Genomic DNA, 556,120 nt, shown 5'->3' with positions numbered 1-556,120 from the left:
AAACGAGCAAACGCAACTTTGAACTTATGCAGTCGATTATGAAATTCTCGTGATGCATTTATTCGAGTATAACACGCGGAAACGGGTTCTTCCGCAACTTGTTCCGCATTCCATGAAATTATTTAACCGAATCAAAGAATTTAACTTCCCGCTTTTAGCGCCTTGAGAAAATTTGTACCATGATAAATTGGTACGAAATTTATCAACAAATATTATACTCCTACAAAGAGGAATATCTTTTATGAATATTTATAGAGTTTTATACGATACGTAGTTGTTCCTTTATGTTTGATATTTAAGCCGGTTCGAATTAAGCGGAAGCCAAGCCGGGGATTAGAGGATCTAACTTGAGCTTAAATATGTAACTTATCTAACTTATCTATAACTATAGTTTAATTCAAATTCAACTTCTAACCTGATTTAGATCTACTAGACGGACTCTAGCATAAGTGATCAATATCTCGCAAGAGATATATTTTTTTAAAGCAATATGCAGCTATTAAATTATTTTTTGAATTAATATATCGAATAATTGTAAATGTGTATAATAATTTACAATTTAGTTTAAAAATTAATAATAATTATAGTGTATGTGAAAAGAGATAAAGTAATATGGTATTTTATATATGAAATATAATTATGTCTGAGATATGAAATAATACGACAGTGTCGAAATAATTTTAAACGAAAAGCGGATCTCGCGAAGATATTGATGAGAACCCGTATACGTCGTATTAGTCGGGGAATACTCGTATACGTAGGGGCTTCTCTGGCGAAGGAATACAACGAGTAAACTATCTTACATTCTTCTTGAGACTTGTATATCGAACTTAAACGCGGTCTCCGCTCGTTCGAGCGTGTCCGTTGAAATTCTTCGACGTGCTCCTTCTTCCTTCTTACTAGAAAAACCGGACGCGCTTGTCGATTTATCGCCGACATATATCTTCCTAAACAAAGAGGTTTGGGGGAACATTCGCGGTTTGTTGCGCACAAAACATCTGATGCGCACACGATACAATGCGTGCAACAAGAAATAAATGCTCGAGTAGCAACAATGCTTACGTGCATTGATTGCGAGTTTGTAGAATTATCAGAAATATAATACAAGATATTCGCACGAATAGCCGTGTGATCCTCGAAAATTATATAACTATCTTTAACATTATTGTATGTAAAAAAAAAAGGGAGAGAGAAAAAGGATTGATAAATTTTATTTGACAACGCAATTTTATGACAAAAGACCAATCTTTTTGCAAATTCTGCAATAATTTGAATAACATGATGTAAAAGACATGCGAAAAAATCATAAATAGCAAGTATATACTTGTACGTATCGTGAAACAATCGATCAAATCCACGTAAAGAAAACGCGAAAGACGAAAAATTAAGTGTCTAACCGCGAGATCGATGCGTTATTCTCGACATTTATAAATAGTCCTTAGATATACAGTGTTTATAGCTCCCTTAAAAGCTCTTGGTATACATCTATTGACTTGTCAAACAAGAGGACTTTCGAGGGTCCTCCATTCTGTTTATTCCGATAGAAGTCTTTTATGGGAAAATCGTTAAAACGCTCTCTTTCTCGTCGTGATGATTTTGCACCGTACATGAGATAAAGTTCGAGGATAAATCTGAATTATAGCATTATTAATTTTATGCAAGAGATATGTCATTATCGAGACGATAATGTGAGCATTAATTAATACTTTTTTAATGTTACGTTATTTATATTTGAAAGATATATTTATGCTGAATTTATATATTTTGTCGGCAAATCGCCACACACACACATCGCGGACATTCTCAAAAATGTTATTACGGGCAAATTCCAGCTGCTACCTCAGATCGATAAACCGATACATGTCTAGTTGCTGCAACAATAGCGGACTTCTACACGTCAGTTTAAGATTTAGACCCATACGCTCGGATAAACATCGAACATCGCTTTATATGTTCGGCAAGACTGTGATAAAAAACGAAGAAGACTGCTAACGACTACATTTTCCCGTTGTATTTGTTGGCAGAACGCGACATTGTCGAACGAAGAGCTTAGAGGATGTTCTGTGCTATGTTTCCTACAAACATATTTTCTTCCCAAGAGAGCCATCGACATCCAACTTTAATCGTTCGTAAGAAATAGATATGCGCGAGAAGGAAGGAAAAAGTATCGAATGAAGAAAGTCTCCGTAATATCTCTACTCACTGTTAGGGATTCGAAAGCGCGATCGTCGAAAACTAGAGAATCTAATTTATTCGAGAAAATTAGGTAGCTCGAAATGATATCGTTTCGCTCACGAGTTAGAAGAAATTGTACATTAATTTTTATAAATAACAGATTTTTAATTTCACGTTTCTTGTTATTCATAATGTATTGTTTTAATCGATCGCAAGATAGCTAAAGATTTCAATTATTAATATATCATTAGCAGTTTTTTTTTTCCCCCCCCCAACAGGATAATATGCAATGCAATCCATCACAGGATTAACCTAGATGTCCAACCGGTAAAAGAATCTCGGGAACGGCAAAAAGACAGAAAATAAAATAGCGTTGTAAATCTTCATCAGCAACCCGGGAAGGAAACGCGGAATGCGACAAGATCGCGCGCTGAAACAATACAAATTATCATACACTTTAGTCGGTCGCGCAAACCCGAGGAGAACCTCCGGTGCTTTTATTATACAAAGGTTGCCACTTGGCGGGGCCGGTAATAGTAAAAAGAGCATCGCACGTAAAACACATCGTGGCGCATATTTCTAAATGGAATCAGGCTGATTCCAGGTAGCAGCGCGAAACGACAAGCTCCCGCGGGTATTAAGGCTGCCTTTTCGAAGCGAGCGCTCACGTTGTTGCAACCATACATATTGGTATATATCTACAGCCCCTTTTCCAGGTGGATTACCAAAGTCTTATGCTCTTATCTCAGCGTACGCCATGCGCCGGAGACACGAAAGAGATTTCTACGCTGATCGAAAGTACAAGCGACTTCCATCCGCGCAAGATGGCCAGCCAATAGTTACGGGAATCTAGAGGCAGATAAGTAGTAGTGGACGAAACGAGGTGGAAGAGCGAGTCCAGTTCGAAATTTAAATTGCGAGCGACGATTATCTGCAAGGCAGCTAGAGTTCGGGGACTTTCCCGAGAAGATACTTTGAGATATTCTACTTTCCTCCGCGTAGCCCGCGTTAATAGAACAAAAGTAAGGAGATTAATGAGAGAAGCTTGAATTTTAAATAATTTGATCTGTAACTGTACTTACAGATAAGTATAAACTGATACATTTATTTCGATTTACTTATTGCCGAACGCTCATTAACAAAATTATGCATTTATTATTTGTTAATTGAAGTATATATCATTTTTTTTTATATAAAAACATAAACGGCAATATATTAAGTCAAATATGTATATGAATTTGAAGGTTGATTCAATACGAGAATTTCATTAGGTTGCACAGTATCAAAGTTTCCGCTTATGTAAAGTGTAAAGTTGGGTATCGATGTATACGATTGAAATTATTGCGCTCTATCTATCTCGGGTCGGTCTGAAGGCGTATTTAGGAGATAAAACAAGCCAATTCCGAGGTAATGATACGGAAGACCATGATCGTAGGATAATTTCTATTGTTCTTCGAGATAACTCGTTTATTATAGACGACTACAGCGGACGTTACACTTACTCCTATGGCCACAATCTTATAAACATTATCGTATACTGCCAATTTTGCGTCAACTTATTATTCGTTTGCATCGACAAGATTACGTTCTTCAATAATCTAATGATAATTGAAAAAAATATCTTCAAAAAGTACACCGTCCATCTCTATCTTCTTTATAGTGCTTTAATTTGGTCAGCGGAAACTTGAGAAATGGCAACACTTAATAAAATTAATGTACCGATTATGAGACATTAATTTCTTTGCTAAGCTTTAAATCTCGGTTCATGCAATTCTACAGTTCATATAATTCTTCTATGTTACGAGGTAATATAGTAATGCTGTTTGATAGAATTATCAGAGTAATTTACACATATTTTTCCTTTGAAATTTCTCGATCTCTAAATAAAAAATTTATTTTTTAAAGAATTTTTTTCCGTCGGGATCTCTTTTATCAATAAAATCATTATAATAATTTTATGACGAAAATAACATTTTTATAATAAAGAAACGAGGAAATATGTAAATTGTGGAAAGAGAGAAAAAGTACATAGTAATAAAATATTTTTATAACTTCTAATATTTTCTACAATTAGATGCGATCATGCGAATCTCTTATATTCTATATGAAAAAATGCTCGAGATCTTTTCCTCATTTATCGTCGGTTATTTTAAAAAATCTTTAGCCGAACTTTCTCTCTATAGAATATAAAGCCACAGGCCAAGCTGTAAGTTGTACTATGTAGACTTTATTCCGAGCTACCGTCGACGCCCTCAAAGAAAGCCTCGAAAAAGAATTTCCGTATACACAGATGTGTTTTGCTTCTTTCATCCGATGCGCATTTTTATATCCCTATCCTTTGCATACGGGAGACTTCGTATATTCAGAAGAAAATGGCACGCTTGCTTTCTTTCTCTTTTTCTTTCTCACAAAATACATTTTCTTAAATAAATTATTCTAGCATCGCGCAGATGCAACTTGAGATTCCTAGCATTGTTATAATTGAATGCATATATTATTTTGTATATATTATTTTTAATTTATTTCTATTCTCTATATATGAACTCTATCGTGTGCCTGTGTGGAAGTGATATATTCCAGTATAAAAAAAGTTTGTTTAAAATCACGCAGTAAAGAGAGAAAAAAAAAACCGGTTGCTTGCAATAGTCGAAAAGTTTTTTGACACATTCATCAATATTGTGAAACAATGCCTATCATCTAGAAATAATTTGCTAACAATACCGTGAAATTAAACAAAACTCGAGACGCACTACAACATGTTACAATGTCCGCGTCAAATTACATTGGTCCCCTTCGATCCTTACACCTTTTGTTTCTTCCTGACACAATGACGTCTGAATAAAAACATTTAACGAAAAAGCAGTGGTATCAACGCAGAGTACTATACATTTTCTCCTGTGAAAAAAAAAGAAAGAAATTTTAAATATTTAATTTAGAGAAGAGAAAACTTAAAAATTTTTTATATTTATTTGTATAATATTAATAAGTATATCATATAATCTACTAAAATATATAATATTTTTTTATTTATATAAATGTTCTTTGAATTTTTCTGCTATTACATCTTAATTCTAAAAACTAACCAAATATTCCACTGTTCGCACAGAGCTGAAGTTGTGTATACATCATGATTTATGTATTTATGCAAATAAGTAAAAAATATAATTATACAATTATATAAATAAAATCGAAAAATGTAGAATGCTGTAATACATTTTCAACAGGCATAATAGCTAATAGAATTATTTATATTTTAAATATATATATATATATATTATCGAATCGCTGAAAACAATGATTGTATAATTATAATAAATTTTCACTCATCATTATATATTATATACATTTTAACTTCATATTCTGGCGAACATCTGGATAAATACATATTAAATATACAGTTTCACTCAATTAAGCAAGTATATTAAAATTGCATAAAGCCAACAAAAATTATAGATTTAACGATAAATAATACATTGGAATTATTTCCTTGACATTTACTTAGAACAGTTTGAATCGTGCAACTTGATTTACTTGGATAGAAATAAGCCAATACATTCCCTCTTTGCCAATGTATACAGTGAAAGTTTTCTTTGTATAAAACTGTAAAACGCGTTATTATTTTTTTGAAGAAAAAGATGCTGAGATCATACCAGAAAAAATCCAATTATTTTATTTGAAAAAAATTTTGCTTGTGATCTTTATTTATCCATAAACGGATATATATATTGGGAAACAAATTATCTATAATCAGAAGAATATCAGTGATAATTATGAATAGCAAATTTAAGAAAAGAAAGAGCTCAGCAAATTTTTCTACAAAGACGTAAAACCTGAGACTAACAATATTGAAAACGCAGGGTTTTAAATATCATTACAAATTTTCTATGCATCTGAAGAGCGCTACAAACATTTGACAAAGGGGAAGCGATATGCTGTGTAATATTATGTACATTTCCTATATAAATCAAGATATGCCTATAACTTGTCTTATACATAAAGAAAGATTCGTATTTTCGAGTCATTCGTGTTTAAAAAAAATATGATAGCAAATAGGCAAGAACATCTTGTAATCTTGTTATAAATTTATCTTACAAATAATTTCATTTTTAAATAACTTTAATTATTGATGCAAACGATTAAATTGCAAATAACTTTAGATTAGAAATAACGCATTGTTATTTCAATTTATTTAGATATCAATGATTTCCGAATAGACACACTTATTATCGTTTTGTAAATTTGATTTTTTAGCTATGCCAAATCTGCATAAAACATGCTTTGTGTGATTAATTAAAATCCAGAGTCAAGAGATAATAAAAATAATACAGTTTATTCCCTTAGTACTCGTGTCGTTAGCTACTTTCACAATTGCATTTTCGTTTAAAAGTGCCTTGGTGTGTCATAGGTCGCAGTAAGTCATTCATAGAAATGATTGACAGTATATGATTGGCTATGTAAGGAATTGGCATACACTTTGCAACATACTAGCTGCCTTTTGAATTATGGATTCTTTTTTTAGAAAGCAAGCCACAACATTGAATTTTTTATAGATCATAATCGACACATCTTAAGCGTATAATGGCGAACGAAATTATGTTCGATACATAATTAGTGCTTTTGCAAATCACGATTACAGTCTCACGATCTCGTTTTGTTGTTTGTTTTTTTTTTTTTTTTTTTTTTACTATAGAAAACGTGTGTACAAATATAAAACGCATAAACTGATCTCAACGCCAGCGTTATGTTACATTCTTTCCTCAGCAGCAAAAGCAGTATTGCTGAGTAATCTTCCTCTGAATCAATTCATACATAGAAAATATATATTATATAGAGAAAGGAGTGTATATATAAAATCCAGTCATACCTTGGAATCGCTTAAGCGTTTTGAGTTAAAACATGATTTATGTGTTATATCTCTTTTAATCACCCAATTCTCTTAATTATGCGTATGCCATATTCTACTAGTTAGTGTTGTTTAGGTGATTACTTCACGATAAACTTTAAAAAGCGAGTACATCCAAAAAGAAAAAAAACTTGTACAACCAATATAAGTGTGTTGCAATATAATCCATCAAAAAGTAATGCTTTAAGCTATCAATAAAATATTCATTGATAAGGATATCTTCTCCATCTCACATTGATCTTATTCTCTCCATGCATAATTGCTATAATTAAAATCATGTTTTACCGTTGTAACCGAAATCTATACCGTACAGAGTTACATGCAGAATTGCAAACCATATTTCATAAATCGCAATAACTATGAAGCTTTCGATTGACCGATCAGGCTACGAGAGGAATGGATTAGCCACAGAAGTTGTATTCGCTGTCCATGGATCCTGTCGAATCTGATTGATTGTAGGACGGGGCGGTGGAGTCACAGTTGCAAATGGATTTGCTGCATATGACATAGTTGCTGCAAATACATTCATATTCAATTACTAATGTACAATAATTTATGATACTTATTGTGAAAATTTGTTTTAAACATTTAAACATCTTTTAATATATCAATATTCAAGATTTTTGTATCAAAATATCTTGAATGAAAATAAAAAATGTGTCATTTTGTAATATAAAAGAATTAAAAAAGTATAAAAAATATTTTATATTTGTACACAAAATGTAAAATTTCCTGTTTTTTCCAGTATCATGATATTTGTTATTCCTGATTCTAGATATTGATCTAAAAATCTAAATCTTTCAAACTCTAAGTTTACCCAATATTATTACAGTTTAATATTTATTGTCTTATTCTGTGTGTTAATAAATATATCTTATAAAATAGGAAAATATAATCGCAGAACTTAAGAATATATATCTAAGAAGAACTAAATTCATCTATAACAAAAAAAGAATTTTATTTTATTAGGATATTATAAATTATTATATATTCTCATACAAAGAAAGATTCAAATCACAGTATTCTTTTATTGTTAGTTCAAAAAAGAAATAATTGGAACAACATATAAAATATATTGGTAATTATGTTGCATATAATAATAAAATCATGCAATCTCATGCCACATTCTTAATCATATTATTGATACTCACAAACTTATTTCCAATGAAACGCTATTTACAGACATAGGGTATGTTACAGAGTAAAATATACTTTCCATAAGAGAGAGATATTATATTATTATTGTATTATATCGTTTAATAAATATTATTTGAATAGAGATTTCATAATTGGGTATATAATTTTTAAAAATACAAATGTTTTTCTGAGACCGATAGATATGAATTCTGATTTTGAATACTGGACTTTTCTTTCTCAATATTTATACGTTTTATTTATACGAAATGTGAATAAAAATTTACCTGCAGGCGTAGGAGTCGTAGGCTTAATTGTTGAAGCGCTGACAAGGTTATCCAAATTGACGAGCGCCGAGTTCTCTCCTAAAAAGGATTGTGGTGTCTTCTTTACAGCACCGGTACTAGCAGTAAGATTTTCAGCCATGCTTTCTAGATCAAAAGGATCTCCCGATGTTGTACCACCTATTTCAAAATTATATAATTTCAATGGAAAATTAATGCATCATTGGAAAAGTTTGCATGATTCCATGATTCAAGTACCATTATTAACTGTTTGTGGACTGGCTTCGAGTTTTCCTCTGTTGGTGATCACATCAAAATCGTCTAAATCGCTAAGCGGACTCGTCGCGGGGGTATTACTATTATTTTGAGTGGAAAAATTGTTAAAGCCTGGTTCTGTGCCGTTAAAACCGTTCGTAGTAGTGCTAAAGGTGGTAACCGAAGACACCGGCGGCAAATTGAATCCTATATTCTGAGGCGATTGCGCGGCAAAGCCAATATTCTGTGTCAAGGTTGAATTGTTAAAAGATGGCGACGAGGATGTTATACCATCTTGAGCCGTCTATCATAAAAAAATTTCACAGATTGATGAGTTTTTATGAATCTGTTCGCAAAACTCATGGAACTCGTCAGAGAACAAATCTGTATCACCTGCACTTTGCTTGCTTCCGATTCAGTAGTAGCAGCTGCGAATACTGGTGACCAAGGGTCGTTTATACGAGGAGGAGACACGACCGGAGCGGGAGACGGAGCAGGTGCACGCCATGGATCGATAGTGGCCGCTGTAATTAAAAATGATAATTTGATTATACTCGACTATTCACAAAGTTATTAATCGAATATCATATAGAAATCAAAAAGTAAATATATTTTTAATAAAGATTCAAATACAACTTTATTAAATCGTGAAAAACAGTGAAAAAGAGTAACTTAATTTATACCTAACCTGAAGATCCTGAGATCATTATCCAAAATCATTAAAGATGTAAGAACATGCAAAAAGAATATAAATACGGGAATTAAGGAAAAGTTTAATCATATCTAGAAAATATCTCGCCAGAATAATAAAACTTACTTGGTCGTTGTGGAGGAACGGGCGTCCACGGGTCTATCGCAGATGACGTAGTACTCGTTGTTGGAACACTCCATGGATCGTTCTGCGGCTGTATAGAACAAGAATATTATTCAATTATTCTACAAAGGTATCATTCCATCATCTGTACGTTGCTTTAAATTGTACTAATGTCCTTTAAAATTTATCAAGGACATACCTTACGTTCATAAAACTCAGATAAATCCAAAGACTGTGGTGCATCATGCAAAAACGATCTTGTGTTATCATGCAAAGTACGATCGTTTAATTTTAAGATTAGTTGGAATAATTAATAGATACCTGTGGTCTAGGTGGTGTCACCGGGATACCCCAAGGATCAGTTTGTGCTGAAGAGCCGCTCGCTTCTCCTAGATTTACATCGAGTAAATCAAGCATATGACTTTGTTTTTCAGTTTGCGGAGTTCTGAAATTCATATACATAGCATTGATATGTAAATGCAAAATCGACCATTCCTTAGCATCGAATTACTAGATTACATTGAAAATTCTGACTTATGTGATTACTCACTTAAAATCTTGCTGACTCTGACTGAGCGCTAACTGCAATCTAACATCGTCACTGCGTCTTCTTTGCTCCTCTTGTTCCGCTTCTTCTCTAGACATAGCCAAGGCCAGCTGTAGTTGTAATTCTTCTTCGCCTACTGTTTGCGGTCGTGCGGCTTCCAATTCCGCTGAAGGATAAATTTATTGTATTAATTTTTATATAAAGTAAATAATATATCCGTTTATCTCACATATAAAAAGGTATATGGACATACACCAAGATCTGTAAGATATGATAAAAAAAATTAGGTCAGATACATAAGAATTCTCGTCGTAATAATCTTAATTTTGAAGATATAATAAAAGTACTAATATTCATATAGAGTAAAAAGAAATTTACTTGCACGTCTAGTCGATAATTCGGATAAGTGACAAGGCTCCCAATCTTGAAACTGGAAAACAAAATAATAATGCATAAATTATAGATTAAAATTTTGGATAGTTAATCAATAACATTCTCATGAATGGAAGCAATATATTGCTTACATCACTGCTAACAGGTGACATGGTATCTAAACCATCACTTCCAAAGCCGCTAACTGATTGTGCAAACCTCTCTTTTGCTTTCAATGCTCTAGCTCGCTCATTTCTCAATCTCTCGTCATCTTTTAATAAGGCCACTAATTGTTTTGCTTTTTCTCTCACGTTAATTCCTTGATCTTTATGCCCATCCATATATTGAAAATCTGTGAAATAGCGATTGGACTATATTAGGAAAAAAAAAAAGTACTTTTGAAGCAATATTATTATTTCTAATTATTTAGTCTGTGTTTTAATCTATCAATTTACAAATTTTTAATGCTTCAATAATATATCAAATATGTAGAAACATATAATTTCATATATTATAGAATAAGATTCCAGCATTTGTTACCTTTTAAGGTTTGGATGGCAAAAATATTCTCTTTGCACTGCTGCGCTACCTTTTCACTTCCCGTCTTAATAAGATATTCTAAGAGAACTAGAGCTTTATATACATGTCGCCAGTTTTTCCCATGATCATTTAATCTTTTCCATAGCATTTGCATAATTTCCGTAAATGCTACAACATTGTATGTTAAGTCGGCAATTTCTGCCATAAGTGTACTACTTGGACCCCAAGGATCATTACTGGTAGCTTTTCGTACAGCTTTCTATAGAAAAGAATACTTATTATCGATCAAACTTTTTGTGATACCCAAAATTTTCATATATTCAGATCCAACTATTTTTTTCTTCTTAATTTTATAGTTTTCTTTTTTAAAGTTTCGTTATCATTTTTACATATTAATAATAAAGAATACCGAGTTATATAAACAAAAATTTATTAATTACCTGAGCATTGCTGTAATTATGGGCAAGATTCATAATATCTCGCCTAATACCTGCTAGATTCACCTGCATAACGTCTTGACCTTGTCTTCTCATCTAAAATATTATCGCTATATGTTACTCAATTGTAGTATTATGTATCTCACTTTTAGAAACTTCCCCATATTTATTATCACATTCAAATGCGAAAAGTATAACACCATATATTAGACGTTTAATGTATAAATAAATTTTTTATGGAATTTATGTAATATAGAGATCGTCTCATAGTTTCTATAAATCTATTTTATATAACTAATTTCTAATAAAAATAGTACGTACAAATTAATTACAATTTACGATGCAAGTAACATCTGATAATAAATATGGGTATTTATACAAAACAGTTTATATAAAAGCTATGCAATTAAGTATATATGTTATTTCATACACTACAGAACTAATAATATATAAAACCAAATTATTCATTGGGATACATTTGGACATATAATTAATCAACAGCAGAAAATATTTGGAATGTAAAACCAAGCATGCAAATTAAATTATTTGTTACAAAACAAAAAAATTGAAAAAATATATAATTTATAGAAAGATTATTATCGTATATATCATTAATCTTTCTACAAATTAAATATGAATCATGATACAATTGCAATAACTTGATAGCTATCATATATATTATAATTTCTGTAATAAATGTTACTTTATTAATACAAAATAATTATAAATCAAATTAAATATACAATTACAAAAAAGGGATATTTGAATAAAATAATTCTATATCATCAAATAAAGAAAGAAGAAAGATACAATATACCAATAACAAAGCATTTTCAATTGTAAATTATATTTTTCTTTTAAAAACCGCACTTTTCACCATACACTTCGCTTCATCAATTTTCCAATAATATGCATTTTAAAATGTATGCTTACGTACTTGGTATAAAAAAAGTTGTCGGGAATATTTTGAGATCAAAGAAAATTCATCTATTTTATTTCTTTGAATCTATGTTATTACATAAGACAATTTTCTGAGATGTGCCTATATATAATTTATAATTGTCGTCATTTAACTTTTGTCTTTCATATAAGTATCATTTACAGGACTATATGGAATACAGTGGCAAGATGTAAAATCAAAATCGAGCCCAAATAGTTATATAACAATACTTAATGCAATACTGACTTGCATAATGTACATTTGTCATTATCAGTTTCACACTACCCATCATCATTATGATATTATTTAGCTGGTAAATGTTGTAACTGTAAACCGATATAGGTGCGCCATATACATATAACAAAAAAATTGATAAATTAAAATAATTTGAATATAGGTCACATAACATATAACAATAATTTTTCTGATAAAAAATAATAAATTATTTTTACAGAGATTGACACATATTATTTACTGAAACACAGAGATCTTCTCTAATAATATGCTTTAACATCGAGTTTGTTAAGTAAGTGCATTTAATTCATCAATTGTGAACACTAAATTTACCTTCTGCATTGCCATTCTTGACTAATGAAATATCGCTGGTGTTGTTGATGAAGGCTTGCCCAGAAATATAGAAAACTTCCAAATACTCCGAATCACAACAAAAGCCTAGACTATCAGATGACACGATAAATAAGTATCGGAAATTTGATGTACATTTACCATATTTTAATGCATGACACATCATCTTGTATATGGATGATAATGACACATTTAATTGATTAAATATACTAGTATTATGCAAATGAATATTACATGAAATTTTATAATAGCGAGAGCCAATAAATTTTTAATAAACAAATTTTAAGATTATGGATGTGCACAAAAAAAATAATAGTAATATATATATATATAGGGTGTCCGTAAAAGTCGGGATCAAATTTATACAATACGCTAATAAAGTTGAGTAGATAAAAAAGTTAATATAAAGCTATTTCCCCGAAAATGCTTTATTAAAGAGTTATAAGCTTTCAAAAATAAGAATACAAAATTGTTATAACTTTATTAGAATCTTAAATTATATTAGACAGAATCGCTGACTGGGAAATATTAATAGTATTGAATATTATAATAGATAATTCGCAGTTATTGTTTACATATCTTGATGTCATATACGATTTCTAGATTTTTATCACACGTCTTTGCTTCTGTTAGACTTTAATTTGTTTAATGTTATAATTCTGATTGCCTTTTATTTCCTTCGTCTAATATTTAAGTCGTTGTGATTTTATGTTTGCGATTACAATGAACAACTACACATTTTTTCTGAATTATGCGATATGCATATGTCAGCGTTTCTGTCTAACAAGTTATAAGAATAATTTTACTCGCTTATTTTTGAACGCTTATAAATCTCTAACAAAGCTCTATTCAGACATAAGTTTATATAAACTTTTTTTCACCTACTCGACTCCTCCTTTGATTAACACATAAATTTGGTTCTGACGTACACCCTGTATTTAATATATTTGCAAATCGCTAGCATGAGAGTAGTGGTTATAGTTATAACAATTACAGCAGCTGTCAAAGAAAAAAAAGAAATTTGTATTCTGTTTCTAAAATAGGCACAACTCATACGTTTTCTAAAGATTTTTTCTTATATATCATATTATTAATTGGTATATATACCTTGTTTTAATAATATAATTTACACACTTTTTCACTAAGAAAAAATAAATATATATAATTACACCCTCATACATACATTGTACATACACATACATAGCTAAATATTGATTTACAACACATACATTGGCTCCTATGGCCTTTACAAAATGTCATCATCTATATATTATTTTACAAGATTAAGAATATTCTGCAAAAAAATAGTTTTATAGTAATTAAGTACCATGATGATATTAGAAATCAAAAATCTTCTGTGCCTTTAATTTTTTCGAAAACGAGTGCAGTTATCTTTTTTTATTATATCTATTATTTTTTTATGTATTAATATAAAGTTAAATTAATTTATTTTATTAATTTATTAAATTCAAGTTAAATTAATCTATCAATATGCTAGGTAACAAACAAAATTGACTATATATGTATATAGAAAAAATTATGACATTGTATTTAACTTGAAAATCTGAAATGTTATTATATTTCATGCTTATTATGTCGCTATTATTTACAAATAACATTCTTGACAAGCAAACCATTAAATTGAAAATAGAGAGAGAGAGAGAGAGAGAATATAGCCTTTTGAAAAAATCTTTCTTTTACATAGGGAAAAATAAAACCTATGCTATCAAGCCCTACTTGCAGATGATATAATACATGCAAAAAGTTTTACGGAAAAAAAAATTACTTACTTTGATAGAGGTAAAGATGTACACCTTCCTTTAACAAATTTTACTGCTCTTCTGGAAAAAAAGAGATCTTTATTATTTATAACATGCTTATATTATTGTGTTTGCTTATCTTATCATAGCAGTTTGGCATAGGTAGTATTTTATTCTTCATCGGAGCAATGCGTTATCTCATTGTCAATGTATATGTAATTATTAATATGAAAAACTGACGAGAGAATTTTTCATGATGTCTAATGATCAAATTAGCGGCATCTTCAGATTTTATTGTAATCTTTAGGATATTTGAGAATGAGTTTGACGTTATTATCTGTGCTTCTTTAAAAATGATAATTATTATTAATAATACTTATTACTAATAATTATTAATAATTAATTAATAATAATTATTAATAATAATTATTACTAATAATACTTAATAATACTTATCATTTATCATGTTTATATATAAATGATATATCGATATTATTATTTAAATATATTTTAAATCTATAATGGCAGGATACATACGCTTGCTTTCAAAACAGCAATAATATCTACTTTATAAGCTGGGCATGACTATGCAAATATCACTACTGAGCAATGTTTACGGAAAGTGAAGAGCCAAAAGATTGCCAACAAAAAAAAAAAGTAGAAGTGTTGTATTAAAATATATAATAAGATGTGGAATCCTTTATTAGGTTTCCTTCTATCATGTTAACAGTATTATACATTGACCATGAAAGTATTGATCATTGTCTTCTGTACCCTTTTGTATCATATGGTTAATTTTGATTTAACATATACACTAGCTCGCGTATTAATGTTATAATATTTTTATTACAATTGTATTATTGCTCCAAAAATATTACAAATAAAGGGATTATATATTCAAGTATGTTTTTTTAAAAATGAAATAGAATCAGAATACTTATTCGTTATTAAAATTCGCAGTCAGATAGAAAGCTTTAACTATACAATTTAAAAACGTAAGTAAACGATGTCCAGGTTCATATGAAACAATGTCACATAGATGAGCAGAGACAATGATGGAATAGCAGGAAATACACACACACACACACACACACACACACACACACACACACACATATATATATATATATATATATATATATATATACACGAGAGCAGGAAATTATTGCTCTATTGTACAATTACTATTAAATATATTTAAAGAGATTGTCGCGGGGGTCGCGTCGCGAATTCTTGTTACCGTAGATTGACGCCGAGCCAAAACGAAATCGCGGATTGAACGCTCTCCGCGTCAACTGTTGGATTTTCGCTCGCATACGGTGTCGAGGCGAAGTGAACGTCAGCGGGGGAGAGTAACACGCTGGCGAGAAACGCACGAATGTATTCCCTGTTGTTTAAAGAGCAACCTCGCGTCGCGGCGCGCGCTCATTCACTCGGCCAGCCGTGACTTACCCGAGAGAGCGGGTTGGAGCGAGTCGAGCGTATGCACGTACGTACATATACACACATATCATCGATCATCGGAGGGATCCTCGCCGCGAGTTAGACACCCAAGTAGATATACATGATACACTATGTCAATTTCGCCAGGTATCGCACGTATCCTCCTCTCTCTGTTCCGATTTCGGAGCCGGGACTCGCGGGGGTGACGGGCGCGGTCGTAAACGCGGCCGTATAACGTCTACGAGGAATGCTCGTGAAGCTGTCCTCCTTGCTCGTCTTGCTCGTCTCCTCGCGGAAGGATAAATAACGGTCGCGGTGAAACGTCACGCGTGAGATTCCTCGTGTGTTGGGGCGATCCCGTTGCGTCCGCTGTGTCTCATCGTCTCGCCTTCGAGTCGCGATCACTCAGTCGAGCGATGACTATGAGGATGACGAAGATGACGAAGAGGACGACGAAGGCGACGATATTTTTGTACTCACCTTACGCGCGTGTTGGTATCACTCGGAAATTTTGAGATGCGGAACTTTCGGACCGATCGGGGAGAGACGAAATAATATAAGACACTTATGACAAGTCCATTCACAGGCACTGACGAATTACTATGGTTGCAAGATGGCGCAAGATGGCGCTCGAAAATATTTCCGCTCCGTTCGCCGCGCCGAGCATCGCGCACGAGCGTTGCGTCGCGTTCATAAGCGATATTCCGTGTTCCTAATCATTGTAAACGCGATTACGAGAAGAGAGATATAGATATACGTATAAAACAATCTCGTCTTTTAACTGTAATAATCTCTTTTTGTCACAGGTATACATACGATCGTTTCGCGCGACGATTAGCATCTTAAATAAAACTTCATTTTCTTAGCAATATTTTTAAAAAATGCGCATATATTTGGAATTTCATAATTTTTTTATTCATTAATTAAAACTTGCTAATTATAATTAATCATCATAAACACTTTTATAGAGAAAACACATGAATTTTAATAAGTATTCTCTTATCTAAAAATGAAGGAATCGTACATTTTAATTATTTCTTTTTATTTGTTGTTACATTCATAGTCGACTAGATTGATTTTACAAATATTCTATTTATACTGCAATTTAATTTTAACGATTTGTTTTTAAACTATGACAAAGAGTAATCGTTATAAATCTTATAAATCTCTTTAATTAGATGCTGCGCACACAACACATAATGTACATATACAGTATATGTGGTCATAGTACAGTTTTTAGTTTTTTAAGGCACAATGAACCAAAATGCAATCCTGAGAGCATTATATTTTATCTCTATAGAAAAGTTTAACTTATTAAACTTTAAACTTATTAATTTTATATAGAGACACAAATATAGTAAGACATGAGAGAAAGTATATTCAAATATTTATACTCAATTTAAAAGTGCATCAATATTTGAATCCTTTTAGAAACCATGCATTTGATATTAAAATATTATAGTTAATTTATTATTATCGTCTGATTAATAATAAATTTAAATAGTAACTATATTATTATTAATAATGGTGGAATGAAAAAAACATAACATAATTATATATTACTGAAAATATGTACATAACACTTTTTACAGTAACACAAGTAATTCCTGGAAATGCGCGCAATATATTCTATTTTTATATATATATATATATATATCTATTTTCAAAACATTTATAAAAATAATAAATATTAATTTTAAAGTAACAGCATCAATGATCTTGTTCATGCAATGCAACAGTTTAAAGAAGCTTTTGTATATTTATAAATTTTTTAAGGATATTAAATTTTTTTATCAGATTATATTAAAGTTATTCTTGTGTATCTGCGTGCATCAAAGTTAAGCAAATAAAATGCTGCTGAAAAAGAAAAACTAATTTTATAGTTATATTGCATGAGAGAAACTATTTACACAAATATATTTAATATAATTTTAGTTTCTATATCTTTATATTTTTAAGATTCAAGATTTGAAGTAAATATTTTATAATTATATCAACACACAAATATGCATAAATGTAAATAAATGTGCATCTACAAAAGCATTAAAATGCATTTTTTTTTTTAAATATAAGAGTATTTTACAAAAAGTTTATTATTTCGCAAATGGAATATTTTAATATAAATATTTTGTTTTAGTATTGTACAGTCATTTGTATAATATTTCTGTTTACTTTGCAGTGTCTCGTAATAGAATTCATAACTCAATTAAATATTAACAATAATTATATATGGACAATTGATTGTTAATTAAGCTTCAAAAATCTTTAACTGGGCTTGTACTTTAAATTTATAACTTGTATATATAGTTCCAAGAATATATAATGCAGTTACACAAATATCCAATAATGTTCTACATTATATAACAATACTGAAACTCGGTTAAACAATTTTAAAAGATAACTATCTTTTAAATAAATAAGATATTTTTTATTTGTTGATTGCTTTATCCTATTTATCCATATTTTCGTTTATGATAATTAAACGAAAATAAATATAGTTAAATGGAAAAGAATCGCTCATCTTAAAACAACATACGATAGCCAATAATTTATCCATATTGATAAAGTTATACTCGTTTCGTTAGTAGAGGAATCATTCCTAATGATATTCTGTAGTTGGAGTCACATCGATCATATCGGTGGTACTAAAAAACAGAAATATATATATGTGATAAATGCAAACAAAAACTTTTACACTATTGTGTATGTTCTTGATGATAAAATAACCAGTAATTATTAAAGTACAGAAGAAATTAAAATGTTTATAAATGTAGCACACATATGTAAATTAGAAAAATATATATATGTTGTACAAATTTAAGTAGCTTTTTTTTTTTCAGGACATGCTACATGCTTTTTATTATACTTATTCATCTTTTTTGATGGAAATTATTTATATCATAGTTTTATGATATGCAGACAGGCATTGTGTTTTTATTCCTTAATCTATATTTTTAATATATAAATTATATCTTTAATGTGTACATGTAAGAAGCACAAACCAAACAAACATCACAAAATAGTACATTTTAATAAACAATTTATTTTACTTTGCGCCTATTAACTTCACATATATCTTCTAAAAAAAAAATAGCTTCTACAAATGTACATCTTTACTTTCAGACAATCATACATGTAATGATTATGTGAAATTTTTTTGTCCCTTTAATTATCACATAATTATATAATTAATAAAACGATAAAATGAGGATCATTGTACAATATATTAAAGTTGTTCTATTCTACTCTATTAAAGAAAAAATTACATATAAGAGCGTTTTAAATATGAATATCTTATTCTTTTGCAGAAAAATATGCAGAATGTATGCAGACATATGTAGAAAAACACATATCCTGGCAAAGTACACGCTACACATAAATATGACTAGCCGAGCTAATTATTAGTGTGATTCTTTTATTTATTATGATTATTATTAAAATACATATCTCTTAGTATATATTCTCAGTACTGAAATAATTAATTATGACAAAACCTTGCTCGATTGGTCATATTTCATCATACACAAGACAATATTTTACACATCAATTACAGAGGGTAGACATAACACAATATCACAAACACTTACAAGAACATACATGGTGCCCTAAGTATACTTTCTTGTAGTCGTCTTTACATTAGTTTGCTGTATAACATATACCAGATTATATTATCAAATCATGTAAAAAAAAATATTGAATAATCTCTTAAGAATATTGAAATATCTTTCAATTTAATTTAAAAGATAGCTTATCAAAATGATAAAGATGAATATTAAATCTCAAGATAATATATTGCTTAAGATTGATACACGTTTACGCATTTTCACAATTACACAAAGTACATTTGTGAACATTAAAGATATTAACACATATTTTGTTTTTATATACTTTATATTCGAATAATCAATTGTTCCTTCACCTTTATGTCAAAGAAATATTATATCAAAGAGAATATTTTTATATACTTATTATACATATGGACAAGAGTGAAAGACATTATATGGTATATAAATATGATTGTTACCTCTTGGAACATTTAATATGTATAATGAGCAATGCTATGCCCAACACTAAACACAAACTTCCCACAACAATGTAAGCAATGCCAAGGAAAGGATTCTTTCCTCCCAAAAGTGAAGTTGTGCTTAAAATCATCTTTTTCTTCCCATGGAAAGCAGATACTGAAAATGCTGAAAAGATTTGTTCAAATATATTATCTAATTTCTACAAGCTAATATCAAGAAAAACAAAGAACAATACATGAAAAAGGCATTTATCAAGTTTGAATTCTTTAACTTGTAATTATTGATTATATTTAAATTTGCTTAAATTATACTTACAGTATTTGACAGTAAGAGTGTAATTTCCCGCAAGTAGACCACCAATGAATCTATCTTGACTATGATCAACTCTACGATAGAGTTTTCTGAAAGTGGGTAATGCAGCAGTTCTCATCCATACAATTAAATCCTCATTTTGGAACCCATTATTATCTTTATCTTGTTCATCCAATTCATAAATATGTTTAGTCCAGTTCTTAGGTTTTCTAAAGTTCCTAAATGCTTCTGTCAGATTTCCCTCAGGATTTCTAAATTTGATATTTTTATCAGATGGCCAAGCTATACCAGTTTTTAATAATGGCACATATTTCTTGTGCGTTTCAGAAAATAGCATGAGTTCATCGCTAAAAAGTGAATTTGCGATGGCTCCACATGGGGCAATAGGAACTTTAGTATCGTTTACTTCTTCATAGGCAAATGGTTCACAGTCACTCGAGACGATATCGCTCAATTTTCCTAACAATTGATTGTCGTCTCGAGATTTTACATATCTACGATGATTCTGGTAAAAGTTTGTCAGGCCATAATACATGTAAACTTTGCCAACAAAGTCTACAGGTAGTGTGAAATTTATTTCACACCAACAGTTACGGTTGGGGTTTGCTGCGATTACATCTGCACATTTTATAGGCTGTCTATTGTCTCCAAAAATATTGGTGGCGTTACAATTAGTGTAATCTATAGTCTGTTCCTTAACTTCATCAGAAAAATAAAGTAGTCCTATACCCACTGGAATAAATGCGACTCCAATTACAAAAAACGTCGGTAGGACTGTGCCAGCTGTAAGTATTGGTTGCCAGGCTGGTAATCGTTGCTGTTTGAATGCGCTATCTGTATGCAATCAAGTTGATTCATATATGTGTACAATATATGAATATTTTATATAAAATAATTAAAATGATATAATTTGCAATATATATTGCTCAAACAATTCTATGAATACATAAAATTATATTGAAATTTATCAGTATAATATCATTAAAATTATTAAATAAAATACTAGTGTACATATATAATACGGTAAAAAAATGTATAAAATTCGTGCAAAAGCTTAATCGATAATTGTGAAATCAAGATTTTTAAATCTTTGACAATCATCTTTGATGATTATTGAAATATTTACCTGATGGTTTCTTCGATTTAGGCACCGCATCGACTTCGCTGATGGATGTCATGATTTATCGATGGCAAGACAATTAATATTTGACAAGCCTCAATAATCTAGTGTCACGTCTAACTGTTATCAACTGCCATTTGTAAAGTGAACGAAATGACATACATACGATATACGATACGTCAATTACTACGAACCTTTGACTACATAAATTTATATAGTTAAAGCTACGAACTACGAATCTATACTATAGTGTACGTGACGTAACTATAGACTTTCAGTACTGGCAATGAATATCGGAACGTAGCCCTGCGACCTGCGAACCCATTTGTTAAAGATCATTTTCATAGGTTGGACGAATAACAGCTGTGCATGTGACTTATATGTAGTTATAAGTACAAACCCGCCTTTAGATTATTATACGTCTATTTATATAACGCTTTTTATATATAATATTACACGATTATCATCTACTTTAGCTGATTTAATCTGGATTTTCAAATTTATATCGTTATTCGTGTTTTATCATGTAATTATTGCATTCTAAATAATGTGTTAACAATATTGACAATTCTGAGCAATGCAATTATTTTGATCTGTCATGGTTATCATATTGGAATGATATATTTTTTGCATGCTAAGAATTAGAATGTTTTATTAATTTTCTAAATATTTTTAAATATTAGTCGACGTGATTTATCGATTGGAATTTTCAGTGACGCCATGCGTTAACAATCTGCCTGCGTCTACCAATAAAATCGTGTTTACAAAATTGAAGATCTATAGTCTATCGTCTATCGTCTATTCGAATAACAAATTGTTGTTGGGGTATGACCTCATGCATTTTGTATTTACATATGTCTGGTTGGTTATTATATCGCGTTTTATATTGCGTTTTTAAACATTAATTGACAACGGATATTTACTTTGCCAATCATTAGAAGACAACCAGACCAGACAAATAATACCAGAAAAGTCAAATAATATGGTGTAATCTTGTGGATGCTTTATTTTCACAAATTTATTAATGCCTGATATATGTTAAAAATGATGAAACAAAAATTACCAACCAATTGGATTACCGTCGGTTCTAAAAGTCATCCGGACAGAGTTTATTATTTTAATGTGAAAACAAATCAATCTTCATGGACTGAGCCGGCATTGGATGAAACTAATAAGGTATTTTAGTTTCTGTTATTATCTGTAACTTATCTCTGATGTAAATTTCTGATTTATGTATTGTCATTTCAACATTTATTGTATATATATAAACATTTCAGACAAATAATAAAAAACGTAAAAGACGTCGTAAAAAGAGAGAATCTCAGACAACAATAACACCCGAACACAATCTTGTGGATGATGAGACAGTAAGCAAACAACAAACAAGTGATAAAACAAAAGAGACACCACAAATGAAAGCAATTCGAGAAAAAATGCTGCAAAAGTTAACTGCCAAAAATAAATCTTCTCTTTCATCATCAAAAACTTCAGCAAAGTTGACAGAAAGTGAAACAGTTTCTTCTTTAAAAAAAACAAAATTGGTAAAGAATGATGAATCAATGAAATCTTTGGATAAAAATGATAACAAAATAACAACATTCACACCACAAATGTCTGTTCTTTATGAAAAAATTCAGCAGCGAAATTTAAATAAATCAAATCCAGATAAAAAATTAAAGATGAACATTAAGAGTAAACAACAAGACTTGAACATTACGAACCAGGTATCAATGAAAGTACAAGAGAATCAAGAAAAGAGTACCGGACACCAAGAAACCATGAATCGAAATAAGAATAATGTGGAACAATGTTCAAATAATAAAATACAGAATGCACAAAAATCACACAACCAAAATATTTCAAGTAATTAACGCAATTATACATAATAATATACTTAATATTTTTGAATATAACATTTTATTATTTAAATCTTAAAATCAATTCCTTGTTTAGAGAAAAAAGAACCAAACCTCTTACCAAAAAAAAATATTGCAAAGGAAAGGATGCGTGTATTAAGAAAAAGTTTGAGTTCTGATAAAGAGAAATTAAAAGAAATTGGACGTGCCATAATCAATGAAAAGGAGGCTCCGCAAAAACTCAGCAAAAGATTATCTTCTAGTAAGCAAAAAATTTTATGGCTTTATTTATATTGTATTTTTAATATTTGAAAACTTTTTCTATGCTTTTTTTAACAATATTTTTAAATTACTTTGTTTTTACAGACAATCACAGTTTAGAATCGACATGTGTTTATAAAAATGTTGAAGTTCGACTTACAAGATTACATAACAAAATTCTAAAGGATGTAAAGTATAAAAATAGTATTACATTAAATAACGATAAATCACAGATTCGACAAAATAACGAACCAGTTGTCGATAATATGACAAAAGAAAAATTAATAGAACAGGCTAAACAAGAAATTCTATATGAAGAAATGGATTGGGAACCAATAAATGATGACGACATTACATTGGAGGTATTATCAGTGTAATTGAAACATTAATTAATTTGTGTATCACAAACAGAATTTATGTGAACATAGATATATCTGATTATTATAATTGTGTATCTATTTCAGCTATTTTTATATTTTTCACTATCTTTTTAAATTTACATAAATTAATAATTATTGTATTTTATGTATTTAAGTATTGAATAGAATATAATATACATTTAATATATTTTTTTATATAGGTCGAAGTTGTTAGAACACAATTAGGCAAAAAAAATCATGTGGATAAAATAAATTATATATCGGGAAATACTGTAGAATTAATACAGCATAACAGAACAGAGCCACAAGAAAAGAGTCCACTGTACATTGTTGTGGATACAAATGTATTTTTATCAAATCTAAAAATTATTGAAGAAGCAAGAGATGCAACATTTAAAAATTATCCACGTCCTTTCATTGTAATTCCATGGACTGTGATACATGTAAGTATAAAATATTGACATAATGAATATCTATTTTCTCCTCTTTTTTTTTCTTTGACATATTTATGAAAATTTTAATGCTATATTTTCATATTTTGTAATAGGAACTAGATTATATAAAAAATAATAAGTCTACACATGAGATATGTATAAAAGCTAGGAAAGCTATATCCTTCATTCATGAACAATTTTCCTCTAAACATCCACGTATCATAGGCCAAACACGAGAACAGGCAGCAAAAAATAAAGAAGACTTTTCTCTTACTTGCCCAGATGATGAGATCCTGCAATGTTGCTTACAAATTTGTCAATTACAAAAATCTGTGGTAAGATGTCATTCTATCATATCATACAATATACAAGTATAATTTATTAAGGAATATACCATATTCATTCTTACTTTTTGCAAATAGGTTTTATTGTCATACGACAAAAATCTCTGTAATAAAGCGATGGTATATAATATATTGGCATTGGGACGCAACGATCCTCTTGAGAAAATAGATTATTATGATGTGAACGACAAAATAGTTAATCATTTAAATAATGATCCCATTGAAGAGTCTGTCTTTAACAACGAATTACATTTCACGGATGATATTTTTGAAAATACAAAAGCGACTATGAAAAACTTTCTGTCAACAGTATGTATTTTATATTAGATTTTGAGTCCACAAGTTTTCATGAGCTGATTATAAAACGTATTTTGTTTTTACAGATTATCATCAAACAAATGTCAGAAATTTATGGAGAAGCAGAGTGGAAGTTATATGTCATTATAAAACCACCTTGGACTATAGTAACTGCATTAAAGTGTGCTATAAAGCACTGGATCGCCGCAATAAATGAATCATTTCAAAGATGTGCTGAATACATTTTGAAAGAATTACTTCAAGGTTTTGAATATTTACCAGGTATGTAACTTATAATCTATAGTGTAATAAAAAATATATTACATTCTATGATGCAAGTTTAATCTTGATGTTATTTCTAGTTGGTGGTAGGAAACTAGAAGATGTGGAATACATTTTAGAAAAGTGCAGCGATCTAGTACAAGTAGTCAATGCAGATAAATACTATGAACTTATGACACAAACATTTGATGCGATTATGGTAACGCTTAGTATATTAGCATATATTTTTGTGTGGATACACTTTATATTTATGATAGAATTAACAAATTTTGAAAATTGATGTTTTTAGGAACTTAAGAAGAAATGTCGTAACTATATCATTAATATACAACAAAAAAGATTACACGACAAGATAGGCATTGCAGAAGATATCAAAGAGCAAGAAATGAGAGCGGGAAAAGTATTCCAATGCTTTCAGCATATCTATAATTATGCACGTGACATATGGTGAGATTTTGTTTTATAGTACATACCATACATGTGTTTTTGCGAAAAGTGTATTTTGAATATCGTATTTAATATGTCAATATAATATTCTATTGTTACTTATTATTTCTTGTACTCTTCATGACAGTGGTACGGCATGTAGCAATGCAGGAATGGCGCACTCTTTTAACTTCGAGCCTTCATCATTGTTACCTGCAACTATAGAATATTTGCGACCAGAACTTACCAAAAAGGTGGTCGATTTGACACAGAATCTCAGCAAGTAAGTTATTTTTTAACAATCGATCTCTATTGAATACTGATGGCATATATTATTTTAACATTAGATATTTTTTATGTATTATGTATTATTCATATTATATATATATATATATATGTTTTTTTTTTAATTAGGTTACTGTTGCAAGCCGAAAATTCCAATGTAAAATATCCAACATTAATTAATTTGCAACAAAATTTAAATACATTTTTGCCTGACATAGAGTATAAAACATTTGATGTGACAGTTTTGGATGTATATTACTGTATAAAATTAAAAGAAGAGCCATTGAAAACTGGATTAAAGCAACTACAAGAGTTAACTACACATTTTTGTGCATTAGCTGTTCATACATAAGTGTATGTATATTTTATGATATAAACCTCTCTTTAATTTATGTTGTAAAGGAGTGAGAGCATACAAATATTTACGAAAACATGTATATATACATTTATTTTAATAAATAATATATTTATATTTTTATTAAATGATATAATGACAATTTAACATTGTCATAAAAAGTATATGAAAGTACAATATTTTAAAAAAGTAACCGATATGACACCATTGAAAGATATTGTAACTGCATTTTTTAGTAAGAGCGTTGTGTGACAATCTTTGGCTAAAATCATATGAATTGCGTACATGAAAAGTGTATCGCTCCAGGAAAAAAAAAAAAAAAAAAAATTTGCGAGCATTTCCGTAAAAATTCACATATTTCAATATAATTCCGAATTTGAATACAAATTTTACCATTTTACTCTTTCAGAAAAAAAACTATTGTACAAGCGAATCTCTTGAAGAGTTACCATTTTGCAAAAAAATCTTTCATTGGTTCGATACTTTGACACAATGTACAAAATAATATATACAAAAAAAATTATTTGTTTGTTATCACTTCTAAACTTTATATAGAATGTTATTTTTTTTTTGTCCAATGAGAAACAACGAATTAAAAAATATAGATAGTAAAATTATACCATGATACGACGAACAATAATTTTTTAAATAAGTACAATACATCTAATTTCTATAGAGATTCGCAAAACCTCCAGCAGATGGTTGAAGCCAATTCTCCTTTGAATAAGAAACATGTTTCGTCTCGATCACATGAAATGTATAAGCGTGTCTCGATGTTTCGCTCTTGTTGGGATAAGAAAAGTGTACTACTTGACCATGAATAAGAATGCAAGTTCCTTTGCGTATCGATACAGGCCTGAAATTACTTAATGGATAGCAGGGCGCTGCTCTATCGTATATTAGTAATTCTTGAGAATTTGGATCTTTGTTTCTTATGTAACGTCTATGCACTCCGCTCTGATGTGACCCCGGGGCGATCCATAGACATCCATTTTCTTGCGTAGCGTCCTCTAATGCAATCCAGAAACCCACGAGTTTCATTGGCTCGGTATATAAATACGATGCATCCTGATGCGTCGTAACTGCAAGAAAATAAGTATCATATAAAGCATTAGACGCCATGCTTATTTCATAATGTATTTTTGCTAAATTACACATAGATATCTATATATATTAAATTATATAAATTATCTCTTATTTGTCGCACGATTAAACATAAAAAATGAAAGTAATTAATTTAGATACCTTCCGAGCCTGTTCCCGGATTCTTATAAATGTACATCGACTGACATATTGCCGGTTCTTGATACTCTAATTGAAAAGCGACTTCTTTAACTCTTTCATCGAAAGAATATTTTTTAAAGATAGGATGTAACCAATGAAGTGCATGACCCACCTAAAAAGTATAATGTGATTACAAGATAATTGTTTCAAAATTGCAAAAATTGATTCAGTTAGATATTTTCTTTCAAGTTTACTTTGTTTAACGACACTCTTGGATGAACCTTCAATTTTCCGTCTTTGTCCAAAGCTTCACTCTCGAAGAAAACACTCATTTTGTTAGCGCTATCCAAAAAGTATTTATCTTTATTCTAAAATAAGACAATTACATTATTTTTGTTAATATTATACAAAGTTTTGAGTTTCATCTATAAAGAAATCTCATGAAATCAGCGGAAAATGGACACATTGCGTTTTATATGATTTATATTCGTTCTATATATATATATATTAAAGTAAGTGTGTGCGCGTGTATATATCTGTTCTTTTTCTTAACAAAAATCGTCTTTCTCTCTCTGCAATTATAAAAAATAATATTATTTGTTCATTTTCCACCGATTTTAATCCTTCGTTGTGCAAATAATTTTACACTTTATTAATTTCATAATTATCTAGTTTCATTAAAAAAATACCTGTTGTAACTCTATTGTATTAAATATCTTTCTTTCCGATTCAGGTGGCAGCTTATTCGTAAATTCTTCTCCACAGGATTTTAATTCTTCGATCTCCTCTGGATGAAAAAAATCCTCCAAGATGACGTAACCATTTTTCTGAAACTGTTAATTGTATACTCAATATAAACGTTAGTTTGGAATTTTCAGATTATGCATCATTTAATAAATAGTCTCGCTCTGCAACTTAAGATCCTATATAATTTTTGTATTAGTGATTCGTAGAAATTATTTCTCGTATTATTTATGTCATTTTGTTTCAAATTTAAAACATTTAGTTAGATAATCGATTTAATTAATACATTTACAAAATAAAATAAGAGATCACATTTTTCCAATTTCTTTCAAATAAGTGCAGAAAAAAGATAAAAGATGATTAAGAGAATTTTCTTTGATTATATTTACTTATTCTTTGTATTATATTTACAAATAGAACAATAGATTTATATCAAGAACAATGTATAAGGTATGTATATGGACGTATACGAAGCAGAAAATATTCGAGAAAATATTTCTCGATTCATTGATCCTTAAAGTAATTGGCCGGCAATAGTTGTACTAAAAGATTCGATATATCCCCGTTATGTAATCGTTACGTAGTATAATTTGGATGAATCTGGAAATGAGACGAATTATTTATTTATTCGATCTATCAGCGGGATAAGATAAAGAGTAGCCGAAGATATCACTTTTTAAGTTCAAAGTTCAAAGAAATTTCATTTCCGGTGCATCGGTCAGCTGATCGTCTGACTGTCTGATTCATCGCGCAGTACTTGTTTTGAATAATATGCTATACAACTCTATATACATAAATAGATCGCGGCCGAGATTAGGACACCTAAAAATAATCACGGGCCATTGCCTGTTTCAAAGGGCAAACGGACTTCTCGAGTACGTTTCTGGATTTTTTTCCGTTTACATTTATTCTGCGTCTTATATTAATGCTGGCTATATGCTATCAGATTACGCCGTACATATATAATATATATCAAGAAAGCGATAAATTGCTTTATTACTGATCTTTAAGATAATCCCTTACAGTCGCGTTAACATATGTTATTAGATACATTCTCCAGATTAGTCCGCGACGAGGAAAATTAAACCTAATTAGGGAAAGCTTTCTTGACGCCACGCCGTTGGCATTCGGGTTACCTGTGGAAAATGGGTCTGTGTATGTATATGTCAGCCGACTAAATATTGTATATTATAGATAAAACCTCTGTATGTCTCTTAATTATTTATATCTTAATTGCTTTATTTTCTCATTTGGCGCTTGATTAGACCCAGATTTCGAAAATTTATGTTTCTTAATAATCAACTATTATTTATATTCTTTAATTTTCTCATTTGGTGTTGATTTTATACACAGCTTTCGAAAATTTATTTTTCTTAATGACTATAATTAGCTGTCATATGAGAGAGGTTGTGATATATATATATATATATATATATATATATATATATATATATATTGCGTTTTTATTAAAATATCTTTAGTCTAAATAAACATGTGTATAAAAATAAAATAAAATGTTTTGTACAAGGGAGAATATTATATGAAATATTCGATGAAATAGATATGAAATAGTTTTGATTCATATTTTACGTGTCAATATTTATTATATTTATACTAGAAGTTAGTGTGTGTGTGTGTGTGTGTGTGTGTGTGTGAGCTTTTTCTCAAACGAAAACAAAATATCAATTGCATGACGCTTAATTTACGGAATCATTTTATGAACATCTCTCTCGTCTTCGTGGCATAAAGTTGCGAATCAATTTATAAACAGACGATTTTTTTCAACGGCCAGCAATGCTGCTGGCTCAAAACACCTACGAAAATCTACCTTCGCATCTAAAAAAAAAGAGACATTTCCGGTGTATTATTTGTATATTACATAATTGGAAAAAATGCGCTGAGTGCGTGATATTGAAATGTGAGTTTAACTAACGGATTCGTAAACATCTCGGAAGCTATACTTCACGATCATAGAAAGTCTTGTCATTTGATAGAAAGCTATGGTATATTCTTGCTCAATGATTAGTGAACCTTTTGGACCTTGGTAGTAAAGATGCCACGCGGAGAACATTTGTCGATTGCGCATCGCCGCTCCGGGTATTTACGAAAAGTTATTTGCGCAATTTATGTCGGTGATACGAAACACATTATTGCATTCTCCACAGCATTGCACGTTTCTGCGATAAAAGAGGGATATTGTACAACGCAATGGCAATGTTATAAGACAATGATATCTATAATTTTTCTCTGCTTTGTGTTGCCCTCGTCTGAGCTCTGGCCTTTCCTAATCTTCGAATTGTTATAATCTACTAAAGTAGTAATCATTTAAACAAAGATATTACATTTTTAACATTTTAATTAAAGTTGTATATAAATCACCCTTTTTGTGATATAAGACTTTTTTTGAGATATTCTCTTTTTCTGAGAAACAATAATGTTGTAGTGAAAACGCAAGATGAAATAACTTGGTGGAGAACATCATTCTGATTTACGATTGTGCGATATAATAATTTTTAGTATCTCAAATATTTATAATTTATCCATGTAGCTAATATAAAGTGACAGATCTTTAATATTCCACGTCAAATTATTAATCAAAACATTGAATTGCAATAGAAAAAAGAATAAATCTGAGAAAACTTATAAAATTTAATGAAACCATTCAATAAAGCCACAATTAATATTTCATGTATCATAATGTAAATTAGATTATAATTATTTTGCAATAAATCAACAGAAAAGTTAATAATTTTTCAAGATTTTTTTTTTTTTTCAATTTATCATACATATATAATCTTCTAAAAATTGTTCATTTACGAAACCGTTAATTAGGCATTTTTAATCAAATGTTTTGAATATAATGATGGGTGCCTAGATTAATAAATAATCATTTAGTTTTTAATTATGTATAGACAATAAGTCAATTCTTCTATAACATGTATCTGTGACAAACCTAATCTTTTTTTTCTACGGATAGAATGTAAGCTGAAGAATGTTAAACCCGTTTCTTATCTGGCGTATATGCAGGCATGTCGCAAGCGAATCCGGTAGCCAAACTCGCGGTAACATACCGCGTGCATCAACGTAAAGTTATATGGGCGCGAAGTGCATCTCGAAAATAGCGTAGTTGTCGACAGGTGGGTGGTGGGCTACGTCATCTCGTTCCCGCGTCGACGTCGCTTTTTCTGGAATTTCGTCCGTATATATGAATGACTCAAGTGGCATGCGAAAACGTATGAATCGCGCGGATGGGAATAGAAACGCGAGCGAACTCGTGGGCTTTCATTCTTCGTTGTTATCCTCGTTTCGAGCCGCGATCGCGAAGAATCATGGACAAGGTCGCCTTTGCTATTTTGTATATTAATCTATACGTATATGTTAAGTCTGGCAAATGAAAAGAAACATCTGAATTTTAAGGCTTTTTGATCCCACCCTATTGTTCCCCTCTAATGTTTCTGTTGCATTGATTTAAAAGAGGGCAGCTAAACACACTTTGTCAATAATATCATTAGTATTTAATCTTGAAATGTGTGTAAGAAAATTCTCTAGCTTCCGATTGTTGATTCTTTGAAATAATTATACAAAATTAATATGTTAGAATGCTATTTAAAGTTATCGTACTAATATGTTTGATAAAACGTGCGATAAAAAATTCTTCATCATTCATTATATAATATACAAAACAAAATACCTCTTTTTTTATCGGTCTTCAAAAATATACAACGATAATATATTTCTTGATCGTCATTTTTACTGAAATTTAAAAATAATTTCTGAAATTTCTAAGGTCGACGAAAAAATACTTTTTGTCAAACAATAATGGCCAAACAATATAATCTGATGATTCGATCGATGACGCGTATTTTTCCTCGAAAGTTTCGTTCCTCAAGTTCCATTTAGTTTTGTCAATCTCATTTTTAAAATACAATCAAACTTCTCTAGATACAAATACAAAGTTAATCCTAGTGTTTTTCCGTATAATATTATGCGAACAATAATTTGTGTATAAGAATTGATATAAATTATTATTAGTAATATTCACACAATTATCAAACATTTTGTTTCTTTACATAATTTTATATCTGTTTATACTTTTATCATAATATTGCGTTCCATTTTTTGAACGCACACACATATAAATATTATTATTAAAAAGAAGAAAAATCATACACGCACATTTATTACAGCGTTAAAATAAAAATGGTTGTAACTATAAATTAATAAAATTCAAAAGGCAATAAATTAAAAAATTATTGATTCTAAAATATTTTTAAATTATATTCAAAAGCATCTATTAATTAATAATATATAATATTTTTTAATTGATAAAAACTATTGAAATATTATATCTTATTGCTGGGAAAGAGCTGTATTTAATGCTGTTAATTTAAATTATATATGCAATTATGTTAATCTTTTAATATATGTGATGCATCAAAACACAACTGTATGTATGGGGGAAAAAAAAAAAAAATATCCATTGGAAATTTTACATCACTGACATAAGTTGATGCTACTATGTTTCGATGGAACGATAGATTGTTCAAGTAGGAGAATGTTGACCTCCGAACCGAAAGATCCAGCCGATTATATCAGTTGTGGCTTGAACTCCAATGACGCTGTTAGTTAAACGATTGTATACTCGTGTGTCTACCCTCGTTTCCCGGTTCGTTGATGCAATCATATATAAAGACTTGTTGTATCGCCAAGCACTTCAATTGTACGGTTCTCTTCGAATATTACACAATCAAAATGGAGCTTATTTTTTATTTGTCGCAATATCTTTTCACGCGAATATCTCTCTTCCGATGAATATTAATTTTTCCAGAATTTATTAATATTGAATTTTTATGTGAATTTTTAATCAATTGAATAAATTGGATAAAATGTAAGCAAATCTATCAGAAATCTTTGATATCAAAGAAATGTATGTGTGTGTTATATATATAGGTAGATATCTTTTTTAAATATATTTTAAAAATATATTTTTAAAATATGTGAGTAACACATATATATTTAAATAATAGAACATATATATATATATATATATATATAGATTCCGTATTTATAATGAAAATAAGTAAAATATATCTAATTTTAATATACGATAATAAAAATATTCATAGATTATTATTATATTGTAGCAAACAATACAGGAAGTTATATATTTCGCATATATATATTTTTTATTATTATCATGATTCTAAAAAGATAAAAAAAATATATATATTAACATAGCTTTAAGAACGCTCCAATTATACAAAGTCATACATACACATTTCTTCATAAGTATTATAACAACAAAGAATATATGTTTAAAGCAATCAAATTATATTCCGCTATACCACCTTCATTATTATCTACCAAAAAAATTTCTTGAAACATGATTTATTCTAAAAATTTATTTGTGAAACGTCATCGATTACATCACCGTCCACATGTTCGACGACACGCGTCGACTCGAATCTTTTCCATTGTATAGGACGCGACATAGTAAGAGACACGAGTCTCAGGAGGCTCACCTGCGCTCGGATGTCCGTGTTACGCATATCGAAACGTCGGTCTCACAATTCGATCGCTCCTGAACCTGTTTGCTGAACACGAGACAGAGTGAACTCGAACACGTCCGCGACCGAGTGCTCGCACCAAATGACTAGGTGAGCCTCGCGGATATACGAAGTCGATCCAACGACTCCGGCTGTGCGAGGCGAGACAAGAATCGCTGGCGACTCATCTTTCGCCGGGCTCTCGAGAAAGAAACTCACGAACATGATTTTCCAAATATTCGAAAAATTTACCCGATTTAATTATGAATTTAGTTTAGATTTGAGTCAAATTGATATTTCGTGTATTCAGTTGATTATTAAATTTATACTTTTATAAAGTTCTGTCCAACATTTGTATTATGAAGTAAAGTTGATTATTTGTCGTGTATCATTTTTGCTGATATTTATGACTTAAATAACACAAATTAAAATTTTAAAATACTTTCACAAATTTTATGCAGAAATTGTAAAAGAAAAGAAGATACGTTTAAATTTATCTCTTATTTATAATTCGACTGTTTTGCTTATCAATACTTTATCAAATATGCTATATAGTTTTACTAAATTTTTGTAATCGTTATCACGATTGTTGAGAATTTTATTTGTGAAAATAGTGTAATAAAATAATTGTTACAAAAATGTTTCACACCATCCTATATATATTTTATTCCATCTTTATGATAATTGTAGAGAAATTATTATATAATATAATATAAATTAATTAATTATAGTTGTTAATTAATTATTAAAACAAAATAACACGATACAATTAATTAATTAATTAATTAATGATACCTCGATAAATTATTAAAATAGAATGACTCGTAGATTTAAATCGTCAAGGTTTCTTTACCATTCTTATTTAATTTTAATAATTATATATAAATAACTTATATTATAAATCGTTATCTAAATAACGAATATTTCGATATATATATTTAAATTCACACAAAATTGTATCTAAGTAAACCATTGCTATATATACTATAATAATTTAAGTAGTATACGTAAAAAAGAGAGATTCATATGATTCTTCATTGATTCTATAAAATTCTGCGTATAAAAGCCCGATTGTTTCAGCATGATGTCCTCTTCACTCGGCACTCGGTACGATTAGTCGGACACTCGACCATTCGTAACGAATGTTCAGGAAGTAAAGTTTTAAGAGTCGATTTTTACAGGTTGTCTCAAATTTAGCGCAACATTAAAAATATACAGATTTCTGTCGAAAGAAACAGAATAGATTAATGTTATGAAATAAATAAACCTGTTATTTTCTCTATCTCATGATTTATTTTTGCTGAAATTTAGTTTTTAACTTAATTAATTAATTATTTCGTTCAGTTACACATTCAATCATTTGTATATCTTGGAAAGAAGTTTATTTACATAAGAAATTAATTTATTATATAAATATGATATAATATAAATATATAATATAATATAAATATAATATAAATAATATAATATATAATATAATAATATAATATAAATATATAATTTGATCTTATTTCTTATATAAATATAAAAAACACATAATGTTTCGTAAAATTAGTTGTACGTGAAAGATATGTATGTAATATTTTTCTAGTGTGTTACTTCTCCCTCCCTTTTCTGTTTATAAATTTATTATAAATCATATGAATTAAATAAAAGAGAGAAAAATAAATTTATACATATTTATTATTTTTTCCTGCAATATCTTCATAAAAGAGTCAAAAGTACTCTAAAATTAATTTGTATAATTACGACAGAATTAAAAAAAATGTCCAGTTGAAACGATAAGAGAGCACTATCATTTTGTTTTGGAGCAATCTTCTTTATTTTCTTTATCGTGCTCCACATGTTTATGATTTGTTTCATGCTCTATATATTTATCATTTATGTCGCGTTAATGGCCGGTATTTCATCGAAGTGGATAACTTACATATAATGCACGCCTTCGTTTGGGCGATCCTGTAGAAGCCGGCGCCGAACTAACGGCGAATAATTCCGCGCGCTTCGCTTGCGTGGGCTCGTATAATTTACACGAGCAGACGACGCGAATTTATTAAAGTCGAATTTCTCTAAATGGAAAATTTTCTTTCCAGTAGAAAGCGCTCCGAAATTTATTTTTCTTACGCGCGCGTGTCTAATCTTAATAAATAATATACGTCAAAATTTATTCATCGGTCTTATTTAAAGACGACTCTCTGTTTTCGTACTATCTGATCTTATTTCAAGAAAAATCCATAAGTACAAAAACTTTGTATAGATATTATTAATATTGATTTTATATCAATCGTTATGAATTGATTATACTTTTTTCATTATAAAAAAAAAAAAAGGCAGAACTGTCATCTTTCGTTGAAGTAAAGAATTTCTGAAAAGTTGACGATTGTTCCCTGATATTTTAACAGCCGATATCATTGATAGCAATAAAGTAATGTCTGTAGATCAATTTATACTTTCCTTGCTACTTTCTTCCTCATCGATAAAAAATAAAAAAAAAAAAATAAAAATCGACGTAATTCATCTGAGATTTATGAGTGCCGTCGACGGGAATAAAGTTTGATGTATATTCAAGAATACAGTGCAGGTGCCATTTGACTGTAAGCCAAGCCAGCTGTTGACTTAGTTTCTTTTTATATCGTACAGTTTAGCTATGGCATTATTGCGCTATTAATGTCGGGTGTTGGGCATTGTTGGGGCAGTTTAACCGAGAGAGAAAAAGATAGCTACGGTAAATGAGGCCGTTGTCCACCGGTCCGCTATACGGTAATTCGATTTGTTCGTTGGATGAAAATCCGGATAATTTTGTGTATACGCGCGTTTGCAGTATAACATCTTGGTTCGCTGCCAGGTATGTACTCTTTGCGCCTTAACTCGACTCGAATTAATTGTAGCCGCTGTTACGCGGCTCCCCGTCGTAAACATTTGCCATAGAGCAACGTAGAGTAAAATATTAATTACTCGCGTCTTTATGTATATTCGTAACGCGATTACAATATATAGAAAAAGAAAAGCGAACGTATTTTTACAAGCACAACGTATTACAACACGATGAAATGATTGAGATAAATAGTTCAGACTATTCAAATATTATTTAACTATAAATAGAAATTTAATTACTCTATTTCATCTGATATTTTTTTATAAACAGATTTTCACATATTCTTATTATATAATTCTATGATCTTAAGATTGACGTAACATAACTTTTTGTATATATATATATGGAATTAGATGATCAAATTTAGTAGTATATACATAGGTCATAGATTAAACATCTGAATCACTTGATACGTTATCTGCCTAAGCAAATAATAAATATAACGATAGTTATTTTTGATCATCTATCCGTTTAGAGCGAAAAATACAAGATAGAAATTCTATTTCAATATTTTGATGTTCTATTTAAAGAGATTCCTGTTATTTACCCGGGGATATTCAATATAATTAAATTAATATTACATTAAATTATTGAATATATTAAATTTTCTTATCTTAATTTTTTTTTTGATAAGGTATTAATTTGATGATAAAGTAATTCTATTTTCGCGCTTTTGCGTGCCCCTATGGGAAGATCACTATGCATGCACTTATGCATTAAATTGCCGTACATACGCGATGATTAGTTATGGGCGTAAAAAGTTTTTCTTGTATGTAACAAAATAATCTCAATATGTAGAAAAATTTGTGTTTTTTAGAAAGAATAGTTTTGTTCTAATTATTTTTCTATTTGTTATATTAAAAATTTAAAATTATTTACAGTTATTTATACAATCATTATATTGTATATATGTATATATATAAAACTGTAAATAATTTTAAATTTTTAATATAGTAAATAGAAACTTATATATATAAAGAATAAAGATAAATTTTCTATTTCTGAATATTGTTAAAGAATTACAGAAAATAATACAAAAAAGGAATTATAACATAAAATAAATTTTATACACATATAAAACTGAAAGTTTTATATGTGTATAAAACATATATAACATATAAACGTATAGACATGTAATATGTGATTGATTATTTCTCATACTATTCAGAAATATATATACATAATATTTTGCGTCAATAACATGTTAACATTAAACTGTAAGATCTGCATAAAATTTAGTAAGCTTAAAAATCAGGCAAGGAAAAAGAAATAAAATAGCGTTACAAATAAAAACGGAAGATATTAACTACAGTTAAATTCATTAAAGAGCGATTTTAACTAAAGAGTGGCCTTGAAGTTAAAAGAAAGAAATTAAAAGAATTAAAATACAAAGAGCTTATGACTTAAGAGTTTGATCATGGATCTTGTAAATAGGTTGACGAGTTCACATGCCTCTCTGGGTTAACCAATCTATTTGTTTTGTGTATTGATTCTCCCTGTCTCTCTATTTGTCACTTCTCCTATATAACCAAAATCACCGATTTTCTTTCTTATCACACATCTCTTCATTAGGTAATCTTATCTCATAAACGATTCATTTGCGCAACTCATGCGACATATTTTATCCGTATTTTTTGTTTGAAGCAATTAGTTTAAACATTATATTTTGATATGCCCTTCAATCGCATAAATGATGTGTAACAAAAGATTATATAGTTACTTAATTTATGGATATCTTGTCGTCAGTGTTTGGTAATAGGTATGTTTAACAAACAGAATGACCTTTCTTGTCGCAAAAATTATAATGATAATTTTTTGATAAAAAGATGTGTGTAAAGTCAATAATAGATTTCTTGTATTATTAGCGATGGAAAAGAATTAAAATTTCACACATCCAACTGCAAATATACATACATATTATCTATATGTAAAATTTAAAAAAATTATTTATTTTAATAGGATTAGTCGTTCAAGTTAGACGAAAAAACTTTAGTAACTCGAAAGTTTCAGTTAATATGTTAACGAGATTCATGACTTTAAATGCGATTAAAAAATTAATGCAATTTATAATAAGCTTCAAAAGTTTTAATTTACATTTAATATAATCTTAGAATTATAATAATCTCTTTGTTTAATTGTTTATATAAATTTTTGAGAAAGTAGATGAAATCTCTGCACTAAGCTTTTCTATTCTGAGTTTCGTGTATTTCCTTCCAAAACATCAGGTAAGAAAAATATTTAATTCGTGTTATTACAATTTCGGTATCATTTGATAACAAATCTTAGAGAACATATCAATTACTTTGATATTATTCAAAAGTATTTGAAGTACTTATAAGACAAAGGTAATAATGAAAAGTCATTGTAGTTAATAATAATAAAATAATTTAAAAAAAAATTAAATTATTAAATTCAGTATATTTATCTAATTTATATTATAAAAAATTAATAGAATTGTATTTAATATTTATAAGAATTATATATATATATATATTAAACTAAACTCTCTCTCTCTCTCTCTCTCTCTCTCTCTCATAAATTATTGGTACTATTTATTAATGTTTTTGTAGAATGTTACTTCGCGTCGAGGTAGCAATAATTTTTAAATACCGTCACTAGTCATAAAAACAAAGTAGATTACAAAAAGAAATTAGAAAGAAAATGTGTTAGCAAACTGTATATTATTCTGTGTAATAATTTTGCTCATTTTTTTCCCCCTCCTTCTTGATACTTATTATTTTTGATATATTTACATGAATTTGACAAGAGAAGGATTTAAACAAGTTACAATATTTGTTTAAATAGCTTTACTATATATTTAATATATTTTTATTTCGATTTGATTCCTCACAATTTACAATTTAATATCTTTACTTTATAATTTAAGTGACACAAATATTTTTGATTGGAGAAATTTATTTACTCTCTGTATATATTTAATAATACTCGTGTAAGTTGAATAACTAGGAGCTATATCGTATTCTAGGAATATTTGTCTTGCTTCTTAGAAAGAAATAGTTAAAGATAATTCTTAAATCGTATCACCAAAGTGCATAATCGGAATCGCGCCGATTCTTAGTTAGTCGTCTTGTCAACAGGACTGCAAGGATGCAAGAAGAGAGAACCGTCTCATGATCTCCGATCGCGGATGTTATGCGGATAGTTAATTTTCCATTATGGAGATTATCGGGCCAAGTTGTGCGCTACACATGCACGCGTCACTTGCTGTAGAAGCGTTTAAATCGTGTCGTGGTGTGCGTTTCCAACGGGATACACGTGCACCGCGGCGCCGAGCTTCTCTCACGTGTGTCGCGCGCCAACCCTCTTACATCCGTGGCCGCACACGTGCTGGGGTGCACGTGCATCGGTATGCTGTCACGTGCAAAGTAAAAGCTGGCGCGCTCAATTATCCGTTACTTACTCTGTTAACCTGCCGATGGTGATCGCGCAGCGGGATTGCGCGCTCCCGATTGCCTTCAGTGGCATCCTCGAGATTTGCGCGCGCAACGAGGAGATCTAAGAGAAAGGCCTTGGGCCTAATCAGTTATTACAAACTTCGGACAAACGATAATTATACGACGTGCAATTGATTGCTGGTGCACGCGCGTGGCTGGCAATTCGCGACGGGAAACCAACTCGATATCGATGCTATTATATATCGGTTTCCTATGTGATTCCAGTAGATATGCAGACGACATATGCATTCTCTAACTTTATATTCTTATGCGACAAATCTTTTCGTGATCATCTATTTAAAAAAAAAAAAACAAAAAAACAAAAAAACAAAAACAAAACAAAAAAAAACCTTGTGTACTGTATGTTATTCCATTAATATTCGTGCTTATGTTCCTCATTATTCATAATAGAAAAAAATTGTACTATAATATATCTATTTTATTTAAAAAACAAAAAAAAATAGCTAATGTATTTTTTTATAATCCGCAGAAAATGATATTCATACAACATATACATAATTGTTAAGTTAATAATAAAATAAAATAATAGCAAAATTATAGTTTCTTTTATCCATTTTTATTTTAGACGACATCATTATGCGAACAATATTTTGTTTCACTTTATTGTAAATTTATAAAAAATTATCATTATTTCTAGGCGGGATATTCATGTGATGATACACATTGTTGAAAAATATAAAATCGATATGGGTGAAATTTTTAAAATAATTGATAATAAAAGAGAATGACAAATGTCTATTTTGCCAAAATTTTCCTTGTAGCTAAAATCTTTTGACAAAATCAAGATAATAGTGTCTTTATCTCTTATCAAATATAAAAGATACGATACAGTTCATCTGCACGTTGAATCTTGATCGCAATATTTGTTTATAGATGCTAAAGGATGGAGTAATCATTAACATTGCATATAGCGCGAAAATACTGCCTGACCTCTAGATTAAATCAATGGTAATCGACTTCTGACTGACCTCCGGGTTATTGATGCGATATAAAGCACACGTGTATAACTCATTTTTAAGCGTTACTTATTTTTATTTGTAAAATTTGACACATCGGAAACATATTTTACAGCATGCGGCACATCAACCTGACCTTGTTATTTTATAAGCATAATTATCAAAAATTAAGCTTATTATCTTGAAATAGCGATAAACTCGATTATTCTAAAAAGATTGTGTTGCCTTTACGCACATACAATGACTATCCTATCATAGTTGAATTATACAATATGTAATCTAGTCAGCTGAAATAAATATACAATTATATTACATTACTGTATACCTTATTAATTATTACATTAAATTTCAATTCTTTCTTTACGGTGATGTTTCGAGATTCGAAAAAATCGACTTTCAAATTTTTCCCTGATTATTTATTTAGAAAAAAATACACTTGTGCGCGGGCGCGCTGTTGCTCCATTATTAATATTCGTATTCTTATACTCGTCATTATTCGTAATAGAAAAAAAATTATGCTATTATAACATAGCTATCTTATTTTTTTAAATACTCAAAAAATAATAAATATTTATAATCGAGTATCAGGGATACTCACTTAAATTGCTGTTTTCAGAAAAGAAATTGTGTTTCAGAATCTCTCTCTCTCTCATTTTTTTTTCATATACAATATAAATACCGCGAGGAAAGTTACCGCGTCGTCTCTCTTTTGGTTGACGATAACGTAAAAAATAAAATAATGCCATTAATCGACCAGCCCCGCAGAAGTATACGCGATCACAATCTATTTAATTTTCCCCCCTCTAACGCGTTGTCTATATAAAAATCGCGCAATTATATTTAATCGGCACATGACGGACGCACAGAAGCATTGCAGCATTCGCAAGAACATTTCGAGTAACTTCACCCGACTTGAGGCGCGAATCTCTATTCCTGTGTCTTCTGACACCCCCGGCGACGACATCGATTCCTTCGGCGAGAGACTTCGTGGCCGTCGTGACGTAGTTGTGGCAAGAGAAGCGGCAAGAACTTTGTGGTAGGGACCTGAAACTAGTTGTTTTGATCTCTTTCGACAGACACATATCGCGAGTTCTCCTGCCATAGTAACACGACCGACGTCAATCCGGACGCTCTATACGTGCTCCTCGTCGTCTCCTTCGGCTCTCGTCTCCGTCCGCTGCTCGCATTTCACATTCGCCTTCCCCGACATCCATCGGCCGAGACATCCTTCTGCCTTTCCTCGCATACACGCATATCCGTTTACGCGCGGTCTCGTCATCCACGATTATTACGATACCTTATCGATCCTTAGAAATCGTATTTAAAAAAAAATTTGTCCGGTCCTTCTCAGAGCGATTCAAAATCGCTTCATCGTGTCGCGATCCACGAGAGAAAAGCTGATATCGTTCAAGGCATATAATTCTACTTCGCGAGAAACGTCATTACTTTGCAAAAATTTTCAGAAAACCGCTCTGTACGCTAAAAGTTAATCGCAAAATTATATGAGGGGCGTCTCTTCCTCAAAGCATAATTCGAAGATTCACAAGGTAAGTCCCTGGTTTTCTTGCTAGATCATTATTTGTCAAGGTACTGTGCAAAAGAACCATCATTTTTCATCATATTTCTAGAAGATCTGTTTGTTCTGCTTTTTTTTTTACTAATAATGCACATTTTTCAATCACAAGAACGATACTAATAAATAAGCAAATAAATAAATTGCTGCGCCAGAAATTCATTTATTTCGATGCTAACGGATGGACTGAATAGTTTCTTTATTATCCATGTTTCATACAAAAATTACAGTACTCTCGCACCAAAACGAGCAAAAGTTTGTCCATCCTAAATATGAAAGATCGAGGTTCAAGATAGAATCTGAAATGTTTGTCTACGTGTTCGGTGTTCGACTTTTGGAGACACTGATTAATTAATGGAACGTAATATTTGAACGCAGTTTAGACGATCGCGGGTATATTTTAATGATGCGTGTTTGGGCGCATTTATAATAGTATATCACACAGTGATAACCCGTCTCCATTCCTCTTAAAAGAGACTGAACCCCGTTCGGTTATCGTTAATAGCGCTTAGCATAGATTTATAATCTATGCTAGTATCGCTAGTTCTCCTAAATTCTTTTATCGCTAGTAATATATTTATTTTAATTTATATATTTTTACCATATTTGGCCGTGGAAGTTTCATCTTATATAGACATACTCCAATTAAGGGATCATTTTTTAGATATCAAAACTGATTATAAAAACTAAAATACTATGTTTATGTAAAATTGTTCATTAAAGATTAAGCTCTTTTAAAGATATAAAACAAAATTTTTAAAATATCAAATAACTATTTGACAGCTAAATGAGTTAGTTCTTAATTGTATTTTGAACATACCATAATATTCGTACAAAAATCTATTCTCTCTCTCTCTCTATAGTTATATATATATAGTAATAAACTTATCAAATGAGAATACGATAAAAGAAATTTAAAAAATGAATTTTTTTTTTTTTTTTTTTGAAGTTTTTTTATCTACGTATTCTTGTGATAAATATATGTTTAATTGATTTTTGCCAAGCAAAAATTTCTGCAGAGGTTATCACTTATATTGCTCGACAAGAAATTAAATGTGGAATAAATATGAAATTCAGACATAATATCATGACATAATTCACAGATTCGATAAATAAATAAATTTATTACTTACGAACACCCCGTCATATTTTACTGGTTACAATCTTCATGACGATATTCCAGATATTCATTATGATTGCAACATCGTTAATTATCCGCAGTCCCAGTGTTTCGTTACTGTTGGCGTGATACAGCGACAAGTACATATATAAGTCGATATAGCGTGATCCGTCAGTAAAGCGCGAAAGCCCTATACGGCACGCGTTTCCACGGTGAAATTTCTAAGCGAACACGTAGCTAAATGCGCTCTCATGCCCATATCTGTATAACGCGTAGAGTGACGAATTGCTGTCAGATGTTAGCGCGATTAAACGCTGACAATTCCTCGGCGTGGCGTATATACACGCAGAGGCGGCGTTTCGACTAAGTCACAGGGATGATAAGATTATTATTCAAATTAAGGGAGAGAAGAGTCAGAGCGAGTTCGCCGTCGCTCTACTTCATTCGTTTGGGTTTTATCGAGCCGTTTACTTTACCCGGGGTTGACGCAGGGTGGTTGCCTTGCGGATGCACATTTGCGTCGCGACGCGTCGACGGAATAGCGTAATGACGAATGTAATGTTGTTGCGCGGTAATTCTTTTTTAGCGTTTTAACGCCAGCGAGTCATAGCGAGGAAATTTTCCTTCCTTCCTCGTCGACGATTCGCGTGTAAACTCGAGGTTGTTGTTCGGATAATATCCTTGAAGGATATCGTGAAATAGAGGTGGACATTGCTCACGTCTAGTATGAGACGTCCTCGTTGATTTTACATCGTCGTTGCGGGATCACCCTCTCGAAAAATATCTTCCGTAATTAAAGAACAATCGGCCGAGACGTATAACTAATAACGCGCCAATCGCGTTTTCTGCATCAATCGTCATACCGTCGCGAGATTGTGCGATCGCTACAATAAATATTCCCGTGGGATTGAAAAGGTAGGGAACTTTTATAGAATTTGTGAGATTAGCGTGATAGATTTTCGTAGATAAAAAATTTTAACAGGAATACTACGAACGAAGGATCCATATCAACTAATTAATAGAATGATCATGTTATATCTGTAAGTGTCTAACGAGATAGAACAATGCTGTTATTGATTACATTTCGCGATCATCAACCCTTTCTCCCTCTGATGCGGTTTTCGCAATTCTTATTCCGATATCTCTTCAAATGCAAGCCATTATATCTATTGACATTACGCGCATAGCGTTAACAAGCAGAACGAATATTCGAGAACTTTTCAGAAATCTATGACGTGATTTTATATATGAAACAATGTATGTTTAATAATTATATAATAAACTATTTATGGTGAAACAATTCCTCAAAGATAAGTTTTACATTTATAAAATCATTAATATATTATGCAAGAAATATTTTATAAAACATTGGAAAATTTAAGATTATTAGCATATATTTCTATAATATAATACATATAGTAATTGATAGTAATGTATTTTTCTTGCATATTTTTTACTTATTCTTAATATTTTACATTTGACTTTATTTCTATTTTACCTTACTTTGGATTTTAAATGCGAACTTTAGAAATACAAGAATAATTGCGTAAAATATGAATTTTCTATTAAATCCATTTACGATTTACATGAGTAAATTGCATTATTTGCATTTAAATATACATTTTTAACATTATAAAAAGCGTCGAAATGTGCATCTTCTTAAACGCGCTTGAAGAAGTTCCTAGCACTTATCCAACCTGCGTAATTGCAATTTTCATCGAACACAGTCGCATTGTCTTCTAGTGTATAGATCGCAATAATAATTTTCGATTGCACAATATAAAAATAATAGGATGTAATAAAAGAGACTGTATATTATAAGGCAAACAGAATGTAAGCAAAAATAGCAGAGAAAGGATGTGTCTCTTTTTCCGTGTAAAACTTTCGCGTTTCTTGATCGCCAGACAACGAATTATTTCGTTCTCCGTATATTCCCTTGAAATCAACTCTGCGCTACATAACTGACATTTATCATTGTTAACAGTTCTATTTCTATTCTAACACTTCGCAATTATTCGAATCAGCGAGCTTCGTCCGGCATACTTTTATTTTAATCGGGACGTGCAGTTTAATTGTCGGAATTAATAATTCATTGTAAAATACAATAGGTATTTATTATACTCGTTGAGTTATGTGACGCAAAATCTCGTTCTCGGCGAATATTTGAGATCGTTTTTACATGGATGCTCTTCAACATCTCTTTTGTAATGAACAGCGATTACAAATTATATAGATAACAACAGCTACGCATTAACTGGAAATATGTGCACATTGCAGATTATTTATTAGGGTCAACTAGAGAGTGATACGATAGGATTTTAGCCATTGATACTAAATCCGTTGCTACATGTAATTTATATATTGCGAAATTCCATAAAATACTTGTAATAAATCATGGTAAAATATTTTATACGATTTTTCAGTATTGCAACGTGCGTATTTACGTAGCTGAGGACTTTTGACCTAACCATGAGGAGCATTTCATCGGAATCGTTTTTATTTCTCTTTACTTTGAAGTTATTTGTCATAATGGGAAATGCGTACCCAGTTATCGATATAAACAATGAAGAGATTGTTAAAAATAATAGTATAATGAAAAAAAGCGCAAATATTCCGACAAAAGATGCAGTCGTATCGAGTACACCTTATACATGTGTATATATATCGCCGAATCTGGATTCATGTAAATTCAACAGGTAAGAGAAATATCAGAGAAATCTTTTCAAAGAAATATCACCATCTTCTTTTTAGAGAAATATCATTATTACATCTACTGAGATTATATTTCAGAAACTAAATATATGATAAAATTTTCTATATCATAAATTACAAATTTATTTCTATTTTCGTAGCTAATAAGCAAAAATTTCAGGATTTCAATATGTTATCGAGAAGATTAGTTATTAATATTCAAAATTATAATAATTCCAAGTAAGGATCACCCAATTCCGTTTGCCTTCAGGAAAATTTTACTATTACATTTGTGACAGAACTTATAATTGAAAAAAATTCTCTTTCGTTTATATATATTGTATATAACATATTTATATCCAATGTGAAATTTTGATTTCAGTTATAATAAAACCAAAGAAAATCTTCGGAGTCTGACAAAAACATTGTCAGAGAAAAAAAGACGCGAACTAACGAAAAATAATACAAAATTCTACGCGCATTCATCGACGCGTCTTTCAGGAATGGACAAGCGCGTAGATACTATAATATATGAGATACAAAGATGCGTACCGTCAAGGTAAGACTAAGAATATAGTGAATAAATAATGGCAGTCTTTGTAAATGACTATATTTTTCATGCATCTTTTTACGATAACAGAGAGAGAGAAGCAGTAGTAACACAATAAGAGCATAACATTAACGTTAAGACATATTATAATAAGAGAATATAAAAAATAAATTATATTACATTAAATAGATTTTTCCTTATTTATTTCTCAGACTGCCGTTTATTTTGCCACGGTGTACGGATGAAGATTTTGCCAACAAGAAGAGCGAGATTTATCAGCTTTATCCCTTCGTGATAGACGGTTTTTCAAAACCGACATATGAATTTCCAACGTATAATTTTTCTATTCAAACTCGAAAAGTATCGAAATCTGCATGATTTATGACGTATATTTGAGTGAATCGATTGACTTACAGCCATTAGTCATTAGGTATATCTAATCCTCGTGATATTAAGCAAAAAGGGCACACTTGTTATCTTTCATAAAATTCTCATCTTTAAACAAGAGGACGAATCTATCAATGTGAATGAGTCAGAAAGAAACGCATGAAATATAAACTCGCATTCTCATACATAAGAATTAAATGAAAACGTGTGTTTTATAGAGATAAACGGTTGTTAAAATTAATTGAAAAAATGATTGGAGATGTTCAATCTAATATAAGACTGCGGAATGAGTTGAAAGTAACAATAAAAATTGCTGTAGTAACAATCAATTATTTTTAGCGATAGATTATAAGAAGTAATAAATAGATAATATTATCGTATCAGTAATGTGATTATTGCTTTTTAATTGTCATATATATGTTTAAAACTTCAATATTAATAATGTTAATAAAATTAAAAAACATCAATATTATATGAAATTTTATAACAATATCGAGAAATTATAATTATTCCTATATATAGCGTAAAAAATAATATTGCACTTCTAAACCGTCAATATATTAAAAAATTCAGAAAATATGAACAATATAAAAATTGATTTCAACACATCATTATTGGCTCTTTTATATGTTATATTAATAAAATATAAAAGCGTAAATAAATACATAATACATATATTATATTAAATGTTCTTTTTTTTCCAATTTCATTAAAAAACGTTACCAAAAATGATGGCTACAAAAGAATGAGCGTGCACCACATATTTCAAAGTAATATCAGAACATGACGAAGCATCGAAAAGTCTGTGTACGACGAGAAAGATTGGGAAAGGAAAATCGACCAAAGTATGATCTGTAGCGAGCGTCACGCATATCCGGCGGGAACATACATCGAATAGTCCTGAAAAATATCAGGCCATCACGTTCACAAGTCGATGAAGGCGAGAATGACCAATGATACGCAATAAACGAAACGTGGAGTATCTTACGGTGCACCATCGATTTTTACGAGCGCGAGAGTCGTCATTACAAATGACGTACGCGTGCTAAGAAAACCGCTGTTACATAAAGCATCGATCGCGGTAGAAATTTTGAACAAAATATATAACTAAGCTGGAAAATTATTATTATTATTCTTTTTCAGAATTAATTTCGGTTTGTAACTAAGATAGATTTAATCGGATTAATCATATAACTATAATATTAAGAGGCTGATACTGTAAGAATACAAATAAGATTTTGTAATAATAAAGAAGATCTAATTTTGAACATATATTCTCTCATTTATATTTAGATTTCATTATTGCGAAAACTGATATATTGTAATTAGTATGTTAAATTAAAGAAAAAGATACTTCACAATCAGTGTTTTAAAATGCTTACATATAATTATACGTAGTAAGATAATTTTGCGTACTGTTTTATCGTTCACATATAAACCTAATAATAAAATTCAGATTTTTTTTTTAAATATACGCCAGACATTTTTACTGGTTACAAATGGCTATACGAAAGAGGTTGATAGTTGGATCATTCGAACTTATGAACTTCTGACTTCGGAAGAATTTCAGCGCTGTATGTTGCTACGTTTACGATTAAATTATTTTCTTGTCGTTGGTCTAACTTCTCATCTCTGAGAAAAAAAAATACGTTAATGTAAACAGACTTAACTAGCAAATTGCAAAAGCGGTTCCAATTAAAAATGAACTTGACCTTTTACTATCTAATGTATGTTTATCTTCCGTTTGGTTATAACTAACTTCGCGAAGTAAAAGAAATACAAAGTAATAAAATATAATATATTAAATAATAAAAAAATTACTATAATACAATAATTGTCTTCCATTACAAAAATATTATTAATATAATTATTAAATTATTAATATAATTTTTTTTACATATATTATAAGAAAATATTTTAGTTATGCGCGGGTAATAAGAAGCGCGAGCTCATATTTCGGTGAGTTCACCGAGTGGAATAACAAAGATATTGTCCGACATATTCGCATTTGTATTATATTCGATTACAATTTTTGGTTTTTCATCTTTCTTCCTTCCGATTATATCTGATAATTTTGATTTATCGAGAATGCGATCTTTTATCTCACGATTCCTCGCTAATATCTTTTCAGACATCTTTCGTTTGGACCAGCGTCACGCTATTCTCAGATTTAATAAGATCAATTTTCGAATTATTTTTCAATGCGGGCGCTGTCGCATTGATTTCTCGATCGACGTTGAATTTGATCAATTGTTCTCGTTCAATTTTCATCGTTTCTTTTAATTTCGTATGAAGATCGAGTAGATATCGAAAACAAGTTTTTATTTTAGCAATCATTTCCACATTTTTCTCCAATGAATCGTACAGAAAATCGATGACATTGTACTTGTTTGCTTGATCGCAGGGATTTTCCGGTTCTGAGTTTGTAGAATGCTTTAGATATCCTTCTTCCGATTGTGTAAATCCTTCGTTCTTCGCCTTCTCAGATCGGTGGGTGTCTTGTTCCTGCGAAGGTTTATCAGACAGATTAGATCTCTCTGACAATAAGAGATCTATGAAGGTCCTTCGAAGAATATCTTTCACGTTAAGATTATTTAATAATGTGCGAAAAAGTTGCCACTTTTCCGATATTGTTTTCAAACTACTGATTTTGCACAATGTATCGGTAATTACAGAAACTGGTTTAATCTCGGACTCGCGAATCTTATCAAGAACGGGTTCACCCTTCGCTCGAGATAATCTTTGTTTAGCGACAAACGGTTTTCGCAAGAAAGTACAATCTTGCCGGGAATCCGTAAATTTGTTTGACACCGGGATCGTCGGTTCTCGTGTCCTGTGCGACTCGCTAAGAATTAACTCGTCTTCTTCTATCGCAGGCTTAACGATCTCTGATGTAAAATTCGCTTGATAACCCGCGCACAGGGGCACCCCGATGTCGGGTAAACATCCTCGCGCCACCAGAGTGGCGGTAATCGGCGAATCCAGGACCCTCGTAACGTGTATCGGTCCGGCCTTTGTATGTTCAGGGATCGACCCGGTGGTCAAGTGTCTGTCTTGTCTGGCGGATCGTCGTTGCCGTACATTCTCCAACTCCGGTGTTTTCGAGCGCAATTTCGACGTTCTGCCGGGATCCGCCAATTCGTCGTCGATTACCAAGTCCGAGGATTCTAGCGGCAACGTGCCGACAACGTCGGAGGACAATGTCTCAACATCGCTAACGATCCCCACCTGCTCGTCCCCCTTCGAGGTTTCGCCTATCTCAACTTTAATTGGTTTCGTTTGACCGGACTCGTCCTCGTCAACAAGCCCCTTCGCGCTCCGATGTTCGTATTCTGTTTGAAGTTTTCTCAATGAGGAACACGACGGTACGTCCTTTTCGGCCATTATGCAGATCGGTTGATGCCATCTCACTCGTCTTTCTTCCTGGGCAACTTTGTTTCCTATCCGGAAACGTGTCAAATCTACACCGAATACACTTAGAGCCATTGCCAGAAGTAATATCACCAATGGACAGTTCGTCATGGTCAATTTATCGCGATTGTAACAAGCTTGATCGAAATACTACGAAACGCACAATGCACGAATCTCAAAGATAAACTGACCTCTTTTTAGGGCGCGCGAACGCTTTTATAGCTTAGGAAAAATTATACGAATTAGTAAATGAGGTTTTCAATTTTCGAGAATGGGGCAGAAGTTCGCCTTCTTAATGATACGGTTTCTAAGAAAATGGACGATTACACGAATGATTAAATGACTTTACATATCTGATAAATAGATTTACTATGCGCTAATGGTTGCCGGTTAATGTCGCGTTAATCACCTAGAAGAAGAAGGAGCCGTTTTTATACTTGAACATGATATCTTTGACTTTCTCTCATTTATTGACTATAAAATGTATGACGAATATTCGAAATATTTAAGACTTTTCATTTTTACATTGTAATAATACCTGACTGAGAAATTTAGATATGAGATATAGAATATATTATCATTCTCTCTCAAAACTCTTATAATAAATATAAGTATACAGAAAGTGCAGTAAAATGTCTGTATTAATAAATTTCTTATTTATAAGGAATTTATTAATAAAAGTATTTTAAGAATATATTACAATACAATATAATTTAATAATGTTATTGTATATAAGTTTAAATAAGTGTATATCATTGATAGAAAATATACACCTTCTTTTTTTATATCTTTTTTACAAAAGTTTTGTGTTAAAAACTTTTTTGCTATTAAATAATACATTTTCTATGAAAATTTAGTAATGCAAATTGATATTGCAAATGCAATTGATACGTATATAAATGTATAATCAGAAGCACCTGTACGAATGCAACCGTATATGCAAAACTCGTGCAAGCAAATATATAAGCAGCCACATGTAATACGTGTTTTCCGCGCTATAAAATGCTCATAAGCACAAGAAGCTATTTAATAATATTTATATCTTTTTTCATTAATAAATTCGATATAAACTTTATTTATTTACTTTTATATAAGTCCTCATGCAAGACTCGAGCTAACTTTCCTCGTTTTCATGATTTCTATTAATTAAAACAGTCTATCGTATAACATTCAATTGATTCTCGTATTCCCGAGTAATTCATACGGCTGATTAACACGTGCATATAAAATCACATGTAGCAAAAAAAAAAAAAAAAAAAAAATCCGTATACGTCGAGTTAAATGTAAAGTTTCTCGCGAATGAATCTCGCGAATGCAATGCTCCTGAGAGGCAAAGCGCAAACAGAACAGAAAGGGAAACAATGTCCCGTAGCGAGACGAAGAGCAAGATAGTAGAAAAAGAAACGCCGATTGTCGAGAGTATCACGAGATAGTGGATGAAAAAGAAAGCTGTGGAATCCCGAGTACACACTGGGCGCGGGAAATAGTACCCGCGAGAGACTGGAGGTCAGAAATTCTCCTGGTAGAGGTAGGTAGATAAGTACTCGCACAGAGAGAGAGAGAGAGAGAGAGATAAAGGCGACAGAGATATACATAAGAGAGAAAAGGAAAGAAAAAGAGAGAGAGAGAGAGAGAGAGAGAGAGAGAGAGAGAGAGAGAGAGAGAGAGAAGAAAGAGGAGGAAGAGACCGCGTTCTCAGCACAAAACGAAGAACGCCAAGGATGAAGGTAAGGTGTACGGTGGAGGTGGAAGAAGAGCCGCCGAGAGAGGTCCATCTCGAGAACGGAGGCTGCGATTTGAAAGCCGAGGCCGTGGCGCCTCGTTGCTCGTTGTTCGGTGCTGCTTCGCGGCACGACGTTTGCTCCAGAGTGTGCTCCACGGTGTGCTATAACGCAGTGCCGCGAGTCCGACCGACCGGTACCAGCGCGGTACCAACCAGTTGTTCTCCAGCCGCGTGTCCGCCGCCGCGTCCGTCATCATTAACATCGGGCGTGTTCGCGTTAGATGATCCGTCATAGTGATCGACGGGCAAGATTGGTTCCTCCAAGAGAGGCGTGCCCGAATAATCACGAAAACTTGCTTTCGAAAAGAGGAGGTAGGTACGTTGACGCGCATAGAACTTGTATAAGGGATACGGATGTTTTTAAAATGCATCGTAAAGATGTTTCTAAAAATGTATTAATTTTTCGGGTATTACGTATACAGTCATCCTTTAGACTATTTGATCTTATTTGGGAAGCGACGCACTTGTATGATATGTCATCGTGTCTGTCAACGTTCTCGCGTTTTTCGTGCCTTTGATCAACGATCGCACGCGATCGCGTTTGTTGGAATAGATGCGGACACTTCACGCGCCATTCGCTGCAGTTTAGAAAGCGCAACGAACCGTTTCCTTCTTTTTTTTTTTCGGCGATTTTCGGGTGCATTTTTAACGCGCGACATGTTCGAAGGCAAACGCACGCGAGTTTTAAGTGCACATGACGCATCGTAAGAAGGCGGTCCCTATGACCGTGTGCAATGTTTCAATGCTAACACGATGTACGTCCATTCATGGAAAGAGCAGGACGTCGCGAGTGCCCCGTTCATTCATATTCTTGATTTTATAAATCAAGAACTCCATTCAACGATAATACATGTAATACATCTTTCTAAATCATATAAAAAAAATCTATAAATTTTAATCCTAAAAAAATTAATTTAAAAAAAAAGACATATCTGAATCATGTTATATTTTCTTAAAAGTATGCGCAAAAAGAGAGTGTTCTCATTGTTGTCTTTAAATTTAAATTCCCAAACAAGGATTAATAGTGAAAAATTAAAATACGCGCATAATAGGCATTAAACGGCATTATGTTACGAAACGAAAGAAGATCGGAATGTCAACAGAATATTTCCTTGTCTTTCAGAGCACAGAAGAGATCACTCGTCGGAAACATCCTCGTTTTACATTCGAGAATCCGAACGAGAAGCGATCGTAGAGGATACCCTGGTTGCGGCAGGTCACGAAGAACGGGTTTAAAGATGGCCTACATTATTCGAACTTATCGGTAAAGGAGGAACCATTGGTCGCCGTCACGAGCGACCCGACTAGAAAAGGATCGGTGCGAAGAGGCTAGAAGAAAAAAAGAAAAATGGGACACGCATGGTGCAAAGAGAGATCCTCCAAGGCCCAAGACTCCAAGTCCCCGTTGGATCGGGTTTTCTTACGGTGCGCTCATCGGGTATGTACGACGGAAATGCGTCGTTTTACTTCTTACTCAAGCATGCGTTTGCCGGTAATTGACCGCATGTTTACGGCCCACAACGTGATTGCTAACAGTCTCCTAGACGTGTAAACGTCATCTACGTAAATATCGGCGATAAAACTTGATGGATATTTCTTTCAGTTTAAATCATCCGCTTCGACCTATTATTTTATTAATTGGAGATTTTGTGTGTAAAATATATATTTACGCTTCTTATCTATAATATTTATAATGGCATGCACGTATGTTTTACACGTATAAATAATCTTTTAAAACTTGACATTTATTCTTTCGAAGCCAAAGCATAGATTATTATCATTAAAATAAAGCTTCCAAATTTTTTAGCTTCTAGTATTCAAATTTTGCAGAAACTAAATTCGGCGATTTTTATACAACTATTTTGTATAACTATGCGATGACTTTCGCATTTATGGCGCGTTACGAGAAACATCTGTTTGCCATATAATTTTGCGCGATCATTACGCTCGTCTCTCTGTAAGCGATGAGAGGCCGCGTATGAAAACATAAAAAAAAAAAAAAAAACGTACGGGTGGAAAACATTGGTTTTCACATTGCATTTGAAACGGATACGGAGATGTGTGTCCTCGTTATTATATAACGTATGCACGCGCTCGCACGTATGCACGGATTGCATGAATCTACGAATGCGTATCAGCTGTGCGTGTTAGGTTAATTTGGAATCTCAGATATGCGGATGCGACTATTATAATGACGCTGATTCTCTGCTTTTACCTGACGGGGCATGGATACGCTAAATTACACAAAAGAAACTTGATACACGTATAAGACGTGTAAACGTTATAGCTTCCTTAACGAAATGTTGATTTTAGAGAGATCTTTATCTTTCGCATAACTTCCAAAATATGATACGAAAGCTTGATGATTAGCTTAGAAGAAAAGGCAATTAATAAACTTGATATATTTTATTTTGAATATAATAATTTGTATATGCTATTGAAAGAATTCACACATAAATTACGTGCGTTTTAATATGTAATTTCTATCGCGTTTAACGTATATTCACTTCGATATTCATTTCGACAATATTTTCCTTCTCGTTCAAGGGCAAATAGCAATATATTCCGTGCGTTAAAAAGCGATTGATTTAGCATGGTACAGATGGCCATCGATTGATCGTATTCGACAAGGAGAGGGAGAAAGAGAGAGAGAGAGAGAGAGAGAGAGAGAGAGAGAGAGAGATATGCAAATAAGTCGAACAGCGTACAGACAATTAGATACGTTAGTGCGATAAGTTTGGCGTTAAACGAGAAAACGTGACGGGTATCAAGGATTTCTTGTATAAGCAATTGCAGAGGAAGAAAAACCGAGAGTATGGCGAGGTCGTCGCTAGGTCCCGCTTCCTGTAGAATTTTCACTTTATTCTAATATCGGAAAAATGATTCATACTAGAAAATTACCACGGCATTCGCGGCAAAATGGGAACGGGGGAAAGATGTTCGTAATGTAAATGCAAGTATTATACTAGTGCGAATGCTCCCGTCCTCTTTCCGCGCAAATACTTCTACGCTATGGATTTTTTATTTATTTATTTTTTTCAAAGTAAAAGTAATTGTCGATAAATGAAATTAAAATTATTTTTATTATATTTTAAAATTGTAAAATATTTTAAATTATTAAAAATAGTAAATTTTGATAATAATAACATTTAATAAATATTATTTTTTTAAAACATTCATGTATATATATGTGCATTATGTTGTATCAACGCATTTAATAATTGCGATCGCTTACACACTTTCACTAATATATATATATTCTTTTTAACGCGTTATCTTCGCCCACGGTATCGTCGTGCACGCCACCATCTATTAACAAACAATTGCATTGTTCGCACCACCGGAGTCAAATCACGGATCATCGAAGTATTTTTAGACTCGATTAAATCGTTCTCTCATAGTGACGTGTATTCCTCGTCGCGTGTTACATTCCGCGATATTCCGAACTCGCGTCATGTGTACCTACGCCGTACCTAAAATCCATACTGATATAATATCTGTATTTGCACAATCGTGTTGTTTCTGCAGCGTATAACACGAATCTTAACCGGGACCTATAAATCCGGGATTGAAACCGATATAACGCGAAAAGGAATTTTTTAAATCTCTTTTTGCAATTTTCTAAATGTAAAAACTTCGATAGCATCAATTCACCCAAAAGGTAATACCGTAATAAGGCGTTGTTTCGGTTGTTTTTCAATCTCTGTTATCTTTATCGAGGGCGAGTTAAGATTACTATGGAAGTACGATTCGGAATAGAGGGATTGATCCAATCTTAATTCCCGTCCTTGTCACCTTATCGCATTTGACATTTCTACCTTAACGGACATGACGGCTAAAAAAATAATATATATTGCTAATTCATATACACATACATATATATACGTCCGGAGAATAGTGGACAATCTTGAATGGTAAAATGCTAAAATAAGAATAAAAAAATCCTACGCTGTATTCTAGAGCTCAATATTCAACGAAAAAAGCTCCAAAATCTATACGTAAATATATAATATAAATATAAAATGTAAAAAAAATATTTCACTTTTAATGCTCTTTTCAAGAGCTTATTCTTTTCGAAAATTCTTTAAGATTTGAGAAAACTGCTCTACATTTTTGAAAGACAATTCTTCCAGTATCCAGAGAATTTATATTAGTCTATATTTTTGGACAATCTAATTTTTTAATCTATTGCTTCACAAAATTCGCTTTGCATAAATAAAAATAATTTTAGAATTTTAATTTCTCGTATCAATTTCTCTTGGTTTTTTTGCAATTAGATTTGCGTCAAATTTGACAAATACATTGTATCGAAGAAATCTCTGTCACCTGATTTGAATTGTTAATAAGATATTATTAATATCAATATTATGCATGAGCTCGTCGAAATGGAAAATATAATGTCCTTAGTGCAACGCATGCTCGTACACAGCTATGTATACATATATATATATATATATATGTACATATACCATATGTACGAGAGCTCATAGAACGGTATCAACACAATTACGTTCACGTGATACGTACACTGTTACTTGTGATTGAAGCATCGCAGTACCTAGTATACCGATCCAGCAGAGGAATAAAGATTACGTAAAACATAACATACGTATAATAGAAGCGCCGTCTTTATGACGATGTCGCCGGTGACACAGATTCTTTTTTTACATTAGTAAGACAAGGGATATTTGCATATCAGTAAGTTAATGTCGATGAAAATAACCAGAGCCCAAATAGAGTCCCTTCCGGAAATAAACGTTATATTTTTCAACATGCAATTAATTAAAGCGCGTGACAGCAAATCTCGAACATAAAACTTAACGAGATTTTTATAACTTTCTGCGAGATGTGTAATTAAAAATTAGCAATGAAATCTCTATAAATCTCTTTTTATATAAATTTCGATAAAGAAATATATAAATACTTGTATAAATTTTGTAATTAACTTGTAATTAATTTTTCAAAAATTATAAATGAAAAAATTTGAAAAAATTATAAAATAGTAAGTCTATATGATTAGTCGATGCCAATAAGACTGCTACTTTTAATTAGGTATTTAAAAGTTTTCTATCTTAATGATCGATAATAGATCATTGTTTTATCTTACACGCGTAGCAAAGTAGACAATTATATAACATATTATACAATCAATTTAAAAAAAGAAAAAACTACATCATTTTTAGGGGAAAAAAATACAAATAAAATTCTATGTTTATGATTTTACATTGTTTTAAAAGTATTCCTTGTATAATTAATTTGTTGATTACATAATCCCATTTTTAAAATTTCGTAATTGTCGCATTTGATTAAGTTGTCTTGCGAGAGAGACAATCGCTTCATCGATACAATCGCAGCTTCACGGAGGTAGACGTTGACCGATCGACCTACACTACCGTATTATTAATAGATAGTGAAAGTTACATTAGATATTTGTGCAGAAATCGAGAAAATTGCTCACTCTCACGGAGGTATGTAAAACTTTGATAATAACAGTTGTCGCAATTTGCGCGGATTTCACGCTAGGTCTTCTTATCGCATTAATATTCGCAGCTGCTGTATGCTGTAAAATGCTTTTGCAAACTGTAAATATCGACTGTGGCACACGAAAGTTGTTTTATTTCGCTGGGGAAATTTGCACCTTTTCGCATATTCGTGCGAAATTCAGCTCTTCTCATCGAAATTACGCAAGAGTTCTTATTATATTCTGCACATATTGCGGAATATTGATGAGAGATTTAGTTCATGAAGGATGTTTATTTAGCAATGACGCGATAAGATCTAGAAGAAACACACACAGCGGGTGTCTATCTTCAAATTCAAATCTTGTAAAAAAATTCCCTCACCTTCCAGGTATTTTTGTTCAAAATTCCAGGTAAAGAATATATTTAAAAAATTTTGTGGCGCAATTTTCTAAAATAACTTTTTTATTATATACATTTTTTAATGTTTTTCATTCCTACAAAGGAAAAATACAGATCCTCTTAAGTTTCAAGTGCTAGATCTGTAAATGTATTGCACAAACTGAATAACTTTTGTAAGATAACCATTTTTCACTTGTATATAAAATTTTCATTATTCTTTATCACTAAAAATTATAATAAGGAATACGTGATGCATATTTAATTATTTTATTAAGATATTGAATATAAACAAAAATAGATATACATTTATAATATATTTTAAAAAGAATATACACACATAATTTATTTGCCTTGCCGACTGTTTACAATATAAAAGCAAAATTATTAAAGAGAAGATGTTTTAAATTTCTTGAGTTCCAATAAAATTCCATGAGAATTGATTTTTCCAAATACAAAAGAAATCCCTAAAAATTCAAGCTTTTCCATATTTTTTTCAGGAGCTAGACATCCCGAGCCGACAATAATGATTCTGATTTCTTGATAAAGATTACTTTCGAATTCTCCAACCGTGTTTCCTTGCAGACAAACGAAATCTACCATGTACCATCGATTAACAATGCATACTTTTAGCAAGTAGTAGTCGTACGATAGTCCTGAGAGACTCGTCGAATGTGTCTCGCGAGCAACATCGCCAAAACAATGCTACTGGACAGTGGCAGAGAGCTTTGAGTCGTAATTTAATCGGTAAAATAACTTTTGTACACCACGAGAGAGAGAGAGAGAGAGAGAGAGAGAGAGAGAGAGAGAGAGACTTGCGCCGGCAACGTGTCGCCCGCGAGAAGTTTCCCAACGAATTTGCAATGTAAACCGCGCCCGTAGGAACGTTCCGCGCGCGCGACACGTGTACGATTTCCAAAGGGCTGTTCATACCAGCACAGCTGGATATACATATGTACATACACACACACACACACATATATATATATATAAGGTAGCATCACACCATCTCACCGTGCATGTGAGATCGATGCGAGGGGACGCTCCTCTCATCCCGCTAATCTCGTTAACGCCCTATTATTTGTCGCGTCAGCTACAACGTATCTGTATTACGCTGAAGTTGTATCGCATATCGGCTCTCGCCTATTACGGACCGAGTTTTAACTTGTTGTTCCAATTTACTGAGAGTTTCAAGGGCTAATAACTTATAGAGAGAATATACACAACGAAATTTAGATTATGCGATTATATTGGATATTCGAAACTAAGGAAATTAAAGTTCCTGTAGTATATTCATTCGCAAATCGATATTTTAAATACAATTCATGGAGCTTCATAGCTGTAAAAAAAAAAAAAAAAAAAAAAACAAAAAAAAATATCTACTCGTATTCTCGAATGTGTATAAAATTGGCGATAAATTGCATTTGTGGTTGTCCGGCGTGTTCTAATTGCCGAAATCATTGTGGCGTGAAGCGAACGACCTTCGTATAGCGTCATGTACCAATTTCGATCAATGTTTTGTTCGATCTTTTTTTTTTCTTTCTTTCCATGATGTAGCCAAATCGAACAAATCGAGCGCTCGAAATAGTATCATTATTCTATCTATGCATCGGAATAATTTACTCTACTTCTTTTGTAGTTCAATAATTGCTTAAAAAAAGCAGCAATCATTTTATTACAAAAAATGGGATAAATTATTTCTACATTTTATTTCTAGATAGAATAATGTTTCAACAAAATTATATATATATATATATGGAGTGTTTCTCTAATTGATGTTGCAAGCATATCTGTAGAAGAATTTTTTTACTTATTCATGTCCTAAATTTATATTTTAATTTAAAATGTTTAACATGTAAAACACCTTGTATACAAATATAAAAGTTGATTTAGATTTATTTAAAATATTATATACATATAACGTTAAACGGATGTGTATACATTTAGATACGTACTATTGATTCGTATAGGAATAATTGTTCAATGTGCCGAGAACGTCTGACACGTCATGAAGGAATCACCTGGGATATCTCGTAGTCGAAGGCCGATCGTAAAGACGACAAAGCGGTATCGAGTTCGCTGGTGCTTACTCGCACCTTTTGCACGCCATTGTGTTTTCGTGTTTCCCGCAAGGATACAAAGGGTATTATGCAACGCAATTCGCACAGGATGCCCGTCGATTGTACAATTCTTCAACAAGAGTGTCAGGGACTGAGCAGTATTTCCGTTAAGTTTATCGATCGTTTCTTCTCCGATTATTTCAATCAATTGGACAATAATGTAGTTAAGATAACGTTGATTTGAAAATATTATTATTATCAATATTTTTTTTTTACCAATTACTCGAACCTTGCACACATATTTTAGAATGTAAATATATCTTGCTTTGTATTTATATTAACGGACATGCTTCTAATTTTATTAACAACTCTTAATCCTAGCGAGAAATTAATAAGAGTAGGACTCTATAGCAAACTGACACTAATTGTATACAGAGAGAACGCTAATTGAATACTAATTCCGTTCAATTTAGATTGCAATTTTCAAGTTATAATGCGTACATCGTTGAAATACCTGCGCTTACTTAAAATACCTGAAAGAAGTAGAGGTCAGTTTCATTTTTTTGTAATATTTTAACGAAAATGACGTTTTTTTTTTAAAGTTAATTCTCTTCTACGCGAAAAACAAACATTGACAAAATTTTTTAATTTAGATTTTTCTTAAGTATGACAATCCAATATTTGCAAGAAAAAATTGCATTTGTCCCTAAAGAATTATGACGTTATTTAATAATAAGTTGAAAGAAAAAAATCAACTATTTTATTCATTGGACACATTTACGGATGATTAATAACCCGCGAGTGAAAAAAAAAAGATGAATTTGTGCGATAGCAAATCAATGGGGCGCAAACTCTTGCATCTATGGTTTTCGGCCGAGTAAACGAGCCGATGAGCCAAGTAATGCGAATTAGCTTAATCGGCTCTCTCTATGCAATCGATCCTTCATCCATCCACGTTGCCGTCTACGCCTGCCTAGAGACTCTCTTGTCCTCGCATTCTCCCTATGTAAGGGCCCATCAAAGTAATTATGTTGTTAATGACTTATTAATCCTCGACGGGATGCTTTAAGCTATCGAGGCACCGAGTAAACCTTGTGTTATCTTAATCTTGTGTAACTATTTCACGTTACCATGTTGTTATCAAACTATAATTTATTATAACTGTAAATTATAATTTGTTGTTTTATAATAAAATAAATATTGAAAACAATATTTAATATTTAATTAAAAAACAATGTTTCTATGTTGCATTTTAGAATGTTTATCGTCAAGATATTACTTGTTCAAATAATTATGATAGTGAGAAAAAGTGCCTCTTTTTAATTTTTTATAGAAATATAAACCGTATATAATGCATTTAATTTCATTTCAGATATCAATTCATTTAGAATTTAAGGATTTCTCAAACCATTTTGCTCTCTTTCACTCTTTTTATATATAAACTATATTTTTAAAGAATATATTTTTTTAATATGATATTTCTACTTTTTTCACGATGTTTCACGTGCTACTTATTATGCGAATACATATCCATTCGGATACCGGTAAAAATAGCATTCTTTATTCTCCATCTAAACTTTCATGGAGATGTAGAACGGCGAATATAACATTCATGTTTACTTCTGTTGCAGATTTATCCAAGTTTAAAGGAGGAGGGCTCGGTTTTAGGAGGTGCTACGCAAAGAGTTACGAGGTACGCGCGTTTCTTTTTTCCTCTTCAAGTCTTATTCGCGCAACATTTCGCGATTACGAGTCGTGAAAAGTCGTACGCAAGTTATACCGGCTACAAATAACACAGGATCTTCTCACCGTTGCTTTTAAGTCACGTCTCGCTGTAATTTCGATCACGGTTATTGCCAAGAGCGCGCATCATCGTTGCTGTTAATTGTGCGAGAACGTGAGCCGGAGATAATCATTTAGTTTAGAGGTTGGTTAGGGGAATATAATTCATGCGACCTTATTAATTCTAGAGGAATAACTGAGTTGATAGAAAGTGACGGTAGCTGCCCCTTCGCGATCCATGTGAAAAATTGTGTTGTACCGTTAATGTAATTAATGTCATCCTACATGTGTTGTCACGGATATACTTGCACGCGTGACATATATTACAAAAGAATTTATGAAAGGAGATCTGCTAATTTTTATTGAACAATGAACATAATGGAGTTTAGAATTATTAGTTTAATGGACAAGTAATCACGTTACACATTTTTTCATTTTCCATCTATATTGAAACGTACAGTATAAAAGCTATACTATTAATCAGCAGTTAGGCACATTGCACAAATTCAGAATGGTTTTCTTGTATGTGTGTGTGTGTGTATATGAAAATAGAACTATATATTTAAATGTATACATAGTTACGGATTTAAAAATATTACACACTCAAAAATTTATATTTTCCATAAAATAAAAATATAAATTGTGAAAATAATAAATATAAATACGAAATATTTGTTTAATATGCAATAATTAAAATTATTAATTATTGAAAATATTGAAAATTTTTATCGAAATAATATTTGAAGAGTTTTCAAAGAGATGTAATTTATATATATATATAATTTCAAATATTATTTTAAATGTTACGTTAGTAAAGCAAATAATTGATAAAATGACAAATACTCTGTTATTTCAAAAATAATTGTTAATTTTTAACGTCGCCTTATAAAAACAATATAAAACATGAAAAAAAAAAAATCGAATCGATTAATTTAAACTGAACAAAGAACTTAATAAGTTATCAGTTTAATGGACAAGTAATCACATTAGAGAGGAACATAAGCAAGAAATAAATCAAATAAATAGAAATTCGTGAAAATACTTTATAAATATTTTACGGCCCATATAAAACAAAATTATCTTAATTGATTACTTAGAATCTTAAACGAGTAATATATTTGAAATATTCAGAGTTTTTTTATTCATATTTAAAATCTCTCTCTCTCTCTCTCTACTTCAAATAAGATTTTAATTAACATACAAGTATAAATTATTTTATATTAATCATTGACAATCCAATAGGAGCTTTTGCAACTATTTTTTTGATAAATGACAAAATATTAGAATTTGTCAAATAGATGATAGATAGATATATCATATAATTAAAGTAAATGGCACGTATCATCGGCACGTATTAGAAATACGGCGGTATCATGATTATGATCTTCTGTCGATTGCGCAATAAAGCATGATATATCACACATAAAGAGGAAAGAACGCAATTTCCTGGTGCGCGATGGCAACATCTTTCTGGTAAAATCTAAACGATCGAGCGCGTAAGCGTCATCATCGAAGGTGAACCTAACTTGACAATGAATCGAGATGGTAGCGAGGTGGCGGACTCGACCTTAAATGGTCACATTCTCGTGTCAGCGAATGGCGAACGGATCGCACGCGATAACGCAATTTTATTTCTGCTTTGCTATTTTTCGAAATTAAATTATTGATACGGTACTTACAAGTTTTACGATCAATTTATCAATCTTAAGAGATAATTAAGTGGCACTTAATGATTTTCCTTGTAAGATAATTTTTTTTTATAAATTAATTTGCATTTAAAAAATTAATATTAATATTATATAGATGTAACTTGATAAATAATTCCGATTAATTTTTGTTGTATATATATATGTATAGGTATTTAAAAAAAAAAAAAATTTATTTAATTTTTTTTTTTTTTTTTCCCCCGTTAAGAAAAGAATTTTTTTATAATTCTTATTTTTTTTATTTGGTACTTTTGAAACGTATGTTTCGGAAATAATTAATACAATAGAAATAATTAAAAAAATAGAAGAAAAAGAAATAGAAGAAAAAGCCTGTGTGATATAATTTATTATTATGAATTTAATATAATTATCATAAATATTTGTATTATTTTGTATTTTGGGGAAATTATTGATAACACGTGGCTCTCAGTTCGGTAAAACTTGGGATTATCGTAATGTGTCGATTGCGAGAGAACTATAAATTTCGATATCGAATATTTTTGGAATTCGGGCATTATACGATGTTATATGTGAAATGCGCGACGCATTGCGGGCAGGATGCTGGTCCCCTGGTTCTCTCGTTATCGTGAAAAAGGATCTACGCCGCGTGACAGGTTTATCCCATATTCAGACAGCTTTTAGGCCGCGTGACAGTGAATCCACAAAACGATGATCGAGCGTGGGTCGGTGGCTTTAGTTCGCTCTCATCCTACGCTTCGTTTTACCATTCCTTTTTAAGGTCAGTAGAACGTCCGAATCGGGGTTTTCAGGTGCGAAAGTATAAAAAACATCGTGTACATCTAAGAAAATCTAATAAGAAAATCGAGAGAGTGAATCCCACATTATTTCGTGTGATGTATGTAATTAGAAAAATTAAACTTTATAAACTACGAAATAAAGTAAGCAAACTGAAATTTTATTTGCAATAAAAATACATTGAAAATAAAAGAAATCATTAGAATTCCAACAATAAAATCTGTTTAAATAAATACATCAAAAACGATATTTTTCAATTTGTCGGAATATGTAGCTATCTTATGTTATTTTATTACTTTATACGGAAAGTAGGTATATTTAATTTATGTGAAAAGTAGAAAAAAATCTAGACTTATATTCGCTTTTTATATATATATATATAAAAAAAAAAAATAAAAAATAAAAAAATTAGTTTTTGGATTTACGATGTTCTACTTCTCAGACATATCTTTTCGGTAATCTTCGCAGAGAGTATACGATAACACTCTTCAAATCCCTTGATAATAAATAGCATACATTAATCTCGGTAATCTTTCTAGGAATCTGGATGAAAACGTGCAAGGTAAGCGGTTTGTAACACGTTATACATATCTGGCGAGAACTATACAGAATGCCATTGCTTAATTATACCTGTTCAAAGAAATCTACTTTCTCTTAGATCTTCTTTCTTTTTTTTTCAATCCTGCATGCAGTATACGCGCAGCCACTTCAATTAGGTTTTTCTATCTCGTTGAGAGAACGATTAAACTTACCGGATCGATAACTTCACTGCGGTAGTAACGATCGAGTGATTGGCTCGCTCCCTCGCACACGGCGAATTAATATCTCTAATTTATTGTCATCAAACATATCGTATAGTTACACAAGCATTTCTCTATCGTATCATATTACGATCTACAGTACGTGAGTATTTGCGCTCGTATAGGTATGTACGGAGGTTGTATATATCTTGTAGATTGATTACAGATTTTATGATAACGTATACTTTTCTCAAGTTCTATTTCCGCTATCAAATTAATCTATTTTAAGCCGTACTAAAATATTTTAAGCTGTATCGCATGTTCTATTTTCTGATATAATCGAGAAATAAATTTTAATAATAAAAAAATTTATCTCAATTAATATTATATATTCTACAGTGTGTGTTAGCTTAGATATCTCAATATTTTTATTCCTATTCAGATAAATATTTTTATTTATAATATAATAGAAATGATTTTTTAATTGTATCAAAAACTTAGGGATATAACATGATTTAGTTGAAAAAGATTTTTCAGACTTATATGGCGTAGTATAAAATAATGTTATGTTAATTGTCGATGCATGTGTGTGTGTGTGTGTGTGTGTGTCTACCTGCGTCAGCAAAGGTTCATTTTGATAAAATTTAACAATTAACATATTCCGTATAATGAGTGAAACGGACACATGTTGGAAAATTAACAATGTACAGTAATTTTGTAACAATTTCGTAACTGACAAGATATTCTTCATAGGAAATTATTAAACTGCCTGGCGTTCAACCAGTGTTTATCATCAAATTGTAATTAACGACGCAGCTAGTACTATTTATTTTCGCATTAGAGCCGAACAGAGGTGAAATTAAGGGACGAAGAACTGTGTGTTTATTGTATAATAGCTTTTCACCGTTGATAACTTCGATAATTAATAGCAAGAAATTGCAAAACGTTGTATCCAATGAATCTTTTTGACGTTATATAAATTGAAAAATGGCTGATTGAAATGCATATTAATAATCATGTCCATAGCATTGAAATTATGCAGATTTTATATAAATCTATTCTGACAGAGCTCGCATAAAACAGAGATATGTTTGTAATAATATGCCCGTGGCATGAATTATTTTGACAACGTGAATTTTAATTCACTTATATCCACAAGACAACGAAAAATGAGGATTTCGCGTAAATTATTTGCGCACACCGTAGCATAAATTACAGTGCTCACACGTACGTGCGTAGGTTAACATAGCAAATAAACGTGTCATAAGCTGTTACAGTGTCGTTGGTGTAGATCGAGCAATCATACTCACATGTATTGGTATCCATAAAGTACAGAATACAGAATATCGATTTATTCGTTATTTATAGCATTCTTTTAATATTACGACAATAATGAAAAATTTAATTTTTTTCTTTCCTTAAGTTTAACATTGTTTTAAATAATTTTTATCAAGTTTCCAATGATTATATATTAGAAAAAAGTGTACATTAATTTATTATTATTTCTAATCTAACAATAATTTGGAAAAGATGTAGTATGTGATACTTATTCTTGATTATATTGTATCTAATGGAATTAGATATTTTTTCATGTCACTCTACATTTAATGTTAGCTCAATGTAAATAAATCAATGATAAAAGATGCTCTGGCGAGACCAATGGAATTTCCTTCTTTGTCGATATTTCCAAATCGTTCGCGTGCCCGCGGGGATATTCTGTACAAAGTTGAAAGGCACTCTCGTGCACGAGGAGGAGACTGTACACTGAGAAAAAAAAAGGTTGTTAATTTGACTAAATTCGTCCAGCTAATTACTATTTCTTTAATTGAAATATTTAACTATTTAAATCAAATATACCTCATGTTAGATTTAATTATTTAATATGTCGTATTTGACTCAAAATATTTCAATTAAAGAAATAGTAATTAGTTGGACGAATTTAGTCAAGTTAACAATTTTTTTTTTTTCTCGGTGTATGAGAGAAATTCCAGTAATTTTTCGCGTCTCGAAAGAATTATAGCTTAGGGGACGCGAAGAAACACGGATTGCATTTGCGATAAACCGTATATATGGTACGGTACATCGCAACGCGATTCCGGATTATTTCGGTGCATCGAGCTGTAGTTTTTGATGGACATGATGAATTATTCCGAAACTGGCATAGAATTAACAGCCGAATGCTTCCAGATTTGCGCATTCATCATTCTTCAAGCAGATTATTCATCTCGTGTCGTTTTTTTCTCTTCAAAATTCTCTGCTTATATTAACCATCTAAACAACAGATTCTTCGCTTGGATTTCGTTTTAATATAATACACATACATACACATAATTAAGAAAAATTGTGCTTGATAAAATATTGCAGATTTAAATTTTTTCCATGCCAAAATTATCTATCGATGTCACATCCATGTCATGATTACCTATTTACTTGTATCTCTGAAATGCAGTTTTTTCTCAAATTTCTTCTTAATTAAATCAATCACAATTGGAAACAATAGGTTTCGATATTTTTCTTCGCGAAAATAATATTATAGTCGCGCTCGTTTTTTTTAAACATAAACTGTCTCCAATTTTTTTTTTAAATTACTCATATATTAATCGCTAAGAGGAAGTGAAAGTGGCTAGAGAAATCACCACGTGCGTATCATAATGGATTTCCACGAACCTAATCGCACGGTGATCGATTACACGTATTAAATTCGATATCGTAGCGATATTATATATTTACATTCGTACGATAGCGCATCATCGATAGTGCATCTCAGAGGGGAAAGTAGTGATTCTCCCTAAATCTTTTCTGCTTAGCTCCGAAATAGGATATGCCGGCTCGCCACCGAGGGAAGTACTCGCAAGGGGACGCAGCGTAGATTCCGTGGACAGGCCCTTTCATCCCAGCGACTGGGTGGACGTTAATCTAGAAGTGCCTAGCCCACCGAGAGCGAGCTCGCCTCTCACGAATTCAACAACCGACACTAGTCTGTATGCCGCTACCACACTTACGTCCAGCTGTAAGCTCATAATTTATCGTCAGATTGTACAGCCGTTGTGGATCGTTAGGGTACAAAACGTAGGCGCGTGACGCGAAACGAAATGTCATCACAGTGGAATGTAAAGTCTATTTAGGAGCAAAATGAGAAGAATTTGATTTAATTTTCTATATATTTAATAAATCATTTTACTCCTAGACATAAAAGATACCAAAACCGACACACATCATTCTGTTTTCGAATTCTAGTTCTTAGCTGAAAATTTATAATAAAATATAATTTACATCTAATGTATTAATCAGAAACTGTTTTTTTTTTTTTTCTTTTATGGATTAGTCTTTTCTTAAAGCAAACAAAAATTGCGAAATTGAGGAATTTTCAAATGTCTACAGAAACAATTATGAGAAAGATAGAAAAATAAAACAGATTTAAAAACGTGTGAAAAATAATGTAATTAAAAAAAAAAAATTTTTGTTTTTTTTCAATACCGTTATTTAAATTAATTCGTCCAAGAAAAAATTTCAGTGCATTTCTTCTACGCTTACGAAAATAATGAAATACACGCGCGCGCGATGAAATTGAATGTAGAAAATAATTCCGCGATGTCGCGCTTAAATCCGCCAGTCGTCTATAGCGAATATATTCGCGGCTACCTTTCTATCGTCTTGCATGGAACTCAATTTCGACTACCGCAGCTTATGAAGCTGTAACCGGGTCCATATGCCACGAGCAAGCAAGTCTGGTTCTCGCCAATTTAACCGTCCGCCCTCTTTTCCCTCCATCTCTTATCCAAACATATTATAAGCTCGTATAATTTATCGCTGTACTCTACATAGATCTTTAAAGAGTCGCGTTAACGCTGCGACGATGGCGCAAGTAACGGCGCACCGATTTTGTTAGATATTATTAAAGTCGTTAAAGTTGTTCAATCCGCATACTAACAAACATCGTTGTATCGGTAACCGCGGAGGTATATGCGCTGCCCGTTTATCCCCGGATAAATATGTTCGCCGTCGTTACTATAGGTTCCAATCTGAAGGACGTCATTCCTGTGCCACCACCGAGACGAAAAAAGAGAAACAGGGGCAGACCCTTACCGCCGAAACCGGACGAGATTCCTGAGAGTGTAAGCAACAATTTGAGACGCGGTGATACAAGGGAGGAACCGTTATATTTGTCGGTCAGTTTGCCAAAAACGAATGGCGATGATCATGGAGATGACGACGTCGAGACGCGGGGAACGGGAAAGATCTGTCCAGATGATCCAAAGCATGAAGGACGAAGGACGAAGGAGATCTACGAGCATAAAGTGAGTATCGATAATTTTCAAAAATCTTTGAAAAATGCATACTCCTCGTAAATCTATATTACCTTCGCTTTTAATTATTTTAATAAATAATATATGATGTACAGCTTTTTTGTAGAGCTACTTCGTGATTGTGTGAAACGATCTATATTCCTTTAACGAAACTTGCTCGTTCATTTTCATCGATGTAGAGTAAACGCGATTATATAACATGCATATCAGTATTAAACATTATCATGTTTAATTTGTCAAGTTATTTGATGAGAAATCTAGCAATAAAAAGAGATATGACGTTAATATAATGTAATTTTCTAGATATATTGTACATCATGTTAAAAATAAAAAGCATGTTATATAAATATAGCTTCAAAAAAATAAACATTATACTCGCGACATCTAAAGTCTAAAGTATTTTATCTACTTACTTTTCAATAAAAGATTAAAAGAAATACGTTATACACACTGTAACAGAGGTAAATTTAATTTACTGAAAATTATTAATAGATTAATTCATGGTCTGCATCCAATCTATATATAAAGATAAAAAACTATAAATATATGTACCGTTAGAAATATATGTTAATTTCGAATTTCTCGTTTTATTCGAGACTTCGATAATGAAAATAATGACTTGTCTCGATAGGTTAACGGCACCGGAAGGATAATATCCAGCGAGGTGGTTTCCGGCAGGAGAACGTCCGCCGACAAGAAAACTTGGAGGAGTTCGGAGTCGGGCTACCATCACCGGAAAGTTCTCGAGACCGAGGAATACGAACGATTCGCCGGGAGTCAGTCGATCGAGGACTCATCGACCCCTAATCGCCAGGACAGACGGAAGTCGAAGGAGCTCGAGCAGCGGATCAGGGATTTCTCGAGGGACGACGACAGACCGGAAGCAAATACAAGGACGAAGAACTACAGCACCGTTAGCTTGCCGAATTACGACGAGTTGGACGTGTCTAGGCATCCTGCGAAAAGTACGGCGAAGGACGAGAGAGGCGCGGAGGAGAAAATGAAGTCGAGGAGACCCGTCAGAAGCAGCACCGGCTCGCTTCCGGCCGAATCTTTCCTGTCGCCTTTCTCCGAGGTAGTTCAGTATAATAATTCCCCGTCATTTTATTTCATTGATCAAACGCACGAGTGCTGAAATGTCAAGATATTATTGAAGAAATGTATAGATGATTCTTTTAGAGGTTCTTTGAAAATTACAGAAGGAGAGCGAGAGAGTAAATTTCAACAAAGTGTTGAACTTAAAATGTGTAATATTTCTTATAATTTTTTTATTATTTCGTCAGAAAAATATCGTGATAAATCGTATTTTCTAAATCTTTTTTTTTTTTTTTAATTTTTTCTTCTTACACTCTTTAATCATATATGTATGCTACGTTAGCGTGTAAAAATAATTAAGGCCATGATTACATCATATTAATCTCGATTGCAGAAAACCAGCGTACGCCTCGAGGATTATATCCCGCGACGCGGGAGCATCGAGCACCTGTCGGCATATCAGGTGTTGGGGAAGCTGGGCTCCAGCGAAAACGAGGTCACCGACGGCGGATTCATGAAGTACGATCCGAGTAAATTGGAGGATTGGGACCTCAGCGATATCAGTAATTGCGACCCGAATCGGTGTCTCTTCGCCGAGGTACGTTTATAAAGCGAGCTGCGTTGAAATCGATATTAAGCTGACATCTGTTAGCATTGTCTTTAACGCGACTAGGACACCAAATGGAGAAAATGTATTTTCATTCTATCTTCATGATTCCGAATCGATTTGAATTATCTCTATGTGGCGAATTTATTATTGTCATAAAACTCTTTCTTTCGATTAGATAATACTTTCTAAAAATTAACTCACGCTCTCTTTCTGCGATAACAGATTCAAATATTATTATCCAAAGACGTTTGCATTAATATCTTGAATTTAAATTCCAGTATTCGCCACAAATATATAACGACAAAATAACAGAGGAAAGATTTTCTAAGGGTATAGATATCGTCGACTATTCGCAAAATCCCGAGACCAAGAAGGCCGAATCGACTGACAACGAATTTGAAATCTCGCGCGTCCATCGAGATATGACTACGTCGTCGTTGCAGAAGCCGGAATTTTTCGGCCAGGCACCGTCACCGATGTTCGATTCCGATAAAGAATCAAAATATTCTGATGATTGGCTCACAGAGCGAGATAGGTATTAAGATTAATATATACAAAATTGTATACGAGATTAGTTGGACGTAACTTAATGCGTGATATATTTATTTCAAATCATTAAGATATTTCGAACCTCCCAAAATGTCGGAAATCTGTCACGTATCACAGACTTGCGAGTTAGCGACGTCGCCGGTTCGCAGGGAGCCATTCTTTTTGAACGAAGAACGTCATCGCTCGGCTTTAGGTAAATATTGACAATTATAATATAGTGAAAATTGAGCTGTAATTTAATATTTTTTCTTAAATCCTTGTCATAAAATAATTAAATTATATTATATATTTTTTTTTTATATCATAAATATGTATTTTTGATCCTCTTAACTTTATAAAATCCTGTCGCAATCTCCTCGTTCAAAAGTTCTATAAAGTCCAAAAAAAAGAACAGCTCGATCTCGATCTGTGAAAAATGTGACGATGAGTGAAATTCTTCCCCTTATTTACAAGAAATCGTCGACCGTGTAAACCAAATATACGTCTGACCGCAATCGCGCGCGCGCGCGCACCTTCCCTTATCCACGTACTTATCCGCTCTTGGATTCTATCTCGGTCGGTCTCGGATAATCGTCCGGAGTGGTAGAAGGTACCCAAACTATTCGCGTACGTGACTAGTTAAACCGCGGACGTTCCATTTGGCAGATACGATCGGAGAGTCCTGCGGAAACGGCGCCGTCATCCGGGAATCCGATCGATCCGGCCAATCGAAGCTGATCTTTGGCCGTAGTCTGTCGAACGAGAGCGAGCCCTACGACGATCCGTACGAGTCGAAGGAGCTGCGTGCACATTCCGACGTAACGAACAAGCTAATCAGAACGATATCGGAGGAATCGCTGCCGCGGGAGATGCTGGAGGAGGTCGACGAGGAAATCATCGACTTCTTCGATGAGAAGCAAACCAAGGATACGACGAATGAATTGAAGAAAGACTGTCAGGAACAGCGAATAAAGACGCCGCCGCCGAGTCCGGAACCAAAGATCAAGGCTCAGATCCTCGACAACGAACATTCGACCTTGTTAAAGGTTCTGAATGACGAGGCGGTAGACGGAAGCAATTTCAGCTCGATGACGCCGAGCCTCACCGAGCTGGAGGCGGCACTTTCGGACATGTTAGAGAAGGAAGATCAACCTAACGAAACTGCGAAACGAGAAAACACGAACGGAGATCCTAAACAGGTAGAGTCTATGGAGAAGCTTCTCGAGCCAAAAATAATACCTGTAGACAGACACAATGCAGTCAACAGAGATATGCCAGATCAGCATAGTTCAGTTAGCGATGACATTCTAGTCGATAAAACATCTGAGCGTAAAACGTCGGATCAGTCGTCCGTCTCCTTGGAACAAATCCTCGGAGACTCGACGTCGACACCGAGGAAAAGAAAAGAGTCCCTCTGTCCCTGGGAAGAAAAAATTATGATGGACGTCGATTTGAAAAATAATGAAGAATCTGAAGCGAAAAATCTTGATATCAAGTCATCTGTTGTTATGCCAGAGTTAGGGGGATCCACCTCTGAATTCTTTGGAGATATTGATAATAGCAAAGATAGCGCAAAGTCCATTGGAGAAGCGCCCGAGAAGCCTAGCAGAATATTTCAAAATTTAGAAGATATAGCCGAAGATTCTAAACAAATTCTTCCTACGCCGCCACGAAGGAAGAATAAAAGTTTAGGTTCTACAAAGGATTCGGTTAAAATTATAGAAAATTACCCCGAAGATCCCGATCCCCGTCCCAACGATAGACTTATTTAATAATTTGCATGACCTCGTAATCTTTCTGCTGTTATGTGATCATATGCGATAATATAATTTTCAAATTTTTTTGTGCCACGTAAATTGTTAATACATTTAATATTATATATTAATTCGTGATTACTAATAATCATTAATATGTAATTAATAAACAACACAAAAAAATAAAAAGATAGTTATAACGCATATCTTGTTGTTCAAATTAAAATATTTTTTATAAAATAAGAAAATGTTGACGCATCATCACACACATTTGTGCGTTATACAAAATATTAGATAAATAAAATTATAGATGCAAATCTTGTTTTGGAGATAAATATATATATATTTTTTTTTCTTTTTTTTTTTAAATAATTGAAGATAGATTTTTAAGTAATTACTATAAACTCGCGTATATTAACCTTAGTAGAGGTATAAATGAATAATAAGTTCTTATTCTTTATTTAATTTTTAAGAAATTTTACTTACACAAATTTCTTTTACACGCTATTTAACATTTCCAAAATATTATATATTAAAGATTTTAAGGTAATATAAAAATATTTAAAAAAAAAGTATTCTAAAGCGAAAAAGAGATTAATCTAAAAATATAAATAAAATTTGTGTAATTATAATTTTGCAATATCTTATGTATGTGAAGTTCATATTTTCTTTTAATGCAATAAATCTGTGTATAATATGATGATGATAAACTAGATACTGAAAACAAGCAGAATATTCTCTCTATACGATAGAAAAATCCAATACGCAAAAGATGCAAGATTTTCCTCATTCATGATAAGCAATGCTTTTATTTTTTTTTTTTCTCCGATACTACGTAGAAGAACTGGGATTTGAAAAATATTTTCCTAGTAGCGCAAAAGGAATCAAGTTGTTCCATTAGATCACACGGAGAAACGAATATTTTCCTACAGGTGAACATAACAGGAGAAACAAATAACCAGATTTCTGTGAATACTTGCAAAATATACACGTGCTATGTTGATGTTGCATTTTTCCTCCATCATTTTCCTACATACGATAGTTGAAGGATTCGGATAATCCGAAAAAGTCAGAAAAATTTTCTTTTTACTCTTCTGTGTTTCTCAAAAAATTAATATACTGTTGAAATTACACAAGATCGATTATATTTATACAAAATATCGTAAATTTCTTTCTCCTTCACATTTTTATTAATATTTTTTCATTTATATTAATTATATTCTTCATTCCTTTTTTATTACAAATTAATATCATATTAATATTAACCGTTTTCTCTATCAGTTTCCAAAAACATGATTAAATTGTTTCTTACAATTAAATAAATAATTAAGTATATTTCATTAACAAAGTTATTATGGTAAATTCTACAAAAATATTTGCCGGAACATCACATTGATATATATACGATATAAGTTGTCTGCTAGTATTTAATCTTTGCGGTCGGCATGCAGGACATGATTCGCAAGAAAAAGTTGCTAAAAGAGAAATAAGAAAATGCGGATCGCGCGGGAGAAGTGGTGAAGGAAGTTTCTCATTATGGAAAAGCTTTGTACAAAGATTCCACTCGCATCTTAATCTCCTATATATTTCAGAAAAGTACTAAATTCTTGTAACATAGCGAGTATCAACTTTGCGACAAGTTGTCTAATAATCATCATGTAGACTTGTAGATGTTACACGAAAGTTTAAGCTATAAGCATATTCTTGAATTTTCTTCAGATATTAAATTATCATATTTTCAAAAACACAGAAATATTTGTCATTCCTGAATATATATATATATAAAAAAAAAAAAGAAATAAAAAGTTATTTTAAATAATATACAGGTTTATTATTCACATTCTAACTAAAAACATGTAATAATAATTTTAAAATATGATTTTAATATGATAAATATAAAATAAAATATACCATACATTGTATCAGATTAAACGTTTAATTTTACATTTGAAATCTTTGTGCAAAATTTATTGCATCTCTATTATTATTTGCATTATTAAACTCTTGAGTCAATGGTTCTTTAGCTTCTTTCAATATCGAAGAATTCTATCTTTCGGAGAAGATTGATTTTTCGTCTATGTCATTATTTTATCGGTCGGCTGTCGAACCATGTTTAAGGCAAACCGTTTTCCTTTTTCGCTACAAACAAGTATCCGCTTACTCATTACCTTTTTAATTATCTTTGGCTGACGAAGGTCTTTTATAGCATGTTTAACGAGCTGGCCTTAATCGTTTTAAAAATATGTAATGTTACAAACGCGAAGAACGAAGAAACCTTCAAATAATAGAGGCATGCATGTGCGTATATGCATCATAAATATTTTAAAAGTTAAAAATACTTTGTGAATAATAAAATATTTAAATAAAATAAAAAATTATTAACATTGTAATAGAAAATAAGAGAAAAATAAATGAAATGAAAGATATTTCATCGCGGATCCTTGACGCGATGGAGATAGAAGTCAAGATGTCTTAATCTAGATTATTAGGAATTCCGTGTCACGAGTTCTACGAGCGGTTTGAAAAGTTTAAAGCTTTCAAGAAACGACAAATCTGGGAAAACTGTGGTTCGATCGCTCTTCGTGTCTGCGGTTGTTCCCGATGCGATTTGAAATTAGCACGAACGGATTATAAGATCCGTCTGTTCGTGACACTTCTATTAGTGGCGTGGAAAGAAGATGAAAAAAAATTTATTCCTTTCTCTTTCTCTCTCTCTCTCTTGCGTTCGCTCTCTTTCATTTCTCTTCTTCTTTCATCATAAAATCGGTACGCGTGCGACTTGTTTCCTGACACGATGCATCTTGCAAGAACTCATTTTCGTCACGCTTCTCTCGGCTCGCGTTTCCCGGGATAACGTTACAATTCAATTTTGTGCTATATTTTTGCATTAAAAATGAATGCAAAATGTATGAAAAATGGGAAAAACATAGCGATAAAAGAATGAAAAGTATTTAAATGTCGAAAAACATCGAATTTAAATAAATTCAAACGTTATTCTCTATTCAACGATATCTGATTAAAAAAATAGTAATAATTCAATTGGAGTTTCAACAAACGGTTAAGCGAGAATTGCTTTCAGAGAAGATACGGTTTGGGAACCACCGTAAAATATTTTTTGCAACGTCTTACGGTAAATGCACAACTAACGCGATACGCGCCAAAGTCAATTGCCACGATAAGGACGGGACAATGTGACACTTTGTCGAAAGGACTTAAGCTTAATCTTCAACGAGGTAAGTCCGTCTTAGAATATACTTAGAGTAAGGTGTAGTTCAAAGTGCAGATTCTCCGCACGGATATCTCTTCCGTGATATCTGATATGGCTTTCCTACGTTTCTGGGCGCCCCAAAATTCTGTGGCACCGACCGAAAAATCTCCATGAGAATGCGGCAAAACAGTTTCCTCCAAACTCGCAAATTAGCTTTTAGGATAGGCAAGAGAACGAGGGAAAGAAGTTCTAGAAAAATAAACATCGTGCGGGAAACATACATGTGTTCAATAGAATTTTGTTTAGTTGCTGATTTTAGTTCGAATATATATACATATATTTAAGTTTACACACACAGAAATATTTAAGAAAATATTAACTTTACTTAAGAAGAAAATATTACTATTACTTAAGAAGATACTTAATTTAATAGAATTTGACGTCATAATTGAATGATTGCCAAAAGATAATCAAACGTATCAAAAATCACTTACTAGAATCAATAGGACTTTTGAACTGAAGCCAGTCTCTGTATAACGAAGCATGGATTTAAGGCATTAAAACTTGGCGATCGGAGATCTTCGGAATACTGCGCGGGCGAACGTTCTTGCCTTCTTCCGGTTATCACGGAGCGCTCGATGGGACTTTGAATCCTCGCCGAAGTATACCTCGCGCATAAAAGGGGTTAAGCGAGTAGCACGAGTTAGGTTTAAGCGGCCGGATTTATGGACTCCGACAACTATTTAGATAGGCGGGATAGAGAGAGTCTCGGCGATCATCGGTTTTTGTCCCGGTGGTAGGCATCCGGTGACTTCCACTTGGCGCGTACATCCGGGTGCATCGAACAAGCCGCGGTGATAGACGGAGATATTTTTGCGAGCTTCGGAAAATATTCGGCACGCAGAGGGCGACGGAATCCGAGCTCGAGTTTCGGCCGACGCGTCGTATTTCGGCTTAATTAGTTTTTCGTCCGCGGATAATCCGCGGTCGCGGCTATTTGTCACCCGGACCCCCCCCAAAGTTTACGCTTGCGGAGAATTAAAGCATGGCAGACGGGAAGTGAAAGAGAGGGACAGAGAAAGAGAGAGAGAGAGAGTGTGGTGTTCGGGCCAACGAGATTAGGACGATATTTAAACGAGGAGGAGCATTCCCGGCATCCCCGAAGGCTTCTCTGTCGTAAGTCCCGACTCGAGGGAAGTTCGCGAAGGATTCGTTTTATCGTTCGTCGTATAATTCGAGGATGTCGCCGGCCAAGAAACTATCGAAGTGGCTTAAATCTTTAGGCTACGTGTTGGATCTTCGATAAGAATATTTTCAAATTACTGTTTACCGATCACTTAGAAAAGCGATACTTTTTTTATTTATTCCATTCTTATATATGACGTATATATTTTCAAAGAAATGCATTTCAAAGATAAAATAACTATTCGATTAAATAAAGATTATATATAAAAAATGCAGAAATATTTTAAATCTAATTATCGCTTTCAATAATTACAATTATTGCTTTCAATAACTACTCGCTTATCGAAATTTGCAATAAATTAATCACGCTAGATCATAACAGCTCGTTTATATGTTCCATTAATTTAATTTATCAAGAAAATAGCTCGAATTTTGAAGTAAACAAACTATTTTAATAAGCGTTTGATGTGATATAATATACATCATCTTGTATAAACTATAAAGATCCGATATGAGTTCGTAGTCGCCTATATACCAGCAAGCAAAGAAAAAGAAAATGCGAATGTATCTTTAGTAGCTTCCAAGTATTAAACTGCTCGTAAAAGAGCTTTTATATGCGATCAGACTTTCGCAATGAAACTTTAGATCTCGAAATCGATCGGGTCCTGCGTCGCTCCGGAAGGAATAAAGTAAAGTATTCTCCAAATAATTTCTTAAAATAATGGATTATTTTTTCCCAAGACAATCTCATTTACGAGAATGTATGAAAGGCACGGAACAATATGAAATGCAATTCAAAATTTTACTGAAAATTTATCAAAAACATTTCTACGCACAACTCACACAAATATTTAGAAATAATTATATTATTTCAACTTTAATTCTTATATTATATTAATTAAAATATAAATATATAATATTATTTCAATTTCATATTGAAGCAAAAATTTTAAAATGCGTCGTATCTAATAAGCACAAATTTTAAAAATCTTAAAATTAAAATAAATCGTCCATGTTAATCGTCGTATCGATCATTATATATCGAGTAACATTTTTGGAACGAATTGATTAACCAATCGTGTAAGTAAGCGATTTACATAAATGCGAAATCGCAATAAATTTAAGATAACAAGAAAAACAGACGAAGAGAGTAACACGTATACTTTACTTAACGGAGCGCTGCAGAAAAGTCTGAAAAGCTCAACGATGACAGACGGCTTTTGGAAAAATCTAACCCAGCTCGCGGGTAACCGGCAAAGCGCGAGCAGAAAAAGATGGAGAGAGCGAGAGAGAGAGAGAGAGAGAGAGAGAGAGAGAGAGAGAGAGAGAGAGAGTCGTGAAAGGAACTGGAAAAGAGGAGGCAGCACAGCGGAACGGCCTGCCATGAACCCAAGGCAGTTATGACATTTTTTCTCAGGTCGACTCTCTCTCGAGGCGCGCAAGCAGCGACCGCTCTCTCTGGGGTTTCCTCCTATGTGAATACCGCATTAAGGGACGCACTCAAACTTTTATGGTAGCTCATAGTGACTGACTTCTCGATATATGCTTAGCGATATCGTCTCTCTTGCGTTTTAGCGGCTTCTCTCTCTCTCTCTCTCTCTCTCTCTCTCTCTCTCTCTGTCTTTCTGTCTTTTTCTCTCCCCCTAGTCCCCGATTACGAGCGACGCTTTAATTGGACAATATCTATCCCGCGAGAATGTGTGGCTTGCTCGCGGTACTCGAAGAAATAACGAGCGCTCCGCGTTAATTAGAACATTACCTTAATTTTGTGGATGACGGATGGGCAACGTGTTTTCGCAACGCGAGAGACACGGTTGTACAGAGAAATACACTTTTGCGCGAATAATAATTTATATTTCTATATAATGCGGATACCTAATTACGTATGTTTGCAATTAAATCTTTTTCTTTAACAGGTCATATCTGTAAAAGGAAGAGAAATTATATCAGAATCTTTGATAAAAAAAATGCACTTGATATAATATATAAAGATGTTTTACCAAAAATCGAAATTAAGGTTCTTTGATAATAATATCGAGTAATTATGATTTAATGAATAATTTTAATAAATGCAGTAGTACACATAAATAAAATGTTGTTCTTTAGCTAATTTTAAATAAATCTTGTTGACAAAATTTTTACTCGACGAGCATAACAGTGCCAAGATAAACAATGTGAAAGAATTGCACATATGAGGATATACAATATAAATGATATCCAATTAAATCTCGGTAAAGAAAAGCCATTTCAGCTTTCAACAAAGAATATTGTCCTGTTCAGTAAATGCGTATATCACAATCTGCATTTCTATACAATATTTCATTAACATTACGACTTTAGTAATGCGATCAGTTTTTCTTCGATTAAATTTCGATGCGTGATACCTTTAAAAGCAAAATTAAATGCCGTGTATTTTGTGTTCTGATACAACACATTTGATCATCGGTAGGATCTTGCGGCTTTCGTGAATATATATTCAGCGGTTCCATTTTCAGTATTTTCAATCATATATCGTATTTCATCAAGTCTCGTTTAAATGAACAAACTTTCAATTGCGATTCTCTATATCGTATTACTCTGACATAGTCGTCTTTCTCTTTCTACTTTGTAAATCGATTGTAATTTTCTCAATTTTCTAATGATTATAATAAACGAATAAAACAATATATGCATATATTTACATGTCACTCTGCGAATATTTAGGCTATTGATTTTAAATGTAGATATTTATTAATCCAAGGGCACGTTTATCTCTCAGGCGTACCGAATAGAAGGGAGTGGATGCGGCAAAAGTGTCAAATTAATCACCTCGTAATACGCATTTAATACCGGCGCGATCGATCGGAACGAATGAAAAGTGGGACAAGAAGAACCCATTCCCCGCGTGCTGTCGGGAGCTTCTGTCAATCGGCAAACACTGTAGCTACTATTAAATCGGCCCATGACACAGGAGAGCTGGCAGAGAAGCCGTCACCATTTCGTACTTCACGTTAGCTCATTCTCTCACCCTTCCACGTTTATCGAACCATCGTGATGAATTTAATTAGAGAATCCCTTTTACTTGGCGAGCGTGTGTATGCATGTAAAGAACGTTTCCTTCGCTCCGTTATGTAAACGATTATTTCGTAATAATGTTATTAGGATAATTTAAAAATTAATTAATCTCCCGAATATATTCCAGACACTCAAACATTTTATGCTTGAGGTGAGTTTCCATTTCGTCGCTGTATCTATTATATATCATTTCACGATGAAATAATATTAGTCGATATTATGTATTACCCGTTAATATCTCGCGGCCGCTCTGCCAATCGATAAATAATTGCTGCCGAAACGATGTACTCGTAAACCGCGGCGAGACTAATTCCACGATCTGTATACACGTGTATACTCGAGCGTAAAATATATCGCGCGATCAATTTAAATACAGCATATATTTCTATTCAAGCAAATGATAAATTTATTTCCTCAGCGCTACGCTGTGTTTTATGAACACGTGGCTTGGCCGCGGATTTTATCTCCGCGAGAAAGTATGTGCCACACACGCGCTCGTTCCCGGCTGTAATTGTAGAAAATTTTCTCCTGTTACCGAAACAAAATAATAAAATAGCATCGTGCGCGAATAAAGTTCGTGACATTATGAAATATAAAACGTATGTTCGCGTTGCTTTGTAAACACGCAGTTAATCGACGCACTTTATTCTCTTCGTATGCGTTACACATTCTTCGGGTCCCCCTTTTTAGTGGATTTTTATAGCTTCCTACAACACCGAGTAGTTTGGGCGACGCGTTAAATGTCTCTGTTTCCGTGCTTTCTTACGACGTCGCAAAATTCATTATTAAATAAGACATCCAAATAATACATGTTGACTTTTCTAATAAATAAATATTTTACATTGTATTTTATTAACAGAACGTATGACTTGCAAAAGAAATCGTTAAAATGACGGAATATTGGTTCTTGGAAATGCAAAACACTAAGCGGGTTCGTCTCCTTTCTTGCGAAATCTCTAGAATTCCGTGGCACGTCCTCAACCCCTTATCCTCTCTCTCTCTTTAACCGTCCATCTTTTTGTTCCATTATTCGCTATTCATAATGCATTATTCAACGCTCGCTGCTTGTTTCACGGTGCTGCCGTTTCTGCGGTCGATCTCGTGAGCTGTTTAAATTATTGCGCCGCTAAGTCCCAATTAGAGATGAATAATCGATTCTTTCATCCGTTTTTCATTTCTTTGCATTCCTTTCTTAATAAATTATTGTCGTTCGCAAGGTGCGTTTCTCGATCCTCGGGTATTTTATTTGATATCCTAAATCGTTACGATTATCTATTTTTCTGCCTTCTACGCAAAACCTCGAAAATTGATTCGATCAAATAAAATATGAATGTTAGGAGTCGTTTGCAAAAATAATCTTTTTGTCATTCATTGAATTATTACGTTCATTAACTATGTAATCGTAACCTATTACGAAGTAAAATCAGATAAAAAAGACGGCAAAGAATTTGTTCAAAATAGATCGGCGACATTTTTTGTCGAAGAAAAGGCGAATAGAAAAGGCATCTGATGTTGCTGCTCCAATTAATTGTCGAGTGGGGTGAAGAAAAAAAGAAAAGGATAGCTATATAAACGGGCAGAGGAGTAGAAAGAAAGGCGATATAATGGGTGAGAGTAGAAAGGCAGAGGGACACCAAGAAGAAAGAGGAACGACACCAAGGAGTGTTAGTAGTTATCCGGCAGAAGTGCATTAGCTTTTGTTTGTTGCCAGAAAGGGCGAATTCGCGAGGACTAGAACTGGATCTCATGTGTCGTGAATGAGATCGGTCCTTGCTCCCTTTTGCCATCTACCCTTATTCATTTTATCCTTCACTCCCCGCATCGCCACGATGTTGATTCTCGAAAGCGATCGGAAACTTTATCTATATAGCCTCCGTCGTTTAGATACCGTTCTTTTTAACTTCGCTGTAACGATAATACGTATCATTGACATCATCCGTTAGATATTTCAACAAGCTTTCTATCCGTTTTGAAACATTGTCATTAATATTTTTCAATTGATATATATATATATATATACATCAATTAAATTCTAACATAACAAAATTTTAATTTTACATTTAATTTTAAAGATATATTTATCAAAATCTCGCGGGATAAAAGCAACGGTTAAATGCAATAATTTTTCAATTACAACATCATTAAACGTTTAAATTGGCTTTTCTACTATCCCGTATTAATATTTCCCAACTTGCGGTCAATTACGCGTTATTTAATCTCAACTATAGAGTAAATTATCCGTATATTCGCAATGTAGTGCGGCTGAATAATTGGCTTTTGTTGTCATTCGTAGACACGTGGCTGCGAGAGCAACACGTTCGCCGAGGCGAACAGGAAGAGCCTACGCGAGAAGAGGCAGAGGCGATTGGAGATCCCGAGAACTTTGGAATTTGCGCGTCCTTCCTCGCATACTTGGTTCTAAGTTATGCCCTCATAAACTCGCGTACGGACATACCCCTATGCGTCTCCAATCGTTCTCGCGCACCTCACCAAGTAATATCTGTTGCCGTCGAAACCGAGGAACACGCTATGTGGATTAGAGAAGAGTAGATACATTTATCGCGAAACTTTGCAACGGCGTGATCAGATAAAGTATATACGCTATTTATATGTTGAGGAAAGCGTTACTCCTGCTTGGGATTGACGGATAGATTCTGTCATGCGTGAGTCATCGAGATGCAAACTGATGCATATTCCGATGCAATTTTATTCAAGACAGATAAAAAAATTTTGTTTCGTAAAATGGATATTAATATTCCGAATATTAATATCCAATTAAATTTTTCAATAACGACAAAACTTGACTGAATTTTCTATTCCTAATTATAAATGTCAAATTACAATCAGCACTTTTTTTTATGTTTTTTTTTTCTATCATGTTTAATATTTAGTAATAACAAAAGACTTGCTAAATAAATATGTTAATGATATGTATTTAGAAATTCTTTTCTTTACTTATATAGCAAATGCATTAAATTAGTATTAATTTTTATTTTCTGTGATATTCTTTGTATTAGATGTGATGCGTTTTGACAGATTCCAACAAAATGGAAAAAGATATTATTCCATGTGTAGATATCACTGTATAAAGCATAATGGCTTTGTGTATCGTGCGACATTAATATTAATGTAAAGTTAGCAAATGTAGAGAAAGTGTATTTTCTGCATACTTTTAAAAATATAATTGCACGAATGCGGACACCGTATTAACGGTATAAATATGACTCGCTTACAAAGTAGGGTGCATTATCCATATAGCCATGTAAGTGCATCCGTTTATGCGAGTGCGAGAGATTTGTGAGATATAAAGACCTATTTCCGGTGAAAATTTTCATCGTGGGAATGTAAGGGTTACTTTACCATATGGCTGTAAATCCTGTACATTTCTTGTCACTTTAGCACATTAGAAAGAAGAGTGGGTATCTTTTTTATGGCGGAAGTATATGTATTTTTCTGCACGAACGCCATGTGCTCCACAACGTTTAAGGGATATTATCGTCAACGCGTAAAAAGACATTATATAACTGCAATATATATATATATAATTTTCATATTTTAATTTTAATTTTACTCTTTTTTTTTGCAAATTTCTCGATGTTTCTTCGAAATCTTTTTGACAAGAAAAAATTTTTTTAAGAATAAATTTTTTAAAACTTGGACAAAAGATAAAATATTACAATATTGGAGATAATATTAGAAAATACCATCTAAGTATTATCTGGATGGCGCAAATAAAAATTTGTGTGCAATACACATATATACATATATATTGTTTATAATAATTAAAAAAAGAAAAATTATTTCACATATCGCATCATACATTCCTATAAACTATGCTCTATGATTATTTATATTTTACTATATTTGACTGTAAATATTACAATACTTCTGTTAAAGAAAAATAAATGCCTGAATTGATCGAAAAATGTGTGGATAAAAAGAAGTGAATTTCGAGAAATCTTTTGATTTAATAGAATAAAGTGTTAGAAATAACTCTCGCGACAAATAAACACGATTTTGCTAGTTTGAATTTTGATTTCATGATGCAACGGAGCTTCTCGGCCTTACCATTAAAATATAGTACATGTGGCATTTCGGCAAAATGCTGCTCTATCCAGAAGTTAATACGCAATTACAACCGCGTTTGCTCGACGTTCTCAAAGGTGTCTCCGACTGCGTGCAATAAACGTCCTATTTCTTTTCTTTTTTCCTTTGTCGCCTTTTTGTCTCGAGCTCCCTCTCGAGATAACATCGGCGGCAGAATACTTTCCCCGGGGAAAGCAGTTTTACGCCAGGAATGCGGAATATTTCCCCGCTGTTCGCGCCGCCGGAGCGAAGCGCGCCGAGTCAGTCAGGTGGAGGAAGGTAGGAAATTATTGGCACGGTCTGGAGTTGACTGGATGTTAATTACTCTATCACTCCACCCACGATCCGCCGGTCTGGCCCGCCAACCGTCCCCTTCACTACTCCCCTCTCCTCCCTTCTTGATTGGTGGCAGCAACCCCTATTTTCTCTCTCTCTCTCTCTCGGCTTCGTGTGCCGCGCGCGCTCATAATTATGACAGGCCCGCCTCATAATAAGGTAATTTAAACGCATGACTTAAGAGGCAGAGCGCGGATATTGGTCTGGCATGTTTCTACCGGCAGTTCCGTCTGTTTCTCGCAGAATCGACCGTATATACGAGTTACGCACTCTTTACGTAATTATTAAGGTGGTTCTCGCGAAATGTATATGCTTGCAAATTTCTTCTCGTATTAATTATATCCCGTATATAATTATCTACCGTGTTAGTTATGACGTCTATGTACATAGCGTCAAAGTTACAAAGAGAAGAAAAATTGCTCGATCGACTGATTTAAGAAAAGAAAAAAATATTATAATTTTAAAAAATTATAAAAAACCATGTAAGAGAACATTTAATTGTGAATTTATTAATTGAGAAATAGCTTTCAGTTTTCAATAAGACAAATGTATCTATATTCTCAAACATTCTGTACAAAAACTTCATGCAATAATATCATCAAGAATTGAAATAAGAGCGATTAATTTTATTATAAGTGAAAATTATTTCGATATATTACAATATTTCATGCAAAAAAAAAAAAAAAAAAAAAAAAAAAAATATGACGATGAACGAGAAACGGAGATGACTCTCTCTTTTCGCGTTACTCTCATCTCTCAGAAATTGATTCCTCTCGCGATCGATCGCGGTGTCTCAATCGTTTTTTAAATCGTGTCTGCGAAGTGCTCGGGTTTCGAAACGAAAGAAAAATGTTTCGTTTGCCTAACAATCCAGTTCATTCGATGCAAATATAGTACTAGCGATGGTAATCGATTAATTGCGCGGATATGAAAGTATTACCGAAACATCAACATTGAGTTAATGTTCGATAGAAGAGCTCCGCTTGGTACGACCTAAAATTTTCAATGTATTTGCGAAGAAGCTAACTATGGATGAACGGAGTCAGTTAACTAAGATGTCATATAATAACAAATATATCTGCAGTACAATCGATAAAAAATTACTTGATTCTTTGAAAGAGGGAACAAGAAAAAATACATAATACTAATAACTACCGATAAGAACACACATAATTATATACATAATTTTTATGTCACTATCGGTGTTGCAATTATTACTATTATCTGTTGGTACTCAAGAGTAATATACATATACAATAATTACATACATTATCAATTAATTACATTGTACAATTTATGGCAATGATAAAAATTGATTAGCTCTCTTTTGCCTCAAAAATTCTTACTTTTTATAATTATTTGCATATTAAGATTTAATATTTAATCTATATTTACATATGCATATATACGTAACACTGCAAACACACACACACACACACAAAGCACAGTAAAATTTTAAGCTTCAGAGAGAGAATTTCTTATCGCGCGTGCCATGTTTTTTTTTTCCCCCCCCAAATATCTTTTGAATAACGGACAAAGTCGACAATTTCGCGTTATTCGAGTTTTGTCGCGAAACGAGGAGTGAAAAAGAAATGGAAAGAGAAGCGCAATGTACACCAGGAAACGTTTTTTTTTCTTTACGCGCAAAATGCACTCCGGTCCCGCGGAGAGTCTCACACTTCGCGAAAATTGTGAAACGAACGGTTGTCTGTGTCCTTCTATCTTTTTCTCCCATAATCATTCTTTACTTCCTTTTTCCTGATTCAGGCTCTCGTTTTCTCTCTCCTTCGTCGCTTCCGTCTATCGTATGACGCTCGTTGCAAGAGCAGTTTGGCGCTCTTTACGATCAATTACGAGGCTATAGATTCTCAGATACCTAGTTAAGTGTATAGAGACGATATTTCGAAACGGGAGGGGAACGTCGAGATTGTCGGCTATGAGGTTCTTTCGTTTTATACTATCTTTCACTGCACGTTCTCTCTCACCTCTCGTCCACACGTTCTCGCTCTATATATATATATATCCTTCTTTCCTGCTTTTTCTCCCCCTATACTCATGGGTATACCCTTTACGAGAAGACGTGCGCTCAAGATGAGAAAAGTAGGGTCCGGCCGTATATCAGACGAAAACGCGACGGTCGATCGGTTATCAGTGAAAAATATTGCGGATCGGCGGTCGCAGGACCGTATTTCTGCGCGACTGGCACGAAATCGACATTCGCGCTATAATTCGTGAACGCAAATGATCGCTTTCTCTCCTTTACTCCGTCCCGTTCTCCGTCCTCGATGTAATTTTCGCGCTTGCTAAGTGATCCTAGTGGAGATTCGCGCATGAATGAACCTCGAATGGGGATTGCGACGCTCGGACAAGCGTGACCGTGTAATTTCAATTTACACTGTGCTCCTTCTCTCTCTCTCTCTCTCTTTCTCGATTCTTCTCAGAGAGATAAATTGAGAAGAGGCCGTCTCGATACAATACTCTGAATCGTACAGGAGTAGAAGTTGAGAAGAACATTCACTACAGAAACAGCCTATCGGCCTCAATTATTGAAGCCTATTGCATATATTTCGTCTATGATACGATACTCGCGGCATTCTTATACAGGAAACTGAAGAGTCGTTACGTTGCGACGTTATTTGGCTCGACGAAGCTTCGTTAACGAGCCTCGACCATTGCTCTATAAGCTGTCCTCTCCATCTCGCACGAAAGTTTCGAAAGCCTTTACATGCACAACTCTGTTTAGTAATTAACGTAGTCGATGCAGCAAACGAATTATCATACGAAATCGCATAGAGGCATGAATAATCGGTCTAGAGGTTGAGTTAATTGCCAGCACACTTCAATTAACTCCGACCGTGACTTCCATTAAAGGTATCTAACCGCTCTATTAGAGACGCACGCTGAACTCGATACGCACATATAGATCTACCGAGATACCAGAGTGCTTTTGGAAATTACTCCCTTCGTACAGAGAGTCCAATATATCGTGGCACACAATATTGTAAAGAAGACCAATTCATGATTCCCGGTATTTTTCTTTTTGCATGTAGAAAAAAAAATCCAGATAATATAGTTTATTTTTCCCTACCGTTTATAACGTCAATAAAACGGCCGCGCGAAAGCACGTTACTTTTATCGATTACCTCGCAATCTCGGTGGTATATTCCCAGTATTCATGGCATTTCTTAGATACACGACGAGTACGGCGACAGTACATATCCCGAGAAGATAAAGTCGGTCACTTTTTCGCCCGCTGGCGCTTATCCTGAAACGAGGAGAAGCGATCGAAACTCGGCGGCAGAGGAGGAGGAAAAGAGAACCGCTGTTGGTCAAACTAATAAAAGACGGCTTACCGCTCCGCGAGATCGGCCATCTCGCACAGCTTGCGAGAACCTGCGACTTTTGCTCCCGGGATCGAGGAAAAAAAAAAAAAAAAAAGACAAGTCGCTCGAACGAAGAAAGTCATGTAACGCTACCGAGGACGGACGGAAAGTCGCGTTGAGAATATTTGCAAAGAGATCATCGTCCAGATGGACGATAAGTGACAGACAATAGGTAGAAAATTTCGTGACACAGCTGAAGATTATTTCCAGTACACGCTCGTGTGTTTCGAGTGTGCCATTATCTCTCTTTATATTCCACATTTATAAAGCTAAATGGGTAAGATAAATAATTTTACGAATATTCCGATTTAATCAAATTTTTCTATCGTAATTGGACGCCCGCGAGCGCGGTGCGCTTTTATCGCAATGATTAAATATGACTGAAACACGCTCGTGCATGCTCTAATACTTGGTTCATGGTCGAAATGTGAGACAAAACGTCGCGTAAAAATATCATGATCGCGGTCATATAAAAGTGTCGCGAGAAGCCGAAGGGAGACGAAGGGAACGCGCGGAGGGTCGCGTGCGATTCGTTTATCGGATGCAATTGTCGTTATTTATGTTTGTAAAGGTAATTAACTTATCTGAATATTCACTACGGGTATATCGCGCGAATTATGGCTTGAATATTTTTTGCTCTCTGTAAAATGCTCAATTCACGGATATTCGTAGTTTTATATTGCCCCGTGCGATATGTTCTTATAACAAATGTTGTGTCTAAAATACTCACTAAAAAAAATTTTGAATATATATAATTTTTTTTTCTATACAGATTTATAAATTTATAAAGATTTTATACGATAAATTTTTTAAACGCGTTCTTCTCGAATAATACAGCATGAAATTATCAAAATGAATCTCTTTAAATTAATTAAAACGCAATTATAAAAAAGGTACAATGTCTGTAAAATAATTTTTAAAAAAATTTGATGTGACGTAATTAAAATAATCTTGTATAAAATAAATTAATATTTAAAAAATCTCACACGGGAGATACGAATTATACAACAGTGCGCAGAATATCCAGCTGCGTTTTATTCCCTATGATGTTGGCATCCTTTGTCTTACGGTAAATGATGACTGAACTTTCCATTAAAGGGCGGAAAAGTGTCCGGGAAAATAGCCGGTTGTTACGACACCAAGGGCCGACACCGAGGTTAACAGGCTAGCATAACTTAGCGGGCTTTAACAATATACAGTCGACGGACATGCTGTTGAATATAATAAAAGTTGGTCAGCGTGAAACCGCGGCTTTAACGAGCGTCAAGGATCTTCCTACGCGAAGGCAGCTGGTTCCAGCTTATTAAAAGCGAAACGGCCATAATAAACAAGCCGGCAAAAGGTCCATTGTGGCATGCATCGGTTGAAACTAGCTTGGGCCGACCCTTCCCATCTGTTTACCCTGAGACGAGCGCGAGAAGCACTCGATAGCGCCAACAATTACATCTTTTCGATCTACTTCTCTTCCTTCCTCTTTGCGCAGTGTCTCCTTTAGTAGCACTTTGGCAGCAATTCAAATTAACGAATAAATCTCGATAACACTGTAGCATTCGCTACTTTAAGTACAAGAAATTCTCTTCTCAAATTTAATTCTATATATGTATAATATAACAGTACTCACAAATCATGTAAAAAAATTTCCTGAAAATTCTCTGATCTTCCAAGTATTATTATTCAAAATTTCAGAGGTAAAGAAAATATTTTCAAGATTTTATATATATATATATATATATATATATATATATATATATATCACTCATATATTTTGATATATTACTTTTAAAGATTTTTAAAAATATGTTATTGAATACGGCAGAATGACTAGCTCGCGTTCAGTCATTCAACATTATTATTCCGTTAACTCGGCGATAGTAAATAATAAATATATTATTTTTTTATATAATATTTCACGCTGGCTTCGGACCAACTTATGGATAAATCAGGACAGATCGACGCAGAGAAGTGCAGTTAGCAATTTTATCCATGCATAAAATTCTACTATCCTGCGATCTTTTTTCGGAGAACCCCCGCAAGAACACGCGGCCGAGACATAATTTCTCGCGAGCAAATTCGCCCCTCGCTCGGCAATAGACGCCATCCGCAAAGTCCGTCTGTCCCCGCATACTGGTTAGATATTATTTTTTCGCCGGCGGCAAGCCAAGAGATAATAGTGGCCACTGAACGAAATCCAAGCGAACGAAAGAATAACTCTGCCCGATAAAAAGCTTTTATTACCGGCAATTAGGATAAGCTTGTGCAGCTACACTTATTCGCGTTCCCTTCGCGACGCAACTGCATCACCCTTTCCCTTGCTTCCACTTTGCTTTCCCATCGATCTTTTATTTTTTTTTATCTAAAAGAGCTAAAAATCATTTCATTCGGTAACGATAAATGACCAATTAATCACTATATTAATTAGTTTATAATATAAATTATCAAGAATAAATGAAAAGCACATGACAAATTAGTCTGTTAAAAAAAGAAATGTTGATTTTGTAAAAAGAAAAAAAAATTGTTTTTTATTGAAATAAATGTATATTAGGTTTACGATATTATGTTCGATCTAATACGAAGATTTGATGATGATCCGCTTTTATCTAATGATACAAAACACTTTGTTAAAAAATATCATCAGCGTCTCTCTCTCTCTCTCTTTTCGCGCTTCCTCCACTATTCTCGCCTAAATAGGAGGACGGTTGGTCTAACTTCGCTCGGTTGTAGTTTCTGCTAATCTGCAAAGTGCAGATATAATAATCATCCCGCGAAATTGCGGAAACGCCGTTCTCGTGCAGCGGAAGAGAAGCTGCGAACGAAAGGCTCAAAGATGCCGTCGCCGTTCCGTGTGTCTCGTTTACCGAGATCGTCTCGCCATGTTGCACAGGATGTGTTACGAGACGTCACCCTACGGCGAATGTTGCACCGTCGGTCCACACACGCGTCCTGCAGTTATATTTCTGGCTCTGTTCCCGCGGGATGCGCGAACCGCGACCAACTTTCCCGACAATACTTATGGCCCTCTGTTCGTCGTACGAATACAGGATCGTTTCGCGAATGAGAAGGGTGGTTGGAAATTTTATCGGGGTCTCCGGCTAAGTAGACCTTACCAGGCTAATTATGAGACGTTGTACGCGTTTAATAGCAGCTCTGTGGTGGATTATATCGAGGCTGTGCCGTGTTAATAATCTAGACTCTGCAGATTTCTGGCATTTAATCTGCCTTGTTTCGGTGAAATAATAATAACTCTGATTTAGTCAAAGGATTAATTTTTTTATTCCGGATTTTATTCTGATATTATAGAGCTGTCTCTCCGTTTTTTTTTCTTTTTCTACTAATATTGGAAATATTGTCAGCTATCTCTATGAAATTCCACCTATTAATCTGATAACAATGCTATCATAAAATTGTTTTTAAAAATATTCTTTAATCGAAACAATCGAAAAATGTTGCGTAAAAAATAATGCCATTTCGTTATTTTTTGTCAAGCTCCGCAACATTTTTCTTCTGCCAAACAATCGGCAAGGTTAACGATTTCGTCGAAAATCTGACAGATCTGCTCGTTTAGTATGCAACGTGCTAATTTCGCTTCCGCGCAAATTAAACAGGATTCTCAAGTGACGAGGGCGAGCGTAGTTTCGAACGAATCTCCACAAATGACACTTTCCTTTTTGTCGTACATTCTTCCAACCTTATTACGCGTCTCCCCGTCCCTCGTCGACTACTTTAGCGTCGGCTCGGGGGTCGATTCGCAAGGGGGGGGGGAGTCGCAGTTATCGTTTGGCAGGGTCGCCAACCACGTCGCGCGCCCACCACTTTGACGCGATGGCTACGTGCGAGCCTAATGGCTAGGCGAGGCGTAATAGCGGCGGGTCGGAGTTGGGCGAGGGTTGGAACACGAGGGGATGAAGCACGACCGCGAAGCTCCTTTCGAAATCTACATATCGCGGGAGGCGAGAGATCCCTCCGCGTTTTGGAAAACGCAGACAACGGTAATTCCCGTTGTCCTCCTTTGCATATCACGACTTGTACCGGCGCGGAAAATGTCTTCTCCCCGAAAAAGACGTGCTTGTAAACCGCCAGTAGTACCAAGCTCTTAAGTGCGTCTAATAGCGCGAGAAATCGTCGGACGCGCCGAGGCGCGAGACGCCTTCTCGTCGCAATTCCGAAGATTTCCGCTTATTTCCGGCATAGCCCGGTAAAACTTTCGAGAGATAAACGCACGAGTGCAAAGTTGTCAAATATGAAGCATCTGATCATTAAAGAGCACAAAAGAAAGCGAGAGTGTCATTGGAAAATGCTTGTCATAAGAGAGCATTCGTACTTATACATATTAAATGTCGAGAGGAAATTTTCCATTTTAAATTTGAAATAAAGATCTTTATAAAAGAGTGTTAAAAGAAATCACTATTTATTGCAACTATTTCATTTTCAATGTTAAACGATTTAATAAGTAAAAGCTCTTGGAGATAAAATTCAGTTATGTAAAACGATGGATCTACTTGAATTGAAATGAGGGATAAAGATTGATTCTCCGTTTGCATTCTTGTAGTAAAAAAGATGGCGAGAAAAAAAAACGATTCTTCGACAACTTGTAATACGAATTATTCACATTTCGATACTCGCAGATTATTCGAGAAAAGGATCAATCTCTTTTCAAGCATCGATTGTTTTCGATGGAGATATTAATAATGTTCGAATAATTGACGTCTTGATTTTCAGCTCGAACAATATCGACGAAGTAGCCAGATCCACTTTCGGCAAAGCGGTTTTCGTCGCATTCGGGATGGGTTTAATGCGAATATGAGTGGGTAAACAACGCGGAGGTATTCGTCGTTATAGCGAACGGTACATGGGGTCCCCAAGCAAACCGCAAGCTCTCGTAACTTCATTTGTCCCCCCCCCCCCCCCCGTAATATCGTGGCCACCGTAGTATAACTCCTGCAGCTCGTGATAGCCGAATATATTCGCGCACGTATCTTAAGCTGGTTTAGAGAGGTAGGTTAAGCTATTCATGCATTGTTCTTGCTGATGGTTTATTGATATTACGCGTAGTCCCGCATTCTACGGCAGGGGTATTAAGGTGCGGAGGATTCCACGCGCGCACGTGTTAATCTGACAATCTCGTGAAATTGGTCTCATCAACACTCATTCTGTGCATTATTCCGCGCGTGCGACTAAAAACAAGAGCAACGATCACTAATTAATTATCAGCAATTGACCAGATTAGATAATCTAAGCGCATTTGTTCGTAAACTTCGTATATTAATCTTGAAAACTCGAAAGCGACAAAAAAGCGACTATTCATCTTGTAAGAATTGAATCTGGATAAACCGAGAAGGAGATACGAGATTACTTTATTCAGCTTCCGGAACATCTGTTCGGAATTAGGACACGTCCGGTGTCCGGAGCTGAAGCGTGATTTATTTCTCGGTCCAAGATTCTGAAAAGCGTCGTTCCGACAGCGTTACGTTACCGCGACAGCGCGTTTAAAGGAACCATATTTTGCAGGAACCCGTAAGATCGGCCTTCTTTTTCAGCCCTGTACGAAGAAGGAAAAAATGCAAGCGGAAGGGTTGATCTCCAGGAATTGATATATATCTTTCTCAATCTCGCCAGCAGCGTCTCTTGTTCTCAGAAACTAAGGTTTCTCTTGCGAAAAAAAAAAACACGGCTGGTTGTTCCGATAAACTTGCTTTGATATAAATTGAACGATGTATCTCGTTCGGGAGATGATATTTTCTACGGATATACGGATTCATTTCAATACTTTGATAGCTGTCGTTGACGAATAGCTCTGAAAAAAAAATAGCCTTAGAAGAAAAGATTAAATATGTATAGAGTATATATTAATTAAACAAAAATTAGTAAATAATATTTTTATAAGACAAATTGGATTGAAAATTATTTAGGAAACAGATTAAATCACTCTTGATATAAAGAAGCGAATATATATAAGAAAATATTTTAAATGTCTTTCGAAATTGGGACAGCATAAATGTTTTTCTTCTTTTTTTTTTTTGTGAAATAATCGATCAATAATTGTAAGAAGTATCGATTAAATTTTTTTGAAAAATGACAAAAAGCATGATATATATTAATCGGAAAATAAAAAGTTTCTATTATATACATAATAAAAGAGTGTATTATGTGAACCAAGATAAATTTATTTCCTCTTGAAGAAGAGACACGCTGCGAAGATGAGGCAGATATTAAAGTCAAGGATAAAGTAATACGATAGCCAGGGCTATGTAACCGCGCAATCAAATTGTTTGCAGAACGAAGCGCTACTCTCGTGCCACGAAACCGAAGGTACACTTTCCATGTGCCGGAGAATTTATACTCAAACTTAAGCTCCTTCCTATACTATCCGTTTCCGGATAGTACTACGCTATTCGTTTACAGTTTCCAGTCAGACACTAAATCTATCTGCACAGCTAGAGAGATTCCACTGAGCGCACGTATAGATCACTTCGTATTATTCACATCAAGATGCCTTTTTAAAAACAACGCGATCTCTTTCAAGCTCTTACCGAATAAAATTATATTCTTCTAACGATAAGTGTTGTAAATCGAAATAAATTTTTTTCCTCTTATTCAAGTCATTAATAAGACAGATGGAGAAAAAATTTTTTTTTATCGGCCTGTGAAAAAATTTTTGTCGAGTAACTTTAATTAGAGTAGGTGTTTCTTATAGATTTTCCGTCACAAAAAAATAATGCCGCTGTCCATATTGCTCCGTCACGTGAGATTTTAAAGTTGTTTTGAATTTTAAAATAAAAAATCGCTGATTTCTCATCTTAAAATTCAAAATAACTTTAAGATCTAACATAATGGAGCAATTTTGACAGCGACATTGTTCTTTTTGTGGACAAAAATCTATAAGAAACATCTACTCTGATTAGAATTACTCGACAAAAATTTCTTTATCGGTCCATGAAATTAAAACAATAAAGTCCAGAAATTTGAAAACACGCAGGAACAATATTTACAGCGTCGCATTTTGACGCTGTCAAACAAACAAATGGAAAATAGATCAAAATAACTCAAACGAAATAGCAGAGTTGATCGAGTTTGTTGTTAAGAATGCATTTACATATTTTCAGTGTATCAAAAATTGCTCTTGATTTGTGGGGAAAAAAATAAAAAAAAAAAAAATTTGCACGTGTCGATCGATAATTACCGTATACGTAATAGTGAAGCACCGAAAACGAAATGTCACACGGTTAACATGTTAACATGGTTTCCAAAATGGATTTTTGATGGGAACGTATTAAAGTCTCGGACGGTCGATCGCGTGAATACTCCTGATCGCCGCGGGATTTCGTCCGTTTTCATCCCACACGCTACATTCCTATATCCTGCGGAAAATCCTTTGAAACAATCGACGCGTGAAAAATCCGCGAGATTTTCCCAATGGTTCGTGAAAACGAAGTGACCAAGTAGTCGTTCAAATAGATAAAAAATAAAAAATGGATCGGGAAAAGAACCGGAAATCTCTTATAATGAGGCTTTATTCTCCGACGTCGAATGAAGACTATTTAATACCGCATTATTGTTTCATTTCTGCCTTCGCGCGAAGAGAGAAACAGTCGACGCTAAATCCGGTTTTAAGCGATTAAAGTGTACGATTAAAATTAATCCGATAACACGCGGATAATGACAGATCGCGTAAATACAGCGCGAGGATCGGTCAACGATTATAATGGCGATCGTTAAAGCGTAACTCGGTACTTTTGTCGTCGTGCCGCTGATATATTCCTAAACATATTTGCTACGTACACGAGCCGGTGTACGGATCGGTTACATAATGATCGTTAGGAAGGACGACGATAGGATGAGAGAACGGGGAGATACTTCCATTAATTCGATATTGGCCTCGTTAATTGTGCCATAATAAACGATAGTAAAATGAAATGTAGACAATCAATTTATTCTGATCGCTTTAGTATACGAAGGACCCGTTGCCGTTAACACGTCGCACGCATAACAGGCTCGTTTCGCTAGATATTCGTGCACGTGCAAACGACGCATGCACGTGTGTCCCATATTGCTGAAAAAGCATTGATTAAGCATGCACAAAACGCGGATTTTTTTTTTTATATATATTTATCTATATCAAAAGTCTATATCTATTTATCATTTTTTCGACGTAAAAAAAAAAAAGAGAGAAAGAGAGAAAAAAATACGATTTATCCATTTATATATTCGCGTAATTTTTAGCATTCGTATACAGGTTAATAGAAGAGCATAGTTTTTCTTCCCGAGTTGAAAGTAACGTGGCGTTTGACATTTATCCGTTAGACAAATAGCGGATACTTGCGGGGATGATCCATTTAAAAGCCTGGCTCGCAAACACATATCTGGACTTGTGCCGGGATACTTACGCAATGTACACGTCACAGCATTTCGCGCATGTTCTAAAATATACAGCAACACAATTAATCACCCCTTCTCGAGTCACACGCTCGAGAAAGTCGCGTCGCGAACGCGATGCAAAATTAAAATTTTGTAATCCGCTGGCATGCTGCAGTTGACGACTACGTATTAAATGGTTACGCAACCAGGACCTACCGTGTTATACGAGCTATATACGAGTTATATGTTGCAATTTATGTAACTATGTTCTTCCTCCCGGTTCGTCATTGTGAACGCGAGCCCTTAAAATTTTAAACGGCTTAACTCTCCGACGAAAAGAGGCTTTCTTACATACTTTAACATAAAAGATTAAATAAATTTAGCGCGATTATACGCTGTAATATATATATATTTTTTTTTAATAATTCTAATTACCATATTAACATTTGCATGCCGATATCGCGTATCAGAAAGAAATAAAATGCGCCCGCGCATTTGCTGTATTATGACATTTTATACACATGAGAGAAGCGATACATTACGTTTAGATCAGAGAAGATTAATGTCCGCCATCGTAATTGAATGCAAAATTTATTATTTGCGCCAAAGTATCGTCGAACTCGGCCGTAATTTACATACGCGCGCGCTAGATCTGCGCGATATCAAAAGTAAAAAAGAAATGGAGAGAAGCGCAGCGACATTAGTTTTCATTTTCATCGTAAAAAGCGGGATTTGAGGTAAAAAAGCATTCTCTATCTGCTCTTCAATTAAACGGCGGCATATATATATATATATATATATATATATATATATATATATATATATGACAACGCATCGGATATATCCGAAAAAACCTTTTATCCATATTAGAAGAGATAGTTGAAGAGAGAGATAGAAAAATAGAGAATTTTGCGAATGCGTTGTTTATCCTGCGTCGCGATGCTATTCGAAAGTGAAAATTCGAGGACACCTTATACCTCGATTAATTACGGCCAAAGACGATCATTAATTCCGTTTGAAATTGCGACGTACCGGGACGTACCGGAAATAATCCATCTTCCTTCTTCGCCATCCCTCCCATTCGCCGGTATATGATGTTTTACGAGGTATGCTCATCGTGTATACCATATATATATATATATATATACCGTGACATATATTTATCCTCGCACAATCATCCTTAATCCTTATCCGAACAACCTATTTTCTAAACTTAAACCGCGCGCAATGTTGACTTTTATTTTTTAACAGTCATGTTACAAAAAAATATTACACGTATACAGATATATTTTTTATACAAATTATCAAAATTAGATATAATATTTTATGAAGTTGAAAATTGATTTCGAGAAGCAATAAGTACATTTTAAATTTTATTCACATGAGAGATATTCATACATATATATAATATCGTCTGCACGTGTTACAATTGGATATCTCAATCAATATATATTTATATTTGAAACACTGAAATATCTATTTGCAGTGATCATAGCTAATTCAAATATGTATTTAAAAAAATTATAGAGATATATTAATGTATTATATATAAAACAATATTTATATAGCAAATGTGTTATTTCCTATTTTACAAAGAGATTACCGCTAAAAAAATCAAGTTATACATCATATTTCAATAAAAATTCTTTAAATCTATTTGAAAGAGAAGAATCTCACGTCTAAAGTCATTGAAACTTTCCTAAAACTTTTCATGCTACTGCCTTCTTCCTCTCTTTTACGCTCTTATTTTTCGCTATTATTAAATTTCGAATATCAACTTTCTCTCCATCGTAACAATAATGTATCGGGACGTTAGTACTTTCTTTAATGTATTTGTGTTATTTCGTTATTTATTACGAACTGTGTTTATACAGGCATTGTTCTCTATTCATATACACTTAATTTTATAACTATCTTGAAGCGTGTTAAAACGAAAAGCATCTCGCGCGCGTGACTCTATTTTTTTCATCTCAAAGTTTTTAATAATATGTCACCGTGTACGATGCGAAACGTGCACGAGTTGCGAAACGCTGAGAGAGCTGCGAGAAGGTTGAACATAAAACACTCTACGCAAAGTTCAACGGGAATCCCTGCCGCGCCCCTCAATTAATTACCGAGCGGGGAATCGAAAATGCAGAAAGCCAGATCGTTTGCTCGGCTTCATCCGTCAAACGTTTCGAAAAGTTTTATTATCAAGACCGTAGTTAATGCAGTTTAAACCTCGCCCTCTCCGCCGAGGTGCCGCGAAAGTTTCACCATCAAGCTAACTATTACAAGCTAGAAAACGAGATCCTCCAAGGAGAGCCGCTCGCAATGGGAGAGCGAGCGAGGGTGAAAAGAGAGGGAAGAAAGAGTAAAGCACCGTCGTCGTTGATTCCTTTATTTAGGACAAGGACTTTTATCACACCCCGCGACGACTCGAATCGCCAACAATTATATTAAGCTCTCGTTCACGGTTGCGCAATTTTGCGCGAAAGAGAAAAGAGAGTGCTCTCTCTCTCTCTCTCTCTGTCTCTTCGTAAATTTATTAAAACGAGCTCGCCTTGCTTACGTTCAGCGACGTCCCGGAAGGAAAATTACTTTCGGATTCGTGCTTAAGTGAGAGAGCCGGATATATCGGGTTCTTATTCACGATGCTGTGATATTTGTGTGTCGCCGCGATACGCCCTTAAATCAATATCGTGTTACTAGGTGAATGCTATATGTATATATAAATGAATGTGTAATACGTCAGTCAAATTACTTGTGGATCCTGTTATACGCGAGTCAATCGAGCGGACTGCATAGCTTCGAAATTATCGCATCACCGCTCGTGGATTTATCGAAATTTATTGCACCGGCTGCGCTTTATTAATTTCGTTTTCGACGCTGAAGCGTGCCGGCTTGCGAGGACGGAATTACGCTTCCTTGCTCATTTTTTTTTTTAAGCTTTGTGAATCGTTGGCTATTTCTATTAAAATCGTCATGGAAATGAAAATCAAATAAGCGAAAAGCTGAAACCGGATATACGATAGAGTTAGAGCGATACAATCTAGATAGATTTTTCTAGCAAATCATCGATCGTTATTTTAATAATTATACGCGATAATCACACGAGCGATAGTAATAATCATCCATGTAATAAAGTGACGCGCGTCCCCTTTTTTAAAGCAAAATTCTGCCATCTCAGGAACGCGTACATCTACAAGAAACTAGAGAAATATATATATATATATTAAAAGAATAAATGTATATTAAAAAAAAAAAAAAAGAGATGTTTAAACTTATATTAATTATAATTAAAAGCGTTGTAATTAACTTCCCACTCATATCTACAATTATAAATTTATTGTATTATGCGTATGTGTGTGAAAACGCCAATTGAAGGAAAATAGATACCACGATTTATTTGAGAAGAAATTAATTTATGTTATGAATCTAGATAACATAAATAATTATAAGACAGATAACTTTAAAGATTATAAAGATAAAGCTTGCCGTCGCATCTCTGCCAGGAGTAACGTGTCAAGTCAACTTAACTTAATCGTTAAGTAAATAAGCTTAGCGTTTAGCTTAGGTGAACTCGCGCCAACTTGGCTCAATAAATTAAAGTCCAGAGTACTAGATACACGAGGCGTGAAATTTCCACGCGATTACTTCCGTCAAAGATGATAAGCATTTATGATTTGACGAGGACCGTTTCGTAAATAACGAGAAAATACAATGGCGTGTAGTTTAACGTAACCGAAATTGTTGTCCCGTGTCTGCCGCGGCGACGCAGCATCATCAAAGTTACATTCACTCCCCCCCGCAGTATTCGAAAGTAATCGCGATAAACCCATAAACCCTCCTTGGTCCACTCGATTTTTATCTCCACCGTCGGCGTCGTCGTCGCCGTCGACGACGGCGGCGCGCACGCATCCTCGAGCGGCGATTTATCGCACGCGTGTTTACCTCCCAAGCGCATCCGCATCCTCACCGGCGCACACACGCCCGTACCTATGCACGTATAAACGCTCGTCGCCAATCGCGTTCACGTGTGGACATACTCACACACCCAGCCAACCACCTACCCGCCCCCATCGCCCATCCGTGCACGCTTCCACAATTTTCGAATGGAGGCACGTATAGGCATACACATATACACATAGATACGTACATATATATACATATATACACATAAATATACACACACACACACACACACACACATATATATGTATATATATATATATACATACAAAGGCAATGCCGAGAGATACGACGAGGGTGGATTTCCGGCGGGCATGCGTACAGCTCGCGAAATGATGATGGTAGGGTGGAAATCGCGGAGGTTCGAGGGTACGAACAAGGGTGACACCCTGCAGTCTGACGCGGGACTTCGATCCTCGTGCTTCGCCGGGGAATGAAGTAACCAGTCACGATTCTTGAATTAGCGACTCGAAGAGAGAAAGCCGTGAATACGGGGTAGTCACGCGCGAGTTCGCGCCGAGATGGAGATTCGGAGAAGAGAGCCGTGACAGACGCGAAAAATCTTAGTCGCTCTCTCTTTTCGCGTTTCCGTTCGAATTGTTATGTACCAAAGTCGACAAGAAGATACGTTCTCGACGAGAACTTTGCGAAAGAGAAATACAAAGGACGATTTTACGCATATCCGCAGTAAGTTAAGAAGATCACGTGTAATGTTTCTCTTACGCGGCAAGACAAGTCTATGAATTGAAATCTCACCAGCTTAGACTCAATTTATCATCCCTATTTTACGACACTCGCACGTTAACGGTTTCGTTAGAAGACAAAATTGAAAAAAAAAAAAAAAAAAAGACAACGCTCGAAAAGCCATGGTCATGTTCTCTTCCGTTCGGTTACGAGGTGTACAAAATTCGATTACGGGGAAACGCATCGGAGCGGAAAGGTTCCCGTCGATCGCACGTCGAGGCTGTCGAAATATAAATTGGAGTACGTTGATCTCGGAGAGTAGTCATCGTGTGGCGAGTGTTTCGTTAATTAACACGAGATCGGAGAAATAGGGGAGGCGCAGGAGCCTCGATACACAGGAAGGAGGAGCCGTAGGGAGAAGCAGAGTCAGTCACGGTAAGTCGATTACTTCGTGGTCGATGATCAAACGTCGCTTTCATTAGCCACGGTCTCGGTTGCTGCGGTTAAACATTCCCGACACTCACGTCAACCAACCTTGAATCAAAGATTCCGTTGCACGGTAGAATTAAACGCTTGTTTTCACGCGTTTTTTTTTTTTTTTTTTTTTTTTTTTTTTTTTTACGTTGCAATTCTTCCGCGATATAAACGCGTAAACTCACTGTAAACGTGATATAAACGTGCCTCGATATCTCTTAATGTAATAATTAATACCGTTAGTTCTAAGAAAACAAGAAAAATCTCGAATCGAATGACATTTTAACTAGAATGACGGATGTAAAGTTTTTTTCCTTCGTTCCTTATTTTGTACGACTGCGATATTGGAAAACGAATGAGTCGATACGAAATCGGATGCGTCGTCGCAATTGTAAATTAACTTTTCGAGAGCAGACCAATCCCTAATGCATTTTTAAACGCGTGATATTGCGCCAGGAATGTACCTCTGCAGAAATTGCGCATAATCGAAATTCCGTTGAATTCCCATTCGAAATTTCGCATTGGAAAGTATCAAAGACGCATTCTGTCCCATCCTACGCTATCGATTCGACGCTTAACTTCACACGCAGTTACCGAGGATCGCGACTCAAATCGCTCCATCATTCGTCGCACGATGAATATCTCGGCAAATAACGGCGGCGACAATCAAACATACCGAGAGGGGAATCTGGTCGTCTCTACGACGCCCGCCGTCGGCGTCGAGACGGCTCCCTATCGACTTCCTGCTCCAGAGAAAGAAGCCGCGTTCTTTCTCTCTATCTCGGCGATTTCCTCCATCCTACCCAGCGGCACTTTATTCGGCATCAAAGCTTTCCATCTGACGATTGCGAGTGCTCGGACGGATGTAACTTTACGTCTCACCGAGTTTTCACAGCGCGCCGAGATCCCAAACGTAATTCCAGCAAAAGTCTTATACGACACATAGCGCACTATATTACGTGTCCGTATTACGTAACGATTTCTAATGCGCCGTAACTTGGAACTAGCGCAACCAAGATTCCAAGGATTTATGGAAAACTTCGGGTTAATTAATGACATCGCATGATCACGGGGCGTTAATTCGCGTTTATTCGACTTCTTCATTCGTGTGTCGAATTTTTTCTTTTATTCGCGTACAGATAAATTTACGCGTAAAATTTACGGCGAAATAACAATTATTTAACAAAGTCCGAAACGATAACAATACGAGATAGGCGATACAAGAATATCCCTTATAATATTAAACGAAACGTAACTTTTACCTGTATTTTTGCATAGAGCAATGTAAATTCAAACAAGAATTTATTGTTCGCGCGGAGTATAAATTTTTTTTTTTTTAATGGATTCTATTTTCTCACAACAATCCGTCTTTCAAAATATTTTCGGTACATTTTATATAAATAATATAATAAATAAATAATATAAATAAATAATATAGTTCATAAAAATATTCTATATTTTTCGTGGAAGAAAAGGAACCAAATATATTTAGTAATAAGATTTATATCCCGCGATAGTTAATGACTCATTTGTTATATCAAATTAAAAACAAATCTTTCTATATAATACATTAGTTGTACATACATTGTAATTATAAGCGTAAAGCAGAGTCGAGACTTTTTATCAAACATCCAAGATATCTTACGTAATTAGTTGTAACTCCAATCCAATATCCGACTACTAATATTTAGCAGACTTCGTAATGGGCGAATTCATAGTTTGGGTGAAATTTGAGATCGTTACAAGGTTGTACAAGCAACTCGGACCGAAAGCCTTAATTCGATTCTCGCAGCTCGAAGAATCCGTTCTCCGCGAGATACGGCCAACCCTCATCCGCCCTCTCATCGATCGTTTCGCGGGGAGAAAACGTCTTCGTTGGCTCTTTGTCGTCATCCCGTCCATCTCCGTACGGCGAAACGCTCGCGGAAGCACTTTCTCGCGCCATCGAATCTCGAGGACCACGATTTACGACGTAATTTCGATCGCTCCCTAACTCACACCTTCACGTAATATCGCAGATGTAATGTAACAGTCTCATCTCGGAATTTGTAGAATCGTTGTCAGCCGTCCATCCGCATAAGCCCGTTTTACAGTCGCATTTTTATGCACAAGATACTCCGCATCTTTCTTTATCCGACTAATCTTAAATTCAGTCGATAATTGTCGCTCGAAAATTTCTTCAGAAAAAGTCTATTCGTTAAAATCGATAAAAATGAAACGTTCGATATATTTTCACGTTCCCCGTATAATCTGCAGACTTTAAACTTATTTTCTTGCATCTTTCATCTAATTTAAATTTCTCTAATCATTCCTTTTCCTATTCTAATTTTTTGCAATCTTTCCTTAGTTATGAGAAGGCGCGCAAACCAACGATTAATTGCAACGCGTTAACGTTTTATGGTTGATTCTGTGGAAAGCGTTCCTCGCTAAGGGCTCGCTATCACACCCTTTCGATCTGGCTGACAAAGTAGCTGGGGGATGCGACTTCACGCCTCAACGGGCTCTTCCACCCTCGACGAAAATCGTCAGGCACAATTTCACTTGATGAAATGAGTCACCGCTAAATGCGCGACAGGAGGTAATTTTTAACGCGAGCATGCCATTACAAGGAGCGATTTTGTTCCGTATAATATTACAAGGATGCTTCATTGAAAAGATCCTTCGTAAAACCTCGACATTCTTAAATGAACGAGATTATTGAAAATATTAACTATTCAAATAGTTCTAAACCAGATATTTCTTTAACAAATAACACACACACACACACACAAAATGAGAATTTAAAAATATTTTTAGAATATACATATTGCGCGCGCTCAATGCAAATTTGAATTTTTAATATTGTTTTGGAAATTCTGAAGTTGAGTTTTTTTGTCAGCGCAGTCTATATTCTGCAAATATTTGTATTATTAATAAATTTAAATGATGCAAAATATATAGATTAGTAATGGTCTATTTATAAAAATGTGTCACTATAATTTCAATATTTATGGGCACGCTTAATTTTATATACAATATTTTCGTAATGTAAAACACAAATAACGTGATTTTTCTCTTTTTAGCGTTGATACGAATAAATGGAACATTATTGTTCGTTAAAAACAGTTATATTTCTTTTACCATAAAGTATTTTTAATGTTATTTATCCCTTTCATCGTTTAAAATTTCTAATGATATAAAACTAATTTAATTCCCACATAATCGTATAATATATAAATCTCTATTAACAAAGCAAAATATTCATGTCAAATAATTTCTCAATAAATATGGCACTGGCGGTTATCACATTCGATATACGGTACTACGAAAAGTTCCTAATGTCGTAAAACTGAAGTTAGAACATTAAATACAATTGTCTGCGAGCAGTTGCTACCCACTTTGCTTCAGTCGCGCAAATTTGGTTAGTTCACCACAAAATGGTTAAATTCCTCGTTTAAAAGTCTCTCGTGCACATTTCCTTGCTGCTTGGCTTGTTGGGCAAAGGGTTGTTATCGTACCCTCTTGATCTACCCTGCAAAACTAGCTGCGGATGTAACTTTGCGCTTCATCGAACTTCCTCCAAAGGGCACGAATCCCCGACGTAATTTCAGCCGGAAGCAACCACATCTTAATACGTATTATATAGTGACTTTTAAAATTGGTGAAACATACAATCGGAATGAAAAGTTTCGCTCAATATATATAAAGTAATGTTGGTATAAGAAACTACAATCTGTATCAAATTCAGAAATTAAAAATTGAAAACATTATTATAATATTATATTGTAAAAATGTAGTTTCTCCATTTACAGAAACACTTTAATTTAAATGGTTTATTGTGCATAATAAAAAATGCTGTTTTCACGTTAAAACATTCCCTTGCACATAGTCTCCACAACGATAAAATAGAACGTTGAGAGAGAGAGAGAGAGAGAGAGAGAGAGAGAGAGAGAGAGTAAGAGAGAGACAGGTAGAGGGATAAAGTTCTTAAAGTTATGCGTATCTCTAATTATAATGTTATCGTACGTTGGAAGTCAAATACGAATGAGTAATTTCATGTGGTTGAAGCAAATACAAATTGTTTGAAACGTTGAATTCAACCTGAGCACCATAAATGTTCCTTGTTATAATATTCCGCCGGTTAATTACGCGATATTAACCCGCGTGGTAACTTCGCTTTTATCGTTGTTTCTTTTCAAAAGTCATCCGCGTAAGTTTCACTCAACGTACAACATGATGTAATGACATAGATTTCCCGAGAACTTTATATTTCAATGAAAGAACAAGTTTTTTTGATATATATATATATATAAAATGGAAGAAACATCGATGAAACAAGAATTTAAGTTTTCGATACCTTGTATTAAAATGTGTAACTCTCTAAACAATTTTAAATATTTATCCCTTTTAAAAACAAGCACGATATCATTAATTTCGCCTTGTATAAAAATATTTATGAACGTTAACAAAAATGTTTACGTGTAACATCGCGCTCCATCTGCTTTAAAGATGCATAACGGAAATACGGATCAGAGGAGCTTAAAATTATTCCTTGAAAATTGGACGCAATGCGCGAGTGACTTTACAAAGCCATTTTATTCTCGAATAAGAACTCCGCCAAGTACAAACTTCATTCGCGCGATACCTCTTGAGAAGCGTCTCACGGAAATTTATTCTTCAAAATCCATAGCCGACAGACTGTACGACGATCCCCTGACAGTATTTAATGTAGATTGTTGGCCCACTTTTTACGTTGCTTCAAGATTTCGTGCACGTGACAGGGCACCAGAGATTACGATAAGAGCAAAGTTTCGTGACTTCTTTTCTGTTTGTGTAATTTATACATTCGTATATTGCTAGTTTTTTTTTTTTTTTTTATCCGGAAAGTTACCGCGAAGCACGAAAGACTGATCCGATAAAGTTTATAATAAGACGATAGCGTACAGATTGTAGTTAATTGCGAGAGAAAATGAAGGATTCCGCAAATTTCTCTTTCTCATATCGTACATCGAATTAGTAACCGAATACGCGCTCAAGTTAAAAGTTGTTAATTTGATATGTAATCGGTCTTACTTCGTTGCAAGTCGAGTATGTATTAAATTCTACGTCGATATTGCGGATACTCGCAAGAATTTCAATATACGTATTGATTTCGTCAGAACTCAGAGAGATGTTCTGTGAGAGAGAAAATAATTTTTGATAGCGTGATTCATTCAATATAATCATAATTCATAAATTACTCAACATTCATAATGTAAATTAGAATCCTTTCAATGCTGCGTCGTGCAGAGATATATATTCCTTTTATCATATTCCTTCCATCATAATTTCAAGAAAAATCGCGCGTATCTCTTTAAAAAGAGAGATGAAAAACTCGTATCCTTTATAACATTTCGCACACACAATGTGTAGCGTGTGAAAGGTTAAAAAGATGTAGTTCTCTACCGCGTTATCATATTTCTACGGATATTATTTGTTACGCAAGCTGTACCACGCGGTCTCATAAAATACGCGTGACACGCTAAATAACGACTGCACCCTTGGAGGTCATTGTGTAAGTGCTTATATACGCGACGCGAATACTTTTTGTTCGCGGATGTTTTATACGCAGTGCTCATTGCAAAATGCCGTCAGGCGACGGACTCATCCGAGTCGTTAAATTGCGTCCGCGTTTTCGGAAAAAGGCTTCGTACAATTATTATACCGAGTATCCTTATTTCCGTGTCGATCTTTCGCAAGCTTCGCGAGCGAAAAATATACATCTTCAATATATTTATCTTTTCGTACCGAAAAAATTAAATTTTTTTAAATCTCTGCTCAAAGTGCCAATTTACTGCACAATTTGTGCGATTAATCTTTCTTAAATATCTTAATTGAAGAAAATATATTGATAAATTTTCAATTTTATTTCAACATCTTATTGTTTATATTGTAATAAATATACAAGCGCGTTTAAATTCCTTTAAAGCAATATTATATAAAATACTTGGTTCAAAAATAATATCTCGGAATTTTCTTGCGATAAAAAAAGATTAATGTTTGAATCATAACGTAAATAAAGAACCTATCCCATCTTACTTATCGTTCACTTTCGGCATTTTTAATTCTACGCTAACACTTTGATTTAGCAATCACCGTGAAATGTAGAAAAAAAGGATCGATCTATCAAAGTCAGCAATTGAAATAATCACGGCGAATTCATCGTACCTAACTTTCAGAATGAACGAACGAACGAAGCTGTGCTGTCGAATCGTCTTCGACCCGTGAAATCTGATTTTCGCAAATTCGCTCCGTAGTAGTTTCCAGACGGAGATATCCCGACATGGGAGAACCCACGAAATTCGATTTTCGCGATTTGTGTACAGGTCATCCGCGCTAAAAGCGTGAGCTGCCGAGTTAACGAATAAGCGCTCGAAAAAAAAGAAGATTCAACAAGATATCTCTCTCGATATATAAATCCTATCATCTTATATATATACACGAGAACAAATATATTTATTGAGAAACGCATTGTGGTCTCTTAATAAATCTTTCTAACTTAGAATCAATAAGTTAAACTTATCTGTTTATATGTTCTTATCTTTCTATAACGGCAAAGAATTTTAATAATTACATTACATTTGATATACAAAAACTACATTGGAAAATAAAAAAAATAAAAATTTAAAAATATACATCCATAACATTATTAACAAAGGAAGCATTGTAAAATAATGTAGAAATTTCTTAATTACTTTAGTGCATAAAAATTTAGTATTCCAGATTAATCCTAAATCGGAATATTATAACTGTATTATCTTACGCGATAGAATCCGCTCGGTTCATTTTAAACTGTAATTTTCAGACTAACAAGCATTGTGTGGCATACACGCTATACGTGACACATGTGTTAAACATGGTTAATGCCTAAAATTAAACACGAATTTCCTCTAGGAGTTTAATTATGCGAGCTATTGAACATTCGTACGCTGACCCGTTTGTATTCGTCGCTATATCGTCGGTCATACGAAGCATATTAATTACGTTGTGATCGACCACACGATTCTGATCCAGCAATTACGTAGATTCATCTCGTCACTCGAACCGCGATAGCTCGCATCGTCGACTCTCGGGATTCGTTAACCACTCCGAAACCCACAACTATATGCAAAATTCATCGCCGTTCTCTTAGAGCGTTTTCTCTACCGCCGTTCATTTTCACTTTTCCGCAGAAATTCTTGTCGAGATTCTCGAGAGGGTGCTCGACTCTACCATTGAAAAATAGGCCAATTAAGACAGAATGATGTGAACGGGAATAGAAAGGATCGTACGCTATTAAGGTATAATATCCTTTAGAATTTACCACGTTAACGAAGCACGGTTTTATGTTCGATTACGCTTATTGCAGTCAACTTGGATCGAGAGAGACCCTCTTAAACAAAAATAATGATGATTGGTAAAGTCGTGATATAAATTTTACATAGAACGCGACGTGGCGGTTCGACATTTATACCCGTGCATAGTGTTCAGCAGAATGTTCCATTTAAAAAACGTACACACACACACACACACATGTATACACATATATGTACGCATACACGGATATCGGAAAATATCATACCGCAACAATTACGAAGCGGAGGTGTAAATAAAAAGCAAATATGGCGATGCGGCTGGCGAAATCAAATCGACAGTGGTCCCTTGCCGATTCCAATAATTCGGTTTACTATCGCACGTATCCTCGTATGTATGTATGTTCTATGTAGTCGATGTCACCTGCCAATCTATATGTTATATCTTAATATACAACCGTCATGAGTACAAATTTTATCAAATATATTGAAATATTGTATAATTTTATCTCTCTCCACATATTGTATATGTATATATATATATATATATATATGTGCGTGTGTAAAATACATAATTTTTTTAAGTAAATTGCCATCCACACAAATTTTGTAGACGTATCCTTTGACGAAAAATTTATATCAAATAAAAATCAATATAATAAAAAATTGTATATAGTAGAAAGAGTTTATTAAAAAATCCTCGCGACCGAAATAACACCACTTGCTTTCTACGAGTTCATTACCATAATTAATTCCTTGTAATCATAATCATCTACAAGTGCCGTAATTTAATATTCGATATCGATCAAGTATAACCAGAGATATTTCTGATCTTCTGATATGTTGCAAAATTATCAAAATTACATTAATGCATCAGGTATAATGAGAGATCATATCTACGTCATTACGCATTAATTAGCGTTTTAATACAATCAGAAACCTTTATACATAATTACACATGCGTTGTAAAATAATATTAGCTTCTCTCGAGAGAAGTTAAATAACGAGATCCTCCATAATGGAGAATACATATGTATAAGGTTAATGCCAATTCGGGTCCGATTGTCGAGACGGTACTGTCAATCGATTCCCGATTTCTCCCGATATGTTCGAGTATCGCGCATATGCATCAGGCCGCGTCAAACGGTTGTTTCTCATTTTCTTTTTTTCGGCAGGACTGTCGAAAAAGTAAGGAACAGTTTAGAAGTGGCGCGAGCTCGCGCAATCGATCACGACAGGCCTCGGCACTTTGGAGAATTAAATTCCGTCACAGGAGACGTACATAAGCGTCTCGTACGAATAGCAAACTTTTCCTTCCCGTCCAGCGAGATGGAAAGAACCTCGTCCTTGGTATCGACGTTTCTCGACGATAAATCACCGTGGATATAAAGAACACTTAATGCGTCCCGGCATTTCAAACGCAATTTTATACTCATTAATATAGACGCCTCTCTTTTATAATTTCTTAACGGCAGTTAATAAGAATTGTGCGCTGAAATAAATTTATGTATATTATTCGAATTTAGAAGATAAAGTTTCTTTAAAATTTGATTGGAGATTTTTGTACTGTTCATACAACACACACGTTCCACATTGAAATAAATTTAATTAAGATATTAAAATAAAATCTATTTAAAATTAATCAAAATATAAAATTTTTAAAGCTTTTTATACGTTTTGAAAACTGTTTAAAAATTGATATTTTACAGCAATAACGTTTCTTTCAGATAAAAAAAAAGATAATTATTTCAATTTATTATAAAAAAAATCTGAAAAAAAGTTGCGTAATTTCGCGCGCGTTGCTAGAAAACACACACACACATATATATATATAATACATATATCTCAAGAAATTGGCTACTGCAGACGGACGATAAAATTAATCTGGCTCGCGTAATTTTTATGCGTGATTTATTGCATTTTCTATTATCGGCGATGCATCGCTGACAGTGAGATTTGGCAAATGGAAGTGCCCACTTTAGGGCGCTAATTACCGGCACAATTACCCCGGATAGGTATCGTTAATCAGATTACATCGCAAAAGGCGGGACGAAAATATAATTTTTCTTCACAATTGTGCCGCGCAAATGATAATAAATGCGTATTAGTTGCGACACATTTTGCGTCAAACCAATTTCGTTAAAATCAAAATGTTTCTATAAAAATATAATACATATTTTGGAACGCGTATTTATAAAAAATTGAACATCGCTATACAATATGAAAACGAGACTATTTTTGAAAACTATTTTAACTTAATCAAAATCTGATTTGATATAAATCGTTTTAAAAAGATGGAATTTGATTACTTTAATATATAATATCGAAAAAAGAATTTTATTACGAGTGTTTTTCTAAAGATATTGTCAACTGTTTTCTAATTTCTGTTTTCTGTTTTTCCATATTGTATAATCACGCTCGATTATAGATATCTTCTCTTTAAAATAATTCTGCAATATGCAAATCAAGGAAATCTTATCCCCCATTTAAACGAGCATATGAAATTCTCACATTCCAAGCGATTTAAATCCCTGAAATTCTTCTATTTCGCATATTTCTTTGAATCTTTGCTTTGTGATACGATGTCTCGTAAACGTTTACCCATCTACGATTATGGTTACGAGGTTTTTTTTTTCTTCTCTCTCTAAAATATCGCACGCCGCAATAGTCACGTATACGAATAGCAATTTTCCATATTATGTATAGCGCAATACAGTCAGCCATTTTCGTGTATTCATGTATTCGCAACGCAAAGAAACTCTTGCCTTCCGTGTGTATCTAATTTCGCGAGCCAATCAATTCCGATCCGGTTCGTTGTAACGTTGTAATTACGTAACCGTGGTAAGAATTTTCTCGACGTTTTCTCCCTTTCTTTACACTATTGTAGAAATTGTAGAAAATAGTATGTGTGAGATTTAACAATTATCGTTACAATATTACAGTCGTAATAAAATACATACGCGCGCTAGTTCGAGAAAATGGATCACGAAAGAAATGTGTATGTATGAAACGTGAAATCAATGTCAAACGGATTTTTTTTTTTTTTTTTTTTTTTTCGGACATTACTTTTGAATAGCGCGAGGGCCTCCCACCGATTCTCGTAATGATAAAATGTCGCTTCTCTCATAAAGACTATTTCTCGAATTCTTGCAAAATTTTTCCGATGTCACAGGGTTCTTCGCGATGATGCATACAGCTTTTTCTTCGACGGATTATTGTCGGATTACGTATGCGCGGTCACGTATTTGCAACAAGATCAGCCGAAACGAGCTTGGCAAGAGCTTTGCAAGAGAAGCGCATGACGCTTAAACAAAATGAGATTTTGAGAAAACGTGCCAGAGTCGAAAAAACAATCGAAACTAACAATAAGAGAATAGCCGGAAAAAGAAATTGTTAATACGTTTATCTTATTTAAACTTTTTTTTTTTTTTTGCAAATTTGCGAGCTAGATTGCGACATAAATGTTTCCAAGATTAGGCCACTTGAATGATAGTCCCAACGCAACATGTATAAAATGTTAACTAGATCATGATAACCGCGTTTATCCGGGATCATCATTCTCGCTATGGTAGTCACGTACGTATGCGAAATCACGTATAGCAATTTCGCATGGCAACCCGACGGAACAGGATCAACGGAATGAGCTTCCAAAGCGCTTTATAGGGAAAAGTCGACGAGTGCTCGAGAGCGAAAGAAGAATCTGGAAAGGGAGGAAGAGGAGGAAGTGTGGAGGATGCGACAGAGGCGCAGAAATCTAGTTTGAAACTGGCGACGAGAGCCGATGGCGATGCTGCAAAGGGAGATAGAGTTTTTACGTTGAAACGAGTATGGGGCGTCGCGAATATCGAGGGATGGGAGAGGGAGAAGTGGTATTTACCCGCGGTGGGTATGCGAACGAAGCTGTAAATAACGATGGTTTCTTTCTCCTTCCCTCTCAGCTGTATCCTTTTTTTCCACGCCTGGCGCGTACGCGCATCGCGAGAGATTGTGTTTCATCGCGTGGGTGGGATCATTGAAAAAAGAGCAAAAAGAGAGAAGGACTTTTATCCCCGGCAATTATGACGCCCTTTGCCGAGGTCCCTTTACGCGCGATACGAGCACCGCACTCGTCTATGGTCACTGTGCTTTTGACAAACACGCGTTTTTGTCTAGGGAGAAGTCGGAAAAAGAACAATCAACAATAATTTGTACTTAAATGTTATCAGATTGTAAATTCGATCCTATATATTGTAATTTTTTTTTTTTTTTTTTAATGACAAAAATATTTATATATTGATGTAATCTCTTCTTCAATAATGCTTTACGAAATCCTCTCTCTCTCTCTCTCTCTTAAGAATATTATATACTCAAATATACATTTGATCAAATTTTATAAATTAAATAAAATTTTTAAAGAATAAAATTAAAAAAAAACACACACACACACACATATATATATATATTACTATGACTATTAAACATAATCCAATAATCCTTTAGGCTAAATAAATTTTCAATAAAGTAATTATTATAAAGATATTAAATACAGAGGGAAATCAACGAAATATTTCCTCTGCGTTATCAGTTGCAGTGAGAATTTGATACACAAGTTGGGAGCTTCACATTTTGCCAATTTGTTTTATTTCATTGTTCTGTAATTACTAGCTTATTGTATTAAAATAAATATCAGTAGAACATGTATAATTGCATTTCTCTAGTTAAAACTCGCACATTTGGGTCGTTCATAATCTAGTTTTGCTAATTTTCTTTGCACGCATCGCAACCTTCATTCTCTAAACATTGCTTGATTCCAAACGAAATTACCTGGTTTAACGATTACGAGTTACAGTTACTATTATTAGCCTCATTAGTATCTTAATGATAAAAATAAGGAAACAGCTTGATTTCTGAATAGTTGTAAAAGGTTAAGATCATAATAGTAAAGTAAGCTCATTTTAAATGTAATTTGAAAATATAAGATCATTAAAATAATGAGATAAATAAAAATTCGTAAAAAATATTCAAGTATTTTATCGATGTAAAAAATCATTATTTTAAATATAATTATTTTTTAAATATAATTTTAAACATTTATCTCGAAATCTGTAACAAAAAATATATTTCAAATACAATACAAACTTTAATAAACATATATACATATACATATAATTTCATAGATTCTAATATTATTCATGTTTTATTTAATATAATTTTAAAGTATATTTATTTTTGAAATATTATTTTTCACCGTCCATCATTGATTAAGATTATTCCAATTAAGAGTTATAAATAAATTAGAAATGCAAAGCACACATCACGCACAAAACGGGGAGTACTTGGGACGCCAGTATTACACGAAGCGTTGGCTTTCGCCATGACGTTATGAGGGAGAAATGGTGAATGACATGGTCGTTGGCACATACACGACGAGGCTGACGTTATCACGTCAGTGATTCGGAACGTGTCTTTCGCATGATCTATTTAACGCGCCGATGAACACGCGCTCACGTCGGGGAATCCTCTCGGCGGCGACGACGATGACGGCCGCCACGCGTTACCGTCAACTCATGCCCGGATGCCATTTTCAGGACAGACGATGAATATTCTTATACGAGAACGCGTACCCTTCCAGCCGAAACTAAGCTTTCTCGACTGCGGAACAAATATCCTACTCGTACAAATGTCGAGGAGGGCGCGTGACGACGAGGGTGCGAGCGATAAGTGCGGGCGACGAAGGAGAGAGAGAGAGGGAGAGGGAGAGCGGGCAGGAAGAGAGTGAACCTCCGTAAGTGGAGGCCCTCATATTGTGCGGCACGAGGTGCCGACGGATATACACCGACACGTGTACCGTAAATGTAATTACAGCTTAAAGGGAAGTTCCATACTAAGCGATCCTTCGCGGTCGAAGTGGGTTCTGCATTAATTAGAAGCCAACTTAATTAATACGCGTTTGTACACCGTGCGTAACCGTCCTGGGAAACGTTTCTTCCCGTCGTCGACACTTTTCGGCGACTAAGCCGGAGGATGGTCTCCATGTACGTTCGTAATATCGTTGCTTTTTACTAGTGGTCGCGGTATGCCAGATTTTCATAAAGAATTTGCATTTAGATATAATCGCGTGCGATAAGGATCGGAACACTCAAAGTATAGCATGCTTTTCTCATTACTGGCGGTAAGTAATTTCTACTTACAAACTCTCGAGGGACAATTCGCAATTACGTACACGGATTAATAAATTACAAACATCCACAAATTATTTAATTTAATAACGTATTAACAAATTTATAATTTACGATAATTGACTATAGATAGTCCGGATTATATAAGCGAAAACGACATATAAACAACACATGTACGTGTGTGTCTGTGTCTGAGACTCTTTGAACGCTAGTGACAAAATTTTTCCCGTTCATTTTTATGTACGTCACGGGCACACATTCGGTTCTGCTGTCGGCGCCGGTCCCATACAGATGTGCACATTGCGACGCGGAAAGGTCGGGAAATATTATGCTAGGGATACGAGAGAGTATATGAATTATTTAAGCGCGCGATGAAGAGGCGGAAGCGCAGAAACTAATATATACCAAAGGCATTGCATCGTTTTGTAATTTCTGTCAGCGGCCAAAATTTTATAGTTACGATCTCACCGCATTCGCGCTGCGCGCCCTCGTAAATATGGGTTGCGCACATGTGATTCTTTCAGATTAAATTCTAATTTTAATCGCACATAGGATTAACCGCATATTCTCTGCGAGACGTCATATAGTCGAAAGGTACAACACTCCTCGCAAAAATGTACCGTCTTTTTTGACTTTCGAGCACTTTGCATACCATAGCATCTTTCATATGATTTTTTTAATATATTAAACATGTCAAAAAAATTAATAAAAGCGTAAAGTAAAATGATTTAAATTTGATTTTTAACTTATTACACGCGCGATCAAATTCGATATTCAAATCATCGGACCGTCCCCTTCTTTATTGAAAGTAAAATGATGAACGATATTTACTACGTGCAACAGCCATAAACATTTCGAAAACATTTTGGAAGAACGATATAAATCTGGACGATATAAATCTCTTATCGATCCTATCTGAGATACGAAAGAACAGTTGTCGCGCGAGGGCAAAGTCTCGATCTAGTGATATATTCCAACAATTAATGGCGCTCGATAGTCGGAAATTTGTCGACCATGCCGGAAAATGGATTCAGATACGATGGCTTTCCTACCGGAACGTGTTATAGCCCAAGATAAAACTAAACCATTTTTACTGTACTCTCATGCATGATATTACAGACTTTCGATTTAGGAAAAATTGTTAAAAATTTACGTCGTTTTCTCTTGGTATATTTTCATCGTCGTATTATTACACGTTTCCATAAAATAATAAGAAATTTTCGTCAAAATTATTAATTGTTTTTAAAAATAATTCAAAATTGATTAAAAAGTTTATTATCACTCCCTTATTTGTTCTAGACTGTTTATTTTTCGATAAAATAATTAGAGAAACAATATAAGAATATTAGGAAAAGAAAAATATTAAGCAACTCAAAAAAAGCAGATAATATAATAACTAAATTTTTAAGAACACACACGCACGCATATATTCACATGTGTGTGTGTGTGTGTGTTATATATAATTGGAATATATTTATATATAACGCACACCTCATACACATGCACGCATTTCTCCTCACATATAATATTTATGTAAATTCTCACGTGATTCGATTATCAGTCACGCATGTGTTATTAATTTAACACAGTATTAAATGAGCGCATAAATATTGATGGCAGCTAAATTTATCTATAGCAATAAAGCACATAATATAAGCACATAAACACTCGTTATAAATGCATAGATTTGTTTGCTTTCATCTCACACATCATAACTCATTCGTATTTTGTTTTAAGCGATTTAGTTTTGCAATCGTACACATATTAAATAGATAGTTGAAATAAATATTCCCCTTCTTTCTGTTATAGATAATTAATAAATATTTATCTAGAAATCAATACTCTCGAAAGAATTGGAAAAATATTACGTAGAATGATTTTGACATAAAATGATTAGAACTTGAGCAATGCATGTTACGAATAATCTCTGTGTACAAAGTTTTCTTGTAAATAAGAAATCTCTCTTCCTCTCGTATTCGTATATATAATTGTAGATATAATACCGTTTCTTTCTCATTTTTGAGAAACCGTAGCCACTTTTTATTTTACGTTTTTTAACATATAATCAGAATCATAAATTAAGATAGCGTATGGAGGGGAAGGGGTATATAGTTTATTACGTATAATACATCATTCGCTTACCATACAAATGCGTTATTACATTATCCATTTCTCTTGTCACGTGGCTCTTTTCCTTTTTTTTCTCTGTGTGTTGGCGGCGTGACCTCTCATCGGATCATATTTCCATCCCTGTAACAATATAAACTAATTTATTCAAACATTCCTCCACTCGTTATTCACATGACATTCGTTACAATCATTCTACGACATGGATTATTATTAAATGTATACAAAGCATGTAAAATTCAGATAAGATTTCTTTAAAAATATCAAAAAATATGTTTCTTCAATTATAAATTATTGAAAAAGAATCTTCGTAAGAAATATATTACGCTGTTTGTTCCAATTATTATATATATTCTGTATGAAAATATAATGCAATTGTCCATACACTTTTCAAGCATAACGAATAAGGATTTATTAGCGTTTAATCGGTCAAGTCATGAAAAAGATATGAGCTATTCTCGGAACGCGATGCTCCCAATTGCAATTTCATTTCTCTCAAAATTCGATCGTAACGCCAGTTTCCGCGTCTTTCGCGATCAGCCTTTTCAGATGGCGTCCCAAAAATGTAATTACTTTCGTATGCATGGCTATGGGGTAATCGGTCAATTTGGATAAAAATTGAAAAACGATTTGGATAAATATTCCGAAAAAAAAAAAGAAAAAAAAAGAAAATCCAATACCGAGTTGCGCGATTCGTCATTTCATACAAATCGAGTTATAATAAAAATTGTGCGCAAGCTTTCGCGTAAATAGACCGTCAGCTGTTGTTCAGCTTCAAATAAAATTGGTGACATGTTTGATTGTATTGCTGAAAGTTACAGATATCGAATTTCAACGAAACGTGTAAAGCAATTACCGAAATATGCAGGCAAATGAAAACAGCTTACATTTCGTACGATCGCTTCGTAAATTTTTTGACATTCACTCGTAACAAAACATTTCACTTCGTTAACCGTGGATACGTAATACGAGCGCACAGACGGAAAATCTAATGTATTAGCTTTTTAAATAAATCTTTGTTTTAATACGAAAACAAAAATTTGGTTCTGAATGTTTGTGCGTATGTAACAACGATATCGATGTTACGTGATATTTTGTTATGTATGTACATATACAATACACGTGTGAAGAAATTCAACTACTATTTCTTTCTATTTTTCTTTTAAATTTATAATTAACAATGATATTATTATGCTTTTTCAAGATTAAATTTTTTTACACATGTATCTTATGTTTGTATTAAGTATATTAATAAATACATTAAATGTGTATATTTTATTTTTATCTATACATATATACATCTTACACACACACCTACATCCACAGATAGTGAAAGGAAGATAGAGAATATATATTTCCAATTAATATTATAATCCTGTTAGTATTACTTTATAATTTTCTTACTTTATACAATCTCTCTTTTGTTAGTATATTTCCGTTAAATTTGATATAAATTGATAAACTTAACATGACCCGCGGCGACATCGGTGCTCTCTATTATGTCATTTAAAAAAACGCACGTTTATACTTAAGGTCGCTCCCTCCCTCTCTACCCTAAACTTAATGGGAGGACTAGCGTTGCCCACGACTTTTTACCGTTAGATTAAAATATGCAAATAACCCAGGCGCTAAGCTCGTAACCCTCTCGTAGCCCCTCCTCTCCTCCTGTCCCTTCGAGCGAATGTGCGGCGCCAACCCTCGCAACCACTCACGAATCCGCAAGCCGTCCCGCAACCGCGCTTCCCGTCCCATCCCTGGTACACGAGCATCCCCTCTTCTCCTCCCCTCCTCGCCCGGCGTGGAGACCCCCGCGTGATGTACGTATTCGCCGTCGCGACACCCGGGGATGCTTGCGGAGATTACGAGGGCGCAATGCGGAGCGCGGAATTACATTTTAATTTCATCGGTAGCAACGCGCTCCTATTACGAGCCACCCTTCATCGCGCGCGTACAGCGTGCGGCACAAACTATCGACAATTGAAATAATCCACCACCTCATATTCATTTACATCATCGCCGAATTGTATATACCTTGAGATTCGAAGAGTAACTCTGGGCAAGCAATCGTTTCGCTTCTCTTCCTAATCGTGACAAAAGATATTTTTTTCTATTTTATTATATACAATATTGATGAAAATCATTATGCATTCAAAGTAAATAATATTATATATATATATATATAAGTGTAAATATAAATTATGTAATATCTTCAAAATTTGTAATTGCAAAATATTTTTTAATATTATTATTTACATATTTAAAATAATAAAATTTATATGTATTTTATAATGTTTTTTTTTTTTCCTAAATATGTGTACGACTAATCTGTATTATCATAAATAAATCATACTGCTGATTAACAGCGTAGTGGGTTTATCGGCGTAAGTTATAAGCGTTTGAAATTAAAACGGAGGATGCTGGATGAATCGCTCTGTAGGAACATGTAACGTGTAGGCGTAAAGCATGTAGACATTGCGTTCGCACCGTGGCATAAACTGTCGCTAAATCGAGCTACGAACCCGAGTACGTAATATCTACGTGGATGTAGATGTAGGTACAATAGCCGAAAACATTCTCTGTATACGGAGGTAGATCTTGTATGTATGTGTGTGAAAATCCATGCGTTACATGTACGTTTTTATCCGTGTATACTCGTATCATTTCTATTCGCTTGTGAATACGATCCGTCCGTGTTCTCTTTAGCAACAAACTCTCTCTCTCTCTCTCTCTGTCTCTGTCTCTCTTCTGCCTACTGTAATGAACAGCGTTGTAATTTTTACAACGCGCACCTGTTGTAATCTAGCGCCGGGGATTTTTGCCAAGCTACGTGATTCATTCGAGTACTCTGGCTGGCTGGCGAAGAGCGCCACGCGGCCTTTATTAAGTTTTTGTCGTTGTAAATTCTTTCAATAAACGCCGGGCGACGAGGGAGAGGAGGCGCGAAAATCATAACGCTTGCTTTACGCGCGACAAGATCTCGCGTTGTAACGCTAGCGCTAGCTCTCTCGCTCTTTTTTTTTTTTTTTTCATTCCTGCAACCGACTACGCTGCGCATCGTAATGCACGCCGTAAAAGTTTTACAGCGCCACCCCCGTCACGATTCCCGAGAGGCGAATCCTTGCGGAGTCGAGAGTTCGTGGATTTTTGCCGAAAGAGGAGCATCGAAATATTCGTCTCCGGCGAGATCTCGTCGACGGAAATTTGTTCGACATCATAAAAAAAGTATACGCTTTCGTTGTCGGGGAGATTTTTGGTAGATAGGTGACGAGCCACGTAGTTTCGTGAGATGCACGCGCGCGTAAAATGTAAGTACTTTATTAAAAGGGACGGAGTTGTACGCGCGCGTTTGTTTATCGTTTCTACGTTCCCTTCCTACTCAAGCGCAGGGAGAAACTTTTATCAGCGCGCTGAATTCAAGCCGCTACGCGGAAGAGCTAAGGGTTGCGCGTCTAATCTTGACACGTCGAAACTTCCTCACGGCGCTCGTCGCAATAACGAATCTGAAATTTTCGTCACGTACCGAGCGCGTTCATTTAAAGGGCGGTAAAGTTGGTTTGTGGAGCCGCGGGATCTGTACAGCCTCGCTAAATGTAATCGTGGCTCTCGCAGCTTGGTCAAATTATCATCTCCGCAAAGAGCGGAAGCGTCATTGCTGCATTTCGAACATCTCGTTGCGCGAAAGACCCGCATTTTAGAACCATCAACTCGATTGCAGCGGAATAACGAAACAGACGATCTCTCCGCGAAAGGATAATCAAATATGTATCCGCGACCTGATTATGTAACTAAGAGTAAGCAACGAAAAAATCGCGAATAAAGCACTGCGTTAATCGCCGCGCATGATGTTATCGGTGGCGTAATAGCCAGATATGGAGAGAGAGAGAGAATCGTGTCCCGAAAAGTTCCCCTCCTCTCCGCACTCCGAGTTTCATTTGGTATTTCGCTGCAACAGAGGGTTCATGCGGCCGGTCTTTGCACAGGCCGTATATTCTCCGTCCCTCTCGCACTTTCGGCCGTCACGCGTGTCGCTTTTTCCCTCTCTCATTTCCCGGTTGGCTGCTACTGTCGGATGGTTTCCAGCCCTTCTCTCATTAAATCATTTGTTCTCCGACACTGCGCCGCGCCGTCGCGCTCGCCATTCCCGTCGGCGGTACCGCGCAAAATATATCCGGCCGAATATTTCGAGAATAAACGTCGGCTCGTCTTTTCTTCCCGCGCGAGAGCTCACAATCGTCAAATTCATATCAAGGTAGTACAAACATAATTCGTTACAATTTTCCCTGTCCGATTATTCCTCATTGAATATTTCTAGCTGAATTATGTACTCTCTTATAAAAATCATTGAAATATATATTATCTTATTGAAAAGCGGTGAGTCATCTCGCGTTATAAGTATAGCATTGCTAGTAAATTAATAAAATCCCATCGAAAGAAATCAGTTAGTTGCTCTTTTCAATCAACGATATATTTTTTTAAATGCTTCTTATATTATAATTTTATAAGAAATAAATTAATAACGATATTCTTAATTATGCACACAAATATTAAATAAAAAATTCGAAAGATCGGAAAACAAATAAATGCAAAAATCAGAGAATGATATGAATTTCGTGTCAAACTTATTGTATTAAAATCTTCTTTAAAAATAAACGCACAATTGCCTTTGAATGCAATAATTTTTTTTTTTTCCCCCACGAAACCACAACTCACTGCTTGTCTGCAAGTAGCTTCAATCGACGATGCCCGTACGCATCGTCCGCTCGGATTATGATGACCCATCTACTACGGTCAGCTCGTTCAGTTTCGATTTATGGGTAACCGATAACCAGATTCGCGTTCGCCCCCACTGCCCTTCCTTTCGACCACCATGTCAGTCCTCTGCTGTGTGCTTTTTACGAGGCTACCTGTGCGATAACATCGTGGAGCTACGTCAACAAATTTTTCCCCGGCATCGTTCGCCCGGAAAGTTGATGACTATAGAAAGCAGATCTTACGATATTGTCGATGAGATTTCCGTATTCTTTACGAAAAGCGAGTAATTACTTTTGTTGCATATAATATTTCCATTAAAATTTAATTTTACATAAACAAATGAGAGCATTGAATAGATAAAAGTTAACAAAATTGTGCATCTCTCTCGAAGAAGAATATTTTTCCATCCAAAAAAGACCTCTTTCCACTTGACTCAGTATCTCGTAAAATAATGAATTCTCGGAAGAATTTACGGGAAATTTAAGCAAATAAATAATCACCATCACATGCCGAGGCCTTATCAAAAAAGGAATATCAATATATCAAGCAATATAATAAAATATCAGCCCACTAAAACTATAAATCCTTACGGTCGACACGCTCGTCCGTTGAGAAAGATAGACTCCGACCTTTGTGCGCTGTTCAAATCCGATATAAAGGGGATGATCGAAATGTCCATGTCCAGCGTCGGTGTGAATACGATGAACGTGATGGGCGGAATATAGACAGCCAAGCGAAAAGTATCTGCGTTATTGCTCCAACACTTTAAAGCTGCGGATTATCCTCGCGGCTTAAATTCCCTTCCCGCCGCGCGCGTTCCCATTCTCGCCGACATCAGCGAGACAGTATAGTCGCCGAAATCGTTTCTTCTCGCGACTATCATGGAGATTCGAGTGCTTCCCTCTTTTTCTTTCTTTTTTTTTCTACCGTAAAATGACGTGCGCAAGCTACGTCGAGATTACAATAGACGACGAACGGCGTTTTACGTTAAACGTTATTAAAAAGCGTACGGAAATTTCGTGGCATATCGTATCGTGTGACACTATTACGGCTGTTGCAATTCTTGAAATCAGATTCAACGATATCTGATTATCGAAAAGGACGGAATCAATATAAGCTGGTCGAGTCGATAGATCATCGATCAAATGAATCAGAAAAAAAAAAGAAAAATTAAAATTATTTATGTGTGAATACATATGAATACAAAATATTATACCAAAAATCTAATAACAATGTGTTTCCATGAATTCTAATTAATATATGTATAACATTAATCATATATGGATTTGTAATAAAATATATATAAATTTGTAGAAAAAAAATTATATCTATAGGCATATATATTTCTTTAAAAAAAATCAGAAGATTATAATTTATTTTATATCTATAATCCCACACACAGCATAGTTAATTATTCATTCAATGATTCGAAAAAGAGACAAGTTTAAAACTCTCTAAACGCATGCCAAATCGTTAAGCACGAAGCTCGCACGCGTTCCCCGTCAGGGGATGTAGCTTTTTTAATCAACGCGCCGAGCAATGGTCATTATGATGTCCTTTTAAAGCCCCATAACGCATCGTGGCGCGGGGGCGCGAAAACGAAACAGCGAAAGCGAAAATATGGCCGCTGCCACGCCGGCCGCCGCCCTCACGGCCCTCAAAAAGAGTCCCTTCGTTACGGACGACCGTATTTCACGTCGTTAACGGGCGCCGCCACGTTTTGTCGGCGATAAACTCGCGACAGCCACGACAGATACGAGGATGAATGCCGCGCTCTACGCCAATTGATGAGGGACATCAAGCGCCAGTCAACGATTACCATACCCCTGAGTGACGACGTCCGCTCGTCGAAAATGAAAAAAAAAAAAAAAAAAAAAAATCTCAGCCGCCTCCGGGCAGTTTTAACTACAGAGAGAATGGGATCGAAGAAAGAAATCTCTGAAATATGGTTTACGCGAACACCTATGCGCCTGTTTCACACTTTGAATCTCTCACGACAGAAAAAATAAAATTGATCGAAGAAGATTATTACGTTTAAACAATCATTTTTTTTTTGTTACTATTTTGCCTATAACTTATTAAGTGTATAATAAAAATTAACACAAACTGTCAATAAAATAAAATACGGAGAATATATCTTACATAAAACAAATTTTCGAAATCGGACAATAAATTTTGGAATTGAAATATTAAGATTATAAAATCTCGGGTTTCTAAAGTCTTAAATAAATGTTAGAATTGATTAGCGCTCAACTTTTGGACGCGTTTACTAAATTTAAATTTAAAAATATTAAAACTTTATAATAATCTAAAATTGTATACCACATAAATATTACAATGTACATACATACAATTTTCAACGGTCTACAGAAATATCATGCAATTATTAAGGATAATTACCGTGATTTATTACGTATTGCCGCAAAATAAAAATAAAAATATACATAAATTATAGCACTAGTTGAACAGAATTCATTCTACATGGGACACGTTTAATGCAGCCTGTCTCGCGGAAGGTATCCCGCAACACGCTTGTGCAATTCAATCGATGAAAGCTATCACGCGACGACGATTATTGTATTCTGGATAATTTGAATAACGAACATTTTCCAAATCGGTAACTCGCATCTATCTTGCCAGTTTGTTTCCCAGGAGCGTCGCCGCACTAAAAGCGTCCAGGGACTTTCTGAGACATTGTAATATAAAGAATATCAAAAAACTACGAATAAGTTGGATATCTTTTCTAATTAGATTTTATCGTGCACTGGAACTAAAAACTGCAGCAAGTTTCCTGTACTAAATAAGAAGTCGATACTCGATTTATGCAAGCATTCTCTGGAGAACTTACTTTTATTACGAAAGTAGCGCTTTTATTCTATTTCTTTCACATTTTTGCGAAAAATACAAAAGGCTCTTCAATAAAAATAAAAAATAAAAAAAAAATATCTTTTTAAGTTTCAGTTCTGTTTTACGTATCGCTTGCGAACTTGTGCGATCGGATTGTAGTAGCTCATGTATCATCATAATTCTTAAAGCAAACCATTATATCTAATATAAAATTGGCTATTCTGACCTTTAACATTTCAACATCGTCAAACAAATTGTATTAACTGATAAAATTCACGCGAAAGTGCAACTTGGAGGGAAGTTCCAGCAATTTGGGTGGCATTGAGAAGTTAGGAAGGATCGGCAGAGACGCGATAGGAATCGGTAGATCAGAAATGCTCTTCCTAATTAGTAGCAAACTCTCTAGTTTTCAAGGTTTACGAAATCTATTTGAAATCAATAAAGACGTATATCATTCGACCCGTTTATTAACTGTTTGTTGTTTATGCGAATCCCCCTATTACTGTTGAAATCTCATGAATTATATTAATAAACCTCCATATTCTCCGGATCCTATTATTGTCAAGAATGTTTTCCCAAGTCTCTTGAATCGCTGGTAAATAACGGCAGTAAATGGCAAACGCAATCATCGAGTTTGAGCGTGCCCGCTGCAACGGGAAGTAGTTTGAGAAGCGCACGCTAAGAAGATTGGAGAACTTCTCGTCGAGACCTGCCGATATCTAAGACGTTCTAAAGCGATTTATATAAAAGTAATAAATTCCTAAAAGATATATATTCGCGTTGACTTTCTAACATTAAAAATACACAGATATTTTCTGACGAATACTCGCTTGAAAATAAACAATAATAATCGATCTTATTAAAGTATTTTATTAAACTTGAATTAACGAATGTTTAATTGGCAATTCATCAATCATCTCACGGATTCGTGGAAAAGGAAATATTTTAACAAAATGTTCAAAATTAAAAAAAATATACTCCAATTGTAAATTTCATTGCACAAAAATTTCTGTTTAATAATTTTTTAGTCAAGTCTATGGTGATTCTAGGATTCTAGTTAACATTTAAGCATGCGCCCATCTAGAATAGCGCTTCCTAACGTAACGAAGCTTTCGGGAGAGATTTTGTCCCAGAAGGGACGGTCGGGTATTATCTCGCATAGTCCCGAAGGTAACCTTCGAGACTTTCCTGCATTAAATCGTTTCAGCGGCGCAAACAATTCCGGGTGGTCGTTAAGGATTCGCTACTGCTAGCCGCTTGAAAAGTACTTTCACTCACTGGCCGTTTAGTTCTTAACTTGCGGCTGATAGTTTAATTAAAAATCGTCAACTTTTACGATATTGCGGCAAACGAATTTAAGAAACTGTGAAAATTGAATACTCACTCTCGAAAAGACAAATATATAAAATAACTTTAATATCTCGGATTATGAGTACAAAGAGATAACATAATATGTAAAGATATAGTTGTTTGTTGTTATTTATATATTCATTTTTTTAAATACATTTCTTACGCTCTCAAATCTTTATAGCATTTACTCCAATCAGATTTTAGGCAAATAACGACCATCTTCGACTCTTTAGATCGTTAATCTTTCTCGCTTTGTAAGTAATTAAATTTTCCAATAACTTTTCAATATCAAAATGCCACCGTCACCGCATCATTTGCCTTGCTCTGAAATGCAACGCAATTTCAAATAAGAGAATCAACTTAGCCTCAAAACATAATTTTGCGGATTTATGTAACTTGCTAGGATTCAATTGCAAACGCGTTACATACGCTTTAGCAGGGAGCTTAGACGACGTTAAATGGGACGCTTAACGCACGGCGTCAGGGACGTAACGGCGTGTGTAGTAATAGTAGAAACGGATTTGGCCGCACCACCATGATGATATATTCGTTTCATTAGCCGAGCTTAGTATCGCGGAGAGTACCCTGCCACTCGCAATCCTTTGAAGATCTGCTTGTATTTACGGATACCCAATTCTTCGTGCGTGAGTGTGTATATGTATGTGTGCGTGATCCTGATCATTATCATACTAATTTATATTTTATAGGTAATTGTAATGTCTTGATTTTAATATCAAAAGAAAAAGAAAGAAAATTACAGAAAGATGCAAGCCAAATAAAAACGAATCAAAGAATTAGAATATATACATAAAATACGATATCCTTGTCACGATTAGAGATCGCGATCAATAAGTTTAATTACAGAAATTATATTATAGGATTTCGTGCAGATTATGGAAACGTCGCGTACATGTAAACGCAAATACGCAAGGCTCTTGCGCAGTTTTAAATCGCAAAAGGGTTGCACGCTGATCCTAAAATGATTACCGGACAAAAGGGTAAAAGATTTAAGCTCGCTAGTTTCGAAATAAGATAACGGGAATTGAATACGAGATAAATAGCTGTAGATTCCACTATAGAAAATTAAACAATGGTACTTATTAAACTTTGTATTAACATACCTGTATTGGATTTATACGACGATTAGATTATTCGAACCGTATGTCATTTATTCGTCTCTATCTACGATATATTTCGAATTATATAACCGATAATTCTAGCAGCTAATATCAACAAAATTATACGTACATAATCGCCAGGACATGCGACGAAAATTAAAAAATTGCAAGACATTATAGAATTCATAGATATTATTTAAGAATTTTTGTTTTAAATTTTAATGAAAAAAATTTGATTTTACGACTTTATACAATTATATATTTTGCGTTCAAAATTCAAAGAATATACACGATTCAGCGTATTTCTGCACGTAAGGTCCGAGTACGACTTTGACACATTATCCGAAATTGAACAAACCGTTTATTTACAGGCAACATTAATCTAGCAAACAATCGCGTGATTCGTAAAGAAGTCTCGGTGTCATTCACCGATCCTCGTTCGAGGATCGGAGTAAGCTGTTCCACCCTTTGTCGTGTTATCCGGAAACTACGGACTCGCGCGGATTATCCGAAGAAGGTTCTCTCGTCCCTCAGGTTGATGGGGTCGACCGCAGGTTTACGTCAGATTGAGATAGAGCGAGCCGGACACAAACGTAGGGAGAAGAACGAGGGGAACGGAAGGGAAAGAGCAGAAAAGCCGCGGAAACGACGACGCGGAAGTGGAAAAGCTTCGTGAGAGGGGGAGATAGGGCAAGAACAGGCAAGCGGAAGACAAATAAAACGAAGTGACGGGGCTTGAAACGGAATGCGAGACGAAGGGAGGAGGTGAAGGAGAAAGGTTCGAGAGAGAGAGAGAAGGAGAAGGAGAAGGACGAGATGCAGAAGCCAGGCTCTACACGAACATTAGGGAAATTGAAACGGTTTTCTCTATTTTCCTCGAGTCCTAGCTACAGAAAAAAGCTCGTGACGGAGACGGCGATCAACACGCATCTTCTCTCGTCTTTACATTCTTTTACCTTCCTGGCATCTTGCACGATTGTAGCGATTTCTCGCAGACGCGTGCACTAATATGTGAAAACGATGTCATATTTCTCTTTCCAATCGTACAAAATCGATCCGCAGAGTCGAATGCGACACGAAATCGCGAGCGCGCCACCGAGAGTGACATAAGTGAATTAATAACTTATAGGTAATTAATATATTAATAGATAATTAATATTCCGTAGAATTATCGCAGGGATAATGATAAATAGCGTGATATTGACGGTTCTCGGCGGTTATAATTATTAATTAAACGGCGCGTATATAATTCACATTAACATTATATCATTATTGCTGAAGTCATCGATTTATATTGGAATTGTAATCTAATCGTGTACGCTGTAGCATATCAAACGTCAATGTTAAATTACGCTCCTCGGACAATTATACATAACTATCCGATATTATCGAAAATTATTGCACGTTTCGATAACTGTATTTTTCAATAGTAGCGTAAAACTCGTGTGCACTTTCGCATAATTTACACTTTATTACCTTTTAATTACAGCTGCATATTCGATTACAAAAATTGCGCGATGCATTAGCGAAATAATCAAAAGATTCTTCTTTATTAACATATGTCATTATCGAAGATACGCGAAAGATTCGTTTTCTTTTTTTCGCTTGAGTAAAAATTTCATTATGCGAGAACTCGAGATGGATCATAAGATCCGAGACCATTCGCCGTATCCCCGGAAACGCGATGTCCGTCAAAACGAGCCACGGAGGATCTACTCTCGCGCGAGCCGCAAATGTGTGGCTTCGCATTTCCACACGCACGTAATCTCCCGCACACGCGCACACGCGCGCACGCGAAATACACGGCTCTATCTCGGTATTTACGATACTGCCGGAGCACGCACGTGCGTATGATGTACGAGCGTCGGTAAATCTCAGGCAACACAGCCACTGCGCATCCCCTGTGTTCCGAGTCTGGCGAAGGGGGGCGGGCGACGGCGGCGACGGCGATGGCGTCACGTTGCACCTACCCTGCTTTTGGTATTCATGCTGACAGGTCGTCTTTATTGACTGTGGATAAACCGCGAGCGACTGCCGCCGCCGCCGGATAGCCGTGCGTGTCTTCTCCCCCTCTCTCTCTCTTCCTCTCCCTCGGCGAACACGCATGAAAGCGCGGGTATTATGGTGACGGACGAAGAGAAGAGAAGAGCATCATCGGCGGATAGCGCGATCGCATTCGTATGCCGGCGGCACGTTTCGCAAATACGTGAAGAGGGGATTTAGTTTTCCGCCGCGAGAATCAAACCATGCTGTTATATACGCGCGTATTCCGGCCTCGACCGCGTTGCTTTCCAAGTCCGACACTCCCCTTCCGTAATTCGATCTTTAGTATGGCCAATGGGTCGCAAATTAATAATAAGTCGCAGCGTTTCTTGAATACGATGAGAAAAGAAAATATTTTTATTTTTTTCCCCCCCAGGAAAAATGCTGCTCCCCTATAATGTATTCGTAATATTAGCCGATAACTCTCGCGATTGATTTAACTCAGAAATTAATATAACGATTTTATCTCAACTCTAATTTCCATCATAATTTGTTAAATTAGTTGAAAAATTTATTTCTCATGCATCGGAGATATAACGACTCTACATTTCCACTTATTTTGCAATATAAATAATGAAATTATAAATACGAATTGTGTATATTGTAATTTTATGTATGTGTTATTACATTTATCGGAGAAATTATAGAATTTGAATACATTTACAAACGCGAACGTTGCAAAATGTCAAGAACACCTTTCCTTTTCCAAAAAAAAAAAATGTAAAGTCGAAAGTCTCGAAGTTTATTATTGTCGCTTTTTCGCGATGCTGATTAGTTCTGTCATTGCGCTTACTTCGATTGTCATTGCATATTTTGACAGTCATTTTGTATATATATCGTTCAAAATATTTAACGAAAAGAATAAATGGCACGCGCGAAGCGTGCGTTGTTTTGTGCTAGTTACAATAAAAGCGAGATTATTCATACGAAACATAAAACATGCTTCGCGTGTTTCTTTCACGCACTTCTTTTAAACTACATACTTTCGCTTCTAGCTTCTATTGTAACAGCATTTGCTTTCGTTCGTGTGATCACCGGTATTAATGTACGCGCACGTGTAAAAAAATAATTCTCTTAAATTTTTAATTGAGAAAATGTATTTTTCTTTTATAATTAACAGATATATCACGAAACTAATTTCAAGTATACGATATCGTCGTACATGTATTTAGTAAGACTGCTTTTTTCAGTTCGTGTAAACAAGCGTAAATTATTTCGCGCGCTGTGAGAAGTAACAACGCACGCGCCCTTTGCAGCTCTCATAGATTTCATCTAAAGCGCAAGTTCTCGCTTTAAGCTCATTTTCAGCGGTTCTTGTGTGTAACCTACACCGCTTTAGAAGCACTCAATATGTTGCGGGCTTGATATTACGAGGCTCAGCCGAATCTGCCTATGCCCTCTTTGCCTGGTCGTTGACCCATTCGGTTATTTTCCGCTGTTTTCGGCATATTCCGTGTTTCCACGTTATTCCAGGTTGCCCGTTTCCGTTATATCGATAAATTACAGATCATTGTGCGATAAAAATTTGAATATATACAAATGTTCGCTTCGTATCAGGTAACGATACGATCGTTATTATTATTAACTTTAGCTACGAAAATATTGAGGCTTCAACAGAGATAGATAAATCGGATAAATAAATAGAGATTTTTTTCACAAAGAGACTTTTTCCTTTCTCAAACGTGCATTTTTGGTTTAAAATAATTTGAAATTTTCGTTATATTTACAGTTGACCGAGATTGCATCGTAATTGCACGAAATTGTGTTCATATGACGCGTGACGAGCGAATAATTTTCTCAGCGTTCACGTAAATATTAACGTTAAACATTTAAGCGGTATCGTGTCATTGATGTACAATAATAACGCGCGCATAAATTACAACGCGGGATTTAATACAGAAAGCGGATTAAGCAATTACGGCAAGGCAATTCACCGCGTGTAGCAATTTTTGCGAGGAAATCGCGCGTCGAGCGGCTTGATATAAATATTTATGTATTTGTACCTCTTCTTCTTCCGCACAGTGCGACCGGCTTTGCGCATAAATATTCATGCGCATAATATAGATCCTGATGCAGTTTGGCTAACGGTATATTCTAAATTCCGGGAGAGAGACCGAAGAATCTTTCTAACTGACAGTGTTCCTATATATCCGCAAAGTTAATTATTCGCTGTAATATACGCGAATAATTTACGTTTTTATCTGGGGGTGGAAAAAAAAACAAAACGTTGAGTATTCAAGCGCACGTGAAAATAAACAAAAAAAAAAAAATCCATGTATGCTTCAAAGATATATAATACAACCGTCCGTTGACGTGTAAATCTGTCTCGGAAGTTTCTTTCGTTAATAGACTGTGTGAGCGAGTTTTGATTAATATTTTCACGCTTTTCTATTTTTATCAACAATATCGCATTTCAGGCAAACTAATCGCGACGCGCGTAATTTCCCACAAATATCCCAAATATATACACTTTACTAGGTACTCTACCTAGGTACTCTATGAAATGTCGCGATTTTCGGCCGAAATAATATTTTAATCAGCCGTTTACTCCGCAATCCTTCTCGCTTTACATTTCCAGTCGACGCATAATTGCAGCGAACTGCGCAAACTATTGATGGATACTCAATACCGGTAACTAGATTAAAGCTAATTGCCAGTGCGGTAGTGCTTTTATGTATATAAAACGGATACGTTTTCGCCGTCAACACGTAGCGAACATGAATCGCGCATGCCCCGCCTACGCATGCATTATTTATAGTGATCCGGAAAATAGTCACGTTGAAGTCGCAAATCGGGAAATAGTTACACTAAAGTGCTTTTCGTGAGTAAATTAAACACATCATAAATAACATACGTAAAGCATGAATGTAATTATTGGCGCATTTTTTATATAGAACTCGACGATTAAATTACTACAAGTTACGCGTGTAATTAATTAAATTTCAAAGTTTTGTACGCAGGAATGATAGCCTAAAATTTAATAAATGGATTTTCAGAATATCGTCATTAATTTATGTAAATTATTGCTCACGCAAATACAATGAAGGAACAAGATAAATTAGTAATGTAAAGAATTAAAAGACTGAAATTACTTTGCGATTAAACAAATTGTTTAGGAATAACAGAATATTTATAAATACAGCTTAATGTCAAACGAAGTATCTCAATTATTTTTCTAATTATATTTCTCTAAATGAAAACAATAAATACGTCAGATAAACGTATAGAGCATTGGCGCATATGGCGCGAATGTTATCGAATTTTTCTAAAGACCGTCGTCCGTTAAATCACGCGTGTTCAGAATGAAGCCGTTTAATCGACGTGACCCGCGCGCCAATTGAAATCATCTAATTTTATATTATAATTGCAAACCGAGCTGACGCGCACGCTAATAGCCGGTCGGACTGTGACGGATGACCGTTTGAAATAATTAGGCCCTCGTTACGTCGCATCGTATTCTCTAATTGAGCTCGCCCGCACGTGTCGCGCGCTCGCGGAAGCAACGAGGGAGAGAAGAGAGAGAAAGAAAAGAGATATATGCCTTCTGGAATGTTACGTGATACCAGGTTGTTGGAAACGGCGTCGTCGGTTAACGCGTTATAAGTGGCTGCAATGAAATGTAAAATATGCTTGTTAACACGCTGATAATTCCCCCTGCGAGGACTTAAAAACGGGGCGCGAGAGGCGCGATGAGAGGAAAAGAGAAACGCGAAGTAATTTGTGGGAAGAGAAGAGAAACGGAGGAGAAGAAGATAGAGGAGACAAAGGAAGGGCGGCCCGCGAAAAGGGCAGCGACCGCGCCGGTAAAAGGGTAGGAGATGGAAAGTACGCGGGGAGATTCTCTGCCACTTTTATTAGAAGGCCGTGTACTCTTTTTCCTCGCCCTCTTATATGTACATACATATGTATCTTCGTGTACATTGCGTATACTTGCCTCTTTCTTTGTTTTTCGAAACATCGAAACATTTACTGGGAGATTCGAGAGCTCTTGTACAGGTACGACTGCCGTTTGTCGCGTGTCTACAAATGTTTAGTAAGGTGTGTTTTCACGATATCAAAACAGTGATCGCACTTTCTTGTAATTACACGCAGAAAGCTTCACGATTAGAATACATTTTAAAGGTTAATTAATTTTCCGAAACACCGCGTTGTTATTATCGCAGAAGTGGAGAAACGTTCATGTTTTATTCGTAAATTGATTATTCTTCGTCGCTATCGCGTAATTATATTTGAAAATTATATTATATTTGGTGGAAAATTGTTCAAACCGTGTCACGAAAGTGGCACATAAGATTAATTTAATCTTCACAGTTATTACACAATTCAATCCTCTATTAACTTATGAATATTTGTGATTACGGGAAGTTTGGTCATGTATAAATCACGCCGTTACACGAATGTTAAATCAATTCTATACAAATCACCGTTAATATATCGAAATATTAAATCACATTCTATAATTAAATTCATATTCAAATTGAGATTAGCTTAAATCGACGACAAACAATATCTCGCAAAGATCGGCATAACTTTTCACGACCAAGATACTAACGAATTAAAAGAATAGCCATCCAATTTGATATAAAAGCCATACCCACGGTATCGTACATTCTCAAAAATTTTTAAATACAACAAAAATAAATCCGCCACGATCAAAAGTCATTCCCAACTATTTTTTTTTTTTGTTTTGTTTATGCGAGCATATACCTGTTCTCGCTGCATCATATATCGCGCATATCGCCGCTACATACATATGAATATGCGAACGCTCGTCGACGCGAAAAAGTACGCTCGTAATGTTCGTCGGTGGTGCTAACTGCGGCGCACAATGTGAAATATGACCGGTCGTATCTCTCGCGTAGGTTCGTTTTACGTGCAATTACGATTTGTATCGGGAACGTAATTTTCCTGTGAGGGCGAACGAGAAAGATCGGCGCGGCGCGACGATTTTCTCTTCGGTAAAACGGGTGTTATTTCGATAGTCTGCGCACGACGTGCCCATAGGAGTTATACAAGAACGAAATGAAAGTCCTCGGCAAATTCGATTCCTGAAACCGTTCTCCTTCTCTCTCTCTCTACCTTCGTTCTTTTGTCCTTTCGCCCCTATACGTTCCCCGATCTACGTGCGACAGATCCCTCGACATCTTCCACACGTCCGCTATCTTCTCGCGCGCGCGCGCGTAATTCGCCGATATGTGTGCACCGTGTCGCTTGCATCCTATTTTGCAGTAATTGGCGACTGGCTTTGCTCCGAGAACACGATACGGCAAATCGGAAGAACGACGCGTATCGATGGCGTTTCCGCTCGGCGGAGCTTGTATCCTGTTAGGGATTGTGCGGCTATCGAGGTATCGGATTCGACGGCACAGACGCGTTAAAAGCGGTTTGCGCGAAAAGTCTGCACGTACATCGAAGCTGTTCAAGCTTCTATGCTTCGAAACACATCTCCGTATCTCTTTTATACAAATAAAACTTACAGAATTCTCTTTGTAAAACGTATCGGGAATTCTAAAACTCTTTTCGGGAAAAAACCGATACCCCGTCAATTATACCGAAAATGGAATGCTAGCTTGACGAGGATTAATAAAACAAGAAGTAACATCGCTTTTCCAGCATTTGAAATTTCGTTACCTCCTCGATACAAGAATATATCCAATACAAGTGGAAATAGGATCGACTTTAGCTCGAAACGCCCGCGAGAATGCAAGTAGAACGATCGATTGTTTACGCGACCATTTTGAAAGGGGATCAGGTAGACGCCTAACCAGACTTCCGTTCCGCATTATCTTTAACGAGTTACCGGAAAGTTTCTTTAAGAGAACCCTTGGGAAAACTCAAGTGTGGAGAGAGAGAGAGAGAGAGAGAGAGAGAGAGAGAGAGAGAGAGAGAGAGAGAGAGAGAGAGAGAGAGAAGGCGACTCGGAAGCAAAGGTGCGTGTTTAGGACGCGAAGAGAGAGCGATGGAGAAGCGAGGAGCTTCCTGCAAAGAATATAAACAATGCGTTTTAATTAGAGTCCCACGCCCCGATGAATGCACAATTGTTGCCCCGTGGGGGCTTTACACTTCGCCCCGACGCCAGCCTCCGCGTTTCCATTTCTGCTTCCGGTAGGTAACGCTGCGTGCCGTGTATATCAGATGCCCCTGACGTGGATAAAACTAATTTCTCCCTTCGTCTCGGAAGGGGCGCGCGCGGTTCATTTTTGCTGCATACTAATACGCTGCGCGTATTACGGCGGTATCCAATTTCTATTCAACGGACGTTATTCGAATAAAGTAACATAAATCAGAACGTAACGTACAGAAAGAAACGTCTCTATAACATATGTAATAATAATCCTGCAATTATTATATGTATTTATAAGTCGATGAATAATTATTTTTCAATAGAAAATAATAAACCAAAAGATAAAAAAATAATTGTGTATTTTTTATATTTATCGCGTACGTCGCTTCTTCCCTAAATAAAATTGCAAAATCTCTGGATAGAAAGAAGAGTTTTAAAAAACATTTCAAAAAAAATTAAAATTAAAAACTTATTATATAAGAGTATTTATATAGTATCAATTGTATAATTAATAAATCTTCGACAAACAATAACAAAACAAAAAAAAAATTCAAAACCAATCAACTTTTACGTTTTTTATATTCATAAAGATTCATAATTTAAAATCAATTCAATTCTCTTTCTTTTTGAACGTTTTGCTGAAACCTACCAAACGTTATTCGCATGAAAAGGTACGGGAGCGCAACAAAATTCCGCAACAATCGACGATAAACGTGCCTTTTACTTCAACACGTGACAATAATTCCGCTTGGGAGAAACGCGGGATTGTGATTGTCCCCCCGTGCCGCCTTCAAGTCGGCACATGTATGCGTGCGTGAGCCCATAGGACCTGTGACACACGTGACCGGCTTACATAACGCAGCGCCTATTGTAATGCGCAATGACAACATCGTGTGTTAGCCCGGATTCGATGGCGACGATGTTGTTACGCGGCTGTCTCTCGTCCTATTACAAGTCTCGCTAAAATTTCGGGATAAAGCAATTTATTCGAATCGAGATGCGATTTGTATCTTTGGCATCGTTTATTATCGCACCGATAAAATACAATTTAATCTTACTCTTTTTTTTTTTTCCCCTATTCATCTATTAATCCTAACAAAGAATGCGTTTGATGATCTAGGATTGAAATTAACTTGAATCTTTTCTCAATTTGATAAAACTATAATACAAAAATGTCACATGCCCTCTCTTTAGCATAAAAAAGATTTTAAAAAACAATATTTTTTCTAAATACGATGGAAATATGTATATTTCTTAGAGATTATAGAGATTATTTAAATAATTTTGTTAGACATATCTTGATCTTTTTGAGAGTAAATATCTATTACTATTTTTGTAAAAAAAAAAAAGAAAGAAAAAAAATGATATTGTCAATAATTAATATCGTATTAATATTATTTTATTATAATGTCGACAAGTTCAATAATATAAGAAAATATAAAAAAAATTAATAAACAATTCCACATAATGACCAAAAATATATAATATTGTTACAGGAATACACACATTAATTCCAGCGAAGAGAAGCAAACGCGATGGGCATGGAAATCAACACAGAGCAGGTATAGAATAAAATGTTCTCCCACTATCGACATCGAATTTTCAAAATGGATTATTTTAAACATATTTGATGGCGCGAATAAATTGCACGAGCGAATCGGCGGGTCAATCGCGTAATTATTTTTAATCTGTCGCGCGTATCCCGCGCTTATCGCGCATTTCCGCCGGTACAATATCGTGTTATATACGAGCATAATGCCCGGGTTATTATTCTCGCAGGGATCGACGACAATGTGAGGCATGAAAACTTAACTGGACCATAAAGAGCGTACGCGCGCTGTTTTACGAGTCTCTCCATGTGCGAATCGTCGCGGACTGGTTTTCATGAAGCAACGAACGAACATTCCGCGAGCCAAACGAACGCTATTTCTTCTTCATTTCCGCCACACGCGCTAAACGTCAGCAATAGGCAAACCCCGATTTATACGAAGAAACCTCGTCTTTTTCGCGACAAAACTTTTCGACCAAAATCATGCCAAGCGTCGACCGATGATATTAAAAATGATTTACTATTTTGGCATCGAAACGATACACGTCGCAACGGGGATCATCGCTCATGTTATAATATTATGATAACGGGGCGATATCGTTGCCAGTATAATTTTACGACGTACCGCAACGCGATCATTAAAATCATATATTTCCTATAATGTCTTCTGTGATATTTCTCGGTAACTCAATTATTTAAGAATAGCTTTATTTTCTAAAATAACTATCACTATCATGAAAAAGATTCGTTCAAGGGGAAAAAAATTTCCAAATCGGATGACTAAATTTTAATGAAATTTCGACGAATTAATTCATTGGCAGATTGATAATCGATATCAAATTTTTTAAATTTCTCATGCCGATGACATTTTCATTCCCTTATATCGACGTATAAGATAATCTCGTATAAGATGCCAGCTGTTGTAATATCTTTCTGTCCTGCAATTTCACATCGAGTTAAGCATTTTAATTAATTGCCTCGCGCAACGACGAAATACTTTATACCTTTTGTCTTTGCCGGTCTCTCTTCGCTGTACCGCGGATTTCTTAGCCTCTTACGCGAACGGGGGAATTGAATCGTTGCCGCGTTATTGTACATATTGCGCGGCGTTATAGCCTTTGGAATTGGGTCAAACAGTTAACGATCGGTATCCAGGCTACGAGTCAAGCCCACCTACGCGAATGCACAGGCGTCGTTCCATCAACACGAAAGATAATCGCTTTCGGCGAACGATTCCCCCGCCATCGATTACCAATACTTTCCACGTTCCACCGCAGAAAATAATTAACTCTATAAACCACGAGCCGTCGAATATTACGAGATTCAATTCAAAAGACGTTCGGCCGCATTCTACCTCGTTATAAAAGCCCTGTTCACAAAGGCGGTAAGATTAATTTAACCGTGATATATTGTAAAATTGCATCATTTCTTATCATCCGAGTAATCGCAAATAATTATAGACTCGGAAAGTCTTCGGCATCGTGCGTGTAAAATTGCGAGAGATATTCATTCCTTCGATGATCAATATAAATCTTTATTGACGAGGAAATTTCGTTATTTTCGATTCCCGTTTTTAATACGTTTCATATCGGCGTAAAATGTTAGAAAAAAATTTCTCTGTATTATAGATATGATAAATTTACATTCGTCAACGTAAGCTCTTCTAAACGATCAGCGATATTTTGCTAAAATGCACAAGTACGTGTCGAGTTGTAATTTCGATTCGACAAAAGGAAATAGCGGAGGTAGAGACAAATCGGACGATTATCACGATTAGCGGAAGAGGAAGAGGGTCGCGTTATACCCGGCATGTCGACGGTGTCGCGCAACGGCTGCAGAAATTAATATAGATCTCATTTCCTTGGTACGGATATACCGAGCATTGTCTACGTGTTTCCTTGCTCTTGTTCTTAAACCCTTTGTAATTCGACTGTGCGCATTTATTCGCCGTGATTTCACGAGATCAAGAACGGAAAGAGCAATGCGACAATCATACATATAATTTAATTTAATTACGCGTATTTTTTAAATTTATTAATTTAGGTCAGATTTGCCGAGTTTACAATTTAAAATTATGATGTATCGATTAAAAATAGCCAGATTCTGCACTTTTTAATATTGTGCAAACCGAAATATACTGAACTTATAACATATGCGCGATAAAAAAAAAAAAAAAAAAAACATAGCAACGGAAGAAGCAAGGGATACGCGATGCGATTAAATCAGAATCGCAAACGTAGCAACTTTTGATTAACTACTCATCGATTGCACGTAACCGTATGCCGTGCCATACGGGACGCGCGATACGAGGAGAATGCTGATAAGGGCGGTGTTGATGCAAATAAACGCGATAAATAAACGTACGATTAATTAACAACAGAACGCGCGCGGAGCTAGAACGGCCCCGCCGTCCGTGACGCGGTAAATCAGCGGCAACGAGAATATAATAATTGAGAATCGACGCGTGCACACCTCGTACCTAATTAATATATCGTCAAGTTTTTGTCGATCGTTGTGATTTATCGTCGATGGTTTCACGCGGGGAAGACGCCGCCAATATACCGTATATAATATATCATTCGCGACCTCGTTTACGTTAGTGGAACGAATTCGTTCTCATTATTTCTCACCCGTGTACGGGAAGATAGTATTTTTTCCGCGGGCTGTAGCAACTACCGTCTCGCTTTACAAATCATTTTTTGTATAAAATTGTTTCACGTATAATCTTAGTATTTAATAATTGATTCAACGTATATATTGCATCTCTCATCTGTCAACAATAATAGTAATCAATGTCAATTAAGTCGACGATCAGGCTGTTATAAATGAAATCTCGTTTCAACACCAACGCTTTAGCGTTAATAACCATCTCGCTATTATATCTACTTTCAGAGATATCTATGTAAAATGCCTGTAAAATACATTCGAAAAGTTTAATTGTTGCATTACACACGCAGTAAAGTCTAAAGTGTGATAAGGGATTTATTCGTGTACGTCTTTTAATACTGGCAATCGCGAAGATACAATTGCACTTGCGAGCAAAATACTGTAAATGCGTTTGGAGTAAGTGAACAACACATGGCGCACAAATATAGAGAAGGATAGCGCGGAAGTGGATATGGCATGAAGCCTGCGTTTTCCACAACCCCCAGGTGCATGAACGGTCCTGCGGCGATGCTGGTGGAAGCAGATGAGACGGAGGAGTCGGAGTAACCGTGAGAGGCAGCGGGAAAGGAGAAGGGGGAGGGGGGAGGGGGAGGGGGGAGGGGAGAATGGTAATATAACGCGAGGAATAGAACTCGGTAGAGACTCGGTTAATTAACGAAACCCACATGGGACAGGCCCGTGCTCTGTCCAGGCTGCCACATCCTCCTCCTCCTCCTCCTTCTCCTCGTCCTCGTGTCTCCTGTGCCCAATCCTCTCGCCATCTCTTCCATCGATGTCATCCCTTCTCCTCGTTATCCTCTCTCGCTCCCTTCTCACTCGAAAATGCGACTATAGGACTGTACGTAAATAACTGCGCACCCTTATCCGCCTTTTGCCGAACATATAAGAGCCCCGACGACGGAGGGTAAGCGACGAGGTAGATAAAGTCTCGACGGTACGGCGGAGAAAGGACTAGCCGCAACAAGGGAGGGAAAGATCTCGTCCGGTCGCGCGCTTAATTAAAGAAATTCTTGTTTACTCCCGGCCCGTTTTCGAAACCACGCTCGATCCATTTTACCCTTCGCTCCACGTTATCCAGATATGGAATGCGAATAATTTGTGCTTGACAGAAGTTAGGGCATCGAACCCGGGAAACTTTTGACCAGCGCTTAGACACGCGATATAACGTGCTCGATATGAGTGCCGGCGACGATCGGGATGTGGGTGAAATCGGGAAGTGAAAATGGATAGTATATGCTAAATAACTTCGACGCTCTCTCCCGCTCCCTCGGAATTTCATTTTGTATAACCGAAATTGTATCAAATTCTAAATATTATATTTTAATTTTTAATTCTTTCAAAACCCTAAAATAAGCTACATTTATTTTATAAATGCATATATACAATACAAAATGCAAATCTGACAAATCGCTTTTACGCTCGAAAAATTTTTAAATAAAGAAATTATTAATCTGTTGCAGAATATAATCGTAATCTCGTTAAAAAAATTCTCAAACGAAATCATATTCGCGAGCAAAGAAAATTATGATTTTCTAAAACTCTAATAAAATCTCTAATTTACAGTATACTAAAATGTTAAATTAAATATCAGATAAATATATATATTTAAATTTTCCAACTTTTTATATTACATCTTTAATATAAAGTTAACGTTTCAAATATTATACGCTTGAAGCAAGCGACTCTTTAAGAAAAAAAGGATTAAGAGCGATTGCGTTTCTCATTTCTTTCTCTCCGACGTGGATACAATCGCCGACTACTTCCGCATTTACTTTTCGCGCCCTTGCGCGAACGAGATTTAATTCCCCACAGGTCGAATTAAACGAAACGTCAGTGAACCGTCTACGTGACGTTCCACGTGGTCGAGGACGGCGCAGAATGTTATACCCCGTCCTAGCGATCGCGGGAGAAAGAGAACGAAGGGGAAGAAGCGGCGGTGGATAGGCGCAAAATAAACAGCGGAACATTTGTGCGGGACAGTCGAACGGATAGATGGGCAAACCGACGTCCGTGTGGAACAGGATAACGTCGCTGCTGTCTGAAAGACGAACGTCCTTCAATTATCCGCGTACGCAGTACCGCACGTATCCGCTGTTGTAACGAGCCCTTCCGGTAAAACATGTCCGCACTAAACGTTTCTCGCGATGCGCTAGTTAAATTGCGAGAGTAATATAGATTTGCTCTGCGTAGAGAACAGTCGCTGTGTACTTTTAAATCATTGTGTTATATATATATATATATATATATATATATATATATACATTTTCTTCACCTCGTTTCGATACTAATATAATATCTTGTTATTTTTTCTGTCAAAGTATTTTTTAAAATGTTTTCGTATGTACTATAAATATTTATGCGAAAATTCCAAGTGAAAATAATACAAATACATGCGCGTAATAAATATATTATTTATTTTGTCCATTTTACAATCTCTATATTTTTTTAGATTTCTAACGAATGTGACTACTGTAAACGAATACTAATGTTGAAATATTGTTGTTTCAACAAATTCGCCTCTGTTTACGCAAAAATTTTTGCACAAAACGCTTAAACATATTTTTTCATTGTGCTTATATTGCTCTTACGAGCGATAAACTAGCGTCATTCTACGAAGCGATCAAGGAAGATGTGAATTATGAGAGAGGTCAGGCCGTAATACTATGTTATACCTATAAATTGTCATTTTCGAATTTTATAAGTCTCATGCCATAAATAAACCGCAGTGCTCTTGGCACGTTGCTGCTTTTTCTACGAATGATTTGCGGAGAAGCGGCGCGATGTGAACGCTGTATACAACATGCTCCATTCAACATATTTCATCTAAACTTCTTCCACTCGTTCCTGCACACGTTCTTTTTTACCTAAATTTTCGCGTGTCCTTTCGTTATGTAAATTTTTCGTCACCAAATATCGATTGTACTTTTATATAATGAAAAATTGACTTTTAAATTTTGCGATAGACCTTGATATTTCATCTTAAGAATTTTAAGATTGTACATTTTCAAAAATTTTAAGAACAGAAAGAAAGTACGATATTTTTTTTCAATAAATAGGGACGTGCCCTTTCCTTTTTCTCTTATACTATAGAAAAATAATATATTCTCTATTCCCATAGACTCTATGTGTTACTTTATCGCGTATCTTCCCTTGCGAAAGAGATCCAGACAATATGTACATATATCTACATACGACTGTATAACATGAGATAGCTGTGAGATATGTATAACGTATGTATAGCATTCAAACGTACCAACGGTATCGTGTATATCACGCGTATCATACGCAAACAGAAGGAGCTAGAGAAGCTCAAGAAGTAACGCGAACGTGTGGCGAATAGAAAGACAATGGAGAATGACAGAAGCGCGATGTGCAAGACCGAGCGAGAACCTGAAGGGATTTCGCGAGGCACGTTTCACCTTTGGAGTTTGCAGGTATACGCGCCGGCCTCTTGAAAGCACTGTTCGAGTTCGTCCTGAAAGTCTCCACCCTCCGGTCGGAAAGAGGGGGGGGGGAGAGGGATAGAAAGAGCGAAAGCTTCACTTCGGAGAGCTTAAACCGAAAACATAATCAAATCTCGCTGAGAGCCGCCGCGGTGCAAAGTTACTAATTGCTTAATTTCCCTCGCTCCACTTCAGTCTTCCTGTCTTCCAGCATCCTCCTTTACGAGGCTCCCCGCCTCTTTCTGTTTCTCGCCCCCTCGAAACTTGCCTTATTTTATCGAGCCCATACCGTTGCCCTATCGCTGCTTTCCCGTCCTCCATCATTCCGTCTTTCATACTATTGCGGCCGCCCCCTACACTTTTCTCTACGCGCACATTTTTTTTTTTTTTTTTCCTCTTTAGCCTTTCCTCGCTCGCGTAATTTTGGGCTTTTTAAAATAATAATTTACTAAATTTACCTACATACTATTTACTTGAAAATTTATCGAGACTTCTCAAAGTATTTAATAAAATATGCGAAATTTCGTATCGCAAATAAATGCATTTACGCACGGATTGAAACAGTTCTTTTGTGGAAGAATATCATTGAGAAAATAGTACAAGTCAAGCAGGAAGATAGCCCAAGGCAAGAGTCAGCACGCGGTACTTTCCTTCGTATAGAGAAAGGAAATTGTACGCGAGAAAGAAACGTTCTCGCCTGTCGTCAAATGTTATTCCCTACCTTCTCTCTTGGCTTCCTTTTCCTTATCGCACTTATTCTCTGTTTCATTCCGCACAAGTTCCGAGACTATTCCTCGAGAGCAAGCAGATTACACTATCTTATTCGTAAAGATACAATACAAAAATATATATATGTTATACTAAATTAACAATAATAAACAAATAGATATATAATAAACGTTATTTTAATTTTCGAACCATATTATTGCTTGCGAAATGACCGATTTAAGATATATGCACGTGTTGATATATTTCATAGAAACATAATCTTCTATAAACGGTGTTGAATATTATCATGATGGAGTTATCGCTTGCATCATTATAATAAACCGATAAGAACTCGACGGAAATAATTGTTGCGTGCCAAGTCGTTGTTTACAAGTTTACGATACGTAAAGTAAATCCGAAATGCAATCGATCTATTCAAAGGCAATGAGTTGTGCAAACGCGATTTCACATGCAAAACGAGCTTTAAAATCACCTGGGGCATGTCTCGCGAAAAGATGAATTTTCATCCCTTTCTCTCATTTTATTCACGAAATGAGGAAAAATTTAAAGGCGATCTCGAATATTCCGAGTATGTATTTAATAATATTTTTGACACTCGATACAAATGTGAAAGTCGTCTAATTTAGACTCGGGTATTATGATAAGTGCATTAATTGAATATATTTTACTTTCAGAAATTAAAAATTTGTAAAATATAAAATGTGCTAATAAAACTATACACTTGTTAGATTTTAATATTTATTAACATAACGATTATATATATTCCGCGTATTTGCAATATATAGTCGTTTTTATAGAAATGTAGCGAATTGCAACGAATAAAACATTAATAAATATTAAGCGTATGTGACACAGAAATATTTGCAGTACAAAACGCCTAAAGACTTACAAATTACTACGCGGCTTTCAGAGGCCTTTATTAATGGCATAGCGTGACTACCTTTCCACTCGCACGAGCAAGCAACCGTAAAGTTCTACGGTCGGGTGAGGGAAAGTTAACGCAAATTTTCCACCTTAACGTTTGTCTTAAGGAGCACCGTTTCTTTCGTCGCAAAGGTACTGCCGCACCATCGAATAAATTTCAAAACGCCGCGAGAGAAAATATAGACGCGAATTCTCCCCACAATGGTAATACTATCTCGAAATATATGAGGTAAAGCAGAACGTGAATTTTACCGCCGAGCTTTACCTTAAAGCCGTCTTAAATTTCTTTTCGTAAGGGAAAGAACGCGTGAAGAAAATGAGGAGAGAAGAAACAGGCGTGACGAACAAAGAAAGTGAAATACAAAAAGCTAGAGGAGAAGTGAGGGGGAGAAAAGGCAAAGTAATAGCCGCGGATCCTGCATCCGTGTACCATCTCTCCCACCCTCGATATACACGTTTCGAGCTACCAGAGTAATCGATCTGTCGGACGATACTCGTGCCAATGAATCGCTCGAGCGCGATTTCACGCGAAACGAGCTCCGAGACCACCCATCACTTCCCGATGGGAAAGGGAACCTTCGACCGTGCAGGTCACCTCCGGTGAAGGATGGTCCGTTCGATCGCGATAAAATGATCCCTCCACCCAAGCCTTTGGCCGATTTAACAAATCGTCTCGGTCCGGCGCGAGACCCGGCGCTATGCCGAGAAAACGAAAAGGATGAAAGCCGGGTTGATTGTCGAGACGTTCCAGAGTTTTCATCTCGGCCTGTATCAGCCAATTTCGAACATTTACATCTTTTTTCTCAATTGTTCGGTGTTCGCCAGGAAGCTATAATTAATTCTGCTTCCGTAAGAGTCTTCCTTTTCCTCCATTGAAAGTAGTATCTCGATATCGCGTTTTGCGATTTTTTTCCACGTGCGCGAAAGATATTTAACGTTCAAGATTAATTGCATTTTTTTTTCGAAACCAACGACTCGGTAAACGATCGATTTTTATTGTCAGATTATTTCTTTTGTAAAAAGTGGACGATAAGTCTTTGAAAAACAGCAGTCATACCATGCGGGCAAAAATGTAATAAAAAAGAAGACACTCGAAGAACAAATAAACTTTCGATCCCCTTTCACGATCCTCATTCTTAATCCCCTCTTTTGGAGAGAGAGAGAGAGAGAGAGAGAGAGAGAGAGAGAGAGAGAGAGCATAAAAAATGACGCGATGGTCATATTCGAAATATACGTGATTTTCTTCGCCTAAGGAAAAAGAAAAGATCGACATCAAATTTGAAGATTATTTCTATATATACAATATATTTCGTTTGTTGCATAAGCAGGATAAAGTCAAAGGCAATTCGAAAAAAGAGCCTCTTAAAAATTCAAACTTCGATAAAGGGAAATTAGAAGACTAGAAAATATGTATGTACTTTTAAACATGATAAGCGTTGAATCTTCTTCATCTTATCTTCCTTTTATTTTCTTCTCTTCCTATACGAGATTATATATTATACATATTCCACAGAAAGGTATCAAGGATATAATATATATAAAAATGTAATAGATGAAATGTCAAATATCTAAATGTTTTTTTCGCAGAGCTCTTTGCAAAGTATTTGTAGTAAATATATTTTAAAAATTCGATATGTTTAGATTTTAAATATTTCATAAAAGAGCGCCACAAATTTTTATATCATAAATTAAATAATAATTAGTAATTTATAGCTTCTGTTGTTAATCAAGATTGTGATATATTGTTACAGATATCCAATTTGCATGCCCAATACGAATATCGCATAACAATGCCGTTGTTGCAATGTAATCTATACTAATCTGGCGCATAAGCTATATCATATATATGTCAAAATCATTTGAAAAGATTAGTTGATATGATAAAATGAAAATATGGCAGTTGTAGTATCTCCAATTTTTATCAATTTTCAAAATCCGTTATATACATATATTATATTTTGATTACGCAAATAATTTAATTATAATTTATATGGGAAATTTTTGATAAAATCATTGAAATTGTAAAAATCATATATAACGTAAAAATAAATGCACAAAGTTATCTCCGTTCTTTTATTCCAAAGGAGCTAGAATAACCGGCAGGATAGTCCACTTTTACTACTCTCTGTTCATTTTCTCCCCGCGATCTTCTATTAAAAATTCGTGACAATCCATTTAGCCGTAGAAATTAGAAAGTAGCCTTATCTCTCTTCCTTAGCTTTATATATTCTTAACGAGATAAAATTTTTAAGAGAACTTCGTAGAAGAAATTCTACGTAATTCTACAGAATTAAATTCTTCATTGTATTATTTTTTTTATTTGCAAGCTATTCTTATCAAAATAGTAAATAAAATTCAATCGCATAAATAGTTTACTTATCGAACATTAATAAGTAAATTAATTATATGCGTGCAACTTTAATAAATAATAATTAGCTGTTTTATATATTTAAAAAAATGTGCTTCTAGTAAGGTAAATGATAAAAAATATGTAAAATAAAAAAAAACGATAAGACGATATAAATATATATATATATGTGTTTGTATAGAACGATCTGTAATCGACCGTGTAATTGCTTTTACATCTCTTTTAAGTTTACATTACATGCTACATTATGATCGTTAAAACGATACGGTGACCGGTTGAATCACAGTCTTTTGAGAATTTTCATGTTTAGCGAACCGCGTCGCACGACTATAATCATAACGCGTCTTATCAGACTCGCTTAAGGTACGATAACTACGGGCAATATCGTTAGCGGGCGATACTTTTGGACCCGCGAGAGAATCGTCGGGAGACGCGGAAACGAAAAGAGAAGAAAACAGCAAGTTTTCAAGCGCCTGTTAGCCTTCGACGTAATCGGCGCCATTGAAAAGAGCGATTTATATCTCGTTATGTGTTCTATCGTGGGCAGGGAACACCCTTTGTTCGTGACCCGTGGGAAAAGTGGCCTCCTAAGGTACATTTCGTATCCCCTAATCTGCGTACTACTAGACGCTTTCTTATCTTGCGCTCCTTTTCTGCGTTTTCCTTCCCCTTCCCCCGGCGTCTGCTCGCGATCTTTGTCCGTCTTATTTCGCGTATTTCTGTTTCACGGCCGTTTCCCGAAAGGATCGTCGAGAGACTCGAGGAATCCGCCTCTCGTTCCACAGCGAGAGAGAAACAAACGAAACTCGAGAGGAAATCGCCTTTGCTATAGTGACGCGCCTCCTATCTCCTCCTCCCCCTCCTCCTCCTCCTCTTCCTCCTTTTCCGTCCTCGCTCTTTTTGCCTCTCTTTGCTTCTCGCTTCTATGCGGCGAATTCGTTTTCCGCGGGGATGAAAGAAAAGCTCCGTGGCCATAGAGAGACGACCGGCACCAAAACGAGAAAATTTCTTTACAAATATATGTCTTTTGGGCTTACTCTTTCTATCTATAAGAGACTACGTTATATAAGCGTAGCAAAAAGATATCTCTCGCGAGCGATACACGGATGTTTATAATAGATAATTCAAATAAATTTTATAGAATATAGACATTTTTCAGATTTCATTTTGTATAAAATATAATTACAGGGCTCTTTTTATATTTTGCAAATTATATTTTTATCTTTCTCTCACATCTTAGTAAATGATTTCTAGCAATTTTATTTGTTTACCTTGTTGAAATTATGATCGTAATTATCGCGAAATAAACTATAGTTCCGTACGACTGTAACGGGAAACGCGCAATCGTGAATGAAGACAGGAAAGAAAAGAAGCCGTTGTTTACACGACTTGCGAACCACGACATTCTCGCCCTTCGGAAGGAAACTCGATCCTTCCACGCCTCCATTTCGTTCTCCTTTGACCGTTCGCTTTTACGTACGACTTTCGTACAGGCGACCTCGCTGCAAACGAGTTTTCGAGTTCCTCCCTTGTGTATAAAGGGGATCGGCAAATTCCACAGGTTGTCCCTTCCACGGCAAATGTCTGTGTTTGTCCTTTCGTTTGGTACGAACGCGCGCGCGCGCGCTTATCGGCGGTATCGCTGGCTCGAGGCAATGTCCGTTTGAGAAGATCAAGAAACCGGTCGTACGCTCGCGAAAATCCCATTTTCTCCAACCGGCTCTTTGAATCCGAGCGGAGTGAACCGTGAAGCTCTTTCAGCCCTCTGTATTTAAGACCATTGTAACCGTTGACCCGGCAGCTTAATTTGGTCGTCAGCTAAATCGCAATACCCACGCGCGTCCTTTCTTTTTACGATTTGCGATTTACGATAAAACGCCACTCGGAAAAGCCGTTTGTGGTCCGTTCGTACGTTTTACTCGCTGTTTCGTAACTTCGTAGATATACACGTATAAATTGATTCTCACGGTCTACATTTATATACAAGTAGCGCGTACTTTAACAATTTCGACGGCAACGTTATATCGAAATATAAAACGTATTGCGCGAGAGTTTTCTTATCGAAACCACAAGCCAAGCAAAATAACATTCGACTCGATTCAACCTCAGTTAAACTGGTGCAACAGGGGGCGAAAGGTGTTAGGGACGTGTTATCACGCCCGAGAATACCCGTAGGTGCCTCCTCTTTCTTCCTCCTCCCCGCCTGAAGAATTAAACGCACGCAGGTCTTATATGACAATTCTTGCGGCAACCGCACAGTACACGGTCTTCTCGTATATATATATATATATATATATACATATATTCGCCGACTCTAGAAGCGCGTTAAGTGCACGTAAGCAAATACTTCCTCCCTCCTCTTTCTCGAGAGCGTCGTAAGGTTTACGTTTCGGCTCCTCCGTTTGCATTCCGTCGCGCGACTGAATATTCCACGAAAGAACCTCCCGATCCACCCTTCCCCGCGTCCCGGATGTCGCTGGGAACCGCTGGGAAGAGAGACGTTTGAGAGACGACGCCGCGATAGAGAGTCGGGGGAGGCGCGTGCATAATTCAGTGGTAATGCCATGAGTTTATTCCGACCGCTCCCCGACAAGGGGAGGAGTTGCGTATGGTCGGTCGAGCTCCATCAGTCCGGAACTTTCCGCTATTGTTACTATTTGCCAGCCCCTCTCTCATTCTCTCTCTGAGTTAACGGGGGACTGGTTTAGAGGCGGGTACGGTCGCGTGTGTATTTTGCCTTGCATGAACGAGACTACGCGCCGTGCAAAGAGGACGCCGACGTCGTACGCGAGTTAGGACGAACGAGAGGAAAGCTGAAACAGGCGAGACAGCCGACGACATACATAAGTTGAAGAGTAAGCCGCGGACGAGAAAAGAGAGAGAGCTGTCGGAAACGCGTAAAGGGGAAAGGGACTAGTGATAGCAGCAGAGTCAGTCTGACGAGGCGACTGCACGGCAAACATTTATAGTTGCCAAAGCCTCGAGAGATTTCCATATTGTTGTTACTACTTAACCGCTACTTGTTACTATTACTCACGGCATCGTTAGCAACGTCGAGAACTGTTTCCCCAATTAAAGCATGCGAACGCGCCGACTGCTCGTTGAATACGAGAATTGTGTTAATATAAAGAAGATAACACGCATCTCGTGTATATGCGTGCAATTTATCATCATTATCGAGACTCGAATGTCGACAGAGTTTAAGTTATAATAAGTTTAACCGAAGACACCAGCAACGCGATTCAAGTGCGTACGGCTATAATTCTTACGCGATCCTCCTCATTAAAAATAAAAAAAATAAAATAAAATAAAATAAAATTTTCCAATGAAAGAAATTAATAAGATAAATTAAAACGTGTACGAAAAATCGTGTACATTATTTGTCAGATTATTGTATCGTTGAGTTTATATATAAATCAATCTTTCATACTCTAAATAACTTTAAAACAACCGCTTTATAACAAAACGACATAAAAGCAAAATGTAAATAAAGGGAAGGGAGGGAGATAAAGTTAAAATAAGTCTATAATAACGGCAAAACGATTCTTTAACTTTCGCGACATCGTGAGATTAATTTACGCCATACGAATCGCTGTACCATTTGTGTGCTCAGAATCATCTTCAACCGCCCTAGGAGAAGTCCCGCGAGGCCTCTCGTATACTATATACACGGGGCAACGCGTATAATTGCACGCCGCAATAACGCACACGGTGCGAGGTCTGCGGTGCGGCTTATTCTAATAATCGTGCCCGTCTGAAATTAAAGTCCGGGTTGTAATTAACGGCGCGTCGCGCGCGGTCACGGAATATATACGAATAATCGCCATAAAATTACGGAGAGTTTACGCGAGTACGACGCGACGCAGAGAGGAAAGGATCGTCCGAGAGGGACGCCGCGAACGAGAACGTACGGGAGCGAAAGAAAAGATGGCGAGAACCCCTCCCATTCCGACTGACCAAGGGTAAAGGAACCGATGACGACCGAATGTAATAAGTCGTGATGTCGGCTCGCCATTCTTTGGCGCGCTTTCTGCCACTGAACTCCGCGTTATTTTCCAGCCCTTTTCCCACGATTTTACGGCATGGAAATACCACGTGGATATGTAGAAACCCGTTCCAGCTCTCTGGGACAAATGCGGTTGACGCGACTTAGTTCGACGTACGAGGAAGGAATTACCTACACGGCGCGAAATGATTCGCGGAACGACGTGGAAGCGAAACACAATGGCGACATTACTGTAATAGCGACCGCTAAAATTCCAGTCGGCGCAAAAATTCCAGTACAACTATTTTCTCACTTGCAGAAAAAGAGGAAAGATATCCAGTTACATCATTAACATAGCGAGATTAAGAATAAAATTAAATAGACATACTACAGGACAGATCTGATAATAGAAAAAATATAATTTTATGAGTTTTATTACGCGATATGTCGTGTCGAAGCTGCCGGAAAAACGTTCTTATTTTGCATATTAAAATATTTCAAAGATTCTTTAAATCTTTATAAATCGGACGCAATTGGAGAAAAATTTTCACCTTTATCGATAATTAAAAAATTGAAAAAATTGCCGCGATAAGGGTATTTCTCGATATATTGCATCATTCCTGTAATAATATGACATCTCTGTGTGTCGAAGATAACGAGAGACCACGCAGGTGGAAGAGGAGGAATGATCGAAACTCAATCGACGCGTAAGTCAGTAGCGTGGAAAGTTGAGATATACAGAGCGAAAAAAAAAGAAAGAAAGAAAGAAAGAAAGAAAAAGTAATAACGCAGCATTCCCCCAAAACCGTTTCATTCATTTCCAATCTGTTGACAATATTCGCGAATATACATAAAATATGTATGAAAACAATTTTAAAAAATGCAGAAACATCTCCCGTATTAGAAATTCATTCGCCGTGTTTCCCATTTAAACAAACGCTAACGACGAGATTACTCTCCACGTTTCTCGTGACCCAATTTCGCCGCGATCCATCAAAAACTTACGAAACTTTCCGAAAGGAAATAAAGTACGCGCGATAGTATGAAAAATGATTGCGCGAAAGAGAGACTTTACCAGAGAAAATATACTGAAATAAATATATACGTTGCGTTTCGTTTAAATTTTTCTTTCACGAAAATCTGCCTAATTCGTGACGCGATACGGCTTTAGGACAAAAATTCACTATTCGCTTCAATTCATTTTAAACATTACGCCGACACCCGTAGATCATAAATTTACGTATAAATAATTAAAAAAATTTAATCTCAAACGTCGTACTTTTATACATGTATAATATTTTATAACAAGCTACGAATATTTTTTTCAGCGTTTCTAAAAATCAAATATCTCTTACCTTTTCATGAACAATTTTTCATACGATGTAACATAATTGTTTGTATTTGCGCTTATAGCTAAGTACAAAATTATTTTTGGAAATATGTAAGAGGTATATTATATAATATGGATTTTGTTGCAAGCACACAGTACTTGAAAAATTGAACGTTATGAACGCGTAAATGTGAAAAAACATGAAATTTATTATAAAGCTTAAATTTTTCACACATTGTTACCTTTTCATTACAAATATTTCTATGTTAAATTGTGAAAATTTTTATACGAATATATACTTGTACGCGTTAATTAAATAATTAGTATTATTCTAGCTACGGAAATGTTGCGTGAAAAAAAAAATGTCAAATTCGAAGAATTAGGTCTCGTCAATTTATAGCGTATTTGTTAGAGAAAATTGTGAAAAATACAAATGCCTATACAAGTCAAATATAATATTCGGTTGATCGTAAATCTGCCACGAGCAAATAGATTGACGTAATTTGCATTGCGCGAAAAACTCGTGCGCTCTCGTACAGTACGCGATCTGACATATTTTATTTAAATATCCGCTTGTACTCTCATATACACACACACGTGCATATTCAGAGGAATTGACACGAATATTGTTGTCGATAATATGCAAGCAAGCTGATAAAATAATTACAATTGCGTTATTATTATTATTTATTTTGCAAATATTTTATAATATCAGTTTCAATTTAAAAATTTATCATACATTGTTGCTAATAATCACAAAAATAGTATGAAAATTCCGCGAGTATAATCCGTGATTGATATTTATAACGTGGTAAAGTACGACCGTTTTTTTCTTTTTTTTTTTTTTCCAATTCTATTCGAACATTTGTGGATTTCCACAACTCGTCGATATGAAAACTGCGCTCTAACATAACACAATAACGAGACAAAGATCAGTTTTCCTCACTCGTTCTCAAAAGTTTATACAACGTGTGCGTGTATGTCACTTTTGCAGTAGAAGCACGGAAGCGTTGGATGACGAAACTACCTCCTCCCTAGCGAAATTCTTTTTATACCGACGACCGTAATCTCATAGCTTTTCTCTTCGTCTCTTTTTCCTCTTTCTTTCTTTATTACAGTATACAAGGGAAAAAGCAACGATAAAAATATGGAAATGTATGTCATACAAAATCGTTCAAATCGAACGTTGCACTTTTTCTACGGAACATCTATAGAATTATTATCATTATTTATCACATATGTGATGTCGAATAGATTATAACAGAGTATAATTTTCTCAATTAATTTTATTAGATACTGCTGTGTTCCAATTTCAAAACTTACAAAATTTTTGAATTTTTGAATAAATATTCATTAGGAAGCCGTGCAAAGCGAGAAACACAAAATTTTAATTTTTATAAATTTCTTTTTTTTTTTTAGAATTAAATAAAAATTGAAAATTAAAAACTGAGATAAATTGAAGATATACGTAGTGGCGGGATTAAAGGTTTTATATTTTCAATTTTTTCCAAACGCATGTATTTCAAGATATTTTTTTGTCTGTGATGTAAATTTTGAATGCAAATCATTTTCATAAAAAGAAAAAAGTAATAATAGTAAAAGAGAAGAAAAAAAATAGAGACGAGAGAAATTATAATGATATAAAGAAATAAGATAATGCATACCAATATTTATTGCACGATGACTCCTCTGGAGGATTGCATTTTAATACACTGGCATTGCTGGATCACACTCGCGATGACACACGCGAAATACGTAGGATAATTGACGCGATATATTATTTTGGCCATTCGATGAAATGCGATCGACACATTGGACAGGGAAAACCGGATTGATAAATTAAAATGATCGCTCGCATTTATTCGGCACTCGCGATTACATAACGCGAAACGAGCGCGATAAAATATTTTTCTTATATAAATTAACTGTCAAATTGTTATTTACACTTTTGGACATATATTACACATCGAGTTCTGCATTTTATTAATTTTTCTCATCGATTATATATTTCCAGTCTTTCTGAAAATATAATAAACGAGTTCGAACATGTTTACGCGCACTAAGATAATTCCCGAGTCGTCGCGAACGACGCGCTGTCGACCAGTTGGCTCTTCTCGTTCCGAGAATCGGCGCGTCATAAACATGGCGGACGGACAATTCTCGCCAACCGTAACACGAATACCGTAGGCACACGCATACAAGCGGGATCTCCTTGGGTGCTCCCTTCCATGATTTTTGATACTTTTCATCACTCCGAATGACGAACGACACTCGCGATACTCCGTCGCACGAACGAATGCTACGAAAAACGCGAAAGATGCGTACGGTAGAAACACATTCTTTAGGGGATGTGCGCGAAGGGCGCGGGGAAGGGTGTGTATGTTTATCACTATCGAAAGATGTATGAATCACACGAGTCAGTTATATACACTGAGACAATCGTCTGTTGTTATATTCTTCACTTTCGATATTTATTCTTACACGAAATTCGATCGACGTGGATAAAAAAGATACGAGAACGCGGAGCGAACGGAAACACGACTAGTCACTGGTGCCGCGCGATACCAACTGACCGGCGAATATGAGACAAGTTCGGTCGCGTGAGACGCGTCTACCTTCACGCGTCTACCTTCACGCGTCTACCTTCACGCGTCGCGCGACGAGAAAAAATAGACTATTTATTTCGATCGCACGTGTGTCAATTGATACACCAATTCGACACTTGTTCTTACGCGAAATTCGATCGAGACGGATAAAAAGATACTCTTCGTCGAACGAACGAATATTACGAAAAACGCGAAGGATGCGTAGAAAACACATCCTTTAGGTGACGCGAACGAAGGATGCGGGGGGAAGGGCGTGTACGTTCACGACTATCGAGAGACGTATTTATCTCAATCACGCGAGCCAGTTATATACACCGAGGCAATCGTCCGTCGTTACCGATCGTTATATTCTTTACTTTCGATACTTGCTCTTACGCGAACTTCGGGATCGAGACCGACAAAAAGATACGGGAAGAACGCGACCACTCACTGGCGTCGCGCGATACCAACTGATCGGAAAATGAGACAAGGTCGGTCGCGTGAGACGCGTCTACCTTCGCGTCGCGCGACAAAAAAAAATAACAAATACAGAGAGAGACGTATTTATGTCAATCGCGTCCGTTGTTACATTCGATATATTCGATATTGATTCTTACCCTAAGAATTCGATGGAGACGAATAAAAAAATATGAGAACGCGCCTAACATGCTTCCTTGTCCGCGCGATGCAAAAAAATCCTTGTATACACAGATATATACTTGGATATTAATAAAAATATTATTAGAATAGTTATAGTAAATTATAGCAAAAAATGATAATTATTGAGATGTTGATGTAATTACATGTATTAATAACTGATCTATATTGTACAATTACCTAATAATATATCTGTTGTATAAATTAAAATTAGACTAATATTTGGTGTACAACGTAAATATAGATTATTTTCATTTTTTTTTTTTTTTTTGACTAAAAATATAAATGTGCTTATATTTGTATTTATAAATAATTATTAAACTATTTGAATCCATACATCACGCGCAAATTCGTATCTAAAATAAATTTCTTTTAAATTTATAATCTTTGAATTACTGTTATTATTTTTTTTTTATATATATATAACACAATCGTAATATAATATTATATTATTATATATTATTTATCATAAAATTATATAATAATGATATTCTTATAAAAATAATCAATCCTGAATCATAATATCCTTACTACATTAAATTTTCATAGGTACGTTATCACCTTTTATTTTTATGTATAGGGAATAAATGTTTGAAAAAAACCAGAAGGGGAGATTAAACAAAAGAGATATTTAAATGATCGTACTCTCTCTCTAACTGCAACGATGCGCGAAAAGCCCTTATTCACCGATGAAAACCGTATGAATGAAACCGTATATCGAGCTCGTTGCACGTGAAACAGCATTAAGCGATAACCGGCAGGCCGTGCATCTATCGCGTGCAAACGTCAAACGTCATCCCCCGCATAAAACGGGACCGCCACCCTCCTCGTCAGGAAGTTCTATTCCAGCACGACCGTTGATTTGCGCTAAAAATGCGTCGCCGGCGGCGTTCGCGATTGACCGGATAACGCGGTCCCCAATTACAGTCTCGCTCGTGGCGGTGACGCGGAACATAATCGGCTTGACGTTGGTAGCGCGATGTAAAATGCTTGTTGCCCCAACGGTGGCTAATGACGAGCTCATCTTCGCGGCCGCGGAGCAAAGTTATTTCGCGCGATCGTATCGCGTAATAACGCCCGCGTATCAACTTGATTTTTACGGAGGACGTGCTGCTTTCCATTTTCGTCTCCCGTAACAAAATCAAGTTATAAGTTTGCTTTATAGAGAAATTATTTCATTGTAAACATGATGTTTTAAGATTGCCAATGTCTAGAGATTAATAACTTGTCAGTTACACGAGCGAGTGAAAATCGAAGAGTCTCTTTAAAGTTTCAAGAATACAAATATACATATAAGAAAATTAAATTTTCTTTATCGCTCGAGATATATATATATAATTGAGATAACACGACACTTTCTCAAGTTTTTTAATGACATAATGCGGAAAATCCAGTAGCATCTTTAATCCTTCTTTACACAAGTGCTTTACATAAGGATGCCGCTTCGCTTCGATAACGTAACGATACGATCAAACCTATCGTTGCGTGAAACAATATTAAGCAATGATCAATCAACTGTACAGAAGCATCGTACGAACATCAATCGCCTCGATTCTACCTGTCGTATCTTTCTTATAGAGTAAAGGAGATTGTCAATCAAACATAAATTATTCACGATAAAAAGGATTTAGTATTTAATTAGCGCTAAAAATACAAAAATAGAATAAAAATCTGAACTTTTAAACGAAAATGTCGAGATTCTATAAAATAAAATTTTAATATTATACACAGATGAGTACATTTTTGCAAAATACGTAGCAAGAAGAATTTGATTTTAAAGTATTATGGTACGGCTAGAGAAATATATAGGTGAGGAAAAAGGAGAATGCAGAAATGATTGCGTATCGGATAAAGCAGCTTCAAGGCATTAAACTTCTTCTACAAACACAAATATGCGAAAGAGACGTATTTGATCGAAGAGAAATACGATCCTGATGCGTACTCCCGAATTTAGCTGCGGAGAGGTTTCATCGGTCACCTGTCACTACCCTTACGAGTCACCATCTTCAACCCTTTTCATCCCGGGCACCCATCAACCTCATGCCCGCACCCTATCCCACGAACATAAAACAGCTTAGTGAAACGCTGTACAAGTTCGAAAAGCATCGGTATATGTTCCCTTGGCAACTCAATTTACAGTTATCGTAAAGAGGAGGAAATATCAACGAAATGTCAGTAGCGGAAATAGCGTACTCGGAAAGTATTCACGGAACACTCGGCAAGTTTATTCAGAGAATACACGTTCTAATCTTATCGTTTCGACAGAATTATCATTTTTACTCGCCGTGCGATTGACGATAGATCTTTTTTCCATGCTTCGTTACATATTTACGCAATATTGTAACCATAAATTATCAAAATAACAATTTGCTTTTATCGAGAAGCGTAGAAATATTGGCGGTATTGTTTTGACGATGACATTTATTTTCATTTGAAACGAATGTAACGCGCGGCGTACAGGAGAAAATAAACGATAAGCGATGCAACATCGCGTTGTAAATGGAAAAAGACGAGATGTATCGAATATTTATGATCAAAAAACATACCGAATTTTTCGACTTTGTCTTCTGTCCCGAAATAGCGAACGTATAGATGCGCGACTTATCGTTGAAAATAAATATTGTCAGAAATCATAGGATAAATATCATATCGTCGTAAGTTTCTAATAAAAGGATATTCTCGATAAAGAAATAGCTATATGAGTAAACGAAGGATAAAAGTCTCTATAATAAGAAAGACAAGTTTCATGTTAAAAGTAATCAAGATAAGCTATTGCCTTCGCCATGTGCGCGCATTGGATTTTATATTATATAAAACTGATCTTTTTTTTCTTTCGTTACTTCTCGTCCGACGATCGATGGGCTTCGAAATTTTCTGATTGCACTTTCTGCGGGGAAGTATCAACGTCGACTAATGAAAAATATCCCTCAAAGCGGCTTGCGTGGATATTAATGCGCTTCCATTTTAAATATTACTTTCAATCTTTTCGCTAGAAATCTGACTAAAATCTTTCCGCCAATGTTACACCACGCGCTTTAATACATGACACGAATAAATGAAAACTGATTCAAAAGGAACGATAAGAATTGAAAAAGAAAGAAAATCAAAGAGAAAGAATTTGAAAATAAAAATATCGATATTTTTTGACGCTCTTAGATTTGACCAAAATAATAGATATCCCATCACATTTAATCTATGATTTTAAAATGATTATAGATCATTTTTTATTGATTTAATAGAAAACCGAGATTTCGATTTCGCCACATGTGATGGACGATCTGTCTGATAAAAATCTTACATTCGCGGAATTGAATAGTTGAAACGGGATTTGGCTGTCTGCCGACGAGATCGGTAGCGAAGACGTGGAAGAAGCGAGCGTGGATATTTAAAACGACAAACGATTCGCTTTACTCCCGTCGCGCGGTGCTTAAATGCCATCGTCGTCGTCGTCGTCGTCCTTGTCGCCAGAAAATTCCGACGAGAGCGAATTTCCTATCGAAAATATTCAACGTGCGCACATTCGAGCACGCCATAGTGCGTGCACATAGCGCACCGCAATTCGTTCGGGGGAATCGGCGCATCGAATTTTCCTTTTTATTTTTTAATTCGCTGTCTCACCGAGACCTCTTCTCCTCTCGTCCTCGCATCCCCGCGATGGTGATGGCCGCGCTCTTTTCATTTCGTTCCGCGATTTATGGAGCGCGGCGCGCTCGCTGGCGGGCTGGCTGACCCCGCAAAGAGCGTGATTTACAAGCGAATCATAATCGACGTGAAATCGATATGATTTATCGCGAAATAACGAAACGGAGTAACTCATCCGCCCACAGTTGTCGACCATCGCGGCACACGGTCCGTTTCCACTTCCTTTGTGACGCGACCCGCCTGCTGAAATGTATTGTACGAGAATAGTGCTTTTCACTCGACACACGATAACTCGACGTTCGTGCAAATATCGAAAAGGCAAGCCGTATGTTTCGACTTTGCTGGGAGTTAAGTATTTGGCTCTGTATGGCGTTGTTTGCGCTACGTCAGCATGATATTCGTAAACGAAGTTGCTTCATGTTACGACGTTATGCACTGATGAATATGAGGTTTAGAGCACACGGTAATGTACAAAATTATCGTCAGTTTACCCATGTAAATTTATTATAAATTTAAAGTCGCGGAAACTAATGAATAAACTTTGGCTTTTCCACTCGGTTGCAAAAAAAAAAAAAAAAAAAAAAAAAGAGAGAAAATTTAATTTCAAATTGTAAACAACAGCTTTAAACAACTAGAATTACGGCTAACTTTGTCCATAACGTTCGCTGCATAAACATGCATCTGAATTTATTTAATATACAAATAGAGAGAGAGAGAGAGAGAGAAAAGAAAACAGAGAATACATTATTATTGATAATTCTACGTATTATTTACATCAATATTAAATTATTGATTATATTTTCTTTTATTAGCAAGAATATTCAATATATTCTATCACAATTCAAAATTATATATACATATATATTGTATTTAAGTTAAGCCGGATACGTAAACGCGTATCGTGAACCGAAAACTCAGACATTAAATGCACAATAGTTACGAGATATACGCGATATATTGAAAATTGGATTGATTTAGTGTGAAATTCAGGTTTGCGACCGTAGTCAATCCAGAATAACGCACATTATGTTAATGTAGAGAATATTAATAGTACAGTACTGCAATCTCGACAGTTCAGCAGTACCGTACATACATTTATGTATATATATACACAAACATTTATCATTTAAATCTCGCGAATTACATTTAGATTTCCGTCTTGGTGCTTTATCTGTTCATTCCCTGTAAGATATTAACTATAAATTGTTTTTTTTTTTTTTTTTTTTTAAATACTGCTCATTTTTTTTTTTTTTTTTTTTTTCACAATACACAATTGATAATTCTGATGACAAATCTCAGACATGATATCATTTTACATACACGAAATATTATACGACATTAAAATAATAATTGGACATACATGCGAGTAAAAAAAAACTTATAAAAATAATTTCTTTTTTTATGTATAAAATTATTTAAAATTGTAATTAAAATATTCTCCAAATTATATTAGTGATACTTAAAGCATAAATGCGTAATTGTCATTGCGTCACAAAGCGTTCAGCAATAATTAAAGAAAGCTTTTAGCACACGATTTTGCGAGACTGATGTAAAGCGGAATTTTACGAGTTCAATCGCGCATAAAAATTTAATTGCTTTATTCCGTTCTCAAGCGTGTAATACGGCAAGAATTCGAAAAATTGAGACGGGCAATCCGTACGCACGCACGCGACGTTATTTTATTAAAAGATATTAAAACGCACGTCGCGCCGCCGAGTGTCTTTAACGAGCGTTACTCGACTATTAAAGCTGAATTAACGGCGCACCTGCCCGTCCTGATAATCGCAAGTCCATTTATGATAATCGACGGCTCGCTAAAATTTCATACGCTCTTCCATTTAACCGAGCAGTTAAACGAGATAATTAACTTGTAATCGCCTTGGGGCCCGGACTCGATTCACGTCTCTCTATCGCTCTTCTTAATTGGACGAAATCTCTCTATACTTTTTTAATAAATTCCAGTGATTGGCGTATCGATCGTCTATGCAAATACTGGGTGGTCGTTGAATTTCTAATATTCGCTCTCTAGAAGCAATACTCGCTTCGCAATACTTGGGCTCGACGACTGATCGTACAATTTGAATAAGCGGTTTCCTCCGATGCCTACTCGAACGCGTTTCTTTACCCCTCGGTATATCTCCTTCTCTCTCTCTCTCTCTCTCTCTCTCTCTCTCTCTCTCTCTCTCTCTCTCTCTCTCTCTCTCTCTCTCTCTCTCTCTCTCTTGTACTTTTTGTCCGCGCCGTTTCCACTTTTACCAAATATCGTTCACACTTTTACACTTCCCCTTTTCCCTTTCGCCATTCCATTCCCCCTCGCTCTTGGCGCAGCCTCGCGAAACACGTACGCGCACTCGTTTCGGGCGTTAACGGAAGTCGATTCGGGACTAACGAGCAGACGATCCAATTATAGAATTTTCATCCGGACACATTTGCCAGGCGCGTCGAAGCCTGCTTTTGTATAGTTAAAGCGGACACTTTCGCACCGCGCTCGATCGGATATTAACCGGAGTGTTTAGTCGATCGATCCCGATGGCCAGCGAAGTGGTACGCGAAGAATTACTGGGCGACTGATTATGGACTGACCGATCATCGACTGGCGCGATATACCAGAATTCCAACATTTGTATCAAAAAACGATTTATCCCGTTTCATTAAAAAAAAAAAAAAAAATCCCACGAAATACGCTGTTTCTCAACGGCGAGCGCGTTCAGTTTTCGTTTGCGTGTGGATCGCATCAATATTTGCGAAAAACATTTTCCAGCGGGATATAAATCAAACGAAACACAACGTGAAAGAGTTAATAACTCAACGCGCGTGGCATCAAAGCACACAGGGCTTCCTTTTGTGATTCATACACATGCGACCATGTTATCGTCTGTCGTTAATAAACAATACAAATAATTAAAAAAAAAAAAAAAAACCACTTTATATCGAAAGAGTAAAATAGAAAAAAAGATAGAATATCATAGCGCGATGAATGTCGTTTCGCTGCGTGCTCTCCGAAACAAGCTCCAGATTTAACTACCAGCGACGATACGTCGGTTACCTTCCTATCGAATTTTCTACGAAATGCAGTAAGGGATATACGCTGGTTAGCATGGAGATTCAGGCAGCGCACAGGCAACATGTGCGACATCGTCTAATCTAGCAGATATTTTCCGCAAGCACGAGAATCTGCATGAGAGACAACGAATGGGATCAGGAAGGCGCTGACCCCCTTTGCGTCCATATTCAATTTGCATTTAAATATCTACCAGCTAAGATTTTACAACGAGGTAATTCTCGTTCGAGGAATATGTAATCTTCAAATAATCGATATAGGTTGCATGCAATATACATATACAATACATACCATATATGTATATGAAGAGATATATAATCATCTTCTCGGATGCTTTTTTTTTTTTTAAATTACACTAATTATCTCGTACAGTGTATGTTAACTTTAAGCCATATTAAATGTAAAATTGCATTTTATGCAAATTATACATCTAATATTATTACATAAAACGCAATAATGTATCAATAAAATATTGATTTTGCAAAAATTATATTGTATATTGATACGATACAGCTTTAGATAATATATAATAATCCATTTTTTTTCGGTACAATTTCTAAATATTTAAGATTATATCTATATTCTTTTATATAAAGTTGCATTTTTTATGATAATATAAAATATATTTTTTTAATATCTCTCTCATCTTATAATTATAGAATATTATAAGAATTCAAATATATTTTTCATATTTTTTATATGAAAAATCTTAAAATCTTTAACGAATATCTTTCTTGGTATCGTGTCAATGCTCGGACAAAGGGAACACAAGCCTAAAATGGAATTTCCCTTGAACGTTGGAGGATTTCCTTTTCGAAAATAGCACGCGGCCGATTAAACGCGCGTTTAGGGTGAATCCACTTACGAAACACTTCTCGGGAAACGCCTTCGAGTCGTAACACCTGCAGGATTAACCTTTCGAAGGCGTTTCGCTTAATACGGGAAAGTGAGCAGCTTATTTCGTAAATGAAAATTCTTCGCGTAGAGAGCTTGAGGAAAAGCTGAAAGGCGATTTTATTTCGTATTTCCTTGGTTTTCACGAATTTCACTCTCTAATGTAATCGTACATTTTCAACCGTGCGCGAAACCGCGGCAAGGATAAACGTGGACATTGTATTCAAATTACTTAATCAAATTGGAACGCGAGACAAGATTTCGTTATCAAAAAATTTTATGCTCGAAATTTGCATACTTGATTTTTTGCAGCCGAAACGTCATTTTCCAACGGGTAGAGCGATCAGTCAAATAATTTCTCTCGCGCGTGCGTTTATCTCGAGCGTGGCTTTGTATGGATGTGTATGCGTATGTGTTGCAATGTCGTCAATCGTTAGCTGAAGATAAAGTCACAAAAAATAACCCGCTGCTGATCAATAACGACGGCGTAGTCGATATCTGGCACTAATTTCGGCTCAGAAAAACCTCATTTTTTTATTGGACGATGCGATGCGGTTTATCGGTGCGTTCCGAGCCTCGCCGGGATGACGAACGCGACCGAATTTACAAATTTGACTAGCCCGAACAGAGCGCGTGATCCAATCAAAAAATCAAATTGGCTATCGCCATCATTTATCTCTCGAACAAACGAAACATGTTTGCGATTGGTAGCTCCTCGCTGATCACGGAAAAATATTGTGCGGTATATATTCGCCATTGGATCCGAGCCTCGGCACGACAATAATAACAAAGCTTCGCAGAGAGATCGTGAATATTAGTCATAACGATATACATCGGTAACGAAAATAAAATAAAGTACCTCGTAACTGAAAATTTAACAGAACGCCAGGAAACATTTAACAATAATGTGCGTATCGCGTATTTCAAAAATGGATATTTTAAATTACGTACGTCTTTCACATAAATTCGTAATATTGGAAAAACATTCAAACGAACAAACAAAAAATATATTAAACAATGATATTTACGTATCGATAACTTTCAACTCGTGTACTTCGGATAACGAATAAATGATCGCTATTGAATGAAAGGTATCGGCTCGTAGAGAGAAAATAGCACCTCTGTGTACCATGAATAATCGCAACAATAGTTCAGGACATAAAATCGCAAAAAAAAGTAGTAACCTCGTGAATTAATAACGGCGCTCCAAAATCGTAATATAAATGTAATTTTACAGTTTAACAATTCGCGAATTATCAATTCGAATAATAAGAGAATAATACCAATGATCTTGATATCTTGTTTTCGAGACAACGGGGGAAAAAAAAAGGAGAAAATAAATGAAAACAACGATGGTGTGAGAGGAGTCCCGAGCTCCCTCTCGTAATTTTCAACAAAGAGATATAAACGAAAATCGGTAAAGCGGGATTTTGATGTCCCTCCTTGATGAAGCGTCATTTGCAATAATGTTCAACGCATGACAGACAGACATGCTCTATTCGGCATGAGGTAAAATAGTGAAAGGGGTAAAGTGACGTCGACGGGGCGGGAGGGGCGGTAAGGGGGAAGGGAGGGGGGGGGGGAGAAGAGGAAATTGGGGAGTAGTTGTAACAGGATTCCCGGTATCGGAGGGTAATTTCACGGTTCGACGCGCAGCCGACTAACCGTCCGACCGCTGGACACACATTTCTACCAATCGTACGTATATATAGTTGGCATATCCCCTCGTGTGTGGTTATGTCCCGGCGCATACGGTGCTCCGAAGTGCGTATAAACGGACGGAGACCCGTTTAGAGTTCGGTAGGCCTCCCCCCTGGTCGCGTTTAATATCGGTGCACCGGGTCGTCGCTCGCGGCGCTATGTTTACGTAGTTCGCAAAGCCGCGAAACCATAAAGTTTCCGAACGGCTATGTGAGCGCGGGGGTGGGATGGGGAGGGGGGGTGGGGGGGGTGGGGAAGAGGGAGGGAAGAGCGGAGGTGAGATTACAAAATGCTTCCTTGTCCCGCCAAGTGTGGCGGATTAAAGTTTCAATCATCGATGCTGCCCGATATTATTAACGGTCGAAGCAACGAACAAGGAGTTAATGGAGTTTTGCGATCTTATCGATTGGCATGTAAATAATGAATGAGCGAGCGTTTTAATGCCTGTATTACATTATCCGATTACTGACGGCGGATATTGTGGTGATTTATTATTATGTTAATCGCCAAAATCTCTCTATTATTAATTCGCTAAATTCTGCTGAAACTGATATAACCGAGATAACGCAGAGAACTTTGTTATGTATTCATATCTCGCGTTTTAACATTAAATTAACCTGGTTATTTACCGAGATATAAATTACACGATCTTTATATCTATGTATTAATATTGTAGCTTCAAAATCATACAAATGATTCGATTCAACGCTAAGAGATCTATAAAAAGATAAATTATAATTTTTAAATACTATGAGAGAACCACATAATTTTCTTTACATTTCATATAAATGTATTTATAAAATTTATCTTGCTATTGATATATTAATCATTTAATCTTTTACTATTATTTACACATTATATATATATATATATATTAAATTTCATTATAAATAATACAACGCACATGGAATATATGTATATGAGTATGTAAATTAATGTATAAAAGATTCAGAGACTCTCTAAAATAATTAATTTTACCTAAACCGTCTAAGCATATAAAATTAGAACTTTTAGATTTATGATAAAGCAGCAACAATACAGTGTTGGTATATAAAGTTACGTAGGATAACATGAAAATATTAAAAAGCCTAAGCACATTTACTATAACGAGATTTTTCTCCGTTAATTAACGTACAATTTGCACATACAAGTTATGACTATAATTAATTAATTATCGATGTAACGAAACGTAGTATCGCATATATTATGCGCGTACCACGGTCATATATTTGCACGTATATTCTACACACAATTTTAAAGCCACAAAGCCATATAACTCCGCGATAAATCGACGAAGTTATGAACCGAAAATATCGTGTCCCAAGGGAAAAAGAAGAGATTCGATGAAATTAAAATATCCGTCGTGATTGCACAATGATCGACTATCGGGACCGATTCGCTTTCACTTTTATCTCTACGGATTAGAGATTTACGATTATCGAACGCGTGATAATTTTGCACAAATTGCTGCGATTAAAACATCTAGAATTATTTTTAATAAATATAAAATGATTTATGAACGCTATATGTAATTTTAAAGAAGCTAATAAACTAGCTGTCAAAATTAGCTGGAAAACAATATTCAATCGCATTCTGATGTGCGATTAACCTGTCTATATATAGTGTTTCGTTGAGAAATACAACATTTTTCTAGAATTGAAAAATGCCTCACACCGTTTGTATCCTTCTTGCTGACGATACCCCGAGCAAAGCCCCGAAGCCATAAAGCTGCGGTGTAAATCGAGTGGACCCTGCGGGCTCTCGTGGAGTCAGAGAATCTCGCGCGCGTATAAAGTCTCGCGGGAAAAAGAGATTCGATAAAACTAAAATACTCGGACCCGCTGGGTCTAGACGAGATTTCCACTTCCCATACATGATGCACCTCCTCTTCCTCCGATCGTAGAGATAGAACGTTATTTTTGCTCAGATGCTAATCCAACGATATACACAGCATTTCCGGATTCATTCGCGATGCAACCGCAGCAGATCGCGAGATTTTCGCATCTTCTCTCGGTGAGTTATTTTCCGTTTTCGTTTATTTTACGTTTTTACAATAATTTTCGTTCAAATTGAAATATGGAGAATGTTACGCGACTAACGCGCAATGTCAATGAATAAGGCAGATAAGCAAACGGCTTCGAGCACACGCAATACGTTTTTCAGCGCGCCATGGATCCGATCAATTGGTGTTGGGATCCGGGTAATGGGCCAATTGAAGGCCCGGCTCATCGGTCGATGAACGATGTTCCGAAACCTGATTATAAAGCACGATCCGCGCGTACCATCCATCATCCACTCGAAACGAGACTCGTCACGATATCGTAGAATGCGGAGCGAGAAAGGAGATTCTCGATAGGAAAGAGAAAGAGATGTCGCGAGAGATTTCAACTCTACACTGTCACGTTATATTGTACCTATGCTGTGCAGGATGTGCGAGCTTTATAGGAATACCTCGCATTATATGACTTATGGGTTATGATGAACGCGATGCTGTACGACGAGGTCACAGAAAGAGATAGAGATAGAGAGAGAGCAAATTAATCCGCTAGTATTTGTGTACGTATCTATTCATCTGGAAACGGAAAACGATCGCACTGTCGGTCGTCGGTATCGTGCTGCGCTAGAATTAATCGCGAAACGATGCGTCCGCCACCGGACGAAATGTCATCAAGGACCCTGTGGTGGCCTCCTGGTGAACGCGTTCACGCTATCGTCTCGACATTTGCCGTTCTATTCCACGATCATTCCACGGCTCTTTATTGCTTCACGATATGAAATTATCCATTACGCATCCGTACTTTCTATCCATCTCAGAGAACACTTTATCATTATTATACGATACTATTATTACATTTATGCATCGCAATAATTAGCAACATTTAGAAAAAAAAAATGTATTTTAATTAATGCGTATCAATAAAAGTGTGTCTATATATATATATATACATATAGAAATTTCGGTTATTAAAATATTAAAATAAATAATTATAAATAAAACTCATGTTAATTCATGTAAAGAGAATTATCTTTGTTTAATTTTTATACACGTTGTGTATGTTGTTCGTAAAATCTTAAAATAGTTTTTATAATTTTGACACATCACTGTGTAGATCGTTATAACTAAAGTTAATAAAAATCAGAATAAATAAATGCACATTTAGCATAAAAGATATTTCAACACTGACATACATACATTATACATTTCTTTTGTAAGTCAAATTGCACAGTAATTTTATTGCGCGCACAGACTAGACGGCAGGAAATGACTGGAACGACATAGCGCCAGTTAATTACGCTAATTAGATGCGGGCCACTTGGTTCAACATACAGTTATAGTTATCGACACGCTATTGTTTAACGCGTAATTTCAACTCCGGTGCGCCGTGATTCATCGTGCGAGCACAAATTATTTCGCGCCAAAGCTTTCGATTTGCCTGTCATGCCTGACGTGCCGTTTTGTTCGCAGCTCGTTACGGCAAATATCGCGACTCGCGCTGCTTTTATCACCCTATAGTCTCCCTCGTCAATACAAGATCAATATCTAATCAAATGTTGCGCGGTAGTTAGAACGGGCATCGGGAAATAGTTGGATCGGCTTAAAATTTTGCATCCGATGGAAAGAGCGCTATAAAATAATACTTTATAATTATTACAAATCTGAATGAATCTAGTTATGTATAAAAAGCAGAAATTAATTGTTCATCAATTCTCCTTTGTAGAAACACATTTAATCTTCATTCTATTTAGCAAAGATCGATTTAAATTTTCAAATTTCTAAGAGTATTAAAATGAAAAATTTCTATACGATCTCGTATGTATACCTTTGATTATTGAAATTATCTAGAGAAGTTGAAGATTTGTTATACAGCGAAATAAATATTATCCGAATTGCAAATTGAATGAAAACATCAAGAAAATAAATATATTAACGCGAGATGTTATGTAAAGATCAACCTGTTGAAGATTGCAATTCGACGCGGCTTGAAATTTATACCATTGACGATCCAATTACGCAACCACGTACATATACCCTCGCCCATCAATGGAAGAACGAAAGAGTCTCTTCTACGTGCCCTTAGAGAAATCGATATCCCTGCAACTTTAACGTACGAAGCCTATTCTCGCTGCCGCGAAAATGGAAGCTCACCTTTCGTTCCTCGTAAATCCCAGCGAAATCTTACGAGCCAAGAGGAAACGGGAAAGGCATCTCGTGCGCACACATACAAACCTCGTCGAGTGTGTACCGATGCACGAAGAGAGAAGGGAAATAAAAAGATGCGAGGGTAACGATACCGCAGCTGTGATGAACAAATGCATTCTCGTTGCGGCGAACAAAGAAGGAGCGAAATTCCCCGCGGTTACCCGTAAAAGTAAACGAAGCGGGAAAACGGACCTGATCGTTTCACCAGCGTTCAACCAATCTCGCGAAAACGCCCTGTACATTCCGTTTATCCGTGTAAAAATACGTAGGCAACGCATACGGGCGTGCGAAATCAAGGGCGCTGGGCGCTTTACGATGCGATATCCGTAAACCGTCAGAGAACACCGTTATTTTCGACATCTTCTACGAGAACGAGAAGCGCGGGATAACGTCGATTCGCGTGCAACCGTCTGTTTCTTATTTGCGATCGAATGATCAGGCCCATATCCATATACGGATCTATGAAGAAACGACGCGCTAACGATATCGCGCAACGTCGTTCTGAATACACGTGAGAAGCAGGTAAAAGTGAAGATAATACTTGTAAAAGATACGACTATATCATAACGCCGTATGTTTATACGTTCTACGATGTCTCAACTGAGATACGAATGTAAAATTGCTGAAGCGAAATTGATCATGGGAAACGTTACGATTATCGTATCTTGCGACGTAAATTACGGTCGACACGAATTACTTTTTGCAAAATTTCAAATTGTTGATTCAAAATAAAATATTGAGATACTACGTAAAAGGAGAGATATATACAGAGAGAAAATGTTTTACGTAAAAATAAAAAAATTATAATAATGACAGTTACACATTGAAATTATAAGATAATTCAAATTGGAGCAAAAATTTTAGATTTCAAGAAATATTAGTAATTGAATAGAGTAAGAAAGTTAGCAGAGATCAACGTCTCTTAGCGAGAATGATCACTTGGAAAGATTTCAACTAAGAATCCAATCCTTTTTCCAATATCATTCCTTACTATATGGTATGTACGTGTTAGAGAGAAAGTATAATAACAGTTAAATGAATAAAGAAAAATTAGATTAAGATGCTTTTCTGTTTAAACTGTTAGCTCTACCTGAAATTTCATCTTATTAATGCTCTTCGCACAGTTGCTATTGTATATTATCCTATATACGTAACCGTGACACGTCTGCAGCTGTATTGATCGATGAAATCCGAATGCAAGATCTCTGGGCGTCGAGTTAATATCGGTGATACTCTACTTGCGTGACAGGGATGACAAACGCGTGCGAAACGGTCAAGTAGCAAACGTCAGGACCATTTCCTCCTTTCGATCGATCCATCTCTCGCGGCAAATCCGCCCCTGTAGGAGGAAATAGACGATATCGCTCGCGACAGAGAACTCGGCACTCGGCACGGACAGTGCGTGTTCGTAACGCATCGGGCGAATTCTCGAGACAGTTTGACAGATGATGCCTTTGTGTCCTTGTTGCGTGCGCGCGCACGCCGAGAGATTTACGGTCACGCAAAGATATCCCGCACGTGTTAATACGTAGGTATACGCGTATCCGTATCGGCAATAACGGCTCAAGAAATCCCGCTACGATCGAATAAATATTTGCGGGTAAGTCCGCCGAGATAAACGCGCGCTCGCCTCCTCGTTTTTCGCGTCGGCGTGTTTTCGAAAATAATAAATCTCATTCCCGAAGAAATCACTCGCTGTAAAAGGGAAGCGCGCGACCGGTTTTCCATTGAATATTCATCGGACAAAAACTGTGCCAAATGGAGCAAAACGGCTCTGTAGGGGGGAACTATATGGTATATACAATACATGTAGGACTCTCTAAATAAGTATATATAGATGGCTCAAATAATATGAAGACTAATGAAACAATGGGCAGAAAATGCTATGTACTAACTGCAAATTAATGAAGACTGTTCAGACTGTCTCACTAACGCTAACAGATCATATTTTATCATTTTCATTATATTCATTTTTACTCTTTCCTATCTTATACGAATTTTTAATCCTATATCACAATTTTGTTCGATTATCTATTCATAAAAAACGTATCGATTATCAATTTAAAATTAAGAAAGAGTGATTATAACGACAATAAATATTTTTACATAATTAAGCTTAAAGAAAGCTTGCGCAACAACTTTTATTAAAATGTCCAATATTAATAAGTGACAGAGCTGTTCTTTTTCTCAAAGATACTTTCCTCGTTTCCCGTTTTCCGTTCCCACGAAAACGGGAAAATCTTCTCTCAACCCACGATAGCTTCCTTTCCTAGTATGAGATCTGCGCCTTGCGGTAATAAGAAGAAAACCGATAAGCCGGACTCCGAAATCATTATCGTTTCGAATAACATCGCGGGTCTTTGTACATTCTTTGAACGGGAAGAGACCGCCGGGGAATGGGTTTGAGGAACGTAAAGAATAGAGAGATAGGGAAAGTAACGAGATTCGTCGAGATTTCGACGATGACCCGGCGTGGCACGTAAAGGAAAACGAAGCCGGATGAAATAGTCGGTGACTTTTTACTCCCGCGGGACGCGGACAGGGTAAAAGGCAAAGCTACCAAAAGCCGGGGTTTATTGCCTACGATGCCAGGATCTCGTACGCGGGATGCGAGATTGTTTAGATCCCTCGCCCATAGACCCGGGGTTCGTACCAAGACCAGGGAGCCTATCTAGGATCGTATACCGTCCGCCCGCAACGGATTATGGTCGTGAAACGGTTCACGTCGTCCGTTTTCGTGGCTCGTAAGCGAAACGCTTATTGTAAACTTGCACGGGATCGTACAAAGTCCTCTCTCGGTAACGTTTTGTCGTACTTAGGAGGGGATCGTACTTTTTCAGATCATCTGTCCGGAGATTGTGTACGACAAAACTGTTATCTTCGTCGCGCGCGCACGTGCCGCACGACGGTGATTTCCTGCATCATTTCTGTTAAAGTGTGCATGTACGATAGATATGCAAATAAAGAAAAAATATAGTTCATCGTAGCTTTTATTAAAATAGTCCTACCAATAGCTAATAAAAAAATTCTCTGTATTTTCCCCGGGAGTATTTTTTACATTTTTTACATTGTAAAACAACAGCGCGCAGATAAAACACAGCAACCGCAGCAAACACAGTGGGAAATTTTTATATTCCGTTTTCGTACGCGAGAAGATAAAGTGAAAGCTCATTTAAATTTTTTACAAGTGGCTTCAGGTTTATTGTAAACCTCATTTTTAACGCTATCTCGTACCAAGATTTTTCGCGAGAAATCTTTATGTCTACACAGTTTAATTGTAAACTGTGAGACGATCCTAATGCATATATTTTTTTACATCTCGTCTACATTTCATTTGGAAAAAATTCGTAGATATATTCCAATATTTTGTACATATTCCTCGCACATATACGACGAAAATTTGCCAATATCTTCCTACCGCGAAACCGTTTTAGCCGTTGCGTCTGGCGCCGCATACAAATCGAATAAATAATAACAGTCTGACACACATATATTCTCCGGTCTAATAGAGTCACTAGATATTCTACAGGATTCTTCAATTTCACTTCCGAAGAACGCCTTTCCTGCACAGTTATATGTTATTTCTTCGTTTTCCTCGGGCTCGATGGAGCCATTACGAGACTAAATCGTCGGCAGAATCGAAGATACCGAGACGCATGAAAGTGGGTATCGACCTCATTTCCCAGATCACTGCAATATATTCACATCGACACGAACGTTCTCTCCGGCCGCTTTCTGGCTTCCTTCCTTCCTTTCTTCCTTCCTTCCTTCCTTTCTTTCTTTCCGTTCGCCCTTTTCCCGTCCTATCTCAACCGAGAACGGGAGTTCGTTCCTGTCGATGTGGCAAAAGGCGAAACCGAGAAAGGAAACGGGGACGAGGACACGTGGATCGGTGGATCGACTCTGCGGAAAGATGCTTAGAAAGCGCAATTGAGATCAGAATCGAATTTGCCCGGATCGCGAAGCGCGCTATCCGAAAGGCGGAGAATTCGCAGAGAGTTCTTTGAGACAGACGCGTTCTTTATAAACATTCCAAGTCGCGGCTCGATATTCAAATCAGCGCAATTCGCTAAATATTCTTATCGTCGCAGACGGGGCGTTTGCTCGCGCGAGAATTTTCAAATCGGCTACTTATCAAAAGTACCCTTATACAGAGGTATATACCCCTATAGAAGGTGGGGTCCCTCTATTTCATATCCGTCGAAAGTACTATACTTTCGAGCAAGTACTCGGTGGAAATATCCGCGCGACGATCGCGGACAGAGGATGCAAAAACAGGATAGGTGCATCGATATTCGCCGAGAACTTTGCGCTGTAAAGAACGTTCGTTGTAAAGATCGCGAGTCGCTCTCTCACGACGGCTAAAGTTTGCAGCAAGAATCGTTCTAAGGTTTAGCTTCCCCGGTAGCCGAGAAGTATGCGCGAAAAGAGCGCGTGGAGTGGCCGGGGGTAGCGAAGGGGAAAGCAAGCGTAGAAAATGCCAAAGGGAGAGACGGGAAGAAGTGGGCGAGACGCGGGATAGGATTCTGCGGCGCAGCATTAAAAGTTGGCGAGTGCAAAGTTTCTTGCGGGATAATCCCGGTAACGGGCGTGCAGTAGCACTCTTAATCCCGTTACCTGCAGCCAATTTTTCTCCGTTCCCTCTTTCCTTTTTTTTCTCTGTTTCCCGTGATCCTCTCCAAGAGCGCGTCGTCTCAATGTTGTCCTCTCCTCTCGCGTTCTCTATGTCGCCTTACGCCGCTCTTTATGCCGTTCCTTTAGCCTTTCTTATCCGGGCTCTTGCATAATGCGTTACGTCGCTGTTATCCTTTCCCCTTTCCGTGCTTTAAAACGCGTCGCGCACCCCTTTGGTTCTTTCTCTTCGATACGCAAGCAACGCGGAACATTTTTATTGGCCCCCGTATGACGCATATAATGCATACTAATGAAGCCACACACACGTACATAAGAGAATATGTTCTCGTATAACTGCTTATACGGAACCGTCGAATTTTGTTTTCAGAGAGTGCTATCTTTAATGGATCGACAATCCGGTGACATTTCAAGCCACAATAAAGCATTGAAATATCCGTAAATAAGTAATATAAATTATGCTTATTTATAATAATATGTAAATGTATATTCTTCTAATATCGTACATCAAAAATATTGTATACTCTTATCTGTTAGCTAATAAAATTGCCAAACTGTATATTTTCTACTACATGGTATATAATACATAACTATAAAATTTCAAAAACACGATATAAAAATAATTTTTCCTAAATGTTACAAGTAAACCCATTCTTGTTACCGAAATACAACGTAAAAGAGATTTTTTTCACAATAAAATGAGGATTCACCCGCCATAAATATAGCAAAATGTAATCAAGCTTCGTGGTTTTCGTGATCCATGATATAAACTACGAGGCACGTTCGACAGCAGGAAATATAAGCCACCCATCCAAAGCAAATAACGAATCACATCCAGTGATATTGAAATAAACATTTAGTGTCACGTGCATATATATATTCGCCGCGTCCGTTTTTATTTTCTTTGTATAAAACGAAACAACACTAACGAACACTATTTACGTATGTCAAATAATCGATGAAAGTATAAATTATTGAAAATTGTAATATCATTGCAATGTAACGTGGAAATTGGCTGCACAATTCTATTGTGTCAAGTATTACAAAATAATTAATATATTTCGTCACCTGATGTAAAGATACAATTTTCCTAACTGAATTGACGTAGAAATTACTTTAGACAAAACTAAGAGAAAATCTGTTTTAATTAAACGTTCTTAAGTCAATTAGCGGCAATTAGTGTCGGGTAAACAACTTATTACGAGCCTGATTTAATTTCTGAAATGTGACAGAAAGATATCGTGTCCCAAAGTTGCTCCAAAGATAACAACACTTTAACTGGCAAAATATTTTGAAATCTGAGATTAAATTTAATTATTCCAAAGGAATTAAATTATTCTGCAACACTTCGAAAATGATGAAACAAATCGAAAGAGAATTTTTAGTTTTTAGAACTCATAGAAAATACACGTATATTCGCATATTGTAATCTTTTTGAGAGTAGGAGATAGCCAATTCGCATTTTCTGCCCGTGGCAACCCAGTTTCCATCGTTTTAACCTTACGATCGCTTCGGAGCTGGCGGTTTTAAATTCGGAAGTGATGTCTGACGCAGCTTCTCCATTGGCGGCAGTTCGCTTATCTGATTCCAGCTCTTCCACCATCGCGGAATAAAAGTATCGAGCTAGCTGGCTACGTAAAAGGTGCGGGAAACGGGTAGGTACTTGAAATCGAACAAAGGCTTTCATCGTAAAAAGGTACCGCGCGTTTATACCTATGCTTGGGAAACTCTTCCTCCGGCTATCATTCCGATTACGCGTCGTTCGGAAACTTCTTTACGATCGACAACGGTGATGTCCGGAACTCGCGCCGAAACGGCGATTTCCCAGTCACAAAAATGGCAAAGTAATGCTTGGTAAGCGCATTCGCGCGAAATTTTTGACGAACTTGAAAATATTCTCCGAATTTCAATTTTATAGCTTACGCGATTTGTGACATTTGAAATTCACGTAAATTCACGTAAAATAAATATCGTTTATTTTCTTAATAGGGAAATTAAAAAGCCAATAGTTTTCAAATTTCATAAGCAATTAAAAATAATAAATTTTAAATTTCAGAGGCGCACATGTAAACCGATAATGAAAATCTAATTCTTCATTTAGTTTTACAATTAAAATCTTGATTTGGAGAAAATAAGCAATATTGACAATGAAAAAGATTATCGAAAAATATTCTAATTAAATAAATAATAAAAACAATTTCTTCTCTTTATTATTTTTCACAAAAATCTCTATACGCACGTAATAAACAAAAAATCAAAGAAACGAGGAACAAAGTATCGTCCGACGCAAGATACACACGATCTTCTTAGAAAGACGTTTAGTCAAGATTTGGATATCATGACGTTAAATCTCACGCATGCATCCGTAAGACAGATGCACGACAACGTAATACACGAATCTGCGAGCTTACTGTCGGAATAAGGTACCGTCCCTCGCACGATTTATGATTTTCCCTCGACGGCGAGAAATCCCTCGTACGCGCCGAAATATGATTCCACTAGAATGCGTGCCGTTGCATTAATATATATTGTTTCCCTCTATTTTCCATTCGCGCACGGCAAATCTTCTGAAATACTTTAGTCGTTTGTAGAAAAATCGAGTCGAGCATATATAAATGACTTCAATACAGACGTCTTACGTCATTGGTTTCTAAACGAACAAATTATATTAATGATAGTCGCTCCCTTTGATGCATAATAATTATTGTTTCCGCAACGCGTCGTCGAGCAAATTACTCGGCAGGAAGACCGGGAAGGAAGTCGGCGTGTCTAGCGAAGGAAGACAGGAGATAGGGGAAATGAGAGAAGGACGAGGCTGATCAGCGCGTTGTAATTTAAAAAGTTCCCTCGTCTCCCTGTGAAATTGATAAATCGCGCGAGGTGACTCTTGCCCTCTCTCGTTCCCCTCTCTCTACCCCCCCCACTCTCCCTCCCCCCCTACCATTCTCTCTCCAAGGCAAGTCGCCCGCTTCGGGTGACGGGTGCTCGGGTGAGCGTAATCACGGATAATCTGCTTCTAGGAGTGATAAGTTGAAAAGTCCATTTTTCTACGGTTCCCATCTTTCGCACTGCGACTACCCCGATGTCGCATTTACTGCGCACGATTGCAGCAAACTGCGATTCTTTTAATTCTTTGACGGAACGAAGCTTAAATGATTTGCCGAAAGTTTCCCCTCCTACCTGCTTTGTATGATTGCAACGTTATATTATATGTCTTTAATCGAAACGTATCGACATGTAACGTATAAATATTTGAAAAGCATTTGAAAGATATTATAATTGTATAATATCTAAAGATTCTTTTTTGAAAAAGAATGGCCTATGAAAAAGGCAAAAATTTAAATGCGCGAGATAAATCTTGAATCACACAGGTGTAAAGTAACATAGACTCGTTACTTCACCAATCCTCGTTTAAAAACATTGAATGAAAAACTTGTTTTTTTTTTTTTAATAACGACGAGATATAAATATCTCGAGATCGATAATCTCATAGATCGCCCCAAAATAAATTTACACATTTGCGTACGGAATTCAGAAATCGGCTTGAATTTTATCCATACGCTCTAATGTAGAATATTGGGATGCTCTATGGATAAAGGAACCACGAAGACGTTTCCTCGTGGGTATTAGCGTCATCCCTTTGCCGAAGATTGATGGAGGCGGCCCGACAGAACCACCCTCCGATCTTCTCTGTTTGCTCGTTCCCCCTTTCACCCCTGCCGTCCTGTCGCGCCGACCCTCTTGCATGAAAAAAAAATCACCCTCCCTGCGATCCCTCTCTCAACCTTTCCTATAAATGACCGTAATCCGTATCGATATTTATCGTGGAACTGATCGGAATAAGTCTGAAGAATATTAGACGTAAGTTAAAGTATATAAAACTAGCGAAATGTTTGTTATCGCGATGAAAATTATCAAGGTTGCGCATCATCGAATGTGTATGCGATGCATCGCGGGGAAAAAATAACAGATACGCATCGCATCAAACGAAAAAAAAATATGATCAAATATTAAACTTCATAAAACTATTACGGTGGCGTTATGACTTTTTCATGGGCGATGCAATGCCATCCTGGCTTGTTCCAAAATCGAATTTCATTCTTTGGAAGAAACGTGTATATCGTGGATGAAAACGTTCAATGCCGTATACGATTCCAGCTCGCATTTTATGCGCATATCAGTTCGCATCAGTACTCGTGTGTTTTACATTACGGTGATATCTTACCATAATAATACCGAACTGTACGGAATGAAATCTGGCCGTATCGCAATGATACGTACGATGCAACGTATCGCGAATCAGAATATACGACTGACTTATTGAACGCAAACTTGTTACGAGAATAACTTTAGTGCGTGATACGGATTCATGCACAATCCTCTTCTATTCGCGAATATCTATAAATATATCAGGCGCGTTCGCCGAATTTATGGCGGGGCCGTTCGCGGAATTTCAAAAGTCAGATTTTCAGCGGCGCGATACATTTCCGTCTTTCCGACGCATGAAAAGTGGATTTGTCGTCTCGCAGGGGGCTCACTAAATTTTCCACAACTTATCATCTCGCGAAATATACAGACGCGTAAAGAACCTCGCACGCTTCTATACGTCGAGACGTACGTATCGAGTATAAAAGGGGTATATGGCAACCGCCTCTCACGTAGAATATCGATTGGCGTATTATACGGACCTAGTTACGTTCGGAGAATACGGTATTGAGACGAGCACGGTATCAAGATGAAGAAAACCGATGCTTTCATTCTTTTTCATTAGAGCCAATCGCATTCTACTTTGTTTATTTATTATGTTAATAACAATCTAACTATACTGATAAAAATCTAAAGATAAAAATTTCAAGACATAGAATTTTATGTATTTACCATAAATATTTGAAGAGATCAAAAAATTCAAGAATTTTTATTGAAACAATTAAAAGCTCTAGATACGATCAATATTTATCAGTACAAAATATTTTATATACAATAATTGTATTTGAAAAAAATCGATATTTTCTTGTTTTATAATGAAAAAAAAATCAGAGTTGTAAATATACAGAATTAAAAACTGTATATATATTTTCTCGATATTATTTATATAAATAATCATAAATTTTTGTGTTTATTATAATTCATAATAAATATAATAAACCAATTTATTAGTTGTTTAAATTTGTGATATGTCCTTAATTTAAATATCCACTAGTCTGACATGAAGTCTTATAATTATTATATATATAAAAAGATGTTATCGCTTTCCGGTAAATATTTGCGTTTCACACCGGTTTAATGAAACCTACTCCAGAAATATGAGTATCCGGTGAGTATCCTGGCTTAATAGTTTCATAGCAATAGTACGTGGCTAAGCGTGGTATGTATTCGATGAATACAAATTCAGATACATATCGGTGACGTAAAGTGCCTCGAGCAAACAGAGAGCAAATGGGTTAATGGGCTATCTGAGAACGACCGGCTACAGAGAATTCCACGCTTTTGAGGGTAGTAATTGTATAGTTCGCTATACGTGCCTTTCTCCATTCTCATATATTCTCATTCTTAGCAAAAGCTTGGCTTGTTTTTCTGCCCTTATTCAGATCTTTACTCTTCTCTCCCCTCTCTCTCTCTCTCTCTCTTCCTTGCGCCTTCTCTTTTACCCGTCTCATACTCGTCCAATTGTCTTCCCTCGCTCCGTCTTCCTGTCGCGTGTGCACATACAACCATATCCGTTAGTCGATCCCGAATGGGAACCTCCGGGCCATTCTCTATTTACCCGAAAGTTTCGACTATTCGTTCGAGGACGTAGCCTCGTTTAACCTCGATTCCGCCTATCGAGCTAGAGCATCCCGCCGATTAAAGTCGTCGAATAAGCCGACCGAGAAAGGTTGAAGTTTCGGCAGTTTGCGTATATCTTCCGTAAGGAATACTAAAGCGAAGCCTTTCTTCCGTGGTACAGCGGATATTCGTGAGTCTATGGAAGTATTCGAGCCTCGTTTTCTGCTACAAGTTCTATTCTTTGCAATAGAAAATTGCAAATGATTACAATACATAAACATAGTGTATATAGACGAGGCGATTTTTTGTTAAGAATTATGAATCGTCTATTTTCGAAAACGATAGGAACTTTACACGTAATTAATCATTCTATCACAATAGTGTCTCTTCCACAGGGAGGCAATGGAGGCGAAAAAACGCAGTTACAAAGCCAACAATCTAGTCAATCGAGTCAATTGAGTGGACGAGCTTAACCGCGCTGGAAACACAGAACGCTTGCTGGTAGAAAGGGGACGTAGACAACGAGACGAGAAATGGGGGAAGGAACTGCGGGACGCGAGGCAAGGCAGACAGGCTAGGAATTTATCATTTCGTAGTTGAAGTGCCGTAGTGGCGACAAGGCTGAAATTGCAGTATTTGGAAGTCGAGTGGAGGCTCGAAAGGAGAGGGATGGAGTGGAGATTGAAGGAAAGGGAGAGCGACAAGAATAGAGAACAAGAAGGAGGCAGACTTATGTAGGGAGTACCTAGATGTAGAAAAAGACGGGGCACAGACGGAGAAGGAAAGAGCAGAGTTGGAGAGAGAGAGAGAGAGAAATAGAAGCGGAATTGTTAGAGATGCCATGGAATGCCATTGGAGAGAGGAGTATTCGATGGAAACAAGCTGCGATCGTAAGCGACGATTCTCTGGTAGCCACTCACATCACCCCCCCCCCCGCGCGTCTTCGTCAACCACCCCCTTTCGATGTTCCTCTCTTTCGCTCTTTCTGTACTGCTGACAGTAGTCGCGTCCCGTTTCTAGTCAGCCTGGCCGCGCGACCGTCTGACTAAACCTCTGCCTATACCACTACCGCAGTGCGACAATTTGATAGCTCGATCGGAGACTGCGAGATATATATCTTCGCCGCCCTGTGTCCTCCATCTCTACCTCCTTCGTTTTCCCGCTACCCTCCATCTATCTCAATCCTTGCACATTGCCCAACAAAATCGTTGTACTTGCCGTTCTACCGCCGCGATGCCATTATGCATCTGTCGTTGCAGTTCCATTACGTATCGACGAGAAAACTTTCGCTCGACCTGATCGTGATCTGGTGATGTCACGAGACAGGGGGAGAGAAATATTACGGTATAAACGATGAATTGTAGCGGCTTTGAGATTTATTTATGATTCACCCGTCGAATGTAACGGATCGTTATTGCAGAAAAATGTGCTATTAATGACATGATATTTCTCGATGTATAGTTCTATAATCATCTATGATATTCCTCAAGTCATATACGAACTTTTTGAATCAGAGAGATACTTTTTAATTCAAAGGTTGTGAAGAAAATTCATACAGACAAAATTATAAAAAATACGATATTCCAAAGTTATCTCCAAACTCTCGATTATTAAAATCACTATTGCAATTGTGTACGTTTATTTGTTAAGTTTACAAAATGCAGAGGACCACGAGCTCGGGGCTACGTTATTTCGGGAAAGGAACGGCGTCCAAGAGGTTAATACTCGACCGAATAGGATTAGGGAACGATAGAATTCCCTATCGACGATCGAATATATCTCTGCACCCGTCATCCCAAGGATCCTAAGTTCGAGATACGTACGCGATATATATGCCGCCTCACGTCGTTGACGGAAAGGAGAGAGAGAAGGAGGAGAGGAAAGGGGGGCCCAGATGGAAGGGGGCGCCAATAACCCGGCCGTTTCACAAAGGGTCGCGATGGCAGGATGAAAGAGACATGACGCCAGTGCGTCTTTATCGAAGCAAGGCACCTCAAGGCAATGCTCCTTTCAGACCACGCCCCGGATGCCTTTGCCTACCTCGTGTCAATGGGGGCCTTATTAGGATCAACGGTAATTCAACGATGAAGTTTGTTGATGAGGATTCCAACTACAGACAGTCGTTCGAAACCGTCGCGAATGTCGAAATTGAGAGTATAAAAAATGATAGCGCTCTCGTGCCAAAAGCATTAAAACATTACAAATATATCTATTAAAATGATTTAAATCGATCAGAGATTTAAGAAATCGGCAGATAAGTTACATAGTTTAAAAATATATTTTAATTCCAAAATTTCAATTATATTCTTGTGTAAATAATATATTTTATTCTTTCCATTTGTAATATACTTTTATTTCTAAAAATTTCTAAATTTATATATATATATATATATAATTTTTCTATTACATCGTTATTTCTTATGTGCAACTAATTATGTTATTATATTTCATTAAACATCGTAATTACCAGAAAGCGAATTAGTATATGTATTATTTATTTAATATGCGATCGATTATGCGGATTGTCGTACATATCAGTACATGTCAGTCAGGAATTCTTATCGATTTAAAATAAAGACTTAAATCCTTCAGAAGAAAAGAACACTGCTGTAGAGAAACACGAAGCTTCGAAAACTCGTTGAGTTTGAATACGCGGACACAACCATATTTTGTTTCCGCAACTTCGGACAAACTCTGATTGCTGCGTGCACTTTTCCTAGTGCATGGGACGTGCCTGTCGCTTTTCCTGCGATACTTATGAATTTTCGCACATGTCAACAGTTTTAAAGTTTCGGCACGAGATAAAAAATTCGATCAATCCAATTCGATAACGCTCTGTCAAGATATTTTTTTACGACATATAACAATGCTTAATAGCATTATTAAGCTTCTAACTAACTTCCCGACATTATTAGCGACATGTGTTTATCGCGATGCGCAAGTTGAAAAACGTGATGAAGAAGATCGGGAGGGGAACAATGTCCGCTTATCTTCGAGACATTCTGAGACGGTCTCATTAATTTTACGAAGACCCTGCAAGAATCTCGCAGAAGCCAGCGTTGTTTCCTCCGGCTATCATAACACTTTGTCACCCCTTCACACTAGATTCCCCCGTTATTAACGTCACTGTGCAGTCCGCCAGAGTGAAGTACACAAAATGCGGGCATGAAGCCCAGTGACAGGATCCATTAGAAGCGGTTTACTTAGGTCCTTCAAGATTAGCTCCTACTTGCGGTCTTTCGTATCTCTCTTTGTCTTTCGTGATATTTAACACTACGATATAATACGTATAACCTGCACCAGATATGATGTACACTTCAATGATATTTGTAATACAAATAAATTATAAATTCAAAAAATTTGAGATGCTTTTTTTTAAAAGATGCATTACAGTTAATCAAATTTTTCTTTATATTAAATTAATTAAAATCTTATTTATTGCGTAATCCGTCTCGCGCAAAAATACACGTTCCTCCGCAAATATATTAGTCACGCATTGTGTTTACTTAGAAAATTCATATTCTTTCGATTACGCGTCATGACTGTGTCGGAATTTCAAACTCGGCGACACGTGGCAGGTAATTTAGTATCGCATAATAATGGAACGGCAAAAGGAGAGGTCGGAGGGAAGCTGCGTTTCTCCTTGTTTCTCAACTTCCGCAGTTGCATCGCGGCGTAGAATTCCCATTTACAATGAGATGCTTTAATTAAAAGATTACACTCTGCGTCTCGAGGTAACTTTATCCTTGGTAATTCCGATTCGCATAGTACCAATATTCTTCTCGTCTTTTTTTCATTAAAGTTGCAACATGTAACATTTTCTTGTTCTCTTTAAAATTTTTATTTTGTTTACCTATTTACAATCCATTGTCATTGTAATAAATAACACGCGTGTCTCTCGCATCTTTTTCAACCATCTAATTTTAATATGTACAATGTCGCACCGTTTGAACGATAATTATGATACTATCCTCGTGACAAGCTTCGAAACGCCGTGTCCCCTCCCGCCCCAACCCCTCTAAGAAAAGCGTTTTACGCAACGCGAATGCGTTAGAAAACCTTCCGGTCTGCCATGAAGATTGATGATCGAACCCATAGCCGACAGGCCTGAACATTCGCTCGCCCACTTTTTTCCCCACTTTTCCCCTCCTTAATAGGTTACGTTACTCGGGGGAATGAAAACACCCTGGATAGTAGCATCCGTACGGCACAGTTGGTCGCAACGACAAAAGAAATAAACGTACCTCGCTGTGAACGGAGGGCGCGGTGCCCTTCGGTGCTTATAGAGTTTTTTCATCGTTATCCATTGCCATTACCGAGAGGATAAGATCGTAAGTCTAGTTAGCCACGTAAATTGGCTTAAGGGATTTGTCTCTCGGCGCGTTTAATAGTGCGTGTCATACTCGTTACGTCGTCGGTCAGGCCTCTGGCTTTCGACGTTGCATACACGCGTCACTGTTAGTCTGCATCGGCAAAATATATCTAACGAAAACCAATCGTGATTCGATGGCATAGTGACAATATAGTGCATCGTACACCGTATAAAAAAAATTCGCATCTTCTAATTAAATGAGTAATATAAGTAAAATATTCGAAAAAAAGAAAAAAAATTTGTACTTCTAAAATGTATGTATATAAAGTTTACTTCAAATACAACTTTGTATATAAAGCGTATTTAAATAGTTCTATAATTGAAGAGAAAACTATAATCGTGCATTTAGTACGTGTGCAAGATTTCACGAATTTAAGATGAACATTGTGTAAAAACTGAATGTAAAGACTAGCAAACGATTAAAAAATAGTGAAATTTAAAGGATCAACAAATTTCCAATTTCAACAAATGTAATGCTAAAAACTTTATAATCACTAATCCAAAAAATTCAAACAATCTGAAAACTGTATCGATTATATTAAACGATCGCAAAATGACAAAGTTATTATGATTTTTATATGGAATATTCTGTAAATTATTATTTAAATTTATATTTTTATTCTTTATCACTATCTTCGCAAAAACTTGTATGCTAAATTAACACATATATTTTTTTTTATGTTCCGTAAGAATAATAATCGTACCGTCAAATAAAATCATCAATCCAAATTGTTATATCCACAAGAAGCGGATTTGCAAATGCGCCATTTCGATCGATCGACGCGATGCGGGCAGAAGATTGAGATATTTATAAAGGCAATCCCTATGGGCGCAACGTGGGGGAAAGGATATAAGCCCCATGATGAGGATTAAGGGTGCGTTTAAGAGCTGTTTACGGTTTTGCAGACGATATCAGCCTATATGTATAAGCCGCGATGTTGCGGAATTTCGGATCGTGGTTTATGGATAACTGGAAATATATTTAAGGGTGGGGAACATCTAATGCTAAGAATGGTAAGAGTAAACCCCCTCATCGCCGCGCAAGTAGATTGGATAAAAGTTAGCGATCGAAGCGTCTACGGTAATGTAATAATAATTTAGAATAAAATACTAATACAATAAACCTTGCAAAATAAAGCGCTATAATGTTTAAAAAACCAGCTTTGTTGCGAATTTAAAAAAATTGAAATAATAGTTAAGATGCTAATAATTTTTTTTTTTTATATCATGGTTCTCTCTTACTTTCTTCCTCCGCTTTTAAAAGCAAATATCGTTAATTGTGAGCGCGCAATATCGTTAATTTTGTTAAATATGGTTCAAACATAGCAATATAAATCGGTCTCCTATCTCTAACCCAACATTAATATAATTTTTATTCCTAATAAAACAGTTTTATACAATACATATATTTTTTAGCGACTGAACCCGGATACGCGAACGAGTCATACTAAACCAATATTTGTCGTGTCTGCTATTATTTGAATAGTTTGGCGTATTATTTTGGAAGCCAATATTATGATAATTCCCCCTCAGAAAGTATTTATATACCCCTGAGCAATTTTTTAATAATTATTGTAATAATTATGTAACACAGAATTTATTTGAGTTTAATAAAAAAAATAGAATCAGTTTTTCTTAGCAGAGAAATTAATAATAAGGATAAATTTTGAAAACATCTATTAATTTTAAAAAATCTATTACATTTATTAAAAAAAAAAAAAGGAATTAAGAATATATTATATTTTTTATTACATTGAGCGAGTAAAAAATATTGTTACATTCTACTATACCACATAAAGTAAATCGAATCAATATATGATGTTATTACTTTTATTATTCGCTTAATGCCATGTTAAGCTTTTATCTGTTCAAAGTTTCTTTAGCGAAATAAGTTTAGCAAATATCTAAATCAATACCTGAAGCGCATCTGACGCCGTTGTGTAACTTGTCAACTGTCGTGTTAAACAACAAATTACGACTCAAACCTACAACTAACTAATCTCTCATAGGATCGATATGGTATCCTGTGTAATTTAACTTTCTCATAATTCGTGTTGACAACAATCTATTTATCCAGTGATGGACGATTCTTTGAGTCGCAATAATTTATAAAGCGCAGTATTGATTACATAATTTGTAAACGAGACTATAATCTCGAATTGAACGATAAAAATTAATTAGGCTTATGCACTTTATAAGGCATAAGATGTTGTCAATTAGAAATTAAATTTTTATTATCTAATTTAAATTAAGTTAAATGCTAAAATTTACTTTTCAAGAAATGTAAAACGTCGAGTGTATTTGCGTTTATTGAAAAACATCTTATGCAAAAGCATTGCTTTATTATTTATTGTGTTTATCGAATAATAAATTGAATAAATTATAAATAACTCACTCCATGATTGCTCCGCCATCGTTTGATGCTTGGATCTCTTCCTTCTCTCATGTATATCCTTTAGTACTGTTCTATGGCACTCACAATCACGCTAACACGATTAATTACAATTCATTACACGCGCACTAATCAAAAGAATACAACAATCATGCGGGACTTTACGCAGTACTCCCGACGTCAATCATACGATGTGCGTTTTTATTGCGACTAGAGAAAAATTAATTTATAAATACTTAATACGAAAACTGTCATTCGGTCGGCAATTTTATCATTTCATGTTATATAAGAGCGAATATATATATATAAATATCTATAAGTTGAAATATAAGTTAAAAGATATATTATAAATTAATACGGTATGACACACGGAGCGTCTCACGCTACTATATTCCCGTTCGAGTCTCACCATGCAAATGATAACTAGACGACCGCGTATGGAATGTAAACAGCGGGCGGAATGTAAATACAATGACGCGGTCGCTTTGTTGTTATTCGTACGGCGGGGGGAAGACACGTGTGGGGACATTACGATGCGAGGCGCGCCGTATATATCGTATTAATTTATCTTTAATAACTTTTGTAACTTATATTTATTCATTTATAACGCGAAATATATATATAATAAAATTGCCCAAAGATGCGAGCACGTACAATTTGTTTACAGTAAAAATAGCATTGCTACGACGAATGATGTCGTGATGATATGAATTTAGCCACGTGATTATTGAGTGTCAAGCGGATGACAGTTTTCGCATTGTTTTCCAATCGTAAGATAATAAAATTCGCGTCGTATATTAAAGTCGAGAGTACTGTTAATGATTGTCATATTCTGTTAATCAACGTATGTATAATCGTAATTAATCGTGCTTTCGGAGAGTGAACGCTAGAAGAATAGTAAAAAAGAAACATACGAGAGAAAGAAGAAATCCAAGTGGATGGCAGAGCAACGAGGTGAATTATTTTATTTATTATTTATTAGTTGTAAAATTAATAGCTTGTTGATTTTTGCGAATTTGTTTTACATTATTGTGTAATACATACACACACTCACACATACAGAATATGTAAAATATATAAAATTTTTTGTTAAATGTCCGTTTAAAAGATAAATCAGAAATCAAAAAATTAAACAATAATTTTTTTAACGTATTAATTAATTTTAACTGCTCGAAACATAATTTGGGTATATTTTTATTTTGCAGATTACAAAACTGTATACGCTACAATTCCACTGTTGCATTGCAAATTCTATCAGAGGTGAGTATTAAATTAATTCTTATTTTATAATTTTGAGGATAATAAATTTATGGTAGTGTTTTATGTATAAAATAAAGAATATTAGAAAAAAGTCGAAGAATTTTTTTTTTGACGCAACTATCAGTACATAAAAATTTCAATTTTGACTATGATCGCAGTAATTGAAAATATGCAAGTTGAAAATAATAAGAATGTTATAGAAAAATATATTATATCTTGTAAAAAAAAATTCATTGCTTCGATATAGATGATTTAAGACAGATAATAGGAAAAATATTCAACTTTGAGATAAGTATGTATAATATAATGCAACAATTTATTGTGCATACCAAAATGCATACAAAGCTAATAGAGTCACTATCGATATTATTGATTTATTCATTTATCAATATATTTCTATAGTATATAACGACAAATCTTATAATCTAATTAATTCTAGAGAACTGTTTAGTATTTATTCTGCTCGCCCTTCTCGTCTAAAATCCCTCAAACATGTCATACGATAATCTGCAATGTGGACACCTGTACACACAGCTCAAGGCTACATGTGTGTCGCGTATGTAAACGATCCGTTAAAGCGCAGCCACATATGCGGATGCACCCGGGATATTTGCGTTGATACGTTGTTTCGTGCATGGGCTTTAATATTGACAACAGAGAATAGGGCACCAAACAGGAATGGCTCGTCAAGTTCTTGAGATTGAGTTAGGTTACAAATGGATTCGGTAAGCAAGCATCATGGCGTTACACAACGCGAGATGCTTTGCGACTGTAAACACGGCCACATAATGATTTAAGTTCGCCATGATTTTGTCCGTATTTTAAAGAACTCTCTATACCTTTCTCTAGTCTTTTCTTGTTCTTCTTTATTTATGATATATAAATATCAGCCCCGTTAATCTATCCAGCTATTGCATAATGTTCCCAAAATTCCGCACGCAATAATCGAAACATTTCTATATCGGTTAAACAATATTTCGTATTATTATGGATTTTGTAGTATTGTTATGTAAAGTATATGTACCAATATAGATAATAACACATGTGAATAAATTCCGTATTATTAAAAATAACTTACTACTGGGATAAATTCCATATAAATATATAATAATTTACCGCAAATCTGCCCTAGCTAACTTGCTACAGTCAAAATTATATTTTGAATTGTAATAGAATTAGAGATGGGCAAAATAATAAATGAAATAGTAATTAAAAATATATATTTATGTCAACTATTTTTCCTACGTAAGCTTATAGAATCTAAAATAATAATTTATATTGTATAATAATTAATATTTTTAATAGGCTGCATTTGAAATGTGACCACTATTGTTTGTAACAATAGAAATATCAAAATAAAAACGGATGAGAAAAGGAGAAAAAATTTAAAAAAAAATGAAAAGATTAATTTACATACTATAGAGAAAGATAAAAGATTATCTAGACGGAAGAGAAAGATTTGAAAAGTATAAGCGCAGTAGCATGAGAACACGAAACTTTGTAACATCCAAGGAACTTTGCTTATATATGTCAGAGTTGAACAATAATATTAAGAATACCGGGCGTGTCATTGCCCGAATATTCAAAAAACCAGGTCGTTTTACCAGAGTCGGAATGTTCGGCAGCTGCTCGCAACTTTTATTTTCATGTTATCAATTTACGCGCAATCCGCGAGAATGCGTGCCATAGTTTGTAAAATATTCCGCTGACTTTGCCATCGCGTGTCCCAGTCACGTGAACCGTCCAAGGCCAGGTAGTTGGACGAGGGTAGATCAGTGGACGAGCAACAACCAGCACGCCCAACTTTGTAAAGTAAAAGCGCGTGCATCGAAGTGCGAGGGGGCCACGTGCCGAACGTATTTCGATCTGACTGGCAAAAGAGGATAGAGGACAGAGGGTGAAGGCAGAGGCGTCGCGACGACGGCCAACACAACCACACCCTACGAACCCGCTAGATCGATAGTCACTACCCTGCTAGAGCAGACAGAGAGAGAGAGAGAGAGAGAAAATAAGAGGAAGAAAAGAAGAGCGGGTCGCATGAAAGAAAAAGAGATAGAGAAAGAGAGGGTGAGACAAATTGCCAAGAGATCTCACCATGCTGCCTCTGTCCCGTTTCTTTCCGCTCCCTCTTCCTCTCTCTCTCTCCCTCTCTCCCTCTCTCTCTCTCTCTCTCTCTCTCTCTCGTACGCGCGTTTTTCCTCTTTCTTTTCCCTGAATTCTCTTCTTCTCTTACTCTGATCGGTTACCTGCTACTTGCTACAACCAATGTCTCGACCCGCCAAGCTTTTCCCCTGTCTTTCGATGCATTCCGGCGCACGTCTTCCCGAGAGAACGGAATTTATGATATTCGCGCGCGCGATCGTTAATGGATTTGCGCGATCAGCGATGCATTTATCGCCGGATCGATAATCTTGTCGCTGTTTTATGCACGGCGAACAATTTCCACCTTTGCGAGAACAGTCATTTGTTCGGCGGCAATCTGCGTAATTGGAACTTATATAATTACATCGCAATAATGCGATTGCTTCTTCCCCTCTGCAAGCGGATTAAGTTATAAAATGTTACACCGAATTTCCTGCCTTAAATATACTTTCCAATTACGCAATACGATTACGCCCTCCCGTAATAAGAACTTGCTCGTCTCGCGCAAACAATCGTTTTCAGGAGTTTATCTTTTTTTCTTCTCGTACTGTGCGACAACTTCCCTGACAACACAATCTTCCAACAACTATCCGCTTATCTTCTTCCCTTGCATTTTATCGTATCTTTTTTCTCTTCCTCTATTAACGATTTCATTATACAAATAGCATAATGAAATAAGCATATTCCGAATTAATGATAGCGAACATTATTTCATTATTATTGCTGTATTATTTCTGTTTGTAATTTAATACTGATGTACCGACCTACATCGGTTTTAATTGCAAAAGTCATAATTAAATCACTCGATAATTATTTCCATTATAAATGTTGGACAATATAAATTTTCTCGTCCGTGAATAACTTGATTTAAATACTTAGATGCTCTAAGTGCAAGATATATCACGATTATTCTAATTTTACCAACTTTGTCTTTTTAAAGATATGGGTACGGTATTGCGACTTTCTCTCTCTTTCGCTCTTATTTAGAAAGTTTAAATTTCATCGAGTAAAGTACAACGGACAATTTCGATAATAAAATATTTTAAATAATATATTAAGGTTTATGGTAATAAATATTAAACGTTATAATTTCGTTCGTTTAAACTTTGATTTAATGAAAAGAATTTTTTAAGTATATATGTACTCTATTTAATAGCAATTTCATAAATTAAGAAAATGGGAATTAAGGTTAATCTATTCAAATAGCTTCGCTGTACCCTATAATCTTTTGGATAAATTGGTTTATCTTTGCATTTACATATCTCTATCTAATTACTCATCACGCGATGTTTTTAAAATATAATTTTACCATCTAATTTTTGAAAGAATAACAATACAGGCTTGAAAATTATATTCAGTTAGTCACACTTCTAAAAACGTCAGAATAAAAGAGCGGAATAATGCGGTGCAATGTAGAGACTATTAAACTGTGTATGCGATTCCTCGACCTTAAAAATTTTTAATGATAACATCTTATTAAAATATCACGGTTACACTAAGCTTGAAAGGATAAGCGACGATATAATATAATATCTCAACTACTACACGCGTGTATGCACACATACATATACATTTATGTTTGTTTAAGCGCGCAGCAAAAGTTCAGTAAAAAGAGCTATCGTAGTAAAACATGATTATGACCGAATAAATAACACATATTTTTACTATAATGATAAATTTTGACGATATATAGTTTTTTGATCACGTAACACATATCCAGAAAAAAAGAAATAAAAGTTTAGATAAAATGTTATATATTAAAATCAAATTAAAAAATATATTGTGAAAAAAAAAACATATTCTTTTTAAGACTAACACGTTCTAATCGCATATATTTTTAATAGCTGCATTTGACATTTATCTGTTAGAAAAGATAGCTTGATTTCCAAATATATAGTACGAGCTAACAAATTGCTGTACCAATATGTTACACGAACAACTTACGAACATGCTTCAGAAAACTCATTTACGCAAATGTTATATAAGCTCCCAGTGTGAATAGAAAATAGAAATTATGTGGCGCAGCACAAGCGGTAACAACTCGACACATATGCAAACGTATAGCGTATATATATATATATATATATATATATATATATATATATATATGTACGTGTGTTTATATGTGTGTGATTCCAGTTTCGCGGGATAAAATCCCGCGAGGGAGGCCTTCCGTAATAGAGTATCATGCGAATAGCGTGTGTTTAAACAGGACGATCTCTTTAAAACTGAATAATATATCAACAACAAGTGCAGACTGTTTGTGGCTCGTATCTCGCTTGTCTCCAAGGATTTTCCTATCAATAGAATTGCATAATTCCTGTGAAAGCCGCGCTATCCTTTAATAAACTATCGCCAATGTAAATTTTAACAGAGAATTAAGAAGCGACTATTCAAAGATGCATGAGCTTTTGAGTTTTGATTCAGTCTGTGAGACAATAAAGAGTTGTATTAAAAAAATTATTTAATAATATTTGATAGTTTAATTTTAATTCTCTGACTTACTACTGTAATAATATAAAAGAGAGAGTATCACTTTTTTCCCCTACAATATATCGAATATAAATTTCATCCGCTTAATGTATCTAGTTAATAAAGAAACTTATATACAAGTTAAAATTGATCAAGTCAGCATTAGAGAAAAAGTTAATTGATCATTTTCGTCGCAATAAAATTCCTACAGAAAAATTCATCCGTAAAATTCACTTACGATAATCCATTACATTTTTTGATTCCGTAAATTAAAATTATAATCACACCGTATTATCTTGGCCAATATTTTTACCACGCATTTAATCCGAATGATACGCGGCGTAATTGAAGATACGTTCCTTCTGGGCGCGTACGCTCGACGCTCTATCACTCCCATGAGCGATGTAACTTCGCGGATATGTCCCTGGGGATAAATCCGTGTAGATGCCATGTTCTAACCCGCGTATCACGCTACCGCATGGAGAATGTGTTTGTTCCCGCCCTTCCACTGTTCCCCCACAAAGTCACTGCTGTTTTCCGACCTCTGCACACATGTGCAAGTTGCATCATCGAATATCGGCCACACACTCGTGATATTTTCTATTGTTACAAAATAGTATACGCCCATATAATCTTACAATGTAATGCCACGTTTTAATCAGTTTTCTTTTCTCGTAAAAATATCTTGTAGTACGGTTTATTGTGTATTTTAGAGCGAACTCATCTAAGACGAATTTCATAAAATATTCTAAATTATAAAATATGCAAAAGTTCGAAATATAAATCTAATCATTCATAAATTCTAATGAAATTTTCTGAAAAGAATTGACTTATTGTATCCGCAACGACTAATCTAATTGAAGACTTGTAAAGATTAATTATCCGCTGCAAATTTTTTATCATTTCTTCGACACGTGGACACCGATGTTTTTTCCCTTTCTTTTTGTTTAATTTAATTCGTCAACGATGGTTTTGCTTTCAATACTCGCAGCGGTATATTAAAAAGTCGTAAACTCGCTTTGACAGCGCGAACTAACAAAAGAGGATTAACGACGACGGCGACAGCGACAGCGGCAACGTCGACAATTTTTTTTTCGATATAAATATGTATGTATTTTGCTCCAGCATGAGCTACAGTAATCCGCTAGCGCCGCTAATGAAGAAAGATCGATGACAGAAACGAGAAGAAGAAGAAAAAAAAAAAAAAGACGTTACCGGCACAAAGGGTGATTCGTTTCATTTTCATGAGGGATCAGCATTTCGTAACTCGCTGGCAATTTGCAGGCGTTTTGTCGCCGCGACGACGACGACGGCGGAAGCGATCTGCGCTGCCCTCGTCGCCGCTGGGATATCGTGATCTCCCGACGGGGTAAAACAGCGTGAAAAGGGTGAAAAAGGGCCCTGGATTGGGAATTAGGGGGCGCGCCGGCCGACCAGCTGGAGGTAGGAAAAATCGAAGAAACGAAGGGTCAAATGCCATGTGATGGATAGCCCGCCGTAGGAGGTCCAAGCGTATGAAATTGATCAGCCAGCCAGAATCATTCGATTCTTCCTATCCACCCTATCCCCTACCACCTAATGTTGTCCGATCCTCCCGTCGCCCTCCTATCTCCCCTCCTTCCCGCTCGTTCGCTCTTGTCGAGGCTCTCGCTCCTCCAACCCTTGTTTCTTTCGTTCCATTCATTTTCCTTCCGCGTCGTACGACGTCGATAACTCTGATTCTCCCGGATCGCCCACCTCCGCCTCGGCGGTATTTTATTTTCACGATCCCGACCAATGGCCGCGGTCCACGGCCGATTGCCGATGGCAATACTCTCGAGAAAATTCATGTAGCATGTAAGAAAAATTACGATTCCGCTTCGCTTTTCCGTCGAACGGCCGGCCGCTTAACGAGAAAGAGAGAGAAAAACGTTGGAAAATATCGCGGCCACTACGTGGTTTCTTTCGGCCTGAAAAAAACTCGTTCTTTATGCAACGATTCTGAATTCATGGTTTTACGCTCGCGGAAATAGATCTCACATTTTAATTCGAGAAAACCAAAGTCAATTTAAATTACGAATAAAATTCAAACGAAATTTTCCAAGTAATTTCCCAGCACAGTTCAGAAGCCGATCTCAAATGTACAGGCCCCAAATTTATAAGTGTGTTTAAACTTTGGAGATTATTACGCTGTCTGCCAATAATAATCTCACGGTACCGAGAAATCAATTTCACGTTTCGAAGCGCGCGCGTTTGCGAGCTTCTGTTCGAAGTTGTGGCAAATGCTCGAGTGATCGCGGAAATGGGGACACCCTGTATACAACGAGGCGATAACAGTTGGCAGGAGTTATAGAGGGAGCAAAGTTAGTAAGCTCAGAGCAAGAGACATGGGGGTTGATATATACGAGAGAGAGAGAGAGGGAGGGAGGGAGGGAGGGACAGTTAAATAAAGACAGAAAGAAAAGAGTACAATGACAAGCGAAACAAGAAAGGAGAAGAGATCTGGTCGCGAAAGTGTAGACGCAACCAGACGAAGGAAGGCGTAGTAAGATCGCAGTATCTGATGGCAATAAATACTTATCAATGCCAGATAAAATTGCAACAAAGTTACCTTTTTTCGCGACTAGCGCTAGTAAAGCAATATCGATTTGAAAAGATATATTCTTTTAAATTATCATATACAACTCACGCGAGCCTATGCAGAGACGTGCAGCTTATGTACAATTTATGCGTAAAATATATTCAACAAATAAATAAATTTGAGAGAGATCTATTTTTCATAGTTATAAAACTATCTAGTAAACAGTACGGGAAGCACTCTAAAAGATAGACTATTAAAAATTATTTAAATAGTTATGTTTTAATAAAACATTAGTCGAATATTTATTTTCCATGTGAATAAATAGGTATAAATACATGGAAAAATTCTTAATTCACTCATTTACTGAGAAACACGAATAAAAATAGATGTCGGAAACGTGAGAAAAAAATTGAATACATACAAATTTGTGAAAATATTATTCAAATATTTTAATAGCTACTATTTTTCTCCAACGAAAAAAAAAAAAATATCTCTAATTTATAAAATTAATGAAATCTATTTCGAAGATTTTAATTAACAATTTGGACTTATTTCTTACACTTCAACCATTTATAATAAATAGGAAAAATTAAGTCTTCCTTAAATTTTATTATTTTCTATTCCTCAAATACTGTTTTTTCCATTTCTGCCAATAAGTGATACGTTGCATAAAGCCTGCCGTAAAGTTGATACAAAGGGAATAGACGTTAAGAACGACAAATAGACAGATTTTAACGCTGTCGAAACGTAGTGTATGCGCAACTTCCTGCACGAGGTTCTTCCCGAAGATATACTCCATAGGAAAAAAAGGGCACAGGAAGCTTCGAAAGTTCGACCAAGAAAGTTTGCAAAAGCACGCTGCCGCCGCCAAACGACCTTCGTCCTGCACACAAGCTTCGAATTTCATTTTGGAACGTTGAATCTTATTAAGAAGTAAAGTCGTTTCGAAAGTTCGCGAATATTGTGGACGGGGTTTTCCTTATAAATCCGTGGCTCAGCGCGATATTTCTCGTTGGTCCCGAAAGCTCGGCTCGAAAACTCCAATTTCGGATAAAAGTGATTACAAGAATATTGTCACCGGGCAAGCTCTTGCAAAGAAGTACTTATGCTTCTCTTTCTCTCTCTCTCTCTCTCTCTCTCTCTCTCTCTCTCTCTCTCTCTCTTTCTTACTCTTTTTCGTATTTAAGTTAATGATAAGTGTCTGTGCCTGTTCTTGTGCTAGCGCAATGATCATTAATAATCAAATCGATAATAAAATTGATTGTTTTGCGTTTTGTTTATGCATATCCTTGATAAGACCTTCTGCATTATTTCCTGTACTTTCATTACCGGTATCATCCGCTATGAATTATATCGTAAAGATGATCTCGTATAAGAATCGTTCATCAAGAAAACTTCGTAATAACGCACGAGAGATTTTATTGACAATCGGCACTCTCCTTTTAAATACCGCTAGTAAAAATTCATTTCACGAGACGACCAGTATCGCGACGATCTTAATAGCTTTCTCGAGCACATGAAGCAAGTAAACGACTATGCAGCGAGCTCTTAATGCGAACGAGTCAAAGATAATACTTAACGATCGATCTGAGAGCGCGTGAGATGTCACGCGCGGAGTGAGAGATGAAACATGATACTGAAAGTAGGTCATGAATTAAACGAAATAGGGATAGAAGCAGAGAGACACGAAAGAAAAATCTGGAAAATTCTAAGAACGATATAAATCTGGGACAACCGTGCGAAAATGGAGAGCTTGTGAGCATGTAGAAGATATATGTACACGGTTGACATCGTCTATATATCTTCTTCCTTCTAAGATTTAAATTATATTGTCTTTACTACACGTGTATATATATATATATATATACACACAATACTCACATATTTTTCAGTCAAATCCAATATATTTTTTATGTTAAATATATAAATTCAAATTTTGATATAGAGAAATTTTGTGTGCTTTCGTGTCGAAATTTTGCTCGTACTTACAATCTTTAGTTTTTACGTTTATAGATTTTGGAGATATTTGATGAATTTTATTCGTATAAAAATTATATTATATTGAACTTCTATTTTGTACTTCAAATACACAGTAAATGAACAGTTTGCGACTTAAAAATTTAAAAGAAAAGCTTTCAGCAAAACTATAGATTAAATAATTTCAAAATAAAATAATCACAATATAGCTGCTTAAAGTATGAAAATAGATGTTAGATTAAATATTGAGATGAAAAATAGGAGAAAAATTTCGACTTGGATAGATACTGCGTGTAAACAATTTAAATTGTCTTACTAAATAAATTTGCATTTGCCGTAGTAATAAAAATTATAGTAAAACTATATTTGACAGATGTTGAATCTAAAATTAAGTTGCGTTGGACTTTCAAATATATATGCGGAATAAACAATATATAAGATATATATATAGTATATAAAAATGTCTTTTTAAAAAAAAGTAAAAACACAGACCAAGTACATAAAAAACTATTTATACTTGTATGTAACAAATAGAAGTTAAAAAGACAAAAAATTAAGATCCTATATATTATATATGTACTATATATTATATTAATATGTACTTATATATACTTGGCGTTTTTTACCACAGAATAAAAATTTATCACTCACCGATCGATGCATATATAATAGCGGAGTTGACTACATAAATTAGAAGACAATCTGTAACATATATAAATATAAGATCTATATTATAGCAAGGTTTAAAATAAAATGCGCGATATTTTGTATTCGGAAATTAATTAAGGCACAAAAGTATGGATATCGATCGGAAACGTTAAAAACCGTTAAGGTACTTGGCTTCCCCTTCAGGATAAACCTCCTAGATATTGAGCTCTCCCACCAATGTCAAGGTGTATCCAGAGGAGGATATCATCGAGCGAAAACCTGATGCAAAATAAATATACTTGAAAAAACGAGCACCAATCGTCGCCAATATGCTTTGCCGCGACAAAATATATACTTCCTTAATTAAAATAAATTATAAAATATATTACATTATCATAAATTTTGGAATTAATTAATCAGACAAGCTAATTATTCGTGGAGAATGTCGCATTAAAAAAAAATAATATTTATAGCAAATCGTGCCACTCGAATATCATAGCACGCTTGCGTAGCATAGAAAAAAGATGCCAAATCTCTATATAATATAGGATCTCTTATTTTGAATTTTTATTATATTTCGGTGCTATCCTTTAACGACATAAATACGGTGCCGCTTTTCTTGGTCGATCGCACGCTCGCTATTCCCTGACACGTATTCGATTAAGTTCTCCATTTACGACATGGTTTTTTTCACGAGCTCGAGTAGACGCGAATAAGTTTATTTTTGCTATATCCGAAAAGATATCAAATTGCCCGAATAACCAGGATACTACAAAATTTGGTAAAAAGAGTATGGAAAATAACTCTTGAAATTATAGCTGCTTGAATTCAACCGGAATAAGAGCAAACAGTCGATTATGTTCCATTATTATTATTATGATTCGCAGCTCGATCGAGATTAGTAATTTTTGCTTGAGTATGAAAAACTTAATAGTAAAAAAGAGACCTCTCTCTTTTGTATTTTTAAGCAACTCCTAATGAGAACCCGGTATACTTATTACTGGCTCTCCAGATTGTTCCTGAGTTTCTCAAACGAAATCGGAGAGCTTCGTTCTCTTTTCGTCTTTATCCCTCTTTCTTTTTCTATCTTCTCCATTCTCCCTATCATACCCCTCCATCAAGCTCTATCTTCCACTTTCGTTCTCTCGATGATGGAGATTGAACGTAATTTATTTGCTATTCTCCCATCCCTCCGTTTTGCGCGGCAGGAATTTAATTTTCTGAGCGCTATCCGAATCTTTGTACGGAACTCGTGCGTTTGTCGTACTACTTACAAAAGCCGTCATGTGTAAAACTAGAAATTCGCGATGATTAGACAAAGGTAATGTACAATAAATAAAGCAATAAGTAAAAAGAATTGTGATCGAGCAAAGTAAACGCAACAAAGTAATTAAATAAGTACTGTGAGGGAGGGAGAGAGAGAGAGAGAGAGAGAGAGAGAGAGAGAGAGAGAGAGAGAGAGAGAGATGGAGAAAGTACGTTGCAAGAAATATAGATGAAATTATAAGCACTTCATCATATGAAATAATAAATATATATTTAGTTTCTCTAAATTGTTATTAAATGCGAAATAATTTTTTCTCAACGCAAAAAAAAAAAGAAACAAAAAACTATGAATAATGCTCTAGCATAAAAATGAGATTAAACGCGATTCACAAGAAAATAATAAATGGATAAAACAAGATAAAAACATACATAGAAATAGAACGGTGTTTTAACGATGAAAGAATGTAGTAAAAATATTTTCTCAAAATATATAGAATCGTAAATGGAGAAATAGGTGGAGATGCGTGTGGCGTTTATGTGGATTGCCTACAGCGGTAAAACGTACGATTTGATAGGAACCAATACATTCGAGCTTATCATCTTATCGCCAATGGTTATACCGGGCTAGCTAACACTCCATCGCGCGCAGGGGGAGTTAGTCATAAAATACAGAATGAACCCCCGGTCAGGTCGACCGGCATCACTTCGCCCCCCCCCCCCCGTTTGAACTCATCCCTGGACATTTCGTTCCAACGGACTCATCCCTCACGGTCTGTCTACGACTATACCGTCTCGCAATCGATTTTCACGAACACGCGCGCCTACGAATGCTTTATACGCACCTCTAATTTTATATTCAATCGAAAAATAGAAAGTTTTATTCCTACCAACACCATGTATCTAATGAAAGATTTTGTTTTTTATCAAACTAACATTGAGCTCGTCTTTCGTATATTAAGTTGATAAAAGGCTAATGATATACATAAGTAATAGAATTCTCTGACAGAGGTAACATACTTAAATATTGATGGTCGTTTTAGGCGAATTGCCTATCATGGGGATGTTGATGCAACAAACATTTTGAGTAAATTATTCGAGATGATTCATGGGCACGTTTGCCTTATGGTAACATAGCAATACCTTGAAATTGGAACGACCAATATTGCCTAGTAACTTTGATCTAGAGGAAATAGCATATCGTATGTCGTTGGCTGCTCTGATTCCAAGACATTGATGTATCCGAGTTCAGTAAATTACGTTATACAAATGAAGTATGTTTGCACATTATAATTATTTGTATAATTTATCGCATATGCATATTTTTATGCATATTACGAATGTAATTATTACGAATGTCTCTTTCCTCTCTGTATTGTAAAATTGATACATCAGCAAATATATGCTAATTACATTAAAAAACGGAAACTCCACGAAACATTCGTATAATTATTATCATAAAATTTTATATTTGCCCGCAGTTTCGCGATCTACAGAGTGATCATCGGCTAATAAACACGTGTTAAAAAAATATTAAGAGACAAGATAATGCTTTTCTCGTTTGATAGGTATTTTGATAAATAATGAAGTTTTCTCGAATTATAATTATAAAAACAGAACTTTCTTATGTCACGCGCAAATTTTGCACATTCTCATGCTGCCAATCGCGAGCACGTAACACAGAAAATCCATATATGATTAGATATTTAACACGCGTTTCGATGGATGATCAAATGGACTATTCGCAATCAGGAACGAATGTAAATATTTAATGCAATTATGCAAATGCGAATAAAATTCGCTTAATTTATTACTCGGTGGCTGGCAAATTGTGAAACATTGATTATCTGTCGGGATTTTCTCGTGCAACTTTCTTCTCTTTCTCTCTCACTTTCTCCACCTCTTCATTTACACTATTTGTTTGTAATCTCGAAGAGCCATTTCCCCGAAATGTTTGTTTGAAGCGCGAAAAAAACGTGATTAATCGGAAAATGAATGATTGCATTGTCCTGTGTTAAAAATCTAGAGGTTCTCAATATTTTCCCGAAGAATATCTTACTTTGCAAGACTCAATTCTTTTGATTGATATAATAAAAAATGATGATCTTATTAGAATATTAGAAAAATTAAATTTTTATTGTACAAATTATAAAGATTGGTGTAATTAAAAAGATCTATATACTTAAAAAAAGAACAATAATTAATTAATTAGAAGTATATAATAGTTTTTGAAAATTATTGCATATTAATAAAAAATACGGATTAATGAATATTTATTTATTTCTATGCACAAGTAAATCATCATATCATGGGCACGCCATCACATGCATAAGATTCACGTAGTAATTCTAGTTCAGCTCTGTTCTAAAAATATGATTTCGAAAATTCTCGTTGCGATTAACGTCGCGTGCCACGCAATTTATTATTCGCGCAGTTGAAGATAAGAATAAGTTAAATTCCAGAATATCTATCAAACCTATTTGAACGCATATCTGAAATATTCAAATATTCTCTACAGAATAAACATTGATATCCAAAAGAAGGAACTGTTATTACCTCCTGTGTTATTTTACCCCCCTGTGTAAGCACATACGCTTGCTTAGTGGTTTATTATATTAATATATAATAAGTAAAAGCCATGTAAAAAGTAAAAGTTTAGTTATACAGGGTGTTTAAGCGGATGTACTTGCTCTGAGAGAGAATTATTGATACTAAAAGCTGAGCTAAGAAGATGCCGATACTAAAAATTAATGAAGCAAAGACTCTTATTAAAAGTAACGATATAATACAAGAGATTGTTTCTTTTTTAATTTTAACTCGACTTCTTTTAACAATTTGTATAATTTCATATTAAAAATTTAAATATTGTGATAAATATTTTTCATTCTTTTTTTAATGCTAAATTATACAAAACTTGCGAAAGGATAGATATCTCGGATAAAATATTTACCAGAATACAATTAACGAATTACAGTGTATTTCCACCTTACTCGTTGTAAGAGCATCGTGCAACCGACGCGGAAAGATTACAACAAATACTGTCAAAGTTGATTTCCTCAATTATCGTGCATTGTCTCCGACCGAATTATCATAATTATTTCCCGAGGCGGCGCAAAGTCGCTTGGGAGGATATTAACCCGCGCGTGCCCGGAATCCACGTTGCAAAATTTGGAGAACTTTGTATCCGCTTGAGCGCGCAATACGAGACTGGAAGTTCGCGTCTCCCTCTGTGTATCTCTGATTTCCGACTTCCGATTAAGGAAGAACATCGACATTCGACGATTCGTGCGACTTCATTGTCCATGAAATTCGATGCCAAAATCCAAGACGCTAGAGAGATTCCATGTCCCTTTGCGGTTCTTTGTTCAAAAAAAAAAAAAAAAAAAACGCGACCGGTCCACGAAAGCAGAAGGCAAAGTCTCATCGTCATCGATTGACAGGACGTTGAGCGTCTCTCGTGTTTACACGTCTCCGGGGGCAATCGAGGTATCAGTGGCTTGAGAGCTAACCCCCTGTAGTCATCTCGCTTCGACGCGTTCACCCTCGGCCATTTTGTGCATATTGAGAATATAATACGTTTTCCTCCCGCTTTTACTCTCCCTTCGGTATCTCTCCGGTAGATCCGCCGCATCCAGTTTCGCGATGGGTTTCTCGAAGATATTGTTTTAAAGCGGAAATCTGTCCCCGGCGAGTTGTAAATTGAGAGAAGATCCCGTGCCGCCACCCCCACGAGATGACTTCGTTCGCGCGGCCATTCACCCTCGCGACGTGTTAAGAAAAAGTGAAATGGAGCTCGGAGTTTATGGAAAGTACCCTCCGGATTTTACTCCGCTAGCGTCGAGAATTTATTTATCGGATCGCGTTTGTCTGCTCTCGGGGCGCGCTTGAACGTCTAATAAGAAAAGAAAACCACTCGATGCACTTAAAAGAGATTGCATGGATGAGCGCGAGCGAAGGCGCATGACACGGTTTATCCGCCACAGGTCTGACCCGGCGAGGTTCAAGTCACGCAAGAGCATTCAAAACGGCAGAAAATAATCGACGGTTCCTTCCCAAGTGTATCGTTGTCCCTTCGCCCTTCACCTCTCCCCCTCGCAGTTCTCATTGTGCCTGCATGTTGTTGTTCGCTACGCTGCGGCTTTTCTGGAAATGACCGCATTAGATCCTCGCGTCTTGAACAGATAGTCTGTATAAACGCGGACGAGTAGTCGCGCGCGCGGTACTCACGTGGGACTTCCGGCGAGAGAACGTACTCGCGACCGTGTTGCGCAGCGACATATACGTCAAACGTCTCCCATATTCCGTGGAAAACCTGAGGGAAATCTCGCGCGTTGCAGAATACGATGGCGGTTCCATTTATCCTTGGACGACTTCGTAGCTCTCGCAATCGCCGACTGTTCTCCCGCGGAACCTAGTGCGCTGTTATCGCGTATACTCCGATCATGATTTCAGAAAACCCTTATCACGCGATATTTCAATAAGATCGACCTTTCGCAACTCTTGCTTAGTTTCGTTTCCGATATTAAGGAAATTGAATTTTTTCGCGACACGAGGACAATTTAATCTAGCGCATACTATATTGATATTTATATTCATATTATGTTGTTTATCGCGTTCATAATATGCGCATATTAATGCCAATATTATTTGCATTCGAATGTATTGCGGAAGATTTATTTAATAACAAATGTCAGACATAAATGTTCCGGCATTCTCTATTAGGAACTGTGGGAAGCGAAAGTAGTTATTCATCACACAAGATTTACCTTGTGGAAGGATAACACGAGCGGATTACAGAAATTTATGCGCACGTCGATCCTAGCGTTAGATTGCACGAACAGCGGTCCGATTTTGAGAAATATCCGTCGTAAGAAAGATCACGTATCTTCTTCTATAGGCAGGAAAAGTCATAGATAAGAAGAAAAACCGATATTCAAGCCTGCTTCGGAACGAGTCCTTCCTTTATTTCGACGTAATAGAGAATCAAGGACCTTCTCGATTATCCATTATTCTCAGGAAAGTCCGACCTTTGTCTTCACGGAATAAAGTGACTTCGAAAAACTTCCGTCTCTCGTTCGCGACTCTTTGCAACGTCTCTTAAAAGAAAGTAAAATAATAGAAAATCTCTTCTTCCGTTTCCATTCACGATTGCGACCATATCTTCTCAATTATCTATCAATACGATTGTCATACAAAACGTATTTTTCAACTTCACGCAAATCGTCTATGCTATTAATTTTCAATTTCTTGAACAGAATCAATTATGCGCCACAAAAGTATTGATTCTTTTATAAAACACGGTATACAAATCAAAATTTATTCATTTTGTATTTCCCTAGTAACACAATTTGATCAAAAGTCTAGTAAATGAAATGAAACTTCAATACAAACTACGATGCGCTTTCGATGGCTATCGATTACACAATAATGTTTAATATTTTGTAAAAGGCTGTAATAATGCGCCATGATAACCATACTTTTTTTGACGCGTTCGTCTCTGATAGAAACGTAAAAATGAAACAAAGAAGAGAGATATCTGAGAACTATCTAACCATCGAATATTTCTATCGAATATAACAGAAAGCACGCGTCTCTCTTATCTTCTCCTACAAGGACCTCTTTTCAACGCAGGGGATGCAGCAACCAAGGAAGGCTGAAAGAGAATGGAAAATAATGCGAAAACCGTGCTGCGGTTGCTACCAGAGCGAAGAGAAGAGACGAGAAGAGAGAAAAATAGAATAAAAACGCAGAACAGGATAAAGGAAAGAAAAGGATGGAAAGGCGTGGAGTCACGACTTTAGCCTGAGACTTTTCAGGTAGTCGAGCCATTAAAAACGCTCGCAAAACAACGCTTCGTTATAAACCTCGTGAAGCACTTCTCATCTTCTTTATCCCGACCTCGTTACTCTTTTTCTTTCGTCCCTCTTCTGAGTTGCAAGTGCAATAATAATAAATGAAAAGAGACAGCTTTTACGATGCCGCTAATAATTTTTTATTTATCCCAGTGAAAAACCGCGCGACACAGTATTTAGCATTTTCAAGTGAACCGCGCTTTACATATTGTCTTCGGGGATGTTTATAAAAATAGTACACGTTGTAAATATTATTTCACCAATATTTATATTAATATAATAAGCTATTTATGTTCACTCTGACGAAGAACGACAAACATTGTAAAACATTTTCGTCATAATTTGTCCTATAAATGCATAATATTTCTGTGTGTAAAGTAATTTAAGACTATTTCAGCATGTTAACATAAAAATAATATAATATTTTGATTAATATTTTAATATTTCATATATTAAAAAATATAGATATTAAAAAAAAAAAATCAGTAAAACAGATGTTCAAAAGTAAATTCGTTTAATATTTGTAAAAATTAATTGTTCTCTTCATAAGATTAAGAGATTTGAACCCCCATGAAAGAAAGTGTCTAAACATTACCTTATTAATAAAATTAGAGTATACCGCGAAACAATATTTTATAATCATAATGCAGCAAGTATTGTACAAGTATTGTACAAGTCAAATCGCCAGTGTGCCGCGATGAATAAAGAAACCGAAATGAGCTATAAAAAGGTTTCAAAGACGAAGAATATCGGCAAAGAGAGTCCGATCACGTAGACTCATCGCAGTCATAAAACAAACTCGTTCCAGCATCTCACTGTTTTTTTACATCCGAGAAAACGTATAGCCATATACTTATAGACTATCTAACGTATAACAGCGCGTGTGAAAATATATAAAAACGCACGCATCGTATAATAAGGATGAAAAAAGAAAAAAAAAAAAAATAGGTGAGAGATGATAATATCTTTTTAGAAAAAGCATTCCTTGCCGTTTCGTATTGAAAGTATAACATTATTTTTCTAATTATAAGTATAACGCGCGCGCACGTGCTTATATATCATTTACAGCATCATTAACGCGAACAGTCACAAAGCATACGTCATAAATGAGAAATGCGAGGAGAACGTAGAGCGAACGGAGCGCGAGCACTTGGCACGGACAACGGAAAAAGTGGTATTCTCTTTTCACTTTATGTACGATGTTCGCGATATTATCGTATAACGAAATGTGCTCCGACACGGCCGTTCATATCTGTTCATAATACGCCTGGATGCAGGCACCGACCGAGTTAATTTTGCGCGGACGCTTTTGTTCACCATTCCTGCATAATTCCGCGCTGTAGACTGTGCATTATGCGATAGCTTTGATAGAGCGATAATAAAGTACAAATAAAATTAAGATATTTTATGAGAAATTATAACAAGAATGTTTTTTACAACTCTCTTTATAATAAAATTTGAATGATTATTCTTCTCAAACATAACATAAAAGCGTTCAAAATTTTTCAATAGAATGCAAATAAATGTCACGTGTAAAATTTATTTGTCATAGTATAATAATACGAAGTAATTTTTTAAATTTGATAAACAAAAATAATTTTATAGCGTACTATTACTTTTTTTATAAAAGAGTTACATCATAAAAATTTTAATTCTATTTATCATTTAACATTATAAATATTTTATACGTCAATCTTTCATGTTAAATAAAATATTCTTTTATTTTATATACCAGATTCTTCCCATCTCAAATTATCATGAGTATGAGCTGTATTTTTGAAAACGTTGCTTTCTCTTAATTAATAATTATTATAACATTATAATATAAGTAATAAATTTTGAAAGACAGTTTAACAGATATATTCAAAGAAAATACATTTTTATCAAATTCTTTTCGAGGCAGTAATATCATAGAGATTCGATCGATGTTCTTCTGCGAGATACAGGCTGTGAAAAATGACTATCATTAATCGAAGAAAAAGACGGTAGTCCCGGAGCTTAACGTATCTGCGAAAGTAGGCGATAGGACAAGAGTGAAATATGAATATCACGGTCACGAGGGTAGAAAAATTTCTTACATATACGAAAACATTAGGATTCGCAAGATTATTATATCCCACAATGTTTTTTCTTTGCTGCAGGTTCATTAAATTAAGATACATGTCGCAATAAATATTTCTACAATCGTAGATAGTAAAGATAATACGCATATACCTATATCGATGCGCGATTGCCGGCCCTAAAATACTCCTTTGTCAAATACGCCGAGCTGTCGTGCCACTAGACTATACATAAGCGATATGCAAATATAATAAATAAAATCTCCACAGTGTTGAGAATAGAATACGAAGTCGCGTGACACCGGCATAATGGAGCGGCGGAGGGAAGGAGATTGGGACAGGGACGAAATATGGGTCTCGCGGCCATAGGGGTAGGAAGACGATGGCAGAAGTTGCCACCGAGCAAAGTGCGGCCGCGTGCTAAGACGTCGACCGTATAAATCCGACTGCCTCTCCGTCGAGGCGAGCGGTAATAACTACGCTATAAGGCACCCAGAGGCGACATTAAAGGAGCGCACCGTAAGCCACGGAGACACTTTGGTATTTAAATGCCGACGGAGTCCACGCTACGCGGACCAGGATAAATGAAATCGGTGGAGAAAGAGAGAAATGCTGGGGGGAAGGAGCGAGGGGATAAGAATACACGAAGTATATAAAGGGTCGTGTAAAGGGTTGAGGATAGGACCCCGACGCGCGCGCACGCGGCCGATGAAGAAGGGTCGAGTTCGAGGAGAGAAGGTAAAGGAGACCACTCGGCAGCGGTAATTTAAGCGACACAACGAAACTCGCGCGCAGACAATTGCCGGATGGGTACAAAGGAGTAGCACCCGCGACAATATCACCTTCGCAATACTGCCTTGCACTTCTCCCCCATGCATCCTCGTTACCTATCTCTCTCCTTTATACTCCTACTCGGATGCGCTAGAGCACCGACGTCGCTTAAATCCAAGACGAATGATCGTGAAGCTACACGTGGCGTTCCCTTTATTCGCCCCGTATTTGCAAACCAATTTCACGTGCAACGTCGCGTAGCACGGAAGTTATGTTGCAGATATGCATCACGGCACGACTCTCGTGCCGCTGGCAACCCAAAGTCTGGCCAAAGATATACATATACTAACTTGTGCGAGTCACGAGCTTATGGCAATATGTGACGCGAGTATCCTGGCTGATGAGCTCATAAAGACGTTCGAGTTTGGCGACTAAGATATGTATAGAGAACGCGCTTTAGAGAACGCAATGCATCATAATTACCGCGCGTATACGTGTAAAGTTTCCTAAATCTTTTAACGCTTAAGGCGACTCTGACTCTTTTTTTCATATCAAAGATTTTATAAAATATTATTAAAATATTTTTCTCTATTTTCTTCGCGTTCAGGATTTCACAATAACGAAAATAAAAATTGAAATCTTATTAAAACTTATTTAGCATTACTTAAAGATTTTTCAATTATCTTTTTTACTATACAACATTTAAAATAATATTTTAAATAATTAATGCAAAAAAAAATTGAAAAACTTTTCAAATATATTATTTCAGATAAAATTCTCTGATATTTAATTTCAAACTATTATTTTAATTTAATAATTTTAATTATTGTTTGAATTTTAAATAAATTCAAACAAATACAAATATTTAAATTACTCATTTATTTATTTGTATCTATTTATCTTTTTCTTTTTTTATAAATAATTAATTTTTTAAATATTCTATTCAAATGTAATATTATATAGAAATGATTATTTTCAAAAACTTGCATTTGAAATGTGCCCAGCATTGTTCAAAACTTAATTAAAAGAACTTTTTCAAAGTTTCCAATTATTTCTAACTCTCAAGAACTGTTAAAAAGTCTAATTTTTATAAAGCATTAGGGCTTGAAATTAGGTGAAAGAATCTGTGTTTGAAAGCATCTCATTGATCTGGAAAACTACGTAATGAATAGCGGATAAAAATGTGACGTGTCAATTTAACAACTAGCCCTGAAACGCGTAGCAAAGGGCGCGCGATGAATCACGACTTCGCAATACGCGATCGCAGCATATCCACGATATTCGTAGATTGAAAGCAAACAGATAATATTTGCGGGCGCTTCGATAAAGTGCGCGTGTTTACGAATTTTTACGCGGTGGGGTATGTAAACAACGATGTTTTTACGAGAAAGGGAAGAGGGGAAAGGGGTCGCGTTACACCTCGAGCCGCCCTGCCGATTGATGACATTGTCGTATCGGTTTTCTAGTATTTTTCATTATTTTCGTTCAGTCTCCGCTTTATTCCCGCACAATAAATCCGATCATCGAAGAACTGCTTGTTATCGATCATCGGACATACATAATCATCACGTATGGTCCTTTTATTATTGGCCCAAGACCAACGAGAGACGCGTAGAAACGCAGCGGGTCGCTGTGATGTGTATGTATCACATACATACGACAATGTTACGGCTATAAAATTTCACGGGATAGATGCGTGTCGCCATATCCCATTCGGCAACTGCCGAAATGGTCAGTTAACATCCGATTAAAGAGCCACCGCGCCGTTATTTCAATGGTAATACTTTAAAGGCGGCTTTCATTGCGGATATTTTTCACGCTGCACTACGCTGTCCACTATGCTATAATGAATATTGGTCTAAACGACCTGGTGAAGCGCCTTTAATGGCGCTTCGTTAAGCAACGGCGCGCCATAAATTGCGAGTTTTAGTTTCATTATGTTTCTGAAATTTATAATAAAAATTTAATTATTTTAGTCCCAGCTAATTGTTAACTGATACGCGTGGAGTAATAAGGTTTGTTCGAGACTCGTTAAATTCGAATCATACGTCTAACTCATAAATAATAAAAAGTTTTAATTGAAAAAGCAAAACATAAAATAATATCTATTTTTTTATATTATTAATTACTTATGTTACTATATAGATGTCTCAAAAAATTACTTATATATAATATAAAAAATTCAATTATCTATATTGTTATCAAGATGTAACATCCTTATCTTTTTTAGACTGCAAATGCTTTTTTTAGATTGATTTTTAATACGATTAGATTTATACGAAGAACAAAATATATTACTGCTAAACTTTAGTTATAATGAACTTTTGCTTTAGACTTTACCACTTTTTCAATTTATGATTTGAATATCTAAAACATTTCTTCATACATTTCGGTGCAACAGACGATTCGCTCCTCGCATATATATTCCTCATGTGTCATTACTCATGCTATTCTACCATTCGGTACGAAAGTTTTTTATCGAGACGGAAAAAGAGAAGGAGGGAACGTTCGACGAAGACGGTGAATGCATAAATAGCGAGATAGGGAGAAGTGCAAGCGCACGTGCGGGTGCACGTGACGTGGGACTTTCTTATGACACGGGATATGATGTATATGCATACGTACCGTGAAAACGCGAGACGTGCTTAATATCGGTACGATGTTGCTTTAGCTTTTTATAGCCGATACCGTTATGCGCATTGAGCAACATTGCAAGTTCAAAGAGTCTTTCAATTTTATAAAAACACGTACGGACGACAAATATAGATGGAAATTATGTAATACGTTGCAAATTCAAAAGAAAAATCTTTAATCAAAGATACCATCCGATTTGTCCACGACGGCGACGCGGAGAATCGGATTAACGGAAAGCTGCTAAGAACTATCGATATTCGTTAAATCCTCCTCGCGCATACGTTCTATAAATTAAGCAGATTTGTGGCCGAATTCAGCGGAATTTAACGGTGGTCACACGCTGAGATTATATCAAACGCGAGGAGAAGTTTGGGATTTGAGAGGGAAGTTCGGCAGACCGTGAGCGTCTCGCTTAAAACCGGATTTTGCCTCACATCCATGCAAAGCACAATCTCGTCCCGAGATTAATACCAGCTTCTGCGACAATTACTGCCGGCGGGAAAGCAACGTCGATCCCGTATCAAACCCATTCTACTTCGGGCAATATGTCTTTTTTAGGCTGTCTGGTTGACCAGACACTCGTAAAAGTGTCTTTAATTCCACGAGCTTTAATTCCGGCGAGCATGCAAACGGTATTTTGCGTGAGACACGAAACTCAAGTTCGCCTACGCGACCGGTCAAGGTTAATTAAACTTAAAAGACACGAGCTAAATACTTACACTTACCGCGGAAGTGCGTGTTCATACGAGTGTTAGATGTTTGAAATCAAATGAAAGTATTGGGTGGATAATGTCAGATAATTTATACAAGAAAGCATGCGCGATCGCTATTCGAAGAATCATCGCTTCTGAATATGTTTTATACATTACAAATTTAATTATGCAAATTTCTTTTCCTTTAGATTAAAATTTGAAATGTTGTTAATCCTCTCATCATAAAACCTAAACGGCGCTAAGCACATTTTTCAATGCAGACTATTAAAAATACAATTATTTAAATAATATTATTTAAAAAATATTTACCGCAAAAAGTATAATATATGTATATATATATATATAAATAGTTTATTTAAAAAAATAAGTAAATAAATACATGTGTATATAAATGTCTATAAATAATTTTCCATATCAAATATTATTTTGTTCATTTTCCTGATTTGAAATTTGTAGTTTTATAAAACAGAATTAAAAAATGTTTTCAAATTAGCGCTTTTAATCTTTTCTAACTTTAGGGTAAGCATTATAATATAAGAGAGAAATAATCTTTTCATTTTGTCACAATAGTTGCGGCCGCGTTGTACGTTTGTCGAGAATGGCAGAAAGGCCGATAATAGTCGTTGGATGGACTCGATGGCCCTGTCTTCCTGTTGGTTGATCTCGCGAAAAACGTGGGGATAAGGTAGGACACAGTGCGATTTCCGAGTGACCGAAAGCGACGACGATTTAGCGGGGAACGCGCCGCGCGTTTTTTCCGCCCTATCCAAGGGCGCGCGAATAAGAGGAAACCGCGAATCGACGGACCAAGGATAACCCGCATGCGTCTCCGCGTATTTTCAAGCATTGTCGGCAAACAATGAAACGGTTACGGGACGCGTTAACGGCGGCCATTGTCTCGCTCTCGTGACAGGGGCAAAATGTTCGTGCACAATGGCTACCTCATACGTCTGACTACGCGCATCCCGCTGTTCCTGGTAACCAGGAACACACACGCACACACACATAGTCTATATCTCTCTTTCGCGCTCTCTTCCACGCCCGTTTTCGTTTTACCTTCTCCCCTAACCTTTTCCCCGTTTTTGCCCGATCCTCGTTTTCATCGGACAAAACACACCACTGGCGGGCACACGAGTTTGAGATAACGATGATTATCACGCGCTTCGCAATCGTGCATTCGGCATTCTTTCTTGACATGCAGATGCGCGCGTTATTGTCGGAAAATTCAGATGCAGGATTTTTAAATAAATTATTTTAGCAGCCGTACATTATAAGGAAAAGTTATGACAAAATTTATTCTCTTTTATACAAATCATTTACGAATCATTAGTTTTTACATATCTTTATTTTTAATAATTCGTTTTATTATTAACTTCCTTTTTCATACCGTGAAAATCAATTCAGCTGATTTATCATGCTCTGTATTTTCGCTCACAGTATACGTCAATTACGTTGATTAATCAATTTTATAAAAAGAAATAAAATATAATCCTACACATACACAGATGTACACTTACATACTTGTATATTTTGTATTATATAATAATGTGTGTATTATTTTAAAAAATTTTCATCTATCGCTACTATTCTCTCCGTTAGTTATTATTAACTCAAATCTTTATAGATAAACTATGCTAAATGATATGTTTTTCTCGAGATATATCAATCATGTCTGACCAATATATGGGAAAACTACTTTGATTTCGTACAAAAGGGAATCACGCGAGCGAAAAATTCGCGCCGCGCCAACGAAAACGTATATGAGCATTTGGAATCCCACTCTCGCGTGTGCTAATGCGAATTTCTGGCATTACGGACATGAAACATGGCCGCGCCATGCCTGATTCGGGCAGATTCACATGCACAACTCGCCGTACTGCCGGCAGGGACACGCGGATTTAACGAGGACCGTATCGGGTGCATCAGATGCAGAGCCGAATGGCATTAAACGCATTGAGCCTATCGATCGAATCTTCTCGCCCACGAAAGCAAAGAGCAATGTGAGAAATTACAGGTGGCCTCTCGTATGCCCTCCTAGTATTAATAATGTATCTGAAATCCCGGCGAGAAAAACGTGACAAATCGACGTAGGTACGATATAACGGCGGCGCGCTTCTTTCTCTCTTGCTCACCCTTTCTCTCTTTCTCTCTCGATACCGATATTTCGGACAATCCATTGCATTAAGCGATAATAAAATGCACAATGTAAGAATCACAATGTACAATAGCGGAAAGCCCGTGTGAAAGCCCAGAATTTCAATAATATTTTGGAAACGAGATTCGCGCGCGAGCATTGGATACGTTTATCGAATTCTCCCATTTAGTATCATTTTAGGAAATGATGTGGAAATCATTGAAATCTTATAATTAAATTTCACGGGATGAATATTTTATGGACATTTTTAGCGCGATTATATGCTCTATAAAATATTATCGATTTTTCAATTAAAGAGAGAAAGAAAAAAGATTATATGAATAAAACGTATGGTAAAAAGATGAATAAAACTTTGAATACATTTGTTAATTACATAATTATTAATTTAGCATTTATTTCCCAAATCTACATGTAAATATCGTAATGTCCAGCAATCCACAATATACTTATAATAAAAAAAAAAGTAGTTTTCTATAATTACCTATAGATTTGGAGGAAAAAAAAAAAAAACTTACATAGAAATTAAACGTGATAATTGTGTCCAAAGTTATCCCGTAAGTACAAAAAGTCTGTTTGATGATACAGATGCCTGTAATGATTCGTAAGGAACAAGTTTTCTCAATAGTTTCCTGCAATGTGCGCGATGCGCGAGACTTCGTTAAAGGCGACACCGTGTAAAAATTAAGAAATCGTTCTTGAGAGCTCGAGAATGCGAAAATACGGCAAGCTCCGGCAAGTAAATAATACCGTTTCACGGCAAGAGTCACGTAATTGCTTATTGTCGAGTCAGGTCGAGTGGCACCAGCGTTTCTCTCTTAGAGGTCATAAGATTTTCCGGAAAATACGGAAATGAAGTCGCTTAGACGCAACTCCGCTCCGTCGTACCTTCGAATCGTCACAAACATCTCGACTCTCGTTCCCTCAATTTCCCTTTTCGCTCTGTGACTGATCGCGCTCTCCTACGTCTCGCAAATTGCTTCGTTACTCGCGAACAAATCCCACGTTAATTAATACCGACTGCTTTTCACGCTGACAAAGTTGCCGCCGATACAACAGAGGAATTCGTAAAGCCGCGAAATGAGAATACAATCGCAATCGCAGAAAGCTCTCGGCTTTTGAAATTAATGTCATAATTCAGATGTCAATATCTTATATAAAGATAAATTTTTCATTCTTTATTTAGACGTTTTATTCCGACGAGATGTGACCAAGTAAAACTTTCTTGTTCGCGTACGCTCGAAAATTTGTAACAATCTCAACCTGTTGCAAATGTATACACGAGTCTATCTTTAAAAAAAAATTTATCGGATATTCCATTCTAAACAACCACGTCTGAATTCCATTGTTCCATTTACTATCGCGTTACAATCAAGGCTGCATTTATTTGTGCGTACTTGATCGCTGGCACAAATATATACACATACATTGATGTACACATATTAAATATACATATATATGTGTGTGTGCGTGTGTATATATATATATATATATATATGTGTGTGTGACATGGTATATGGATGACCGAGCGTTATTGGGAAGCAATTGGTAGAATCGGTAGGATAGGAAACGAAATATATTGATGCTGCGGCGGGTATAGGCATGGCTGGCCTCGATATGTCACACAAATCATCCGCTTTGGGTTGCCGCCATGACGTACACCTCCACCAGGGTACATCCTGGCACCTCGCATCGCTACTTTTACCCTTTACACACGTAAATATATTAGTTCCTGAATATCATGTAACATGCAGCTGGTATAAAAAATGATCAGTGATACATCACAACAGGATTACTGACACTGTTCGCGCAATTTAATTTTGTAAAATGGATTTATAATCCGTCATGTATTTTCGTGACACTTGCAATAATCAATAGTGTGGACACATCTCCAATGCAGACTATTGAAAATGATGATTTAAATAGTTTTGTTTATAAGAATTGTATTGTATATATAACTTAAAAATTTATTTTTTATGAAAGATAGATGTAAATACATGGAATAGTTATTTAAAGTGCAATATAATCAAGATTATTAATTAAAACAATGTTTTTAAAGAAATAATTCCGACATTTTATCTACAATAATTAACTTGAAAAAATATTTAGAGTTTTGAAACTTGCATTTTTTAATTATATCAATTATTTCTTTCAAATGTTATGTGACGAGAAAAATAGATAACAAATATGTAATTGGTACAAAATTATAACGGTTGTTTATTTAATGTTAAATTATATATATTAATCACTATTAAAAAATTTTATTAGAGATAAAGAAAGAGAAGATAAATAATCTATTTTCATTTAAGAGAAAAATAATGATCACATTCTCTTCAGAAATATCAACAATCTTTCATTATGAAAAAAAAAAAAAAAACATATATTTTTATTCGGATGGTCGAGTACTATTGCATCCTTATTTCATATCATTATATTCTGGCAACCTTCGCCAAACGTGTTATCAACATCAACAGCAATGCAAAATGACGCCAAGCCAACGATTATTTTTCTTGGTCGTTCATGCTCGTTCTGATGAATAGTTGGTCGTTTTCGTGATATTTTAAGCCAGTAAGGTGTGATGTTTTCCATCGCGCAACACTTTTATCGCCGACGAATATTAGAGTCTATTCCCTCTCACTTCCGTGAAAGCAATGCACAATTCAGATTTAACAACTTGGCTCGGCATGAGATAAGCGCGTGCCAAGCTGGTACGGATCGTGCCTAGATTCTTCAAATTTTCGGAATCAAGGACACTCTATCTCTAGTGAGCTAACTATTCGTAAGTTTTTGATTTTATTATAAAAATTCCGCGTCTCAATTTTTGTACATATATAAAAAATATTGCACCAAAAATGTTTGATTAAAAAATATTGACATCGTGTATTCTGCGGTTGCGTAAAAAAAAAAAAAAAAAAACTATTTTTATCTCGTGCAGCGACTCCATGCGTGAAGTATTTTTTTGTAGGTATAGTTAACGCTAATATAACGTAACAGCAAATATACATACGAATGTGACGCAAATGTGAATCGTAATCTGTCGTAGACAAAGACACAATTAGGAACTTACGTCAAGAACTAATCATCTAAAAAACGAAGAACCTGTTTCCGTGAGATGACTCGCGAAAGAAATAAAATTGCTCTAGACGAATGTCCGGCGTAACAAAAAAAGAATTGTTGCAACTGAATCGTCAAATTTGACAAGTTGAAAAAGACAACGGAAAAGAGCAGACGCAAAAGGGAAGGAACGCATGGAGGATGGAAGACCGGAAAGGTCACCCGACACAAAGAACGATGATGAATCGTGGCTTGATGATCGCAAGAAACCGCGACACGCAGACATAAATCCGAAAGTCTCTGATGAAACCACCAATGCACTTTACCTATATCGATCCAACGTCTCGACGATCTCGGCAAAAGGATAATAAAAGAATACGACTTATTTAGCACATAATCGTTATATGTGACACGTTTCTACCGTAATTTTAATAACAAAAAAGCTATATTTTGTTAAATGTAAAAAATTCAGGAAAAAGTAATACTTTTTTTCCAGAAAGGGAAAAAGTTATATTATTTATATATACTTGAAAATGCTATTATATCCTCCAAAAGTATTACGAATTTATGTTTCATTTTCTGTTAAATATTGAATATTAAAGCATCACTTTGTATTATTCTGCGAAATCAGACAAACAAACAAACATATCTTTACCGCTCGAATCTATACTATAAATTTCGCAATTTATTCGCTCTCTTTTGATCTTTGACGATTTATACGAATCGTCTACTTTATGTTACGTCGATGATCCCTGGTGTCCGATATTGTCGAGCATCTCGAGCGGAAGTGACATCGTTTGCGCGATTCTACGCGAAATTCCGCTTGAACTCGCGCCGACATTCTCGATAACGAAGGAGATCTCTTTCGAGGATACAGAGGCACCGACCGGGATAGAGAAAATGCGTATAGAGGCCACGGGAAACGAGGAGCAGGGATGATAAAAAATAAGAAAGAAACGATGATCAGTAGAGGAAAATGAGAGGAGGATAGCACGAGGCGAAAAGAGAAAAAGATGCGGGATCATTCCTAGTCGATTTTTCAGGGCAAAAAGAAAGCGTCAACCTCCTTTTGAGAACGTCGTGTAACCGGAAGTGAGAACGCTGCGGCGAAGCTCTGGCAAGCCGCGGTATGCCGGTTGACGTTGGAAGAGAAAAACGGGATAAAAGGGCGCGAAGGGAATGAACGATAGCGTTGGAGTGGGAGAGAGGGGGGAGGTCGAGGTCGCTGAAGGTGCTGGAAAAGTGAAGGAGACGGGGGAATTGAGGCATGGCCATGGAGGCACTGCTGGAAAGGGAAATACTTTATAATTGAAAAGCTTCGCTTAAAATGGGAACATTTCTCTCTTTACGTCTCGCCGTCATAGAAAAGTGAGAGCTCGCCGACGCACGTCGGCCGGATAGAGAGGGGGATAAACGAATTTATTACGAACAGGTCCCTCTGTTTGTAGACGCGTATGTGCGCGTTTAACTTCTCACGAGTACGGAAACGATTATTCTGGCAGAACGGTTTTTCGTGTAATTAAAATTTCCGCGTTTAATCTGCGTTATTGAACAAACGCGGGCGTGACGAGTCAGTAACGATTACCGTTCACGCTTGTGTAATGCTAACATCAGCATCAGCAAAACGTACGTTTATAAATTATAAATCTGCGAATGTATAAATCGATCTTACAGCTTCCTCAAAATCACGCTTTAATAGTTTTCTTGTGTTTCTTATAAAAGCGTTAATTTTCGCAACTGTTTATTTTTATGAATCCCTTCAAAAGTGATACGTACAGAGTTTCAAAAACCGCATACATTAGTATCAAAACTTTTTTTCTTCGAGTAATTTACATTCACACTGCTTTTCTTAGCGAAAATTCACGCTAAAGCTTAATTATCCAGTTATCCAACGTCAAAAACTTGAGACTTTTAAATTAAGTTTCTCAAGAATAAAAGGATAAACCTCATTTTTCCGTTCATTGGGGATAGATATTTCTCTACAAAGATTTAATTTAGACCGTAATTACCAAGTTATCTCAAGTATAAAATGAGCTATAAAATTCCCAGATTAAATTCATACTAACTACATATTTCTTTAAGAATCTTTACAAACGGTGCATTCCTCTCTTAACATACGTATAAGAAGAAAGCAGAACGTGTAATATATAATTTATTACAAAAATATCACAATTTAATCTTTAGATTCATATAATATTTACTTTCTTTTATGTAGTTATAAACACATTTGTTATGAACACATGTTGTTTATAATGCAAGATTAAAACATTTCTTTAGCAAAAGTACACATTTCGCAAAAGCAGCAGACGGTGCCGCAATTACTCCCCCGCAAAATCCAAATTAGTTTCCTGTAATTTGCGTTCGTAAAAACCGCTAACGATCGCTTTCAGCCGGAATCAAATTACCCTAATCAAGTTCGGAGAGAGAGCGATTCAAGCCACACCACCATAGACCACGTGTCCTCTGACAAATTCAACTATTTTTACGTCCTCTCAACCAAGATTCTGTACCGAGAAGCTCTTTGTCATAAGTATTTTTCCACGAATCTAGTATCACCGGAGACGTGCCATCGTCATCATCGACATCGTCGTCGCCTTTCTCGTCAAGGGAAAGAATGAAGTGAAATTGATTGAACCGGTAACCTCAGAGCTTATACCATCATCTTCGACCGGAATAAAGTGCTATAGTAGTTGTGCGAATGATATATTACGTAAAATAAAAAAGAGTGTTATCGTAATATCAGTAACTTTCTGATAATTTTTCAAATGAGGAAAACGAAATTAGTTCGCATCGTAAAAGTTTAAGTTTTTGCTATTTATAAGTGCTTCTATATCTTTACTTAACATTAATCAATAATTTAATGATAATTTTGTAGTATCCTCACTCTCTTTGGTTCTTACAAATTTTATTTTATTTTAGCGTAAAGAAAAAATATATCTTATTAAGAAAAAATATATCTTATAGTTAACACGAAGTTACTCTCTCTTTACCTTATCCTGTATACATATATTGTATATAATACTGTATACAATTGAAAGAGGTGACGGCAAATATAAAGGGATAGGTAAAGGGTGGCTGGGTTTTGTCTGTTCATTTGGCGAATAACAAAGTTAGAGCCGAAGCGGCTAACTCGATCATTCGACCACTACTTTCTGTCCCTCTCTCTCTCTCTCTCTCGATTTCTCTGTCCCTTCTCTTTAACATCTCCCTCTTTTCGCGGCTATTCTATCTACCTATTTATCAATCTGTCTATTTTGGTTACATACGCTATCTTATTTCATTTTTTTTCCGATTCTTTAAACTTGATTAACAATCAATTTTTTTATTCTTGTATTTGTTATTTTTATAATTTTTATTCTACTCGGCTTTCCTATTGTTTTCGTTATGCAAGATAAAGCATAATAAAGCAAATATTATCTGCGTCGTTTTACCCGCAATATAAAGTCTGTAAAGATTATAAAAAATGGTAAGACACAGAAAATATAAAAAATAGGATAAGATACAATTTGTAACAAATTTCGATTATATAAATCGATTATATAAATTGGCTCTACTCTGGAAATGCACAGTTTGATACAATAATAATTTAGAATGCAATACGCCGCAGGGAAAACAAAACAAATTATCGCAAAAATATAAAATATTGGAGTTTAGTATTTTTTATTACAGTTATTCATCATAAATAAAAAATGGACAATGTAATGTATTATATAATGGAAACAAAAGTTTATATATATATATAAAGCAATTGTTTAAATTTTACTAGATTTATTAATATTGATTCAATGAAAAACACGAATCGAAAAACAAATTTACGTAACATTTTGCAAGTTTTCCTTGACAGGTTTTTTATGGGCATACATGATATCAATCTGTCAATCGTCAAGGCATATATTCTTTGTAAAACAATGTATTCTCAGTCATGTCGATTAGACGCGTTGTCGATTAGGAGGAAAAGATCGATAATATAAGAAGCGGTAAGTCCTTTGACTCAGCTCTTCCTTCTCCCTTAATTTGCTCTGAATAGCAGTTGATTGATCAAGATTGAATAAGACAAGATAATATTATTACGGAAATATCGATATTAGCTCGTGGGTACAGGCCGACTTTTCAATGTGTCAATTTTATACTAGAGCTTACAGCTCATGAACATTCAAAACCGATTGAAACTGGGATAAATTTTTTCGCATCAAAATATGCAACTTTAAAGTGTAAATTTACGTGATAATAATATACTGAAACAGAATTGTGAAATAAGAATTTAATTAAATATTATAAACATCGCAGTGAAATGGAATTTTTGGAGATTAAAGTAAGTATATAATAACTATATATATATATATATTGATTTTTAATAATTTAATAACAAATCTTTTAAAAACTTTTAATAACTAATTCTTTTTGCAAATGCGGAAATTTTTCAGAATTCACACTTGGTTGACGATAATAAAAATTATACGTCATATTTTTCTAAATGTTCAATGGTGTTGCGTAAACAGCGGCAAAACGATTGAATGTCTCAGGCTATGATTGTCCAAACGCAATTCTTGTCTGCATGGTAAAAAATCAAGAATTGTGTGGGGACATCAGCGCTCGGGGCGCGAATCAACTAGGCAAGTGAAAAAAATATAAGTGAAGTATTATATAATCTTACATGTAATCTAAATTATTATATATTATACATAATCAATATATATAAGAAATTTATAAATTATATATATTATATCTATTTTGTACTATTTATTCCTAATAATATAATCTCTCATGTAGTATATAATAAAATTATACACCCTTACATAACATATCCTTGAATAAAAAAGATCTCTTAAAATCGACAAAAGTATCGTTAGAGAAATACTTTTTCGTTAAATCCATCCATATTTCTCCCCCCTTTTTCAGATCAAATCTTTAATAAAAGAAAACTTGAAAGTGTGCTTTTATACATATATGTAACTATAGATAATATAGAATTTTTACGAGAAAAATCTCTCTTTCTCTTTCTGGATTTTAGTATTGATCTGTTAAGTGCGATAAGATTATGTATATATACATCAATAAACGTGATATAAAAGTGGGCGAAAGAACAGAAATCAAATTTTATCGTTAATGTGATACATTTGCTCCAGCTGGAAGAAAAAAAACTTGGAAATGGAAAGAAATGATCTTACCACGAGAGAGACTTTCGCGGACGTCAACTACAAGTGTATAGGTTTGTACGTATGAGTGCACTTACACACCCTAGTTACGAGGGATGGACAAATGGCGTCGTCAGCACCTCCGTTTTCAGCAGGAACAGAATCAGAATCCATTCTTCGAGCGCGGGACTATTCTCTTTCCCTTTCATGCACGAGGGTGTAATGTCCCGACGAAAACAAATGGACGAAAAAAATCCACCACAGACAATATCGATTTTCGGTTATCACAATAGAAGAAGCACATCAACAATACGACCATGATCTCAAAAGAAGAAAAGAAAAAAAAAAAAAAAAAAAGTAAAGACTCGCTATGTTATCCGAGTATATTCGCTATAGAAGAAATTTTAATACAATTCTTATTAAAATTTATAAAAGTATATAGTTGAAAATATTAGTTAATAACTTTATATTATTTTCATGAGCAAAAATTTAAGTTTTTTAATAATCTTTTTATAAATAATTAGGTAATTAAATTATATATTATATTATATATATAATAGCATTAGCATTCGTATTCAAAATTTAAATCAATATATTAAAAATATTTGAGTTATTTATAAAATTCATAATAATTGATATCTAAGTTTACATAAAAGGTAAAATAAATTTAACAAATATTATCATTTAAAACCATAAAATAATGTTATTATTTTAGGATAATTGAAGATCTCGAGAAACATAGAACCAGAGCAGGTTGAGTCAACATTTTGTGTATAAAGCCATTTAGATATGACTTCATCAAATAAATTTTACAGATGATAGAGTTATTCCAGTCTGCTTTAAATCTTTCAATACGTAATACAATATAAGCAAAACGCAATATGTTGGCAGTATAATTTTACGTATTTCCATCGGTTTCAAAGCCATGACATAATTGTCGTAACATAAGACAAACTCGTCCGTCTGCGAATGTTCGCGTACGTGTTCGAGAAACTCATGCATTCACGAAACAACTTGAGCGAACGCGACGTATTCAAATGTGCGCCGAGTGATTTGTAGGCGCTAAGGGAAGATAAAGCAAGATGAACAAAGTGAGCGATGCGCATCGTCTTTGTGAAAGTATAAAGATGCAAGACAGGCAAAAGTGCGTCTGTGCATTAACCGCAAAGTATAGAAGACGTTCCCATTATAAGAATACGCATACACACGTATACGTGTATAGATATCTATACGCCTACTCTGGAGCGACAGTGCGCAGTGCGTGTGTATGTGTGTAAACATGTACGAATAAGTATACGTGACGGTAGTTGGCACAGATACACGGAATACATTATGCATCGCGGATTTTACCCCGTATAATGCACTTGTTACCTATGCATATAACGGTCGCGGCAGGATGAAGTGTCGAGGGGTAGAAAAAGAATGGGAGAATGCCATAACGGATAGATTACTTTTTCGAGGAAAATAACCCGCCTCGCAAGTCGCCCTTTTCGTATTTATTCGCGCCTAAGTAAAAGCAGAATTCATCTCGGGTGCAGTAAATTACGTCGCAAAAAGAGGAATCTTCACGTTGTTAAGCACTCCAATAAAAGAGAAATGCACGTCACGCGTTGTTAAGCCACTCTATTCCGGATATACTTCTTATTCCGTAAGCTAGTAATCTGATCCGGTTTCATAAAGAAAGAGAGCTTTGCAAGCTTTAGTAAAAGTTAAAGGTAAAAAAAAAAAAAAAAAATTGGAAGAAAAGGTTAGTAGATTTAAAATTAAAATTCCCCTTCTTTATATGTATATGTAATAAAAATGTACAAAAATTATATATAAAAATCTAATTAAAAAGATTAAGAAAAGGAACAAAAAAAAGATAGAAATATATCTTCAAAATCTAAAATTAATAAAATTTTGTATTTCCAAAGTAAAAAAAAAAAAAAAAAAAAAAAAAGAGAATCAAATCTCAACATTTCTTCCAATTACAATTTAATCGGATTTTCTAAAATGCAATATCTTAACGCGAGAGAAGAAAACAGATTACGTATACAAAAGCTCTCTATATATTTTTATATTGCTTTTATATTGTTTATTATAGATAGTAAAGTAAATGCTACTATGCGTTTATTAACATACCTATGAATATTTCAATGATTCTAAACTAAACGAATAACAGCGAGACGCAATGGGAAAGACATTATACGTTATGCATGGATCTAGCGATCTATTAGGCGATTAAATCATCATATATATGATACATACGTATGGCATGGGATAGCTCAAGGTAAACGCCATCGGACGTATCTAACAAAACGCCATTAATTGGCGAATACGTGACGATTACGTAACGTGACGTGTGTTCTGGACGGCTCTAAATGAACAGGTTTAACGATGGCAAAAATCAATAGAGCTAAATAATTCCGGCAATTAATCGCAAGGCTATAGCAGTGTATTATCCGCTTAACAATAGTTAAAAAATGCGATATGTATCTAAATTATAATAAATTTTGCAAAAATTTCAATATCCACACCGCGCCTTATCTTCTAATTCTTCGAAAACATCCATTATAGTGTCATTAGCACTCATTAGGACCTCTGCACCTCTGTCTTGTAGCATCATTATCATTCATTAGAACTAACATAGAATCGGCGGTAGAAGAAACCGATAACGTTGAGCAAGCCGCAATGAAATCACGATACAAATGGAAAATGACTCGGCCTATAAATTCCTTACTAATGAATCCCCCAGGATACTGTAACACGTCACGGCAAAGTACGATGTACGAGTTCGGGAAGAAGCGCAAACGAACATCTCTCTCGCGAAGATCGAGAGGGGGAGCGTAATTGTGTTTCGAAGAGTGGACGGCTTTTCCGGCTCAACACGTACGTTATGGAGAAAGGGGGAAGGCGGTTAAACGCGCGCGCGCGCATTGGTAGGGGGTGGCTCCTCTCCATGGAATTTTAATCAGCGTCAATTACTCGCGGGAGTGGCACGTTCTCCTTACGTCCGCATTTTCCTCCTCGAGACACAGCGGCAGAATTCAATTTTCTTGCCCTTCAGCCCGCTCAACCTTCCTCCTTTCCTTCTGCCTGAGTCGACCTGGCTGCGACAACGTCGTCGTCGTCGTCGTCGTCGTGGTTGCCGTTGCAACAAGAGGAGGTAATAGGCAGGTATTACTCCGAGATGCGAGAAGGTTAATCCTAGTCTTCAGCGCTTTTCGTGAAAATGTATAAAGTCGGGATTGAATGTATAAAGTCGCTTTCGTCGGTTTTCAAGAATCCTACTCGAATCGTATCTTCCACAATACAATCCGGTAATTATGCGGCAACTGTCCGAAATTTTCAACCGATGTAATTAGTCGCGTTCGATTGTCGCGTCGCCGACGCAGAAATTACAGTAATCGAATTACGATGGCTCGTATAATTAGTGCCACGTAAACCAATCGAGCGACGCGCTAAACTTGGAACGCATCTCTCTAATCCAAACTATTCATCAACTATCGCCCCTTTTAAATTCGCTCCCATAATATCAATCTACATCATTATCCATAATCTGACCTTTCCTCGCGAGAAATTGTAATATCAATCAGGATTAAACTATCCATTTTCGATTCATAGTAATACTGATGAATAATGCGACTATTATAAATATGTATACCGCGTTCTAAGAACAAAGTAAAATTAGCTTGTCAATAAATTAAGTTCTGAAGGATATTTCTTTAGAGTAAACTCACGCAAAATCCGTAAGACACTTTGTGAACATCAATCTTCCATATCGAAACGACAAACAACATAAAGTAATAACCACTAGAATAAAGATTTTTGCCACAGCCAAGAAGAAAATAAAAAATAAATTATCAAAAACCCTTTACAATTGTTTACGGTGAAAAATGCTGCTTTTAACATTCATGAATTGTATTTAAATGTTATATTTTAAACGCTATAAATAACAAAAACTTCGCATTAGCAAATTGAAAAGTTATTCGACCTTATAATTTGAAGGTAAACTGCTGAAAGCTAATATCAAAATTGGGTCAAAACTATCTTCAATAGTTGTTTCAGCGTTAAAATCTTGAAGATTGTATGAAATTTACGCGCGGACTGACGAATTCAGTTTACGATGCCGTCAAATCTAAGAAAGGAGAAATAATACCGCGAGATGAGAGATGCTCTCGCCGAGAATCACAGAAGGAAGAAAGTACAGCCAAACACGGCCAGAGACAAGCGCAAAGTGGAGGTTCGTGATAAAAGGTTGAGTCCGGAATAAAAGGATCTCGGGGCATGAAGGTCGATTCAAGGCACTTAGAGGCGCCCGTTTCTCGTCGGACACGGCGATGATGTATGGCTCTCAACGATAGAAAATGTTATGGCGGAAGGACTACGACCTCGTTTCCCCTTGTTGTAAGCCCCGAGGCCCTCCATCGAGATGACGGTAAGAACGGAAGAAGGAAGGAAGGAAGGAAGGAAGGTAGAAACGCGCAAGGATGAGAAAGCAAAGATATCTAAAGATGGCCGTAATCTTTCATAACTTTTCGAGATACGGTTTCTTCCGCGGGAAAGTGCAGGAAGAAAGGATGTATGGAAAAAATATGCGGAATCCTGCGCACCTGCGCACATCAAGATGTGCAATACGTACGCGAAAATATATAACGTAACGCAAAGTATGCGTATATATGTGTCCGTGTGTGTGTGTGTGTGTATTCCGCATATTTTTTCCGTACATCCTTTCTTCCTGCACATATATATACGCTCCGTAATCCGTAGATATCGGTTCGTCGTCGCTGCCTCCATGTTATTGCAAGGAGTTTATCAGATAACTCTACCTCCCTCTCTCTCTCTCTCTCTCTTTTTCTCATTCTCGTTCCCCTCGCGCTGGCGACGATGCGCGAAACGAAGAGGACAGGACAAACTAACCGATGATTGGTACCTTATGAAAATTTGTTTGCCCTTAGGGCGAAAGATGAATCGGGGATGAATTAGCCGCGCGATATATCGAAAGACAGTGCGCGTCTGTAGACGGCGCGTTGAATGTGCATTCGTAAAACTGGCGACATCGAATGTGCATTTAGCATGCAATAAGCCGAGTAAATTGGACAAAATAACACGCGTACACCGTGTGCATAAAGGACATCGACGAAACAAATTAGTTCATTTTCCAAGCATTGGAGAAAAATTACACGTATCTATAAACGAATATCAGTAAAATATACCTATATAGTATACTTTATATATGCATGAGTACGTATGTGTATACATGGATGTATAAATTCGCGAAGAATATGTTACATCGAGTTATCGGATTTTTCTTCGATTCCCACTATTTCATCGAGACGTATTTGTGCTGTTTTCGTGCCCTTTCCTCCCCAGCAAATTCTTTTTCATCCCTGTTTTCCTCCCTGTTTCTGCAGAAATCCGAAGAAAGGCGATTAAATCTCAGCCGACGGCGGTAAACTCCCCACAAATTCTTCGGCTTACGCTAAAGAGAGACTTGTCTTGTATTTTCAATTTTGCGTTATCTTTCCGTTATGATTATCAGAATACGGTTTACGCGATGAGGGTCGCAGTTCTTTACAAACGGACAGAGGAAGGAAACGACAAACTACAGCGCACACGAGCTACTACGAAGTGTCCAAATAGACTCGATTCTTCATCGCTATCTCTCTTGGCGAGTTTATTCCGCTATCTCCTGAGATATATGATCTTGACACAAGAGATATAAAAGACACTGTGGACACCGTTTCCCTAGCTTCCTCTCTTTTACGTGTTACGACCGATGTACACATACACCTAGCTTTTCGTGCAAACGCGGAATCGTAGATAAGCTCGCGCACATGCAAGAAGCAGCAGAAAGCAGGGCTTTCTCCCCGCTTTTCTTCGTACTTCTCCAGAGAGATACGGTACGGCAGCGGGACCGGGTTGCATCGACATGCCCGTCGATACGATCCCGCGCTGAAGAACAGAGACACACATGCCGGAAATGGCTCAAACGGATTCGACGTGTGCGGAGAACGAAATAAGCAAATAATACGCGGGGACGTATACAGAAGGAACCGGAACCAAACGAGAGATATAGTAAGCGAAGGGTCGCAACACACATATACGCGCATCGATTGTCCGAAAACGCCGGCTGCTACGCGACCGATCGTGAATGGGACGAGTCGAACCGAATATTGGAACCGTGCCAAATGAACTCGAACGGGGGATGAATGCACGTAATGTCGCGGGCATACATACGTACGCACGCGCTCGTATATCGCATTCGTTTCGCGATGAATCGTTAAAATTAAATCCAGAAATCCTTTCTCCTTGAGCTTTCCCGGTCGGCTACGTACAATATTTCCTATAGATTTTAAGACTCGATGAATCGAGGAGAGACAAGGGCTCACAGTGAATCAAACTCTAAGACCTATGACATGCATTTAGAAATCTCCTCTGTGAAATATGACATCGGTAAGATTTGTCGCGCAACTCCCGTAAGAAATTTATCGCTACAGTGCGTAATGTGTATATAGCGTAATACTTGAGCAACTTTATAAAACTACGTGCGCGTCGCGCTCTTAAAATGTTTCCGGGACAAATCTTTTGGCATTCGAGCAGCTTCGTGCACTTGTTAACAAAATTGCGTATTCAAACTCAAATATCTGCATATTCGCGAAAAACTGCATCGATGCTCGCGGATATTACACGCGCTCGATGAATGCCGGATGAAAACGGAGGGCCATGGGATCGGTTAGGACGGGACAAAACGGAATAGGATAAGCGAGCGTGGAGAATACGATCGGACGGCGATATCTAGCATGATTCCAGAATGGAATCTACCCCTATTTCTGCCCCGATCTCTACCATCCGCTTCGATGATAGTATATACGCGACCTGCATTGCCTAACGGCAACCAACGCAGAAACGCGTCCCGCAGATAGAAATAAGATTGGCTGACTCCGGCGATCCTTCCTGTACGTGATCGTATCACAATCGGCAATAGTCAATATTATCGGAAATTGCCAAAATATATCTTCATACGTTATTGTGTGTCAACTATTATTCCGTAGTTATAATATATTAAACTTGTCCTAAAACAAAACTGATTGTCCTTTAACAAAAGATTAATTTAATTAATTATATTTTAATAACTAGCTTTAATTAGCTTTAATTACAAGCTCTAAACCACATTTATTTCACATACTCTTTTATTTTTCCTCCATTTGAATGTATTTATGTGAAAATTCTTTACTCTCTTAGATTTAAATTATTTGATAATAAAGTATATTAAAAGTAAAAATGAAAAAATAAACCAGTGATTCTTATTTATGTAATATAATTCATCTTTATAAAGAAAGTAAATATTGTTGCACTTTTTGCATTTTTATAAATTTCCAGCTTTAACCATAGTTTCTTCGTAAATCTCGCGTCAATAAAATAATTCTTTTTGTAAACTTATTTTATTATAGAATAAGTTATTTATTTCAAAAATGTAAATTAATGGCATATAAATCATTTTTGGAAAACAATTTATCTAAAATAAACTATATTCTTCACATTTATTTTTATATAAAAAATCGACATGAGCTTAATCACACAAGTAATTTTTGCAACTAATTTTCTTTCACATTTATAAGTAACACGATTAGAAAGTATGAGGAAAATATGAAAAAAGATTTTTAAAATAAACTGTTATTTTTTGCCATATAGAAACAATTCACAAAATATCTTTTTAAAATAAACAGAAAAACATCTCTATTCGTTTCTTCTTTCTTTTTAAAAAGCTAATCTGAAAAATCGTTTTCAGCTGACGCAAAATCTTTAAACGTTTTACGGCTGCAAGATTATCGTATCCCAGGATTAAAGCGTTACACAAAGAATACGCTAACAGTGAACTTTCTTATTGTGCCATACAAACGGCGTTATACTTGAGAGAAAAATCAAGCAAGGTAGTGCACTGTCGATCCAATATATAAAAGCAAGAATATTAACGGCGCTTGCCATCGCAACGGATTGAATCGCGCGTGCATCGAAATATAGTAGGAATGGGATTTTCCATTGCAAGAAAAAGACACGGCGAGAAGAAAAAATTTCAAATGTTTCGTTCAAGAGCACCTAAGGGCATTAATACACTTGGCTGATGTAACACGTCGAATAGCAGTAACAACAGTAACATCCTTTTCTCGCATACATGGAGATGAAAACTGAGAGAAGAAATGTTATCGAAAAATGTACAAGCGTTTACGTAAGCTTGACTCGTGAAAGCAAACACGTCGCAAATAACAAAGTTCAAGAAACAATGATTTTTATAATTCAAATAGTATCAGAGAGAACTCCTTCCCTTTCTCGGAATTTTCTCCTTATATTTATTTAATTATGATTACGCGAAGAATTAGGAGTTAGTTTCATTAGCGATTGGTAGACAAATCTGTTTAATCGTGAAATTAATGTAAAAATATAAAAAAGATATTAAGAGAGTGGCAGCACACAAATATTTTTCGCAAACAAATATTCGAAATTTGAAACTTAATGGAAACGTTACTTTTCTTTCTTAAATAACATTGATTGCGCAATGAATTAAAAAGGAAACGTGCTTACAAGCTACACGCTCGTGTTGAGCGCCGGCGCTGGTCGCGCGCCAGGTTGCGATAATAACGTGATTTCTTCGAGAGGAACATCGAGAGGAAAAATCGAAGAGACTGCAGCGCCGTCGAATCCCTCGAGTTTTCTGCCGAGGTAGCCAGGTGTCGAGACACGGACTGTAAGCGATATAGATTGTCCAAGTTCGGAGAAACTGTTAGCCGCAGAAGTGGTGGTGGAGTTTCGGAGGGTAACTTTCACCCTCTCCGTCCATTCCTTCCCGGCTTCCATCCCCTCTCGAGGAAACTCGCGACAGCGGCCACCAGTTATCGGCGCGACATTCGTTGCATCCGAACTTCATTTCCACTGAATCTGAAGTCGTCTCTACGAAGACACTCCTCCGGTCGATCCAGCAATTCCACAGACAATTTAACGATGCCTAAAGTCGCGCCGATAAAGTCCGCAGTGTCGCGGATCCGTTTGTCAGATTCTATTCGAACGAATTTCTCCTTTTACGATTTTCTTCTTTTATTTATCGCGCCATTTATTTTAAATGGCGAGTTTAATTTCAAATTTAGCTTTTCAATCGGATAATACTGTACGCTATTTAACCCAACATAAAAATGTCATTCAAAAACTTTTAGATAAATGCATATTAAAATAATCCATCAATATCTAACGTGATTAGAATTTAATTCAAAGATATTTATTAAAAGGCATTGGAGTATGAAAAGAATTTTTTTTTATGTTTAATATTTTTTTTATATTTAAAATACTCTAATTATGACATAACCGCAACAAAATTGCCTGATTGTACAATAATCCGCTTAAAAATTCACATAGATAAAAAGTAAGAATGATAAAATTATATATATTATCTGTCACATTATATTTTTAATTATGTTATTTATGACAATGGAGAGTATCAATGGATATTACCAAGATATACATGATATCTCCATTTTACGATACTGGTCCTGGATTGAAGCTCCGATCAGTAGAATTTACGACGTAACGGAACAGCGGGAAAATGAAAATATATAAAAACAGTCACGAGTTCGGTACGTGTCGGGTCTCTATCGTGTCGTCGGGTTTGCCTCCCGCGCAACCTGATTTTCACCGTCGAGGCGCGAAGGAGGTCCTTTTTCCACCTTAGCTGTAAGAAAAGCAGATAAAACCGGCGACGTACGAGCGAGCGTAAAACGACATACGTGCAAAGTCGCGCGACACGTATGTTTACGCGGGCGCAATAAATTCCATGCGTCACACGGCGCAAAGTAAACGTTATTTAACGATTGCGCGACAACCAAACGATTTATCAGAATTCATCTTCTCTCCGAGAAGCTAACTCGGCCCTACGGGGAAGGATAAGGGTCGCGGCCGTCCATAAGAGCGGAAACGGATATGGGAGGATATCGCATAGTTTACACAGCGATAAAAATCCCCATAAAAGTATCGTAAATTTCAAAATCCCCCTCTTGGTATTGCCAGAACGTTATGGCTTTATAGGCTACGGAAAGAATGAACGTGCTATACCCGAGCATGTAATATGTACGACGAATGCAATCGTCCTTAAAAAAGGGAGAGAGAAAAGATGATGGTATTTTTTGCGGCTTATATTTACAAATTAAATATCCGAGGAAAAATCTTGAGTTCTCTGTGCATTTTAACGACGTAAATTTTTAGCTGCATACATTCATTTCTTTCGCCGTACAAATATAAGAATCGAGAGTTGAAAACTACTTGTTAAATTATGTAATCAAATATATATTAGAAATATAAGAACTATAATCGTTTGAAATACAGCGGTAAGATCAATTTTCTCAACTGGAAAAAAAAAAAAAAATTAAAACTCTCGCTAAAAGAAATTCGAGGAATTGTGACAATAAACTTACATAATACGCAAAGAGATCTTCGATTATACAAAATATCGAGATAAAATCGAGAAAGAAGAGTTGGAAAGACCAACAAGGATGATTTGATAAAGATCGGATACCGAGTCAAGTAATTGAAAGGGCTCTTATTATCATAGAAATGGTACTTTCCCAATCCCTGAGATAAAATGGCTGTAAAGTTCTCCTAAATCTTCCAGGATTGTACGCTGCACGAAGAATTGTGCAAAACCATAGGAGGTTCCTCTTCTTACCGTGCATGTTCGAGAAAAACGTGAGACTACGGTAAAATAAATATCGATAAAGTAGAAGAAAGCGCACGTGTCGCCGGTGACAGGCGAAGGTCCTTTCACGCCAATACCGAAGAAAAACATTTCCTGTCGTTCCACGTTCGTGACGTATAACGGAAAGAAGCCAAGCGTAGAATGTATCACATTATTTTTGGAACGTCTGTCCTCTTTTTTTAGATGCTGTACGAGATGTCGCAAGGTAGATGCGCAAACAGTGAGACTATTCTTCCAATAAACTTGCGCGTACACAACTTTTCTTCTGGAAAATATTTAATTTCTCGACGCTGAAAAATCGCTAACTCTCTTCGTAAAAAGACAGGTTTATGAAGTCCTTCTCTCGAAAAGTTTTTATTGCTTTAGTTTTTGCATCGAGTTATCGAAATAAACCGCGTCTTTTCTAGAAAATGCGTCTATTTATTTGTAGCAATTTTTCTATCGCTACATGCTGCTTAGATTTGCTCATCGAGTATCGGAATATAGCCCGACGAATTTCGTCGCGTCATCTTGCGCAGATGCGCTTCGCTTACGAGCGAGGCAAAAAGGGGGAGAAACGTCTGGAGAAAAAGAGAAAATGTCGTATCAAAAAGTGATACGGGATGGCGACAGCTCGATGACGATGGAAAAAATGCGCGCGTGTCCGCTTTAACTTCCACGAAGCAAGCTGTCGAAGGGAATCTCGCTATCATCTTTTATTATGTATTTCCCTAGTGTTTCTTATTTCGCACGTCGCGCTGTCTTGCCTTTGCATTTCCGGTACGTAACGCAATGACGACGCGCTAGAACGGAAACGCGAAAGAAAATAGTCGCAGGGAGGAAAGCGCGAGACGAGGTTTCGGCCCATTTCCGGCGAATGGACATCCGAGATCTAATAAAGAAAGTTGGAACGCGCAGTGCCTTTCTCTACCTCGCACATTTTTCCACCGCTGTCGCAAGCTCCATCGCTAGCTCGGATGGCCAAGGGTTGGTTGCCCTCCGGGAAGGATAAGGACCAAGTTAGCCCAACGAAAAAAAGCTTATATATATATATATACACACATATTATATGTATACTATATATATATACATTCCCTGACGAGATGGTATAGAACGAAAAAAAGAAAACTCTCGTATGGCAAAGTGCCGAAATGTGGCACATCTTGAGAGATCTGACTCCCTATCAAGTTCCAATGTTTTCACGCGGCGTGCCACGAAGCATTTTGGCGCGTTATGTCATCGGAAATGGAGTGATTCCACGGCGGAGAAGATCGACTTTCTCGAAAGACGCAAAAAGAACCTCGCGAAAATGATACGGTCGACATCACGCGTGTATTGTAATCGGAGCTGAACATAATTAGGTTGGGAAAAAATACTTTATTATAGAACTACCCGAATAACATAAAGTTATTCAACAAACATTGAACATTGTGATCTAATTTTAAGAAAAGATACAGGTTTTTTGGATATTCGTGAATCGCGTGCCATCTCTAGAATAAATAAAACAAAAATCTTTTTTATTTCATACATATTACATGATATTGCAAACCACACACACAATGATATATACTAGAATATATTTTAGGAAAAGCCTATTACGCGTGTGTATTTCAATCCAAATGTTACTTGCAGACGTGTTACTTTCTGACGCTATTAAAAATATTTTCTATATTTCATTTCTTTGTTCCTGACTTTAATATTTCGCGTCAAGGAATTTTCGATGCCGCTACCTATAGAATACAGCTTTCGAGCATGTTGAAATCCAGACTATAGACGCAAATGTCGGCGCAGTGCTCTAAAAGATGAAAGCAACAACTTTGAAAGCGAACTTTAGAAGCTAGAGAAAGATATGCAGAAAATTAAAATGGTGAAGTAACGAGGCGAATGAGAAACAAAAAGGGATATAGAAGATAGTAATAAAGACAGACACGAAGTAGTGGAAGATAGAGCCTTAGTCGGATGGAGAATTAATATTGCAAAAGAATAAATGATACATTTCAAAGAAAAGCGTAAATAAGGATTATAATTATAAGAACAAGTTTGTATCTAACAATAAGCAGAGAGCGGAAGAGAAGTTCAAGGGGATCGACGAGAAGCATTGATAAGAAAACGAGCGAAGGAAGAAGAAAGAAAGCAATCGCGGAAAAGCCGAGAGAGAAAGAGAGAGAGAGAGAGAGAGAGAGAGCTTGATGATCGACCGGCTCGCTGGCAGACAAATTGCGAGAATTTCAATGCGGCGTATACCGGATCAACAAATAAAAAAAAATAAAAGCGCAGTAAATTTCTCCTACGCTTTGTTTTCTCGCATCGCTATATACAACACGCGCACGCGCGTTTGCCTACACTCTTATTTTGACTGCACGAAAAAGCACCAACACGCGTCAAGCGGAATGTAATCTGCGTGTCTGGAAAAATGTATGAAAAAAATGCTAAGAAAAAAAACTGGCAAGTTTCGAAACAAGACACACGTGGGACGATGCGAATAGGAAATAATGCACATAAGGTGAGCGCGACACGCGTGTATGTGAAGGGAGGCGCTTGATAACGAAACGCATGTACACAAAATAATATATAGGAACAATGCGCATGCATATACACACAAATATGGGCGCTTTCGCGCTCGGTAGCGGCCTGTCACCCGGTATTAACTATAGTAAAACGGGAGAAAGGAGGCGGAAAATGGAATTTGTGGTAGACAGCTTAATAAAGAGAAACAATCCTTGTCGCTAACCAGCTGGACACGCTTATGTATACGTCGGACACGAGACAAGAATACATTCCCAAGTTGCATGCCACGAGATTAGTAGCAGAAAAATTTGATTGCTATGCGAGTTTTAGAGAGGGTACGAATCTTCTCATATGTCGATTTAAAATATTTTCAATTTGTAAATTGTGAAATAGAAAACGAAAAATATAACGCAAGCTATAAAAAAGAAAATTTCAAACTACAGAAATAAAAATGTTTATAGAAAATCGCTCGATCATCAACGATAAGGAAATATTTATTATGCAAATCGCCAAGTGTTGTCGACTGCGCGAGATCGAGCGATGATAGCAATCGAGCCCGACGTGTGCCGCTCATAAATCGATGCCCGATATAGAAACAAATGTAAGACCAATACTTTCGGATATTGCCACGCCGTAGGTGATCGATGGTCCGGGATATTCAATATCTGCAAAAGTTCGAACCCCGCTGTGCCTGCTGCCTGTCGCCGGCACTCACTTCCGTTCTCGAATACCCTGATGCGACTTACTTTGCCACCCGACTTCTATCTCCTTCCCCGACAAGAATCTTCGGACTCTACCGTTTCTCTTATCCCATCCGGAATGCATGACTCGAAATCCCAGACCGGCAGAAACTTATCCTAGAAAATTTTTTCAGTGTCATCTCTGATCGTACCCTTGCTTCTCGAGAGACTGGGAAAAAGTGAACTGCGACGAACAAACGTCAAAAATGTCAAAAATGTAAAAACCCGGAGACGAATGACCTTGTTTTCAGTCAATCGCATTTATATCTTTTAATATTTGTCATTTTCATGAGATTGACGTACATATTCATAAAATATATCTGTTACATACTACCACATATTTCATAATTCAATTCTTATTTTTTATGAAATTATTTTGTAACTAATTATATTTGATATTATTATGTTATCGTATTTTTATGTTACGTTATTATATTATTACCCACATAGAGATTTGCAAATCAGATAGAATATATATTTTTTTCTATCTCATTGTGCAAATGTCTGATTGCAAAAGTGGATAATAATATATAACATGTATATATATATATATATATATATATATATATATATATATATATATATATATGAATTTATGAAGTATGTATACTTCGTTTACGAGTCCCTGAAAAAGGAACAGATCGCAAAAAGCACGGCATAAAAAGAGAGGAAAGAACTCGAGACGGAAAAGTAAATTTGAGAAGAATCGCTGACCGACTCTACGACTGCGTACAGATTTGGCAACTGGAATTGTTTTTTCAGCCAACTGTCGCGTCCCCTGCGGAGCCATTAAGCCGACTTTTGCACCACCCATTCTCGTGACGTCGGGGAGATGAGCGAATACTCGAGAAAACGCGGTCGAGACGGACCGCAATGACGAAAGGGCCGAAAGGGGACACCGAATCCCCTTACGATGATTGCCGTAGGCTTTCCAGGCGGCCCTTTTCCTAGATTCTCATCTTCCTTTCCCTTACACCACGCATCTTATCGCCCTTTCGCGGTGCGCATTTCACCCAACAATAACGTCGACCCACCGGCTGACCACGAAAAACCGCAGATAAGCCGGAAACTAAATGGTACATATATCTTTTCATAATTAAACGATAGCTTTTATATTGGAATTTTATCAATATCTGAAAATCAAAGCTCGAATATATATCACGAGTTTATATTGTATTAAACGAAAACATCTAATCCCGAATACAGTTTGAACGAATCGAGTTTAACTTTTCATGATTAATAATATTACTGATATTTATGTGTATATTAATTACGTTCGTTTCAATTTAATAAAAAAATTATTTTTTTTCTAAGATAACTAAACATTCCATAATTTCCGAACGCACGAGATAAGCAACGCTCTTGGATTCTAAAATCTTAACGAACAATAAACTTTTCCGAATTGGTTCCTAAAATTTTATTCTTTCGAAAACAAAATCTCACCCTCGCTCTTATTTTCTGTATTTCGCACTTTAGCGAGATTTATAGCATCGGAGGATATAAAGAGCAAACTCTATTTGTCGCGTCGGTTCCGGAAAAGGGATCGAAAGTGCGGCAAGAAACAATATTTCTCCATTCAGAGGCAAGAAGATGGAATGCCGCGCGCACAGACATACACCCACACACATAGATAAACGCGCATCTCGTATCTTGTAGAGAAAACAGAATTTACTCTCCTAGTCACTGTCTCAACGGACGATCGAGGCGTAATGCGAATTTCCTTTGCCACGGCACGATCGAATCTGCTTATACTCGCGGCCGGAATAATGTAACGTCGGCAAAGCGTAACCGGAAGATGAAATATCGCAACGTCGAGTGCTTATTGGTTTACGCGACCCCTCGTTCGTTTCCCAAGGTCGAAATTGCCGTCGGGTACGTTTGTTCGTTCGTCGACGATTCGCGGACCAGAGAGGAGAAGGGGGAAAACCGATCGAAGAACAACTGATAAGATAAGTAAGCGGGAAAAGTGGCTGCCTGGTCGAGGTAGCGCGGAACTGCAACAATATTGATTCTTCTAATGAAACAAATTAATTAATTTTCCAAGTCTCGCGCTCTCCGACCGGCGTTCTCGAGCACTGCTGAAGCACTCGCGCCGTCCCGGGACATTTCTGGCGGTCTTTCTCACCCCTTGAAACGAAGCGCAAGTTCAGCCGCTGCCGCGCCAGATGAAGTCGTTAACTCGAGTATGTACTCACTCGAATAGAAACGGAAGCGTACCCGAAGAAAATTGGAGATGCTGCCAGGTAAAAATGAAAATTCAATCGATACAGACCGATTCGAGATGGCCTCGTTTTATGCCGCGAGCGAAGAAGCGGAAGGAAAGGTGTCCGTTGCTTTTTTTCATCGAGAAACGCCGTCGTTAATAAGGAAGTTCATTTCGCGATGGCGTTGGCTAAACTGGATTCTAGAAATCATCGCGGTCAACCTTCGCCTTCGATTATTTCAGCCGCGAAAAACCGGGTTCGTGCCTGATTCTCGACTTGGTAATATCGAGAGCGCAACGTATTCTCGTTAGGAAAGTGAATTTCGTCGACGTAACGACGATATGTAACGTAATCGAGTCTCGCGCGAACGATGGAGTTATATAACCCTCGCGATATCGGTTAATCTTCATTGTTATTCGGTAAATTGCTGGCAGAAATTCACATCCAACGACTTGCACCGTGAGGTAACAGGTTGTTTTAATGCAACCGCAACGTCGAAACGAGAGGGACCGCCGTAACGGATCGCGGGTGTATCTAACGGGATGCCACGTGGTAGAAGGGTCTACTGTCCTTTATCCTTACTAAAACCAGAACTGTGTTTAACACCAGCGACCGCGCACTGACCAGCCATTAAGGACAGCTCGTGTGATTTATTTTCCAACGTACCGTGTAAACGATACGCGTGTATTATATACCTTCCGGCAGCCTCGTCTCTTTGCATCTCGCAATTGATCATGTCATGCGATCGTACGATTAAGTATCACGGTAAAATGTCAAGAAATATATTTTGAACTATATGCGTAAAAATGTAAAATGTTTTCGATATCAAGAGATAAAAGTTCGTTATTAATTTAAATTATTAACTGCACAATATATCGTAAAATATTCTAGATTAATATTATTCAGGAAAATAGGAGAGACAGTCCATAATGGAATTTTTTTTTTACAAACTAATCTATTATAATTATAAATTGCATAAATGCATCTTTAATTGAAGAATTGATCAAAATAAAAAATTTTATCTCAATTTTTCTTTTCTATGATATCAAAAACATTTTAGCAAAATAAAACATGCTCTAATCCCTAATGCAATCCCTTCCTCGCTTTTTATTTTAAACGATAACAAACTGCCCTTTTTTATAGATGTATCAGTAAGTGTTTACGTTTTGACACGAGAAATGAGAATATTAAAGTAATATCTTTTCCAAAACGGCCGATTGCAATATATTGATCAGATCGAGTCGATAATGCGTTTTAATTAATCGCATGCTTCTATGCTACAGCTATTTTATTTGCTTGGTATTCACGAGATATCAAATACTATCAGAAATGAACAGATCGGAATTTTATCTTCGGACGAAACAGACGGAGCGGCAAATGAAAGCGATAGGCACAGAAAGAAATTAAGATGTGTAAAATCGGCAGAAAAGAAACAGAATGTTTGAGAATATGCCGCACGTTGAGCCTCGGTGATATCGAACGCGTACGCATTGAGCCTGGCCGTCTACCACCTTCGGCTCTCATCAACGGAAGCAGGGTAGTAACCTAGCAACACCCCCGATACCGCCGCTTCAACCTCTTCTGCCGACACCTCCTTAGGTTTCAATTCGCCTTATCTTCAGCAACTTCCTTACGCTTCTACCTTTCCTACCGCCACGCAATCCAAGCGAGTAAGAAGATATTCCAATAAAACACGCGCAAAGTGGAAGCATTAAGATTCCTATTTGAGTAAAGAAGTTTCAGATCGCGTACATGTGATTTTGGAATAGAATCCGCAAACTTTACGTTCTATCTATGCTTAACCCATATCGCAAGACAAACATAAATTTTGTTTATTTGAAACGCACAATATCTTGCAACAAGATTGTATGGCAGTTAGCTGTAAATTTGGTTAAACATTAAAACAAGCACGCTATCTAATAGGCTACATAATAGATTCTGCAGGAATAACTACTTTCGTTTTATCTCGTAAAGCACGAAGCGCGCGAAACGGAACTGTATCAGCGTGGTGTAGCAGAAGAGATGAACGGGTGGTTGGAAAAAAAAAAAAAAAAAAAGTAAAGATAGAGGCAACAAGATGCCTGGTCTACTGGCTTTATAATGAAGTTTAAATATTGTTCCCCGATAGAGATTGCGCCTCTTTTATCGCGTCTGTTGGCTTCTACCGCTTCTTTCGTCACTCTGAGCAAGTTAATATCTATATAAGATTAGCATTATTTTATTATTTCTCTTTTCAAGTTATACCCGTAGCTCGTCTAGTATGTTCGATATTTTCCTTATCTACAGGAATACTTAACGCAGTGTTTCACAACTCTCCTATAACTTTTTAATCATTTTCAGTCTTCTGCAGTTAGATGGAAGCGCAAATTTTTAATTCGGATTGCGATGTTAAGAGCAGCAGGACTTTATTACAGTACGGTACTCAAGATAAAATTCATTTGCTGACAACGTTGCTCTTATTATCACTATATAAAAGTTCCCTTATAGCACATCGTCTTTAGATCAGTATACTTCAATGTAAGCTTATATATATATATATATATGTATATATAACACTAAGAAAAAAGTGTCTTTCTTAAAAAATACAATTTAACTTTACATATATACTTATTGTTAATATTTTTCAATACTTTCACTCAGCAAACTTCTTCGTTCTTTAAAGTGAAGAAAACATAACGCATATTATCTCACTCCTATATGAAGAAAAATCAATTTTTCAAATACTATGATGGATTATGAGAAATATTATAAAAGAAGTGTTAACGGCTATTATAATCTATATGAACAAAAATTTGTAATATGAGGAATTTTTCTGTTGCTGTTTTTGGTTATAACTATCTCGATAATTTGGACATTGTCGATGAAAAATATACGGAAAGAAAATATATGTGATGTCACGAACAATTTGTAATATAAGTCATGTCGCTCGTCGCGGTTTATTATAATAAGACCACAGGGTAGCTTTACAAGGATCTCTGGCATCCAGCCTGGCAATATAACTATTTCTCGTTTCGCATCGCGCCTTTCTCTTTCCTCGTCTTTCGTATATAGACATATATATTGTATATGAATGGCGAGAAACGATAGGAACAATTATCTGCAGCTATTACTCATCGCTTTCGCGATAAAGAAATCCTTTGTATACTTTTTTTTTATTTTTACAACCCTTGCAAAAACCCAAATTATTTCATGTCCTCAACATTTCAAGTAAATAACAAAAAAAAAATGATTTTAAACAATATATATAAAAATGCTAATATTCAATATAATGTATGTAGATGAATAAATGCCGCACAAATATTGCATAAATATAAATATAAACAAGCATTTAAATCTCCATCAAATAATTGAAATTACAAATTTTTGCCTACTTTCTTTCTCTTTTTACGTCAATCGAGTAAATCCAGTTGGTTAAGCATGTTCGTCCGATAATATTGACGTGATAGTACATCCCTATTTACGCTTCGTCGAGTGCGAAGGACAATGCAGGATCAATACGACGATCGAAAGATCGTCATCAAATACGAGTACGCTGTGTCTGCAAACACGATATAGGTTCGCTCGCGTAAAAATCGAGTTTCCCGGCGCTTTTATTCTCTCTAAAAAACACGGCAACACGAATAAACTCGAACGGTGTAATCTTCAATAGATTATTTCAACGCGAATAAATTTTTCCTCCTATATCGTGACGTACTTGCGTGCAAAATAATTATCGTCATCGTATTTAGATGTCTAAAACCTACCGCTCGCATTGTATAACCACCGCTACGATCCGTCGTTCGTTCGAAAAGTTTCGGAAAATTTTTGTGGCGTTAGTGACGGCACCTCGAACACACGACGATATAGATAATGCATACTCTCGCAAATTTGAACCACGCGATTCCGAACGAGTCCGCGACGCAGTGGCACGTTAATTAAAGTTTGAATTTAACTTCTAGCGCGGTCGAAACGGCTGCCAAAAGTATCGCGGTAATTCTGCGCCGCCATCTAAATGTACGCCTACAATTCGAAAAAGAGGATCGAATCACGTCTCGGCTCATTGTAGATTTCGCGAAATCGACGTTAAATATATATACATACATATATAGTAATATGTACGAGTGTCTCCGTCGTTTCCACGTGTACGGCAATACAGCGTGCGCGTAATAGCTAGTTGAATTATAAGATTGCCGTGGACACTTGCCAAGGTAATATCAAACTTTAAGCTCCCTTCCCAGGATCATTTACCCATCTACGCGCATGCACATGGACAATATACGCACACGCGACAATCGCGACGGTAAGCTTCGTTATCACGCACGTCCACGTGTGAGCTGATACGCTACGGCTTAGCTCCTTTACGCTCCCTCGATTGGCCGGCGTTCCCTTCAACGACGTGATCCTGATTATGGATCACTCCGAGACAAATTAATGACTAGCACCACGGATGAGCGTCTATCATCGTTTGAATGGCAACGCAATTTTGTGTCATTTTTAAAACACATCTCTTCTCTAGAAATAGTATCTCTTTACTTGATAAACTCTGAATGTTATATATTTTTATATTTCCTAATTTTCTCTAATATTGAATTAGGAAAAATTTGTGTGCGAGTGTATATGAATGTATATACGCATATTTTGCATGTATTATATTTTTTGATAAAAGCAAAACACTAATATTTAAAATTTCTAGCATAATTTATCTAAACAAAAGTTTTTCTCAATATTCTTTATCATAAATCTTAAAAATTGAGTACTAGCACAAATAATTTAATAATTATCTTCATACTGAATAGAGTTAACTAGCAATTGCCATTTCTTCATTGGTAAGGTCTTAACAAAGGACACTTTAGCAAGAGGATGTCACGGGTATTCGTCGAGCAGTTGCCTCATAACGAGAAGAGAGCGACCTCGTTCGTTGAAACGTGCGCAAATAAAATTGAAGGGAAGAAGAGTCGTTCCCCGCCCGAGGGAACGCGTGATTACGATAATTCGATCAAGGATCTTCGTTCTGCCGTCGAAACGACGACGCTAGCCATCGCCGATGCTGAAGAAAGAGACTTAAAACGTAGTTTGTTTATTCCGGTCACAATGTGAGTCACTGCCAAACCCTCCGTCCCTTCGACGTTGCACCCGACGATATAGTGACGCTAATGCATATTCAATGTTACGCCCATGCTCAGAATTTCTAACGTGGCACGGTAACTCTATCGGAGCGAGAGAGTCTTCTTCTCGAAGAACGATATCTCGCACTTATCGATTTATTCCAGAGTATTCGTTAGTATGAAGTGTACGTAAGTTTGCTGCGCATGTATATCGATGAATAGCTCATCGCAGTCTTTCGGCCACAGATTTGTAAACATAAGAGATTGGAATTAACTTTCGGTTGTAGAATTCAAATATTTTTTTCGTTCCTGTATTTAATCAATGTACAAAACGAATATTAAATGAATTACCAAATGTTGTAAATATATCCGCTGACCAATTGCAAAGTAAACTTTTCCTTAGTAAAAAAAGAAATATAATAATTAACCATTTTTTCACGCTTCTTAAATTTCAATATTAAATATCTTGATATCTTTTAAATTAAAAAACTCGGTTAAAGTAAATTTTAAATTAAATAAAGAACAAAATTTTTTTTTATTCGTCGTTTATTCCAAAGCTTAATTTACGAGAAATTCTCTCTACTTTTGGTCGCTTACAAGTTAAAAGCTATTGGCCTTTTCATTGAGAAGAAAAATTGACTTCGTTAATTTGAAAAATTCACAATATAAATATAATTGCAAAATTCGAGAAATTCTATTTTAGAATCGCTCTCGAACTTTTTATAACAATATGAAACTTTGTTTATTTACAAAATTCTTTTAGATATTATTGATATACAATAGCAATTTGGCGCACAAGCTGAATGAAATCACTTAATTTAAAAGCGCGTGATGTGAAGGATGATGAAATGATTATTATTATTATTCACATTTTATTTCGTCGATATCGCAGTTTTTAGTAAAGGAATTTTTTGCAATTTCTCGATCGTATTATAGTCGCTTTTGGAATGATAGATTTCTCTCAAAGTTGAATAAAACGCCTTTTTAGCGAGTGTTCTCTCATACGTATGTGCGTGCACATTCAATCACGTTTACACGCAAAAGTTCTTATTTCTTAGTATTCCTGCGACGTAGTACATAGGTGCTATGTAAAGCGCGATTGAATAGATATGATAAGCGCTTTATACAATTCCATACTTCGATCTTTGCATTATATGGTCCATACCACTGAATCCTTTGACATAATCCGTAAATGCATTCTGCAGTCGCATTTTCAATTTTTTGTAACTTCGATAAAAATTCAATACAAATCTGCTAAACAAAGAAAGGCGAGAGTTGCAGCAATATCTTGAAGATCGACAATATGACATTCTGTACAAAGAAAGGAAAGAAGATATTACATATATATATAGATATACCATATGACATTTAAACCAGTAATCACAAAAGAAATCAAAAGAAAGCCAATACTGCATTGTGTAGCATTGTGTCTTTGTGAGCAAGTTGGTCAAGGAATACTTGCACAAATGTTTATTATATCGATGTAGTACTGCCTCAATTTTAAAGACACATTAGCGCGCGAACCATTTCTTAGTTTCCCTCGAAGATGAGTCTCTTCGTTCTTGAGGCAATTTCATTCTTGAGTGGCCATATTGCATCGTTTTCTTGACGAAATAGCAAAGCATCGTAGTTCGTCGAATGACTGATTCATCGAAAAATAAATACAAATGTAATAAAATCTATGCGAATATCAAGCGAATGCAATTAAACTCTACTGTGTGCCAACAGTTGACAATTTCGTCTACCATAGTAAATAACATTGATCACATCATTAATAATGTATTATTTTCTGATGTTCTACTATATCTCTTTCTTTCTCTTTTTATAATCATAATTCGTTATTCTAGAAAATATTGAATGTGATAAGGAATTGGTTTATTGTCAAGTTTTTAAATAACGTTCAAGAATTGTGTATATCTTATAATTAATTAATTCTCTATATCTCTAATATCTTTTGATCAAAAAATCATCCGAGATCACCAAGCCCAAGAATGCCTCGGAATGATCCTTTCAAGTCCCTACAATCGGAAAAGAAGCGCAAATCTTTAGCAGAAACGTTTCCTCGCCAGGCGGATTACGTGGTGTAGGATAACGTTCCACAATCACGCGATGACTCTCCACCTTTTAACCCTGGGGTTAAGTACATCTTAGTTTCTGTAAAAGTTCTGTCTCTCTCTCTCTCTCTCTCTCTCTGTGCAGTAATTTTCCGGGCTCGTACATCTTCGTCCGCTTCGTCATCTCTTAAACATTTTAAATTTTATCACGGTGTACACCCTCTTGTACATCCAAAACATCGTCGTAATCAACGAGCTTTCGTCGCGCCACGTAAAAGCATGCCAGTATAAAATAAACTATCTTTTCTCACTTTTACTGCACTTTTCGCGGACTGATGTTCTTAGAATGAAATTTTCTGGCAAGTGCAACAGACGCATAAAAAGTACGTATCAAAACTAAAGATATTCCTCTTATAATTATAACACGAAATGATGAAATTCTCCAAAAAAAAAAAAACAATAAGAAAATATCGTATTACAATGCAATTTTATTCTCACCCTTAAATCGATACGCTGTTCCGTAAAAAAAAAGAGACAAGCCAATCAATCATTGCAAGAAAGTCATGAATAAATGTCTTTCAGGTATGAATCGGAAAAATTAATTACTTGTGTTTTCCTAAAGAATATTGTGTATATGAAAAAAAGAGTGAACAAAATATCAAGACAATATCAAGAAAATATCAAAACTATCTATTCGTAATATTTTTTAAGGAAAAAAAAAGCGCATAATTTCACAGAATTGTTATCTTATCTTTGAAAACTTGTCTTTTTTTTATCCAAAGTAACTGCATAATAAAACGAATTTATGTAATATTTCTCTCTTTAAACCTTATTAGAGATAAAATTCCCGAAATACGCCATGTAAAGTTTAATATCGCCTCACGACAGGCCGAAATAGCATTGAGACCGGAAAGAATTATCACCGCGAAGCACGTTAAAGTTCTAACTTCGTGGGAGAAGCAGCCGCTTCTCTCCCGTGGCGCGGTATCTCTCATCTATAAATTATAATATGTAAATTGGCGGTAACGGTAGGGGGGAGGGGGGAGAGTCGGGGTACTCGATACGCATTTACGATGGTAGATAGGTGGTCTGGCAATTACAGCGGCTTACTGTACATACAAATTGCGTTCTCTCTTTAGTACCATTTACCACCCTCTCTAGCAAGGCCGCAGCAACACCGAAATTCACCGTACCGAGAGAATCGTAGTTATATAAAAGCAGACACTACCGAGGAATTACCGAAGTAAGAAGTCGCCCTTATAGTCTGGCACACAATTTTCTTTTTTCCGCTCCGTACCAGCCGAGCCCATCGTTTAAAATCCTTGTTTGTCCTTATGGAATTATTTTCCTCCAGCGTAACGGGAGGCCAAGGAATTTTCCGACCAAACAGGGTGCAAGCGTTGAATAAAATATTCATATTTTCGTATGCATAGAAAATTTGTTTTCATTATAGTTTATTATAATCGAATTGTACTCGATCGTTAAAATTAGTTAATCATATTATTATGATAACTTTTTCACATATTTATATAACTATATAAAAAAATATATTCATATACGTCGTTCAAAATTTTTCAAATTTAAATCCTAGATTTGTGTGTTAAACAATGTGTATTTACTGCTATTACGCGAGTTATGACTACTAGATTTTTAATGCTTATGTATATTATACGTTGATTAAGCAATAATTCATAAATCATAATAGACAAAATAAATAGCAACCAAAAAATCCGATGCCTTTGATGCACGTGGAAGAAACGCTCATTTAATAGAAATTTTTCATCGATTTTCCTTTTATTATACTTTTTAATCGTTTTTATGTTTAATAAAACTTTCTACGAAAAATAAGACATATTATTAGATAAAGATATAAAGAAATAAAAATTACAAAAAGATGTAATGTAAGAACAAATTATAAAACGGAGAAAACAAGATTATATCATAAATCAAAATATATGTTCCTTTTTTCGCTTAATTACTTTTCAGAACTACATTATTTAGCTCGGAACTACAATAGTGTATGCTTCAATTCTTCGTAGTACAAGTACATCGTACGTTGTTTTCGAGAGAGGCAATAAAAATTGGAATTTATCGTGCGGTAAATACGTTAAACGAAATTACGATTAAAACTGTAAGAACGATATAACCGAATTTAGTCCATAGCTAGCTGCAAATGCGTTATCTGACTTTGTATATGTGTGAAAATTCATCCTATTTTTACGACACTAACATTGCATCGCTTTTTAACACACGGAATCATTAAACAAAATGTATATCGTAAATTATTTAATATCTATCTTTGTATCAATTTTTTATTTTTAATATATTTTCGAGGTGTTTAAATATGTAAAGTTGTTCGATATTATTCTCACATTATATGCGGAGTCAGCTGTATGTATTATTCAATACATTCCGTATATATGATTTTGGTATTGCGCTGATGCAAAACTGGCAAGATTCTCGCAGCACCTCGTGCCGCATGAGAGAATTGATACTGAAAATATCGAGTGGCGTAGAAAATTGATAGCCTAAATGCACCCTGGATTTCACATGCACTCGCTTTGGCAATTGTTCACAATCACTCACAGAGCATATTAAAACGCGTGTGCGGTAAGGCATAAGCATACTAATGGCTCTACATATTTTAGTCAATAACTATCAAAATAAAAATTTTACTTAATTAATTGTTAAAAAAAGATCTAAAATATGATATATGTTCAATAACATATATAGTATATATTTAAATGTAAAAAAAAAAACCTTTTTTTAAACATGTATTTGTAATTCATATAATGTGTGTTTCTCTCTCGTTTCTGTTCTTTTTACAGAACGTGAAAAAAAATTATTTAAAAAGCGAGCATTATTTTCTTAGATGTCCGTGACAATATTAGTACATATTTGTCGCAAGCATTGCCGCATATTATCGAGGGGGGACCCGTTACGAGTAGATATAACTAAAACAGACATAGACATCTAGTTGAGATTCGGGTCAGCGGCGCAGACTTGTCCCCATGCTTTTCCTGAGTATCGACGAAACGTCGACGAAGGGGCGGTAGAGAGAGGAGAAGGGGCGAAGAAGGGGACGATGGACAAATTATCTGCCATCCTTGCCCGGACGGTCCTCCTCATCGGGCTGTCCTGCCATCCTGCGGAGGAAATCCCTCCGCGAAGACCCCGCACCCTAATAGCCGCCCACGGGAACGCGACGGGACTCCCGATGGACCGGACGAAATCTCGTGCATTGTGCAATCCGCCGCCAACTACCCCTTCCCCTTCCCCATTTGCCCTTAACATACACCCCAGGCTGTCGAGCCCGCGAGAGGTAGGGGGCACATTTCTTCCAATTTGCCAGAGTTGTGCATTCGACGGGAGATGGGAAGATATTAGGGAAAGAAAATTCCTTCTCTTTTCTGCCTCTCCCTTCCCCCTTCCCCCTCCCCCTCCCTTTCCCTTCTCTTCTTCCTTCTATTATCCTATCTTTCCTTCCACCGTTTACCTTTCGAAGCACACAGGTGCGCCTTCGGCTCTTTACTTTGCAATATTTCGGCCCCTGCACTATGTGAAATTATATGTATATGTGCCAAATATGAAGAGCAAGACTAGTAGATAGCCAATGTTTTGACAATGAAAGAGTTGATTTTTTTCGACTCGCGTATCACGCATCTAGTTTATCTGCACGGAATGCTATTTTTAGCATTCCCCATTGTGTAATATTCCGATTGTCGAAAATACAATAGTAATACGAATTAGTTTAATTTACAAATATATTAGTGTAGTAAATATTTTTGTACTTAAATATTTTTGCATTTAAAAGCCGCACAAGGAGGTAAATTTAAATAAAATAAAATTATCGATTTAACATAATAAAAACGGAAAAAAAAACAAATTTTCCTTAAATAACGGAATAAAGTTGTATTTGAATAAAACTATTTTAATCAATCAAGACGAATGGAATTTAATAGAAATGCAGATCTAATGATCGAGACGTATAAAGCATATGTGAACGAAAGAAAAAACGAGAGGCATTAGCCGCTAGCCTCGACGAAGGTGTTTCCCTTTATAGGACGAATTAAGTCGGTTTTACGAGCTATGTGTCAAGATGCCTCTTTACGATCGACTGGTTCCCGTAAAGCTATCGGTCAAATGATTCCACGAGATATTGTACTCGTAACCACGCCTTTTATGAAACATCATCCGGAAAACGATACTATATCGTACATTGTTTTTCATATTATTGTTGGAAAGTCTCTTTGATCTTATCTATTTGCAACATGGAAGGTATGCTAAACGAAAAATAAAAAAAATAATTTGCATGGTTTTTCATTGACTAATATAATCGTAAAACTTAACGCTTCATAAAGTTACTTTTAATTCATCCGAAAAATTAAAACACATAAGATAACTAATGTCAATAACAGTAATCGATAATATGTAGTAAAAATGTTAAATTTTACGTTATCATATAATATAACGAAAAATTATTGAATATAATAGTCCCCGAAATAATAAATACATACGAATAAATTTCACACAAACAATAATATTACAAAATTAAAAACATCGCGCACAAATTCTTTTAATTAGAATCTTTCTGTTAAAAAATATATTTTACAAAATTGTTTCAACTGTCATAATTTTAATCCTCTTTTTAAATCTGTATTTATACATATGTAAAAAAAAATAGTACGCGTCTCTTATACATATTAAACTGCTCTACAACATGTGCAAGGCTCATTAAGGTCGAAGGAAGCATTTGTAAATGTTTCTTTGAAACAAAAAATTTTTTTTATGTTTTCCCCGAGTCGAGAGTAAAAAAGGGGTATCCCGGTAAAAAGAGTCCTTTAAAAAGAGTCATAGTTGAAGTCCTTACCACTGTCGGTCGAGGCGAGTCTGCGATGATCAGTAGCAGAAATCGCAGAGCGAGGAACAATGAGAGCGTCGCACTTTTAGAAAATGTACCACGATAGCGTCTACTCGTTAGAGATCATAAAATTTTCGCTTTATGCTTTACATTCGGAGACATTTTTATGAAAAAAAGGGGGAAAAAGCCACGAAAATATACAAATACTGGCGAGTAATAGGTAGTAGTATAAGTCGACAAATATCAAATGAAAAAAGGCGAAAGTGGAGGACCAGTCGGAAATAGATTTCAATCCTATCGAAATGCAGGTGTTATCCGTGCGAAATTATTCTTACGAAGTCCTTACGAATAAATCCCGCCTGATCTTTCGCGATAACCTTGCGTGTCTATTTTTCTCGTCTCAGATCGCAAAGAAGACATTACTACGTGTCATTGGAATTTTTAAGCGGCTTTTATGTTAAACTGTAATTAAAGTCCCTATCGCAGCGCAATAATTGCGTTATTTCTCTTTTTTCTTTTTTTAAGAAAGTATTAGTTTGAAAAATCATGATTTTTTTTAGAAAATTTAAAAATAAAATAAATAATCCCCCTGGAAATAAATACAACTTGAAAAGAACGTGTCGTGTACAAAATGAGTTATGTAACGCTTTTTTCTAATATATAATATCTAATATGTATATAAGATTTTTTTATAATTATAGAAGATATATCTTCTTATAAGAATAGAAGAAAATCCGTTTTTCTTCAAATATATGTTCATTATATATTTTGTGATTTTTAGTAGATAGAAAATATATTTCTCTTCAGTATGTTTAGCAACAACTTAATTGTGGTGTACATGTAAAAAATCAAGATACAAAAGCCGCATACCGGTGCGCCAAATAGGAAGCAACTAAGAGGATTAGTAGCCAAATGGCTGGGTGGCGGTAAACTAAAACAAATATTACCCGCGAAAGGAGGTCGCAAGTTAAATGTAATTAAGCCACTAAATACTACGTAATTACTAACTGACGGAGGAAAAAAGATACTCTCGGTGCTCTGGATTTTGTTTCAAAAATCCAATCCTGATATTTCAAAGTGATCTCATCGAAATATGTATAAAATTTGTCTAAAATTGCGAGATTCAGCCGTCCAAATTGCAAGAAATAGCGAAATGGATACAAAATATGAGACTGGGCCGTTAAAAAGTTGAAGACGCGTTAGCGCCAAACTGTTTCGACGTAATGGCCAAAGTTCCTGTCGTCCCGCCCCCAGGTTCGTCGTGCCCTTTTATTATTTTATATTTCGCGGCATCGTGTGCACAGCACGCCAGTTGGAGATAACAGAAATTATACTTGCGTTTAAAAGTGGAACAACTGTTAGAGACGTCGCGAAACTTTAATACTGCGATGATACCGGGCCGATTTCATCTTCGCGCGAGAATCCCTTCACCTCCAAGTCTAATTCCCCGATAAGTCTGTGCACGTGTGCAATTTTCGTCGAGGTAGTCTATAAGGGCGAAAACGTTGAACGTTTAAATCGCGGTATAAAATAAAAGGATGACAAATATATAATTCTTTCGGATGGTTTTAGGAAATGACGGACCTTATCAGAGAAGGAATGACAGTTTCGCTAAATGTAAGAAATCTCATCTCCCATTATTTTTATCATCACCTTTTTTACAGAGTTTAAAACCTTCGAAAATCATGCAAAATGATTCGCGACTACCGTATAAAAATAAATTTTTTATTTATGCATGAAAAAATAATCCGTGTAAAATATCTTAAACAAAAAAGTTATATATATATATATATATATAAAATTTTTTTATTTTTAATTTAAAGCTTAAGATTAAAAGTATTCTTAGTTTTTTTCAAAATTAAATAAAAAATGGGAATTATGTGCATCCCTCAATTCATGGAGAGTTCTTTATTTTCCATTACGTACAATGTACCCGCGCACACACAAAAATATTCTTTCAGAAGATTTTCCTTTGAAATTTAAATAAGAAAGCTCTTTCCGTTTCATATGCTACTCACGAACCACGCCAATAGTATAGTATCATATGTATAGATTATGGACTGCGAAGTACATACGTGCGTGCGAGAGCGCTTTCAGACGGTTGCGAGTATCAACGAGCCGACGGCATTACGAGTGCATAAATACGCACGCGGAAACGGAAAGCTCGTGATATCGCACAACAGCGAGCATTAGCGAAGCGTTTCTTCGCACGCGTCATCGGGGTACACCTTGCGATTGCGGATTAGCGAGCAGAACGTTTCCGCTGGGACGCACGTTTCCTGCGGCCTGGTCGACTTGTTACAGGCACGTACACGCGCGTTTCCTCGTGCAAACGTGCAATCCGCCCGCTACACGCACGTATACGGCCGTATATAATATAGTAGATCCGCGATGCACGTCCGTAATGTAATCATGGGTGACACAATTAATCACTGGACCATCCAACCCCGCCAGGCCATTAGCGATTGCGACACACTCGGGTTCTTGTTGAGAGGAGGATGCATTTCGCATACTCACGCACACGCACACACACAAACGGTACGTGTAAACGCATACACAAGCAAGCGGGGAAAGACAGATAGATCCGTTATATATCGTTCGTTTATGATCGACGGTCGTTAGGATCTTTTTCCCGATTTTACGCGGAGCTCATGCGCGTGATTAATTGGCGCTATTGTGTATCGCTAGATTATTATAATAGATACAGGTGGTGGTGGATCCTATCGATTCGCTGCCAGCGATCGATCGGTTCCCCGAGTATCGTGAAATCAGTTTCATAAAGTTATGTTCTAATTATCTTTTCGATATATTAACGAGGTGCAGGTATAATTTCGCGATTTGCATAAACGTAGCTCTCTACGCTTTAATCAGAAATCATTTATCTGTACTATTTGAAAAATTCAGTCGTTGTATCTTTTAAAAAGATACGTTATATAATTGTACGCCAGATCCAGACCAAGAGAAAAAATACGATCACCGAATATTAGCGAATATCAATAGAAGAAGAGAGAGCATCATTTAATTTATAATTCCATAAAAATTTGTTTTATACTCTTTTTGTTAATTTTATAAAAAATAATTTTGAAAAATAAAATAGGCATTAATAATTAATATCTTTTCAAGCTCGTTCGCTGATATTCCTTTGTAATCGTTCGTGCTCGTTCACCCGGTTTTAAGCCATCAAACACATGTATTTGCCCTTTACAGCTATATTGTATATAATATATACATAGAATATATTAATATTTTTTATGGAACACGCGTTTGTGGGTTATAAATTTAATATTACTGTACAGATTTTTGATATGAATTTCTCTTCTTTTAAAATAGCTTCAAAAATTATCATTAGGCTTCAAGAACACCAAGTTTTTTTTTTAGTTATATGCAATGCTAAACAGAATAATTTTTGCTAATATAAATATTATAAAAAAATATCTTTTTAACTTATCAATACTTTAAATTTTTTATTAAAGTCAGTATTATAAATATGTAAACATATTGTATGTAATATATATATATATATATATATATATATATATATATAAATAAAAATAAAAGAAATAAGATAAATTAAAATGAGATAATGCGCATTATATTAAAATGTTAGCCAAAAGCTTCAGCATATTATGTCATATTTCTCACATTCCTAGAGCTATCAAATATATATTTGCTGTTATAATACATAATTAGGCGATTTCAGATCTAGCGACAAAATTTTCCTATCGATTTTCCATCACTGAAGTTTTTCGCTTCAATGAAAAAAAGAGCCGCACATTATCGTGCGTTGTTACGCAATAGTGATGCAATATACATAAAGCTATTCAAGTCTATAATATATGTAAAAGATATGCATTGTTATCAAATTACATTCACAGCTAGGAAATTAGGAAGAGGATGATAAATTGTATTTTTTCCGTTTCAAAAGGTAGTACGACAGTATTATTGCAGATTTTTCAAAATTGGTTAACATGCCCTTTGTAAAAAGATAATAATTATCGATAAAAATAATTTCACATAGAATTCAAATATTTTATGCAATAAAATGTATATACAAACATTTTTTTTTTCTTCTTCTACAAAGCTTCCCAATTGATCAAAAACGAGGTTTTTTTCAAGATCGGACGAATTTGCCTCTAATTAAATATCCATCAAATTATATGCGATGTCATAAACAGAATATTCGAATGAATATCTCGCTTTATATATCACATTAAACTTTTTTATAAAATGGAAACATGAAACCAACAAAGGAAATATGCAATCCACACATGACCGAAAATAAAATCAAATTATATACGTGACTATTAAATGGGCAATGTAAAAATTTCAGTTTATTATGTACACATGTTTGTTCATTTATTATGCATTCAGATCATAATAATTTATAAATTAATGTCATTAAAAATATCTAAGCCAAATTTCAAAAAATTAGCCAAATTGATTTTAATAGTCGAATCATTGCAAGATAAAACAATTGTATTTTTTTTTTTTTTACAATATCATATCAATTATTTGAAACTGATCACAGAAGAATATTCTGCGAAAAAAGACTTTATTTTTTCAGTGACGATCTGAAATACATGTAAAATTCTTTATACATATATTATGTAAAAAAAAATCCATGATATTCGGATGGATCGCATTTATCCTCGTCGATTCTCAATATATTGAAAATTTGTACCTTCTACCCTCCATGCAGTGTCGAGATGAAGAGCACCCTGTCCCGCGGACACAGTTTATAATCGCCTTCACCCTGAAAGAATTATATTTTTTATATTTCTAATCACAATCGAGAGCGTGTGAAACATGATCAAAACTCGCTGAAAAACGAATATTCATCTAAAGCGCGACTATATTACAGAGAGAAAGAGAGAACATGAATGAGTGGTAAAAGGAGCGACGGGAGGGGATAGGCAAAGTAGACATGTATACTATACGTGAGTCTTGAGGAGAAGATGGCCAGAGCGAAAAGACGCGGAAACGCAAAAGCCGAAGCGATTCTCGGAGAAGCGACGGTATTATCATAATAATGGCCAGAGCCATCATCTTATCCCTCGTTTCGACGCTCCCCGACGTCGCAGCATCTTCTCGCTCGAGCGCGAGAACCGCGTCTCTCTCTCTCTCTCTCTCTCCTCCTAATATCCGCGACGTGTACATTTACAAATTTAAAATGATAATTCTCCCCGTGGGTGTGGCAAACCGAGGTCATTTGCGCCCTTTCAGCGTCCGGAATCGTTCCGTTATCCCGCACTCCGCGTAAGTATCTACCGCGTAAGCGACAGCGGCGGCGACGGCGACGACGGTCGACAGGCCGATTATGCCGTTTGTAAAAACCGGTCACGGGATATCCCGTTTGTCAGACGCCAGGAACAGGCCGTGCGTCATCTACCTACTGTCGGGAAGGTTGGCACGGGGAAAGAAATATTGCGCGATGAGGGGTGTCGTCCGCCTCCGCACCGTGCACTTCTTCGCGCCTTTGAGATTAATATTTTAAACCGCCGCTCGGCAATCTCTCGGCACTCGCAAACCGCAATCGAATTCTTGGTTTTATTAACCGTAAAGCCCAACTTTAAAAGCTCCAGCTTTGATATTTATGTACTTATTATGCACGTCTTTTATGTATTTTTCTTCTCTTTAGCAATTTCCAGTCTTATGCTAGCTTCCAATAATATCTAAATTATATTTAAAAATCAAATCATATCTTCTGATTTTAGTATTTGCTCTTATCGTATTATTATGAGATGCATTTTAAAAAAGAAAGTGCACTTAAAAATAAATGTAAAATTTTTTTTATTAAAAAAAAAAATCATATTTTTTTAAATTTATTTATATAATTTTTAGATATATCTAAATACTTAAGAAATGTTACATATGTATAAGAATGTTGTTAAAATATTTGAAATGCTCTCCTATAAAATTATATCTTTGAATCTCCATGTGCCCTTTCTTCGGAAACCATTTTCATTCAATATTTATTATCTTTTAATTCTGTTCAGAAATAAGTAAACTGATCGTTTAATTGTTCGGTCTAAAAAAATTATATTTTTATCGAAAGTTATAAATAATCAAAGTCAATACAAAAATTGACTTTGTTTATAAAAATAAAAATTCAGAAAGAGCTCTTACTCGGCAAAAAACATCAATTAAAATGTTAATTCTGTGTTGAGAAAAGTAAATAAAGATAGGTAATTCTACCGTATGATTTCGCAACTATAATTTCTTTTTTAAACATGTGATGTAAAAGAGAAGTGATGAAGCAATAAAATTATATAAACAAGATAAATATTAAAACCACTCGATCATTTACACGAGCAAAATTATATGAAATTTTAAACAAACACGTTGCACACATGTAAATAAATGTCGCTCTTTAAATATGTTAATATTTAAACATGTGCGTTTTTTTCTCTATTAATATATTTTTAATAATTCTAGAAAAATCTGAGAATATAGATATCATCTCTTTAAAAGATCCGTTCGCTGAACATGGTGCATTAACTTTTCGTACCAGTACGACGACTTAAGAATCGCATAGCTGAATAGTCTATTCAAATCCTTTTCGAATTTAAATCCGTCTGTCATTCTCGCTGGGTATTTAAATCTGTATTTGAAAAATTTCCTTCAGAAGAATAAAGTTATAATAACTCTAATATACTTTTAAAATCCATACACAAAAACTCGTCTGTAATGAAAAGTTTAAATAATAATAAAGCTGTAAATAAATCAAGATTGCTTAATTTTACAATAAAAAACGCAAATGCTAAAATAAATTTAAAAATTTTTTCGACAACAATTATTATGTATATATAAAAAGTCTAACAAGTAAATAATTTTTAATTTATTGATTATGTCCCTTATAGTGATGTTATTTTACGATTATTTATAATTTATATATATGTAACAGAAAAGTGTTGATGATTCTCTCTATATTAAATATTGCAATAACTTTGATATATCTCGTTTGTGAAAAATGTAAAAAAATTAATTTCTTAATTAATTAATACATAGATAGCATATAATAAATTATATTATAAATAAATATTAAGTAATAATAATAATAATAATAATTACAAAATAATGTTCTTCGATTTTTATATAAGAAAATATTTTCATATCAATTTTATTTCATATTAATTTTCATATCAAACAATTTTGTAGACATTAAAAAAAAAAAAAAAGCACGGTTACAAGCATCTTATAGTTATTTAAAAAAAAACTATATATATAATATACATATATATTATACGAGACTTTTTCGGTTAAATATTTCAAAATTTACGATAATATTGTATAAGTTTTCTTATCGTATCTTTTACAAACATTTTTGTTCTGAAAATATTCAACAGGAATACAACAAATACTCACCAACAATTCCCAGTCGGCGTCGTTTACCAGAATCAGAATACCCGGTCTCCTACAACAAACAAGATAAACTTCTTAAATCAAGTTACGCAATTTTCCTACAGAGCTAGCTAACGTATTGTATATTAAAAACTTACTCATTTCGCATTAACGCTCTCTCTCTCTCTCCCAATTACGGAAAGTTAACGAAACGGACGAAAGTTAACGAAACGAGAAGCAAACAAACTCGAGCGATCCTTTACCGCGCGAAACACGACGACGAATGCGAAATTTCAATATGGCTGATCGATACGTCACGCATACGTCACGCGTACGTCACTACCGATGTGATCGCACTTCACGCCATCGATACGGGCAATTAGAGTATTTTACAATGTTCATTATACTATTATTTTTCGAACACTTGACGTTAACGCCGATGTCCGCCTATAAGTTCCTCATAAACTTTCTTTTCTCTTCTCTCTTATTTATATTATTCTTGAATGTTACGGCCATCATTACACAGATTGAGATAAAATATACAAAAACATTTCGACGAATATGATAGCGTGAAATGTTCAGTTAGCAGTACGATAAAGAATAAAAAATTTCTTACATTCAATAACTTTGCGCTTACCATATTTATATCTGACATTTGAGGCTAAATACAAATGATTGATCTTCTCAACTTGAGACAGCATTATCGCGCTTGTCGTACGAGAAAGAAATAACATCAACGCTACTCAAATAATACAAACTGTTCCGTTTTCCCTCGTTGACTGAGTTCGAAAGTCTACTCATCCGATACAGTAGCATTCGGTTGACCAATGAGGACGAAGAAATCTTGCTCCCTCTAGGCTACGTTCCGATATTCACTGCTCGTACTGAAAATCTATAGTGTACGTGACGTAAACTATACGTTTTCAGTACTGGCAATTAATATCGGAACGCAGTTCCGATTGGTCAATCAAGCGCTACTCTATACCAAATAAATACGCAAATTAAATATAGATTGTGTTCGAAAATTCACTGCTAAGAAATTTATAGTTCACGTAACGTATATTATATTTCTAGTACATTATCTCTCCGACAGTGAATTTTAGAAGACGAGCATAGTGTCGACATCTATCTTACCCATAGTTTTATCGAGAATAAACAACTAGGCCGCCATTTCAGTCGACGATATCGGTCGATTTGGCTTGGCGGATCGCGAGTCGCAAAGTATCTACTACATGCGTAGTACCTACGTAGCTGCGAATAATCACGTTGCGATATCGCGAGCTCGTCAACGGGGATGTCGGAAGCTCGAACGGACGTAACGAACACGAGGATATAATCGAAGGGGGTACACTTACACCGTATCACCTTGCATGAAGAGCTCCGGCCGCTCCGTCAGAAGATTATCTCGTAACCAAAACAGCAATCGTTTCAAGTTCCCTGCAGATTTTTATATCATTAACGGAGGATAGATCGGATCGCGCATCTGTTTAACGCGGCGTACCTACATTCATTTCCAGGTAAGTCCAGCTCGTGTCTCTTTTTCTTATCGAACAGTAATTCCGCCCCACCCCTGAAAATATAGGATGGCGGTGATTTATCGTTCCGTTTTTCGCGACGGTGACAAGATACATATATATTTATATAAATATCATCTTTTCATCTTACCCAAATTCGACAGTGAGAGATAATGCAGCGACACTCGAAGACATCTTCGAAAGATACTCTCGAGGTTAGAATCAGTTTTCTGCGCGCACGCTTGCAGGGTGTTCCAACAATGATCGGCGCTTTCAGCGCGGTGAACGTCACGCCGACGTTTCCACTGTTTATTGTGCGCTCCTCGCGTTTACTGAATCGTCAATGTAGAATAAAAAAAAGAAAAGAGAATAAACATACGCCACGAATTCTCAATCATACGGGTATATATGTATGTTAAGGCAGGATCGATTGTTGCAATAAAACAAAATCGGGAGAGGGTTTTCTCTACATTTGTCGGCATGCGCATGCGCGACAGTGGCGTTAATCTCGATATGTATTCGCGGTGAGATATTTTTCACGTAATGTGCACAAAAATAAAATTATGTCTTCTCCGAGAATTAGACTATAAATTTGTTCAAACGATGCTGATTTAGGAATATCGATTATCGGCGTGAAAATGACAAACAAATTCGTAGAATGCAATCACTTGATTTTCGTATGTACAGTCCTGCGATGTACAGGTCATTAATCCTTCGAGGATTATGGCTCGGTATTGAAAAACTTCATCTAGTATACAAATCTATGCCACTTGTAGTTCGCCTTATTGAATGTAAGAGCATTCGAACGTTACTCGCGGATACAATGTAGAATAATCGTTGATGCAACTTGTCTCTCGTGTTATATTACGAGAAAGATATATCACCCAGAGAGTGTTCCGTGTAATGGCGGCCGACGAAAGAATGTCTTTTCCATATCGTACGCGCCATGTAAACTCGCCGGTTCCGGCATATGAATCGATCGAGAAATAAATCGGGAATAAATATCATCGTCATTGTGCTGAGTTTCCTGTGATTGTTCGCTAAGATATCTGTGATATTCCTTTATAGCTTTGTAGCTTTCCACGATGTCGGAGAACAGCGAACACCCGCCTGACGGCAACGAGGCGGAGACGAAGGCGATGGAGGATTTACCTAACGATTCGTCCAAGAGCGAGGTGAAATTGATGAATCGAACAGAGATGGCCATGCTGGAGGACGAGGAGATGCCGACGTATATCAGCGTCTCCAGCACCTCGAGACGCGACGACTCAGATGTCATTAACGCGAAACAGCAGGAGAATATGTCCCAGGAGATGGAGGAAGATTGTAGTCCAAGTCCTTATCCTAGTGACGATCAAGCAGCAAGCAGTGTATACGTTTTGTCATCCGAAGAAGATACCGATCAGCATCCTTACAATGACGAAGATGACGAAGATGAATATGGTGATAGTGATGGTAAATTAATATGTAGAATGACAGGATTAAATCAGCTTATCCTTAGCATATATTACATTATCAAATAAATAGCTAATATTCTGTATATTTGAAATATCAGTGTAAAATTATATACTTTTTGAACTTTATATTTTTATAAAGTTACAATATATATGATATAATCATTATTATTATATAAATGTATATATGTGTATGCATATATACGTATTTAATATATAATTATAATTATTGTATTGTCTATATATAGATATGGAGAATTTGGAGCTTGACAACGATATGGATTCGGAAGATCCAAATAACATGAGGCATTTAATGGATGAAGAAGATGATGATGAGGATGACGAAAATGAAAAAGATGATGAAAAAGATTTTCGACAAATATATAGCAATGATGATGGTATCTTTGATGATAATTTTGAACTACATTACGATGGTAGATCCGATGATTTTCTCTTAAATAGAAGAATTAAAAATCGTGACAAAGAAAAGAGCCTTTCTCTTCAAGACTTGAATATGTCCAAGAAGAAAATGGAATATATTCAAAGAAAGTATTCAAATAGGCAATATACTCCATATAAACAATTGGTAAAAATAGATCCTGAAATATATCCCGTGTTGTATGGAAAGCAACCAACATTAGAAAGGTATGATCATGTACAAAGCAAAGTTAAACTCTATATTAAAGATATAAAAGAACAAAATAGATCTTCTATGGAAAAACATATGAAGCAAAATCAGGAAAATACAAACCATAGTAAAAGTAACACTAATCATAAAAACAATGATATAAAAGAAATAAAGCCTTCAATAACCAACAAGACAATAAAAGATTATGCAAAAAGAACAATTAAAGAGTTGGAAATTGCAGAAGCGCGTGAGGGAGATAAAATAACTTATAGCACTTCTCCAATAATATTAAATGGTCAAGATAATAAAAATTATTTAGAATCGATACAGGAAGAAGCTACGCAGAATGAGAGAAATCCTATAAACACTATAGATAAAATCAAAAAACAGAATGGAACAGTTGAAGATAAACTATTAAAGCTTAATTTTCCTAATGAAGAAGTTGAACATTATGCAAATGCCATACAACCCTCTCTTGTCTCAAATGATTATCAAGAAGAACCGACAGTACTTTTCAATTTGCGTACATTAAATTGTGAGGAGTTTAAACATGGCATTTCTAATTCTAGTCAAAAAATTAAACTAAAGAAAAATTCAAATGTTACTGAGCAAGAACATAATCAATCCGAAACATACAATAACGCAGAACTGATGGATGTTTCCATAGATAATCATGATACAACTTGTTCCTTAAAAAGTGAGAATATTAAGAGCATTAAGACAATGACAGATGAAGCCAAAAATAATAACGAACAAATAAGTTCAGATAAAGTAAATGAATTTAGTAAGACAGCTCCAGATACTTTGGAAATTACCGCATTAAAAGATCAATTAGATGACGTAATTCAGAAAAAAGAAAGATTGTTTAATGCATTTCGAGAACAAGTTATCGAGAATTTATTATTGAAAGGCACGATAGAACAGCTGAGCGTATCTTTAGCAAAATATGTAGCTAAAGAACAGAAAGTTGCATCAGTTCAAACAGATGATATCAACATCACACCTGGAAAACACCAAATATCAATTCAAACAGATATTATTAATACTGCGCCTGAAAAATACCATAAAGAAACAGAATCTACACACATAAAGCAATCTAACAATAAAATATTAGGTAGTAGCGTCGCCTCAACACTAAGCTCTATAGAATGGAGTGACAGTGCTAATTTATCGATATCTATGAAACCACCTGAAGTAAAAGCATTACATTCTGATGATAGTATAGTGTTGACTAATGGTACACCAACAAAAACAACACGTTCGCTATCTCGCACATTTATTACTTCGTCTCGAATTTTACAAACTCTTTCAAATATTACACAAGGGAAAACAAAATTGGAAAGTCCTCTAGTACAAAATTCGAAGAGAAGATTAAGTGAGAATACAATGTTAGAGGTGCAAAATGATGATGATAGATGTCAAATCGTCAATGGTAGTTGTCGACCATCTAGCTCGAAGAAAAGGAAGATTGCGGATATTCTTGAACCATCTAATTCTCTATCTTGCAAAGCTTCCCAAACTACTGCAGAATCACACCTAAAATTAAATGATATGCGTAATGACTCACAGTTCAAACATCCATGCAATTCAATAAATACAAAAGTGGAATCACAGGAAAATTCATCTATCAACACAAGCCAATTAGAAACTTCTTCTATAACAGAAAACATAACGGAAAACGCTGATGATCAAGAGGATAATGTGAAATGCTTCGTATATCACGAAAATGAAAATAGTAAAGATCATAGTTTTCTAATCATAGCAAAAGAACTTACAAAAGATAAAACTGTTAATGAAAAAAGACGAGAAGGTGGTCCATACATAGTTGGTAATATAGAAGTAAGAATGTCTGAAATAAATGGAACAATCAACATTTGGGGCAAAGAAGTAAGTAACTTTATAAATTATATTATATAATTTATAAAATTGTTTTAGAAGGTATATATTCTAAGATATTCTTGTATCTCATGTTTATTCTAAAATGTATTTTGCAGATTAGCCAAGAATCTACAGCTGAAACTGAAAATGAAATAGAAACATCGACTAAAGGGATAGATGATAAGAAATATCACTGCTGGCAAAAGACACCACATACCAGATTTAATGGCAGTAATTTAGTATGTTCAACAAGTAAAAAATGCAAAACTCCCCCTGCATTTGACTTATCTTCAGCTGTATCTAATTTTTCATGTGCACATTCACCTTCGTTTAATATGGCAAAAGCATCCTGTTCAACAGATAAAAACTATGTAGATAATCTGCTTAGCCCAAACGCATATGTTTCCTCTTGTGAAGATTGTGAATTGTCAAAAGATCGTAAAGAATGCCTAAGATATAAACAAACACGTAGCCAAGAGAAATTACATTCCTGTTGCATTCATAATGTAGACATGTTAGAGCAGAATTGTTCCTTACATAAAGAAAAACAGAAGTTTGAAGATAATTCTAATCGTAGCAAAGAAAAATTAAACACCAAGGAACATCGGCGAAGTTTGTCAAGAAACTTGGAACCTAACAAGCATTTACATAAAAATATTGTTAGTCCTGCCACAGAAGAACCCGCATGTAAATGTCATATGGTATGTCATGACACACTACACGATCCAGGAGAAACTTGTCAAGAGAGTCATAAATATTGTAATACGTTAAAAGGAACTTGTACATGCGAGCCATTATCAATGAATACAAATCGAGAGTATAACGAATCATGTAATCATCTTTCTCCTAATGTACATGAAGAACAACCATTGATAGCATTAAAACAATGTAGTGAAACACCAGAGGTAAATTGCAGATAATTCTATTTCAATATTTTATAAGGATTCGCGATTATAACTAACTTATATATTTCCTTCTTTCATAGACGAGACGACGAAGATTAACTGGGAAAAAAGTGCGAGGAATTTTAATGGATCTTTTGCGAGGATGCGGAGATTGTTACAATTCCAATCCATCTAATAGTAATAAAAGTTGTATTCACAAGAAAGAATCTTGTTTAACAAGTGGTCCTTCACAAATCAAAATTTCGCCATGTACATCTCCGGAACCATCATGTTCAAACCCAGGACAACCTGTTGGAAGGTGAGGTTTTGTACACAAATATTTCCTAACAATTTCTGCAATCTATATGCAATTTTCCAGAATTACATATAGCAACATGTGAATATGTAGCATTATTATTCATAAAATCTATAATCAATTTTTATTAGCAAAAATTTGGTTTTTTATGCTTTCATAAAAATTAATATACACACATAAAATATTTAAGTTATTATTAGGATTGTTTTAAATTCGTTTATAGATGCTGCCATGCTTATGCACAGCGGATTGAATCTCAGCTGGAAGAATTCCGAGTAGAAATGGAAAGAGTGCGATCGCGTTCGGATGCTATTCTTAATATGCTCAATATGCTTCATTCAGATACGAACTAAAGAAATTCATATTACTGAATGTTAGATTTTTTTTTCCGTATGTACATATATCATCTTTTTATTTGAGTTTTTAGTTTCTTTTTTTTTTTCAAATTGGCGATTATGATATCATCGTTTGTCATATTCTACTTCATATACCATATTTGTATTCCATTTTTTTTTTTTCAGCTTTTTTTCTTTAATCAATTATTACAGTACTCATATGCCACGTTCTTCTACTCTAATGCTTATAAATATAGTCAAAGTTTGTTAAATAAAAATACATATGTAATGAAAAAGGAACGTTAATTCAATATGTACATTCAATATGTACATCTCTAACAATAACGCATGCCAATTTTCGTTAAAGTTTTTAATAACTTAATGCTTCGTTTTTTATATCCATTTATATAGTATTTTCTATATCCAAAAATTAATCTGTAAAATAAATGCACATTGAAATAATTAAATCGACAATTACTATACAGTGAATATACAATACATAGGTCTTGACTTTACTTTTTATATTTTATGTATCGTTCATAATTTACATATATATTTATAAAAATGATGATAGTATAACAATTATCAATCAACCTTGTCAATTGTTTATTAGAATGTCATTATTTAGAATATATTTGCACAAGATTTGTATGCTACGAGCATACTTAAATTTCGTTAGGTTAAACAAAAATATATAATTATTATTGAAAAGTTATGTGTATATATATATATTTAATAGTTGCAATCACAGGAATCGTCTCCTGGCAAAGCACCTGTCGGTGGTTCTCCTTGGCCGAGAAAAATATTACTGTAAGAAGTCTTGAGATAATTTACGTGACCTTGTAAGGATTTTATGCGGCCTTGCGCATGTTTAAACGCCTCGTTCAAATTATTTATTTGACTCTGCATCTTTTGTCTGATCTATATACATTAACGAAAAGCAGATTGTGATAAATACATCATTGCTTCTGTTACAATTTTTACCTCGTAATGGCAACAGTTACCTCATCTCTATCACGTTGAGCAGCGCGCGCCGTTGCTCTGCATTGTGCTAATTGTCTTTCCATTTCAGCGATCTGACCTTGCATCGATCTTCGCATAGTTTCACATCGCTCCTTCGTTCTCGCTACTTGCCGAGCAGAATCCTCTCTTATCTTAAATCCCCAAAAAATTCAATTCTTCTCTTCATCATGAGATAAATACATGTAACATACCTGCTCCAACATCGATGATAATTGCGTGTTCTCATGCATTTTCTCATCGATGCGTTTTTGTAACTGTGCTTCGTGTTCCTCAAATCGTGCCAATGTGTTTTTCATTCTCTCATTTTCATGTCGCAATTCGCTACACTTTCTTTCCACTTCTTCGAATTTAGCGGATTCTTGTTCTCTTTCATCCTATATAAGCGATTGATCATTTATCATTCAAAATACTGAATTTTTTTATCAAGCTGATAAATTACAACCTGAAGTGCCTGATGTTCAGTGCGCAACGCGTCCAACTGATTTTGCAAAGTTTGAATCTTATCCTTGCATCCTAGCAATTCCCGCGACAAATCCTCGCAATTGCGTTCGGCGACTAAGCGCATCTGTTGCGCTTCCTGTATCTTTATTTGCATTTGTTTCAAGATATCGGGTAATGGTGCAAGTTCGGCTAATTTTTCTTGAAATTGATTCTATCACGTTGATATATATTTATATATAGAATGAGAATTTCGTTCTAAATGATTTCAAACAAATTCCAATAATATTAATGTTTAATACTTTAACCCGTCCAATTTCCAAAGTAACATTTTCATTCATTCGCGCATTATCCATTTCCATAAGATCTAGTTGTCGACGCTGTTCTTCAACTTGTTGCTGGGCCTATTTTGATTAGATCGATTTTAATTTTATAAAATTGTTTTGCTCGAAAGTAATTAAGTCGGATAAAATTTAGCTGGTAAATCGCAAGGGTAACAACACCGACTTGCAAATATTTATTGCGATAATCCTCCAGTTGAGCAGCTTGATCTTGAATCAAAGAACGCAGTTCCTCTAACTCATCCTGCGCTTCACGAAAGCGTTGTTTCGCCACCATTAAAGCCTGTTCCTGTTCGATAAGTTGTTCCTTTTGACCTGTTTCGAAAATAATATTTGCATTTTATACATTTAAAATAAAATTTTGAAAAAGAGACTTTCCTTCTATAAAAGAAAAAATATTACCCTCAAATTTTCCTTTTTCTATTTCTAGAAGCTTCAGCCGTTCTTGGGCATCTATCAGTTTTATCTCCATTCGTTCTTTCTCTTCCTTTGCATCACGCATATCCTGTTTGAACTTCTCTGCTTCTGTTCTCATACATGATACCTCGCATAATTTGTTCTTATAATCATCCTGAAGCCGGGCGTATTGTTCGCGAAGATCGCGTAATTGTTGAGTGCCAACACCAGTACCCTATGATCATGGATATTCTATTGTGATTTTATTCAAAATGTTCAATTAAATTTTCTTTCCATTAGCTTCTTACCATAGCGGCATTTGTAACGGAATCAGTTGCAGTCGTCTATATTCGATAAAAAATGTATTACTTTGCTTGCTATCTAATAAATTTTTATTATCCATTCGTATGATGAGACGAAAAAAACGAAAGATAACGAAATCTCATGACTTTTAATTATGCAAACTATATAGTCGTAGCATATAAATTATAAAAATATATCAACAAAATGAAATGTGTATAGAAACTTGTATTGTTCGAAACACGCGAGAATCGCTTAAAGAATATAAATAAAAAAAGAAATCGGAGAACTGTACAGGTATCTGAGCGGGAGGCACAGCTGATCCTTTTAATGGAAGTCCCGGTGTGGGTGTCACACACGTCGAGGGTGGAAGTGGACAACAAGCACATGGTGCACAAGGTCCAGTGCATTTGAGCAATTTTCGTTGTTGCTCCAGTTGTTGCCGCTCCCGTTGCACGTTCGCTAATTCCATTTGCATATTGCGTACCTCAGTCTCCATACTGCCTAACTGTTGTTCCTGAAAAAGTTATAAAATGAAGTGATATATTATCTCTAGATTTGCTCGATTAATTTTTTTTTTTTTTTTTTTTTTTACGATAAACATTACTCTATTATAGAATATATGTTATATATATTTTACTATCCTATGCAACTGATACACGAACAGGGCTACAAGAGAATATATTCAAATTATAAAAGAAAGAAATAGAAAATATATCTCTAGAAGTACGATAATTATCTTTTATAAAAAATGTTTAAATTGTGTTTAAAAAAAAAAAAGAGATTTTCTATTATTTTTTTCAGATCGTTCTTGACTTACTCTCCTGGAAAAGATCATAATTATTTATACAATTCTTAAAACTTACCAGTTGTTTAGTGCTAGAACCATAAGTGGCGAGTTTATCTTCCAATTCTGCAGGGCACATTCCCCGAGGAAACGACGGTCTAACAATAGCCGGACCGCGAGAACACATCTCCACGCTTTGCAAGGGGTTGTTATCTACGAAATAACGATCCTCCGTTCTCGAGCCACCTCCTGTAAGCCTTGGTGAATCTACAGATTAAATACTCAGATTACTGGAAGAATTTATCAAGAATCTTCGCAAACTTTTTAACATAATTATAGAATATCTCGGCTTTTCTATATCGAATTATTTTTCAACTGACAAACTACAATACATGTATTCGATAATTATAGGCTGTCTTACTGCATGCGGTTTCCGTAGTCGGTGATAGAGTATCAATGAACTGAAGGCAACATTTGCATCGGCAGTAAATGTCGTCCCGAGGTTGCGTACTGACATGCGGACGGGGTGGTAACGACAGCGGCGTCGATGGAGGAGACGAAGCAACACCTGGGCAGGTGTAACAGCAGGTAGGTCTAATCACTAACTGATTCAAAGTGGCCAACTGACGGCTCAACTCCGTATTCTCTTTGACAATTATACGCATTTCTGCTTGCAGAGCGCATACCTTCCTCTGTAAACACTCGAGAGCTGTATCCTTTTCCAGCAAGGCTTCTTCTAGCTTGTACCTGTTTACGGAAAAACACGGTTTTCCATATATAGTCGTGATCTTCCGCCTGCTTTACTTTACAATCGGACGGGAATAGAAAGTATTTAATCAAAATGTTATAAAATTTTTCTTTGAGAATGAAATAATCATCAAATTACATATTTAATTCATTGTTATAAGATCAGTATATCGGGTTACGTATGAGTGACATATAATTGACATGCTTCAATGTCTGAAAATATCGTGAAATCGTCGCCGAGGAAACGTTATAACTTTCAAGTATTTTTTCGACTTTCTACTATTCGTTGCATTATTCGCTACATGGATAAAATAACTATCGAGTATTTAAAAAATTTGTTATATAAACTGTGTGTTTATAAAAGTTTTTATAAAAATATTTTTTCTGAAAAGATTGATCGGGAAAATTGTTCTTATGTTTATTTTATTTTTAAATATATAATTATCTTAAATTATATTATATTATTATTCAACTCTAAATTTATTGTAACTGTAAATTTATTGTAACTATAATTTATTTTTCAATATGTAGGTTCTTATCTAAAATTCAAGTAAAAAATCTTTCTACACTTATGTACACTATTATCAAATTACCCGATATAAGCAAATATTAAACTATTTCTATCTTTTTATCTATAGCAATGATTCTATTTATAGGTATGGATTTTGTTATAAGTGTAGATACGATCTTTTTTTCACATGCAAAGTATAATCCATTTGTTTTATATTCGTATAGAATTTATGATATACAAAAAAATAAGCATACTTTCCACCTTCCAGTTGTGCGTTTTCCTTAACCAATTTCTCTTGCATTGTTAAAGATTCTGTTAGTTTTCCAGTTAATTTTTCAAAACACTTTTCTCTCCCTTTTCGCTCGCCATCTGCTATGACGATTTTTGGAAGCACATCTTCCGTATAGCCGCAAACGATTACTCTTGGCAGCCTGATTCCACGCGACAAAAATACATGATAGAAAATATCTCACGATTAATTAATAAATAGCGTTTTTAACTTACTTATCTTCGGGATATTCTATTTGCGGTAATTCAAAGCGATCTTCCTCCGGAATTTTTTTTAACGGTTCTATGTCTATTTTCTCTTTCTTAACTTCCTCTATAACTTTTTCTATCTCGCCGCTTGAATCTTCAATTTGTTCTACTTTTTCTCGCGCCTGTAATATGTATATCCATTATGTTACACTTTTATCTCATTTCACTACAAGGATTATTATTTGCGGCAAGCTTATCGCAAAAATATAATTATGTGTAAAATAATTTTTATCAAAATTGTATTATTGTATATTTTTATAATACTTTTTCAAGTTTTTGTGTCAGCTGTTCGAGTTCAGCTACTTTTGACATGAGGATATCTTGTTTCTCTTGAATTACTAATGTATCTTCCTCTGTTAGTTCTAGTTTCTGTAGATTAAAGGGAATGAATTATAAATATTATTAATTAATATAATCTTTTATATTAAATATATAACAATGAAATTATTGTACATTTGATAACTCGAGAACTTCATGCTTTAAATTTTGGATCTCCTCTGCTAATATAATACATCTTTCATCCATTTCTTTTAGTTCTGTAATTATGTCATCAGTTAAAAGAGGCGAGCTGATTATTGGTATATGATTATCTGCAAATTTATTAAATTTTATTACTTTGTATTAGATATAAATATTTCTATTCCAAACAATTAAAATATATATTTTTCGCGGTATTTCAATGGATTAAAATAAGATAAGAATTTTTTCTCAAATCGCTTTTACCTTCAATCTTCTCATTAATTTTATCTTCATCTTCGTCTTTGTTATCAGTCTTATCTTCTTCAACTCTGCCTTTGTCTTTGTCTTCACTATCGTCTTCATATTTATCTTCATTTTTATCTTCGGTAAGATCTATTGTTGTAGTAGGTGCTTCGTCTGCGATAGCTACTGATTCCTTTTCCTTTTCAAATTGCTCTTCTGATATTTCATTGTCTACTATTTCATTTTCGGCCATATTTCTGCTAGATACATTATTATCTTAGAATATTAATTGATTGGATATAAAAATGCTACGGGAATAAATTGTTACACTGAATTATTTTGTTGGTTGTAGATTAAATCGTTTTGCTGTAATTTCCGCACAGATTTCGATATTTTTGTCTGAAATTTTTCATTTGCTTTTATCTGATTTTTTACATTCTCTTCTTTTGTCCTCTCATATTCTTTATACTGAAAAGATTGTTAATCTTATTATATTATGCGAAGCGTACAAGCACATCTAATCTCTATTTTATCATTCTTTAATGATATATATATACATTGTTTAGCTGATGTAAAATTAATTCTTCCTCAACAGAAACATAAAATAATTAATCGAATATTTAAAGATTGAAAGCAATTAAGGTTTTATGATATAATAACATATTACCGGTTTGAAAATATGAGGGTCAGGGTTTGTCTGTTGCAAGAAAGATTGCAAAAATAGCGTTTCTATAAAAGGTTCTGATTTTGTGGTATTAGAAACTTCGAATAATTTTTCTTTACAGATATTGGACGCTAATGGATACACATCGCGCAAATTCAAAGATTTTTTTAAATCGAAAAGAGATTCCAGCGAACCAAACGCATCCTCTTTCAAACACGACGTGGTGCCATAACATTTATTGTTTTGCTGAAGTTTTGAGTAGCTCCGCTTAGAATTTCGTCCCTTCGAATCATAAATGCTTCTCGCCCTAATCGGAAAATGTTCGTGCGTATAGGAATATTTTTGTGAACGGGAGTGGCTTTTTGTATGCGGCCGTGGTTTCTGCAATAAAAAATTTAATAATTTTTGGAAACGTGTTCATATTTTATATTTTTTATGTTAATAATTATCTTCATAAAATTAGGTTTATATCTAAATAAAATAAAATATTTAATCACAAAGCGGCACACTGTAATATTATATAATATTATATTGAAATATACACTGATAAAATTTAATATTTTATTTTATATCATCATGTTTTTTAAATATAGAATTGCTGGAATATCCTAAATATGTTGTAAGATATATATCATAAGAGGTTTGATACATTTTGAGATAAGGGACCATGTATACAGATTTTCAAGAGTTAATCATATATTTTTATATGCAAAAAAAAAAACACGTAAATATTTTATTCAATAACATTAATTTTACCTTCATATTTTTACCTTCGTATTAAAATCGTTCTTTGATCGATCTCACGAAATATAATATTGTATGTGTAGTGCGAGCAACCTACAAATTCTTCGGTATCTCCCGTGATGAAGTTACATATTATTGTCAAATTGCATCCGAGAGAAAGATAATTATTTGAATATATTTGAAAAATATTTTTGCGTGACTTTATCAAAAAGAAAGATTGCAAAATATATAATATATTAAATATAAAAAGAAATTAAATATATTATGTAATGTCATTATATATTTGACTCACTTCAAAATATTTCGGAATTCTTTTCGCTGAATATGCAATGCGTACGTCAACTATTTTTATTTTACTCCAGAATATTTATTTTACTTGATGATGTGATCTCTTTCTCTCTCTCTCTCTCTCTCTCTTCCAAGCAATTAGTAAATTCATATCAATAATATTATTTCAATAATAAAGCGATAAAAAATTCGTAGGTATATATATGATGTATATATACATTATACATCATATCATATAGTACGTAAAAATAAATAAGGTATTCTTTTGAAGTTCCCGTTTTCTATCGAAATATAGTATGTACCTCATTTTCCACGTTCTTTTCGCAATAAGATAGTTTTCTACAAAAAATCCGATATAAAAATTGCTATTGAAAAATCATTTGAGATTCTATCTCGTCCAGTGCCATTATAATTATACATAAAATTCACAAAGTCAAGTATATATATATACTTTCATTCATATAGAACACACGCATTGTCAGTTAAAATGGAATATAGCCAATGCGCTGTGATGTGCCATTAGAATAGAGATTAAGGAGAACATAATCTTAAAATAAAGAAAATTGATTATAAAACTAATTAATTTGATTTACCATCCTTGCCTACATAAATATTTTACAACCGGCTCATTCTTCTGTCGATGTTTGTGCCATCAGTCTCGATTATAAGATAAAGGTTATGGAAAACAGTAAGTAAGATAAATAATATATTAATAATATATATAAATGGAATAAGAATGGATATGTTTGTAGATTAATAATTATATACGTAACTAATAATTATATAATTTAAGAACGCTAGTCATCTCTTTCTCTCTCTCTCTCTCTCTTTTTCCCTGTTTAATATTTTTTGTTTAGAATCAATCTTCAATTAAATTATGATAACATTATTTTATTATTATAGACGAAAATATAATGCAAATAGAAGAGCAACAAACTGCAGAGGATGAACATGAAAATGAACATGTTTCTTATAATGAAGATAATGTGCAAGATAATAATAAAAATAATGTTCCAACTAACAGTTCACAATCAAGTATGTTTAAATAATAATCATATTATAAAAGTAATAATATTGTTATATATATATATATATATTTATATTTATATTTTCATTTAAATATAACTTAAATTTTCATTTAAATTCACAGCAAATACAGTAGACCAAAATTTGGATGTCTCGGATATTGACTCTGATCAAGCATGTCCAATTTGCATGGAACAATGGACTAGCTCAGGGGAACATCGTTTATGTTGTTTACGCTGTGGACATTTGTTTGGACACAGTTGTATTCTAAGATGGCTACAATGTTCTTGTAATAGTACAAATCGTCGTTGTCCACAATGCAACAAGAAAGCTTCAGTAAAACATATTAGAATGTTATATGCAAAAAAACTGACAGCACTAGATACTGCAGAATATGACAAACTGAAGAAAGAATTGCTTCATGTATCAGCTGAAAAAAATCGTATACAGATGGAATTATCACAGTATGATATCCGTCTGAAAGTATTTGACCAGCAAATGGCTTCCATGAAAAAACGCATTTCTGAACTGGAAAGTCAACAATCGGAGATGGATGTTCATGTAAATCAAAATACTTTGAGTCCCTCTACTAAAAAGTTTCATCTAGAACGATCTATAGAGATCTGTAAAGAGGGTGGATGTCGTGTCTTAGATTTTAATCCATGGCACAAATTTTTGGCCGTTTCTCAGAAATCAACAAATGTACTGTTCAATGGATATGGCATAAGGAAGATTGATTGTGAATATTTCCATTTACGCCAATTTATTTTCTTACACACTCAGGCCATAAGAGATGTAACTTTTCATCCTACGCAACAAATGCTTCTTCTCAGTGTTGGTTTTGATAAATGTGCAAAGCTAATGGATATCCAAAATAATATGACAGTGCACACGTATCAAACGGAACATCAACTTTGGAGTTGTTGTTGGTCAGGTGATAATCCACACATTTTCCTAACTGGTGCACAAAATGGATCCATTACTCAATTTGATATCAGACAAACTTCTGGTGCTGTTAGTGTCTTAGATGGTCATGGTGACAGGTCGCCAGTTGTATCAATGGCAACAGTACCACCAAATCCTGATAGCGGTATTAGTAGGGGTGGATTTATAGCGTGTCGTTTTCATACATGTTATGCATATGAAATTAAAGACTCTATATATTTACCAAAGCAGGTATTTTTAGAAGGTCCCTTTGTTTCAGTACGTTATGACGAGAGAAATTATCATTATCTTATATCGTCTCGTCCTAATACTAGGCAACCACATGCAAGACATGTAGTGTGTACTATTGAAAAAAATTTATCTAATGAAGAAGTAATTATGTGTAATGCTGTACATACATTCCAAGCTGGTAATTCTCAACATCTTTTATCTCGACCATGTCACTTATATGCAGAAAATGATACGTTAGTTGCAGCACATATAGAATCAAGTAGTAATATATCATTATGGAGTACAGCAAGCGGCAAACAATTGCATAGCCTTCCTGTATCAGATGCTGTTTTGGATCTATGTTCATTTGAAGCTAGCGATTATTTATTTTTAGCAACACTTTCTGCAAAAAGGCTTAGACTATATAATTATGGACAATTAACATAAAGTACAAATATACAAAATAATATATAATTCCCTCTTGCCACTTGCTGCGTGTGATACTTTGCGCGAGAGACGATTGTCTTTTCATATAATATTAAGACAGACTGATTTGTTAAACATACTTTCTTTTTTTATACTGTATTAATATTATATATACAAAAACTCTTTAATTGATAGAAAAAGACAAATATATATCTAAAATTTATTCACAACTATAATTTTTTATTATTTCCATAATACGTTCTATCATATTATATTTGTAATTCTTTGTTTTGATTTGATATAATTTTATAAAATATGTAGAGAGAGATATTTATAGAATTCTTAAAATTTTCGGATTAACCACAAAATTATTATTAATTGTTAGATTTATGTTTTTATAATTTAAGAATATATATTATGCTTAATAATTTTTAAAATTTTTCTTAAATTATATGCGTAAATTATTTTTTATATTAAAAATATTTATTTATTAGAGAATTATATATACTAAATATGTGTAAGATTTTAAAATTAAATATGTGCTGCAAAAATGGTAATATAATTATAAAACAATATAATCAGAAAAGAAGTTCTTTTCACAAAAAATTTTTACATACATGTTCTATCTAACAATAAGACTAAATTCATTATATATTCTATTAATTTATTTCGTTTTTGTGTACAATATTAAGTCATATTTGTGTATATTCGATAAGTTTAACAATGTTTTTAGCAAGAAAAATATTTTTAGTAATTCGGGAACTAAAAACTGTGCAGTGGCAAGGCAACTTTATACAGAATTATTTTTATATACCATTTTATATATATGTATAGACTATGTATAAAGAAATTTGAGAAAAATCCATGTTCTCAATTCCTCGAAACTCTGAGATATTTTATATAATTATATTAAATGATAATAGAAGAATGTAAAAATTGCACATTGATCTCGCACAAAGAAAATATCAATAGGAGAGAAATTGTTATATTGATTATGAAACTAGAGCAAAAGAAAACTCTTCCAATAACAATTTTCAGAAATTTATATATACAATAAAAGGAAATCTCTCTCTATGTATGAAGAGACTAGTCTAGTGAGAACAATGAAAAAGAACTATTTATTTTTTCATTATATTGAACATTACAGCGATTAAAACATCAAAAAGGACGAAATCGGATTTCATCCATAAACTCATATATAGAATCATATTCTATGAGCTGAATATTTAAAAAAAAAAAAAAAAAAAAAAAAGTACAGAGCAAAACAGTCTATATAATCGACTGATACCTATGATTTCTAAACAGCCTATGTGAAAATTAATACGACAAATTAGCGAAAATATGAATAAATTTTTATCCTTTCCTAGTATAACACACATGATTTAACATTTGATTGTACAAAAAACTATGCATTTCTGCATCATATACATTATTATACAAATAATGAGCTTAATTAAATTTTCTTCTTCATCTTAGTTGCGCTGTTTCTCTTGCTTCATGATTTTTTACAAATTAGTTATCAAATTAAATCTAATTTTATCAAATATAAAGATTGGAAATAATATGCTACTTTATTTAAATCTTTTTAAATCTTTTGCTTTTTTAAGTTTTGTAATATAAAATTTAACAAAGATTGTAATAAATAAATGCCATTTATGCCTGAATCTGGAATGTACACTGCATGATACAAATATAAAAAGAATGATAGGGTATATGTACCCGCAAACATGTATATATCTGTGATGTAATAGACAATTTCACCATCTCATATAAGTTAACACCAGAAATGTACAAATGTAAGATATTAACATCAAAGCGATTAAGTGAATCTTTTTACAAGTCATATACTATCTCAATAATATACAATTGAGTTTTTGCTTAAATTATAGATTTTTCTATCTCAAATAAAAAATGTTTTTTTGCACATACACATAAAAAAGGATTTAATAATATTGTAAAATTGTGATTAATATATATCCAAACATGTGTATCCTATATTTAAAAAAATGAAAAATGATACATTATTTCTGGTATAATATATTCTCTGCATTAAGAATGTAAATATGCATCTTGTCAGAAAAATTTGCACATTATTGATATTAAACATAAATTATAAAAATTGCAATCAAAATATCTAATTACACATTTGATATCCAGTATCATGAGAATATGTATATTAAAATTTTACTTTACTGAAAATTCAATATCCTTAATGAAAGATCAAAACTTATATAGATACAAGATTTCAAGATAATGTAGAACATTGAAAGCTGATAAGACAAAAATTTGACAATACATGAAAGAAATAATATGCATTTATATCAAATTTGTGACGTATTGTGATTTCTTGTGTATATATACAGGAAATTAAAAATATATTATTTTAAATTTAATATCTCACATGTTATATTTAACAGATTTAATTTTTTTCAGCAATAATGTGGAATTTCAGTAGAATGTAATGTAAATCAATATATTATTAAAAAATACTTGAAATTTATTTAACTGATTCATGTTATGATTTTTTATTAATTATTCGTCATGCCTATGTTATAAATTAGATAAATGACTATTGGTGGATATTGAATGCTTTCCTGGTGATATTTTTTGTATCAGATATTGTCACTTTATGTGCAAAGTACCAATTGTCTCAAACCACTAATAATATCAATATCCGAATATGATTATTACAAGAACTTCTTAATGACAAAATGAGTGGTCCTTGGATGTAACAGATTAACTATGTACTCAGTTATCACTAACTGAAGAGGCAGTGCTCGGTAGCGCGTTCCAAATCCCAATTATATGAGGATAGAGCAACTCTCGCATTATGTTCTTCGATTCCCATATCTGTTAATCTTCTTATCTTGTCATCTAAATCAGGCATTTTTGCTGGTCCTAAAATCAATATAAATCATATTTAGATCCTAATACTATATATTGTATATATACATATATGAATGTGAGTATGCACAGAAATATATCACGTACCACCTGCATATACAAATGTCCAATGTGTGGCGGTTTGCCGAAACATTTCGGGATGTTCTTTATATTGTTTAGCGACTACTGCATCCTGAGGATCATCAGGCTCTGCTGCAGATAACAATGCTTGTAGCGACAGTAATACTGTACGCAGAGTCATTGCAGCAGCCCTTAAATATGTTAAAAAAGAAAAAAGAAAAAAAAATGGAGTTAGTCTACCATATAACTGTGCCCTATAGTCTTAATATTATATAAAATATACAATAAAAAACGTTATATTACTAAATCTCAATTAAATACAATATTTTCACTCAGCATGAGAATTGACATGAAGTAGAACGAAAATGGTTGATATATCATATATTATTTTTTAAATTTAGAGAAAATACATGCCATTGATCTTTTAAAATATCCAAACAAATAGCACCAGTGACTGAAGATATATTAGGATGCCATATTTTTGTTATAAAACGTACCTACAAAATAAGAATCTTATTATTTATGCAATGCAAAATACTTTTTAATCACATTTACATTTTCAGAAAAGAATATAAATAAATAATAATTACTTTATTTATTATAACAGCTTAATAGAATAAAATAGAAATTAAAACTTAGAGACAATAATGATACATAAACATATTGCTGATTTTTATATGGAATAAAATAATAGCTGTAGCTTAATTATATATGATATAATAATTAATAATTAATTCAACAATAACTATAGGTTTATAATATTTGTATTATAATTTAACTTCTTTTACTGTATATAATATAATTAGAAATAATGAATGTTAATTGCATAAGTATTGTTCACAAATTTTTTCAAAAATGTTAACTTACTTTGGGAGGATTGAATGGATATGTCTCGGGAACTTTAATTTCGAGTACAAAATTACCTCCTTCATACGGCGTATCTGGTGGACCAGCAATTTCACCCTTTAATTCGGTAAGACTATCGTTGACCAATTCAACTTTAATCGCACATTTAGCTATCTATTAAATATCAAATAAATAAAATATTAGAAAATCAAGTTGCTACAAATATTTATTGCAGTCTTGCTATATATAACAATTTGGAACATCAAAATTTTTTTAATATATTGTACTTACAAGTTAACATGATTAAAAATAGCTTAAAATATATATTACATTAGGGAAATAAATTTATTTAGGTAGTCTTTTTGTTACAGTTGAAAAATAAATGTAAATATAGCTATATTTCAGCAAAAAACATTAATTTATTATAAAGTATAAATCCGTTAAATAAATATAGAAAAAAATTTATAAAATTCTGTTTTATATATATATATATATATATATATATTTAAGACATAAAAATATATTACAAAATACATTAATTATATTGCACAAGTTGTAATTTCAAAAGTTTATAACTAAACGATATGAATTGACAGAAAAAATTATTAAAAATGGAAATGATATTATAAATCTAAAAACAATTGTGAAACTTGAGAAGACTTCAAATCATAGCAGTATAGCAATGGAATGTTTTTGACAGTTTCAATATATATATACACATATATGACACTTGTTTTGCAATCATCTGTTTTCCAATAAGAAAAACATAAAAAATGGTTACATGTCATTACAGCATGGATAAAAACTTGTAAGAGCAAGCAAACATATTGCTAAACTATGCTTCTACGTAAAGTTTGTATAATATATGGTTCTATGTCATAAATTTCGCAATAATTTTCACAATAAACATGTAATCATAACCTATGACATTTTGCACGATAAGAGAAATCTAATCGACTATTCATAGTGATAATTCACAAAACTGTCATGGTATAACATTTGTGATGCCTTGACGTAATTCAATTTCCTGAAGAGACATGTGGATACATTTTATCGCAACAAACTTTCATACGAATACACAGAATGAGCAATCTGAAAAAGTGTAAAACTACTAAAGGATCTCAATGCAGGCGAGATCTCAGACATCAGGGTGAGTGTACATTTCTAAATCTATATTCAATAGTTTAAACAGATATAGAATAAAAAGATTATTGCATACTACACATTAATACATATTATGATTGATAAACACATGGTACTTTGTTGACATGAAAGACAATAATTTAATTGCTACGAAAATAGTTTTAACAAAATAATAGGAGCACAGCGAGGTATTTTGGACGCAATAGACAACCAATATCCGATTCGCGTTCTCTCTTTCTCTTTCTCGTCGGATATTCTCGAGAGAAAAAGACCGGGTATACAGATGACAGTTGACAAGACGAGACACAACAGATGATCGGCGATTTTTTTATCCTAATTGATATTTCAATCGATGGATAAGAATTACATTTTTGTACGAGATTCCCGGTCGCAGAGATTGCATAACCACGATACGAACTTTTATCTACCGTGCGTTTATCGTGATTCGTAACTCTGGCTCTTTCCCTCTTTCTCTCCGCGTTCACCACGACTTTTCGCACACTCACCTCCTCGCTCTTTATAACCTCTTTGAATTCCCGTTTGATTCGCTGCGCCGCGATGTTCGCCATGGCTCTCGAATCGCTAGGAACGGTTAGCACGATATCATTGTCGCTCACGAATGAATGAACGCATTCGTGGATTACGCGTTCCCTCGAAGAGCTCAGCGTCGCGAAATACGAGGCGTCTTTTCGCGTCGATGCTTAACCTGTCTGCGAATTTTGCCCGTCACCCCCGTGAACAGCCTTCGCCGTTCCTAACCCGTTGCTGTATCGAGAAACTCACGCCGCCGCGTTACATACACATGCAATTTATCATTATTGCGATCAGCGCCGCCGGCGCCACATTGATAGGCAAGGCAAAAGTTGACTGTCACCCGTTCTCGCGCCCGCTCCGTTTGAATTTTGTCTAGAATCACGTCGCATCGCGCGCGACTGCGCCCTCGCCGAATTCCACGAGCTTTCAACGCGATGATTTAGCTGTGCGATAATATCTTGGCGGTTACATGTGTATGCGCCAGTCGATAGATACCTGTCTAGAAATACAACCACATACGGTGTCTAAAAATAACTCTGGCAAAGGAATGGAAAAGTTTCCTCGAGGGTATAGCTGTGTGTCATCGATTTATCAAAAAGATTAACACGTAGGAATGTCAGAGCTCAGAGGCATTTAAGAAATACAATTCTTATATATCTGATAAATCAAACAAGCGAGGAGATATATCGACGATTCCAATTTTAGATGTACCATGTCAAATCATTTTGAATAGAGAGTTAAAAGAGACACTTGAAAAAATACACACAAAAAAAAAATAAATAAATAAAATACGCAGCGTATTGTCTCGAGAATTTTGACACGAGAAGGATAGCCGGCGCGGGGAGCGGAAACACGTGCGCGACTCGGCAAAATCGAAAATAAAAACGCGTTTCTGTTGCGCACCGATCCGATGAGATAAGATGAATAAAAAAAGGAGTAAGAGAATCCGATGGGCAGAAAATGATAGAGAAAGAGATAGAGAGCGCGCAAAAGACGCAATTCTCGCGTCGCTTTATCGATCATTGACGACGTGCCCTTCGCGAGAGACGGAGCGAAGCGCGCGCGCCCGGATGTATATATCCACAATCGACGGTATATATATCTCTACGCAATACGTAAGCTCGATCGCGTTCCTTATCAGAGAGATAACGAATTTTCGTAAGCGTCACACAAAAGGCGAAACAAGCGGGGACATCGGCTACGATAAGAGAACGGCCGCGGTATTTTCGACGCGCGCGTAGGCGGAGCGTGATCCGAGCGACGTCATATCCGGTACAAGCGCCGAGCTACGATTGGTCGATCGTCCCGGTGGTTTCTGTTTCAGTGATGCCCGTGTCGCAGCCAGTGCGTGCCAAGAGTTTGTTACGCGCAAACTTGGAAAATTCACGTGTGCGTGGCTTGCAGAGCAGAATGCCGAATATCAAGGTCTTTAGCGGGACCTCGCATCCGGATCTCGCCCAGCGGATCGTCGATCGGCTCGGCATCGACATCGGCAAGGTTGTCACGAAGAAATTCAGCAACCTCGAGACATGGTAATGGCTTACGTTATCCCGCCGTAACCGCGTTATGTATACTGCCAATTGCACGAGACCCTAGCAATGTAATCGCGATCTGTCATTACACGCGAATCGCGTATTTTTCGCTCGGCTGAGGTCCTCGCGCGAAAACCATCGAGTTTCGCCACTTTTTCCCCTGACATTCATACATTTCGTGGTTTATTTTCCTTGGGAAATGAACGAACGCTCCGAAAAAATTCCGATTCTTTAACTCGATGCTCCCACGTGCCACAAGTATCGATTCCCGCCGTAATATCTCGATACGAACAAAAGACGAGTGAAAGCACGTGCACTCACTATATAATTTTCCAGACTTTAGAATACCTATGCTCTTATTATGGTGACTAACAAGTGCGAGATATTGAAATGCGCTACATCACATGTATTGATAAAAGAGAAAAGTTTCATAATCGCTTTCCGCATCGAGCGCTCAGTATAATACGTATTACTATTCAAATATAAATATAGATTTTTTTCATTTGTCGGAAATAATTTTAATACTCGTAATAGCGTTATTTTTATCTTATATTTTCCAATTATTTGAAAATTTTAATTTGAAACTTCGCTTAATACGCTATATACCGTTCTCATATATCGAAAAAATACAAGATTTGATTGTATCTAGTGTGGAAATCGGAGAATCTGTTCGTGGCGAAGATGTGTATATCGTACAAAGTGGAAGCGGCGAAGTGAACGATAATCTAATGGAGCTCTTAATCATGATCAACGCTTGCAAAATTGCCTCCGCATCTCGAGTGACAGCGGTCATTCCTTGTTTTCCTTATGCAAGGCAGGATAAAAAAGACAAGGTAAGAGAAAGGGGTAAAATAATGATTATTTGTTTAGCTAGATTTATACTCTAAGTAAGTAGATTTATAAAATATATATAGAGTATACAAACTAATAAATAATACTAATTTGTGATTACGATGCTTTATGTAGATCTGTTATTTTTAAATCAAGATATTTAGACTACTAAAAATTATCATTAAGCACTGATATTAATACGATAGTATTTAAAGTACATTCTTTATGATTAACTTTTAGTTGAGAAGGATTTGAGTAAGGGGCAAAATTAATTCTGCTATTTGAAAATAAATTTTTCGACATTATTATGAATAATGTACTTTAAACACTGTATCATACAAATATTAGCGCTTGACAATTCTCATACTGGCCTAAATATTTTTCTGTAGATTTTTTTCTAAGGGAGAGAGAGGAAAAACGAGCCAATCTTAATTTATTTGTTTCAATTATTTTTATGTGTTTTGTATTTTCTCTTTATATATCAGGTATAAGTGAAGATATCAATAAATTAATAATTCTTACATTAACATATTGAAGTATTCCAAAGTATTATATTTTTTTAATAAATTGTATTATTTATTTCTCTTTAATGTATATACTTAAATATCATTTGACTGAGATTATACCGACAATATATAACGAGTCATTTAAAATCATAGTATATGAAATAATAAATAGTTATTATGCATGTGATACATGTATTGTATCTACATTTGTAGTCGCGAAAATTTGTGTGTGTGGAAAATTTTATTCTCAAAATACTTTTGAAAGTTACATTTCTATTGTAAATATCTTTGTAAAACAGTAATTATATTTTATATCTCATCAAAGACTAAACCATACATCATATATGCATATTTTTTTTATTGACTACAATATATAAGATATCTCTTTTTCACACTCATATTTACAAGATGCTTAATACTTTCTAGTAATTAAAAGACGTGTTTTTTTTTTTTTTTTTTTTTTTTTAATATAGCTTTTATAATCTCAATCATTACTAATATGTGTTTAATTAACCCATCAATTAATATAATTATAGTCTAGTCAATAAAGGAATATTAATTCCACTAGTTTCCACACTTGCAGTTAAAAAAATTAATGACTTTAATTTTAAAAATGAAAACTTGTACAACAATTTTTTCAACAAAATTTAAGTGTCTCATGGATATATAGATAGTTAACGTACACATAATTAATATGCACATAAAATTTTCCCCAGCTTTTATTTTATGATTTTTTATTCAAGAATATGTTGCCACTTTTTTAATATATATGATACAAACATAACAACTTCTTTATATTATAATATTATATATAAGTATGCAAAATCTATGTCTTTTGTATAATATATGTTTCCAGTTTCTGTTTTATTTAATATTATCTTAAAATTAATGTTTGGGTGATAAAGAAGGCAAAAATAATAAGGAGGAAACATTGTCTTCAAGAAGAAGCTATTTCTTTAATGTTCTTTAATTTCTTTAATCTTCACAGGGCAATGATGGTGGAGACTCTAAAAATCAGATTGTCATGAAGTCAAACGAGTGGAAATTCAGGGTAACTTGCGGCGGTCCCTTTTTATCTATTATATCTTCTTATTCTTTCATAGCTTTTAACAGACCAGTGGAGTAATATCATTTTTGGAACGCAAAATTTGTTTTCATTGTCATATATAAAATATGCTTATGTTCTGCCGGCTTTACGTCATTGGCTGCACCAGATAGGAGAAAGATACACTTATACATATTACTGGACTTTCATCATTTGTTGATTGTTATAATTTTTTTTTTTATATTCTTAAGGGATATATTTTTGCATTTTTGATAGGCAAAACTAATAAAGACATTAATCTTTTATGAAAATATATATATCATGTTATATTGGCTGTCTTGATTTACAAGTGCAAGTGTCAGTTGATATATATATATATATATATAATATTAATAAACTAGGTAAGCTATGCATGTTAATATAATAAATGAAATTTGTAATAACATTTCAAAAAATTTTGTATATTATATATATAAAAGTTATATCAAAATTATTATTACAACAATAATAAACAATATCATTTACGTAACTATTTAAAAATTATACAAATCAAGCATGAGTTACATAAGTTTCTACAAGTTATATTAACTCAGATTTGTGTATTCGGAATTTTATTTCGAAACAAACATTTGTTGCTTTTAATATCAACATTTACATATTATTTTGAAACACATACAAAAAAAATGTAGATGATTATAATATTATATATTATGTATATAAATATAGAAGTATAATTTTTAGCAACTTATCATTACTAATACAATTATGATAAAATGTTTGTAACAAGACAAATAGCAAATGTTTTAGACATCTGAGCACTGCAAATGCATACATTCCAAGCATGTTGTTCAATAATAACATAAAGGGTTATCAGACATTGGATAACCCGGACGGGTATTGCAAAACTCGTAGATTTCTTTGAGGGGGGTCTTGTATGCACATTTCTGTTGTTGCGTCAATTTATCAATCTTTGATATCTCACATTTGGTTAATATTATACATTAAATCACAATATATTTGGTATTGTTATACATTATATCACAAATAAGATTTTATATATATATATATTCTTTTTTATTGTTAATTCAATATATTTATTTTAAGTTTATTAAGTAAAAATTAAATAAGAAAGATATTTATTTGCATGATATTTTTATATATTATTTTACAACAAAAATGGGCATATCTTTTCAGTATTATTTGGGTACTGCATGAGATTAATATATATAAGGTAAAACTTTAAAAATTCTATCATTTTGAATCAGCTGTTATGTTAGACAGTTATTAATTATCATTTGTTATATTTTTAAATTATTCTACAGTGAAAAGAGATATTATTGGGTATAATGCTTATTAGAAAAGAAAACTTGTGTGTATCTTTTTAAGATTCTGAATAGTTGGGTATTTTCAGGATATTCTGCCCGACCTGTCTACAGTAAGTATAATAGCAACGAGATTGTCGAGTGCGGCGTTTGCAATGATAACTCGATCAAAGATCCAATTTGTAATATTGATTTTTGAAATTAAGATGAAAATTTTCTTTGTAGGACTAACCAAACTTATATAATATTGTTGCTATATAGCACATTGGTATCCCCATGTATGAATGAATGAATGAAACATTTGGTCAAAGCATATTGATATCCGAATGAGAGGGCAAAATATTAATATAATAGCAGTACACTTGCAGTACATTGTTCGCAATTAGTATAATGTACGCGGAGTATATGGGGTGTATTAAGAGTACGCGTACATATATGTATGTTTCATTGGGTACTAATTATTGAGGTTTAAATCTGTGTTATTGTCCGACTGCACTAATCAAGTATCGTCCATCCTTATTAATGCTTAAATAGTGTAGGAATGTGTCAGTGTGGGGTTTTTTTTTTTTTTTTTCCCCTTCGTAATAACTTATATCCTGTCAATATAGTAATTATAAAAAGATGTCTTGACATAATTATTAATACGATCTTTTGTAAACTTGATGTACAACACTCATATATCACAAGTGACATGTTAAAAATATCCTATCATTTGCACAATGCATTTCTTTATCAAAGACAATGTACTAATACAGATATATTTTAATTTATAATTATAAATTCTCTTTTATATAATTTTGCATAAATGTCAGAGATATGCACTTGCAAAAAAAAAAAATATATATATATATATATATATATATATATATATATATATATATATATATATATATACTGATCTATATCTGATATCTATATTTATTAAAATCTATTTTTATATTTGTAATATATACTTATTATGAATGTTTGCCCTCTTGTTCATCTCATACCATCCTTTGCTATATGAGGATAAGGGACCGAGATGCATTGTGTTTCGTTTTGCGTTCATAATCTTAGATATTTTGCTTCACTTACAATAGTTATTTAGAGTCTAACTGGGGTGCATTTGCAACGTTGTGTCTTTATCAAAATTTATTCTCTATAAATGTATATCTTCTGAGAAAAAAAAGTAATATTTTACTACATAGCCATTTTATTCATATTTTGTCCCCTCTGAAAAAAAGAAAATCTCTTTTGGCAATTTGTTTCCAATATTTAAGTAAAAATCAAATCCTATATCTTAAAAAAGCCGTAGAGATTAATTGATATTGTACCCTGTGAAATTTTTGTTGAGTTCAAAAAATAGCAAACAGACTGGGGCTTATAACTTTTTTCGATTTTTCGTTATATGTTTTCGGCGTGTTTTTATGAGATTTTAATAGCAATTTCTTTAAATTGCAGGATATTTCCAGTTGCAAATGGACTTGAAGGACTCGTCCGAATTCTCGAAACTTATCTTATCGAAATGTGTTTTACAGAGTCGCGCGCCGATCTCCGCGAAGCTAGTGGCAAATATGCTTTCCGTAGCGGGTGCTGATCACATTATCACAATGGACTTACACGCTAGTCAAATACAAGGATTCTTTGATATCCCAGTAGATAATTTATTTGCCGAGCCAGCTGTCCTCAAATGGATTAAGGAGAATATTGTTGAATGGCGAAATAGTATCATTGTCTCCCCTGATGCGGGCGGCGCCAAAAGGTAAATAATAGGAAGGGAAAGACGAAATTCTAATCAAAGATATATTTTTTTTTCTAACACTTTTTTTATTTTACAGAGTCACATCTATCGCGGATCGATTAAATGTTGAGTTTGCGCTCATACATAAAGAAAGAAAAAAGGCGAATGAAGTCGCTAGTATGGTATTGGTTGGAGATGTTAAAGACAGAGTCGCGATTCTCGTAGACGATATGGCCGATACCTGCGGTACTATTTGTCATGCAGCGGAAAAGCTGTTAGAAGCTGGTGCCACAAAGGTTTACGCAATACTTACGCATGGTATATTCAGCGGCCCAGCAATTAGCAGGATTAACAACGCTTGTTTTGAGGCTGTGGTAGTGACTAATACTATTCCTCAAGATGGTCACATGAAAGATTGCCCAAAGATTCAGGTAACTGTCGCTCAAGAAATCATACTATAAAATTCTTTCTTATCGCGATAATAATGGTGGTGATAATATTGTAGAGAGTGATTTAATTTTAACATTATAGCATTAATTTTTTATCTTTCAGTGCATTGATGTATCGATGATGTTTGCTGAAGCCGTAAGGCGGACGCATAATGGTGAATCTGTATCATATCTGTTTTCAAATGTACCGTATTAGATGAAAATCTTCCTATTTTAAATTGAGATTTATATTAGTTCTATATTTTCATGAATTTCTAACAGTAAATCTGACACTAATCAATGCAGAATCATGATAAATTTTTAGAAGACTAGATTTAGATATATAAGTCGATTTTCTTTTCTTTAAAATTTAGTAGCCCACGCATTCTTCGAATTTCTATAGATAGTAGAAAAAATATATAATTTTTTGTCTTGTTGGAATTTTGTTGTGATCAAAATTGCAGCTTCTGCTGTAAATAACTTGTTGCATCCTTATCATTTGTTCTGCTTAAAAAAATAAAAGAGGAGTTGATCTCTTATAATAACAAGATTATTAATAATTTAATATATTAAAATGTTTGTCAATATGTTTAGATGTAATACGTGCGCACCGCACGTAATATTCAGGAAATATAATTTACTAATTCTAATATCCTGTATCTAAACAAAATTTTTAAATTTGTAATATCTCTGCATAGAAAAAATTTTCATATATTGATGCTAAAAATATATAAATAAATTTTCGTAATTATATTAAAATGACCCTATTGTGTTGTGATTATCATGTAGATAAGAAAATGGTCGTTTTCTTTTAATGTGATCATATTTTAATATTTAATATATCAGCCATATTACAATAAAAAAAAAAGTTTGTAATGTAGATTTTGTTTTTATTTAGAAAATAACTCCAGACCAACAGCTTAATATGACTATGATATATGGAAGCAAACTTTTCTTATTTGATGAAAAAAATGTTATTGTTATTCTATTAGATATAGCAATAAATGTATAAAGAGTAAAAAGTAGTACTTATTAAAGAATATATATATATATATATATATATATATATATATATTCTTTAATAAGTACTACTTTTATATATATTACTTATATATATAATACCACAAAATTCTTTTTTCTATAATAGATTCTTCGATTAATATTTGATCACTTTTTAATAAAAGATGTCAAAATATTATAATCATGTTGAAAATTTGAAAAATAAAAACTAACTTTTATTCATATCAGACAAAAAATGAGGAGATAAAACAAAAAAAAGGAGATAATAGAGTATATATTTTTAAGAAAAAAGAGATTATACAATTTTATGGATATCTTATTTTTAATATTATTAAGATTTTAAATCATTACAAATTGTATGAAAAAGAAAAACAAATTAATACTTATATCATAGCTTTATACATTTTTCATATTTAAATTAAGGCAAGAGAAACTTCTCTATGTAATATTGTATCTTTATATAATTGTACATAGATAATCTGTGGATTTTTCTCAAACTTGTAAAAAAAATCTAATGTGTTCTTATATTGGTATTATCTAATCTGATAGTTTACGATTTTTGAACACCGGGAGGTAACATTATATCAAATACTATTGGTGAATTACTTGGCAGATAATTTAAATCACATGTAGATGCATTGATGTATATTATTTTGCCATCTGACGATATACCATATCCTGTAAAATAAAATTACATAAATGGAAAACTTATAATATAAATATTGTCATATATATATATATATATATATATATATATATATATATATATATATATATATATTTAGATTTCGCATTTAAGATTCCATTATACCTTCATGTATATGACCAAATACATGGTATTTGGGCTTCACACGATTTTGTACCGTGGACAATAACTCTACACATCCAGCGCGTACTCCGCTACAGCATAGATCTCCATGACCTACAGGAGGAGTATGCGTTACAAGGATATCTGTATCTGATGGAATCAGTTCCCATTTTGACAGGCATGCTTCTCCACGTGGTACATTAAATGCCCATTTACAAAATTCTGGTTGCCTAAGATTGCAATGAAATGTCCTTCAGAAATAAGAAATCTCTACCTGAAATTATTTTCTACAAATATTTTTCATAAATGTTCAAGATAGTCAATTTTTTTATACAATTGTGATGGTTTCTGATGATTATCTTTTACAACATATTACATTTTAGATAAGCTGCGCAAATATATTTTGAGTATATTGTTTAATCTTAGAACCTAAATATATGAAAATTATCTTTTCCATAATATTTTAAAAATGTTTACATGTTTACAAAAATGTTTAAATGTTAAAAATGTTACAAAAATGTTTATAGATAAAAGCTTAACTTTTTCAATTCGGAGTTATATAAGTTTTTATTTGATAAGCCTACGTACATATTTATTTGCTACAAAGTTTTTTTAGCAAAGCTAATTTGATAAAGTATTTACCATGGAGTACCGTATATCTTGATTCCATGTATTACAATCTCAGAATCTTCCAAATATGTACAATTTGTCAGATAATCTTTAACATTAGTAGTTTTAATAGCTTCAGCAAGAGTGTCTTTTGACATACCCAAGGTGGGTATATTGTCAAGTATGCTGGTTCCAGTATGTTTCTGATGATCCCCACCGGTGTGTACAGAAAAGGGATGCGTAAATGTGGGATCAAAGCTAAGTTCATGATTGCCAGCTATAACTATTTTATGTTTGTGTGGTAAGTTACCTAAAATTATACAATATATATTAGTATTTCTATGATTTAAATTTAAAAATTCAAGATGCCATTAATGAATAAAAATAATGGTTTTTATAGTTACAGGTTTTTTTATTACTTATTTATTACTTATTAAATTATAATAGTATAATATTGATTAATATTTATATATATTAATTTACCTATCCAATTGTTGAACTCTATGACTTCTTGCAAACTGCCACATTTCGTAAAATCTCCAGCGTGAATAAAAACGTCTCCGGCGGGTATATCAAATTTTATGAACGGTGTGAGTGAGTGTGTATCACTCATACATATCACGCGTAACTAAAAATTAAAATTTTCTTAAATTAAATATATATTGCTCAGATAGACGTATTTATGTTAACAATCGTAAAAATAGAGATTTAAAAATTTTGCACGTGAAAAATATAAAAATAAGTGAAGATATTTTTGAGGTTAACATACATATATCTTCCTGTATAAAAATATCAGGATGATAAAAATTATCAGACGTACTTTATCACTCGGTGCCTCGGTCGTCGGTAATTTAGCATTTATTTTAACAATTTTTTGATACTGAGATAACTCACGCCAGGCTGCTGTCGGATCAGCTGTCAATGGATGAATAGCTATCTTCATGCTGACAGCTAAATGTGACAACCACTATTACGGCGCTATTATACATGAGATTCATTCGTGTTTTCTTGCGTGCTCTTGTCTCACACTTAAAGTGTTATTAAATATGTTCTTTGTCACATGATAAAACGAACTAAATATTCATATATATTTGGCATTTAATGGGTACTTATGGCTTTTCATTTGAGATTAGAAACTGTTAAGAACTTTTGGTTTGGAACGGATCAATATAGATGTTTAGACGCACATATACATACACCTTTCTCTCATGATTCTTGCTATTGCAGAATTAAAATTTACTAGTGCTGTTTTATATAAATAAAATGTATAAGAATTTTATTTTATATTATCGTTTTTTTCTCTTTTCTAATAAAATAATAATACTCTGCAAGCACGCACTTGTGTATAATTAATGTATATATGCACTTATAAAATAAATTGTAAATAAGCAGAGTGATTCGTATTGGAATAATTATACGTTACAATAAATAAAACGAAATTTAAAAACTGCTCTTATAGATGTTTTATTCTACTAGAACAACACAGGCGCGCGCTGTGTCTTTTATTTATAGACATTTTCCAATTTTTTTAACTTTTCTTTCCTAACTTTAATTTTTTCTTTCATAAATTGTCAAACTGTCAAAATTCGCATGATTTGACAGTTGCAAATAACACGAATGAAGCATGTGGCAGCGCACAAGCGAGATAGTCAATCAGCATTGCGGAAAAGAGGCTTCAACGCTTCGATATATTCGAGTTCGAGGTTTCATGCCTTTTTTAGAAAAGGAACACGATACAAATAATGCATATTATATTTATTTATAACCGGGAATACATTATTAATTATATAAAATGTATATTTTTCTTAATGGAGTTTATCTTTCTTCTCTGAATGGGAAGATCTCCAGATATAAAGTATTTAATAATTTTATAGATAATATACACTGTTTTCCCCTTCGGTGATATTTTTATCCATTCTGTCAGCATTTATCATCGGCAATTATTGTCTGGCGTTTTTCTTTTTTAAATCCTCAAGAGTCTTTGCAATAAGATCCTGCAGTTCAGTGGGATTATTTTTTGTATACCAGTCAGTCATGAAATCTAAAAGTTGCTTTTGCTTTTCAGTACATTTTCTACATTCGGATTGTAAAGCTTCGCCAATAATCTCTAAAAACAAAATAAAGAAGCTTGATATTTATTGATTTTAATTAACTTTGTCATAAAAAAAGTTTCCTAAAAAAAGACTAAAAATTAATTTTATTTGTCGTATTTGTAAGAAAGTTTTTTTCGAGAGAGAGCTATCTCTTCAAAAATTCATATATTAGAAACAAGCATATTTTTGACCACGAATAATATACAATATATAGAACAAGAATTTTGCTATTTCAACAAAAAATTGTTGTCAAAATTACATATATTTACATATAATTATTACATATATTTGCTTACTTCTTTATGCATTTAACTCAGCAAATATCTTATATTTTCAATCTGACTATTTAAAAAATATAATTGCCTTGTCTGTTATATTAAAAAATTGATTCTATAAAGTCAAAGAAGCCGCAATGAAAAAAATAATGCGATAAAAATGAGATATTTCGTATATACTTGTATATTAGATATATACCTTTAAAGAATTTTGCGTCAGCTGTCTTGCATGGTGCAAGATCCATAAAACATTTGTAATATTGTTGTCGCAATTTGGTATTGCTAAAAATTGCGTTGACATCAATGTCGTCGTATCGATCAGAATATAATTCCGCTGCGAGAACGCATGTTAATGCAATACTAATGATCACTACGATATTGTTCAGCCGAGCCATTATTTTTCACACTTTTGCGCACTACCTCTCGTAATAAAGATACTGAATATTCAATGGAGATTGCACATCTTATTTATACGAACTGGCTGACATAAAAAAATATGAGATGGTCATAGTACATACGGTTAGTGATTCTGACAGTTTAATGATGATATATTTCTAATTATGAATGAAGTAAAAAAAAATATAGAGAACTGATTGGCAAAGAGTTGTGCGTATTGTATTAATAACAATATTGTATGACATATTTTAAGAAAATATTAATTTTATTTTCGTTTCCTGGATTTGAGAAATGAATTACTATTTATTTATCATATTAATCTTATTTAAAAAAGAGAAAGGAAAGAAACCAATATATAAAAACCGAGGACAAGATCTTTTTTTATACACAGGCCCACGTAAAGTGTTACAAGCTAATAATTCTAAAAATATTTGTCAAATCAAAAAATTATTCATGAGAAAGTTTCATGTTTTCGAGGGGCCTTTCTAACTATGTAAAAATAAAATTGTCCCCGCTTTCCCTCTACTCTAAAGGAAGCGGGGAATAACTTTAAAATTTTTAATGGAACCCCCTATTGTTTAGAGGGGGAGCGGGGGCAATTTTATGTTTACGTAGTTAGAAAGGCCCCTCGAAAACATGAAACTTTCTTAAAACAATTTTTTGATTTGACAAATATTTCTAGAGTTATTAGCTTGTAACACTTTACATGGGTCATCCTGTATATAAGAATACACATAAAAAATATGATTTTTTTCTGAATACAGAGAGAGAGAGAGAGAGAGAGAGAGAGAGAGAGAGAGAGAGAGAGAATATCAATAATCTAAATTTTAAATAATAAGAAATATTAATGGTACTCTTATACAAAGGAACAAAACGCTTTTTAAGAATTTTTTTTTAATCTCTCTTTCAATCTCTTAAACTTAAACAAATAAATAATAATTTTATTTTTCGTGTAACTTTACGTAATTTTTTAATTTTAGGCTTCATTTCATGAGCTCTTCTGTGAAGAACAAACATTTACAAAAAAAAAAAAAAAAAAAAAATTTCTTTTATAGAAATATACGGATAAGTGAGTATTTGAAAGATTCGATTGAGTTAAAAATACGAATTAATTATATATTTTTGTAATAACTGAATCTCTCTAATAAGTATTATCTGTATTAATAAGTTATAAACAATGAATTTAACTGCGAAACACATTCAGATATTGTCACGGATGCAAAACAGATAATAAGTTAAACATTATCATATTCTTCTATTAATTATTCATGTAACAGAATGAAAAACATAATAAATGATTATTCGTCAACAAGTTTTCTATCCATTATTCATGAAAACGTTTTTTAAAAATAATCTTGCGTTAGCAAAGTACTTGTTACGTAAAGATATGTGACACGACGTATTATAAAAAAAAAAAAACGTGCTTGTCGTATATACAGGGTGTCTGGTAAAAATTGTATCAACGCTCGTGAGCGGGTAAAGCACAGTGAATTGAACAGAAAAGTCCTTTGCCATTTTGCGATTTTTGTAATAATTATTGAGCAATCAATTTAAAAAGATTGACCAATTCGTGTGAGTATAAGCATAACCGTTGTCATTTGTAGAGCGTTCCTCTCAAAACTTTGTCGCGCCCCTAGCGACCGCAAACTTTTGGGATGTCTCTAGGTCGTTCTTCCTCGCCGCGCGCTTTTATACTCACACGAATTGCTAGATCTTTTTTAATTATTTTCTTTTTAATAATTATTACGAAAATCGCAAAATAAAGGACTTTTCCGTTCAGTTGGCACAATCTTTACCAGATACCCTGTATATTCTAAGTGAAATATGAAAAGTATATGTTTATCAAAGTTTGCTACCAAGAACACATTTCAAATAATATTCTTGAACTATGATCATTTAACGGATTACATCATCTCAATTATTTTTATTTCTCATTTCTATTCATTTTTATTTTAACTCCTATGCAAAGCTAATAAGAACCACGAATTTATCTCTAATTTATATTTATAATCAATAACGTTTCTAATAATCTTTTCTTAAAATTGTCTTCGAAATGATCAAATTATATTTAATGTATGCATGTATTGAATATAATGTATGTATCGGATACTACGTCTTTTCGAAAAAATATATTATGCATACATTAATGTATTTAAAGAATCCTTTCTAATTAATATATTTCAACAGAGAGTTTGATTTCCATAATTATTGCAAAAATTGCAAAATAAAGAACTCTTTTCTTCAATTTATTGCGCTCTACCCGCTCACGAGCGTTGTCTAGGATGCTTCGGACACCCTGTATATCATGAGTAATTTGGTACAATAAAATATTTATTTTGTTATTCTTGAGGCAGTTACATAAAAGATATCTATATATATATATATATTACATTTTCGATAATAAAACAATAATTTAGCTGGATGAATTAAAAAATAATCGCATGAAAATTAATAAATAACTCGTGTTAATTATCTTCAATTAATGCAATCAAAACCGATAATGTTATCAATATTTTATTATTTCCAGGTTCACCGGGCCCATTTCGTAGTCATGAAAATTCACTCAAGGCCAGCAGTCTTTAATATAGCTATATACTATATAGCATAAATAAAAGCTAATAAGAGCAATTCTTATAATTTAACGATTTAGTCAATTCTGTTAATGTGATATTATTAACAATTGATTATATTAATCTCTCCTCAATTATTCTCTAATTTACCAATCTCATTTGATAAACAAAATATTATCGTTTCGTGTTCTCATGTCAGGGAAAAAGGGGGCTACGGTTTTTTAATACAAGGTATATACGTATATATAAGGTTATAAAGGAAGATAAAGCAGGGGGAGCACATACTTTTGCATAAACGCATAATCATAGGCATAAGAAAATTGATTGGTCCGTTTCCTTATGCATAAGGAAATTGACCAATCAAATTCCTTATGCTTATGATTATGCGCTTATGGAAAAGTGTGTGTTCCTCGCTTAAGTCAGAAGCATCTCGAAACCTATAATACATTGCAAAGAATCGACATGTGCGCAGTCGCTATTGAAAAGAGATGCGAAATAAGGTAGAATTTTTATTGGCTCTCGCGGCCTTTTGCAATGCATCATGGATTCTTGGATGACACACGGTTTCGATCATAGACAGAGTATATCTAGACATAGAGGAAGGTTAAGATTGCGGTCATAGAGTACGTAGAGTATGTGTTTTTTGTCATTGGTCAATAGTTATCAGCCAACTCTGAAATTTTTATCACTGTCAAGTTGATTTTCGTAATTATCATAATGAATGATCATTACGAGAAATTTATATATTTGTAGAGAAACGTTTCAATATTAGATTATAACCATAAATAAAATTAAATTGTTATATTCTATTAGAGTAATATTCTACTGTTGCTTTTCCATCTTTTATTCCATATGTAAGCTATATTATAATTTATCGTAAGATATATATTTAATAAAAGAAATTTAATTATTAAATGATTTGTCATTTTTGCTTGAATATTCATCATTTTTAGCTGAATATTAATAATTTAATTATTTTCATCTTTCTATTGAAACTTTGTACTTTAATCTGTACAAATGTAAATATAAATTTGTCCCCTCCACTTTACCATATTGATAACAACCTTGATATCTGTAACAGATTTCTTTCAGAATCATCAGTTTCTGTTAAATAGGAGAATATATTTAATCTCAATAATACTTGTTCTTCATTCTGTCTAAAATTAAATACCTCCACTATGATGCTCAAAAAGGTAAGTAACAAAAGAGCAATAATCATTCAATTTATTTGCTTTATTGAAATTGTACGTTATGCTATTTTTATGCTAACTTTATTGCATAGTGTAAATAGAGAATATGCAAATAGGATATATAAGTAGAGAATAGTACAAGTTTGTCTTTTGTAATTAAATCTTCCGTATTATTTATCTTTCCCTTTTTTTTTCCTCTAGTATTTCAGTATATATCTATCTCATTTTGTATGTAGAAAATGCAACATATTGTAACTGCAAAGCATAGATCTTAAAATAGTTAAGATGATTAGCGTGTGATTTCTTGGATAAGTTTATACATGGTCAATATCACGCTCATATACTTCGACATCAATTTTCAGATATTCAATCCAAAAATATACCAAAAAATGATACGTCCATTCTCAGCAGCTGCTGAATCTATCCAAGGATATAATTTTGGTTAGTATATATATTTATACATGATATCAATTCTTTCTTTTGAGTAAAAAGAATAAAGAAATCTAGTTTCTTATTGATTTGGAGCAATTTTTAAGATTACAAAGAACGTATTTTATATATTGACTCGTATAAGTACCTAAATATATATAAAAACTCAAAATCTTAAATAAAATTTGTTTTGTTGACATTGTTATTTTTCAATATTTTTATTTACTTTTACAAATAAATTATTCAAAGTTTTTAATCTCTTAATTTAAAAAATAAAAATTTTGACCCTTATGCAAACTTTTTATATATTTTTCCAATTCCTTCAATGACATACACAAATTGCATTTGCCTTAGAATATATAATAAAATAAAAATAAATACAATATATGTATACATATACAAATATATAAGAATATATTTTTTTACTTTGTGTAAACTATTATTATATATTTATTTAGTTTTATGATGTATTTTGTATTGAATCATTTTTATATTTAAAAATATGCAAAAATAAATGACACATTTATGTTATTTATATTTATACTCCAACAGATGAAAAAAATAAAAATTTTTTGATAAATTTAATATTTACAATAAAAAATTTTAGTTATATATATTATTATTATTGTTATTATTATTATTATATACAAATTGTATAACAAATAAGAATAGAACTTATTACACTCTTCTCTTGAATACAAATGTTGTGCAAAATATATTGCAGGTTTATTTGCATATTCTATATTACATATATTTATACATTATATTATTTACACGAATCATTAATATCTGACTGAAAAATACAATTTTTTTATTGTATTGTTAGAACTATCTGATACTCAAAGAGAAATGCAGGATCTAGCACGAAAATTTGCCAAAGAAGAGATTATTCCAGTAGCTGCAGAATATGATAGAACTGGAAAATATCCATGGGACGTTATGAAAAAGGCATGGAGCATTGGTCTTCTGAATAAACATATTCCACAGCATTGCGGTATATTCGACTTGTGATACATTTAAAAAGTTATAGGAATAAAAAATAATATCTGCCAAGGTAAAAATATAATTCAAGATTATTTATATCATAGGTGGTTTAGAAAGTAATATCTTTGATGGCTGCTTAGTTACAGAAGAATTTGCTTATGGTTGTACAGGAATAACAACTGCAATGGATTCTTCAAGTCTTGGAGTCAGTTTTTTTATTTATCATACATACTTCACTTCTTTATCACACAAAATTTTAATAAGATTATTTTAATAAGATATATGTCTCTTAATGAAATTATTTAATATATTAAAAGAAGATATTGAAAGTTTTACTTTATTTATTCAGCAAACTCCAGTCATTGTAGCTGGAACCAAGGAACAACAAAAGAAATATCTTGGAAGACTAACAGAGGAGCTACTTATTGCGGTGTGTTAAATTTTCAAATATATATATATATTCTAAGAATATATTTCTTTAATATATAGATATATCTAATATAGTAATATATAAATTAAACGATATATTATTTTTTTACAGGCATATTGTGTTACTGAACCTGGTGCAGGATCTGATGTAGCAAGTATCAAAACTAAAGCTGAGAAGAAAGGGAAAGAATGGATAATTAACGGCACAAAAATGTGGATTACAAATGGCGGCGTTGCTAATTGGTATAATAGCACACTTAAACATCCGATATTAATTTGTTGGAATCATGCTTTTTTTTTTTCTAAACAATCTCTTATTATATAGGTATTTTGTTTTGGCGAGAACAAATCCTGATCCAAAAGCTCCAGCTTCTAAGGCTTTTACAGGCTTCATCGTAGAACGTGACAGTGATGGTTTAACTCCAGGTCGTAAGGTAATCTCTGATAACAATTTTTTGTTATTTTATTTGAATGTGTTAAAATGCGAATTTTTATTAATTTGTATTAACCATTTTTCGTTTCTCATTTCAAAGGAATTGAATATGGGGCAAAGAGCAAGTGACACACGGATGGTAACATTCGAAGATGTTCGCGTTCCTGAAGAAAATGTATTATTGGGAGAAGGTCAAGGTTTTAAGATAGCTATGAAGACTTTTGACAGAACCCGATCACCGGTATATTTCTGTTCATGACATTAGATATCGAATGAATTTAATATAAAAGGTTTGCACATTTATCTTCATATTTATATTATAGGTTGCAGCAGCGGCTGTTGGTTTAGCTCAGAGAGCTCTGGATGAAGCAACAAAATATGCAATGGAACGTAAGACATTTGATAAACCGATAGCAGAGCATCAAGCTATCGCTTTTATACTGGCTGATATGGCTGTTGGTGTTGAAACCTCCAGAATGTCATGGATGAAGGCAGCTTGGACTACTGATAAAGAATTACCAAATGCTACAATGCTCGCGAGTATTTCAAAATGTTATGCTGCTGATATAGCTAATAAATGTGCTACAGATGCTGTACAGGTGAATGCGATAAAGAATTTTTTTGCTCTCTTAAAGATTGAGTACATATACATATTTTTCTTACAATTTATTGCATGCAACAATTTTCTTTTTCAGATTTATGGTGGTGCAGGTTTCAATAGTGAATATCCAGTAGAAAAACTTATGCGCGATGCCAAAATTTTTCAAATATACGAAGGTACCGCACAGATTCAAAGATTGATTATATCACGTGCTCTCTTAAATGAAGCCAAACAAAGAAACAATTGAAACTAATCATATCGTCATCTAATAATCACATTATTATTTTAATCACAAACTGAATAAAAATATAAAATTTATTCAGATATTTTTATAAGCTTTACAATGATAAAGTTTTAAGATATATTTTATATATGATATTGAAACGCAAATATTAAACAATTTTTATATTCTTGTAGATATATATATATCTCATAAACACAATTGTATTTGTCTTTAGATAAGGTATATAAATTTTTTATATGGATATTTGTGAAGATGATATACATGAAGATATGATTTGATTCAAGTCACTTTTATTCGAGGAAATATGACAAATATAGAAACGAAAAGACTGATGACAGAAGGATGGGCTTTCATAATAACCTTCGTAAAAGAGTGCTAGAAAAAATATATGTATAAACTTTGAATTTATCTTTGATACTTTAAGCAATTTGATGTTTATTTCTTCTACAGCAAACATTTTACTGGTCCATATTTTACCAATTTTTTTTCTCTATTAGATATTTTTTTATAACTCCTTACATTAAGAGAGAGAGAGAGAGAGAGATCGTGTTTCAGTAAAATCTACTTAAAAATAAATAAAAGTCTGTTATGCATTTGCGTTTAATTAGAAAAGAAAAAGCTTTCAGAAATTTCAAATTTACGAGAAATTATTCTCAGTTTTTGTTTCTCAATAGTTGCAAAGTTTATAGTATATGTACAATTATCGATATTCCGTGCCAAGAATAGAAAAATAGATTATAAGAAAAACAATCGATGTTGCATTGTTTTACATGCAATCGATCTCTTTAAATTTTAAATCATCGGTCAAAGAATTACAAACGTACCCGCGTATGTTCTCGTTGCATCCCGATCGTTTCAAATCGGGCGCGCGTCCGCGACAGAGGGCGCCGGGAGCACCGAACGCGAGTGCGTTAGTCAAGTGCATTGTTCGTTGAAAAACTGATTACGCCGCATTATGTCCGTCGAATCGTAGTTTTTCACGCGGTTATATTCGGTGAAGTCGCGCGGTGACGAGTTATGCAACGTGCACCGCGTAAGGTCGGTCCGCGCCGACCGTTCGGACATTGCGGCAGCTGACCTACTTAGAGCTTAAGCTTATCGGTCGTATCCGACGCGGCGGCAAATCGACCGTCACTGTAGGAGGAGGAGAGGTACGTGACAGGCGGGATCGCGACCGAAAAGTATCGCGTATGGCCGATACGGTCGGTCAACATCTGGATTCACACGCAGCTACGCGATCGCGACGACGCGCGGCGAAGCGAAGGGTGGGGTGGGGAGGGGAAGGCTCGCCTTTTGGAAATTGCGTCTTTCCGCCCGCGAGAAACGAGCTCGCCGACTGGACGCAGTGCCGTAGGCGACGCGCGACGGTACCTCGAACTAACCGGATGGTCTGCCCCGTATTATGCTAACTCGTTCTCTTGCCTCGTTTGCGAAACGAAAGTTTTCTCTCTCTCTCTCTCTCTCTCTCTCTTTTTTCCCTTTCGTCGAACGACGAGAAGATTGACGCGATGGCGCGCCGTCTCGAGTCTCGAGCGACGACGCGCACGAGCGAGCGAGAAAGCGAGCGCCGGCGTTTGCGAGATTATGTTTCCGCGATTAGGTTTTCCCTTTCGTTCGGCCCATTGCCGTACATATGAGAACGCCACGTAGGTAGGTCTTGTATAACATCACCCTCCCCGTGAGATAACGCGTCGATTGCCCGATTGCGAATCGAAATGACGCGCGCTTCGTTTCACGAACAGTCGACGATTATCGCGCTCACGTGACACGCGGTTCCCCTGCGCTTTATCGCGGTCATCTGTCTTCGGACTCGCGTAAATCGCGTGCGTCTGCCCTAATCGCGCGATCGAGCTCATTTCCCGCCACAAACACTGCAGAAGCGAAACGGAAGTTTGCGGAAATTCAATTCGCGATAATTAATCGCGACACGTCAACTCTCGGGTGTCTACTCGCGACGTTGCGTCCGACAATCGTACCCGAGGAGGATACGTTGAAGAAAATTACAAGACCCGGCGTCGTACGGGATATGCAGACGCGTGGCAGCTCTCGCTACGGCCCTGACGGCTCTCGCGCTGTCAGAGTGCGACAGTGCGCCGGACGCTCGCTTGACTAAGGGAGTGCCCGTGCCGATGCAAAGTGTAAGCGAAGTGGCCTACAGACCTACATTTGTCTAACGTTCCATTTTTTCACGGGCCGACGGACAGGAGGTTAACAGATACGCGCGCGAACTCCTCCATTTTTCCCTAAGCGTGGCGTGTGCGTGCGCGGTGCAATGCCGTCGTCCCGTGATACACCGACGTACGACGGCTGACGACGAATTGTAGATAGATAGATAGAGAGAGAGAGAGAGAGAGAGAAAGAGAGACGAAGAAAGCCGCCGGAGCGAGGGAGTGAGCTAGCGAGCGAGCTAACCGAGGCAGCGGTGCAGTTTCGATACGCTGTCGGATACAGCGCGCGCGGGACGCGTACAGTGAAAAGAGACGATAGGAGAGGGAGAGAGGGACGACACGTCGCGAGCGTGCGCGAGTGCGACGAAGAGAAGGGCCCTCGTGGGCAAAAGCGTGAGAGGGAAAGTGCGAGTGAGACGTTGAGCGGGAGAGAAGAGAGAGAGAGAGTAAGAGCGAGAGAACGAACGAGAGAGAGAGAAAGAGAGAGAGAGGGTGAAAGAAAGAAAGAAATCGAAAGGGAGCACGTAAAAGAGTGTAGGTGTTGTTTCGAGGATAAGTGCGTACGCTCGCGGGGACGACGTGGAGGAGAGAGGAGGAGGGACTCCTTGCCTGCCTGTCTGTCTGTCTATCTGTCTGCTGGCATATACGGGGGCCGAATGGATACGAGGACAGGGGAGAGCGGGGGTGAGCCCGCGGCGACGATCCTCGACAGCAATACCGGCATCGCTACGACGGCGGGCCCTCTCGCGGAATCATCCACGTCGTCGTCGTCATCGTCGTCGTCGTCGTCGCCGTCGGCGTCGTCCTCCTCCTCCGCCGTCGCGCCGACGGTGATCCTGACGGAGTGTACCGCTACGAACGCCGGTAATCTGTCCTTGACGGGATCATCCCAACAACAGAGCCTGCATCAGGTACATCAGCAGCAACAGACGCGACAACGGGTCAATCTCATCGCCGACGTAGCCGCCAATGATGTCGCAGGTAACCTCAATGATTCTCTCGCATCTAGGGCCTTTGTTATCGTTAATGAGCCGCTTGCCAAACCCCCCCTCCTTCTTTCTTTCTCCCTTTCTCAGCTTCACTCGCACGTCTTCTCCCCTCTTGCTCTCTCATTTTTCTCGTCTATCAATTTTCGCCTCTCCCTCTCTTTCTCTCTCTCCTCCCGCTCCGCGTTTTTTTTTTTCATCTCGCACTCTCTGTCTGGCAGTTGCTCCCTCTCCTTTTCCCCTTCTCCTTCCTTTTCCCTCGTGTCTTGGATCTTGGATCCTCTGTCGTCTGTTGCATCGCGTTACTCCAAAACTCCAAATGAATGGATCCACTTTCGAATCCGCAGATACTTACAAACTCGTTGCTTCCTTTTTGGGCAAACACGCGCGAGTCATTTCGAAAAGGAAATAAAACGTCGCAGCATAAATATGATTTTTAGACGGACGTTCGATATGATCGAAAAAAAGGGAATCTGTAATTAAAGATAACTCGCTTAATGCGCTCGTCATGCGATTTGATTCGATTCCAAGTACATCTGGTCACGATTACGCGAAGCGCTCGCGAATGTTGCGTCGCAAGCTTGTTGGTAATAGATAGAAAACGCGATCTCTCTCGTATAACTCATGGCTTACGCTTTAATTAGAGCGCTATATACGTGGCGGCGTCTTAATGACGCAACAGGCGTTTTGGAGTAAATCTCGAGTCGCTCGCGAAATCCCACGCGAATCTAAGCCTCCCTGTTCCGTCATCGTCACCGTCGTTTCGAATTTAGAACAGACAGCCTTCAAACGCTTTTTTTATAAATGCTGCTGCTGCTGCTGGTTGCACCGACCTTTCGCGGGGCAAAATAGCGGTTCGTCGAAACGAGACTCTTTATTTACGTCGACACTGCCCCTCTCCTTTTTCTCTTGCATCTCTTCCTCTTTTCTGTCTCTTTCTCGGTTATCTTTACGCCTTTTCCGTTCTTCCTTTCCCTTTCCTCTGTCGCAGCGCGAGAGATTGCGAGACACGTTTTTCTGACAAAATACCATACAGACGCGATTACCTCTTCGCAAGACTCCTCATCGACCGCTCTACTCTCCTGTTTCTTCTCTGTTGCTCATTCTGACTGCACGCAGCTTCTTCTTTTCTTCCTTTCTATGTTTATTCATCGAGACGAAACGAGTTCCGATATTCCGCGAAGTTCGTTTGCAAAAATATTCGTCATCGTTCGGATACGAAAATCTATATTAAATATTTCAAATTGAGCAGATTGGCACAAGTGGTAAGCCGTTTCCAATTAATTTCAATATAGACACTGCATAGAGAAGCAAATATGAAGTAACAAAGTTGTGTGATCATTTGTCGATAAAATTATTGAAAGGATATTTTTAACGAAAATATCTGAAAATTTAAAATGTTTGTCCAATTTTTTTTTTGTTCCGTATTATCATTTGTTCCAGCTTATTCGTCCATTGTATATAATCACCCCCTGTTCTCTCCAGCAAAATTTAATTACAGAATTATATGTTTTTAACCGCTTTTTGTCGCTACCAAAATATTTTATTCGCTATTTGCTTTTTCTGCCACTAATACTATGCGCAACGTGAGATAATACAATCTATATAAACGGATAAATGAAAAAATCTTAATCTGTAAGGCGATGTATGGTCGTTAAAAATCAGACAAAGATCAAATATAAAAAAAATATTCATTCTTACTTATTCAAAATGCATTGAATATATTGTGTCATATTTTTGTCATTTTTTTTTTCTTGAGAATTCTTTTAGACAAAAATAATATTATGCTGTTATAAATTTATTATTACGATTTGTATTTATACAAAAAACGTATCGTTATAATATATTAGTAACACAAATATTAACACACATCTGCAAAAGAACGGTCTATTACACGGATTGGGCTGTGTAGGACCATTCCAGATTAAATGATCGCAATGATTTCTGATCGTTTTGCGTGCGATCGGTGTGAAATTTGTCAAAATGCATTGATACATTCGCCATAATTCATGGAGCCGACATCTTGGTAGCTGCGTTATGTGCTATTATTGGCTCTGCAACGCGTAACAAAGATCATTATCGACTAGTTTTCTGTTACGATGTCGAAGTAATTTATAACAGCAGCAACAACTGTGTATTTTTCTCGTGGCCGACGTGGATGACGTGACAGTTTTGCCGCTATAATTGTCAAAATACCCGGAATTATTGGCACGCAGTCGTCACGATTCCGATAACGATGCTAAATATTCGACAAGAAGTATCGGCTTATGAAGTATAAAGTTAGTGTGAATATTTTATATCTTAAATAATATAAAAAAAAAAAAAATCTAATATAAACATATTTTTTTGCTTAAAAATTTCTTGAAAAGATTATTATAATTACACATTCACATTTTTTAATTATAAAAATTATATTTGCATACTATTTCCATTCTACGTGCACTCATAAAAATCAACTGTGTTGTCATGGCAATTTTTATCCTGTATTTGTATTCTTGCGCGCTTAACACGGCATTACTTTTATTACATATCTAAGATATAATGTTGTACAAAGTCGAGCAACAAACTCGAGTACCATAATTATTTATTTTCGAAAAGAAAATGTTCGATATTGTTTTATACTACCTGAGTATCTTCGGAATTTTTTTTTCTCCAATAATTTCGATTACGCGAGACGTTCTTTTTTTGGCCAGACTGATTGAAATACGATCAACTGTCACTTGACGAATAGAGTACGAATATCGTTGTCGCGGGACGAGTATCGCGATAGATAACATAGGAAATGACATAAAATTATCAGCAGGAAGTATCGCGCGCTGCTTCGCTCCTGCCAATTTGATAATGACGCGTGTGAGATTCCGCCATTGGAGATATTCCGCGTTGTCAACCAGTCATAATTTTGCAATTGCTATATGCACACGCCAAGGAGGCCTTAATTTTGATATTGCAATGCAAATGCTCAAATCCATTATCTTCATCCACTGAATAAAAGATTGTTTTCGATAAGTAAGATTACCATACATGAAGCCGATAGCGATCAAATAGTTACATCTAATAAGGTGCAAGTCGTTAATATGGTGCGATTGATAATTTAAATAGTTATGTCGGAGTATTAAAACAGCACCTGCACGTTAAGTCTTCGAATTTTTTCAATACATTTGTATTTTTACGTAATTATTTTTGACAATTGTTTGAGAAAAGAAAACTGCGTTTGGGTAAACGAAATTTCTTCAAATATTAATATATCGAATTGATTGATGAATATAATTGAGGCAACAAATTATTAATTGATTTAACATTTAGAGTATTTAAGATTAAAGTAATTATAACATTATTTATATGCTCATACATTAACGAAATTTAAACAACATTTAGCGAACGAAATAGTTAGGAAAATCAGATTTGATTTAATGGCTTCAAAAGTACAAAAGTGTATTATTAATCCTTCGAGACAATATTATCTAATAGTTTTGCAACATGCTACGTTCCCTAATTGCGCTATAATTTCTTCAATGAATATAATATTTATTGAACGGAGCAGGATCGTAAAATTTTCTTTTTTTTTTTTTTTCTTTTTCTATTCGAACAACTTTTTCTTATTTTCCGCATATATTTAAATTTTGTTACGGCTATATTCCGGGCCATTGGTTCCATTTTACTATCATTAAAATGTCGTAAAGAAATTATGCCCCTCATATTTTATCGTGATTATTCGTAACGTCTCCGTTGGAAAAAAATATTGGTCGAACGCTTCAGTTCCGCATATTTACTCTTATTATGATAAAAGACTTTCATAGTCCCATCTTTTCTATGTTTTTTGTGCATAGTGGCGCGTGGCATTAAGAATGGGCATGATTCTCCATCGATACGAGATTACGGTACGAATGGATTCGGTGAAACGGCAGGTAAAATAGGGGTGCATCAACATCTACCTGCTGTGCCGGAAATGCACTTGTTGCGCATCTAACTCAACGCCAGCGAGACGACATAGTTTGCACAATAAATGACGATAAATCCCGCTTGGTTGGAATAGGGATAGGGAGGGAGGGGGAGGAGAAATAAAAGAACAATCCCCGGGTGGCGGACTAAAAAAGGGGACGAAAGAGGGTCACGCTGGTCAAAAAAAAAAAAAAAAAAAACCGTGAGGGTAAATTTGAATGGCGTGGAAATCAGGTGCTATAAACACCAATTGACGACGATTGCACTTTCGTTATTACGAAATAGCAGGGATGAAAGATTTAGTTACGGCCTCTCTCAAACTTTTACTTTGTTAAAAAATTTGTAATAATAATTTTATGTCATATAATTCATCATAACATATATAAATAATTTTATTTTATTATTTATATATGTTATGATGAATCGATAAATTGAATGATTTTATTAGTTGATTTTAAATAAAACGTTTATAGAATTAGAAAATAAAATTGCTCCACTTTTATTATTATTATTATTATTATTATTATTGCGTAACACTTTTCCTCTTTCTCTCCCTCTCTCTTTCTGTTCAATTTTGTATATGTAATTATGATTATTCAATTCTGAATTTTTGTTTTGAAATAAATCTTATTCTAACGTAAAGATTGGGAAAATACAATTTTTACCGTGCATCTGAAATGAGAATAGAAAACCTAAAGAAATGCTTACGCGAAATTTTCATCGTGACCAATGTAAGATTTATATTCTTATTTAAGCACACAAAGAAATATTCAGCATTCTATTTCGACCGTAGAAATAAAGAAATAGTCGAGAGATATGACGCACACGTGTTTTACATGTGTCGATTTTAAAAGTTTCGGTATCTAAGGGTAAACTATGCTTTACGATTTGTGAAGAAAACGTTCGTTTCTTCGGAATTCCCTCGCTCCATCGCATGCTATAATACACGAGAAAGAAACGCGTTAAACAATACGGTGAAGACAAACACGCGTCTCTTTTCAACACGCATCTTGACGAGGCAATACTTACCCGTAACGGGTGATAACTTACAGAACACGCGCGCTTTCCCTTTCCTCTGCTCGATGACTTCGGAAGTAGAATTGTACACAACAATGGGCACGCGACGATCCTTTTCAACCTCCCGTCTATCCTCGTCGACCTCTTCCGTTTAACCACTCTGTTCTTTAACCGTTTCATCAGCATCATTTCGACGATGGCTCGCCTTTAACGTACCATTTCAGTCGTAACAACACTATGGAACGCAGGTTGTTTCGTCCATTCCGTTTCGTTCAGGGTACCACGAAGGGAAAAACGCGCGCAACGGAATTTCGCCCTTTCCGTTTCTTCTATTGTGCGACAATTGATATTGTTGTCCCAACTCTCACCCTAGGGGATGAAAGGCAATCCAGCTTGGATCTATTTACAACAAATCGCCTATTTGTATCTGTCGCAAGTATCAATAGGAAAGTCTATTTATTGCAACACCTGTGAAAGGATATCATTGTTTCGTGCATTTAGAATCAAATTTACTATTTGACTGTAGATGTCATGATTTCTATGGATTCTTTCTTATAAGTGTCAAGATCGCTATTATCTCTTATTGATGTTTATAAATAAGTGTTACAATTATGGTGATGATAGATTTACGATGCAACCAATGACTATTGTAGGTTGGGCTTTAAAAAAATGAAAAATGTTGTGAAAATTTTTCTACAAAAATTTTTTACGCTCTCCTAAAACTTTAATAGCCGCGTTCCGTTAATATTCGGCGTCAAATTTATCTATTTAATTAATTCTCGTTTCGTTGAATTCTTTCTAAATAAAGTATTATTTTAATTTGACGTTAAACTACATTAGTATCAAAATGTTTCGTGTCAAACTAAATACCGAGAAAAAAAAAAAAGCGTAGTGGAGTTACGATTATTCCGCCTTCTTTATTCGGCGTAGGTGTAATCGGGGCAAATCAACCGTTTCTTGATTCGCTTCCACGTATGATTAAGAGAAATGGGTTAACGCCTCCCTCGTGGGACATTTCCGACGATTTTCGTGCGTCAAGACTTGAGGGATCGATTCTATCTTTCTCTCTTCTCTCATTCGATATATGTAGTAACAGGGCGTAAACGTCTCTCTTGTACGTGTGCACTTTTTATTGCGCCGCGCAATACACATCCACACACACACACACACACACAGCACCACCACCCACGTCTACGGTTAAAGACGACGGGACCGTTTCGCCTCCGTCGCGGTCGCTATTGAATCGCTTGACCCACTTTGATAAACTCGCATCGGAATAACTCAATAACATCGCGCCAAGAGCCAACAATAGTAATTATTATTATTCAATGTTCCCAGTGTGCGACGTGAGCAACCAAAGCGCCACGGTGTACCATACACATACGGCGTTCTAATTTATCTAAAATAAATGCCCGGTGCACTTGACGCGGCTCTCAGTCTCGCGGGATCAAACGCTACATCGTCGCGGAATTATTTTTCGTAGCGATACAAATGGCCCGCGTCGTGTGAATTTTATTAGAGAGAGAAAATTTTATACTTCTAGAAAACAGTTCTCTAAGATATCTGTAATTAAAAGATTCTACGATACACATTCTGCTATTATTTATTCAAGCCACTTCGATGTAACATTTTCTTCGATTAGTTATAGCGTGTCACGCAAGTAATAAAGAAATTATATCTTTATTGCGTTCTTGCGTTCTAATCGTGGAAACATTTGTAGCCGATATAAATATTGCATATTTATAGAGAAGAAACAATAGACCAGTTTGAAAAATTGTTGCATTAAAATATATATTTCATATAAATTTAAGAGAGAGAGAGAGAGGGGGGGGGGGGGAGAGAAATCAATTTTATATAATATTTTTCTTATATATATTTCTTATTATCTGCAATATCTCTTAAAGGCTGTTAATATTTTTGTGTGAATGCACATATCTTTCTTTTATAACAAGTATCATATGTATTGTAAAGAGTATGCTATACAAATGCGTGAAAGATTTTAATTTGAAATGTGCAATGTGCGATGTGGAAGGGACATATAAGATTTCTAGTCTGATTTCTCTTGGTTTAGAACGTTATAAAATTTGCTCTCGGTTATATATCACGTGGGTAAAATTTGTCCGCCGACGCGTGGCGCCCTCGCGTTGTTATCAATAACTAAGATCTAGCGATGATACAATATATCAGATATAAGAGCAATAATTATGCAAGTATATATAGTATATATATATATAAATATTATAATATACATTTGATTTATTTTTTTTTCACCATAGTTGCGTGAAATTCAGTTTATATTTTCATAAAATTCCATCAATCTTCACTAATGCTACGTAAATCTTGAAATACTGACCATTCCATGTTTTGGAAAATTCTAAATTGTGCGTAACGCACGCGTAACAAATGAAAGAAGGCATCGTTAAAAAGAGGAGACTGTTAAAATAATTTAGCACAGTGGAAACATTCGATTTGTTCAGTCATGCGTATTTAAAATATAGAACGAAGAGAATGCCATGAAAATGCAATAATTGACAACACAGATACATACAATCGATATCCAATTTGCATATAGCTATTCTAATTTTTATTTCTTACCCGCATATGTATTTTGTATATAATCTTTAAATGATAAAAACGAAAAAATAAAAATAAACCTGTATATTATGCAGTATTGCATTCATGTTGCTTTTGAACAAAGAATAATTTACGTTTTAATTTTGTATATTACCAGATACACAAATCCGTATGTAATTAAAATAACGAGAATTACAAAATTTGTCAGCTGTCTCTATTTTAGATTGAGCTATAACTCTTGTATATTTTTATGCAATTAAATAATTGATCTTCTGAAAAATGTGTAAAAACATTTTTTTACACATTTTTCAGAAGAAATTATAACACAATCTTCCAATCTAGATAATATTAAAATATATTGTTTTTAGTGAAATCTTGATCTTTTTATTTGTGTGTCTATAAAAGTTATGAATATTTTAGAAAAAATAAATTTCCGTCGCATTGTATCGATAACTAAAATTCTTAAACTTATTAAAATTAAAATTTAACCTTTATTATTGTTATACGTATGTACAATTACACGTATGTGTAATATGTAACTATATACGTTATATACGATATAATTATTTGTATCGTATTATCGTTTCTCTTCTAATCTCTGAAATTGATAAAAAAATTTTGCATTTCTATCTAACAAAATCGATAATTGCTCATCTCTACGCGATTATTTCACTGAAATACGCTTTTACGACGTTCACGGTATATACGTCGTATTCGCGAACGTTTCTAAATACAACACTCGATCGGCCTTGTTGCACGAGGAGCCAAGGTTGCGTCCCAGATTTTCGCGAAAATTAATCACGCGGACTCCTGTCGGTGCCATCGAGATTTTAAAAAACAAGCGTGCGATTGATTCGCGCGACGTGCGCGCGCATTTCTCGGCGCTTCTTTTAACATTGTAGGACCAGGTGCTGCTCGCCTCGCTTTGCCTCATTGTGATCGAATTATATAAAATATTTAATAGTAAAGTCATTTGTATTAGTAAACGAAACGATGTTTCTTTCGAGAAAACTTGGAGAGATATTATATTTCTCGGCAAGCTTTATTTTCAATGTTTGCTCATCGCATGATAGCATTTAAAGTAATGACAAAGATTATTGATTTGCAAGACGTTAGGAGAAAACGTTTAACAAATCGACAATTTCGAATATTTATTTGTCTTCGATGTGTGATAGAGATAAAAGAATAAAGGACACGCGAAGAGCATTCAAGATATATCGTAACATCTTGTAAAATAATTTCTTTCTCTTGCCCATACATTACGCTCGCGCCCATGTGCACGCAATTTTATAGAAGTAGCCCGCGAGTTTAATTTCAAAGTTTCAGCTGATCACCGCGCCAAGGCGCTGATCGCGTCTCGCTTGCGCCTTCGAAGCGATCCCGCTTCTACCTCACCTCACTTCACCGCGCCATCATCCCATCAACCTGTTCGATACGCGCCGCTCATACACGCGTAAGTTTCTCGTGCCAGTTATGATGAATTCGATTGAGTAATACCGGCGCACCGCGCCGAGGCACAAGAAATGACGCCATGGGACACGGTCTGTGGTTTTTAATACGCGTCCTACTTTCCGCTATCTCTGTACGACCTGGCGAGGTGAGGCGCGGGGTAAAACGTCGGGCTGACCGAGCAAGCGAGGTAGGTACCCTCCCCCCATTCCCCTCTTTCTTCTCCCCCCCGAGACTTCATCCCTGCGCGTCGCGGGGAGCCGCGGTTACGCTCGTGCGTGAAGAAGCGTGACGCGATTGGCGCGTGTCGGTAACTCAGCCTCTCTATCTATCCCTCTACCATTTTGATATGACTTTGCTCCTCTCTCTCTCTCTCTCTCTCTCTCTCTCTCTCTCTCTCTCTCTATATATATATATATATATATATATATATATATATATATATATATCTGTCGTATGTACGTCATCGTACCTTTGCCAGTCTGGCTGGCCGAGCAAACCGACAAGAGAGAGAGAGAGAGAGAGAGAGAGAGATTCGCGCTAGGTAGACATAAAGCGAAAAAGAGAGAGCGCGAGCGTTGCAGCGATTTGTGGGACGGGGGAAAATGGAGATAGATAGAGAGAAAAGGAGGCGAGAGATAACGACGCGCGCGCGACCCGGCGCGTTATATACGGCTAGAAGGACTGAAATTGAAAGTGATCGTCCCACTGGCCCACTGACCTGATTACCCACTGACAATGACACGAATCCTTGCCTCCCACTGCACTCTCCCGCGCGCACTCCCCCTCTCTCCCCCTCCGTCCTTTCTCGATCGCGTACGTGGACGCGCGGCGTCTTCTCGCATCTATCTCGCCCCGGGCGGCGGCGCAGGCGTCGTCGACGCGGACGGCGCAGATGATACTTCTTTTTTATCTCTCGGCGAGCATAATTTCCGTAAATCATCGCGTAAATGGAAGTCGCGATGCGCTAAGGCCGCGAGAGATACGCGACTAATGCATTTCCGAAATGATATAGGTCATCGAAGAAGGGAGGAAAGGGGGGAGTGTGACCCTGAACAATTGAACTGTACGATTATAATACGCGAGAGATTTTAAGGTCGAGAAATAAAATTAATCTTCTGGGTGAAATTAATTTTTTTTTTCTTCCATTGAATATTTATCAATCTAGATGTTCTAATTATGGAATATTTATATTTAAATGTCCTACTTTGGTAATTAAAGTTCAATCATACATCGTGTTAAAAAAAGAAAACGAAAAAATAAATTTTTGTAGAGATATAATACAAATTTAATTTTATTCTAAAATATTAAATAATATTTGCTAAATTGCAGGAAACTACATATTCACTTTCACATACATATACAATAGAAAATGGAAAATGTGAGAAATAGCAATTGATTTCGCATTACGCAACTACATCAAGTTAACGGTAATACAATTGCCTCAATTAATGAAAGATGGATTAAACAATTCACTTGCAATGTTAACGATCCGGTCAAGGGAATGCATATAATCGCTACGCTACGGAATTTCCGATAATCGCATAATTATTTTGATTTCGTTGAGCATATCGCATCGCGAGTATATCGATTATTAGCAAAATAAAACGTGCGTTTGAAAATGGACGCGCTCTCTCGTGATAAGTACACGACGGTAAAATTCTGACGAATGACACTTTCTCGGGAGAGGACACAAACGAATTACATAAACGTTTTTAAGAGCGCCCGATCGTTTTTATAATACATATTTCAACTTCACTCATGCGTAAACATGCGTTACAAATAACGATCTCCTTTTTGTTTGCCGGCTTCTCTTCGTCTCGCACGGATCATTAAATGCTTATTGAAACTCTCTCACGAGACGTTTTTACTATCGCACCTACCGACGAAATTGCGTCTCACATTTTAATTAGCTCGACGATGTGAAGAAATCAACGGTGTAGCAATTCGTCGTTTTAGAGAAAGGGCCTTATCCCAAAAGTGTCATAAACCTATATAGGTAACAAGGATTGTTATAATCTCGATGAGTTTGCGAAAGTCAAAGAGCGAGCAAGTTTTTAAATCTTATTACGTCTCTTTTCTTCTTTTAGCAGGAGAAAAAAACTTTTCAATTTTGTATTTGTAAAACATATTATTTTTAATATTCTATTACAGTTACGTAAAAATTGTTATGGTTATTGGATATTGTAATATTGAATATATAAATGGGGGGAAAAAAAAAATGTGACTTGGAAAAAAAATATCAACGAAGAAATGCCACTTTTGGAAATTATTTAAAAATCAAGAAAAAAGAAAGATACGCGTAATACAGACTTCAAATACTTGAGAAACGGAATGTTTAATAGTCCATTTTAGATTCTATCTTGAAGAATATGATTAAATAATATTGACAAGCGACGTTTTGACCCTTCCTGTCTTTTCTCAGAGTGTATATCTCAATTTAAACATCCGCGTAAGAAAACAGGATGCGGGTCCCTCTTGGTCGTTCATCGCTCGTGCAATGACACATTCTATTATGTTCCCAAATTTAATGAAACACACACTTATACAAAGTGTTTCAGAAATATACAAAACGATTCCCGCATACTTGTATTTTATATAGAATATTTTGCTTGATAGGGACGCATTTTTTGAACTCGTATTGTCTTATTCTTGTGAATTATTTTATAATCTTCAAACATTTATGTATATAATTTTGACAAATATTGTGTAACTTATACAGATTTCATCGATACTTTATCTTTAAAAAAATTATTTAAATAGATCATATAATTAGTTTTGAATATAAATGTACACAAGTAGAAAAGATTAAAACTAGATATAAATATAATGCCATTTAAAAATTCTTTTTGAATATGCTTTTTATTTTTATTAGTATTTTGGAGTTAATTATAAATTTTTTTCTAATTTTCACGAAATGTTGCATCAATTTTTCTTTGAATTTGACGCGTATCAGGCCCAAATTCGGTATCGGCGATAATCGGCGACTTGGTGGGTCTGGCCCGGTCCTCCACCCTCCACCCTCCACTCTCGCTTTCGGTACGAAGGGAACGCTCTTTCAACGAGATTTCGTAATTCTTTCCCCCCAACCCGAACAAGTCGCGACCGACCCGCAAAGCGCGCACACATGCGCGTTCTCACGTGCCTTCGTTTCTCTTACAGTAAAGTACATGTTACGAGAGTTATCTGTATGTATGTCTGTGTCTGTGTAAGACCAAACGACTCTCGCGCACCAGCCTACTTTCGCTAGTTTGCGTAAGAAATGTACGCGTATTCGGGATTAGAGTATTCATATAACACGCGGGATATAATATATATAATAATGATTTTTTTCCTTTTTTTATTATTTTAAATATTGTTTCTTTTTTTTTTTTACAAAAAAAATTAATGCTTTTGCAAGTATTTTACTATATGAAATCAAATTTAAATATGTAACATAATTATTAAGGATGCTGATATAAAAATCAGCACCTTTTTTGATTATTTTTTAAACCTATTTTGCGATCAATAAATTTGATGTAGAGCGATAAATTAGCAATAAACTGAGTCAATAACGCGAATATAAGTAAGTAATTAATTTTATGAATAGCACAAACACAGATAATAAATTAATAAAATTATAAATGATTATATCCGTCGCCTGATGCCTTCTCACTTGCTCTTGTTTATCCTTTATTGCATTTTTATGATACACACACTCATTCGAGAAAACACGATTAATTTTAATCATGTGTGAATTAATTATTAGAATACGATATAATTGCGATACATTTTATATAACATTAATCGCGCAGAATGCACATTTTGTTTTATATTGGGAAAACGCCGGAAAAAATATCATAGTTACATACAAAGTTACGATCTTTAGCACTGAAAAATTGCGCGGTCAAATTCATATAATGCTATCTTTGCTAATGAACAATATATACATACGAATTTTACGTAAATTTTATTATCTGTCATTATACTTAATATACTTAAGATAAAATTAGAAATAGATATTCGGCGGAAATGTATCTAATAATTTTCGATCGAATAAATTACACAAAATACGTATTTCAATAAATGTAACTATATATGCTAATTAAAATGCGACTTGTTTAGTATCTGCGCTTTTTCTTTAATAGAAAAATACGAAAAAATGGCGTCTTTATTTTAATACTGTGTAATATTATGGATTAAAAACTAATTGAGACGCGATAATCGCGAAAACTAATTGCGTGGATTGATACTCTTATAATAATTGTAGAGAGAGAGAGAGAGAGAGAGAGAGAGAGAATAATCACATGTTTTAATATACTTGGCACGATTATATTTTTCTCTCTCGTATTTTTTATCATGGGAGATAATACTACAACGTACAAAACATTTTTCTTTCATCCGAGTCTCGCCGCGCGAGCGACAACAACATTACTATATGTAAACTGTAAACAATAGCGCGCTGTACGTCACAAGGGCAGGGTAGGAGTTCGGCGCGGCATTCTTGTTATCATTTGCGTGGCGAGAGTCGGGGAGGAAGGTAGAAATGTGAAATGCTCCGTATTATCTCCTCGGAACACGCGATTGAGACGGATATTAGGAAATCCTATATACGATCGAATGATTCGAACAATTAGATTGTCGGTCCATATTTAATTAATATATTATGCGATTATCTCGTATCATAATTAGCCAATTTATGTAACGTTGCGCAGTATTAAATTAAGTTAATTGATCATATATCATAAATTCATCGTTTATATATTGCTAATCTGCCGAACCGCGTATTTTATGTAATTGAAATTAATCGCGCGGGTCGACAAAATGATGACATATATTTTTGAATTTGCACGTATCAACATATCAATTTTAATTATAATAATATCTTATAAAAAGATAAAATAAAAATGTCATAAAATACATATACATACTATTCGTTAGCAGACTTGATACTGGGCAAAAAAATAACATTGCGTGAATTCGATGGCGCGATTTTTTAGTGTCAAACAGATCGTAGCTTTATACAATCATTTGATTTTCTCATTATCTTATCTCAATATAAAATAAAGTGCGCGATTAATATTGGGAGCACTATGTAAAGTATCGCTCCATTATCGTATTCGAGATTTACTGCGCACCCGATCATAATTGTGTTTCCGTGAGTGAAAGTGAGTCATGAAGAAGTAGCAAAGGACAAACGAGAAAGGAAGATAAGGCCCGAGGAAACATGAGGCGACGGGCGGAGCAATCAAGGGGTGAGTAATTATTAATTTATTTAATATGATATTCATAAAATTGATCGTTGGCTTATATTCGAATTTTACGAATGTCGCGAGGTTGGTGAAATTACCGAACTTTCTCGTCCCAAAAGTTCACGCGTTCGAAACCGACGCGTTGTTTGATTTTCGACACTACGAATGAAAGTGAGATTGTATATTTATACTTTCCCTTTGCATTGTGCACACAAGACACGCGATTTCTTAGCTACTATATATCTTTTTTTCTTAATCGATTTATATTTTTATACTCCCGATACTGCGAGATACAATAGAAATAATGCCTTACAAAGTAAAGGCTTACCAAACTACAGGCAAAAAATTACAATTAATAATAAGTTGTATAATTAATGATATCGATGGAGGAAGGTTAAAATATATAATTTTTTGGAATACAACAATTCTGAATTATATTTCGCTAATTCTTTATATTTATATTGTATTTAGATTATATTACATTTATAATTATTACTTTATTTTTTTTAATTTATAATCTAATTGACATTTTAATAATTATTCGTCCTAAAAAAATATATTATTCTCCGAGTCGATTTTCTTTTTTTGTGAAATCTTGATTTTTGGAAAATAAATTAACCGAATGTCACAAAGTTATATCCGGGGTAAATTTGTCGCGGACATTTTTCAATCTATTATTTTGTAGAGAAAATTATCCAATAGATGTACAGATTACAAAGTTGTTTCTGTAGTTTCCGAAGTGTCGGACACATATTCATTCATTAGATGCATTGCACAGCCGCTTGTCGCGCTTAAATCGAGTAAAGGTCTTCCCGTATGAAAATCGAAGGACGCTCGGCTCACGGCCTCTCGCTTTCCGCAGCGCGCGCGTATTCGAAATAAATAAAAAGAGAAAAGAGAGAAGAATGCGCACCACATGCACTATCATCACCCCATCCATGTCATTTCGATGGAGGTCACCCGGTGAGTTAAGTGGGTCTCGACCACTTGGTTAGTGTGTCACGGCATACTCGTTGCTGAATAAACTTAATCTCAATACTGCCATTAATAAGGCAGCCGCGTCAAGCTTGTGCGAAAATTTTTTATTCCTTTCTTCTCTTCTTTTCTTTCTTTATCTTTACCCTTTTCTCTCCTGTTTTATCTCTCTCATGTCTTGTTCCACGTGGACTGCATTTTTTCTTAGGGGTGTCGAGCTGTCACAGTTGAGAGAATGACAAGTTATTTTTAAACGAGAAAAAAATCGAAGGTTCTAGCGAAAATGACCCCGCGAATTCTTGTAGCGATCCGTTTATTTTAGATCAAATATAATACCGTGTTAATCCCTTCGGTTTGAATTTTTGGTTTATCAAGAATGCATTTTACAAAAACAGAATAATGAATTCACACATTAAATTTTATCGACAAATATATCCGACAGATTTAAAAGTCAATAGTTTTGAAATTTTCAACTAATATATTGCCATTTTAAAGACTGAAGAATTTTATAAATATATATTTGCCTCTCTTTATGGCATTAAATTCTAATGTTACTTTGATGTTGATCTTTCGAGAGACACTTAATTACGAAGGTATAGTGAAAGTTAAGGGCTATTGCGAATCTTACAATTAGAAATGTAAACCTGAATGTATATGAACAAAATTTTTTGATTAAATTTAAGCGGCTTTTACCTTCATCAAAATTGGAAATTTAATTGCTAAAATGTACAATGTAAAATTGAAAAAGCTAAAAATGAAAATATATTAAAAATAATTATCAAATTTTTCATACAGAGTTTATTAAATTCTTTGAAAGAGCTAGAAATTTTTGTATTAATTTGTTGCAGTAAGTAAATTAAAAAACCAAAATAAATTGTTAGCATTACGAAAATATATATTAACAGAGGAAAATATAGAAAATCAATTGTTTTCTTTTTTCTTTTTTTTTTCCATCTATGTCATTTTTACATTAGTGAAGCAATATAATAAGCATTCTATACATGATTTTAAAAATGATCTTCCTATTATATCAATATAAGGTTTAATCTTCCATTCTATACTCGTAATACGCAAAGCTCTTTAATGTCTATACATCTGGGCTCCTTACAATTAGCCAGGAAATAAGCTTCTTCAATTGTAGTAACGCGACCCAGACATGCGCGATGGACATCTTTTATCTTTCTTTAGAAGTGCATTCGCATTGCGATATTTATCAAATACGATTATTATCGAACTCTCTTGTGTAAGTAAAATTGATTTATAAAAAGATTTGAGAGATAGAGAGATTGCTTATTATAAAATTAAACTAAAACTGTGTAAAAACGTTACTTTTTTTTTTTTTTTTTTTTTTTTTTTTTTTTACATATGTGTAATATATAGTTAAAAATGTAATTGGGTCATGGTAATTCTGCGCGATTAATTACGTCATACAGAGTCGAACGTTTTAAGGATTGAAACGGAAAAGGGGGAGGGCGCGCGGGGGGGGGGGAGGGGGGAGACGATACATCCAAGATATTTGAGAAAAGTATAATATTTGCATCGATTGCGTCACAGAATAATGGCGACTAGCAGTCGTCCAAGCGATCGCGAATGTTTCGCAAAATCTATTTATTCGGATTTCATAAAATTCAAGCGCCCTGCGTCTCTCTTATCGCCGTATCCCATCCATTTCCATCGCCCGTCCACTCCGATGACCCCGTTTCGCCCACCGACAGTCGATTTCGTGAGCTCACAATTTCTGTAACACGCGCGTACGGTTATCGATTATGGAACACGATTGATTGTTCATAAAAAAAAAAAACGCGCGCACAGACAGGCTTATAGCTATAATTTGAGACCCCGAATGGTATCTCGGGGTAATTATTTTATTATAAATAAATTATACGTTACTATATTTAGTCTGTGACGAAATGACTGGTGATACTTGATTTCGGTGGCATAACAATGTTGTATCGCCTTGGATATATTTAGCAGAGAGAACATACTTATATCTTAAATCTCTTCGTTGATTTTATTTCTGGTATATGATTTGTAAAAACGTACGTACGTGAATAAATCATAATTGTTAAATTGGGATATAAATTTTTAAGTGTTAAATAACGGAGAAAATCTCGATTGATTTGACAAAAATATAAATAGTAATAATAAATATAAATAAAAATATAATTATTTCATGCAAGATTAAAATGGTTATTGAGTCGTGATATGTGAAATAAATATTTCCATGAAATTACATAGGTATTACTTCACATTACACTATTAAAAAAAAAAATATATATATATATATATATATAACGAATATTTTATAAAAAATATTTTTTATTTATCTTGAAAATTAATAGTATTTTATATATTATTTCTCTTTTTCTGTGCGTGCATGCGTTATATACAAAAAATGAAATATTTCTTTTGATCCTGCGTCCTTATGGAAAGATTTCGTTGCATCTAAAGGATTAATAATAGATATGACGTTTGAGTCGAGGCGCGTTAATGATCATAATCGCCGGTTTCGGTCGAGAACCACGACCCAGGGCAAGAAAGAAAAATTATCCGTAGCTATGTCCATGCCGGTTCGCAGCAGGTCGTTTCAGTTTCGTGTAGCTCAAGATACTGAAAAGATCAAAGAGGAGAGTGAGAGAGAGGCAAGTATCGATTGAGAGATTTCGCGACAGTTGTAATATTTTTCATGGCATTTCGAGGACAGGCGAGAACTTTCTTCGATTTATTTTGGAGATATCGCGCTTCGAAATTATTAGATAAATTATATATTATGCGCGAAGGAGAAGAAGAGATTCGTGTTATTCAACACATCGTTAAAAGAGTGTAGCGTGCTTTAGTAAAAAGATACGATGTTACCGGATCATTGTTATGTAAAGTGGCATTCATATACTATAGTTGAAATTTTTATAAATATGAAATTTTAATATATATTTTTATATAAAAATATAACAGATTATATATTTTGATATTTTCTTGACGAAGGATCGAGTGAATAAAAGAATTTCTGTTGCTAGATAAAAAGTAATACGGTAAGATATCTTGCATTCAAGAATCGATAAAAATGTTTCTTTTTCTTTCTTTTTTTTTATGAAAATCTTTCTGTTTTAACTTTGCTTTTCAAAAAGTTTCCAGCGATAATGCAGATTAAAAGTTTTGATAGTTGTGTCCTTTGATACTGCGTTGATCTTACGAGAACTATATTACGAGGATTTTGTATATCTAGTACATGGTTGTTATCCTATGATACTATCCTTTATTGAATTGTTGTGGCCGAAAGTAGAACGTCGCCGGGAGACTCCGCATTCAGTCAGTTTGATAATGAAATATTCACCGGGTTTTTTCTTGCTGCCATTTCATAGGGAAACGTTGTAATTGATCGACGGTTATTTCAGACGGCGACTTTAGTATGTCGCATAGAAATATAGAATCGCGGAACAACACCTTTACGGTATCGAATAAAATGCAAAAGGTGGCGTACCAATATTAAACGCTTAATTTTACGCTTCATAAAATATCGTCTGAATTTTTTTAAACTGTACAGAAACCAACTGTATATAATGCGTTAACCGCGGTTTGCGCGTCTCGTATCATCGGCAAAATTATCACCCATCCTCGAACATGCTTAGCTCATTTTCAATAAGAACGTTCCTCAATGTTATATTTGACGAGTGTGACTTTTTAAGAGCCCAATATTTTTCTTTAATGTTTCGCGATAAAACCTTCTCGCGCTTTAGCGTAAAAAAGATTGTAGAAACCAATGCGAATATTTTGTAGGTTTTAGCTTAAAAAATTATACAAAATTCGTTTTAGTATTTAAAAAACGATGTTATGCGTATGCCTGAAAATTGAATTACCTCATACATAATAACGAAAAAATGTAGGCATTTATACAATAATTATGCAATTCATTTTGTCTACATTGACCAAGAGCGTTCTAGGGGGGGGTGCAATTTTACGTTCTCAAGGAAAAAAAAAACCAGGATTAGTCAATTTGGAAAGTCACACGAGAGAAATTACTTGAAAAGTATATATGTTTCAGATTTTAAATTACATTTTACAGTGCACTCATCGAAGTGAATAAAATAATTATACATAAATATAGCAGCTTTAGATTTTATTTTCGAAAAAAAAAATGACAACTACCATGAGCATTAAATTTATCGAATTGCCGTGAAAATCTTCCTCGATTTCAGAAATGTGCGAACCGCGAGCATGGTAAATGACACATATCGATTCCTTAGAAATCGAGCAAAATAGTGAACGCGAGAGAGAGAGAGAGAGAGAGAGAGAGAGAGGACGGATCACCGTTGGATAAGAATGTGTGTCTAGTTTAGTGGGCAAGTAGGTCGCGAGGGAAACCGACGACGGCGAGTGTTACGCAACGTAGTTCCAGTGTTATACAACTATTGACTCACCCGATTAACAAGCAGGCTGGGTGAAAACGAAAGCTGAGTGCTTGCCAGGCCGCCCGCCTTCGCTCTCTTCGCTTTGCCTCGCCTTGCCTCGCTTTGTCCGCGAGGAGAGTCGCATCGTAGGCACGCGCGAAAGCATGCCTTTACGTGAGAAAGATTTCACGAGGAAGGAACGATCGAGCATTCGTACAAATGGCGAGGATAATTAGACACATCGTTTAGCAATCAGCTCGTTTGCCGGGGATTCGTTCAGGGAAACTTGTTTTTGTACGTAATACAGATCGCGTGCGATATATTTTAGTCTGAATATATCGCCTTTGGTTTTCTAAATAAATCACTTTAATAAGCGTTCTCTTTGAGAATTAATCATTGAATAACGTCTATTATTCGATACGTCCACAATATATGCATTTCTATATTTGAAAATAATTTTTATATGCCGTGTAAGATTTAGACTGTATAAAAAAAATTGTAATGTTAAATTTATTTCAAATTGAATGACAAAATTTATTTTACACATTTGTTAAAAAGTATTATGTATAATATTTAAAAACGAGTCATATTTGAATCTGTAATGATTAAGATTTATTGAGAAGGTTACACACACACACACACACACATCACAATTTTGCATTAATAAAAGATACACATACTTTGAAAACTTAAAACAAAATTCTACATAATAATACTAAATAAATACTAAATAAACAAAAAATAAACACAAATAAAACTGTCAACTAGACAATTATACTTAATAATTAATTAAAATATATTATGAATTGGAATTAGAAAGAAAGAAATTCTAAAGAGAGGATTAAGCACAAGAATGTGTATTTTAATAAAATTTTAAGCTGTTCAGAGAGAATTAAGTAAAATTTGGAAAAAAATTATATATCCTGTAAATGTCAAGCTTTGCGAAATCGTCGCTTTCTCAATAGGTAACGACCTCGATTTTAGCGCTTTTAATCGGTCGGCCTTTAGATTCTCCATTATATCGATGTCTCGCGAAAATAGTTCAGTAGTCCGTAGACGCAGATCGATCCGCATATTTTTTGACGACCGCCGTAAAAAGGAATCAGGCCACTCGCGGCGCGGATTTCTTTCGCGCGAAACACGCGAGCGGGGCGAGCTATGCAAATTGTAGCATAGAAATTATCAGCCGACAACGCTACTCGATTCCTACCCGCCGACACATTTGTCTCGGCCTCTGCCCATTTTTCCAAAAATAACTTTATGCTATATCGAACATTTTACATAAGATATCTCGTTCTTATTGTTTCGCTGGTCGCGGGTCTGGTTTCACGAAGTCATGAAATACAGAGTTTCGCGTAAAAGAGAATCGATCTCCGATCAATTTCTCGAGTGCTTTCCCGTATTTATCGTGCGGTGAGCGAGTCGAGTCTTACCTCGATCGAGTGTGAACTAGCATAGCAAAGGCGTTACGTAAGATAGGCTGGGAGGGAAGGGAGTTTTTGCTTAACCAATTTCAACTCAAACGGACGAAAACGATAGCGGCTAAATGTTGAGAACAAGACTCGTCCAACGAATTTTTTTATTTTTCTCTACTATTCTGTGTAATATGTACCGTGGGTTTTGAGTTTTACTTGAAAAAGATTATCGTTTATTTCGCGGTGTATTGCACAAAATAACCAAGCATCGAAAAATACAACGTGGAGCAATCCAGATGCTGTCTTATTGTTAGTGTCGTCGATAGCGTGTAAGCTTAGTCCGTTTTCTACTTGAAATTATGACGCGTATTTAGTGCGAGATTAGTTGTTTGCCTTGAAGCCCTTGATTACATTGAATATATATATATAATGTGTTATGTCGATGTAACGTAAGAGTTGAGAAGTGAAATTCGAAATATATTCATATAAATAAAAGATAAATATGACTTGCGAATCATATACAAAAAAATTAGTATATGATTTTGTTTCAAACAAGAGAAAGGAAGGGTATAAAAATATCAATGGCAAAAATAATATTTTCAATATTAAAGCAAATCATTCTGAAATTTTTTTTATTATATTTCTGCTATTACCTCGATTAAAATTAATGGGAAAAAAAAAATTGAATTATATATTATCGCTTTTAAATATCGATGATTGTAACATCATTTTCGAGCGAGCTTTCTTTCCCTGACATACGTGTTCAATAGTACAGATAAGATTTCTCGTAACGCGTCAAGGATACGTAATTAACACAATTAGTAGTATCGAATAATTTTATATAAAAGCGTGACTTTTTTCCCAGCGTATTCTGCCGTCGTATGGATGACACGCAGCTCGAGAAATAATACGATGAATTTAGACTCGATTTCATTTATTAACAGAGCGTAAATAAAAAATCGTGATATCCGTAACGTCGATATTACGAAAATAATATTTGACAAGTTTTCGGAAATTAAAATCCATTATTTATTTATTTATTCAATTAAAAGTTAATTCATTATTATTCAAGATGCACGTCTCGGGTTGTAAAGGAACTCTTAATTTTGCTTTTTCTCATCTCGTCAATCGCGTAATCGACACGTTACAACACAAAAAGTAATTTCGAAGTTAAATTATTCGGCTACGCCGCGTAAGATTGCCGGTACGTTGTGCGCTGTCGTTATTTCTGTCTCGCCACGAATGGAATCACTTTCGATTCTTTTGACGCTTATCCGGCCGCTCATCCAAACCAGTTTCGATGTCTTTCTTCATTGGTATTAGCGGTGGTGGCGGTTGCGGAATATCCGCACCTCGCAGAAGGAACCTGCGTTTTCTATATCTATCATCGGGATTCGCTGGCTATCTTATCGGGCAGCCGGATCGATGAGGATAACGCACGATACAAGCTTTTCGTTTTGCTGACACTATACCGACCTGCCTCAAAATGTGCACGATTCTCTTCTCGCTGTTATCCGTAAATAGGAACGATTCCGAGACGGATAACTACATGCCGTAATCTTCTCGACAGTCCGTTCCAAAAATAATAGACGTAGACATAAGTCGATTTCTCTTTCTTCTCTCTTCCCGAGCAAAAATCGATTCCAATTCGATCTTCCCCTAATCAGCTAAAGCACATCTGCCGAACTTCTCCCAAGATTACAATTTTAATAATTAATTGGAAAACAAAAAAATGTGAGGATAAATTTTGACACAAAATTTAATGACACTTTGTGTTATAATTTGTAATAAATTTTAAAGATTTCTTTTTTTATTTTAATATTTTTCTCTCTGTTTTTTCACTTAAACGTGTAAGAATGTATAATACAAGCGATGACATTGTATATTTTGTAGTAGCGTTTTTGACCTCTTTCGTAACTTCACCCGATTTTCGTGACTTCTCTCCTTTTAGCTTCTTTCGAAAAATAAAATGTTAATCGTAAGCTAGTTTACAGCATGGTTTTCGTAATAGTTCTCTGATTGAGTATGGAAATGTATTTGACACCGAGAAGAGAGAGAACCGGTTTGTGCGTTCAATCGCGCGCGCTCCAGCTGATCTTATACGATGCAACATTACGCGTAACAGAAATTAACACTACATTAAGCCATAATGCCGTAAATCGTTAACGAAACCATGTAGTAATCGGGGAACATTGATCTGTGATGTGTACCTTTCTTATAATGAACGGCATTGAGAAGCAACACTGGGCTATCTTTTTGTATGATGAAAGGTGGCACATACAGGGAGAAAGAGAGAGAGAGAGAGACGGATGTACATAATATATTAACACCACGGCGTTTCTCAATTTTCTGATTTCGAATCTATCAATCTGTAATTACACTCTGTCCACTTTTGTAAATGTGCTACATTTCAAAGGAATTGAAATAGGTTTTAAGTCGTCGGCGCCGGTTCTCCAAACGTTACCAAACACGTGCTATCCGTTCTTGTCTCCGAAAACAGTGAAATCGATTTTGGACCCCGTTACGCAACGTTAGGAAACGTTAGGTCGAGGAAGAACCGTTGGCCAATCGGAAATGTTACACGCTATGTTAAATTCTTTAGAGAATTACTCGCAACGCTACGGAACAAAAAAGATAAAGAATAGAATCGTGATTTTGCTTCGTGAAAAAATTTTCTTTCAAAGCTTCGAGAGTATCGCATATAGCACCATAGGCATTACATGTCAATATAGATAATTTTACTAAAGTAAAGTAACTTATTTGAACTTATATATAGTAGGATTGTCTTAGAATATTTCGACGATAAAAACAAGAAGAGAGAAAGTGAATCCGAATTTTTTTTTTTTTTTTAAAGATAAAAAACAAAATTGATAACCTAAGGATGAACGCATCAAGAAAATCGTCCAGTATGAATCTTTGTTCTAATGAAAAAAGGAAGAGAAATATCGCGCGTCCCGTTTCGTCCCCCCCCCCCGAGTCGCGAAAGCGCTCTCCGTAATTTCATGGCTTAATAGAGAGAGAGATTCTCTTTGTACTCTTGCTGGGGCGTGAGCTTAGAAGGGGGGAAGGATGGCGAGAAGAGACGGCAAATGAAAATAAACTGTTGCAACAGTTTGCGCCCCCGCTTTACAGCCGGTGATAAGTGCTGTGCCGCAGGGGGTTGTGGGTGGATGGCGATGATCAATAAGCGGTGACATACTTACCGAGTAAACCTGGCCCAGTTTCAGCGCGACCCCATTCCACCATTCCTCCCCCCCCCCCTTCCTCCCTTCCCCTTCCCCTTCCCCTTCCCTTCCGTTTCTGCTTCGACCCCGTCGCGTGCTTTTTCCTCGCTCTTGCTCGCGCGCTTCCTTCCCGCACCCTCTCTCACCTGTTTTCCTATACTCGTCGCCTTTAACTCTTTGACGCACGATACAATTCTCACCTCTTATCCGCTTAAAATATATAATATTATGTATCGTATATTAAGTTGCAAATTGTATTTTGAATTCGAAAACTTTAACCATATCACATTATTACATTGTACAATATTACGCAATCTCTGAACCGTTATATCGCTTTACGTAATTCGAATTCACAGGAAGACAAAATATATATAATGCGAAAATAAAATAAAACTCTTAGGTGAATATATTTCAAAGTAACATTAAATTACCGATATTTTTATTCGTAACCATTTTTTTCAAGTATATCCAATACAGTTTCCATTAAGCTAATATTATAGAATAATACGGTAATTGATTGAGAATGTATTATAAACAATAAATTCCGGATCACTCGCATCGAGGGCGATTAGAATTTAGCAAATGACGAATCGATTTGCTATATCGGAATATTATTCAAGTTTTATGCTTTATATTTATGTATATAACAGAAAATCGCATTTATATAAAGAAACAGTGTGACAGATTAAATTTTATAAAAGTTAGATCGAGAATTGAAAACTTATAGAATTATCTATATCGTATTTAAAATTGATTAATAATTTAATCTAATCATTATTCGTGTCTCGTATTTAAAAATTTCTAATAAATTCATACAACGTATAAAAAGTGCTTTATCAACATGTATTTTTTATGCTTTTGATACGGCAATAACTTTTGTGCTATTTATACACCGGAGAGATATTGGGATGGACTAAAATACGCGATGACCTAAAAACATTCTAACACTACAATAAAAAAAAAAAAAAAAAAAAAAAAAAAAAAAAAAAAAAAAATTCTTATATATAATTCACCGTGATGTGTTCCGATTGTAAATTTTTACGCAAAAAGAAGATGTCATTATCGCGGATCACTAAATAAAAATTCTGTTATTAGTCCTGGATACCGCGGGCAGAATCTTCGATCGTATGCTACGTGGAAAAAGTCTGACCTTTAAATCCATAACGCGGTTAAACCTTTCATTGCAACCAACAAGTATGCGCTCTTGATTCCGAGAAAAATATTAATTTAGTTATATCGCCATCGCGAGAAAAATGTTCGGGATAACGTAAGAGATTTGTCTGCCGTTGCGTCGAATCACAGGCGGGCATATCGAATAAATTGTGCGATTGTACGTGCGCACATATGTTTGATGCAATTTGTTATTTATTGATTTGTAACATATCGTTACTATAAAATATAAGAACGAATATAACGAGGTATATTTTGCATTTTTATATTTTATACGGGTGTTTTATTGCATGTTAGCGAGAAATTGATAAGTGTCAGGAAATGGATCGATCAATGCTATTTGATATATCGAGAAGAATCGAAGTTAAAAATTATATTTCGAGAAAAACTTGGAGGCTGAGGAGGGTGGATACATTACACACAGGTTTTTTTTTTTTTTTTTTTTTTATTGGAAATATTATTTTGATCAAAATTTTATTTCGCTCTTTCATGTTTAGAAAGCGTTAAAAACGACCGTAATATATGTGTCCGGTTTTTTTTTTTTTTTTTCCGACGTAAGAATGTAGGTCTTTGGTTTTCGGGTAGGAACACAATAACGCTCTGCCTTTCGATCTCGTGATGTTTTCGACTAATAAGGATAAGCCCGACCGTAATTACGTCGCTCATTAAACAAGTCGGACGAACCGTCGTTATTCGGAATAATTATACACGTTATTCATTAGTCGTCGACCCCGGCTTGCACTCGCGCCTTCGGCGGGCTGGCTATTCGTCAGATATTGCGAAATATGACCATCGGACCGGGCCCGTCTGTCTCGCAGGAAATGACGTAGAATGAAAATCATAATTGCGCGACGTTATCTCGTTTAATTTGACGATACGTTCGCCCGTCACGCACCGCAATCGTTTCGTAATTCGTAAAATTTTGGTCTCTCATTGTGATCGAACAATTTCGAGCCGTCCAAATTTAACGACAATGTATATTCCTGACTATACAAATAATGCATAGGACGCGATCGATTTTCTCAGCGGTCAGCAAATAGACACGTCTTTTCTACAATGAAATGTATAATCGCGCTAAAGATTGATCTTTCTTAATGACTGGCTTATCTACCGATGGGAAAGACTATTCGCGAATAATTGCTACGCTTTATTCGACTCGTTCTGAATTTCACGGCTTGTGTATCGCGCACGCGGTTGCGATTATTATCGTACGACGTTATACAACGTATTGCGCGCGGGATCACCGATATTTCGGCACGCGAGCTTTGGCCAGGGACAAGATACACGATGAAAGATGGCAAAAAAAAAAAAAAAAAGTCTTTTGATCTGAAACAAAGAAGAGAAAGAGCATGTAGACGTAAGATGTTAGAGACATAAGAGATAAATGTGAGAAAAATTCTTAGTAAAAATATTCAGTAACCGTTTCAATAATAGATCGCGCTCGACTAGACCGGATCGAATCATTGTGGTAAATTAAAATGTTAATAATTTCAAAGTTACAATGTATTTGCAGAAGTTGTTTAACCAATTATAAAAACTATTTTTAAAGAGATCTGTGAAATGACCTTATAAATAATGTACGTTATTTTGTCATTTGAATTTTTGAATCATTTTTTTTTTCAATTTTAATTTTAATTATAATTTATAGAAAAATAAAATGATTTTAAAATTGAAGGATTCATATAATCAGAATATTTTTTTTTTTTTTAAGCAAAAAGAGATATTACGCGCTTAACGTTCTGCTTCGGTAATCTAGAAATCTATATCATTATATCTAGACAATTATATATGCCTCGAAGCATAATTTTGCTTAATTCTGAGGATAGGAAGATATTATGATTTATTTTTTGAATACTATGCAGCCAAACTATACAGGAACAAAATTACTTTAGCTTTCTTTAGAGAGGGTTGGAGGGGGGGGGGGTGGAGGAGATGGATCTTCATAAATCTCTTACAATAATCTACATTGGATAATGGTCCACAGCGGCCCAAGTTTGATCCCTTGAAAACAGGGCCATTGCGCAATTATATTTCGTTCCTATATTTTATCGCGACTCGCGGCCCTTAGCGAATGCTGTAGCGAGAGAGACCGCGAACGACCGTGCAGCTCGTGGCATACGCACATACGCATATACAGATACGCATATACACATATGTATGCGGAGCAGCGTACAGGGAAAGGTGCCCTCGGCTGGGTCCGCCGCGAGCTCGTGTAACAGCGAGAGCGCTCCTCCTCTCTTGCGAGAGCGGAGAACTGTGTCAAGGGCAGAAGCGGCGGGAGGGAAGCAGCGGTCCATGACGAGACGAAACGAAATGAAACGAGATTTTTACCTGCCCCTTACCCTGCCTTATCCGACAATCTCGTACGTCTCCGGTGCCCGAGCTAAGCGAATCCCGAAATCTCGCCATCCCCCGGCCCGCCTTCCTCCCCCGCTGCGAAATATCCTCCTTCTTTCTGTCCGCAACGCCGCCGCCCATCGTTTCTACGAATCGCGTTAACATGATCATCGCCGTCGGTTTCCCACATCTCGGCATCGGCGAAATCTTTCGCACACATCATCGAAACGGATGAGAATTGTTAATCATGCATGACGCTGCGTTGATCCTTGGCGGGAAAGAAAGGCGATGCGTTCTTGCAATTTATAAAAATTAAAGATAATTCCACTAACACTGATATAATTAAATGTAATTAATATAATAATATAATACAGTTTATATATATATATATATATGTATATAAAATACAGAATAAATACTTACATTCGTAAAGCGCTCGCGCGAATTTGCATTAATCTTAATCTTGGGAGGCGATACAAAAAATTGTGAAAGCGATTCACAGTTCACCGCGCATGCGCGCGCGCGCTGTCACCTTTGTCTGTGTGTACATTAAAATCAGATCGAACCTCCGTTCAACCTCCGACCCCTCCGGGTTGGAATTTGGATCAAGGAGGGCTCTGCTCAGCGAGCGTGACGCCTTTATGGAGCTCGCACATGGAACGATCGACACCCGCGCGCTTAGGCTCCGGCAACGTTATGGATCGATCGATAGGATTGTTATCGATTTAAGGCTGGTTTCTCGCCAACGCTGTTAATCGTCATTTAATTGATTCTTTCTAATTTCACAGAAAGTACTTATAGTAGTACTTATAATAATGAATAAAAAAAAAAGAAGAAAAAAACGCGGCGCCTATTAATATGTGTCTAGAGTTCAGGAAGATATTTAACGTATATCTTTCTCTAATACGAAGATAGTAAAGATAAAAGAAAGTAGGAATAATGACAGCTAAACTGACTAGATCGTTAAATCGCCAACGAGTTATAATAAGTACTACTCTCTTTAGATATGAGTCATTCTTGCATTTCTATTGATGGTCAATTAATAATGTATGCGCTTGCTATAAGTTGTAGTGATATTAAAAGTATGAATATAGACTGATAGGTTTCACTTATGTAACCGTTTCGTGCATATTACACGAAAATTCTTTGGTTCGTATTTATATTTCACATTTAGCGCTAAATGTGTTTTATCACCAAAAATTGATAACTATTTCATATATGTGGTACAATGCTTTAGGCGAGAAGTGAAATTGATTAGCAGAGATAACTGAATGAATCGGAGATTAATTCGTAACAGATATCATTTTTTTTTAATGGAGTAAGAAAGATAAAGAGTGTATTTGTATGCGACAGTATACATGTGTGTACATCGTGCGCCCACATCCGGAACTCACATACCGTTCTCCTAATTTGTTAGACGACAATTTACTGTTTAGAGAAAAAAAAAGTCTGAAATTGATTAGCTCTTTTGTGATTTTAAGGGCGATATAATTGGGAGAAAGTCTGAGATCTTCACGGGGAGTTATAGGCAGAGATTTAATTATGAATCTTGTAGCTTTCTACGAGTTTTTTCGTTTTACACTTTTCATTTACGTTCGTACATTGTAATCTACTTTTTTATATCTCGTTTTTTAATAAATAGAATATGAAACGGTATATTAAAAAACGGTATATTAAAAGAAAAAAAAAATGCCGTACACCTACAAATATGAATCGTAATTGATATATTTTTGTTGCGCACCTTTTGAAAAATAGTTTATTTATATCGATGAGATTTATTTTCAATATAATACTATACATTTTTAAAAACGTTTAGATAAAAATATATAATTATCAAAAAAACATAATTTATGATAAATATATTGCATTTAGATGGTTAATTGCGTACAAGTTCCTTATAACGTTATAATGTTGTAATATGATGGGCGCGGGAGAGTGACGGTGTCCGAGCTGCATGACAAAGTAAATCGAAATCGAATGACACAATATGTATGTATATGCATATATACATATGTACCGGGTGGAATTGGGACAGCGGCGATGTATACGACTGGGGTTTTGTCGCGGTACGCCTTTTTTCGCTCGGCGAGCACAATACAAAGATGCCGGGGGCATGGGGGAACGACGAGAGAAAGAGAAACAGACACAAAGGTGGCTGGGTGCATCGAAGCGAAACACGTGCATGTCTCTCGACACCGCAGTGCGCGCGTAAATACACACTGCCCGGTATATATATATGTATATAAATTATTATACGTATAATACATACTTTTGTGATTGATTAGGAAGATTCGTGGAGAGACGAGAAATCTCTCCCGAAGGATTTCTTCGTGGAAGATGAACCTTCTACTCTCTTTATGTCACGTCCGTCCCTTGACGATGAATTTGTAGTTTCTCGTAAAATGTCGCGTCCGAGTCGCATTAATGGCAAATCGATACGAATATTACAATACAATAACGACTTCGATGGCGATTATTTAAATGGGGCACGGTGACAATGTTAATATTACGATAATGACGAGGACTGGGAAATAAAATCCGGAATCTTTGTGCGTCGTAAAGAAATTTTTCACAAGATGCAAAGCGTAGTGTGAGATTCATTCGTACGTGCTATTGCGTACGTTTTGAGACATATGCAACGTGCAACAAATATGCTGTACTAATTTTTACAAACTGTCGGCGAAGAAAAAAAAAAACAACAAGTTTTGTAACGAGATTGAACGATTTCGCAAGAGATTTATAAGAATTCACGTCATTAAATGTATGAAATATTTAGATTTCTTTATATGCATTACAGAATTAACTTTCCCCATATTGCAAAACTAAGTTCTTTATTTTCCTTTCCTTAGATTTGACTTAAGAGAGTTTAAAAAAAATATAAAGGCATAAAATTGTTAATTATATTATTATTAAATATTTGAAACTTCTTAACGAATTAATCTTCTGGCTCTTTTTATTTCACATATATTTGTAAAAAATATTTAATATATAAAAAAATCTATCATTAATGTAAAAAAAATATAGTGCTCAATAGGATCTCTCTCTCTCTCTCTCTCTCTCTCTCTCTCTCTCTCTCTCTCTCTCTCTCTCTCTCTCTCTCTCTCTCTCTCTCTCTCTCTCTCTCTCTGTCTGTCTGTCTCCCTCTCCTTCTTTCTGTCGAAAGAAGTTTTTATCATTAAATTCACTGCCTCATCGTATCATGCCAGACATATTTTTGTACTCATTGTATAGTGCCAACAATAATACAGTATATCTTTAACTGATATTCAAGTCGTGCGAAGGATCGTGTAACGAGTTTTAAAATTACTACGATTTTCGGCTAAGTAGCGGCCTTATTTCGCTCTTTGTATTGCGCGAGGAGAAGACATATGGGGAAACGAGAATTAGGACAGCGCGTGCAATTATTGCAAAGGGTTTCGCGCTGGCTTTTTGCTTTTCTTGACAAGCCACGGGAACGTGGTGGAACGCATCAGAGTGGAACGCACTGCGTCTCGACGTACCTCGGTACTTATGTTCGGTCTCGTACGCGCGTGCATACGCGAGAAAAAGAAAGAACTGAAATCACATACACACGCGTTCGTGTACTAAATCTCAATTGGAGTCGCATCTGCTTCTTTGGCTGTCTATTATGTCATTGTATCGATAACAGTAATTTTGCCTCTTCGCGATTTGAAATTATTACACTATTCTGTTAGTTTAAATTTAAATAATCAAGATATAAATATCGCTTTGCTATCGTGTAAATAGTAATCCAGAAAAAACGTTTCTATTCGGAATATTGCATATTTTTCATTTATTTTTAATAAATTAAGAACTCGATAGAATCTTTTTTTTTTAATAGTGAGAAAAATATAATTAAAAATCAAGAAAGTTGGAAAATTAATTGACGCTTTTAAATTGTTATTAAATGTTAAAAATATTTTAATAGCTTTTGATTTTTTTTTTTTTTTTTTTTTTTACATTTTTTTAGTAGCAATTTAAATATCTTATATAAAAATGCTCTTTATGCTACAATTCTTTAATTTATTCCGAAGTAATACGCGACCAAGTTGCGCCGACAGCGAATGAATAAACAAATGCAAATACTCTGGCATACACATTCATGATAGATCTTTTTCTACGCTAGTGTTTTAAGAACAATTCGTCTATGTCGCAAATCTACGCTTCGTATATATTCGTGCGATAAAGTATTTTCGTCTTGGCGCGGTTGCCTGCTCCGAAAATAATTTTTTCACGTCGAAAAGAAAGAGTCTCGCGCAAAAAGGGGGAACGCATTTCTTTCTCTCTCTCTTTTTTTTTTTTTTTCTCTTTCGCGCCATGTCTCTTTCACGGGTATTCGAGGCGAGACGCAATGTTTAAAGGCTCTACCTGTTATATTCCGTGGCGTGTCAGCCTATTTATATTGGCCTAGATTCCGCTTTTACATCGCGAGCTACAGGTACGCGCCCCGTGAAACAGCACTCGCGCGCGATTCTCTCACGATAAGCGCGCGATTAATTTTTACGAAACTCGCACCCTCGCTTAAGTACGTTTCACACGTGCACGCGTGCGTGTCACTTTCCTATCTCCCTCCTTCTTCAAAAGTTACATCGTTTGGCTAATTCATGTAGCGTGCGGGAAACGAGGCGCTGCTCGTTTTTACTGTAAACGCGAAAGATCGCGATTTCGCATCTTCTCGAAAACGCTTATCTAAAGATACTTAAATGGTCAATAAAAAATATAAGCATACAAATAGTAAAGGTCGAATGTTTGCACTATTTTTTTTCTGTATAGTATGGCGAGGTAGTACCGTCTAATCAAATATATTGCTAAGTAATAAGACAACAATAAAAGAGTTTTCCCTATAAATATATTTCATCTTTCAAAAAAATTTCCATCTTTTTTATAGTTTCAATAAAAATGTCAAACTCTGTAACCATATGTTATTACATTCGATATATAAGTGTCACGATTACTGCTCTTATGATTATCATACAGTACTATGGGCATGGTACATGAATGTGATTCGAAACTCTGGAAATAAGTAATGAATCTCGAGAGAATTTTTATAAAAGAAATTTTTCTAAACTATTTTTATACGTTTTTGCTGCCGACTGTACTATAACATTTAGAGAACCGCCTCGTGGGTAGGGTTCGTTGCCCTCTGTTGCTTTTTTACCAGCACAGGACAAAGGGTTTAGAGTATATATGTACCTGAGAGACGACACGGAGGTCGATGGTACACTTACATGTCTGATTTCTACGAGTCATCGATGTATCGCGCAGCTTATTCATATGTTTTACGAACGCCGATCATCGAGAGCCAATTCGTAAAACGATCTTTCTCACTGCGGCGACTCTTAGTTTGCAGTGAGTACGATAATTTCCTAGTATCTTTATACTCACGCGTTACATTGCGTTGCGTTGCGTACGAGACCGGGTGCATGCCGCTCGGAAAATGTTATATTTTCCCACGTCGACATCCTTCAAGCATGGCCTACTTGGCGTCGTGTAAAAAGGGCTCGGCTCTAAATCGGGAGCAAGTTTACACTGTGCCCATCAGTCAGATCTAGCTTTATGGGTTATTTACTAATACTGACAAGATGGTCCGAAAACGCTGCAAGTCGTGCTCAATTGGTTGGATCCGAGACATCCACTTCATTTAATACCACTGTCGCGTCGATCAAAGCCGTAAACAGCATAGTTGGCACTCTACTAGAGTCATTGGCATCTCGCCGATGAACATATTCTTGTAAATCTCTCGCATCTCTTAAGGAACACACGAAAATGTCAAATTGACAATGAAAATATATCTGTTTCTTGAATTTAAATTAATAAACATGCATTTATTAAATTGTAATTCAAGTCTTCATTAAAATGATACACGTCTGGTCTTATATTATTTCACAGGAGAGATCTTTCAATGTTTGGAATTATGTACAATATTGGTTTATTTGATTATTCGAATATATGTATATAATGAGCATTGAATATTTATAGATAGACTTTACACATGTTGAAATCTCTCAAAAATGTAGGCAAAATATTATTTGAAATAGAAAATAAAATATTAATCATTCTAATATAATTCCGATTTCCTTATAAAAGAGAGAGAGAGAGAGAGAGAGAGAAAGAAAAAGAAAAATGCCATGGCACTTAGATAATCAAATATCACAAAACTCCACGGAATGAAGCTTTACAAGAGAAAATCGTTTTCGTAATTATTTTCACACGAAGATGACACGAATATCGGACGACAGCTACGATTATCGACGAAACAATGTCCAGGAAATCGTGCCGCGAATTTAGTCGAAATTGATCACACGAGCAAGAGCCTGACGCGTATACCAAACTAAGTTTATCATTTTAGCTCGATAAATATCGGCGATACAAGAGCGTGCGTGCGCGCGCGACGCGCGATTTTTTTCAAGTTGATCTCGACGCACGAGGTGCAACGTGCAACGTGCAGCCAGGCGTGCGGCGCGGGGGCTTTCGTGCGTGGAATAGGCTCAAGGCTGCGCCGCGCCAGTGTAACACCGAGTAAGCAACTACTCTCTTACGGCTCTCTTACGGCATACTCTCTGCTTATATATCTCATTGTCAATATACGCGGTCGGTGGAGATACCTGTTGCCCCGATCGACGATCGATCAATCGGATCCGATCGACGACTCGGGCTTCCTATAAAGATGCGCTCGCGCAGAACGGCGCTGCTCGTGACGCTGTTTCGACGATGATTCTCGCTCGCGTGTATCCGGTAAAAAACGTCATCCTATATATAGATACTCTTGTGGAAATTATCTTCATACGTGTGGCACGAATATCAAACGAAGGCACATTTTTTTTCTCGTTGGAATTAATCCGTGAAACTGCTAGTTAATTATCTGCAAATCATAGTAGACTTTTGACTATGTCAAAATTAATTAAATTATACTATTAAATATATTAATATAATATTAAATTATTTGTAATTGAATTATTATTAATAGAAAACTTGCTTTTATTATGCCTGAAAAAATTCTTAAAGAATATTTATGACGATTGTAAAATGATTTTTATACTGAGCTAAAAACGAAAAATATGAAGATACGATGTTTTTTAATGATATTGTAACGATATCGAGAAAAGAATATTTTATTCAGCTACGATCGCGACGAAAAGATATACAAATATCGATCTTCGCCTGTTCGTATCTAGCTAGCACCAAAGAAAACAAAATACGTAGAGTGAGTCATCAATAGAATATCTTCCTTATACAACGTGCATGCTCGTAGACGCCGCTTTATCCTACGTATTTATAGCACGTGCGCCGGTAAAAAGCTAGCGCCAGACTATGCGCGTATTCGCGATTCGTTTATAATTCGTGAATAGTGTGGATGGATGATTCGTCAAATTCAACCAATCAGATTTCTTTATACTGTTCACGAATCACGAATTGCGAATACGCGTATAGTCTGACGCTAGCTAAATGCGAAAGGCGGTTTGTGCATTTTTTCTTGTCCTTTTTTTTTTATTTATTTATTTATTTAGATAATCGCAGTGCCAAAATGTGTGCAATGTTGCCATTAAGAAACAAAAAATAGGTACTTTTTAGTATATACGTGTGGGAATATTGAAGTTGAATCATCCAAATTAATCACGCGAAATTACTGCATTCCCATCATTTTCAAGCTTGTATTCTATACATATATATCGATCGATATATATTAAATATATTGTTTGAAAATCGTGATGCACGCAATATGTGTTTGTACGTATTATTTCGGAACTATATACGTATCTTTAGAGAAGCAAGATTGACCTTAAGAAATAAACCTTGAGCAGTGCTTCTTATTATAAACATTTCAATGATCTTAATAATGAGAAATAACTGAAAATCGACAGGAGTTTCAGAGTATGATAATTTTCTATATTTATAATGTCGTAAATTTTATCCGAACAAATTTGTTGCGTTTCCACGCGGGAGTGCGTAGTACACTTCTTACCATTCGACGTGCATTAATTGGACGGTAAGACACCTAGCACACACGTTCCCCGCGCGAGCGGAATTCCAGTCTAGTAACCATGCGCGATATTGCCGGTTTAACCCTTTAAAATATTTTCCACGCCACGAATAATACAGTCGACGTTTGCACCGAGCACGATATATTTTTCTACGATCATTGGATTTTTCTAACGCAAAAATTACTATATTTTCTTCTTTATTGAAATTGTCTTTACAATTTGTCTGTCCGCGACTCGATCGAATTATAATTTAACCGTAATAAGCCGCTATGAGAAAAAAAAATTCAAAGAGGGAAATAATATAAGAATTAGTAAATGTTTTCGTCAAACATTTTATTTTATGATAAATGTTGCCATCAATTTTTAGTTCATACGTTTATGTAATAAAACTATGTTTTTCTATTCGATCGACTTGATAAGTTCATCAACTATCGATCGCGTAATTCTTAAGAAGCTTTTTGTGATTATTATTTAAGCAAAATATAAAATACTGCGAATAATTATTGGAAGAAAGGAAAAAAACGGCTAAATTCGAAATTAAAAAAAAATTAAATTAGATTAAATTAATTCCATTAGTTAATTTATTAAAAAATTATTAAAATTATTACAATTTGTTTTTAAGGAAGAAGAGAAAAGAAAAGAAGAGGCAATTAAAAAAGTTTTATTTTAATTCTAAGATCAATATAAGCGATAATAAAAATAAAAAGTAATATTTTAATTTATACTTAATTTTTTTTAAGTATAATGGGTATAATAACCGATCGTGATTTTATAGAAAGAGAAGATCGTAAAAAATTTTGTCGTAAAAAGGAGGAAGGGGAGGGGAATTATTGCTACATAAGGTTTGGAAAGCACTGTATTAAGGCAATCGTGTAAATCGAAGTATTGTGAAATAAAATGATCTCTCGCGATTGGATCATCGGGATTTATAGACCGCGTCGATTTGAATCATCGCTCGATTATTTATATCTACGAGTATTTGTGACTTTTTTTCTCTTGAATCTGCGATCGATATATCTTCATTCTTCGCGTTTAAATGACGTAGACGGAGAATATCTTCTCACGAATATATGATAGAGTAAAATGGCATTAGCGGATAAGATTTAGAAAGATTTTAGGATCGTCTGAGCTATTTAGTTTAAAAGCGTTTTACGTAAGTTACTTTGGAATATATTATATTATGAATCTCAATAATGTGCGAATACAAACTATAGACATTATATAATGTCCGCATATATATATAAATTTTCTAACCAATTTCATAAGCCTAAAAATTTTCTCAGTACGTCGAAATGCAAGATTTAGATAATTCGATAATTGAAACTCTGACATAATCAACACGTCAAAATTTTTTACTTTTGTTAGTCTGAAAAGTCTCATTAATTTGTATTCTTAGGTTTGACGAAATGGTTGTAAAACTTTTTTTTTGCCATATAAATTATCTCGGTTGTGTTCCAGTTTTATCTTACATATCTAGATGTAGATAAATCATGTTTGAAACATTGGCAAAACGTTCTGATGTAAATTTACTACAATCAACGAATTATTTTATAAAGAAGATAATCTTGACTTTATTTTATTACAAGTTTTATTTGACATATTTACACAATAATATTGTTTTTATAAAAGAAGCAACAGATATCGCGCACAAAGTGGTAACCACACGACGGCTGATGTATTTTGCAGTATTTTATGAGATAACTGATAGTATATATCCCTACTTGATTTCTTCTCTCTCTCTCTCTCTCTTTTCTTTTTTTTTCTTGTCTCTTTTTGTTCATTTCACTATAAAAAGTTAGTCATTCGCTATCCGTGATAGACGTATCGCGATTCTCACAAATTTCTTCACACTGGTTTAGCAAATATTTCAATGTCAACGTATCAAAGTATTACATATGGATACGATACTCGCTTCGATATTCAAATTACTAATATATGTATTAATTGAAATGTTGGTCGCGTTAAAGTTAAACTCTATCAAATTTCATTGGCAAATAAAGGCTCGGCTTAAAGCGAGAGTACGGGTGTTGTAACGTCGTATCATAAGGGATCGGAGAAAGAGAAAGAGAGAATGTGTGAAAGAGAACAAACGAGGCAGAAATAAAGCGAGGACAAGTAAAATAGTGAAAAACCGCATCTTTAAAGTATTGTTTATATAAGGATTAGCACCGTGTAATATGGCTGTATCGTAAATTTTTCGAGATCGCCATAAATATATTTTTATCGCGATGAATTTCGTGCGCGTGATAGATAGTTGCGTTATATAATAATGCAGAATCTGTAAAAATATAATTGAAGCAACAAATTGATCAAAGCAAATTGATCCAATTTTGTTATTTAATTAATCATAACGTAAAAAGATTTATAAAATTTACTTTTTTTTTTCTTTTTTTTTCCATATTTGCGTTCGAAAAGTTAGAGAAATTTTATTGAGGGATATTCTTTTATAAAGAATGCCACTTTTGAACGGATGTCCGATAATATTATCGGGGAAATATTGCGACCACAACGTTGCAATACCATAGCACTAACTTTTATAAGAACGATACTAATAATAAGTAAAGAAGAAAGTAAGAGCGAGCAAGAAAAAAGGGAGGCGAAGGACGTAACTTAACTTACGGGGAGCGCACGCATTTAGCGATCAAGCGAACAAGCCCCGTATATAGTGCTTAGTGGGGGAGGAGTAAGGGTGAAACCGCATGCATACGGATATATCGACGATACTACGCGACAACGGCAACGACGGTGTTGTGCCCGCAGATGAAAAGAGCGAGAAAGAGCAGGGGGGAGATGGAGGAGACGGGAGAAGCGCGACTTCCCGCTGATCGAAAAAGAGGGGGAGGAGTGAAACGGGAGGTTCAGGGTAGCTACGGAAGGGCGCAGTGAGAGTGGCAAGGAGGGAGGGAGGGAGGGAAGGAGCAGAGTGCGGTCAAGTGTACTGGGTAACTGGGTCAATGAGAAAACTGAGAGAGCAATATTATGTTGCGGGGACGCATGCGCGCCGCTATTTGCCAGGGCTCCGTCTGTTCGCATCCTCCCTTCTCCCCCTAACACTCGCCTTTCCCGAAAGTCCTCCCCCCTCCCCCCTCCCCAATATTTACCTCTTGTGTGGAATAATTTAAATCCTTTTATTGAAATCATTTATTTCTTTTTGCAAAATACGAGCGATAGAGGGAAACAATGAGGGATTTTATAAAATGGAAACGTCAAAATACCTCCGTTGTATGTGAAAAAAGATCCCTCGGGGAAGAATTTTTCATGTAGAAAACTGGCAATAGAACAAACACGCATTTGTTATCGCAAATAGTGTTGATTTTTTTCTCGAGCATCTTTTCATTCGAGTTTCAAACAACGAAGGTGTCAGGTATTATTTAAATAATGTTTTTTAAACATTATATATTTATATAATATTTATGATATAGACTTGCTATTTAAAAAAAAGATTTATTATTTTATTTAATATACATATAATTTCACTCATTGCACTCGATAAGAATGATTTTTGAATGATGAATATTTTTTGCTAGTTAAATGATTATTAAAGAGGAATATGCTTATCTTGACATATTTTTCTTTCATATCTGTCCCTCCTTCCCCCTTTTATACATACTTAACTACCCTTTTATACGTTCTATTTTATTCCATTTTTAAATTATACTTTCTCATGATTATTTCAAATATTCTAATAATAATAATATAATTCTCTCTTTGTTTCTCCCTCCTCTTTTCTTCTTTACTTTTGCTATTCACAAGACCAGCTGCTACAAAATAGTCGTGTCGATCTAAAAAATTGCCTTTTAATATAAATATCCTTTTTAAATATTCTTTTTAACGCCGATTTAGTTGCGGAATTTGCAATTTTATTCGACAACTATCATTCTATTGTTCTCATTCTTTTTCTTTTCAAATAAATATCTCGCGCCTGGATTGGGATACAGTATATCATTGTTTAGTTCTTTAGTTTATCTATGCCGTATGTGTGTGTGTGTGTGTGTGTGTGTGAGATGGCGGCACAATGACATTAAATCAAACGCGACAGTTGCAAATTTTGGGACAAAATCTTTGCACGGATGACTTCGTAATGGGACGCGCGAATGTTGCACGAATTCTGGGTGACCTCAATTACTGGCATGAGACATTGAGCACGTGGATTGTCGATATCATTGACCGCGTTACAGAAATGGAAATTGACAAAATTCGCGCAAATTATACAATTACAGAAGCGTAACGTGATTTCGTCATATTCAATAAAGAGGATAAAAATATATCAGTTTTTTTTTTCTTTTCTTCAATTGGCGCTATATATTACATCAGCAAATTAATGCACAGAAAACTTGTTATAAAATTATCTATCTCTCTAATATTTAAGCGTAACTCGGAACAACATAGTAGACCTGTTTTATAATAATATGAACGTATATATATATATATATATAACAACAGTGTGTTATCTATTGTTGCAACAAGTGTGTGAACAATGTGCATACTTGTTGCTACATAATGCTGCAATCCTGTCAGTTCGCTTTTACAGACGTTATCAAAACTGTCACGCATATTGCGATAAAGCTGACTCGCGCTTGCAGACAACGTTAATAGTCATTAAATTTGCTTTGCCGTCATGCTCCGGTATTCGCATCGCTTGTATCACCGTTCTATCAAAAATATTTCGGTGTCATCAAATATCTGCGTTGTTGCTCATCTCTTCTGTTTCCGATAGTGAACATAACAACCCTCTTTCATCGCGTGATTCCAAGATGTCGCTTGAAATAAAACGCAGCATCGCGTTGTCCGCGCACGCGCCAATCTCGCCTATATAAGCGACACTTTATACACAAACACACGCGCACACATGCATATATAAACACGGGAACCTACACGAGCGTCGTCAGTACAAGGTGGTCCAAGTGCATCGGGTAAATAGGTCAAGCGAATTAATTCATGTTGGCTGGCAAGTCGCGCTGTCGCGTCTCTCGCTACGCACAACAAAACAACATAGAATGCGTAATACAAAAAGCAACGCAAAAGAGAGAGACGCAATTCGCGAAAAACGCATCTCAAACACGAAAACTGCATTAACGAACACACCGATATTGTGTATCTTGTTAAAAAAAAAAAAAAAAAAAAAAAAAAAAACCCCGCACGGAGACATTTTACTCGGCTTTTACAATTTTGCGACGAGTAAATTGCATTTCGCCATATTCGCTGTCCAACAATTTCATGTTCAGAAAAATCTTGTTTTCTCGATAGTAAATTGTCTCTTTGATATCTGAAATAATGTTTGAATTTAATCGTCATTCGCGTAAAAAATTATACAGAGACACATATACGTTTTGTCAATTTCTTTCACACAGAAAAGAAATCTGCTAGAAATTTAAAAAGAGGGTTCTACTTATTTTTACGTTATTAAAAATAGAGACAACGAAATGCGGTGTCTTGAATAGAACTTTCAAACTTTTTACTTCTTTACGCGAATGAAAGTTAACGCGTTTCTCACTTGATATTATTGTACATCTTTGTGTGCAGATTTATCTAGTATTACGTACATGTTATCGCAACTTCGCTTAGTTATTATCGATACCTCTCAAAACGTCTTCCGGTAAGACCGCGACGGAAACTTATGCGTGCGATTGCCTTATCACGTAAAACAAATATCGTATTTACAATGTTGCACGGACGTGTGTTACAAGCGCGAAGCGTATTTACGAATGACAAAATCGATGTCGTAATAATTAACATAGCGTCGTGGAAATGATGACTCGGATTTTCGTTATGCGCATTATAATTAATGTGGTAATTTACGTACTCTATATATACATCATGAATAAAGAATAAGAATTTTATGAACACAAAGTAGCGTACTCATGGTATATCGTTTTGGCAGAGGGCAAAGGTGCGTTCGACTACTCGAGTTTTGTGTGTTTGTACGAAACCGGCTTCGACGTTTTTCTACAGAATGTTCTCAAATTTTCGCATCAGGCAACATTCCCTTTTAGAAAATCAATATAAATGTTCCTTATCGAGGAATTGTGATTGAACATCTTTCTCAAGATTGATTTTAAAAATTATTCTTCCATAGAGATATAATCTATGCGAGATTAAATTTCGCGATTGATTTGCATCTCTAAAAAAAAATTAAATATTTTTATTGGAAAAAAAATTATAACTCAAATATTATTGCTAGAACAAAAAAAAAAAGGAATTTCTAAATGGGAGAATACTAAAAATTGCCTCCTATTGCGATAGAAGGTATCTGTGAAAATAGTTTATATGCTTCCCTTTATTTTAACTTTGTCGACAACTTTCACAAGAGCACCCTGTAGCGAGATCTTGTCGCCGAGACACGCAGGGGCGTGACACCTTAGGGTACGTGGAATGTGTATAGATCTCGACGAGCACGTGGATACGCGATCAGAATTACGCTCAGCGAGTGTGTGTATATATATATATATATACATACACACATATACATGTATAGAAAGAGAGAGAGAGAGAGAGAGAGAGAGAGAGAGAGAGAGAGAGAGAGAGAGAGAGAGACGCGTAGCGTTGACGTCGACGGCACGCATGCGGATCTACTGGTAACATTGGTGCCAACCAGAAATCAGGTCATTCGTATCAAACTGACCTACATACCGTTATCATCTGTATTATCGCCTTTGATAAAGTGTGTATTAACCGCACGATTATGCTGGTGAAAGATCCATAAAAGACGGCTCCATCCCTCTTTTTTTCTCTTCCTGGAGCCTCGAAATTGCGTGTTTGTGATATACTGAATTGTCGCCATTTTTTCGTTACTGTGCGTAATCTTTGTGATCGTTATTTGAGGATTTAATGCCAGAACGGAATCGATTTCCTACTCTTATGTTTTCTATTTTTCTTTCACTTCCCCTCGATTTTCATTACTTGTCTCGCCTTCTCATCGAAATGCCCATTGATTCAATTTTTTTTTACTTATTCCTCGCGCCCGCCTTTCGTTCCGACGACCGATATAGTAATAATAATTCAGGGTAAAAACGTCTTGTGTCTCTCTCACGCTCTTTTTCTCTTTCAACGCCGCGCTAAAAATAACGGGCAACAAATGACGCGCCTGACCTCGTCTTGGACACCGTCCTTCCTCGACGCTTCGAACTCTTCAACTTGATCTAGTTGCATATCCGCCTTCGCAAATCTTTGGGCAAGATTGCGCGTACGCCAAAAAGACATGATCCTCGATATTTAATACGCGATACGGCGAATATTTATGCAAAGGCGTAAAGGGAAGGAACTAAATAAGAGGTAATTGTGAACTGTCACGCGGTATAAATAATATTTAAAATATTTAAAATTTTAATTAATACAATTAAAAAACAATTTTTCATCTTTTCTGATAAAGAAAAATTGTATGCATTGATTTAATACAATATATTCAATTTTATACGATAACAGAGAACATTTTTATCATATGACAGACATGTGACATCTATGACATGTCACGTTTATGTGACAGTTTTGACATCCGCGTTTTAACATCAATATTGCATAATATCTTTATGCTACTATTGTTATTGTCAGCATGCTACAATAATATATCCTATCATTATGTGGCATCACAGATTAATTAATTACAGAAAAACGGGATAACGTTAGAGAAATAATTTCGATATGCATCGTATACCAACCTCTCTTAATATTTAAAAATAGTTCGATATTCGAGAGGATCTTCATTAAAGTATCGTGCTTAAAAAAACTGGAACGTTGGATAAACTTAAACACTCCTCATTTAAAAACTATCGTAGCCCCGATATTTCGGTATTAGATTTTTTATCTCAAAAGAATCTGCTATTAGTAGATGATGCGATAGTTTTGAGACATCCTAAATGTAATGGAAAACTTAAAGATCGTTTTCTAATCAATCACTTTTTCTATGATTCAGCAATGTCAACGGCTTTCTTTCTTATCACTACTGCGTCATTAACATTATCATTACATATATCCGCGTCGCGGATATATAATCATTACTTTATCTTTATCTTGTTAATAAATTATGATTTTCTTTTTTTTTTTTTACATGGACATTCGTATACGCGCAATTTAATCGTATGAAACGCGTTGCAATTTTCCATCAACTCAAATTCGAATAAAGAATTTCATTTTCGCGCAAAATTGTATTTGCAAGTAAGATGGAAAATTTCCCGAAACTGATCAATTAAGAAATCATATTACATTGTGACATAATACTCATGAATATCGTGATTGTAGTTAGAGATACCCTTGACCCGGAAATTATCGCGGGGGAAGCAATTTATACCTCAGCAACCCAAAATAGAGCAGACATTTTCGTCGTTCCGTCTGACCTCGTCGAAATTGTCGATAAATTTCATCGTCTAGTTAATTCTTCTTTTACGTTATATATATATGCTTTTAATTTATAAAAATGTATAACTGTATAAAAGAATAATCTAAAAATTAGAAGAGATAGTGGAATAAATTAAATTATTATAAATAAGACAAACCGAGAATAAGATTAACCCTTATCAAATGACCCTGAATGAATCTTGAATATATTTTACGACGGTCTAATTTGGCATCTGGATTATTTAGATCGTCGATATGTTTACGTATATATAAAAAAATTAATTACTTAGACTATTTAATATAATTTTATATCTTTTCGGAAAGCATAAATCATGTTTTAAAAATAAAATCATTTTTTTAATTATCTCGTTTTAACACATGTAGAGCTTATTATTTTGACAGGAGAGAAAGAATTTAATGTGTATATTACAGCTCTCTCTCTCTCTCTCTCTCTCTCTCTATATATATATATATATATATATATATATAATACTACGGGTTATATTATACTAAGCGGGGATAAAAGAAATTGATTGGACACGAATGATCTAGATGTGTCCTTTGAGAGTTAATAGAGATTTAAAAAATGGGGTGCAAAACTTACCCCCGCGCGCGCGCTCGTACGTCTCGAGAAATGATTCGTGCATTAATAAAGAAAAGAGAGAAGAACAAGATCTTTGTGGCATTGCACACAACGGCGCTCTCTCGAACGAAAGTGTAAGCGAGAATGTCCGTAATCGGCGGCGAGGAAAGGAGAGAGAGTGAAAGAAAAAGGAAGAGAGTTGTGGCTTACCTCACTCTCGGTTTACTTCGAGCCAAGTCGAGTCGAGAGCGAACGTCTCGCGTCTTGGTCGCGTAACCGTTCGACGTAACAGTTGTAACTAGTACCATTGCCAACGAAAGTCGCCGCCGCGGAAAGTAAAAGCGGACGAGCTACTTTTTCGCACGCGCGACTGTTTCAAGAAAGAGAAAGAGAGGGGAAGATGGAATCACGACGATAGCGTGCAAAAACCGGCTGGTGAACGAGAGCGAAAGACTTTCTTCGTCCATTCATCGTTTAAATCGGCTTGAAAGATCGCTATATCCGTCACGCTGCCCGCAGCTGTACAAAGAGTAAGAGAGATAGATGCTCGATTCGGAGAATCTTTCGCTACGACTCGTTATTTGATCCTGTCGTTACTATCGCTTTTAACGAATTTACAATGCGATTTCCTTGCGCTCAAGTCATCGGCACTTTAATTATTATGCGATAGTTTATTAATACATGCAATGCCGTGTTTAAATCTGTATGACTTTGAGCTTTTAACGAAATGAAGTCCTTTCTTTCTCTCTTTTCGATTAATAAATGATAAATTAAAATTTTTTCGATGCAAAGAAATAGTTGTATTTATATATAAGGAAAAAAATAATATGATATTATTGATAATGCTTTTCAACACATTTCTATTTTTTTTTTCTCTTGAGATTATTAATCTTTATCACATCACGTGTCCGATCAAACGAAATGCCTCTTCAGTCTATGACGAACGCAGGGTTTAAAACTGCCGACGCGTTAATTGTACTTGACTGAAAGTAGTTTATATCGATTAGAAATGACGGGTTACCGAAATCGTGACTCGAACGACTCCTACCTATAGCGCGAGACACTGACGGAGATTAAGCACGTGCGCCGGCGAGTACGTAACACTGGTGTAATTAGTGACAAACGATACGGCCGGCGACGTCATCTCGAGAAAGGTATTTACATCGAGTGCGACGGGGACGGACTCATTTGGCACGTGTCGTCCCGATTTTGCATATCGCGCGCAATTAGTGCTGTTTTATTCCGAATCACACATGTTAAAATTGATTACATTTCATCATATAGATTAATGTAAAACTTAAAAGATTAGCAGAATTAAGGAAATAAGCTTAATATTATAATCAAAGAATTACGATAAGCTTTACAAATATGTTTAAAAAAATTTAAAGCTTTTAAATAATAAGAAACCTAAATTTTAATCAGAACAAATATAGTCTTATCGTGTTTTCGGACATTCTTGGCTTGAAAAAAATATATATACATATATATCTTATAGCTTCCAAAATTATATTAAAATACATATACACACAAATAATTATATAAAATATATTTATATTACACTTTTTTTAGGTGTAACATTTTTAATGTTAAAACATGTAATGTATGAAAGAATTCGATTTTTCTGGGGTGCATTTTTTTTTTTTTTTTTTTTTTATTCTCCATTGTCACAATTTTTTGATATTGTTACTTTTGGTGGAAAAAAATAATAAAATTTGTACGAGATATATATTAAAATACGATACATTTATGCATAATATAATAATTTTTCAACAGTTCACGTGGACTTGTTTATATTTTCTTTTAAAAAGATATAAATGTTAAAAAATTAAACTGATATTTTTTTTTCATCTTACAATTGTCGTCAATTAAACCTGCATTTTTTCACCGACGAGCTCTTTCATCTCGAGACATTCGGTCGTATTCGATATGCTGCATCTCACAAGAATATTATTCACGTTGAAATTACAGTCCTCGCGCGAATACGTAAAGTTCTTTATATAGGTACGTATGTACCTCGTCCAGCTCATCTTGCTTCGTTCGGCACGACCGGAATTATTTCTCAGGAAAATTACCGGTCATTACGATCGCCGATCATTATTATCGGTCTTATCTTTCGTAGCGTCGAGTCGCCGATTCTCTTTTCAACCTTGAGAATCATCCCGTTCGAGCTTCCGCAGAAGGACACTCGCATTTACACGGTCGTATTTGCTACAAGAATAGAAATGAGTTTTATTCCAATCGAAATATCCTCCTCTTTTTCGCAGCGACTATCGGACTCTCGTATAATCGTATCAAATAATTTTTCGGTCAAGGTCAAGACTGTCCTCGGCTTTCTTTAATCGCGATTATCGAGAAAAAAAAGGACGGGTTTATAAGGCATGCAATAAGTTCTCGTTGTAATTGCCGGATATCAGTCGCGTGTACGTAAGTTACGCCGAAATTACGTGAACCAAATACAATATACTTTGCCTGAACGAACTTTGCATGTAGAAGTAATGCGTACGTTTTACAAGACAGTCAAAACTAGAAATGGAACATTCAAATTACTTTCTTTGATTTAGGAAGAATGTTGTAATGATTCTAAGAACGTATATTTTTATTTTTTAATATCTAACTTTTTTTTTTTTTTTTTAAATAAAAATATTCATAAAATCAAGTTTCTAAAAATAATTAATACTGTTTGCAAAAGCAAATAAATGTATACGCATATTAATGCATATCTCATCAAATATTTCGCATGATACCAATTTGCCGTTTTTCAGATTGTTTTATTGAGATAATACTTATAAATAATACTTAATATGCATTAATATGCATATATATATATATATATATATATATTTACTTTTGCAAATAGTATTAATTATTCTTAAAAGCTTGATTTTATGAATATTTTTATAAACAATGTTAGATATTAAAAAATAAAAAGAAAATTTTAAACACGTTAGTAGAGCTTAGAACTATTACATTTTTCTTTATATATATATATATATATATATATATATATATATATATATATATATATATCGACTTGATATCAAATAGAAAATAAATTCGTGTTGTCCCGCGATAGAGCAGATTTTTTTTTCGTCTCTTTTAGACCGCTCGTTTGCTCCACAGGGGGCACGTTTGTTTCCATTTTATTCGATATGACCGGAGAATGCCGACGCCTTTCCAATATTATAGCATTTCCAGCAGCTTCCACAGCTTCCACTTCATCCCCAACTTCGAGGGGTAAATCACACGAAGAATATAGTCTGGTGTCGTAAAAGCATTTTAAGCTACTTTCACGAGTAAACAATAGCAAGAACAATTAGCGCGCACCTTTAGCACATAGATTTCCACATTTTTGTTGTCGATATACAATACAATGATTCCCATTGAGAATCTTAGAAAAATTTATGCTTTTTTAATTTATAGCTAAGTCATGTAACACTAAAATGTTCCTAAATGACGTAACGACAACTACCAAAAAAATATTACAAAGAAAGAATGCCGAAACATAATATCGTTCCATATATACGCATCCAAACTTTCTAAGACTGACTTACCGTAATTAAAAAAAAAAAAAAAAATAAAAAAATAAGAGGCGTTTTATGAACATTGATTTACTTTCATCTTGTGTGCGTTTTTTTATTTGTGTAAATCTTCTTGTGTGGCATTACTCTGAATTTTAGAATAGAATAGTTTAATTTTAAATTGGACACACATTTACATACGTACATTATATATGCACATACATATATAATCGTATGACTATCGATTTCGGATTTGTCATTATTGCATATTATTTGCGAAAGATCAATTCTTTTAGCGATACAAGAAAGAAATTATTTTGATTCTCTCTCTATGACTTTTTTTCTATCGATATTTTTACGTAAGAATAAGTCTGGAAAATGAGAGAATTCTTATATAGAAAGAATAGGAAGGAATAATTTTTGAAAATTTTTCGTAATAAATAAAAATGATAAACATTGTTCAATTAAAAATATTTATTGATATTTCAATATTATGCACAATTATCATTTAGTATTATCTATCTTATTAAGGAAAAATAATAAAAAATCTCTCTTCACTAAACTCTTCTCTTTACTAAACTTTTCTTTTATTATTAAAAACATGTAAGAGCCAATTATTATTTTAGGTTTTAAGAGAAAAGAGAGATTTATGAACTCTTTTTTTTTTAATCTCGATAACAGGTATATAATAAAGTAGACTCATTTAGGATTCATTAAGGATTGTTTTATTATTTATTATTACAAAAAATTTCGCTAGACAAGAAACAATTTGGGTGCTAATAGCTCATTGTTAGTAGAACTTGGCACATTTTTTTGATATAAGTTTCAAAATATTTGGAGAAGAAAAGGCGCAAAAAATTAGGAATAGGATCGATACAATCGTGTCTACGCATGAAAAGATTTAATGAAAAACATTTGGAGAAATTGGGATATTTCGTAAACTTTAACTTTTCTTTCGACTCCCTCAATTTATACTCATCTTTGTCGTGTCAACCATTCTTTATGGTATTCATGACTTATAGTCTATTTCAGATTCTCTGCCATATGTACCTAGACATACGATAAAAATAAAAGACGATGAGACGGAGAGACTTTGACACATATGTCTGGGAGTGTGTGTGTTCTTTATATCTTTAAATGTATTTTTACAAAGAAAAATATATATAAATCAAAATTTTGAGATAAAAATTTTTTTTTTTTAAATTCAAAATAATGCCTTTACATTTCGACAAATCGCAATCGACAACCATAATCAATGATTTGACATTTTCACGAAGAAGAAATCAATTGCAAGTTGAAACAAAACTATACGCGAATGAAATGAGTGGCGATAGAGTTTTTAAACAATTTCTATACGCTCATGTTTCTCTTTCTCTCTTACTCTTTTTCTAACTAACTGCAATGCGATAACGTAATTGCGCAAATGGGCGCACGCGCAGTTTGCGATATTCTCCGCAACAGCGCGATGCATCGCGGTAAACGCGTACACGCACAAATATGCGGAGACGCGCATGCACGTTTAGATACATCACGAGCACACTAGCACGTGGTCTCGCGGTACCCCATGTGGGTAAATGTGTCAAGGACGTGCGAACTGGCCTGCAAAACGACGATTCATGGCGTTTCATGGATGAAATTCCCGCCGTCTCTCTCTCTCTCTCTCTCTTCTCTTTTTTTATCGCTCTATCTCTCTCTTGATCCCAGCGTTTTTTTCGAAGGCGAGATAAAGAGAGCGGTGATTTTTACGAAATCTTTCTTGCAAGAACACAGATACGGCGGATCGTATATTGGGAAATGGGTCACGCGCTTCATGGTCCAAGCTTTTTTCGGAAGTGCTCGCGGAAACTCTCTAGTGAATCAATTTTATTCGTCGAATATTAGAGTAATTTTTAACAAAGCACGGCATTTTTGTCTAAATTTTGCTGGTGGATTAATGAAAAATTCATTTTTATTTGAAACATTTTAACAAATGTGGATTAAACGAATATAGGTCTGGGCCATTTTGATTGTACGAATAACATGCGAAGCCTCACACTCATTAAATAATCGGTAGCGGTAAAAAAACAGTAGTTCTCTCTGTGACGTTATTTATTGCGAATTTTTATAATGTTGAATCGGGAGAGTCTTTAAACGTGCTATTTATTTCGCTAATCTGGATTTTCGTAAGCCATGTACAAAGGTCCCTCCTCCTCTCTTCTATCCTATCAATGCGACAGAAATATGCATTACGATAATACGACGTGTAACAGCACACACAATCGGTTAGATTTTACTTTTAGTTTCGAAAATGAGATTGCGTAGTGGGGGTAGGCCTTGGCACACTTCACACACCGAGACCACGCTGTTGGTGGCGAGTGCGAGCGAGGAAGAGAGAGAGAGAGAGAGAGAGAGAGCGAGAACGAGAGAAAAAAAGACACACACTAGTACGCGTTCATATAATCCTCGTGACGAATATTACAAGCTATGATCCAAACCTGTAAGAATAATCGCATCACGGTATTCGAGAGAAAGAAGCGTTCTTATCGGAATCGTCCTTCCCATACCTGCGTTTTATACGACGCATATATTATCAATGCTTCTCACAATCGGTCCGACAATGTTATTCTGTCAGACTGTCATCTTGGTAACCTAATTCGGAATATAGATTGCTTTACGAAACTCATTTCCGGAAAGATGCCCTCAATTTAAACTTTGTCGCAAATTGAATTATTGATTTATTAATATTTTATCTTCGAAAAACAAAAAAAAAAGACCACCAGCGTATTTTTCCAATATGCCTAGACATTACGCGATGTTTTCCATGACCTAAATTATATCAATTCAGAACAAGTCCAAAGTCCTTTGAGTTTCTGAATCTGGTTTACTTCTTCTTCTTCTCTCTTTTTTTTTTTTTTTTTTTTCTTTATCTTTTACTATGCATCTTGCAATCGGTTTAACCGCGATTTACATTGTCTCGTTGCAGTAAATTATTTCAATGTCCTACTTTAAAATGTATAACCAACCCGATATTTCCTATTTTTCAATAAACCATTTGAATCGATCGAACGATATTGACTTGTTCCATTATCATTAATGTATTTACATTTTTTTCTCGATGAAAGATAAGTATCGTATCTTCTATTCGATAGACATCGTACTCTTCTTCACGAGATCTAAATTATCTATTCATGCGCGATAAACGTATATCTTTCTTATTTTCTCGAAGAAGATATAGAGAGATAGAGAGAAAACTCACATTTCATTTTACGCTACCGATAACTAGGTCAAGATCGTTCCGGCAAATTGGAGCATATTATGACAAGAATTTCAGACTTTCGTTATATAGTTTTGAAGAGAGTGTCGTCACGAGCTGCTCTAGTATATCAACGCGACAATAATAATCGCTCCCGATAATCGACGTCGTCGCGAATTCGCTCGCGTATCCTCTCGCCCACGAGACGTTTAAAGGATCACCGCGATGCTAATTGAGGCAGAAATAGCGTAATATCGATAACGGTCGCATAATTTCAGCCTATACGGGTAAAGGACTCGCGCGACTGCTCCACAGCCTTGTCGCGACTTATCGTCGTCGTGTTATACTAGTCGCCGCTCGCAAGCGTTCATCGTCGTGGAACGAATTTCACGTCGACGCGGAATATAAGCGGAGATGAGTAGAAATATGAAAAAGAGAAAAATGCGTCGTATCGTCGTCGCCGGCATCGTCGTCGCGACCGTACGCTCTCACACTGACGATACTTATTTCACGTACGCTGGTCGTCTATAATTATTTTCCTTTCTACGCGCTATTGGCCGTTTGCGATAACGAGCCGACACGAGTAGACTCGCTAACGCATTCGTTGCATCGACGAAGAAGAAGCCTCCACGTGCGAGTTGACTCTGTTGGCGGGGCGCGTTAAACGATATTATCATTAATTGGAGCGTGCAATTGGACCGCGTTACGCAATACGGTAATGCATGCGAGTGTACGATATTCTATGCGCGAATCGACGAAACTTATCCGAATAACGAAAAGAAGAAACGGTGGTACGCGGGTGTTTTTATTTTTATCGACTCGAAATTACACCCGATGCCGTAAAACGGATGCAGGCATTGCATAACGCGGTGCAATCGTGCAAGCGAAAACGCGACACTCGAAGGTGAAACGATTTCGACCGATTCTCGTTGCGATGTGTCGCGATTAATTAACCACGAGACCGTGTATATATATATATATACGATAATTAACGCGCGAATAATATATCGATCATCGCGACAGCAGTCATCATCTCCGTCAGAGATTTTACGCAAACTCTGTGTCAAATGTACACGGCGCCGCATGCTCGTTCGATTTAACACACTCTGAAAGTTTCTGGGTCGCGGCGGAGGCTTTCACTTTCTTTCTTTGCTTCCGTTCTTTCGACGGCGCGTTTCGTGCCGCCACCCCGGCCCTTTTCGCTTTCGTTTGACCCTTTTTCATCCGTTTCGCCAGAGCGCGGCCGCGACAATTCTTATTCCACTTTGCGTCGCTCGCGCACTATACGCACCGACAGGACCTCTTTTCCCCGTAGGCACGCTATCCGGTAGAAATAATGCGTGGACATGCGTGCGTGCGTGCGTGCGTGTACGTATTCGTTCGGATGCGGCGCGCTCACGCAGGCAGGCACTCGCTTCCGATCCGCACCGAACAAAGGACAGACCGCTGTTTAGAGGCACAATGAGAAGCGGAAGTTCAATCGATCGTGTGTATTTTTTTTTTTTTTTAAGCGGGATTCGAGTCACGGCCCTCCACTTTGCGTCCTGCTTCATTCAAATAGTTATTACGGATTTTACGCAGTAAAGTGTCTCTATATCGTGAATTATATCGTAAATACATTAGTATTAATTTATATTATATAAATTAATTATTCCACGTGTCATATTGCGCGCGACGAGAGAATTCATTTAGTCGTTTCGACATAAAACTCGTCGAAGACTTTAGCCATTTATCATACGGAAGATACGGCATTGTGCGATTAACGTAATTTCGAGATGAAAATTGCCATGACAAATCATGATCAGTCAGTCCATACGAGGAACGATATCTAACAAGATACGGTATTTGGAAACTTTCCATTGACGAATCCGTATTACGCTCGTCGTGTTCTTCGTATTGTATCCCGACAAGCGCAAGTAACGGAAGGAAGGGAAGAGCGGATGCGTATTTCGCAAGGCGCGCGAGCTCTCGTGTTTCTGGAATTAACCGTCATGTTTCGATCACGTTGTTCATCCTTTACCCATCGTATCCTCGCTTTTCAATTTTCCCGAACCCGCTATGCAAATCTTTATCAAGCTTTCTCTTATACACGCTTTCGCGTTGCATTTTTGTGTGTTATGCTTGGAATTATTGGAACGAAGGCCCGATTGTCTCAAGTATTTTAAACGCCGACAATTATCGTGATAAAAATTTTACTAGATAGGGATCAACGTCGAGATGTCGATTTTCTCGGCGTAATTATTTTTCGGCATATTACTACGCTTTCTCGGATGCTGCCGAAAAAGATGGTTTTCGTAAATTTCCTTTCGAACGAATATCACGCGACCGCGAACATTTCGAGGTCATCCCCTGCGAATTCTCTAGGTCGAATTTATAGCGTAAACGCGCGCTTCTTAATCTCGCAACTTGGTGGTGCACCCGACGCGATGACAATGTCGATGACAACACGCTTGCGATACTCGGCGCGGCGTGCGTTCATCAACGTATGCGTGTATATACGTACATGTGCGCGCACATACGCGCGTTATTACGGCAGGAACGTGTTCGCTCGGTCACTTGTACGAGAAAGAGCGCGAGAGTCGGCGAGTGAATAAATGAGTCGGAGGAGCGGATAGACGGTAGGAGGGAAGATAGGGGAAGGGGGGGGAGTGAAAAAGCGTGCGAGGAAGAGAGAAAGTGAGAGTGAGCGAGCGAGCGAGGGTGTGAGAAGGGAGACAGCGAGAAAGAGAGAAAAAGGTATCGCGTCTTTTCACACGAGGTAGAGTACGCGAATAGAGAGAAGGCTTAACGGACGTAAAGAGGGGGGGAGGAGGCGAAAGAAGGACGGAACGCGAGTGGAGGAGGATAAGGACAGGGTCTGCGAGAGCGAGACGGCGATAACGGCGCGACGAGAGAGACGAGAGGGCGAGAGAAAGAAAGAGATAGACGCGATGGGAGTGAGACGGAGGGAGGTATATACGACGAGAGGGAGTGAGTCGCGCGGCTGCGTCATGTTCTCAACGAACTGGGTCAGTAGGTCTCCCCACCCCGCGCGCGCTTACCGCGTCGCACGTCTACCGCTGCGCGTATACACACAGGCGCGGACGCTGGTTGCGCTGCCGGGGAGTGCCAACGGCGTTGCTGTTGACCCAGCCGCGCGCGTCCGCACGTACGTGGCCCGATGCCGCGACACTTGGCCCGCACCACGCCGCGCTTCTACCTGCGACGATATTGTCTCTATCTGGTATCGGTATTCTCTGTCTCTCTCTCTCTCTTTCTCTACGCTCTTGAAAGCAAGAGTCATTTTCTCCGACGCGCGCGCGACTCGTTCTCGCGAATCTGATCTCTCGCCTCTTCGATTCGAGATTCATCCGCGCGCGTGTCAAGTGCCGAAAAAAATCTCGGTCCTGCCCGACACATTCGCGGAATGCGTCTTACGTCATTCGCAGGACCGGTCGCTTTCTCGGTTGCCGACTGCGAGAATTCCTCCTCCTCCCGCTCTTCGCTTCGCGCAGCCCGATCGCTTCGTTGTACTACTCGTTTTCAAAACTCGTCCGCGTGTTGCGTACATGGTCGAAAATTCGACTTGGAAATCCTAGACGTTTGAGAAGCATCGATGATGAAGGTACCAACAACGAGACGACGACATCGACGACGCTCTCGCATGCTCGCGGACAATATTTCTCCGGCCGACATAGACCTGGTTCCGTAAGTAGGTCATCCCCCCCCCCGCCATCGGTCGCGCAACCTCCTTCTCACCGCTCTCCCTCCTTCCCTTCCTCCCCCCCTCTCCCATCGGTATCTTCGACCGCGGCAATACCAGCGGCAATCCGTCCGCCTGCTCTCTGCCGCGACCGCGTGCTACTCGACCCTACCTCCCTCCCTCCCTCCCTCTCAGGCGGCACCCTCCACTCGGCGTCGGGTACCTGGCCGCGCGCGGTGGCATGCGCTGCTGAATCACTTTCACTTATGCCGTGCGCTGTGTTGGTTACACTCGGTGCGCGCGATCTCTCTCTCTCTCTCTCTCTCTCTCTTCCCCCCTCAGTCTCTATCTCTCTCTTTCTCGCCTCTCGTTGCCCGTCGGTAAAGGGACACGCGCGCCTTCTCTCTATACCCACCGAAACGCCGAAGGAGCCTGACAGTAGTGCGCGCCTCGGCACCGTTCTCTCCGTGCACGGTTTCGTCAAATTTTCCAGTCCACCGTCGTCGTCACGAACGTCGTCGTGGCATCGTCGCGCGTCATAATCGTAAAACGTATCGTCGCGCGCGAAACAAGCGTCGCTCCGTTTTTCTTCTTTCCCCTTTTGAAAAGGCGCCCGCTGGCAGTAGTAACGTGCGATCGCGTCTCGCGTTATCTCGGGACGGGAGTGCGCGACGTGTGAACAGAGAAGCCAACAGCGGCATCATCGCGTTTACAACGACAATTCGTTATACACCCTGGGACGCGATCGTGGGTCGTCATCGCGTCGTCGTCCACGACGTTGTTACCGCTGCACGCTCGCGGTGATACGTCACGTATGCCGTGTCCCGCAAAGGCGGCCTCCCCGGCAGTCTCTACCTATCTATCTACCTACCTACCTACCTATCTATCTACCTACCTACCTACCTACCTACCTACCAACCAACCAACCTACCTACCTACCTACCTACCTACCTACCTACCTACCTACCTACCAACCTACCTACCTACCTACCTACCTACCTACTCCATGTACCGACCATAGGGGGACGGAGGAGGGGAGAGCGGGCCCTTCGGGAAGGCAACGAGTCGAGAAGACGACTAGTCGTACGCAGATACGCCAACTGTCAAGTCGTGCGGTCTCGGGCTCCGATTCGTCGTCATCGTGCGCGCATCCATCTCGCTCGTTTATTCGTCAACTCACTCTCGTTTGTGTCGTGCCGGTACAATAGTTAATCGAATCCATAGTGTATTCTCGCGCGCGACACGTTAGTCGTAGCGTGCTTTTGTATACAATCGGTATCGAACGTAACGCGTCACATTGTTGACAATCGTTGACACGGTACAGATTGTCGTTTTGTCATCGTTTTCGCGCGTGTCCGTCCTTCCGTCTCGAGCCGCACGCCAGTAATCGCGTTTCTCTCGTTCGTGGTGCGTGGACGGACGTTTTACCGTAAAACACGATCTCATCTACATTGTGCACGGCGATAAGGTTGGATTACAGTGACAGACGGCACCTTGGTGTGTTGTTTACTGCTTTGTTCCGACAGTGTGTCGAATGTTGTTGGCGCGCGAGCATCGACAATTATATTACGATCATGTCTCGGACGTAGTAGCCCCGTCAAGTCTTAGCGACGAGATTCGTATACGTGTACGTTTGGTGGTGTACGATGATTTTTCTCGATAAATCTGTGTAATTCGTGAGAGAAAGAAATAGAGAGAGGGTGAGACTCTAGTGATCGATAAATATTTTTCGTGCCACGGGAAACCGAGTCCGAGAGTGTGTGTTTTCTCTTCCCGTGTGCGCGGGATAGCTGCTCCCACTTTATCCCTTTGTTACCGATTTGTTGTCATCGACATCGTCGTCGTCGTCGTCGTCATCATCATTGTCATTGATGGCGACGTCAACGGGTGCACCAGGTCGCGTTTCGAGAACGTTAAACGATTGACGCGCCGTCATCAGTCCTCTCGCCGGAGATCTCGCTACGATCGACGTCTCGCGAACATGACGAACCCAACGGGGAATAGGGATACGTCGATGTAATTTATTAATACTCCGGTAATCGACGCGCGCAATCGTACATTGTAGTGTCCAGCGAGAAATTCGGCAAAGATTCGACAAAGTCGAAAGCGAGCGAACGAACGAACAAACGGCGGCATCCGAAGTAAAGGCTCGATAGCTGATTTATATATGTGCCGATACACGTGCACGTCCCTGCGGCGTGCGCTGCTTCTCGCGCAAGGGTGATATGTTATTGGAGATGGAGCAGCATTCGGGCTTGATATCCCTAAACATGTCGCCGTTCCACCTGAGTCCGCAGGGCAGCCCGCAGGCTGCCGGGCAGCAACCTCCGCAGCAACAACCGCAGCCGCACTATGGCTCCTCGCCTTACGGTAATTGCGCGCAGAGTTCGCCGTCGCCCATGTGCCACCAGCAGCCGCAGACTCAGTCGCAACAGCAACAAATGTCGGCGCAATCGCAGGGCGGCGGCATGTCAAACTTTGAACCCAATTTCTACGAGGTTGCCGATGATAACCGATGTCCCATGTGCGGTCATAAGAATATGTCCAATTATCAATATGGCCTGTTTACGTGCGATAACTGTAAGGGTTTCTTCAAGCGCAATAGTTCGCCGTGTAGCAGCAAAAAGGTCTACGCGTGTCTTTTTTCCCCTACGGGGGGTGGTAGTGGCGGCGGCGGCGGCGGCGGAGGCGGCGGAGGCGGCGGAGGTGGTAGCGATAACGGCGGCTGCGGCGCGTCCTCGTCGTTTGAGATTTGCGCCAACAAGAAGGTGTACACGTGTCTGTTCCCGCCAACAGGAGCCGGAAGCGGCAACGGCGCCTGCGGTGGTACGTCCGCCGGTCTGGAAGGTAACGGCGGAGGTGGAGGTTATACCGGCAGCAGCGGCAACGGCAGCGGTGCGGCCACTGCCGCCGGTGGTCCAGGCGCGGCTAACGTCGCGATCAGCGGAGCAGGCGGTGGCGGAGGCAGCGGAGGCGGTAGCGGACCCGGCGTCGCCGCATCGGGAAGCGGCAACGTCGCCGCCGGTGCGGTTCCTACCGGCGGTACCCTATGCCATCCCGGACTAGGCCAGGTCGGCGTCGTAACGGGCTCGATACCGTGCCCGTCCGAGTTTCCGGATACCAAGGACATCATCATCGAAGAACTGTGCCCGGTTTGCGGCGATAAGGTGTCGGGCTATCACTACGGTTTACTCACGTGCGAGTCCTGCAAGGGTTTCTTCAAGCGCACCGTCCAAAACAAGAAGGTATACACCTGCGTTGCCGAGAGATCCTGCCACATTGACAAGACGCAGCGGAAACGATGTCCCTTCTGTCGTTTTCAAAAGTGCCTCGAGGTCGGCATGAAGCTCGAGGGTGAGTTGCTCTTTTACAGTGAGACTATTAAACTAGATATACATTATCGGAGAACGAACGAGCAGCGAAGAAAAAAAAAAGAAACGCGAGAAAACAATTTTTCAAACATTATCTGAAACTTTCTTTACCGCCTTATGAGCGAATACGACTTGAACGTGAATCGAATGTTAACAGACGCTTTGTTTGTATTCGCTATGGCGTAAACATCTTCTGATTTAACGGCGAAAATTTGCATTCGTTGATCGTTTGTTCACTCACTAGGTAATATTCACTTTTAAATCTACGTCGGAAATGCAAGATGATTAAAAAAAAAAAAATAATAATAATAAAAGATAAAATGCTAAAGAAACAGTTTCAAGTAAATTGGAGAAAAATTCTATACAATCTTTCAAAAGCACATTATAAGTTTATGCTATAAACATCGGGGAAAAGGAATAACAGAAAGGGGATAAATAACAACACTAGAATTTAAGTATATTTGTATATTAGAAAGATGATTTATATATCGTATATGTAAGAAAAATGCCTACAGGCATATAGTATTTTGCATTTTTAATAGTCCGAGTTATAAGTGACGTCTGACATCATCACAACGTAATTTGCGAGATAACCTCCGAAGGACAGAAAAATATTATCATTAACGTTAAAATTTAATTAACATTAAGAAGATATATATATATATATATAACTTTGCCAAAATATCCGATTTAATTTGTAGTATAAATGAATAGTGATCAGTAATTATTAATATTAATGTCATAAAAACATCGTACGCAATATATTTTGTCGTATAACATTATTAGACGTCCGGATGTAAACGAAGGTTTGTTAAAATTGAATTAATCCATTGAATCGGAACGAGTATAGATCTATAATAAATTACAAAGAACGCGAAAAGATTTTTTTTATCTATACTTTTATCTGATACTTATAATGTGTGGACAAAAAAAGATATATTTTATGTGTATATACATAGTTTAAGAATTCTAATTATTGCATGCCACACAGTATAGTTACGTCGCGAAAAAGAATATTTTATTCATATAATTTTGTGAAACTGTATACAGGATGTGCCCCTTCCGGCCAGACTGAGATTTTGTAGGAAATTTAATTCTGAAGAAAAAGTTTTCTATAGACGTGATTCGAAAAATGCTTCCTTAAAAAGTTAGCGCTCAAAAATCTCTGAAATCACTGTTATTTTATACATTTTTTACAAATATCAGGGAAAGTATGCGTTTTTTTAGCAAAAAGTATCGAAACAAAAGTTGTAGAGAATTAAATTATCTTTCGAATGAGATGAAAGTGATCGTAGTTCGCTCCATAGATTTTGAAATAAACCAGTTAATAACAAATTTCAAATATACCGAAAGTATTTTTCTCGGCTATCGACGGTTGCTCGAAAACCTATGGAAGGAACTATATGAACTTTGATCTCATTTGAAAGATAATTTAATTCTCTACAACTTTTGTTTCGATACTTTTTGTTAAAAAACGCATACTTTTCCTAATATTTGTAAAAAATGTATAAAATAACAATGATTTTAAAGGTTTTTGGGCGCTAACTTTTTAACGAAGTATTTTTCGATCCATGTTTATAGGAAACTTTTTGTTCGGAATTAAATTTCTCATAAAACTTCCAAGTCTAGTCGGAACGTTTGGACTCACCCTGTATACTATACATAACATTTTAGAACGGTGACATTATAATTCCGATAAGTAAATTACACGATAATGGTTATCGTTTTAGTCGCGATGATAGCGTCATACTTAATGCATTTTGTATATAACCGATAACAACTTATAATAATGTATGTTGATCTTTGCAAAACGGAAAATTTCGTTATAGCAAATATTACATATCTTTAAATTCGTACATTAAATCTATGTATATCTATTATCTATTATCGCCGTATAAAAAGGACTATCTATGACGTATAGTCTCGTGCGGAGCATGATAAAATGCAAATCTTTTTTTCGTTATCACGAATAAAAAGCGCGCTCTCCGTGAATAGCCGATTCCGCGACGCGTACATAATCTCGCGTAATTTATCGACCGCATCGCGTCATTTTAATAATTTCGCCTTTTACTTTCACCGCGCGAGCCGTGTTTTCCCACCGACACAGCGATCCGGTGTGTGTCATCGGCGTTACATCGTATGTATTGTATATATAAAGAGTCTCATGTTATCTCCTATATATGCAATACCTCCGCACGTGCTTGCGCCGTTAAGCATACGTCAAAAGTGGTTTACGCGCACGCGGACGTCGCGAACGCCGTCGTCGTCGTCTTCATCATCCTCATCGTTGTCGTTGGTCGTGCTCAAGTCTCGTCCCGACCGAACATTTTCGCGCCACGCTCGTACGAATTTAATCTTGTTATACGCACACATAGGTTTTGCGATTCTGTGCTCTCTTTCGTCGTTTCGAAGCTCGGGGACGCGCGCTCGACGATGGCAAACGATGGCACGTATCTCTTATAGTCGCGAATCGATCGAGCCCCCGCGCCTCCTCCTCGCGATATTTCAGTCAACGAAGAAGAAGCGGTCGTTACTACATGCCGGACAAACGAAATTACGTCACGGCTGGCACTAGTAACACGATTACGCGTCATTATTCCACGTGCTTACATTTGACCTCATTTAACGCCTACGTTAACAATTTTTCTTTAATTAGCAAGCATTATTTTTATATACGTGTGTGTATAAAGGAGAAATATTCTACGCGCAAAAAATCTCTCCTCTCTCATAATTGAAGTATTGTAATTAAATCTGCTAGAGTATTCTTGCTATATAATAATTTTCTCATTCCTAATTATCTTAATTCGAGACAAGTTGGACAAGTCAATACACAGAATTAGTCATATGTATATATATGCCGTATAATAAAGTTAAATTAGATACATATGCGTCGGATCGATGCTCCAATTGCGATGCGCATCGCGCCGCTTACGATAGCGTGGTATTCTTGAAAACGCGGAGTTTAGGGCTCGTCGCTGTTAAGCGAGACGGTAATTTAGTTTGTAGCGTCTAATGCAATTCGAGTAACTGGGTCTAGGCCCTCAAGGCCCAACGATTAAGCGAATCTCGAAACAGTCTCTGTCGCAATTGCCGCTTTCGCACACCGTTTTCCACGACGTTTCTATGACGGCAAAGGGAGGGATGGAAGGGGGGGGGGGGGAGGGAGATTGCTTAACGCGGAAAGTTTCCAGAGTGCTTGCGAGCGTTTACGAAAGGAAAGAGTTTCCTTACGCGCGCTAACTATCTACAAATATAAAGATAAGATTCGCGCCGGTGAAAATTGCGCTTAAAATGACGTTTTTCGATACGCGATCGGTCGGTTTATCGACAAGAACTGCGTCGATCTACGAAAAGTAATTAAGCTGAAATACGAACGAGTGCAATTTTGCGAAGGAGATCGTCGATAAGAGATCGTGAATTTGATAATCGTAATATTATCGGCTCGTAATATCACACGCAGCTAAGTGATAATGTCGTCATCGCGATTGAACGCTGCGACAGAATAATAAATGTACAATGCGAGGAAATAAAAATCGCCGTCTGATTTTTTTTTTTTTTTTTTTCTTATTGTGTGCGCGCGGACGTCGTTACTATATTCGATATTTCAACTTTTTTTTTTCCCTCTCGTTGTTCGTCATAGATTTGATAAATATTCCTACTCTCGTCGAAAATACCATCATTTGTAATATCGCTCGGAAATCGATTGTCGTTTGACGTTCGATTAATTATCGCGGTTTTTTAAATCGGCATGTGCCTGCTTTCTCGAATAATTCACGGTGAAATTGAAAAGTCGAGTTGTCGAAGCCGCGATTGTGAAGGAAATACGACGAGGCACACTTGTAGTAATCGCGCGATAACACCTGTCACGGATCTGCAGCAAAAACTCGCCGTTTTTAACGACGCGGGGATAAGGCTTGTTCGGTATAAAACAAGCGGTTTCGCGTTACGGCATTATAAATTTCATTTGGAATTCATTTCGTGCCAGCGATGAACTCGTCGGACGAGACATTCGCGTTTATGACAAGATTTCCGGGACGCGTTGAAGGACATGTCCATACTGATCGAGTAACGAGTAACAATTAGTATTATAGCCTCGTGAAAATTAATTTACTTTATACTAAAAAAATTAATTTACTTTATACTTTATACTAAATGATTATATCACAAATATGATTTCTTAATCTTTCTTTAAATAATAATATAAAGTCTATTCGATATTACAACGAAAATATTAATATGCCTTAAATGTATAAAATATATATACTGTAATTCCTTCGCGTTAACGAGAAATTAATTACTTTTTAAATTTATAATCTATTATGATAATCTCGAAGAAATTTTGCAGGCAATTATTGATTCGTATTCTTATCTCGCATTTATTTCTAATCTTGCTAAATAAATTAGTTTCGTTAACTTATTTTTATTTAAATAAAATCATTCATCATTACGACTATTTTATCTGTTTAATATAAATATTGTGATTGGGAATATTATATTTAACGTACTCCGTAGATCCGGGAATAGCCTTTTGACCGAAAGATATTATTGTATATTGATGGAGAAAGATATAATTACAATTTTTTATCTCATTCTCCTAGCATTTTAATGTATATCGAAAGTTGTTAAATGTGGCGCGAGAGAGAACGAAATTCCTCGCTCCCGATATTATTTAACGTGTCGCGAAACGGTGCGCTTTTGCGCAATTTACAAGCACGTACATATACGCAATAAAGTGCCAACGCTCAGGTTTCAGTCTCGCAGGTGCAAACAATTTTCTCGACGGTTAAGTACATGAACTTATCTATTTTCGTACCGATGACGAAGCTATTTTACTCTTTTCGCCAGATAGTTCATTATCATAATATATTGTATTTGCGCCTAGATTCCTCCATTTGATCCTTGAGGAGAACTTAACAGCCAAATATTTCCCGGATTGTGACAATGGATAATTTCTTGAGACGTTTCCACGCGATTGTTCCTCCCGCTCAGGGATATACTATTTATTAATTAGAAATGTATAAGCAATATTTTTTACGCGTGTCGCTGAAACTAATATTGAAATGAAAAATATTCATGCATGTAAATATACGCGTACAACTTGTATATCGAGGTAAAAGACTAGCCTAACCCGCGAGGTAGACTGTCACGTAGGCAGGCTCTCCTTATCAAAATTACGTTCAAATAGCGGCGATAAACAAAAACGTAGTTTCGCATTCGACTCAGTGAATGCAACGCGAGTGAAATATATTGTCCGTTGGCATATATTTTGGCAGAAACGTGAGACAGAAGAGACTACATTCGAAGAGTGTAGAGAATCTTAGAATTTTTTTTTTTTTTTTTTTTTTATAAAATTTAAAGATTATCGTAGAATTATTGAGTTTCGCGACACAAAGTATCTTTTATAAGATCTTTTATTAAAATATCTTTTATTATAGCGCAACATTATAAAGCGAGATTGAATAGAGTAATATCACACAAGATAGAAATAACGGTATAATTAGTATAAAAGTCACCCCCGCATCTTCTTCTCGCTCGATCGTTCGTTTCAAAAGAATAACGCAGCATTCTCTTCTCTCTTCTCTCTCTCTCTCTCTCTCTCTCTCTCTCTCTCTCTCTCTCGTTAAGGTTGACCTATCATTTTTATCAACAGCATACGTTACATATTTTATCGCTACTATTTTCATTATTACCGGAAAGGTTTTGGTGTAATGACCGATATTAAAAAATGATAATAACTATCTCTATATATAAATATACGTCGGCATAGCCGATGCCGGAAGGGGATCGCGCGTGTGTCGTCAAGAAATTATACCGTTTTTATCGGGGGATTTTAAAGGCAGGATAGTATTTCATGACGATCGTTCGCGGCCACGGGAACGCCTTCCGTCGTGCGAACGTGCGCAACACGTTGGAGCGAGGCTCGTTAATCCTTTTGCAGCGTAATAAGACACACACACACACACATGCATACAAATAAACATATACATATATATATATAGTGAGTCCCGAGATCGATAGAGAGGTAAAAACTGTAATTTCCGTTCGCGATGAAATGAAGCGCAAGAAGTCATCTTCCGACTCGAGAGCCGAGACAAGCTCGCATACTCGTCGGCTCATCAACGCGAGATGAGAACCCCTCGCCACGAAACTAGACGTTCTTTGTTTACGATTGGCTGTCGCGTACAAAAGGGTCCCCGAGTAGTCGGTACCGAGTGCACGTGCATGTCGAGACGCGGTCGGGAACATGTCGCGATTCCGCTCGGTGGCAGCAATTTTATTCCCCGGCTCGCTCGTACAAACGTGTCTATATATAGAGGAGGAGGCGAAACTTCCTTAGCTTCTCTGCGCGTTCATGGGAACTTTTTTAAACTCTCCGGCCGACTCACGTGATGGTGAGACTTGAATGTTGAATTAAAAAAGAGATTTTTTGATCGGTTCGCGATTTTCTGTGTCGAAAGTGTTGCGGTCGTAAGCGGATGCGCGTAAAAAATATTAAACCCAACATTTCTACCTTTTTTTTTTTTTTTTTTTTTTTTTGGATGATTTTAAACGCACCATAAAACGAACTAAAAAATATATAAAAATATGATCTCTAGTGCTCGGTACAATATTTAACTTTTAAAGAAGCTTCGTTTGTCGAAATTAAAATGTCAGTGAAAATAACGAGTTACGCAAAATTATTTTTCTTCATTTTATAGTTTACTAAATTGTATCAAAACAGGAAGAGAACTTTTATAGATATACAATATTTCTTTGTTATAGTCAACCCCTATTTTAAAATGTAAATAGGGATTTACATTTTATCGTATGCGATCATTGATATACGAGATAAAAATACATGAATATTCTGTATAAAATATCGATAAATGTGCGTAATATGTATCCTTAGAAATACAATATATATACGGTAATAAAAAAAAGAAGTTGACTTACTATTAATGTGCAAATTTTGCTTCTTCACCGGCCTTATTTCTCGATATACATATTACTTCCTCGAGATCGGGAAAATACACGAATATATCTATCGAGTCTCAAGGCGGACAAAGACAAATTTATCTTAAGGCGTTTTATTAGCGTTTGAATTCATAATCGCTCGGCCCCTCGCGGTCTATATATTGCGCAATTAAAATCTAGAAATTTGAGGTAGGACGCACTTTCTTACGCGTCCATGTAATTACCCACGGGTGAAAGCCTTTCGACCGTAGATCCGGCAGTTTCTTTTAGATAGTCGAAATATGTTTCGACTATTATTATCGACAACGTAATTGATGGTATTAAGAATCAGAATCTACAAAATGGAGCAATTTTGAAGATACACTCTCAGAAAGGATTTCTGATAACGAGACAAAAAATATTCTTGACGTATTTAATCGTATCGCAACCTTATGCGGTATAAAAATAAAACAATTTTAAAATTAAATCGATAATTCCTTTTCTTCTCTCTCGAATTAAATAAGATTGTCTTACTATCTTGAGACAAGAGTAACGTATACGAATCTAAGCTTATATATTCTTGCATTTAGAATAACTTGATGTTAGCGCCACAATAGTCGGCGCGAAACCGATACGCGGTGGCGTTACTAGGCATTTTATTCTAGATTTAAGAATTTTCCATTTAAGATTAAAATATTCCTTTTTCAATAATAAATATGATCGTCGCTATATCGATCCTATTTTATGATAGATTGAAGAGTAATAGCGTTAGATCCGGAGATCTTTTCTGTGGGTGTCACATTATGTCAGAGAAACTTCACACCAAGTCACACGTTTTATAGAAAAATTTGTTACAATAATATCCAAGGCATTTTATCTACAAAGGAAAAATTGAATTTTTACGGTTCTCCATTAGAGAGTCGAATTTTTGTTGGAAAGATTTACTATCTCCATTACATACTGCTGAAATATACCGTTATGAAGAGGGTATTTTCCCAAAAGTCTTCCTATTATTTCAAAAAAGTGAAAACATGGTTTACTTTAAAGTATTTATGACATAACAATAAGAACTAAAAATAACTTCAAAGAAAATTGACATTTTTCAAGTGAAACTCCAACTCGATTTTCTCTTATAAGGATAGTCAAATACGGGGCCGTATCCCTGTTAAGATCGAGCTTATTTATAGAATTTTTCGTCTACCGATAAAATTTCATCTGCCCGGACTAAATTACGTACGCTCTATTAATTGTGTTTTTCGCGGAGGTACGGTAAGCGACGAGCTTTAATAAATGTTAATAAGTACGGAGGGTTTGAAAGGGTGAGCTTGCCACATCGTCGATTCGCTCGTGTATTCGGAACGAAATGCGAAAAATTGTCACCGACGACAATTTCGCAAATATCAAACGTAATATAAGTGTATCGACATTATTTTATTTACAAAAGGTGCGAATTTATAATCGCACCTCGCGGCGCGAAACGATCGGTTGCTCGCGGCGCATCGAAACCAGTTTGGTGAACACAAAAACGGTTCTTTTTCATCACCGAACTCGCGGATATCTTCTACATTTCTGTGTTTCAAGGTCGTGCAACGCGCATTCGTGTTCAAGATCGCTTTAACAACGACGGCGATTGTTCGCGAGTATTTCGCGATCGGTTACCTCTTTCATTTGTCGAACATGGTCTTGAGTTTCTGACAAAGTTGAACTTTTCTGACGAAAATATACGCGCATAGTCATGTTTTTTTTTTTTTTTTTTATCAGTTTATCGAACATCTTTAATCCTCCTGTCGCACCAAATCTTACTATGTATCCTGATATGCGTATTCTTCTCTTTACGCAATATTTTTAAAAGAAAATACTCCTTATGTGAAATTTTCTAAATCTGAGAAGAAAACATTTCGAAAGAAGTTTGTACTCTTGAGCCTATTGCTGCTATTATCGGAATAAATTTTTCCAGATAAATTTCTCTTCCTTGATAAGTGTTTCAAAATTAATTTCTTTTTAACATCTAGTTTTATGATTTTAAATTAATTATTAAATAAAAATTTTCTTGGAAATTTAATTTAATTTAATTTAATTTAAATGTGTGAACATTTTATTCGTATCATTATATTATTGTAATTATGATGAAGATGATTATGATACAATGGATCTACCATATATGTGAATGTTAATATTATATCAAATAATAAAAATACGCGTGAGATGATTGATATTTTTATCAAATTTAAACAGCTGTACGCTATCTTCACAATCGCACTAGTCAATTTACTCTACGCAAAATAATAAACAATAGTTTGAAAAATTAATTTCTTTATCAAGCGTCAAGTGAAATAGGAAAATTTTTTATCTTTCTCTTCTTGACGCCACACATTTGCCTCTTCTATTGCTAAACTTATCATGACCAGCCTTGGTTGGGTATATCTAGATAGAACATGTGTGCAATGATAAAATGTAGTTCGTCATTTACGATTTTGTAGTATTTTTTTTTAATATTATTATTCATTATAAATCTTTGAAAATTTTATTAGAAATTAAGATTGATGATAATAATTGACTATAACATAAGTAAGAACATGAATTTATTTAGCGATTCAGGTCAAGATTTAACATAATCCGAAAATCATGAGGTAACGAGAATTACATAAGTTTACATTAGAGGGGGGGGGGGGGAATAGAAAGAACGATAAACGCGATGAACAATTTTTTACTCCGCGTAAATGATGATAAAAATATGTAAAATTTTATAAAAATAAAGTAGGTCAAATTTCGTAAAACCCCCGCAGTGGGCGTCGTCCGTGAAGATTTCAGAAAGGGGGACACGTTTTCGGAAACTCGGACACAGCTGTGGTCATCCTGGGAAACTAACGCGATACCGGGTATAACGGAAATCGTGTGCGGCATGCGCCTTTATTTAGAAACTCACGAATTTCATAATTATTGCATTATGTCGCAAGTCGGTACCTGTGTGCGCCTACTGTGTGTACCTGGTGTCCGTCCGTCCATTCGTCTGTCCGTCTGTCCGTCCGTTCATCCATCCATCCATCCATCCGTCTTACCCGACGCTTGTATTCGACTCCTACCTTTGTGCCGCGCTGGTGGGAGGGAAAGGTTAAATTGAGGGGGACAGAAGATTGTGTAATACCCTCGTTGAGCGAAGTCTCATCGTCTTCTTTTCTTCGACGCTTTTACTTCTTTCTCGGCTTGCGGGTGCACGTACGCACGCGAATGCCGCGAATTCGCATCGAATGCACGGAGGGACGGGGTCCCCCTGTCGTTATATATTACGTAAGCATTATTTCGTCGCGATAATAGCTCGTCGCGTATTAGCGTATCATTAATTGAAACGCCTGCTATCGGGACGGGCAGGTGCACGGATATAGATATTTAGATTTCGATCTTGCTTATAATAGTCTTATTGACTTTTTTATTATCTTAATTTAAACTTTGACAAATTTTGTTAACACGAAGAGAGAGAGAGAGATTCGAAACATAGTATAATCAGAATTATTATACGCTTTTTGTGTCTCTATCTCTCTATTTTGATATTTTCCTATTTATTATATTTTTCAATTTTACTACATAAGACTTCTGTATGCGGGATTGTTAATTAATATTTTTATTGGTATATTTATCAAGAGGATTTTTTAGAAATTCTAAAAAATATGAATATATATAAATGCACTTGGACGCTGCCATCCTCTTTGTTCGGGTAATGTGTGTGCGTGTGTCCCTTTTTTTTCGCGCTCTTTCGCAATACGCGCCTCGCTAACATCGTGTCGCCGCGGCCGAGTATGTCGTGTCACTCGGTGGGATCCCAGAGCCGCGCGATTGGGCGAGCTTAGTCACATGGTCACTGATTAATTTCTGACGGGGAGAATGTGACGTCACGTTGGGCCCCGTGGACCAGATTCGCCGAGTTGGATTTCCCTTTCTTTTCGATGCACGCGTACACGCGCTCCTATACTCTCTCTTTCTCCCTCATCGAAGATGAGGCGTCCCGAGATCGCTCTTATTAACGTGAACCGTAAACCGGATATAGATTGTACTCTTCGAAAGGCTCGCGGTCGCGTGGTAACGTGCGCGAAAGTGTTCCACGCAAACGAATATCTGAATGAACGACGTAAATAGTCCGCGATATACACTCCGTCACCGATGTTATCTGTTACGTGTACGTAAATAGAGCGAGAGAGATGAAGCCAATAGGTAATAGGATAGTTTTACTGTGCATTATTGCGCTCTAATTTAAAAATCTATGCTTTCTTCGACGTATATGGGTTTAAGATTATTTCGCGATCTTTAATATGAATATAGATATCTATATATATGTGTGTGTGTGTGTGTGTGTGTGTGTGTGTGTGTGAACATTTAATATATTCGAAGAATAATTTTTTCCAAGGAATGTAGAAAATTTTTTATTTAAAATTAATATAATTTTATTTCTTATTTCATGTTATCTCGGACTAAGTATTTATTTTAATCATTTCATTGAAAATTCATTCCACTTGCATCGGTAAAATGATTTTTATCATTTATTGTTCTTTGTCTGTCGTTTATAGTCGTTTTTTTCGTTATATCATGTGTTTCGTTGAATAAAGAAAAATTAGAATCTGTGTGTAGAAAAGAATTATGTTTATGAACGATTAGTGTGTAAATAATTAAAAATTTCTGCAGGCTCTTTGAATGTGTAAATTTTTTAACATACGCGAGAGTATATATTATATACACGACTAGAATAATTCGCGAAGATGGAACTTCTCCGGTAAGCATGCGTTGTAAAGTTGCATAATAAACGAGACTCGCGTGCATCATTTTTTCTCTCTAATGATCGAGGATCGATAGAAATGCGTCTCCTTTTATTTGCCTCGCGCGCGTTTGTATATTAACTTCGCGTGACTAACAATTTTAGTTTTTTTTTCGTTATATTTGTAATAATATTAATATTGTATGATATTGATCTTAAATCATTCTTCGTTATCGCTTGAAATCATTTGTATCATTAATCAACTTAGATGTTTGTATTAGATGATTCCTCCTCATAAAATATGTGCTTGAAAAATGTAAAGATTTATACTGTAATTAAAATTAGAATAAGTACACAGATCCTATATATGGTAAATACTTGTAAAACACATTCATATCAAATGTGTTTTGATAATTTTATAAAATGAGATATTGTACGATGATACATATTTACGGTAATTAAGTATGGCAATAATTCAAAGTTTGACAGTGAAAGTTTTATCCGGGAACATAATTTTTTGCGATTTTTTTATTTATGTTTGTTTACGTCAAATATTTTGGCGTTTATCCAGCAAAGAAAATTTTTATATAAAACTTTACTTGAAATATTGTCAATTCTCTCTATCGTTGATCTCGCGTAAAAGATCAATATTTTAATGTATATTCTACGCGATTTTGATAAGTTATGCGAAAAAGAGAGAGAAAGTTCTACGTCTACCCTGTAGAATAAATCGAGGCGAATCTCGGAGCAAGCAGTTTTATCTCTTCGCTCGGCAGCTGTTGCTAAAATTTATTCGATTCGAGGTGTTAAGGGAAAAAAAAAAAAAAAGTAAACCATACGTAAAATCGCGTAATTTCACGAAACTTTCTGGGATTCGGACTATTCGGATATCTGGACTCGATTGAAGAGGTACGTCGCCTTTAGTACAGTGGTCACGGCAATTCACGTTCGTTCCGACGACCGGCAATCTCGGATATAAATTCCATCAGTGTGACGATTTGCATATCCAACGATCAGATCGCACCGCGTATCAATATGTTAGGGATTCGCCGCCCACGCGAATCGTTACAATTCACTTGGTAGCCACCGAGCGGCTAATGCCGGGAATCGTCGTTGAATCCCCGATCCTTGGGTCGCGCTTTTAATCCTTTGAACAATGGCATAGCTTGAGGGGTTAGGGGGTGAGGGGAAGGGAGGAAGACGGAGAGGGAAGGGTAGAACGGGGTCATGGCTTACAGACGAAGCGGTAAAAGAAACGTTAATTGAAATTAATTCTTTTTTTTGATCGCGTGTATGGAAAATTTTGTCGGGATATCTCTACGAAATATGTAAATGTAAGATTGAAACTTAAACATTATCGTTTTGCAGCCCTGTTGTAGTTCCTTGGTCTCTCTTCTCCGTTTTGCGCCCGCATAACGTCTGTCAGTTTGCTTATCTCTGTTGCAACGAAGTATTCAAATCCGGCGTAATATATTTTTGATACTTTCCTTTAAACGCGTAATCTCAAATTGGCGACAGAGTATCGAAGACCTATTATAGATTATTGCCATTCAAGCATATAATACATGTTTTGGAAATAATATTTAATTCTAAAAAGTATCGAATATCAATATCTTATAACGTTATATAGAAGAATTATTCTAGTCGCTCCGATTTATTACTCGCGAATCCATTGACAGATTTTAGCGCGATGACAGATTTGACAAATCATTTTATACAGACAGCGAATGCGAAGGAATTCTTTTGAATAATTTTCGTTTCGAAAGTTTGGTACGAGATTTTTCTGATACGGTTTTTAGGATACATATTTACGGTGGCTGTCATGACCATCATGCTTGAAAGCGAGAACATTGCAGAAGGTTGAAAGGGAAAGAAGAACGTTGCACGCACGTGCGCCGGCGTGATCCGCGTGCTAAGCCACGCGTGCGAGGGCGCACTGCCTTGCCAATACGAACCGCGAATTGGGTTATTTCGAAAGTGTATAAACATTCGAAAGTAAAGAGCGTAAAGAAGCATTGCCGATACCGGTATATGAATGTAACAATCCCGTCGTTAGGACAATTGACTAAATGACGATTACGAGCGAAATTTTTTTATTCTTACTTCACGTTATTATGATTCGTTGACGATATTTCAATCTCTTTCTCGTTAAATAATAAATAATTTAATCAATAAAAGCAACTTAAACTTGCCCACATGTTCGTAATCTTGCGAAATTAACGACAAAGCGACAATTAAGAATAACAATAGTACGAAAGAACTCATTAATATGAAAAAACGAGTAATCCCACATTTTCTAAATGAATTTAGATATAATAGCAAATGATATCTGCAACTTTAATATTCTCTTTCCCGATAGCAACATAGATACATCGCTTCCTCTTTCTCTCTCTCAACTTCTCAATGAAATATATCATTGATTATCGATTAAGGATTAGATAAACAGCAAAATTGCATTATAATTATACTAATAACAGTAATAATAATACGTAACGTGCATAGGCTAATTATACTAACTACATTTACAGTAGTAATTCTTAGCTGCGCATAATACGGATAAAAATAATAATATTTACGCGATTATGAACTCTCATAAGTAGTGAACCTTACGAATCATACAGTATATGATAATTTGCAAATTTTTTTCCTCATTCGACGAAAGAACACTAATTCGAGGATGTAGATCCGTGTCGCGTCGAATCCACCACCACCGGAGTCACAAAGACCTGGGTTCGCGTCACGAAACCGCCATCATCCATAGGGTGGAAAGAACGGAGCTCGCGCGCGCGCGCGCGGGACAGAGAGAGGTAGAAAGAACAGCGAAAAGGAGCAGCGGCGGCGCGCGACGTATTATATACGCTTATTGTGTACACGTACGCCCATACGCGCCAAAGGAGCGAGCGCGCCTTTGCCCGGCCGGCCGAAACGAAATCGCGGGGCCGCGGGATGATGGTATGGCTACGGACTCCACGCAGTGTATCGATAGTATCGTGGAGAGGAAACGGCGGCAGGAGGAGGGAGCGAGCGAGCGAGAAAGAGAGAGAGAGAGATAGATAGGTACTCAGGGTGGCGGAGGCGGCAATGTGGAGCGGGTGGAGGAGCGGGGCTTACGCGCGGCGATACGCGAGGTCGGGGGCAAGAAGGGGGACAGGGCTATGCTCGGCGCAGGCAGAAGTGGACGGGCAAGAGCGATTCAACCTCCTTTCACTTTCAACGAGCGCGCTCGCCGTTTCATGCGCGACCGGCGAACACTTCGCGTACGAAAATAGGCAACGCTGCTGTTTTCGTCCCGGAGTGTCCCGGCGGCTGTCCCTCTCCTCCTTCCTCCTGCCCCCTGCAGGAGAGATCGGTTCAGAGGCGACCGGAGCGGCTCGCGCGACCCGCGACCTCCTCGACCTCCGCAACGCGGAGTGGTTTACGAGAGTCGCGTCGCGACTGAGGTGCTGAAATGATAAGCGAGATAGGTGAATGAACATGCGTTGGGCAGCTTTTCGGATGATTCGCTATTTTTTTAGATCTGTAATGTCTTTGGATCTCTCGATGAGGATTTTGACGTAATAAAAGCGAATTAGTTATATGTACAATATTTTTAAAAACTTGCAGAACGATTCATGAATTATCTGTGTTTAAAATATAAATAATTTCGGCAAAATCAGAAGGACGCGATATATCCGATGATTTTTCAGAAGAAAACGGAAGATTTGATATTATTGAACGTAGAAGTATAATAATTTCCCTCCGCGAAACAGGCATAAAATATCTCTGTAACAAGACCGAAGATTGTGTAATATGTAATACGCTTTTGCTTAATATAATAATTTTTCGTGGTAATGATAATGTTGGACTTTCTAATAGTTTATCATCGAACAACTTTGCTTTGTCTTTGCCTTTAAAAATTACATCTTTAGTGGACGAAGATAATAGTAGAACAGTCGATGCGATAATCGAAGAAATCACATTAACTGTCGTGAACATAAATGGAGATAAGAATTGCTTTCCAAACAAGGTTGATTATTTTAGGATTTCCCTCGTTAGTAATTATTAAGGTTAATAACCAAAGATAATATTTGTAATCACACACACACACACACACCTAGAACTAAACTCTGTTACAGCATTTGCAAAATTTCATGCACACTATTTCATATCTTGAATTGATCTTGGCATAATAAAACGCACCGTTTAATTATCTTTTAGATATTAAACATTATCAGAATATCAATGTAAGATAAATTTAATGCAATTATATTTCAATTTTAATTTAACTTTACCAGAAATATATGTTACGAGCCAACAAAAATTCTACGTCGTAGTAAAATGAGTTCAAATCTGTGTGTAAAAATAATTTATAAAAATTTCTTTATATATACAAATGATTATTATTCTCTACGACCCGATGACGTACGATGTCAATATTTACATGTAGAAAACGAAAGATTTGCAAACGGCGGTTCCTTGCGAAAATCTCTCCGGAACCAATTTTGCCCCATAGTTTGAAACGCTCCCGGCTGTGTTCCTTTCGCGTTTAACACGTTACAGGAAACACCGCCCGCACGGCGAGTAAAAAGCGTAAAATATGCCTACGAGACTCCGCTGTGGCGAGCGTTAATCGACGATTATTATGGATTACGCGAGTGACCATTGTGACGCCGCCTCTATCCTTTGCGTCGCCGTCGTTGACAGATTACGGGTCCGGTGGGTATTAAACCGCGTGTACACGTATCACGACTCCGCCAGTTATTCTCCGAAATCGTATGTACTCGAAAATTTATTCCTCATCGAAAGCAAATGTCGTTTGCGATTCGAGATACCATCGTACCGATAATATTATCGTGTTCTGCTTGACTCCGCGAGTTCTTCCTTCCGCGATGTTGCAGTAACGATCCGTTGGATAAAAATATTTTTGACAATTATTTAAACGTCGTATCTCTAAATGTCTATTGATATTGAATCGATTATTTCTCTTTTAAAAAGATTCGTGAGATATAATTGCATAAAATTGACTCTTTATCAAATTATTTGAATATATTTGAGATAGAAATTTATTATTATTTATACAATATGTTTCGCTTCGTTGAAGAAATTACAATCGAAAGTTGAGAGATTCTTGAAATAACTTGTGAAACTTTGGCATTTAATTTCAGATAAGCCTGTAATTAATTTTGACATTAAAATTCTATTAAGATATAAAATCTTCAACTCGATATCATTTATTTATTAAAAATCTACATCTTGATTAATCGATACATTCGTTAGAGAAATATCAATATTTAAATACGATTAAGAATTGTTAATATACAAAGTATAGTTTGAGTGTATTTTAAAGCTTAAATATTACATTTCAACGTTCGTATGTAAAATTTTTTCCAAATAGCTCGACGAACGTCGATAAGTTTCATACGGCAGATGGTAGTTTATCAGTGATCAGTTTGAAGAAGCTGATGCGTAAAGTCGCGGCTTTAGATGCGTCCGCGATAGCAAGCATGCTGAGTATAGGAAAGACGCCAACTGTCATAATCTTGCGTAGCGCGTGTATATAACAGAAATAGCAAGCGGTACCCGCACTCTCACGCTTTGTCCCACTTATCTAGCGATTAACCGTCACTTCCGCTTTCGTCGACGTCCGACTCCGAAGACCGCCAAGGTTGTTTCATTCACGCCCGCGAGATTTCCCTCGATTGCCCCGATCGGCGAACACGCGTTTTTCAGCAACGATCGTCTCGAGCACTACGACTATACTGCAGATCGATCGCGGGTCTCGCTACCTTCGCGTCTGCAAACCTAAGATGATCTTTAAAGTCATCGAAAAAACTCAAATTCTTTCATCATTTTCAGTTTTGCGACTCTTCATTGTATCACGGATTCTTTAAATATATATACATATGCAGATTATTAGATATTTTCCAAATACTTATTATTATCATTCTAAAGATTGTAAACCAAAGCGAGAAGTTAAGCTTTTGAATGGAAAGATGTTTTTTTTTTTTTTTACTATGTGAAAGACTACAAAATACTCGATATATTGTACTATAGGAGAGATAAATATGGCTTAATTAAATTTGTCATTAAAACAATTGTTAATACTACGCTACTACTTATTATTATAAAAAAGAATAGGCATCTAAAGAATAGATTTTTCCATCTGTGACACGTTTCATTTTCTATATGTATATTCTGAAAAATCAAGTACGACTCGATTTTCAGACCGTATCGAATAACGTAATATAAAATATGGAGAAATCATTCGTGCTCGTTAGCGGCATCGTCAAGGATAGAGATTGAGATGCTGCATCCTATCTTTTGATCGGTATTAAGAATTTAAGAATAAATAAAACGAGAGCATCACGATGAGAGTCAGCAAAGTCAGCGATTCTTCCTATTGTTCCAGCTGTGCGAGCAGACAGGATGCGGGGAGGTAGAAACAAATTCGGACCCATGTACAAGAGAGATAGAGCGCGCAAATTGCAACTTATACGTCAACGACAAATGGCCATTCAGTCGATACGCGGCAGTCTTGGCGACCCATCCAGCTATCCGCCCGCGGTGACGCCGTTGCTGCACATCAAGCAAGAGATCCAAATACCTCAGGTCTCGAGTCTGACCTCGTCACCGGACTCGAGCCCGTCCCCGGCGACCGTGGCCGCCGGCCTGGTCACGACGCAGGCCGGCGGCGCTGGTCAGCACCAGCTGATCGCGCCGTCCACCCAACCTAACATCGGCACCACCACCAGCAGCGGCGGCGGTGGCGGTGACGGCGGCAGTAATCACCTGCACAATCTCAACCCTGGTCTGGATAATAAACCCTGGACCGCGAATTCCACCTCCTCCGGGACGAAGGTCTTCAATTTTGGCGAACAGTCCGCGCAGCCTCACGGCGGCGGGGTGGCGGGCTACGCGCCTAATCCCGCCGCCGCCGCCGCTCTGAAAACGGTTAGTCCGATGATAAGGGACTTTCTGTCATCGATCGATGACCGCGAGTGGCAAACGTCTCTCTTTGGACTCTTACAAAATCAAACGTACAATCAGTGTGAAGTGGACTTGTTCGAATTAATGTGCAAAGTGCTGGATCAGAATCTGTTCTCGCAAGTGGATTGGGCTAGAAATTCGACCTTCTTCAAGGATCTCAAGGTAAGCATCGAGAAGTCGCAGTTTTTCTAAAACGTATTATTTGCTACTTTTTATTTATCTTTTTTTCTTATTATCGAGTTCAATTTTATCGAGATCGTTTCTTTTTTCGCAATATTTTAATTTATATTAATATTTATAAAGAGAAGAATGTGGAAAAATGTCGACGTAATATGACATGGTTTTACACGGTCGTACGCGCATTAAAAATCATATTTGCACAATAGTTGTGTCGAGAGAATCTTCTTCGTTGAGAGAAGTTTTGTTCTTACCGATAAATAACTCGTCGTTGCCTGGCCTGCTCGCGCTATGAGCGGGGATGTGAGGTAACCAACGGCATTGCACAATCACTACTGAATGATTTCAAGCATCGCCTCATATCTAGGTCATAACAAGATACGTTTCTGGGTTATGGCGGTTGCCCCAAAGCAGAAGGACCGTGTTAATTATAAATACTTTTAACTACAAATTTTGCAACTATTTTTTATTTTTACTTCAACACGACGAATTTGTAAATAATGTTATAAAGTGGAAGGAGACGGTTTTATTTAAACTTTTCATCGACAATATGGTACGTTGCTACCGGATCTTCATACTACAGTTTTATTAAAATCATGTTACGCGTGTAAATAAATTTCTCAAAACATATTATAAATATTATACATATAAATTGAACTTATTTTTTTGTATATTTTTTATTGCAAAGAAAATGTTCTCAAGTAAATAAAATGAACATTAATGGCACAATTCATATATATATATATATATAAAGTTGCAATTAACATTATTTATATTTATATTATTTGTATTTTACTTAAATTTTATTATTTTATTAACGCACGTTATTTATTATTTTATTGTGCACATTATACACGTTTTTAAGTTTCATTCTTTCTGAAAATAAAATATTGTTATTGTTACGTTGACATATAAAATTTTTAAATAAGCTTCTAAACGAAATATAAATTTTTTTTTCCCTATATATTTATTACTACAATATTTATAAACTATTTACACAATGAATAAATTATTTATTAGGTTGACGATCAAATGAAGCTACTACAACACTCTTGGTCGGATATGTTGGTGTTAGACCACCTTCATCAAAGGTTACACAACAGTCTACCCGACGAGATGACACTTCATAATGGCCAAAAGTTTGATCTCCTTTGCCTCGGCCTACTCGGAGTTCCTGCCTTGGCCGATCTCTTCAAAGATCTATCCAAGAAACTTCAGGAATTAAAATTCGACACCTCCGATTACATATGCATGAAATTTCTAATGCTGCTGAATCATGGTAAGTAAAATCAGATTAATACGTGTTCGTCTCATAAGTCGACGAGTTTTGAGAAACGGATAATAATTAAAGTGGTAAGATTCATACATTTTGTTTCAAAACAGACTATCACACATTACATATCTCTTTTAAACATGATTCTTGAAGAAAGTGTCACATCATAGAGATTTTCTGTAACAATGTATTTGAAACATGTTATAATGTAACATAATTTGACTTTTATATTTTGTCCAACTTTTAAATAAATACATCTCACATATAATATTAACGATTTATAAATTCAATTTGTATAAGACGTGTGCTTATTCTCTGCATAAATGTATATATTTAATTTGATTCAGATGTCCGTGGACTAGTAAACAAAAAGCATGTGCAAGAGGGTCACGAGCAGGTTCAACAGACGCTTATGGAGTATACGCTAGCTTGTTACCCATCTCTACCGGTGCGTTTCATTACGAAACATTCCCTCATATATTCACCCAAAGTAGGTTAGCAGACAGTAGATATTTAATTATGTTCTTATTTTCGATCTGCGTAGGATAAGTTTAACAAGCTGCTAGCAGTATTACCGGACATCCACGAGGTGGCAACTAGAGGAGAAGAGCATCTTTATCAGAAACATTGCAACGGAAGCGCACCGACGCAAACGCTTCTCATGGAGATGCTTCACGCCAAGAGAAAATGAAACGATCGATTTCTCTTGGTAATTTTTGCCATCGAATATAATTCGTTGATATATATATATATATATATATATATATATATATACACATATATATCGAAAGTCCTGTTAGTGCCCCTAATCGTGAGACAGAGTGGACCTCAAAGTACCTATTAAGAGCTAAAATGCTGCTAAGGTATCAGACCAAGTTAAGGGGCCCTGGTTCAAGATATACCTATGCATACAAATCAAGTATAGACGTACACATACTTTACATATATATATATATATATATATATATACACATAGTATATGTATTATAAAGTGTATTTAAATATATAAACACAGTGACATATATTTTCTATATTTGATGTTGAAGTTTTAGAGATGTATCCGTGAAGAATTACCCCTGTTGGCGGGTACAAGAGCAGGGAAACAGTAAGCAAGATGCCTTGAAAACAGTACAAAGGGTGGTTAAACAAAAAAAAATATTGGTCAAAGGGCAGGCAACTTTTGTCTAAATAAGTAAAGCTATTTTTCTAATACTTAGAAGCGAATTTATTTTTAAGCATACCACACACACCACTGAAGCCTTGCTCTCACTCAAACGAAATATTTATCGTACTACTGCTAAAGAGAATCAAAGTCTCTCCTCTCTCTCTCCAGATCAATCGTGCTTCTGCAAGGGATTCAATGGGCATACTTGAATGACAATGAACTTGTATGTGATATACATATGTGTTATCGCACAGCCACCTGGGCATCCTTAGAATTTCCTATAAAAAAAAAATCTGCATTTTGTCACACTTGCACACAGCAGGGCTACTATACTGTAAATACTAGTTAACACATTCCAATTATGTTGTAAAGTACGGATCATGTTAAATATGTAATTATAATATTTTGTGTATAGTTGAATAATGAAATGAAATAAATATATTTCTGTTGGTTACTCTTGAGGAAAAATCATTAGCTACTTAATGTCTTCACTAATTTTAGAATCTTATTCATGTATCTTCTTTATTACTTTTCAAATAGGTGGCGGAAAGGAATAACTACAAATTGCGATATTTTACTACTGTATGTTGTACCATAATAAAGATTCTGTTTTAAGAAATAAAAGAATCATTGGAGCAAGGTTTATGTGGTCCTATATTGTCTAGCGGTTAATTCTAAATATATAAGACAACAATAATCGCGCGCGCGCGCGTGCGCGCGTATCGCAGTTGTTAAATAGAGAAATATTTAGTAAATGTTAAGATAGAGCGATCGAAAGTAGAAATTTTTCACTAATAGATTATTATTAAATATTAATTATTAATTATTACTATTATTATTATTTAGCCGATAGTCAGAAATTCTTCAGTGCTGTGAAGGTTGTCTTTTCGACGCCTGTGGTATATCAAAGCCATTGGAAATTATAATATTGTGTCAGACATAAAGCTTAAATGTGACAAAAGAGACAGAAATCTCTCCTCGCACTGGTAGATTGGTAATGTTGCCCGTTGCAACTCCTCTTGTATTTATTCACGTATCAAACACACGTACCTGCTGAAAAAAATGCTATTTTACTACTTTCACTTTTTCCACCGATTTTTCGTAATATATATAACTAGAGTTGTAAATGACTTGTTGACAAGCGCAAAACTCGACTTCGTCACATTAGATTAAGAATCGAGTGTTAAATCAAATCAAGAGAAGAGCGGTAACGAGTATTATTACCATAGAAATAAATATTTTATCGAGGGCATCATACATGTACTTATCGCGCGAGTAAAGATTTGTGTCCATCGTCAAGTTTGACTTTATACACCGATATATATAGAAAGTGCTAATGTTCCCAAATTTTCAAATCGTCTGGTTCTTCACATTGCATATAATCGGAGACACAGTCTAGGCTTATCATTATTCTCATCTTCAGTGCTTTTTTACAAAAGAAAAAGAAAAAAAAAGATTTTTATTTAACTCACGACACGAATGACTACCTCTTCATATCTGTATTAAGTTTTTATACTTTTACATTTTTAGTAACCACATACCTCAGAATAGACGCCCAGATAGCAATTTGAGCGAAATGAGTGAATGTAATATGCATAAACAGATATTTTTAATCCGTACAGTGTGTATAATTACACATTAGGAAACTACGACATGTAATACAACTTATTAAAAATATCGTATCCATTGTATATGTCCATATTTTAGATTTTAGTTATTATTATTGTATCTTCTGCAAATTAGTTATAATTGTGTCACTTACCATATATTAGTTACTACGATCACAATTGAAAAAAATCGCTTTAAATCATACATTGCTGTTTGGGTGAGACAAGTTCACGCTACCGTTTATTTATTGTACATCGTCTTTTTTCATTTCTGAGACCTCCTGCTGAACGTGTCGGTCTGATAATTTTGGGACAAATCGTATTAATCGCAATCATCTCTCTCTTTCTATGTTAATAAGAAAAAAAACTAAATTTTGAAAATATAGCTCTATGTATATATATTGGTATATAGGATTAAGGCATGTAAAGCGTGACATATTGATCTTTTTTAAAATTTAATTTTAGGAAAAGATCTTTTTTCTTTTTATAAATAAAAATTATACGCATAGGATTTTGGAAGATGATATTTAATGGCAATAATATTTTTACCCTAAAAATATATAATTTTTTTATTAAAATTAAAATTTTTCGAAAAAAATTTTTTTATTAATGAAAGATTATTTTTTTCTAGAAAATTTGATGATCAAAGAAAATTAAATAATATGATTTTTTTAAATATTAATATAAGTTTTGCATCTAATTACAACATTGATTAAATATTAATGCAAATTTTCTAATTATGACATTAATTATTTTTTCATTGTAATTCTATAAGCATGTAATAACATAAGTGTGTATGCCTATGAAGATACATGTAAACGAAGTAATGAGATTATATCAGAAGCATTTATAAGCACGTTTTTATTAATACAGCAATATGAACATTTACATGGTGCTAAAAGTTACGCAAATATTTAAAAAAATTATGTTGAAAAAGACGATCACATTATCATTGTTCTTTGAAAAATGGCATCTAGTATTATATAAGCACTACATCTTCCCTTGCTGCATTTTGCAAGTTTTCCTTCAGATATTTTCTTCTAAAATGGATATATTTTCTTAAACACATTTTATTAATACGCCACGCTCTATAAACGCCTCATCCTATATGCAAGTCCATCCCGATTAATGATTCGATCTGTCATAACATGTTTATTAACAATTGTAAGTTGTTAGTAAATACGATAATTACAGCGTTATGTATATTTTTTTATGTTAAATATGTACAGTTACCAATTATGATTGGCAAATAATCTAATTTAATATCAATGTGATTCTTTGATCCAATAAAACATTGGAATAAAGTTTAAAAGAAAAAAGAACTATTATGCGTTGTTATAACACTGCCATTAGCAGTTGGCAATTGTAAATTATGTAGAAAAATTATAATTGACTGTAAATATATCTTTATTATTAACAGATAACTGTTCCTTTCTAGAGCTAACAGTGCTATTTTTTATACGCTATACTGGTTGAACCTCCACAATGACATTATTTTCCTCATTCAGTACCAGATTACCAAATTACTAAAGACATATTCGGAAGGAGAGTTGAAAATGATATATCAGTCAATATGCCATTTTGCGAGATTCGGAAATAGTATTTTATGATTATTCAATCACTTGTTAGGATGTACAATTATTACAAAATTTTGATGTCCTTGTGCACTTGAAAAGAAAGAAAAAAGAAATACTATCATAATTCGTAACTTGAATGCTATTATTCATGTATTAAACAACTCGTATCACAATATTTGTTTGCTTTGTATAAATATAATACAAAGAACATTGCACAGTGACTAATAAAGATAATGCAACTATCGCAATAAATATCAATTTTTGACATGCTAAGAAAAAAAAAAAAATCTTTATATGGAGCTATATTGTATACATGTGATACATTAACATACAACATATTTGCATTTTGTAGTAACAATAACAGTAATATAATAATTGACATCACTATAATACGGATAATTAAAATCATACATGTACTAAGAAAACATCAAACGCTATTGCTAATGCACTAAATTTTTCATTAAAAAGGATTAACATTCATTTTCATTACTTATAAACCTGAATAAAATGATTTATGTCAGCTGCTTTCAATGATTGAGATGTAAAGCTTATAACAATTCTTCATAAAATACAATGAGAAATATATGTTTATATATTCATATAGTTTGTGTATATGTGTATATATATATACATTTATTTAAAAACGAGAGTTTTTAATATATAAAAAAACTGTCAATTTAAGTTCAATATCAAATAGAATTGTTAATTATGCTAAAGAAAATTATTCTAGTTTGTGGATTTAATGCGCATCTGATTTTAGAAACTTATTATAAGCCTCTTCGTTCATCAAACTTTTAATTTCATCTAAATTGTTTAATTCTACTTTAAACAGCCAACCTTCTTCATAACAAGATGTATTAATTAAGCTGGGTTTATTTTCGACCGTCTCGTTTTTCTCTATAATTTTTCCGCTGACTGGACTTATCAATTCCGAAGCTGCCTTCACTGATTCTAGAGCTCCGCATTCCTCTAAAATATCATAGTTTTGAACTTTCTATATGAGAAAAGATCGTACAGATTCAAACTTAAAAATTATATTATGTGTATGTTATATAATATATGCAAGGTTTCATCAGTCAAATAATATTTATATATTTAATTTACAGGAATAAAAATGTAAGTATAAAATGTAATATAAATCTAAGAATGTTTTATATATTCCAGAGATAGAACACTAAAAATTTTTGGCGGGGCATATACAGATTAATCTTTTTAATTTTTTAGAATCTCATTTTTGCCAAAGTCTAATTGTTGTGTAAAAAAAGTATCTGTCCCTACCTTCTTTTTTGACCGTAAATCCCACATCAGGTAGTTGCGCGAATACCACATCTCCGAGCGCATCCTGCGCGTAATCCGATATACCGACTATGCCCACTTTGCCGTCCACTGTTATCCATTCGTGTTTATCGGTATACCATCGTTCTAAAAAAAATCGTGTATTTATCGCAACTGTAGCTTTAATTATGATTTATTTATATTAAAATAATCAAGTAATATGCAATTAATTATCAGTAACGTAAATTATAGTATTGGATGAAATAATGAGATAAAACTAATCAAATTGCTAATGTTTATTATATTATTTATTATTACATCATTACAAGACTGAATGGGAAAATTGTGAAAAAGTTCTTGTAGGAGAAAAATTGCTACAGATTTTTTGGTACCACCATAACTTATTAATAATTAATACTAATATATATATATATATTTTTTTCCAGATATTATCTGTGTTCTTCAAAGAGACTAAAGTCAGGCACATCGATTCGCTATTCTTGCACACTTACCAGCTCTCAAGTATCGAGTTGTGGTTATGGAACGCAATGCTGCGAGAGACGTTTTCGATTGCGTGGTTCTGCCGAATAAATCGTTCCTGCCTTGCAAGACGAACGTTTTTATCGCGCACCGGCCGGTTTGTACCATCAATCGTGCCATTTTTAGCACCCTGTATCGCGATCGTGCGTGATCCGTGCACGATCTAACCTTCTTGTTTCAACTCTTTCCGCGAGTAAAACAACGATCGCTGGCAGAATCAGGTCGAATAATGAGAGAGGAAACTCCGCTGCTCGGCTGCTTCTGTCGTCATTAGCTCTCTTATCTCTTGTCCCGGAGAAATGAGTAATCTAAATATTTAAATATCTAAACGAGCCAACACGAGAACCGATAAACACATAAATATATATCCGTATAATAACATATGAAAGATCCGCTAATAATGAGCACTTTTTTCCACCCTTATAGAGAGTACACCTTCTTCAAATAGTGATTTGTATTGTTCCGTCTAAATAATCGTAAAAGTATAATTCCAACATCGTGATTCTTCAGCAAATGATTTCCAACCTTTGAGCTATTGAATTAGTTTTATATTTCAATTATCAAAGTCAGCATTCTGAGCAATTAAATATTCGCATTTGAATGTTATTCGTCAGCTTGTTAATATTTTCAGATTTTGTTGACATAAATTATGAGTCGCAACTTTTCTAATACAATCTATAAAAAGAAACTCTTATGTTTCTATACACATACTCCAACAGGATTGTAATTTTTTGTTTTCCTTTTGATAAATTAAAAGAATTTATACAAAAAAAGAAGAATTTGCTGATGTGTCAAGAAAGTAGAAATTTATTATAAACATTAAATGTACATATGTACATTTAAAATCATTTGTCATATGAGTATAAGATTTGATAATGCTACTTACATGTATTCATATGGAATTTACATAATATTACTTGATTACTTGAACTGTACATCACGTGAATTTATGAGATAGTTAATGAGACAGTCACGTGTTGAGAATATTTCGTCATATAAGTTATCAAAGTTCTAGCATATCATTGACCTCTGAGATCGGTGTCATATAAACTTATCAGCATATAAAAAAATGTCTATAGTAAAATAGCATTCATTCTCTTTCATGCATCGACTACTTAAGTATCTTTTATGCCTATATATATATATATATATATATATATATATATATATTCCTGTAATCTTTTTATCATTTTACAGCATCAATAATTATCACTCAATGAATGAGTGAACCTATACTAGATGATGAAAAAATTTTATGTTTGAGTATATATAATTTTTTTCAAAGTAATATAAAGTAATAAACCTTTTGGAAATAGTACTTTTCTGCATCAACCATACATAAATAGAAATATTCATATTAATTTTACATCAAGTTCTATTATCAAATTGAATTCTTGTCATGATATTAAGAATTAGGCAATCTTACAAGTCATAAATTAAACTAATACAAAAATATTATGTTAATATATGTAATGTTGCCTAGATTTGCTAGAAATATTTAATTATGTAATTATTATAAAATGTTATAATTCTCCATAAAGATTTAGTTATACAATCGACATTTAATAAACTATGTCAACGTATGTTGACAAGAAATTTTTAAACACATAAAGAAAAATCAGAATTATTACATTATAATCCAATAGTGGAAGAACGACCAGTTGAATTGTGAATCGAGACTGGGACAGGTTTGCTAAGACACCACTCATACCATACCTTTTTAGAATCACATCTGCGCCAAAAGTGAACCACTATCTCGTCTCCTGCTTTCAATTGTATTGGTTCCTGCATCAATAAATATTTTTATCTTCATATCTATCAGGGTTTATATATTATATTACTTTATGTATACCTTAATTGGAAAGAAGATTGGGAACCAACTAAACATATCTGGGCTATATGTGCTAGGTTCTATGCTTAATGTGATATTTTCATATAGAATTGCCGTGAAGTATCCTGAAAATCCATGTAACACACAATTCTGTTCCACTTGAAAAGTTTTTGTTTCGTATCTCGAATTATCAGTAATAACATCTAAATAATTACAAATAAAAAAAATTAAAATAATTAAAATGCAGACAAATTTGTGCGATGGATGTTTCATATTTATACAAACCTGTATTTGGATGTTTGAATGTAAAAAGTGGCTTTGGATTTGCTATGTCATATTTATTTTGAAGATGCACCACGTATGGAGTTTCAAAATGAGCTAATGGATGTTTATCTTTATCTCTAAGTTGTCTTACTTCATTGTACAGTTTAGAGGAATGCATAGGGGCAATATATGAAGTGTATGATTGTGGTATATTGATTCCATCATCTAACAAATTTATAAACCAAAAAAGTAGATAATTAAAAATTTTTGTATTATTTATAATACCCGCAATTTATATAATACAGTATGCAATACAAACCTTGTAAGAATTTCATGACATTATCTAAGCATTCCGGAGATAATTCGTTATCACCAAAGGACCCAAGTAATTCAGAAACAATAATATCAGCTTTTTCAGGAGGATTCCAGTCCCTCATGTCACATGATACTACTGTAACCTTGTTTTTCCATATATCTCTCTGAAGAGCCTGTAATCTATAAATGTGGATAATATGAAACAGTATATACTTAAATATCACTCACACATACACACACACACGCGCGCGCGCGCGCGCGCGCACGCGCATGCACGCACGTACGCATGCACAAAATATCTAGATATTGCATGTATACAGACACATACAACATCTGTGTGGACATAAAATCTTTATTTTAAAAAATTCTCACGTTATCACAGCATTCGGATTCTTCTCTACTGCATATACTTTTACTTCCCGATAGGCCATTTCTGCAGCATTTAGAGATGCGGTTACAAGTGGTCCTCTTCCAGCACCAACTACCATAATGACTCTAAAAATTTTCAATTATTGTATTCCTTTACAGATATCACATTATTACATGTTCTACCTTACATTTTTCTTTCTTCCTCCTTAATCTTGGATACAATTGCTTTGATAGCTTTGTATGTAGCGCTCTGGTACTCTCGATATTTCACAGGATCTTTTTCAAATATTTCATAAGTTTGCGATTCGAGATTATCCATTAAAGGTTGTAACGGACACTGCAGATAATCTTCGTATCCTCGAGCAAATTTTTCTATTGTTCCATCACTCTGGCATCCCTAAAGGAATGAAAACATTATTTTCTACGTTCTATGAAATAAAGTATTAATCTTATGATACAACTGTTTTCAATTTTCTTACAGCTTTACCTTCCATAGATAATCAAGATAGTTATGATAATAGCTAATACTTTGATAACGTGTTGCGCCCGTCAAAATGAATTGTACGTCTAATGCGGCGAATCTTTTTACTATTGCTTGATGTGCTTTACTTAGTACCGGATATCCTTTTTTATTAGTTAGAAATATCGTTGTTGGTAAAATCAAGCATCTCACTGGTTCTCCAAGCCATTTATCTATCTGTATTTAAGTTTAGAGTAATTTTATTGATGCATTGTACATTGATATTTATAATGAATAATTTTAATTTTTAAAAAGTTTACCTCTTCCATTTCAGGGACGTCATGACTAACAATTAATGCAACCCCTAGTCTTTTATTATAGTCACATATTGTTCTAAATACATTCCACCATTCCCATGGATTCTCGTCTATTGGACAATCCTCTGTCCTATAAGAATAGGCTTGTCTAATTGGATTTTCCATAGGAACTTGTATCCATACCTATATTAATAGAATATTTTAATTATTTTAAATTGCACACTATCCTTATTTTATGATTTGAGATAAATAAAAAAATGAAGGTTCTATATACTTGATAAGCATATCTTCTTCTCTTTTTAATTCATATAAGATACATTAGACACATTTATTCTAAGATATTTATTTATAAAAGTATATTATCTCTCTTTCTCATGAATGAAACAATTTTTTAAAGTAATTAAAATAAAAATTGTTACCTGAAAATTAGTATTGTTATTTGATATTTTGTCAGAAATAATTCTTGCAAGATTCACATTTTTATTTATCCCATGTTTTAATTTTAAAGTTGCTCCTGATAAACCAAAATGGCTAACTAAACTTAATTCTTGATTCAAGGTTTCTTCACTATTTTTTCTAATAATTGGGTTGGTCGAATCCACATTGATAAATGGCGAAAATTTGCCAATTATTAAATTATTCCAATCTGCAAAATAATATTGTGGATTGCATATATACAGTTTTGATTTATTTATATTTAAAGTATTAATAATATTGATATATATAATTAATATAGAGATATAAAGTTATATTTATAATTTATATACCTGAACTACATAAAATTAAATCAGGCCTGGTAAATGGTCCTGGACGATCCTTGGCAGGACCAGAGATAAATTCTCTATTGAATAAAGGATGGACCAAAGGAATGCATATAAAGTCATATCTGAAAGCGTGAAGCAAAATACAAGTGTAGCATAACATGAAATAAATATGCTGAAAACTCAATGAATAAAATATATAAAATTAATGATGGCTTACTTTGAATCGTTTGCATAAACTAGACATTCATTTAAATTTGCAGCGTGGCAGAAATCCAATCCACAGGAAACTGGTCTTTGATTTGTCATTGCAATATATAATTAAATATATATTTTCTTTTCTGAAATACAGTTGATTTATGTGATAAATATGATTTCAATTGTATTTCTTTTTTTTCTCTTACATATTATATTAAATAACCTTACAGGAGATGAAAGCCGGCAATATACAAATTTTAAATGATTTCAATTAAACATACAATCATAATAAATCATCTGTAATTCGATAAAAACACTAATAACAATATTCTGTATTCTCGTTTTATATCGACAATGCAACACTTAAAGGAACACGATTAATAAATAAAATTAATATGTGCACACGTGCATAACGTTATGTAGTTTGTTTCATATAAATACGCGTCCAAGAGTCCAAGAGAGTTCATTGCAACCATAGAAAATATCGCGAATATAAAGGGATCTCTTCAGCAAAAAAAGCGTGGTAAAAACATAATGTCGAAACACGATGTCACGCAATTGGCTATTGAATAGAGAATTTTTAAAGACCCGAAAATTTTTCTATTTTATAGCCAATTGTGTTGATGTGTGTTTCTTACTGGAAAATTCTCATAGTGTTTTATTCACGATTATCCTGATTGGTCCGAGTACAAATTATGTCCAGTTTTCATGCTCTCCTGTTACGTTTGAAATATATTTCGCATATTGTATTTGCATTCGAACGGATATATTTCAAAATATAAAATCGGATATAGAAGAGAAAAAAAGAAAATAAAATATACGTTGTGGCGCTAGTAGTTGAAGTCTTGGCTTTTCTTCTTTCTCGCTCTTCCTTTCTTTAATTTATCTTCTTTCTCTTTTTTTCTTATGCCATAGAGTCTGCTCTACTTTTCGCACCGCCATCTTAAAGTGCAGTGTCATCGGCGCGTCTCGTGAGTAAGGTGGTGAATTAGTCGTTCGATCTTGTTCGTGTTAAAAAAAGCAATCTTTTTATATATATATCAGCAAAAATGTCCAGCGGAGCACTTTTCGGTAATAACGCGTCGCGTGGCGCCTCAAAAAATCTAGTCGAATTCAAGGCTGGCAAGATGACCGTGAAAGGAAAGATGGTTTATCCGGACACGCGAAAGGGTCAGCTTTACGTCTATCAATCCGATGATTCGTTAATGCATTTCTGCTGGAAGGATCGCACCACCGGAGTAGTTGAAGATGTACGATGATAATTCTTGTTCTTTAAAGAATCTCTAAAAATTTGACCAATTTGCCGTACGCTTTTTAATTCTCACACTCTAAAAATTGCTTTATTCTTAATTGTACATTAGAGTATATTGATTTATCATTTGTATTAAATATATCTATGATATAAATATTATATATATATATCTATATAAATGTTTTTTTCAGGATTTAATTATCTTTCCTGACGATTGCGAATTTAAACATGTTCCTCAGTGTAAAACTGGCAGAGTATATCTTTTACGATTCAAGTCGTCGAGTAAGAAGTTCTTCTTTTGGCTACAGGTAAAAATATAATTTTATATTGGTGTATACTCTGTATATACTATTATATAGAAATTTACAATTGAAAATGCTCATGTTTTCTTTTTGCAGGATCTTAAAACTGATAAGGATGAAGAGCACTGCAGAAAAATTAATGATGTACTTAATAATCCGCCGACACCAGGGTCCCAAAGAAGCGGCGGTGCTAATGCGGAAGGAGATCTTCAGAATTTGTTGAATAACATGTCGCAACAACAACTTATACAATTATTTGGTGGTGTTGGCCAGATCGGTGGTCTAGGTAGTTTATTAGGAACAATGAATAGACCACATAATGTTCAAAGTACAAGAGCTTCCACCACAACTTCATCTACTCCGACCACTACTAACATAGCCAGACCACCCCATTCGTTAACTCCTGGACCCAATACAGATTCTAAATCTTCGAGTAAGTCAAATTATTTAATCAATTACAACAGCATATTTTGACGATATATTATCTAGATAATAATATATTGTCAGCGAGAACACCAGCTCCGTCCACTCCAGCCACAACAGCAGCAAGTTCAAACAATAGAATACAGCTTAGTGACTTGCAGAATTTTTTATCAGAAATTCCTACACCATCTCGGACCGAACCAGCTGCACAGGTAATGTTATATCATTTCTTCTTATCTATCTAATGCATGAATCTGAATATATGTATATTCTATTTGCTTTTGACTTTAATTAGAGAATAATCAAATTTGCTAAAAAAATTTGCTGGCTGGGTGATATCACCAGATATCCAAAGTATAGTGCAATATTCTATTTTTTAATAACATTATAACAATTTGATTAAAATTTTGAATTAGCATGAAATAATTAAATGGTAGCAGTTCTAATGTAAGACACAGTATTTTTAAAGAAGATATCTGTCATAAATTTTTAATGCTTATTACATAAGTATATGTTTACACAGAGCAAATCCTTATTTAAATTCTTTAGCCTTTCTGGAATTAATTAGTTTTTATTTAATAAAATATAGACATTTATCATTTTTACATTTTTCAACAAGTTTTCAATCAATTAAGCTTTGAGAATAAAATAGAAGACAAAATTTTATCTTTTAATTAATTTTAAATAAGTGTCTATTTTTTTCCGAATTTGCCATAAAAGAAGCAGTCACAAAGATATTCGATGATTCTGGGACATTTTGCCTTTTAAAAATGTCAAACAAAAGTTAAATACATTATATGCATTATTGCATTATAAAGTGTTTATATAATATATATATTAGTAAATTATATATTTACTTAATATATATATTAGTAAATTTTTAGAAAAAATTTTGTTTTAACATATAACATATAAACATGTGCATCATTTTTGTTCATATTTTTTACTAAATAAATGCTTAAATAAAAACTGCAATATTAAATATTATATAAAAAACTAGTTTTTTTTTTTCAGCAAAAATATCTTTAATCATATAGCAATAAGTTAAAAGTTTTATCAATTTCTTAAAGAGTGATATATATATTATGCAATTAAATTTTGTCTATGTTTGAAAATGGTTTTGCATTTGATATTAAAACATTTTATATTTATTTATATTTTATAAATAAAATTATATATAAATATTTTTATAGTTACATAATAACAATAATAATATATTATTAAAACTGTTTATAACATCAATTTCTAGAGTTTAATTCATATCAATAGACATTATGTCTTTTGAAACATAATGATAAGATTAAATCCACTTTTAATCTTATCATTGTAATAAAAAAAAAAAAAAAAAAAAAAAAAAAAAAAAAAAATGCAAGATCATACATACTCTTAATACATTTCTGGAAATTTTTTGTCAGAGATTCTTCTATATTATTAATATAATATAATATTATAAATCTGTGACTGATTTTATGTTATTGAATATGTGCAATCTATAATTTTCTTATCAAGTGAAATGATAAAACAATATTGAAAATTATCGGATTGCGTTAAAATCATTTCTATATTAATGTAGGAGAGTAAAATGAGATAAATGGATTATTTTTACAAAATGTATGTATATAAAAACATGATACAAAGAGAGAGTATTGTGTAAGCAAAAATAAATTATGTGACATTGTACATATGTGCAATCAAAAACTAAGAGAAAATCTATCTAGAAAAGTTCTTGACATGAGACCTGACAAGAAAATATTGAGAATTTAAAAAATAAGATTATATTACTAATTGCATATTTTTTATAGCTGCTATTATTATCAGTGATATAAAGTGCCATTCTTGATAACAGAAGTTAGCTGGAAAAGTTCAGTGTTCGTTCAATCACTGTTTTATAAGTATCTAAAGCTGTTCTTTGAATGAACAAAACAATTGAATAAGAAGGAATTTTTTTGTGTTGATTATTCATACGATGAAAATTAGAAGAATTGTGTAGTACATTGTTATAGTGCGAAAGTTATTAACAAATTGAAAATATTGTTATTATGTTATGCATTTAAATTAACTAAACTATGGTTAAAAAAATTTATGATAGATTAATGGATTTTGAACTTAACTAATGTGTCATCTATATTAAATTGGAATTTTAATGTATGCTACAACTAAAAGTTAGTTCATATGTTTGTGGAAAATAATATGTTTTTCTCTGTTTATGAAACTCGGTAAAGTTTTAATAATTTATGAGAGAATTGCACATATAATATACACATACACATTTTGTCATTTACACACTCAATATCACATAATCATTTAATACAGTTGCATACAATGTGATATATAAAAATAATGTGATATATAAATCCTTTAAAAAAAATGTTAAGCATTTTATACATCTTTTATATCACTATAAAATTATGTTTACTAATGCGTGCTTTATATGCTTTTAAGTTGTATTTAGCAGAAAATATACTTTTTTCATAAGAAGTATTAAAAATAGAGCATGTGTATGTGGAATAATTATTTTTCAAGAATTAACTATCAATTTAGTTACTAAACTTAATAGTTATTAAAGAGAGGATTATGATCAAATAACATACAGATCGCAAGGCAGAGGCATGGTTTTCTCACTATTCAATACTATTATCCATCTGAACTTTTCCTGGTTGTCGGAGACTCTGGCCCTGCTGAGCAGTTGGGGAAGTTTCTCCGGGTATATCTGTTGTTTTCGTCCAGCTACAGCGCAGCTTATTGTCCGGCAGAGGGGCGTGGCGACAGAGCTGACCAATGCCATCCCGGCGGCGATCTGTACGACGGAGAACCTGGAGAGTGCCATGAACATGCACTTACCACCAGGGGACAACCTGTCTACCACGCTCTCGTCTCCCCAGTTCTCCCAGGCGCTATCAATGTTCTGGTCTGCTTTGCAGTCGGGCCAGGCGGGCCCTGTCATCCGTCAATTCGGCTTGGGATCGGATGCCATCAATGCCGCAGCCGGTGGAAACATCGAAGAATTCGTCAGCGCTCTGGAGTCCGAAGTGAAGAGCGGTCAGGAACAACAGCAAACACAACAGGGACAGGATGACAAGAGTAAGAAGCAATCACCATCAGCCGCTAGTCCCGATAAGGACGATGACGATGAAGGCATGGCGTTAGATTAAGAATAGGATTTCTACGCATCTTTGACAGGTTTTTTTTTTCTATATAGAAACCATGCACATTGCATATATATATATATATATATTATGTTATATAATAATCTATTACAATACAAGTCTTTTTAATAGATACCATATTCCTCTCCGATATAATTTAGGAAATATGTTTTTTGAAAATATATATGCAAATGTTTTTCTAAGTGTTCGATAATCCTGTATTTATACATCAATGAAAGATTAGTAAACATGTCGATATAGAGAAATGTTAAACGGAAACGAATAGAAAATTTGATCATGTATATTTATTAAAATTACACATATATACGAATAATGGACAATTTTGTATACATACAATACATGTTTATTGGATTTATTATTGCTTAAATAAAATGCAGAATTTAACAAATAATACAATTTCTTTATCCGCTATATTTATTATATATATATATAGATAGCATATTTAAGTATATATATTTAGAATGAAATTGATTGTATTATCTAAAATTAAAGGAAAACAGTCTTAGAAAAGAATAATGTATGTTTTATTCACAATGCACTAAATTGTTATGACAGATAATTGCAATGAAATATAAAATCGTCAAAAAAAGCGGGAAAACGATGGTCCAATCGGGCAGCTTTGTTTACGACGCACAAGCGCTTTATTGGCCCTTCGCGATAATCGATATTTAATATCAAGGGTCTATTTTATCAATTTGGCTGGATTGAATAAAAAAAACGAGATACGTCCGTAAATTATCATAATATCGAATTATAATAATTATAATAAACATTTGATGTAATAATTTTAATTAATTTCCTTTTTTCGCTAGGAAAAAAGAGGTTAGGTCAAGGAAGGGATGGTAGGTTGGGGGGACGTCGTGAAATGTTGTCAGGTGTTGCATAGTTGATTCATGGCAGTATTTTATTGGTTGTTTGATTATGACATCATTCAGGCACAATTGTAAGCTGGAGAAGCCAAAGTTCTGGGTACTTTCAGTAGTATCTCCTTATGATAAAACTACAGATATTTAATCATATTTATTATTAACACATTTTGCACGTAATAATATAATATAAATTTTAAAGAGCGGAATATTTTTTGGGGTTTTTCTAGCTATAAATATCAATTTATGAAATAAAAGTATGCATATACATACATGTATAAAAAAATAAGAAAAATTGCTCCAATCGATTTATTTTATGCGTAAAATTTTAATATCGACATGTTGACATAAGCGAATGATATATAAAAGTGTTAATTAAACATGATCAGTATAGCAAAATACCTATAAATTAAATAACATCGACTACATAAAAATCTTAAGAACGAAACCAATAAATAGTTCTTAACAAAGAATGGTAATAAATAAAATGTATCTCTTTTTAACAAAAGTAACGTTTGAAAAATCGAACAGTGAGAGTCAAGATTTCTCTCTACGATATAAACGAACGTATAAAATATAGGTCGAAATATAAATATTATCGGGTGTCTCATACATATATTTTCCTCTTTAAACGTTAATAGCATCAAAGATAATTCATGAACCTCCTTTGAGATATATATATATATATATATATATATATATATAGTACAATCTGTGAAAAGGTTGGAACGCGCGGGCTCGTTGCCGCGCGGATTCCAACTTCGATCGGAGCAGCCGGGCGTTTTGTTTGTAAACAAGACCCCGTTTGCGGGCGCCCGTTTGTTTACAGCCCTGAGAGGCGCGCGCGCGGCTGCGCGAATCGAACAAGTAGTAGGGGGACTCCCTCGCGAAACGCTGATTGCCGAATGCGCCTCGGCGAAATTCAGAGCTGAAAAAGCCGCGGCTGAAATAACGCGTCGAGCCGAACGAGGCCCGAGTTTCTCGTTTGCGAGTGCGTGTACGATCGGTTATCGCGACGCAACGTGGCCAGTGTCATCGTGTAATAAGCTGCGGGTATCGCAATAATGGCATTGTTGTGATAGCGGTACCGCGGCGGCGGGCGGGGGAAGGCAAGCGAGCAGGCAAGCAGGCATAGGCTAGGGAAAACGGAAGAGGGAGTGGGGGAGTGAAGAGGTGACGCGAGATAGCGAGACTGTGTGCGAGAGCTTGATACTCGCGCGCGCCGCCTATACGTGTGGCACAATGGCAACCTTGACACTTGGTGATCGTTTTTGGCGGCTCCGCGCCGCGGAGATCGCGCGTCCGGCGGCATCGCGTCGTGAGTGAAAGCGGAGGACACGCCTTGAGCAGCAGCAGCAGCAGCAGCAGCGGTAAACACAAGAAGAGGAGAAATAAAAAGAAGAAAAAGAAGGAGGTGGTAGACGGACGGTAAATGGTGCCGAAAGACGCGGGAGCGCCGCGTACGTAGACGTCGACATCGGGACACGGCGCGGAGTCACGCATCCGTTACATCCGTAAGTCTGTTTTTGCGATGCGGATTCGCGCGCACCGAATGTTTCTCTTCTTTGTTTTGATTCCGGCCGATTCGGTTCGCGAGCCAAGTGGCCGCGAAGAAGTCGTGTCCGCGTCGGGTTTTGCGTCGCGTCATGCGCGTAGGCATTTCGAGGCATTTTGACACGCTGATCGCGAGAACAATTCGTCGCGGCCGAGGAATTCAGTTGAAGGTTAGACAAGTGTCATTGGTCGCGCGCTCTGAGCAGATCATAAGATATGAATCACCTTCGTCCTCGTTCTCGTCATTGTCTTCTCGTTGTCGTGGCGACGTGCGTAATGTTTGCCGCGTGCAAAATATAACGCGATAAATAACGATAGCTTCTGAAAGCAATTCTAATGGGGATGATCTCCATTTATTAAACAAATTTCAAATATATATAAGAGTATTTTTAATGCATTTACGTGTAACATCATTAAAAGATTAATAGGAGGGAATGCAATTTTTGTAAAATAATTTTATACATATGATAAAACGTGTCTAAAGTACATTCTGTCATTTGTCCGAGTTAAAAAAAAAAACGAGATGCACGTAGAACGTTGTAGATTGTTTTAGATAATTTTAAGGGATTAATAAGGGAGCACGCGAAATGGCCTTTCGCGATTTATCATCCGGCAAAACGTGCTCCGAGAAACGTCACTCGCGCGAGTCCGGCGCTACCGGTCGGACGACCCAATTTCTTTTCTCGTCGCTTGCGGTACGTACAGACAATATATACAAAGATGTACGGAGGATGTATAGTGTACATGCTAAGCGTTCTTTGTACGCGTGCGACTCGTCGAACGTACGCGGAAGTAACGTTTCTCTTTTCGCGTTCGGCTTAACGCACCGCGCGAACAAGAGAATTAATTTAACGATGTTTTCGAAACAATTCATTGCACTCGTCACATTTGTCTCATATGTTTAGCGTGTATTTTCCCATGTAATTTTTTAATTAATAAGAATAAAAGTTGAATTACCATATATTTTTAAAGCCGTAATTTTTAAATCCGAGTCGTGATATTTCATCTCGTTAACTCTTCGTTTTTATTCCGTAGAAGATATTCGAAAATCAATATACAGAACAACAGAAACCAAGAATTTTATCTAGTCCGAGAATTCGATCAATCCAAATAAATTAGTTACATTAAGATATAAGATACACGCATATAGCTAAAAATTTCACAATATGCAGAGCACGTGGAAGTTAGACGACGGTAACATCGTTCTGCTTTTAAATCACGTTATACTTTATATCGCGATGCTTTAGTTTGTCTTATAAATATGCACGGTGTGCGTTAGGTATATATCGATTTCTATATCCCAAGTAGCGATCTGTTTAATTTTATTTGACGCACACACGCGTATTGCCACATTTTTTTCTTTTTTATAAAACTTTGATGTCTGAAATTCAATTGGTTTTTACATTCTATGTAAAATATATTACGATAAATATTTTGGAGTATTTTTAAACGAGATTTAAATGAGATATTTATATAATAAATTCTCTGAGAAAGAAAGATGAAAAAAATTGGATATCGAGCGATTCGATAAGGGCCGAGCACTCGGATTTATTTAATTGTGTCGATTATTGATGAACTTGGTTCTCTCGGCTTTTGTCATCATTCACAAAGATATCACTCGCGCGCGCGCGTGCAAACGTTCGTATGAACAGACGACGACAAAGTTGAAATAGAATCGAGAAATATTATGCCATTCGTTGACAATTGACAACTGCCTTGCATATCGAGTGTATTTTTTATTTCATACGTTTCATCTCTTACGTATTGAAGTAAAAAAATGAATACTTTTGCAAAGACGGATATAGGATTACATTTTATAAAAAATAATTATCTATCATTATATTATTTTTTTATGGTAATGTTACGACAGATGTTGAGCAATTCGATTGAGCTGGAGTAACATAGGTAAAGAAAAGATGGCGAAAAAATACTTTACATACTCGTACACATTTGTTATATGCTGTTTTGAAATCACATGTAAACGAGTAAAAAATGTAAGTCTTAACGTTATCTTTTAAAAGATGCCTATGAGTAATTTATTTTCAGGAAATTAAACACATTTTTATTTAAAGAAATAGATAAAGAATTTTTCTAGGATTTAAATATAGAAAGTTTATCATTACTGTCTGCCTGCCTGCCTGCCTGTCTTTTCTTGATCTTGCGAGTGCACCGAGTTTGAAAGAGTTTTAAATTTTGACATTCATGCATGGGTGTGTGTTGCAGGGAGTCGACGTGGTCACGTGTACGTGTGAAGACTTTGTTGACGTCGGTGGCTGTGAGGGATGCGATTTCCCCGAGTTCGCGACGGCTTTTGTGACCGCGTAGTCCGCGTACGCACGTGGACAATATATAATAACGCAGTGCATATTCGTCGTGCGCGCGTGAACTGACGGCTAGAAATGCCGCTGTAATGTGAAGAGACACAGATTCTACGCTCGAAACGATCCGTAATTCTCGCATCTTGTAATTCAACTGTCATCCCGAAGAAACACGCAAAACAAGGTGAGTCAAGCACGCTACGCAGAGAAGCTATCGCGTGATTCGAAATCTATAGAATTTCGCCAAATTTGGTTTATCTGCGAACACGCGAGGATAGTGATCATTGAATGATCTGATCGCGTACATGCAGGTGCAAAATCAAATTTATCGAAATTATCACGCTTTTAATTCCATTGGCCATTAACTCTTTCAAGATTCTGGCGATATTCTTCCCCTCTCCAAAAAGATCTTGAACTTTTGGAGATATAAAAAGGAAATCAATACGTATACAAAAGATCTATTCATTTGTTTTGCCTAGATGGTTCATAGATTTACTATATTTTGAAAGAAAATTTTATGTAATATAATATATAATTTTTATACTCTCTTTTCTTTTTTATAATAACTGTAAAAGATCGTCTTGAAAGAATTAAAGCCATTTTATTTGCAACATAAATTGCTTTGTTCTCGCTGTAGTAATATCTCCCTCTATTAGGTTTATAATTTCTATTTATTTATTCTTTATATATATTGTTTTATATTTATCATTTCTGTAGGTTGCTTGAAATAATTACTTTAAACTTATCTCTGTCTTACTGTTTTCAATCTTTTAAATTAGATCTTTCACAAATCTGTTATCAAATATAATCGACTATATTTTCATCGCACATTTAGCTTGACCGAGAATTGACCGCTTCTTGCGTTAAATAGATGTTTAGAATACGAACCAAAAATTGCCAAAAATTAACTATAAATTACATTTAAAGAGTGGCAAAGATTCAAGGGTTTTTGAAAAATATAAATTCTGACATGTGTGTGTATGTCTATGTATTATAGTGTCAGCAAAATGAATAGTTGTTTGTTTCAGTTCTCATGTTTACGATTTTATTATCGCGAGCGTAGAACACGTCATCTTGCTAATGTCGAGCAACGTTAATCACAAAGTTAATTTGTTCAAATGAAACCGCGAGTTTTTTTTTCTAGTAATCTTCCGTACGACAAAGGTACCTAGTTCTTAGCAATCCGATTTAAGGCAAGCGTACGAGAGAGCGAGAGAGATGTTATAAATTTAAAGAGACGTAGCAAAGACGATAGCAATGCACGGACAAAGAATGATGAAAGGAGCGAAACGCACATGCAAATAAATAAAATGAAAAAAAAAACGAGTGAGAAGAGAGAGGAAAAAGAGAAAAAAAGTGGACAGAAGAAAGGAGATGGAGAATTACTCGGCGAACTCGAAAAACGAGAATCGCACCGGTCTGTCGAACTTTTCGTATGAACGATATCTTGCGTTATTTTTTTGTGTATTATGCTATTAATCGCATGGAAGTGATTTATAAAGTAGATTAAAAATTATTTTTCTTTGAATATTACATTATGCTAGTAGGATCAGAACTATTCATTTATAAATATGAAATTGCTGTAAAAATTGCACTGATGTAGCTGATAAATAATATAATTTTGTTTGTTATATAACTAATCATTATATGCATAATAAAAAAAAAACTATAAATGTTTGTATAACTAATGACTAATCGAGGAATTCTGAATTTCTCACGCTTATTGCAAAAAATATTATAAATTTCTTTCTTTACTCACTTATTCACTTTGTTTTTATATTATTTTCATAAAGAAAATAATCAATTGAGTAGCAATGCAATTAATAAAAATTGTAACGTGATATGAAATATGGTTTTTGAATGTAATTGTTAAACTTTTAAATTCTTTAATTTATATTCGGACTTGTCCAAAGAAGAGTATTTGTCGGCCGTTGATTATTAGACTATTTTGTATATTTACAACGCACTAGCATAAATATATATATCCTCTGTGGAGCTCTTATTTTAGTATTTAGTATTTAGTATATTGCAATTACCCTACTGCAGTTTCCTAAATTTTTGTACATTTTTTCGAGAATATTAATTATATCGATATGAGCCTTAGTTTTTTTTTTATCATGTTGTTTATATACAAGAGGAAGTTATGCAAGAAGAAAAATTGTATAAAATGTTTCACACAAAGTTGTACATCTCTTTAATGCTATTTTATTATCAGAACACAAATGATTTGCGATACATCACTTTTACAAAGTATATCTTTTTGCGATGTTTGTTAGCGCAAAATTTTATTTAATTGTAAGAATAAGACTTGATTGAAAAATTTACTGATTGTAACATGCATAAAAACTTGATGCGATGACACTAATTTTATAGAAAATCTAGAGAAAGTGTAATACGAAAAAGTATACAAGACATCTCGTGAATTGAATTCGCTATGCATGGTGTTACTCAATGGGTTTTATAGTTATAAATCTCGAAAGAATAAATGCGACTAAAAAAGTACCCGCTACAAAACAAACGACAAAAATATACCAAGTTTCTTCGTCAAATACATCGGTAAAGGCTGGAACTTGACTGTAGAGCATATCGATAAGTCTTAAATTATAATCTTTATTATTTCCCATCTCGCTTGCCATTTTCGTTATCCTCCTTTCCGTAAATTTAAGATCAACAAAACAATGTTGCACGGATATTTTTTTTGTATGATCGGCTTTCTATCGTAATCAAATATTTTGATGAGTATCAAAATTATAAAGTTAATACAGATCGAATGTTTTTCTAGGAAATGAAAAATCCTGCAAGAATATAAATGATAATTTGTAAATTGTAATGTTTATTCTGACATTATTTTCTACGAACTTTTAAGTAGATTTAAAGATTAATTTAAATAAAATAATTAAGTTGTAGATAATTGATAACTTTCTCGAATTAGCAGGTATAATTTTTCACTTAAATTACTTTTTATAAAACATGTCAGAAAATAGGACAAAACGATCTCAGTGATGTATGTTGAAAAGGTATAATTTCAAAATATTCGTTATATTTAAATGAACTTCGATGAAAACTTGGACACAAAAAAATCAGATATTTAATTTATTACCATTCAATAAGCGATCTAAATAAATCGCCAATTAATTAGCCCAATAGTATTACTGGCCTCTTCTTTTTTCCTTCTTTTTGTTTATGATGTGGTTTCTTTTTCTTTTTCTTCTTTTCTTCGAGCTCTTTTTTAGCTTCGAGCACAGCTGGATCAGGCGGAACTAATTTAGTAATATGTTTGTTGTAAAGCTCCAAAATGTTCAGAGACGTTAAAAAAGCTGTTTTTAATATCACCTTTTCACCTGATTCTGAAAAGTAAAGAAGTCGTGTGATCTATCTTCGCGTGATCGCGATGGTAGGAGAGAAAGTATAAGAAAAGTTTATTTTAAGCAAATAAATAAGTAATTGCAGTTCTATTCTTATTAATTTAGCAAATAGATTTCTTATTAATACACAATGTACTAAGAATTTCTTAGATAAGCTGCAGAATTATATTTAAAATATTCTACATATTTTCCATATCTAAAATATCTTTATTAATACTTTTTTTTAATATTAATATGACATATAATATGCTTGTGTGAAAGAATTTCTTTTGCGATGTTAATATATTCTAGAGCATGAATGATGAGTTTGAACACATAATACTTTTGTCATACTCACGAAGATTGAATGTAATTGTTGGTTCGGAACGATCGCACACGATTTCCGTTTTCATCAAACAATACGGATTTGTTGAACAGATTCTCGGCGCGCTAATGTAAAATTGAAAATCTCTGCAAGTAAAAAGCGTTATGCACGTTATTCTTTTGCGTTATCTATAACGAAGTGTCGCATCGATTACAACAGCGCATGTCTGTACATTCTCTTTAAAGCTATAGAAATTAAATTTTTTATTCCCTAAATCTATGTTCCGTTCTTTTCTCTTTTCTCTCTCTATCCTTAGCTTTGGCAGTTTTGTCACTTGATAGTCAAATACGCGAATTATTTCCATTATATTTTTCAATGTTTATTGTTTCCTTTGACAGGCAAAATGGCACAAATGGAGCAGCAATTACCGCTTCCAATGCCAGATTTAAGCACCCTTCGTATAACTACAGCCGTCTCCATGCTTGGCAAAGCGTATGGATGTGGCCAATGTAATGGTAAGTTCCATTCGAATTGAAGGGGGAAAAAAAAAAGAAAAAGAAAGGAATGTAAGAAATTTTATAACGAATCGCAAGGAACGTTTATCTATGCGCATTTCTCTTTGATATTTCTTTAGTGATAAAAAAAATAAGCACATATATGGTCATTTTTTTTAACTTGAAACATTTTTATATCTATCAAAATATTCAGGATAATTAGTTAAAACTATGTAAATAATCCAATTTAATTAGTCATCTTAAAACATCTTGATCGTTATATTAACTTTTCGTTTCATCTACATAGTTATCGACTGAAAACCGTAACGAATGATAGGATCAGATAAGGGAGAATTCTAAAAATGAAAGTAAGTAAAAGGAGGGAATATAACGTACAAGCTATTCGAAATGACGTTCGCGCGGACTCGATTGACAATTGAAGTTTTTATCTGATTTAATGTAAAAACGAGAGAGATGGAGATAATTCACGTCGCGAATAGTATCGAGCCGCGTAGCCACGATTGTGTACAAACGTCAAATAGAATCGGGACGGGCAGTTAGGGAAAAAGTTGTCTCGTTCTTTACCTCGGACATGCTGCGTTTTGTACCTCGAATGTCGATTATCCTGGAAACACGTACACAGCGCACGACGGAGTAGATCGAGAAATTTCTGTGGTTAAAACGCTTTCCTGACTAATAACGGCCGCACGATCAAGACACTTCTATAAATAAGAACGGGGGCTGCGACTGCGGATCGTCTGCTAGCTTAGCGCGGAGGGTGCGAGTTGCGCGTGCGTACACTATCGACGTCATCGGTCGCTAACCTGATCTGATCCTCACTTGACAGTTCGCGGTGGTTTTTACCATCTTGCGAAATATGATTCTGTTCAAAACTATGTACGTTCGATATATTAATTTTTTTTTTCATAACAACGTTGTTCGGATAATTAATAAAAGATAAAAGATAATAAAAGATAATTATAAAGTATCAATATTTTGAACAAAAGTATTAATCCAGATTCCGAGAGAGAGAGAGAGAGAGAGAGAGAGAGAGAGAGAGAGAAATGTTATTCTCCTCGATATAAATAGTTTCGCATTATATTTAAAATCTCATGTATTTAATCGAGTTTCATATATTACGTGATAAAAAGATTAGTTACGACTTTTGCATGAATGTTTTCATCTCGCGATTTTCGAGAAATTATTTATTTTTTCAAGAAATCATTTATTTTTAATTTTCCAAGAATCTAAAAAGGGCGAATATGATTTTGACAAAGACATTACGGATATATTTTATTCGAGAATACAAGAATGATTGAAAACGCGAGTATTCGTATGGATGCTACCGGAAAAAAAAAAAAAAAAAAAATCTATGTCAATCGCATTTCATAATTTCCGCGGAATCGCTGTGATGCGCGGACAACTTTAGAGAGACTAACCTCGTCTGCTTGACGTGTTTGTGAAACGGGTCGAAACGAAAGTCGATCCTTTTGACTGGCGTTAGATTGATTCTCTTTAACTGCTTTATGATCGCGCTCATCACACCGACGGAGCGTGTTCGGCACCCGCTGAAGTGGATCGACATTTTTCAACGATGAAACGTAAACACGTAATCATGCGCGACGAACTTGGTCGTGATATCGCACTGCCGGAACTTGCCGTGTCAGTGTTGCCATCCGGCCATTTTTATCACAGGTTGGCAATATGTTTCGCAGTATGCGCGTCAAGTCTTGCGCAATAGTCTTCATTTATAATGATCATCGAGCGCGATGTGTCGATAATTTTTTTTTTTTTTTTTTACTTTTACGAATATTGCTCGAGAAAAAAAAGGAAGAATTATAAGCGATATGGATTATGTTAAAAATACAAAATTTATTATTTGGAGTTATCGCGATCGGGATTAATACTTATAACTTCTTTTATGTATGATATACAATATATCCTAGGTAGGAAAAGTGGTCTTTCTGACGTCATTTTGACCTAATTTGACGTCAAAATAACGTCAGAATGGCTACTGGATATTGATTATGCATATATGTGAATATTACGTTGTAACGTGAAATTATTTCTTCTAGCCCAAAGTTAATATTATATCCTATTTAATGATATAGGTATATTAGATTATGAAATTATACGAATGTGGCAATATTTTAAGAATGAAATGACTAGAGTTTTAGAAAAAAATAGAGGAAGAGGAATAATGATGTGTCAATTAAATGAACACACACACACACACACATACACGTATCGATACACACATTCATCGCTATTTTTATCCATTGTTCAAGTCAATTATTGTAACGTTTTAAATTAATGTCAAATGAAAAATTTTACGCTTATCGAACGATACGATATTCGGAATAATTGATAGAATCGGAATAATTGTTGGAAATAATGTTGAAATCCCGCGTGTCGTGTATAAGGAACGAGCGGAACGCTCTCTGGTTGCGATTCGCGGTGCGAAAAATTGTCGAACCGCCGCACTTCTCGAAGAGTCGCCTTAGTCCAGGTTGCGCGGCCAATGGGCGCCGCGCTAGCGGACGCCATTGCGGATGGACAGTCTCGTTCGGTGGTGGTGTCGTGTTCGCAGTGTGTGTTGTGGGGCAGCGTGTGGTGTGGCCAGCGGGGTCTTGTGTTGAATTTTTTACTTATTTATTAGTGGTTATCTGGTCTTTTGCACTCGACGGCAGCAAATATGTACCCCGCGGGACAACGTGAGTGTCTCTGCTTCGTCAAACCCGTCCCGGATGGCCGCGAAAACCCCCGTAAACACTCTCAACGTCCCGCTGACAACCGCGAGCTAGCGTGCTCGCGAGCGAGCTAGCTCGCGGATACGTACGCTCGCTCGGCCGTCATGGTGTCCCTCGGATGCTCCTCTATCCGATCCCTTCATTGTTTATCGGTCGTGTCTGAAAAAACTTTACGGCAGGGGAGGGACTCGCGACGCCCGTGCGTGATCCTCCGCGGATCATTCGCTCGATGACCTCGGATGAACCTCGTTCAACAGGCACGCGTGTCGTCATTCACCCGCGATTCGATTCATGAATCTTTACGCGTTAGCTAATCTTAATCTGACTACTTGCTATCCCCTTCTAAATTATCATCTTATCTGATAGACAAAGAATCGAATCTTTAGGCCTAAGTAAATTTAAGTAAAATAGGCTTATTCTCTCTCTAATGGCCTTAAATCTATTGATTGAAATCGGTGATTTTCCGTGATATTTCTTTTCAGATCTACGTCTAAATTTATGGCATAGATAGAAAATTAATCCTGTATTTAGGCAAATAGACTATACGATTATGTGTGTGTTATATATCTTGCATAAGTCGTATATTAAAATGATTGCCTTGTGTTAGAAAGCATACTTATCGGAAACATTTTTTTAAAGCGTTTGCATGTTGAATTTGAAAAATAGTATATATATATTTTAAATACTATATATACTATGTGATATTAATACATATCATAAGATGCTTCGATATCACTTGTTAAACTTTAATAGCTATGCGTAATCTGTTACATAGGTTTTGGTAAATTGAAATGTTTCAAGTTGGAAATAAATATTTAAAGCGCTATTGCAATTTATTCTGGAAAGTACAAACTGTTTTTACCGCTATAATTTTGTTGTATAAGATTTATCTAAATAATGACAAAATATGTTTTTAACATACTATTAATTTAGAATCTGTGTAATTTATGCAATTCTGAAAAATTATTATATAGACAAAAAGATTTTGTATATTGATGACACGGTAGAATATTTTTTTAAAAAGATTTTAACACACACACTTTTAAATATAAAATTGGTTAATGAAATATTAATAGTGTTTGTTTTTTATAGATTTATAATAGAAATATCTTTTTGCATAGGCATAATGTGAGTTTAAGATTATGAATCGATCAATTTTTTCTAAATTACAAACAGTCAAAGTTATGCAGAAAGATTCCAATATCTGAATAAACTATCAAGCGTATAAATATTGGATATTTTAGCAGAATAAAATAAATGTGCAAACAAAATAGCCGCAACAATAGTAATTGTTAATTTAATCCATATTTAATGTTGAAAGTAATATAACTTAGTAAGGATAATATTATCATTTTTATGTTATGTGTTATTTAATATCTAGTTATGTTTTTTATTTTCTGTTTTTTTTAACTGTGATATGACAGTATCATGTAATGTTTATACGCTTGAACAATTTATCTGGGTGTTAAATTCAGCATATTATTTGTTTAAGATATGAAGATGTTGAGAAAGAATATTTTGTTAATTATCTTGTTAAATATGTCTAGAGATATTTTTTTGCATTTTGTTATTAATCACGTTATATATAAAAAAAAAAGAACTGTAAGATATTGTAATCTGTTAACTTTGACTTAAAAAAGTTTTTCTTATTGAGCATTTAATATTAAATTCGTCGTTAATAATAATTACTTGATGTCTGCAATATCTTGTGGATTATTATCATTGCGCATAGATATTTGTTGCTGTACGATCTGATTATAATAAACTGAGCATCCCCGAGCACACAAAGAGAAATAAAAGATGCAAAGTTCAAGTATGTAATATTATTCCACATAAATACAGACAAAGTATACATAACTGATATACTGATTTTTTTGAGAAATATTTTATATTATTTTATATATTTTTGCAGCCCCTCCACCTGGACCTTCAACAAGCGGTGGTGGTTCTGTTGGGACAGCAGCGGGAGTAGCGGCAAGTAGTGTCGCAGCTCCCAGCAATATGGGGCTTGTTCCCGCGCAACAGGCACACACTCCTCCTCAACCTACGGAACTGCCAAGTAAGTATACATTTTATAACTTTGTTAAATAAAACTGTTTTCTGCTAAATAAAAAAAATGATGGAAAATTAATTTTATTTGATATATAATTAATATTATTCTTTTGCCCAGTGTTTACATGCCCTCGAAGACCAAACATAGGACGAGAAGGCAGACCGATTGGTTTGCGAGCTAACCACTTCCAAATTAGTATGCCACGTGGCTATGTTCATCATTATGACATTAGCATACAGCCTGATAAATGTCCTCGGAAAGTTAATAGGGAAATTGTAGAAACTATGGTTCATGCATATACTAAAATATTTCAATCTCGTAAGCCTGTATTTGATGGCAGAAATAACTTGTACACAAGGGACCCTTTGCCTATTGGGCATGATAAAGTAGAATTAGAGGTAAGTTACTATTATTGAAAAGTTTAAACTATGTGTTGCTTGACAATTATTATACAATTATCTTTGCAGGTCACACTGCCTGGTGAGGGTAAAGATAGGGTTTTCCGTGTTGTTATAAAATGGTTGGCGCAGGTATCGCTATTTGCTTTAGAAGAGGCTCTAGAGGGACGAACTAGACAAATTCCATATGATGCTGTTCTCGCTTTAGACGTCGTAATGAGGCATTTACCATCTATGACATACACTCCAGTAGGTAGATCGTTCTTTAGTACACCAGAAGGATACTATCATCCATTAGGCGGAGGCAGGGAAGTGTGGTTTGGATTCCATCAATCAGTGAGACCATCACAATGGAAAATGATGTTGAATATTGATGGTAAACGCACGGAAGAAAAATTTTTGATTTATATTATGCCTTTATGACTTTGTTACTCATCTATCTAAATTTTTAGTCTCTGCCACTGCATTCTACAAAGCGCAGCCGGTTATAGAATTTATGTGTGAAGTATTAGATATCCGAGATATCAATGAACAAAGAAAACCACTGACAGATTCTCAAAGAGTGAAATTTACCAAAGAAATCAAAGGTCTCAAGATTGAAATAACTCACTGCGGAACTATGAAGCGAAAGTATAGAGTGTGCAATGTTACACGTAAACCAGCTCAAATGCAATCGTAAGCATATATTGAAATGATAATATTGTCGTCAGAATAAAACAATCGAAATATACAACATTGTAATAATTGTTAACTTACAGATTTCCATTGCAACTGGAAAATGGACAAACAGTCGAATGTACAGTTGCCAAATATTTCTTAGATAAGTACAAAATGAAGTTGCGTCACCCACATCTTCCTTGCTTGCAAGTTGGCCAAGAACATAAACATACGTATTTGCCACTCGAGGTTTGTGCACAAACATTTAATTTTTAAACATATTTCATTATAGAGGATATAAAATGACAAACAATTATTTATGACATTATAGGTTTGCAATATTGTTGCTGGACAACGTTGTATTAAGAAGTTAACTGATATGCAGACCTCCACCATGATCAAAGCTACAGCGCGTTCTGCACCAGATCGCGAACGGGAGATTAACAATCTAGTTAGAAGGGCTGACTTTAACAATGATTCTTACGTACAAGAATTTGGATTGACTATATCGAATAGTATGATGGAAGTTAGGGGTCGTGTTTTACCTCCGCCCAAGCTGCAGTACGGAGGGCGCGTAAGTTCCCTCAGTGGACAGGTGAGAAACTTTCAACTGAATCAGTTAGGTCTAGTCGAATCACACATTTGCAAGGACTAATAATTTTAGCAAGCATATAAGTTTTTTTGTATAGCATTGGATATGTGTGTGTTCGATGAACAGTTTATTATATTTTCTATATTTTATACTGCAAAATAAAATGTTAAAGAGCTATGATGGATATAAGGCACTATCATGTTATTCATTATTCCTAATTTGGGCATAGATTCGATATTTGTCTTACATCTTGTATAACATAGTAGCATTTACATTTATATATTTCTTAATTTAATTTATATTCGTGAAAATAGTATAAATTATCAATATATATATTTAATAATGGAATTGTTTGATATATATATCTGTACACATAGCCAAAAGTTGTCAAATAAATGCATGGGTTTTAGACCTGGTTGATTTGATATCTGGGCTGTTAGTGTAACGAGTATTCAAACTACTATCGTGATAAATTATTATTGATAGATATGCCAAAGATATAAACAGCTTTTCTCCTACAGTGATAAAGAATCATAGCTTACGGTTGACAAATGTAACTAATATTACATTTGCAGTCCGATATCACTCCCGAAAGTCTGATGCCATCAGTATTTGTTCCATGCAGTGTAACAACAATATTTCTGATTATACATATATAAATTATTTTTTTCTGTTAGATTTAAAATCAGAGAATCTCATAGAAGTTTTTATTTATATTATTTTTAAAACTGATTGCATTGCGAATAAAAAAATGTATGGAAACGCTGATACATCTACTAGGATAATTATATATTATTTATTTAAACAAATTCGCTTAAATGCTCACAATAACATATATCTCTCCCGAAAGTCTGATGCCATCAGTATTTGTTCCATGCAGTGTAACAACAATATTTCTGGTTATACATATATAAATTATTTTTTTCTGTTAGATTTAAAATCAGAGAATCTCATAGAAGTTTTTATTTATATTATTTTTAAAACTGATTGCATTGCGAATAAAAAAATGTATGGAAACGCTGATACATCTACTAGGATAATTATATATTATTTATTTAAACAAATTCGCTTAAATGCTCACAATAACATATATCTTTCTCCCTAAAGACGAAGCAGCAGGCAATGCCTAATCAAGGTGTGTGGGATATGCGTGGCAAGCAGTTCTTTACTGGAGTGGAGATTAGGGTGTGGGCAATTGCTTGTTTTGCGCCACAAAGAACAGTACGCGAAGACGCGCTACGTTTATTCACGACGCAACTCCAGAAAATTAGTAATGATGCTGGCATGCCCATCATTGGGCAACCATGTTTTTGTAAATACGCTACTGGACCGGATCAAGTCGAACCCATGTTTAGATACTTGAAATCGACTTTTTCGCAATTGCAACTAGTTTGTGTTGTACTACCTGGAAAAACTCCTGTATATGGTAATTATATATGCTATAAAATAGAATGTCTCAGATTAAATTACATATATTTTACATGACATTTTACGTTTTATGTTTTAAGTGATTTCAGAATAATTTTATGTAAGTTTTGTAAATGTGTTAAACTGAAATAATTTATGTTTCTATTTTTTTTTAGCTGAAGTAAAAAGAGTAGGAGATACATTATTAGGCATGGCGACTCAATGTGTACAAGCGAAAAATGTCAATAAGACATCGCCGCAGACGTTATCCAATCTCTGTCTTAAAATAAATGTCAAATTAGGAGGCATCAATAGCATTCTAGTACCTAGCATAAGACCGAAAGTGTTTAACGAACCAGTTATATTTCTTGGAGCTGATGTAACTCACCCGCCGGCGGGAGATAACAAGAAACCTAGCATAGCCGCTGTAGTGGGCAGCATGGATGCCCACCCATCTCGATATGCAGCGACTGTTAGGGTTCAACAGCATAGACAAGAGATAATTCAGGAACTCAGTTCGATGGTTAGGTGAGCGGTTTGAATTAATTTATAGAATAACAAAACATTTAGTAAACATTTACAACAAAACATTTAATAAATATACGTTTTAAATACGTAGATATTTTCTAATTATCTGACATTTCAGTAAATATGATATCGAGATTTTTTCTGATGACATTTTGCCATAAATTTTATAATAATTATTATATAAAATCATTAAAAATTATAATTTTACATGTTTAATAAACATCGCAAAATTATCAAAAAAGTGATAATTATCAGTCATATTACTGAAAGTATTGTCACATTTATTTCATGTTTGCTTCTTACTTTTTTGTGCTGTTAAATATATCATTTAACGGTATCTTTTTTGTTTTTTAAGGGAATTGCTTCTAATGTTTTACAAGAGTACGGGCGGATATAAACCGCATAGAATAATTCTGTATCGCGATGGCGTTTCCGAAGGACAGTTTCTTACCGTTCTGCAACACGAATTAACTGCCATTCGTGAAGCATGCCTCAAGCTCGAGATCGATTATAGACCCGGTATAACATTCATCGTGGTACAGAAGAGACATCACACGCGTCTGTTCTGCGCAGACAAAAAGGAACAAAGCGGGAAAAGTGGAAATATTCCGGCGGGCACAACTGTCGACGTGTGCATAACTCATCCGACGGAATTCGACTTTTATCTTTGCAGTCACCAGGGTATCCAGGTAAATTTATTAGTCTTTACACAAAAACATGCTCGATTGTCACAAATACACCATATGCATTTCTATAAATACTTGTTTTTATCATTTCAGGGCACATCGAGACCATCGCATTATCATGTACTTTGGGATGATAATCACTTTGAAAGCGACGAATTACAATGTCTCACATACCAACTGTGTCATACTTATGTCAGATGCACGAGATCCGTCAGTATACCAGCACCGGCGTATTACGCTCATCTCGTAGCTTTCCGAGCCAGATACCATTTGGTCGAGAAAGAGCACGATAGGTGTGTGCATGAACATTCTTTTTGCCATATCGCCATAAATACAACGGAATTGGGCGCTGCTTCGAGAAATTTAATTGTATCGTAATTTTTTTGATTTTACAGTGGGGAAGGTTCCCACCAATCGGGTTGTAGCGAAGACAGGACACCGGGTGCGATGGCACGAGCAATCACGGTTCACGCTGACACAAAACGAGTTATGTATTTTGCATAATTCTGTTCTTTGGATCGAAATATCATATGAATTCAGTCTTGCTTATCTCTGTGAGAAAATGACTGTATATAGTTGCACCTCTGTGACCAGTGAAACCGATGAGGAAGCTTCATCGGACAGCCGGGAAAAGTCACAGTACAACTATAGCGCATCGCGTCACAAACTTTTGAACTATTTAACAGTTAGAGCGATTGAATGGTCAATTTTCTGTATTTCCTTTCCTTTTTCTCTCTTTTCTGTCTTCTTATCGAATTTATACGATAGCTTTTTTTATATGTGTGACATATATTGTATGTTATATTCACATCTGTACAAAAGGAAAGAGCGAGTTCTCGATTGATTTTATGAACTTTGTATAGAGTAAGTTTTTACGAGGGTGCTTTTAATTAATGCGCGCGCAGTTTCTAAATCAGACTAAGTTATTTTGCACTGGTAAACAAAGCCATTTGCAAAGGTAGATTGAAAGTAAGCTAAACAAGTTCTTTTTTTCTTTATGGAAATTAAGCTAGGTTAGATTATAGAGGTGATTGGGTGTGACCTCTTAAACCTTAAACCAATAACAGATTGATTTAAGCCAAATATGGATTTCTGCACTATCTTGCATTTTCAAGATAAATAGTACTTTTCGATTTAAACGGCTTCATAATGAAATTTGTGCGGCATATTACGCTTATTTTTTCAGGGAACGAATTTTCCCTAGCATTTGTGTGCAAAATAAAGGGGGAAAGAACAAAAGAACCAAAATCATGATTGTATAAATCGCTATTTGCGAGACTGTTATCCTGTTGTATGTGTGTATAGTTTTTATTTCATGAGTGTACAACTCCATTCTGTAAATTCTGTAAATTCTAGATCTCTAATCATGCTGCTGAGATTGGCATAATAAAAGCTAAATAGTCGGTTGATGATGATAATATCTTTAGGATTGTGAGTTACATTATGTCATATCTGAATCACAATGTCGCTATCTTTTATACGAGATGCACTTTAAAAGTCTAAATCACTCACAAAATCATTTTAAAAATAATCCTGGAGTATTCTCAAGAAAACCGATGAAACAACACCAATTTGTGTGTATAGTTCGTCTAAGTAGCTTAATGGATAAGAAAGGACATAATCTTCATACATAAAGACAATTATGTAGTAAAACTAGCCGGGAAATGTTATATATTGAACTCGCGCTATTTATGTGACTTTCATCATAATTTTTAAACGGCTTCGAGTGTCTACTTGGAAAAAAAAATACTGTTGAAAGTCACTCTCCCTTTAATAAGATATCATAGTCATATTTGCTAATATGATGATATCTTATTGAAAAGTAATGCAGAGAGTTATTCTCTTAATCTTTATATTTCTAAGAGTTGTTCTCTCAAATAGACACTTTAAGCTTTAGGGTTCAAATTTAGCATAATTTAATCGAAATGGTCATTTTAATGCTACTAATTGTTAGAATGCATATTTTATTTGTTTCATTTAATTTCTCATTAAGCCGTGTTATCGTCTGCACGTTGCACGCAGCTCATAATCTATGCTTACAACTATCAATAACATTACTGAACTAGGAGATACAGCTAGGATGTAATTCTAAGGATGTATACAACTTTATCTGTGTTAAATGCGTATCGGGAATGAAAGTAAATGGATATCCGTGTCTGGTGTCCGAGATAAGCCGGGGCGTTATCTACTCAGATAAAAGAATAATGGCTATGAATAAGCCGAATTTATATGGCATTAAATGTGGGCCGATAACAAGCCCTTTTCACAAAACGTGCAAGAAATGGGATAAAAATAATAAATCGCGATATTGCATTGATGTAATATAAAATTATGCAAACGTGAAGATGCACTAGTAATTGATAGGATTAGCTATTGCTTTAAAAAGAGTGGATTGTGAAAACCAAGATTAGCTATAAGAGTATTATATGAGTAAGATCTTTTATCAATTTTAAGAGAATAATTATCCTTTTGCTTGATAATGCCAAACTTTAGGGATTTCATATTTTTACTCTAATGATCGCGATTCTTGTGCAAATCTATTTCAATAATCTTTTGGAACAATAATTATTAATAATTAAAATAAGAGCAAAGCCTTGGAAATAACATGTATAATCCAAGTTATGGGGTAGGATCATATATTAATAGATTCAAAAAATTCTATTAATATATGAACAGAAATCGTAATATACGGTGTATAATTATGTATCAATAACTCGTCGCGTTAAATTATTATGTATTACTGTTAGAATCATTAATATATATCTCAAGTGTTTTTTATTATTATTATTATTATTATTATTATTATTATTATTATTATAATTATATAAGTGCTCGCATAGGGAAATCGAATTGCCGTTGCAATCAACTATGATTCTGACAGTTTTTAAATCAGTATTAATAATAACAATGCTTTTATTGAGAGAGAGAATATTCTTGGAAAATTATTTTATTGAACCATCGATTAATACATGTAAAAGAACGAAAATGCTACCTTTGACTGTATTAATGATTCTAATATTAGATTTATAAAGGATATAATGTTAATATTATATCGGAAAGTATGGAAAGAGAGGACCTTGATCTATTAGTAATATTTATTCTAGTTGTTAAAGTAAAGCATGTAGAACTTAAAGTAAAAAGTTCTGTATTCTCGGCCCGTACTAGACGCAGCCACAGTTATAACGAATATTTAGAATTCGTGGTTTTTAGGTGAAGCGTTACTTTTCTTTTCGGGCACATCTGCGCTGATAGCTATATAACGGCTTTTATTATCATCAAAACCTGTTTCGAAACGACGCAGGTATAGACATAGTTCGGATAATATAGTCAGGACAATTGATGAAATGGGTAAAATATTGGAGAAATATTAAATAAGAGGAAAAATAAAACAAAAAAAGGAAAAAATTATTTATTCGCATTGTTGAAGATACACACAGGTACCAAATGTGAATAAGCGACAACAAAATATAGGGACCGTTACTGGTAAAGTGACGTACGAAGGGATGAATGTTATTAGACTAAGATGAATTGTAGATGATGCGAATTAGATTTTAAGGCAAATAAGAAGCTGCTATAATAATGTAATCGATGTCCCAGTGAATACCAAAATGAGATCGGATATATTGATTGACCACAAAATTAATTAATTTAATAAGTTGTTTTTGATATACAGTCAAAGTATACTAATGGTATACGAAACCGTTACATTCAGCTGTTAAATTTCTCTGTAAGATTTAAAAAGCACATTTTCTTGTTTAAATAATTCATTGATATGGTTTACAACTTAGCTTCGTGTTCGCAAGGAAAATGAAAGAAAATCTGTGAATCGCATATCATAAAATATCCTTATGAATGCGGGCATGTCAAATGTTGTTATGCAACCGACTGCATGATATTGTATATCACTGTTTTTATTTTCTCGTGTTTTTTCGAAAGCAAGAAATTCGGTTCGATATTTTCCTGCGCCTGAACGAAAACAAGACTAGAAAAAACCGAGAATACGAAAGACGAAACTAGTCCTTCTTATTTACAAATACACATTTCAATAATTTATTCGTAAATGATCCATTTTTCGGCAATGAAAATCATAAATATTTCTATAAACCTTGATTTAAGATAAGGATGTATGCGTTATATGCAAAATATTTCAAGTATTTCACTTTTTTTTTAGCAGTAAATTGCTCCACGACTATATAAGATGGACATTTCTTATGAGAATGTTTAATTAGAAGTTATTAACCGTTGCAGCTTTATATATAACTCAGTTTTTTATTACTATGAAACTTTTTGTCAAATTTTGAATTCATTTTAAAAATGTGTTTTTATTTGTTTATATTCTTTTGCAGTTTGATTTGCTGAAAGTTGTTAATTTTCAATGTTAGAAAAACGGTAATTAAGCCTTTGTGAAAATCTTTGCCGGGGATAAATTAACTCCAAATTTATTAGAAAAATTACAACTGATAATTAATACATGTACATACAAATTCTTCTTAAAATGTATAAAATTAGAATATATATAAAAAAAAATTGAGTGAAAAACTGAGAAATTGTAATAAGGAAGTAAAACCTAGAAAAAAGTTAGGTATAATTTCATAGCATGCAACTATGAGATGTAAAGTTTAATGTAAGGTAAATAATTTATATTTATATATCTATATAAATATATATATTACACGCGCACACTTAACACACACACACACACACACACATACAAGGTTATAGTAAAATTACTGTATCTCTTTATGTTATTACTTCTTATTAAAATAGTAAGTTCTATCTTATGAAAAGTCAAGAGTATGTCTACTTTTCCAAGATTCGCCATCAATAGTCTCCTAAGCTTATGGTACAAAAAACACATAAGATAAATTGCACGAATACGCGCATAAAGAATAAGTAATATTTAAATCACGATTCTGTAATATTAATTTTGCAATATCTTAAAAACTTCTGTTCTAGAAAATGTAATATGTTGCAAAGATATTCCATCTCATATATGCGTAATATTATGTGGATTTTTTAGATTTGTATAAAAAATATATATGCATACAGATATTAATATAAAACTACATACACACACACACACACACATACACACACACACACACACACACACACACATATATATATATATATATATATATATATATATATATATATATATATATTTTATGAGACACATTAAATATATATATGAATATTTCAGTTTTTCAAATCTTTGTTTCATTAGCGTATGGGAGACATATATGCGTATCAAAAGTAGAAATACTGAAATCTTCAATCTTTATCGCTAAATTTTGACTTTTCGGAAACGTTAGCGACTTTATTATACACTGTAAATTCGCTTATTACTTAAGGCGTGTGCGAAATGTATCAGTTTCAAAGTATCAGCTTTAAGAGTGCCAGCGTCCAATGGATGAAACGATCAATAATAGCGTTAACGTAACGACAGAGGACGACATTAGAGTTAGGTATAGTTCTGTCTTTAATTTCTAAGTGTATGTGCTGTTACTACTAGTATGCATGCTATATACAAGTATGCTACGAGAAAGAGAAAGCCTGTCTCTGAAATATGAACACGGCAAGTCTGGAAAAATAATAAGACGTAACATGATGCAGGAACGACTGGGATTAGTGATTAAATTTAGTAAAAGTAACGCTTTATGTAGATTAGGTCGTTTTGTTGACGATGGGGAAGGGGGATGACTTTAACGCCGAATTTCGAGTGTCTAAACCTAGCGGCTACGCATTTTTCTTCTGTCTCTGTCCTACTATGTGTACTCGACTACAATGTTTAATTATCATCAAGAAAAAAAAAAAGAAAAAACCATTCGACAATTATATCTAATTCTGTAGACCGATTTTCTTTAGTGAAATAGCTAATAGTGCTATATTTTTAAGAGACTTGTACGACAAAAACAGAGATAAATGATTGATCTCTTACATTGCTCTATCAGGAAAACAACAATGGGAGCATTAACCGTATTCTTTACGTTAAAATTACATTCAATGATGTTTCTATTATACTTATATCAATCATGTGTTAATCCACGATTTAGCATCGTCGATTCGAAATTATGCTTTAGATAATTTAATAACGATGAAAGCTGAATCTGTCAAGATGCAATTTTTTATTATAGTCGAATAAAATACACATACCGAAGTTATATCGAAACTGCCGGGTGTATATCGTTCGTCATTGAAAAAACTTGACATTTTTTAATTTCAAATGCAATAGTAAATTTGGCACATTATTATTGCATTATTTGTGACATTCCAGTGTACATATATAATTCTCTATAAATAATATCTTTTTAAGTTATATATTTTATGGATGTGTACTATATTATAATATTAAAATCAAAGTATCTGAAGTTTTTTTTTATTATATAGAAATAGAGAATGGCTTTCTCATTGTAATCGAGCTATGAAGTTGCTTAGTTCCTCGAATGAATCAAGTATCTTCTGACAATGTTATTAAGAGAAAGCATTTTTTTACAGGATTTAAACTTTCAGTCGTGTATCGTCAGAAGCTAGAATAAATTTATATGTGTCAATTATATATATATAATTGATACATAAATAGCTGAAATACACGACTGAAAGTTTAAATCTGATATATATCAAATTTGAAGCAAATGTAACGTTTATGAGAATAATATGAATTAAAAAATTTCAGAGTAAGGAATATAAAAAAGAAGAAATTGCATAAATATTAACAATGGGTATTGGTAAATACATGAAGGATTGAAACGCAATATATCGTGGATTAACATTCTATTCTAAATCTAATATTCAAATTGAATCGCTAATATTTTATAGTTCTCTCTCTTACGAGTCAAAAGTAAGAAATACCCATTATTCATGACAAGAGTCATTTATTGTTCGCAGGATCGTTTCTGTAAACATTAGGCGAAGATAACTGAAGTTTGCAAGATTATAAAAAAAGAAAATTTCTTGGAGAGTTGAATAACAGCGATTTGACGCATTCTTTTAAGAATTCGAGGAAGATGAGATATAATTTTACAAACTTAAAATATTAAGAAAATATTGTATCTATAAAAAAAATCTTAAACATATAGAGAGAAATATTATGTGAAATATAATTTTTTTAATTTTAAGATTTTTTTTAAAAGAAATTATATTGATTTCTATAAGAAAAGTAGAAATAACGTCTGTTGTTCACTGAACACTTAAATTTCAGCTTAGTTTTACTAATGTTTATAGCTGATCTGTAATTCTGCTAACACGATAATGTCAATGCATTGAGAAACCTCAAGATCCCACCGTTCGAAAGAAAACTTATTATATAAACTTTCTGTATCTACAAGTGCCTGGCGCTTCGCCCGCGCGTATTTGAGATTTGCAAACAATAAGGTTGAACGTGTGAGTAACGACTTTCGAAATTCTAAAGAAGAGCACTAAAGCGAGAGCTTGTTGAATAAAGAGAAAACAAGGCGATTGTAGATAAGTTTTGAAAAGCACGGTCGATAATAATTAATTGATTAAGCGATCATAAGTTTAAGTGGATAGGTACTTGTTAAGGAATGAGAGAGGATGCTGCGAAAAGGCGAAAGTCGGCGAGTTGTTCAACTTGGCTGCGCGCTGAAAGTATAAACTTAAATTATATCTGTTGGAGTCTTAATCACGCCTGGTCAAAATGAGTAAAAACATTAGCTGTAAGATATACACACATATATACATACATACATAAATACATACACACATATTCATACGCACATGTAACATACACATATATAGTGTACGAAATATGTTATATATACATATATATTTATGAATGTGTCGGACGAGTAAGTTTTAAATAATTAATAGCCCAATAATGTGTATGTATGTCGTACACGATCACGGTATCCTTGATTTTGAGCACAATGCATGTTTATCATCTTATATTAAATATCGATAGTCTTTGTAACAAGAAGTATTTATTGCGAAATCGAGCAAAACGAAAAAATCGGAACAGGCAGCGCGTTGCAAACAATTATGAACGCTCTATATATCGTGTTAAATAAATTATGAAATATTTGTTATTGAGCAATGCGAACGAAAAAAAGATAGACAATAGTCAGAAGTAGCTATTATTCGTTTGTGAATGATATTAATCGTCTCGGACAATAATTTTGTTCTGAAACATGTCCATGACCTGTTGCGACTTCTTTCGAACAATATCTTCAAACAGATCTCGCTCCTAATTCTAGAAATTCAATAATCGACTTTCATACACATATAAATAAAAAAATTTTGTATATAAAAATATATATAATAAATATATATAAATAAAGTTTTATATAAATTGAACATATTTTTAACAAAAAAACTAATAATTTTATCTTGAGGTCATCGAGTTGTACAAATTAGAAACACGGAATTAAGTAACTCGCTCTCATTCGTTTACATTGCTCGATATCTGACTTTACAAAAAACGGCAGGATAAAAAATAACATGGCAATCACAAAAATTTGTATAACTACATTTTTTTATAAATTGTGTAAATCTCCGATGTATTATGTGTGCCTCTCTGCATCTTCGATCATCGTTCGAGTAATCGTCACGCAGGTGCCGTGAAACATTTATTTTCACAAGCAGCTAAAGATTAAGATCGGTATAATTTTTTAAAATCGCATTTCTCCAATATGCACGGTTATTTTTTTAACTATTCGCGTAATCTCCATATATTTGGCCAATCGAGCAGCAGTTTCATTCGAGCCTCATGTTCCTAGTTCCAATGATGTGTGCTATATATTTATCAGAGTTTAATTTTATATTTCTTCGTATGTCGCTATCATATTTCTATATGGTATTAAAATCAGTATCATTTTGTTGCAAATGGAATCCGTAGTATTTTAATTATAGGTGTATATAATAATAATTATGAATATATATAGATATATACTAATTATTATTATGTTATACTCAATAAGTATATTGTCCCGATAATATATTGTGTTTGAAAAATTTACAAAAGCATGGAGTTTGCATACGCGATGTTTTTTTTTTACATTACAAATACATCTGTTTAAATATATCTCTCTTTGAGATACTTAGAATTTTTATGTCGTCGAAAATAATTGTTGAATTTGGGATTATCTAGTTAATCAAATTTTCTCGTACTAAATTTTAGCTTCTGAACTTTTGTAAGATATATACCGACGATTATATCCTGCTGTTATTGTGTTTGTAGCTTATGTAGTTTATTACATTCGCTAATTACGTTTGCGTTACAAGTCGATCGACCATTACTTCATCTGAAAACACGAAATGAGAAAAAACCGATAACATCCGTGATTTCGAAACGCACTTGTAGCAAGAAAAATTTGTCACGAGTGCTAGTGAAGTTACAATATCATTCTACGAGATTAAAGAATTAAAGAGGGGAAAGAGATTATATAGGTAAAAATGGTTAGTTTGTGTAAAAATCAGACGTATCGCATTTTATGTATATAATGATAATTGAAATATACAGCAAAATATCAAGAGCAGAATTTTGAGATATCGTGCAGATTTTTAAAGAAAGTTACATATTAAGTCAGTATTTCGTGTAATATTATGCCAATTTGGCGGGCGCACTATCTGTTTCTTTGTAAAGTGACTCTTAAACTATCAATGTTTCTTGTCGTTTCTACACGCATTCTTTCATATGTATAACTAATCACGCACTTATATATTGTTAAATCTATGTCTCTTGTACGACTTTATTGAGACTCACATCTATTTTTTTCTCTAAAAGCTGAATAAATTTATATATTTATAATCTAAGAAATATACAATATTACAATATCCTTTTTGTCATATTTGATGTATGAAATGCTGTTTTATCTTAGCGCGTGTTAATTGCAACAATTTGCAGAAACAGATGTGAATGTAATAAACTCGGAATACTCTTGACCAATACATTATAAGGATTATATATATTCTTAATTTATGTATAGTTTTTTTAAGTCACACAGTCTTAAAAAAAAGAAATATGCTTATTTAAACAAGATATTTTATTAATATTATTCAAAAGACTAATGTATAAGATATATTTTTATCTTTTAAATTATAGATTCTAGCTGATGCCCGAAAAAGTCGGAGACAGTCGGTCGTGGAGAGCGTTTCCGACGTTTTAATTAATTCTCAAATGTATGTGTTTGAACCGTTAATATATTGCCAGTAATAGAATATCGACAATAAATGTTGACAGTTTACAGAGCACTATAAGAATGACAATTCCTTATTGTCCGCAAAAAAAAAAAAAAAAAAAAAAAAAAACCGCGTAACGGACGAATGTGGCTCGACGAGAAATCCGGAAGCGCGAAGTAATTTTCTCGGATAGAACATTTCGAACATTCACCCTTTGATTTCGTCAAAGCGTACGCACGTATACTTGTGATGAAAAAGAGAAAAAAATAAAATAAAAAAGAATTACGCGAGAGAATCCATGCAATATGTACACGTACATGTTTCTAATATCTTGGGCACCAGACTCGATCAGAATGTTATATATATATATGTATATATATATATATATATATATATATATATATGTAATTTCGGTTAAATAAAAAAAAAATTTTTTTTTGTATTTTTTTCTATGTGTACGTTATAGTCGGTGATGTAATCTAGAAAAGGCCAGCAGCTGGTTAAACGGATTTAATTAATTCGGACAGTTGACTTTCGACTAACTATATTTTACGCGTATCATGAAAATAATACGGCACGTTATTAACACGGATAAAAAAAAGTGATTATACAAAGATAACGTAGGTCTGATGATATTAAAAAATAATGCGATGATAAATTATAAATTAAATATAGAAAATGTTTTGTAAATTATTTAAAAAAAGGAGAAAAAAATATAGATATATGTTTTATAAGATATTAATTCTCATCACTGATTAATGCGCGTGATTGGAATATGTCATATAGGTAATTGAATACAAAAGTGAAATTTTGATGTAATCAAAAAACATTATTAAGAGTTGGGGGAATTAGATTCACTGGCACACGTTGAAAAGAGAATGTGAAATATCGTAATCTTGTACGACAATGTGTGCAGCAAGATTGCTCAAAGATATTTTGTATTATAAAAAGAACGTACGATATTAACGTATAATATCGCGTCGTTATAATTGTAACGATTACGATTTTCAAGAGCTACACACTATCATTTTGTATATAAATTATTTAAGTGTACACACACACACACACACACACAGACATACACATCACTTACACCCACTTGCTCAACCACATTAAATAATGACACACCTATATCTGACAGTATCTCTTGAACATTATGTGTGTATCTAATATAATACAAACTATTTCATCTCGAGAATCAATTACAGTCGAACTTTCATATTGTGCATTCTACTTGTAATGGCTTTTATTCCCTCTTACATTGTTCTAATATTTTCAACATTTGCCACACGTGATCATATATGAATAGAATGAAAATTGTTTCAATTAATTTCAACTGATTTGAAGAATGTATGTGACATAATGAAAGAGCAACGAAGAACAGTATAAGAGGGAAAATTTGCTAAGAGTGGAGAGTGCAGAATATTGAAATTTACATAATTAATATAATTCAACATACGGGTCATTCTTATTTTTAGTCTTTCGATTAATGTATAGATTTTTTAGTCCATGAAACTTAGATCACATAAAAGACTTTATGGATAGTATAAATTTAATGAAATCTAAATATACATACATACATACATATATATATATATATATTTAGATACTTCAAAATCTATAATTGATTTTACATTAGGTTCTTCTATCTTATCTTTATCTATTGTGTGAAAAATATGTCTTGAAAATGTGAAAAGATCATAAAACATAAAAATACACAGATTAAATATTTCCTGTCTTTCTCGTTCTTCTTTATAAAAAAAAATCAATTAAAATAAACTTGTGGATTTATTTTGCGAGATTAAATTTCTATTTTCTGAAAAAAATATGGAATTTAAATTTTATCTTTTTTTTTTTTTATATACTTTGTTTTACTGGTTTATTTAATTTCTGTGTGTTTAGCGAATACTTTAATAACATTTTTAATATTATCCATATTTCATATATGTATCGTTTCAGCGCATTATCGCCGCGCATGCGCAAAAAACTCAATCCATATACCAATAATGGAGACTGGAGGCTTTCTAGAAAAATATGCAATTGGCTATCGAATAGAGAATTTCTGAAGTCCCGATAATCTTTCTATTAATAACCAATCGTGTGACATGTGTGTTCTTGCTGGAAAGCGCCTATTAGATTTTGAAGAAGCACGTGTGTCGTATTGTGTCTCAAGAAGAAGAGAGAATTTGTTAAGAAAGCGAATTAAAAAAGAATTGCATCGTGATATTACAATCCATCTGTGAAAATCTAAAAAGGAAAAAGAAAAATCACAAATAAAGACGTGTGTGTAAAATTAGTATATAAAAGAGGTTAAGGTGTATCGTGTGTGTGTGTGTAAATTTTGAGTAAGATTCAAAGATTTTACAAATTGACAGTTTGTACTTGATATTTATAAAATCAGATCTAATTATGCTCTTATGTGTTCTATTCATATAGATGTCTGAAAACATCCTAGTATCAGCTTTTTCTATGCATGCAAAGAAACGTAAAAATCCAGAACAAGAAATGAACTGTAAGAAAAGAAAAAATAAGCATCTGTTATCAGAAGTAGCTAATAAAAAAAATATTAAACAAATGATTGTAAAACAGAAAACTCAAAAGCAACAGAATAAAAATAAATATACTTTGAATATCTCTTTAAAAAGTAAAAGTGGTATTGTCACTAAAAAAGGCAGATTGAGAATTTGTAAACAAAGTTCCTCACCTACTGCAAAAATGATAAAGTTTACAAATAAATCAAAAAGATTAAATAATCGATTACAATTAAATGAAATAAATAATGTTCAAAGTGTGCATGAAAAATCTAAATTAAAAGTAATAAAGGAGCAAAAGGAGAAAACCGAAAAAAATATTTGTGACAAAAGAAAAACTATTGCAACAATTGAAACAACATTAAGAGAGAATGCTAAGAAAGAAAATAATGACAATCATTTAAACTACATAGAATTTCACAAAGATACATTAAATAAACATGCAAGTACAATCTATTTTGGTGATCCCAATCCAACTTTAGGGAGTCAAAAATTATTTGAATGGCTGGTACATCCTTTGGAAACTAAAAACTTTTTTACGTAAGTTTAAATTAACGAGTATAATTATATATATATTTGTTTAATTATAATAGTATAATTATACATGTATTTGTTATGTATTAAAATATTAATTGTCTTATTTTAATCAGAAAACATTGGGAAAAGACTCCAATACATATAAAAAGAAATAAACCTGATTATTACAATTGGATCATATCGACATCTATATTGGATAAAATGTTGAGAGATAATCATATTTTATTCACCAAAAATATTGACATTACTTCTTATATCGATGGAGTAAGAGAGACCCACAATCCTCCTGGTCGTGCTCTTCCGAGTGTTGTTTGGGATTATTACCTGAACGACTGCTCCGTGAGAATGTTAAACCCTCAGACATTCATACCTCAGTTACATGCACTCAATGGTAAAAACACTAATTATATTTCTCTAAAAATTTTATATTATTGTTTCTTAATTTATAAAATGCGTTTTATAGCTACTCTTCAAGAATTTTTTGGCTGTTTTGTTGGCGCCAATTTGTATCTCACACCACCCAATAGTCAAGGTTTTGCACCTCATTATGATGACATTGAAGCATTTATATTGCAAATTGAGGGCAAAAAGAGGTGGAGGCTATATATGCCTCCTAATGAGAATGAATATTTGCCGAGATGTTCATCTAAGAATTTTGATCAATCGGAAATCGGGGAACCTATACTGGACACGATTGTCAGTGCTGGGGATTTGCTGTATTTACCACGAGGAACTGTTCACCAAGGAACGACCATCGACGATACTCATAGCTTGCATGTCACGTTAAGTATGTATCAGAGAAATAGTTGGTGCGATTTGCTCGAGAAACTTCTTCCGCAGGCCTTAAAACGAGCGGCCGAAACCGATAGCCGTTTTCGCGAGGGACTGCCTTTGGAATATTTAAAATATACTGGCATTGCACATAGCACAAATGCAACAGAATATAAAAAAGCTTTCAAAGAGCAAATTAAGGATCTGATAACTAATTTGATGAATTACATCGATGTAGACAACGCGGCTGATTTAATGGCCAAAGATCACATCCACTGCTTTCTGCCTCCCTTCCTCACTAAAGATGAACGAAAATGTTCAGTGGCGGAAGATGGCGAGATTATGACTACCAACGGAATTGTTAAGAATCGCGCGGATATAACATCCGAGACAAGGATACGATTGTTGAGAACGCATTGTATAAGGTAACAAAAATTATAATCCATTTTAAAAAGCAAGATATCTAAAATGAGAAAATATTCATATAACTATGTTTTACTATATTATTATTAGGTTAATAGAGGAAGATGGAAGATATAGGATATATTACTCCACCGAAAATTCCAAACAATATCAAGAATACGAACTACAATATTTAGAAACTGATGCAGAGTTTGTTCCTGGCATTCAGAAAATAATAATATCTTATCCTAACTTTATATGTGTAAAGGAATTGCCGATCGAGAGCGACGACATTAAGGTATTAAGCATATTTACTTACGTACACATATTACATTTTTACTTATATTACATTTATATAATAAAATATTTTTTTAAAAATGATTAATATATGAACTGCATGTTTACTTTATAGATTCAAATAGTGAGAGATCTTTGGGAAAAGAATCTAGTTATAACAGATACTCCTTTATGTGGTATAAATTAATTTATTAAAAAAGCCATAATAAAAGAAGTTAGACAAAAGAAAATATATAGTTCTTTAATTTATATTTTCTTATTTTTTACGCGCATTAAAATGTAAAATATATTACAGTATGTAAAATGAAAATAAAAAATTACATACTATGATAGTTAAGCATATGACACACTGATAGCAGAATATCAACCGTATATAGTTATACATAATTCGTATTATATCTTACAACGTGCAAAATATATTTCTTTCATATCATCTTATTTATTTTTAGTATAATGCAAGATTATGTATTCATATATTTCAAGTTAACAATTTTCACGTTCCGATTCTGAGTTTGTTTCGTTTCTCTAGCGTGTCATGATCTCTCTTCCTTCCCATTACAAATTCAACGTATTCTATATAGCCGTCCTTGTTTAAATCATCCTCTGCCAACACTTTATCTATTAGATCTAAAGTAAATAGATGAAATGATTAGATTAGATTAAGAATCGCTTATATATATATATATATATAATTTCTAGCGCTACTATATTGATCTTATTCAAACATACCTATAATCAAGGACAAATCTGGCGTCGCGTTTTCCTCGTCACCTTCGTGTAAAGTATGTTGAAGAGCGTGAAGAATTTCTAATCCGTCTAATTTCGTATTATTGTCGACATCGTGAATTCTATAATTAGAGAATCTATTAGCAACAGTAAATTCAATAATTTATTGGGCATAAGTGAGGCGAATTTTGACATCTCAAACGTACTGAAAGTAGTGGAACTCTATTTCCTGTTCTGTCATTTTTGAAAAATCGAGTTGATCGGCCATGGGACCGACGTCCTCCTTCAGATGCCTAAAATTATGGAATAAAGTTACGGATTCTATTCTTGAGTACTAAACTGGAAACTTAATGATTTTTCGATTCGCTTAACCATCGACTGACCGAATTGGAGGGATCAAAGTGATTTTAGAGATTTCGTTCGGTGAAGAGATGAAAAATTCCGATTTCAGAATTACCAGATCGAGAAATAAATTTTTTTATATATGAATGTCTGTATTTGTATGAATACTAGTATGAATGCAATCTGAAATACGCGGTAAAGCTAGCTTTTGCAATTTAGTTTTTAAAAATTTATGATAAATGCCATGCCAAGTACATATTCTGCGTTTTAGCAGTGTAGATTTGATGAGATTCGTAATTTTCGCATTTTACTTCGAGGATTATATTTCTTCTCGTAAAACTTTTTTTTCCTTCCATAGAATTTATTCTTTACATAGCTAAAAGATGCGCGAGAGTCGTATTTTACGATATTTGAATATATCCTATATATCTCTGGAAAAGTTCTAAGTAAAATACGAAATTCAGTCTTAAGTGCATCTTGATCCAGCTGCTAGAGCTACACGCGGGGGTCATCAATTTAAGAATTTTTATTTTGATTTCTTAAATAAAATAATCGCTCTCTGTACCATAATTTTAATGTTATTCTTTTTGCATTTCGGTCATAAAATGACAATTATAAATCTATCATTTACGATTACTTTCTACACATATTATTAGCTTCTCTTGTCAATCTTTAAATATAATTGATAGTTATAATATTAAAAAAAAAAATTGTTTTAATGAAATTATTTTTAATAAGATTATCGATACCTTATAATTAATAGTTTGATAAACATAAATAAATAAGATGAGAGATAAATAATTCTAATTAGATTAGCTTTTCAACTCACGTTGCATCGTGAAGGAGCTCGGAATCTTGCGTTAATTTGATTTCATTTTGCGGTCTATAATGATGATGGGATATGCTACTCTTAGGATGATGCGGTCCACGAAAGTGACCAGTTGCTAGGCCGAGACACAAATTAATTAAAAGTATCATCTCCATTTTGTTATCTGGAATAAATTATCGTATGTAAAGATAATATTTCTATCTTATTATAGTGTGCGCAGGGTGTCTACTACGTGGAAAAATATGGAAAACCTGGAATTTTCAAGGATTTCTTTTGTATCTAGAAAAATCAGGAAATTCGATGTCTTAATAACGTATTGAATATGCAGTATTACATATTCTTTATTGTAATTTTTGGTGATAGAAAAATGAAAATTTTATATGCAAGTGAAAAATGCTTATCTTACGAAAGTTAGTCAATTTTTTTCATTACATTTACAAATGTAGCACTTGAAACTTAAGAGGCTCTCTATTATTCCTTTGCACGAGTGAAAAACATTAAAAAACATATACAATGAAGAAACTTTTATATTAGAAAGTTGCACGAAAAAATTTTTAAAATATTTCTTTTACCTGGAATCTCAAGAATTACATCCAGTTTATCTAATATAATATAATAGAGTGTCTACCCAAATTGTCTGATCTTCTAGATATTTTTATTCAAAATTCTAGGTAAAAAAAATATTTTAATGATTTTTTCGTGCAACTTTCTAATATAAAAGTTTTTATGAGAGTCTTACATGTGAAAGAGCTTAATTCGCAAATTTAAATTAAATTTAGATATTAATTTGCAAATCGCATTTATTTATTTTGCGGCGGTTTATACACGATCGAATGTAGTTTAGAAAGAATGATGGGGGGCGCTCCACGACATTCCGAGCGGTACCCGTCGACAATGGGACCTGCTGGGACATATTCATCGGGTGTGTCGCCGTGGTAGAGTGTCTGCTTCTTCTAAGGGTCGAACACCCCGTCGGTCAGCGACAGATGGGCGGTAGAGGGGGTCCCGGTAATTATTATGCGATTACCCACAAGCCCATTGATTTAGATTGGACCCCGGGGGGGCGTGCTGCGCGATCGCGGGCCCGTCCCGATTTGTTACAAGACCATGCTCGAAAACTCAAATATACTTGATATATAGTAATCGGCGCAATTTTCGCATTCCCAGAATAAGAGATTTATTCTGAAAATATTGCGACATTTTTTTTATTTATTAATGCTCATTCAGAAATGGCGAACGATTATAATACGAATCAAAGAAAATTTATACTTATTTTAGTGTTTTTATCATACATATTTACACATATTTTACATACATTACTACACTGAGAACGAAAAGTTGTTAATTTGATTAATTACCATTTTTTAAATTGAAATATTTAAAAATTTAAGTCAAATACATCATGTTAGATCCAATATGTCTTATTTAATTTAAATACTTAAACATTTTAATTAAAGAAATAATAATCAGTTGGATGCATTTGGTCAAGTTAAGAACTTTTTTTTTCTCAGTATACTAAAAACAGTATTTAAAAAATATCAGATTTTGTTTATATATATATATATATATATATATATATATATATATATATATATATATATAACGAGTGATTTATTATATTTCTTTATCATATTATATGAAGGCGATGAAAAATTAATTTTGGACGTAATGTTTGCCACTGTGCGCGGTGTATTTACAAGAACGCGGAGAGCAAATACTGACATAGGTGTTAAAAGACACACGAGGCCGACACGAATATGGGGTACTTAGGAATCAATTTTATATAGGCTTACAGTGGTCTCGAAGCGAGAATGCATATGCTGAGAGGGGGAATCCCCGAAGGGTCTTCGATGCGCGAAAGGACCCCCCCAGGGGTCCCGCCGCGCCCCAATTCGAACACCCTCCGCGCCCGCCTATGTCTCTGTCTCTCTCCGGTGTCGAAATCTATAAATAATTTATATCATTTGGTCCATTCAATGGGAGAGCCCATATGTACCTGTGTCGCCTTACAGGGGACCTGCACCCACTCGACGTTCTCCTTCGTATCGCCGGGGCCAGTAAGAATCTCCCGCTACCCGTTGTACATCGGATGCACGGATAAGCTCACGGATTTGACACTAATGGATCGACTATATGGAGCGACGTGTCGTCGACGGAGATTGGCTACGTAGGTGCTAACGAGATCTCGCGCGATGACATGAACGTGATACACATATTTTGCATTTTTTCCGGTAAGAGTTTATTTTATTTATTTATTTATCTATAATTCTCTTTCAAAAGAGCGCGGAGAAAATCAATGAAAAGGAAACGTATTTATATAAACTAAATAGTTTTATTCACCATATATGGTACAATAATATATATATATATATATATATCCATATTCTTTATCTCTTAATGATATCTTGCTAATATACTTGATTATACAAATTTTGAAGGAATTTTTTAAAACAAATAGAGACAACTATAATCTAGAAAAAAAAAATAATTAATGCGATATTAGTTGAGCCGGATTGTTGATGCAACTAGATCTTTGTGAATCTGAATAGCAATGATTGGTATATTATATGTGTGTATTATACGCATAAATATATATATATATATATATATATATATATATATTATATTAATATATATTTATTTATACAATAACATAAAGTATTATATAATATATCATATTTTTTTGATATGTTACATTTTATTATAATGCAGAGGTGAAAAAATTAGAAAATAAAATAAAAAAGAGGAGCAAAAGCCAATTTTTCCACTAAATTATAAGTAATTTGAGATAATAATTTACATTTGTGTATCAATTAAAAATTTGCTTAAAAAATTTATTTTCATGAATGAAAAAAAATATTTTATATATGCATTTTTCATAACAGATTTCAAGTAATCAATTTAAATAATTATTCCTCTTACGATATGATGAGTGTAAAATATTTTAATACATTTTTTTACGAATTTATAATAATGTTAATTATTTCTTATAATTTACATTGCTTAAATGTGTTTCTACTTGGTTTTAATTTAATTATTTTCTTTACGATCTAATATTTGTATATAATATAATATTTGACATTAATATAATAAATATAATTAATACAATATTTAAGTATATTAATCAATGCAATTTTGAAAATTTTAAATAAGAATTAGTTCAATAATATGTATCTAAAATAAAAATTATTAATATTTTATTTGATATTATTATTTTAGTTAATAATTTTAATTATTTTGTATGGTGTATATGTGCGTGGACAAATTTCAAATTAATATTTTTTATGCATCTATATATTATTCTCTCAGAAAAAAAAAAAAAATATATATATATATATATATAATAAATTTTTTAATAATATTTTATTAAAACAAAACATATCATAATTTTCAGTGGTCATGCATTTGAAATATGCTCATAATTGTTATAATATACCGACTATTGTTACTCGGTATGTTTGTATTATATACTTATTCGCGATAAGTTATCTGTTACTGATGGAACCGGACATATGTCTTTGTGCGATACTGTATGCAAAATTGCGTCGATTGTTTCTATGAGATCGCGAAAGCCAGTACTTTTATGCTCCTCGACAGCAATTTTGAGCGTTTCCCCGCGGGATGCTCGCCGGCCGTGACTATCGGCGGGTATCTCGCATTTCAAAAGCGAGAAGAGGGTGATCATCCCTTGATAGATGGAGCGCCAGGTTAGACTGTCATAACCCTAGACTTGCAGACTTTGCTGCTTTATTGTTTTGAAATGCGAAAACGCAAATAATAAATTCATTTATTTTTTTTTACCTGTCTCGAACGTCCCGTGGTGATGGATCGATTTGATCGGCGATGAATTTGACTGTTCGATCCACCCTTCGCTATGGATCCCGGGTTCGTGGTTTTCTCTACCCTATCGCTCTCGACTTGGTTAGCGAGAACGCGTGACGACGCTTATCGACGTTTTTACATTGGAGTTTGCGTGTTGAACGAGTTGCTCCGAACGAACGACCGCTCTCTTTGAGCGGGCTCTCGTTTCGTTTTCCTCCAAATCCATGCGAAAAGTCGGCTAATTCGATTATCCCGCTTCTTTTGCCAAATAAGCGGGTGTGGATTCAATTCGCGTTTGATTCCTATATTTATTATTTGGGAGAATCTTAAGAACCAATAATTTTTCGGGATTTTTTTTGCCTGAAGAAATCAGACAATTCTCTGGAAATTTTATTAAGGCTTAAGAAATTTTTGTTGAAATTTTCTCTTTGAAGATTTTATTTTGCGCAAACAAACATTAAAAACGTTTTAATTTTATTCGGAAATTTGAATGGAAATATTTGAAAAATTTATATATATATATATATATATATATCCATAAAAAAAAAAAGCAGAATTTTTCTAAAAAGTTCTTAAGAATTATATAATCGATAATCAATTTGTAATAGTACGAACAGAAATATTGCCGCTATAATTTTACGGCGGTGATATATATTCGTTTGTACTATTTATAGTTTGATAAATCTCTTTTATTTTGCGTGGTAAAAACGAGAGTTCTGCAGAAAATCAGTCTTTTATATCTTGTATTATTTCCAAGTATGATACAGACATCTAATAAATATATTTTTGGAGTTTAAAATACACCGCAATATTCATATTGCGCAATTGCAAATAATTACAATATTTATTAGTACTGTCATTATTTGTTGCATAACCGTATGTTTTATATAGAGAGTATCATACTATATATGGTCAGATTGTGTTTCAACTTCGTTCGATTTTCATTATTAGACTGCGGTTTATACTTTGTTAGTAGATTTTGTTAGATTTCTATTAGAATCTGACATGACATTTAATATCATATGATTGATTTTTATTTGTTGACAAAGCACAGTAAATATTTGGCAAAATTTGTTTTTCTATCCGAATGAATATTCATTTTACTACGAATCTCTACTCATTATTTATATTGTACATGCTTGCTATGGGAGATATTGGACATCGGTCCAAATCTACCCCTCCAAAATCGTGGTCGTCATAAATCGCGGGTTCAAGAGCATTCTATTGTGGTAAATTCGATCGCGGTTACAAATTCGAATTGACCGAAACAAAGTTTTTGAGGAGCCAGTGAGACAGAAAGAGAAGAAAAGAGAAACGGGGAAAAAGAGGAAGAGGAAGAGAATGGATGCAGATGTGGCGAGAAAGAGAGTGTGAAAGAAGAGCAAGAGAGAGAAAAAAAGAGAGAGGAAGAGGGAGAGAATGAGAAGACGGGAGAAGAACAGAGGGTTGTGCGTGTTTGAGGATCGAAGAGGGATGGAGGATAAACTGCGAGGGGTTGAGGGAGATGGGGGGGGGGCGTAGGGAGGAAGGAGGCAAAGGACGAGGAAGAGAGAGAGAGAGAGAGGGGGGGAGGAGGGGGGGGAGGGGGCGAGTGGGATAGTGCACGGATGGGTCTCCCGTTACCATGGCGACCACCGTAGCCTAAAGCTATGCTTTTATTGATTCCAAGCCGCAAACAATGTGCAGGAGTGGATGTTTCGCTCTGTTCTCTCTCTATCCGTCTGGATAGTGAGGTATTAACGCACCCCGAAATACCGATACCCATGGGCACGTGCTCCAGAAAAGCGGGACCGGTTCGTTCTCTCCCTTCCCCCAAGGGTTTCCTCTCGTCCGTACCCTCTCTTTCTCTCTCACTCTCCATCCTCAACCCCCCCCCCCCACCACCCTTTCTTTCCCTATCCCGTCCCCCTATCGGAGTGCCCTGCGATTAATTCAGCAGTCTCTCGATATGCACAGTTCGCCGTTGCATTAAAATACGCGGACTTCAAAGTGCGTCAGCCGACTATGACGCGTCAAAGGTTACGTCGGACTGCATCTTCCAGTTCTGCGTCTCTCCCCTTCCCGATCCCGAATTTGTCGAGGTGCATTTTGCGTGCATATAACACCAACACTTTCGTACGCTTATGTGAAATATGATCTCTTTACGCGACTGCGATTACTTTTCATTGAACAGGTGCATGAAATTTTACAAAAATTTCGAATCTTTTTTGATTAAGTTATATATTATATAAATGTTATTTTTTATAACCAATACAAGTATCTTGGGTACACTAATTATACGAAAAGCTTAGTTTCGTACGATTTGCATAGCTACGATAGGGAATTAATGCAAGCGGCTAGCTCTATACGAAAACGATACATCTATCATTTTAGTGATTCAATTTGGATTAGATAAAGCGTTGCGAAAGATGTCACGATTCTAATAAAAAAAAAAAAAAAAAAAAATTAAGATTTTAATACACGAATATATTGTATATCCCAGATTGAATTGAATCTGCAGATAAATCGGCGCGCGGGGTTGATTGAAATTAATATTAACAGCTGCGGTGCAGAAGAAAAGAATCGATCGGAAAATATTCCTCTCTTCCCGTCTCGGAGGCTATCTTTTGAAAATCGAATCAATAACAATGAGCAAAACTAGCCATGCGAAAGTCAGATCGCGATTGAGTTTTCTACTCGATTACTACGAAGAAAGGACCACCCATCGCGATTTCTCCATGAACAGTTTGCCGCCTACGGATGCGTTTCAATTGCACGATATTCCGAAAAGGCTCCTCGACGATTCTCGAAATATGTTAGATCAAGATAAATATATTTTATATAATCATATAGCTTTCAACCTTTTTTTTAACGAACTTAGTTATATTTCCGCGTTAGGCTTTCTATGTGGAATATTTTATTATTATTATTATTATTATATACTATTATTACATTATTATAAAAAATTGCAAATTGTGATAATAGCTGAATCGATAAAAATGTATGATAATTTTTTGAATTTTCATGTATACATTTCAGGTATACTGAAATGTTTTGAAAAATCGGATGAGGATAAGAGTTGAATATATTTTGATATATAATATTTAAAAAGATAATAGATTTGTCTTGTGTGTAAGATTGATTTATAAAACTTTATCCAATCGATTATTAAAAATTATTTTACAAATATCTGCATCTCTCAATTACGAAGGAAAAACATTATATTTCATAATATTTAAATTTGTAATTCACACTGCGTAGCAGGAAACAGAACATTCTGTCGAACAGAATTCCCATTGTATTGTAATTTTAACTTCTCGTTATTTTCATCCTTTCTCTTCGCGAAAATTCCAGTTATCATTGCTCGAAGTAAAGATTCTTTAAGTTTAACTAACTACTTGCAATTTCAAACTATTTAATTACGAGAGATTAAAGTACTCGTTGATGAGATGGTCTTCTAATAATTATATACTGAATAATGTACGTTTAATTAATATATTATTTGTGAATTAAAATTTTATAAATTTTGATCATTTAAAAAATAATATATCTACTACCGAATCGTAATAAAATTCTACGTGATTGAAACTACGAATAAGGATAAAAATATAGAAAAAGTAATTAAGAGGGAAGGAAAAAGAAGTATATAAAATAATTATATCACTTTTCGATAATTCGATTTTTGTTTTACAAATGTATTCTTCTTTATGCCTGTCCGTTGAATTTCTTATCTCTCGGAGAAAGGAAAATCGATCCATCTTCTTCTTGTCGCCATTCGAATTCTTTTTGTTCGAGAAAAATATCGCGCTGGTTAGCAGCCGCGTTGTTTGGATACGCTCACGCTCACGCGCGACCGCCTGTCTATGTGCCCTTTTATTTACTTTTTTTTTTTTAAATTTTTTATTTTCACAGCAATCGCTCGATTGCAGGCGTGTCGCATTCTGACGCATGAAAATGGCCCAAAGGGATGCGCCAGCCATGATCGATGCTCCATCCGATCGGAGTCTACCGAAACTGCCCGTCAAATAATATATTCATAGCTTCCGGATGGTTGAACGCGACTCTCGGAAACCAGCCCCGCGACCCCGCAATCGTGTCTACTCCCCTCTCCCTCTCTTCTGCCAACCTGCTCGTTCGTCTCCCCCCCGTTTACCTCCCCTCCGCCACCCCCAATGCGCAGTCCATCCGCACGCAAATCGACTGTCGAATAATTATCGAAAATACAAGCGCGGCCGGCTCGCGGCGCTTTTTTTTTCCCTCACCCGTTTTGTCCTCTGCCTCGCGGACATACGATTAACTCTTTGAGCTTTACCGATATGCCGCTCGAAATATCGTCGTGTTATCTGAAGCTTTTCACGCGCCATTGCCGCATTCCGTTCAATCTCGCATGTTCATGTAAGGTCGCATACATATTGGCCAGTGATTAGCGCAATACTTTACGTATACCTTCGATATTCTAATATATACATATTCAATATCAAATTGCTTCGCACTATATATCAAGCTGATACTAAAATTATTTTTTCTATGGATACATATTGTCGTGATTATACTTTCGATGAAAAATTCTCAATATTTGATTAAAAGATAATATAAGCTTTTTTGTATCATTCGAGCTTTTCGCGAGTTTCTCATCTATTTACTTTACGTTTTTTTATCGCGTGTATAAAATTATGCAAATCTCGTTTAAATTCTATCAATGTATTTAATGATTAATAAGTTTATAGAAGTATAGTCCCATTTATTTTAGTATTTAAAATTTATGGTTTATCATTAATTAACGCGTAGCGAGATTGTGCAGTTCGACGGTGATTATACGATTTATCCTTATCTTTTCTTGCATCCGAGGCTTCATGCACATTGTATCTTCATAATGCATAATTGGATTTGTTAATGTATTCTGTTGATGCCCGACTAATTATCGAGCATTGATAATTAGCTGCACTCGATATATAGCAATTTGTCAAAGAAGAGCAAAGTCGTGAAATTTGTCATGTCAACGTTGTAATTATACTGAATCTTTTCGCTGATATTTTTGAACTATCTTTCAATATTTCAAGAGAGATAAAAGCGTTTTTAGAGAAAGCCAGAAGCAAAATGGTGAGATGTCATGGCGATTTTTCATACGCGTATATTCTTGTGATAATCACGCCTTCGAGAGAGGTAGAGAAATGGAGAGAGAGAGAGAGAGAGAGAGAGAGAGAGAGAGAGAGAGAGAGAGAGAGAGAGAGAGAGAGAATGTTCTCTTATAGTCTGCAGCAATTTCTTTCACCGACAGCATGATTGCAGACGACCGAGGCGATTTTCCACATTTCCTCCTCGATTTTCGCGCTCTACACCCTGCTCTTTTCCGCTCCGAATCGTACATCGGACGAAAAAAAGGACGAGGGTTTCCTTCCCAATTTTCGCCACACTGCCTTCGTTAGTTCGATCGATCATGCGCGAGTCGCGATCGAGAAAGATAAAAAATAGAAAAAAAAGAATACAGAAATGACAGCCAGGATAAAGATTCATGCGAAAAGAGAATACGAAGCGTAAAAAAGTTAGAAATTTTTCATTAAAAAAGACAAAGACAATGCGAGGGATAAATTCAATTAGGATCAAGATTGATCAATTTTAATTAAATTGGTCCAGAATACAGTATATTTTTAATTAACAATTAAAATTGTTTTAACGATTTTTGTGAGGAACGAGAGGAAACGAACAGAGATGACAGCGAAAGAATATAATATAATCGTTATGACCTTACTTTTTCACGAATGCGATCCAATAGATATATGTATACTGTTTCAAAAATATTTTCTATTATTCAAGTGCTTCGTGCAAAGAAACGTTTATGTTAAAATATTTATTTCAACATTTTTAGTCGTTGGATTGAATCTACAGAATCGTCCGAGAATGATTGTTTCATCACCCTCGCACGCTTCTTTCACACGTTCGACGCGATTCGCATTCAACTACACTCAGCTAATTAAGCAATACCTAACTGTACGTTTTGCATCACAATCGTTCGCAAACATTCGTGTTATCTACGTGACGGGCCCGCATAATTCTATCCCGGATTATTCCCGGCCTCTGCTAAATGATAGAAATATTGTTACGCCTTTCCCCTGCCCTCCATTCCTCTCGTTGCTCTCGCTCTCTTTTCTCTTCCTTTTTTTTTCCGCTAAACACATGTAAGGGGGAGAGACACGTTGGAATGGGGTAAAGCTGTAAAGCAACTCCCTTACGCTCTTTTAATCCCGTTCTCTCTCTTTCCCGTTCTTTCGCATCGGCTGTTTCTGTTCAACTTAATGGCGGTAGCGGTCGCAGCAGCGATGGTATAGGACACCTAAGTGTGCAAAATTATTTTAAAAATATTTTCTTTACCGCGTTAGAGTCTGAAAGCTGACCCGATGCGTGCGCTGGACCGGGGAAAAAAGAATTGGAAATGCCGCATGGCGGTTTTTCGACTTGCCGCGGTTTTCAGACCCTCTTTCTTTCTCCGCACGCGACGGCGACTATGTTTACTTCGTGTACGTGTGATGTGCGCGCGTGTATTCAAATACTATGTCTCTTAAGTTTGTGATCTTCGCGGTTGGCTATAACGAACCCCGAGGACTGAATATGTTTGCCTTCCGAAGACTATCGTAATCGTTAAAACTAAATTTATTAAAGGCAGTAGATAAAAAATATCTTTTACTCAAATTATTAAGCCTTTCATATGTATGTCACTTTTAGTATTTTGACAAGATATGAAATTATAATTTGCATTTAATCAATTTTTTTTAAAAGAATTAACTTGTTTTCATTGATTGATATTATTTTATATATATTTTAGTGAGATATTTTTCTTCTCGTGAAAACGTATTTTATTAGTTTTTTTAAAGAGAGATAGATATAAAATACATAGATCTCATTTATAAATAAATATATATATATATTATACATATGTACGTACATATGTGTGTAAGTACATTTTTATAAACGAGAGCTATGTATTTTATATTTATCTCCCTTTAAAAAACAAATTTTCATAAGAAGAAAAATAATACATTAAAAAATTGGAAGAATTAAATCAAATTAAAATTACAGCGTGAGATGATCGTGTATGATCGTTGGACCGATTTAAAAAAAAATTGAAGATACGATTCGTCGTTGAAAATTCGATTCCAATTGTACGGGAGAGCATATATTTTTTGTTTTCGCGAATTGTATTATATGATTTAACTTTGACGACGGTTATTTGGGAGTTATCGGAAAATTTTACGTACATTATTTGCTATAATAAGTGACTTTTTCATTAAGCGAGAAGTAGATTTCGATGAGCGCGCACTTGCACACAGCTTTATATTTTATCTATACATCCTTTACACACCTTTTCTATCCCATGTACTTTTAAACCATCCTCTCTCACCAGGCGCCCACTTCGATACTTTTTACACGATGCTTTTCTCTTATTTTGAACCCTCTCCCTTGGCCTGGCCAAGAGTTTCCAGTCAGCGTTACGTAGAAAACGTTGAACTTGTTCGAGAGCTTTTTCTCCCACGGAAAAGAAGTAGCGCCGAGCGAGGATGGAAGGAATGGACGGAAAATGTCAAACAAATTTATTACGTTTTCGCGATACAAAACTCCATGACATGGCTTTTGTACGTTTTTTATCAAAAATAATAATTACTGAGTGAGCAAAAGAGCAAATCTTAGAAACTATATTTGCATTCGGATTATCCATACGACATAACTGGCAATTATTAGCTCGTAAATAGTCTTTTTAATTTTTTTGACATTTTTTTTAAATTACATTATATATATAAGACTTTTTTTTAATCATTATAAATTTAATAAACATATGTATATGTATATATAAAAAAGTCTTAAATAAATAAAATATATTAAGAGGATATATATATATATATAATTCTTTAATAAACACGCACAAAATATCTATCTTGTAGATATTAAATTATAATATAACAAGAGATACAATATAATGAGAGATTTTTATCAATACCATACAATACATGTATAAGAATCTATATTAGAGACATTATTCAATGATTCTCTTAACTCTTTTATATTTAATAACTTTAATTGCAAAACATTACTTTGCATTCGATATATAAAATGAAAATTAAAAATTGTCCAAATTATCAGATACGGAATTTATACCGTTGTAAATCTTTATTAAATATATTTTTTTAACATATTTTTCCATTCAAGAGATAAAAACTCTCATTTTCTCTCACGCATATCTATCGGCAAGTCTCAGCCTGATCAAAATATCTTCGTCGAATACTTAATTACTTCGATCTCGCTATCTTGTAGATGGCTTGCTCTAACAGCCATGTACATTATATACAAGGAAGACTTATGATGGGGTTCCAATTTGCCGCGGGGCGCCGTCAGGCTGCGTTTAACAACTTTTTAATGGAGGCTTGGCGACCATCGTCAGCCTCGGCCGCCAACGTTGAAACGTTAATTCTAACGGGTGTCATTCTGAAAATAAGTTACTCCGTTTCATCTCGTGAATGGAGGAAACGCGTTTTTCTCGTCGTTTTTTTTTGTTAAAAAAAAAAAAACCAAAAAAAAACGTATGTGGAGACCATTAAATTGAAACGTTATATATATATTTTTTTTTTAATAAACCTGTGCTGGGAAAATTTTAATATATTAAAATGTGAAATCGGATAGAGCCTTCAGCATTTTATAGAATAACTTAGACAGTTTGAACAAAATACGAAATATTGTTTATATATTTTTGGTTCAAAAAATAGAGTTTTTAAGTTGACGTTTCAACATACTGTATTTATATTTATTTTTCTTTCTCCACACTCTCCTAATTTATAATTAATATAATTATTGTTTTATAATCTATTTTTATAATATACTTGGCGTCATTATAATAGGATGCGACATTATTCTTTGTCTATCTATATTACTTTATAATCACTGAAATTGCATTGTAAATCTTATGTAATTGCATGATCTTAATATGCATATAATCGGTAATTATTTGCGAATGCAATCGGCGAGCGCTACTTCTTAATTGTAATAATAACATAAAGTTTTATATCTAAATTGTAAATCAATTAATATTATACATTGTACTTTATCTATTGATTTACGAAATAATTCTATAAATTATTAATTTATGATTTTATTATTTATATTAATATTTAAAAATAATATAAAAATATGTTTATATAATATTATATATATATATATATATATATATATATATATATATATCATATATATAATAGTAAAAGTGTTAATTTAATATAGATTTTAACTCATTCTTTTCCATTATTCAATAAGCTCGATGTAATAGATTTCATAAAGAGATAATATATAATAATAATATTTTAATAAAATATTATTTTCCCTTTCTCTCTCTCTCTTTCTCTCTTTATTATATACAACATATCGGAACTAAAAGATACTGTCATTATAACTTTTCAATTTTCATTACATTATTTCTGATGCTCGTGTGTTCCCGCAGAAATTGGTAGAGCGCAAATTAACAAATGTAATATTAATAGCCCCGCTTTTAATTATTCATCGTATTTTCTAGTAACGCGATGAAAGGGACATTATAAGGTCTCGGAAAGAAGGAAAATTATTCAACTACGATACCTTGGTGAAATTCGCGATAATAGTAATTAACCAGTGCACGGTTCTCCGGGGGGGTTACCAGTTCGTATATAGTTGGTGTCCATGATTGCACGCGTCGAATGGCGCGATCGATTTTTCGCGCGCGTACACGCACGCATCTCTAAACGCAAGCGCTAAACTTTCTCGCACGTACACACGCACGCACGGTTACATATGTACGCGCGCTCTCGCACACGTGCACGTCTGCCCGAGCCATCGCTCTGGGGCCCTCGCAGAATCTCGCTCAACCCCGCCGACTCTCTCGCCCACCCACCCCTCGACAATTCTCCATCCCTGATAAGCGTCCGCGCGTCCCCCTGTTGCCCCCTCGCTCACTCGTCGTCTCGTTCTCGTTCTCCCCCTCCCCTCTCCCTAAAGCCATCCTCTCGGCACGAACATCCCCCTCGCCTCGTCGGTCTCGTCTCGTCTCTCCTCTCCTCTCCTCGTCCTCTCGCTCATCCTGCTTTTCGACCCCCTCGCCCCCCCCGCCCTCACCCTCATCCTCACCGCCTCTGCCGCCGTTCTCCATCTAACCTAGCGCAGCATCCGCGTTCTGGAGCTGCTCTCGCAGCTCTCGTAATCGCATTTGACGTCGCTACGTTTTTGTTTCAGAGCAGTACGTGACGCTTCCGCCCGTGAGGGCTCTTGGCAAAACACGCAAGGGAGGAAAAAAGAAGAAGACACCGATGGAGAGGGAGAGAAATAATGTGTATATCTACGTGTATACGTTTATGTGTGAGATAAAGAAAGGGGGAGAGAGAGAAAGAGCAGAGAAGCAGATAAGGAGGAAGGAAACGACAAGAGAGGAACGGACGCGCGAACATCCGGAAGAGTGGGAGGAAGGTAGTGGTAGATAGGTCGGGGGTGTACGTCGAGGATCGAGAGATCGAATGGGAGGCTGACCCTCTTGATCGTCTCTCGGATCGGACGGCGTCGACGACGACGACGACGACGACGACGACGATGACGACCAAGTAGCCGAGGAAGGAACTCTGTCTTGTTTTTAAGGACGGTAATTTTTGCCAATATTTCTTGGCATCGTTTATTCTCTTTGCTAGCGACGCTGTTACGCGCTCTCTCTCTTTCTCGACTGATTTTATATCCTATAAGGCGAAGTATTTGATGATGGAAAAATCCAGGTCCGATTCTTCACAAAGAAACAGCAAGGAACAGAAGCATTTGGAGAGGCGAATAAAGATTATGAAGATACCGAAGATAATATTTGCGTATGAGGATCATGATATTTACAAACGTTGCCTGCATGATATTTATGTTATAAATTATTTTTGTAAAAAATGTGTGCACACATATATACCTTTATACATATATATAATTATTTGTGTATACACACGTAAAATTATATATGCAAAATTATCAGAGATATTATATTTTTTCAACTGTACATACTGGAAATCAATTAAAGAAGAATGACGTTCGTTTTAATATTGAGATATCAATAGATAAGATATTAAATTGCGAAAAAAAGGCTTTTTATCAAGGACAGACAAAACTCTGTTGTTTAAAATAGTCATATTTTTAATTTAAAAAATTGAAAATTTGTAATAAATTAATTCCTCTTATTAATTTTTATTCTTCTTTAGCAACTAAAAATTATTCGTAATATTTAAAAGTAAAAGGATATGTTAGGATATAGCCCAAAAATTGGCAATACTTTTCGAACTAAATTCTATAATAGTCCTTTTAGAATCAAATAATAAATATTCTAGGTCCATATTCAACACATTATGATATAAAAAGATAAATGTATTATAAAATATATTTACATAAATAATTATTAAACTTTATCTACTTTATGTTGAAAACAGTATCCAAACGAAGTTTTAAAGTGACACAATTGAGCAAAATTATATATCTCAAAAAAAATTACACTCGGCAATTAACTGATCACATCTACAGTCGCGTTATACATACGATAGACAGGGGTAACAGTACCGTTTAAATCGGACAGTAACGTTTAAATCGGACAAAAGTCTCCCTTACGCACAAGTCGGCCGACACGTGCTTGCCAATTTGTTGGCCGCACGTGTCATCGGCGAAACCACGTCAAAATATTGCTCTCGATCTGAATAGGCCAATTACTAGGCTCTGTAACCAAAAATACGCCCATCTATGCGGCGGAGATTTTCTTGAAATGGGCATCGTTTTAATGTATACTTCGTATGCACTTCTCTGTGAATGGGTCATAAAGTTGTATGTACATAGGCTATTTTGACGTAAAATATTCGTTTAAAAATACTTTTGCTGAATTTTCACTCATTATAGCAATCGTAGATCGCAATAAGCTTTGTGAAACAACACGAATCCGAGCCAAGTACGCAACGACAACGAATTCGAAGTCGCGGCCTTTGTCGGGCGTCGCACGAAGGGGGAAATTTCGCGCGCGGAAGCTTGGCAATTCCGCCTCTTTCAATTCCTCCAAAACAGAACGCCCACGGCGCGTGTCAACACTCTTTCGAAGGTCGTAATTTTCTCTCGACAATGCCTAAAATTCAGGCAAAGCGGGCCAATTCAAGACCGAACGAGGTCCCTTTGAGGTTTCTTTCATTGTCGATGTAATAATTCGCTTTAACGGTCTCGTCCCGTTCGTTCCCATGATTCGCAGTTTATTTTTTTTCTGCTGTTTATTAATATATTTTGTTTTGTTTGCTTCATAATACGCAATAAATTTTTCTCCTTTGGCAAATAATGAAAAATACCCACAAAGAAAGAGAAGATTCAGTTTCAATTACAATGCACGGTAACTATATTTTCTATTAAATAATTAATTTTCTATTTATTGTGTTTATTAATTCTATTTATTGTATATATTTCTGATTAAAATATCATTTCTCTTTTAAGTATTTTTTAGATTAACTATGAGATTATTTTTGTACGGTATCTTTTTGAAATTTTCCGCGTGATTCTTCTTCTTCTATCAAAAGTTTAACAATATCCGATTTGTCATCCCTTCTTTATGATAAGAGATATCGCGAAAGATTCGTAACGAAATTAGAAAAGGAGATAGAAATAGCTATCATCTCCTTTTATTATAATTTCGTTACGAATCTTTCGCGATATCTTCTACTATAACAGTTTTATAAAATTGTAAGAATTTTATTTAAAGTATTTACAACATTTTTACACTATTATTTTTATTAAATTTTAGCAACAAATGAATCTGTTTGATTATCTAAATGATAATTTTTTTTTTTTTTTATAAAAGATTTATAGTATTTTTTTGCCATTTTTGATTTAATATATCAGATATTTTCTAACGTTATTTCAATGTCTTAAAGCTTTATAAAATCAAAACAAGATGAAAATATTATTATTTTCTTTGCAATAATCTTTACTCGAAGCTGAGAAAATATAAGAGTCTTCCAATTTTTAATATTATATAACTTTCTAATTGTTGCCCTGACTTAAATATTCACAATATCTGCTCGTATATCGCAAATACGTACGCGGCAAATGTAAATTGTAATGCGATGCAACGATTATTTACGTAAAGTAAAGGATGGGAAGGAGAGAAGATGGAAGGAGGTAAAGTACTCGATAATTTCATCTCTTCCTTAATGCAGGCGTGCATCTCGTTGCACGCGAATGACCGCTCTGGCGCCGACGAATTCCACGTGGATTTCTATGTAACGTCAAACCACTGTTTGTATACGACCGCCGTTTGATCGATCTAATTCGCAAAGGGTAGATCATTAAGATTAGATTAGATTTTATGGTGCTCCGGTCTCGTCGCACGGACCATATGCAGGTTATATACACTTTGTAAGGGTAGTTGGCGGCACCCCGATGACTTGCAAGTGAAATTAAAAATCAAGAACATCGACGTCCGTATGCGGGCAGTTTATACTAAATTTTGTTATTTTATACTAAAAGAAGAGACAGGTAAAATTTCCAAGGAAATCAGAAACAGCGTTGATTTGTAATTTATATCTGAAAGTTCATAAATTATTTTCTTATATTATATGGAAAATATAAATATATGAGGTATTGTACTTTTGATACGGTAGCGTTATCGATATATCACTTATCGTATATGTGGAGTTATTCTGATTACTTTTGTCGGATAATCAGAGAAAATATTGTTTTCCTTTATTTTATTGAGGCAGAATCTTTCGATCCTGTTTCGATAGCGATAAATACATGTTAAATAAGATAAAGAATAATGTAAATAAATTAGATGCATTATTTATACTTTGCGATATATTCTTAGCAGAAATCATGTCAATCATCGTTTGAAATCCTATACCGATAACGGTGACAATCGTGTTTTGCCCAGATGGGCAAACCGCCCACTAATTTTATGTCTCACATGCGCACATATACATCTATAACTATAAAGATATATAGCTGTATGTAATATTTAGCTGTATTGCCATACAATATGTATGTATAATACATATATATTTATATATTTCTGAAAAAATATAATATTATTGTTGAAGCAGAAATATATGAAAAATTTTATATATTTATAAAATGTAACGTATATGTAAAATTTATTATAGCATATTTATAACATTTTTTGCATATATCGCATCTTTAGCAGCGTGCGTGTGGTAAGTCGCGGATTGGAATATGCATTACTTCATTTCTGACATTTTAATTTTCATTAGTATTTGGATGGAATGTTATGTAAATTAGTGTAACACTATGTAAATGTATAATAATATAGTAGTGTGAAAAAATGATATAAAAGATATGCATACAATTTTAAAAATTAGATTATAACTATAAATAAGAAACAGATTTTAATATTCCTGCATGAGTGATTTAATATGAAATGAATTAGAAAAGGAAATATAAAAGTACAGATTTGTTCACGTACAGAAAAGTTTTATTATATTGTATATACTTTTTATCCTTTATTATTATATATTATATAAATTCCACATAAATAGCAAATGTACTTTGATTAGCGAATTATTTTATTTAGGATGTGTAATTTTTAATTATTGAAAATTCATATATATTTATAATTTGCATGTCAAGCTAAACACAAATCATAATTATGATTAATTTTGAAGACCTTTTGACAACTATTGCAATAAGTTTATTTCAATATTATATTGATGTTGCACGGTTAGATGTTGTTTCAAAATATATTAAAAAGAGATTGACTTTTTTTTTTAATACTTTCGTTACAAGTAACGATATAATACAAATTTTTTATTATCCTTTTTTTTTTATGATATGTACTCATTTTCCTGTATTTCTTGAAGAAATTTTCTATTAATATTTTTCTCTTTTCGAGGGAAGAATCCAAAAATTTGATAAGTTTTTACGCTTACAAAAAATTATGTGAAAAATTCAGGAACAATCTATTGATATATTGTGCTGAAAATGATTGAGAATTGTTGCGAAAATTATCAGAGATATATAATATGTCCCTGTTTTATTTTGAAAGTATATTATTTAATACAGGAACTTTTTCATATCATTTCTTACAGTCGGATAGTTTATTCGCGGCTAGTGTGACAGATTTCGACCACGCCCTACCGATATGGTACCCCCTTTCCGAGCTACCCTTGGATTCACTGACGACGTATCGAAAATTTGCTGGCTTTGATCTGCACGCGGCGACTTTTCCGGCACCGCATGTTGTGTCATCGTTTTTGTCGGCGACACAGCCTTTAATGAAGATATTCAAATCACGATGATATATCATTATTTAGGAAAAAATATTAGAATATTAAAAAAATATATATATAGAAAAAAAATTAATTATACGCAACTTCGGTTCTTATATATTTGTCACTATTTTCAATATTGTTATCAAATACTTATTTTTTCATGCAACACTACTGTATTTATTTTATATCGTTAAAAAAAAAAAAAAAAATTTGACAATTTAAAAAAATACTTTGTATAAATCAAGTTGTTTTATATTTTTTCTCTCAACTAAGAATTATATATAAGAGTGACATAATTTTGATAAGTTCAGATTTCGATACAAAAAGGCTGACAAAAAAGTTCTCTATATTTATTTATGACAATAAAAATTGAATTTACTGTCATTATAGCAGTATGTTTCATATTTGTGCTAAATATATCCTTTTTGCTCTTAATTATTTTGCAGTTTATTATAATCGGACGTAATTACATAATAAATATTACTTTTTTAGCTACAAACATTTTTAGAAATCTTTTTCAACGTTTTTTTTTTCCAAATCGTTTATTCTGTTGTTTATCCTGTTTTGATCAGGATACGCAGTTGTTGGTGGCCCAGTTTTCGGGGTAGCCAGCAAATTGACTTTTGCCAGTTCAATGAAAACGGCGGCGGCTGAGCCTTTGAAAGCGCGCCGCGTAACTTCTGAGATGTCGATGCTTCGAATGAGCTCTCGAAACTTTACATTTCTTCGTCGTGTTCTCTTTTCGTCGCTCCGTTCGATCTCGCGGAAGCTCATCGATCTCCCTCGGCGCGGTCGAGAGGAAATTCTTCTCTTTCTCTCTCCCCCGACGTCTAGCTGGAGACGCCTCGAAGAGGGCGCAAGGACGAAGAACTCTCGCGGAAAATCGAAGAGCGAGGGAATGGCTCCCTGTGTCTGACGCGAGCGCGCATATTCCACTGCGTCGCGAGAAAAGAAAATACGCGCTCCAAGAAGAAAGGAAGAAAAGAAGAATAAAAAGGAAAAATAAAGCGCACGCGGAAAAGAGAGGAGAGCGAGTAAGCACAAAATATACAAAGGAGCGCGCGCGAGACGGTGGGGAACTTAAAAATGATATCCACTGTGAGACAAAGTAAGACTAGCTTGGCGCAAAGAAAGCCAGAAATGAAAAATGGAAATGCCGGCAGCTATAGCGATGCAAATCGCGAAGGGACGACGAATGAGAGCGTAGCGAACGCACGAGCAGAATAGATAATCTATGCTATTCAGTATAATTGGTGCGTAAAAGTTTTATGGATATTCTTTTACTAAGGGCCTGTTTCCTACTAATTTAAAGTCAAGTGCAATTAAAGCAACTTTTTGGGATTAACAGCAAAGAATAAGCTATTAAATAACAACTGTGTATTGATATCTTTTATATTATAAGTTTTATCGATTATATATAATTATATACATCGCGTTATGTCAGTGAATATCATTGAAATATCAAATCAAGCTTAGCAACATAAAAATTGTGAAGATGTTCCGTTTTATTAAATTTGCTTTTTCTTTGAATTTAGAAAATTTAGAGACACGTAGAAATAATCGATTCTAATCTTTTTTTTTCGATAACTGGAGATTTGGTTGAAAGGATTGAGAAAAAATTTCAAAAATTAAATTAGAGAACTTTACGGGGTCTTACAAAGCCAATCAGCCAAAATGCGAATGGGCGATCTCGACGAAATCTCGAAAAAAGGAAGAAATCAAGAAACGCAATCTACCGCGTTCCGACCAAAAAAAAAGTGGAACGTGCGAGGGACGACGGGAAAAAGAAGACGGGGAAAAGATAGAAAGAGAACGGAGAGAGAGAGAGAGAGAGAGAGAGACCGAAATTACAAATCCTCCAAAAAAGCCAGGCGCGAGATACACAAAGACATTTAGCGCCGGGCCGAATGCATCTCACGGCGCAAACGATGCACCACCGCGACGCGGCACGCAGGTGGGTCACACAAGCGTACGTGTACATTACAATCAAATCCCGAAAAAGAGGGAAAAAAATTAAAAAAGCTATCTGCCGCGAGATAATAAAAATGAAGACGAGAGCTGCGCGCGGTAGAAAAGAGATACGGCAGAGAGAAAGCAACGGAGAGAGCAAAACAGCGTTTTATAGAAAGAGAGAAGCGAGAGAGACGATAGAGAGAGAGAGATGAGGGTTGAGAGCGGGAAGGACGACGATGAGGAGGACCGAGGTGGTAAAAAGGGGAATCTCTCGTACGCCATATCTCTCTTGGCGCGTATTGGTGACTGGGATGAAGCGTGTGCGTCGTTGGAAAAGCGCTACACGCTGGTGGTCCCGGAAAGAAAATCGCTCGCAGGCTATTTTCCGGAGGAATTTTTATTGGTACGCGCGCCATGTTGGCAGTGGCGACGGGGGTGCCGCGGGACATCCCGATGGCCTGCACGATTGGTCGTCGCTGGGGCGACGCATCCAACACTGGACCAATCCGCGCATCTGCCACCCTCTCGTGTCGTCGGGGGTAACGGTGGCGGCGGCAGCGTCGCGGGAACAGAGGCGGAGGGCGACCGGTTACGAGCAACAACCCCCTACCACGGACGACGACGACGGCCGAGAGGCAACCCCTCGTACGCGTTCTCTGCTCACTCACCCCCGCGCGGAGTCACCGGGATAACTGCATTTCGCGGACAGAATCCCACAAGAACTCACGGCGAGCGGTCGCCCCCTCTGACTCGCTCTCCTGTCGTCATCGGGTTTTCCCACCGCGTTGTCCTTCGTAGGAAGGAAGGAAAGAAGGAAGGAAGCAAGGAAGGACGGAAGGGCGCGTCGTGTGCACGTCCTCATCGCCGTCGTCGTCCTCGCCGTTTTCGCCGTCCTCGCCGTCGTCGCCGTCATCGTTGTCGTCGTCGTCGTCGTCGTCGTCGTCGTTGTCGGTGCGCGCCATTTCTTCATACCGATTTGCACGCCGCGCCATTTCTCGCCAATTACTTCGATATTCGAATTTTCAAGGCCAGCTGATCCAGCCGAACGCCCGTCGACACCCTCCCCCTCGCGGGGGTCGCGCACCCTTCTAATTGGATCGACGAGATAATCGGATTTAAATTGCGACCGAGTTGCGTTGATTATCCGCCGTCGTGTGTCCTCTTGGCGATTCATAGATTCTTAAATCGATATCGTGCATCGTTTTAATTGTTCGTGTATCTGCTATTCGAAGAGCAATATCAAAAGGACTTTTGCATCTCGAACTGTTAACGAAGAGAGAATTCAAGGAAGAGAGATCCGTCTCCGAAAATTTTTCACGTGTCTTGGATTTGGATTTTTTAATCGAAGAATTCTTGGAAGAGACCACATCAGAAAAGCATGAAGAAAGAGAACCACAATTCTAAGTGAAATTTGAAAAAAAAAAGAAAAAAAAACGCTTATCTTCATTTGTCAAAAGTGCAACGAAACTGCAGTTACAGGAAAGAAGCACAGTCCAAAAGAACTATATATAATTAATCTCTGTTAATAAATAATATTTCACGCGGATGTCCATTCTACTAAATGCGAAATGAACTGATAAGAACAACTGTTGCAAAAATCTATTGCTGCCTGCAAATTTTTACGAACATTAAGACCGTATACATCACATATGAAAGTACGTCACACGTAAAAACTACATATAAAAATCACATATAAAAATATAAACTTATAATTATAATATTAACTATTAAATCTTTCTAGATACATATATATATTACTGAGAGAATCAAAGACTATATAAAAATTGGATTAGCGGTGAAAATCTAGATTAATTTAAAGCTAAATCGATAAGCAATATTTTATACATAATTATCCGATCTTGATTTTTTTAAACTTTTCAAGCACACTCATACACACAAATGGATCTCGTTTCAATATTTATGATGCGATAACATTTAAAATAACTATCACCCATAGCAAGAACCTTCAATAATAGTGATACTAAAGGTGTGCAGCCCTGCACGAGTGTTTTTGAGAAGAGAATGTTTGAAAAAAAAAAAAGATATCTTTAGAATTGCTCGACTGATCTTCTTGGAAAGTTCATAAAAAATACATAACGGCAGATCATACAAGATATATTATTCTTTCTAAAGGAGCCGTTGCGCGTACTCCGAAAAGTGTTAAGTATCTTGAACAGAAGAAACATATTTTCTCGCGGATCCGGCCTTTCGTTAAAGTCACTGACAGATCGCTGGAAGATAACGAGCCGTTCTTCGCCGGAGTCCTCGATCTCAAGGATCTTTCGGTGCGTCGATCCGAGAAGGATAACGCAATCATCGGGGACTTGCGTTAGAAAATGTCCTCGTAGATAGTCGAGATTCCGCTCAGGTGCTACCAATACGAGCTACCTCGACCAGGTTACCCCGGCATCACCCTGGCTAACGATTTGTCCGGAGGTACCGGGGGTCCCGGTGCGGGCGGCGTCGGTTCCGTCGGTGGTACCTCCGTCGGCGGCGGAGGCGGCGGCGGCGGCGGCGGCGGCGGCGGTGGCGGCGGTGGCGGTTCGTCCCTGCCGACGACTGCCCTCAGCCTCGATCACCAGCAATTCAACATATTCCCGGCGATCTTCAGCCGGCAGCTCAACTTCTCAGCGGCAGCCGCCGCCAATTGCGGCCAGAACAAGCTGATGGACGAGCTCAGGCCGAATCTGGGATTGCTCGGCGTCGGCCTGGTCGAGAACGACAGCTTCCATCTAAATCACAATCAGGAGAAGAGAAAGTGCAGTAGCGCAAGCTCGAATGAGCAAGACTTCGGTCTATATGGGGTGCATCAGGGCCTGGAGGCGAGCCCGCCAACGCCCGCCGCGACTCCCGGTAGAAGCAGCGTCGGGGCCACCACGACTGTCGGTGAGTGCCATTTTTTCAGCTTCGCTAATCATTTAACGCTTCCATTCTCATTATCTATATTATTATTTCGTATCAACAAAGAAATAAATTCCTCATCTTATTTAAGCGCGCGATTATTATTACTTCAACTGAAAAAGATTAGAATGCCTGTGTCTCTTTTTTTTTTCTTCTTATCGATGGAAGAAGTAAACTGGAAATATCAGTAATAAATGTCTCAATAATTTTGATTTTATATGCATATTTATTGAAATACATGCCGTATTCCAAATAAGATTTTATATAAATTACTATACTTACGGTTGATATATTTAACGTATATTTTTTATTTTTGTTAAGCTTAACCAAGAACACATATTTCGTAATTAATTTCAATAGAAATCGTTGAGTTTATAGTACTTGAAAGAAGCGGATTATTTCGATACCTGTTTCATTATTTCAATTCGATACACTTTTATAACTTTTCAAGTATCGCGTTTTTGCATCGTCGAGAAAAATGGGCATCGTGCTATCTCGAGATAGACGTATTTTCCGCTTGTTGAGCCCCGAGCACGCGTTTACGCTGGCGACGCGATCAGCCCGGAGTGTTGACAATGGGTCGGGTGGGCCAGACATATGGTGGTACCTGTTCCATGGGCTATTATTATGTGCTAGTAGGGCTTAAGAGAGCTTAGCACCGAGGGTGCGTTAATGGGGTGGGCTTGAAACGTCGGACGAAGCTTGAACGAGTGACGAATCTCTCGCGCCCGATTTCGACGAGTCGAAAGACCTCGGCATCGGGCTCGAATGAAAGGGCTCATCTCTTTCGTTCCCTCTCATTTTTGTTATTGTATCGCGACTCGTATTTCGTAACGCGTGTTTCGTGCGCTCGAAACGTCAACTTGTGTACTTATTAAACGCGTTTAATCATTGCATCGTTCCAAAACAAATACAAAGATGATAGAGTTGCTCCTCGTATATAAATTATAGCCGACTTGAATTAATTGCAAACACTTTAATATTATGCGATTGTTGCGAATTGACAATAAGAATGCGAAGTAAACTTTGTATTGTTTTAATTCATTAAATTTTTCATACCTTCGAAGAAACTAAGCGTTTTTAACAAGATTTATTTGTATCGCTTCCGTAAACTTTTTTCATTTCTAAGAGATTTGACAATTGACAAGTGCGAAGTTCAACAGGTCTATCGCGACACGGCAATCGTTAGAATTTTTTCTTTATTATATCTGTGTGTGTGTGTGTGTGTGCGTGCGTGAGTTTCACGCGGTGGCACCGATTTGCAAATCACGATATCCAAGCATTCCGTCGTACCCTTCAAGGTCAGGGTTTCCGGAAACGAAATGAGACTACCGCGGGATTCTCATGCAAATGATAATCCGACAGCGTCGGGCCGCTTCGCGACGAGGGAAAAAGAGGTAACGGAATAAAACGAGGACAGGACGCGGCGGTGGAGGGAAAAATTAATGTCGTTAACCCCCCGCGCGCGTTCTCCCGGGTATTAAAAGTACTCTCGAGCGACGGTCTTCTGCGCGCGCGGTTCCCGTATCCTCCTTAAAAGGCGCGTCCCGCTCTCGTCGAGTGACCCGTAACGTCGTCAACTTCCACATGAACTTGTAGAGAGAAATAAATTTGTTCGCTTTACACGCGTTATTCTCTGACAACATTGCGATAATATATAATTCTTAACTACTGTGTGAAATATTAAGATTAAATATTTTAATTAAATCTAATAATTCTCACAGAGAAAATGTCGATTAAAGTCATTACAGCTATTCTCTCAATCTTCGGATCTAAATGTTTTGATAATTAAATTTGAAATTAAAACCGTATTGAAGTAATGGTAAAAGTAAATAAATTTTTTTTTTCACTCATCCAGCCTTTTATCCAGAAACCCTTAAAACTTATCGCGAAGAAGAACTTGTATAATTTGAAATTACTTGTTTATAATTTGAATTAATTTTTCATATCTTTCTCTCTTTCCTTATTTTTCTATAAATTAATATTGCATACGTAGAATCATCGAAGAGCGCGCGATCATCGAATATTTCGAAGAAAACTATCATTTGCTTTGCCATTTTTTTTTTTTTTTGCTATTTATTATTAAATTATACTAAGAATTTAAAATTACGTGTCGTGAGAATAAATGTTGAGTAATTCAATAGTTTACTCGACGGCACATCTTCTCGTCAATATCAATGGCGAATTAACATATTCACTAGCTTTTTAATATACGGTAATATCTGGAAATGACATATGAAAAACTGAGATGTTGGCAAAACAGATTTGTCGATGTGAATATTCGAAATTGCTGCTGTGAAATTGATAAGAATCTCAATCATTTCTCGCGGTTTATCGCGAGAAGAAACGACATTGGCATTGCATCGAATGAATCGCGCGTATCACTTTCCGCACGATCGGATAACGTGAGTTCTAATGTGACAGCAGATGCCGACGGATGACAGCTGTAGATCGGGAGAAGGCCATCGCATTACCGATAATCCTGTAAATCGTGTCATTCGTCGCGCGTGTCACCTCGTTAAAATCACCGCTAATTATCCCTCCGCCCCCTCCCGCCTCCCCTCCCCCCCCCTATCCCCCGCCCCTCGACGTTCCTGACTGTTCCCGAAATCTGCGGGGGCAGATGTTCGCCGCCGGGCCGGCGCCACAATGCTCCCTCGCAGCGGCTCGCTCCTTTCTCCTCGAGCTTTTCCTCGAGTGTCGCTCTTGTCGAGCTTGTCGGCGAACAGCTTGTAGCTTCATCCAACAAAGGGTTAACTCGGCTGCGAACGGCTGCGAACGGATCGTGCGATATTGCCGACATTTTATCGTCACTCACAAGCTTCGCTTCGCTCCTCTCCCGGATTGTACGAATTTATTTCGCGAAATATTATGTCGTATCTCGTAATTTATACGAGATACGCGCGACGTGAATCGCCGAGATACGGCAGGATTTTTTATTTTACGTATCTCTCGACTAACTTGATATACCGGAGGAATAATTATTTCTGAACTGTTTTTAAAATCGAAAAATGACTCGTCGAATCTCGAATATTCTATATGTTTTCTACAGTTAAAAGTGTCGCTTCTTATATAATATTTTTCATTATTTGACAATTTTATTGAAATATATAAAATGAGATTTCTGATTCTATATACAACATGATACAGTATTATTTTAATCCCACTCGAAAGAAACTTGTTTTATATCTAATGTTCAGCAGCATTGTGGCTAAAAAGTGATACTATGTATAAAATAATATAATTTTCAATTAAATACAAAGCGCACGAATATAAGAGAAAGATCTTTATGATCGTCTATATGTCTCTCTATTTTTTGCCGATAAAAAAAGTATCATTAAGATAGATTTCTCTCTCTCTTTCTCTCTTTCTTCAAAATTTCAGAAAATCATATTTAAAAGAAGTCTTTAACGGTATATGTATATTTTACGTAATGTTAATTACGTATAACTACAGACAGCAATTATATTACTGTAACGATAATTTCATCTGGTTGTAATAATATTTCATCCTTTCTATAAATGTTTATATCTATGGTTTTATAGTGTATTCGTTTTAACAGATATAATTTACAAGGATATAATTTTTCAGTAGATTTTTACATCAAAGATAAAACCGACAAATGTAATTCTTTTTCTGCCTATTTTCTGCAATCGAAAAACTCTATAATTGCATAAAAACGAATTCAAATGCCGAACAAATTGAAACAGCAGTGCGCAAATATATTTCACCACTCTAAATTTATATATACAATCCAGTAATAAACACTTTTTGCTCCCTTGTAATTAGATTATAAAATCAATATTTATAAGTTTGCGTGTATCGGTCGAATAATAGTTGCGAGGAATGCTTATAACAATATTTTACGTATTATACAAAAGAATCATACATTGCGTAAATGGGTCGATATTCCATTGTTATATACGGTATACTATGAATTAATGGGAAAAATTCATTTCGATATCATAAAGATGGCAGAAAACACTTTTTTGCCGATACCTTTTATGAGACATTAATTTCATTTCGTATCATTTATGAAAATCTCGTTTCAATCTATACTCATGTACAAAAAATTAGGACGAGCTTTTTGTTGCGTTAAAATGGAATATACTTTTAATGGAACAAAGTATTCCTCCCAGTCCACGTTATCACGACTTTCAGAATTTAATTGCGCGTGATTACGTATGGTCGAATGTTCCGTGAAATTCTTTTTCATCTTTTATTTTTATATTCTAATTCACTCCATTTGCGGTATATAAATCTCGAAAAAATTTAATAAGTTCTATGTATTTGATTTCTCACCTATATTCCAAGATATATATTAAAAAAATTTGATATGCGTTCTCAAAACGTGTGATCTTAATAAACATAAGTAATAGTCGAGGAAAATTTCTCGAAAATTAAAATATTACCAGAAAAGAATTTCCGATAAAAGAGATTAATGTATAAATATTAGAAAAGAAATAATATACATTGTCGAAGAACACAGCGAAATAAGCGGAAGGAACGGCCTCGCCGGGGCCCTTCGCCTTCTTCGCTGAACTTGACCGAGTTTCCTCGTTCACCGGGTAACCGGGCAAGGTATGTAAAGTGGACAGCATTCATCCTTGAACATTGAATCAGCATGTAACATGATTAGGTCATTAACGCCCTAACCAAGTTAGCATAGTGCGAGGGACTTGGCTCGCCACGCTTACCCCGGGTCCGTGCGAACCCGGGTAGGTACCTACGTTCGTTCATAAAGCCCCGGCGCCGCGACGCCGCGTCACGTCGACAACCAAGACAACGACGACGACGACGACGACGGTAGCGGACGCGGACCTTGTCGCCGTCCGAGGTCGAAAGTTCGGCGGATCGTGCGCCTTCGTCGTGGAATATCGAATTTTCCGACGATGAAAGCGATACGGGAAATCGAGTTTCGGTTCGCTCCCGTCCGACTCTTTCGTCGTCTAACGGATCAACGATATGTATACCGGAATCCGCGGAGAGAGTGTTGATCGCGCGTTACCCTGGCAAAATGTTGCGTATAAACATCTCGGTTTGGTCGCGGAAAATAGTTTCGACGTGTTGCGCCTTCACGAGAAGCACTTCTCGTCGTAAGTAAGTGATTATTGAAATATTCCGCGGAATTAAACAAACTTTCTTCCCGAATCTGCGAGTCTTCGAGAATTTTATTCTTTCGCGTATCTAATTCTCGATTTCGTTTGTTGCCAAGTAAGCGTGTAATCGTGTCCTCTAAATGCGAATTATTTTTTAATGAAGAAAACCGATCGTTTTCTTCATTACGTAAAATGAATCGTTTAGCGAGAGGAGAGGAGATTATTATCTTTTAAATATGAATAAAATTTAGTATATATAACAATTTAATGTATCGTTATATCGTTATCTGTTCGACATACAATTTTGCTACTCAATATATTATTCGATGGCCACAACGTACACATTAATGTGCCGTTAAAATAATTTCAAGCGCAATCGGCAAATAATTTAATTTATGAAATTATGAAGTAATTATACACCTGCACACAATACAATTGACTAATGTAATGTGAATAAAATTGAAATTTATCTATCGTCGTATCGACTGTATAGGCAAATACAATATTATTCTAATTTAATGTGAGGCAAATACGAAAATGTATATAACTTTTTTTTTTTTTCAATATATGTAGTCTACATCGAATAAATCTTATTACGTGTGGTTTTGTAAAAATATTAAAGTTATATATTTCTTTTTTTTTTTTTTTTCAGGAGCAGAAGGCGCTTTTAAAAAGTTGAAGCCTGACCCATGCGCCTCTAGTCCTCATATTGGTCACACACCTACAACAGCTAGTTGTCCAACACCCGCCCGACGGCGACACAGGACTACCTTTACACAGGTTGGCACGGAAAAAAAAAAAAAAAAAGTATCCACAAAATATTTATTTTTTAATATTCTCGCGAGTATTTTCAACGTATGTCTTTTGGTTATTAGTATCTCTCTTTTTTTCCATATCTTCTTTCATCAGCGAGATTTCTTACGAATGTATATGTTTCTGCAGGGGGACATCGAACCCTGTAATCGATAATAACATTTCGATTAGCCCTAATCTTTCGTATCGCGGCGAAATTTCCTGCCGGGTAGTTCAAATCGGCCTTTACCACCGGCTTTCCAATTGTTTCGCAGGAGCAGCTGGCAGAATTGGAATCGGCATTTGCAAAATCTCATTATCCGGACATATACTGCAGGGAGGAATTGGCGAGGACCACCAAATTGAACGAGGCCAGAATTCAGGTGAGTGCGCTGCTTCTCGCAAAGAGCGAAACAAACGATTTTTCGAATCCGACGTTTCGAGTGAGAAGCATAGATATTTAATAATTATTGATACCCTTCCGCCTGCGTTCGTGTCTTTTTACAAGAAAATCTAAATTGAAACAATGCATCGGTCTCTGGTAAAGATGTTCTCTCTTAAACAGCTCCTATTTTTTTTTTTTAATTAATCATACGAGAATAAGTCACATCTTGACACATCGTCATTAAGAGATCGCATGTGAGAGTTGATTAGTTTTCGGATATTATTTATAACAAAATATTTTGCAAAATGCTTGCTTTTTTATATTCTTGCAATTCAACGTGTCTCCTTTGGCATCTCTTTTTCTTTAGTTTCCCCCCCCCCCCCCCCCCATCAGCAGACGATTGTTTGAGAATAGATTTTTGACAGTCTATTAAGATTATGTTTCGTATTGATGATGCCGAAAAGTTTGTAGGCATACTTATCTCCTAGTCTATCTTTTTGACTGTGACTCACTGTATAATTGAATCAAAGATGCATGTGGGGTGACAGAATGAAATTACGCGCGCAAATGTCCAGGTCCAAGACACCCTATATTCTTCGAGGGTCGTGGAATTGATCGGAGGGGGACGGAAACGGGGGTCTCAACATACTTTTTTCAATAAATCGAAAAATTTACATCAAACGCTGGACGATAGATGACGATTCTTGGTTTTTCTCGAGTCTTGCGAAACAGATATGATCTTTCACATTATTGATATCAAAGTATTTAAGAACGTTCATTAAAAATTATTATTCTTCATTCTACACGTAATAGCGTAAATTTTTATAAAGAAAAAAAATTACGATTCACGGGAAAGTTATAGTAATGAAATTTTGAATTTCTTCCATATGGAAACGTGAGTTTTATGACAGTGGTGCGGTTTGCGATGACATTAAGGGTGGAGGATTTGGTAATAAGAGAGAAAGAGGTAAGCGGGAATGGGATAAGGAGGGGTGGTGGAAGAGGAGACGTCGGGGTTGGTGTATCAGCTCCAAATTCCGAGCGAGCGAGTGGTACATATTAAAACAGTTGCCGGTGCGTCGCGCTCTTTTGATATATAATGCAACGGGGTGTTGTTTGAGTTAAAAGCCCGGGAACCGCCGCGACTTAACCCTGTTAAACTGCGATGCCAAGTAAAACGCGGTTTGCGCTCGTCGCTCGCCGGTTATAACCGATGCACAAAGTGTCCGCCGCGAGGAGGTACACAACCCGCGCGGCGGATGGTCCTGTGTTCGTTCCGACCTCAAACACGAGAGAAATAGAGAGAGAGAGAGAGAGAGAGAGAGAGAGAGAGGCTCGCAGTTTTAAATGTCATTTCCAGTCGCTGGTTTTCCGGCGCGCGGCTGCCCCAGAATCGGCCAATTACCTGTAATCTGCAAAGCGCGCACTGTAATTAACGCTCGCGAATTTGCGCATCCCGGTTACTCTCAAACCAACGGTACACCTCGCATAAGGAAACTTTCGTCATTTCGATCAAAATATATATATCTATACTCTTCAATCTCATTGATCTCTTGCACCGCATTAAATTAGTTTTTACTCTTTACTTCATTTCGCATTCCTTTCTGGATTTTTTTCTCTCTACACTTGAATAAATGAAAAAAATTCTGTAAATTTTTTATGATATTTTATCAAATATTAAATCATTCTATATAATATATCTATTATACGTAAATAATACACGCAATCTGTTAATGATTATGTTAATAATATTATCGGTGCATTATAAAAAGATACGTAAAATGGATTATAATTCAGTAATCATATTTTTGAATGCAACGCTGAAGCAGAATTGATTTTAGTTAATCTTGCAAAATTGAATGAAAAATTCCAAAAATGATAAATAGTAACGTCTAATTATAAATAAATTTCAATACACCTATCTATCTCATATAAAATGATATAACGATAAATTGTAAATATCAGCCGAAAATTTAGAGACATCTTCCTACCCGTTTTCTACGCGAACGCGATGGGCGAAGGAAAATTTCGTCGTCCCCTGGAGGAATCGTGAGGTCGGTTTGGGTTTAGGAAGATATCCGTCGCGAAACAGGGGTTCTCGGTGGAAGAAAAAGGTAGGACGGCGGCCACGTAAGAAAGGGGGGGGGGGGGCAGGGAGAGGGTCCTTGTCTCTCCCGACGTTCTTCCCCATCCCCCCCGACACCCCGGCACCATCTCGTCCTCGTCTCGTAGTGGAAGGAATAGCGAGCCCGGCAAGAGCCTGAGACGTTTCAGATCTATCTAGGGTGGAGAAAATTCAATTTAAAATGGCGGCTCAGATATAATGGCAGCCTCCGGTACAGCGTCACCCAACCCCCTGCACGCCCAACTCATCTCAACTTTGCCACCCTCGTTCGCCGTCTATTTCTCTCTCGTCCTCTCCCGCCTCCACGGCCCGTGTCGCTATCTTTGAGGAAACAGAATGCCGTGACTAGCGTGGGAGCTTTTAAAGGAACAACTTCTACGACGTTGCTCGATTGATGGTCTCTTACTAAAAAAAAAAAAAAAAAAAAAAAAAAAAAAAAAATTGTTTTGCTCTCGAGATATGTTGACGTCTGTAATTTTTTTTATATAATATGCAATAAACAATGCAAAATTTCACGATGTATAAGCCTTTTCCAGTACCTAGAGATTATTAATTGTCGTTTGTTACAAAAAAATCTTTTTTTACATTTTTCTATATATTTTGCATATATAATATAAATGCATTAGTGTTTAATAGCTAATTATTAGATATAATATCTTACACACTCTTTAGACAATTATTATATATTTTACGTAATTGAGAACTATTTGTAAGGAGAAATACTTTGTAAGATTTCTCGAGGAGATTGTAAAATATAAGTTTCCACGTAGATTCATCCCTGATGATGAGACGCAAACGCTACGGGATTTGCAATTTCTCTAAACGCGCAAACGCACGCGCGCAAATTAGTGCACCTTGAATGAGCGTTTTCCAGGCGAAACGCGGTATAGTGTAGGATCGTTTCCGTCCATTTATGTCATTTCGAGCGAGATTTGCAGGAAACTTGGTAGGAAGATGTAATGTACCGCTACGTACCATACATATGCACACACAAGCATGCAAATAAATTTAATAGGAAGGTAAAGCAAAACACTTGGTCGAGCGGGGTGAATGTTTTCCGTGATTGCTTGATGATTACAAATAAAAATATATAATATTTACGATTGCATTAAATTATTTTCATTTCTAATTCTAGATTTCTCTATAGATAGACGGCAAATTGATAATAACAAAACTTTATATTTTTTTATTACTTTTAAACTAGATTTTATTTTCGTAAAATTCTTATTACAAGACTAGAGCCGCAAAAATATTTAACTATACATATATATATATAAATATTTAAAAAAATTACAAATGCGAAAAAGATATTCTGACGTTTTATCGTTAAAGTCACTGATATAATATATGCGCAAGTATTTATGATCGCGAAAGTATTTATGACGATAATGAATAATGATAGTAAAAAAAAATCGAGTGACACCCCATGGTAAGAGAATAATTCTCGAATCATTGCACAAGAAATCCCATTATGCCGTAGAAAAAGAAAGGGGAAACCCCGAGCTCCGCGATATTGAGTTAGCCGAGTTTTCATTCGACCTTTTTACTTCGATTCGACTTCCGATCGAAGCCTACCTACCTGTCGAGCGTTTTACAAGAAAATCGGCTTCCTATCCGACAGGAAACAAGAAAATTTATGAGTAGCAAAAAAATTGCTGGCAACTATCTTGCTCTTTGACTTTATATTCTTCGCGCTTAGACGAATAATAATATAATTATAACGTGTATTCGGGAGTATTTAAATTTTATTAAACGTATCAATATATATATATATATATATATAGGTAGATAACTGTTGCATTATTTTTATTTTAATGTCAGGCAATCTGAATTAAACTTTTCGGCTTAAAAATACTGTAAGCTCAAGTAGAAAAGTATAACTTTTTAAGTATATAAGAAATAATATAAAAATATAAATATAAAAAAAAATAATGTGTGTTTATTAAATTTTATCTGTAATCGCACATTTGAATGTATTTATATAAAATTAATTATAATTCTTAAAATTTCTACGTTTATATTATAAAATTTACTGTGTTCCGATAATCTAGTATTCTTTTTTTTTTTTTTTTTTGTGTGTGAAAGGGATGGATTGATATAAAGCCAGAAGAGAAATTGATTTGCAATGTTTCTCTTAAAAAAAACTAGATAGTTGGATTTTCGAGTGAATTTTGTATAGATATTGCATAAGTACATTTAATCGTACGTGGTCATATCCATAATTTTCGAAATGGATGCGCAAGCAGCATCATTATATTAACAAGTCTTACGCTCTTTTGCCTTCTTTTTCTTTCACGAGAAAGCCATTACCCGTGTATCACATTTTCTCGAGCTAGTATGTGGGTTAGCTATCAGAGTACAGTATTCTCTCAGGCATATAGGGGAGGAGGATAGTTTTCTCGGTCGCGATCCTCATAGCAGACATTTTGAGCCGTGTTCCCCGTGGGAATAGCCATCTCTCTTCTACCTCATACTCTTTCTCTCTATCTTTCTCTATGAGTGAACGTGAGGGGGGGGGGAGAAGGAAGAGACGGATAGATAGATAGATGGATAGAGAGAAAGAGAAGGGGAGAGAGCAGTTATTGAATTACGAACTCTTAGCTTTCCAGTTCTCGCAGAGTGCGCGCCTTGAGGGACGCGAGCACGCGCAAGTATGTTCTCGAAAAGCTCTTCTAGGGAGAGAGGAAAATAAAAGGAATCACCCTTTTACCGAATCTCTCTCTTCGGGCAACCTATTCTACCCGTCCGTAAATGCATACCGTATGTAGAGGATGTACATTAGCTGATAAGCGGAGCGCTGTCGAAAGTTTCGAATCAGTGTCGATTTAACAAAGATATAGGGGGATATTGGATATCTCAAACTCGGAGTGACTCGTCATTAAAGTAATTAAATCCGAAGTAACTCGGCATTAAACTATAATTTATACGTTTAAAATAAATTTCACTCTAACGACAAGTAACGTAATATAATTATTTCCTTTTGTCTCTCCCGCAAAAAGTACTTGATCTCCGAATATTTTTAGCAATCTCTTCAAGCAATATTTTTACAATCTATCTATCTGCGTTTTGTTATTCTTGTTGACGAAAATCGACTGCGGATTTCAAACTATCTATTTCCAGTTTTCGCCAATTCTCGGACACTTTGTACGTAATATACGTGTATAAATGTGTCTATTCGCAATAGTATTCACGATACGTGAAGATACGTCCCGTTTTAGATTTTACGGAAACACGCTGTATCAAGTTAAACGAAGCGTCGACAATGTCATTTGCATATACAGCGGCAAATATGGGAATCGAGTTCTTATTGGGAATTTTTGACAAGCCGTCCTCGCGAAAATGTGAGGTCCAAAAAATAATCGAGCTCTATTTGTACAATATATCTGACGGATACAAATTAAACTTTGAAAATCTCGTTAAAATAGGTTTTGTATTAATTTCTATTCATGCTTCGGGTGATTTAACGTGTTTTAGAATTTGATTTATTTTCGAAATGCACGATTTAATTATGTAAAATATACTGAATACATTTATTAGTTTTTTAAAAATATTTATGATGTTATTCGATTTATATACTATTATATATTTTTAGAACGTATTATATGTTACGCTCTTAAAATAGAATCGCACGTTTCGATTGATACTTTAATGCGCTATATATTTTCTACATAATTAGAATTAGCAGCTTCGAGTAGTATACGGGGTATCTGGTAATACACACACATTATTCGAAAGCTGAGTGTGTTTTATGCAATTGCAAATCGCCCCGCGACGAGAATTCCAATGCGAATTGAGATTGATTATGCGACTTGCCTTTCGCACGTTCCGCGATTTCCATACATGTGAGTTAGAACGATGCATGCTCGTCATGAAAATGTTAATCAAGCCCTTTGTTAAGAGTCTTCAAATGTGGCTTTACCTTCGGAATCGTATATCGTTCCCGTCGCCGCAAATATTTCTTTCACTTTATTTGCAAATTTATGTAATACCATTAAGAAAGAAGTATGAAACTCGGCAATTTCTACAATTTCCGCTGTAATCTACGATCGCTGACTTTTCCCAATCATATCCCTTTCGACGTAGATCTAGATTTAAGATTCATTCATTTTAGAATTAATATTCCGATTATTATTGTTCCGATAATCGCACCGATTCTCCATAATATTTAATATCCGAATTGAGTACTCTCTGTCTCTCTCGACTAAGTAATTCCGGATTCTAGCCAATTTCGCGGCAAGAAATTAATCTAAATAAGATTCCATTACTCTGCTCGGCGTATCTAGATGTTTCTACCACAGAACTTCATTCGTCGTAATTTCCTATGCAAGATCGTTTATGATTAAAATGTATATGAATTTATTAATATTTTTTTTATTTCTATTTAAATTGTGAGCATCTCTCTAGCTTTATAATTTTGGATATATCTTTCTTCTCCACTTACGCGATATAAAAGTAATTGTCATTTTGAGGGGATTTTTGATTCTATACTGTAAATAATTTAATTACAAATTATTCCTCTAAACAATCTGTATTATCGCAACATTTAATATAAATTGAAATTGATTCGCTGAACTCCGACCTTTGATTCTAATTAATTTGGCAATCTGACCAAGATCCAAGATAATCTAAAAACCAATTGTGTAAAATTGCAAAATTACTTGTCTAATCTCGTTTGTCACTCAATACCATCGAGTCCTATACGTATACCTATTTATATTTAATTAACAGTTAAATAAATTTAATAAAATATAAATTAATTTTTCTCTATTGACATATTTTTAAAATATATCTTTTACGTGTAGTTTTAAAAGTAATGTATCTTTCTGCAAATACTTCTGTTATGTTATTTCTGTTGTATATAAAATTCGCAAGTCGATACTTGTACAAAATTTAAGCGTACCGTTAAGAGACATTACAATATATTATAATAGAAAGACCAATAGAGCGAAAATAATCCCACTACTGAACTATTTATTTCTTGCGTAGGGGTTGATCTCTGCGACGTGGGTTAACACGAGATAGATTTGCGATGACCTTTAACATGCCAGGCTGCCATTTGATGTTAGATTCTTGGCTTAATTAATAAATCAGCATCAATATTACATTTAACTGAGAGAAATAATCAATTAAAATAGTTAGAAAAATCTTTTTTAAGCTGTTAGCTTGTTAATAAGATAAACTTTCTTATCGATATAAAGCATTTAGAAAAATGTTTGAATTTAACTTAACACTTTTTAATAAGAAATCGGTTTTTGATTTTAAATATTTTTAAGAGATATTTAAAATAAAAATAATTATAAATAATATATTTTTCGAAATATTCTTGTTTTCTAATTTTATCTCTTCTGATTATTTAATTCCTATACTTCAACAACCGCAACATTCGTTATTACATCTTTCCGTACGGAATAGTGTAATCCGTTTTGATTTGCGTAAACTTTATATTGCGTGTAAGTATATATGTTATATGCGTGTATGTATGAGTAAATTTCTTTTTTAAGATAAAACCTGCAGTATTCCATTACGTAAATCAAGTAGCAAAATAATCGGGATTGAAATTATAAAAATGGGCAAAGTTAAAGATTTTGAGAAACATTGAACACAAAAATAAGACTGTTAATAAACTCGTGTAATAAAAATTCGTCCATTTTCCGCGAACACATAGTGATCTTTTTCCCGCGTACTCGGGTTGATACGAGAATATCACTGCGGATATTTCACAAGACACTCTTCGAAAACGCCATGCTTCCACACAAAGAGTGATAGAGCTGGGAAGTGAGTAAGGCAGAAGGATGCAGAGAGTATGAGAGAAAGGGAGAAGAGGGGAGAGAAAGAAGAACGGAGAGAGTGAGAGTTTGAGAGAGAACAGATCCGGTTCGAACCCACCCCATGTCACCCACTTCTGCGACGATGAGAGAGGGTGCACGGTAGAAATGTCGATAAAACGTGTTGGCCAATGAGCGAGCCCGGTGTGACGTCACCGCCGCGGCATCGGCCAATCGGGTGGCGCCGGTGACGTCACCGGTAAGGGTGGAAACAACCCCGACCCGGGACGAGAAGCCGCAGGCTTTTCTCTTTCTGGCAGAGGCCAGAAAGAGGGGTCTGTCGGTTGAGTGGTAGGGTAGGGCGCGAGGGTGGAGATTGTTGGAGGTTACGGGGGTGGACGAGGAGCTAAAAGAGGGAGGAGTGCGGAAACGTGCGCCAGTGTGGATGCCGGGGTGAGTCGTCGGTGGCGGCTCAGGCAAGCCCCAATATGGGTTTACTAATCCCGCGAAACAATGGAAATTGCCCGATGCAAAATGGCGATAGGTAAACCACCCTGGGTTGCCGGGGATAAACTTAGGATCCATTCAAGAGATAAGAGAAAAAGAAGAGACCATTTTTTGATCCAAGAGATTCGTGGCATTTTTTTGATCGCAAGACCATTGTTAACTCGCTTGTACCGAAGTAAATTTTTTAAGTATTCCCGTGCGATTGTATCGTATATCATTATATTAGTTTCATGCTCGCTATTTTGTTGCAAAAATATATATAAAGCTTGTGGATTTTAATATCTTAATCTTTCAAGCTCTAAATCTCGCGAAAATGTATAAAATTAATATTTTTTTAGCATGAAAGAGAAGTAACTTTTGATGTTCTAGAAAATGAACTAAATTTATGTTTTATAAAGCATTTTATGGAATCGAATCAAACATTGATACGTTTTCTCTCCGATTTAGAATGGATATACATGTATATTGGTGAAACGCTTGCAGACAAATTGATATACATATATGTTCGAGTTTATATATCGCTTCGAAGCGATTCCAAATGAATAAATGCAATATAAAAAAAACTACATTGTGAAAAAATAAATCCATAACTCCAACGTATGTTTCATTCATTGTTTGTGTAATAATATATTGTAAAATTATATGTAATGCAAAACTTGCCGAACTTTCTCTCTTTTTCTCATAAAAAATATATATTATATATATATATATATATATATATATATATATTAATTTGATTTAAATCAATTAAAGAAATAATTATAATAATACACACAGCTAGAATCTAATAATCGAAATACTAATAGTATACACGCACACAGAGAAATTAAGTTGATTGTTGTGAGAAATTAAGTTGATTGTACTAATTGTTTAAATATCGTTAATGTACGGTTGCACCTATTCGCTTATGCAATTTTGTTTCTGCGTAGGTTTGGTTCCAGAATAGAAGAGCGAAATACCGGAAGCAGGAGAAGCAATTGCAGAAGGCTTTGACACCAATTCCCGCCTGCCAAGGTGCCATGATGAGGAATATCTATCCTGGTGCTAGCAGAGGTTATCAACCCTACCCTCATCCTCACAACAGCATAAATGGCATAAATCGTTATCCCCAGGTGAGGCTCCCTTACGACGCGCAGGACGCTTCCGAAATTTCATTATTATCGATACCCGCCGCTTTGCACGCTCACCAATACACTCAGCGCGAAGATACACTCTCAATAATGGCAAGTAAATAATATAAACAAATTATATTAATAAACAAAATGATATAAAGAAGAAATGACGAACAAAAAAGATATCTTCTCCTAAAATATATTATATATCTTACTCCCTTTTATCTTGTACAGCTACTGCAAATTCTTATTAATTTAATATACGAGAAAATAAAAGGATTAAAATTGTTTAAATATGTGACAATCGCGTGCTCGACTTGAGATTTGAGAAAATTGTTTTAAATATTTTTCACCAAAATATTGTACAATAATCTGCTTTATAACGTGCGATTAGTCATGTTATAGAAAAGCAGTGTGAAAATATTGCTTGTAATATATATTGTAAATAGATGAATATTTTTATTTTAAAACTAGGATATCGCGATCTCAATATCTAATTTGAAAAACAAAAATATATTTACATATATTTTGAGAATTTCGATACAACGATAGGTTTGTTGAAGATCCACATATTGCGAATGAATTCGATGCGTTTCTCGTTAATGATTTTAACCGAGGTATTAAATTGGAGTGCACCTGAGCGTGTATGTCCGGCGCATCGCTATCGGTCGATATAGCTAAATTGCATTTCGGCTGATTAGTTGGGTCGGCCGAATTACCGAATGCCTACCGTTTTAATTGAGCCGATAACTCGCGAGCGTGTCTATCGGTTTCTTTGAAAAAAAAAAGAAAAAAGAAAGAAAAAAGAAAAGACATATTTTATTTAGGCAATTTTCAACTCGATTTTTCTTTCTCTTCCTTTTCCTTTATCTTTTTGTCATCTATGTTATTTATTGAATGTTTCATTGAATTTTTAAGAAAATAAATTATGAAGTGCTTTCTGCATCAGTGGATATACCTTTTTCAGGATTTTAAAAATATTTAACAATAATGTGTTCCCTCCCTCCCCAGCCACATGCGTACACATACACAAAATATTAAATTAGGATGTTAAAAACAAGAATATATATACCATATATATATATATATATATATATATATATATATATATATATATATATACATAATAAATAAATGATAATTATTTCATAATTAATAATTTTATATTTAATAATTACTTTATAATAATAAAATTGATAAAAGTATCAAGATGGAAAATAGTATTAGAGAAAATACATTTTTTTATCATTTTATAATACGCAAGAGGATCTAGTTTTTTTTTTCTTTCCATCTTCATAAAATTGTATTTAATAATTGCGATATTACGTAGGATCGCGTAACACGTTGGAAAATTGATTACGGTGAGGAAATAGACACCGCGACGCATTATTAATTTCCATCAGTTCCGAACGTATATTACGCGTTTAATTTTTATAACGAAACCATATATCCCCCTTGTCACATTCGATTCCGCGTTTGCCTTTCCCAGCGAATGGAGATGTAAGAGTGGGCTTATAGCCGATAATTATGTTTCACACACGTTAATTACCGCATTACTTTCTTCCCGTTGTTTCAATTTCTCTAACCGCGCAGGTATTTTCATAATTTCATTGATATCGCAGAATTCATTTTCGCTCGTTTGTATTATCCGCGCAATATTAAAATCGCGCATCTATTTTTCAAACGGAATGAAACGATTTTTTAATGCGAAATTTTTAATGCGGCATTTTAATACTATTTAATTAGAAAAAAATCCCAAAGAACGCGATGCAATTGTGACTAAATCTTAACATCCGATTGTTCCTCTCTCCAAAATCATGGATGAAATTATTAACGTCATTGATCGTGACAAACTGTGTTTCAGATGGGCACGACGTCTTATCCGAGCATGACCCAGCCGTTTTCCATGTCGCATTCAGCGTCGAATATGTCGGCCGTCACCGGTATGCGACAAGATGCAATGGGTGAGTTATAAATAATGCAACGCCGGTGCTTTAAATGCGAGCATGTGCGTAAAATGAGCGACATGAATGGTTTGCGCGTTGCGCTCTCATTTAGGTCAAGGATCATGCAAATGTCTTTAATTCCAGAATTTGAAGGTAATCAATTTTACTTTTTTTTTTTTTTTTTTATTTTGCGGGAAATCGATCGCATTCGAATTTAAATCATTCTTAATAGCGCCGATACTTGCAGTACTCTAAGTTCTTTAAACTAGAATACAAAAACATCATAAATGAAAGAATCTAATTTAAAACAAAATTCCATTTACGAATAATTTTTCGCTATAAGTATAATATAGTTAATTTTGTAGGAAGAGTTTAAGAAAAAATAAACTTATACGATAGCTAGATATTATTAGAAACGTCAGAATTAAATAAAATTGTGTAAATATATTATAAATTAATTATTATATATCTTATCTGTAACGATTTTATAATAATTATTAAGTTTTTTGCTGAACGCACTGTTTTACGATGTTACCATTATCTTGCAATGAGCTTCATCGACCGTATACACATATTTTTGATCTGACAATTGTCTTTCGATTATCGCACACGTGTCAATGTTTCTTTCGCAAAATCTCGTGAACGCGAAACGGACATAAATTAATTTCTTCGGCTTCGCTTTCTCGTCCAGTTTTTCGGCGACTTTCCGCACTGTTTTCGCGGATGCTGACCCGACGTTATCGAATGATTCCGCAAAAATCCGGAGCGGAAATGGTGCGAATCCGACGCCCGGGCACGAGAGAAGCTCTCTGCCCGCCAGCCTCCAAGACGCTCTCTCCATTTCCGTCCCCCAGCGCCGTCTTACACCATTTCCGGCGCGAGATGGAATATCGCTTTTAAATCGAATCAAGACTATTCGCGAATTGCCTGCCTGCCGAGGTTGCTTCGCGCGAGCGAGCGATTGCTCTACGCTCCGCTCCGCTTGCAATCTCGTCGCTTCTCCTTAACGATTTAACGCCTCTCTCCTTAACGTCTTAATACGATAGCAAATTGACCGATTAGCAGACTCGATAAAGCTCCGCGGAAAGTCGTTAAATCGAATCACTCTTCGAGATTCTTTCGGGAGACAAAAGAAATCCGCTATTCTTCGCACCGAGTGACATTCAGCATCGGTTTATTAGAAGAATAATATCATCCATGTTGTATTAATTAAAATTATTGTTAATAATGTTTGCTTTTAATTGACTGCAATTATTTTATAAGCAAAGCAAAAATTTCGTATTGCGTGTCTTTTATTCTTCATTTAACTTTAACATAATATATATTTAAGATATATATTAAAGATAAATTTACATCTTTAAAATTATAATCTTTTGTTAAAATTGTAATATAGTTTTTGTCATTACTGTATAAAATGCAAAATAGTAAATATGTTCTATGTTCTTGCAATGTAACTTTTATGTACTAAAAATTCGTTTTTATCACGATACTGATATATATATATATATAAATAGAAATATAATTTAGAAATAAAGATCACACACAGAGATGATTAAGCAAAGTATGAAAAATTTAAATTCTTGGCGATCCGGCTTTAAATCGCACGTGATTCGCCTAAAAATGTATTTTTTCTTTCCAGGGATGTCAGCGGAGGACGAATGGTACAACAAGAGCATCTCCGCTCTGAGAATGAATACAGCCCACCACCCGAACCTGGCCGCACCCATGTTACAATATCAAACATAATTGTAAACGGAGGCGGGAGGGCGATTGAAGGATCTCGTCAAAAATCCGACATCGTATTTATGATCGAATGACGATCGTGATGACGGGGCAAGAGAAACACGAGTGGATTGTGACGAGATCGCTAAAGCCCAATCGACGTTTCGCCGTTTCGCAAACGAAAAAGGCAAGAGATAAAAGCAGAAATACGGATGATGATCCATTTGCGTTACCGCTAATCGCACGGCCGCATCGACATCCTGATTTCGCGAAACACCCTCGCATTTCGCTTTGCAGCAAACAAGCTCGATTCGCATATATTGCGAATACACGCGCGTGAAAGCGCTCATCGATTACGTTTCGAATTTCGTCACATATATTGTTCGGGCAAGCTAAATATTATAATTAAGCGCGATGTTGAATTTGATTAAGTACTATGATGAAATGGCTGCGTTTATTTCGAGCACTCGAAATGTGAATTTCAGAGCGTAAAAGTTGATTGCATTGTGCGAAAGAAATATTGTTGCAGAATTTCAATTGGCATACTTATTTATATTCTCGCCTATGACTGCTCGTGTGATTACCACGACATAGAATGTATTACGATCGACGCACAAATTGTTTCTAATATCGCGTATTTTTTTTTCTTTTTTTTTTTTTTTTAATCGCGCGAATTTAGTACAGATCTTCTCTCGCAAAGATAAATCTTGAATTAAGATTCTATTAAAGTAAAACAAAATTTGTGAAATCAATTTTAAGAGCGAATTCGTGTAGGGAAAAATATTCTTTTTCCATGTTTTATATTTTTTATATATTAATTTTAATTAAACAAAATCGTAGCGAAATTTAATTCGAAATATTTATTGTTTTATTCTAGAATGATGTGTCAATATTTTGAGGGAAAAACTTGATTGTATTTTACTACGAATGTCCGTGTGTCATAAGCAAAAATACAAGAGTAAAGATTTTTTTATTTTATTTTATTAAACTTAATTTTGTAATTATTTATTAATTTGTTTAATCTTTTTTAAAGAAAAAAAATGAAAAATTCCGCCGCGATTTGAATTGAATTGAAAGTTCAGCTAGATAGTGTGTCACATCTATATTTCGATTCTCGCAGTGCAGAAAAAATTTTCTTAATTTTTTTCTATAAAAAAGAAGAGAATCAGTCTTTTTTTTACAATATTAAAAAAAAAAAAAAAATGCGCGATATTTGAAACGCCCCATACTTTGGATTCGCGAATGGCGATAGTTCTGCGATTGGTGTGTATAAAATCGTTTTGTCGCGATATCTGTATATTTTCTACGTATAGCGGTTGTCTATTTTCTAATTACTTTCATTAAAGATAAACGCGTCACACGACGCGCGAATGCACACTTGACATACTTGCACACGACAATTTGTTAATCTCTTAACAACGATACGTGCCACGCTTTCGTTAATTGACAGGAAAATATTGGGGGAATGGGGGGAGGGGGAGGGGGGGCAAAGAACGAGATTGTACATAAGGGCGAAGATATAGATACATAGAGAGCGTGTAATCGGCAGATACTCTAGCATATGCGATTTTTCAATGTCCTTTTAAAAGTGTAAGCATACCCTTAGTGAACGATATTAGGGATTGATTTGTGTGCTTATGTTGACCACGATTTTGGATAACAAGGGGCGGAGGAGAGAGGGTGAGAAAGAGAAAGAGAGAGAGAGAGAGAGAGAGAGAGAGAGAGAGAGAGAGAGAGAGAGATATGGGAGCATGGTTGAACGGCGGTATCTGACAGTGCTTTTGCGTTTGAAATTTGAGGGGCGCCAGGGGGTTGTTCGTCGCGACCATCGTATTGCCGAAACTCATCCCTTCGCATAAATTAGATGTCGTTGCACACAAATCGACACGGGAACGTGGTTCATCACCCTTCCAAAAGTGACACAGGACGATGCGATTTTGCGTTTTGCATTACGTATAAAAGAAAACGTACGAAACGTAAAACACTAATTGTAAGTGTATATTCGATTTAGAAAATATCACGCATGTGTGAGCGAAAGATAAGAGTTATAAGTGAGAGTGACATAAGAATAACTGATAACATTACCGAATTGCTCATATTTTTAAATTCGTGTCATTCTTAAAATGGGGATGTGACATATATTAGCGTATCGCGAGCAATAGGATGTTCGGCATTAGTTTAAAATATTGTTCGACGGAATTTATGCTGAGCGATTTGTTCGTCGAGAATACTATTATACGGTACGCTTGTATATTTATGTAAATTTGTGTGCAACAGCCTTTAAACTTATTTTACACTGAGAAAGTATCCGGTGCCGTAGAGCCAAAATTTGTCAGAAACAACAAATCGTAACGACGAATTTATTAAGCGAAGAAATTAATTTTTCTTCGTTCATCGATAGCATCGATTGCAAATGTCAATCGTTATGTGGTATATTAAGAGTATATTATCGACATCGCGGTAATTCTTTTTGAATGAATAAAGTATAAATTAAATCGCACTGTAAAGTGACTGATTATAATAGATTCAGTGTATAAACATTTGACAAACGCACAGGTCATAAAGTCACTGATTATCTGTTAGCCAAACAGAGTTAATATGCGAAAGATGGGATTGTATCTTATCTTACTCACGTATCCAAGATTGAAATATTTAATTATCGCTAACGGATCATATTGTGTAACAATGTTGTGCTCGTAATATTCGATACGATTGCATCGACAGGCGAATAAAATCAGGCAAATAATTGCTTGATGTCGAGAAATAACTCACAGCCATTGAGATGACTGTAACGAGAAATGAGATATTATTCGTAAGCATCGTAGCAGATATAAATAAAAATTAAATTGTCATCGAGACGGTTGTCAAACGAGCATTATTTACTCTGTTGCCGCAAGTCGATTAATTATTACGATTGTTCATCGTCCGGATGCTTTCCCGCGTAAAAACAGAAAATCCAAGCTTTCGTCGTTTTAACCGTTTATACTTCGAACTCTTCTGTATCGATAAAATTTTATATTTAGTTTAATTATATATATGTAATGGATATAAGAAAGTCTATGTATAAAGATTATGTGAGCTTTGTATATAGTTTCTTAAAAACAAAAAAAACTATTAAATATACTTTAGTCATTATTATATTCAATTTTATGAAATATTATACTGAATTTTGTGAGATATTATAAGGATATTTAACACGTAAAAATTCCATAAAATAAGAAGAAATTTTTTTATTTCAATTTATATCGCGAAAATTATGTAAAACTCTCTGCAGAAGTTATTACGCAAATACAAACGAAATACAAACGATTAACACGCGATTCGCGTGCGACTTTCCCCTGGCGCCTTTCAGTAATATTCGGAATCTGTCCAGTCAACAATCGTCTATATTGGTGTCATTTTTCGATAACTGTTTAATCAATATATTGACTCGAGGATGAAGCTGCAGACGACTGCGCATTGTTTTCGTGTAGTTTCGCGCTGCGATCTTATTATTATTATCGTTCGCGGCATTCCACGAGAAATGTTCCTAAAAAATTTGTAACATATCTTACACGTACACGCTACACACTATACATTCATACATGCATAGACATATATATATATACATACACCCACGTGTATACGTATAAAGAATACAAAGATATACGGCACGCGTGTGAACATGTGTAAGCTCGTGCATTCAAAATCACACACGAAATCACATTGTGTTAAGAGGACAGGTTAAAAATTAAGTGGAAATGCATACCGGACGAGCGTAACATAGGTTTTAAGCAAGGGTCACGTATTGTACGTATGTGTTGTACATAGCCTAAATAAAAATTACATTTAAAATTATTCCCTTTTTCCTCTCGTCTTATATAATTCTCTCTTATAGAAAATATCAAAGATTTACTCTCGGAATATCAGATTTAAAAGTTAACATTAGAAAGACATTTTCAATATATATGTATATATATAAACATACATACGTATATACATACGTACATATATACATTACATACATACATACATACATACATACATACATACATACATACATATATAGATATTTTATTATAGATTTTTATTACCGATATTTTAAGTATTTTAAAATAAAATCTCTGAAATATTTTATATATATACATTATGTTATATACGTATATATTAATTTAGAATGAGTCACTATCAAGGAAATAAAGAAAGATAAAACAATATATATCTATTTTCAAAAATATATAAATGAATAAATATTTATGAATGAATAAATAATTTATAAATTACCAAATATATACCATTGCTCCGTCCATCGTCCGATGTTTTTTTCCGAATCTCTTTTTCCTCTCTTGTTTATCTTGTTATCTCGGTTATCTTATCTGTTGTTTTTTCGTCGTACTTACATTTACTCGCGAAAATATGGTCATTTATTATTAATCGAATACGCAAGACATCTTGCATGATGCCCCCAATCGCGGAATTATCACACACAAAATATACATTTTATTATATTATAAGAGAGCAAAGAGTACGATTGTCATCCAACAAAATCATGCGTCATTTGTTTACAATGCTATCTAAAAAATTGAGATATAGCAATCGTTTAATTAATAATTATGCTTGTATTTTAGAAAATTTTAAAGCGGATAAAATATATTTGACTCTAAGCATCGTTAGAAGAATAATTATTATCCGTAAGTATCGATAATGAAAAAAATCATAATGAAATTTATAATTTTTATCCCCTTTACTTTGATTTTTATCCGCTGCAATGAAGAATAGCCGTATTAAAAAGAATAGCTTTCGTTAAAAATTTATCGTTGAAATATATTGTAGTTTCGTGTCATTTATCAAAAGTTAATTAATCCTTAATTATAATAATTATAGTAAATTATATGTTTCAATACTAGCTGCAATCGCGTTTAGGAAAAAAAAAAAAAAAAAATTATAAGCGCGGACCATTTATTTCGTGTGTGCCATTTATTAAGAATGTGTTGTAAAACTATCGAATCGCGAAATCAAATAATTAACATAACGGTAAACTCCGTGATACACTAATAAGTTTAATAAATAATTGATCCATCATTTGAAATATTTATATAATTTAATATTTTACATATATATATTTTATAGTACATCAAATATTTCGGCAGCGAATTAGAATAATATTTAATATGTACTTGGCCTTGGCGATGTAAACATTGGCGCGCGTCAACATTGTTTATGTATCACGGCTTTGTTATCATTTATAAAAAGACACTTGAATATTACCTGTAGTGGGGCGAGACCCTCAAATTCCTTTCTTACGTATTATCATTCGCGTGGCGATACTCGAGCAATAAAGTAGCAGCGCGTCGTCGGTGCTGTCATCGTGCCGCGGACGGCTTTTTCGCGTGTTTCGCGTCGTCGCGTCTTCGCGTTGGACTTTTATCTCGTTTTCACGATTGTCATCGAGAATCATATTTCGTTGCCGGCTAAATGGGATGTCTCTCAGCATTGCAATCTTTAATATATTAATACCTATTAATATAATTAATTTTATATTAATATCAGTTAATATTAATACTATATTAATATTATATATTATATAAATATTTATGTATTGATAAATTTAATATATTAATGCACCGGTGGAACAACTCTCTGTGGTAAGTAATTTGTTATTTATATATTAATTATTTATTAATTGCGTACAATTTACGTACAATTTAATATAAACATTTAATCGCATAATTCGGCTTTTTATTTATATGATTTAGACAAGAGAGAATTAGAGAAAAAGATTTTTATACAAAAACTATAATCATGTAAATTTTTTACTTTTAGATTATAGCTTGTATATGGAATTATTAGTAAGTGTTTCCTTTTCAAAATTTATAAAATTAATTTATTAATTTCCATATCATTATATGCATTAAATATAAAATTCAATGGGTATAATAAATTGTTTAAAATATTAATTATTAATTGAGCGCTGCTACAATTTGGATCTTCTATTTTCATGTTACAGAGCGACCCTAATATTCTGAGAGGAGGGGGAGGAGGCCTAGGAGAGGCATCCTGAATCGGCGGAGCAACCCTAGAGTGAGTATTTATTATTTGTATATCAGTTGTGTTAAAAACCGCGTACGCGTATTAATTCGGTCTTTTCATTTGAATGAATTAAACAAGAGAAAATTAAAAAGAAAGACTTTTATATAAATTCTATAAAAGTTACTATTTGAAAAAAAATAAAAAAAAGTTTTTTTTGTAATTTATAAAATTGTTCCATATTTATATAGAGCTTCTTAGTATTGTATGCATCGGATATAAAATATTCCGCGCGAAATATTAATTGTATTTTGCACGTTGCTATAATTTGGACTCTATATTCGTATGTTACAGACAACGGTAGCCTCAAGACCAACAACACCGCTGTTGCGCATCAGTGCCGGTGAGTGACGAATTTGATTTTATTTTGAGATAACGGATTCGTAGATTTGTAGATTGTGGATGCGAATGTATTAGATCCGTGGATAGATCCGTTGCCTCAAAATGGATGGGCTAGATTAAATAAAATAACTTTCACTAAATTTTTTTCAATATGTATTAAAATATATATTATTATAGGTACAATTTAAGATATAGATTAAAATAAAAATTTGAAAAGAATATAAAATATTTTTTTCAAATTTTTGATAAATTTTATTTAATTTGTTTCATGAAGAAGGCGCTATTAATTTTATTAATTACATATAAAATAGTAATAATTTATTCTCACGATGCGCCGATTTTGTCCTAATTTTTCATAGCCCATTCATCTATATTATCATATCAATTAAAGTTTTCCTTTAATTGATATAAAGCCAAATTATTGAGCTATTAAATTATATAAAATATAACTGTTTTATTATTTTTATTTTAATATAAATTATATGTTATTGTATGTTGTTATAAATAATATTATATATTATTATATAATAATTTTAATCAATTAATTTTGATTAATAATTTGGCATTATATTAATTAAAGTAAAGTTATATCAAAACGATGCATGACAAATGGTTTCACGATCATAAATGAGCGTAAAATTACGCTCAAGTACCGGCGATAATAATTAATCGGCAACAGAAGAAATTTCTCTCCTTTATTGATCTCTAATAGAGGTCGAACCTATATCTCCGACTAGATGTAGTCGGAATAAATATGGCCAGGATCAACGAAATGTACGCGAATAAGGTACGCGAGGTAGGGCACACTCTTCAATCTTAGGTGATCACAGATTCCCGCTGGCTTAGCCAGCAAAAATAGGATTATTAGGATTATTAGGATTATCTTAAGGTATTGAATGCTTACTAGAAATTTAAAAAAATGCTAAGATTATTAGGATATTAAAACATAAGGAGAATATATAAATAATATAAAATATAAGATTTAAATTTATTTTTATGGAAATTTAGAAAATTATATTGAAATTATTTTTAAAGATAATAAAATTAAATTTATTTGTAGGAAAACTAAAAAATGAAAATTAATTATAAAAAAATTAAAATTAATTTCAGAAATGACATATATTCATATATATGTTATATTTTTTTAAATAAATCTTTATGATGTACAAAATAGAATGTAATACATATATGTATGTATTGCATTTTATTTTATAGATTCAAATTTGTATATACCATATATATATATTATATTGTTATATATATTTATGTAATATTGAACTTAAATGTAAATGCTGTCAATAACAAATTATCTATATATCGGATACATGTGTTTGATGCTGATAGCATCATTAATTGTAAATTATACTCTAATTATAATTGTATATAGAATTATATATTATAATAGTATTAATAATATTATAAATTATATATATGAAATTTCCTTTCTTTGTAAATTACACGAAAATTTACGGATAGAACACATATAATGGCAAAATAATAAAAATTTTAAATTAATATATTTTTTAAATATCAGTTTCTCTATATATAATATTTATTTTAAAAATATTTATAAACTTAAGAGTTTGTGCTTTTATATCAAAGAATCATTGATAAATTCGGGAAATTTTATTTCACAAATTTGATTCATATCACGAATATTATTAATTCTTCTAATATTTAATAGAAAAAATTATTGAATAAAAATATGAATACTCAATGTTAAGCTAACGATTATATATTAGCTTTTTTGATATATATAATAATTACAGTCTCACTCTTCCCCTTCGACTTGTCCGACATGGGTGATCCTACCGATAACTATTAGCGTTTCCGAGTGAAGCAAGTTTGATCGCTTTAAGACCGATTTTTTGCCCTGATTAAACATCAAACGCTTACTTGAAGTATTTAATTAATTAATCTAATAATTCAAGTATATATATATTTATTATATTAATATTTTGAAGTAAAATGAAAGCAAAAAATAAAAAAATAGAAATAAAAAAAAGCTCCAAAGTATTTTCGTACCCTCTTCGGGACTTAGAAATATCTTGATATATGTTACCACATATAAAAAATCAATTTCTGAAAAACAGAAGTCTGTTCTACTATAATTTTCCTATAGTTTTGTAATCTTTTATTTTTTTACAAAGTTTTAATTATTAGCAGTATTAATTATTTCTTTCACATTCATATAATTGCCCGTAATAAGTATACTGTCAGGTTTTCGCAAAATATTATATGAAAAATCACGATATGTATTTATTACGCGAAGATTTAATAATGCAAAAATGTGAAAATAATATTTTTTTCGGAAGACTTGGATATATATTATAAAAATTGTGATTTCCGAAACGCAGAGATCTATATAATTTTAAATCTAAATCGGCGAAAAATTCAAAGTGGGAAATAATATAATTTTGTATTTGTGTCCAAGAAAACATTTAAATAAATAATCATCGTTTATGTAGCAATAAAACAATCCACTTTTAAAAAAGACGTATTAAATCGATACTATCAACATTATTTAATTTGTTTGAATGTCTACTATATAAAAATATTAAAATATGATTATTTTATAATATATGTTTCAATTTTTCTATAAATAAATCATTTTTTTTCTGGTCATTATCTTACAATATCACATTATTGATTATATTTTATATACACATACACATTCCATAAAAGATTTATGTATTGTATGACCACATTTCACCCACTTCAAGTTGAAATTACAATCTGTGTATTGTCTGATTAGAGTATAATATTCTGTGTGTATGAAATTTAACAAAAATGCTATTTTGTATTTTACATTGAAGAACTGTACTTAAAGATATGAAGTTTAAATATTATTTTAATAATTAATATATTATTGTAATATTTAAATATTTTTGCATGTACATGATTTTTCTTTTTGCATTTGAAATAAATCGTTCGTATATACTCTTATTTGAGAAGGGTAAACTGTTTTTCTAAATCTAAATAACATTAGGCATATATGAAATATAAAAATTAATTATTTTTGGTAATATATGAATTAATACAATTGCTCTTTGATATATAATTTGTTTTATTAAGTAAAATTAATATACAGTAAATATCTGTTTTTTTTTTAACTGTGAATCTGCTCTTATTGACGGCACAGTCATGTATAAATAATTTTTCTATATTAATGAGAATGTTCCTGTATTACTACAGAAATACATATATCAATTTTAATGTTTATTTTGGCAAATTTTTTTCTTATTTTAAGAAACCGATTCTCGTTTATCTAGAGTTTAGAGTCAACGAGATGTTCCTTAAAATAAACAACTACCGAACCTTCATTTTTTTCAAGGCACACTGTACAAACATTAGACGCGCAATGAACGCCAATATGGAAAATGTATTTGTCTGATTTCAAACCAATTTTGGACGAAATCTCTATTCGTATGAAAGTTGGACGCATAATATTTGTGTCGAAAATATTTTCTTTGGATACTCTCGAGTGAAAATTATATTATTTCCGTTTTCCAACTACTTAAGCTTTTCTTTATTAACGCCCAATCCTCTAATATATCCGCATCGTTGAGCATGTAAACAATGTATGGACCTGCAACAGAAACTGCTCGTCTTCTCTCCGAATGGTTTCTGCGTCTTCTACCAGTCGTATTAAGCCATAAATCCGCATGTATGTCCACATTGTTTCTATCTTCCTCTAAACGGCGAATCTTCTCTTGAAGATCATTATGAATACAATCCCAAATTAACCCTTTCTCACTTTCAAAATTTTGCAAGGCAGCCTGCTCTTCTGCTAGAAATTTATTCTGTATGTTTTGCAACCTGTACTGTTTCAATATGCCAGCTACCTCTGTTTTTGTTTTCATGTTTTCTTTTAGTCGCTCTAGTGGTATTAGATATTCTTCAGATTTTCCAATGCGTACTTCTCCAAGTTTTGTGTCCACCTGTGTAATTCTTTCTCGATACAATCTGAAATAGACAATAAAAAATAAGCGTTTATATTCAGAACTTTTAAAACTTTAATATATTGCTTATATTATATCAACAATTAATAATTACGATTTCATAATTACAAACTGTAATGTTATATTTACTTTTTTGTGTTCGTAATCAAATTAATCTTCTAAATAATTATAATTATAATTATAATATTTATATTACTAGAATGAAAAAAAATTTCCCTATTTTGCCAAATGTTTTCGGGAATATATTCTATATAAATTTAAATGAAAGTTTTACAAATTATATTATTATATTATTGCTAAATATGGAATATACTTACTGTTCTTTGAGAAGAGTAAACTGTCTTTCTAAATCTAATAAGTTTTCCATGCATTCATTCCGTCTCCTCTCGCATTCATCCTCATCCATCTCTGAAGAATCATCACTGTCAGTATGTTCCGCGCTACTGTCACACGATGCGGAACTCTGGTTACTTTCGTTACTATCATGGGACATTTCCTCTCCTTCTGCCTCCGATTCATCCTTAACGCTTGGCATTTATACTGTAAAATATTTGTTGTTTATACATGTTGCATGTTTCTTATACACAATAAATGTAAAGATAAATGTTAAAAATTAAAAGCTTTATTTCAGATCTTAACAAATGTATCTGAATTATATATACGGTATAATCTACCTTATATTATTAGATTATATATTAGTTATGAAATTTTTCGTGCAAAAAAATATCTATCGTGCATATTTTGCTATAATATTATAATGCAACATGCCTACGTACAAAATTTATGATATCAAAATTTATAAATCAATAATGTAATTTGAAATATTAATACAAATCATTAAACTGAATAAGATAATATTTTATATACGTAGATAAGCATAACAAAGTTACACATATATATAATTAGATGAAAAGTTACATATGTATTATTTTGAAAACAACAGAGTGTTTTCAGAATGACTGAATGAAATCTTACATCTAAAAATTTCATTACATTGACGGTATACTTACTACTATATAATATATAATTCGGTTTTAAAAATTTTGTTGAATAATCCTTAAAAAGAAGAACAATATTTTTTTTCGTGTATTCGGCGATGCTTGACAGCCAGTTTTACCAGGGAGATATGGCCAGGTAAAGATATCTTGTAGCAACTAAAAAGAGCAGGGGAAAGCCATCCCGCAGTTTTCAGTTTACCGAGCCATCGTTTAATCGCCATCTGCATTCATTGCAGGGATATATGGAATTACGTAGCCAAATTGACTTTTTCACATTGTCGGTAAAATCGCCGTTGTATGCGTATCCGGACTATAAATTTATAAATCGTGAATTTTAATTATATATTCCGTTTCTATGAAGATTTAATTGTATATTTTATTCTTTATTCGTATATATTTCGTTCTATGGAGCTTTTAATAAAATGGATGCGGATATAGAGGTACTAAACGAGGTTTGGGAAGCATCTCGTGAAAACAAAACATAGCGTGTTACCTACCGGGTAAATTTATGTCTTTGACTATATAGTTCTATGTCTATGTTGGTTGGAATATAGTTGGCGTTCCGTACGCGCTGTTCCGTATACAAAGTTTATTTAAAATCGCTGGAATCGTCTCTCTCATTATAATAGTTTATATCAATTTAGTGGATCAATTGAATTGAATTCGACTTTGGTGCACCGTATACAGAGGTAGGCTTTAATGCTTTAATTCCTACAGCGTCGATTAATAAGAATCAGGAACTCTTGATGCATAAAATTTTATTATGTTTAGAAAAGTATGTACCTAACCTTTTTTCTTTTAACGATAATAGAGTAATCCTTCGCATAAAATAATTGTTAAATATAATATAATGAATATTATTATATTTAGAAGAAATCATTTTTAAATCATTAGAAAATAAGGAAAACGAGAAGCTTAAAAAATATGTATATATATATACATAAATACATATATATATAGATATATATTATATATTTTGATATATAATACTCCATCGGATACACAATAATACATCTGGATCTGTATGGAACAAACAGATAGACAATGTAACATTCGCATATAACTCTGCAAGGTATATTCTAGCAATTATATATCTCGTATCAATATTTATATAATAATATATATTTCTTGTATGCTTCCTGCGCGTTCCATGAAGACTTTCGGTTAAATAGGTCTTTCGGTTTCTGCAAGAAAAAAAAAGGTACAGCTCATTTTGTGCAATTTGTTTCGTACGAAAATTTTTTTATCTCCTTTTTTTTTATTTTTTTTTTAATTTTTCTATTCTTCCTTTTTCTTTTACTTCGCTTCGAGTTTCGTCGCGCACAGGACGAATGTACAGATGTAACGCGTCGCACGTTTATGCGCTTTATGGTAGTCTTGAAATCTTCGGGATAAAGTATAAAATGCTCGAGGTATCTCTCGAGGGCACTGACGGGCCGACAAAATCCATCCAGTCGTGATCGACTCTAGCAATAAGATTTTTTTGACAGAGGAACATGAGGAAAAAAAAAAAAAAATCAAAATATTGTTTCTATAAACTTTGATATCACTTTTTCGCTTGTCTGTCGAAAGATCATTTGCTGAAAGTATGTCGTGAAAAAAATAGAGATATTAATATAAATGTTTATTTTAGCGCAGATGTCCGCAGATCATATTGTGATCTTGTTAATAAATGTTGCGCTGAAATATTTATTTTTTTATTATCCTTCGAATATTTTCCTGTCAATTTTTTTGTTTTTTTTTTATTTCATGGTTTTATAGAGGATCACACTTTCGATTATATGAATTTTATACTTAAACGATTATTGTTTGGTTTGCCCAGCAAAGTCCTCGAATTATACATTTTAGCGTGAGGGAAGGAATGGAAAAGGCGCTCGATGTGATCTATGGTATAATCCCTCGTGCGGCGACGGCTTTATAGAGACTCTTAATATTCATTTCATGCAACATTTATGCGGCACGATCGCGGTTCGCCAGGAAAAAGTCCGAACAAGCTCCGAATCCGACTTGGTGATAGCCACTGATATCACATTGGTAAAAGATAGAATGCAAAATCGCAACGGTAAGATAAATGCACTACTGAATGATTGTTTGAGCAGATTAAATCAATCCTTTTGCTGGATAAAAACAATATTTCCGTCACATAATTATCTTTCAAATATATCGAGAGATTAAAACTTAAATATATTTGAAATTCTCTTAATTTTACGTAAAAGTTGTTTGGAACATATAACGGAAAAAAAGGTAAAATTAAGCTTGTTAATAGATTGGATCTATCGCTAAAATCAAGAAAGATATGCAATATTTTGTAATAAAATCAATATAATCTTCATTTTTTATAATTTCATATCAACTGTAGATTTTTTTATTTCTCTCTTTTTCCTTCAATAGAATATTTTTGTTACGTCATTCGTTTGTTAGCCTAGTTATATAATAATAAACGTACATAAATTATTATCGCTGTACGTGAATAGTTATTCGGTAGTGTATGTATCCAGCAATAAGTAGGAAGAAAACGTTGGGTAAAGAATAAAAAAAATTAAATTAAGAAAGAGACTGTTTATAATTATTAATGCAATTGCGTCGATAAAGTTTACTTATGCGTAATATATAGTTTATCCAATTGATTTCATGCCAAGAATAACGACGATCTTCATACAAGCATGAAATCAATTGAATAAATTATATATAATACAACGCACCAGTAAACATTATTGACAAATAACGTTAATAATCGTAACCATGACAAATAAATAATAATTTACATTAATTATTAAGCTGATTTGAAATTGACTCGGAGGAACCGTAATCGCCTTCAAGTTCAACCTACTAATTTTTTTTTCTTCGGTATAGAATAATTACGCCGGGGAGGTTTATGAACTTCGACAAGGGTAGAATGTCGCGAACCGCGGAAGCGCTATTACCTTATATAATTGGTTCGATCGATTTTAGTCTCGGTGAATAAAGCTGCATTCACATCGGACGCTGCTCGCGGATTTTACGACTGTATACGCGATCGATGCGACGCGCATCCTCTCGCGCGAATCTGTCTATTCTCTGTTTTTCGCTATTGAACACACGCACTCTTTCTCTCTGAGAAAACGTATTCGCTATTCTCGGCGAGCGGGAAACGACTGCAGAATGTAACAAGAAGTATAGCTCGTATTTTCAAAACTTTATCATATTAGGTTCGTTAAAAATAGCGTGTTCTCAAGACTCTAAGTCGCGTGAAACAAAGTGTACGATAATACTAATCTAAGATGGAATTTTTCATCATCATTCAACTGACCGTTTCGCAATAAATATAACACTTTAGCGTTCGTCGCATTCAAAGTTATTGAAAAAATTCATTATTGTTGAAGAATTTTCGTAATAATATCTTTCGAATGCGCTAAATATTAATTCAAGATAAATGAGTAATATACATCTAAAATTAATAATACACGGTACTTTAAAGCTTATCACATATTTAAAGTGCGATATAAAGGAGACTCCTTATTAGAGACTTCTTGCAATAGCATGTTTCGCAAACGTGCTAAATATTAATATCGTATTATGTTGCGAGCGAGTAATAATTTAGATAGAAATTGCCATCGAAAATTTGAGCGCATTTTCAGCACATTTGAGGTACGCGGTCGCAAAAACCTTCTGGTTATATATTAGTCGTCTTAGTTGGAAAATCGATTTCGCAGCATGCTCGTTATTTACGTCGTTTATTGTTCCGCGGCAAGTTTCTCCTCCGTGCACGACGGTTAGTTTGATTATTCGTGTGGTTCGTGGAATTAGTTAATGAAGTTAATGACCGATACAGCGACCGACCATGTATCGCTCTGAAAGGGAGCGAATTGTTAAATGCATTGTAAAGGGGAAAAAAAAAAAAACGAAAAAAATGGCCTTTATCTCGTTGTTGCTTTTTTACGGCGCAATTTATCTTTGTCTCGCGTCGAGGCACTAATGATCATTCCCGATTAAAGAAGAGAACGCAGATGAAAACTTAGAATAAGTAGGGCGCTATTCATAGTTCTCTATCTTTTGTGCGAAACCATGTCTGACGTTTACAACGCGATCCGAACAACGAACTGTCCGCTAGGTAATTCATCTTTAAATACCACGAAATCTTAAACCGTATACAAGGTGTTCGAATAATGATGAATTATTTTTTTGATAATAAATGCAGACACATTTACGATGGCAATTATTGATATAAAAAAATAGCATTTCTTAGCGTATAAAAATTATACGTGTATGCAGCAAATTAATTAAGTTAACGTTAAATTAATTTCTTCTCATTTCAATCAATTATATACTTTTTCCAATAAAGTTTTTTTTTTTTTTTTTTAAATTATTTATCTAATTAAAATATCAACATAAATAATAACATTTTTAATGGTAGAATTTATATTATTATATGTTTAATTATTTTACGATAATTATTGATAAATAAAAGAAAAAGTTTTCTGAAAATCATCATGATAAATAAAATATACGAGATATACATACAGATATATGTATAGGACGGGTTCTAACGAAGTTTTTCGTATGTCATATTTTTGCGATGTCTTTTCATAAGCCACGTATTCTGCAGTCGTCCGCGTATGTGTGTTACGGTCTTTTTCAAAGATATGTAACGATCCGTCGGCCTCCACAGAGAGCAACATAAGCGAATCGACCTCAGAAAGAAATAGAGATAGATAAAGACAGCGAGGAAGATACGGAGAGATACAGAGGTGCTTTCTGCCTTCCCGAGACCTCCTAGGAAATTGACATTTGCGCGTGCGAAGGGCCGATTGGCCTAGAGACAATTTTTTTTCTGCACCACCACACTTTTTCCTGCCTTATGATACGAGTAAAAATTTATACAAGTTCTCCTTTGACGGTCGAAGGGTTTCGCCGTTTTCTCGGACTTGGTAATGCCGCGAATCATCAGTAAGTCGAATCAGACTCGAACGTTCGATCGCGGTTGAAAAGAAAACCTCGCATGCTCGAATATTGTATGAAGTAACTTCGCAACTTTTCACTCTGTACTTTCCAGCCATTTTGCCTCTTTATAAATAAAAGTTGAAAAAGGAAAACCGAAGTATGTAGAAAGTGAAAAGTTGCGGAGTCTTTTCATGGCACAGAACGCAACCGGATATCTTTCTCGAGCAAATCTTTTTCGCAAGAAGTAGAAAGTTAAAAGAATTTTAAAATAATAAGAAATGCATAATAATAGCATAAGAAATAATAGAGAAATCATAGCTGTAATAAAGCATTATATATATATATATATATCGATTATTTAACGCTTTAGTTATAAAGGAATTCAAGATTGAAAATTGGCGGAATTACCGAAAGTTTGGAAATTACTATCCTCCTCGGTTAGATGTTTAGAATTTAATGTAAAATTTAATTCAATCGTTTGCCACGACAATTTTGTGATCTGAGATGTATTAATTATTTCTATTTGTTTTTTTTTATCTACATGTCGCTTATAATCGCTCCAATCGATTCTTGCGACGAACAGATGAAGAATTCGTGTCACGCGTATGTTTTTAGATTAATACGTTGCTTTAGAACAAAGTAAAAATCGAATGACTTAGATTTATTTGCATATCTATCGATGCGATCTTGCTGTATATCTTACAGAAAATATATGTAAAATCTTTGAAAAATATATAAACTTTTTTTATCATTATCAAAATATTGAAACGATTTTCTTCAAAAATATCCTGACAGAAAAAATTTTATATGATTAATATACATTTTATATACATGTATATGTTGATAAACTTGTAACACACTGCGTGCTTGTCCGAATGATAATGATGAGAAAACGTTTCCAAAATTTGTATAGTTTAATTGAACTAAATCGAGAATATAAAAAAATATATATACAACTTTAAGATAGATTGCAGATAATTGCTAATAATCTGCTTAAACTGGCATAATTTCAATTTCCCAAATTCTGCAAATTTCGATTAACTTTGTGCAAAAGCCTGATTAAAATTTATATGCTCGATTATACATGTAGCATATAACTATTATAATGTTCGATATATAGCTATACTGATTTAATTGTCTCATTATGGAGGGTACATATGATCTTCTAAATACAGTTGTATTTTATGCGCAAATCAATGACATACGTTAATTTGATACCGTCGATCATTGGTAACTGCCACAGCTTTCCACATATTAAATCAATAAACATGGAATCAATCTTGACGCTTCATTAAAAAAGTAAATTGCAGCAAATCTATTAGTAGAGATCAAAGTCGAGATGTCTATTAAATGGCGGCGTGTGTAAAGAAACTTCTCTGTAAAATCGACGCGTTTTCTAACACATTCTACAAACTTCCAATGACATTTCAGGCTTTCGTGACGAGCATACGACAAATTCTACATAATTAAATAAATAAATTCTCGTTATATGCGTAAAAACATCGGGATTATAATGAAAGAGCGAGTTAAAGCTTTCGCATTCGCATTATTTTTGCCATTAAATCGCGACCCCATTTCGAGACAAAGCGCATTTGCATTCTCGTGCATTCGGTCTCGCATCGCGGAGGATATCCTGCGCGACTTATGTAATCCAAGGCTTTTGCGCGGCGAATAAAGGCGGCAGTCGGCCGCTGCGTTTCTATCAATTATCGAGCACATATTGAAAGGCAGAAACGTGTATAAAATCGGTCCCGATGAGCTCGAATCTGTATTCGCGGCATTAATGCGGCTCTAAAACGCCAGCGTATCTTACGCCAGCAGACTCGACGATATCTCCGAAAAATATTACGGTATTATCAAAATCGCAAAGTGCGAATATACGCGAATTATTTCTCGGAGTATCTGTCTTCGCCGTTCGGCGAGGTTCGAGCAATACCCATTATAAGTGATATCTGAAATTTGTACAATATATGTATAATATATTGACTATATAAGTGATGGCAGGGTATCGATATCTGGTTTAAAAAAGTGAAAAAAAGAAAATTTCTCCGTATAAAGTAATTACGATAATACATCGATCACTATAGAGAGAACATATAGGGCCGTTTCTGTAACATCAGTTAAGGATTGAATTTTAAATGATTTTTTTTTTTTGCCTCGTTTTGTATGTAGAAGTAAATATTTTAATTTTCATTATTCTCTTTAATGTTTTATAATATTAAATAACGGTTGATAATATAGTTTTATATGTTTTATATATATATATAAATGAAAACAATTACGATGGTTTTCTATTAAACGTGAATCAATTTGTAGCGCGTGTAACAATGTAAACTTTTTGCCGATTCATTGAATTTTGCGCGATTTATGAAACTTCAAAAGCCGGGGAGTATTTTACACTTCGCATGAGTGAAAGCTAGTTTTTAATATAATTAGCAGAATGAAAAATCGTTATCCGTAAAAGGCCTTTGGCGTGAAAAATATATGGAATACATCTTTTCCTTCGCGTTTAATCTCGTAAATCCGTAATTAATTATGTGAAGAAAATTACACGATACTTGATAAATTGTATGAAAGAGTCATCGTTACCTACACGTTAGGTGGTTCTATAACACTCATAAGAGGATTTAATAGAGTTCTTATACGCCATAATAGACCCTTAAAACGGACCCATAGCGAAGATTAGAAGAACTGGTCGGATCTTACTTTATTTGTAATGGCATTGTAATAAGGACCTTCATTTCGAAGTCTCCTTTTCATAGTAAGGGGTATGATATCGTTGACCAAAGTTATGTTTAAGTAATCCTCTTAAGTAGATCGGTCTCTTTTATGGAAGAGAAAAGCTGACCCTCCTTCTTCCCTCTAATTTTCTGCCTGATCAATAACGACGTGCCATCACTTTGCGCTTTACTTCTGTTAAACGTATGGTCTTTGAAAGACGTCTATTGTCGATGCGTAGAAATAAATTACGGATAATGTTAAGAGGAAATAGAATGAATTAAAATATTTGATGTTTATACATCACACATTAAAGAAAATTGAATAACGTACTTATGAAACTCTGAATATATTTTCTTCGGAGAATATATTCATTTAAAAAAAAAAAGGATCAAATGAGTTTTTACTGTCAATATTTTCTTCCTTGTTGTCAATAATATATTTTCATTATATTCATATTTCTTTTGAGATAATATATATGAAATGAAATATACAATATAACATAAAGTTCTCTGGAAAAATTACAAATTAGTAATAAAAATGCAAATATTGAAATATCTTTTTCTATGTTACGACACGGATTCGATAAATTTAGAAAGGTACGCGCTTCACTCTCAAAATATTTTCACTTTTATCTCCCGGAATTCCTCCATTCGCAGAGAATGCTTTATATGAAGAAAAAAACATGTGCAAGCAAATAAAAAAAATTTCAAAAGCGAACCTCTAATAGGAACCAATTACTCTTGCACGAATTTTTTTATGGGCTCTCTCTCTCTCTCTCTCTTTGGCATTCTTTTATAAAAACTTTTTGTAAAATTCCAATTAAAATCACCCGTTATATTCTAGATAAATTTCAAATCACAGCGCTCAAGGCGTTAATTTTGCTGTCGTTGATGCACTTTGATTTTAGTTTAACTGACTATTTATCTTCTTTCGAAACTAATATCGGAGAAGGAAACGAAGAACCAATTAAATATGAATTTAATTTAATCGACGCTTGCAGAACTACTCATGAGTTACTTAAAGAAGATCCCAAATGAATTACTTGCAATTGAGTTCAATTTTTGATGGATGCAAAAAAATATATCTCACATTAATAAAATTGCGTGTTTTGCTTTTTACAAATACATACCTAAACCACATATAAATTTTTGATAAATGTCGCAGACATGTAGAAATGTTCCGAATCAACAGACATTTTTTAAATGGCTTCATAAATAAATATAATAAATAAATATATATTGTATATTTTTTGAATCGTCGTACATATTATTTGGATAGAATAAGTTTTTATTGTATCGAAAAAAAAAAAAAAAATACTATTATTAACTAAAAAGTTAATCGAATCGAATTATCAAAATTGCTAAAAACCCTTCGACCGTCGAAAGAATCACGCGGTTCTTTCGGCTCGCGTTGCGGCGCGTTTTTGAAGGAAGTCCCGAGAGATTGACTCGGGATCGTTTCTCAATATCCGGATACATTTAATAGCGAGACCTGCTCGAGGGGAAAAAAGATCTCAGGCCGGCGAGAACGTTTGCGACGTGAACGCCACGTGCTCTCGCATATATTTGCGTTTCTCGGGAATCCGCGCGAAGCGGATTTGAAGAAACGAAGGAGCGACGAATCGGTGGCGTCGCTCCTGAACCAACGCAAGGACGACGATTGTGTCCCATTGCCGTTTACCGAGGAATCGGCATGGCGGCTGTGGTTCTTTTCCGTTCCAGGCGTCGGGGGGACCGAGCGAACCGGGGGCGAGATGGGGGGGAGGGGCGGGCGGCGGTCAACATTTCGAAGGATCGAGGGCGATCGCGTGCGTGCCGGATCCTCGGGACTAGGACGACTAGGACTTGGCCTTGTCGCTCTGTGCCTTGTCAAAACCGTCGATCAGCGTCTCGATGATGAACTTGATCGTCAGCTTGTAGATGTTCTCCACGTTTTCCGAATATCGGTCCTCCAGTGTACGCTCCACCGCATCCAAAAACGGTTTCTCGATTTTCTGGAAGTAAAGCGTTTGGTTATTAATTACAGTGATATACGAAATTGACATGAAGCGTTTGGAAAATATAAAGAGAAAAGAATAATATTACCATTTTGCTACAATTAGGTCGAAAGCATAATTGTTGATCATCCAAACTGTTAATCATGATAATAGCGTAAGTATACGAAGTATACTTTGTACGAGAAGCATTTTTCGAATATAATCTCGTTCAAGGATAATTCAATTTCGTTATTTGTGTGTGTGTGTGATTTTTCTTAGCCAACGAATCTTTGGCAATCAAGTTGTTTTAATTTTTGTTTGAAATTTTTATTTAGAAGATTATTATTTTAGATATACATATACATATTTTTATAATAAAATAAACAAGTTAGATAAAAATATATTTCTATATTTTTTCTTTTTCTGTTATTATATGTATAAAAAAAAAGTTTTATAAAAGTTTTAAAACACAATCAAAAAGATTTTTTGAGTATATATGAATATATACCATATGATATATGATATATATGAAAATGTTCTCAGATCTTTATAATGCCAATATGGTGAAATATTTAAATCTTGAGCTATTTTCAGCGCTATGGCCGGCAACAATGTCGGAATTGACGATTGAATCGGCGATTGTGTTGCGATCTTAGCATCCACTTAGGAATTATCAATTCCTATATACAGTAAAGTCGCAAAGCAAAAATTTGAAATCGTGGACAAACATTCCATGTTGCGAAAGTAAATGCGACACTCCGCGATATGATCCTTTAAAACGTTCGTTTCCGCGAATAACTAAAAATTTTATCCTCATTTAAAAGCTAGAAAATTGGAAACGATTTGATTGTCAAAATTTCGTCGAAGAAGAATCAAATAATGAAATGGAGTTATCCTCGATCAAGATTAATTCGAGAGATAAATCTGAGATGCCTCTCGTATGAAATATGTTCTCTACAATCTATTATCATTAATAGTTAGCATTAACAATTTAATTATAAAATTATCTTTTATTCTAAATATCGTAATACTACTAATGAAATTTAAAATTAATTTTCTTTTTATAAAATCTTTTTATAATTTCCACCTTTTCAATCGCGTACATTTTTAAATATTCTTATATCTCGCCTTTTTCTATGCAATTTCAAATTTTATTTCAGTTTTTATTCCTTTTCTTCGAGAAAATAAAACAATAAAGAAAAGATGTATTTTCTTTTTTAAATGTACAAAGAAACTTCCCTCGCTATTACCGGGAAAATAACAAAAGCCTACTTTGCATATATATGCGAGAAATATTTTTGCGTACCTGCGCTGAAATCATTTTTTTAACGATTCTTTCTCTTAGACGTGCATCACATAGATTATTACTTTTTCGTCGCCGTTGTATTTTACTGTTTCCTATATATTGTATGGTATATATATTATAATTTATATTTATGTGACAAATACATGTTTATATACAGAGCATTAATTCTTTGCAATAGCATAAAATTCAAATTTTGTTTTTCTATTTTTCTAGTGGAGCAAATAAATGAGATTACTGATGATTTTAATGACACACTAAAAAAAGACTTATTGAATAAATAAAATGAATGCAGAAGACACGTAAATTGTTGAATTTTCGAAAACAATTGTTTGAGACACAAATTATTTGCACTGAAAAAATACACTCTCGTTTAAACAAATATCAAATTAATTGAGAAAATTATCTGTTCAATATAATAAACTGTTAGTTGATTTAATATCTATGATTATTAATGTAATCGTATTGACAAAATTTATGTTATATTAACATGTAATTTGTGCAATAAATTCAATAATAAGTTACATAGGTAATTATCAGTTCTATTACATTCTTATTAAGATAAACAATTTGTTAAGCATGTAATATTCAAATATTAAGCAAAATTTTTCTCAGTTTTTTACGTTATTTTTGTGCTGTTTAATTTTCTATTATTTGCTTCGCAACATACCAATTTATATTTGTATTGTATTACGGCCGAGTCGGGTGCCACACAGAAGCATTACTGTATCGATTTTCGTGTTCTGAATTCAAAGTATTTTTGATTAACATGGCCGTAAATAAAGTTGTGAAATATTTATAAGTCTTATAAGTAACGGTTGCCCTCTTCCCATGCGTCCTGCATTAGTTTGCACGAAACAAATCGAAGTCACGATATGTATTGTTACGTATTTATTTTTTACTTTATCCTTTGTATAATAATATTCACGTGTTCTATAAAGATATTTTTGATGATACGAATTGTCGACATCTTGAAAAAAAAAAAAAAAAAAAAAAAAAAAAAAAAAAAAAAAACATTTATTACCTTAAGATAAGAAATATTTGCGTAGCAAATTTGAATTTTTAATTGAGGACCGTATAAATAATAATAAGCTGATAGTGTCTTTATATTTCTCATAATAATTTTTGTATGTTTAACGTATGTGTGTAACGTGGCAGAATTACAAAGAACCACCAAGGAGCAAAATACAATACCTGATGTGTAGTAGTAGCAATGTTGAAATCTTAACGTTTGTTATCCAATCTTTTCCGTAGCGAGTGTTCTTTCTTAATCAAGAAGATGATATAAATTTTGCAAAAAAATATAATAGATATAATAAAATGTTGAATATACTATAGTAATGTCATATGACAATAAAACTTAATTCTTAATTAGTTGCATGAACTTATATTGATTTTATTCAATCTGAATTATAAAAATTGTGCTAATGAGGATAACAAATTTTATAAATATATATTTTTCAACAATATAAATTTAATGAGATGTCTATAAAATTTGATTATTTATTATTTAAAAATAAAGTAAAGATTGTAAATAAATTCATCATATTTCATTTTGACGATTGCAATACAAGAAAAAAAAAATTTATAATAAGTTTATAATAAAATCTTACCTCACTAATTAGGTTACGAATTAAACATGCTATTTACTACGTACTAAAAGTGTATGTATATTACAAGTAGGAAGTAATGTAATTACACGAAAATTATTGTATCATATTTACGCCAAGAGCGTCGTTATACTTTTTTTATTGCGTACATGATCTTCTGCTCTCGAGATAGACCCTGAAATAATTTACAGTGTTTCTCAAAAGTTTTCACTTTATTCTCTTTGATTTATACGTTACAAGAGATAAGCGCGACATCCCGAGGGAAAATATTCGCCATGAAACGCGAGATGTGTCTCCGACAAGCGAGAAATTTCCCTTTGCATTTCCTCGGTATTGTAGAGTAAATTACCAATGTTCTGACATCTAGGACAATATATTCGCACTCTGTCATCATATTTTTTTTATATATAACAATACTTTTTCGAAATAATGCAAATATGTCAAAGCACAGAATTTTTATGAAGATAAACTAATAATATATTATTACTAAACACTTTTAATTATTGAAATAATTGGTATACGAAATGTATCGCAGCCAAATATTTTTCTGCTTAATTATTAAAATCGAGTGCATGCTAAATTAATATACGTAAAAAAAAAAAAATAAAATAATTTATTATACACTCTGATTAAATTTATGACAATTTATTTCTTAGTTGACAGAAAATTTACATATATTTATATCGAAGAAACTTGCGGGCTAATCTTATAGCTATATAGATATAGCACCCTCTATTTTCTCCTCCATTCTCTCCATTATGATTGTCTTATTTTCTCCCCTAGTTAATGATCGATAAATGAAATATGTTCATCGTATATTTATATTATATCATATGTCGCGTACGAATATTATAGGATATAAAGGGCAATTTGCGTCTTTTTTTAGGACTTACCCAGAAGTATTGCCGGTTGAAGCCGGGGATCTTCGTGTGGGAGGCCCCAACCTCGTGAAGGTATGTCAAGAACGCATCCATATCGTCCAGGCTCTTGATCCCTTCATCGAGGGTCGACATGACTGTTTTAGCATGCTCAGCCAGTTCCATACTCGTCGATTGCTGTTCTTTCGTCTTCAAATCCCGGAATTTTGTGAACATATTTAATAATTCCGCGTTCTCCTCAAACAACCTAGAAGCATAGGGTGAGTACATAAGACATCAGTATCATTAAAAGAGTAAACACGTTAATTATATATACGTGCGAGTATTTATTATGTTAGAGCTATTTCAATCACAAATATTAAGTTAGTTTATATAAGAAATTAGTACACATGATAGAATAGAAACTTTAATTTACACTTAAATAATATTGCGCACTTAATAATCTATCTTAACACTTAATCTATTTTAATTTATGGCTTGAAATAAGCAATCATCTTTTAACGAAGAAATTTCAAGTAAATTTTTCTACTCGGCAAGAGAAATGAAAAAAGTGAACAATTTTTATTTGGTGGTTAAAAGCGCGTTGAGCGTTCTTGATGAGGTCCCGTCTGCTCTGAAGAAGTCATAAATTTCAAACTTAATTCTCCGGTGGCCCGAGATAGATTTTCTTCCGCCTCGATACTTTTTTTTTTAATGCATTTAGCGTATCTCGTGGCGTTTCAATCCCGCGTCTAAATTGTGTTCCCCAATCGCTTCACAAAATACCTGACATTCCGCCAGACGTCGTGATACTTTTTATTTTTCTCTCATTGAGAAACGACCTCAGGGACAAAATCAATATTAAATTCCAAGCTTTATGTCATCTAACGTCAGCATAATTATAGAAAGAGAAATCAATTGTTTAAAAATAGGTGCGTAATTTGTAACATTTGTATTTATAACAGCTTAACATATTTTGGTATATTTTGACAAGTGCTTTGAATTTCTCTAACACAATATTATAGTTTTAAAGAAATTGAAAGTGTTTTTCAGAATATACCAAAATTTTGAGTAATTTATAAATATACGAGAGTAATGTATATGTCATAGAAATTTATTAAAAAATTTTATTACAACGTTTGCATTCCCCTTTTTTCTCTCTCTCATATATGGCACTCTTGATTTTGCGGAAAATTTGGATAACTTTTTTCTATGAGTTTTCTACTCGTCGAGATAACGAGTTCACGTGTTTGTCGTTACAGTAGCTCGCCAAAAATGTTTTTGTTTCATGGATGGCAGATTGCTCTCAGCCATTCATGAAATACCTCTTTATACAACGAGATATTCCAATCTCGTCCTTGTCTTGCTAGTGAAAAATATATGTGCTAGAAGGGAAATATAAATCTTCTTTATATTAAATAAATTCGATAGTCTTGACAATTAATAATTATGCAATGTATCACAAGAATACATATTACACTTCCTTTCTCTATAGGCAGATAAAATTCAATGCATGTTTATAATTTTATATTTTACGAATAAAATATTATTATATATATTTATACTTTGGATTATATTGCAAACTATTTTAATGAATAATAAAACACACAACACCCAAATATATCTTATAGCACGAATAAGAAGATAAAATAGCAATTTATTTTTACGTCGGAAAAAATATGTAAAAATAATCGGCACATTCGAAAAGCTCGATATTATATCTACAACAACCCTGAAAAAATATCGAATCAGGATGAATTATAAGAATGCCGATATTTAGATTGACGTGACATCGCGTCCGAATTATTCCTTTTCCCGCACTCGCGTATATTACTTTTCCTGCAAAGAAGCATTTTGTATAATATCTATCATGATTTTCCATAGTGTGTAAACTTTATTACATTATTGAACATACATTTTTATATTATACATACATTTTATTAATTTTACTATAGCGTTTTATGTAGCGCTTATTAAAATTTTTCATTATATATAATCTTTTACTTTACTATTATTCACTATTTTAATAAGCGTAATAATTTTATTTATCATAAATATCTGAAAATCGTAGATTCAAATAATATATAGATTTGAAAAATTATGAAAAGCTGTCACAACAAAGCGACATATGTCGTATAATAACGATATATATGATTGAATCATTCTCAATGTATAGCAATGTTATGCTCCGCTGTATCGTGATTCGTTATCATTGTTTCACGTACACGCTTCATAAAGCTTTCCGTGAATTAGAGTTTCAATTATGATTAAATATATACAGGAACCCCAAAGAGTTATATATGATCGATGTTTTATCACGCTGTCACTTTTCAATATTTACATTGTATATATCATATATACGATAATAATAACAAGTGACGCATCTCCGACAAACATCCATCAGCCGATGAATTGAATTTTTTTGATAGTCATCTCTGTTTTCGAGGTAAAAATATCGTAAATTATGATATATTTTTGAGTTTTAGTAAGGGCATAAGTTGCTCGCATGTAAAAACACGCGATTCTAGATGGAAGGCGAGGTTTAAAGGGGGCATAAAAACAAATTTGCATATACCGTGATGCAGATGGGATCGATGTGATTGAAGGGGACTGAACGGGGGGTGCCTGTTGACCCGGGATACGATAAAATAATTTTAAATGCGGTCGACGGGACAATATAAAGGGCGGTGGTATCCGTTTGGTAAGTTTGGTGGGTTCTTATCGTTTGAGAATAAATTGAAAAATTTTATATCGGAAATCCATATCCCTTGTTCCTCTCTTCCGTAGAAGGTGTTTAAACCGATGAAACAATGATATTCCCCGATTCAACGCGCGCGTGCGGCTTCAGCTTTTTTCTCACGTTACTGTCCCTATAATCCAATAAAAGAACATCTCCAAGGATCGATATAGTGATGAGTAATTATTAACGTTGAATCAAATATTGATTGTTGTCTAGTTTTGAATTTTACAACGGCACACGATACATAACACGATTATTTTCTCTTCTAGTATATAGGGAGTGGGTAAATAGGATAAAATATTATATCTTTCGTATGATGGAGAAGCAAAGAGATATATAAAATAGAAGCAATTTGAAACAGCACGGTGTGTCTAATTTTGATGTAAAATCGATTTTTTTTCTGAGAATCGAATGTAGTAAATTAATTTGATTTGAGTGAAAACCTTATCAAAGAACGTATCCAACGCACGCGTAACCGGATATTAACACATTTGAGCAACGCGCGGTGAAATTAATATCTTGTATTTCAATTAAATTAAAGTCCTTGGGAAAATCCAGCTGTGAGCAATACCACCGTTTTTAATTACGCCAAGGAAATCCGGGCTTTAAGATCGTTACGATGAATAATAAGCCGACATAAACTCCTTGAAAAAAAAAAAAAAAACACAGATTATAAAATACAGAGCTCGGCGGTATTAATATGCACTGTTCGCAACTACGTGGATGTCAGTCAAGAATTACAGTTGATTGTAATATAGCAGTTGATTATGGTAAATATTAGATCTTTCAAACGATACATTTCAATATAGTGTTGTCAAGCATAAGATATTTCATGGATGATTAGGTATCAATTATTGCGCAAATTATTTTGCTAATAAATATCTACCATTAAAATAATTCTAATAAAAAAATAAAATAAAACGTATTTTTCATTAAAAAAAAAAAAAAAAAAAAAAAAAAAAAAAAAAAAAAAATGAACATGTTACAATTTTGTAGATAAATGTTGATTGCGTAAAATATTAGCAATGTGATATCACAAGTATCGGATGTAGGATTACGCTGATAATAATTAGCGGTTTCAAATTATATGATATTACGTTATTAAAAGATAAATAAATATTATTCGGCATTAAAATAATATATATAAACATTTATAAGTTTATGTCTAATCATACATTTTATCAAAATTTTCTGACATATGTATCTGCAGTGACATTAATATTTTGATCCATGAATGATTAGCGAATTTAATTATCTACTTTAATATATATTATTAATAAATTAATGTTGAGCACACATACGTCACGTTTTTCTAATTACGGACGAAATAAATAATATCTATATAGTTCTTCATAATGCGTAACTCATAAAATATTTATTTTCAATAATTATTACGTATTGTATTGTCAATCTAATTATTTGTCTAATTATTTGTTTTTTGACGCGCCATAAAAAATTCAAGTATAAGTTTGAAGCAATTGCCCGAGTACTGGATATAACAAGAAAATGATTTATTTTTTACGCAGTCTCTCATAAAAGGCTTTGGTATTGTAAAAAATAAATTCACACTTGTGTTTTAGTAACATACTTTTTTTATCGTAATATTCTATGCGCTTTTTGGTTTATGTATAGCAACTTGGGTAAAGGCAATATTTGTCTCTTTTAGTATCTGACAACAAAAGTTCGTTGCAAATCTATAAAATGGTTTTCGGCTTAAAATTTCATCATTTTTTTTTTTTTCACAAAAAAATGAAGCTGTATTTTTTGCACATTTTTCCCGTAATATATATTGATGAGTTTTTTAATTATTTAGAAGAAAACAAAAAGATGTGTAATAATTCGAATATATATTGTAATTGACAGTAATACTTTAAAACGCGAAATTGTTTTATAAGTCATGAAAAAATCGTTCTTTTCATCAATAATTTCATTCATCTCGTAAAGCTATTAACACGCGCAACCTGCCACTTGGCCGTTGCCAGCTCGGCGGATATGATCCATTCTCTTTAAGAGTGGTACGTGTTCTAGTTTCTCTGACGACCACCCCAAAAGACTCGGTGGAACGTGGCTAACCTTCTTTTTTATCGAAGGATCCTCCGCTTCATCACAATAACGGGGGTGAACCGATTCCGTATTTAGTTCGCATGCGTAATTTAAATTCTATAATTTATATATTAACATATTTAATAGATCGATAATAATATTCATATCTTGTTGCATTAATCTGGTCAAAAGATGCGGTTTACCAAGGAAAAGAGATATCGCTTTTAATCCTACACTCTGGGAGAATTTTTGAAAATAAATTTACTAAATTCTTTCGCATTTTAGCACGATACTTATATATAGTGTATCTATTTAGAAAAATATTATTAAAAGCACGAAAGAAAGAATATATACAGGATGGCACATGTAAAGTGTTACAAGCTAATAACTCTAAAAATATTTGTCAAATCAAAAAATTGTTCTAAAACCAAATATTTTACGAGATATCTTATTTTTTATATCAAAATATGTCAGATTAAGATATAAAATAACTCAAAAAGTACTTAATGAAAAAAAAAACTTTATTGTAGCGTTTTGAAAAGCTCTCGAGATAAGCTATAAAAATATGCAATAAAAATGGGGGGTTCCATGTAAAATTTTGAAATTACCCTCCTTTGGAGGGGAAGCGAGAGCAATTTTATGTTTACGTCGTTAGAAAGACCCCTCGAAAACATGAAACTTTCTCATGAAGAATTTTTTGATTTGACAAACTTTTAGAGTTATTAGCTTGTAAACACTTTACGCGGGCCATCCTGTATATATGTTAAAAATTATTTTATATCAATAGAAATTTTTTCGTATTTTTATATGCAATCAAGAATATTTATTAAAATAATTTTTATTAAAATAATACGGTTGATTGAAGAATGTTAAACATTTTATATAAACAACATTTAAATAAAGAACCGAAGCGAAAATGATATATATGTACATAATAAGAATTATGCATTTAGGAAGTAACCCTTAACCCTTAATAGTGTGGTGATAACGGTCCGCGTGTATAAATATTTAAAAGTAGTCTGCTTGCCTATTGTGTATATTATTATTTTGTTGCGTGATACTATAATAAGCAACGACATTTTTCTGCGATACGACTTTTTTATGCTATATGTTATATGCGCACGCTAAAAACACAAAGCTACTCTTACCCGAGAAAGCCGTTTATTTTTATATCGAATACATTTAGCGCATGTAATTGCTTTATTAATTCTTTCACAGCTAAGTAAGATACTTTTAATTCCCTATAACACAATTGCTTTTCTATCTTAGAAAATTTTTATTTCCTTAATATTGCTATAGAAAAAGAAATAGTATTCATATACGTAAATAAAAAATTATTACGATCAAAGGGACACATTATCGTAGAAGTCTTTTTTTTCATCGGACACGTAAGTCAATCATACGTCGCTTTATTTAAATATTTTTATTCAGCGCACAAAACGACAAAGGATTATATTGTACAATCAAGACAGAAAGATATCGATGAATGAATTTGATCTATAAATTTTCCGTTTAAAAAAATACGATCGACGCATCGCGTTGATCTCACACACGCTTGTATAGTCATTTATTGATTTTCGAGGCTGCCGCTGGACCAAAGGCTGCTTCGATTCCATTCTCCCTCTATGTCCCTATAGTCTCTCTCTCTCTCTCTCTCTCTCTCTCTCTCTCTCTCTCTTTCACTCTCTTTCTTGTTTTCTCTCTCTCCTTTGTAACCGTTGAGGATGTTATGTGTAGCTAGTGCGAGCTTAATTGAGTTACCTTAAAGCTTGATATCTGAAGGAAATCGATGAGCGCGTATACAATATATGTACGCATATAAACGTAGAAATAAATAGTACGAGCGAAATATACATGTTTGTATAGTTCGTAGGAAGAATAATTCTATCCATTCCATATAACATGGAATGAAAATTAACACAATGTTAATGATAGAATATCTCATCTCACGAGCATTAAGGTCTGATGTTAGAAAATTGTAAAATTAATATTATGAAGGATGTTTTATATCTGTACAAAGCTAATTCTGATGGTATAATATTTTTGGAATTAAAATATTTTTCTCTATGCCAACTTTACACATTTTTTTTTAGTTCGAGATTATATCATATTTTTGTACGATATATTATGACTTTTATAATTGTTTCTTAAGCTTTCGCTACAAATAATGTACAATAAATAATTCCGCGTGTAGAATAATTTCAAAAGATGTATAAGGAAATAACATGGATATTGTAAAATTTAGTTTCGATAAATTTTAACGTAATCAATAAGTGTTTAAAAGTATGAGAGAGATTTTAGAGAAAAAAAAAAAAAAAAAAAAAGTTACGCTAAACTTAATGGAAATTGGATGCACATTATTACAAACCGATTACGGTTATGTTCAAAGAGCGTACGAAGTTTATAGCTTACGTGTGAGATACACACACGCGCATGTGGAATGCATATAACGTAACAGATTCAAAATTGAAATACAACGGAATTCCTACATTAATCTTATCTAAGGGTAATCACTGCGTCACGTATTAATCACCCAATCTATGCATATATTATAACTCAATAAATTATGCAATACAAATAGAGAGCAGCGCTGCTGATATTTATTTTGGCAGCTTGAATTTTATATTCTAGTCATTTTTTTCATTGTTTTATTTTAATTATTTAAATTTCAAATATATTTAATCTAATAAAGAATAAAGAGAGAATGTAAATAAAATTTCACAGTATCTTTCACATAAATTTTTTCTAAACGATATAATGACATACTATGGTTGATATACTATTTTATATTTATTTACCTAAATGACTTTATTTCGTTTCAGTTAATGTTTCCGCAATGTTATTTCGAGTATTTTATTAATTATATCGACACGTCACGCTTGAGTAATTCGCAAAATTTAGTAGAAATCGGAGTTTTATCCTCATACATGACGAATATTAAATTGTCACAAATATGCAGTTGTTTGTTTATTGCGATTGCGTGTCAATAGCGCAATATTATATTAGGTATGATTACTCTTGTTGATTTCGGCGTGTTGGTTATCGGATCGAACAATACTAAATAAATTGATATACCCTGATGAAAAGCGAGCGTTTACAACGTTCGATTTTGGCAAAATTAAATTTAAATCGTAATCTGCTATATTAGAATTAAAAGTTTAAATTACAAAAGCGGAAAGTACTTGATTTGCCCGTAGATATAACTTTATAATCGACCGCGATCAAAATTATATCTTCAGCTTTTAATTCGACATTATTTATCGGGGCAAGCATAGCATTATTTATGCTCAAGACAAAATTAATTTAGATTTCTTTACTATATTTACTATAGATAGGAACGAAGAGATATTTCTTTTTTGTTATTACTTATATATTGTCTAAGTTAGCTAGAATAATTATAGCAATCCTTTTTTTCTTGTTTATTTTCTGCACAAAAACTTTTGTCCAGAATATTTCGAATATATTGATGTAAATCGTCAGATTTTTTTATGACCGCTTCTTTTAATCTTTTTCTTTCCTAGCCAAGGATGAAAATTTTTCATATCATATCGGTCTATTTTCTCGAATGAAAGTAAATTTGACTCTATTTTCACATCGAATCATTTCGATGTAATGTTGACTCAGCGCTACGTTAATGCTTCGTATATTGTAAAAACGTCAATATCAGGAAACGTATTGCTCGTTGATCAGGGAAAAATAGAAAGAGCTTGCATATATTTTTAGAACAGAGCTCACGTAGTCTGCTAATTAGCACATATATTTTTTAAATAATATTAAAAATACATGAGATGGATCATATGTAAAGTGAAATTTCGCTGCAACAAAAAATTTTATTCCATAGAATTTCAATAAATATAATGTGACAAATTTTAATGCCTTTACGTTTTTGTTTTGAAGTTTAAAATAAATAACTCTATGTGTGAGAAACTCTATTTGTATTAAATCAAAGTTTTAGCCGTGTGTAACAGAATGACATTTCTGAGATATTAAATTAAATGTTCAGATTAATTTACATTATTCTGAAAAATTGTAAAAAAATTGTTAAAGTTTTTAAATTGTTGACATTTTACAAAATTGCGTTATTGCTTTAAATAGTATTAAAGGGAGAAAGAGAGAGAGAGAGAGAGAGAGAGAGAGAATATAAAACACTTGATTAACTCTTGTGTTTCTTTTTTAATTTAAACATAAACTATGTATTTTTATAGATATTTTCTTGCTAGACTGCCCTTATCTATTTTTATTGATATACTTTATGAGATTTACATATATATTGGCCTGAAGACGCATCATATATATTACATAATCGAATAATTCATAGAATGAAAGTATATACAGTTTTCTCTTAATAACTTATTAAATAAATTAACAAAAAATATATATTTAAACTATTCTATATAATATACATATAATTGTCTATCAATATGAAAGATATACAGATATATTTTTTGTATACGTATATACATATTTTGATTATTATAAATATTTTGTCAAGATAAAAGAAAATCGAGTAATTTGATAAGAGTACATTTAAATAAGAGGTTTAAAAAGCTTGAATTAAAGAAATATTCTAAGGGATCTCATAACCAAATTATGCATCTGGTATATAATATTAAAGGAGATTATGGGCAAAAATTGCAATAAAATTTTCATTAAACAATTATTAAAAGTAAAAAGTAGGAAGAAAAATGAGATCGATAATGAAAATAAGCGATTCAAAGAGAATGACATTTATCCGATTTAATCAGTATGACGATAGCTTGATTTAACTAGAATCAAATTAAAGAGAGATTAATTCAAATACTTGAGAATAATGATTTTTTTTCTGAATAAAATCATTTATTTTACGTATGAAAAACAAAAAACACTGTCATCATTTTCACGTTAAAATATCGTCTCTGCGAGCCCGTTCCGTGTATGTTCGTTTTCTCGTCGCGTGTGCTCAGCTAGCTCCAATATCGCGAATCGCTCCATTTGCGCGCGAGTAAATAGATGGAACGCAGAGAAAACTATACCATCTTAAAGCTACCTTTAACGCAGATGGAAAAAAGAAGGAATATATCGTTTGCGGTATACATCGTGTGTTGATTGAGTTGAGATATCAGATCATTATAAAATTTATCGCGCTACTATATTCTGCGTTATTGTCTTATCATTTCTTTTGTAAAAATAAAGATTAACACAGAGAAATATAATATATATTTGAAGTATATGATTTAATCAAGTTTTATACTCTTTATAGAGTTTTATGTAATTTTAGAATTTTTTTTTAGAAATGTTTAAGGCGTATTGAAACAATAGCACTTTAAAAATTGCATAAAATAAATAAGAATATTCTTTTAATTATTTCCGGAATTTTAGTTATTTTTCCATCTTTTCGGGATATTTAACGGTTTCAGACAGCATCGAGCGTTTTTCGCATTATTCTTATTTTAAGCAATCGCAATACTGATCCCGTTCTATTGTTTTCACTCATCGCCTGTCACACGCACTCGGTTTTCCTTTGTATGACAGCCTTTCTCTTCTCATCGGTCAATAATAATAAAAGTGTCCTGATGCTCCCAGCATGTACAATTGGCGTAGAATCTATCAGACAAAACTGCGACAAAAAATATTCTTCCGTATGAATGAATAGATTTACTCCGTGAATAGAGACTTGTCGTTGTTGCGGTGAAAATGCAAAGATAAAAATGAGTCATTTGATTGACAAAAAAGAGATGAACCGCGTGCATTGAGGAGAGAAACATATCAATCGCGTCGACGTCATTCTCGCAATTTCTTTCACTTGGAATAAAAAATTATCATATTCTTTCATCAATGTTACAGATAATACTCACTTGCCGCATTTATATATATATTTTGTTATACTAGATAATAAAAAAATAATGAAAGATAATAATATTCATTTCGCAAACACAATATAAAAATAGAAAGTTGTTATTTAAATGAGAGTTTTTGGCTCTTTCCCTCTCCCCTTCCTCCCTCTAATTCTTACGATAAATTTTATAATGATTTAATCTTTCGTGATTCGTCCCTTTTGTATATACTGCGTATCACACTTATGTGGATAGCCAAGGGTGCGCCGATACCAGGATCAGGATATCCCTTGTTTTGTTCCTCGAAAGATTGCGAAAAAGAGAGACAAAGAAAGATGAAATGAAGAACGAGCTTTATCAGATGATGTGGGAAGGAAAGAAAATACGAATGACCGGTTGTTTATCCGTAATTTACTGAGACATGAACCTAATTTGAAATTGCTTATCATTCTCTGAACAAATTGTTTACCGTTTCAATAGGAAATTATCAAAATTTATATATAACTTACATATAATTAAACCTAATTAGGATCTTAATTCTGAAATTCTGAAATATCTTGATAATAGCGGAAATGTGAAAGAGAGATTTAAACAAAGATCTCTATTGCATTGTCTAATAAAGTATGAAGAAATATATACATATAATCTTATAAAAGAAACTAAAAATAAAGGTAAAAGTGAATATTAGAAACGATCTTACTGATTTCAATGAACTTAAAATATGATAACCGTCAAGCAACATTGAAAATATTTTAGTTAATTGTTAGTTGTATATATATATATTCATAAAGTCATAAACAAACAAAGTTAATTACAACCATGTTTTGAACGAAATGAAATCTAAAAATATTTAATTTTGCATAAATTTGCGATTTTTCAAAGCAAAGCACCTCGTAAAGCGAATTTCATACCGGTACTTCAAATGCGAATCGAAATCTAAAAATATGTAATTCTGTAATTTTTCGATATTTTACGCAATGAATTTTTAAAGCAACATTTACTCTCTATATTGCCTGCAAAAAATAAAAGAAAAATGTGATTAAATGTTTTTGGACATTCCGCATCTAAAGTACCGGGTAAAGTGCTTCAGATAAATTTTTATCTCTTCTCATGGTCATAATATTAAAACTAGAGATAAGTGATATTTAACGTTTGGTGAGAAAGCACTCTTCTTCTGTATGGGAGACACTGTTTTCTTTTTCTATAATATACTTCAAAGTCATTGAAATTGATGAGCTTGTTCTTAATATTCAGTTTTCAAAAAGATGAATGTGTATTTAGAAAGAATCGAATATTTGAAAGCAAAATTGTATAATTTTCTTTAATATCTAAATCGTCAAACTCAATATCTGTGAGAATTTCTAATTTAAAGAAGAGAGAGAGCTACTTATTTATTACTCTTTTGAACGCGTATCTGAAACGCGTATCTGAAACTCTTATAAACATTTCTATCTTGAGTATCCCGCATTAAATATTGATAAAATACGCAATACGCAAAGAGAAATCGAGCATGCAGAACGGAGCGTACATGTGAGTACACGCGTTTATTGTTAAAAATACGCACGTAAAGTTACATCTAATAACATTATACTTAATACTTAAAAAAGTTTTCAATTATACAAGAAGAAAATTCTTTGCCATTGATTTACGCACAATTCTCTATTATAGAAAAGTGGAACAAACCACATTGCGCATCTGTGCTATTTATAAAAGACAGATATAGCAAATTATTTTGCAGCATTTCTAAATATTTAATCAAGTTCGTGAATTTAGTCGCGTATGTTTTCTCATTGATTCATTGATTCTACGAGAAAACTGTTTTAGCCACAATAATTCAGCAGAATTTCCTAGTAGAAACGTGCGAATGATCTCGTAAAATGCGATTCAAGGCAAAGCAAAATTTCCTCGTCAAATTTGAGGCAATTTAGATCGATATTAACAGATCAAATTTTTTTAAAAATTGTTATATTGTTAACTATCTGAAATTAATGAGATAACTTTAGTCACTTCAATCTCGTATTGAAAAATGAAAGCCAATATCAATCGCATATAAAATGTTGTATATCGTACTTTGATCATTATTGATTTTTTAATTTGCCTTTTTTTTATTTTTCATTATTATTAATTTTATAATTTGTGTTTTTTTATTATAACAAAATACCATTATTAAAAATTTACCAAGATGGATAGCATGATATGGAACGCATGTAAATTTATTTTTACTAACGCGTCTCAGAGATTCATTAATGCGAGGTTTGAATGTGTGCAGCAATGTAATAGAAAATCTATTTGCGTGCACGTTTCGCTTATGACAAATTAAATGTGACGGGGATTTACTTTTGATCGTGGATTGTCGCCAATTAAATTGGCTGTCAGATTATCTGCCTTCTAATTCCAGTCTTTTTTAAGCAGATTAAATCAAACTTTCAATAAAATAGAATATTTTTAAAGTCCGTTTGTTTTACTTTGAATCGTCGATCCTCTCTACTTTTCCATTATTAATATAATTTTAAATTATATTGCATTTCCAAACATCCATATTTGTCATCTCTTTGCATCACGATTTTCCAGCTTGTCGGATAACAAAAGTTATCGAATAAAGTACGTTATTGATATTGATACTCATTAAAAATAAGTAAGTGTGTGCGTGATCGCGCGTGTCGATTTAATAAAATAAATATCCGTCAAACGTATGTGTATTCTAATTTGCAATTTATAACAATAATTAATTTGAAAAAATATTTTGGATATTTTTTGACGTCTATTTCAATTGTGATAGGACATTATTTTCTCAATAATATTTTATGCATTCTAGCATCTCATAATCAATATGGTTGTTTCATTTTCTCCTTCAATTTATTTATCAATATTATTCCTAAGAAAAAAAATATTGAAAATATATCAGCTATATTCTCGGAAATGTGTATCTTCGAAATAAAATATAAATCAAATTAAATAATTTAATTTTCAATCTTCTAATTATAATTTTCGATTATATAGCGCTAAAATTCAATTATTTTAATTGGCGCTTCTTTAATGCGTTACAATTCTGAATTATTCTATTCTATTCCCTCACGTCGACAAAGATCGGACGAATATATGGTATGTAATGGAGAGAAAAAGTCGCAGTAGAGTCAGGCGTCAGTTCGCCTGATAAAAATAAAAAAAAAAAAAAAAAAAAGGATGCGAAGAGAGCGGACAGTCCGGGTTACGCTCGCTCGATTGTTCAACTTAATCGCCGTCAATCCAATATCGTAGATGGAATAGGCACGATGGGGTTCTCGCATAGCCGTCGACGATGCGGACTTTTGATTTGAAGAACTTTAATCTAACGAGAATTCACATACACGTACGGTGTCCTCGAACGAGACGTAATCTCGTTTACGACGTATTAGGATTGGATCAATGTCCGATTGTGCCTATGTTGAAGGATAAACGACAAGCTGCTCTGCCAGCTGTTTGACTGTATGTCTCAATTAAAAGCGAGGGACCTTCTGGAATCTCAATTATAACCCGCCGATAGAGTAACGTTTATCGGGGACTTGTGAGAATTCGCTTCGTCGATGCTATTGCAACTTCGGTATATTGTGACGAGGAATATAATCGTATTTTTCTTCAAATCGAATGTCTTTTTTTTTATAATTTTTTTTTTAGAAGAAGTTTTAGAATTTGTGATTTAGTGAGATGATAAAGTAGATTTAAATAGGTATATATTTCTATATGTTTTTATAGTGAGTAATTAAAAAATTTGATATCTTCTATTTCTGCAAAGTATTTCTAAATTAAAATACTCTCTGGGCTAAATGTTCCTTTGGGACTCGAAAATTATTAGAATTCGGAATACAATCAAATATGAGATTAAATTTAATTAGCGGTTATACAAAACTGTTGCGATACGACAATTTAGTTTATCGATATTATCACACTGTTTGTAAAACGAATCGCAATGGAGATTTCCAATCCATCTAGCATTCTCGAAAAATGTGAATATAATAAAAAATAACGTGATTTATTTATCGGAACAGAGGAAGAGAAAGAAATTTATTTAAGAAAAAATATATTATATGTAATTTTATAAAATATTTTTATTTTTTCATGAGAGCTTTTGTCATTCCAATCACACATTTTTAAAATAATCATCATCGAAATATAAAAAAAATTGTACAATTGAATCGATCAAAATATTAGCAGATTTTGAAAATTCTCTTCGAAGAAATATGAAATATCGGCGTTTGATGCGAACGCCGAGATTCGTAAACTGCAAGTTAAAAAGCTAAAAATTCCGTGGACAATTTTGTTTGGACAAATTGAAATAGGATTGTGCCAAATGGTAGATATTGCTGTAGCTTGTTATATTCGAAAGACTGCGAAAGGATGTTCTTAACAGACGCTTTTCGCAGCGCTATATAAAGTAATACTTCTCTACCTAGAAAGCACACATCTCTGAGGTATTCCAGGAGACCCTCGTCACGACGACGACTCGTCCGTAATTGGAGGATCTTACCAAATTTTTTTGTAGAGGTTAACACTAGTGCGAATCTTTTATGTTAGCGCTTGGTGAATTAATTATATCGGCAAATTTTTGTCGACTCGAATGGAACGTCCTTCTCGAAGATTTTCGCAATATGACTAAATCTGTTTCCTTTCTGGAGAAAAGCATCGAGATGGAAGACACGTCTCGTACGAAATGCTTTGAAATAAGATTTTATCCACATTGTACTGGGTCAGGTATTTATGGAAGCTTTTTAATCGGGTCATTTGCAACATTTATGAAAATCGACTTAGTTTTCTTATTCGCGAAGGATAATGACAAACCATTTTTTTTCTGTGAAATATAATATAAGGTTCTTGTCCTCTCTTTCCCTCGTCGTCATATATAATATTAGAAGTAGAACACATGGATGCTTTATTTATCATCGTGAAAGGAGAGTGTATAATAATTTGATAATAGCGTAACTTTTTACATTGTTGCATTTCAGTGAACTTAAATATATCGCTTGCTCTTCTCGTAATTTAAAGAAACGTTGGAGAGATTTACTTCTTTGTAAAATAAAATTGCAACCGTTTTTAATGAAAAATTGTATACGCCCAAATTTCTACAATATATATTCTGTATTTTGCGTTTTAAGCTGAAGGACAAATTTAATTAATCGAATAAATAATGTTCACTTGGTGATAAAAGATAATTTATAAAATTTACTTTTATATTTTATACATATACAGGATGTTTCTCAGAATTACCGCACCTACTAATGACAGATTCTTGAGATCGGATTAGGAGACAATTTTTCCTCAGCGAAAATAGAGAGGTCATTATTTTTTGCAAGTTTTCATTTTTTCCCATCATATCTTTGTAACTAAGCCTTAAATTAAAATTCTCTTTCTCTTTATTAAAGTAAACTCTATCTGAAATTAACTAAGAATGTAGTTTTAATTCTCTATACTATAAAGTTTGGTTTGCAAAAAGCCCTTCTTTTTGCTTATAACACCTATCCTGAGGAAATTATTGATACCTCGATACTTTCCTGAGGAGAAATCCTCTTCGAATGATTTGAATTTGTCATTAGCAGATGGTGTGGTAATTCTGAGATACCTTTCATATATATATATATTTTTTTTTTTTTTTTTGAATAATAAATCATAAATATTCGATCTAAAAGATCGCACAATTGTTCTAATTTCTTTTACTAATATTATCGCTCTAACGGAATAGAAAAATTTGTCTTTATTAAGGATTGAACAATCTCAATTACGCTGGTCTCGAGATAGACGTATGCTTCCACGTTCAATCTGCGCGTCACAGCTTTGTACGATCAAAATACGGAGTCTCTAGAAACAAGATTATCCCTCAGTTCGATGCACGAGCGATGACACGACGGTCGGTTTACGATCGTCCATGGATAGGCATTCTGTGTGCAAAGGAACGTCAGTGAAAACGGGCGGAAGGGAGCGTAAGGATCGACGAGTACATCCACCCTCTTTCAGGGTTGCGTCTGACGTTGATGGCGGCCTTGAAGAGCCTAAACGCTCAACTAATCACGTAATGGCGCGTGATACGGGCGAAACGTGCTATATCCTCTGAAAAATGTGTATATGGCCACCGTCTTCTCACGGAATTTTCAACACGGTATTCCTTTTGATATTAATATTTCGGCATCCCCAAAAGATGAAATTGATTTCCGGCGCGTGATTCCGTACGTGCCGAAATCTCAAGTACGATATATTCAAGTGAAATCCCGTAATAGAAATATCGCTTCCTATCACGTCGATATTTCAATTATAATAGTCCTACGGTATTCGTGTTTTGGTTTCGCGCGAATGTCAGTATAAGTAGCGGAATTTGTATAGGAAAACTTGTTACTTGTAATCTCGAAGAATTTTCTTTATATATTCTTACCCTCTTAAAGATGATTAAATGGAAATATATTTTGTATATTAAATTCCGCTTATCATTAAAAGATTTAATGCTAGAAATTAGGAAGTCGTAAAAAAAATTTAACGTCAAAACAAATTTTTATTAAGTAAAAATCTGCTAAAAAATCGCTAAAGAAAAAAAAATCTATCAATGACGCGTCTAGTATATGTCCGAAAATATCTTTAACATTATAAAAAATATTTTAGATCGTCTACAATAAAAACACATGTTAAAAATTACCTAAACAATTTTTGTAAAAGTTTTAAACTGTATGATAAAAGAAATGATAAAAGAAATTAGGTTAATATTTGTGTGTATATGCAGCTTTATTATTGAAAAATGCAAATTCGCTTGACCTGAAAAGTTTTGAAAATATGTTTCTGTATATGCTATATAATACATTGCACGTAACAGTTTTCAAAACTTGCTTGTATTTTTTGTTTACGAGTTTGCCCGGATGACGTGATAATAGTAAAGACCTGCGTATATCTTATCGCATAAATTAAAAATATCGCATAAATGAGAAAATTAATTTACTGAAAAGTAAAAGCTAATCATGATTCTCTTTCTAAATGTTTATGAACGTTGTTCTGTTTTTTTTGTAGCATTTAAATATAAAATATAATTTATCATTAATTTTACACAAATGAAAGAATATGAAAAAAATAATAGATAAGTCGGATGTATTATACGTTGTTATAATCAATTGGTAAATGCTAGTTCATTTACCATATATTCAATAATATTGGAGCATTATTTATCAGAATATTATCTTAATTGATTCAAAAAATTATTAATGTCAGAAAACCTCAAATATATTTACCTTTAATACAATTCTTTGAGATGGAGAGGTAAAGTATTATAGTGTAATAGGTAAAGTGACGACTACGTTATTTGATCGATAATGTGTGAAACAAGTAAAAATAAGTGTAAAAATATTCCAATAATTATAGACGTCACCCTTAACGCTAAGAAATTATATCGGAATAAAGTCATATCATTTTTAATGTTTTGCTAACTCAAAGTCCAGTTATTAATTTACAGTTAACAATTTATTACATGACTTACTTTAATAATGTGGACTGCGTATAAAAAAAAACACATATTTTTGCAAGTCTCTAAAATAAAAGATAGAAAATACATTGTTATATATTTTCAATAACAATATTACGCTTATTTAATGAGATACCTTAATTGGTTTATAGAATTATCAGGATTAGAGAATTTAAATCCTTCTTTAATATTATTTTTATTATATTTGTTTATACATTTCGAAAAGATCGCTTATTGTATTTAATTGAATTGTTGACCGATGACAATGTGATTTAATTAGAAACTCTAGGAGAAAAAATATACTGGGTGGCCCATTTTAATCCCTCTAGTCGAATATCTCAAAAACCAAGCCCGGAAGAGAAAAATGTTTCAAACAAAAGTTGTGTGGCTTCAAGGAGGCCATAAGATGATAACAATGATTTGATCTTGGAAAATCATTTGAAGGTCGTGTGAAGGTCAACTTTAAAATCTTAAATAGAAACCCCCATTTTTTATTTAGTATTATTGTAGCTGATATCGAGAGCTTTCCAAAACACTATAATAAAGTATTTTTTTATTAAGTACTTTTTGAGTTATTTTATATTTTAATCTGACATATTTTGATATAAAAAATTAAATATCTCGTAAAATATTTAGTTTTCGATAATCTTACCGTAATACTTCTATGTACAGAATAATGAGACAAATCAATTAGTATAAAAAAAAATTGTTTTTAAGAAAATTATTTACAATGTATTTTTTTAAACAATTATTTGTTTTTTTTTGCACTAATTAATTTGTCTTATTATTCTGTACATAGAAGTATTACGGTAAAATGATCGAAAACTGAATATTTTACGAAATATTTTATTTTTTATATCAAAATATGTCAGATTAAAATATAAAATAACTCAAAAAGTACTCAATGAAAAAATACTTTATTATAGTGTTTTGGAAAGCTCTCGATGTCAGCTACAAGAATACTAAATAAAAAATGGGGATTTCCATCTAAGATTTTAAAGTTGACCTTCACACGACCTTCAAATGATTTTCCAAGGTCAAATCATTGTCACTATCTTATGGCCCCCTTGAAGCCACACAACTTTTGTTTGAAACATATTTCTCTTCCGGGCTTGGTTTTTGAGATATTCGACTGGATAGATTAAAATGGGCCACCCAGTATATAAGATATTAATGTAGCGAAGAGTATTATTAATGTTTAAAATTGTATATGTATAACGATCTTTCCACGAAATATGTATATCGTGTGTGAAGATACCTATCGTTCAAGAGTCATATGCTCGTTTGAACGTTTTTGTAGCAAGCGAGTCGTAAAAGGTTCGCGACGTTAACGCGGGCTTACGTACCTTATGAACATATATATGCCCGTGGGCTCCAATGCTCTGGAGACCGCTTTCCAACTGGCGATAACTGTAAATTTTTGCCTGGCTGTGAGCGGAAGTCGCGGATCTGTGGCGGCCGGCGGCGGTGGCGAAGAACCATCATTTCCGCCCTGATTGCGCGATTTCGTAGTGGCCAGTTTGCTCAGTTCGCAACCCATGTTGTGGCTACAAGTCCCGAACGCGACTCCTTGCGTCGCGAAAGACGCTAACTGATCCGGCCAACCCGTAATGCGAAGGACGATCACTACTTTGTGTCGCGAAATTCGTAGATTGCGCGGCGGCACTTGGATTCCACTTCCGCTTTCTGCCACCTTCGTTCAAGTTTACAACGCATCGGCGGACCCGAATAATCGCTCTGCACTATGTTGAGTTCGATGACATACGAAATATCATCGACGACGACGAATCACGAATCGGCAGTAAAAAGACGCTTTAGATAAAGAATGCGTTATATTATTAATTTCTCAAGTCATCTGCGCGTAATCTTTCCATTGCTCTCTATTCCTGAACACAGTACACGTGGTTGAATCTGAAGAATCCGCGTGTCTTTGTTAGAGTCTATCTATTTTTTTTTTTTTGTTTTTTTTTTGTTATTAAATCGTCGATTGTTATGACGTAACCGTTAAATACGAACGATCGAAGGAACTTTACTTCGAAGCTGCTTCACTTCGAACACTTGGCGGCCGATTCACATCCATGTATTACTTTAGTGTGCGACACTAAATCTTGGCAAGGAGCACGCGCACTTTTTCGAGCGAGCCGACCGCGTCTAACAATAAGCTGATCATCTGTGAACGATCGCTCGCCATCGCTGACAGCGTGAAGATAAGCAAAGTGAACTTGGTAGAAGCTTTCCCTCTTCGTACGGATCTTATTACGTACCCGAGATATATTCTTGACGCGTATACATTTATCCTTTCTTGTAATTAAGGACACGATGGTTTCAAGACGCACATTAATTCACTGCACATTCTATTCATCCCTCATTCGGACGTCCTCCATCTTCGCGGTTACCCTCATTTGAATCTCGCGTGTCCTCGTTGCTGTTTTTTCTCTTCACACCAAGTTTTCCGTTCTGTGAATTCATCTATCTAACCTCTCCTCTCCCATTTCCTCTTCAACATCAATTCTCACCAGTCCGCGTGCCAAATCTTCCTTTTTTTGATTTTTACCAAGATCTCTGCACTTTATCGTACGTTTTTCGATCTTAAATCTTTCACCATCGATTTCTTCACTTTTATCACTAGAGCTTCATATTGTATATTAGTTCATGATCGTCTTAATTTCTCCGAGGATATATCTGTAATTGCTTTCCTTCAGCAATTTCATCCAATTGTTTCTATCCGCGTCTCCTCTTTTCCTTTTTTTCCTGCACGTTTTGTTTCCAATATACAAGCTCATTTCCTCATTTCACTAGAATCTATCTGTTTCCTCGCTATTAAATCTTTTTTTATTATTTGTTTCGTATTTATCAGGCTTTTATCTCGTTTTATCTCATTTCGTTCACTCCCTACCTCGCTCTTTTTTCTTTTTTTCGCTTCTACTTTTTTCTTTCATCCGTTCTTCTCTTAATGAAACTTGTATATTTTCATTGTTTTATAACAAGAGATCCACTTTTCTTACTCAGAATCTCATTAGACTCATTAACTCTTTACGAAGCTTTAATACGACGGCCTTTACGTACTTGGCATTTGTTTTCATCATCGATTGTCCTTTGAATTATTCGAGATTTTCATCAATAAGCGTACAATTCGCTTCATTTGCTTCGCTAGTCCAATCGGTGAATATGCGAACAGCCTCCTTAAACATCTTCATGTTCCTCGATTTCCGGGACATTATCTGGAAGCATACGCGATCGCGATGATATCTTTCACATTTACGGAGCGGAAGGGTCGATCGATCTCATTTGCGACGAACACATAAATGCGACAGCCAGTGGCAAATCGAGGGGAAGCTGAAGACATGCCGGACGATCTAAGATGTTGGAAGGATCGACATTCGATATATAAAATGACAAATAAAGCTCTCGAATCATCAATTTATCAATACAAATGAATCTGTTAAATACGAGGAATGGTCTTCTAATCAGAGAATTGAAAAGCCCGAGAAATGTATCCGCGTTTCAAGCTTTGTTGATTCGCGCTTCGATCGCGCAAAATTTCGTTGCGATTATAATAAACCTTTAGAAAATTAGTATAAATAAAGAAGGAGAAATATAATAAATCTTATATTGTAATTTGAATTTTTACTCGTTCTTTCAATCATCATCATAGAGTAGCTGGGTGCAATGATAGATATCTCTTTCAAAAAGATATGTATTTGGTAACTGACGAACGGTAGCATATATTTTTGAAAATAATTAATCAAATGATATTTTTAATCGAGAAAAAAAAAATTCTATTTACAATTTTATTTATAAAATAATAATCTGATGCTTCATCTTTCTCGTGCAAGAAATTAACGCTTTCTCATTATTCGACATCAGTCTAGTCCAGTCACAAAGACTTTTCGAAGTTTCGTTGTTAGTTCGACGGTATTGAATGACGCGATGCTTCAATTAGCGTAATGGCGATATCAGATCGGATCAATTCGGAGCAGAGGGATGAACAAGAAATATCTTAGCCGACAAATCTTAGCCAAGTTGGACGCGAAGCGCCGTCGAGCAGAAGAAACGAAAGAATCGGAAGCGGCGAGACGGAATTCCGGCGACATTGATGGAGGGGTTTCGAGGAACGTATAGGGTGGTAACCAAACTCATCTGTGTCATTGCTCTTCTCCGTTCGATTCTCGTCGGATTCGAAAAGCACGTCAAAGAGACGTGCAAAGCGGACGACAGTACAAGGCGAGAACTCGACGATAAGTAGATGAAAGCGTTATAAGGCAGACGGGAATAACCGGGAAAGGGAAACTCTCTCCTGTATTCTGTACCATCGGGACTGTATATCCCTAACTTTACGTTCGAGTTGTCAATTTACGTAGGAAACGCCGGACGTATCCCAATGTCGATAAGCATCGCCGCTAAAGTTGAGCGGAAGTACGTAAGAAGCGTACCGGGTGTAACGCGGATAACTTAGATGAGTTTTGAAGTTTGCGATGCAAAAAGTGTAAATGCGTCTCGTTAAAATGAAAGCCCGTCGTGGGAGCGAAGGCATGTTGTTAGTAACATCGGCCCTTAATGCTCGACCTTTATAGCCGTATGTCATTTCAAAGATTATCGAGTACTTAATACGGCACGATACGACATTCGTGTAGGAAAGTTTCGGTTATTTATGCGGTTGCTCAAGTTTTAAGATGTAAATATTCACGATATAATTTTTCTGATCGGTGAAGAAAATGTCTCTAGTTCTCACTGTCTTCCCACTACACATTCAGCGCTAAATGTATCGCATTTGATCGCGAATTTTATTTGCTTTTTTAACACATCGATTTTATCTTATATCAATATAAGATGAAAAGGAACCCCGATAAATGCATTTTGTGCTTATTTAATTCTCAATATTTCTGCAGCGTGTTGTTCAAATATAAATATTTCTTTAAATTAATTGTTACACATATATATACTCGTATAGTCTATTAAAAAAAAAAAAAAAAAAAAAAAAAAAAAAAAAAAAAAAAAAAAAAAAATCCGCGTTTATATTCTACGAAAAAATTCCTTTTACAAATTGATGTCAAATTTAATCAAATTTCGATAGATTAAGTTATTGCGATATTATGATAGCTCAATGATTGATATTGCGTTTATCCTGTCGTCAATATGAGATAAAGATCAGACAGCAATAAATAGGATAAAAATATGAATCTTGGCGTTTGTCGTCGTGCTTGAAAAATATTGAAATGATCGAATAAAACTGAATGATACGCAATCTATCTATTAACGAATGTTATATCATCGTTGCTTTGAAAAAAAAAAAGCGATAAAACGCGATAAAGAGACTGACATATTGGCGCGACAAGCCGAGCATTATCATTGGGCTTTTAGAATTGATGCATCATCTCGAGCGAAACTTGCGGAAATCATCCCTTGCGGACAAGCCGGAAATCAGATCCGAAATTCAGCCATTTTGCTCAATAATGTTTTGCCGTTATTATTAATGCATTTCATGACTTAATGTTTTCCTGACAAATTTTTTTCATACATTTTGAAACGCTCGCAAAGAGATCTTTGAACATATCTTATAAATTTATAAAAAAATTTGGCTTCTCTCTAAAATTATTTTATCTATCTAAAAATATTTAGATCATACATGTCAAACTATATATATGTATATTTTTTATATCTTAAGGAGATTATGTGAGAGTTGGAAGCACAGTATCATTTTTAAACATCTAGTGCCCTAGTTTCCTGATGTCTTTATCTATGGATTCTCTGATAATAGAAATCGCTTTTCTATCGATTAATAGAAAATCGATATTACTTTACTGAACATCATCTTTTTCTTCGCAATTTCTTAATATTCAAGTTTAATGAAAGAGTTATCGTTCTCTTTTACTATCTCTATGTAAAGGAATCCTTGTAAATCGTTTTATGAAAGCTTTTTATGACTCGCAAATTCAAAATTATCGATATACCTCGATATATTTTTGAAGAAAATGCATTCGAAATTAGTCGAAAAATCATAGACAAAAAAAAAAATACAAATAAAAGAAATGAAAATTATACCATATATTTTTTCGCGCTGGTACAATATAATACAAAATGAATACAATACTAATTCCACATATGTTTTTAAATCAGCTTAATGTATAATTTAAGCAGATATCGCAACCATCACCCTCCACCATCTTTCTATCATATATCACGATTGGTGTCAATACTGAACATATATATTCGTCCAAAGTTAATTAGCCGCAATAAATTCGGGAAAAATTAATCATCGCGCCAATTTCGCGAATGATGCATCGCTTGCACTAGCGTTAACGTTAGCGGAAAAATAGCGGTCGCCTTGAACGCATTTACGGAGAATCGAGAGAAGAAGAAACAAACGGCTTCACTACCGAAAGATAAACTGACAGCTTACGGAGCGAGATCCATTTTCGCCCGCGTGCTGCACGTTGTCGTGATATATATCACTGAACTCGCGTCTCTATCAATTTCCCCTCATCATTGGACAAAGTTATCTATATATGACATTCGAGTTCCGTTCCATCGAGGATCGGCGAGGGGATCGTCGAAGCAATTTGCTAAACAGCCGGACCAAGAGAGTGAAACGGAGATTCGCTCTTACTCTCGAAATCGCCGCTTAATTTAATCGCCAACTTATGACGATTCCTAACGTGAATCACCGAGTATCGAAAATCGAGCGGCGGATCGAGCGAGTCGTTGGTTTCCTCGTACGCTTCCGTTCCATTCGCGTGTCACCACCGGATCGATTCCCGCGTCTCATCCACGTTTTTCTCGCCCGACGTTCGCGAGACGCTTTCGAGATCCTCGATACTCCCGCGACGTGGAGGCGGAAAAGTCCTTCTTCCTCAACGTCCACGATTCCCCGCGTTCGATCGCCCGCCTCACGATTTCGCCGCGTACGGGAAGGTGCGTGTTCTCGACGCGTTTCCCCTCAACGCGTCGTGATCGTGCGGCGCGCGTTTTCTATCTTTAGAATATCTCCCGGGGCTCCCCGGCCGATATACTTGGCGCGGTGCTCCGACGTCGGCCGTGTTGCCTACTGCCCAGGCGAGCCGAAACTGAGACATCCATAACAAGCACTCGTCGAGGATGTAGCGCATGCGCTCTCGCATCCCGCGCGGACCGCGACGGGATGTACTCTCATCCGATCCTGCGTCCTCCTTTCTCTCGCGGTTCCCGCTCTCGTCCCTCGTGCGAACAATTAATCGGCCACTTTTCATCCTTTCTTTCTCACGTTTTACCTTGGAGGTGAATAGAAGACCTTTTAGAGATCTCGAGTTAATGTACTGCTCGAAACAATTACAGGGTTCACTTTTTCAAATATTTATTTTCCTCACGGTAGATGTATGAAAAATGTTTTTAGTATAATATGTGTTGATTGTCAGTAAACCTAACATTTTAATTTTTTTACCAGTGTATTGAATCTATCAAACTTTTTCAAGAAATAATTTTTTTATTGTTCGAACAAATATAATTCTGAAAAATCTCCCAGTCGAAATATAAGCATGGCAGAGGAGTTAAAGGAAACATGAAACATTTCAACGATATATAACTCTAATTTTGAATCAAATTATTCTACGGGGACCTTTGAAGCTGAGCGATCTAAAGTTTAAATTTTATTAGTTTGCATGTAAATTTTCATCCCTGTGATTGTAGGTCATTCAAATATTATCGCAGAAATTGCGAAAAAATATCTGTAGTATTTGATTTAAATTCATGATCTTTTTTGTAGAATCAAGAGAGAGAGAGAGAGAGAGAGAATAGGCATAGAAATCATTGTTGTATATTTGCAACTTTTAGGTTTTAATTTAACATAAACATAAACTTAAATTTTGATAATATAAATGTAACAGAAAGTTTTTCACGTATATGATATGTAATTTTTTTATTTAAAAGTACTCGCGTATAATGTTCAAAGATATTTTGAAAATTTATTGCCACATAATTTGCAAAATATAACACGGTGTATTTTGACTATAATATTTAGAGTGGTGAGAGAATTAATCTCTTTTTGAAACAAATGTACGCGGTGAGTGAGTGTTGCGGGATCTCGAGCATGAATAAATGTTGCCGCTTTAACTAAGCACTCTAACTAAGTACTCTCAGTTCAACAATTTTATTGTCCCTGATTCTCTTTAAGCTGACTATAGTCTACTCGCATCTAATATTCACGAAATTCCATGCTCAACCCAGACTTTGGCATTACACGTATTATATTGTTCGTCTTTTTCTTTATGTCTCTCTTTTTCTCTTTGTCTTTCATCTACACACGCAGATATTAATTAATTGCGCAGCGCGTATGTTTATGATACGTTCCCATAGAAATTCATGAGAGAAAATGACTTGCATATATTAAACGCAAGCCATTGACGCAACTATTACATTTTGATCGGACTAGTTTAGGAATATTCGCGAACTTTATAATCTTGCTTTAGATATGACGGGATTGTGTCATGGAAGTTGCCGCAAGTTCCTAATAGACTCGTCATAATCACAGATCCTAGATCAACATGCGAGATCAGTTGGCGTAAACTAATATTCAGGATAAGATAATTTTCTAGCCGACAATTCCGTCTTTTACATTGTTTTGTTTAGAAATTAGAGTAATTTAATTTTAATTAATCTCGTATCCCCGTACTTGTCTTGCGATATATTTACAGTCAAAGTTTTTCTTTTTAAGAGAAATTTTTTTTTTCTCCGGAGAATAAAAATTATTACTACGATATTTTTACTATGATTTCAGAATTATCAGTTTTCGGATCAACACAAGACATTCGAGAATTATTTTCTCTCGTCAAAATCTGAGCAAAATTGCAAGCCCGGTTGCCCTAGTAACACAGTCAAGCTTGACCTTTTGAAAAGCGTTTGAGAATCGCACGAAAGCGCACGAAAGAGCGAATTTTCCTCTGACACGTTCTCCCTAGTAGCTCATCATCGGTAAGTAGAAACTTTCGTCCGTCTGCAAATTACCTGTTAGAAAAAAAAAGAGTTACGCTACCTGACGGATACTGCAAATGAATTTCGAATTATAAACCGGCGCACAAAGTCGCTCGAAATTTCAAGCCTGTCGCCGGGATCGTTTGCAATCGTAATCTCGTCAACCTGAATCCATCAGTTCGAATGAAACTTTGCTAAGGTATAGAAAGTAATTTCAGATATGAATAACATTTCGTTTCACTCGTGACCTGTTAAAGGGAAAATGGGATATGAGTTAGACAAGTTATGGCTTTTCATTACGAGATGGGCCAAGCTATTAAAAAGAAAATTATTAATGTAATGTTTATTATTTGATAAAAAAAGGAAACCCTTTTATTTATATTACATTTAAATTGTCACTATGTCTAATCTTTTATTAAACGTACGATATACAATATAACGTTAGTCCCAAGAAAGAGATTTTTTTATTTTCTTTTCTCGATATAATTTTTAAATTAATTATAAAGAAACTTATATTTAAATTTGCTATTTAAAATATAAATTTAATAGTAGAAAAGAAATTTCGTAATTTTATATTAATTTTGCATATTATTTTATATTATTTTCCATACCTTTTATATCACATCTAGATATATTCACATTCCAATGCTTATTAAATTTAATTAATCAAATTTGCATTTATACTTACGTCTATATGTAAACACTTTAAGCAAAACAAGATGATTTATGAAATATATGTCGCATAGATATATATATATCGTTTCTTTCAATGTTTAGCTTTTGTAACGTTATCGGCGATTACTGTTGAGCCCTTGAATTTAATCTCAAGCTAGAAGGGTCAAACAAAGAAGGGAAGGAACTTATGCGTGAGGTAGACTTCCAATCAGGGACTCGCGTTAACCCATCCAAAAGCCGCAAGGTTCCGTTGCCCCCACACGCTTCCTCCTAAAGTCAGTTTGTCACGAAGTGCGCGTTTGAATCGACGTGCCTCGATAGTCTTTTCGGTTTCATACAACAAAATATATTATATAAAATATCTATATAGTCAACGAATTTATAACATCAAAAAGAAAAAGAATAGTTTCTACGTTAATTACAATCTATGAATACGTATATATTGGTCGGCGTTATTATTTTTCATATTATTTCGCGCGCACATAATTTTGCGTAAAATTTATTTTACATATTCGTAGTTTATTAATTTTGTTGGAGTAATTTCTACGGCGACAAATACAAATTTATCACCTCGTGTTGATTTAATTGCTTGTTATATACAAACGATTTTGTGTACAAAATATACAAGCTATATTCCCGTGAAAAGCGCGAGCAAACTATATTTTGTGTTGGTATAATGGAATGTGAGAGTCCCTGAATGTTGTGTAGTAACACGCGTTGCGTGAAAATTTCCCCAAGTATCGAGGAATTATATAAATTTTAAGGTGAGTTTATTGTTCATAATAAATTTTTTCTCCCAAAAAATAATGCTATTTTATTATAAGAAATAATAAAACGAGATAGCATTAATTCATCAGAATACATTTTTCATAATCTATAAATCTATATGTATGTGTGCCCATTTACATTTAACATGAATTCTGTCTCTCTATTTCCGTACATCATTTGTTTTTACGGCTTATCGTTACGACGTGTAAACAGATTTTTAATATTTTTATATGCTAATTGAATATCCAGTATAATTTTGTGTTGACACTTGTCATGAGGTATATTTTTCCGCGTGTATCTGCAATATCAAGAATTAAAATTATAAAATAAAATAACTTGAATTTAATCGCATTTATATGGGGTACATTTTTATATCAATTTTAATGCAAACAGTTACATAACAAGGAAATATTTATATAATTAAATATTATTTTAAGGTATGAAAAAATCGTAGATATATATTATGGTAGTAAATAAAATCATTAAATTAATTAGAGAATTATCAATACAATCTTATATTAATTATTTCGATTTTATAATATATTTATTTTATAATTTTCTTATTTTCATATTGGTAGTTCATTCCTCATTGATAATAGAATAATTATTCATTTGATATTCACATGCCGTAAATATCAATCGAATATTGTAACAGTTTTGATGCAAATTTGAATGCACTCGGTTTCATCACGGGAACGGAGCGCATCCTGCAAGAAGACAAGTATCTGGATAAATCATCTCTCGGAATATTTTCAGCTTTCCCTTCTTCTACTGCGAGCTTGCGTCATTCCGTAATTCTCTATTCGATAAAAGAATGAAAAATAATTCGTTTTTGTAATTGGCATATAACAGCGCATAAATTTTTTATTTTACAAATTTACAACAAATGGATCATAATATTTTTGCTTTTACAATACATCGCAATTATATTCGGGATATTGCGAAATAAATGTTTTTAACTAAAACTTAAAAAATGAAAATTGTTATATAGAAATTATTAACTTTAAAATATTAAAACAAAGTTTTACAATAATAAGAGAAATTAATTTGGAAAGATTAAATTAAATATTTCTGCATTTCTCAATATGTCGCAATAAATTATAAGCAATATGTGATAATTCTATCAAAGGATTGAAATAAGAGATAATTAAATTTTGAATAGAGATCAGATTAAATAATTACCCCAATTTTCTCCGTGTAATGAATATATAATATAGCATTTATTTATATTGTATCATATAATATTATATAATGCTTAAGACAGATAGCATCGCGCTTAAGTATTATTTCTTTTGAAATGTTTTTCAAATTCAGAAGAATATTTATCGAGAGGTTACACAGTATCAGAGGTTATTACAGTATCATTTACGATATTATTACGGGACATTAAAGTAATCTGTTATACCCATTTTATAATGATTATTGCAAAGAGATTCTTAAGAACCAAGAAGATAGTTCTGTTTTTCGAGAACATGACTCTGTAAGAACGTTAAAAATGCGCGCGTTATAAAATCGCGCAAAATGGCTAAATTTTCGTTTTTATTAAACAAGGATTTTTATTAAACAAGGCATATAAAGGCATATGAGCTCGTTAAGAATATTTATTGCCGGAACATCGATACAATAGATGTGGCAATCTAAAACGTAGAGATTGCTAAATTCAAATTTTTTTTCATGAAATATAAAATATATCTCTTTCTTTTGTCGTGTAGAATAACGTATTCAAAAATGCATGTTTCATTATTATTTTTTTTTTAAGGATTTTATTTTGCATAGACGTACATATAACCTCAATTCCGTTTAGAATATTATTATTATTCCAGATTTTCCTAATATTTCATATCTTATCTATATCTATGCTTATTTAAGAATCAGTCTTTTTTAAGCAAAAATTATCTGGTTATTCGATATGTCGTTACAATCAAAATTATTTATGCACTTCGTATCCTGCCTAAAGCATTTTATTCCGCTGAAAATTTTTACGCATTCTAATTGCTGAACCATCGGAATGATTATACTATAATTAGTTGTTACACACGCAACATCGTTCGACGGCGAATCCACCGTTAATCAACGTATTTCCAACTATCGGATTTGTATATAAGGGGCATATACCCGTATTCATAGTCCTTGAGGAATAAGGATTCCTTGTTCCTCGTTCCACGTTTCATAAACTTTCCTTGACCGAACAAGGAATCTTATTGGCTCCCTTATCTCAAGGAAGGTCACGAGCTTCCTTGAGGAGTGACGCGACCTTTTTAGCAGACGATACGCAGAATATAACCAAATATAACCTCCAAAAGTTAGTTTCGTTACATTTGTGGTTTTGTGGTTATTTGTTGTCGCGTTCTCAAACTGAAAGTGTATAAAGGAAAAAGGGATTTGAAGACGAAAATCCAGAGAATCGGATTTTGTGGCGGATTCCGAAAAGATACATTCGCGATTGGGAAAATCCCGTGGAATTTTTTGAAGATACGAAAAAGTTTTCATATGTATTATATGAAATTAGTTGCAGGCAGCATAAAACGGTGCTGCCTCCAATCGGTCACTAAAAATCCCTAAAATATTCCTTCCTTCTGAAAGGGAGATTCGAGGTCCATCTATGAAACAAGGTGGCCTTGCAGATTCAAGGAATCCTTCATGGAGGCTTCCTCCGTCCTTAAAATAAGGAAGGACTATGAATACGGGGATAATGGTAAAATCGAGTATGCGTATATGCCAATATTTTACGCCTTAGAGGCTTTAGATTATAGATCGGAAAATCAAAAGCTGAATTTTAAAATAATCGCTAGACTAAACATTGTATTACGAACATTTCATATGCAAGAGAAATATACCTGATACCTTTTCGATAATTCAATCGCTATATTCGATCCTGTAATCGCGATTTAATCCACGATATCTGTCACGAACATTCCCGTTAATAATCGCGTTACATATTTGAGCACCCCCAGTTTTTTTATCGATCTATTTTTTGAGAACATCCTATTAAGTGACATCGATTGATCGCACGTACTACATTTTTTTCATATATGAATATCGGACAGAATCTTTCTTATCAATTAACGCTTTAAAAATAATGTCAGATATAATGTGTTAATTAATACAGATAGTTTTAATTCTATGGGTTGTGCGTATTTTCTACCAAAATATACGACGATGCGCAAAAATAATTAAATAATATCGTTGTCTCTTACTTCTACCTTAAAGTTAATAAGATAAAATTAAACGGTAAGGTTATAATTTCAAAATGCATAATACTGTATAGCTGTAACATAACTTTATTTAACAATGAAATGAATTTATTTCCGCCCGCTCACTCGTTTTAATTAATGTGAAATGGTTATTTATTTATTTTAGAGCAAATAAATATTTCCACTACGCGAGTTAAATTTTTACAAATGAAAAAAATTAAATATCACTGATTTATACAAAAAAAGACCATTGTTATTTTTTATTTTTTTATCTTTTTCTTTATAATTGGAACTAGAGGCAACAAAAAGGTGTCAAACGTGAAAATAAAAATTTACTTTTAGTTTATAATTTATTTATAATTTTACTTGTAATTTGTTTAGTTATCGGAATATGCGTGTTTATGCGTATGCACATTGATAGGAAATTTCAACAAGTAAAGTTTAATCATATTTAGCTATAGATATTCTACATAATAGTAAGAGCAGAGTAATTAGCAAATTATTACAATATAATTACTTCGTGAAGCTACTATAAGTTTCCTACTATAAGTTTGTAAATTTAATTATTCGTAGTTCGCTTAATTTGCGTAATTGCTATAATTTATTTTGTTAGTATCTGTCACGAATGTGGCTCGCGGTGGAACCGATATGTTTCGAACGTTTTTTTTTTTTTTTCCCCCGATCGGTCGATCGGCGCCAATGGCCAATATGCAATTTTTATTACGCAAACTCGATTAACAATTCAAACACGTGCGTATGGGCGAGGATGCCACGAAGAACAAATATTCAATCCTATTTGTTCTTGTTGTTTACCTCGAAGTAGAAAAGTCACGATGCGCGGGGAGGAACGATTTACAATTGTAACGGGTCGGTTACTTCCGACGAGTATCACGCTCCGCGATGCGTGCCTCGCATTGACCATATAGCGAGATCCTTTAAGCTGGCGGGAAAAGAAAACAATCCGTAATGCATCGCGTATGCTGTTGCACTACCGTTTAAAACGCATGGCTGGTGCACAATGCGAATATATTCACGGACGTAACGCATGCATGCATCTAAAAATATAATCGAGATCGTTAATTAAAATTGATGTAAAAGTATAGGTAATCTTGTGCCACGCTAACCGGTTTCTTGATCGTCTGATATTCGTAAATTTTCGCAATATTCGTGTAATATTTCTATATAAATATAATATAATTGCTGCATCATATAAGATTGATTTGTATACGATCATAATATTATATCGCGAATTAAAAATAACGATTTTACGTAAAACTTTAGTAATGGAAGAGCACTTATTAATATTTATTTTTTAATTAATTATTAAACATTATTAAAAGTTTCATTGCAATGTCACAAATAATCGTTATAAAAATAATTATAACGATTGAAAATGCATACTGCATTTATTCTTCTTTATGCACGGTTTCATCTTGAAAAAAAAAAATAAATACAAAAATAATTATTTCATCAGTTGCTTTACACATACTTTGTTTTTTGACAAATATATTATCACGTAAACGTTAAAATATGCTATATATTGTATTATTCTATAAAAACTTATTAACATAATAAAAGATGTGTAAGAAAAATTTATTTCTTTTTTCATAAAAAATTACAGATACGCATATATATTATTTAACTTTGATAACGTTAAAAATTTTTTAGATATCTCACAATGTACAATATATTATATTAGCTTCACGATCCGTCAGACTTCTTAGACAAAAAAAAAAAAAAAGATGGAAACTTCAACCGCGATTTAAGAAAAGGTATCTTTGAGAAATCACGAGAAGCTCGTATGACATAAGAAAGAAGAGATTTTTTTATACGAAGGTCTTTGCCCGACGTGAAAGCAATTTCTAATAAATTCAAGTCTGTGCTTCCTTATCATAGATCGTATCGTACATCCTCGATTGACGGCGGTATGGAATGCCTGGGGGATTCTTCCAAGAATCTTCATTCCCAATAAAATTATAATTCTAAGCACAAGCGCGGCCTCCAGAGGTCGAAACTCGAATGGCGACACTTCGATGCTTTCATATTAATAAGAAGTAAAGGGAAACGTTGAATTATTATTTTTTTTTATATACAATACAATATATTTGCCCCATGATTTAGCTTTTGTTAGAAATTTATTTCTTACAACTTTCAGCCGAAAATAACAATAACGATAATTAAAAGAGATTAAATAATTGGCAAATATATTTTTTCGACAAATCTCTATAATCGATTTTTCTTAATAAATATTTGCTATATATAAAAAATAAAATTTATATGCTACAGTGTGTTATATATATTTAATATATAATATGTATAAACGCAAAGTGGTAGACTGATTGATTGAATAATACAAATAAGCAAAAATGTTCGTTTATGACTCTGGTAATAAATCGCAAATAATAAAATATAAACAAGTAATATAATAACAACAAGAAATTACAGAGTATAAATATTAAAATTTCTTTTGATCAATCGTCTATTTATGTTGATTATATATGTTAGTGCTCTTACATCATAGAAAGATATGTTTGAAAGATATTGCGAGAATTGGTAACAGCTCGGCGAATAAATTAATTGAACACGCATGCGACCGATAGGTGTCACAGAGTTTCATTAACATAGGAAATATCCTATGTGAGTAGCCGAGCTTTAACCGGTATGACTCGAGTAGCCTATTAAACTTTTGATATCAAAGCAAGGATAAACTGGCACGATGCGGAGATAGTCGCTATTCGAGTTTGAAATTAACCAGTCCTACTATTCGCCCACAAACAGAACTGTATACTAATTACATTCAGGAAATCTGAGAGAGAAACGCGTCTGAGTGTGAATTATTCTTTCAAGATACCGTATATTATATTCGTACTTTATATGTCCAATAAATATTGCACGCTCTTTCACAAGTATGATTGAGAAAACATGCGAGTTTCGCATATACATACTTCGTTTATTTTCCTAGCTAATACGTCCTACTATTCGTTACGATTTGAATAATTCGATAATCTTTATTGATAATACTATTAATGTTATTAGCTGAATTAGTGACATAAAATCTATTGATCATGTTTTTCCTAACTTTAATTTTTTCTTTCACAAATTGTCAAACTGTCAAAATGTTCGCATGATTTGACAGTTGCAAATAACACGAATGAAGCAAGTCGCAGCGCACAAGCGAGACAGCCAATCAGCATTGCGGAAAAGAGGCTTTAACACTTCGATATATTCAAGTTCGAGGTTTCATGCCTTTTTTAGAAAGGGATATATATATATATATATATATATATATATATATATATATATATATTTATTTATAAATTTTATTTAATGCAGTATAATTCTTATATATTATTGCCTTAATCAAAAATTAAAATAATGATTAATAATTAACAAAACAATATTAATTACAAAATTTTTACAAGTTTAATTAGTTAACTTTAAATTTTTTTTAGTTTGGGATTTTATTTACATATAAATAAATTTTGCGATTTTCTGAAATTTTACAACATAATATGTTGAAAATAATTAAGTTGCAATGAAGACAATCGGTTTTATGTTGTCGTCTAATTACTATTATTAATTACATTCATTAAATATTGCATACAATCATAACAATTCAAAACTTGATAATTTAATGTTTCCGGCAGCCGTCAAGGATAAAAATATTCCACACACACGATAAATTTTTCCATTTAAACTCTCGATCGAACAACCTAAGTTCGACGAGGTCGTTCGGGTAGGCCAATCGAAATTATCGAGGCGAGTTTCGCGAAAGAGCGGATATGTAGCATCTGATTTTTTTTTTTTTTTTTTTTTTTACCACGAAAAGAAGCATCCTAACTGAGGCTGATGGAGGATATCCTGTCAGATACACCGCACGATTTCACCAATTCGGTTGATTATCGGGCGTGTATCGATATACATATTCATACGCCGGATATACACGCACATATATACGCTTGTACAAGCGTACTCATTATTGGAAACAGTAGTACTCCAATTTTTCATTCGAGTTTTCTATAAATAAGCGTATTCGTTCTCGATTTTTTATAAGCCAGTATTCGAGTTTTTTTATTCGTTATATCACGTATTTTATGTATGATGACAGAATGGCTTTTGCTTGGCTTACGAGCCAACGTCGAACAAACGTACTCAATCCTCATTCAAAATCGGGAGTCACCAAGACGTAAACAATACGGTTGAGCTCTTTCGTTTATGTACGTGTGAATAAATATTGTTAATTTTTAAAATATACGATCACACTTTTCACATATGAAAAAAATTTTACGATTACTTCGAAACTAATTTTTTTTCTTTTTTTTTTTTTCAAAATATGTTAATTTCGGTAATTGTCGAATTAAGAACGGCTATAAATGGTAGCGAATTTTCTATAAAAAACTTTGTCGATAATTAAGAAAGTTTTATTCCTTAGATAATTTTTCTTATGGATTTTACTTAAGCAAAATTTTGAGACTTATTTAACGTATTTATTGGAAAAATTATAAAAGAATCGAGAATAAAATATCTTCAAATTATTGAATGTAAATATTATATCACATTACATAAAATGTAAATATGAATTTTATAGAGAACAATATATGCATATTACTATCATAATATATCAATCACCACAATAAAATCAATGCATATAATTAAAGTGCCACAATCTATTGGGACAAATATATTATTTCGCCGATGATATTTAAATATTCCCGACGTAGCTGCGGAGAGATTAATTACAAACAAATATTGTAATAACAAATCTATTTACCTATTATATTCAATTATTTATTGATCTTTGGAACGTTCAAAATGCTTTCGCAGCGCGCTACCGCTGATACGCTGACAAAAGGGTTTAATTAAGGGTTAAATGAAAACGCTTTCGGGTGTCTCTTCGAACGAGGAGCAGTCGGCGAGCCCGCGTTTACGATGTCACGGCCATCGGAGATTATGCGATTAACCCCAAGATTATACCGCGCGCGTACGTCGGGATTCTCTCTGGAGTCGCAATTCGAACGCCCCCCCACATTGGTCCCGCGAAACTTGGGGTCCCTAAGTACAGTGTGGAACACGAAGTAGAAATTAGATTTTTTCTCGGATCCAGTTCTCGTAGCGCGAGCATATTTAGCAATAAAGCGGTAGATTTCAGGAGCAGAGGCTAGACATATAATTAGAGGAGAGTATCTTCGTGAGAAAATGTTGCGCCGCATAATGGCCGCGGGTCACGGAACCGAAGGGCACACTCTTCTTCTCTCCGGAGTCTTGCCCGGAGGCCCTTGTTTACACGTGAGTCGATCGGGTTGCGAATTCGATTCATAAAACATACCATATACTATACCGTATGGCGGCCGCAATCGCGATGTCACTGTTCGAAATCGGTTATTGTTGCTATTGTTGTTTGTGCTATCATCGATCGATATATGTTATAAACATACGCGCGCAGAAAAACTTTTGACAACATCTAGCTGTAGGTTGATTGATGCAAAACGCTTTCTTGTTGAAAATTTATACGATATAAAGAGGCGTGTACTTTTTTAATTCGTAAAAAAGAATATTTAAAAAGATTAAGAAAGAGGCTTCATAAATTAATATTTTACATTTCAATTTAGGCAAATATCATAAGAGAGAGTATTGATTAAATTTCTTTATTTATGAGATAAAAGAAATGCTTAGATTTTATATTATTTTTCGTAAATATTAAAGCTATTAAAATTTTCATTGTCATTGTTTGTTCTATTTTTACAGAAGATGCAGACAAAGAACGTGAATCTGCCAACGTGTGATTATGAGGTGAGTTCATTCGATTATTATTTATGAAACGAGTAAATTGTTTTAGGAATAAAAATTTGAAATTAATTATAAATTTAAATTAAAAATATTTCGTCACTATCCGAGACGAAATAATTTCCAAACTTGTTGATAGACTCTTTTTTTAAATTTTACGATCTCATTTATTGTCCCTTTATAAGTTCGCGCTAAATGCAATTATTCGACCATTGTAGAATATAATTCGTTAAATGAAATTTTCATTTAGGCTTTAATTTACGTGCGTCCTATTCTACGTATGTTGCAGAAACATCAGCTTGACTGCCCGACTGGAAGTAAGTACGTTTTGACTCGGTAAATTATTCTCCTCGTAAACGGAAAGAGAGAAAAATTTTTGTATCGATTTTGCTCTTCGAAAATTATATCTTTTGCAAATGAAACAACTTGATTTATTCGCTCTGTAGTTACAAATAATGCGGAAAAATTGTAAATCTCGTTTTTCATTTCACATTTTTTTGCTCAGCGGTTTTTATGCTTTTTCATAGATCTGTAGAAAAATATCTCACGAATACATGTTTTGAAAAATTTTTATCTTCCACAACAATACTTATTTTCAAAAAGTTTTGCAAAGACACGATTATTTTTATCTTATTAATCAGTAAGTGAGCTAAAGGATAATTAATCGATTATTAATGAGCCAGCAGGACACCCGGTAAGGTAGAAAATTTATAGAAAAATTTTCTTTACGTTCACAAACGTTGTAAGATTCAATAGCTGCCTTTGCAACTTTGATATGCAAATGTGAGAGACTTGTATTATAATTATAAATATATATATCTGCATTGTTACAGAAATTTATAAATAAATTGTAACAATACTCGATTCGTTGAACGATATCATTGGCATTCGAATGCAATTAATTTGCACTTGTAATTCATGCCCGCCACATCTTATTAGAGAGCGTATAATTTTCTATTAGAGTTTTTATTAGAGCGTAGCCAAATCTCGTGATAAACCTCGATATCATAATCGATAAGGCAGAGATCTCGGAAATGCGGGGGCTCACCGTGCGTAAAGATCATCGAACTCACAAGTAGAGGCCCCTTCATCTCCGATTCATACAAGAATGAATCGAGATACCTCCTTACTCTCGTCATGGCTACAAACGTCGTGGCTATAATTTTTACCTACAACTATAATTCTTATTAATTGCATTTTTATTAATTATGGAAAAGGCATGATAAAGTCAATTTATTTTTCACCGTGATTGCGATGTATAGATTAGTATCGGATAGATTAGTATCGGATTAATCGAACCGTTGGTATCGACGCCGCGTCATTAGCGCTACTATCAAATGTGAGATATTCATATCCGATGCAACGTCTGCATTATCTGCGTTTAATTTGAATTTGTAATAATTATATTTAATAAAAATTAGCAACTGAGTTTACCATCTTATTATAAGTTGTCCCAGAAATAATTTAAGATTTAGGCAAAATAACTTTAATTAATAGCTCAACTCGATTAAGCTCTCTGGATATATCAAGTATTTTTATCGACTTTGCTCGAGTCGAAGAAAATTTTGAATCTTATTAGATTTACCTTAGATGTAACAAGACATATATAAATGAAACAAAAATATTTTACATTCTTACGATGTAGTCAAGGTCTAACTTGATCCAACGATACACGATATGTCAAATTGATAAAACTAAAACGAAAGCTTCTCTCTCATTGCTATATTTATATAAATAGTTTTTTTTTTTTTTTTAATAAATAGCACCACTTTGAATAATATTTCTTTTTAAATTTATGAGTCCAATATTTTTCTTTATCACCGATAAAGTAGGGAACTTTGACGAGACCCGGAGCCCGCGAAGATCGTCAGATCTAGCACAGAGGCGCCTCCGCCCTTCTCCAGAACGTAGAGGAAAACGTTTGGTTCACCATAAACCTTGCCCGTGGCTTGCCGGGTGCGGTGGGGCTGGTCAAGACAAGGAGAGGAGAAGGCCCCGCTTCTCTCCCGACACCCACCTGGCGTCCCACCTGAGGCACCTTCGGGCCTCAAGTGCCGCGTCGGTCCGCGAGCGCGCAGCGTGTCCTCTCCTCACGAGATTTCTCACGAGCGTTGTCTTGAGAAAACATCGCGGCAAGATTTCGCCTCTTTATCGGTGGACTCCGTATCGAAACAACAAATCTTCGCTTTTTTAGTTTTCGCGGGTTCTCGGTAAAACTACTCGTAGTTTCGTTGGTGAGTCGTCGTAAAAACGATTCTTAAGAGTCTAATTTCTCCGCGGCGGAATGATGGCGATATTTGAGCGGAAAACAGAAAATGTGTGGAAATAGAGTGGAAGGACGTTAGAGAACTCAACGAATAGATCTGCTTCGACCGGCGAAGCATAGCGAGCGCGCGCAAATTCGCGTAAGTGACGCGAACGGTGCTAATAAAGGGTGCTGCGCTCGTTAAGACAACAGGTATTTGCTCGTGTGTCGAAGAAACATACTCTTTCGGAAAGTCGAATTTTTACGTGCACGAAGCGTGCTCGTCTCTCGAGGGAATACGAAGCGACGGGAGAAGGAGAAGAAGGCGCCTCTTCGCCGGCTACTGGAAAATCCTGCTTGCCTATCTATACTTGCGTTCAAGGACGACCGAGAGGTACTTAAGACGTAAAATTGCAGTCGCTCCGGAATTACCATTGTGAGTCGATGGCTCCTTCCACGAGCTCCCTCGCGAAAAATTACGCTTTATCTTGCCATGCGAATTTAAAATTCAAGAAATATTAAAATACGAGACTCCTTGAATCTTAGTACAATAATTAATTAATTTTGATCAATAATTCTTGGCGAAATTTAAATTGAGTTTTATCGGAAGATATTTCAGGAAAGACTATTTTTTAAAACCATTTTTTTTTTATATTTAAACTTAATTTTAATTAATAAATTCTTCTCAATTAAAAGAAAATCTGTGGAAATATAAACTCTAACATTTAATTAGGTAATTAAAATCGTGAAACCTAGTTTGCGCGAAAGGGTTTTAAGTTTTAACTCTTTCTGGCTTCGAAAACGATTGCATCGACATTTTAGTTTAAGAAAAGTTAACCTTGTGTCATAAACACTCTCTTATTAAAATTAAGGTTGGCTTTGCCATGTCATCTATATTTTAACGTAATTTGGTTTTATTACGTGACTAAATTTTCTGCAAATGTTGGAGAGACGCGAAAGAATTAACGCTATGAGAATGCTACGATAAAATGAATTTTTATCATTAGATTTGCATGAAAAATAAGCTACGATAACATATAACTTAAAAAAAGATATAAATCTGCAAACAATGATATCCATTTCTTTTTAATGTAAAGTTTATTTTATTTTAATTCTCTTGCTCTAATAATTTTTTCCTCTCCTCAATTTATTTTAAATCGATAAAAAAATATTTCTAAAAGTATAAAAGTATAAAATATATATATATTGAAACAAATGAATAATTATGAATAAAGACCAACATACTCATATGAGAAATAAATGGATTGATAAATAATAAATAAATACATTATTATTAACCGAGTTAATGAATATTATTTAGAGATGAGTGAAATTTTACATTTATATTGTGATATTTCTATAAATATAGTATGGGAAATAAATCAAAATAAATTAAATCTACATCAACACAGCAATATATAGAAAAAAATACTGTAAGAAAATATTGTAAGAATATAATTACATAATTATTTCGGATAAGTTAAAAATTATATATAAATGATAAATTATAAACAAATATATTGTTGTATTAATACATTTGCTCTTGTGTGATATCATATATATCACAAAGGAAGGCAGGTTTGTCGATTAGTTAAATTTTCTAAACTATTAACGTCTGTGGTACGCAATACTGGACTGGTTTTCAAAACTTTCGCTATTATCCTCTTACAAATTATGCGTCGCGAAAAAAAAAAAAAGAAATTCGACGATATGCATAAATATGTATCGCGCCCGTCACGGCTGCTGGCAGCGTATTTTCGACTCTCCCGCGGCGATTATCCATTATCTACTGGCACGAATTCCGAATAGCGATCGAATGCTGCCGGCCGCGATTCGATCTACCACTTATAAATCCCGTTTCAAAGACGCGCTCGGATTTATGGATGTATTAATATTTGCCCGCAGGAGAGAACCCGTTTTTCTCCGTCACCTATCCCAATGACGTTATTTCGATCGGGATTCCTGCCATATGTGTAACGCGACAAGAAAATACGACTGCCGCTATAAAAACGTTTCCGATCGTCGCAAATATGCGAATAAAGTCATATAGGTATTTGAAAAACTGCAGAGTTCCAAAGGTTTGGATTAATATTAAATAGAAAGAGGTGAGCAGATTAAATATACCAGTATGTGTGACAATATACGATAAGGAGAATGTGTCGCGTAAATGCATAATTGTATGACAATATTATATATGTATATATTAGATGATTGCATAAGTTGGTGCCCGATTTTCATAGATGGCATTAAGTTACTGCATGGCGGAGTTCTATTGTTTTCGTGTGGTAATTGTTGCTTACACCGAATAGATGACGTTGTCTTATGTCAATTTAGCGTCAGACATTGTTCAGATAAGTCCATTTGTGCATAAGAGAAATCGTTAAAAATGGAGAACGAAAGGTGCATTTGCGGCATGTAATGCTATATGAATTTCGGAAAGGCGTGAGTGTTGGGATTGCACAAAAAAATATTCAAAGCGTTTATTTGGACCGCGCTCCTGCTCTCCGAACAGTCAAAAAGTGATTTGGCAGATTTCGAAATGGTGATTTCAACACGGAGGATCAACCCCGCTCTGGACGGCCTTCTGGCATCGATGATGACATTGTGCATGCCTTAGTGGAAAGAAACCCAAGGATTACAACTGAGGATATTGCTGAGAGGCTGAACATCGATAATTCAACCGCTTTTCGTCATTTAAAAAAGCTTGGATACATTTCCAAGCTTGATACGTGGGTGCCGCGTCTCCTGACTGAAAGGAATAAGCTGCAGGAAAACTGCAGGAGTCGCAATGGGAAATTCTGCAGCACCCGCCATATTCTCCAGATATTGCGCCTTCAGATTTTTATCCGTTCCGGTCTTTGCAGAATAGTTTAAATGGCAAGAATCTCAATTCCGAGGAAGCTGTCGAAAACCACCTTAGAAACTTTTTTCAAGAAAAACCAAGTTCTTTCTTCAAGAATGGAATCGACAAGCTTATAGATGGTTGGAAAACCATTGTAGAAAAGAATGGAGACTATATAATTGATTAATAAAAGTGTTATCTCTAAAATCTAATCTATTGAAGTTTATATTTAAATCGGGCACGAACTTATGCAATCACCCGATATATTTAAATAATAATGCTAAATCTATCTCTGTAATTGTTAAATTTTTGTTGAGCTTGAAAAAAATCTCATAAATCATAATATATCATATTGATATTTAATGATATTATCAATATATTACACGGTGTGCATTGCATCCTATTCTCTTTTCATACTCTATATTAATGTAAGAAAGTATCGATATATTATCACAGCCTTAACGAAATCCGATGGACGTATGCAATCGGGGACGTGTTGATTAATTATGATATATCGATTCTATGGTGTATGAATTAGTCGCGCTCCGGTACATTTTCGATTTGACGTGAAGCAATTTCGCGCGAATCGAATTCGAATCGCGGCGACAAATTCTTTGGTGCAGAAAAGTAGCCTCGCGGACCCGGCTTTGCGTTGACCCGACATGAAAAATCGCTTTCACGTATGGTACACGTGTACAGACTCACGCAGGTCGTGCACGTAATTTATGCTTCGATAACCGAGTTTTCTCGCGCTCATTCACCTGTTCCCAGATCCTCTCTTTCCCCGTCCCTCCAGAATCTCGTGTACCTTATTCGTTACACTTTGATGTTACATTTGCCTATCGTTTACTTTCCTGACCTCCTTTCACACAGAGAAGGTTATCTTTACTTTATTAAATCGATCCTTTTCTCTCTCCATGGTACAGACTTGAGAATTTTCTTACTTTCTTTTTATAAATCCGATATTCTTTTCACCGTTGTAACAATAATTTTTAATTAAACAAACTTTGTGAAAACAAACACAAATTTTGATTTTTGCGAAATTATTCTTGAAAATAGCAATTTGTTTCGATTGACAACAGGATACATTACTATCATAATAGTGAATACATTATTAATATTTGCTAATACTGTGCGTCATTAGCTCGAGATGTTAAATTATAACGGCATGTCGAACACATTCTCTATCAGCCGCGTATGAAATTATAACAAGGCGCGAAATAATTTACGAAGCTGTCGCAAATTTGTTGGTGTGACAAAATCATTACTAATCGGATCAACGAGGAAAATTTAGGATCGAGAAGAATTAATTTGCGTAATTCTAGTGTAAAGGTGAAATTTATTTTTCGACAACGGCGATAGACTATAGACGAAAGATTCATGAGATATAGTATTATGATAAATGAGAGACGATAAATTCGTAATTTTTAATAACTAGAAAATAGATATTAAAAGTAAAAAGTAATAAAATGCAGTAAAAATTAGAAAATTACAAAAATTTTAGAATTACTTTTCCAACGTTTATTAATATTCTAGCTTTCCTTAATTTCTGGAATTTAATTTACTTTAAGAATAAAAAAAAAAAAAAAAAAAAATAATTGTCAAACTATAAACATGTAATAAGCGCACATAAATAATTTAATTATATATATATATATATATATGAATATATCGATTTGTTTGATGGCACGGATTATGTTTCAGCATCTTTATTGTTCTGGAACGCACTCGATTGAATCACATTGTGGGATAAACTTCAGTACAGTTAGTTTCTAGGCAGTTCGATTTATCATCGAATCAACATTGTCCTCGTAAGCAAGGAACTGTGTCAGAAAAATCGCTGTCGATCGAAGCGAATAAACGGTATCTTATTTTAAATCGTTGCGAAACTGGACCGATTCGCGTTTCTATCTGCTTATTTTATTCGAATTTTTCAAATTTTTTATCGCGATAGACTTTACGATCTGCATATTATATATTACCGTGGTTTATATTGCGATTATTCTTTATCGATTACGTAAAATAGGAACGAAGAGGTGACAAATTTTTTTCTCTCTCTTTTTAGATTTTTTTATATTATTTTTAATATAAATTATTGGCGCACTTTTGGTAAAAGTTTTGATTATTCTTTGAACTTTGCAATTGAGTTTTACGAATAAAATAATAATTAAATAATAAATTTTATAATATATGAGAGAATTAACATTTCTTTGTGCAAATTATATATATTTGAAATACTTTATATAACATATTAATCTATGAATCGAAAAGTTATTTTAAAAATTCGAAAGGTCTTTCCAACACGAGAGATAATTAAAAAAATGTAATACAGTTGTTTCTAAATTGCTTGGTTAGTCATTGAGATAGAGAAAAGTTAATAATAATCTGCTTGTAATTTACAAATTCAGAAAGTCTAACCGCACTTAAGTTTATTAAATTAAGCGAGTTTCTATCTTTATTTTAGAAATAACTTGTATATTTGTTTATATAATGCGGAAATGATGCATGTCACCTGCATTCTTCACGTCAGATTATTTTTAACTTTTTTTAGGATAATTTTTTAACTGATATAAATCGTATATAACAATTAGACGATCTTTTAATTTAATCGTATATTTGTCGTTAAAGTTGAAGATGAATTGTAATAAAGTCGTAACTAGACGTAGGAATGGTTTTTTTAGATCACGGACGTTGCGGAAAGAGAGGACGGCTTCTTCGCGCGCCAAACACCATTCGGCTATTCTTGGTCTACATCGTTATTTACAGTAGCTTCTTGCTGTAATTAATTAGATGGTCGTATAGAAAGAAGTAGACTTAGGATGCGACGGTGCATTTGCTACTACGTGCATTTCGTTGCGGTGAACCGAGCATGTAGTGTTCAGCAACTTTGTAAGCGAGATACTTACTAATTTAATATCGTCATACTTTAACCCTTGCCCTTATATGAATTCAGGTCAGTTAAAAAAAAAAAAAAAGAAAAGATACATTCTTGTCTCTTATCATTTTACGCTTTCCTTATTTTATTATTATTCTTTCTCTTGTAAGTTTTTTTATTACTTAATTCTTTATTACTTAAAGCTTATTTTGAATAGATATTTTTTTCAAATCAAGTTGCACGTAATACTTTTTTCTTTTTATAAAATATCATTGCATTTGTAAAATAAATATTTTAGTCTTTTGTTTCTTCTCAAGAGATATTTTTAAAATTGAATAAATATACGGGGACAAAGAAAGGATATATTTCACGAATGTGATTTTCGGAATAAATTCTCGCCCGTGGTGAAATCAATCTTAAATCTCTTCGAAAATGTATTCGTGTCATCGCTACTCACATCTCCTGATATCCTTCAACGTAAACGCATAAATATTTTACTATCAACACGGATCCCATATTCCTTCTTCCCCATCTTTCTTTATCCCGAGATCAGTTCACATTTCTAAAACTCGAGTTTTTTACGATCTATATCCGCACGTCTTATATATACGATATATAGTTTGCGAACTGTCAACACCTATCATCGCGTATTTTATATCATTTTCTCTTTGCGATATGATGAACGCATCGCATTATTCGTAGGTGACTTCCTCGCGAGGACACTCAGGACCCGTTGACTCATCCCGCGCCTCTTCAACGGTACGAACATCTGTCGATTTGTCTCTCATATATCGCGTTGTTCCGGCTAACTGTATAGTGTATTGCGCGAGACGAGCTATGCGAGGATCGAAAATTGAGGGGTTTCTTACAGTTGTGTCATCTTAACAAATAGCTGAGAAACGGTCAAGTTTCGAATTCCCGTTGTAGTCAAATTATTTTTGCTTAGAGTCTAAATTTAGAAGCCATTTATTTCATAAAATAGTTTCAAAATTATAGAGAGTATCCAGAATAATTAATATTAAAAAAAAAAAAAAATTACGTGTGATTTGATTTTTCATTACTTCTGTAAAAGAGATATCTAAAGAAAAGATTATTTAATCTCACTACAAAAAATATTTTTATTCAAATTTTTATCCAATTACATGATAATAAAAATCTAATTTTTATATAAAAATAATCTAAATTATTAATCCGAATTATTAATCTTAGATTTCTCAAACAAGATTGAAATATTTTAAATGTCTCTCTCTCTCTTTCTCTCTCTCTCTCTCTCTCTCTCTCTCTATTTAAAAATATTAATTAATATAAATATTTTATTATAAATTCTTCAAGAATTTCGAAATATAAAATCTAAAGACTATTACATTATATAATAATTTTAAATATTGCTAAATGAAGATATAAACAATAGCAATTAATATAATAAATAATAATAATTTAAATAAATTATGAATTATTTACGATTGTGCTTTATTATTGTTCGATGTCCCTCTCTCTCTCTCTCTCTCTCTCTCTCTCTCTCTCTCTCTTTCTAAAGTCTTTTCTTTTTTTCTCTTTTGTTTACTACTTCTTCATGGCACTCTCATTCGCAAAAACATGATTAATTACGCGCGCACAAGAACCTTAAGGATCATATGACACTTTGTCCAACATACCCGATAATCACATTAATTACATGCGATGCGTATTTATATTTCGATGATAGAATAAATGCAAAAATTACAATTTATATAATATGCGAAATTTGATAAATATTAAAACACGGAATTAATAACAATTGTGTTCTTTCTATCTATTAAACACAGCGCGACACTGACTAATTAATATAAATACCGATCGATTCGAATTTCGATCCATACTGTACTAGTGACGTTTTGTTAATGATCGAAAAACATGAAAATGATAATTTTACTCTGATATTACGTGAGTCGAATTAATTACTAGTTAAAATATGATAGACTGATAGGTAATATATATTGTATATATATATATATATATATATATATATATATATATAAATTAAATATTTGAATTCATGGATCCCATAGATTTTTAAGGCTTAAATCCCGTGAAATACACACGTATTATTAATAAAATGTTGATATATTATATTCTTCCGCTACTTGAATCAAGTACCCATCGCCGTAATATTCTTATCATATCGTCCTAAGAAAGTATACTATTTATTGCTACTGATAAATTTGCGGGCTGATGGTTGTTGATTGTAATAATCTTTTTCGAAAGATTATGATAATATATGGAACGGCTCGCGCTGCTCGTGTCGGCTTGAATCTTATGTGACAAGAATATGGGCGGTACGTAAACAACAAAGCGCTACGTCAACAATCGCAAAAATTAAACAGCATAGTTAAATTGTTGCCATTACGAAATATAAAATAAAAGTATGCGAGGAATATTGTGTTCTTTGAATTTTACAAACTGATTACTAATTACGGTTTTTTGTTACTTTATATAAGGAAGACTAGTTTTACCAGAGGACTGAGTCGAAGGCTGCCAAGATATTTGTATTTAGAGACAAAAATTTTATCGATGAAAAATAATCGTTCAACATATATTTCATAAAATATTGATATTTTTCTAATCGAGAATGAAATTATTTATAAATTATATTAAAAGTTATTTTTTGAATATTATTTCTAGAATTTTTAGCCAGATATAAATATTTTAAAAAGAAATTCTATAAATCACCGATGGAGAATAAGCGAGTAAGTGAGAGACGACGATAATTAAAACTTTGAGGACTACAAGAGAGGAAAGGCAAATGCGTGCTAAAGGTAGAATCGAAAGAAAGTCATTAACACTTGCTGTCCTCATTTATTCTTCATACACATATATATAACGTACGAATCGGTGGAAACCGGTGATGAAATGTAGTACCATGTAAACAAGATCCAGGCGAATGACAGTGTGGGCTAGAGTAAATCCGATGCTATCGGACGCCAGTTATGTGGATCCACGGAGAACGTTAATTAAGATATTTAACATCCGGTTTCGCATATTCGTTTTATAAATTGCCAGCGCGACCTCGAAGATTCACGATCAAAGCGAGATAAAGAACGCGAGCGCGTTTGTAAATTTCTGAGTAAAATTGGTATTCTATCGTCTAGCGTGCGTGTACGCTAGTTTTTCCTACCGATTGAATAAATTATGCTCGCACAACAGCGTAACGGTGTAATAGTGTAAATTATTTCGCGTACAGTATAAATTATTCTACATTATTCACGCAATATTACGTGGCGAAGAAACTCAGACTTAGAAAACGCTCCGATGAAGAAAAATCCGCCGAGAAAAAGCAGTTAATTGATAGAAATATTAGAATTTAATATCTTGAATTAATGTATCCGATGATGGTCAAAAATTTTCGTGCCCTGTTGTTTTCAGCGACGTTCTCGTGAAGATATTTGCTATAATAAATTAGATGATCCATCAACGAAATTACTAATTTGTAATCTTTATACCGATCGGTTTAGACAGATTTGTTTAATTAGAATTTCTACTATCGCGTTTGTAATTATATCTCAATCGGTTAACATAATAATTACGCTCATATAGATATTTTCGACTCTGTTGACTATTCTTGAATCTCTTTCGTGTTCATTTTAACGAAAGAGATTATGCTTGACGTAATGGCACAAGTTATGCAATGCGAATAACTTTAAATCTAATCAAATACTCTGCGAGTCCTCGCGAAATTTTAAATTACATCAATGAATAAATAAAATAAATTTGTGAATGAATGTACTATAATATTAGACAGATAAGTTGCTGTAAAGTAAACGTTGCTGTACTTTAATACTATTTTAATACATAATGTAGAAGTTATTTTACAAATGATAAATCAATGATTAACGCACACAATTCTAATGAAATTCTTAAATTTATAGATTATCTAAATAGCATATGTTATATTGTTTCATTAAATATCAATCGCTGTATACTAAATGCATTAATTGCGAATATCGTGTTTATTGATATTATCCTTGATACTTACAAATTACTAATTTGTAATCTTTAAATTATATTGAACGGTTTAGATAGATTCGTTTAATTAGAATTCGAACTGTCGCGTTTTTAATAATATTTCAATCGGTTAATATAATAATTACTTTAATGATATAGATATTTTTTGAGTACTCTTAAATCTCTTTCTTGTTTATTTTGACAAAAGAAATTATGCTTGACGTAATGGCACAAGTTATGCAATGCAAATAACTTCAAATCTTCAATAAAATATTCTATAATCTTCGAGTAAGTCTTCGAGAAATTTTAAATTACATCAATGAATAAATAAAATAAACTTGTGAATGAACGTACTGTAAGATAGATAAGTTGCTGTAAAGTAAAAGTTGTGTATTTTAAAGCTACTTTAATACATAACGTAAAAGTTGTTTTACAAAATGATAAATTAATGCACGCAACGCTAATGGAATTCTTAAATTTATAGATTATCTAAATAGCATATGTTATATTGTTTCATTAAATATCAATCGCTGTATACTAAATGCATTAATTGCGAATATCGTGTTTATTGATATTATCCTTGATACTTACAAATTACTAATTTGTAATCTTTAAATTATATTGAACGGTTTAGATAGATTCGTTTAATTAGAATTCGAACTGTCGCGTTTTTAATAATATTTCAATCGGTTAATATAATAATTACTTTAATGATATAGATATTTTTTGAGTACTCTTAAATCTCTTTCTTGTTTATTTTGACAAAAGAAATTATGCTTGACGTAATGGCACAAGTTATGCAATGCAAATAACTTCAAATCTTCAATAAAATATTCTATAATCTTCGAGTAAGTCTTCGAGAAATTTTAAATTACATCAATGAATAAATAAAATAAACTTGTGAATGAACGTACTGTAAGATAGATAAGTTGCTGTAAAGTAAAAGTTGTGTATTTTAAAGCTACTTTAATACATAACGTAAAAGTTGTTTTACAAAATGATAAATTAATGCACGCAACGCTAATGGAATTCTTAAATTTATAGATTATCTAAATAGCATATGTTATATTGTTTCATTAAATATCAATCGCTGTATACTAAATGCATTAATTGCGAATATCGTGTTTATTGATATTATCCTTGATACTTACAAATTACTAATTTGTAATCTTTAAATTATATTGAACGGTTTAGATAGATTCGTTTAATTAGAATTCGAACTGTCGCGTTTTTAATAATATTTCAATCGGTTAATATAATAATTACTTTAATGATATAGATATTTTTTGAGTACTCTTAAATCTCTTTCTTCTTTATTTTGACAAAAGAAATTATGCTTGACGTAATGGCACAAGTTATGCAATGCAAATAACTTCAAATCTTCAATAAAATATTCTATAGTCTTCGAGTAAGTCTTCGAGAAATTTTAAATTACATCAATGAATAAATAAAATAAACTTGCGAATGAACGTACTGTAAGATAGATAAGTTGCTGTAAAGTAAAAGTTGTGTATTTTAAAGCTACTTTAATACATAACGTAAAAGTTGTTTTACAAAATGATAAATTAATGCACGCAACGCTAATGAAATTCATAAATTTATAGATCATCTAAATAGCACATATTATGTTGTCTCATTAAATGTTAATCGTTGTATATTAAATGCATTAATTGCGTATTGAATATCGTTTATTGATATTCCTTGATATATAATTTTTTTTTTTTTTTTTAATATACATATATCTGTATGGGATATAAGTTTGTAGTATACATGATTGTCTTATCTTTGGAAATAAATTATGTTGTGCAGATTTTTAACGATAAAACTTTGCGCATTGGCTCAGCATAGCCATTAATCTTCTTTTTTTACGATTTTTATATTCCGGAATGTCGAAGCATTCAAACTGTCTCTCTTATCGAAAAAAAAAAAAAAAAATACATAGAGTCCGCGATTAATTAGCGAGAGAGATTTCGCGACGAATGAGCGAGGAGAATCAACCAGAGTCGATTAAGGCTCGTCAATTAACATACTTCTTTAACTGCTGGTCGATATTACTTTATAATCCAAGTTAATTTCTCCGCTTAGGCTGCTGCTATTAGTTATGACGCAATTTCTAAAGATAAAGTATTAAGCAGAAACGTGATTGGGGAAAGATACCAAGAATATTTTTATAGACTACCGGATGAGGTTCTTTTTTCATTGTCCCTTAATCCGCCGTATGTCTCAAGGTAACCCCGTTTCACACATGCTTATTAAACCAATTACTACTTATATTTAATATGCGCGTTATTAAAAATTGCTATTAATTAATGTTTTTTGCTGGAATATACGTTTCAATATTATTATATATTTCCATTATACATATTAAAAAAAAGTAAAAGATTATTTTTTTCTTTTCACACAAAACGGATACTATAAATATAATATAGGTAGTTAATAAAATTAAATAATTGTTTACAATTAAATAGCGATCTTTGCAAATTTTTCAAATTATGATGATATATGACATTACAATCGATTGCTATCAAGATATTTAACTAAAGATTGAGATATGCAGTTTTTTTAAATACAGGGATAATAATATTTTCCATTCCTATGCTTTTAAATATTTTTTGTCCTATTTTTCTTGAAGAATATACACATAATAAATTTTATTTTTCCCTTTAATAGCAACTTCGTAAAATGCGATATGAATTGGTGCGGTTAAAAACAAATAATAATCAATAAAATATCGGTGCGAATTATATGGAGTCGCGGTGATTTTTGACAAATTCTGAAACGTCATTCACTTTCTTTCGAATTTTACGGTGTTGAGGAAATCAGCGAGATTAATTTTCACGGTGGCTCGATGCGCGAAGGACGGAGATGACTCGCGGATAGAATGGAGAATGAAAACCCCCCGGTAAAACTAGTTGCTCGACAAAAACTAGACGCTATTCAAAGGCCGTTCGTAGCATGCAGCGGGACCGATAAAAGAGCAGGAGGAACGGACGAGTTGCTGGCTCGCTCGCTCGTTCGTTCGTTCGTTCGTTCAGAAGTAGAATAGAAGCAAAATAAGGCAGAAGGAGAAAGAGAGAGAGAGAGAGAGAGAGAGATGTATGTATGTATGCATCGAGATGACTCTCGGAAGAATAACCGCGGCGAGAAAAGAACGAATCTGGAAAGCCAGGACGAAATGATTTCGTTAAGGAAGACCGTACATGTCGTTGGACTTTCCTAAACCCTTTCCTAAATTTTTTTTTTTTTTTTTTTTTTTTTATTAAATAAGAAATTTCATCTCTGCGTCGTATGCGTGGGTGATTGAAATGAATCGTGATTAAAAATTGACTATTATGTTCGAAAAATTAGACATATTAAATTTCTTTAAAGATCGACATTTTATTATATGAATATTTGTTTCTCCCTCTCTCTCTCTTTATTACATTTGTTAATTACATTGTATATTTATACATGTAAAAGATTTATCTGATGTGTCATTAGAGAATTATATATCTATACTTACAAAAACTGCAATATTTTGTGGATGTGTAAGCATTTTCGAAGTTAATTTCTGAAAGATTGATTTTCTTTATTTACCTAGTTTTTTTTTTCTTCACAGAGAATAATCAATTTACGTATCTACGTTAGGAACGTATTTTTGATCGGATTGTAAAGAAATTTTATTATCTAAATATATATATAAATTTTATTTTACAATGAAATTTTCTTAATACACGTTTTAGTTTTAGAAAGAAGTAAGAAATTAAAGTTAACACCGATTTTATTAAAACCGTCCATTTAATGACCCACTTTTATCTTTATTGACCAGAAAGTGGAAACTGCGCCAAATGTCTTTGACCTATTTCATTTCTTACTTTAAATATAATGTTATTTGAAGCAGTTTCGTCAAAAATCTGAGTAATTACAGAAGACGGATAATATATATTTTGTGTACATGTAAAAGAAGATAAATACAATAATATGTAACATATGTGTATGTTATATGAAAAAGGTTATATATATACATTTACGTTATGAATATAACGATAATGAATACAACGAGCTCTCTTCTCGGAGGATGATTTAAAAATTTTGCTCAATTTTTTTTCCTCAATTTCTTTTTCTTTCTATTGGCAATTTGAAAAAGATAATTAATAAACCGTTCGCTGAGAACGATGTCGGAATAGAAAGGACTAATGTTTATATAAGTTACGGTATTATAATAAATCCACAATAAAGAGCTATACGTCGCTGGATAAAGTGACATTGAACGTATTAACCCATCGTAAGCGAGACCGTAAAATAATCCATCAGAGATGCACGTGCGGATGCTGCACGAGAGAATATGTATTAGTAGCCGTTATCGTCGAGTGACATTTAAATATGAGTTATTAAGCCGATTCGATAACGTAAACGGTCTACCTTTAAACGACGAATCTACATCTGACTTGCAAAAAGCTGTGTGTTTACAATTTCTCATACTTGATGATGCCGTCTTATTTTAATTTCTGCGTCCACCGTTGGACCTGTTGTCTTATCATCATATTCTCATCAGCTTCCCTATCGTGACGCGTGATCTTCCTGTGTCGATGCGCATACGCATCTCAATTATTCTACGGAATATTTTAGAGTCACTCTCTCTTTTTTTTACTTTTCCGCATAGAGATAAAATTATTTTTATTTATCTAATAAAAATACTTACTAATCTCTAAACATACCCAGACAGCACAAAACATCCTCAGGATCATCCTGAATATGTCTAGGACGGTTCAGGACATTTGTAGGATGTTTTAAGATATATTATTATAAATATATTTATAAAAATTTAATATGCATACATAATTATTTTTAGTTGTGTCGGCTATTTAATATAATTTAGAAATCTTAAGTATTATAATAAGTATTAATGTCCTATAAATGACCACTGGATAACCCCTGGATGTCTGTAGGATATATCTGCTCTGTCTATTATATTGGATTTCCAGAGGACATATACATGTGCAATTAATTGTTAACATTAATTTCATTTAATATTAATAATTGAATTTGATGCGCACATTTTCATATATCCAAAATTATTATTTATTTAATATTTTATGAGAAATGTTACTGTTCGCAACATTCCAAAAACTTTACAAACAATAGAGTATTCAATCGCTAGTTCGTTTGTTTACCGCTATGCGACACGCGAACTCGTATTTGAGATTTGGTCATGAGAATTATATAAAGCTTACAAAGAGCAACTGACAGGAAATTACAAATGTAATTATTTTCTATCAGTTCAATTTCTGATGCAATCCCAACATAGGGAATTCAGATATTGGATTGTTTAGAAAATATTACACAACTCAAACCCGGGAGCCAAATCTAAAATATTCATGTACAGCACGAAAGCCTCAAATATTAAAGAACGGTGAACTATTTTTAATATTAGATTTTTAATATTGGCAGTAAATAACAAAACATAATTTTAATTTATATTGAAATTTTAAAATTTGCTCCTTGAAACATACGAAAAATATCCCTAACATATCCTATAAAAATCCTCAGGATGTTCCGCAGGATCTCCCTGGATTCTCCAGGGGTTAATATACGGCTATCATTTACTCTTCCTCAGGACATCCAGAGGAGATCTGAGGATTACAATGGGATATCCTGAGGATATCCTACATGTATGTCCTGGATGCCCTTTGGACATCCTAAGGACATCCTTGTGCTGTCTGGGTAGATTTTTTTTTAGATAGGGGAGAAAATCTACATTTTAATATTAATTTTGAATATTAAAATTTTTCAGATTCTAATTTAATATCGCAAAATTATATTCAACTTTAAACGTTAAGGACACCGCTATCGACGATCTCTCACGATATTACGCGAGGTCTCGAGCTGTAATTTAATTATCTTCCAGGGTGCTTTCTCCCGTATTGATAAAACGGTTATAATCGATACCTTTGCGAATCGTTAGAGGCAAATCGTCGATTCGTATGCCTGTTGATAGTATCGACACAGTTTCGTCCCTGCGGCGAAGAAATACTGGAGCTTCGATTAACGACTGCACGAGTGTAGCGTAGCATAGAGCGATCCGTTTCCTCGATCCAACCCTGGCCTTCCTCTTCTTCGACGCGCACCAACTAATCATAAATCTCGTATTTTCCTTTTGAGCCGTTGTGTATATTCATTTGACGCATGTTGCGCGATTGCGTGGCTGCGATAAAGAAGGCGTGCAATGTTACTAGGAAGGCAATAAATATTATAAGAGAAAGAGAGAGAGAGAGAGGAGAGAGAAATCAGTTTATTATTATTCTGTGAGACAAGTTCTAGATATATTATAATAAAACACAGTGCAACGTCATAACAGTAACATGGTAAGATTCTCAGTAAAATACAGATGATACTCAAAGTCATTAGAGAGGGAAATGATGGAGATATGAATCAGTGAATTGCTTATAATGACGTTATATGTGAGCATGTGATACAGTAAAATCTATCATTACTATATATGCTAATTATAAAATTTGAACGACGCAACATCGTAGTAATAATAGTATATAACGCATAATATATCAGATTATACAGAATATATAGATTATACAAAGTATATAATTTAAAATTATTAAAAAAAAGTAATAGATACACATACACATATACATGGAATAATTTTATTATAAGGACACACACACACACATATATAATATATACTTACTTATATATATTAAAACAAAATAAAATTTAAACAAATATTCAATTAAATCTTCTATCAGGGATGTTTCAAGCATTTTGAATATTAGAAAAAAATATTATCTCAAAAGAGATGTTTTGTATATTATTTGAATAAATATTTCGAAGCAAAGATATGCGCAAGAGACTATAAAAAAATTATAGAGGGAGGCTGTGTATAAGCGTCTATCGCGTGTAGTCATTACCAGATATAAAACTTTATGAACGTTGTCGTC

The 556,120-nt window shown here is 34.5% G+C and overlaps 27 protein-coding genes and 1 pseudogene across 64 annotated transcripts; 13 read left to right on the top strand and 15 right to left on the bottom strand.

The window, feature by feature from the left end:
• Positions 1-6,832: 6,832 nt before the first annotated feature.
• Positions 6,833-16,815, bottom strand: Lqf (epsin homolog lqf). Of its 12 annotated transcripts, XM_070307886.1 has the most exons (15): positions 16,670-16,815; positions 14,777-14,827; positions 12,969-13,078; positions 11,465-11,557; positions 11,025-11,283; positions 10,637-10,836; positions 10,491-10,542; positions 10,116-10,278; positions 9,887-10,010; positions 9,569-9,656; positions 9,145-9,275; positions 8,755-9,055; positions 8,500-8,676; positions 8,230-8,250; positions 7,502-7,591 (listed from the first exon to the last, which is right to left on the bottom strand). In XM_070307886.1, the coding sequence occupies exons 3-14, from the start codon at positions 12,981-12,983 to the stop codon at positions 8,234-8,236; spliced, it is 1,620 nt and encodes a 539-aa protein (XP_070163987.1). In that variant the 5' UTR covers positions 12,984-13,078; positions 14,777-14,827; positions 16,670-16,815; the 3' UTR covers positions 7,502-7,591; positions 8,230-8,233. The 12 variants fall into 12 exon arrangements, with proteins under 12 accessions (XP_070163982.1, XP_070163975.1, XP_070163976.1 ...); XM_070307881.1 differs by lacking the exon at positions 8,230-8,250 and having other exon boundaries at positions 6,833-7,591; positions 11,465-11,571; XM_070307874.1 differs by lacking the exon at positions 8,230-8,250 and having other exon boundaries at positions 6,833-7,591; positions 16,670-16,814.
• Positions 16,816-17,236: 421 nt separating this feature from the next.
• Positions 17,237-21,842, bottom strand: Cdc50 (cell cycle control protein 50A). 2 transcript variants are annotated; one of them, XM_070308356.1, is made up of 5 exons: positions 21,653-21,842; positions 20,530-21,360; positions 20,214-20,379; positions 19,777-19,833; positions 17,237-18,834 (listed from the first exon to the last, which is right to left on the bottom strand). In XM_070308356.1, exons 1-4 carry the CDS (start codon positions 21,702-21,704, stop codon positions 19,821-19,823), a joined length of 1,062 nt encoding a protein of 353 aa, XP_070164457.1. In that variant the 5' UTR covers positions 21,705-21,842; the 3' UTR covers positions 17,237-18,834; positions 19,777-19,820. The 2 variants fall into 2 exon arrangements, with proteins under 2 accessions (XP_070164457.1, XP_070164456.1); XM_070308355.1 differs by lacking the exon at positions 19,777-19,833 and having other exon boundaries at positions 17,238-18,834.
• Positions 21,843-22,084: 242 nt separating this feature from the next.
• Swt1 (Swt1 RNA endoribonuclease) lies at positions 22,085-28,518 on the top strand. 3 transcript variants are annotated; one of them, XM_070308350.1, is made up of 15 exons: positions 22,085-22,172; positions 22,360-22,471; positions 22,585-22,822; positions 22,924-23,509; positions 23,600-23,764; positions 23,869-24,125; positions 24,344-24,586; positions 24,691-24,912; positions 25,000-25,230; positions 25,305-25,500; positions 25,581-25,699; positions 25,790-25,947; positions 26,075-26,209; positions 26,341-26,565; positions 27,243-28,518. In XM_070308350.1, exons 3-14 carry the CDS (start codon positions 22,682-22,684, stop codon positions 26,561-26,563), a joined length of 2,676 nt encoding a protein of 891 aa, XP_070164451.1. In that variant the 5' UTR covers positions 22,085-22,172; positions 22,360-22,471; positions 22,585-22,681; the 3' UTR covers positions 26,564-26,565; positions 27,243-28,518. The 3 variants fall into 3 exon arrangements, with proteins under 3 accessions (XP_070164451.1, XP_070164450.1, XP_070164452.1); XM_070308349.1 differs by having other exon boundaries at positions 22,360-22,507; XM_070308351.1 differs by lacking the exons at positions 22,085-22,172; positions 22,360-22,471 and having other exon boundaries at positions 22,514-22,822.
• On the bottom strand, positions 27,126-156,542 carry Phyhd1 (Phytanoyl-CoA dioxygenase domain containing 1). 2 transcript variants are annotated; one of them, XM_070308358.1, is made up of 7 exons: positions 155,994-156,542; positions 155,177-155,811; positions 118,359-118,466; positions 28,480-28,623; positions 28,045-28,158; positions 27,812-27,962; positions 27,126-27,648 (listed from the first exon to the last, which is right to left on the bottom strand). In XM_070308358.1, the coding sequence occupies exons 3-7, from the start codon at positions 118,359-118,361 to the stop codon at positions 27,230-27,232; spliced, it is 831 nt and encodes a 276-aa protein (XP_070164459.1). In that variant the 5' UTR covers positions 118,362-118,466; positions 155,177-155,811; positions 155,994-156,542; the 3' UTR covers positions 27,126-27,229. The 2 variants fall into 2 exon arrangements, with proteins under 2 accessions (XP_070164459.1, XP_070164458.1); XM_070308357.1 differs by lacking the exons at positions 118,359-118,466; positions 155,177-155,811; positions 155,994-156,542 and adding an exon at positions 34,057-34,211.
• LOC138939801 (uncharacterized) lies at positions 42,276-48,922 on the top strand. 3 transcript variants are annotated; one of them, XM_070307985.1, is made up of 5 exons: positions 42,276-42,420; positions 42,848-42,931; positions 46,501-46,773; positions 47,151-47,327; positions 47,531-48,922. In XM_070307985.1, exons 3-5 carry the CDS (start codon positions 46,547-46,549, stop codon positions 47,694-47,696), a joined length of 570 nt encoding a protein of 189 aa, XP_070164086.1. In that variant the 5' UTR covers positions 42,276-42,420; positions 42,848-42,931; positions 46,501-46,546; the 3' UTR covers positions 47,697-48,922. The 3 variants fall into 3 exon arrangements, with proteins under 3 accessions (XP_070164086.1, XP_070164087.1, XP_070164088.1); XM_070307986.1 differs by lacking the exon at positions 42,848-42,931; XM_070307987.1 differs by lacking the exons at positions 42,276-42,420; positions 42,848-42,931 and adding an exon at positions 44,271-44,992.
• Positions 52,876-74,472, top strand: LOC138939748 (uncharacterized). Of its 5 annotated transcripts, none has more exons than XM_070307863.1 (10): positions 52,876-53,211; positions 54,023-54,337; positions 62,449-62,510; positions 68,609-68,811; positions 69,816-70,099; positions 70,740-71,183; positions 71,538-71,741; positions 72,032-72,288; positions 72,374-72,495; positions 72,948-74,472. In XM_070307863.1, exons 2-10 carry the CDS (start codon positions 54,248-54,250, stop codon positions 74,051-74,053), a joined length of 2,772 nt encoding a protein of 923 aa, XP_070163964.1. In that variant the 5' UTR covers positions 52,876-53,211; positions 54,023-54,247; the 3' UTR covers positions 74,054-74,472. The 5 variants fall into 5 exon arrangements, with proteins under 5 accessions (XP_070163964.1, XP_070163966.1, XP_070163968.1 ...); XM_070307865.1 differs by having other exon boundaries at positions 52,876-53,215; XM_070307867.1 differs by having other exon boundaries at positions 72,083-72,288; positions 72,948-74,471.
• A 98,294-nt stretch (positions 156,543-254,836) lies between the features above and the next one.
• Urm1 (Ubiquitin-related modifier 1) lies at positions 254,837-259,550 on the bottom strand. Its single transcript, XM_070308359.1, has 5 exons — positions 259,265-259,550; positions 259,105-259,169; positions 258,955-259,036; positions 257,624-257,672; positions 254,837-255,011 (listed from the first exon to the last, which is right to left on the bottom strand). The coding sequence occupies exons 1-5, from the start codon at positions 259,306-259,308 to the stop codon at positions 254,943-254,945; spliced, it is 309 nt and encodes a 102-aa protein (XP_070164460.1). The 5' UTR covers positions 259,309-259,550; the 3' UTR covers positions 254,837-254,942.
• LOC138939960 (uncharacterized) lies at positions 258,690-265,113 on the top strand. The gene is made up of 6 exons (XM_070308348.1): positions 258,690-259,116; positions 260,182-260,568; positions 260,816-263,082; positions 263,190-263,978; positions 264,059-264,276; positions 264,497-265,113. Exons 2-6 carry the CDS (start codon positions 260,199-260,201, stop codon positions 264,624-264,626), a joined length of 3,774 nt encoding a protein of 1,257 aa, XP_070164449.1. The 5' UTR covers positions 258,690-259,116; positions 260,182-260,198; the 3' UTR covers positions 264,627-265,113.
• A 44-nt stretch (positions 265,114-265,157) lies between these two features.
• LOC138939962 (paramyosin) lies at positions 265,158-270,578 on the bottom strand. Its single transcript, XM_070308352.1, has 15 exons — positions 270,412-270,578; positions 270,142-270,278; positions 269,953-270,057; positions 269,656-269,810; positions 269,406-269,582; positions 268,315-268,640; positions 267,973-268,160; positions 267,402-267,623; positions 266,813-267,041; positions 266,577-266,725; positions 266,372-266,473; positions 266,074-266,283; positions 265,823-266,005; positions 265,613-265,762; positions 265,158-265,529 (listed from the first exon to the last, which is right to left on the bottom strand). The coding sequence occupies exons 2-15, from the start codon at positions 270,211-270,213 to the stop codon at positions 265,341-265,343; spliced, it is 2,457 nt and encodes an 818-aa protein (XP_070164453.1). The 5' UTR covers positions 270,214-270,278; positions 270,412-270,578; the 3' UTR covers positions 265,158-265,340.
• Positions 270,579-272,593: 2,015 nt separating this feature from the next.
• Rfwd3 (ring finger and WD repeat domain 3) lies at positions 272,594-275,019 on the top strand. The gene is made up of 3 exons (XM_070308354.1): positions 272,594-272,774; positions 272,990-273,121; positions 273,237-275,019. The coding sequence occupies exons 1-3, from the start codon at positions 272,765-272,767 to the stop codon at positions 274,712-274,714; spliced, it is 1,620 nt and encodes a 539-aa protein (XP_070164455.1). The 5' UTR covers positions 272,594-272,764; the 3' UTR covers positions 274,715-275,019.
• Positions 275,020-275,337: 318 nt separating this feature from the next.
• Ubc4 (ubiquitin conjugating enzyme 4) lies at positions 275,338-281,252 on the bottom strand. Of its 2 annotated transcripts, none has more exons than XM_070307657.1 (5): positions 280,014-281,252; positions 278,525-278,677; positions 278,072-278,154; positions 277,685-277,848; positions 275,338-277,591 (listed from the first exon to the last, which is right to left on the bottom strand). In XM_070307657.1, the coding sequence occupies exons 1-5, from the start codon at positions 280,047-280,049 to the stop codon at positions 277,452-277,454; spliced, it is 576 nt and encodes a 191-aa protein (XP_070163758.1). In that variant the 5' UTR covers positions 280,050-281,252; the 3' UTR covers positions 275,338-277,451. The 2 variants fall into 2 exon arrangements, with proteins under 2 accessions (XP_070163758.1, XP_070163757.1); XM_070307656.1 differs by having other exon boundaries at positions 276,950-277,591; positions 280,153-281,244.
• Prps (phosphoribosyl pyrophosphate synthetase) lies at positions 279,527-288,444 on the top strand. Of its 2 annotated transcripts, XM_070307655.1 has the most exons (7): positions 279,527-279,653; positions 281,505-281,712; positions 282,362-282,545; positions 284,038-284,100; positions 286,934-287,157; positions 287,234-287,567; positions 287,689-288,444. In XM_070307655.1, exons 1-7 carry the CDS (start codon positions 279,587-279,589, stop codon positions 287,779-287,781), a joined length of 1,173 nt encoding a protein of 390 aa, XP_070163756.1. In that variant the 5' UTR covers positions 279,527-279,586; the 3' UTR covers positions 287,782-288,444. The 2 variants fall into 2 exon arrangements, with proteins under 2 accessions (XP_070163756.1, XP_070163755.1); XM_070307654.1 differs by lacking the exons at positions 279,527-279,653; positions 284,038-284,100.
• Positions 288,445-288,870: 426 nt separating this feature from the next.
• LOC138939754 (metallophosphoesterase domain-containing protein 1) lies at positions 288,871-291,192 on the bottom strand. 2 transcript variants are annotated; one of them, XM_070307889.1, is made up of 5 exons: positions 290,896-291,192; positions 290,485-290,629; positions 290,035-290,311; positions 289,396-289,622; positions 288,871-289,262 (listed from the first exon to the last, which is right to left on the bottom strand). In XM_070307889.1, the coding sequence occupies exons 2-5, from the start codon at positions 290,612-290,614 to the stop codon at positions 289,135-289,137; spliced, it is 762 nt and encodes a 253-aa protein (XP_070163990.1). In that variant the 5' UTR covers positions 290,615-290,629; positions 290,896-291,192; the 3' UTR covers positions 288,871-289,134. The 2 variants fall into 2 exon arrangements, with proteins under 2 accessions (XP_070163990.1, XP_070163989.1); XM_070307888.1 differs by having other exon boundaries at positions 288,984-289,262; positions 290,822-291,189.
• Positions 291,193-291,741: 549 nt separating this feature from the next.
• On the bottom strand, positions 291,742-292,819 carry LOC138939737 (ejaculatory bulb-specific protein 3-like). The gene is made up of 2 exons (XM_070307837.1): positions 292,569-292,819; positions 291,742-292,108 (listed from the first exon to the last, which is right to left on the bottom strand). The coding sequence occupies exons 1-2, from the start codon at positions 292,762-292,764 to the stop codon at positions 291,942-291,944; spliced, it is 363 nt and encodes a 120-aa protein (XP_070163938.1). The 5' UTR covers positions 292,765-292,819; the 3' UTR covers positions 291,742-291,941.
• A 3,603-nt stretch (positions 292,820-296,422) lies between these two features.
• Positions 296,423-300,068, top strand: Mcad (Medium-chain acyl-CoA dehydrogenase). Its single transcript, XM_070308209.1, has 10 exons — positions 296,423-296,528; positions 296,888-296,966; positions 297,781-297,948; positions 298,043-298,143; positions 298,288-298,368; positions 298,480-298,610; positions 298,693-298,801; positions 298,901-299,041; positions 299,124-299,399; positions 299,496-300,068. Exons 1-10 carry the CDS (start codon positions 296,514-296,516, stop codon positions 299,646-299,648), a joined length of 1,254 nt encoding a protein of 417 aa, XP_070164310.1. The 5' UTR covers positions 296,423-296,513; the 3' UTR covers positions 299,649-300,068.
• A 1,033-nt stretch (positions 300,069-301,101) lies between these two features.
• Positions 301,102-307,234, top strand: LOC138939900 (uncharacterized). The gene is made up of 2 exons (XM_070308212.1): positions 301,102-302,794; positions 306,627-307,234. The coding sequence occupies exons 1-2, from the start codon at positions 302,470-302,472 to the stop codon at positions 306,764-306,766; spliced, it is 465 nt and encodes a 154-aa protein (XP_070164313.1). The 5' UTR covers positions 301,102-302,469; the 3' UTR covers positions 306,767-307,234.
• A 9,664-nt stretch (positions 307,235-316,898) lies between these two features.
• Ftz-f1 (ftz transcription factor 1) lies at positions 316,899-385,824 on the top strand. Of its 2 annotated transcripts, XM_070308205.1 has the most exons (7): positions 316,899-317,012; positions 360,640-361,197; positions 379,280-380,019; positions 381,055-381,313; positions 381,655-381,755; positions 381,852-382,016; positions 382,354-385,820. In XM_070308205.1, exons 1-6 carry the CDS (start codon positions 316,985-316,987, stop codon positions 381,996-381,998), a joined length of 1,833 nt encoding a protein of 610 aa, XP_070164306.1. In that variant the 5' UTR covers positions 316,899-316,984; the 3' UTR covers positions 381,999-382,016; positions 382,354-385,820. The 2 variants fall into 2 exon arrangements, with proteins under 2 accessions (XP_070164306.1, XP_070164305.1); XM_070308204.1 differs by lacking the exon at positions 316,899-317,012 and having other exon boundaries at positions 357,174-361,197; positions 382,354-385,824.
• A 431-nt stretch (positions 385,825-386,255) lies between these two features.
• On the bottom strand, positions 386,256-387,731 carry Ppl (glycine cleavage system H protein, mitochondrial). Its single transcript, XM_070308211.1, has 3 exons — positions 387,444-387,731; positions 386,935-387,078; positions 386,256-386,625 (listed from the first exon to the last, which is right to left on the bottom strand). Exons 1-3 carry the CDS (start codon positions 387,589-387,591, stop codon positions 386,396-386,398), a joined length of 522 nt encoding a protein of 173 aa, XP_070164312.1. The 5' UTR covers positions 387,592-387,731; the 3' UTR covers positions 386,256-386,395.
• On the bottom strand, positions 387,708-392,369 carry Csul (protein arginine N-methyltransferase 5). 3 transcript variants are annotated; one of them, XM_070308207.1, is made up of 13 exons: positions 392,215-392,369; positions 392,009-392,129; positions 391,795-391,913; positions 391,447-391,673; positions 391,031-391,210; positions 390,738-390,947; positions 390,439-390,647; positions 390,254-390,376; positions 389,886-390,061; positions 389,588-389,791; positions 389,324-389,505; positions 389,188-389,256; positions 387,708-387,795 (listed from the first exon to the last, which is right to left on the bottom strand). In XM_070308207.1, the coding sequence occupies exons 2-13, from the start codon at positions 392,095-392,097 to the stop codon at positions 387,751-387,753; spliced, it is 1,833 nt and encodes a 610-aa protein (XP_070164308.1). In that variant the 5' UTR covers positions 392,098-392,129; positions 392,215-392,369; the 3' UTR covers positions 387,708-387,750. The 3 variants fall into 3 exon arrangements, with proteins under 3 accessions (XP_070164308.1, XP_070164307.1, XP_070164309.1); XM_070308206.1 differs by lacking the exon at positions 387,708-387,795 and having other exon boundaries at positions 388,775-389,256; XM_070308208.1 differs by lacking the exon at positions 387,708-387,795 and having other exon boundaries at positions 388,775-389,256; positions 389,324-389,427.
• Positions 392,370-392,914: 545 nt separating this feature from the next.
• Rpn13 (regulatory particle non-ATPase 13) lies at positions 392,915-397,496 on the top strand. 5 transcript variants are annotated; one of them, XM_070308141.1, is made up of 5 exons: positions 392,915-393,236; positions 393,430-393,546; positions 393,637-393,973; positions 394,030-394,175; positions 396,557-397,496. In XM_070308141.1, the coding sequence occupies exons 1-5, from the start codon at positions 393,036-393,038 to the stop codon at positions 397,037-397,039; spliced, it is 1,284 nt and encodes a 427-aa protein (XP_070164242.1). In that variant the 5' UTR covers positions 392,915-393,035; the 3' UTR covers positions 397,040-397,496. The 5 variants fall into 5 exon arrangements, with proteins under 5 accessions (XP_070164242.1, XP_070164244.1, XP_070164243.1 ...); XM_070308143.1 differs by having other exon boundaries at positions 392,916-393,236; positions 396,717-397,488; XM_070308142.1 differs by having other exon boundaries at positions 392,917-393,236; positions 394,048-394,175; positions 396,557-397,487.
• A 1,379-nt stretch (positions 397,497-398,875) lies between these two features.
• Positions 398,876-426,318, top strand: Ago1 (protein argonaute-2). 2 transcript variants are annotated; one of them, XM_070308405.1, is made up of 14 exons: positions 398,876-399,514; positions 401,778-402,052; positions 405,936-406,052; positions 410,694-410,840; positions 410,952-411,232; positions 411,302-411,608; positions 411,685-411,907; positions 411,991-412,138; positions 412,221-412,484; positions 413,589-413,907; positions 414,065-414,416; positions 414,772-415,105; positions 415,196-415,395; positions 415,498-426,318. In XM_070308405.1, the coding sequence occupies exons 3-14, from the start codon at positions 405,941-405,943 to the stop codon at positions 415,604-415,606; spliced, it is 2,796 nt and encodes a 931-aa protein (XP_070164506.1). In that variant the 5' UTR covers positions 398,876-399,514; positions 401,778-402,052; positions 405,936-405,940; the 3' UTR covers positions 415,607-426,318. The 2 variants fall into 2 exon arrangements, with proteins under 2 accessions (XP_070164506.1, XP_070164507.1); XM_070308406.1 differs by lacking the exons at positions 398,876-399,514; positions 401,778-402,052; positions 405,936-406,052 and adding an exon at positions 408,431-408,745.
• LOC138939982 (uncharacterized) lies at positions 404,063-404,504 on the bottom strand. Its single transcript, XM_070308409.1, has one exon. It carries the CDS (start codon positions 404,502-404,504, stop codon positions 404,313-404,315), a length of 192 nt encoding a protein of 63 aa, XP_070164510.1. The 3' UTR covers positions 404,063-404,312.
• Mrpl53 (mitochondrial ribosomal protein L53) lies at positions 404,500-407,703 on the bottom strand. 2 transcript variants are annotated; one of them, XM_070308408.1, is made up of 4 exons: positions 407,471-407,703; positions 405,571-405,683; positions 404,969-405,215; positions 404,500-404,582 (listed from the first exon to the last, which is right to left on the bottom strand). In XM_070308408.1, exons 1-3 carry the CDS (start codon positions 407,614-407,616, stop codon positions 405,004-405,006), a joined length of 471 nt encoding a protein of 156 aa, XP_070164509.1. In that variant the 5' UTR covers positions 407,617-407,703; the 3' UTR covers positions 404,500-404,582; positions 404,969-405,003. The 2 variants fall into 2 exon arrangements, with proteins under 2 accessions (XP_070164509.1, XP_070164508.1); XM_070308407.1 differs by having other exon boundaries at positions 404,576-404,663; positions 407,471-407,702.
• Positions 426,319-427,174: 856 nt separating the features above from the next.
• Positions 427,175-446,180, top strand: No66 (Bifunctional lysine-specific demethylase and histidyl-hydroxylase NO66). Of its 4 annotated transcripts, XM_070308240.1 has the most exons (7): positions 427,175-427,584; positions 427,676-428,310; positions 428,421-428,698; positions 428,771-429,503; positions 429,592-429,778; positions 433,687-433,905; positions 445,721-446,180. In XM_070308240.1, exons 2-6 carry the CDS (start codon positions 427,676-427,678, stop codon positions 433,843-433,845), a joined length of 1,992 nt encoding a protein of 663 aa, XP_070164341.1. In that variant the 5' UTR covers positions 427,175-427,584; the 3' UTR covers positions 433,846-433,905; positions 445,721-446,180. The 4 variants fall into 4 exon arrangements, with proteins under 4 accessions (XP_070164341.1, XP_070164344.1, XP_070164342.1 ...); XM_070308243.1 differs by having other exon boundaries at positions 427,175-428,310; XM_070308241.1 differs by lacking the exon at positions 445,721-446,180 and having other exon boundaries at positions 433,687-433,950.
• Positions 433,302-440,989, bottom strand: LOC138939997 (uncharacterized; annotated as a pseudogene).
• Positions 446,181-455,281: 9,101 nt separating the features above from the next.
• Positions 455,282-475,815, top strand: LOC138939868 (homeobox protein unc-42). The gene is made up of 6 exons (XM_070308138.1): positions 455,282-455,595; positions 461,362-461,489; positions 461,777-461,884; positions 471,213-471,395; positions 473,260-473,359; positions 474,981-475,815. The coding sequence occupies exons 1-6, from the start codon at positions 455,376-455,378 to the stop codon at positions 475,085-475,087; spliced, it is 846 nt and encodes a 281-aa protein (XP_070164239.1). The 5' UTR covers positions 455,282-455,375; the 3' UTR covers positions 475,088-475,815.
• Positions 475,816-484,579: 8,764 nt separating this feature from the next.
• On the bottom strand, positions 484,580-486,651 carry Brms1 (breast cancer metastasis-suppressor 1-like protein). Its single transcript, XM_070307988.1, has 3 exons — positions 486,444-486,651; positions 485,751-485,973; positions 484,580-485,437 (listed from the first exon to the last, which is right to left on the bottom strand). Exons 2-3 carry the CDS (start codon positions 485,966-485,968, stop codon positions 484,963-484,965), a joined length of 693 nt encoding a protein of 230 aa, XP_070164089.1. The 5' UTR covers positions 485,969-485,973; positions 486,444-486,651; the 3' UTR covers positions 484,580-484,962.
• Positions 486,652-487,421: 770 nt separating this feature from the next.
• On the bottom strand, positions 487,422-524,928 carry LOC138939696 (neuroglobin). Of its 2 annotated transcripts, XR_011447885.1 has the most exons (5): positions 524,282-524,928; positions 519,228-521,102; positions 499,854-500,085; positions 495,753-496,065; positions 487,422-487,615 (listed from the first exon to the last, which is right to left on the bottom strand). XR_011447885.1 is itself a non-coding variant. In XM_070307766.1 (4 exons), exons 2-4 carry the CDS (start codon positions 519,419-519,421, stop codon positions 495,910-495,912), a joined length of 582 nt encoding a protein of 193 aa, XP_070163867.1. In that variant the 5' UTR covers positions 519,422-521,102; positions 524,282-524,928; the 3' UTR covers positions 487,422-495,909. The 2 variants fall into 2 exon arrangements, 1 of the variants encoding a protein (XP_070163867.1); XM_070307766.1 differs by having other exon boundaries at positions 487,422-496,065.
• Positions 524,929-556,120: the final 31,192 nt, after the last annotated feature.

This window comes from Polyergus mexicanus, unplaced genomic scaffold (assembly GCF_030449975.1).
Source record: "Polyergus mexicanus isolate NDT 795.1 unplaced genomic scaffold, iyPolMexi1.0 SCAF_15, whole genome shotgun sequence".
In the NCBI taxonomy this organism is placed as follows: domain Eukaryota; kingdom Metazoa; phylum Arthropoda; class Insecta; order Hymenoptera; family Formicidae; genus Polyergus; species Polyergus mexicanus.
The sequence above is the reverse complement of the archived record's forward strand: the minus strand, read 5'-3'. Positions and strand labels throughout refer to the sequence as shown.

Bases quoted from the DNA above. Each gene is read 5' to 3' on its own strand.
- Lqf (XM_070307874.1), bottom strand. The intron at 10,279-10,490 runs GTAAATTTCTTT...TTTATCCTTCAG, and splicing joins ATTATCGACTAGACGTGCAA to CGGAATTGGAAGCCGCACGA. The intron at 10,011-10,115 runs GTGAGTAATCAC...TATGAATTTCAG, and splicing joins CAGAGTCAGCAAGATTTTAA to AACTCCGCAAACTGAAAAAC.
- Cdc50 (XM_070308355.1), bottom strand. From the start codon at position 21,704: ATGACATCCATCAGCGAAGTCGATGCGGTGCCTAAATCGAAGAAACCA. The intron at 20,380-20,529 runs GTAAGTATAATT...AAATCTTTTCAG, and splicing joins CACTCTTACTGTCAAATACT to CATTTTCAGTATCTGCTTTC. The intron at 18,835-20,213 runs GTAACAATCATA...TCTGTTTTTTAG, and splicing joins CATATTAAATGTTCCAAGAG to TACCACCGATATGATCGATG.
- Swt1 (XM_070308350.1), top strand. From the start codon at position 22,682: ATGTTAAAAATGATGAAACAAAAATTACCAACCAATTGGATTACCGTC. The intron at 25,501-25,580 runs GTATGTAACTTA...TGTTATTTCTAG, and splicing joins AGGTTTTGAATATTTACCAG to TTGGTGGTAGGAAACTAGAA. The intron at 25,948-26,074 runs GTGAGATTTTGT...TCTTCATGACAG, and splicing joins AATTATGCACGTGACATATG to TGGTACGGCATGTAGCAATG.
- Phyhd1 (XM_070308357.1), bottom strand. From the start codon at position 34,083: ATGCGTAACACGGACATCCGAGCGCAG. The intron at 28,624-34,056 runs GTGAGCCTCCTG...TACAATTAACAG, and splicing joins ACACGGACATCCGAGCGCAG to TTTCAGAAAAATGGTTACGT. The intron at 28,159-28,479 runs GTATTTTTTTAA...GTCTTATTTTAG, and splicing joins ATACAATAGAGTTACAACAG to AATAAAGATAAATACTTTTT.
- LOC138939801 (XM_070307986.1), top strand. From the start codon at position 46,547: ATGAGGAGCATTTCATCGGAATCGTTTTTATTTCTCTTTACTTTGAAG. The intron at 46,774-47,150 runs GTAAGAGAAATA...TTTTGATTTCAG, and splicing joins GATTCATGTAAATTCAACAG to TTATAATAAAACCAAAGAAA. The intron at 47,328-47,530 runs GTAAGACTAAGA...TTTATTTCTCAG, and splicing joins CAAAGATGCGTACCGTCAAG to ACTGCCGTTTATTTTGCCAC.
- LOC138939748 (XM_070307863.1), top strand. From the start codon at position 54,248: ATGGGACACGCATGGTGCAAAGAGAGATCCTCCAAGGCCCAAGACTCC. The intron at 70,100-70,739 runs GTGAGTATCGAT...TTGTCTCGATAG, and splicing joins AGGAGATCTACGAGCATAAA to GTTAACGGCACCGGAAGGAT. The intron at 72,289-72,373 runs GTATTAAGATTA...CAAATCATTAAG, and splicing joins TGGCTCACAGAGCGAGATAG to ATATTTCGAACCTCCCAAAA.
- Urm1 (XM_070308359.1), bottom strand. From the start codon at position 259,308: ATGTCTTCGAGTGTCGCTGCATTATCTCTCACTGTCGAATTTGG. The intron at 259,037-259,104 runs GTAGGTACGCCG...AAAAATCTGCAG, and splicing joins GGACTTACCTGGAAATGAAT to GGAACTTGAAACGATTGCTG. The intron at 255,012-257,623 runs GTGAGTATTTGT...TAATTCTTTCAG, and splicing joins ACGCCGACTGGGAATTGTTG to GGTGAAGGCGATTATAAACT.
- LOC138939960 (XM_070308348.1), top strand. From the start codon at position 260,199: ATGTCGGAGAACAGCGAACACCCGCCTGACGGCAACGAGGCGGAGACG. The intron at 260,569-260,815 runs GTAAATTAATAT...GTCTATATATAG, and splicing joins TGAATATGGTGATAGTGATG to ATATGGAGAATTTGGAGCTT. The intron at 263,979-264,058 runs GTAAATTGCAGA...CTTCTTTCATAG, and splicing joins AATGTAGTGAAACACCAGAG to ACGAGACGACGAAGATTAAC.
- LOC138939962 (XM_070308352.1), bottom strand. From the start codon at position 270,213: ATGGATGAAAGATGTATTATATTAGCAGAGGAGATCCAAAATTTAAAG. The intron at 268,641-269,405 runs GTATGCTTATTT...TTCCGTAAACAG, and splicing joins GCACAACTGGAAGGTGGAAA to GTACAAGCTAGAAGAAGCCT. The intron at 268,161-268,314 runs GTAAGACAGCCT...TTTAATCTGTAG, and splicing joins GACTACGGAAACCGCATGCA to ATTCACCAAGGCTTACAGGA.
- Rfwd3 (XM_070308354.1), top strand. The intron at 273,122-273,236 runs GTATGTTTAAAT...TTAAATTCACAG, and splicing joins AACTAACAGTTCACAATCAA to CAAATACAGTAGACCAAAAT.
- Prps (XM_070307655.1), top strand. From the start codon at position 279,587: ATGAGCAATCTGAAAAAGTGTAAAACTACTAAAGGATCTCAATGCAGG. The intron at 282,546-284,037 runs GTAAGAGAAAGG...TAATCTTCACAG, and splicing joins GGCAGGATAAAAAAGACAAG to GGCAATGATGGTGGAGACTC. The intron at 284,101-286,933 runs GTAACTTGCGGC...TGTGTTTTACAG, and splicing joins CAAACGAGTGGAAATTCAGG to AGTCGCGCGCCGATCTCCGC.
- Ubc4 (XM_070307656.1), bottom strand. From the start codon at position 280,215: ATGGCGAACATCGCGGCGCAGCGAATCAAACGGGAATTCAAAGAGGTT. The intron at 278,155-278,524 runs GTAAGTTAACAT...CTTATTTTGTAG, and splicing joins ATCCATTCAATCCTCCCAAA to GTACGTTTTATAACAAAAAT. The intron at 277,592-277,684 runs GTACGTGATATA...TATTGATTTTAG, and splicing joins GACATTTGTATATGCAGGTG to GACCAGCAAAAATGCCTGAT.
- LOC138939754 (XM_070307888.1), bottom strand. From the start codon at position 290,944: ATGAAGATAGCTATTCATCCATTGACAGCTGATCCGACAGCAGCCTGG. The intron at 290,630-290,821 runs GTACGTCTGATA...TTTAATTTTTAG, and splicing joins CCGAGGCACCGAGTGATAAA to TTACGCGTGATATGTATGAG. The intron at 289,623-290,034 runs GTAAATACTTTA...TTGCAATCTTAG, and splicing joins AAGATATACGGTACTCCATG to GCAACCAGAATTTTGTAAAT.
- LOC138939737 (XM_070307837.1), bottom strand. From the start codon at position 292,764: ATGGCTCGGCTGAACAATATCGTAGTGATCATTAGTATTGCATTAACA. The intron at 292,109-292,568 runs GTATATATCTAA...TTTTGTTTTTAG, and splicing joins TGACGCAAAATTCTTTAAAG to AGATTATTGGCGAAGCTTTA.
- Mcad (XM_070308209.1), top strand. The intron at 296,967-297,780 runs GTTAGTATATAT...TTGTATTGTTAG, and splicing joins TATCCAAGGATATAATTTTG to AACTATCTGATACTCAAAGA. The intron at 297,949-298,042 runs GTATATTCGACT...TTTATATCATAG, and splicing joins ACATATTCCACAGCATTGCG to GTGGTTTAGAAAGTAATATC.
- LOC138939900 (XM_070308212.1), top strand. From the start codon at position 302,470: ATGGATACGAGGACAGGGGAGAGCGGGGGTGAGCCCGCGGCGACGATC. The intron at 302,795-306,626 runs GTAACCTCAATG...TTTTGTGCATAG, and splicing joins AGCCGCCAATGATGTCGCAG to TGGCGCGTGGCATTAAGAAT.
- Ftz-f1 (XM_070308204.1), top strand. From the start codon at position 360,069: ATGTTATTGGAGATGGAGCAGCATTCGGGCTTGATATCCCTAAACATG. The intron at 380,020-381,054 runs GTAAGCATCGAG...ATTATTTATTAG, and splicing joins CCTTCTTCAAGGATCTCAAG to GTTGACGATCAAATGAAGCT. The intron at 381,314-381,654 runs GTAAGTAAAATC...AATTTGATTCAG, and splicing joins TCTAATGCTGCTGAATCATG to ATGTCCGTGGACTAGTAAAC.
- Ppl (XM_070308211.1), bottom strand. From the start codon at position 387,591: ATGGCACGATTGATGGTACAAACCGGCCGGTGCGCGATAAAAACGTTC. The intron at 387,079-387,443 runs GTAAGTGTGCAA...GATTTTTTTTAG, and splicing joins AACTCGATACTTGAGAGCTG to AACGATGGTATACCGATAAA. The intron at 386,626-386,934 runs GTAGGGACAGAT...ATGATATTTTAG, and splicing joins ATTTACGGTCAAAAAAGAAG to AGGAATGCGGAGCTCTAGAA.
- Csul (XM_070308206.1), bottom strand. From the start codon at position 392,097: ATGACAAATCAAAGACCAGTTTCCTGTGGATTGGATTTCTGCCACGCT. The intron at 391,674-391,794 runs GTATATAAATTA...ATTATTTTGCAG, and splicing joins TTTAATTTTATGTAGTTCAG to ATTGGAATAATTTAATAATT. The intron at 390,062-390,253 runs GTGAGAATTTTT...CCACATTTATAG, and splicing joins AATCCGAATGCTGTGATAAC to ATTACAGGCTCTTCAGAGAG.
- Rpn13 (XM_070308141.1), top strand. From the start codon at position 393,036: ATGTCCAGCGGAGCACTTTTCGGTAATAACGCGTCGCGTGGCGCCTCA. The intron at 393,237-393,429 runs GTACGATGATAA...TGTTTTTTTCAG, and splicing joins CCACCGGAGTAGTTGAAGAT to GATTTAATTATCTTTCCTGA. The intron at 393,547-393,636 runs GTAAAAATATAA...TTCTTTTTGCAG, and splicing joins AGTTCTTCTTTTGGCTACAG to GATCTTAAAACTGATAAGGA.
- LOC138939982 (XM_070308409.1), bottom strand. From the start codon at position 404,504: ATGGCAAGCGAGATGGGAAATAATAAAGATTATAATTTAAGACTTATC.
- Ago1 (XM_070308405.1), top strand. From the start codon at position 405,941: ATGGCACAAATGGAGCAGCAATTACCGCTTCCAATGCCAGATTTAAGC. The intron at 411,609-411,684 runs GTAAACGCACGG...CTAAATTTTTAG, and splicing joins AATGATGTTGAATATTGATG to TCTCTGCCACTGCATTCTAC. The intron at 413,908-414,064 runs GTAATTATATAT...ATTTTTTTTTAG, and splicing joins TGGAAAAACTCCTGTATATG to CTGAAGTAAAAAGAGTAGGA.
- Mrpl53 (XM_070308408.1), bottom strand. From the start codon at position 407,616: ATGTCGATCCACTTCAGCGGGTGCCGAACACGCTCCGTCGGTGTGATG. The intron at 405,684-407,470 runs GTTAGTCTCTCT...TTTTACTTGCAG, and splicing joins AAACACGTCAAGCAGACGAG to AGATTTTCAATTTTACATTA. The intron at 405,216-405,570 runs GTGAGTATGACA...TTTACTTTTCAG, and splicing joins AACAATTACATTCAATCTTC to AATCAGGTGAAAAGGTGATA.
- No66 (XM_070308240.1), top strand. From the start codon at position 427,676: ATGTCTGAAAACATCCTAGTATCAGCTTTTTCTATGCATGCAAAGAAA. The intron at 428,311-428,420 runs GTAAGTTTAAAT...TATTTTAATCAG, and splicing joins GAAACTAAAAACTTTTTTAC to AAAACATTGGGAAAAGACTC. The intron at 428,699-428,770 runs GTAAAAACACTA...TGCGTTTTATAG, and splicing joins TCAGTTACATGCACTCAATG to CTACTCTTCAAGAATTTTTT.
- LOC138939868 (XM_070308138.1), top strand. From the start codon at position 455,376: ATGGACGAGCTCAGGCCGAATCTGGGATTGCTCGGCGTCGGCCTGGTC. The intron at 455,596-461,361 runs GTGAGTGCCATT...TTTTTTTTTCAG, and splicing joins CGGGGCCACCACGACTGTCG to GAGCAGAAGGCGCTTTTAAA. The intron at 461,490-461,776 runs GTTGGCACGGAA...ATTGTTTCGCAG, and splicing joins ACAGGACTACCTTTACACAG to GAGCAGCTGGCAGAATTGGA.
- Brms1 (XM_070307988.1), bottom strand. From the start codon at position 485,968: ATGCCAAGCGTTAAGGATGAATCGGAGGCAGAAGGAGAGGAAATGTCC. The intron at 485,438-485,750 runs GTAAGTATATTC...TGTCTATTTCAG, and splicing joins TTTACTCTTCTCAAAGAACA to ATTGTATCGAGAAAGAATTA.
- LOC138939696 (XM_070307766.1), bottom strand. From the start codon at position 519,421: ATGGGTTGCGAACTGAGCAAACTGGCCACTACGAAATCGCGCAATCAG. The intron at 500,086-519,227 runs GTACGTAAGCCC...CTATGCTTCTAG, and splicing joins GGCATATATATGTTCATAAG to GTTGTTTGAGGAGAACGCGG. The intron at 496,066-499,853 runs GTAAGTCCTAAA...CTTTACTTCCAG, and splicing joins TCAACCGGCAATACTTCTGG to AAAATCGAGAAACCGTTTTT.